Genomic DNA, 469,549 nt, shown 5'->3' with positions numbered 1-469,549 from the left:
TACAAAATGGTATGAGCTCTTACCAGACAGTGTTAAGCTCATTCGTGGTATAAAGACCTTTTGAGCACTCATTGGTATTACCATTTCACTCTTTGCTTCCCTAGCTGAATCTTCCTCTCTAAAGTTTTCTATTTTTTGGGTTAGTGTAATGCTTTCTCTTGTCAAGGGGTCAGAGTATACAGCTGTATTAGTGTATTTTCACTTATAGCATTCACTTGTTCTCCTAAAGCAAGCAGGCCTACAGGTGCTTGGATACCCTCAGGACTTATCACACAATGCTATGTACTGGTAGCACAAGAGTCTGAGCAAAAGGGTAAAACAAAAGATCCCCATGGTACATGGAAAATACAAATGCCTACAGAAGATGGCAAATACTGGTGCCTATTCAAAGGAATGTAGTAACCAGGAAAGAGGTTAACTTCTGGTATCAGCCAGATGCATGATCAGTAAATAGGCAAAGTCGCTACACAGAACAGTTAGATCTGATACAGGCTAAAGACAACTAGGGGGACATATGGGCAAACTTCTCACAAACTCCGGTGCAAGGCTTTGTGAGGCATAAATCTGGTGCAAGTAGTAGCAGGGGCAATAGGAGGCATGCAGGAACAGACAGGCAAAAAGCTGTGCCTGGTACAGGATGCAGAAAGTAATTGCTGTGGCCATACTGCCAGGGAAGAGGACTCTGCAGTCAAAGAAGATTGAGGAGGAGACCAAGATGTGGACATTTTACATGAGCAACAGGACACAGAGCTGCAGCCACTTGAGTCAACATAACAGCTCCAGGAGGTGAGCAAATCAGAGTGGGATACAGTATTGCTAAGAACAAAGGAGCTGCAGGGAGCATGACGGAAAGGTCTTTACATTTAGGACCACATTGCTATGTGTTATTTCCTAAGGGACACTGCCAAATGTCAGAGGAAGACATGGGGAAACCGTAGAGAAATACTCATTCAATGTAGCTTGTTTTTTTTTTAACATTTAAAACCTTCCACCCATAAAACATAAAATCACTGCTACATTACTTGATGTGTTTTCTATCATATAGATTTCCTCAGACATACTGAATGAGAAAGCAGTTAGACACACACTGACAGAGAAGGGTTAAACTGTCTCAGATAAGTCTTTTAATTAAATAGTTTGATTATAAATATTATGTAGCAAGTTTCCTTTGTGTGTGGGTCATGTACTTTATATTACTATTTGAGGACTAATTTCACTACATTCTTCATATAGTTACTGCCTTTAAATATCAATATTCTTGTAACTCAAATACCGAATATCTTGATCATACAGTACAGGATACAGGCATAGTTTTTAATGACTGGGTTATATGATGCTTCAGGTGACTGGACAAAGGCAAACAGAACTCTTAGAACCCCTATATAATCCCTCCCACTGACAGCTATCCTCATTTTATTGCCTTTGTCCATGGGTGATAGATGCCTTTTTTTTTTTTCCCTCTTGAGGGAGTGTTTGTTTTGGAATTTTGTTATCTGATTGGGTGCTTGCTACTTCAGCTAATGGTAAACATTTATGGATTGGTACCCTATACATTGGAACCATACCCAGATCGCTTTGTAGGATAAAAACACGCTTTTGGCCTGTATCCTGCATCGCTTCAGGCACTGGATCCAGTGTTTGGCGCTCCTCCTTATGCTGGCCATACACTGATGGAAAATAGTTTGAAAGAGCGTTTGATACACTCAGTTTGAAACGTCACTGGGCTAATTTCGATTATCGAAATGCAAAGTTTGACCACTTGCCCTCCTGAGGATTTACCACCCTTCCTGACCAGGCCTCTTTTTGCTACTCGGCGCTGCACTAATTCAACTGATAATTGCACGGTCATGCAATGCTGCACCCAAACAAAATTTACGTCCTTTATTCACACAAATAGAGCTTTCTTTCAGTGGTATTTGATCACCTGTGCGCTTTTTATTTTTCACACTATAAACAAAAAAAAACAAAAAATTTTGAAGAAAAACAATATTTTTTACTTTCAACTATAAAAAATATATAGTAAACTCAAAAGTATGTGAACCCCTTGGGATTACGTGGAGTTTTGCATGAATTGGGCATAAAATGTGCTCTGAACGTCATCTAAGTCACAACAATAGAAGAACACAGTCTGCTGAACATAATACTACACAAACATTAGATGTTGCCATGGTTTAATTGCACATAACATGTAAACATTCACAGTGCAGGGAGGAAAAAGTATGTGAGGCCCTAGCTTAATGACTTCTTACAGAGCTAATTGGAGCTAGGAGTGAGCCAACCTTGACTCCAATCAGTGTGATGATATTGGATGTGTTGCTGACAGCTGTCCTGCCCTTAAAAAACACACACCTGTTTTGGGTTTACTGGTTTCAAGAAGCACTGTCTGATGTGAACCATGCCTTGCAGAATAGAGCTCTCAGAAGACCTACGATCAAGGATTGTTGACTTGCATGAAGCTGGAAAGGGTTACAAAAGTATCTCCAAAAGCCTTGATGTTCATGTGTCCACGGTAAGACAGACTGTCTACAAATGGAGAAAGTTTAGCACTGTTGCTACTCTCCCTAGGCATGGTTGTCCTGTAAAAATGACTGCAAGAGCACAGCGCAGAATGCTGCATGAGGTAAAGAAGAATCCCAGAGTGTCAGCTAAAGACCTACAGAAATCTCTGGCACATGCTAACATTTTTGTTGACACATCTACAATAAGGAAAACATTAAACAAGAATGGAGTACATGGGAGGACACCACGGAGGAAGCCATTGCTGTCCAAAAAGAATATTGCAGCACGTTTGAAGTTTGCAAAAGAGCACCTGGATGTTCCACATCACTACTGGCAAAATATACTGTGGACAGATGAAACCAAGATTGAGTTGTTTGGGAAGAACACACAACACTATGTGTGGAGAAAAAAAGGCACAGCACACCAACATCAAAACCTCATCCCCACTGTAAAACATGGCGGAGGGAGCATCATGGGGATGCTTTGCTGCCTCAGGGCCTGGACGGATTGTTGTCATTGATGGGAAAATGAATTCCAGAGTTTATCAAGACATTTTGCAGGAAAGCGTACGACCATCTGTCCGCCAACTGAAGCTCCACAGAGGATGGGTGATGCAACAGGACAATGACCCAAAGCATACAAGTAATTCAACAAAACAATGGCTGCAACAGCACAGAATACGCCTTCTGGAGTGGCCCAGTCAGAGTCCTGACCTCAACCCGATTGAAATGCTGTGGCATGACCTTAAGAGAGCGATTCACACCAGACATCCCAAGAATATTGCTACACTGAAACAGTTTTGCGAAGAAGAGTGGCCCAAAATTACTCCAGATCATTGTGCAGGTCTGATCTGCAACTACAGGAAACGTTTGGTTAAGGTTATTGCTGCCAAAGGAGGGTCAACCAGTTATTAAGTCCAAAGGTTCACATACTTTTTCCTCCCTGCACTGTGCATGTTTACATGTTATGTGCAATTAAACCATGGCAACATCTAATGTTTGTGTAGTATTATGTTCAGCAGACTGTGTTCTTCTATTGTTGTGACTTAGATGACGTTCAGTTCACATACTTTTTCTTGCAACTGTAAATTTAGGCCAAAATGTATTCTGCTACATGTTTTTGGTAAAAAAAAAAATCCCAATAAGTGTATATTGATTGCTTTGTGTGAAAGTTATAGCATCTACAAACTATGGTATAGATACTGCAATTTACGCCATTTTTTTGCTATACAGCGCTGCGCTAGTTTAACGGACATTTGCACGGTCATGCAATATGGTACATAAATGAAATTTACATTCTTTTTTTCCCCACAAATTGAGCTTTCGTTCGGTGGTATTTGATCGCCTGTGCGTTTTTTTATTTTTTGCGCTATAAAAAAAAGACTGACAATTTTGAGAAAAAACAATATTTTGGACTTTTTGCTATAAAACATGTCCAGTAAAAAAAATGTAAAAATCAAATTTAGTCATAAATTTCTGCCAAAATGTATTCTGCGACATGTTTTTGCTTAAAAAAAATCCCTATATGTGTAAATTAATTGGTTTACGTGAAAGTTATAGCGTCTACAAATGGCGGGAAAGATACTGGGAATTTTTTTTTTTTTTATACTAATAATGGTGGTGATCAGCGACTTATGGCGGTGATCAGCGATTTAGGACAGTGATCAGCGACTTATGGCGGGACTGCGGCGCACATTTTGACACTGGGGGGGAACTGACTTGGGGTCACTGACATCCCCAATACAGTGATCAGTGCAAAAAAAAAAACCACTGACACTGTACTAATGGCACTGGGGAGGAAGGGATTAACTTTTTTTATTCAATGAAAGGGTTAACTGTGTGAGAGGAGTGTTTTACTAGGGGGCGAGGGAGTGTACTGCATGGGAACACGCTGATCCAGAGAGATAAACTCTTCTCTCAGATCAGCATGTCAGGAGCTGACAGGGAACTGACAGAAAGCAGAGGTGCAGTGTAAACACTGCAGCTGTGCTCTCTGTCAGTGATTGCCGCTAATCGCCGGGACACGGCTGGTAATGACCGGCCGTGACCCGGTGACTGACACACGATCAGCGGCGCAGGTAGGGCGGTGGCGCGCGCCCCCTACCTGTTTTGCAAAACCACGTTTTAAAACCTGGTTTTGCACAGCCATACCACCGTGCCACCGTATTTCTACAGTGGCTGGTTGGCAAGAAGTTAATGGAAAAAAAAAGAACCGTTATGCTGGATTTTTTAGCCTAAATGATCAAAACAGTAGTGCTGGAATCGATAAAAAAAAAGTTAGAAAAAGTGTACAGCTCATGCGCATGTTAAAACGGTACTGCAGTAGTCAATTTAACAAGCAAAGAAAAAGAAACATGTACCCTTTGTTATCAATTGATGATTCAATTATTGGGCGACATCTATCGATACAATGATGGCATTATCACATGCATGTTCAACAGAACTTTAGAAATCCGAGCATTTTTCTCTAACGATTTTCTAACCATGTTAGTATGCTGTGCAGCATATGGAGTTAGTCGCAGGGTGCTATACAGGTTCAGGACAGTCACAATCTGCACAGGTGTGACCTAGTCCCTGAGGACCCCTTTAAGGGTGAGGCATTTGTAGTCAATGTGGGCCTTAAAATCTAATCTAGTAATCCACACAGCCGAAAAGGGTGGCGGTATAGTCGTTTTAGACAAAGATGATTACATCTCAGACATGCATTAGAGTTTTGGGTGATTGGGGGACACATTCCTTTGGATAAAACCTTTATTTCAGTGTATAAAAAGGAGCTAACCAAGTTGATTAATAAAGATTTTTGTGAAAATATTTTAGAAAAGAAAGTTTCTTGTTCCTGTGTCCCCAAGAATCCTTATCTATTATTTGCCAAAGATCCATAAGGACCTTGTTCACCCACCAGGTCATCCCATTTTAAGTGGGATCAAGTGGCTTATTGGGCTAAAAAGGTAGGGTGTCCTACTTTTTTTGAGGAGTACCCTGCAGATTGATCCCCTTAAATATCCATGTTGAATTTTGAGGTTATAGGGCTTCTAGGCCTTATGTTATGTATAACCTCTAACTTATGATTGAGGCTTTCTGCATATTGTAGTTTTAGACTGTTATCTTTATTAGATCTATGTGTTAGTGGGGAGACCCCTTTTTTATTTTCATATTTTCTATTGATTTTATTTAATTTTTTTCAATATGTCTATGAATGTTTGTTGTTAATACTATATGGATCTATGTAGTTTAATTATGGCAATTTCATTAAATGTGTATTTGTAACAAATACGGGGAAATATCTTGCATTGATGATTTTGACAACTTCCAACAGCAGATGTTCAGGGTAGGCCTTCTGTCCATTCAGATGTGTCAGATCCTGTGACTCAAGCTCCAGTTGGTACCCTGCAAACTGGCTGGAAAGGTTACTTTTTGAAGGGCAACATTTCTTTGGTGAATAGCTGGACTTTTCTTTTTAAAGAATGTCACTGGTGTAGCACTACCCTCTTGAGGGCCATGGAGCTTTTGGGCCCCCCTAAGTGCTGCACAGCCAGGCAACATGCATTTTCCACACTTTTAGAGTCAGTAAAAACAGTCCTTGAGCTTGTTATTGTTGTTTTATTAGGGGTTAACAACTTGGATAGGGTCTAGGGGTATGTGGGATGCCCAAGGAACTGTAGAACGTATTGACAGCTTCTTAGCAACTGTACAAAAATGCAGACCAAAAATCAACAACAGTCTTTAGCAAGGAGCACTGAGTTCCCTCTTGGTTTACCTCCCTCAGAACCCAGATAATCCTTTCCTCATCCACCCTGTTCTGAGGGTATCTTTGGGCAAGGGTTTCCAGAATCTATGGCAGGGTAGTTGCAGATGAGAACTAGTTGGGGATTGCACCTGCCTGCCCTCTCCGTCTGTGGCCTTAAGGGATGTAGAAGTACTCACACTGTCCCTTTTCCTGTAGTTTAGTGGGTTGCATCTGCTTTCAGGCCTTATGCTAGGCTGGCTCCTTCCCCACTGACAGGCTGTCCTCCCTAGGAGACTGTAGGGCAGTGGAGATCCTTCTGTCCGCTTCAGCCTGTAGGTAGGGCCCCCTCCCAGGCTCCATGCTCCATGCTCCAGAACCTTCCTTTAGTCCATCTTCCACCCGACTTCAACACATTACTCCTGCTGTACAGGATCTCTCATATTTAAAGTTTTAATAAAACCACAACAGTAAAATCAAGTCTAAAAAGACTAATCCTGACTTCTCTGATCCTCCCACTCTTCCAGTATCCCCCTCTTATCTCCTGGTAAGACATATATTGTATGGAGACTCTGCACATGATCAGTTTGGTGTTTATTGCTAGAGACTTTTTTTTCTTGGGAGAGTGCATGTGCACAGGGCCAATCAGCACTGTCCAGACAGAGGTCAGGGGTTCTGAATCCTAGAGCAGAAAGAAAACCACTACAAACTTTAACCAGTGCTCTGCTGAACACTGATAGAAGTCACAACACTGCTCTAACTGCTGATGAGATAAGGTACAGTTGTGTTCAAAATAATAGCAGTGTGTTGAAAAAAGTGAATAAAGCTCAAAATCCTTCTAACAGCTTTTATTTTCATACACACAAATGCATTGGGAACACTACACATTCTATTCCAAATCAAAACATGAAGAAAAATATATCAAATTTGTGGTGTTCCTCTAAAAAAAAAAGTGAAGAAAAGTGAATATTAGACTGTTCAAAAAATAGCAGTGTTTGTACTCTTCTTTACAAACTCAAACATTCACTATATAAACTGAAAAACGTTTGAAGATTTTGCTTTCCTTTGAATCACTTAATTAATATTTAGCTGTATAACCACTGTTTCTGAGAACTGCTGTACATCTGTGTTGCATGGAGTCAACCAACTTCTGGCACCTGTGAACAGGTATTCCAGCCCAGGATGATTGGACTACATTCCACAGTTCTTCTCTATTTCTTGGTTTTGCCTCAGAAACTGCATTTTTGATGTCACCTCACATGTTTTCTATTGGATTAAGATCCGGGGATTGGGCTGGCCACTCCGTAACGTCAATCTTGTTGGTCTGGAACCAAGATGTTGCACGTTTACTGGTGTGTTTGGGGTCGTTGTCTTGTTGGAACACCCATTTCAAGGGCATTTCCTCTTCAGCATAACCTCTTCAAGTATTCTGATGTATTCAAACTGATCCATGATCCCTGGTATGCGATAAATAGGCCCAACACTGTAGTATGAGAAACATCCGCATATCATGATGCTTGCGCAACCATGCTTCAATGTCTTCAGTGTACTGTGGCTTGAATTCAGTGTTTGGGGGTCGTCTGACAAACTGTCTCCGGCCACTAGACCTAAAAAGAACAATCTTACTTTCATTAGTCCACAAAATGTTGCGTCATTTCTCTTTAGGCCAGTCAATGTGCTCTTTGGCAAATTGTAACCTCTTCAGCACATCTTTTTTTCAACAGTGGGACTTTGTGGGGGCTTCTTGCAGATAGCTTGGCTTCACGTAGGCGTCTTCTAATTGTAACAGTACTCACAGGTAACTTTAGACCTTCTTTGATCTTCCTGGAGCTGATTGTTGACCGAGTCCTTGCCATCTTGGCTATTCTATCCATTCGAATGGTAGTTTTTTGCTTTCTTCCACGTCTTTCAGGTTTTGGTTGCCATTTTCAAGCATTTGCGATCATTTTAGCTGAGCAGCCTATCATTTTCTGCACTTCTTTATATGTTTTCCCCTCTCCAATCAACTTTTTAATCACGGTACGCTGTTCTTCTGAACAATGTCTGGAACGACCCATTTTCCTCAGAATTTCAGAGAAAAATGCACTGTAACCAGCATGTAAAACATTTGCTGCCTTCCTTCCTTAAATAAGGGCAATAATTGCCACCTGTTTTTCAAAGAATGAATGACCTCACTAATAGAACTCCACACTGCTATTATTTTGAACATGCCCCTTTCAATTAGTGATTCAATTACACAGAATCAGCAACATGCATGTCATGACTGTTGGGTCTGTTGGATTTCTATTACTCTACTACACCTGCTAGTAAATTATTTGCCATGTAGAAATATCATTTCTACCAAAAACAGTGATTGATCAGGTTAGTGATGTCTGACTGCTATTATTTTGAACACAAATGTACATCACAGTTCAAGAATAACAAAAATGTATCTGTTGCGCCAATGGACTAACATGATGATATACATATGTTCTTTTTTTACTTCTCTGGGTAGAAGGTCAAAAGTGTTTGGTAAGCACATACTTGTCCTTGATGGCCTCCAAACTCCCTTCACAGCCAATCCAACTCACGCCTGCAGAGAAGAGATAAGTTTCCCGGCCTCCAACCTCCCCTCACAGCTGGTCCAATGCACGCTTTCAGAACAGAGAGAAGTCTCCCGGCCTCCAACCTCCCCTCAAAGCCGGTCCAACGCACGCCTGCAGAAAAGTAAAAGTTCTCCTGGCCTCCAACCTCCCCTCACAGCTGGTCCAACGCACGCCTGGAGAAAAGACATTTTTTATGGCACTCCTGTTGGTGAAGAGAGCTGGTGGTATTCTCTTGGGTGCTGCAAAAAAAAAAAAAAAAAAAAAACTACTGGCCTCCAACCTCCCCTCACAGCCGGTCCAACGCTCACCTGCATAAAACATAAGTCTAGCGGCCTTCAACCTCCCTTCACAGCCGGTCCAACGCACGCCTGCAGAAGAGTGAAAGTTCTCCAACCTCACCTCACAGCCAGTCCAATTAACGCTTGAAGAAAGGACACTTTTTATGGCACTCCTGTTTGTGAAGAGACCTGGTGGTATTGCTCTCTTGGGTGCTGCAAGAAAAAAAAACTACCAGCCTCCAACCTCCCCTCACAGCCGGTCCAACGCACGCCTGGAGAAAAGACACTTTTTATGGCACTCCTGTTGGTGATGAGAGCTGGTGGTATTGCTCTCTTGGGTGCCCATGGAAATTCTATAATAAAGTGATGACATAGACAAGGCTCCAGTGGTGATGAATTGACTCGGAGATCCTTTGACTCAAAACTGATAACGAAGAGACAAATGTAGACATGTCTACTAAGCCGGCCATTTAGATATCTGCGTTGATGTTGACGAACTCTAAGATTATATTACTGGTACACTGCTCCCAAAATATGAGTCTATTCATCCTACTGCACTATGGGAACAGACGGAGCTGCAGATTCCTCTCCATACATTTGTAGATTAACGCTCTGCACATCATTCACACACAAATCAGTAAGGTAAAAGTAACCTTCCTACCTATCTGAACTGTCTATTTTTTGCATGTGTTTTATTTTGTTCTTCTTTTGCCTTGTTCTGGTTTGTTTCCTTTTATTTGGTAATTTCTGTCCTGGAAGCACTAAATAGTTTCTAAAATTATTGGGAACCAATTCACACCTGTTTCACCTGTCTCTGGGTGTTTCTTTTGTTTTTGCATGACAAGTATAGGTCAGCTCATTGATTTCAATGTGCAACGAACAAGGCAAAGTAATTTATGGTGTGTTCCATTTGACGTGTTTTATTTACTTTGCCTTTTCTGGCTTTTGTTGCTTGTTCAATACATCAATACAGTATATGACTGAACCCTGGCTCCACCTCCTACACAGGCTCATAGGTTTATAGAGCCTTCAGTAAAATGGCGGTCCACCAACAAGTCCTGGTCCAGCACTCATTGGTTGCTAGGGAGGCCGGCATCCCTAGCAACCAATGATGTCATGTAGTGCTGTGTGTCCTTCAGCATGTTTCTCCTCCCAGCTTCTGCTTCCTGCCTGCCAGACTACAGAGACTTCCCCTACAGGTAGACCATAGCAACTAATGTAATGGGCACTGTTATGGGGCAACTGATCCATGGGGGCGCTATGATGGAGCAACTCCTCTATATATGTACTCTGATGGAGGCAAGTAATCTATGGGCACTGTGATGGGGGCAACTAATCTGTGGGGGCACTCTGATGGGAGCAACTGATCTATGGGTGTGCTTTAACGGGGCAACTGATCTATGAGGTACTTTGATGGGGGCCTGATGTTAGGTAGTTCTATTTTCTTTTACTTGAAATGTGGATGTGATCAACTTTTATGTTTTAATAAAAAGCTATTTATTTGTCTTACATCTTGTTTCTGTTAACCACTTGCCCTCCGGAGGATTTACCCCCCTTCCTGACCAGGCCTTTTTTTGTGATACGGCGCTGTGGTACTTTAACTGACAATTGTGCAGTCATGCAACGCTGCACCCAAATGAAATTTATGTCCTTTTTTCCCACAAATAGAGCTTTCGGTGCTTTTTGATCACTTGTGCATTTTTTATTTTTTGCGCTATAAACAAAAAAAAAAACAATTTTGAGAAAAAGAACAATATTTTTGACTTTTTAAAAAAAATTTAAAAATCAAATTTCATTATAAATTGTAACGGCGGCGATCAGAGACATGCAGGACTGCAGCGGGCATTCTGACACTGGGGGGAACTAACTTGGTCTCATTGACATCCCCAGTGACACCAATACAGTGATCAGTGCTAATAAAAAGCACTGACACTGTACTAATAGCACTGGGCAGGAAGGGATTAATATGTGGGGCGGTCAAAGGGTTAACTGGGTGCTGTTTCACTCTGCGCTGTCTGAGTGCTTTCAACTGTAAGCACACTGCTTTGTATGGTTCTGCTGCAGGAACTAACGGGATAGATCTGTATTGTTTATACACAGGTCTCTCCCCTGTCAAAGATACTCGGCTTTCTCTGGGTGCTGGCGAGAAATCACCAGCTGGGACCCGGTGATTGACAGCCCAGACCGCGAATGGTGGCGCAGGTAGGGCACATGCCTGCTTTCTACCTGGAGCTGCAAATTCACATATATATGTGATTTTGCACACCCGTACCACCCTGTAGCAGTATTTCATAAAGATAGTTGTTTGTGGAAGGCCAGAATAAAAGGGCACGGGTAGCAAAGGTGAAAGAGTAAGGGAGCTCACAGGATGGAGAAGAGTGATGGCCAGAAGGCAGAATCCAGAGAAGACCAGCCACCAAGAACAGCTCCAAGGCCCAGACACCACAGAAGCTCTGAGGATCAGCACAAAGCAGCTGCCCCCGTAGGAGATAAAACCTAATCTATTAACCTCCCTAGCGGTCTGATTATGTCAGTATTTCTGTGCTCAAAGCGGGACTTTTTTTGCATGGAAATGTTGTTTTTTTATTGTAGGCCTGTAATTTTTAGGAATAACTCACTGAAATCTGTCCAAACAAGAGTCTAGTAAACATCCCGGGTATGTTAAAATTTGAAACACGAAATCGTAAATTATAATTTAATAAATAATCATAAAAAATAATAATATAATAATAAATTTAATTCAATAATATAATCAAACCAAAAACACTGAAATTTGAAATATAGCGCCAAGTTAGCACATCACTGAGCAAAGTCGCAAAATCGGTTTCAGTGTCTGATGACGAATTTCCCCACGAATCATTAGCACTCAATTCTGCAAGTAGTTCTAATTCACTATCGCTGTTCTCTAGCTGCTCTAAAACCGCTTTTGACCTAAAGGGACGCTTTTTGGACGCCATGGACATTTCTCAGTTTCAAGGCAGAAAGAAAAAAAATGCAGGCAGGGCACAGGACAAAACACTCGGGACAAAATGTATGTGAAATGGTTTGATACAGTAATATTTTACTATGTGATTTTAGTGTATTTAGTGAATGTCACTTTTTGACATTTTTAAATTTCCGCCCCCCTACGTCCTGACGTCGTAGGGAATGGAACCCGTAAGACAGATGCCGGCATCGGCCGGAGGACATGGCCAGGGATGCTGCAGGGGAGACAAGGTAAGTGCAGAAGGGATCCCGGAGCAACGCTGCAGGGTATTTCCGAGTGTTGCTCGGGGTTACCACTTGTGGTGCTGAAGCTTTACCTCGAGCTACACTCGGGAATACCTCCAGGGAGGTTAACCATTCCTTTGCAAAAAGTCACCCCCTGTATCTGCTGATACTATAGAATACCCTCCAATTTGGTCCACTTACACTTCAGGTAATTTTCCAATATAGTTGGACAGTATTACAGGTCATCCTTCACTCTACCAATACTCCGACCACCCTCTGGCCCAGTCTGCAAATACTACAGATCGCCAGTTGTCAGGGTTATCAATACCAAAAACGCGCAGGACCCTTTTTTTGGTCCGCACTAGAATTGGATCACATGGGTATTCACACCTATGCTATCCAATTCTGCACATCGCACCGCGTTTTGCGGACTGCTTTCGGGGTGTTGTTAACATACACACCCGCAGCGGTTGGCATGACTGGGGTGCGATTCTGATGCGGTGCGGAATTCATGCTGCAAATTCCGCACTGCATCAGTGTGAATCAGGGCTAAGGGCCCGTTGACACAGCAACAGACATTCAATCATTTCATTTATTGGATTTTAGTTCTTTCCATTATCGAGGCTCAGCATTACATGTGGATGTTACCTAGAGTGGTCTGCAGGCAAATACAACCTGCCTGGGAACACCCACTCCTCCAGACACTCACCCATTAAGGCATTTTGATATTTGCACAACTCCTCCCAAGAGCCAGCTCACTGCTTGCATCATAACTGAGGGCTCTTGAGAGGAGTACTGAGGCAGGGTGCTTTGATGTCTTCAGGAAGCTATGCACAGCACCCTGCCAGACCCTCCCACAGCCATGATTTTCCTGCATTGCATAGAGAAGTACAGAGACCCAGTAATGATGTCTCTGTCCTTCTTTATGCAAAAAAGGTATGTAATGAATACAGGTTTTATTGCAAAATGTCATTAGCATGTTGGTGAGGAAGTAAAGAAGGAACCATGGAAGACAAATATACACAGATTAAAGTTTTGCTTTAATTGTCACTAAGCAGCGTATTGAATGATCTACAATTTGCCTTGAATTTCTCCTTAAAAATAAATTTTTGAAAAAAACTATATTTTCTCATTTTTGTTATAATTTTGCTATATATCTGTGGTAAAAAATCCCAATAAGTGTATATTAATTGGTTTGTGTGAAAGTTATAGCGTCTACAAACTATGGTTTTACACCATTTTTTACTCTACATCGCAGAGGTAGTTTAACTGACAATTGTGCGGTCATGCAATACTGTACATAAATGAAATTTATGTCCTTTTTTCCAACACAAGTAGAGCTTTATTTTGGTGGTATTTGATCACCTCTGGATTTTTTATTTTTTGCGCTATAAACAAAAAAGGACTGAAAATATTGAAAAAAAACGATATTTTCTAATTTCTGTTATAAAAAGTATCCAATAAACACAAATTTAGGCCAAAATGTATTTTGCTACATCTTTGGTAAAAAAAAAATTCAAGTAGGTGTATATTAACCACCTCCCACCTGGCCAATGTACATAAACTACCAGGTGGGAGCTTCCCCGTTCTGAGTGTTTGTTCCTGTACGTCCCTCAGAACATGTGCCTGCACCCGGGCCCGAGGCAGCACGATTCTGTGATGGCTGTGTCAACATCTGTCAGTGTACAGTGCACAAAATAAATAAATAAATAATTTAAAACATGTAATGTACCCCCGTCCCCCCTTGCTCACGTGCAAAGGCGAATGCACTCATTGGTCTCATACGCATACGTAAACAGCGATTGCACCACAAATGTGAGATATCACCGCAAACATCAGAGCGAGAACAATAATTCTAGCACCTCCCCTTCTCTGTAACTGTAAACTGGTAACCTGTAAAGGCTTATGAAGCATCACCCATGGAGTTTTTTAAATACTGTAGTTTGGCACCATTCCGTAAGCGTGCACAATTTTTAAAGCGCGACATGTTTGGTATCTATTTACTCGGTGCAACACCATATTTTCTATTTTACCAAAAATGTGGGGCTAAAAGTACCCTGTATTGAGGTGGTTAATTGATTTGTGTGAAAGTTATAACATCTACAAACTATGTTATAGATTTTGGAATTTACACCATTTTTTGCTATAGGGTGCTGCGCTAGCTTAACTGACAATTGTACTGCGCATGCACCTTCAGCTGAGAGGCACAGTGACAGACATCTCGGGGCACTAGAGAGAGCCATGGATGTTTGTGGAGCCTGCTGCCTGACTAAGGATGCTGTTGGCACTGACCAACTCTTCACACAGTGAACAGAGAAAGAATCACCTGCTAACACAGGAGTTGGTGAGGGGATGATTGCCAAAGTCCTATTACACTTCGACAAAAGAGGGACACTGTTGTCTGCAAATAACATAGTACTTACCAGTAGTACCAGAACCAGTATCAGTTCTTAAAGGGACATTGACCTGAGTGCTTTGATGTAAGACTTGGGCCCCAATGTGCTGGCCAGTAGAAGAAGAGGGAATTATATTAGAGACTGCTGGACTGTCATGGTGGTGTAGTACTCCCAAGTTAGGATTGCCCCAGTGTAGGGTTTAATCGGAGTTGCTCTTTACATCAATTGAGTGTTTCTGTTGCAGTATATTTATTTCTACTGTGTTGGGGGGTGGATGTTATTTTATCTCTGTGTATTACCTGAGGCTAGTAACTTCAATGGCACAATGTAAGAGTTTGCAATCACTTTAAAGGCACAGTTCAAATTTACCAAAATTCTTCCTATGCAGAGAAGGGATGTCTGTAGGTAAAAACATACTGTGCAGCTTTGACCAAAATTGAATGATGCCCTAGCTATAGGTGTGGGCCATTTATGTACCTCATGAAGCCTGTCTACAAAATTCATGAGATGTTACTGAGGACGTTTCTAAGAGAGGCCTAGTTGTTACTGTTCACCATCACAGATGTGAACTCTTTCTCTGTGGAAAACGCCCTCACATTTGCTTTCTCTCTTCTGAGCTCAGAGTTTGAGAGCTCACTTCTGTGAAGGTGCACAGTAACAATTAGGCATCCCCTAGTAACATCCTTAGCAAGGTCCTGGATGTTCTCCAGTCTGAATTCATGAGGTTAATAAATGACCTGCACCTATACCAAGGGCAATATTTAACTTCAGTAAAGGCTGCACATGTTTTTATCTATAGATGCCCCTTATCTGTATAGGCAGTTTTTTGGTTAAACTAACCCTTTCTGTTTAAAAAATATCAGGTTTTCTTTGGAATTTTATTGCATTTCATTATTTTTCATTGTAGAATACAGAATAAATATTATGGGCAATACTTTATCTAGTGAAGTTCTGTGCGTTGTGGATTTTAGTGCAATAAAATTTAGATGTCATGGATGTGACAATATTAATTTGATAGTTGGAAACTCCAGAAGCTAGATCAGTCTCTGAAACGCTGTGACAGTATTGGAAAAATCTAATAAACTTGAAGTAATACCCATGTATGGTCAGGGAGGGGGTGTGTGCTACCACCAGGACGTCAATACCTCTGTATGATCAGTAGGGGGCAAGTTCAAACTAAAGAGTATCTATACCCCCGTATGACCTGAAGGAAGCTGCTTTTCACTAGGGAGTCTATAGCCCTATATGCCTAGGAGGTGGTAGATGCCTCTTAGGGAGTGTATACTTTTCTATGACCAGCAGGTGTTGGCCTCCTGCTAAGGCAGGTGACATCAATCACCCACAACATTATAACCACCCACCAAAATCCATTAAGGCATGGACTTCAGTAGATCCCTGAAGGTATGCTGGGTATCTGGCACCAAATCATTAGCCGCAGTCCCTTTAGTTCTGTAAACACAAAAAGAAAACAATCGCCTGTGCTCAAGAGACGTGTACATGTATAAGCAAATAACTGAGTTGTTGACTTCAGGTATTCCAATCGTGACACCAGCTTTGCTGCCCTCCAACAGTTTGGGGAACCCAGAAAGAGACAAAAAAGAAACAAGGAACAGAGGGCACACCAGCCTAGCGCATTACCTCAGTGATCCCTTTATTCATAGACAGATGTATACTCACAAGCAACATCAAAATAACTGCACATAACTCCACAGTATACTTGGATCAGCCTGGTCCCCTGGACAAGTCGCAAGTGAGAATAGGCTATCCAAAAGGCTGATGCGTTTCGAGGGGTGATCTCCTCTTCCTCAGAGCCAATTTTGGATACAGCACAACTGATGCATATATCATAGGCTGAATGGATCACATGCAGAAGCAGATTGACCATTTGGAAACTCGGGCACTGCCCGAGGGCCCGGGGTCAGTAGGGGGCCCCATGAGATGCCCCTGGTATCTTTTTCATAGGCTTTTTTGAGTTTGGGCAAGGACACAGGGGCCCCATGATCCCCTATTGCCCGGGGGCCCCGTGAGTGTCAGTCTGCCCCTGATCACATGGTATCCAGTGCCAGATCCTCCTATTATTGGGTGGGTGATTGGCAGATGTAAATTTACAAACCTATGCAAGACCACAAGTATATGACCATAAAATTAAGCACAATTAAAAATACAAGTATAAATATGCTAATCATGTTTTATGTCGTACATCCATAACAAGTATACAGTTGCAAGAAAAAGTATGTGAACCCCTTGGGATTACGTGGAGTTTTGCATGAGTTGGGCATAAAATGTGCTCTGCACGTCATCTATGTCACAACAATAGAAGAACACAGTCTGCTGAACATAATACTACACAAACATTAGATGTTGCCATGGTTTAATTGCACATAACATGTAAACATTCACAGTGCAGGGAGGAAAAAGTATGTGAACCTTTGGACTTAATAACTGGTTGACCCTCCTTTGGCAGCAATAACCTCAACCAAACGTTTCCTGTAGTTGCAGATCAGACCTGCACAACGATCTGGAGTCATTTTGGACCACTCCTCTTCACAAAACTGTTTCAGTGTAGCAATATTCTTAGGATGTCTGGTGTGAATCGCTCTCTTAAGGTCATGCCACAGCATTTCAATGGGGTTGAGGTCAGGACTCTGACTGGGCCACTCCAGAAGGCATATTCTGTGCTGTTGCAGTCATTGTTTTGTTGAATTACTTGTATGCTTTGGGTCATTGTCCTGTTGCATCACCCATCCTCTGCGGAGCTTCAGTTGGAGGACAGATGGTCGTACGTTTTCCTGCAAAATGTCTTGATAAACTCTGGAATTCATTTTCCCATCAATGACAACAATCCGTCCAGGCCCTGAGGCAGCAAAGCAGCCCCAAACCATGATGCTCCCTCCGCCATGTTTCACAGTGGGGATGAGGTTTTGATGTTGGTGTGCTGTGCCTTTTTTTCTCCACACATAGTGTTGTGTGTTCTTCCCAAACAACTCAATCTTGGTTTCATCTGTCCACAGTATATTCTGCCAGTAGTGCTGTGGAACATCCAGGTGCTCTTTTGCAAACTTCAAATGTGCTGCAATATTCTTTTTGGACAGCAATGGCTTCCTCCGTGGTGTCCTCCCATGTACTCCATTCTTGTTTCATGTTTTCCTTATTGTAGATGTGTCAACAAAAATGTTAGCATGTGCCAGAGATTTCTGTAGGTCTTTAGCTGACACTCTGGGATTCTTCTTTACCTCATGCAGCATTCTGCGCTGTGCTCTTGCAGTCATTTATACAGGACGACCACGCCTAGGGAGAGTAGCAACAGTGCTAAACTTTCTCCATTTGTAGACAGTCTGTCTTACCGTGGACACATGAACATCAAGGCTTTTGGAGATACTTTTGTAACCCTTTCCAGCTTCATGCAAGTCAACAATTCTTGATTGTAGGTCTTCTGAGAGCTCTTTTCTGCTAGGCATGGTTCACATCAGACAGTGCTTCTTGAAACCAGTAAACCCAAAACAGGTGTGTGTTTTTTAAGGGCAGGACAGCTGTCAGCAACACATCCAATATCATCACACTGATTGGAGTCAAGGTTGGCTCACTCCTGGCTCCAATTAGCTCTGGGAGAAGTCACTAAGCTAGGGCCTCACATACTTTTTCCTCCCTGCACTGTGAATGTTTACATGTTATGTGCAACTAAACCATGGCAACATCTAATGTTTGTGTAGTATTATGTTCAGCAGACTGTGTTCTTCTATTGTTGTGACTTAGATGACGTTCAGAGCACATTTTATGCCCAATTCATGCAAAACTCCACGTAATCCCAAGGGGTTCACATACTTTTTCTTGCAACTGTATATCGAAATTAATGACATCATAAGATTAAAGCACCTCAGAATAAATAGAATTTATAGATGTATATAGATATACCAGTGTATACCCTTGGTGACATACCCTTAAATGATAAGTTCACCTTTTAGAAAAAAATAATAAATTCACATTTTTTTGCAGGTACAAAAATGTGAATTTATTATTTTTCTCTGCAGGAGACTGCAAAGCATTGCGCCAGAGATCAGCAGATCGCCGGTACCATGCACGTCTCCTGCAAATTTGTCAAACTACCTGCTTGCCATACAGGATGTACAAGCAAGCAGATATACTGACAGGAAGAATCAATGAACTACTACGGTGCTCTACAGCGTAGGCTGCTGCGAATTGTAGTCTCTCTTTCACAGAATGCTGTAAGTGAGTGATGTCGCCAGGTGGGTGGACCACGAAGCGGCCACGGTTTTTTAAATTTGACAGCTAACGGGGGAGGGGAAGAAGCTCTTCTGCTAGCTGTCAAACCGGGGATCAGGGGCTGGTCAAATCGTAACCCGTTACTTTACACCCTGAATATGGGGATAACATAACATGTAATGAAAAGTGAACTTATTGTTTAAGACAATTGATTTTCAGGGGCACAATGAAGTAGAATGGTCTCTAATCTGAGAGAACTGTCAAATGTTGGCTGCTGCTGAATAGGGCCAGAAAAATATGTCCAAAATGGAAGACAGGGCTGTGGAACGTATGCCATCTGAAAACTGGAAGTGTGTCGTGGTTGAGTGTTCCAGCCACTGTTGGCAAATGTCACTTCCGGTATCTTGGAAAGTGTCATTTGTGGTACTAGGAAGTGAGTCACGGCTATGTGTTCCAGCCCCTAAAGGGACACATCACTACACATTGAGTCTTAAAGGATGCTTGGCAAGGGTGAACGGGAGGATTGTACAAAGCTGTCAGGCCCAAGTTGCGAGGTTGTGCTGGAAAAGCAAGTTTGCCCCATGGAGGCCCATCTCACAGATGCTCAAATGGATTGAGAACTTCCAGATTTGGAGGCCACATCTGCACCTTGAACTTGTCTTTCTTAAACCGTTCTTGAATTCTTCAGACCAGGCTACGTCTTCTATTGCTCTGTGGTCCAGTTCTGATGCTCGCGTGTCCATTGTAGGTGCTTTTAGCTGTGAACATGGATCAGCATGGGCACCCTGACTGTTCTCTGACTATGCATCCCCATACACAACAAACTGTGACATACTATGTGATCTGACACCTTTCTGTGGGAACCAGTTATAGCTTTTCCATTACCTTGCATTAAAGTAAAAATTAGGTTAAATTATTGCCCCACCCCCCTTATTCTAACTAGAGTCCTCATTTGATCTAGCGCAGTGCTGAGAGCATTGCTGAGAGCAGAGGGAGCCATTGGTTCCCACTGCTGTCAGTCAAATCCTGTGATGAGGGAGCTGGGGGCAAGACTGAGCCACACTGTGTGTGTCAATGGACACAGGCAGCGCGGCTCAGGATCCAGCACACAGGTGTGCCATCATAGGATGTGGCCTCCTATGCTGGCGCACCAAGAAGAGGAGGAGCCAGGGGGGGCCATGAGGGAACCTGAGAAAGGGATGATTGAGGCTGCTCTGTGCCATACCATGGCACAGAGCAGGTAAGTATAATTCTGTTTAATTAATAAAAACAAAACTAGGACTTTCCAATCAATTTAATGTTATTCGCTTTACCTGTCAGTGGTCATAATGTTATGGCTGATCCATGTAAACACCTGTATGACCAGCAAGAAGCTGCCTTCGACTAAGAAAGTCAATACTTCTGTATAACCAGCAGGGGTCGAGCTCCTACTGAGGGAATCGATCAATACCCCGGTATGACCAGCAGAGGTCGCGCTACTAAATGTTCACTTGCCACATCCAACATGGCCGCCTCTGTGCGCTGTCGCCTCACTACCTGCCGTGCGCTGTTACGCCGGGCCGCGGAGCACTGTGGGAAAGAAGATGGCGTCCATGCTGCAGGAGTGAGCAACGGGCCGGCTTCCCGGAGACTGTGTCTGGCTGTGTTGGGATAGGGAAGTGTGACATTGCCGGGAGGTCAGACCCGGAGCTCGGAGGCGCCGAGGCAGGTGACAGTGTGTGTGTAGAATGGGAGGACACCGCACAGCTCCTGGTGTTCAGCTCCTGTGTATGGGAGAAGCCGGGGGGTGGAGGAGCTGGACAGGGAACAGTCACCCTCCTCTATGTCCGGGAGTGTCCTTCATGTCACTGGGCACCAGGCCTCTGAATGGGGGTCCTCTACACCTGGTCACACCCTTCTTGTCCCTCCTGTATGAGGACTGTCCTGTAGGAAGCAGAGTAGTCTGTCCCCGATCTATAGAACTCTATATAGAATAGTCAGTGGTCTGTCCCCGATCTATAGAACTCTATATAGAATGGTCAGCGGTCTGTCCCCGATCTATAGAACTCTATATAGAATGTTCAGCGGTCTGTCCCTGATTTATAGAACTCTATATAGAATAGTCAGCGGTCTCCCCGATCTATAGAACTCTATATAGAATAGTCAGCGGTCTGTCCCCGATCTATAGAACTCTATATAGAATAGTCAGCGGTCTCCCCGATCTATAGAACTCTATATAGAATAGTCAGCGGTCTCCCCGATCTATAGAACTCTATATAGAATAGTCAGTGGTCTGTCCCCGATCTATAGAACTCTATATAGAATAGTCAGCGGTCTGTCCCCGATCTATAGAACTCTATATAGAATAGTCAGCGGTCTCCCCGATCTATAGAACTCTATATAGAATGGTCAGCGGTCTGTCCCCGATCTATAGAACTCTATATAGAATAGTCAGCGGTCTGTCCCCGATCTATAGAACTCTATATAGAATAGTCAGCGGTCTGTCCCCAATCTATAGAACTCTATATAGAATAGTCAGCGGTCTGTCCCCGATCTATAGAACTCTATATAGAATAGTCAGCGGTCTCCCCGATCTATAGAACTCTATATAGAATAGTCAGCGGTCTGTCCCCGATCTATAGAACTCTATATAGAATAGTCAGCGGTCTGTCCCCGATCTATAGAACTCTATATAGAATAGTCAGCGGTCTCCCCGATCTATAGAACTCTATATAGAATAGTCAGCGGTCTGTCCCCGATCTATAGAACTCTATATAGAATGGTCAGCGGTCTGTCCCCGATCTATAGAACTCTATATAGAATAGTCAGCGGTCTGTCCCCGATCTATAGAACTCTATATAGAATAGTCAGCGGTCTCCCCGATCTATAGAACTCTATATAGAATGGTCAGCGGTCTGTCCCCGATCTATAGAACTCTATATAGAATAGTCAGCGGTCTCCCCGATCTATAGAACTCTATATAGAATAGTCAGCGGTCTGTCCCCGATCTATAGAACTCTATATAGAATAGTCAGCAGTCTGTCCCCGATCTATAGAACTCTATATAGAATAGTCAGCGGTCTGTCCCCGATCTATAGAACTCTATATAGAATAGTCAGCGGTCTGTCCCCGATCTATAGAACTCTATATAGAATAGTCAGCGGTCTCCCCGATCTATAGAACTCTATATAGAATGGTCAGCGGTCTGTCCCCGATCTATAGAACTCTATATAGAATAGTCAGCGGTCTCCCCGATCTATAGAACTCTATATAGAATAGTCAGCGGTCTCCCCGATCTATAGAACTCTATATAGAATAGTCAGCAGTCTGTCCCTGATCTATAGAACTCTATATAGAATAGTCAGCGGTCTGTCCCTGATCTATAGAACTCTATATAGAATAGTCAGCAGGAATCATGTAAGGCACCAGTCGCACCGCCACGTACCTCACACAGCCAGCTGTTTCAGCAGGCACACCAAAGTAGCTCATGAAGCTTCTTGCTGCATTCCCGTTTGTGCAGGTTTTACTGCATTTGTATGTTTTTGTGTGGGCATTTCTTTCCTGCATTTGGAATGCCGTTAAAGCGGAACTAAACTCAGCCATTTAACGATTTAAAAAAAAAATCAGTTATCGGGAATGCAACTGTCACCGTTGCTTGTGCTCCCAACAAAACTGTCAAACCATCAGATGGCTGGTGGCATAACCGATCACATGAGCAGCACCATGGCAACTGCAGATCAAACACAGGCCAAGATGGCAGCTTCTTTGCCTGGAAAAGATAGGAGGGTTTAGTTTAATTTTATCAATGACACTGCAAGCCATTTTTTATTTTTTTTTAAACGTTCCAGGAACACATGCAGAATGCGAAGATGTGAATGGAGCTTCAGGGCTTGTTCACATTGCTGTAAGCCCTGGTTCACACTGATGGGAATTGTCATAATCCTCAGTGGAACAGTTCTAATCAGATTAGAAAAGTAATTCCAGCAATACTTATGCTGATTTGGGGTGCGACTTGCATAGACATCTGTGCAGGAAGTCTCTCAGATGTCTATCAAATTGCACCCCAATTCGCACTGCCATCTGATTTTAAAATTGAGCGACTTCAAATGAAGTTGAATTGAATTTCAAAGATGGATCCAGTGTGAACCAGTGCTAAGATTTAATTTAAACCTTATGATGTTGTTTTTTTTTTTTTTTGTGTGTGTGACTCAGGGTTGCCATATGTATACCAAACGCACCTAAGTAGTTCCTGCACCTTTTTTGAGCAGTGAGCCCCGAGCCTTTTCATACTTTTCAGCAGAGACTGGCCAAGATTTGATTCATCTATGGGCAGGCTGCTGGTACTGAAGTTGATCCATCAGTCAACTTCAGTGCAATCAGCCTGTCGGATTTTTTTTTTTCATGTGATCACTGCCGACAGCTATAGCGGCTAGCAGTAATCATTGTGTTCTGCAGGCAGGGAAGGCTCCCCACTGGCAGCACACAATACCACTGTGGGAGGGATTTCCCTATCAACACTGACTGTGTTTATGGGGGAAGTGCGCATTTTTCTTTCCTGCAGCCTGTGTTTGCAGGAGAGAAAATCACATAATCTATGGCCTGCTTTACTCCATTGCTGAATGTCTCAGCAAGCTGCAGTGCATAGACTTGAATTGGGTGTCATTTTGTGATACTTCCAAACCATTGGAAAAAAGGTAAACAATACCTTGTGTTGTAGTGGTGAAAAGCAACACCTCCCCCCTACACAATGGGGACAATCCTAAACAATCCTTTCAATTTGTATCTAGTCAGGCAGCTGTACTGCGTAGTTAATGGAAGATCTAAAGGAGATTGTACAGTCAGATTGTACAGAGTATGGTCAGCTTTACATACAGTTAGGTCCATATATATTTGGACACAGGCACAATTTTCATATTTTTCCCTCTGTATGCCACCAGAATAAATTAAAACAAAATCCAAATACATTTCAAGTGCAGACTTTGAACTTTAATTCAAGGGGTTGAACATAAATATCAAGTGCAAATTTTAGGAACTGCAACCATTTTTATACACAGGCCCTCCATTTTCCCCCTGACTATTCCCTCCATTTTCAGGGGCTCAAATGTAACTGGACAACTGAATATAATCATAAAATGTTAATTTTTAATATTTTGTTGAGAATTCTTTACTGGCAATGACTGCTTGAAGTCTGGAACCCATGGACATTACTAAAGACTGTGTTTCCTCCTTTCTGTTGCATTGCCAGGCTCTAACTGCAGCTTTCTTCAGTTGTTTTGTTTGTGGGTCTTTCTGCCTTTAGTTTTTCCTTCAGCAAGTGAAATGCATGTTCAATTGGGTTGAGATCAGGTGATTGACTCGGCCATTGCAGAATATTCCACTTCTTTTCCTTCAAAAGCTCCTAGGTTGCATTTGCAGTGTGTTTTAAATCATTGTCCATCTGTACTGTGAAGCGTCGTCCAATCAACTTTGCTGCATTTGGCTTAATCTGGGCTGACAGTGTATCTCTAAACACTGCAGAATTCATCCGGCTGCTTCTGTCACATCATGAATAAACACCAATGACCCAGTGCCACTGGAAGCCATGCATGCCATCACACTGCCTCCACCATATTTTTAAGATGACGTTGTGGGCTTTGGATCATGAGCTGTTCCTTCTCCACACTTTTTTCTTCCTGTCATTCGGGTAGAGATTAATCTTAGTTTCATCTGTCCAAAGAATGCTTTTCCAGAACTGGTCTGGCTTTTTTAGATGTTTTTTGGCAAAGTCTAATCTGGCTTTTCTATTCTTCAGGTTTATGAATAGTTTGTACCTTGTAAATGGTAATGGATATCTCCCTGTTTTTTTTTTTCTTTATTATCAAATGAAAAAAAAAAAAAAATTTAAATTTAGCCGTGTCTTTCTTGTTACTATCATAACCTACCTCCAAAGGACAACCCAAAATACATTTTCCAGCTCTTGGCGATCGCAGCGATACCATATATGTGTATGTTATTTGTAGTGCGCACTTTGTTTTTGTTACCTAAAACACTGACACTGATACCAATTTAAAAAAAAAAAAATCTTAACCTTTACCCAAACACTAACCCTGGCACTGATCTAGAACACACCTTGATCTAGGTATTTTTTTCTTTTCTTTTGTTAATTATTTTTTTTTTTTACAGTTTTTTTTTTTTTTCTCTTTGCAAGGGGAGAGAGAGATACAATGTATCTCTCTCCTCCATTCAGAGAGAGGAAAAAAAAAACCAAGGGGGGTGGGCTTCACAGTGACTGATCACTATGATAGCCAATCAGAGGCTGTCACAGCGATCATGTGACCCGGAAACAGGAGTCCCGGGTCACGATCATTAGAATGGGACCCGTGGCTCTCAGTTACGTCTGTGCTGGAAGCGCGCTGTGCGGTGCACTTCCAGCAGAAAGACAGTACGCAAATATGCGGCCCCATGGAAACAAACCCAGTTCTGTGAAGCCGCATATTTGTGTGACGTCGGCATCAAGGGCTTATTTGAATAAATAACAGAGTAGCCCACACCTGGCCATGAAAGAGCTTTTGATTCAATTTTCCAGTTACTTTTGGTGCCTTGAAAAAGGGGGGATGGCTACTCTTAAGAGCTGTAATTCCTAAACCCTTCCTCCAATTTTGATGTACATACCCTCAAATTAAACCTGAGTGTGTGCACTTTCCGCCCATATCCATTATATAACAATATCTTTGTCAGGGATCTGGGTTTGACCAGAAATGTGTGGGAACACAGGCGTGGTCAGGGCTGGAGAGGTGGAATGGTCAGGCAGGCCGTATGGGTCTGTAATGCACCGTCTGGCTGTAGTAACATTGTACTACTGGGGGGGTGATCAGGGATTTTTTTTTTTTTACACTTTGCTTTGCAGGAGAAATAAAGATCATTTCTCCTGCAATGCAAAGCTTGCTGTCATGAACCTAACTCATTCATGAACTGTCATGAATGAGTTAAGTTTTGACAGCTCAGGATAGTTATCTGTGATTAGCTGGACCCCGTCACATGGTACAGGGTGCTGTGATTGGCCCCATGTATCATGTGACAGCTGTGGGACAATCACAGCTCACTAGGAAGAGATGGAGAGCTGTTATGAATGAGACTGATTCATAACAGCTTTGCTTACACTGTGATCATGTGATCACCGTGTCCCGTTCATCAGGATCTTCATTCTGCTGTGTCTGCTGGACACAGCAGTCGTGAGGGGGAGCGCTGTGCGCCCCCCCCCCCTTGTTAGTACAGCCAGAGCGATGTACGGGTACGTCACTTTGCCTGTAGCTGCTGCAGTACATTGCGGGCAGGAAGTAGTTAATAAAGTAAATAAATATTGACCCCTGTATTTACCATGTTCGATTTCCAGAAATCTGCTAAGATTCAGCCACATCAGAAGTAGAATGGAATGTCACACTTAAATACTGCAGATAAAGTTAAAAATGAATTGCAGAACACGTGCCTTTCCTAAGAAGAGTTTAAAATGGTGTTAAACACAAAACTGTATTATATTGCAGTTTACCAATCATTAGCTGTGATGGTTGCATCTGTTTGTTTAGGCTTTTTTTTCATCATATACCTTACTATAGACGCAGTGATGGCATCGTTGGGGTTCTGTGCTTTTCTATGCAATGCAGGCAGATGATGTGTGCTGGAAGGGGGTGGTAGGGTGGGGTACATAGCTTCCTGAAAATATCACAGCACCTTGCTTCAATGCAAACATTACTAGACAGGCTGGATTTGCATGTAGATCACCCTGAGTGTAACGCTCATATGTAATGCTAAGCCTCCATGATTGAAAGAACTGACACCCTTCAGCCAGGAACTGAGGTGTCTTTCGTATGACTTGCTGCAGCTTTTAATACACACTGTGGGAAGCTCGCTGTGTGCAGAAACATGACAGTGTGCAATTTCAGTACAAGAGAGGAAGTCTGTACAACTGTGCAAGACTGAAGGCATGGATGAAGTTCAGCTTTAAATCACCTGTTAGGTTTTTATTGATGTCTTGCTTGACAGATTCATCCTTCTTTTTTTTTTTATTATTTTCTTGGTGATCACTGACTGAATGTGAATGAAAATCCAAAATTTTGAGTGGTCACCAAAATAGTTAAAAAGGGCAAATCTTCCAATGGGAACACATGTTCCGGTGACAGCCAAGAAGGGATTTTCCTCACTTTGGAGAGATTTCCTCTAACCTACTGTTGTTGCATCAACACAGAAAGTGATGGGAAATCTCTCCAGTGAGACACAGATGATTAAAAAATGACAGGCGTTTTAAGGCAGAGCCCTAGAAAAACATTTTGGGGGGAATTCAATAAAGGCCCTGCGCCACTTTTCTGTCATTAAAAGCCATTGTTAATACATTGCACCAAATTCAATAAAGATTTGTGCCACGTTTCTTCCTAACTGCAAGTCGTGTGCTAAATTCAGCTAGTTCTTATTTGAGACAGTTTATCATTTTGTCACATTGATTAGGCCAAATTCAAAATGAAATGGTGACAGTTTGTTTCTAGTAAAATTTGAGCTAATTAAGACCAACTCTTTTTTGGGATTGAGGATAGAATGGATCCACAAATGCACACATGTAAAGGTCCGTTGGAAAAAAAATAAAGATTAATCAGATTAGGACTTGGTCTAGTCTACTGAGTGTCAGTGTGGGGTTTATTTACTAAAGCAGGAGAGTGCAAAATTAGGCTCACCTCTGCATAGAATCCAATCAGCTTCTAACCTCAGCTTGTTCAGTTAAGCTTTGGCAATTATTATTATAGAGGATTTATATAGCGCCAACAGTTTGCTCAGCACTTTACAATATAAAGGGAGACAATACAGCAACAATACAGTTCAATACAAGAGGGATAGGAGGGCCCTGCTCCTTGGAGCTTACAATCTAAGAGGAAATGAAACCTAGATTGGTTTTTATGCAGAAGTGAGCCTGATTTCAATTTCACGGCACGCCATTCTAAATGGAAAAAACTGAACTAATAGTTTTACATAATGCAGCAACATCCACACATGTCGGACACCCAATGTTAGAGGTGATTTTTTTTTTCTTCCAAAGCTAATAAACTTTTGCATATTGGTACTGACTACTATTCCAATTTTTTACTTCTCCCTCAGTTTCTCTCCTCTATCAGTTCTGATGGAGAGAGGCAGGGGAGGGGCAAGCAAGGATCCTGTGCAGGTTCCTGATGTCCTCCTTTTCCACCAATGACATCATTGGTTGTTAGGACTCAGGCAGCTGGAAGGTTGTAATGGCGCACAATGTAAACCTGTGGTTTTGTGTCACTAAAAAGCAGGCTTGATCCACCTGCTGGCTTGGATACAACTTTGGGGCGTCTTTTAGGAATTTGCCAAGGCACCCCTAAAGAAACTTAGGGGCACCCTGGTTGAAAAAGGCTGATTTAGATAGTGTCATTATTTAATTAGCCATTTCGGTAATATAATTGAACCCCTTCAATACCAAACTCTTTCACCCCCTTCCTGCCCAGGCCAATTTTCAGCTTTCAGCGCTCTCACACTATGAATGCCAATTACTCAGTCATGCAACACTACCCAAATTAAATTATTTAATTTTTTTTTAATATAGATATAGCTTTGTTTGGTGGTATTTAATGACTGCTGGATTTTTTTTTTTAATTTTTGCTATGTAAACAAAAATATACCAACAATTTTGAAAAAAAAAACACTCTTCATTTGTTATAAAAGTTTGCAAATAAATAATCTTTCTTCATAAATTTAGGAAAGTGTATTCTGCTATATTTACTTGGTAAAAAATAACCCAAATTGGTGTATATTATTTAGTCTGTGTGAGTTAGAGTCTACAAACTATGGGATATACATTTTCTTGCGGACCTTCTGGGACAGTACAAATACCCCACAAATGACCCCTTTTTGGAAGTAGACAGTCCAAGGTATTTAGAGGCATGGCAAATTACTTGAAGTTGTAATTTTTTTGTCAAACTTTTTGGGAAATGAAGAAATTAGCTGTCATTTTCTCCCCAGCTAAAAGAAACTGTTTCCTTTTAGTTTATTTCCTGGAGATAAAAGAAAAGATGTTTCCTTTTTAATGTCTTTTCCGAGATAAAAGAAACAAAGTTTCCTTTAGCTCTGTGGAAAGTGACAGCTAATTCTGTGAGCTATAGTGGAAAAAAAAAAGCCAGCAATTGCATTTAAAAATCGGCACCGACATATAGTGACAGCCAGTGAGGGAGCCTCTCTGTATACACTGCTCCCTCACTGTATACACTGCTCCTCTCCTGCCCCTTCCTTGCACACACTGCCCCCACCCCCTCCCCACTCCAAAGAGGACCTGTCACTCTTATGCTATTACATAGGGGACTATTGGTCCCTTATGTGAAAGCAATAAAATCATAGGTTTAAAAAAAATAAAATAAAAATATACACAAAAGTAGAAAAAAAAGGAGCCTCCTCACCCCAACATACGCAGACATTTCGGCTTCGGTTCGGTTTTTGGCTACATGCCTCCTCACCCCAACACACGCAGACATTTTGGCTTCGGTTCGGTTTTCGGCCACATGCATTGTGAATTTTCGGTATCGGTGTGCCGGCACCACTAATCTATCTATCTATATATATATATATATATATATATATATATATATATATACACACACACACACACAGTGAGAAACAGAAGTATTTGAACACCCTGCGATTTTACAAGTTCTCCCACTTAGAAATCATGGAGGGCTCTGAAATTCACATTGTAGGTGCATTCCCACTCTGAGAGACAGAAATTAAAAAAGAAATTCAGGAAATCACATTGTATGATTTTTAAAGAATTTATTTGTCTTGCACTGCTGAACATAAGTATTTGAACAGCTGAGAAAATCAGTGTTAATATTTTGTACAGAAGCCTTTGTTTGCAATTACAGAGCTCAAACGTTTCCTGTAGTTCTTGACCAGGTTTGCACACACTGCAACGGGGATTTTGGCCCACTCCTCCACACAGATCTCCTCTAGATCTGTCAGGTTTCGGGGCTGTCGCTGAGCAACACAGAGTTTCAGCTCCCTCCACAGATGCTCTATTGGATTTAGGTCTGGAGACTGGCTAGGCCACTCCAGAACCTTGATATGCTTCTTACGGAGCCACTCCCTGGTTGTCCTGGCTGTGTGCTTCGGGTCGTTGTCATGTTGGAAGACCCAGCCACGACCCATCTTCAGTGCTCTGACTGAGGGAAGGAGGTTGTTGCTCAAAATCTCACAATAAATGGCCCCATTCATCCTCTCCTTAATACAGTGCAGTCGTCCTGTCCCCTTTGCAGAAAAGCACCCCCAAAGCATGATGTTACCACCCCCATGCTTCACAGTAGGGATAGTGTTCTTGGGATGCAACTCATCCTTCTTTTTCCTCCAAACACGACGAGTGAAGTTTAGACCAAAAAGTTCTGCTTTGGTCTCATCTAACCACATGACTTTCTCCCATGCCTCCTCTGGATCATCCAGATGATCATTGGCAAACTTCAGACGGACCTGGACATGTGATGACTTGAGCAGGGGAACCTTCCGTGCAATGCATGATTTGAAACCATGACGGCGTAGTGTTCTACCGACAGTAACCTTTGAAACTATGGTCCCAGCTCTCTTCATGTCATTGACCAGCTCCTCCCTTGTAGTTCTGGGCTGATTCCTCACCTTTCTTATCAGTGATACCCCACAAGCTGAGATCTTGCATGGAGCCCCAGTTCGAGGGAGATTGACAGTTGTCTTTAGCCTCTTCCATTTTCTAACAATTGCTCCAACAGTTGATCTATTTTCACCAAGCTGCTTGGCAATTGCCCCGTAGCCCTTTCCAGCCTTGTGGAGGTCCACAATTTTGTCTCTGGTGTCTTTTGACAGCTCTTTGGTCTTGCCCATGGTAGTAGTTGGCGTCTGACTGACTGTGGGGTGGACAGGTGTCTTTGAAGAGCTCAGACAAGTGCTACTAAGTTAGATTAATAAGTGGAGTAAAGGTGGACTTTTTAAAGGCACAGTAACAGGTCTTTGAGAGCCAGAATTCTTGCTGTTTCTTAGGTGTTCAAATACTTATGTTCAGCAGTGCAAGACAAATAAATTCTTTAAAAATCATACAATGTGATTTCCTGAATTTTTTTTTAAATTCTGTCTCTGAGTGGGAATGCACCTACAATGTGAATTTCAGACCCCTCCATGATTTCTAAGTGGGAGAACTTGCAAAATCGCAGGCTGTTCAAATACTTCTGTTCCTCACTGTATATATAAATATATAATATTTGTATTTATTTTTTTACATACTGTCACCAGTGCAGTACAGTGTTATCATGTGACTGATGGTGTGGTGAAGAGGGATTTTTTATTTTTTTGCTCAGTTGACAATTCATTAGTCTTTTTTTTTTTTTTTCTCTCAGGCTTTCACGCCGGCCGAACACAAATGTGCGGCCTCACGGCGTCTGGGTCTAGACGCGAAGCGGCTGCACATTTTAAACAAGGACATATGTGCCGAGAGCGCGCGCCCTGCACGCTCCCAGTACACATGTCCGGTCTCCTCTTTCAATCGGGACCTTTCCCGATCATGTGACCGCCGTGACAACGCATCACAGCGGTCACATGTCCCTAAACCCCGTCCTACCTCCCGACTTCTGAAACTCTTTAAGGACCGGGAGGCGCCGGCGTGAAGGGATTAAGTTGTTGACTCAGAAATATTTTTATCAGGAATAATTTCACTACTATTGGAGTCAATAATATTCTTTGGAAGAAACTCTTAAATAGGGATCTTAATGACTTCAGTACTGTAATTTGGTAAGTTTCCATAGAAGATAATATCTTGATAAATTTTCTCCAAAAGAAAGAGTGCCAGTTAGAGCAGCATCACTCCAAATTGACATGCCAATGCCAGTTCTTAGAGATGTGTATGCCCGCTAATCTGGTCTATATGGGTCGTATTTCGAAAGAATTTTCTTTAAAAAATCTTTTCTAAGAATTTTCGTTTGAATTTTGTACCATTAGTGGGTGACAGCAACGGCTGATTTTCGAGTGATCAGGCATGTTGGAATTTTTTTGAAAAACGAACAAATTTCTAATCAATGACAGAAGAATTGTGAGAGAAATGTAATTGAAAAAGAAATGAGCATGAGCTGTGACCTGGAAAGAAATTAAAAATCTTGATCACGAAAATTCTTTTCTGTGGCAACATGAGGTGAAATAAAGGCTTGGTTGGTCAAATTTCAAAATCAATGGTGGCACCATCAGAGTACAAAACAAACAAAATTTCCAATTCTATAAATAAAATTCATTCAGAATTTGGCCAATTTATGACCTGTATTAGATCAGCATCACTCAAAATGGTAGCTCCAGTTCTCCTCTGAGATGCATATGTCAGCTAGAACAGCATCGTGCCAGATTGCAATAGGAAGATTAGAACTCCAGTATCCTTTTTAGAAAGAGGCATGCGCCAATCAGACCAGCATGGCATTCAAAGTGCAATAGGAGGGTTAGAGTGGAAGAGTCCTACAACATTTTAAAAGCAATACACCAAATACAATTGCAAGCTTAATACATAGTTCCCGTCAGAAGAAACGTGCAACAGTTAAAAAGGAATGTGCCAGTTACAATAGAAAGCTTAATGCACCAGTTCCCCTCAGAGATGTGTGAAGATTTTAACTGCATTTGTGCCAAAGTGTGATAAGAGTAGAGCACCAGTTATAGAAGAAGAGGTGTGAGACAAATAGAAAAGTATTGCCCAAAATCAAATGCCGTTCCAGACAGGTACTTTAATTTTTTTTGGAAATTCTTTATTTTCAAACAGTGGAGCAAAGCTAATGGTTATAGCAGGCGCATGAATCTGCGCCACTTTATCACTGCCTCTGAGACACTTTTGTTAATTCGGTCCGCGCCAGTCTTTATGAATTCCAGGGTTTGTTTTTAACCGCTTCAAGTCTGGACACTTTCACCCCCTTTCCTGTCCAGGCCAATTTTCAGCTTTCAGTGCTATCACACTTTGAATGACAATTGAGCGGTCATGCAACACTGTACCCATATTATTTTTTAGAATTTTTTTTGAGACAGATAAAACTGTATTTTGATGGTATTTATTCACCACTGGGATGTTTATTTTTTTGTGTCATAAATGAAAAAGTCCCAAAATTTTGAAAAAAAAAGTTTTTCTTGCAAAATTTTGCAAATAAATAATCTTTCTTCCTAAATCTTGTCAAAAAATGTTTTCCGCTATCTTTTTAGCAAAAAAAAAAACCCAAATTAATTTATAACCAAAAATTTTAATTTTTCAAAAAAAAATTGCACTTTTTTTTTTTTTTTTTTTTAACATACTGTCACCTTAGCAGTACAGTGTCACCATTGTGACACTGTACTACTTGTGGGGGGGTTGGGTTAAGATTTTTTTTTTTTAACACTGATTGCTTTTACACCTATAAAGGCTGTAAAAGCAATAATTTCTCCTTCTCTCTGGCTGCATTCTTACAGCCATTGAGAAGTACTGTGAGAGCTGTGATTGGTCACAGCTTGTCACATGGTACAAGGCTGTGGTGAATAGCCTTGTACCATGTGACTTCTGTGATCATTTACAGATTTCACTAGTGAGCAATGATGTCAGGAAGTGACATCTTGCTTACTACTATTCATGTGATCACTGATTGGCCAATCAGTGATCACATGATTGGGACCTCACACAGAGGTCCTGTATAGTGGTTGGTGTTCCCTGTGTCCTCCGTACATAGTGGGCACTGGATCGCGGTGCCTCGCGCTCCCAGGAAGCACGCACGGGAAATGGATACGGGAGGACGTTTATAAATGGCCACCCGCTCCTGCACTCCCAAACGGCCGTTTATGTACATGGGCCAGATGGAAAGCGGTTAAAAAAAAAAAAAAAGTTTACTCACACCAATCAAAAACTATAAAGCACTCTGTCAAAGGACAAAGGGAGGTGGAGGAATGACTGTGTGGCTGCTGTGTATGAGAGCCCCAGCCCGTTCACATTGGCAATAAAAGCAGGAATTTGAGGCATGTTTTTAACTCTCCTCAAACTCCTAGCAAAGCAGTCTGCAGTTGATAACATGGACAGAACAAAGCGCTGTTCAGATTATCAAGAAGCATTTGCGTTGTGTTGCTGCATGAGTTGAAGCATCTCAATTCCTTCCATTCAAGTCTATGATGACGCATCATAAATGCACCAATATGTGTTTGCTGCGAGTAAGATCTTTTTCACAAAAAAAGCAGACATTTGGGGAGCATTTTCAACACGTGTCAAACTTGGTGAACAACTTGCATTGTTATAGGCACATTTGTTAAGCGTCAATATTTTGAGCAACTGTGAACAAGACCAAATAGTAAAGAAGGAACAACCATCCTAGAAGTGGAATACACCTCGTGAGCAAACTCTTTACACAGCAGTTTTTAAGAAAAAATAGTTAAAAGTTCTGCTTTAGTCTTTATTACATCCAACATTTTGCTTTAAATATAATTGCATCACTGCAATGAATGTCACTGCCTTGGAACTAGTGCACACCTTGTTAGACAGTGACCGCTTCCAGCACGCTTATACTTAAAGGGTCAGTTCACCTTTGCAAAAAAAACTGCCTATACAGTTAGGGGGCTTCAGTAGATAAAAACTGCTGCTGACATTGCTAAGATGCTTCAGCTGACACTCCAGTTGCTGATGCTTGTCTCTATCTGAGAGAGATCATGTTCATGTGTTGGTGAAGGCGAGCATCACTGGCTGGAGAATTGGTTGAATAGTGATAGAAAACCTATTGGTAACACGTTTTTTTGGGCAGGCTTCTGGAGGTCTACTGTAATAGCATGTATGTTCAGTATTTCTCATAGCAGCAGAGTTTGTTTTTATCAGCTGGCGACCCATAGTTGCATAGGCAGTTTTTGTAATGTTGAACTAGCCCTGTAACATAGGGTAAGGTCACCTTTATAATAAAATTGCTCATGCTGTCCTGCATCCCCAGTACATTAACCACCTGACTACTGGGCCAATTTTTACATCTTTCTCCTACATGTGTGAATCACTCAGGTATGAAAATGATCATTTTTTTTTTATAGAAAATTATTTCAAACCCGCAAACATTATATATAACCCCGTAGACTTCAAGGGGAACGCTTTAAAACTTGTGAAATTAACCTTACGAGCTTTTGTCCTGCATTTTCTGTTCAAACAGCAGCTCTTCACCTCTGATCTCCTTCACCTCTCCTTTATCTAGTGCTTTGTATTGGCTAAACAAAAACACCTAAGGGCTCATGTACACTGCAGCTGATAAACTCACGTTTAGGAGCTGTTCAGCGGTTTTTTCAGTAGCCCCTGAACTCACCCTAATGTTTTCCTATGTGGCCATGTACACTTCGTTTACAGTCCTTTACTGGCATTTGAGTTTACAGTCGTTTTTTTTTAACACAGAAAACTTGCGTTTAGCAGTCGATTTTATCAGCTTTTCAAACGCAAAACGCTTGTAAATGTGGCAAATCGCGTTTATAAGCATTTGCAGGTTAAATTTTTTTTTTTAACTTCCAGTTCCTGATGCTGTCCAAAGCCTTTTTTCATCATGAAAAATGCATGGAAAGCGTTTTCAAGGTACTAAAATGGACAAAACACTGAACACAGGATGTTCCTACCAAACTTGTCACACATTGTAATGACCAATTCAAACCTCAGACCTCTCCAACCCTTGGAAACAAAAGATATGTTAATGACCATTCACACCTCAAATTCCTGATGAAGACCCCCTGCCAGGTGGCCTTCATGACTCACTCCACCAGACACCTTTCCCACCCTTGGAAACAAGAAATGTTAATGAGCAACTCACACCTAAGCCTTAATCTCAACACATACTGCTGTCTCTGCTTCTACTCTCTGTATTTCTCTGAAACAGTCTAAAATAGTTAATAATTTACCACTTTTCAGTACATTCTGGGCATTTGAAAGGTTCTCCTGTACTTATCTTTAAAAAACGCTTCTAAACGCAAATGCGCATAAACGCGGTATGTAAACATGGTGAAACAGACGTTTTTTAACCTACGTTTTCCAGCAGTCAGTTTCCATCATTCAGAAGTGTTCCATGTACTTGGGGCCTAAAGCTGTAAAAAGTTTGTAATATACTTCCAAAAACACTCAAATAAAAACACTGGATAATTGCTTTCCTCAGGTGTCAATGCAGCCTAATGCAGCAATGAGTACAGTCTTAAAGCAAAAACAGAAACATTTTACGCTTATATATGCTTACACTCCTTTATGCGCATTTACATGAGGTCTTTACAGAACCTTTTACTCAGGATCTTTTTGCCAACAAGATCCTGAGTATAAACCTCAATTAATTCTTACGTCCGTGTGCAACTAGCCCAAGTGCTTACTTATCTGAGAGGCAGTAGTTTATCAAGGATCCCCTAACAACCTGTGAAGAAATCCTAGGGCTCCACAGATCATTGGTTGAGAGAAGCTGTAGTAGTGTAAAGGTTATAACTGAGCTTTCTAGCAGTGTTGGGGTTTAGCCATTAGGTGGTGCCAGTCCCTTAGGTTTTTTTATGCACCTGGAATCCTGCAGATGACAATAATAGAGAGAATACAAATCCACTGCACATCCCCTTTAAATGGCCACCTTTTGGACAGTGATGTTTTAAATAGGATATTTTAAATTTATTTTCTTTAAATGCTTCTCTTTTTCTGTTACAGGTTCAAATTAAGCGGAATGTTGACACTGGCAAGCAAGTTGAAGCGGGATGATGGGGTGAAAGGAAGCAGAGCTTCCAATACATCCTCGGACTCTACTCGTAGAGTGTCCGTCCGTGATAGATTGCTTGTAAAAGGTATCCGTTATCTTCTTTGCTAGATGAAATGCTGTTTTTTTCCTGAAATGAAATAGATTACCCTCATCATGTGTAAGTTTACCAGTGCAGCTCAAAGAATTACAAGAAAACTTATCTGCTTTTTGTGTTTTAAGCAGAGTGTGTGGGTGAGCACCTATGTCACGTTTCTGTTGCTTACCACACGCTACCATTTCTTAGTGCTAAAACTGTATTTTTCTCCTTGTCTTCACTGTTCAAAGTGACATAGACAAAAAAAAACCCTGATGAAGGGTTAGAGATTTCCTCAGCCTATCCAAACATTAACCAATTGTGGACATTGGTTGTGCTACAGACACCCCAAAAAAAAAACCTAATCAAAGTACATGTTCACTTCTTCATCCCTTCTGCAGATTTGCATATTATGCCAGTTAAAGTGGAACTGAAGGGTGAATGCTCACCTGTCAAGTGGTCCTGCGCCGACATCTTCTGAATGCCGGCCTTCAGGACTCTCCATTGGCTGTTGTGGGAATGACGTCACTTCTGCACATGTACAGGAGGCTGTCATCCTGGCACTCGGAGACCTACCCAGTGCTGTAAGCTGAGCTTCCCATGTGCAGTTCAGGTTGCAGTGCTGGAGAAGACCGCAAGCAAGCAGGTAGAGGTATTTTATTGTTACATTGCATGTCTCTTCTGCGATAAAAGCTTGCCTAATCGTTGTTTGTTACAGCAGAACTTCAGTTTCGCTTTACAGCATCCTGGCAAGTTTGAGGGGGATCTTTATAAATTACGGTTTGTTCCTCTTCAACCTCTTATCCTTTCCCTATTCGGCCCCAAATAACACCTTCTCCCCTTAACTATTACCCTGCTCTGTGTTTTTGTTTTTTTTCATTGATTCAGTTTTTTTGGGTCAAAATAATGAAAGGTGTAAAATTAAAAAACGCAGTTATTTACCTGTTAACTTTATTTCCAGGAATCTTCTAGGACAGCTCACTTGAGAGATAGGGCTCCTCCCAGGAAACACCCGCTCCACCTTTTTTTCCCTTTATAAGCGTCCTCTCTCCCATTGGCCCCCAGTATAAGAATATGACCGAAGGCCTAGGAGAAAACAAAGAAGAAAACCGGTAATAAAGATATCCCCTCATAGGTTCGCAACATACCTGCACATAATTGTGTGATCAAACAGTAATCGGGGGGAGTTACGCTGTCCTAGAAGATTCCTGGAAATACAGTTAACAGGTAAATAACTGCGTTTTCCCTAGTCATCTTCTAGGACAGCTCACTTGAGAGGAGTAGAATAGAAATACGTACATTAGGGCGGGCACCCTGCTTGTAGGACCTTCCTGCCAAATGCCTGGTCCTTGCTGCTGATCAGATCCAGCCTGTAATGCTTAGTAAAGGTGGCGAAACTGGACCACGTTGCGGCTCTGCAGATCTGTCCGGGGGAGGCCCCCCCTTTTTCCGCCCAGGAGGCCGCGGTGGCCCTCGTGGAGTGGGCTTTTAGGCCGGGCGGTGGTGACAGGCCTGCCGTCTTGTAACCTTCCGAAACTGCCTCCCTGATCCATCTGGCGATGGTGCCCTTGGAGGCACCGTCCCCCTTCCTTGGCCCCTGGAATAGGACGAAAAGCCGGGACGAGTGTCTCCATGTCTTTGTGCGTTCGATGTATGTAATCAAACATCTAACGTCTAACCTGCTATAGTCCTCTGTGCTGCCCGGATCGGCCTCCAGGGAAGGTATTACTATTTCCTGAGATCTATGGAAGTGTGACGCGACCTTAGGTAGAAAGGCCGCGTCCGTGCGGAGGATGATTCTATCCAATAAGATGGTGCAGTACGGCTCAATCACTGAAAGGGCATGCAACTCGCTGACTCTGCGGGCAGAAACTAGTGCTGTGAGGAGGATGGTTTTAAGAGTCAAAGATCTGAGCGAACACTCCCCCAGCGGTTCGAAAGGCCCTTGCTGAAAGCTCTTCAGGACTGTGCCCAGGTCCCATGTGGGGTATTTTGGCATGGACGGGGCACGGCGCCTGGAGATAGCCTTCAGGAATCTGATTACTAATGGGTCTGCCGCCAACCTCAGCTCGAGAAAGTTTGACAGAGCCGCTACCTGTACTTTGAGGGTATTGGCGGCCAGATTCTTATCCGCCCCGGCTTGAAGGAATTCAAGAACTGTATGCAAAATGGGCGCGCCCGGTGCCTCGTTTCTGACCTTCCAGGCGGAAAACTTCTTCCAGACCTTGTCGTACAAGGCGTTCGTCGACCTCTTCCGGCCATCCAAGAGGGTGGCGACCACTCTTGCCGACAGCCCCTTTTCTGCTAGCCTGTCCCGCTCAGAAGCCACGCCGCTAAGGACAGCCTTTCTGGATGAGGATGCAACACTCTCCCTTGGGTGAGTAAATCGCGTGTGGGTGGTATCATCCATGGGTTTGCTAAACTTAGCTCCTTCAACCGGGAGAACCAAGATCTCTTGGGCCAGAATGGCGCGATCAGAATAACTTTGGCTTGAGACAACTGGATCTTCTGTATCACCTTCGGCAGTAGTCTGAATGGAGGGAAGGCATAAAGGAGGTCTCCTTCCCACTGCTGGGCTAGCGCATCTATCCCCGCGCTTTTGGGGTCCTTCTGCAGGCAGAAGTACCTCTCCCGCTTTGTGTTCTGGCCGTTGGCAAAGAGATCCATAGAGGGGGAGCCCCACCTGGCGCATATCTGATCGAACGCTGACTGGCTGAGGCACCATTCTGTCTGGATGACCTCTCTTCGGCTCAGCTGATCCGCCAACTGGTTCAGGTCCCCTTTCAGATGTACTGCCGTGATGAACTCTAGGTTTTCCTCCGCCCAGCTCAGGAGGGATCCGGCCAACTCCATCAGCCTTGGGGACCTTGTGCCTCCCTGCCTGTTCAAATATGCCACTGCTGTGGTATTGTCGGAGAGAATCTGGACACCTCTCCCCCTTATCTTTTCTTGAAAGGTCGTAAGTGCCTTGAAAACTGCCAACAGCTCCCTGTAATTTGACGACCTGCTGGAGTCTACTGCACCCCACGTGCCCTGGGCCAGGCCGTCTTCCATATGGGCGCCCCAACCAGTCATGCTTGCATCCGTGGTGATCCGCACTGGGCTGGCCAGCCTCCAACTTCTTCCTTGTTCCAAGGTGAGGATGCTTCCCCACCACCTTAGCGATTCCCTCACTTCGTGCGTGATGCGGATCCTGGAACTCAGACCTGCTCGGCTGCCGTCCCAGTGGGAAAGGATGTGATTTTGCAGAACCCTGGAGTGAAGTTGCGCCCATTGCACCCCTGGTATTGCCGCTGTCATCCTCCCGATTATCCTCATCGCGGTCCTGACCGTGCAGGTCGACATCCTCCGGAGGGCCCTTGTGTCCTGCCGCAGGTTGAGGGCTTTTTCTGATGTCAGGTACGAGCGGGCATGTGCGGAGTCCAGGACGTACCCCAAGTACGTAATCCTCCTGGAGGGGGTTAGCTGTGACTTCTCCTTGTTGATAAGCCACCCCAAACTTTCCAGAAAAGATATCGTACATTCGATGTGAGATCTCAGGCCTCCTTCTGTGTCCGCAAATAAAAGCAGGTCGTCCAAATAGGGGATGATGTTTATCCCTTCCAGTCTCAAGACTCTTAAAGGCTCCGCTAGAATCTTGGTGAATATCCTCGGGCTGACGACAGGCCGAAGGGGAGTGTGTTGAACTGAAATAGCACCGGACCCTTTTTGCCTTCCAGCGCCATAAACACCCCCGGTGATAGGAGTTCCTTCACCGTGTATATGGATTCCATACGGAACTTGCTGGGCCTCACGAACTCGTTCACCTTCCACAGATTCAATATCATGCTGTAAGTACCCGACGGTTTTTTCCTTAGAAAGAAATGGGAGAAGAATCCACTTCCCCTTTCCTCTTCTCTCAACTGGCAGATTACGTTCTGACTGAGCATATCTTGTAGGAGGTCCACCAATGCATCCGCCATGGCCCTGTCCTTTGGCAGGGGTGTTGCAAAGAATCTCTGAGGGGGGGCCCTTGCGAACTCTATTCTGTACCCCCTGTGAATGGCCTCCAGTATGTAGGTGTTCTGGGTTATCCTTAGCCACTGTGCGTGGAAGCGCCCCAGCCTCGCTCCCACCTGGCCTCTCCAGTCACTTCGGCTGGGTTTTGGGTCTATTCTGGCTTGGGTTGAAAAGGAACCCTCCCCTGCCTCTCGGCTCGTTCCTGCCTCTTCTTGCGCCCCAGCCTGGGCGCTGGGTTTGGAACCTAGCTTCCCTCGATGTGTATCGCCTGGATGGGCGAAACCCCTTCCGTCCAACCTGCCTGCTGGGGACCGGGAAGCTCTTTTTCCTGTCGGCCGACCTTTCCAGGACTGAATTCAGCTCCGGGCCAAAAAGGAGTTTTCCTTCAAACGGCAGGCCACAGAGTTTAGACTTGGAGGCCAGGTCCCCCTGCCAAGATTTCAGCCAGATAGCCCTCCTCGCCGTGTTTATGAGCGCTGTAGATCTAGCAGAGAGTCTGATGGTCTCTGCTGATGCGTCCGCGATGAAGGCTACCGCTTTCTCCAGCACCGGAAGCGATTTCAGAATCTCTTCCCCCGGGGTGCCTTGTTCCAGATGCGAACGGAGCTGCCCCAACCACACATCCAGGGTTCTGGACACGCAGGTCGTCGCCACTGCAGGTTTGAAATTCACTGCGGACGCTTCCCATGCCCTCTTCAGGAAGGCATCCGCTTTCCGATCCATCGGGTCCTTTAGGGACCCACCGTCTTCAAAGGACCGTTTCCTTCGAGATCCTCGAGAGAGGCGCGTCTGGCTTCGGGCAAGTCTCCCAAACCGAGGCATCTTCCTCCTTAAGGGGAAACGTCTCTTGAGGTTCTTGGGAAGGAAAGCCTTCTTCTCCGGCTCTTCCCATTCTCTCCTGATCGTGGACCATAGGGCAGGGTGCACTGGGAATGTACGGCTGCTTTTTGCCTGTAGCCCTGCGTACAGTTGGTCGTGGAGAGAGAGGTCCTGCTGTTCCTCCTCCAGATCCAGGGTCTCGTAGATCACCTTTAACAGGTCCTCCGTGTCTTCCACCTGAAAAAGGAACCTGTCTGCCTTTGGGCCCTGAGCCTCAATCTCACCCTCCTCCGAGTCTGAGGTGTCCGACTGTTCGGCCTCTTCCCAGTCTTTTACAGTCGCTACCTTGTCCAGCTTCCTCTTTTTCCCCCCTTGGGTGCTGCCTGAAGTGCCCGGTTGGGGCTCATCCTGGGCCGGCCCCGGCTTCTGTTCCCTGAAGCTTTGAAATGTCTTGGACATCTCCTGCGTCATATTCTGTAGGAAGTCTTTAAAAAGAGATCCAGACTCCTTCTTGATGAGCTTGTCTATACACCCCTGGCAGAGCTGCTTCCTCCAGGAGCTCGCCAGTTTCTTCCTACAAGTGGCACACTTCTTTTTCTGCTCACAAGGAGCTTCTTTCTCCCCTCTATCCTCCTCCTGTGGGCCCATCTGGGGACAAGGAGATACACGCGTTCATGCGTTTGTGAAAGTAACGCCTCCCCCCCCGTGCCACTGTGAAAGCTCCAGCCGTGGGCCTGGGGGGGGAGAGGGGGGCTGTGTGTGCGTGGGGGGTACCCAATTATCCCGGGAGGGGGGTGGGGGGGAGGGGGGGAAAACAAAGAAGAGTGGCCAAACAAAGGCCCTTACCTTACTGCAGGCCTCCCCCGCTCCTGACAGATCTGCCTCCATGCTGCCGCAGACTCTGCCTCGGTGCGGCGGTTTTTCAGGGGCTGGTGGGCTCCGCCCCCCCCCTGCGATCCCCCCTCGCCGACCCCCCTCTCACGGCCGCCGGTGGAGAAGCGGCCGTGGCACGGGTTCCTTCCACGGTCCGCCGCCCATTTCCAAGATGGCGGCGGCCGTTCCATGCTCCTGCGCCGGAAGTGACGACACCCGGCGCCCGGAAGTGACGCGATCGCAGCGTCCAGACCTTCCGCAGCCACGCCTCCTGGCCATGCTGCCGGGATCCAGGAGCAGGTAAGACTTACCTGAAACCCCCGCAGGGAAAGGCACCAATGCCTCGGTCGGCGGAGCGGGCTCTACCCCCCTGGAGAGCCCCGCTGGGACCATCTGGGGCCGACGCCCCCACCCTACAACGGGCGCTCCAGTATGAATCTGGCTGAAAGGTCCCCCCCTCACAAGGCCCCTGCCTCGCTTGGAGGAAGGGGGGGACCTCAGCCAGGGACCCTCTGTACTCCGCCAGAGAGCCCAGACAAAAAATAAAAAACGGGCGTAGCTCCTTCCTGGCCGGAGGAAACACTAAAACTGGGGGCCAATGGGAGAGAGGACGCTTATAAAGGGAAAAAAAGGTGGAGCGGGTGTTTCCTGGGAGGAGCCCTATCTCTCAAGTGAGCTGTCCTAGAAGATGACTAGGGAAAAATAGGTCTTTATTTAATTTGTACATAACTGTGCAATGCTTTGTCAGAATCTCAATTTTAGTGTCACTATAAACTGGACACATAGAATAAAAAGTATGCTTTTATCTGAAATATAAAAATCAAACAATATGGTAAAGTGCATCATGAATGTAATGAGCTGAGTGAAACAGTAAAATACATCAAGTAAAACATGAAAGTATCAGCTAAACGGCTCAAAAAGCAAATGCCAAACAATAACAATCCCCCCCAAAGCACCTTGTCCCCCCCCCTTCCCATGTGAATGAGTATGGGGTTACACGGTCCCGCTACTCGTTCACAAAAAACAAAAAGTGTAGTGTGAAAAAAGACAGAACACAGTCTTTGACAAGTCCTTTATTAAAAGAATGTCCCCCGCAGTAGATCTAACGTCAATCATGATGTCTTCCACCAACCTGAAAAAAGAATTAAAAAAATAAAGGCTCCGCTTCTGACGATGGCTCCTGCCGTCTGCCTGCTCCGGTTGTCTGACAGTTCTTAAATAGGTAAGGGGTGGAATCAGCCGGGCTGCATGCTCGGATAAGGGTCTGGTATGGATTTTGGGGGGGACCCCCACGCCATTTTTTTTTCAAATTTTGGCGTGGAAGTTCCCCTCAAAATCCATACCAGACCTGAAGGGCTTGGTATGGATGGGAGGGGGAACCCCACACCATTTTATTATTTGTTATGGTGCCGGTTTTTAAATGTAATTACCGCTTTTTTTTTTATCTTCACTATAGCTCAGAGATTCAGCTGTCACTTTCCCCCCAGCTAAAAGTTTAGCTTTTAGTTTTTTTCCCCAAGTTAAAAGAAATATTGTTTCCCTTTAGTTTCCTAAAAGAAGTTTCCTTTATCTCTGGGGTAAAGTGACAGCTAATTCTGTGAGCTATAGTGAAGAAAAAAAAAAGCTGGAAATTGCATTTAAAAATCAGCACTGACATACACTTCGTATTGCAAAAAAATTTGTAAATCGAGGCATTATTTTCAATGGATTTTCAATCGTAAACCGAAAATTATGTTTGTAAACCAAGGTACACCTGTATATTGTTCCAAGATTCACCCCCTACTCATTCGTATGAAAAAAAAAAAGCAGTGTAAATAGACATAGTTATGAAAAACGAAAATGTAGCGCTAATTCATACCACTAATACACAATATATAATGACAAATAAATTCAAGTCCTCAAAAAAGTCCAATAAACGTGACCATGTGTTAGATAAAAACCATATCTTCAAAAAGTGATGTGCCGCCAATAGGAAAAAAGAAGTCACGTGTTAGCGTAATGTAACGTGTAGGAAGTGGTGACGTAATTTCCTGTGCGAACGTCATCTTGGGACTCCAATACAAACCCATGCAAGTACACCCACAGCATGTGGTTTAAAGTTTATATGATTTTCATTACATGTGAGTGGGCATTTGATTGTTTTTTATTAAATCCATAACATTATTACACTATGGGAGCATTTTCTTTTACATTCCTTCCGGCTGTATGAGTTTTGGCTGTTCCTATACTTACTACTCTGGAGAGGGTTCCTGCTGTGCTGATATCCACCGGTGAGGAGGATTGACCCATCTGCTGACCTATCTGTGGAAGTGGATCCTGGCTCATGCGATAATATATGAGAGAGGCTTTTTGGCCCTGCGGGTCACTTCATGGAGGTGAGGGGGCATTTCGCCTAGTGTTGGATCTTAGTACATTGTGTATTCACCTTCACAATACCAGCACTATCTAAGAACTACAAGACACCTTCACCGTTTTTAGGTGTATTGGACTTCACGTTTTTGGCTGGAGTATATGTAGTCCATGGGACTTGTCGCCATTGGGTCTTTTGTATGATATTCATGACCCATTGTGTTCATATATTTATGTCACTTATACACCATCTATTTCACATACCCCTGATTTAGGGGTCACTGTTTTGTGATTTCACGTTTATTTTTTCACAAATCTCACTTGAATCCTTAAGTTTCAGCGGATTTCAGTAATAGATGTGTGTTGCAGAAATTACTTTGCAGTTTATTTTATTTTTCCACACCAGTTTCTACTGTTTGTTTATTTCTTTCTTTAGATTTTATTTTTTCACTTCCACCTATCCTTTATTATGTTCACTGTGAACACTTAAATTTTGGGAGCATTTCCTGTAGCAACTAATCAGTTGCAGGATATTATTTGTGTTGTATTTGTATCACTGAGTTTTGGGATCCTCAGTGGGATCATATCACGGTGTTTTTGGGCACAATTATATATATATTTACTTTGTAATTATGTGTTTTGTTCACCCATAGTCACCTATTTTATTTCTAGTGGTGTACCTAGGTTACACTTTTTTACGTTTGGGTGGTATTCACTATTATCCACTAATTGGATGTTTTCATGTGCATTCTATTCAATAATTTTTGATTTATGTATATTTAGTTACAAGTTTGTACACTGTGTGGGGTATTAACATAACAGGAGTTTTATTACCTTGGTTTCTTGCACTGCTTCTATGTGAACTCAGGCTATGACAAGCCTGGGTTTACACAGGAGCAGTGGGGGAACTGCATGCGATTTGGACGGGAATCGCGTCCTGTTCAAATTGCATTCTATTCTTTGTAGTGCAATTTACGTCCATACATTTTGTGTTAAATAAAGTGATAGAAATATCAAAGCTGTGAAAAAAACTCCCAAAACGTGTAGCAGCTTTCACATATAGCCATTATAACAAACCCACATAAATATAAAGAATAAGACTGTGCAGTGCCACTTATAAAAAAAATACATGAAACCAATAATAAAGTGAAATAAATCTCCAAAGTAAATATGTGTAAAAAAGACGGTGCTCAAAAGAAATGTCCCAGTGTAGACTCTTGAAGAATCAATTTACCTGCTTCACAAGTGATATTTCTCATATGAAGTGTTCAGAAGCCAGCCACTGTCTCCCTGTGACTTCAAAACTCACCGAAGAGATGGCTGCTATTACAACAGCATGAACGCCTATAGCTCAAATCAGAAATCAGCATGTGTGCGATGCTACCCAGTGTCTGTGTCCAATGGCACCTCCCATGCAGAAAATCTCCTATAGTGTAGTATTTATTAAAACACCATAAAAACAATCCATATGCATACAAAGATAAAAATTCACTTACATGTAAAGCCGCTGCCGACACGGGATTGTGCAAGTGGCATGAGTTCAGCATTAGAAGCTCTACATGCGTTTTGTCCATTAGGACATTATCAATGGGTCCTCTAATGTCAAGGTTCGCCATCTTTTTGTAGTTTTACAAAACCCGCCCTCTAAAGGCGTGAATAGGGTGGCTAGAAGGAACCGGAAATGGTGATTTAGCCATTTTGTCGAAGGTCTTTATCCATTAGAGGAACAGGAAACTCTAATGCGCCCATATTTCTGAAGACCAAGATCAATAGTATTGCCATAAAAAATAAAAATCAATGATAACCCATAAATATCCATATATCTATATAGAAAAATGCTTCTTGTCCTAACGGATATGCAAAGGATACATTTCTCCCAAGGGCTTTATTGCAGTGCTCTAAAGTATATATCAAACACACAGGCTAAATATCATAAAATTCAAAAATAATTTTTTTTTATCGTTACCAGAAAAATAAAACGCATATGATCTCTATATTTGGGATATCGTTAACACTGGCAGGTAATGATCATGGTATACAAAGGAATCTCCAAATAGTAGTCCTGTCAGGACTTTTGATATTTACCTGTTTGTTTGACATATACATTAGAGCGCTGCAATTAAAGCCCTTGAGAGAATTTGGTTTTTTTTATGCACGCTAAACCGAATTAACATTTTCTCTAATGGTATTGTAACAAGCTGATAAACCTGAGTAGGTGTTTACATACTGACCGAAGAATAATGTGTAATACAACACATTGTAACTATTTTCCAGTTACCCTATACAGTCTTGACAGTAGCAAATTGCTGTACTCTGCACATTGTCATTGGTCTCCGCACTTTCTGTTAATAAGGCTACTTTTCATGACTTATTATCTAAACTGACATGCACCGTTTTCCATAAGTGATTTGTGATCTGGTTGCAGTGCACAGCTGGGTCTTTGCATATCTGTCTGTGTTCTTTTGGTCATTTGTATCACTCTGTGTTGGCAGCTCATTATTAAAAACATTTTTTTTGGAACATATTAATGTGTAATTAGTGTCTTCTGTAAAGGCCTGTTTGTAGAAAGTTGAATTATTAACGTTAAAGTGTATTTGGCTCCAGTTCCCTCATTTGAGTGGTTGACCCCGTTCAGAAGTATCCACTTAACATCTTTGCAACCATAATATACACAACTGTGCAGAATAGCATGTGTGACATTGCTGTGTCCCTAGTGTAAAACGTCTTAATATAGCATGTTTAAATTGTTTATCCTTACCCTGTGTATATATGAATTTACCTTAATTTTTATATAGCCGCTTACAAAGCTTGAGTGTTTTTTTGGAGCTACTGTAAAACAGAAGCTACACTTTTTTTCTTTTTGTGATATTCTGGAATACGTTCTTAATAAGTTAAGTTGTGCAGATTGGTGCAGTGCACAAAATAGTGTTCTAATGGACAATGAGATATTAATATTTAAATATCTCTTAATCTCAAATGGTTTCTTGCTTAAAAAAAAAAAAATCTGTGCAACTTTACACCACTAGTATGTAAATGTGGATAGGAATTGTAAACTTAATTGGTGGGAATTTATCAAATTCAGTGCAGTCCAATCTGGAGCAACTATGACAGGCAACTTCATCTTCAGCTTGTTTAGTTATAGGGGTTGTAAAGGCTTGTGTTTTTTTACCTTTATGCATTATATGCATGAAGGTAAAAAACCTTCTGAGTGCAGCAGCCCCCCAATACTAACCTGAGCCCCATCCTGATACAGAGATGTGCATGAGATCCTTGGATCTCCAGGGACTCTCTCTCCTCAGTGGTTGAGACAGCAGTGGGGAGCCACCGGCTCCCGCTGCTGCAATCACAGCCAGTGAGCCAATGAAAGGAGAGAGGGGACGGAGCCAAACCACTGCTCTGTGTGTGATTGGACACACAGAGTAGAGGCTTGGGAGCGAGCCTGCTTGGGTGCCCACATAAACTACTTGCTCTGGGGGCACTCGGCAGGAAGGAGGGCCAGGAGCAATGGCGGGCGACCCGAGAAGAGGAGGATCTAGGCTGCTCTGTGCAAAACCACTGCACAGAGCAGGTAAGTATAACATATTTGCTATTTTTTTAATTTCCTTTTAATATCACATTAAGCTTTTGAAAATGAAAGAAGCTGATTTTTTAAAAAATTTTTTTTTTTTATAAATTGCCCCCCATTGAGTTCCTGCCTGCATATTGCGTCAAATATACAGGCAGGTATGCTTAGGTGGCATGTAAGGAAGACTGGATGATAGGTAAGCTTTGATGTTTTGGGGGAGTTGAAGAAAGGGGGACTGTAGGGAGAAAACAAGCAGTTGACATCTGAACACTGCTTTCTCCTCAAAGGGGTCAGACAAAAGCACAGTGGGCAACAGGCTAAAGTCGGAAAAGTGCATGAAAGGTTGTATGGACAAAGGGTGTAGAAGATAAAGCAGATAGGCATTAAAGGATAAGACTGGTATGGAGGTGGAGTACTGAAATTGCAGATGGTAGTGCAGAGCAGACAATGGGGTTAAGGATGGCCTGTGATTACAAAGGCTTGGAAGTCTTTTAGTTGTCCATTCACAACTGATATTTCAGCTATAGGTGGATGGTGGGGGCTAATACATCCATATTTTGACTTTCCTCAGGAACTTCTTTGGAGAGATCTCTTCATACTAATCCACAGCTTTATATCTCATCTCCACAGAGCTTTGTTTCTGTCTATTCTCAATATTGTTAAAACCTAGCAGCAAAAGAGAGAACTCATTGATAATGGTGAAAGGCAGTGGTAAGACTACTTTAACCTCCCTGGCGGTATGGTTCCTTTCCGATTTTTTGTGCTGAAAGCGGTACCATTTTTTCGCATGGAAATAGTTTTTTATTGTAGGCTGTAATTTTTAGGAAAATGTCCCCACAAATCATTATCACTCAATTCTGTAAGTGGTTCTGATTTACTATCGCTGTTCTCTAGCCGGTCTAAAACCGCTTTTGACGTAAAGGGACGCTTTTTGGACGCCATGGACTTTTCTAAGTTTCCAGGCAGAAAGAACAGACAAAATGCAGGCAGGGCACAGGACAAAGCACTAGGGACAAAATGTATGTGAAATGGGATGAAACAGCAATGTTTTACTATTTAAAATTGAAAAAAAAAAAAGACATTTTTAAAATTTTTTAAATTTCCCGCCGCCGGCGGCGCCCGTACGTCCCGACGTCACGGGGACCGGAACACAGAGGCCGGATGCCGGCATCGGCCGGAGGAGATGGCCGGGGACGCTGCAGGGGACACATCGTGGGAACGAAGGACAAGGTAAGTGCTGCAGGGACCCCCAGAGCAGCGCCGCATGGTAAGCCCGAGTGTAGCTCGGGGTTACCGCTTGTGGTATAGAAATTCTACCCCGAGCTACACTCGGGAAAACCGCCAGGGAGGTTAAGACTAGACCATTTCTTATACTTTTTTGTTTGCAAAAAAAAATACATAATGTTTGGGGGTTCTAATTTTGTAGGAAAAAAATACTGATTTTTGCTGATTTTTTTGTAGAGGACCTAGAGAATAAAATGGTGGTCTTTACAATTTTTAATGCCTTCACCTACCCAGTTCTGAAAGTTGGCTGGGTATTATGTTGACTTCCAGCTTCAAAACTTTAGAGTCACTAAGCTAGACTTGATATACATTAGGTAAGTCAGAGTAAAATCAGAAGTCCTTAATAGTGTACTTGCCCTAGGTTGTTAGTCACTTAGGACTCATTCACACTGTTACATGAGCGACATTGATTTGTTGTGCCAGGGCAAGTCTTCGGATTGCATGTCACCTCATAGTTGCATAGTTAGTCTGGCTGAAAAAAGACATAGGTGCATCTAGTTTAACCATAAAAAAAAGTTATAATCCTATATTCACAGTTTATCCAGAGGAAGGCAAAAAATACCCAGCAAAGCATGACCCAATTTGCCCCTGCAGGGGGGAAGGATTCCTTCCTGGTTCCCCGAGAGGTAATCCGATATTCCCTGGGTCAACTTTACCTATAAATGTTAGTATCCAGTAATATTATGTGCATCAAGGAAAGAATCCAGACCTTTTTTTACAGCAATCCACTGAGCTGGCCAGAACCAACTCTTGAAAGAGTCTATTCTACATTCTCACAGCTCGTATTGTGAAGAAACCTTTCCATATTTGGAGATTAAATTTATCTTCCTCCAGACATAAAGATTGCCCCCTTGTGATGACCTCAGGGTGAATAACTCTACACAGAGTTCACTATATAAAACCACTGATCTATTTATACATGTTGATCATATCTCCCCTTAATCTCCTCTTCCTAAGAGATAATAAATTCAAATTCTTTAATCTTTCTTCATAGCTGAGCTCCTTCATGCCTCTTATCAGTTTGGTTGCCCTTCTCTGCACTTTTTCCAGTTCCCCAGTATTCTTTTTGTGAATTGGTGCCCAAAACTGAACTGCATATTCCAGATGAGGTTTTACTAATGATTTGTACAGGGGTAAAATCTCTCTCTGGAGTCTATACCTCTTTTAATACAAGAGAGGATTTTGCTCGTTTTAGAAACCGCAGCTTGGCATTGCATACCATTAAGCTTATGATCTTCCAAAACTCACAGATCCTTCTCCACCATTGATTCCCCCAGTTGTGCTCCCCCCCTAGTATCTATGATGCATGCATATTCTTGGGCCCCAAGTGCATTACTTTACATTCATCAACTTTATACTTCAATATTTTTATTGAAAAATTGGTATACAAAAGAATACAAAAATATAGCAGCAATTGCCACCTACATGGTAAAATGGAGTGCACATTCGTAGTCATAGAACAGTTAAGCATATGAAAGAAAAACATTATTAGACATCGGTGATATGTAAAAAGAACACCATTTCAACCACATAGCAAACTGCCCATTAATCAATTAACCCAGATAATGCAACAGAAATGCACCAAAAGTATACAAACAATTCAAGAGAAGAGAAAAAGGAATCAAGAAGAAAGAAAACAAAATTACAAAAAAAAAGGGGGGGGGGGATATCAAAGGGGGAGAGGAGATAGGGAGGGTCAGCTGCAGTACTGTTAAGATATAGAAATATAACTGATCCAAGGTTGCCACGTCAGCTCAAATCTAGAGACATCATTATTGACAATGCTTGTAAGTTTATCGTTTACCATTATCCAATTAAGTTTTTGTTTAACCCCGTCTAGCGGGATCAGTGATTGTCTCCAACTTCTAGCTATGGTAATGCGTGCCACCAGTAAGAGGTATAAAATTAATTTAGTCGTCTTTTTGGGAACGTCAGCGGGTAGCAAATGAAATAACGCCACTTCCGGAGATCTACGAATTTTAATTCCTGCCACCGAATAGATAAAATTAAACACTCGGATCCAGAACCTGTTCACTACCGGGCATTTCCATCAGATATGGAACATAGTTCCCTCTTGCCCACAGCGTCGGAAGCAACTAGGTGATACAGAAGGGTGCATTTTAGCAAGACGCGTAGGAACCAGATACCAGCGAAGTAGCGTTTTATAGTTGGATTCGATAAGAACCGCATTGATCGAAATCTTTGATAAAGTATGTGCCGCCTGCCGCCAAGTATCCAGATCCAACGAGTGATTCAAATCCCCCTCCCATTGAGTCATATAAGATAATTTCGAGAGTGGATCAACAAGGGAAGCATAAAGAATTTACAAACGACCCCTCATCATTCCAGTTGCCCCACAGGAGACCTCTAAGGGAGTGAGTGAGCAAGGTTCTGAAAGTAATTTGAGTTTGCTAGTGATAAAAGAGATAAGTTGGTAGTATCGAAACAATTCCCCGGGAGGCATCTGATACTTTATTAAAAATCACTGAAGGGAACGAGGACGAAGCCCATCCAGGTAGTCTCCGATACGTAGCAAGCCCTTATTCATCCACCATTGGAACACCGACGGCGATAAGCCAGGAATAAACTCGGGATTGCAAAATACTGGAGCCAGAGGGGTATGTGGGGAGAAGAATGGTTTGCGAGCTCGCCATCTATCCCAAACTGTCAACGAATAGGACAACGTAGGACACAGAATAGGAGGATGCAAACGACTGGGAACCCACATGAGAGCACCAATAGCATAGGGACGACAAGATAAGGCCTCAATCCCAACCCGTTTTGGGACGTACCCCCTGGCCATAGTGCAAGATAACTGTGCTATTTGTGCCGCCTGAAAATAGGCCAAGAGATTAGGAAGTCCCAAACCGCCATGCTCCTTTAAAGAAAACAAGGTTGACCTGTTAACCCTAGGATGGTTTCCCCTCCAGATAAATCTGGAGACTGCTGCTTGTAATAATAGCAATTCCCTCTTTGGAACCATGATCGGTAACGTCCTAAAATAATACAACAGTCTCGGTAGAAAGGTCATTTTAATAGAATTAATTCTACCAAACCAGGAGAGTGAGAGATCCTGCCACTCTAGTAAGTCAGATTTGAGTCGTTTGAAGAGCGGGAGATAATATGTCTTATACAACGTTGAAATAGATTTCGTGAGGTGAACCCCCAAATAGGGGAGAGAACTAGAGGCCCACTGGAAGTCAAAATTGTCCTGGAGGTAATGGACCTCCAAAGCAGGTAACGAGATATTTAAGGCAATCGTTTTAGAGGAATTAAGCGTTAAACCAGAGGCCTCAGAGAAACGATGAAACGAGTAGAGGAGACCAGGTAAAGAAGCTTGAGGGTTAGATATATACATAAGGACATCATCAGCAAATAGGGCGCATTTATGGTCCCGCTGACCACAGCGGATGCCCGAGATGGCAGGGTCAGAACGGATAGCAATAGCAAGCGGTTCCATAGCCAAGGCAAATAGTAGTGGAGAAAGAGGACAGCCCTGTCTAGTTCCTCGCTCTATCGAAAGGGAGGCTGATTTATGTCCGCGAATAGAAACTTGAGCTGACGGATTAGAATATAGGGCCCGCAATAATGTCGTGAAATAGGGACCAAACCCAAACTTGTCCAACATCCTAAATAAATAGTCCCAAGATAGACTGTCAAACGCTTTATGAATATCCAATGATAATAATAGGATTTCCCTCTGTGAGGATTGGTCCCAATTGGATTGTACAGCTGACAACAGGGCTAAAGTCCGGCGAATTTGATCTGATGTTTGTCGACCGCTGATGAATCCTGACTGATCATCATGAATATACAGAGCCAAAAATTCATGGAGGCGTAAGGCCAGGATTTTAGTAAGAATCTTTAAATCACAATTGATTAAGGAGATAGGCCGATAAATAGAAACTATAGAAGCGTCCTTAAGAGGCTTGGGGATGACACTGATAAATGCCTTATTTTCGTCAGGGGGCACCCGCCCCCCCATCCCGTAAATGGTTAAAGTAGAGAGCCATATGGGGAATCAGGACATCAGGAAAAACTTTATAATAGTTATGAGGAAGACCATTTGGTCCTGGGGCTTTATGATGGGCAAGGGATTTCATAGCACTCCCAATTTCTTTGCACGAGATAGGCCTTTCCATCACCACCCTATGAGCATCCTGGAGAGAGGGAAGCGGAACAGAGCTCAAAAAGGCGTTGAGAGACAAAGAAGCATCTCCCTAAGGCGAGCTATATAGTTTAGTTTAAAAAGAATGAAATTTGTGGAGGATCTTACCAGGATCTTGAGATAACGTTCCATTATCCAATCTGAGTTTAGGGAGGGCCGTCTGAGAATGTCTGGGAGTCAACTTATGTGCCAATAAGGTGCCGGGTCTATCTCTTCAAGTAAAAGGTTCTGGGCCGTTGTTCTGGCTGGAGAAGATGGCCGCTATCTCACTACTCAGTGGAGAGGAGGCAGGGGAATCATGGCCTAAGGAGCCGGCCGAAGCCTGGAACTCAGGTTGTGCAGGGCTGGAAGGCAACTGGGGGGCTGCAGAGATTCACTCACCCCAGCCAACGAAGCTGCCATGGCCCGATCCCGGCCAGTGAGGGATGAAGAGCCCGATTTCCCCCTCTGGGGGAGAGGTGCTGCCTTATACATAGCAGGGGAGATAGCAGGGGCCGCGGGCGCCGAGCCGGGCGCCATCTTAGATCCTCCCTTCCCCGCAGGGATCGTTAATTGCGAGCCTCCGCGGCTTTTACCCGCCGCCTTCCCAGGCGTGATGAGGGTGCCTCAGGGTCCGGTAAGGTCCGGGGGAAGTCCCGGCAGCTGCACTGGTACGGTGCCCGTGTATGGGCTATTATTGGTGCCGGGGTGTGCGGAGCTATCGCACCCATTCATCAACTTTAAACCTCATTTGCCACATAGTTGCCCAATTAAGCGTTGAATTGAGGTCGGCCTGTAAGTTGGAGACATCTTGGTGTCATCTGCAAAGACTGAAATGGCATTTTTATTCCCAAACTCTATATCGTTTATAAATGTATTAAAAACTAAGGGTCCCAACACTGAACCTTGGGGTACACCACTAACAACCCTAGACCATTCAGAGTATGAATCATTAACGACTGCTTTTTGAATATTTATTAAAATTTTTATTTGATTTTCTAGTATAAAAAGAACAATATAAAAATAATTCACATATACACATTCCATAATACCCCAATAAACCCCCACCCTGCACCCTTTCCTCCATCCCCTTTTCCTTCATCCACATCCTCTTCCTGACCTATATCTTCTCTAGATGTTTATCTATTTATCTCCAGCAATGCTCTCCCTCAAAATCACAATTAAGGCTCTCTCCTGGCTTCTACATTTCTCCCCCAATTCCCACTAGTTCCATATATCTTTCATAGGATTTAAATTTCAATCAACTACACCACGTTTTCCTGAATTTTTCCATTTTATCCTCTTCCATATGACATAGCTCCTCCATCCTATAAATATTTTCAACTCTATTTATCCATTCGTTAATTTTTGGTGCTTCAGGAACCTGCCAGATCTTGGGAATCAGACCCTTAGCCCCACTAATTAGATGATAAAGTACCCTGTTTTTATATAGTTTAGCTGAGGGCTCAAAGTTATAAAATAAACATCTCCAGTGATCTCTCTGTACAGTTATCCCTCATTGTACCCCTTTCTCCACATCCTCTCCAGCACAAAGGTGATGTATCTACTTGTTGCCTGTGAGCTACGTTTGGTGTAATATACCATTTAGTTAAACATTTCTAATTCATCTCAACTTTGCTCATATTTGTCACCTCATGTGTTAATTTGAAAACTTTATTCCATTGCTGTACACTCAGCTGAATTTGGTCTTTTAGCCAGTTTTCTATCCATTTACATACTGATTTTTCCAAGCCTGTAGACTTTACCTTACACATTAGCCATGTGCAGGGAACTGTGTCAAACACTTCAAAATCCAAGTATACCATGTCCACAGCCACCCCTCTGTCCAAGGATTTGCCCACCTCCTTATAAAAAGAAATGCAATTTGTTTGACAACTTCTGTCTTTCATGAATCCATGCTGTATGTTGCTTAAAATATTTTTTTTCAGCAAGAACTCATCCATGTGGTCTTTTATTAAGCATTAGCCGCCCGGCCTGCAAAATCCATTAGCGTTCCGGGTGGACGCCATATGGCGTCCTCCCGGGCATGCGCAGTTTGCGCTCCTGCAGAGCCGCGCAGCGGCGCGATCTGTCACTGGCCGTGTACCTCGGACACGGCCAATAACAGATCTGAGTACCTGTCCCGTTGCGGATACCATGTGACCTGCTGTGACCTATCACAGCAGGTCACATGACAGTTGTATACAATGGATGGCTTCATTCCTGCCATCCATTGTATACTAGTGTGTGTAGCTGTGATTGGTCACAGCGATCACATGCACAAGCTGGGCTAATCACAGCCCAGCTGTGTCATGTGATTAGCTGTGGCCAAATCACAGCTAAGCACAAAAAAAAAAAAAAAAAACCCCTGAATGAATCGATGTCATTCAGGTAAATGCTTGCTTATAGCAAAGTAATTCTTTGCTATAAGCAAATTGTGTAAAAGAAAAATATTGATCACTTCCCCAAAGTAGTACAATGTTACTATGGTGACGTTGTACTACTTTGGTCATAGTGAAATATGAAAAAATAAATCGTAAAAAAGGAAAATATAATTAAAAAAAAAAATTATATTTTTTTTTTTCTTCATACTGTCACCAGTCAGTGTCCCTGATCACCGCCATGCCAGTTATATGATGACGCTGTACTGCACTGGTGACAGTATGTAAAAAAAAAAAAAATAGCGAAAATAATTTTACAATTTTTTTCATTTTCTGAAAAATTATGACAAAAAAATACAGCTTAAAAAAACTTGCCATGCCTCTTATGAAGTACATCGGACTGTCTACTTTGCAAAAAGGGGTCATTTGGGGGATATCTGTACTGTTCTGACATTCTTGAACCTCAAGAAATTAGATTGGCTGTCAGTACTTCAGGACTGATCAATATTCAGATCTATACCATAGTTTGTGAACTCTATAACTTTCCTACAAACTAAATAATACATCCTAATTTGGGTTATTTTCACCAAATACATGTAGCAGAATACATTTTGGCCTAAATTTATGAAGAACAATTATTTATTTACAAATGTTTGTAACAGAAACAAAGAAAAATGTGTTTTGTTTTTTTCAAAATTTTCAGCCTTTTTTTATTAATTTAGCAAAAAATAAAAACCACAGTGGTGATTAAATACCACCAAAAGAAAGCTCTAGTTGTGTGAAGAAAATGATAAAATTTTAGTTTGGGTACAAAGTTGTATGACTGCGTAATTATCATTCAAAGTGTGAGAGCGCTGAAACCTGAAAAATGGCCTGGGCAGGAAGGGGTAAAAGTGCCCGGTATGGAAACGGTTAATCTCTCCAGTATCTTTTGCAGGGGTTAGCAGGGGTTTGTCCTGCTGTCTTTTGCAATCTGTTGTTCGTTTTCAGTTTTTGCAGCCTTGTTTTCCTTTTTACATATTCTGTTATATTCTTTGTAAAGTTTAAGCGATGATGGCGTTCCTTCATTTTTTATATTTTATAAAAGCTCTTTCTTATTTATAGCTTTTTTAACTTTGGCTGTAAGCCACATAGGTTTGATCTTTAGCCTTTTAAACTTGTTACCCATGGGAATATATTTTGCAGTATGTTTACATACAGTCTTTTTAAAGAACTCCTATTTCTGTGTTGTGTTTATCAAAGTCAATATTCCCTCCCAGTCTAAGTCTTGGAGAGCAGTTCTCAGCCTTGGAAAATTAACTCTCTTAAAGTTGAGCATTTATTTTTCCTGTATGTTCTTGATATTTACAGCTAACAATAAATTAAATCATGTTATGGTCCCTGCTACCCAGATGTTCTTTTTATATGGACATTCGTAATAAGCTTTGCATGGTGTGAGATTACCAGGTCCAGCAGAGCATCATTCATAGTTGGGGCTTCTATTAACTGTACCATAAAATTGTCTTGTAGTAGGTTTATACACTTTTGCCCTTCAACTGTTCCTGCAGTGCCATTACTCCAGTCAATTTTCGGGTAGTTAAAATCCCCATTATTATCACTGTCCCAGCCCTTGCAGCCCTTTTGATCTGTGCAAAGAGCTGAGTCTCCACCTGCTCATTAACACTGGATGGCCTATAACAAACTCCGATTACCTTTTGTAGTACGCATCCCCATGTGCAGTTCTACTCATAATTCTTCAGCCTCATCACACTCTCCTTCAAACAGATCCTCTTTCACACTCGCTTTGAAGTCAGTTCTCACATAGACTGCAACACATCGCAACACGCTGCCATGTATAGAATTAAAATGTAAATTTGTGACATTTCAAAAAAATTAAAAAAAATAAACAGTGCCTGCCACTACTTAACAGATGTCAGCCCACATGCGTTTTAGCACATCTGATGATGTGAACGAGCCCTTAATATACAAAGAAAATGTCAGCATGACAGCCAGTTTACCTACATTTGCATAATGGAAAGTCAGCAATGACAGACTGTTTTTTTTCCAGGAAAGTATTCCTTTTAAGCTACCTTGTCAAGTCTCAAAAAAATCCTAACGTTCCCTGAATAAAGTATTATACTGTCCTCTGTGGTGGCCTCTGTCTCCTACATTTGGTTGTGCCATTGCTGAAACCTTAGTCAAATCCTTAGACATCTAACATTTCCAGGTGTCCACGCTGCATGCTCTGGTTTTATCCTCCGATACCTATGTCACTGGTATGTCCTGTAAGACGCTGTGCGTAGCAGAAAACAAAGCTGTCAAATGCTGTAGGGTCTGATTGAGGCTGCAGCACTGAAACGGATCAAAGGTTGTATAAGCAGCTGCCTCGGTAGGTGGGTGGAATGGAATAACGGTCATTTTCAAATAAGGGCTTACTAGACCTTGTGTATTTTGTAAATTATGCATTTATTGGAATGAAAATCTATATTGACTTTGAGATGATGATGGGAAGGTAGCACTTTGATGATGGCCTCACAGTCCATCAACATGAACCTGTGGCAGAGGCAGGGCTGTAGAGTAGAATTTCCGACTGGCAGTAAACCTCAGCAAGAACAAAGGTGTTCTTTGCAAAAAAAAAGCTTTGGCAAACTCCAAGCAGGCTTTTGCATGTTTTGCACACAGAGAGGCTTCCGATTAACTACTCTGCCATAAAGCCCAGATCGGTAGAGGGCTGAATGTCGGGGCAGGAGCCGAGGAACGTACAGGCAGGCCTAACAATGTAACGCACTGGCTGACGACAACCACCACCCACAGACCGAAGTCCCTCAGGGCGCGGAGTCTAAGTCCCAGGCTGCCCTTCACCAGGGCCCCTGATGGTGGGGATGGACTTGACGCAGCCAGGAACCAGGTCGCGGCCCCCGAGACACCTCAGCTGCGGTAATGGCCGCCGCCAATGGCGTGTAGCTGGTGGAAGAAACAAAAGAGTAGTCAGACAAGCCGGGGTCAACAACAACAGGACAAAACAGTACAGGACAGCAGACGAGAATCACAGGTCACAAGCCGGGTTCAGCAACAGAGGGTCAGATCAAAGGAGAATACAAAGAATAGTCAAGTCACAAGCCGAATCAGAATACCAGGAGAGTCACGAGAGTCAGAACAGAGTAATAGTAACACAAAGACACAAGACACAAGTGCAAAGAGCATGTGCGGGCCACAGGCTTATATGTCATCAGCCACGCCCCTCTGGGGGGTGGACCTTAGAGACCTGAAGGCATAAAAAGGATTCCCATCATGCACAGCAGAATCCAAGATGGACGCTAGCACATGGAGTAACATAACCTCAGGGAAAAGGTAGGACCTTGACACTGTTGTAGTGGTTGTCTTTCTGAAACTTTGACTGAGCTTCAGAGTTCCTGTGTGGAGATGGGACAGAGTGACCATCAGGTTCTTGGTCACCTCGCTTACTAAGGCCTTTCTCCCCGGATTGCTCAGTCTGGCCGGGTGATCGGCTTTTGGAAAAGTCCTGGTTTTGTCAAACTTCTTCCATTTGAGATTTATGGAGGCTACTGTGTTCTTAGGAACATGCATAACCCTAACTAAGAAAACTAATGGGGCTTTAAAGGCACCATAACGCAAATTAAATACTCAAAAATATGACCAATACTTTACTGATAGAATACAAACCACGATTGTGGTACTGAGGATTGAGAAACCAAAATTGTTCTGTCTCTCCGATGTAAGCATTGATAGTGTGATCTCTGTAACTTACAGTTGTGATGAGATAGCGATAACTTCAACTTCAGTTGGAGTCCACAGTCAGTGACTCAATCGATAAGACATCTTGTAGATCTTGTGCAGTTTATTCCATAAACTGAGAGAATCTTACAACAATGAACATTCGATAGGTCAAAAGATCATAATGTTTCTGCTTCTTGCCATGAGGCTAGAACTGCAATGCATTTCTGGGACAGGGGGAGGGCTATCTATACAACATTAACTAAACCAAAGGAAAGGGAGGGACACACTAAATTAACATATAGCATTACAAAATATGGCTTTAAATAGCATACAGATTATGATTGACATTTTGGTTCCAAGTTGGTACTTTGCTTGTTACTTCAACGCGTTTCGCGGGTCACAGCTTGCTTCTGCAAGGAGACAAAGTATATAATTCTAAAATTATACAAAAATAGGCCAGAAAGATAAAGTTGAGCATATAACATATTGAGAAAATAATAACAACCATAGCAAACACTCTATTAGCATTTACCCTTTGATGACATCAGTGAATTTGTGGAAGGTCAGTGGGAAGCATGAACATTGGATCCAAAGAGGAGGAGAGAAAAAAGGTCCCTCAATCAGAAAAGTAAATGTACACCAAATGGACAGAGTCATATATTCACTAATTGAAGCTGAAAAATTATCAAAAGTCAAGATGTTTAGAAATGTCCCAGAGCATACAAACTACACCCCCTACTCCCCAAACTAGTTGTATATCAAAGCCCTGAATTCAGGACAACAAAGAAAAAAGATATATACTCTATATATAAAGAAATTATCGATTCATATTCTGCCATACAGTTAGATTCTCAAGTTAGTTATTCCAAAGTACTTTGAATTTAGTTTCTCCTTTACCCTACAAAAAAGGGGGAAACTCTGAATGTGTATCTATATAGGGATCTCAATTCAGTACATACCATGTCCAAAGGGTACTTGCACCATCCAAAAACTCCAAGCAAAAAAGGTCTATCTGGCATTAATAAAAGTACAGGTCCTCTGGTATCAACAGCAGTCCAGGTCCTCTCCGAAAATATAGCCATGCGTGTGTGCGTGCCTTTTCACTATTCTGTGGAAATTGCTGTGCGCATGTGCATTTCTATTAGCCAGCCGTCTCACAGGAATTCCCTTACAGAGGCAGTCAAGGAAATTCATCTATTTGCAAGGCGGTTGCTCTTCAGGGTTTTACATGAGAAAAATAAAACCCGTAAGAACTGTTTATCTAATTTGGACTTCTCTAGCTACAAAAAAAAACTGGATTTTAAGGCTTTGCAAGTGCTTATTGGATTACTGGAGGAAAGTGATAATATGGATTATAATGATGAAATTGACAAATGGGACCTGGATAAGTTATTGGCCTTAGATGCCAATCCTTCGGGTTCAGTCCAGTTTCTGTTACAAAAACCTTTTAAATCTAAGTCCAAAACCTTTTCTTCACTAACCCTGAATGGCCACAGTTTTGCTTTTGTGCAGCAAACGACAAAAACAATTATGGCCTTACCTGTTTTGGGTGTATCTGAACAGAATCTGACCAAATCCCATGATCAAATCCCATGAGGTACCCTTAGAGGGTTTAATCACCAGTTCCTTCCTTTTCCTTAACTTTTCCGACAAAGGAGGTAATGCTGTAGTAATGTCCTGTGATCAATATAGTGTCGTGTCAGCAGATTCTAAAAAATACGAAATGGTATAAAAAGGTTTCCCAACATCAGGTAAACAAGGCAAAATTAACTTATAAAATCATTAATGATGCTTTGCAGAAGAATATTATTCCCAAGAGTACTTGGGAATTCTTGAATATCGAATGGCCACGTCTCCCTACTTTCTATGCCCTTCTGAAAGTGCATAAGAACTTAACTAAACCCCCAGGTAGGCCCATTATATCTGGATGTGGTGGGCTTACAGAAAATGCAAGTACTCTGGTGAACATACATTTAAGACCACAAGTCACCAGCTTACCATTGTACACTAAAGATACGATCCATTTACTACAAATAATTGAAGATATGCAAGTCCCCGTCAATACTCTATTAGTAGCCCTGAACGTAGAATCTTCATACAGTAGTATACCACATTGTAAGGGCCTAAATGTTGTCAATACGTTCATACAGAAAGAAGCAAGGACCAGACCAAATATAACATATTTGTTGTTGAGATTCTTGGATACATTCTTAAACACAATTACTTTACCTTTGATGGTTCCCACTTCCTCCAGGTACAGGACATGGCTATGGGGACTTGTTGTGCCCAATCCTACACCAATCTGTACCTGGGGGTTTGGGAACGTCATATATTCAGGGATGAGTTTCTCTCAATCTACCTGTGCCATGTTCTGCCCTGGCACAGGTACGTTGATGAAATACTCATCCTCTGGGACGGTACCCAAGAACTTCTGGATGCTTTTATTACATGTTTGGGAATCAATTACTTTAATTTGTCCTTTACAATGACGTGTGACCCTGAGCGCATTTCTTTTTTGGATGTGGAGATCTTTATACAGGAGGATCATACTTTAGGCTCCGCTGTATACAGTAAGGCCACAGCTGGTAATACCATCTTAAGAGCCAACAGTGGCCATCCACAGAACCTAATTAGGTCTATACCATATAGCCAATATCTACGCCAGTTGTTCTAATCAAGAAGATTTCAAACAAGAGGCAGATGCACTGAGAACTAGATTGTTGGCTCGTGGTTATTCAAATAAAATGTTGAAAAAAGCATATCATAGAGTAAATCAACAGTCACTTACGGACCTGATCTTTCAGATGTCATATTCTAGGCATAATACAGTAACAACTACTAAATTATACGATACAGTAAACAACAAATTCGTCATGTTATTAACAAATACTGGTATCTTCTTAAAGCTGATCCTATTGTAGCCACATGCGTAAGGGACAGGCTGAGATTATCTATCTTACGAATAGGTCAATTAGGGATGTTTTGGTACATAGTCATTTCACTAGGTCAGGAAGGACAGATCCATGTCGCCATAAGGGAACTTTTATCTGTGGTGGCTGTGCAAATATAGCATGACACTATGCTAACTGCCAAACGGCAGGTGTTGTCTACATGATGAAATGTAGCTGCTTCAGTTTCTATCTTGGTAAAACCAAATGCAAATTTTGGAAAAGAATTTATGATCATGTTTCAGCCATTCAAATGGGAGACATATCATCCCATATAAGCAGGCATGGTACCTGTTATCATTCCAAGAATCCACAATGTGTCAGGTTTTTTGCTCTTGAAAGAGTTCATTTAGACCCTGGAGGTGGTGACTAGGATATTCTGAGGTTGTATATGTATTTGTTATTTATGTGCACTTTAGTATGTGCTTAAACTTTGCATATTATTTTTTTGTCGTATCAGAATTTTGGTTCCTAATATATATTTGTAATATACATGTTTGCGGTGATTATTCAAATAGCGTAGATGGTGATCAGAATTGATATAAGGGGAGTTCCATTTGGAATCATGAACATGTGCTGTGCCCTTCGGGTATATGTATTTATGGATATTAGATCCGAGCGGCCTGTGTCTTCTGGCTTGATTTATTTTTTTTTTTTTGGCCCTAGAGGTGGCTAATATTTAGTACTTTATGTCCTTCTGATTGGACTCCTCCAAGATGGCTGCGGTTACATGACGTCGGATGTCACAATGTGGGATGCGTTGACATCGGACCTCGTGACCTCACTCATGCATATTGATGACGTGGCCGCGCTTGTGCCTTACGGTGGGAACACCAGCAATTTGGCGGTTTAGTCCGCTATATAAGATTGCAAGCTGAGGTAGCAATTTCATGGCTATGTTTCCGGAGAGGACCTGAACTGCTGTTGATACCAAACAGAGGATCTGTACTTTTATTGATGCCAGATAGACCTTTTTTGCTTGGATTTTTTGGATGGTGCAAGTACCCTTTGGACGTGGTATGTACTGAATTGAGATCCAAATATAGATACACATACAGTGTTTCCCCCTTTTTTTTGGGGGGGGGGGGGAAGGTGGAACTAAATTCATAGTACTTTGGAATAACTAACTTGAGAATCTAACTATATGGCATAATATAAAGTTGTTAGTTTTTTTTATATATAGAGTATATATTCTTTTGTTGTCCTGAATTCAGGGCTTTGATATACAACTAGTTTGGGCAGTAGGGTTGTAGTTTGTATGCTCTAGGACATTTCTAAACATCTTGACTTTTTGATGATTTTTCAGCTTCAATTAGTAGATATATGACTCTGTCCATTTGGTGTACATCTACTTTTCTGATTGAGGGACCTTCTTTCTCTCCTCCTCTACGGATCTAATGTTCATGCTTCCCACTGGTCGCCCACAAATTCACTGACGTCATCAATGGGTAAATGGGGTGAATGCTAATAGTGTTTATTATTTTCTCAATATGTTATATGCTTACCTTTTATCTTTCTGGCCTATTTTTGTATAATTTTAGAATTATATACTTTGTCTCCCTGAAGAAGTGGGCTGTGTCCCGCAAAACTCGTTGGTGTACCAAGCAAAGTATCAACTTGGAACTAAAATGTCAATCATCTGTATGCTATTTAAGGCCATATATTGTAATGTTATTTGTTAATTTTGTGTGTCATAAGCAAAATATTTTGTAGCCCTCCCCAGATCTGTGCCTTGCAATAATTTTGTCTCTGAGCTGTGCAGGCAGTTTTTGACCTCCTGGCTTTAGTTCTGATACAGTATGCGTTGTCAGTTGTGAGGCCTTTTATAGAGAGGTGTGTGCCTTTTTAAATCTTGTCCAATTTAATTTACCACAAGTGGACTCCAATCAAGGTCTAGAAACATCTTAGCAACGATCATGAGAAATGGGAGACACTTAAGCTAAATTTCAAGTGTTGTTGGGAAGGGTCTGAATACTTAGGCCTGGTTCACATCAATGCAGTATGTGTTTTTCTGTTTTGCAGTGCATTTTGCATTCTTGCGCATTTTCTGATGCATTTTTTTAAGCGTTTTGTGGGGGTTTTTTTTTCATCCATCTTGTTGCTGGGCAGATTAAAAATGCATCAAAAACACACTACATGTGTTTTTTCTGTAGCATCTCCGTTGAAGTCTATTGAACCAAAAAAAAATTTTGCAATTAAAAAAGTCCCTGACCTTTCCAAAAACACAGCGACTCAAAAAAAGAAAACATAGATGTGAACGTGTCCCATAGGAAACCATGTTAAATAGACTGTAGTGCGTTTCTGCAAAAAGCATTGGTGTGAACCAGGCCTTATGCCAAAGTGATATTTCAATTTCTACTTTTTCATAAATTTGCATACATTTCTAAAATTCTGTTTTCACTTTGACTTCAATGGGGTACTGAGTGTAGAATAATTAGAAAAAAAAGTGTATTAAAAAAAAACATAAAAAAATAAACATAAACAACATAATTGCAACATAAGAATTGAAGGGGGTCAGAATACTTTATGGTTGCAGTGTGTGTGTGTGTGTATATATATATATATATATATATATATATATATACACACTGCTTAAAAATATTAAAGGGACACTTTTTAATCAGAGTATAGCATCAAGTCCAACTCCTGGGATATTGATCTGGTCAGTTAAGTAGCAGAGGGGGTTGTTAATCAGTTTCAGCTGCTTTGGTGTTAATGAAATTAACAGGTGCACTAGATGGGCAACAATGAGACGACCCCCAGAACAGAATTATTTTATACAGGTGAAGGCCCTACTAATTTTTCCTTACTGTTTTTCACTAGTTTTGCATTTGGTTAGGGTCAGTATCACTACTGGTAACATGAGGACCCTACAGAGGTTGCACAGGCAGTCCAACTCCTCCAGGATGGCACATTAATATGTGCCATTGCCAGAAGATTTGCTGTGTCTCCCAGCACAGTCTCAAGAACATGGAGGACATTCCAGGAGACAAGCAGTTACTCTAGGAGAGCTAGACAGAGCCGTAGAAGGCCCTTAACCCACCAGCAGGACCAGTATCTGCTTCTTTGTGCAAGTAGGAACAGGATGAGCACCCTCAGAGCCCAACAAAATGACCTCCAGCAGGCCACTGGTGTAAATGTCTCTGACCAAACAATCAGAAACAGACTTCATGAGGGTGGCCTGAGGGCCCGACGTCCTCTAGTGGGCCCTGTGCTCACTGCCCGACACCATAGAGCTCGATTGGCATTTGCTATTGAACACCAGAATTGGGAGGTCCGCCACTGGTGCCCTGTGCTTTTCACAGATGAGAGTAGGTTCACCATGAGCACATGTGACAGACATGAAAGGGTCTGGAGAAGCCATGGAAAATGTTATGCTGCCTTAACTTCGTTCAGCATGACCATTTTGGTGGTGGGCCAATGATGGTCTGGGTAGGCATATCTATGGTGGGATGCACAGACCTCTGCAGGCTAGATAATGGCACCCCTGACTGCCATGAGGTATCGGGATGAAATCCTTGGATCCATTGTCAGACCCTATGCTGGTGCAGTGGCTCTTGAGTTCCTCTTGGTGCATGACAATGCCCGGCCTCATGTGGCATGAGTATGCAGAAAGTTCCTGGAGGATGAAGGAATTGATACCACTGAATGGGCCCCCACGCTCACCTGACCTAAATCCAATAGAACACCTCTGGGGTATCATGTTTCGGTCCATTCAACTCCGCCAGGTTGCACCTTAGATTGTTCAGGAGCTCAGTGATGCCCTGGTCCAGATCTGGGAGGAAATACCCCAGGACACCATCCATCTCTCATTAGGAGCATACCACGACATTGTCAGGCATACATACAAGCACGTGGGGGCCATACGAACTACTGATTTGCTGCAATTAACTTTCAGTAAGATGAACTCGCCTGCTGCATCATTTTTTCACTTTGATTTTCGGGGTGTCTTTGAATTCAGTCCTCTGTAGGTTGATAATTTTCGTTTCCATCAAACGATGGGGCATCCTTACGTTCCTAACACATTACCCAGTCCATATCAGTATAGATATCCAGTATGAGATTTTTCCCCTTTGAGATCTGATGTTTTCAAAGTGTTCCTTTAATTTTTTTGAGGTGTGTGTGTTAACATTTTTCTAGATTGCATGCGATTTTTTTCTTTCTTGTCTGTTTTATTACACTGTCTTGTACTGCACATACTTGTTTACATTGCATGTGTTCATTTTAATATTTTTTTTACTGTGATTCATGTCTTTATTGCCTTTGTGTTTGTTACATTATTTTATTGTGGTTTTGTTTAACTTTCATTTACTATATTAATGTTTTTTAAATTATGTTTTTTTCTCAGTAAGCTTTACATACCAGTGGAAAATACTTTTGGTTCTTATGAATGTTTGTATAGAGCTCCTTAGTGTTTCAACAGCTACTAGCTATAAACTGTGACCTGAAATATTTGCTGTTCTGCGTTCCTGAAGCTGGAATATTGTTCTTTTATGCTCTGTCAGGTTCAGAGGGCAGATCAGTGGAAATTGGAAAGCCTGCACACTCTGCTGCCTTTATAACATTCCCTATATTAGAAATGTCTTGTGGATAGCTTTAATTTTGCAGCTGGGAATTTTCAACCTCCGTGCCTTGTTACTTCCATTTCCCACCTATATTTTGGCTCTAGTCCTTTTTTTTTTTTTTTTCTCGTTGCTTGGGGTTAATATAAATGCCCTTTTAGTTTTGTCCTCTAAAATACCAATGTACAATATCTGAGTATAGCAGTTATAGTTACCAAATTAACATTTTTGGCTTTACTATATTTTTCTATATGTTTTGTATTGGGTTGCTGCTGTATTAGAGGAGTTCAGTGTCCATATGAGGAGTATAATTCTAAGTTGGATAAATATATTAACGCTAATCAGGGTAAGGGATGCTTATCTGTTCTTCTAGGTGAGGACCTCTTAGCAGATGACTTTAGCACCAAAAGTGCTTTCTACTGTGCTCCTGGAAAAAAGTTATTGGTACCTTGGGCCTGAAAGCCAAGCATAGTAGATGAGGTCCTCTAATTAACCTGCTATAGATTGATAAAAATATGGAATTCTTACCATTTTGTGTCCTTTTAGACGAGGACAATGCCATCACACAAAATGTTTGATTTGACAATGAAAAGATGGTTTATAATGCAGTACAATCAAGCTTATCGTGAGCTTTTCTTTCTTGTGTTTGTCTAGGTTTTTTGTTTTAATGTATGATCCTTGCTCATTCCTTTTTCTTTTTCTTTTTTTGTGTCTTTCAGAAGTAGCAGAACTTGAAGCAAACCTGCCATGTAAGCAGATGTTTAATTAATTTTTTCTATCGCCTTTTGTACTTGGTAGCTATGTATCTTCACAATGAGCGTGTAAAGAAAGACTTTGCTGACAGAAACATAAAAATGTCATTGCCTTCTTCTCATTCTTCATATGCTAGTTGCCATGCTCACCCTCTATCTTCAATAACTTTAGTCGCAAACCTAAAACAAGAGCATGGATAAGGAGTTCTGATTGTACTGTGTTTCCTTACTCCAGGTCAGTCACTCAAAAAGTGTTAAAGCCGGTAAACCAGCATAGTAGCCATGCACTAGCAGTTGAAGAGCTCAGCAATAGCAGCACCATGTTTCGGTCAGGAAAATTTAGAAAATTTATCTCAAGCCAAACCCTTTTTTTTTGGTTTTTTATTTATTTTATTTGGCTATCAAAGGGAAAGGTTAAAATCTTTTAAAAAGTTTTTGGTGTGTTTCCCCTCTGAGAAACACAACAGGAAATGAGAGGAAATCTCCTCAAGGTGAAGACAATTTTTACCTTTGCTAGCAGGTTTTGTCTTGGTTGGTGATGTTACTAAGACAGAAAGTGAGGGAAATCACCAATAACAATATGCAGTTAAGGAACTAAGTATTTGATCCCCTGCTGATTTTGAATGTTTGCCCACTCACAAAGAAATGATCAGTTTAAATATCGAATGGTAGTTGTATTGTAACATTGAGAGACAGAATAGCAACAAAAGATTCAAAGAAATGTGTGTCTAACAAATTATGCACTGATTTGCATGTTCATGAGGGAAATAACTATTTGATCCCCTTCACAAAACATGACTTAGTACTTGGTGGTAAATCCCTTGCTGGCAATCACAGAGATCAGACGTTTCCTGTAGTTGGGCACCAGGTTTGCACACATCTCAGGAAAGATTTTGGCCCACTCCTCTTGGGAGATCCTCTCCAAGTCATTAGGGTTTGGTGGCTGACATTTGGCAACTCGAACTTTCAGCTCCCTCCACAGATTTTCAATCGGATTAAGGTCTGGAGACTGGCTAGGCCACTCCAGAACCTTAATGTGCTTCTTCTTGAGCCACTCCTTTGTTGCCTTGGCCATGTGTTTTGCATCATTGTCATGCTGGAACACCCGTCCACAACCCATTTTCAATTCCCTGGCTGAGGGAAAAAAATTCTCGCCAAAGATTTGACGGTACATTGCCTCGTCCATCGTCCCTTTTGATGCGGTGCAGTTGTCCTGTCCCTTTAGCAGAAAAACACTCCCAAAGCAGAATGTTTTCACCACCATGTTTGACAGTTGGGATGGTGTTCTTGGGGTCATAGGCAGCATTCCTCCTCCTCAAAACACTGCGAGTTGAGTTGATGCAAAAGAGCTTGATTTTGGTCTCATCTGACCACAACACTTTCAACTAGTCGTCCTCTGTATCAGTCAGATGTTCAGTGGCAAACTTCAGACGGGCCTGGACATGTGCTTTCTTGAGCAGAGGGACCTTGTGGGCACTGCAGGATTTCAATTCTTGTCGGCGTAGTGTGTTACCAATTGTTTTCTTGGTGACTGTGGTCCCAGCTGCCTGGAGATCATTGACAAGATCCTCACGTGTAGTTCTGGGATGATTCCTCACTGTTCTCATGATCATTGACACTCTAGGAGGTGAGATCTTGCATGGTGCACCAGACCTAGGGAGACTGACAGTTGTTTTGTCTTTCTTCCGTTTGTGAATGATTGCACCAACTGTTGTCACCTTCTCACCAAGCTGCTTGGCAATAGTTTTGTAGCCCAGTCCAGCCTTGTGTAGGTCTACAGTCTTGTCTCTTACATCCTTTGACAGCTCTTTGGTCTTTGCCATGGTGGAGAGTTTGGAATCTGATTGTTTAATTGCTCCTGTGGACAGGTGTCTTTTATACAGGTAACAAAATGAGATTAGCAGCAATCCCTTTTAAGAGGCTGCTTCTAATCTCAGCTTGTTACCTGTATGAAAGACACTTGGTAGCCAGAAATCCTGCTGAATGATAGGGGATCAAATACTTATTGCACCAACTCCCGGTATAACCCCTTCACTCCCAGGATGTATTAGGGCCGGTTCACACTGTAGAAATGCAGTCCAGATGCATTCCGGATGCGTTTCTGCATGTGCGTTTTTGGCACCTGCCAGTGTTTTTGATGTGTTCCAGTTAATTTTTTCTTCTCTTTTTCTTCAAGTTAAATAGGGACATGTACCTTCCAGTGCGATTTTGGTGTGTTTCAGTGCAGTCCAGAGCATTTTTGATGCATTTCACCGCGTTCCAGTACAGTTCTGAGCAGGAAAATTGCAGCATTTTCTACTTTTTTTTTCTGCATCTGGAACGCACTGGAACTGTAAGCACTGATGTGAACTATGATATTGACAACCATGTAACCTACTTTCTGTGTGTTTTGGATGCAGAAAAAAAGCACACTGAAACGCATGTAGTGTGAACTAGCCCTTATCACGTTCACCCAGGCGAAGTGTTTAAAAACTTCACACCACACCTGAAGGTTTTTTTTTTTTTAAATCAAAGCAGTACTTTTGTCAATGGCTGTCAACGTACTTTCAGATTATAGAGAAGCATTAAAATCACTTCATGTGACAGCACTCAATCACAGAGCACCGGTGCTTTTAATAGGGTAGTCCATAGTGCTACATAGCTTTTCCTGTTCCCAGTGTTTCTGTCTTTACATAAGGTTTAAAGTGAAGCTGGCTGAGCCTTATAAACCCTCCCCTTGTAAAACAATCCATACAGTTTAAAGTAGAAATGAAAGGCAAAACATTTGTGTGTACATGAAAAAAAAAACATAAATACCTTTTGTTTCCCTATTTTATAAGTGATCGTATACCCTCTGTTCTCAGCTGCAGGGAGGAGAAACAGCATTACATTTATCTTCCCAGTGAATGGCTGTGTGGGAAAGGGGTGGGTAAGGTTCTGGAGTTTGCTAAAGGAATGGCATGCTGAGTGGTGAAGTACCAATAGAAGGAAGTGGGGAGAGGGGGGGGTTAATTTTAGTATGGAGTAAATCCCTTTGTACAGCTAGCCCTGACCCTAGAACAGCATTGGGCAAACTACGGCCCGGCGGACCTTTTAATCTGGCCCGCGGAGCTAGGCTCCCGCTAGGCTCCTCTCACAGTCCGCCCTGAAGACCGGTGTAGCATGAAAATCTGTCTCCTATGAGGATCTGTCCCCCTCGACGTATCTGCGCATGTGCCGGAGATCGCCGATCGGCTGCTAATGCCTGAAACTGGCACATGCGCAGATACGTCGAGGGGGACAGATCCTCATAGGAGACAGATTTTCATGCTACACCGGAACGGCGCGGGAACACGGCGAGAGGAACGCGCGGAGCAAAGGTAAGTGAATTGACACATGGGGGGACTTGGGGACTTAATATGGGGGATGAATTAATATGGGGAATTAATTACTATAGGGGGGATGAATTCCTATGGGGGATGAATTACTATATGGGGAATGAATTACTAAAGGGGGGATGAATTACTATATGGGGGATGAATTACTATGGGGGATGAATTACTATATGGGGGATGAATTACTATATGGGGGATGAATTACTATATGGGGGATGAATTACTATATGGGGGATGAATTACTATATGGGGGATGAATTACTATGGGGGATGAATTACTATATGGGGGATGAATTACTATATGGGGGATGAATTACTATGGGGGATGAATTACTATATGGGGGATGAAATACTATATGAGGGATGAAATAATATGGGGGATGAATTAATATGGGGGATGAATTACTATATGGGGGATGAATTACTATGGGGGATGAATTACTATATGGGGGATGAATTACTATATGGGGGATGAATTACTATGGGGGATGAATTACTATATGGGGGATGAAATACTATATGAGGGATGAAATAATATGGGGGATGAATTAATATGGGGAATGAATTACTATAGGGGGAATGAATTACTATAGGGGGGATGAATTACTATGAGGGATGAATTACTATGGGGATGAATTACTATATGGAGGATTAATTACTATGCTTACTATGGGGGAATATTACTATACTTACTATGGATGACACATACACATCATTCATCTACTCTTGGTCCGGCCCCCGGGTCCAATATATGAACCCATTGCGGCCCTCAAGTCAAAAAGTTTGCCCACCCCTGCCCTAGAACCATATGGACTGCACAGTGATTGATTCCAAGACTAATGCAGGTAATTATCTGTGCTTTGTCACTGTTGTTACCTTTATATACTTTTTTTTTATTCCATAAACGTTTATTGGTGAATTACAGAATTACAAAGGAACTTGTAAAATACAAGAGGATAAGGCAGTCGTCAATAGGTACAACATGAGAAAACAGAGATCATATGCAAGAGCATAGACAGCGACAAATAACTAGGCCACAACCGGGTTATGCATGTAATACTCTGGCAGCATGAAAAGGCATAATAGAGGCTGATAACCGTGAACCTCATGTAGATATACCTCAAGGCATAGGCCTGCAACGGGGGGGGGGGGCGAATGTAGTGCACATACAAAAAATGTTGCAACAGTCGTTATGTGGCAAAGGTATCTGAATACAAATGAAAGCTGTCGTAGGGACTCTAATAAGTATAAGATAATATTGATGTAGTTTTGCCCAATGATCTCTTGAAGACTACATAAAGTACAGAAGAGTGTGGGAGATGGGAGAGATAAAAGAGGAGAGAAAGAAAGAAAAAGAAAAAAAAAAGGGGGGGTAAAGGAAAGGGGGAGGAAGGACAAAGGAAGAGGGTGTAATAAGGGGAGGAGTAACGTGCGAATTAAGCGTCATTGTCTATACGTTCGAATATAAACAGAAGTAGACAGAACCTGAACCGCCATAGGGGACATGCAAATGAGGGCAAATACATTTAAGGGAAACACATTGCCAGCCGTTCGAAAAAAGAGAAAGGGGTGTCGTAGGAGGGTGAGCTGAATTAGATCATTTAGATTGGTCCATGAGGGACCGATATGCAGGGGTGGTCTGAAAGTGAGTCCAACAGGCCCAAGTGTGGGAAAATTTGGTCGGGGTATCAAGTGCAGTCGCAATCAGTTCTTCCATCTCCGCCACTTTGCCCAAGCGGATAAGCCAGTCTCGTATAGAGGGAGGGTGAGTGGAGCCCCATGATACAGGTAAGCAGAGTCTGGCTGCGTTGACCATATGCATAGCTAAGGATTTGAAAATGCCGTCCCTGCGGAAGGGAGGAATAGTGGAGGAGGAAGTGAGCCGGAGAGAGAATCAATGGTAAGGTAGTTACGGACACTACAATCCGATGGACCTCTTGCCAGAATGGTTGAATGATCAGGCAAGACCACCAGATGTGGAGAAATGACCCATCTGATGTCCCGCATCTCCAACAGCTGTTGGGCAAGGAAGGGTTGTAGCAATCAATTCTTGAAGGAGTTCGGTACCATCTGGAGGCCAGTTTGTAGCCGTTTTCTTGCGTCGAAACATTGAGGAAGCATTTGTGGGAGTACCTAAAAATTAGGTCCCAATCTGAATCTGACAGGTTAGCTTCCAGATCTCTGTTCCAAGCACGGCATGAAGGAAGAGAATTGTAGGTCCTACTCCCAACAAGGAGGGGGTACACTTCTGAGATCAAATGCTTTCGGGGTTCGGCTTTAGAGCATATGGATTCGAAAGGGGTAAGAGGATGGTCTTTATGTGAAAGCAAGAAGTGTCTAATCTGGAAATAAGCCCAGAAGGGGAAATCTTGGATACCCAGGCTGTCTAGTAATTCAGCAAATGATTTCATCCTGCCTTTATGAAGAAAGTGTTGTACTATAATCTAAGGGTGCAGCCAGTGTTTGGACAGGAAGGCTTCATGTATGCCAGGAGACTTACAAGCCAAGCGGAAAATTTTTAAGGTGGGCCCCAGCAGAGGGTGTGTGAGAAGGACTTGAGGCGTATGCCTCGGTAGGAGCCATGGGATCGACGCCAAGGGTGAGGGTGAAAAGACACTCTCCAAGTGGACCCAATCTTTGGTAGCAGAGTGGACGTGCCAATCGATTACGCGGGAAAGGTGACATGCCCAATAATAGCGGTAAAGGTCAGGGAGCCCAATTCCTCCTCTAAGTTTAGGAAGGATCAGTTGGGAAAATGCAATGCGTGGACGCTTATGGTCCCAAAGGAATAGGGAGCACAATTTTTTACAGGAGGTAAAAAAAGCGAGTGACAGATTAATCGGCAATGTTTGAAAAAGATAGAGGAGATGGGGGGAGTATATTCATTTTGAGTATCGCCGCCCTTCCGAACCAAGAGAAGCAAGGGCGATGCCATTTAGTGAGATCCTCCTGTACAGAACGAAGGGCGGGAAGGAAATTTTTGGTGTAGAGGTCGTCAAGATTGCGGGTAACTTGCACACCAAGATAAGAGAGGGCCTCCCTTTCCCGCTAAAACGGAAAGTGAGACTGACAAAACGAAACCGGGTCAGGGGGAAGAGAGATGTTAAGGGCATAGGACGAGAAGTTAATTTTAAGATTCGACAGAAATTGAAAGAAAGCAAAGTCTTTCAATAGATTCGGCAATGTGGTACAGGGGTCGACAAGAAACAAGAGGATGTCATCCGCATAAGCAGCGAGCTTATATTCTTTATCTGCTGCCTTGATCCCTTTGATATCAGGATTTGAGTGAATTTTCCTTAACAAAGGCTCAAGGGATAAGACAAACAGGAGCGGGGAGAGGGGGCGACCCTGACGTGTTCCATTTCTTAGGTGGAAGGGGTTTGATAAGTGTCTGTTAACCCGGACTCGAGCTGTTGGATCAGCATATAGGGCCATTATGAAGTTTAGCATCCTCTCACCCAAACCCGACGCCTTCAAGTAGTCCCATGCAATCCTATCAAAGGCCTTTTCTGCATCCAAAGAAAGAAAAAATCCAGGAGTATTAGATTTACGAAGTCAATGGTGGAGATTAAGGGCCTTAATGGTGTTGTCCCTTGCTTCTCTACCAGGGATAAAACCCACCTGATCTAAATTGATCAGGGCATGAAGCAAGGGGAGGAGCCGGTTAGCAAGAATTTTCACGAACAGTTTTATGTCAACTTTCAGCAGGGAAATAGGCCTGTAATTGGGAACCAGAGTAGCATCCTTACCGCTTTTGGGGATAACCGTAATGTAAGCCTCTAAAAGTCGGGAATCTGACTGGGGAGACTGAGAGTATTGAAAGCGGAAAGAAAGGGGGCACCTAGGATGTCTAGGAAGGATTTATAATATACTACTGAAAAAACGTCAGGACCCGGGCTCTTACCAGGTTTCATCTGCTTTACAGTGCACTGTAGCTCATTCAGGGTCAGATCTTTTTCCAGAGAGTGAGCCTGTTCCTCAGAGAGAGTAGCTGGACTATAAAGATGAAGGAATTCAGAGATCAGGGAAGCTTTGGACTTGTCGGTCTGCAGAGGGGGACGTTCAGGAGGGAGATTATATAAGGATTTAGAAAACTGTTCAAAATGGGAGGCAATGTCGGGGTTGGATGTAGCCACTGTGCCGTCGGAGTCTCTGATTTTATGTACCGTCATGCTGGACCGTTTCTCGCGAGGAGCTAGAAACTAGCTAGAAACTTCCCGCTCTTATTTGCGAATTCATAGTACAATTTTTGTGAATGAATGTATCTTTTTTTGACCACCTTACCCAATTCTGTGAGAAGTTGTACGCCGGTGTCCGTAAGTTCTGACAAAGTCAACGCAGCCAGAGTCCGCTTTTTCCAAAGATTGAATCCTGTCCGTAAGGAGTTTCAAACGCTCTTGTCTGTCTCTTTTACATCTTGTCGCTATAGCTATGAGCGAATGACACACTTATGGGATTCCCACTGCGTGAGGGAAGAGGTGTCTGAAGAGCAATTCAAGGAGAAATACTCAGGTTGGAATGGATCTCTTGTTCAATAGCAATGTCCGCAAGAAGGGAAGCCTCCAGGCGCCAGTACTTCGAGCATATGTGTTTTTCGGGAAACCGCAACGTCGTGGTTATGGGATGGTGATCGGAGAGGACTATCGGTTCTATGGAGGCGGCGTGAAGGAGTGGAAGATCTGACTGCGAGAAGAAGTACAGTCAGGTCCATAAATATTGGGACATCGACACAATTCTACCATTTTTGGCTCTATACACCACCACAATGGATTTGAAATGAAACAAACAAGATGTGCTTTAACTGCAGACTGGCAGCTTTAATTTGAGGGTATTTACATCCAAATCAGGTGAACAGTGTAGGAATTACAACAGCTTGCATATGTGCCCCCCACTTGTTAAGGGACCAAAAGTAATGGGACAGAATAATAATCATAAATCAAACTTTCACTTTTTAATACTTGGTTGCAAATCCTTTGCAGTCAATTACAGCCTGAAGTCTGGAACGCATAGACATCACCAGACGCTGGGTTTCATCCCTGGTGATGCTCTGCCAGGCCTCTACTGCAACTGTCTTCAGTTCCTGCTTGTTCTTAGGGCATTTTCCCTTCAGTTTTGTCTTCAGCAAGTGAAATGCATGCTCAATCGGATTCAGGTCAGGTGATTGACTTGGCCATTGCATAACATTCCACTTCTTTCCCTTAAAAATCTCTTTGGTTGCTTTTGCAGTCTGCTTTGGGTCATTGTCCATCTGCACTGTGAAGCGGCGTCCAATGAGTTCTGAAGCATTTGGCTGAATATGAGCAGATAATATTCCCGAAACACTTCCGAATTCATCCTGCTGCTTTTGTCAGCAGTCACATCATCAACAAATACAAGAGAACCAGTTCCATTGGCAGCCATACATGCCCACGCCATGACACTACCACCACCATGCTTCACTGATGAGGTGGTATGCTTAGGATCATGAGCAGTTCCTTTCCTTCTCCATACTCTTCTCTTCCCATCACTCTGGTACAAGTTGATCTTGGTCTCATCTGTCCATAGGATGTTGTTCCAGAACTGTGAAGGCTTTTTTAGATGTCGTTCTGCAAACTGTAATCTGGCCTTCCTGTTTTTGAGGCTCACCAATGGTTTACATCTTGTGGTGAACCCTCTGTATTCACTCTGGTGAAGTCTTCTCTTGATTGTTGACTTTGACACACATACACCTACCTCCTGGAGAGTGTTCTTGTTCTGGCCAACTGTTGTGAAGGGTGTTTTCTTCACCAGGGAAAGAATTCTTCAGTCATCCACCACAGTTGTTTTCTGTGGTCTTCTGGGTCTTTTGGTGTTGCTGAGCTCACCGGTGCGTTCCTTCTTTTTAAGAATGTTCCAAACAGTTGTTTTGGCCATGCCTAATGTTTTTGCTATCTCTCTGATGGGTTTGTTTTGTTTTTTTCAGCCTAATAATGGCTTGCTTCACTGATAGGGACAGCTCTTTGGATCTCATCTTGAGAGTTAACAGCAACAGATTCCAAATGCAAATAGTACACTTGAAATTAACTCTGGACCTTTTATCTGCTCATTGTAATTGGGATAATGAGGGAATAACACACACCTGGCCATGGAACAGCTGAGAAGCCAATTGTCCCATTACCTTTGGTCCCTAAACAAGTGGGAGGCACATATGCAAACTGTTGTAATTCCTACACCGTTCACCTGATTTGGAGGTAAATACCCTCAAATTAAAGCTGGCAGTCTGCAGTTAAAGCACATCTTGTTTATTTCATTTCAAATCCATTGTGGTGGTGTACAGAGCCAAAAATGTTAGAATTGTGTCGATGTCCCAATATTTATGGACCTGACTGTAATCTATCCTAGAGTATTTATTATGTGGTGTGGAAAAAAATGTAGTCCTTAACAGTAGGGTAGAGAGTTTGCCAGGAGTCGTGTAGTTGCAAGTGTTGTAATTGTAAGCGTATCTGCTTAAGAGCTTTGTAGGGCAAAAAGGAGCTGCCCGAAGAGGAGTCCAGCAATGGGCTTAAAGGGACATTCAGATCTCCCCCCAATATCAGCACACCCGTTTGGAAAGCGGCTAGGGCAGAGGTGAGCGAGCGTGTGAACGAAACCTGTTTTGGTGTTGGGAGCATAAACGTTAGCAAACGTGATGGGTCTATTGGCGAAGGAGCCCTTTATAAACAGATATCTACCTTCGGGATTCAGAAGAGTATCTGTCACATTAAGAGGGAGATGTCTGGCGAGAAGGATCGCGACCCCTTTCGATTTAGCTAAGGGATTAGTGGCGTGGAAAACTGTAGGAAAGCGGAAGTTAAAAAGCTTGGGAATAGAGTCTCGACAGAAGTGCGTCTCCTGGATAAAGACTACATCCGCTTTTTGTTTATGCAAGTAGGAAAGCAGCATGGAGCGCTTTTCTGGCGTGTTCAGGCCCTTAACATTAAGTGAGAGAACTTTCAAGGACAGTTGTCCCGACAAAGAGTTGGAGGAGGGCATATCTACAGTTCAATGTCGTAAAAATCTGAAGATGCAACACACGGGAGAGGTCAGGGGAACGGGGAGGGAATGAAGGAAGGAAAGAAAAAAGGGGGGGGGAGAGGGCAGGAGCAGTCCCAGGAAAGAGAAATAGACAGAGAATAAAAAGTATTAGAGATAATCGGCTTGAGGAGAAGACCCGCTTGTACACGTAAGAGAAGAAGAATCCAGAAGAGAATGAAAGGATCAGAAAGGAAAAATAAGGAAGACAAAGGGGAAAAGGAGTATGGAAGAAGGATAGTAATAATAGTAGCTGAAAAAAAAAGCTCAGTAAAAGCTCGCAGAACCTACTGTGTGGGGAATGGAGTAGGCGTTGAACCAGGAAGAGAACAACCGCCGGCCGGTAGCTTATTACAAAGAGTAAAGAAAAAAAATGTAGGGTTCTGAGGGGAAGGGTTTGAGCGGGGCAAATGTAACAATGGGTCCTCAGCGCCAAATATGTAGGGTAAAGTCACGGACCGTCTCTGGAAAAGCGGCTTAGAGCATACGGCTTAGAGCAAAAAAAATGTCTTAGAGCATACAGGGATTGCACACGAGGAGGGTGGAAAATGGGTGCCACAAGGGGGGTAGGGAACCAGCAAAGGAGCACTGCTGCTTGTTACAAAGGAAAAAATACCATGGTGCAGGTGAAGCGGGTACATAAGTGAAAGTCAAGTGTGCCTAGACGAGATCAGGTCTGGTATAATAAACATGTCTATAATTGGTGTTGATAGGGGCCATAGTGAGTATTACAGGCATACCTGAAAGAGAGGCAGAAGTATAACAATGCGACATATGCAATGCATGTGAAAAACACTGCAATAACAGGAAAAAATAACATAAGGCCCCACGTCTACATACACTGGCCAACTATGTTCCATAGGATCAAAACCTGACAATGTCCATATGCAATTGGGAAAAACTGAGCATTATATAAGAAAAATTGGATTATTTAAGGCCCCTATCGTAGCAGAGGAATCGAGCATCACCTCTTGCATGTCTGAGAAAAGGGAGCAAGGAGTCAGGGGATAATTACATGAAAAGTTGAGAAAGGCACGGGAGGCCCCGGGCCACTCTCCCCCGCAGGATCAGGCTGCCGGTTGCAGGCCGGACGGAGAGGGAAAAAAAAAAAAATTCTAATAGGAGTTATCAGGCAGGGGGCGGAGAGAAGTGATGCTCGTTCACAAGCCAAAATCATGTTAACATATTAGCTGCAGCAATCCCCTAGGAGCATCTCTCTGTGCCTTACATACAGTATTCCTGCCTCCCCAATCCCTCACTCAGGAAAAGCAAAAGACCTCCATTACATTCACATATGTTATTATACTATACGGAATAGGTAGGGATAGCTTCCAGCCGAACGGGATGTGCAGAGCGACATGAAACCAGAGCAGGATGGGCCGAGTGTGCCTGGTCGTTCCCATGGATGCAGCAGGGTGTCTTCGGATGCAGTGGAATGACGTTCTAGAGTCTCAGGGAAGATGAGGCAGAGGATGATGGTTGTCCAGGAAGCTTTCTTGATGTTGAAATGTGGATGAGCTTGAATAGGGATGTGTAGCGGAAGCCAGTTGGATGCAAAAGGTCCCGTAGTGGGACCAGGACTACTCGGTACCAGCAGCAGAGGTAGAGTTTGGGATTGGTTCTCCGAGGCGGGAGGCAGAGCTTACTGCAGCGTGGTTAATACTTTTCCCCATGGAAGGGAAAGATGGAGGAGAAAGGCCCATAGGGTATACAAGGGTCAGTGACTGCGGGTGGACCTTCTGGGGCGTTTGTTACATACTTTGCAGGTGTATAGGATATTTAAGAAATGGAAGTCCAATGAGCATTATAAGGGAGGTAGAGAGGCAGCAAAAACTCTTGGAGCGAGGCAGTAATGAGATGTGAGAATTAATAGTAAGTGTCTGTCACCTGTTGGAGTGTGCGCAGGAGGATCAGGAGTATGGGCGGATCTAGGGTTTCTAGACTTCATGTTGTGGCTTTCTATGCGCCGGTGAAGCCATCGGGCTGGAGGTGGCCGCGGAGCCCCCTCCAGGGAGTTTCGGAGGAGTCGATGGGACAGAGCGGCATCTGCGGTCGAGTCGGCTTTGCCAGTCCATTGCACTAGCTTCATGACTCGTGTCTTGAGCAGATGGCAACCTCATGGACCTATACCAGTCAGGCAGGTCGGTCAGTGGGATATCCAAGGAAGTGCAGAAGGTGGGCAAATCTTCGGGGACTCGTAAGTTGGAGGTACGCCGGTTGGCTTGTTCAGAGAGGCAGAAGGGAAACCGCCATCAGAGAGGCAGAAGGGAAACCGCCAGATCCTCAGTATGCCTGTAAAATTCACGGATAGTAGAAGTGTGTAGCGCTGACTTTGCTGTATATCAGCTATGGCGGATGTATTATGTCTGGAATAGAACTCCACCTGATCCAATCTTGAGCCCAATGACTGAATATCTTCACGTAAGTCATTTAGGGCGGTACTAAAAGTGACCTTAATGTCCACGGCCACAGCGTGAAGATTCCTTAGTGATCGGGATTGGGTAGCGGAGGAGAGATCGTGCTTGGGAACTGTGTCTGGTGCTGAGTGCGTGGCAGAGCAGAGAGAACTGGCTATGGCTGCGGCTGCAGACGGAGGGGGGGAGGGGGATGGAGAGGGAGAAGGCTGTGGCCCTTCCTTCTGTTGGGAGCGGAAAAGCTCCTTTTATGCGTCTTCCCTGGTGATTTGGGCCCCGTGGGGACCGGGCACCGGAGGTCGTCCGGTCTGATTTCCCCATAGCTGGGAGTGTCTGTCTCACCCGTCCCCTCAGTGCAAGGCTGAAGCACGATCCGGCCGGCGGGAGCTCCGGGACTAAGCAGCCATCACAGCTCGCGGCAAACCACGCCCCCACCTTATATACTTTTTAAAGTCAGGTTCACTTTAAAACATTCTCCTGTGATTCGGTATGGAAAGAAATGCAGTTTATAATGGATGCTTTAGGTAAAAGTTATCTAAGTATATATATTTGCTAGTTTGGTATCACATTTACTTTAGGATGTTGTAGTTTTTATTAGTTGAAAAATGTGCAAACAATATTCTGTTTGCACAAAATTCACCTACCTATCGTCACTTTAAATTCTGACTTCTATAGGAATACTGCAGTATCTATATAGTTTGTTCTTTATCAGTTTTATTTTCTGATTCAAAAAATACTGGAATGCTAAACATAAAGCAGTTGTAGTGTATCAGACTGTTTTCTTTATCGTACATCACGGGCCTCTGAGCAGGTTATTCATGACTATGTGGGTTTTATGCCACCTATAGGTGCATGGATACTGGCTGACCAATCAGAGAGGAAGTCCTCCCCTATATAACTCCTCCTACACAGGAAGTACTTCAGTTTTATTCACCAGTGTCTGTAAGGTGGATGGTCACTGAGCATGTGCTGCATGTGCTCTGTGAGCATATTTGGAGGTCTGGAACGGTTTTGCTGAGAATCAAGGACTTCAGTCAGATCCATTCAGAATGCTGTTGGCCAAAATGAATGGTACCCGAGCCTCGATGGATAAGAGAAGAATCCTCTGGGTTTTGCATGTAATGCAGCCATATGGAACCCTGTGCAGTGTTTGTGCTGACCAAAGCACTTTCCAGCAGGGTACTGTACGGGTCCAAGGCAGTGCCCCCACATTATGGGAACCTAGTCCTTGGCCATTTTTTTATGATTGAAGTCACACATGGGCTGAAGGATAAGGCTCCTGTGAGAAGGCTGGGACTCACAGCAGTTTGCAGCTGGATAATGAGGGGTGAGTACTACCTATGCGGGAGCTGCATGACCAGACATGACACAATTATATGCTGCATGAGTCCACTAGTCTGAATATTCTCAGTGGGCTTGCACAGCTGTTTTCTGAGACACCCCTGCTCAGGTATAATTGCACTTATAGGCTTCGTGTCTCCAAAATCATTTTCATCTGATCTACAAGAACTGAAGCAGCATAGAGGGTGTATTCAGACTTTGTTTGATGCGTAGGTGCTTGGCTAGTGCTGCAAAGCTAGTATGGAGCCAAGTGCAGTTGATTTTGCCGTAGTTGGATGAAACTATACGCTTCTAGAAAGTGGAGCAGGGCAGGTGCAGCATAGTATTACATTATTGCATGCATACCTGCATAATTATCAGATTTATACTTGAATGAACTGCATACTTATACATGCATGAACATGCGTGACCTGCATATTTGAATGCTCTGCATACTTATATAAACTGCATACTTCAGCAGGTCTGCAGGCTTGCATACCTGTGTGATTGAGTATCTGTAAACCATCATGGCTATGGACCGGCATCCCTGTGGGACCGCATAAATAGGTTTTGGCAAATATAGTTTCTACATTATTCACCTGTTATACGATTAAAACGTCCCGGAAGAGATAGTCAGGTGCACCGCCCTCAGGGGTAATTTGTCGATGTTCGTATTTCCTGGTAGACCAGTGGGTATCTCGGACGGAGGATGCTAGGGCAGTCTCTGACATGATTCGAGACACTCAACACATTTGCAGGCCCAAAACCAAACAGGACGTGAGATCTCTCACAGGAGGTTTTCCCTAGCCATCAGCGGCTGATACTGGCGGGGTGGTCCCTGCATCTCAAGACATTTTTGGCAATCTGCCGGCATTGGGCGCAACTCTGGATATGGATCTATGACCTTCCAGGTTTTACAACAAATTAGACAGGTTGTGTCGAGGTTAGGAGCCCCACTGATGGCCTAGCCCAGGAGGGCATGGCAGGGGACGCTCCTTGGACATTTATGGTCTGCCCAGACCTGTTGTCTTGGGTCCAGTAACATATCCTGCTTTACCATCGCTAGGATTAAAGGCTGGGCTATTGAAGCCCAGATCTGCAAGGTTCGGGAAGTGGTGGGGGGAGGTCATGGTTCCTGTGTTTCCGCACTGTTGAGCACCAGGAAGCCGGCTTCAGGGAGTTTCCATTACAGGACCTGTAAATCTTATTTTCCTGGTGTGAAGCCTTTTCCTTTTTCCTATCAGGAGGGGAAATGAAATTGACCTTGGGGTCAGACTTCGGCGATATCCAATTTTTCCCAGAGATCATTGTTTCTCCCTCCTTTGTACTTCGTACAGGATGTAACACGGATGGTCCTATTTGTCAGGCCACCCTGGTGTCCTTGGGACTTGAACTGGATCTTGGCTGTTCTTGCAGAGGCCACCTTTTGAACAAATTAAAGAAATGTAATCTTTTGACTTGGGTGACTTCCTTGATTACTGTTACTTCAGCAGGAAGAGTGTAAGCTGGTGGCCCTTTCATATAGGGAGCTGTTCTTGGTCTTGCAAAATTATGAAATTATGTTGTGCCCTCAGGCATCTTCTTACTGGGGTGGTTTTCAGTTTACACTTAAATCAGGACAGTGTCTTGCTGTTCTTATTTTCATAGTCTACAGTCTGCAGAGGAAAGATCACTGTGTACTCTGAATGTACTTCGGATGGTCAGGATTTACTTGAGTTTGGTGGCATAAGCCAGGATTCCTAGTTTGTGCTGCCAGAAGGGCCCACAAGGGGCAGGTGACTTCCAGGTCAACCATTTCTCTTTTGGATCTGCCAGTTAATTATTCAAGCCTATGGTTTGAAATAAAAGGTCCCATCCTTTCGGGTGAGAGCATACTCCACCAGGAGTGTGGGGACATCTTGGGCGGTCCGACATCAGGCATCAGTTGCTCAGATTTGCAAGGCCGCTACATGGGCTTTGGTTCACATGTTCACAAAGTTCTACCAGGTGGATGTGAGAGCCGCAGAGGTCTCTACCTTTGGCCTCAGCGTCTTGTGAACGGCTGAGTATGTCTTGTGGGATTGTTGGTGGTGGCTATTGTGGTGTCACCCTCTCCTCAAAATTTCTTTATTGCTTTGGGACATTCCACATAGTCATGAATAGCCTGCTCTGTGTCCCGTGATGAAAAGAAAATTTAATTTTTTTCTACATACTTGCCTGTAAAATCCATTTCTTGGAGTACATCACGGGACACAAAGGTCCCTTTCTTCTTTCTTGAATTTCATTGCTTGCTACAAAAATTAAAGTACTTTCTGTGTAGGAGGGGTTATATAGGGGAGAACTTCTTCTCTGACTGGTCGGCCAGTGTCCATTCACCTGTAAGTGGCATATAACCCACATAGTCATGAAGAGCCTGCTCTTTGTCACATAATGTACTCCAAGAAATGGATTTTACAGGTAAATGTGTAGAAAAAAATCCAATTTTTATATGTAATGCAGTGCATGAAGATACTGATACTAAGCATTTTTTTTAATCTCTCTAGGTACCTGTAAAGTAAATTTCCCTGACCCCAACAAGTTACATTATTTCCAGTTGACCGTGAGCCCAGGTAATATGAATATTAGTGTGTAGCCTTGTTTTTTGTATGTATGTGACAGGTGTATTAGCACAAAAAGATTATAGCTTTCTTGTTGGCATATTTGTATTGTGGTATATTCACCATTTTGCCAAAAACTTACATGCCAAAGGCTTTGCATTTTCTTAATAACAAATTTATATCCAATTGTTGCTTAAATTAAACATTAGACATCATTGTCCTTATATTACTGGTAAGAGTGGCACTGGTCTTCTTTCTTGTGTGTTCTTCATTCTGTTTACCTTTTAGTTCTGCTGTTTTCCATTGTGCAAAATAAGCTAGAGGAATGAAGAAGAGAGGGACACTTATGTGACAAGTGTAAGGGCCCATGCACATCTAGCTTTTCTGATGTGGTACATTAATGTGAGGTGTGTAGTGTGTTGTTCTAAGGCAGCTAATTCATTTGAATGGACTGCTAAAGCACCATGACAAACCTGAAATGCAAATGCTTAATGGAAAACCTAAAGCAGATGAAGGAAAAGAAAAAAAAATATGTTTTATGTGTGGCAGTTCACATGGCAGTCAACTTAGAGGTAAGGATGATGTACAAATTATTGATCAGTGAAAGGATGATATTTTGCCGGCCATTGCTTTTGTATTGCCGGTGTTAATTATTTTGCCGTCTACTTATTTGGAGCACTGCATATTGATGAGCAAAAAAAATACAAAATTCTGCATTTCCAGTTAGTATTTTTGTAGTTATACTCAAAAAATATGCACAATACTCAAATACGTGCAAATGTGAACGAATACGTTCAAATGCCACACTTACTGCTTGTGTGTGCATACTCTCAAATATGCGCAAGTAATATGCAGCCTATCCTCACATTTTTTGCTGCCAGAAATGTCTGATGCTCATACATCAGTACAGAGTGCAAATGGCCTATTTGGTAAAGTTACCTTTAATAATAGGGATGCACAGATACCGTTTTTTTTTTTATCAGCAAGTACCGATACTTTCGTGTATTTTTTACCAAGTATTTTCATGAGTACTCGTGAAAATACTCCCGATACCTTAGCCGATACTTTGCGGTGCGAGTTGTGTTAATGGATGCAAATTGCACGGCAAGGATTAGCATACGATTTAAACAGGAATACGGTGCATCCCTATTTAATAAAAACTAGTTACGCAACACTGAAAAACCTACCATTTGATGCTGAGGTCTCAATGAAAAATAAAATGTCAGTGTATGGTGCTCATAGTAAATGCCTGCTTTTACAGTGCTTCTTTCTTTGCTATTTTGGTTTTCTTTTAACTTGTCATTTCAGTGCTTTTATGGAAGGACTGATATTAGTGTTAACTATAGTGATCATTCAGAATCGATCTCTATTCTTGCATATTAGGAAGTTATTTCTGTCCAAACATGTCTTAGAAATTCAGCAAGTGTGTTTAAACCATTTTCATACAAGGGTACACATATGATATTTGTACCTGCTTCAAGAGAGGATTGTTGATGGAGACCCGTGAAAACATGGGTAAGAATATTAAACTGTACAGTTACAGATGCAGTCACTGCTGTACACAGTGTTTCAAATTATTATGCAAATGATATTTTTCTCATTTACCTAAATAATTGATGTAAATAACAGTCAGCATAATTCTCATGTTATCAACTATTAAGAGTACAATTCAAATTTTATTGAACAAACCTAATGATAACAGTATTTTTTTTAAACATAAACTTACAATGCACTGTTCCAAATTATTACGCACAGTAAGTGTCAAAACACTTTATAGGTCGTAAAGAATTGAAAATTGTCATTTGTTGTGTTTTGCAGCATATTTACTGAAATCAAAAGCTATTTCAATCAAACTTTTAACAACATTTTAACAACATTTTAACTTTTTAAACATTTTAACAGGTCACGTTACATTTTAACATAGGACACCTTATTTGATAGCAGCTTCACAAGTCTTGCATCCATTGAACTTGTGAGTTTTTGGACAGTTTCTGCTTGAATTTGTTTGCAAGATGTAAGAATAGCCTCCCAGAGCTGCTGTTTGGATGTAAACTGCCTCCCACCCTCATAGATCTTTTGCTTTAGGATGCTCCAAAGGTTCTCAATAGGATTGAGGTCAGGAGAGGATGGAGGCCACACCATGACTTTCTCTCCTTTTATCCCCATAGCAGCCATTGATGCAGAGGTATTATTTGCAGCATGAGATGGTGCATTGTCATGCATAAAGATGATTTTATTACGGAAAGCATAGTTCTTCCTTCTGTAACAGGGAAGAAAGTGGTCAGTCATAAACTCCACATACTTTGCAGAGATCACCTTTACACCTTCGGGGCCCCTAAAGGGGCCGACCAGCTCTGTTCCCATGATTCCGGCCCAAAACATGACTCCACCACCGCCTTGCTGCCGTTGCAGCCTTGTTGGAACAGGGTGGCCGTCCACCAACCATCCACTACTCCATCCATCTGGACCATCCAGGGTTGCACGGCACTTATCAGTGAACAGGACTGTTTAAAAATTAGTCTTCATGTATTTTTCTGCCCAATGCAGCCGTTTCTGCTTGTGAGCATTGGTTAGTGGTGGCCGAATAGAAGGTTTATGCACAGTTGCAAGACTGTGGAGGACTCTACACCTTGATGTCCGTGGGACTCCAGAGGCACCAGCAGCTTCAAATATCTGTTTGCTGCTATGTAATGGTATTTTAGCAGCTGCTCTCTTGATCCGATGCATGGATCTAGCAGAAATCTTCCTCAATGTGCCTTTATCTGCATGAACCCGTCTGTGCTCTGAATCAGCCACAACTCTCTTAATAGTGCGATGATCACGCTTAAGTTTTCGTGAAATATCTAATGTTTTCATACCTCGTCCAAGGCATTGAACTATTTCACTCTTTTCGGCAGCAGAGAGATCCTTTTTCTTCCCCATATTGCTTGAAAATGGTGCTCTGCTTATTAATGTGGAACACCCTCCTTTAGTAGTTTTTCCTTAAATTGGGCTCACTGTCCAATCTAATTATCACAGGTGTCCGAGATTGTTTTCAGTGATCAAAAGAGCCCTGACACACAATGCCATCCATGAGTTAAACTGAAAAACAAAATATACTTTGTGACACTTAAATAGAATTTGCATAATAATTTGGAACAGGGTGTATACACAGTGTACTGAGGTTGTGTGTGTGTATATATAAGAGATGATTTCAAAAGTATTTAAAATCCTACAATTCCTCAGCACTCAACTATGTTATCTGTTAGATTTTCCTAAATGAATATGTTTGGGGTTTTTTTTGTTTTTTTTTTTTAAACAGGTCTGTCTTTCATATTTGTTACATACATAAGGCTGAATTCACATCTTGTGCCTACTAAAGCCCATATTGCCAGTTTCTGTGGTAAAAGGTCTATGTATGGCTGATCTATATATATTTAGTTGTCCAAAATAAATTGAAAAAGCAGCTGTAATTCTTTGGGAAGCTTAAAGAGGTGATAATGCAGCATGAAGCTTTTGTTCCATTATGAATATCTGATCTAAAGCATAGCTTGATTTTCCCCAACAATTCAACCAGTCAAGCCTCACGTGTGGTAATAAACCCTTTTGCTGCTGCTATTACAACAATGGCATGTTGGCCAGCCAAGAATGTATTTACCTTTTAGTTGCAACTGCTGCCCCTCTTCCTTCTACCATCATGTGTCCTGGGTTCAGCTGGCCATCCAGGGTTTCTGGGACCTCCATGGTGGGTGTCAGGATGGAGGGCAGTGGGACATTGATTTTCTGATCTCCCCTGTAAAGTGTGAGCCAGGAAGTTCTTGTCAGTGCTTGATCAATGTCAGAAGTGACATTAGGGGTCTAATAGACCTCTAATGTCTCCTTTAAAGAGAAACTGTCACCTACACTATGCTGTCCTATATGCATATGCTAGGCTCCACTCATCTGCAGGTACTGAGAATTATCTGCCACCCAGGTTTGCCATAATCTCTTCTTTCTTCAGGGAAAAAAGGAAAGACTGGCTATCTTGCTGTCTCATGATTAGGCTGGCTAATGACCTTGAGCCATTGCCTGCATTATGCTGCAACACAGCCTCTGGGTCTTTGTATTGATTTTACAAATGAATGGATCAATACACTGGCAGACATGGGCGGCGGATGATTCTCAGCACATGCAGTGGGGACAGGAGTAACAGGAAGGTTGTTAAAAATTCATATTTATAATTTAGGCATAGAGCTGGAATTATCTGTTAAGTTAAAAAAAAAAAAAAGTAAAAGAACCCCCCCCAAAAAAAATGTTTTAAAAGCGCCCTACATACATGCAAATAGAAATGCAATCATGCATATCAGGTGTGCCTCATATGAAAATGATGATTGTGCCCCACACATTGGGTATCTGCGCATGCTGTGCAAGTGGAAGCAGCAATTCTAGGGCCATCATTCATTGTTGACTGTAAAATGATGAGCTGTAAAGGAATTTATAACATCGTCTATGAAAAATTTGGGGTTTTCTTTGTTTCATGGATATATACAATTTTGAGACTTGACTTATTTGGTGTCCATTTACTTGACCCAACCTCCTCTTTTATATTTTAACCAAAAATTGGCTATTTTATTGTGTTTGTAAATTTAATTTGACTGTATTTCACCAAAAATACAGTAAGCCCCCCTACTTACGAACAAATTCCATTCCGGGAGCTCGTTCTGAAGTCCAGCTTGTTCATAAGTCCAACAAAGATCAGCATTTGCAGACAACGGCTAAGAGCGCTGATCATTGTGTTCTGGCAGGGGGAGTCCCCGTCAGAACACACAGGCACAGTGGGTAAGAACACCACAGCAACATTACTTGTGTTGGTATAGCGATGTTTTTTTTTTTTTTCGTTCAGCCCACTGGGTGCGTGTGCCTGGCTTTACAGGATATGACATGTTTGCATTTTTGAAAGTACACAAGTTGAACGTTTCTAGCGGAATAACTGTATAAAATTGATAAAAAGTAGCACAATTATTGTGCAACATAAAAAAAATAGCAGTTTCCACCATTTCGTTCTACAGGTTCTCTGCTTTTAGAAAAATATATAATATATTGGGGGTTTTATGTAAACTTCAGGCCCATAATTTGCACTTTAGTCATGTGATAGCAAATGTCCAGCAATAAAAGTGTTAAGTGATGTGTCAGATAAGTTTGTTGTGGTGTAGAACATGGTTGCTTTTGCTTAAAGTGAATTTTCTAACAGGAGAATCTGTTATTGTCAAATGATCTTTTTCTACATAAAATTAGAAGCAACAGAAAATAGTTTTGTCAAGATCTTTGTATTGTTCCCTTATTACTACAGTGTTTAGGTTTATGTCTAGATTAATGCCTACTAGTGTAATATGGGGTGCAATGCCTTTGGCATGACCTATACTTGGTATCTAGAAACCTTGTGTCTTCTAAAGGGTTCTTGTGATAGTGTCCTAAAGCTTGAAATACTGAGAAAAGAGAAGGACATGAATGCTGACTCAGATGTGTCTGTCACCAGACATGTGTAGAATGGCCTGAGGTATGTAAATTGTGTGTATGCTGAAGAACTTGGATGTCAGGCAAAGTGCACGGGAGCGTGTGATCAGCATCTGTGCTGGACATCATAACCCACTTTCTTTCTGGATTAGCATGTAGCGTTTTGTTATTGGATGTTTCCTTGTTTTATTTTTAATACAACATTTACACTTAAATAACCCCTTTATCCCAAACTATTTAATTTGTTGTATTTGAGGGCAACCTTTGTGTTCCTTTATACTGACTATTGTTGCACTGACCTGCTTCTAAACAGTTCCCAACATACAGATAAAACAAAAAGGATAGTGTCACAGGAAATCCTTTATAGCAAACTGTAAACTTCAGGTGACATTTTCCTGTGGTTAGTAAACAGCTGTGATGAGCCCATTAGGGCTCTCCACTAGCTAAGTGATTGTCAGAGCCTAAATAGGATTGCGTGAGTGCGATGGGGAAAAAAACAAAACATGAAATCCTAAAAATGAGGCTGAGCATAAATCAATCCAAGAGTACATTTAATAAATGATAAAAAAATACAGTGAAAAAGCAATATGGATATAATATCTAAAAACAGCAGGTAGCCTAGATTAAAAAACAGTCCAAAAGCTGCTATAACTAAGAGGGTGCTGCTTCTGAGCTGCGTAGTCTAATGCCGAAAACCTGTGTAAAACAAGAAAGGAGATGGAGGAAAGCACACCCTATAGTGTAGCATGCATAACAAAGTTTAATGGACAAAATAAAATCAATAGCTGCACTCACAAACAACTGTCAGGTGGCTTGGAGGATAAGTCCAGAGTCAGTGTATGAGTTATCCGAGATCCCCCTGCCTTGACCACTGGCTGGGGAAAGCATGCGCTGAAGTAGAAATGAGCCGAAAGCCTCCTGTTGTCACCACTGTATACCCCAAAATGCAGGGATTTGTTTCAAAGCAATCCTGCTTTATCAACCTGCTACACTATGGGTCGTGCACTTCTCTCTCCTTTCTTATTTTATGCAGATAAAACAGTCTAACTCAATTTTGTATTTTTTAAAGAATAATTATATTTTTACATACAAGTTGTCCAGCCTCCCTTAATATGAACTTTCTTTAATCCCATGCACAAGAGCACTCGCACTGGGAGAGAGAGGATCACAAATTGGTGCTTTCTTGCTTTGCAGCGGTATGCTTACAGGAGAGCATAGAGATAGACTGCCTCATTCATTTCTGATACCCTTTTGTTGTCTTGTCGCAAAATGGTCTAAATTGTAGACCATGTGTTCTTGCTCACCTCTAGTAAAGTCTGCAGACTTTCTTAGGAGCAGATCGTGCTCTCTGGAATGCTAACTGAATCACAAGACAAGAAGAGAATGACCAATCCTTTAGCAGGTACAACAGTTAACCGTTTCAATACCGTGCAATTTTACACCTTCCTGCCCAGGCCATTTTCCCGAGTCATCTTCTAGGACAGCTCACTTGAGAGATAGGGCTCCTCCCAGGAAACACCCGCTCCACCTTTTTTTCCCCTTTATAGGCGTCCTCTCTCCCATTGGCCCCCAGTTTTAGTGTTTCCTCCGGCCAGGAAGGAGCTACGCCCGTTTTTTGTTTTTTATCTGGGCTCTCTGGCGGAGTACAGAGGGTCCCTGGCTGGGGCCCCCCCCTTCCTCCAAGCAAGGCAGGGGCCTTGTGAGGGGGGGGACCTTTCAGCCAGTTTCACCAGGGATGCCCATTGTGGGGTGGGGGCGTCGGCCCCAGATGGTCCCAGCGGGGCTCTCCAGGGGGGTAGAGCCCGCTCCGCCGACCGAGGCATTGGTGCCTTTCCCTGGGGGTTCAGGTAAGTCTTACCTGCTCCTGGATCCCGGCAGCATGGCCAGGAGGCTCGGCTGCGGTGGGTCTGGACGCTGCGATCGCGTCACTTCCGGGCGCCGGGTGTCGTCACTTCCGGGCGCCGGGTGTCGTCACTTCCGGCGCAGGAGCAGGGAACGGCCGCCGCCATCTTGGAAATGGGCGGCGGGCCGTGGAAGGAACCCGTGCCACGGCCGCTTCTCCACCGGCGGCCGTGAGAGGGGGGTCGGCGAGGGGGGATCGCAGGGGGGGGGGCGGAGCCCACCAGCCCCTGAAAAACCGTCGCACCGAGGCAGAGTCTGCGGCGGCATGGAGGCAGATCTGTCAGGAGCGGGGGAGGCCTGCAGTAAGGTAAGGGCCTTGTTTGGCAAACTTCCTTTTGTTTTTACCCCCCTCCTCCCTACTCCCCCCCCCTCTCCCCCCCCTCTCCCCCCCCCCCCCGGGATAATTGGGTACCCCCCACGCACACACAGCCCCCCTCTCCCCCCCCAGCAGGCCCACAGCTGGAGCTTGCACAGTGGCACAGGGGGGGAGGCGTTGCGGTTACAGACGCATGAACGCGTGTATCTCCTTGTCCCCAGATGGGCCCACAGGAGGAGGATAGAGGGGAGAAAGAAGCTCCTTGTGAGCAGAAAAAGAAGTGTGCCACTTGTAGGAAGAAACTGGCGAGCTCCTGGAGGAAGCAGCTCTGCCAGGGGTGCATAGACAAGCTCATCAAGAAGGAGTCTGGATCTCTTTTTAAAGACTTCCTACAGAATGTGACACAAGAGATGTCCAAGACATTTCAAAGCTTCAGAGAACAGAAGCCGGGACCGGCCCAGGATGAGCCCCAACCGGGCACTTCTGGCACCCAAGGGGGGAAAAAGAGGAAGCTGGTAGCGCCAGTAAGGGACTGGGAGGACGAACAGTCGGACACCTCAGACTCGGAGGAGGGTGAGATTGAGGCTCAGGGCCCAAAGGCAGACAGGTTCCTTTTTCAGGTGGAAGACACGGAGGACCTGCTAAAGGTGATCTATGAGACCCTGGATCTGGAGGAAGAACAGCAGGACCTCTCCCTCCACGACCAACTGTACGCAGGGCTACAGGCAAAAAGCAGCCGTACATTCCCAGTACATCCTGCCCTATGGTCCACGATCAGGAGAGAATGGGAAGAGCCAGAGAAGAAGGCTTTCCTTCCCAAGAACCTCAAGAGACGTTTTCCCTTTAAGGAGGAAGATGCCTCGGTTTGGGAGACTTGCCCAAAGCCAGACGCCCCTCTCTCGAGGATCTCGAAGGACACGGATCTGTCCTTTGAAGACGGTGGGTCCCTAAAAGACCCGATGGATCGGAAAGCGGACGCCTTCCTGAAGAGGGCATGGGAAGCGTCCGCAGTGAATTTTAAACCTGCAGTGGCAACGACCTGTGTGTCCAGAACCCTGGATGTGTGGTTGGGGCAGCTCCGTTCGCATCTGGAACAAGGCACTCCGGGGGAAGAGATTCTGAAGTCCCTTCCGGTGCTGGAGAAAGCGGTAGCCTTCATCGCGGACGCATCAGCAGAGACCATCAGACTCTCTGCTAGATCTACAGCGCTCATAAACACGGCAAGGAGGGCTATCTGGCTGAAATCGTGGCAGGGGGATCTGGCCTCCAAATCTAAACTCTGTGGCCTGCCGTTTGAGGGTAAACTCCTTTTCGGCCCGGAGCTGAATTCAGTCCTGGAAAGGTCGGCCGACAGGAAAAAGAGCTTCCCGGTCCCCAGCAGGCAGGTTGGACAGAAGGGGTTTCGCCCATCCAGGCGATACGCGTCAAGGGAAGGTAGGTTCCAAACCCAGCGCCCAGGCTGGGGCGCAAGAAGAGGCAGGAACGAGCCGAGAGGCAGGGGAGGTTTCCTTTTCAACCCCGGCCAGAATAGACCCAAAACCCAGCCGAAGTGACTGGAGAGGCCAGGTGGGAGCGAGACTGGGGCGCTTCCACGCACAATGGCTAAGGATAACCCAGAACACCTACATTCTGGAGGCCATCCACAGGGGGTACAGAATAGAGTTCACAAGGGCCCCCCCTCAGCGATTCTTTGCAACACCCCTGCCAAAGGACAGGGCTATGGCGGATGCGCTGGTGGACCTCCTACAAAATATGCTCAGTCAGAACGTTATCTGCCAGTTGAGAGAAGAGGAAAGGGGAAGTGGATTCTTCTCCCATTTCTTTCTAAGGAAAAAACCGTCAGGTACTTACAGGATGATATTGAATCTGCGGAAGGTGAACGAGTTCGTGAGGCCCAGCAAATTCCGTATGGAATCCATATACACGGTGAAGGAACTCCTTTCACCTGGGGTGTTCATGGCCTCGATAGATCTGCAAGACGCATACCTACATGTCCCGATAAGAGAAGATTCCAGGAGATTCCTGAGGTTTGCGCTGGAAGGAGAAAAGGGTCCGGTGCTATTTCAGTTCAACACACTCCCCTTCGGCCTGTCGTCGGCCCCGAGGATATTCACCAAGATTTTAGCGGAGCCTTTAAGAGTTTTGAGAATGGAAGGGATAAACATTATCCCCTATTTGGACGACCTGCTTGTATTTGCGGACACAGAGGGAGGCCTGAGATCGCACATCGAACGTACGATATCTTTTCTGGAAAGTCTGGGGTGGCTTATCAACAAGGAGAAGTCACAGCTAACCCCCTCCAAGAGGATTACGTACTTGGGGTACGTCCTGGACTCCGCACAGGCCCGATCGTACCTAACATCAGAAAAAGCTCTCAACCTGCGGCAGGACACAAGGGCCCTCCGGAGGATGTCGACCTGCACGGTCAGGACCGCGATGAGAATAATCGGGCGGATGACAGCGGCAATTCCAGGGGTGCAATGGGCGCAACTTCACTCCAGGGTGCTGCAAAATCACACCCTTTCCCACTGGGACGGCAGCCTAGCAGGTCTGAGTTCCAGGATCCGCATCACGCACGAAGTGAAGGAATCGCTAAGGTGGTGGGGAAGCAGCCTCACCTTGGAACGAGGAAGAAGTTGGAGGCTGGCCAACCCACTGCGGATCACCACGGATGCAAGCATGACTGGTTGGGGCGCCCATATGGAAGACGGCCTGGCCCAGGGCACGTGGAGTGCAGTAGACTCCAGCAGGTCGTCAAATTACAGGGAGCTGCTGGCAGTTTTCAAGGCACTTACGGCCTTTCAGGAAAGGATAAGGGGGAGAGGTGTCCAGATTCTCTCCGACAATACCACTGCAGTGGCGTATTTGAACAGGCAGGGAGGCACAAGGTCCCCAAGGCTGATGGAGTTGGCCGGATCCCTCCTGAGCTGGGCGGAGGAAAACCTGGAGTTCATCACGGCAGTACATCTGAAAGGGGACCTGAACCAGTTGGCGGATCAACTGAGCCGAAGAGAGGTCATCCAGACAGAATGGTGCCTCAGCCAGTCAGCGTTCGATCAGATTTGCGCCAGGTGGGGCTCCCCCTCTATCGATCTATTTGCCAACGGCCAGAACACAAAGCGGGAAAGGTACTTCTGCCTGCAGAAAGACCCCAAAAGCGAGGGGATAGATGCGCTAGCCCAGCAGTGGGAAGGAGACCTCCTTTATGCCTTCCCTCCATTCAGACTACTGCCGAAGGTGATTCAGAAGATCCGGGTGTCTCAAGCCAAAGTTATTCTGATCGCGCCATTCTGGCCCAAGAGATCTTGGTTCTCCCGGTTGAAGGAGCTCAGTTTAGCAGACCCTTGGATGATACCACCCACGCGCGATTTACTCAACCAAGGGAGGGTGATGCATCCTCATCCAGAAAGGCTGTCCTTAGCGGCGTGGCTTCTGAGCGGGACAGGCTAGCGGAAAAGGGGCTCTCGGCAAGAGTGGTCGCCACCCTTTTGGATGGCCGGAAGAGGTCGACGAACGCCTTGTACGACAAGGTCTGGAAGAAGTTTTCCGCCTGGAAGGTCAGAAACGAAGCACCGGGCACGCCCATTTTGCATACAGTTCTTGAATTCCTTCAAGCCGGGGCGGATAAGAGTCTGGCCGCCAATACCCTCAAAGTACAGGTAGCGGCTCTGTCGAACTTTCTCGAGCTGAGGTTGGCGGCAGACCCATTAGTAGTCAGATTCCTGAGGGCTATCTCCAGGCGCCGTGCCCCGTCCTTGCCAAAACTTCCATCATGGGACCTGGGCACAGTCCTGAAGAGCTTTCAGCGGGGGCCTTTCGAACCGCTGGATGAATGTTCGCTCAGATCTTTGACTCTTAAAACCATCCTCCTCACGGCACTAGTTTCTGCCCGCAGGGTCAGCGAGTTGCATGCCCTTTCAGTGATCGAGCCGTACTGCACCATCTTATTGGATAGAATCATCCTCCGCACGGATGCGGCCTTCCTACCTAAGGTCGCGTCACACTTCCATAGATCTCAGGAAATAGTAATACCTTCCCTGGAGGCCGATCCGGGCAGCGCGGAGGACTGTAGCAGGTTAGATGTAAGACGGTGTTTGATCACGTACATCGAACGCACAAAGACATGGAGACGCTCGTCCCGGCTTTTCGTCCTATTCCAGGGACCAAGGAAGGGGGACGGTGCCTCCAAGGGCACCATCGCCAGATGGATCAGAGAGGCAGTTTCGGAAGGTTACAAGTCGGCAGGCCTGTCACCACCGCCCGGCCTAAAAGCCCACTCCACAAGGGCCACTGCGGCCTCCTGGGCGGAAAAAGGGGGGGCCTCCCCCGGACAGATCTGCAGAGCCGCGACGTGGTCCAGTTTCGCCACCTTCACTAAACATTACAGGCTGGATCTGATCGGCAGCAAGGACCAGGCATTTGGCAGGAAGGTCCTACAAGCAGGGTGCCCGCCCTAATGTACGTATTTCTATTCTACTCCTCTCAAGTGAGCTGTCCTAGAAGATGACTCGGGAAAACGCAGTTATTTACCTGTTAACTGTATTTCCAGGAATCTTCTAGGACAGCGTAACTCCCCCCCGATTACTGTTTGATCACACGATTATGTGCAGGTATGTTGCGAACCTATGGGGGATATCTTTATTACTGGTTTTCTTCTTTGTTTTTCTCCTAGGCCTTCGGTCATATTCTTATACTGGGGGCCAATGGGAGAGAGGACGCCTATAAAGGGGAAAAAAAGGTGGAGCGGGTGTTTCCTGGGAGGAGCCCTATCTCTCAAGTGAGCTGTCCTAGAAGATTCCTGGAAATACAGTTAACAGGTAAATAACTGCGTTTTTCAGGTTTCAGCGCTCTCACACTTTGAATGACAATTGCGCAGTCATACAACACTGTACCCAAACTAAAATTTTATCATTTTCTTCACACAACTAGAGCTTTCTTTTGGTGGTATTTAATCACCACTGGGGTTTTTATTTTTTGCTAAATTAACAAAAAAAGACCAAAAATTTTGAAAAAAAAACACATTTTTCTTTGTTTCTGTTATAAAAGTTTACAAATAAATAATTGTTCTTCATAAATTTAGGCCGAGATGTATTCTGCTACATGTCTTTGGTGAAAATAACCCAAATTAGGATGTATTTTTTAGTTTTTAGGAAAGTTATAGAGTTCACAAACTATGGTATAGATCTGAAAATTATTCAATCCAGAAGTACTGACAGCCAATCTAATTTCTTGAGGTCCAAGAATGTCAGAACAGTACAGATATCCCCAAATGACACCTTTTTGCAGAGTAGACAGTCCGACGTACTTCATAAGAGGCATGGCGAGTTTTTTGAAGTTGTATTTTTTTGTCATAATTTTTCGGAAAATGAAAAAATGAAAAAAATTATTTTCAGTATTTTTTTTTTGACATACTGTCACCAGTGCAGTACAGCGTCATCATATAACTGGCATGGCGGTGAACAGGGACACTGACTGGTGACAGTATGAAAAAAAAATATATATATATTTTTTTAAATTTTTTTATTTTTTTTTATTATATTTAATTTTTTATTACATTTTATTTTTTTTAAGATTTTTTTTCATATTTTACTATGACCAAAATAGTACAATGTTACCATAGTAACATTGTACTACTTTGGGAAAGTGATCAGTATTTTTTTTTTTTACACAATTTGCTTATAGCAAAGAATTACTTTGCTATAAGCAAGCATTTACCTGAATGAAATCGATTCATTCAGCTTTTTTTTTTTTTTTTTTTTTTTTTTTTTTTGTGCTTAGCTGTGATTTGGTCACAGCTAATCACATGACATGTGCATGTGATTAGCTGTGACCATTCACAGCTAGGCACTAGTATACAATGGATGGCATCATGAATGAAGCCATCCATTGTATACAACTGTCACGTGACCTGCTGTGATTGGTCACAGCAGGTCACATGGTACCAGCAACGGGAGCCGGTACTCGGATCTGTCATCGGCCGTGTCCGAGGTGCACGGCCGATGACAGATCGCACTGCTGCGCCGCTCTGCACTAGCGCAAACGGCGCATGTGCGGGAGCACGCCAAATGGCGTGCACCCGGAATGCAGATACACATCGGAAGCCGCCAAACGGCCATTGGCCGGGCGGCTAATGGTTAACATACACTATATTGCCTAACGTATTGGGACGCCTGCCATTACATGTGCATGAACTTTAATGGCATCCCAGTCTTAGTCCATAGGGTTCAATATTGAGTTGGCCCACCCTTTACAGTTATCCCAGCTTCAACTCTTCTAGAAAGGCTGTCCACAAGGTTTAGGAGTGTGTCTATGGGAATGTTTGACCATTCTTACAGAAGCGCATTTGTGAGGTCAGGCAGTGATGTCGGATGAGAAGGCCTGGCTCACAGTCTTCGCTCTACTTCATCCCAAAGGTGTTTTATGGGGTTGAGGTCAAGTTCCGCCACCCCAGACTCGCTGATCCATGTGTTTATGAACTGTGCTTTGTGCACTGGTGTGCTGTCATGTTGGAACAGGAAGGGGCAATCCCCAAACTGTTCCCTAAAAGTTGGGAGCATGAAATTGTCCAAAATGTCTTGGTATGCTGACACCTTAAGAGTTCCGTTCACTAGAACAAAGGGCCAAGCCCAACCCCTGAAAAACAACCCAACACCATAATCCCCCCTCCACCAAACTTTACAATTGGCATAATTTAGTCAGGCAAGTACTGTTCTGGCAACTGCCAAATTCAGACACATCCATCGGATTGCCAGACAGAGGAGTGTGATTGGTCACTCCAGAGAACACGTCTCCACTGCTCTAAAGTCCAGTGGCGGCGTGCTTTACACCACTGCATCTGACGTTTTGCATTGCACTTGGTGATGCATGACTTGGATGCAGCTGCTCGGCCATGGAAACCCATTCCATGAAGCTCTCTATGCACTGTTGTTGTGCTAATCTGAAGGCCACATGAAGTTTGGAGGTCTTTAACTATTGACTCTGCCAACAGTTGGCGACTTCTGCGCACTGTGCGCTTCAGCATGTGCTGTCCCTGCTCTGTCCTTTTATGTGGCCTACCACTTTGTGGCTGAGTTACTGTTGTTCCCATTTGCTTCCACTTGGTTATAATACCACTAACAGTTGACCGTGGAATATTTAGTAGCAAGGAAATTTCAAGGATGGACTTATTGCACAGGTGACAACCTATCACGGTACCACGCTTGAAATCACTGAGATCCTGAGAGCGACCCATTCTTTCACAAATGTTTGTAGAAGCAGTCTGCATGCCTAAGTGCTTGAATTTATACACCTGTGGTCATGGAGGTGATTGGAACACCTGAATCCAGTGATTTGGAGGGATCTCCCAATACGTTTGGCAATATAGTGTATATTCACAATAATTTACACGTGTAAGTATTTCAGGCTGCTATCAAACGCATGTACATTATTTTACTTCTCAGCAACTGGTTATAGACTACATTAATTTTCATTAATTTAATAGCATGCTAGTATCCTGACTGTCATGCTGATCCAAAGTCTGCAGTACTTCCCAAGTCAGTGACCTGCAACAAGTGTCCTGACATCAAAGTGATGTTGGTGGCAGCAAGTTTTATTTAAATCGGCGGATTGATTTACGAAGAGTATTTTGTTCACCTAGCAAGATGAATGTTATTTTTTGTATTAAATAAGGGGAAGCTGTGTTCATATTGAGCACGCTATCATGTGGCAGGCAATTTTTGCTTGTACATTACTATATAATCGACATAAACACAGCTTCATCTTATTCACGAAGCTAGGTAAAATGACTTTGCGGTGTATACGTTTTGCAAAGTGACCAGTCTTTTTTTAGAACTTAGTTGTTGTAAACCCCCAACTTATAGCCAATGAAGTGACTCCCCGCCGGCACCCGGTGATCGCCATACATCACCGACGGGGGAGAGACCTGTATGTAAACAATACAGATCTCTCCCCTGTCAGCTCCTGCACACTGCTTTGTATGGTTCTGCATAGCAGAGCCATACAAAGCAGTGTGTTTACAGTGTAGAGCACACAAACAGCACACAGTAAAACAGGACAGTTAACCTTTTGCTCGCCGCAGATGCTAACCCCTTCCTGCCCAGTGTAATTAGTACAGTGTCAGTGCTTTTTATTAGCACTGATTACTGTATTGGTGTCACTGGGGATGTCAGTGACTGTCAGTCAGTTCCCCCCAGTGTCAGAATGCCCACCGCAGTCCCACTATAAGTTGCTGATCGCTGCCATTACTAGTATTAAAAAAAAGAAAATTCCAGTATCTGTACTGCCGTTTGTAGATGCTATAACTTTCACGTAAACCAATTTACACGAATTGGGATTTTTTTTAGCAAAGACATGTAGCAGAATACATTTTGGCCTAAATTTATGACGAAATTTGATTTTTAAATTTTTTTTTTACTGGACATGTTTAATAGCAAAAAGTCAAAAATATATATTTTTTTTCTCAAAATAGTTTTTTTTTTTTTCTAATAGCGCCAAAAATAAAAAATCGCAGAAGCAATCAAATACCACCAAAAGAAAGCTCTATTTGTGGGGGAAAAAATGGACATAAATTTCATTTGGGTGCAGCATTGCATGACCACGCAATTGTCGGTTAACATAAAATAGCCTGGCCAGGAAGGGGGGTAAATCCTCTGGAGGGCTCTGCACTGGATGTGAGCATCCCAGTGGACAGTCCACAATTGCAGTGTGGGGGGGGGGGGGGGGGGGGCAGAGAATCAGGTAAGTAAAGGACCTTCTCCTCTCCGTTAGACAAAACGGTTAACCTTTGCAGTGCAGGCACAGCCCCTCTGCAAGGGATAATTTTATAGTTTGCTGGTGTTGGGCTTTAATGTCATTTTACAGTATCATAGAATGAACTTGTGCTTTGTGTATGCTTAACAGCTTACCATATTTTCTTTCTCTCCTACTGCTCCTCCTAAACTGCAAGTTGGTCTGGTCTAATATTGCATTTTAAACCTGGATTAAAAATGTTGGGTGTTTTAAGGGTGAAAATACAGAAATAAATGAATATGTTTGCTGGGCAGTGGATTCTGTGGGCCAAGAATTTTGATCTAGACACCTGAAGTGAATATGCACTGCCTGGGTTCCAAGGGTCATATTGCCAGAAAGATACTTGAGATTGCTGGGATTCGTAAAGAGGTGATGAGTTTCAATATTAATATTCCAGACATCTGATATTTAGTCAGTTATGTTTCACTTGTCATCTAATGCTCATGCCTTTGCTGCAGTGACCACATGTATCCACCATGTGGCAGTGTAAATACATACTTTCATCTTTTTCAGAATTTTCTTGTTCTAGTTTAACTTGACACATGTTTAAAACTAAGTATTTCATAAATTGGCCTGTCTGTATAAGATTATCAGCTCAATATAAGACAACCCTTTTGGTTTACATTTTATTTTATTTCCTGTGCACTCTGCAGTGCTATAGTTAAACTAAATTTTAAGGCAAATATTGGCAGCTATAATTATGAATACATGTTAATTTAAAATGAACCTGTCAGGAATTAAACCATGAAAAACTAATCTGGGCTGATTGCATGCACCATATTCCTTTGGATTAGAACAGCTAGCATTACTGGGGCTCTAACATGAACCGACAGACTACTGAATTTAGTATACAGTTTCAGTAAAGTGGAGCATTGGCTTGTACGCTCTACATCTCACACCTACATTGTCCACTTTTGCATCACATCTGCGTTGGTGCTGGTGCTTGACTTTACAAAAAAGTAAAGATTTGCATTCAAGTTTGAAGAGCTTCTGAGTTGACGCTGAACCACACTGAATTTATCTGAAGTACCTAGCAGCAGAGAGTCATATCTGCTTTCATACCCTCAGGTTAGTTTTACAATGAATTTACCTTATTATTTTTTTTTTCCTTTTGTGTTTTTTAGAGTAAAGGGGGTGTTGGCAGGGGAGTGTTATAATAGGGAATGATATGTAAAGTGTATGACATTTTACAGCGGAATTCCAGCTATGATTATAGTTATATTGATCCAGGTTGGACCAGTGTTACGATGTATGTATACCATACCTGGCCAACACTGCTTGAAATCCACTTAGATAGATACAACTACTCCAGTGATCTCCCATTGCTTCTGGTCCTGTGCTGAGTGGCTGGCCTGCTGCATTTTGAACTCAGGAATTTGGTCTGTCTTTTCTAATTCTGAACATGAAGTAGGCAGAGCTGACACCATGTGGTTAGAATTCAGAGCTGCGCTGCCATGTTGAAGTGGAAGACGGGCATTTTAATTTTGGTCACATCAAGAGGTATCTTTTTGTACTTGCTTTGTGTGTACATGAATAAAACATGGGGAAATACCTGTAAACATTAATTATAGTTTTTTGTATTTTGCATTGAAATGTACTTTTAAAGTGTATTTCCACTGAGTCCCAATGAGTGTATATTGATTGCTTTGTGTGAAAGTTATAGCGTCTACAAACTATGGTATAAATACTGCAATTTATGCCATTTTTCTGCTATACAGCACTGCGCTAGTTTAACGGACAATTGCGCAGTCATGCAATACGGTACATAAATGAAATTTACATCCTTTTTTTCCCCACAAATTGAGCTTTCTTTTGGTGGTATTTGATTGCCTGTGCGGTTTTTATTTTTTGCGCTATAAAAAAAAAGGCTGACAATTTTGAGGAAAAAAAACAATATTTTGGACTTTTTGCTATAAAACATGTCCAAAAAAAAACAACCCAATACGTGTAAATTAATTAGTTTACGTGAAAGTTATAGCGTTTACAAATGGCTGGAAAGATACTGTGATTTTTAGGTTTTTTTTTATACTAATAATGGCGGCGATCAGCGAATTATGGCGGCAATCAGTGACTTATGGCGGGACTGTGGCGGACATTCTGACATTGGGGGGTACTGACTTGGGGTCACTGACATCCCCAAAAACACTAATACAGTGATCAGTGCAAAAAAAAAAACACTGACACTGTACTAATGGCACTGGGGAGGAAGGGGTTAACTTTATTTTGCAGGGAAGGGTTATCTGAGTGAGGGGGAGTGTTTTACTAGGGGGCGGGGGTGTGTACTGGACAGGACCAGGCTGATGGAGAGAGAGAGACTCTTCTTTCTCGATCAGCTTGTCCTCGAGCTGTCAGGGAAGTGACAGACAGCACAGCTACTGCAGCTGTGCTGTCTGTCACTGTTTGCCGCCGATCGCCGGGAAACAGCCGGTAAAGACCGGCTGTGACCCGGCGACTGACATCCGCGGCGGTGATCGCCGGGACAGATAGGGCGGCGGCGTGCCTCGCGCGCGCACCCTGTTTACAAAACATGCGTTTTAAAACGTGGTTTTGCCTGCCAGTGCCGCCTTGCCGCCGTATTTCTACAGTGGTAGGGCGGTAAGTGGTTAAGTTATGCTATGTGAACGAGGACATGTAACAAATATAAAGTATGTTTTAACTTATTTTGGCTCTGAAAGTAGAAATACACTTTAAAGTAGTTCTAAAGTTTAAAAGTTTTTTCCATCTTAATGCATTCTCTGTGTTGAGGTTAAAAAAAAAAAAACTTCTGCTGTGTGCCCCCCCAACACTTACCTGTCTCCTGTATCTATCCACTGCTGTGCCCGGCTGCAGATCTTCTCTCCCTCTCTTCTGGTCTTGCAGGCTTTGTTGGGAACAATGGGAGCCCGTGGCTCCTTCTGCTGTCTGGCAAATCCTGTGAGCAGAGAGCAGGAGGCTTGGCCAAACTGCACTTTGTGTGTCTATGGACACACACAGTCTGGCTCAGGAGAGAGCCTACACGTCTGCCCTCAAAGCAAGCAGTTTGCTATGGGGGCAGACACAGAACTGGAGAAGCCAAGACTTTACAATCACTTTAGGTATATGTCAATGTTATGGAGCAATCCTAGTTTGCATGGTCATACCTAGGGCAATGCTCATCCTCCAGTTTCGGCAATCTCTCAACCCTATACTCTAATAACCCTCGAGTGTGCTGCAACCAGCCAAAGAAAATGACACATGCACAAGGGTATTAGTGCACAGGCTGCACAGTGCTTAATAGATAAAGGATGTGAACATTGCTTGGCCCTGGACATTTCAGGCAGGGAGAAGTACCACTTGACTGCAGTTCTCTATTTGTTGTTTGCATTCCAAGCCTCGATGACGAGAAAGCGGGACACGGGGGGTTGTTTGATTGCCAAGCTGTTAGTAAGCGCGTTCACCTCAAATTGGATGTTCAGAACAGGATTTTCTTATAGAGATAAAAGCAGGCATCATAGCAGTCTCTAGTCTTATGCTGGCCATACACTGTACACATTGGGTGTCTATCATTGTATGACCAGTTTATGCCAAGGTATTTGGTTTAAATAGACTGTTTTTGTTTTAAGTCTTCTCCAATTTGTATGAATGTTGTTCTTGCTCTTTTGCCCCTGACTTTTGTTTTATTTTAAATTAGTAGCCTTATGTTCCTTCTAAAACCCACTTATCAAAATACAAAGTGACCCATCCCTTTTATAGCTTAACACATACTACCGATTAACATAACAGGACGATTCTTTATAGCTGTGATTGAGGAGGTGGTTTAGTTTTTCATAAAACCTCTTTGTTCTTTTTCCATTGTCCATAACACATGAATGTATGTGCTTATAGTGCCTTGAAAAAGTATTCATAACCCTTGAAATTTTCCACATTGTAATTTTGCAACTAAAAACATAAATGTATTTTATTTGGATTTTATGTGATAGACCAACACAAAGTGGCACCTAATTGTCAGGTGGAAGGAAAATGATAAAAAATGGTTGTAAACATTTTTTCAAATCAATATCTGAAAATGGTGGCGTGCATTTGTAATCAGCCCCCTTTACATTGATACCCCTAACTAAAATCTAGTGGAACCAATTGCCTTCAGAAGTCACCTAATTAGTAAATAGAGTCCCACCTGTGTGTAATTTAATTTCAGTATAAATACAGCTGTTCTTTGAAGCCCTCAGAGGTTTGTTAGAGAACATTAGTGAACAAACAGCATCATGAAGGGCAAGGAACACAGCAGACAAATCAGGGATAAAATTGTGGAGAAGTTTAAAAACAGGGTTAGGTTATAAAAAAAAAATATCCCAAGCTGTGACCATCTCACGGAGCACTGTTCAATCCATCAACTGAAAATGGAAAGAGTATTACACAACTTCAAACCTACCAAGGCATGGCCGTCCACCTAAACTGACAGGCCGGGCAAGGAGAGCATTAATCAGAGAAGCAGCCAAGAGGCCCATGGTAACTCTGGAGGAGCTGCAGAGATCCACAGCTCAGGTAGGAGAATCTGTCCACAAGACAACTATTAGTCGTGCACTCCACAAATCTGGCCTTTATGGAAGAGTGGCAAGAAGATAGCCATTGTTGAAAGAAAGCCATAAGAAGACCAGTCTGCAGTTTGCAAGAAGCCATGTGGGGAGCAAACGTGGAAAAAGGTGCAATGGGCAGGTGAGCACAAAATTGAACTTTGTGGCCTAAAAGCAGAACGCTATGTGTGCTGGAAAACTAACACTTTACATCACCCTGAACACAGCATCCCCACTGTGAAACATGGTGGTGGCAGGATCATGTTGTGGGGATGCTTTTCTTCAGCAGGGACAGGGAAGCTGGTCAGAGTTGATGGGAAGATGGATGGAGCAAATGCAGGGCACGCTTAGAAAACCTGTTAGTCTTCAAAAGACTTGAGACTGGGGCGGAGGTTCACCTTCCAACAGGACAACGACCCTAAACATACAGCCAGAGCTACAATGGAATGGTTTAGATCAAAGCATATTCATGTGTTAGAATGGCCCAGTCAAAGTCATACCCAAATCCAATTGAGAATCTGTGGCAAGACTTGAAAATTACTGTTCACAGACACTCTCCATCCAATCTGACAGAGTTTGAGCTATTTTGCAAAGAAGAATAGGCAACAAATGTCACTCTGTATATGTGCAAAGCTGGCAGAGACATCAGCTGTAATTGAAAGTGAAAGTTTGTACTACAAAGTATTGTCTCGGTGGCCTGAATACCAATGCACGCCACACTTTTCAGATATTTATTTGTAAAAAATGTAATCCCCTTTCTTCCCCGTTCTGATGCTCGGTTTGAACTTTAACAATTTGTCTTCACCTCGTCGACATGCCTAAATGCATTGACTTGCTGCCATGTGATTGGCTGATAAGCAGTTTGTGTTATCAAGCAATTGAACAGATGTACCTAATAAAGTGGCCGGTGAGTGCATGCTACTGCTTTGCGACTGGCTATATTTTTGCCAAATGTCAACATACTGCACTTGGTAGCAATGTCAGAAGGTCAAAAGTAAGTGGCTAGTGTTTTTTTGGACAATGGAAAACCCCTTAAAAAGGTTGGAATAAATCACCCTTTCTTACTTTGCTAGTGTTTTAAAACCAGTTGCATTGCCTTGTAACTTCACACCCAGTGGATCCTTTTTCAGATTACTCACCAGATGCCGGATGTAGATACAAGTGTTAAGGCTTAAAGCACAGGCTGTGTCAGATATGTTTGTCCCAATCACTAATTTTATCCAGAGTATCAGATATCAGATTGTATTTAGTACAAGCAGGTCAATTCTTTTTAAATGTCTACCATGTGAACTGATTCAAAAGGAGAGGGACTGTTTCCATACCCTGTTGTTTTTAATATATCATTCAGCTAAGCTTGACATAAAATTTGACTTTAGTATGAAAATGCCGATCAAATTGCATGGTTTGATAATGTTGAAAGCAAAACGAAAAAAAGAAAAAACAACCTCTGCAGGAAGCTAGCCTAATTAACCTGTTTTTAGACTAGGTGTGGTTTTGTGTGCTTCGTTTGCGCTAGCACAGCAGTCCATTCATTTGAATGGGATGCTGTGCCTGTGTTTTCCTGCAGGAAAAGGACCCTGCATCTTTTTTGAAATATGGCTGTACAAAAACTGCATGGTGCTTTGGCTCCATGAGTTTGCGCCTGCACGAAACTGCACTGCTTTTTTCAGTACATGGGGGTGCCACTAAGAGTTTTCTTCAAAGCACCACATTTTGTGTGCGTCTTTATGCAGGTTCAAGACTGCACAAAATGTACATGCATACCCACACGAGTATAAACCCATCCTTAGAGTCAAGCTTAAAGTGATTCTAAAGGAAAGATTTAAAAAATAACTAAAAACGGATGGTCCTGGTTCCTTCCCCCGCTGTTTGCCCCCAGTAGTAAGCCTCTTGCTATGGGGGCATTCGAGCAGGCTCGCTCACAAGCCATGCTCTGTGTCCACTTGCACATTAAGCAAGGCTTGGCCCCACCCCCACTCTCTACTTTGCTCACGCTGCTGTGTGAGCTAATGAGGATGGCGAGACCCCAGAGAGCTTCTGCTCTCATGTGCATTGCTAAATCGAGATGGGGCTCAGAAAACCTTGAGCCTCCTTTATAACCACTTTAACAAAAAACCTTGCAAATGTAAAGCAAACACCTTCAGGTGCCAAATGGTAATGATGCTCTTACAGTCATTCACTACGCAGCGCTTTGGGAGCCCCGAAACCTAGAACACTATTGAACCTCCTGGCCTAAGCAACCTGGACACTGACAAACACATTCAGCGAGTTTTACAATCTTCTACAGGGCACTTATTAGGTTAGTACAGCTCCACAGCACACTATAGGATGCAATAAATTATTTATGAGCATCAACTTATGGTAAAGTTGGCATTTGTGTACTGTGGGCGCCTGGATTTAAGTGGAGTCTGCACAGTGGATTTAAAATAATAAAAATAAAACCATAGTTTCTAATTGACTTCTGAAGGTGCCCGTTTACATCTGTAGCTTTAGCTTTAATATATTGTAGCTTAACTTTAAAATGCCCTTGTAACAGAAATAAGTTCAACCAAGCATGTGCCCTTCAATGCAGGCCTCCACCTACCCTCAGCACTATGGAGAACAGCTGTGGGATCCCTTGAAACATCAGACATGCCTAACTGGCCAGCTAAAGCTCTTCCTGAAAGTGTGTGGGAAGGAGAGGCCCAGCACTTGACATGATCTGAAAGTATCAAAGCTGTTGTAAGGCGTGCCTAGGGTTTCATAGATGTTTGCAAAGCTCTCCAAGGGCCCCATTCACACTTCACATTTTGCAAATGTGTTTTTATGCAACAACGTACGGCAGTCCATTAATTTGGACCCACTCATGCCATCTTTCTATTATATGATCTACTACTCAACGCAAAATATAGTACATGCCCATACTACTTCACTGTGTGGGAACAGCAATTGCAACAGCTAATAGGAGTAAGGGCAGATGAGTTTGTTTAACTCTCTAGTATAAAGTTATGCCTTTACACCTGTTGGTGCTGGAGCACCTCGATAGGCACTATGTTACACATATGGTTCAGCTGTTATTGTATCAAACCCCTGTCGAACTAATGCTGTGTTGCTGAAACATTCCCAGTGTGAGCTGCTGTGTCTGAGAAGAGGCGCATGTGAGACACAAATATAGGAACATTTGGCTTAGGCAAGGAGGGTAAATGGATTTTTATGTTTACATTTAGAGTTGTGCATCATTTAGTATCTGGATTTGGGCCTTTAAAGGCACTAATTCAGGAGCCTTTGGTTGTACTTTAAATTAAATATGTAATGAAATAAGTACATTGCTCAAAAAAAAAAATCAATCAAAGAAACACTTTGAAAACACATCAGATCTCAATGGGGAGAAATATCATGCTGGATATATATACTGATACAGACTAGGTAATGTGTTAGGAACATAAGGATATCCCTTCATTTGATGGAAATGAAAATGATCAACCTACAGAAGACTGGAAAAAATTATGCAGCAGGCTAGTCCATTTTGCTGAAAGTTCATTGCAGCATCTCAAAATGCCACTCAGCCATTTGTATGGTCCCCACGTGCTTGTATCCATGCCTGACAATGTCGGGGCAGGCTCCTAATGAGACTATGGATGGTGTCCTGTGGTATTCCCTCACCAGATCTGGACCAGTGCATCACTGAGCTCCTGGACAGTCTGAGGAGCAACCTGGCGGGATCGAATGGACCCGAAACATGATATCCCAGAGGTGTTCTATTGCATTTAGGTCAGGTGGGCGTGGGGATCATTTAATGGTATCAATTCCTTCATCCTCCAGGAACTGCCTACATACTATTGCCATATGAGGCCGGGCATTGTCATGCACCAAGAGGAAGCTAGGATCCACTGCACCAGCGTAGGGTCTGACAATGGGTCCAAGGATTTCATCCTGATACCTAATGGCAGTCGGTGCCATTGTCTAGCTGGTAGAGGTATGTGCGTCTCTCCATGGATATGCATCCCCAGACCATCATTGACCCACCACCGAAACGGTCATGCTGAACGATGTTACATAACATTTTCCATGGCTTCTCCAGACCCTTTCATGTCTGTCACATGTGCCCAGGGTGAACCTGCTCTCATCTGTGAAAAGCACAGGCGCTAGTGGTGGATCTGCCAATTCTGGTGTTCAATGGCAAATGCCAATCAAGCTCTGCGATGCCAGGCAGTGAGCACAGGGCCCACTAGAGAATGTTGTGCCCTCAGGCCACCCTCATGAAGTCTGTTTCTGATTGTTTGGTCAGAGACATTCACACCAGTGGCCTGCTGGAGGTCATTTTGCAGTACTCATCCTGTTCCTCCTTGCACAAAGGAGCAGATACCAGTCTTGCTGATGGGTTAAGGACCTTCTACGGTCCTGTCCAGCTCTCCTAGAGTAACTGCCTGTTTCCTGGAATCTCCTCCATGCCCTTGAGACTGTGCTGGGAGACACAGCAAACACTCTTGCAATGGCACATATTGATGTGCCATCCTGGAGGAGTTGCACTGCCTGTGCAACCTCTGTAGGGTCCAAGTATCACTTTATGCTACCAGTAGTGACACTGACCCTAGCCAAATGCAAAACTAGTGAAAAACAGAAAAGATAAGTAGGGAAAAAATGTCATTGGCTTCTACCTGTAAAACCATTCCTGTTTTGGGGTCATCTCATTGTTGCCCATATAGTGCATCTGTTGTTAATTTCATTAACTCAAAGCAGCTGAAACTGATTAACAATCCCCTCTGCTACTTAACTGACCACATCAATATCTCAGGAGTTTAATTGACTTGATGCTATACTCTGATTAAAAAGTGTTCCTTTAATTTTTTTTGAGTGGTGTATGTAGGATGCCTTTGATCTACAGCTAAAAAAATGCTAACTGCCCTGCTGTCTCTGGCATCAGTACCTTGAGTCACTGATCCAAAACATGTATGTGTCAAGTGAAGTCCAAACATCTCATTTGCCAATTTTGTTTCTGTGTTAGTGACTCGGAGGGTATTAAAGCCATTGGATAATTCAGGCAATGAGAGGTTAACATTGGCAGCTTGTGTGTTCTTCCCATCCCAAGTTTGTGTCATTTTCATACCTCTCTTCTGTGTCACAGGAGTGCACTTACGTTTGTACTCCCAGTGACCCAGAGTCAGCAAGCAGTGGGCCAAAGCCTGCTGTCAGCTGACCTCACAGCACCGCATCAGGCTCGGGACGGATTCTGACCATATTAGGATCCAGCCAGCTGTCTGATTGACAATGCGTGGCTGAGAACCAAAGCCAGCTGTGCCTGCCCACCTCACCAATCTGACGCTCCAGTGAGGGCTGGAGGAGCATAGTGAAGAGCAGTGACTGACATTCTCTGTTCGGAGTTGATATCTGGGTGATCAGTGTACATTGCAAGGATTTTAACAAGCATGGTTGAGTTCTACCTGTTTCTGCTCTGAAGAAAAAGCTGTTTGCCCAGTGTCTCTTGGATACTGATTCTGAATGGGAGCGACTTTCATTATTGATCAGCCAATGAACTTACATTGTTCTAATGAGAGTGGCAGGGTCTGCATTCCTTTTTAAGTGAATAACCCTTTAGGAGCATCTCACCAAAACTATTTTTTTTCTTGCAGAGGATACCTAAAATCTAACTTGTATCTTAGTTCAGACTTCTGGGAAAATCAGTGAGGCAATCACACAAGCAGGGGATGACATTTCTGGGGACCAGGTTGTCACATTGTATTGAATTTTACAGAAAATGACAGCCCTGCTGATTGAAAAGGAAAGATAATTTTTTGTAACCTTAAATTACAATATAATCTGTTTCAATTATATATATGCTACATTATTTTGTTAAAAAAAAAAATTTTCCAATGAAAGTGGGTTTACCATTTCAGGATTAAGCTGCAGTATAGTTTTGTTTTTGGGTTTATTACCAATTTAAAAGATACTAATAACTTGTAACAATCCCAAGAAAAGACCTCTAAAGTGTTTTGTATGAAAGGTTTCTATTTCCACAGCACATAGTTCTTGTTTTTATATGTCTTGAATGGAGATGCTAACAGTGAGCAAGTGCTTTGATTGCTTGAGTGAATTCTAATGCTTTATTAATGTTTTATTGGTTTGTGTTTTATGAGAGGCAGGAAATAACTGCATGGTCAAAAATTAGGCTAAATTCACCCAAAAGCTATTAAGACGTCTCAGGGCCATTTCTCACACATTGTAGTGACTGGCATTTTTCTGCACTGAAAGAATGCCAGTCACTGTTAGGACATTCAGATTGTGTTCTATGTGTCCTATTCACAGACATGCTGCATTTTATCGCATGTCCTGGGCAGGGTTGTTTGTCACTGTACAGCAGTGCTCCGCACCTAGCTGCTGTACAGTGACATGAATGAAGTATCACTTTGGCCATTTCAAATAAAGTTTAATCAAAAAAAGAGAAAAATGGAATTGTGTGATGCCCTGAATCAGCCCCTTACTTACCCGCTCATGCAGCCAGAACAGATAGCTGCTGCGCACTAAACTGCTGCAGTTGTCCGTTGCTGTGTGAATGGACCCTTACAGATAACCATAGTTGACTGGTTGGGATTATAGGGACCCTTAGATTAGTATTTACAGAATCTCTTGTCCTTAAAGCCTTATTCACACATACTTCAAAGACCTGCTTTTTACGTCACTGAATGCAGGTCTATGCTAGGACACACAGCAATTCTTTTCTGTATGTCCTGTTCATAACACTGGTGTTATATGCAGTGCTTTGCGTTGAAATGATACATGTATGCATTTTAACGCAACGCACATCAATGCAATGCAAGTCTATTGATGAGAAAAAAGCAGCTTATTTTTTTCCCTTACAAGGACCCAGATGGCAGCCATCCCAAAGGGATAGTAGAGAGTGTGCAGTGAAAGGTATCTAAATGGTTGGGTTCATAGGAATAGATGACTGATGTAAATCCTGGTATAAGGTTCACAGCTGCCCTTTACTCTTGAGTTTTGTAAGCAATGGATGCACTCACCATAGCGCTGTGTGGCTTGCCCCATTCTCCTCATCTGCCTCCTCCTTAATATAGCTATCACAATCAAAATGATTAGGGTTGATACGCTAGACATCCTGTTTGCCAAATCTTCTCTGAAACAAAAACGTGTTTTCCTCTGTCTTTCTCTATTTTTTTCCCCCACTCTCTCAACCCACAAACAGGAAAAGGATGCGATGTTAGAGGAAATAATCTGCAAAATGTATAGCTATTTAATACATATAAAAATGTGCGACAATGCACATCTGTTTTTCCAAGCTGTTTAAAGTGGAGGTAAAGTTGTTCTTTTCACTTGTACCTACAGGTAAGCACCATTTAGGAGATATTTACTTGTAAAAGACACCAGCTCATGCCATTCCGTCAGAGCTGAGTGGCGTAAAAAGTGACTCTTGCACGCATGTGCTGGAGTGACGTCATCACAGCTTGGCCATTCAAAGCGCCATAGACTGAAGAAGGACCAGGTGAAGATGGAAGCCGTGACAGCGCGCCGCTGGAGGGCTTCATTTTAAGGTAAGTTTTCCATAATGTGCTAATATGCGATGCATACTAGCACATTATGACATTGTCTTGCAGGGGTTTTTTTTTTTTTTTTTTATTTAAAAGGTCACGGTGTTTACTACTACTGCTTTAATACATTTTATAGACCAGAGATGCCCATCCTGTGGTCCTCTGAGCCCTCTGATGTGGCATTTGACCTCAGACTGAATGCAAGAGTTGTGGTGCAGTTTCTGAAAGTGCACCACATCCACAAGTTATAATAGAAGCCTATGGCAAAGCGCAGCTAACCCACAGAAAAGCTGCACTCGCTGTGTGGGTAAACCACAGCACATCAGTGTGAAAACAGCCTTATAGGGGGCTCAGGACAGTAGAGGCTCATTTATGTTTTTGGTTTGGGGGCTGGGGAGTTTTTACCACCCTGCAACCACTGGTGTAGCATCAGGGGTCGCAGGGGGCCCATGTGACCTCCATGTCACATTTTGTTTTACACCTGGACAGAATGGGCAACATATACAAGATTCTCCATTTAGCAACTGCTGAAAGATGGCTTTTCCTCCTTTCCCTACCAAGGCCATTCAGCTACAGGAGGAAAATGAACATGCTATTCAAATCAAAACATGCCATGTCTCTTTTTCCAAAAAAACAAAAAACAAAACTTAGCTTTGTGTTTGCAATCCCCTTTAAGAATGTACACTAAGCTGCGCACTGCCTGTGCAGAAATAATTGCACTCCTGGACATGCACGGCTAATCAAGATGACTGAAGACTAGTAGCTCCAACCTTAGTAAATTTCTGTCAATGTGTCTATCCAAAGAAGTCCTTCCAATAGTTATTTTGCCCTACAGAACAATCAGTCCCTATGTTGTGAAGAATAGCAGAATGGGTAGGATTCAGTACTTAAACAGGCAACTAGGCAGGGCTGACACCAAGTCTTGCAAATTCAGCTGTCAAAAATGCATGTGGTGTCATTGCGCAAGAAGAATTTAGGAGCGTAAACGTACTAAATGTTGACAAGGGTTATACATTTTGCCTATAGTTATACTTTAAAGTGAGTCTGCAAACAATTTCTGGTTGTTTTTAAAAACTGCTTAGAAAGTAACTTATGTAAGTAAATAAAATATAATTGTGTATATGGGTATTGTAAGGCTACTTAGCCAGATGTAATAAAATATAGTAGTTTGGTCTGGTACTCATATCATTTAGGCCTCATTCACACTTGTGCGACTCCCATTGCAACTGTGATGCAACTTTGGATGGGTGCGACTTGGATACGACTTTGGCTTTGACTATTGCACAACTGTCACATTGATAATATTAAGATGAGACTTTTGAGAGTTTACATTGCAGTCTATTGCACTCAGGTCACATAAATGTAGTGCAGCAACCTTTTTAAAGTTGCAGCAACTTTGTCTCATAAATTTAAACAGCTTCCATTGAAATACTTGGGCTGCGACTTGTCATGCAACTTTGTGTCTCATGTCGCACAAGTGTGAATGGAGCTTTAAACTGGAATTAAAACCAAAAGGAAATATTTATTATATTGGAGCTTACCAATTCTTGGATGTTGTGGCTGCATTATTTTTCTTTTTTTAGGCTTTCATTCTTTTATTTGCATCAGGTGATCCTGCTAGTAACTTTGTTGTTTTTCAGCAGAACAAGCTTTCCATCAGATGTTGCAGTTAGATCTTTAAGACATCATTTAAAACACACAGGGGTGCCTACAATGATCCATTTTTTATGCCAACAGGGAAAAAACTTGTTGCAATTGCTTAAAAAGCGTTAGCTGGAATTTGGCTTCAGTGTGTTAATGTATTTAAATCTGCTAGTACATCTAATACTCCCCTCACCCCAGATTATTAATGCTGACGTCCAAAGGTGTCTCTGTTGCTTCTTCATCTGAGTGGGGACCCCTAATAAAGGAGGTGTGTTTACTATCTGGATCACCAATTGATATTGGAGGAAAGAAATCTTAAAAAAGAACATTAATGCAGCTACTGCAGCGAATGATTGATAATCTGCAATGTATTAAAAATTTTTTGTTTTGGGTATAATACCACTTTTTATGTTTCCACTGTTATCCATTGCTGAAAATTAAGTTCACATTGTATGTGCCAAGCTTTCATCATATGTAAACATCTGGTGACCTTTAAGTGACTCTTTTGTTCGCTCCCTTATCACCTCTAGAATTCCACTGCTTTACTTGTAATGTGACCAGTTATTGTGCACATGATGGATCTTGTATCTAGTAGCTGCTTGTTGCAAAAGCAATTTCTAGGAAGTCGCCTTGCACAGAAATCTGGTAGGGTTTATCAAGGTTAAAAATAGAGATGGCAAGGGCCATGTCTGTAGAGTTATGTTACAGAGCCAGGGTGGGAGTTAAATTAGGAATGATGGAGAATGTAAGTAATTATCTGCTTTTATTGAGTCATTTGGGCAGCCTATGTGTTAAATATCATTTGACTGTATGATACAATTAACAGTGATGAGGACATAGTCTAGTCTGGATCTGGACACTTTGGTAAAAAACAAACAAACAAGAAAACATTGGAATTGGCCAACTTTGCACATTTGAAAGACCCTGCAAGTATAGAAAAATACCTGTCGATCTACCAGAAATGCACTCCACTCTTAAATTTTTTGTGGGCTGAAAACACACAGCATTTTTTTGTGCTTCACTTGTGTTTATTAGTGTTCCTTCTTAGTTGTGCAGCACAGTACAGAAGGTCCATACCACGGGTTATATGCAGCTATCTTCAGGTGATTGGACAAAAAAAGATAAAAATGCAGGGACATCTTCTATATAACCCCTCACACTCCCAGCTAGCCTCCATTTTTGCTAGTGTCCTTTGGTGATGGATGATTTTTCCTTACTGAGATAAGCTTAGCTCTTTTCCCTCCAAAATAATTTTCTATTGCGATTCCTGGCTACCCCACAGCTACTATGGCTTTCTACAGCTCCAGAGTTGGTTGACTTCTTGGCTGAGCCTTGATGGATTGTATTCGGACTTGCCTGGAGAAGATTTTCTGCTGACCTGTAATGTTGCTTCAAGCACTGAATCCTAGGTGAGCACTCACCTTGACCTGTGGTATATCATATTGAGTAATCATCAGATCGCTATACAGGTCTATGGTTGTGGTCTGCCCACTGTGTAGCCCTGTCCCTTCAAGACCCCTTTTGGGCATGCCCGTTGTAGTGGATGGAGTCTCATCCCTTAAATTCTGTCCAAAGGTTGAATGCATCTGTTGTGGTAAGTACAGGGCATACGCCCTTAAAAGCTGTCCCATGGTGCTGCAACAATTTAAATTGTGTGTCACAGCCATAGAATGGGAGAGCTGGCTGTTTAAAATTTGCACCGTTTTACTAGCCTTCTGTTCCACGGTTGCTACTGTTACATAGCTGGTCAGGTTAAAAAAGACACAGGTCCATGTAGTACACCCATTAGAAAATATAAAACCTACATATACCTATACCCACAGTTGATCCAGAGGAAGGCAAACACTTTGTGACATTTCAATAAAGTTCACCAAAAAAAAAGAAATGATGCAGTACTACAGTATTGGTACTTTGGTACCGCTGTCATTATTCTGTTTGTCTTATTTTGAAAACAAATTTACGTTTTTAGTGTAACTCCTCCCTTAATAGACAATGCCAAAGATTTTTTTGCCTACAGTTAAGGGGGAAATTCACAATTACAACCTCTGGGGAAAAAAGTATGGAATCACCACTCTTGGAAACTGTTCATTCAATGTTTGTGTAGAAAAAAAAACCAAAAACAATCACAGACGTGCTTACATACTATTTTCATTTAACATTCCATTCTTCTGGCTTTAACCACTTGCCTACCGGGCACTTTTAACGCCCTTCCTACGCAGGCCAATTTTCAGCTTTCAGCACTGTCGCACTTTGCATGACTGTGCAATTTGTCATTCAAACAACATTTTATAATTTTTTTGAGACAGACAAAGCTTTCTTTTGGTCATATATAATCACCATTGGGTTTTTTTGTATTGCTAAACAAACTAAAAAAGACTGAACATTTTGAAGAAAAAAAATTTTTTTCTTCGTTTGTTATAAAATTTTATAAATAAGTAAGTGTTCTCCTTCACTGATGTACGCTAATGAGGCTGCAGTGATGGGCACTAATAGGCTGCAATAATGAGGAGGCACTGGTAGGTAGCACTAATGGGCATTGACAGGCATCACTGATGGGCACTGAAAGACAGTACTCATATATGGCACTGATAGGCGACACTGACTGGCACTGATAGTTGTCACTATGACATTGATGGGCACTGGCAATTGGCACTGATGGGGCTACATTGATCATCAGGGCACTGATCATCAGTGCCCTGATGATCAGTGTAGATGTCCCCTCTGAGGAAAGCCGCTTAACTCTTCTCACACGCTGTCAGCGTTAGGAGAGGACTGCCACTAACCGGCATTTCCTTGTTTACATGCGATCAGCTGTTTGGAAACAGCTGATAACATGACAGTGCTGATGTCATCGGCTCTTTACTGTGATCGGTGATCCACCGTGTCCCAGGGACACAGCGCACCTCTGATGACCGCGTGCCCCTGGGGTTGCACATGCACAGTTAGAGTGGGAGGACATCATATGACGTCCTCTGAGAACGAGAGAACCTCAGCCCGTCCATCATTTCCTTATATGGTGGGCGGGAGGCTGTTAAGAAACACAAAAAGAAAAGAAAACTGTAGTTAGTTGCAACTGTTTTTGCAGATCAATCAGAGGGAAAAATAATGGATGCACTCAATTTTGAGGAAAATATGATTGAATCATGAAAAAAGTAACAGCTTGAATTCTCTGAGGCATGGATTTAAGTATAGACGAACAGTATTCTTCATCAATCCCCCCCGCTGCCTCCACCCACTAACTTACTGCACAGGAGATTGCTAGTCATTTCAAGAACAAGATTGGCACAATTCCCAATGAGATCTCCAATGTCAAGTTTCCTCCTCCCACATACCAGGCCCAACACCACGCTCAACACTCTCCTCCTTTGACCCTGTTATCACCAAGGCAGTTACCGAACTCCTTTCCAAGGCTCACTTCACCAGCTGTCCCCTGGACCCTGTCCCCTCATGATTTTTGCAGCCTCCTTCCTGCTCTATCCTAGACTCTCTAACCCACATCTTCAACCTCTCACTCTCCATGGGCACCTTTCCCTCCCCACTCAAACATGCACTGGTTACCCCCATACTTAAAGAACCCTCGCTGGACCCCACCTGTTTGAATAACTTAAGACCCATCTCCCTGCTCCCGTTTGCCTCCAAGCGCCTTGTTCACAACCAATTGAACTGCTACCTCACCGACAACAACCTTCTTGATCCCCTACAGTCTGGCTTCCACCCACAACATTCCACTGAAACTGCCCTACCAAAACTCACTAACAACCTACTAATTGCTAAAACCAATGGCCATTACTCATACTCCTACTCCTAGACCTTTCCAATGCCTTTGACACAGTCGACCACCCACACCTCCTCAGTAAACTCCGCTCCCTTGGCCTCTGTGACTCTGCTCTCTCCTGGTTCTCCTCTTACCTTTCTCAGTGCACTTTCAGCGTCACATACAACTCCTTCTCCTCTGCTCCTCTCCCTCTTTTCATTGGGGTACCCCAAGACTTGGGCCCCTCCTCTTCCCTCTCTACACCTCCTCCCTGGGCCAGTTGATGACCTCCCATGGCTTCCAATACCACCTCTATGCTGATGACATCCAGATCTATCCACTCCCGAGCTCACCCCCTCAATCTCCTCACGTGTCACAAATCTACTAAGCGACATAGCATGGATGTCTCACCACTACCTTAAACTCAAGCTTTCCAAAACTGAGCTTGTATTATTTCCTCCTCCCCAATCCTCCACTCATGACTATCATTAAGATCAACAGCACAACCGTTGGTCCTTCCCCTCATGCCAGGGTGCTAGGTGTAATCCTAGACTCTGACCTCCCCTTTGGGCCCCACATCCAATCACTGGCTAAATCCTGCCGCCTCAACCTCTGGAACATTTCCAAAATCCGTCCCTTTCTGACCAATGACATCACAAAACAACTTATCCATGCCTTGGTTTTATTCTGCCTATCGTGAATGCTGCTGCTAGACTCATACACCTTACCAACTGATCAGTGACTGCTGCCCCTCTCTGCCTTTCCCTTCATTGGCTTCCAATGTATAAAATTCTAAATACTAACCACAGCATACAAAAGCCATCCACAACACTGCCCCTAGCTACATCACCAATCTCATCTACAGACCTTGTCCAAATCGCCTGCTCCTATCCTCCCAAGACATCTTGCTCTCTAGCTCCCTCATCACCTCCTCCCACGCGTGCCTCCAGGACTTCTCCGGAGCCTCTCCCAACCTTTGGAACTCCCTACCGCAGTATGTCTGGTCAGCCTCCACCCTGTCAGCCTTTAAACGATCCATCTAAGAACTGTACTTGAGCCACCTCCATCAGAACATCGCCTACAGCCATCACCTTTTTTACCACCTCCCCCTTCCTTTAGATTGTAAGCTCCATTAGCAGGGCTCTCCTATTCCTTCTGTACTGAAATGTATTGTAATTATACTTTATCTCTTATATTGTAAAGCGCAGAGCAAACTGTTGGCGCTATATAAATCCTGTATAATAGTAATCTGCTCCAACTTTTTCTTTTTGGGGTTGCCAGGTCAGCTTTGCAGATTGGAGCCTTGTCATGGACCATTTCCTTTAGTTTCCACCATAGATTTTCAATTGGATTGAGGTCCGGGCTATTTGCAGGGCATGCCATTGACATATGTCTTTTTTGAAGGAAAGTTTTCACGGCTTTTGCCCTATGGCAAGATACATTATCGTCCTGAAAAATGTTATCACCAAACATCCTTACAATTGATAGAATAAGAAATATAAACTTGTGCATTTATTGAAGATTTAATGACTGTTATCTCCCCCGTACCTTATCCTGACATGCAACCCCATATCAATGATTGATTGTGGAAATTTGCATGTTTTCTTCAGGCAGTCGTCTTTATACATTTCATTGGAATAGCACCAAACTAAAGTTCCAGCATCATCACCCTTCCCAATGCAGATTCATGATTCATCACTGAATATCACTTTCATCCAGTCATCTATAGTCCATGATTTTCTTTATCCCACTGTAACTTTGTTCTTTTCTGTTTTAGGTGTTAATGATGTTTTTTTTCTGGATGTAAATCCCATTTCCTTTAGGCAGTGTCTTACAGTTCTGTCACAGACATTGACTCCAGTTTCTGCCCATTTGTTTTGTTGTGCATTTGCTGTTTTCAAGGCATATTGCTTTGTTTTCTATCTTGACGCTTTGATGCCTTCCTTGGTCTACCAGTATGCTTCCCTTTTACAACCTTCCCATTTGATTTGTACTTGGCTGTTCCCAGTCAGCAGTGTCTAAAATCTGGACCAACATCTTTTGCCAAATTCTGTGATGATTTACCTTCTTGAAGAAGTTTTATAATCCTCTCCTTTGTTTCAACTGACATCTCTCGTGTTGGGAGCCATGATATATGTCAGTCAACTTGGTGCAACAGCTTTTTTTTTTTTACTGCAGACTAATTGGCAAATTTAATCTGATGCAGATGTTTGTTTTAGAATTATAAAGTACATTGTGATTCCATAATATTTTCCTCAGAAGTGAGTGATTCCATATTTTTTTCCTCTCCTTGATTTGCAAAAACAGTTTTCTTTCTTTTTTTCTTTTTTTTTTTTTTTTTAAGTGTTTCTTAAAGCCTGAAGGTTGGAATGGTAAATTAAAATAGTTTGAGGCATGTCTGTGATTGTTACATTTTCTACACAATTAAACAATTGAACATTTTCCAAGAGTGGTGATTCCATACTTTTTGCCAGGGGTTGTATGCTTTGCAGCAATGCATAGGTGAGTTTTAGTTCATTGTCATTTATTTTGAAAAGCAATCCACTTATCCAAATATACAGTAGGGAAAAAGTGATGCAGAACTCTAGCACACCACAGTGCACAGATGTGAATGCTCTACTTTGTGGTATGTTGGGCTGTAAACTTAGCGCAAGAGCATTTTATGTGTATTGATGCACTATGACAGACATTCAGTTGAATAAGCTGCCTAACACCAGCTCATGAAAACAAGTGCATTAATGCAACACATGCAGTACACATGACCCTAAAGCTTCTTTAATGCTCAGATGACTAATAAACTACCACCACCTCTTTACAGGAAAGCCTGTTCTACCTTGTGGAGTTGAGGGGCTGTACTGAGGTTTGTTTGATATTCGCACAGTATTTTCTGTCATTAGTCTGCTATCTCATCAAGTCTGTTCTGGTCAGTGTGAACTAATATTGGAATATTTTGCTGCAGTAAATGGGAAAGCTTGTCCATCTGACACCTGCTGTCATTTTGAGCAGCAATGTTTCTTGATGTTATTGATAGACTGTGAAATGATCAATAACTCATCAAGTTATCTTTCAGAGCCCGTGTATTGTCCTGGGATGTACATTATTCTGGGCCAGTGTTGAGAGGTCACTTTATCATCTTGTTAGGTTGCCTTACTCTTTTGACAGGTATTCTTATATAGAAATCTGTTAAAGTAATGTACTCAGTAAGTGAGAACAAAAACACTACAGATCAGGTAAATTCAAGCAAGCTTGCCATGAAAGAAAAATACAGGCTTCCATTGCTGAGATTGATACCCACTACTTTTGAAAATACTAGCCTTCTTCCTGACCATGGCTTAGATACTTTGTCAGTGCCCTGAAACAAATATAGAGATAATGAATTCCAGCTTTTTCTCAGTTTCCTATTGCTGTATGCTTATTCTAAACCAATGACTAAAAAGCATTAAAACCAGATGCAAACAAGTAACTGGAATTTTCATGTCATAAATGACAGCTTCTGTATTTCTCAACAATTTTCTGGATAGAGTAGGGAAGAGTTAGAACCCCTATCCCTACTGGCTTTGTCCCTACTAGGGAGGTTCCCCAACACTGTTTTCCAGCCTTAGGCTGCTTCCACACTGAGCAGTTTTTCTTTTACTTTTGCCGTACAAAAAGTGGAAGAAAATGGCATGACCTGTAAATCATATGTAGCTCTTCACACCAGTCAGATGCTAGTCAGTTGCATTGTTAAAAGTTCTGCTTTCTGCATTTTTAGTGTGGTAAAAAACACACACCAAAATACTCATCTCCCCAGTGAAGTGAATAGACAACACATCAAAAAAGTACTCGCAGTTGCGTTTTTGGTGTGTTTTAGAGTCACATGACTTTTTTTTTCTTTTTTACATTTGCAAAAATGCGTATGCATTTTTGCCACATTTTTGCAGCTGAGCAGTGCAGCCTTAAACCATAAGCAGTAAAATCCCATCAGTCTTAACCTTCCCCACTCTACCCAAACTAGAAAAAAAAAAAGTTTTGGCTGTACATACTTTAATAGCAAAATGCTTTGCCAATTCAGATTTTAAATTACATATGATACATTCTATTGGTTTCACAACTCTACCCAGTACTATTAAAGCCCATTTCCCAACCATTTCTTTTCAAAACTACTGTATAATAAAGCAATCCTGGGTTTAAAACAAAATCCACCACAGGGGTTTGGACATTTTTGAAAAAACTACTTGTCCAGGGACTAAATCGGTGCCCCAGTCTACTTGTCCCTAATGACCATCTACTTGTCCTGATAAAAAAAATAAATACATTTTAAACAAAACCATATTTAAATCTGCTTTAAGTAATGTCTGGGGCTTTAAAAGAAAAAATAGGGCTTTATAGCGACTTAAACATTTAATATTTTTAACATTGCACTGTTTCTCTCGTTCTCCACTAGCTGGGAAGGGAGAGACCTTGCAGTGTAATGAGCACCGATTAGGTGCTTGTCGGGAAAGGTGAGTGTCGGAGTTATCTTTTATCTCTTTCACTTCCAGAGCTGTTTTTGTGTTTTTTGCACATGTTTAAAAAATCATTTAAGGCCTGCAGATTACACAAAACTCCAAAACATATATTTTCTGAAATCGGAGACCCTAGAGAATAAAATAGCGGTAGTTCCAATTATTTATGTCACACCATATTATCACAAAGGTCTACGAAACGCAAAATTTCAGTAAATACACTTAAGCTTATTTTAGGGCACAAAAAGCAATAATAAAAATCCAATTTTTTTGGAAAATATAAAAGACGAGGTTGCATCGAGTAAATAGCTATCCAACATGCCAAACCTTAAATGTGCGTGTGCTCGTGAAATGGCAACAAACTTTAATACCTTATATTTTCTATAGGTGATGCTTTTAAAGCCCCTTATAGGTCATCAGTTTAGCGTTACTGAGGAGGTCTGGTGGTAGAGTTATTGCTCTTATTCTGGCGTGCTTGGCGATATGTAACATGCGTATTGCAATCGTCAAGCATAGATGCCCCAGCGCATGCTTTTACATTTGCACGTGTGTACATATGTGGGGGTGTGGGGCCTTGAAATGTGGGGTGTTTTATATGTGTGGGTGTAACGTTTTAATTTTTTTAAAATTTAAACTAAAAATATTTTTTTGTTAAATTTTTTTTAATCATATAGGGGACAAAAAGTCCCCTATGTGATGATTTTTTGGTGACAGGTTCTCCTTTTTTTTTTTTTGTTTTTAGACATCCAGGGTCTAAAAGACCCTGCATGTCTTCCCTGTGCTCCACTGGATGTAATGCAGTGCACATCGCACCGCATTACATTCTTTCCTGGCCTCGATGGCCGGGAATCTGTCAAGTGATGTCACATCTCTTCAGGTTCAGGACAAGAAGGGGAGGGGAGTGGATGTGTCCACTCTCCTCCCTACTCTATACCTGCTGGCACCCACTGGTCCCTGGCCCGCAGATGGACAAGCAGAGTCTGGGAGACATACCGAGCAGGGGGGCAGAGGCTGGGAACATACTGGGCTGTGTGGAATTTGGGCGGTAGTACAGTTGACCAGAGACTGTGGACCTTTGGGGAGCGGAGAGGGGGTAGCGGGTACCCGAATTTGACAGGCACCCGCTCCTACTTCCATGGAGTTGTCCTTCCCCCTCCCTCCCCATAATCTTCTGGGACACGTGACAGGTCCCAGAAGATTACAGGGCCATTCACAAAGCGCAGTGCTTCTTCCACATGCGCAGTGGGCACCCGGCTGTGAATCTGCAAGCTGTCACAGCCGGGTGCCCATGCTGGCACCAGGAAGAGAAGACTGAGGGCACCGCTGGACCGGCAAACTGGTAGGACCGCTAGAGGTCTGCAGAGAAGAGCCGAGCAGCCGGCCCGGTATTCTAACAAGCCGACCGCTCCATATTCACTTCATAAGATGCACAGACATTTCCCCCCATTTTTTGGGGGGAAAAAAGTGTGTCTTATGGAGCGAAAAATATGGTAATTGTTAAACGTTTGAGACGTTTTAATGTTTCTTTGCTGTTGTGGCATTTAATTTATATCCATCAGTGAACAGACACTTGGCTAATTATATTTATAAAAAGATTTCCTGAGCGCTCAAAGCAAAATGGTGGTTTTGTTATATTTTTAAATGCTTAATTAGATGTATTCTTACAGTTTATTGTTGAAACAATGTAGCAGCCAATTCTTTGTTGTGACTCGAGGCATGTTAAGTGTCTAAAGGGTCACTATACCTTCTTTAAAAGCACTCCACGTGTAATATTACTATTATCTGATTTTTATAAAACATGTAGGATTTCTTATTGTGTTTAATTACTTTGCCATTTATCAATGCCTATTTTATATTATCAGCCATTTCTTCTATGTAAAAGGCTAAAGTAAATTAAGATATGGTCCTTAATTGAGATTACATCACAGGCAGTTAAGTGTGTGTCAAAATATCCCCATATACAGTATACACTATATTGCCAAAAGTATTGGGACACCCCTGCAAATCATTGGATTCAGGTGTTCCAATCACCTCCATGGCCACAGATGTATAAAATCAAGCACCTAGGCTTGCAGACTGCTTCTTCAAGCATTTGAAAGAATGGGAGCTCATCGAATTCAAGTGTGTTATCGTGATAGTTTGCCACCTGTGCAATAAGTCCATCCGTGAAATTTCCTTGCTACTAAATAATCCACGGTCAACTGTCAGTGGTATAATAACAAAGTGGAAGCAACTGGGAACAACAGTGTGCAGAAGCCACCAACTGTCTGCAGAGTCAATAGCTAATGACCTCCAAATTTTGTGTGACCTTCAGATTAGCACAACAGCAGTGCGTAGAGAGCTTCAAGGAATGGGTTTCCATGGCCAAGCAGCTGCATCCAAGCCTTACATCACCAAGTGCAAAGCAATGCGTTGGATGCAGTGGTGTAAAGCATGCTGCTACTCGACTCTAGAACAGTGGAGGCGTGTTCTCTGGAGTGATGAATCACACTTCTCTGTCTAGCAGTCTGATGGACGTGTCTGGGTTTGGCAGTTGCCAAGAGAACAGTACTTGCCTGACTGCATTGTGCCAAGTTAGAGTTTGGTGGAGGATGGGTTATGGTGTGGGGTTCTTTTTCAGGGGTCGGGCTTGGCGCCTTAGTTCCAGTGAAGGGAACTCTTAAGGCGTCAGCATACCAAGACATTTTCCTGCTCCCAACTTTTTCGGAACTGTTTGGGGATGGCCCCTTCCTTTTCCAATATGACTGCGCACCAGTGCACAAAGGAAGGTCCATAAAGACGTGAATAAGCGAGTTTTGGGTGGAGGAACTTGACTGACCTTCACAGTGTGCTGACCTCAACTCGATAGAACACCTTTGGAATCAATCAAGCAGAGACTGCGAGCCAGGCTTTCTCGTTCGATATCCGTACCTGACCTCACAAATGTGCTTCTGGAAGAATGGTCAAACATTCCCATAGACATACTCCTAAACCTTGTGGACAGCCTTCCCAGAAGAGTTGAAGCTGTTATAACTGCAAAGGGTGAACCAACTCAATATTGAACCCTACGGACTAAGATTGGGATGCCATTAAAGTTCATGTGCGTGTAAAGGCAGGTGTCCCAATACTTTTGGCAATATAGTGTATATCTCAGCAAAATAAAATATGGAGACATTAATTTTTGGGGGAATTTGCTTTGGATATTAAAAGTGAATTAAAAAGCAGTTAAGTCAGGAGACCTGGAGATTACATCTTAGAGGCATGTCGTGTTACTAAACCCACGATGGTAAAATCAGTCTGTATATGTAGTAAAGCTTGCTTGTTATAATCACTGTGGAACCTAAGGGGTTAATCCTCATTGTGTAAAAAGGCTGTTTGATCCTGTCTTCTCTGATCCTCCCTTCTTCCACTGTCCCCATTCCATCTGCTCATAGAACAGAGCCCTAGCTCTTAATTTTTTGGGAGGGCACATATGATTAGCACAGGACCATTCAGCACTGTCCAGAGAAAGGGTCAGGCGTCATGCATCCTCATAGGACAGTCAGAGGAGAATAAAAAAACTCCTACAAGATTAATCACTGTTCAGCCAGACACTGATAGAAGTCACAAGACTGCTCTAATTGCTGATAAGAAAAGGTATTTAGCAGTTAATATTTACTAAAATAATTGCATTTCCATGTTCTGTGTACTGTGGGGGAGACCAGATATAGTGAATGTAGAGTCCTGGGTTTAGTAACACTTTCACACTCTACTGTCTTGCCATGCATCCTTCCTATTTTCCCCTCTTCAAAAACTAAAGCTTCCTGAAGAATCTTCAGGATCCAACGCTTCAAGGTGTTTCTAATGCCTGGTCCCCAGGTTCCTTCCACCCGCACTTAGGATATAGTTGTGATGTATGAACCATGGAAAGGAGGTTCCACAGTGCACAGCAGAGGGGCAGGTAACCAACACACCTGGAAGTGTGTTGGATGCTGAAGATTCTACATAAGTCTTATCTCCTCCTCCTTTGCCATGAGGCCTTTTTTTTTGTTATCAGTGTAACTTGGGCAAGTCAGCAATGGCAGCTATATTTGTAGTCTAATGGCTTTCCTACAAATGATGACTCTTCCTAAAACACAGATTGCAAAAGGATCCAGTACCATGCAGATTTAAACCAAAAATTACTTTGTCAGTTGGTTCTAAAATATACTGCACTTTCATCAGATCACTTTTCCTTTTACTTGTCTCCTATTTTGTCTTATGTTGCCAAGTGCTTTGAGCAAGGTTTAATAAAACCGTAGAAGTAAACTGTCTGGAATATCATCATTTTAATGAGGCTGTGTTTTAATTTAGTACAACGTACTCTGTAAGTAACAAGCCCTCCAGACTGAAGTGGCATAATTTTAATGCAAGCTAATTGCATGGATTTAAAATTATGTCCTGTACATGATAAAGCTCCCCAAAGAATAGTGGATGCAGGATTTGTTAATATAAATCATTTTTACAGTGCCAGGATATTTCCTAGCACTTAAAGAAACATTGAAATCTCACACCAGTTGTATCAGTATTCATTACAGTCTATACACATGCATACAGTGTCAAAGCAGAGGTCAAATCATTTTAGAAGGTGCTATATGTTCACTTAGCATTGATGTTACAATAAAGGAATGCTGCTCTAAGAGGAATATGGATGCAACTGCTGTTGATCCCTTTCTAAAAATACTAATTGCATAGCTGTTCTGCTTAAACAAAGGTTTCAATAAACATTTTTTTTTACCTCAACACTTCATGTTTCTGATGTGTATGTTGTACCATGTACTTGTGTTAGAAAGCTTCCTTTTCTCTATACATGTCTTTCTTTGTGTGGAATACCTTGTAATTTGGCCAGTCCCCTTGCCTTCCTGTTTCAAACTGACCACGCTAAACTTAGAAACACATCTTTCCCAGCATGGTTGGTTTACTGACAGTACTGGGAGTGCAGCCAGCCTTTCCTCCAATGTTCTCCAAAGACTTGTACTGACACGCCCCGTACACTGGGCAGATCATTTTATTTTTTGCTTTCTCTGCCTCTTGCTGACTCCCTCTCCCCAGTCTCCACCCCAGTCTCTCTAAGGCTAGGTTCACATCTGTGTGGGTGGTGCTGCTGCGGATCCGCATGAAAATCCGTGCAGCCGCACCACCCTCACAGAGAAATGCGGACCCGCGGCCGGGTGCCATTAATTTTAATGGCACGCCCCCCGCACTGAAATGCAACCGTACTGGGAACCGAGGTTCCCATGCGGGCTGCGTTTTCAGAAGAAGTGCAGGGACTTCTTCCCTGCGTGTCACGGGGAATGGGCTCTCGTGCCCGTGCATAACACATCCGAATATATGTGAACCAGGGTTAAGACCCAATTCGCACCTGTAATGAAGCTTGAAGCTCCAAAGCACTCAGAGAAAAAAAAAAAATCAATGCGTCTCTGTGGTGCTTGTTCACATCTCCACTCTAATGCTTGGATCTACTTTTGTAGCTTGAATTGGTGCAGATTGGTGTATTTTGAGGCATTTTGCATCCCAAAGGATTGCATTGGTGTGCGCAAAAACGCGCAATATGGGCAGTTTTACGCTGATATGTCAACAGAGCAACAAGTGATGTCACAGGTGATCCTTATAGGCTAATATGACTATTTCTGGAGCTCAAATGCTGTAGCAACGCACATAAACATGATGCTCAGTTGTGAATGCAGTCTAAGAAGCCACTTACACAGGTTGTATGACCACCTATAAGAAAAATGTATTTATTATGTTTGTACTGTGTATGTATATATAATATAGCCTTGCATTTCTATGGGTTCACATATTCTTTAGTGCAGGGGTGTCCAAACTATGGCCCTCCAACTGTTGAAATACTACAAGTCCCATCATGCCTCTGGGTGTCTTGCCTGTGTATGTCAAAGTCTTGCAAGGCCTCATGGGACCTGCAGTTCCTAAACACCTGGAGGGCCATAGTTTGGACCCCTCTGCTTTAGTGGATACAAATATGTCTCTGACTTTTTCTTGTTGGTTAGGTTTGATGCTGTACAATATTAACCAGCTGCCGACCGCAGATAGCTGAATGACGGCTTCACTGCGGCCCGCCAGTTCTGGGTGGGTGGGGCGCGCACCCGGCGATCTCCGTGATCGCTGTGTCCTACGGACACAGCTGATCACGTGATGTGGTAAAAGGCCAATCACAGCGGCCTTTTACCACGTGATCAGCGGTGTCCAATGACACGCTGATCAGAGGGAAATGCAAGTGGCGGTTCTCGGCTGCACTTTCCTCATGCTGTCAGATCGTGAGGAAAGTACTGCCAAGAACCGGCAGTTGTCAGAGCGGGGATCGGCACCGATCATCAGGGCACTGATGATCAGTGCCCTGATGATCGGTGCCCAGCAGTGCCACCCGCAAGTTCCGCCCAGCAGTGCGCCCACTAGCTCCGCCCACCCGTGCCCAGCAGTGCACCCACCTGTGCCACTCTGCAGTGCCACCTACCTGTGCCCAGCAGTGCCACCCACGTGTGCCCACCAGTGCCACCCACCTGTGCCCACCCACCTGTGCCCACCAGTGCCACCCACCAGTGCAGCCCAGCAGTGCTGCCAGTCAGTGCCACCAGTCAGTGCCCAGGGGTTGTGCCAGTCAGTGCCGCCAGTCAGTGCCCAGCAGTGATGCCAGTCAGTGCCGTCTATCAGTACCCATCAGTGTCACCTATCAGTGCCGCCTATCAGTGCTGCATATTAGTGCCGCCTATCCGTGACCCCTAATTAGTACTGTCTATCAGTGCCGCCTATCCGTGCCACCTCATTAGTACTGCCTATCAGTGCCCTTTAGTGCTGCCTATCAGTGCCCATCAGTGCTGCCTCATCAACGCACATCAGTGAAGGAGAAAAAATACCTGTTTGAAAAATTTTATAAAAGAAACAAATAAACTTTTTTTTTTTTTCTAATTTTTTGCAATTTTTTTATTTATAGCGCAAAAAGTAAAGCGCCCAGTGGCGATTAAATACCACCAAAAGAAAGCTCTATTTGTGAGAAAAAAATGATCAAAATTTCATATGGGTACAATGTTGCATGACCGCGCAATTGTCAATCAAAGTGCGGCAGCGCTGAAAGCTGAAAATTGGCCTGGTAAAGAAGGGGGTATAAGTGCCTGGTAGGCAAGTGGTTAAACCAAGTTAGAGTAAACAGGTATAGTGTAAGCATGGGATTCACTTGCAGTAACATGCTCTGGCTGCTTTGTAATCAAGTTGTTGACTTTGGAAACACTTGTAGAAAATTTAGATTTGGCTGGAGTTCCATCACCATTATTATTACAGCTGTTGTAAGACTGTGAAAACTGATATTTAAAACAAGTAGGATTGTCATATCAAAAAAACAAGACTGGTTTTATGATACCATGGCTACTTGCCCGATGTTCTGTGTGTTTTTTCTTTTTTCTTTTCTGTCTGTAACATACATACCGGTACTTGTTGGTTTACTGAGGTCATTTATAGTTTTAATTTAAAAAAATTTGTTTCTCTTCTGTGTCACTGGAAAATGTTTTTTTTTTGTTTTTTAAAGTGTGCATGCAGTCTGTACTGATATTTTTCAAGGTCAGTATCAAATTTGGTATCGTATATCAGTTCCTAAATACAAATGTTACTGACTATAACAAACGTGTGTATGCCTACACTATTTTAAAGTTGAAAAGGGTTAAATGAAATTATTTTCATGTGGAACTTGAGTCAGAAAAAGTCAGTCCTGCTAGATCACTTCAGGCTGACCCCTTTTGCAGGTGTATCTATGTGAAACATTAAAACTCAGTGCCTATACTGTTTAAAATCCAGTAATACACTGTCTCACCCTGCTCTGCACCTGCTCAGTTGCTCGCGATTTTTCAGCACTGCCTAACATGTAGACGCCGATCTGGTGACAGCCTAAAGATTTACTGCTGCTCAGGGGCTCTGGGCTTCAGCAAAATGGGAGCATCCCTCAAGAAGAAATAGGAACAATGCTGGAGGCGATTTCCAGTGCACACCTATTTTAATAGCATTATTAACGTGGAATGTGTGTATATTATTTTTTTTTGTGAAGTTGTTATGGGTAATGTTCCACTTTAAAGAAGCTGTAGGAAACTAGTAAAATACACTGAATTGCTAATTCTGTTCTGTATGCTTTTACTTCTGAGCTTGGAATTACACTGGTACATTTTTGAAAGATGCATTTTTCACTGGAATCAACAGAATAGTGTTAAGGCGTGATCAGGTTGTTGCATATTACGTGAGTTGGCCTGGAATATAAAGTACACAGTGTGCTCTCCCTCCCTCATAACAGCAGCTGCTGATCTCAGTCGCTATTCTGATGGGAGGAAAGTGCACTGTGCATTGCATGGTTGTATATCAGAGGGGGAAACTCTTGTTCCCTAGATGCTGGGGCCACACTCAGACATTTTCATTGCTGTTTTATGTGTGACTTTCAATAAACTCCATGACACTTAAAAACAGATTGCAGTGCTCAAAAGTCGCACACAACCCTTTTCAAAAACGCAGTGTGTATCAATCGCATATGTGTAAATTACCTCCATAGAGAACCTTTATTTTTCACATGGTGTGCTAATCACTGCCGTTCAAAACGCACACAAAATCGCATGTGTGTGAACCAGACCTTAACACTCCAAAGCATAGAAAATTATACATTCAGTTCATATGCACGGTGGCTAAATGATTATCACTTTCACCTGGCAGTACTAGGGTCGTCGGTTCAAATCCCAACCACGGCACCAGCTGCCTGGAGTTTGCATGCTCCCCTGTGCGGGTTTCCTTTGGGTACTCCGGTTTCCTCCCATACTCCAAATACATTCTGGTAGGTCAATTGGCTCCTGTCTAAATTGTCCCTAGTATGTGTATGTATAAATGTACGTTAGGGACTTTAAATTGTACACCTCTTGAGGTTTAGGGACTGATGTGAATGTACAATATATATATATATATATATATATATATATATATATGTAAAGCGCTGCGTAAATTGATGGCACTATATAAGTACCTGAAATAAATAAATATGGAAATTCTGAAAGTTTCTAGGGGGTCAAAAACTTTCTCATGAAATCAAATCCACATTTTAGAATAACATGGACTGTTGGTTGTATAAATGTCTTGGAAGTACTATGCTGTTATCATTTTGACACATTTTCATTAAACAGAGTTTGAAGTATTAAGGCACACAAGGCCACATTCCCTTTGATCGAGCTTTCATATAGCTGCTATGTGACAATTAAGAGTGCTGAGCTTGGCTTGTGGAATTTGTCTAGCATTAGTCTAGAAAGACATGATGAATGAGGAGTGTGAGAGGCTAAAGTCATTTTCTGAGTGGCCTTCATTTCCTCCTAGTTTCTCTTTGATGGTGACCTCCAGATATTACTCGTTAACCTTTCTATTGTTGGCAGCCACATTACTAATTTGCTTGTCTTGTATGTGGCAGTCATCATACATTTCTCTCCGAGAATTCTTTGATTTGGCAGAAGTATTAGTTCAGCAATAGGTAAAAAAAGATTTCAATAAACCATTAAGTCTCATATAACATTTTGGTGTTATCACACACAGGTGTGTGTGTGTGTGTGTGTATTAAATGCCATTTTGGATATTATGCTATTAATATGCTATACCCTCGATCCCCTCATGTTTTGCATTGTATTGGTATTGTTCTGTCACATGTTCTGTCCCCCTTTGTAATGTACAGCGCTGAGCGAACTATTGGCGCTTTATAAATACTGAATAATAATAATAATATCCAAAACCTGTCAAATTTAAATTATGGTAGCGTCTGTTGCTGATGTGTTTTGAACTTGCAGACCTATCGTGTTCCTAATCTTTTCTCCTTATCCTTGCTTCATTACGTAACACTGCATTTTGCAGATCTATTACTTCTTAAGCTTGGTACACACAGTACACAAAGGCTGAATGAAAAAAACCTAACAGATTCCTGCATCCACTCAAGCTGCCAGAATATACTGATCAGCGCTGCAGCTGATGACCACTGATCTAAGGAGGATTTCCAGCACGTTGGCTTTGACGAACTGGGAGAGCTACACACAGCAGAATTCATCCGGTTCCTGATGAACCAGCCAGTTTTCGATCTGTGTACACTCAGCTTTGGTATTTAAATAAAGATGGGGATGATGGCCCAGGAATTTGTGGTTTTAAAAATTAGCTGGTAATGGAAGCTTTGCTGTTTCCTCCCTGTTATGCTCCCTTTAAAGTAACACCATGTAATTTTGCAGTGTGTGTGTGTGTGTATATGTATATCATATATATATATATATATATATATATATATATATATATATATATATAAAATCGGGTGTGGAAATTTTTGAAAAAACTATTTGTCCAGGGACTAAATCGGTGTCCCAATCTACTTGTCCCTCATGACAATCTGCTTGTTCTGATAAATAAATAAATAAATACATTTTTACCAAAACCGTATTTAAATCTGAGGTGCTTTTAGGAATGTCTGGGACTTTTAAAATCAAAGGAGCTTTTATGGCAACTTAAACATTTAATTTTTTTTAGCATTGCACCGTTTTATCTCCTCTTCCCTTCCCTGCCTGTCTCCAGCACCGCTTCTGGGAACTAGCAGGGAGGAGAGAGACCTTGCAGTGTAATGAGCACCTCTAGGGTGCTTCTCAGGCATGAGGAATTCCTGGGTTATCCTTTATCCCTTTTGCTGCCAGAGCCATTTTTGCGTTTTTTTGCACACGTTTAAAAAAATCATTACACAAAACACCCAAACATTATATATTTTCTGAAATCAGAAACCCTAGAGAACAAAGTAGTGGTAGTTCAATGTTGCATGATATTACCACAAAGGGCACAAAATAGCAATAATTTACCCTATTTTTTTGTAAAATATAAAAGATGAAGTTCCTTCGAGTAAATAGATATCCAACTTGTCAAACCTTAAATTTGTGTGTGCTCGTACTTCAGTACCTTATATTTTTTTATAGGCGACACTTTTAAAGACCCTGATAGGTCATCAGTTTAGCGTTACTGAGGAGGTCTGGTGGTAGAATTATTGCTCTCATTCTGGCATGCACAGCGATATGTAACATGTACCGCAATCAGCGCTTTCATGTGTAGGCGCCTTGGCGTGTGATTTTACGTTTGTACGTGCGTATATGGGGGGGGGGGGGTGCACACATTTTTTTTTTTTGAGGGGATATTATGTGCTTGGGTGTAACTTTCTTTACTATTAAAAATACATTTTTTCTACTTAACTTTTCTTTTCATCACATACGGGACACTAAGTCCCCTATGTGATGCTTTTTTGGAGTAGATCTGCGTAATGGACTGCTTTGGACAAATGCATCTTCTGAGATGCCGATCCCTTCCCCACCTTATTGGAGGGCAACACAACATGATGTGACCAACTTGAGCATCTAGTGTCAACCCAACCACCTTCAACATGGCAAAAATCAAGTCAATGAGGGGGCTTGATTCTTGAGAAGCAGTAGTGGAGGGGGAGTTCAGCCAAATATCCTAAACTTTGGAAACATTTTTTCAAACAACCCCTTGCATGGTTTTGCATAGACATGAAGATCCTCTTGCTCGCCTAAAAGGCTCTTCATGGCTTGGCACCCCATTATCTGTTTGAACTCTTATCTACTTACTCCCCCCCCCCCCCCCCGTAACATCCGCTCCTCTGTGTATCCCCCTACTTCCCCCTATCTTCTGTGTATCCCCCTACTCGCCTACACTTGATGTGAGACAGAGCCTTCTCCTATGCTCCAAAACTATGGAATTCACTTCCAAGAGAGTCATCTTCTCTAAACTCATTCAAATCAAAACTAAAACCTTTTTTCTTTGGACAAGCTTTTACTTGTCCTTTTTTTTTTCCTATGTTTTATGTGCATTTCTTGTGCTTTCTTTGTAAAGCGCTTTTGAGAAGCTACCTTTTAATGGAGCTATGTAAATAGTTTTTAATTATTATTGTTATTTTATTATAGACTCATGTAATCTTTATAAAGAGGAATGGCTGAGCTAACCATGTACTTCCAGTAATCTAGAGTAGGGGCTGAAGGAGTCATCCAGTTAAGGATTATAGTTTTTTGAGCATAAAATATGAGGAGACCTAGAAGGGTCCCAAGCACCCACGTAGGGGCTAGCAAGTTACCAATCCCAAAATACAAATATCTACTGTTAATGGTATCAGGACAGTTGTTGGTGTGAAAGTAAAATTTGTTGGATCACCCCAGTATGTCTAGATATCTGGACAACTGCAGAATACATGGGTGAATTCAGATGGGTCAGCTGTACATCTCCAACATCTTCAGAAAGTAGAGGGGTAAAGTAAATCCTATGGAGAATTTTAAATTTAATTTTTGGTCTCTAGTAGATACCAACTGTGACATGGGATACTACGAAATATTCTCCCAGTCCTCACTATCTATTGTTTGTTCCTCCTCTACCCACTTTGCAAGTAAACCATCTACCCTTAATGTGTAAATGCAACCCCTGCACTTTGAATTCTGGGCAACCAACTGAGACAAATTGGCAAAGCTCTGCAGAAGGATTATCACATTATGGTGAGACATACTTTTTGCTCAAAGTAGACCCACAGTTAAATAAGAAGTACACCCAAAGCTCAGGACAGGGTAGAGAGCCGGAGACTGACAGTCCTGGCTGTCTGCTCAGAGCTGTGGGGAGAACTGAGCAATCAGCTGTGTTTAATCGCTCTGTTCTCATCCTTAGACCCGTTGGGGGACAGTATGATTTAAAAAAAAAAATAAATAAATCCAATGCTTCACGGGACTGAGATTTAGCTCTGCAGTCACTTTTGCAGCAGTTGTATTCTGGGTCACAATCCTGCGCAATGTCCTTTTTTGTCTCTTTTGGTCAGTTGACCATGTCAAATTCGCTTGTTCTGACCAGACGACGTTTTCCTGGAAACCGTATATGTCGCCATAACAAATGGTGCTGTACCTCTCAACATAAATTGGCAACTTCAGTCACAGAGGCACCAGCTAAGTGAGCATCAACAATTTGCACTCTTTAAGCTCAGTAAGCTCTGTCATAACATACACTATATTACCAAATGTATTGGGACGCTTGCCTTTACACGCACATGAACTTTAATGGCATCCCGAAGAAAACGGCTGCATTTCGTTGGTTTTAATCCCAGCCACGGCACCTCCTGCCTGGAGTTTGCATGTTCTTGCTGTGCCTGCGTGGGTTTCCTCCGGGTACTCCGGTTTCCTCCCACACTCCAAAGACATGCTGGGGCAGACTAGTCTCTTCCCATCTCAGACCTTGTTAAAAAAAACCTCTGCCAAGGGGCTGCAGAGAGTAGAGAGAAGCTCACAGAACAGAAAACACCCAAACAAGCTTTGTTTGGGGCTCTTTTTTTGCATTGGAGCCCCCCCTTTTTGAAGGTGTTAACTGACTCCTGCCTATCTGATGTCTGGTACCTGTATGATCCCCCTGGTGGCTGATATTGGCATCTCTGGAGGCTGTCTTCTGAACCTTGATGTATGACACCTGCTGGCCACTATACAGATGACTACAACCATCTTCATTGCTCCAGATCCAGAGAACCAGGAGTAGGTCTTATGTACTCCATGCGCAAGTACCTTTGCTATCTGGTTAGTGCAATCTATACCTATTTCAACCACACAGGCGTCACGGATATTCTTCTTACAAGTTTATTGAAGTTTATTGACTTGTTCACAACAGTCACGTTCATTTCAAGTTATAAGTTTATTGACTTTATTTACTTATTTATTTGTCATTTTATTGCTCATTTTGATTGCTCATTTTATTTGCCTATTAGCGCTGCATATATTCATGTTATACAATTTTGGAGGTTTTTAGAGGTTACCTTTTATGCCAGCGGCTAGTCTTCTCATCATTTTTTCACCCAGCGCTTGATCTTGTTTGTTTAGTTTGTAGAAGCAGTCTGCATGCCTGGGTGCTTGTTTTTATACACCTTTGGCTGTGGAGGGGATCGGAACACCTGAATTCAATGATTTAGAGGGGTGTCCCAATATTTTTGGCAGTATAGCATATAATGCTCAGCATAAATGAGTACACCCCTTTTGAAAAGTAAGATTTGAATCAATATCTCAATGAACACAAGAACAGTTTCCAAAATATTACAAAATTTAGTTTTATAGAACATTTGTTTAGCTCTTTACATGAAAGTAAGGTTAATAAGATAACCGTACATTACCATGTGTGTGACATTCGGTGTGATTTAAGCACCTGTGAGTTGGTATTTTTTAATTAATAAACAAGTGGTTTTAAGGATAAAGCACTATTGTTTTGCCTATATACAGTTAGGTCCATATATTTGGATACAGGCACAATTTTCATACTTTTGGCTCTGTATGCCACCAGAATAAATTAAAATGAAACAATCCAAATTAATTTGAAGTGCAGACTTTCAGCTTTAATTCCAGGGGTTGAACATAAATATCAAGTACAAATTTTAGGAACTGCAACCATTTTTATACATAGTCCCTCCATTTTCAGGGGCTAAAATGTAATTGGACAAATTAATATAATCATAAAATGTTAATTTTTAATATTTTGTTGAGAATTCTTTACTGTCGATAACTGCCTGAAGTCTGGAACCCATGAACATTACCAAAGACTGGGTTTCCTCCTTTCGGATGCTTTGCCAGGCTCTAACTGCAGCTGTCTTCAGTTGTTTTTGTTTGTGGGTCTTTCTGCCTTTAGTTTTGCCTTCAGCAAGTGAAATGCATGCTCAATTGGGTTGAGATCAGGTGATTGACTCGGCCATTGCAGAATATTCCACTTTTTTTTCCTTCAAAAGCTCCTGGGTTGCTTTTGCAGTGTGTTTTGGATCATTGTCCATCTGTATTGTGAAGCCTGTCCAATCAACTTTGCTGCATTTGGCTGAATCTGGACTAACAGTGTATATCTAAACACTGCAGAATTCATCTGGCTGCTTTTGTCACATCATCAATAAACACCAATGACCCAGTGCCATTGGAAGCCATGCATGCCCATGCCATCACACTGCATCCACCATGTTTTACAGATGTGTGCTTTGGATCATGAGTAGTTCCAAGCCTTCTCCACACTGTTTTCTTCCTGTCATTCTGGTACAGATTAATCTTAGTTTTATCCGTCCAAAGAATGCATTTCCAGAACTGGTCTGGTTTTTTAGATGTTTTTTGGCAAAGTCTAATCTGGCTTCTCTGTTCTTCAGGCTTATGAATGGTTTCACCTTGTGATGAACCATCTGTATTTGCTCTCATGAGCTTTTCTCTTGATTGTAGACTTTGACAATGATACGCCCACCTCCTGGAGAGTGTCCTTCACTTGTCTGGATGTTGTGAATGGGTTTTTCTTTACCATAGAGAGGATCCTGCGATCATCCACCACTGTGCATGTCTATGCCTGTTTATGTTGCTGAGCTTATCAGTGCATTCTTCTTTCCTCAGAATGAACCAAACTGTTGATTTGTCCACTCCTAATGTTGCTGCTATCTCTCTGATGGATTTGTTTCGTTTTTTTTAAGCCTTACAATGGCCTGTTTCACTTGCATGGGCAGCTCCTTTGAACGCATGATGTAGGTTCAAAGCAGTAGATTCCAAATGCAAATACCGCACTTAGAATCAACTCCACACTTTTTACCTGCTTAATTGATAAAGAAATAACGAAGGAGTAGCCCACACCTGGCCATGAAACCGCTTTTGATTCAATTGTCCAATTACTTTTGGTCCCTTGAAAAAGAGGGGATGGCTACTTTGAAGAGCTGTAATTCCTAAGCCCTTTCTCCAATTTGGATGTACATACCCTGAAATTAAACGTGAGTGTGCAATTTCAACCCATATCAATTATATAACTGTAGCTTGAATATGTTTTGGTAAATACCTGAAAAAAACTAAAATTGTGCCTGTGTCCAAATATATATATGGACCTAACTGTATGTAACACCAAATGTACTCAGCAATATTGTGTTATTGTATGATAAAAAAACAGACGTCTGGCAGGTGGGTATAAATACCTTTAGCAATATGGCAGATTTTGCACTTCCTGAAGACAATATTTTATCGAAACGCGTTGAAACGCGTTGAGGTATGATGACACAGCTTCCTGTGACATCAGTTCCGGCGTTTGGAATGCACACCGCTCCGAGGAGCGCTTAGTTCAGCGGCTTCCATACACACAAATAAGGCTGAATACACTAGGTGCCCGGCAGAGGCACTATATTTGTGAGTGTTTTTCTATATACTTATTCTACAGTAAAAAGTATTACGGTTTTACACTATGGAATTTTCCCTTCTTGTTCTTTTTGTGATATATTTACTCCGAGACTGCGGGACGTGGAGATAATAAACTTAATTGGGAAAAGCTCCACAAGCGCTGTAGACCACTCTAGAAATACATGGTCATCTGCTGAGGGTGAGTTTTAGTCCATGTGGGCACCTTGAGCACTGTGGAGCACTTTAAATTTGCTGAATAAGTGAAGTACCGTAATCAAGTTGGAACACAAGCACAGACACTTTTTGTCACAATTTGGGACTTGAATGGCAATTCTGCTGTGAATACTGTGATGGTGTGATGATTGTTTTATAAATGCAATAATTATGTTTTGAATTTTTTGAAAATACATAGAAGATATCCACATATGATATGTACAAACTAGATGCGCAGTTATATATATATATATATATATATATATATATATATATACATACACATACAGTTGTGTTCAAAATAATATCAGTCAGACATCACTAACCTGATCAATCACTGTTTTTGGTAGAAATGATATTTCTACATGGCAAATAATTTACTAGCAGGTGTAGTAGAGTAATAGAAATCCAACAGACCCAACAGTCATGACATGCATGCTGCTGATTCTGTGTAATTGAATCACTAATTGAAAGGGGCATGTTCAAAATAATAGCAGTGTGGAGGTCTACGAGTGAGGTAATTCATTCTTTGAAAAACAGGTGGCAATTATTGCCCTTATTTAAGGAAGGAAGGCAGCAAATGTTGGTTACAGTGCATTTCTCTCTGAAATTCTGAGGAAAATGGGTCGTTCCAGACATTGTTCAGAAGAACAGTGTACCTTGATTAAAAAGTTGATTGGAGAGGGGAAAACATATAAAGAAGTGCAGAAAATGATAGGCTGCTTAGCTAAAATGATCGCAAATGCTTTAAAATGGCAACCAAAACCTGAAAGACGTGGAAGAAAGCTACAAACTACCGTTTGAATGGATAGAAGAATAGCCAAAATGGCAAGGACTCAGCCAACAATCAGCTCCAGGAAGATCAAAGAAGGTCTAAAGTTACCTGTTGAGTATTGTTACAATTAGAAGACGCCTATGTGAAGCCAAGCTATCAGCAAGAAGCCCCCGCAAAGTCCCACTGTTGAAAAAAAGACATGTGCTGAAGAGGTTACAATTTGCCAAAGAGCACATTGACTGGCCTAAAGAGAAATGGCGCAACATTTTGTGGACTGATGAAAGTAAGATTGTTTTTTTTGGGTCTAGTGGCCGGAGACAATTTGTCAAACGACCCCCAAACACTGAATTCAAGCCACAGTACACTGTGAAGACAGTGAAGCATGGTTGCGCAAGCATCATGATATGGGGATGTTTCTCATACTACGGTGTTGGGCCTATTTATCGCATACCAGGGATCATGGATCAGTTTGAATACATCAGAATACTTGAAGGGGTCATGCTGCCTTATGCTGAAGAGGAAATGCCCTTGAAATGGGTGTTCCAACAAGACAACGACCCCAAACACACCAGTAAACATGCAACATCTTGGTTCCAGACCAACAAGATTGACGTTATGGAGTGGCCAGCCCAATCCCCGGATCTTAATCCAATAGAAAACTTGTGGGGTGACATCAAAAATGCAATTTCTGAGGCAAAACCAAGAAATAGAGAACTGTGGAATGTAGTCCAATCATCCTGGGCTGGAATACCAGTTCACAGGTGCCAGAAGTTGGTTGACTCCATGCAACACAGATGTACAGCAGTTCTCAGAAACAGTGCTTATACAACTAAATATTCATTAAGTGATTGAAAGGAAAGCAAAATCTTCAAACATTTTTCAGTTTATATAGTGAATGTTTGAGTTTGTAAAGAAGAATATAAACACTGCTTTTTTTTGTACAGTCTAATATTCACTTTTCTTCATATTTTTAGAGGAACAACACAAATTTGATATATTTTTCTTCATGTTTTGATTTGGAATAGAATGTGTAGTGTTCCCAATGCATTTGTGTGTATGAAAATAAAAGCTATTAGAAGGATTTTGAGCTTTATTCACTTTTTTCAACACACTGCTATTATTTTGAACACAACTGTATATATAATTTTGGTGGTATTGCACATTTTTGAGACTGCTTTAGTTTTAGTGTTTGTACTAATTGCATTATATATTAAGTAAGATATTGCACATTCATGAGCACTCCTTTTCATTAAAAAAAAAAAAAAAATTTACTTTGCTCCTAACACTTTCATTTAAGGTGTATTCTTTTTTTAATTTGTTCGGAAAAATACTTTTGTGTGTGTGCAATTGAACAAATCTTGTTTGTAATCAATGGGCCCGCATTTGTGGAAGTATATTGTAGTATAGTTTCCAAAAGAAAATGTTGATTCTGAAAGGAAAGTAAAGGTTTGGTGACAAATCTTTTGGGGTTTACTCCTTTATGCTGAGCATGTTGGCATATTCACACCTGCAAATCATGTAGTGTTTCCATTTTTGGTTTTCTCTTACCCCTGTATAAATTGCCCATACTCCCCAAATTACCCCTTTTTGGAGAGTAGACTGTAATATATTGCTTCTTACGAGTCCTTAGATATGGCTGCAGTATTTTTTTTTTCCTTTATTTTCACTTGATTCTGTCCCAGGATTACAACGCTCACTGTAATACTTTATCAATTGAGTTGAATGCCATTTCCACCTCAGATTGTTTTTCGGGGAAGTAGAGATGTTACCTGCATGTGTGATCCTAAGATTGAAAATTTATTTGGACTACAGAACTCCCTCCCCACATCCTCCTCATCTCATTACTTAGGTGGGAGCTGTTCCACACTGACGTCAATTGAGAAGGAGAACTTTTGCCGCACAACTAATGAAGAACAGTGGACTGGGAGGGTGGGGGTGCAAATGCTAGACATTGTATTTTGGTGATTGTAGCAAACGGTTAGTAATTTTTTTTTCTCCTGATGTAAATTTGCCCAATTGCTTAGATTGAGTTTTCGTGTAAATAGATTGATTCCTGTCCCAGCACCTGCATAGAAAAGTGCAGTTCAAATGATCATTAAGAAGGGTCAGAACATCTCGTTTGAACCGCATCTCTAATGGGTGACTTCCTGACTAGAGAAATGCTGGGAAAGATATTGGTTACACTGGAGACAAATACCAGGGTGTCGCCAGTCTTCAGCAGCACCTTGGTATTGAATATAAACTTTACAGTTGGTGGCCAATTTATGTATGTTGTGGTATGTTTGTGACTGAACATTACATAAATACAGTAAACACCACCTTAGGAAGTATAACTGGATTCCGACTCCTTGTTGTTGAATGTGATTCTTGTTGTCATATGATTTATATATTACACTTTGGATGATTTTGTTTTCTAGCTTTTCATAACTAATTCATTCATCATCTGCTGAAAGAATTGCTATAGTCTGAATATTTTATTCACAGTAGTATTACATAATGTTGCAATTTGGCTTGGTAGTCTGCTTTACAATACACAGAAAATATGAAAGATTTGTATTTTTTAATACAATGTTTCTGTAGTTTTTCTCATTTGTCTTCTTTCTTCACTACTTGGTAAGTCACTGAACCAAAAAAAAGCGTATGTATATTGGGTGTCACAACACTTCACTGGCTGCTTATTGTTTGTAGGTCATTCATCAAGCAGACATGCAAGAAATGTTAATGCATATCTTGCACCTGTAGCCAACTGAGAAAGTTTTGCACAGATCTGTGAATGATTTTCACTGAAAACACCCACCCAATTAGCCTGCATTCTTATATTCGAGCAGACCACAGGGGTGTGGAATTAAAAAAACAAAACAAAAAAAAAACTACTTAAATCGGGGTCCCAATCTACTTGTCCCTCATGGCAATCTACTTGTACTGAAAAAAAAAATTATAACCGAAACTGTATTGAAGGCCTCATGCACAGAGGACATTTTAAAAACACTCCTCTTCTTCGCAGCAGCATTTTGGCAGAAAATGCGCCCGATGCTTATCAAAGTGTACAACACTTTTAAAAGCATTTAGACGCGTTTACAAGAGTCAAGCACTTGGGTACTTATTTATTTCATTGGCCAGAATAATAATTTATTCTGGCCATTGAAATGAATTACCGCTCAATGCACCTAGCGTTAACACGCATGTAGACACGTTTACACCCATCAAGCATTTTTTCTGCCAAAACACTGCTCCTGGATGCACTGGCCCTGGGTTTTTTTTCCCCTTAATGCTTCTAGAAGTCTGTGTGCATGGACACATAGGATAACATGGAGGGCTGTTTGGAAGCAGTAAAAAATAAAAAGCCTGATGCCCCCAAATGTGGCTGCAAAAATGCCCTCTGTGCATGAGGCATAAATCTGAGGTGCTTTTAGGAATGCGTGGGGCTTTTATAAATGAAAGGGGCTTTATGGTGACTTAACCCCTTCACGCCGGCTACTCCCGGCCCTTTAGGGTTCCAGAAGCCGGGAGGTGGGGCGGGGTTTAGGGTCATGTGACTGCCGTGACGCGCCGTCACAGCGGTCACAAGATCGGGAAAGGTCCCGATCGAAAGAGGAGAGCTGGGAGCACATATGTCCTTTTTTAATAGAACGCAAATGTGCGGTCGCTCGGCGTCTAGGCCCAGACGCCGGGAGGCCGCACATTTGTGTGCAGCCGGCGTGAAGAGGTTAAACGTTAATGTTCTTAACATCGCGCTGTTTATCTCCTACTCACCTCCATGCCTGTCTCCAGCAATGCACCCAGGGACTAGCAGGGAGGATTAAGACCGTGCACTGTAATGAGCAATGATTGGGTTCTCATCAGGAAAGCATGTTTGCTGAGCGAGTAAATAAGGCGCATGCTCCAATGAGAAAAAAAAAAAAAACCTTATTCCTTCAGTTTCCCCTCGCACATGGAAGCACTTGGGTGCTCAGTACTAGCGCCTGCTGTGCAGCCAAATCAAGCTCCAGTGTCTACTAGTCAGACCCCCTTCACAGCTGAGCGTTTTGGGAGTGCAGCAGAATTGCTGTGATTCTGCCCTCAATCTCAAAACGCACTACAATTGCAAAACCCGGGTTCAGTTGACATTATTTTCAATGGCACCTAAAATGCAGTGTTGCTGCGATTGTTGATCAATTTACTGCATGGCAATCGTGACAAATGCATCGTGTGAAGCTTGCTGCCCAAAAAGGAGCTTCACGTGTTGCGATTTGCCGAAATTTTCTGTGTGGTAGTTTGCATCACGACAATCGGGGGAAAACAGTACCACGTTTTAGGTGCCATTGAAAATAGAAGAGACTAGAATTCTGGGATTCAGATGGGAGCTCAAAGGCGCCACATCCCAAATAGCAACATAAATGCAGGAAAAGGGAGGAGGGGATACAAAGAAAGATAAAGGGGAGAATAAACTCATTAATGAAATGAAAGTGGGTGGGACTTTAAGGGTGCCATCAATAATGAGAAAGTTGTAACTAAAACTACAACATTTATTTCAATCACTTAAAAGTCACAATATAAAAATATACATTTGAGTATCCAAAACTTGGTGATGATACTTGTTCAGTAATACATATCCGGTGCATTATTTCTCAACATGTTTTCCTATTTTAAGGCTTCTTCAGGAGATATTAGATATAGCACCTACAACAACAAATCATGCTCATTACAAAATATGTCAATAAATATATTGAACAGATTGAATATCCTAAAGATATGAATCAATACTAGAACATATATAAACTAGAAATTGTGTATATCATAGGCATCTCTGAAAAATATCTGAAGGGCGACTTGCCAGCAATAGCATGACTGGCTCATTTAAACACATTATATGCAAGCCAATTAGTAGGTAGTTTAAAGGAACAGGGAGTCCTTAAATCAGCCTGGACATAAAGACCGCTCAAATGGTTGGTGAAGGAACCCATAGGCTAACTGCAAAGATATACAAGAAAAGGATATCGACTGCCACACAAAATATTCCAAATGTATTTAGCAGCTTAAGGCAAGAAAATATACCTTTTAAAGGTGGAGATGTATCAAAAATAACTGATCGATGAACACTAATTATCACCGCCATACTCATAGCATTACAACAGGGAAAAGAAAGCGCCAGAAATACCGGTCCAAGTAGAACACTAGAAAAGAATATATGTAATAAATTTCAGCAAAAAACTGGTGAAACCAATCAGCCTACCAATGGTATGAATATGGATAATCGGGACAATACTGAATTTACCTCAATCATGTAATTGGAAACACCAAACGAGGGAGGTTGCAACAGTAAACCAAGGCCACATAAGAGCCCAGTCTTCAAAGGAGAGACACATGCTAAGAAAGCATTAGTTTGAATAATAGTGGAAAACCTAAAATACAATACCAGCCATCAGCTTGGATTAGTGTTCCTAAGGTCTCATCACAGCGTGCTCCAATGCCGCAACAGCACCTCCCCTTCTAACAACTATACCAAGTTAGCTCCTTTAAATATGGGTTTCTCCCACTGAACATGATGTTAAGATGGCGCGATGACATCACGGCGCTGGTGTAGGATGTCACTTCTGCCCTCCATTACAAAAGCTCCAACCAATAGCACTCAAAATTAGCTATTTGTCCACTAGATGGCACCTATTTGCACCATTGCGCTTTAGTGTAGTTAGCTAAACATTAGGTCAAATTATTGCGGCCTGTTGTATTTTTTGAGCGGTGGCAATTAGTTTGCTTTGTGATGTCTTTTTGTTTGATGCTGAGGCGGTGAGCCAGGTTTGTAGGTGCTATTGTAATGGAGGGCGGAAGTGACGTCCTACACCGGTGCTGGCATACACCGCATCACACAAGTGATTGAAATAAATGTATTTTTAGTTACAACTTTCTCATTATTGATGGCACCCGTAAAGTCCCGCCCACTTTATTTTCATTAGTGAGGAGTTTATTCTCCTCCTCTTTATCTTTCTTTGTATCCACTCCTCTCTTTTCCCGTAGAGGCTACCTGCCTGCAGCAGGGGTAAATGTTTAAAAACAAAAAAAAAATCCCACCTGCCCGGCACCTGGAGCTGCCTATCCCGGGTATCGGATGATATAAATCATGTATCCCTGGAGCATATTCCTGGTGATTTTGAAGCATTTTGTTAGGCGTATTACAGGTATTTAATGTATCAAGCTTCAGGAGTCTATTTCCTGGGCTGGGCAAGGGGAGGATAGCAGTTCTATAGGATGGGAGGAGTTCTTCAGGAGTAGAAATGTGCAAAAATGCATGTATCTTACAGTTACTGGCATTCCTTTTTAAGTCTATGCGATCAAAACCCCCTTAAAAAAAAAAAAAAGGTGTTTGACCAGGAAACTCTCAAAAATGCATGTATTGCATGTTTACAGTCTACGTTACAGGCACGTTTGAAGTCTGTGATCAAAAACACCTGAATATGCGAAATAAAAAGACAAGCTCATGTAGGGCATACAAGTGTACAATTGGAAAGAATGAGACTTTGCATAGTCAGGCTTAGGGAAACAAGCAGAAAAAACTCTCTAGTGTAAATGGGGGCTGAAAGCGAATATAAAGGTTCAGCTGACTTTCTAATTACCCAAAATACCATACTTACCAGCTCTGCGCAATGGTTTTGCACAGAGCAGCCCCGATCCTCCTTTTCTGGGGTCCCCCGCCAGTGCTCCTGGCCCCTCCCTTTGAGTTCCCCCCAGAGCAAGCAGCTTGTACGCACTCGCTCTAGAGCCACCTCTGTGTGTTTCTTCCCCAGACTCCCTGCTCAATGGTTATGATTGACAGCAGCAGGAGCCAATGGCTCCCACTGCTGTCTCAACCAGTAAGGACGGGGAGACCCAGAAGAGCCGCTGCTCTTGTGCACATCGCTGGATCAGGCTCAGGTAAGTAAAAGGGGGGACTGAGGGGGGAGCTGCACACTGAATGATTTTTACCTTCCTAGAATGCAAGGGAAAAAACCTCCAGTCTTTAGAACCACTTTAGGAATTCGCCAGGGGCAGGATGAAGGTGATTTTGAATGATGATGACATTTTGTAGTAAATCTGACGTTTTCTGTTTGGCTGCTTTTGTTCAGCATTATCTTGGGGCCCTCATACACACTGTGGGCATCAAAAGCGCCACTTGTAAGGGCATTTGACATATTTCCATCTCTAAACACCCTCTCATGTTGGCCTATGTGACCATGCACACACAGGCATTCACAACCAGAAGCATTTATAGGCAGAAAAAAAACATCACTTGCGCATTCAGGAGAGGAGCTTTCTGGCAGAAAAAAAAAGCTGAATGCACATAAATGCGTGCAAATGCACCTAGGCGCTTTTAGCGCTTGAGCGTTTATTTCAGTGGCCAGAATAAATGTAATATCTCTACCCAATGAAATGCATGAACATTCAAATGTCTAACACACACAATCATGTTTTCAGAACGCGGTTTTAGATGCGTTTTTAAAGCTCCTTTTCACCTGCTAGGTAAAAGCCATTCAGAGGAGCTGGGCAAATGCCCAGTGTACACAAGGCCTTACTTTGCATAGCAAGTACCTGTGAGTGGCTGTATTATAGATCACATACTCAGTAGAGCACTTTGATCCCTCAGAAAATCAGGTAACTGTGATATGCATATACTGACCAGTTCATGAGATCATTTGCTCTACCCTCCTTCCTCATACAGGAGTCAGTTGTATGTTTTTGATACACGTACACTCTCAGCTAACCTTTCATTCCAAGCTGCAGTAGTATAGAGAAATATGTGATCAGGTGCCTGCACATATATTCTGTGATTCCAAGAATCCCAGAAACTAGTGGTGCACCGAAATTAAAATTCTGGACTGAAACTGAAAACTCAGGATGCACTTTGCTATAAACCAAAATGGACAGTGTTCGAAAAAAAAATATTTTAATATATAATTGTATTATTATTATTATACAGTATTTATAAAGCGCCGATAGTTCATTCAGCGCTGTACATTACAATGGGGGAGAGAACAATAACAATACAATACAATGCAAAACATGAGGGGATCAAGGGCCCTGCTCTTTTGAGCTTACAATCTAGGAGGGAGGGGATGGTGGTACAGGAGGAGAAAGCTGTGGGGGATGGAGTGGTAGGAAGAGTGGAGAAGGTCGGTAAGTTAGCAGGGGGTGGGGTAGGCTTCCCTGAAGAGATGGGTTTTCAGGGTGCGCCTAAAGGAGAGGAGAGTAGGTGATAATCTGATGGGTTGGGGCAGGGAGTTCCAGAGGATGGGTGACACCCTGGAGAAGTCCTGGAGGCGGGCATGGGAGGAGGAGACCAGGAAACTAGAGAGAAGGAGGTCTTGTGAGAAGCAGAGTGTGCGTGTTGGGTGGTACTTAGGTCGGTGATGTAGTTCGGGGCAGTATGGTGGACAGCTTTGTACGTCAGTGTTAGGATTTTGAATTTGATCCGTTGCGCAATCGGAAGCCAGTGGAGGGATTGGCAGAGGGGGGTGGCGGAGATGGAGCGGTTGGAAAGGTGAATGAGTTTGGCAGCCGTATTCAGGATCGACTGAAGCGGGGATAGCCAGCGGCGAGGCAGGCCAGTAAGGAGGGAGTTGCAGTAATCGAGTGTGATATGATGAGGGAGTGGATGAGCTGTTTAGTGGTTTGTGGGGTTAGGAATGGGCTTTTTTTTGTCGATGTTGCGGAGGTGGAGTCTGCATTAGTTTGTTAGTGATTGGACTTGGGGCTGGAAGGATAGGTTGGAGTCCAGAATGACACCAAGTACTCTGGCCTGTGGGGCGGGTTTGATGGTGGCGTTGTTGGACATGATGGAGAAGTCAATGGGGGGTGGTGTGCGGGCTGGGGGGGAGACAAGAAACTTGGTTTTGGAGAGGTTCAGTTTAAGGAAGTGGAGCGACATCCAGTCTGATATGTCGCTCAGTAGGTGTGTGATTCGGGCAGAGACTGAGGGGGTGAGATGGGGGGTTGAGAGATAGATTTGTGTGTCATCGGCATAGAGGTGGTAGTTGAAGCCATGAGAGTGTATGAGTTGGCCAAGGGAGGAGGTGTAGATGGAGAAGAGAAGGGGCCCGAGGACGGAGCCTTGAGAGACCCCAACAGAGAGGAGGAGTGAGGGGGAGGTGGTAGCATTATAGGTAACGCTGAAAGATATTCTACTTTTTAATTATCATGAATTTAAATAAATATGAATTGAAAAAATGCAATCCAGTAGTGCAAAATCTATTTTTGTGTGTTACTTTCAATAACAGTTGACAGAGCATAAAATGAAATGTGTATAAAATTAGAAAACTTAAATAGAGCCGTTTTTGCATTGAAGTCCATGGGGCGCGGTCTTTTTGCATTGACGTCCACGGGACGCAATCTTTTGCATTGAAGTCCATGGGACGTGGTCTTTGCATTGATGTCAATTATCATTATCGACACTTTTTTTTAAATTTTTTTCCCTCTTTTTTCTGGCAAAATGCTGATAACCCTATTTTCGGATATCAGTGCATCACTACCAGAAACCCAGGATATTCTCTTTTGCCCCTACACCTAGGTTGAGCTTGGTGGGTGGGTGGGTTCAATGATGAATGCCTAGCCATGGGAAATGGGAGCAGTGTGGATTAGCCATCAGCTTTATGAAGCAAATTGAGGTGTACACAGCGGTGATTTCAGGGCTCTCAAAAAATACGGTGTAAGGTCACGTAATGGCATCAGAGGATGATTGCCTCCACCTTTTTTTTCTGCTTTACCAAATATTTCAATGAAAAGATTCAGTTTAAATATCTATTTAACAGATTGATAATTGATTGGCTGCTAGAAGTTGAAATTCAACCATCTGCATCTAATGTCTTTTGCAGAATGCAGTAGTAGGATCAAAGTTTGGAATTTTTATCACAGTGGGAATTTCTTCTGTATCTGACACACCCTACCTAGCCTTGTGTCAGTGTTCTGCACTTAATTACAAAATCAAACCTTTACTTGCCTTGGGTTTCTCAAATGTTCTTTGCTGTGTAGCAATAAGTATCAGCTCCTCTAAATGAACAGATTTATAGGGTGTGTGGGAATTTTGCTGGAATGGCTTTTTTTTTCCGAATAACACAAACCATATTTCTTCAATGACTTCAAACCTGGAACAGATCTTACAATGAGAATGCCAGGATAAGTATATAGAATGCAGGATTTGCAGATAACTGCGAGTATTACTATCGCTTTTGAATCTCCGTGGACTTGAGTTTTATTTTCCAGGGCCATGAAACTGTAGTATGAGTGAACAGTAAAATAAAGCACCTGATCTTATAAGTCTTGGCAGCTTCCCTGTACGAAGGCTTACGCAATTCTGGAAACATTATAAAATGAGACAGAAATAAGAAAATTGGCTGTCTGTTCTCTAGTTCCTCTGGCGTTTCATGTACTCTTTATTCAGTGAAATGATTGCACTGTTCATAAATTACGTATTAGATACCACAGTTTACCATGACCGGGTTGATTCCCACAGTCTCACCTGAAATGCCTTAGGCAGGAGGAGGGAGGGAAACCTTCTTCTGTGCTATTCCAGAGAATACTTAATATTAATCTCGTCTTTTGTGCCAGACTTTGGGCAACCTTTGGTTTACCAACTTCTACTGAGCTGCATCTCATATGCTCAGCCAGTAGCTGCTTACTGAATTTTTCCCAAGATACCTATGCTGCCATGCACTGGTAGATTTTGTTTTTGTTCAGTCTGCAGGATGAACAGCAAAAACTGAACAGGTATATTCATCCATGCTATACAGCCTGGATGGATGAATCTCCAACTGTCTTTTTTTTTTTTTTTTTGAGACCCTGCAGGACTCAACATTGAACTGGATCTGAATTGTTTTATAGACAATAGTTAGTTTATATGCATTTTATATGTCATATCCTCTGGTTATCATTTTATTTAGCTTTTACTTTTCGTCCTAGTGTATCACAATATGAATACTGGTATAGGTTTGTCTTTCAAATATACTGCTTTTATGATAATTAACATGTATGATTTTAGCATTTCCATTTTATTCATTTTGTGCGGAATCTTGCCTATTAGTCGGATGTCTTTCATACCTAATGCTACTTATATATTTAATGTAATTTTACCTATCGTTTTTTACAAGTGTCTGATGAACATAACAATAAGCCTTTATATACACATTATTGCGATTACTGGTATTTAACGTATTTTATATACAAGATTTTATATACAAGATATATAAGATTTTATATACAATAATTTTTTATATATAATAATTTTTTATAACATTAATATTTTTATAACATTAATTTGGCACCCGCACTTTATGGCAATTTATCGCACTAACTAATGAATGTGTAAATATAGTTAGTAGCAAGATGACACATGAGCACACGCCAATATACATTTTTAGTCTTCAGTGAAATAACGCCGATTAACAAGTATACGCTATCGCACCAAGATGTATTTCCGATTTGTAAAAACAACATTGGCAAAATGGCGCTTATGCGCGCGCTAACAACCATAGGCTTCGATAAAATGGCGCTGGCTCAATGCGCATATAAACACATCAGTCTCGTCATGGCATCAATCGATTCCATCCTCTGATGAAGTGCGTGCGCACGTAATGCGTAAGGAGGGGCCAGGACGTCGTGACGCTACACCGCCGGAGCCACGTGGAGGCCCGGCGGCCATCTTTGATTTTCTACGGGTTAGTTTCACTCCTATACCCTGATGCTGTTTTTAGCTCCTGTTTGTTTGCAAACATTTTCTTAACCAATAAACATACAATTTTCAATACTACACTTACCTTCCCTGACTCTCCGAGAGGAGTATTTATCCATAGAGCCCTTGCCAAGAGGAGGAAGACATGCTGTTAGCAGACAGCTCCATCCATCCCCCAAACAGGAACCTCTGGCTATCTTGATTCAATTAATCCTGACTTCTGGGCACCTGATGACCACCCTGAGGGAGGACTACCATATTTGACCAGACCTATACCTGATGAGGATACATCTTGGTATAATATAGAACGCGTATTATTATTATACTTCTGGTGAGTGCGCAATTCTATTATTACCCACGGAGCATCACCATTGAGTCTACCAGTCACTTGGCACTTTACAACTGCACAGACTGTTCATATTGAATAATATTTTAATCATTGCGATTCCTTTAAAGACATAGTTGTGAAAGGGCCCTCAATATAATGTTAATTTAAATGGACAAAATGTGTATATTCGAATGTAAAGCCACAGTTTCCCATTTAGCATTATAACTGAAATATTTTATTTTTAACAGATAAAGTGGGAGTCTGACACCCTTGTTCAGTTATTATAAAATGTTAACCATTGCTAGTATTGACAGAAATGCTAATTAATTGATTTGTGTTTTTGTTTAATTGATTCATAAAGATATTAATCATTTGAATCTTGATGGTTATGATGTCCAACTTGCTTGTAACACATATACTACTGCCATTAATTTTTTCAGCCACCGAACTGTTAGCTCTGATTGGCTGTTATTGCTGAAAATTAACTGTTGTTTTGATATACTAATCATAACTTAGTGAATTAAGACTGTGTCCCTTTTATTTAAATTTTTTTTTTTTTTTTCTAGCTACATCTAAATACAGAGATATTTTACGTATATTTTATCATTCTGTATTTACTCACCAAGGAATTTTTAATTGTTTTCAACCAATCCTGTCATCCATGCCAGGACAAACACACTCGTCCTCCACTCCCTGAGACCTTTGTTCACAATCGCTGACAATGAGCAATACAGTTTGGTTTAGGACCGTCCCTTCCTGAGACTACTGTGACTAGATGATTGAGATCGTCCCTTTATTTTCACATGCGAGATCAATACCTATGTAGTGCAATTACGACAACTATTTTAGTCCAAGGGTTTACATGATTGGATGCAAACTGAAAGGATTATTAGGTGGACCCAAAGCACTGATATCAAAAGAGAAGCCAGTATTTTCCAACTGAATGTATAAATACATTTTTGAATGAATCAATTATTGCACTAAATAGTGTTGTGAACATCTACTTTGGATTTGGTTGTACATTTGAAAGTTATACTGGAATGATGCACACAGTATTTCACATTAAATAACATTCATATTATTAGGATATGCAGAAGGCAGTAAATATGTCCCTGCTATTATCTGTTACCGGTTAAAGGGACGGTGGCATTATTGATTTTATGTTCCAACCCACAGGATGTTCACCTAGAATGTAAGATACTTCTGTTGGTGTTAAATTTGATTTATTACTGGCAAAACTGCTACCTGTAAACTTCAGAGGCTGATCATCTCTGAATACACAATCCTTTTTCATTTAACATCTTTTGAACTTCTCTTATTTGCACCTGTTTGGTCTGTTAAATATACAATTGAAAGCATTCTAGTTATATGTTTGAGATGTGCAGAAATCTGGTCAGAAATCTAGTGAACTCATAACTACTGTTCTCTTTCCTGCTAGTATGAGTAAATATTGTTCCCATCTATCTCCATGGACTACAGAACACCTCCCAAGTTAAAGTTTTAGGAAAGATCACTCTCTAAATGCTGCTTTTTAGTTGCTGCTGAATGCAGGTGATTAAAGTGAAAGGATGAGAGCTCCAGGCAGGCTACAAGTAAGTCTTTAGGCCACTTTCACTTTAGCTCCTGAAAAATGAACAGGTAGACCCTATCGGACCCTCCATTCTCCTCTATCTAGCTGTGGATGTAAACAGACTTGTGCCTGTTTATACCCGCCTACTGTATCTCCAGTCCGTTAAAAAAAAAAAAAAACCCCAGAAAGGATTCAGTTCCACTTTTGTCTTGCAGATTGGATCTCAGGGCAGTCGGGTGTAAATGGACAGCTGGTCCGTTTACACCAGGCCACCCATAGCACAGAACGGGCTGTGTCTCTATCCGCTCTTCATAAATGGAGCAGATACGGACCCGTCGCCCGCCCGCTCTGCTCAGCGGGTGATCAAAGCACCGATCCGCTGCTGAGCAAACCAGAGTTAGCCAGAATCTGCCCTGTGTGAAAGGGGTTTTAGTCACATAAGCTGAAGTCTTAAAAGGTAACCAATGCATCCCCTCCCTTTTAGATGGTAAGCTCCAAGGAGCAGGGCCCTCCTATCCCTCTTGTATTGAACTGCATTGTTGCTGTATTGTCTCCCGTTATATTATAAAGCGCTGAGCAAACTGTTGGCGCTATATAAATCCTGTATAATAATAATTTATTTCAGGTACTTATATAGTGCCGTCAATTTACGCAGGGCTTTACATACAGTATATATTGTACATTCACATCAGTCATAATTTCAAGGGCTCACTTGCCCCCCGCCCCCCTCATCAGGGCTCATGGCAGTGAAGAAGCTGAATCAAAAGTCATGATGAACTTTAATCATCCTGTTCAGGATATTAGGCGGTATACACTGAAGTCTCAGTCCGATTGCTGGTTTAACAGTCAGACTGATAATGTCAAACAGTGACCATGAGCATTAGCATTCACAAGACACTCGCTCACTCTGTTTGGAAGAAAATTTTATCAGGCTGTCATCTCATGAACAGTGCATTCAGAAAGTTTTCAGGCCCCCTTCACTTTTTTACGTTTTGTTATGTTGCAGCCTTATACTACAGTTGTTTGAATAATTTTTTTTCCTCATTAAACTACACTCAGTACCCCATAATTACAAAGTGAAAACCGAATTTAAGAAATGCCTGTGAATTTATAAAAAAAATATAAAAAACTGAAATACACATACATACACACATGCATATCATTTAACTATAAACACTTGAAATTTTAAATACAGGAACACTTGAAACACAAGAAAACTGCAAACTTCAAGCGGGCTTTTATGTGGTTTACACTGAGTAGAGGCTTCCGTCTAGCCACTCTGCCATAAAGCCCAGATCGATGGAGGGCTGCACTGATGGTTGTTCTTCTGGAACTTTGTCCCATCTCCACACAGGATCTCTGGAGCTCAGTAAGAGGGACCATCAGGTTCTTGGTCACCTCTCTTACTAAGGCCCTTCTCCCCCAATTGCTCAGTTTGGCCCGGCAACCAGCTCTTGGAAGAGTCCTGGTTGTGCCAGACTTCTTCCATTTGAGAATTATGGAGGCCACTGTGCTTTTGGGAGTATTCAGTGCAGCAGAAATAGTTTTTGTAGCCATCCCCAGATCTGTGCCTTGCAATAATTCTGTCTCTGAGCTCTGGAGACAGTTCTGTTGACCTGATGGCTTTTTGTTCTGATACAGTACATGCGTTTCCAAATCCAATGAAGGTGTAGAAACATCTGAGCAATGATCAGGAGAAACTGGAGGCACCTGAGCATAGTTTCAACAGTTCTTTCAAAGGGTCTGAATACTTTGTCTAATATTATATTTCAGTTTTTTTATTTTTAATAAATTCACATATTTTAAAAAAATCTGTTTTCACTTTGTCATTATTGGGTACTGAGTGTAAATTAATGAGAGAAAAAAAGAATTTAAACAACTGTAGTATAAAGCTGCATCATAACATTGAAAGAAAATGAAGGGGCCTGAATACTCTCTGAATGCACTGTATATTGGTACTTTTAAATTATGCGCTAGTCATCACCTTCAAGGACTGGAATCATACTGTTATGGTTTCATATCAATAACAAAAAAATAAATAATGCATCTTAGTGCATTTAAAAAGTCTTCATTTTGTGACAATGGTATGACTGTTTGTCAAGTGACAAAATGTCTTTTCAGTTTAGTCCCGAAGTAATATATGAAAAATGCAGTAGCACTGGGACATTATTTATTCCTGAAGGTAGAAGGTAGAGGATAGAGTACGCTACTGAGGACAGATCTTTGAAAGTGGTTGTATACCAGGCAAGAGCTGATCAATGTAAATAACCTAGAAAAAGGTGAGAGAGGCCTTTGGAGACTCTTTTTTAATATTTCCTTTATATATCTTCATGAATTAAATCACTAGATTGAAAACATTTCAAAGAGTTGATGTTTTATGCAGCCATATGTGATAATTAGAGGGTTTTTAGAAATAAATGAAAAAATACATTGGGTCTCAGGTAAAACCAAATAACTACATATGGCTTTGTGGGCCATCTTGTTTGAGTGTATTCTGCAGCCCAAGCAAGGTGGAGTACACCTGCTTTCCCCAGTGATAACATTTCTTTTACTGAAAGAGTGAAAATGTTCCACTTATAAAAGCCAATGAAAATTTGTAGTATACCTAATCTCTGAAGTCTGACATAGGCTGGCTGCCTTCTGAAAATGTTAGCTGCCACTCTTATTATTCTAACCTAATGGCCTATTGTATTCTGCCTGGACCTAGAAATTATGTATGCAGGTCCAGAAAATAAGACATTAGTCCTCTGCCTACCAGTGCCTGATCAGTGATATTGAAGCAAACAGATCAGAATGACATTCAGGCAGCTAGCATTTCCACTTCTAGAGGCATGCACTGGCATCCTCAGTGTGTGTTTGACAGGTTTTCTTTAATAACATGCAGATATCATTTTGTACTTGTATGTTAATTTATCTTGGGACCCAGGACAGCCTATTAAGCAATGTCTCGCCCTTGACAAATCCTTCATGGGTGAAAGGCATGCAATTTCATTTTTCCATGGCTGTAATCTGTAACCAGTTTCTTCACAACATGTGGCCACAGCTGTCAACCGTTGCATCACACATTCCTTGTGTTTAAGAACACTTCTGCTGTCCAACATGTGCTCTAATCCCATATTGTCTTTAAATAGCTTCTGAGAATTTATTATAATGTATTGTTTCATGTGATCTTTTGCGATACATTCTCGTTTACTTTATAACTCAGTTCATGGAATTCTATTATAAAATGCTAATTAGCTGCATATTTATTAAACGTGCGGGGGGAAAAAAAGGTTTGTGTAACCTTAGGAAGTTGATTTGTGCATGAATGGCTCATAAAATGTCATCTGATCTTTATCGAAGTAATAATAAAGACAGTGATAATAAACACAAGACACATTTTACATTTCCATACCTTCACTAAAAATGGCTTAATCATTTAGGGTTATCCCAGTGACTATTATCCATTAACTGACAGATTCCTCATTTTTTAGGGATCACAGGTCCTCTTAGTTGGGCAGTCTACTTAAAGTGTTACTAAACCTATGACCCTGTATTCACTATGTCTGCTCACCCACAGTACACACTTTTTATCTCAGCAAGACCAAGAGAAATGGAAGACACCTGAGCTAAATTTCAAGTGTTGTTGCAAAGGGTCTGAATACTTAGGTACATGTTTTTTATTCCAATTTTTCATTTTAATAAATTCACCGACATTTCTAAAATTCTGCTTTCAGTTTGTCATTATGGAGTACTGAGGGTAGATTAATGAGGGAAAATCATGAATTTTTAACCACTAGCCTACAGGGCACTTATACCCCCTTCCTGCCCAGGCCACTTTCCAGCTTTCAGCGCTGTTGCACTTTGACAATTGCACGGTCATGCAACACTGTACCTATATTAAATTTTTATCATTTTTTTTGTGATAGAGCTTTATTTTGGTGGTATTTAATCACCTCTGGGTTTAGTTTTTCTTAAACCAAAAACCACTGAAAATTTTGAAAAAAAAAAAAATTTTTGCTTAGTTTTTGTTATAAAATTTTGTAAATAAGTGATTTTTCTCCTTCACTGATGTGCGCTAATGAGGCTGCACTGATAGGTGGCACTGATGAGGAGGCACTGGTAGGTGGCACTGAAAGGCAGCACTCATATATGGCACTGATTGGCGGCACAGACTGGCACTGATTGGCGGCACTGACTGGCACTGATTGGCGACACTGACTGGCACTGATAGGCGGCACTGACTGGCAGCACTGATAGGTGGCACTGATTGGCTCTGATGGGTGACACTGAAAGGCAGCTCAGATGGGCACTGATATGTGGCACTGATGGGTACTGGCAGGTGGCATTGATGAGCACTGAGAGCTGGCACTGATGGACACTGACAGGTGACGCTGCTGGGGCTACACAGATCATCAGGGCACACTGATCATCAGTGCTCTGATGATCTGTGTACATGTCCCCTCCGAGGAATGCCGATTACCGGCTCTCCTCATGAGACAGCTCGTGAGGAGAGAAATGCTGATAACTGGCATTTCCCTGTTTACATGTGATCAGCTGTGATTGGACACAGCTGATCACATGACCTTTCTATGGATCGGTGATCCGCTGTGTCCAAGGGACACAGCGCACCCCCAATCACCGCGCTGTGCGCTCCGGGAGCTGTGCATGCGCGGTTAGAATTGGAGGACGTCATATGACGTCCTCCCAGAATGAGAGAACCGCCTTGCGTCCGTCATATTACTATATGGCAGGCGGGAGGCGGTTAAAAAACTGTAGTATCAGTGAAGTTGGTCTGACTCTGAATACTTTATGAATGCACTGTATACATCATATTAATGTAAACACAAACCAGGATGATCCTTTTACAGTTAAGTGTCCGTGGTAAAGCATAGTCAGATTTACTGCCACCTAAATTTTAGTTTATCGGTGAGGTGAAAGGAGGAGATACATTTGGGTGACTAACAATCTTTGCAGTAAAAACTATGGAAATGAACAGCATAACATGGTGGCTGCCATTGTTGATCTCCACCGCTGAAAAATTCTGGCTGTCACACAAATCCCCTATCTTCATTGTTTTGAGTCTGATCTAGAGAGAGCTGCAGATAAGATTGGATTTCCTGATTTATATATCTTTTCCAGGCCAGGCATTCAGAAAGCATTGAAGCCAGCAGGTGAGCACAACAGCCAGGCAACAAGCGTTTTCTGAGTATTAGCATGGAAGCCCCAGTATGTCATTTAGGACAAGTTTACTTTAAAATAGAATCATATTTCTTGTATTCCTTTTGTTTTAGGTCTCATGCACACAGGTGCATTGGGAGATTAGAACATACAGTTTTGCCTTTTTTCATGCCCGGGAAGCCCGGGTGTTCTGTACAGTCGCCAACAGACATGTATGACTGTGTGCAGCTGTAAGTAGGTATATGCAGTACACAGCTGACCACAGCACTTGGGCTTCCAGCGCATGAAAGAGAGCCTGAAGTTTAAGTAGTATGCCTTTAATGTGTCTGTGCACATGAAATTTATAGTAAGTTTTGAGATTGAGACTTTTAAATTTAAAAATGGTGCTATCCTGGCATTTCAGGGCCTCTGAAACTGTGATGAGGAAGTGTGTGCACCTTCAGGCTTTCAAATTGGTCATTTGTCTCCCAAAAAGTCTCACACATGGGGTATCCCCATACTTGGTAGAAGTAGTAGAATGTATTTCGGGGTGTAATTCCACATATAACCATGGCTTGTGTGAGCAATAAATCATTTAAGTGACAACTTTGTGTAAATAAAAAAAAAAAGTTTTTGTCATTTTCCCACAAAAATAAATCTTCCATGGACTCAATATGCTTCTCAGCATATAGCTTAGGATGTCTACTTTCCGAAAAGGTGTAATTTGAGGGTGTTTGTACTGTCATGTTTTTTTAGCACCTCAAGAAATGTGATATTCAGTCAAATTAAAAGCTGTGTAAATTCCATTATCTATACTATAGTTTGTAGATGCTATAACTTTCACACAAAGCAATCAATATACATTTATTGGGATTTTTTTTTACTAAACAAAAAAAAACCCAGAATACATTTTGGTCTAAATTTATGACGAAATTTGAGGTTTTTGGATATTTTTTGACAGAAATGAGAAAATATTGTTTTTCAAAATTTTTGGTCTTTTTTTGTTTACAGCGTGAAACATAAAAAGCTCACAGGTGATCAATTACCACCAAAAGAAAGCTCTATTTGTGTGGAATAAAAGGACATAAATTTAATTTCATGACTGCGCAATTGTCAAACTAGTGCAAAAAATGTCGTAAATTGCAGTATCTATACCATAGTTTGTAGACACTATAACTTTCACACAAAGCAATCAATATACACTTATTGAGATTTTTTTTTTTACCAAAAACGTAGCAGAATACATTTTGGCCTACATTCATGACTAACTTTGAGTTTACTATATATTTTTTAGAGCCGAAAGTAAAAAATATCGTTTTTTTTTAAAATTTTTGGTCTTTTTTTGTTTATAGCGAGAAAAATAAAAAGAGCACAGGTGACCAAATACCACCAAAAGAAAGCTCTATTTGTGTGGGAAAAAAAGGACATACTTTTCGTTTGTGTACAGCATTGCATGACCATGCAATTACCAGTTGAAATAGTGCAGTGCTGCACAGCAAAAAGAGGCCTGGTCATTATGGGGGGTAAATCCTCTGAAGGGCACATGGGTAAGCTCAAAAACTCTAATAGTTTTTTTTAATAGCATTTAGAAGCGCTAGCATTTATTAGTGTTTTTGCATTACATGTAGGGAAAAAAAACTGTTAGGAGCGTTTTAGTAGCGTTTAGGAGTGTTCAGTGTTTTTTTTTTCTTTCGGATAAACTTTCCCAAAAACTGTGCCAAAACATTTTTTTTTTCTGCTCCAAACACTGAAGCTTGAAAAATGCTTGTAGCCTAAAATGGTGTGCATAGACACATAGGATAACACCATTTAGCTTCTAGGAGCAGAAAACAAAAATGCTGATAGCTTCTAGAAGCTTAAAATACACTAGTGTGCATGGAGCCTAAAACAGTCTAAAATCACTATCGCTGAAGGCTAATATTTACAAATACAGAAATACTAAGTGATGATGAATGATCTCTTCTTTCTTGGATCTCTGACTTATTTTGAACAGTCACCGCATCCATAGGAAAAAAAAAAGTACTGTATGTAATATTTGCAGAAAGGAAGGTGATAGGAATCTGTAATAAAGTTAGCTATAGTCATTTGATCACAGGAGAAGCAAGAGCAATAAATATTTTGTTACGAAAAATGTGATGTGCTTATAAAGTAGTTTAGGACATGCTTTATATGACGCTCATGCTGTTTTTACCCACAGTTATCCAGGGGAAGTTGGGCTTCACTAGAATGAATAGCCTAAGTTTAGTATACCTGTAGCACTTTTCTCTGGTAGGAAGGCAAGTTATAAGCACTGCAAGGTATTACCTGGCCCCTATAAACATTAAGTTATTCAGAGATTTTCCATTATCCTTCCACATGGACGATCATGTAGTGGACGAATGGTTTGTTGGCATTTAATTTTACTGGGGTTTTTTTTGTTTTTTGGGGGTTTTTTTGCTCATTTTTTTCTTAGTAATTTTTTATACTGCACAGATGGCTTGTCTAGACATTCTTCTTGCCACTGCGATCTATTTTTATTCATTTTTGAGCTAGTCCGTGCATACTATAGGGTAAAAAGAAACATTTTCCATCTGGACAAATCCAAATGGACTATAATATATACTGTACATTGCATAGTCATCCTCTTCAATTCTTTCTGACCCACAAAACATGTATGCATACATGCTCTAAAAAGCAGTACATAAATATTTAAAGAGAATGGCTAGAGAGATCACAACATGTGATTTGATTTAGAATGCCTCAGTGAAGAATTGACATCAAATAATCCTTTTGATACATGTTTGTTTTGGATTGTTATACAGAATTAGCCCAAAATGTAATAAATCAGCTGCATTATCCTCTATGATCTTGTCTGTTTAATTTCCTTAATTTTAAGGAATGTTAATGATTTATTTGCTTGGACATGCTTCCATTCTGCAGCTACTTGGTTCTCGTTCGTGCTTATTAATCAACAAATAAAGAGCGATTATTGGAAGGAAGCATAAGGCAAGAGGAGGTAACTTGCTTTACATATATTACTTTATTTTAGTATTAAATTGTCTAGAGGCATATTGCCATAATATGGCTCCAAATTGGCATAGTTGGATGAATCATTTGTTTACAGTGAAATATGTTTTATAAATCCCTGTAGGGAAAAGTATTTATAATGCCTCATGGAACTGGAAATAAGTAAATGTACGTTTTACAAGAGTGTAACCTTTCTATATGCTTTCGTATCCTTGATTCTTGTCAAGGAATAGACTTTAACCACTTGCCTACCAGGCACTTATACCCCCTTATTTACCAGGCCAATTTTCAGCTTTCAGCGCTGCCGCACTTTGATTGACAATTGCGTGGTCATGCAACATAGTACCCATATGAAATTTTGATAATTTTTTTCTCACAAATAGAGCTTTCTTTTGGTGGTATTTAATCGCCACTGGGCACTTTACTTTTTGCGCTATAAATAAAAAAAAAGTGCAAAAAATTTGAAAAAAAAAAAAGTTTCTTTGTTTCTATTATAAAATTTTTCAAACAGGTATTTTTTCTCCTTCACTGATGTGCGTTGATGAGGCAGCACTGATGGGCACTGATAGGCAGCACTAAAGGGCACTGATAGGCAGTACTAATGAGGTGGCACGGATAGGCGGCACTGATAGACAGCACTAATGAGGTGTCACGGATAGGCGGCACTAATATGCAGCACTGATAGGTGACACTGATGATGGGTACTGATAGACGGCACTGACTGGCATCACTGACTGGCACAACCCCTGGGCACTGACTGGTGGCACTGACTGGCAGCACTGCTGGGCTGCACTGGTGGGTGGCACTGGTGGGTGGGCACAGGTGGGTGGCACTGGTGGGCACAGGTGGGTGGGCACAGGTGGGTGGCACTGCTGGGCACAGGTAGGTGGCACTTCTGGGCACAGGTGTGTGACACTGCAGAGTGGCACAGGTGGGTGCACTGCTGGGCACAGGTGGGTGCACTGCTGGGCACAGGTGGGCGGAGCTAGTGGGTGCACTGCTGGGCACAGGTGGGCGGAACTTGCGGGTGGCACTGCTGGGCACCGATCATCAGGGCACTGATCATCAGGGCACTGATCATCAGTGCCTTGATGATCGGTGCCGATCCCCGCTCTGACAACTGCCGGTTCTCGGCAGTACTTTCCTCACGATCTGACAGCGTGAGGAAAGTGCAGCCGAGAACCGGCACTTGCATTTCCCTCTGATCAGCGTGTCATTGGACACCGCTGATCACGTGGTAAAAGGCCGCTGTGATTGGCCTTTTACCACATCACGTGATCAGCTGTGTCCGTAGGACACAGCGATCACGGAGATCGCCGGGTGCACGCCCCCTGGGGCGCGCAGGAGAGCGCGTTCTGGGAGGACGTCATATGACGTCCACTCAGAACTGGCCGGCCGCAGTGCAGCCGTCATTCGGCTATCTGCGGTCGGCAACTAGTTAAAATGCTTTCTGCAGTTAAGGCTACTTGCTGTTCTGCTCTCCTATGTGATTTGTTAGCAGAAATAAACTAATACATACATTTTGAACTAAAAATTGAATTTTGGCAGAAGTTATCGCTAACAGTACTATGATTTGGGTCAGAAGAAAGCTATTTTGTTGACAATTTTTTTCTCACTGAAAATTGAAAGTGAATTACTGACTATTGCTGAATCATCTCACTGTGGAAACCATTTTTACTCTTTCAAGCGTGTGTTTTTTCTGTTTGATGAGGAATATGTAAACAATTTGTGGGAAGCTTTTATCTCCCTCAGTTTTGAAAAAGAAGAGTAGGCGAAAGTCTCCAGATGTTAAAGCGGATCTTGACCCCCCCCCTTTTTTTTCTTGTTAACCCCTGCTTACCTTGTTGCGGGTTCTGCACAGTTTAGATACTCACCTACCCAATGGATCCACCGTTGTTCTGCAGAGATCCTCTTCTCTGCAGCTGCTGCTCGGGTCCTGCACTACTATGTTTGTGGTTGACGGCTGCTAGGTCTTCTGGGTTTCCAATGATGCGCCACAACACCGCCCGCCTCCTCCTTTGTGAATGAAAGACTAAGACCTCCTGAGACATGTGAGTGCAAATCACAAGAGGCACAGTACACGTCATTTGCCTAGGCATCTCTCGTTTACCTTTTCAGATAGCTGGGTGCTATGCAATAATTCAGTAACTCACAAAAAGTGTAATAAAGAAATTTACTTAGCTTGGATTTAAGTGGTTCAAAAGGATACTTTTTTTTTTGTAACCTAGGAAAAAAAAAATATATATATATATATATATATATATCTATATATATATCTATCTATATATATGCGCGCACACACACGTCGGATGAGAAGGCCTGGCTCACAGTCTGCTTTAATTCATCCCAAAGGTGTTCTATCAGGTTGAGGTCAGGACTCTGTGCAGGACAGTCAAGTTCCTCCACCCCAAACTCACTCATCCATTTCTTTATGGACCTTGCTTTGTGCACTGCTGCACAGTCATGTTGGAATAGGAAGGGGCCATCCCCAAACTGTTCTCACAATGTTGGGAGCATGAAATTGTTCAAAATGTCTTGGTATGCTGACGCCTTATGAGTTCCCTTCACTGGACCTACTGTAAGGGTCCAAGCCCAACACCTGAAAAACAACCCCACACCATAACCCCCCCTCCACCAAACTTTACACTTGGCACAATGCAGTCAGGCAAGTACCGTTCTCCTGGCAACTGCCAAACCCAGACACATCCATCGGATTGCCAGACAGAGAATCGTGATTTGTCACTCCAGAGAACACGTCTCCTCTGCTCGAGAGCCCAGTGGCGGCGTGCTTTACAGCACTGCATTGGACGCTTTTCATTGTACTTGGTGATGTAAGGCTTGGATGCAGCTGTTCAGCCATGGAAACCCATTCCATGAAGCTCTCTCCGTGGAATATTTAGTAGCAAGGAAATTTCATGGATGGACTTATTGTACAGGTGGCAACCTATCGCGGTACCAAGCTTGAATTCACTGAGCTCCTGAGAGCGACCCATTCTTTCACAAATGTTTGTAGAAGCAATCTGCTTGCCTAGGTGCTTGATTTTATACACCTGCGACTGTGGAGGTGATTGGAACACCTGAGTGTGTGTGTGTGTGGTAACTTAAGTAGGTGAAAGTTCACAGCAAACTCTTTGACTGACTCTCTCTCTCCAGTCCAGATACCCTGTTTCAGTCAGTGGTAGCTGCAGGAGAGAGCACTTGATAACATCTAGGAATTCCAGGAGCAGAGACCCAACTTGGGCTTGGTAATTTTATCTACGTAAACATGGCCACTCAAGTAAAGGAGTTCCATCACAGACGCAGATTTGCTTTATGTATCATATAATAAAAGCCATTCAGCTACACAAGGAGATGATTTTTCAGACACTATTATGAACTAGCTTTCCATAATCATTGACTAAAGTGACATTACTGCAGTAGGTGTATCTATGAATCACCCAGCAAAGAACAAAAAGTCTCCTTTCATAATTCAATAAAAGATACTGCTTGCTCATACCACAATACCTTTTAGTGCCCACTGTATGCGTAACTTCAAGGTGTTCTTGAATGTAATACATAAGCAGGAATTCATATGTAAATGTTTTGGAAAATGTAATCAAAGCAAAACTGACATAAAATCGTAAAAAAAAAGTTTTTAAATGTAGGTGTTAGGTCCCTTTTATACTTGCACAGCGTTAATTTCTATACTTGCACACCGTTCATTTCATCAGTTCAGTCACGTTTTTTCCAAAGAAAAAAACTGATATTTTTTCATCAGTTTGTAATTGCTTTACATCTGTTTTTCATCAGATTGCCATCCATTTTTATATCCACTTAACCACTTGAGTCCTAGAGCCATTTAGGCCTGAAGATTACTTAAGACCCCCCTAAATTATATATTTTCTGAAAGCAGACACCCTAGAGAATAAATTTGTCATAGTTCCAATTTTTCATGTCTCGTGATCTTAGTGCAACAGTTTATAAAATGCAAAATTTCAGTAAAAAATACACTAAACCCAGGATCCTGTACTTACTATATCTGGTCTCCCACAATATACAGAACATAGAAGTGCAGTTATTTTAGTAAATATAAACTGCTAAATACCGCAGTTGGAGAAGTCTTGTGACTTCTACCGTTTCCCCTAAAATAAGACCTACCCTGAAAATAAGACCTAGTGCTATTTTTGGGAATTGCTAAAGTATAAGACCTACCCCGAAAATAAGACCTAGCTGTGATCCGGGCTTTTTTTCAGCAGGAACATGGCGAAACGCCATTCCGCCTCCTCCGGCACTGGCCCTGCGCACACCCATATCTACTGTCTCTTATAAACACAGAAGCGTGGCTGAATTGACAGCACCATCCGCTCCCACAGAACCTCCCTACCTCTGTACTCACCATCCGCTCCCACAGAACCTCCCTACCTCTGTACTCACCATCCGCTCCCACAGAACCTCCCTACCTCTGTACTTGCCATCCGCTCCCACAGAACCTCCCTACCTCTGTACTCACCATCCGCTCCCACAGAACCTCCCTACCTCTGTACTCACCATCCGCTCTCACAGAACCTCCCTACCTCTGTACTCACCATCTGCTCTCACAGAACCTCCCTACCTCTGTACTCGCCATCCACTCCCACAGAACTTCCCTACCTCTGTACTCGCCATCCGCTCCCACAGAACTTCCCTACCTTTGTACTAACCATCCGCTCCCGTAGAACTTCCCTACTTCTGTACTCACCATCCGCTCCCACAGAACCTCCCTACCTCTGTACTAACCATCCGCTCCCACAGAACTTCCCTACCTCTGTACTCACCATCCGCTCCCACAGAACTTCCCTACCTCTGTACTCACCATCCGCTCCCACAGAACTTCCCTACCTCTGTACTCACCATCCGCTCCCACAGAACCTCCCTACCTCTGTACTCACCATCCGCTCCCACAGAACTTCCCTACTTCTGCACTCACCATCCGCTCACACAGAATTTCCCTACCTCTGCACTCACCATCCGCTCCCATAGAACCTCCCTACCTCTGTACTCACCATCCGCTCCCACAGAACTTCCCTTCCTCTGTACTCACCATCCGCTCCCACAGAACTTCCCTACCTCTGTTCTCACCATCCGCTCCCACAGAACCTCCCTACCTCTGTACTCACCATCCGCTCCCACAGAACCTCCCTACCTCTGTACTCACCATCCGCTCCCACAGAACCTCCCTACCTCTGTACTCACCATCCGCTCCCACAGAACCTCCCTACCTCTGTACTCACCATCCGCTCCCACAGAACCTCCCTACCTCTGTACTCGCTGTGGGACAGAGAAGGAACACAGTTCTGAGGGAGCAGTGTGTTTAGGGGCGGGGCATCTCCTCCTGCAGCCTAATGCATGGAAGCTGATGCCCCAGGGGTGATCAACGGGAAGATGCGGAGCGGTAAGTGCGCTTGGTGCAATGTGTGGGAAGATAGGACCCGAGAGGGTAGGCTGCTGACTGACAGCCGTGTTTTACAAAGCTAGCTAACCATATGAGGGCAGTGGAGGGGGGGGTGTGCCAAGGTGAGCTGCAGTCAGGTGTTGCAGAGGTAAATTGAGTCAGGTGAGTTGCAGACAGGGTGCAGAGGTGAGCTGCCGCTGGGGGGGTGCAGAGGTGAGCTGAGTTGCAACCTACCGTTGCACCCCGTGGCCACGGCTCACCTCTGCACCGCCTGGCCACAGCTCACCTCTGCATCCCACGTCTGCAACTCACCCCTGCACCCTGTCCGTGGCTCATATCTGCACCCTGTCTGAAACTCACCTGTCAAGTCTGCCCTGCAACACCTGACTGCAGCTCACAACTGTCATCAGCCGGCCTTCTCCATAGTAACTCTCATCCACAACTGCCTGCAGCTCACCTCTGCACCCCCTGTCCACACCTGGACATTTAAAAAATAAGACCTACCCCGAAAATAAGACCTAGTGTGTTTTTGTGAGCCAAAAAAATATAAGACAGTGTCTGTCTTATTTTCGGGGAAACAAGGTATCTGTGTCTAGCCAAGCACTGGTTAAAGCTTGTAGGAGGAGTTTTCATTTTTCTCTAGGAGGATGCTGGACCCCTGATCTCTGTCTGTACAGTGCTGATCACATGCACTCTCCCAAGAAAAAAAAAAAACACCTTTCTAGCAATACACACCAAACTGAGCATGTGCAGAATTACTGCACAAGATATGTCTTATCAGGAGATAAGAGGGGGACACTGGAAGGAGGGGAGGATCATATAAGTCAGGATCAAACAGTGTTTTTACACAATGCAGAGGATTAACCCCTTACTTTCCACAGTGAGTATAACGAGCATGCTTTACTGCATATACAGACTGATTTTACTGTTGTGGGTTTAGAAACGCTTTAATTTTAGGGCACACAAACACAATAATTTTACCAAATTTTTTTTTTAAATATAAAAGATGAAGTTGCACCAAGTAGAAAGATATCTGACATGTCAAGCATTAAAATTACATGCAACAGTGAAAAAATGTCAATACCTTATATTTTCCAATCAGTTTGGCATTTATCCATGAGCTCTGGTACTGAAACTATTGATCTCACTCTGTGCTGTAATGTGTAACAAAATTGCCATTTTTTGTGTAGGCTCCCCAACGATTGCATTTTTTTTATATCTATGCCTGTGTATTTTGGTGTGGGGAGGCTCCTGTCCAGAGAAAGGAAGGAGAGGAGAACAGTGTATACAGACAGGCTCCTTCACGTGCGCTGTCATTGTCGATTTTAAATGTAATTTCCGGCTTTTTTTTTCCTGTACCATGCAGAGGAGTTGTCTTTGGCCTTCCGCTAAAGTAAACAAAGGGGTGGGGTCACCCAGTGACATTCCCAGTGAACTCTTTGTTTGCTTCAGTGGTGGGCGAATGACCACTTCTTGGCACTGTAAAGTAAAAAAGAAAACAGCCGGCAATCACATTTAAAATCAACAGTGACCGCGCAGGTGAGGGATCCTACCTGTATGCACTGCTCCCTCACTGTATACACTGTTCTTCTCCTCTCCTGTCTTTCTCTGCCTCCCACCCTGTCTGTAGTGGACACAGCCCCCCATGATCATCCATTTACATTTGTTTTTACATAGAGATGCATTGATGTCCGTTTTTCATCCGTCAGCGGATGGATGAAAAACGGACAAACGGGCCTAAATTTCTTGCTATTACCATAACCAACCACTAAAGAAGAAACCAAAAAATGTGTATGTTATTTGTTGTTTGTACCCTTAGTATGGCCCAGAAAAAGTAACGTTCCTTTTTTTAAAAAAATTTTTTAATTTTTTTTGTGCGTCCTACCTACAACTCACAGATACTAAATTTAAAATTGCTTTTTTTTAATTCTACCTAAAATAGGCTGATCCTGACCATGATCTTTGATTCTATTCTTGACCCTAATGCTGGGTACACACTAACCAAAAATCGGCCAGTTCAGCAGTAACTGACTGACATTTGGTCAGTGTAAACTGTTGCCGACAGAATCCTGTCTAATGCCTGACTTTTGTCTAAGGGATATGCTGGAAAATCAGAATAAAAAAGGTACAGCATGGTAGATCACTGCACCAACATAGCTTGTGTTGGAATGGCGATCTGTCAGTTTTTTTTAATTAGGCTCACTGGGTTAAACAAAGAAAAATAACTGTGCGTACTGGGCTTAACTATGACCCTGACACTGGTCTACATCAATCCCTGATTTAGCTGTTTTTTCCAAACTTATGTTTTATTGAAAGAAATGAAAAAATGTTTGTATACAAACAAAATGTACAGAATTGCAAGCCGACAGAGATTATATATAACAAAGAATGTAAAAGCAACTTTTATTTGGCATTTAGTATAGAATGTGAATAAGAAACACAGAACAAATTACATGAAACGCCAACATAGATCGTCAGGTACCTGCCTGCAGGGATAAAGAGAAGTGGATGGGGGAGGAAAAGGGGGTAGATGGGTTTGCAGGGCGGATGGGGGGAGGGGTATATAGAACAAATATACAGTCCAACAAACTGGTTGAAATAAAAGTTTACATGTCCAAAGAGGGGTATTAAGCACAAATAGTAGTCAGGTAATATTCTCAAATGTTTCTAGAAAAGAATATTGAACAAAACTGGTAATTATGTCTCCAGATTTAGCCATTTTATCTTTTTCTATTATGTCATTACATACACATTCCTGTACCTTGCCCGAGCACGATTGTTGCCAAAAAGGCCAACTAAACCCTGCCTGAGCATGATACAGAGCGATGACGCTAGTCAAACAAACTGCACTATGGGGGGAGTCAAACTTTATCAGGCATGAAACGTACAGCCTAAGTCTTAAGGACATATAGCATTGTTAAACACATAGAAGCTGTTCTCTTTTCCAGCTCTACTTTGTATTGGGAAAAAAAAAACAAAATGAAGTTACATGTCATCAGCTTTACTTGTACACTAAAAAAACAATTAACCTTGTTTGGAAACTTGTATTTGTTTCAATCATTCTTAGAACCCTATATATTGTCATGTAGAAAGAAATGCTAAAAACCATTCATGCAAAAAATATTAAAACTATTCAAGAGGCGAGAAAAGGAAATGCACACAGACACAGAGAGAAAATACAAACTTTGACAGTAGTATTTCTGGTGACACATGAAAGAAGAGACTCAGTAAATTATGTTTCACTAAAAATATCTGAGAATATGAATATATATATATATATATATATGTATATATATATATATATATATATACACACACACACAGTATCTCTCAGAAGTGAGTGCACCCCTCACATTTTTGTAAATATTTTATTATATCTTTTCATGTGGCAACACTGAAGAAATGACACTTTGCTACAATGTAAAGTAGTGAGTGTACAGCTTGTATAACAGTGTAAATTTGCTGTCCCCTCAAAATAATTAAACACACAGCCAATAATGTCTAAATCGCTGGCAACAAAAGTGAGTACACCCCTAAGTGAAAATGTCCAAATTGGGCCCAAAGTGTCAATATTTTGTGTGGCCACCATTATTTTCCAGCACTGCCTTAACCCTCTTGGGCATGGAGCAGGGGCGGACTGACCATTTGGAAACTCAGGCACTGCCCGAGGGCCCGGTGTCAATAGGGGGCCCCATGAGATGACCCTGGTACCTTTTTCATAGGCTTTTTTGAGTTTGGGCAAGGACACAGGGGCCCCATGATCCCCTTTTGCCCGGGGGCCCCATGAGTTGTCAGTCCATCCCTGGCATGGAGTTCACCAGAGCTTCACAGGTTGCCACTGGAGTCCTCTTCCACTCCTCCATGATGACATCACGGAGCTGGTGGATGTTAGAGACCTTGCGCTCCTCCACCTTCCATTTGAGGGTGCCCCACAAATGCTTAATAGGGTTTAGGTCTGGAGATGAAGTGAACTTGCATGGCAATTTTCTTCATCCTATCTCATCAGAAGATACTCCTGTCGAGGTGTTATCTTCTGTGAATGGCCTGGATGGTTGCAGTTCCATCTTTGTTAAATTTTTGTATCACTTTTGCTACAGTATTTTGACTGATAAGTAAAGCTTTGCTGATTATTATTATTATACAGGATTTATATAGCGCCAACAGTTTGCTCAGCGCTTTACAATATAACGGGAGACAATAGAGCAACAATTCGGTTCAATACAAGAGGGTTAGGAGGGCCCTGCTCCTTGGAGCTTACAGTCTGATCTTCTTGTAGTTTTCACCTTTCTTTTATAAAGCAATTGATTTCGTTCTCAGGCCTTGTGACATTTCCCTTCCATGTGGTGCCATTACTGACAGCATGAAATAGGAAGGGAACCACTTACCCTCCTGAGGGTTTGCCCCCCTTCATGAGCAGGCCATTTTATGTGTTACGGCATTGCATTACTTTAACTGACAGTTGCACGGTCATGCAACGCTGCACTAAAATGAAATTTACGTCCTTTTTTCCCACGAATTGACCTTTCTTTCACTGGTATTTGATCACCTGTGCGGTTTTTATTTTTTGCGCTATACAAAGAAAAAAAAATATTTTGGACTTTTTGCTATTAAACATGTCCAGTAAAAAAATTCAAATTTTGTCATACATTTACACCAAAATGTATTCTGTAACATCTTTGCTAATAAAAAAAATCACGTGTAAATTAATTGGTTTACGTGAAAGTTATAGCATTTACAAATGGCGGTATAGATACTGGAATTTTTTTTTCTACTAGTAATGGTGGCGATCAGTGACTTTTAGCAGGACTGCAGCGGACATTCTGACACTGGGGGGAACTGACTTGGTGTCACTGTATGACACCAATACAGTGATCAGTTATGAAAAAAAGCACTGACACTGTACTAATGGCACTGGGCAGGAAGGGGTTAATATGAGGAGCGATTAAAAGGTTAACTATGTGTAGGGAGTGTTTTACTAGGGAGCATTGGGTGTGTGCTCCACTGTAAGCACACTGCTTTGGATGGCTGTGCTGTGCTGTGCACAGCCATCCAGAGAAGTGTGCTTGAGCCGACAGGAAGGAAGACTGTTAGTAAACAAAACAGTCTTCCTCCCCATCGGAGATGCTCGGCAATCACCGGACGCCGGTGGGTAATTACCGGCCTGGGACCCGGTGATTGATGGTTGCGAATGGCGGCGCCGTTAGGGTGCCCCCTACCCAGAAATGAGAAATCACGTATACATACGTGATTTTGCGTACCCCTGCCTTCCTGTAGCAGTATACCTAGTGTAGGGTGGCGGGGAAGCAGTCAAGTAATACCCTTTCATAATCAACTGTTTGCTGGACACCTGTTTATTGAATAATTAGACTTATCTGTAGTTGAATTCTTGTTAATTAGGATTTTGTTGTCTAAAATTTAGCTTTGCTCCTAAGTCTTTAATTGGGGTGTTTTCATTTTTGCAACAATCTTGAATGAATTTGTTAGGAAAAATACTTTTTTTGTGTGCAAAGTAACAAATCTTGTTTGCAATCAATGGCCTGCATTTGTGGGAGTATTTTTTAGTATAGTGTCCCATAGAAAATGTTGATTCTGAAAGGAAAGTAAAGGCTTTCTGACAAATCTGTTGGGGTGTACTCATTTATGCTGGGCACTGTGTGTGTGTGTGTGTGTGTGTGTATATATATATATATATATATACATATACACAGTCAGGTCCATAAATATTGGGACATCGACACAATTCTAACATTTTTGGCTCTATACACCACCACAATGGATTTGAAATGAAGATGTGCTTTAACTGCAGACTGTCAGCTTTAATTTGAGGGTATTTACATCCAAATCAGGTGAACGGTGTAGGAATTACCACAGTTTGCATATGTGCCTCCCACTTGTTAAGGGACCAAAAGTAATGGGACAATTGACTTCTCAGCTGTTCCATGGCCAGGTGTGTGTCATTCCCTCATTATCCCAATTACAATGAGCAGATAAAGGGTTCATTTCAAGTGTGCTATTTGCATTTGGAATCTGTTGCTGTCAATTCTCAAGATGAGATCCAAAGAGCTGTCACTATCAGTGAAGCAAGCCATCATTAGGCTGAAAAAACAAAACAAACCCATCAGAGAGATAGCAAAAACATTAGGCGTGGTCAGAACAACTGTTTGGAACATTCTTAAAAAGAAGGAACGCTCCGGTGAGCTCAGCAACACCAAAAGACCTGGAAGACCACGGAAAACAACTGTGGTGGATGACCAAATAATTCTTTCCCTGGTGAAGAAAACACCCTTCACAACAGTTGGCCAGATCAAGAACACTCTCCAGGAGGTAGGTGTATGTGTGTCAAAGTCAACAATCAAGAGAAGACTTCACCAGAGTGAATACAGAGGGTTCACCACAAGATGTAAACCATTGGTGAGCCTCAAAAACAGGAAGGCCAGATTAGAGTTTGCCAAACGACATCTAAAAAAGCCTTCACAGTTCTGGAACAACATCCTATGGACAGATGAGACCAAGATCAACTTGTACCAGAGTGATGGGAAGAGAAGAGTATGGAGAAGGAAAGGAACTGCTCATGATCCTAAGCATACCATCTCATCAGTGAAGCATGGTGGTGGTAGTGTCATGGCGTGGGCATGTATGGCTGCCAATGGAACTGGTTCTCTTGTATTTATTGATGATGTGACTGCTGACAAAAGCAGCAGAATGCATTCTGAAGTGTTTCGGGCAATATTATCTGCTCATATTCAGCAAATGCTTCAGAACTCATTGGACGCCGCTTCACTGTGCAGATGGACAATGACCCAAAGAATACTGCAAAAGCAACCAAAGAGTTTTTTAAGGGAAAGAAGTGGAATGTTATGCAATGGCCAAGTCAATCACCTGACCTGAATCCGATTGAGCATGCATTTCACTTGCTGAAGACCAAACTGAAGGGAAAATGCCCCAAGAACAAGCAGGAACTGAAGACAGTTGCAGTAGAGGCCTGGCAGAGCATCACCAGGGATGAAACCCAGCATCTGGTGATGTCTATGCATTCCAGACTTCAGGCTGTAATTGACTGCAAAGGATTTGCAACCAAGTATTAAAAAGTGAAAGTTTGATTTATGATTATTCTGTCCCATTACTTTTGGTCCCTTAACAAGTGGGAGGCACATATGCAAACTGTTGTAATTCCTACACCGTTCACCTGATTTGGATGTAAATACCCTCAAATTAAAGCTGACAGTCTGCAGTTAAAGCACATCTTGTTCCTTTCATTTCAAATCCATTGTGGTGGTGTATAGAGCCAAAAATGTTAGAATTGTGTAGATGTCCCAATATTTATGGACCTGACTGTGTGTGTATATATGTATATATATATATATACAGTGGGGATCGAAAGTTTGGGCACCCCAGCTAACAATTTGTATTAATGTGCATAAAGAAGCCAAGGAAAGATGGAAAAATCTCCAAAAGGCATCAAATTACAGATTAGACATTCTTATAATATGTCAACAAAAGTTAGATTTTATTTCCATCATTTACACTTTCAAAATAACAGAAAACAAAAAAATGGCGTCTGCAAAAGTTTGGGCACCCTGCAGAGTTAATATCTTGTACTGCCCCCTTTGGCAAGTATCACAGCTTGTAAATGCTTTTTGTAGCCAGCCAAGAGTCTTTCAATTCTTGTTTGAGGTATCTTTGCCCATTCTTCCTTACAAAAGTCTTCCAGTTCTTTGAGATTTCTGGGCTGTCTGTCACGCACTGCTCTTTTAAGGTCTATCCATAGATTTTCATTTATGTTGAGGTCAGGAGATTGTGAAGGCCATGGCAAAACCTTCAGTTTACGCCTCTTGATGTAATTCCCCCGTGGATTTTGAGGTGTGTTTTGGATCATTATGCATTTGTAGAAGCCATCCTCTCTTTAACCTCAGCTTTTCCACAGATGGCATCAAGTTACCATCCAAAATTTGCTGAAATTTTATTGAATCCATTTTTCCTTCTACTCGTGAGATGTTCCCTGTGCCACTGGCTGCAACACAACCCCAAAGCATGATTGATCCAACCCCATGCTTAACAGTTGGACAGAGGTTCTTTTCATTAAATTCTGTGCCCCTTCTTCTCCAAACGTACCTTTGCTCATTCCGGCCAAAAAGTTCAATTTTAACCTCATCGGTCCACAGAACTTGTTACCAAAATGCATCAGGCTTGTCTATATGTTCATTTGCAAAGTTCAAACAATGATTTTTGTGGTGAGGACGTAGAAGAGGTTTTCTTCTGATGACTCTTCCATGAAGACCATATTTGTACAAGTATCTCTTTATAGTGGAATAGTGTACCACAACTCCAGTGTCTGCCAGTTCTTTCTGGAGGGATCGTGCAGTCAAACGTGGGTTTTGAATTGTTTTTCTCACAATCCTGCGAGCTGTTCTGTCTGATATTTTTCTTGGTCTTCCAGATCTTGCTTTAACTTCCACTGTTCCTGATGACTGCCATTTCTTAATTACATTCCGAACAGAGGATATTGACATCTGAAAATGCTTTGCTATCTTCTTATAGCCTTCTCCAGCTTTGTGAGCGTCAACTATTTTCAGTTTCAGTTTTCTAGACAACTGCTTAGAAGAACCCATGGTGCTGATTGTTGGGGCAAGGTCAGATGAGTCTGGGCATTTAAAACCTTTGAGATTGACATAACCTGGTCTTCCCAGACAATGATTGAGAACAATCCATGACACTGGCAGGTCTCAGCTTTGCAAAGGGGGCAGTGCATGCTATAAATTCTGCAGGGTGCCCAAACTTTTGCAGACGCCATTTTTTTGTTTTCTGTTATTTTGAAAGTGTAAATGATGGAAATAAAATCTAACTTTTGTTGACATGTTATAAGAATGTCTAATCTGTAATTTGATGCCTTTTGGAGATTTTTCCATCTTTCCTTGGCTTCTTTATGCACATTAATACAAATCTTTAGCTGGGGTGCCCAAACTTTCGATCCCCACTGTGTGTATATATATATATACACACACACAGTCAGGTCCATAAATATTGGGACATCTACACAATTCTAACATTTTTGGCTCTATACACCACCACAATGGATTTGAAATGAAAGGAACAAGATGTGCTTTAACTGCAGACTGTCAGCTTTAATTTGAGGGTATTTACATCCAAATCAGGTGAACGGTGTAGGAATTACAACAGTTTGCATATGTGCCTCCCACTTGTATATATATGGGGTCGTTTCCTTCCTTGCTGTGTTTCAGACTGACATTCTGTTTACTGCTAGAGTTTGTACTCTTAGTCTTGGTTCTTACTACCGTGTCTTCAGATCCGACTTGTAGGACCCCAAGTCGCATGACATGTGAAGTCCCATGTTAGTCAATGAGAGCTGTCTTAAGTAGCACTACTGAATTCCCTCCGACTTTAGAAAAGGTTCCTGTACTACTTTAAGGCGACTTCTATCTGACTTGTGCCCATAGACTTCAATGGAAGTCACCTCCAAGTTGGATCCTCATCTACAGGTGAAACTCAAAAAATTTGAATATCGTGCAAAAGTTCATTTATTTCAGTAATGCAACTTAAAAGGTGAAACTAATATATGAGATAGACTCATTACATGCGAAGCAAGATTGTTCAAGCCATGTTTTGTCATAATTGTGATGATTATGGCGTACAGCTCATGAAAACCCCAAATCCACAATCTCAGAAAATTAGAATATTACATGCAATCAATAAAAGATGGATTGTACATAGAACAATATTGGACCTCTGAAAAGTATAAGCATGCATATGTACTCAGTACTTGGTTTGGGCCCCTTTTGCAGCAATTACTGCCTCAATGTGGCGTGGAAGCTATCAGCCTGTAGCACTGCTGAGGTGTTATGGAAGACCAGGATGCTTCAATAGCGGCCTAAGTTTCATTACTGAAATAAATTAACTTTTGCACGATATTCTAATTTTTCGAGTTTCACCTGTATATTAACGTGATTTGGATCCGACATTACAGGAAAATTATCCAGGCATTCCCTGAAAGTTGCTTCAAAGTAGTTCTCAAGTCGTCTGGCAAAGTCGCACGACTTTCAGGTCTCAGTAGCGTGAACTGAGACTTAGTCCTGTACCCCGAAAAACTGTTATGCCATTTTTCTGGTACCCCAGTTATGTTTCCAATAGAGTGAAGGCTGAATTTAAGCCAGTGACCTCAAATTTGAACAGCACCTTGAATTTAGCTAGAGCTGTGCTTATTGCATGACTCGGCATGCCAGAATCTGAAATAGTTATGTAATATTTGAGGAAACCATAAATGTCCAATGATTTGTTTTCCTGCTATGTCTTGTTAAGTTTTCTTACCATCTTAAATTGTGCTAGTCAGACAATGCTTAATGTTTTCTCTGTGAATCTGTCAAACACATTTTTCTACATGTTTCTTTGCAAATCACACAAATTATAACTTAGGGTGCACAATGAGTTTGACTGTTTAATATGAAAGCAGAAAATGTTGGTTCTAAGTAAAAGAACATTTTGTTTTCCATAAAGTGAAAACTGAAAGGTTTATATGGAGATGTATATACATTTGGTGGATACTGATAGCATGTAGTATGTATATTAAAGTGTTTGTAAAGGCTCCTGGTTTTTCACATTCATGCATAGAATACATGAAGGCAAAAAAACCTTGTATAGCAGATCCTTCAGCCTCCCCTAATACTTACCTGAGCCCCATTGTGATCCAGCAATTTACACGAGAGCCTCAGCTGTCCGATGACTCTCCCATCAATCACAGTCAGTGAGCCAATGAGGGGAGAGAGGAGGTGTGCCCAAGACACGGTTTTGCGTTTGTGACTGGACACGCAGAGCAGCAGCTCGCAAACGTGCCTGCTTGGGTACCCCCAAAGCAAGCTTCTTGCTCTTGGGGCACTCGGCATGAGGGAGGGGCCAGGAGCACTGGTGAGGGACCCCAAAAGAGGAGGATTGGGGCTGCTCTGTGCTTAACCGCCTCCCGCCCGCCATATGAGGAAATGACGGGCGTAAGGTGGTTCTCTTGTTCTGGGAGGACGTCATATGACATCCTCCCACTCTAACTGTGCGGCGATCGGTGGTGTGCTGTGGCCCTCGGACACAGCGGATCACCAATCAACTGATAGAGCCGAAAACGTTGGCTCGGTCATGTGATCAGCAGTGTCCAATCGGGAAATGCCAGTTATCGGCATTTCTCTCCTCACAAGCTGTCACGCTGACAGCTCGTGAGGAGAGGAGAGCCGGTAATCTGCATTCCTCAGAGGGGACATGTACACTGATCATCAGGGCACTGATGATCAGTGTAGCCCCAGCAGTGCCACCTGTCAGTGCCTCATCAATGCCACACATCAGTGCCTACAAGTGCACATCAGTGCCCATCTGAGCTGCCTTTCAGTGCAACCTATCAGTGCCACCTAACAGTGCCAGTCCGTGCCGCCTATCAGTGCCATATATGAGTGATGCCTTTCAGTGCCCATCAGCGCCGCCTGTCAATGCCCATCAGTGCCACCTATCAGTGCCCATCAGTGCAGCCTATCAGTGCCCATCACTGCAGCCTCATTAGCGCACATCACTGAAGGAGAAAAATCACTTATTTACAAAATGTTATAACAAAAACTAAGAAAAAACTTTTTTTTCTCAAAATTTTCAGTTTTTGGTTTAGCAAAAAATAAAGAACGCAGAGGTGATTTAAATACCGCCAAAAAAAAGCTGTGTCTCAAAAAGATTATAAAAATTTCATATGGGTACAGTGTTGCATGACCGCGCAATTGTCATTCAAAGTGCGACAGTGCTGAAAGCTGAAAATTGGCCTGGGCAGAAAGGGGGTATAAGTGTCCTGTAGGCAAATGGTTAAAGTGATATTAAAAGCATTTAAAAAAAAATAGCAAACATGTAATACCTGCTCTGTGCACTGGTTTTACACAGAGCAGCCCTGTTCCTCCTCTTATTAAGTCCACAGCCTTGCCCCTCCCTCCTGCCAAGTGCCTTCAGAGCAAGAAGCTTGCTGTAAGGGGCACCCGACCCACTGTTCTGCATGTTCATTCACACACAGACTCATGGCTTGGCCCCTCTCCCCTCTTTCCTCATTGGCTTTGTGGCTGTGATTGACAGCAGTGGGAGCCAATGGCTCCTGCTGCTGTCTCAGCCAATAAGGAGGAAGAGTCCCCGAAGAGCCAGCTGAGGCTCTTCTGCACATTGCTAGATCACAGTGGGGATTGGGTAAGTATTGGGGGGCTGCCGCATGCAGAAGGTTTTTACCTTCATACATAGAATACATGACGGTAAAAAAAAGCCTTGAACCTTCACAACTACTTTATGATAAATCTGATAAAACTAAGTGAATCTTGCTATTGCAAAGGGATTTCAAGCTCAGCTTTGTACAATAATTGGCTTCCTGGATTTCTAACACCCCAGTACACTTAAAGGATAAGTTCACCTTTTGGACAAAATTAATAAATGCTAATTTTTATGCAGGTAAAAAAAGTGTGCATTTATTTTTTTTTGTCCAACGGAGCCTGTAGAGCATTCCACCAGCGAACAGTAGATCACTGGTGCCATGCGGGTCTCCTGCTTGATGTACGAGCAAGTAGAAATACTGACTGGAAGCTTCAATGAACTACCACGGCGCTCCACAGAGCAAACTGCACTCCTGTGAATTATAGGAAAAGTACAACCAAAAAAGCTTTGGCTATACTTCTTGTTTTTAGGATGAGGCAGCACCGCACATCAGCCTCTGTCCCTCAAACAATAAGTTTGATTGACTCACATTGATACCCTTCCTTTTCCCAGTTGGAGTCCTGCTGTGTAGGGAATATAGAGAAGTTTTTTATGCTGTTTATTAAAAAAAAAACTGATTATTTTCTCAACCAGGGTACTTCCAGAGGTTACCAGGGGTTCCTTGAGCAATTTATGTCTCTCAGAAAAGTTCCCACTAACATCGTTGATCTTTTTAGCTTTCTATAGGGGGGTAATTCTTCCCAATGACGAGACCTGTAAGCAGCATTCTTCCCTCTGGCCATCACACTAATGCAGGGGTTAAAATTTCGAGACCAGACCTACTAGCCAGGCACAAACCTTACTCTCCACCTGTTGCCCCACCCTACCTTGCCCAGGTCCCCCTCCAACCCCAACCCTTGCCCACACCCAACCCCACCCCTGGCCCACCCCCTTAAAGCCTTTAGTATTGGGCTATTATATTTAATCATCCTCAATGTAGCCTGCAAGGGGCTATAATGTATTTCGAACCAATTGACCTTGATAAGCAACAGGGCTTGCTGCTCTTTTGTACAAATATATGTCAGATCCTGCAATTGTGACACTCTCAACCTAATTATAAAAATGTATTGCATTGCATATAGTTTGCATATCCCTCAGATTTGTGGAACCCCTTCGGTAACACATTGACCTGCAGTCTAATAGAGCCGTTACGTATAGCAGTTAGTATAACAGTTATGAAGACATCTGTATGCACTATTAAATTATACAGGTTACAAGTTATTTCAAGGGTTCCTCTGTATTGAAAAGGTTGAGAGAGGCTGGGATAACTTATAACAAAGGATAACAATTTTTTCTTTGCTTGCTTTGAAGTAGCCTTAAAATATGTTTAGGGGACACTGCTTGGTTATTTGGGACTTATTTTATTCTAGTGAGCAGAATACTACTAACAAACAAAAATTGAACTGAATTGACTGGCCTGGGAGTGACACTTGAACAAAATAAGGTTTAAAATCACTGGTATTGCTTTTAGAACAGAAAACACTTTTACAATGTAGAACTAATATTGCACAACCATCAGTAAGTAGGTATTTGTACTAGTGGTGTACTGAAATGAAAATTCTGGTGCCGAAACCGAAAATTCAAAATGCACTTGACTGAAAACCGAAACATGCAGTTTTTTAAAAATGAATATATATTTTTTGGAAAAAAATACACTTGATTAAAAAAACAAAAACAAACAATATATACCCCAATTTCTTTGTAAAATATGAAAGATGTTACGGCGAGTAAATAGATATCCAACATGTCATGCTTTAAAATTGCACATGCTCATGGAATGAAACTGTTTTACTTAAAAATCTCCATGTGTGATGCTTTAAAAATGTCTACAGGTTAGCAGTTTAAAGTTACAGAGGAGGTCTAGTGCGAGAATTCTTGCTCTTGCTCTGACGTTCGTGGCAATACCTCACGTGTGTGGTTTGAACACACTTTACATATGTGGGCATGGCCTACATATGCGTTCACCACTACGTGTGAGCACGGGGGGAGGGGCACTTTACACTTTTTTTTAAAAATGTATGTTTTTTTTTGTTTTTGTTTTTTTGCACTGTCCCTTTAAAAAAATTTGTAATCACTTTTACTGTTATCACAAGAAATGCATGCATCCCTTGTGATAGAAATAATTAGTGACAGGTCCTCTTTAAGGAAAGATATGGGGTCAATAAGATGGGGGCAATGTAAAGCATTGGAACAAAAAAAAGCATTGATCTAGTGCTTTAAAAAAAAAAAAAAAAGAAATGTCCAGAACCGGACGTGACATCGCTTTGGTACTCCAAGGGCATAGCGATGAATGGAGGCCATCTTTCCTTCACTAATCTCTATGCCCAGAGCCACTGAGCGGTGGCAACGGTGAGGGATGGGGTTATTTTCGGCTCTTGTATCGGTGCTTATTTTTATATCAGCCAAAGGCTGATAGGGGTGTTTTCGGCTGAAACTTCGGTACATCTCTACAAAATAACAAAACTAAAAACAATTCTCAATTTTCTTTTTGACCAATGTTAAAATAATATTTAAAAAAAAGTTTCTCTTCCATTCATTGGTGCACATTGCCTCTTATTCTTTATCCATTACCAAACAGGTTTTTTTTTTTTTAGCTCCACTTACAGAAATAGGACACTAGGCAGAAAAAAACTTGGTTCTCCCTGGGCATAAAACCCTGTCTCTGCTATAGGCCTCCAGTCATTCTGGCTACTGTTTTCAGGAGTAGGGACGCAATCTTATGCTGGGACCTGTGGTCCCATGGCTTTTTTCTTATCTTTTTTCCAGGGATTTTTTCTTTTCCTGCGGAGATCTTCTATCCATAAATGGGCTGAATAATCTAGATCCAGTGGTCACCCCAGTCTGACCAGCGAGTGCGCACAGACTGCTAGCTCCGCACTCAGTCGGCTGCGATGATGCCCCATCCTAGCATGGGGCGACCAGTGAGTTAAGTGTCTCGCTGGTATACATTTGACTGGGCCCATATAGCCTGTGGCACAGTATTACCCCTGGCCGACAGCCCCCCCACTTCGGTGGAGAGTAGGATCTCTCATGGGAGCCTTACCTGCACACTGGAGCTGGATTAGTAAGTAGATGCCCACTCCCTTTCACTTCAGGACACGGGTACTCCCTGGTGAGGAATTGGTCCCCCCTGCCTTTCCCGACCTGGTTGTGGTCTACTTTGTCAGCCCCCTTCCCCCGGGATGCGGGGTCTTTTGGCTGCTGTGCTGAGTATTGTGACCTACCTGGGTCCTTTGCTGAGCACTCTGTGCCTGGGCTGTTCGGTGGCAAGTCTGCAGGTGCAGCAGTGGCGCTTCTTGCCCCGTAGATAGGTGCACTGCAGCGGTGGGAGAGTGTAAGGTGTGGGTATTCTAGTGCCCCGGCTGACTGCGTGGTCCTCCAGCTGTGCACCTGGGTGTTTGTGGGCTGCTGTCTGAAACTGGGGCTCTCCATATGCCCGCCTGCTGGTGGGAGCGCACTACCTGGTCATGTTGGCCGCTAATTTAGGCCGCAGCTTTGCAGCCTGCTGGGTGGGCTCCGCTCCCTCACCATCTTGATTATGGGCATCCACCCTCTGCTGCCAACATCAAGTGTTGTGACAGTGGGAGGGTGGGGCAGACCCTGGGTGAACTAATGGTACAGCCCAGGTTTGCCGCTGTGCATCTGCCCATGTCTGTGCTTGGCCTCTATTGGATGCTTGCATGTGGCCTTGGCCAGCAGCCATTTTTTTTATGGTGGCTGTGCCTGTGCTTACACATACAGCAGAGAAGGAAAAAACAAACAAGCAAAAAAAAAAAAAAAACGTTGCTCTGCCATGTCAGATCTCCCTGGTAGCTTAGACCTATGCCAGGGGGCAGAGCTAAGGGGGTTAGTGCTGACAGGGCTGTGCACGCCTCTTCTGCCTAGGACATTAACTCTATGAACCCCCTCCCTTCCTGATTCAGGCTCGGTCTCCAGGAGGGGGCTGGAAGTGTATTAGTCACCTGGGCTTTGATGGTGCCCCCTACTGGTCTGTTGTGATCTGAAATTTTCTACTGCTAGCGGGTATATAGTACCTTCCCAGGTGGGGGGGTTTCCTTCTAACCACCTGTGGGGGGCAGACACTGTTGGGGTGCCCAGCCCACTGATAAGCAGATCCCACTCAGCGCTTCGGTAGTGTCAATGGCCGATGCAGGGGGGTTCTCCCTTTCCCCATGCTTCCCCCCATGGCCTTGGTATGCCTACTGCACCTCACAGCTCCTCTGTTGGAGTGAATGCACCTTCTATTTAGCTGTGCATGCTGGGTGCCAGCGTTCTTCCTCTTGGTGCAGACAACAATCCTACGGGGTTATCTTGGGGTGAGAGCCCTGGTGGATAGGTCTGTTGGGTTTTTGCCTGCCCTGCACACCTTGCCAGCTTGGCACGGGCCATGGGAATGTCCATGTTGATGTCTGTGGTCCCCAGGTGCTTGGGGTGCGATACCCCTTTGGCAGGCCCTCTGTGGCAGTCGACCTCCTGTCATGTGGTCTTCCGTGATTCCCATGGTATTTGTAGTGCCTTGTATTTTTTAAAACTGACCTGTGAGGCTTTAAACAAAGAGTAATTGCAAATACTGTAGCTTGACTGAGGTGGTAAAATGGATTGTGATTTTTGGTGAGCTGACTATAAGGCCTGAAACATCTGGTTTTTCCCACGGTTAAGGTTGGATCATCTGTGAGATTTGCTGTCTTTAAATAGGTCTTACCAAGGTTCAAAGCAAATGTGCAATGCAACTGGAATTAATAATACAAAACAGATTTAAATTCAGTCCTAAATCTTCTCAAACTGTTATTAAAATGCCATTAACTATGGAGAACATACCAGGTGCTTCCCCAAGCCTTGACATGAAAAATAAGTTGTCATGAATCTGGTGCCTTTTGGATTTCCAGGTGTACTGTATGTCTCAAGGATTAAACAGTCATTTTGTGACGCATATTTAGTTATTTGTTCAATATGTATGTTCTAATGTAATAACATGTAGGTGTGATGGGTGTATAGATAACTAAAATGCTTTAGATAGTTTAGCAAAGTGTACCCGGTATGGGTTTTGTGTTTCTGGGAGTTTGAATGCGTGTTTAGCTGTGCGTGTCTAAGAGGTCATGTTGCATATGTGGACTCTCAGACACTTTTGTTTCCACTGACAAAACCTCAGAACTAAACTCCTAGGGTTGCAAGAGGTCTGGAAAACACAGCAGGGGGAATACACCTTTGCACATGTTTATGTAATATTTTAAATTATTATTATACATCTTCTATACATCTTCTTTAATGCGCCCAACAATTATTAGAGAAAAACAGAAATAATACAGGGTAGAATGTTTGGCAACTGTTGCAATGCAGTTTAATTGACAAGGGAATGCCAGAGGGTGGGGCTCATTCCCAAGGTTAAGAAAGTCAAGCAACAGTGTAAACAAAGGAAGGTAAGCCTTTAGTACCAAACTAAATTACAGCATTAGGCAGGCCATAGATGATGCAATTTTCTTTCCTGCTGCCATGAGTGGTAGGAAAGAAATTTGCTTGATTCCCCTATCAACACAGTCCCTGTTAATGGAGGAATCCCTCTCATGGAGCTATTATCTTTTCACTATGGGGAGCCATCTCTGCCAGGAGAACACAGTGATTATTGCTAGTGGCTATTGCCTAATTCCTTTTATTGTCGCCCTAGACATAAATGAGCAATTAACCCCTGCAAAGTTGGCACAGCCCCACTGCAAGAGATTTGTTTATTTGCCTGGAGTTGACTTTTAAAGATATGTTCTAGACAGCAGTATCTGTTTCTTCTTTATATGTGTGTATATATATATATATATATATATATATATATATATATATATATATATATATATACACATACATACAATACAAACGTGCCTGAGAAAGTGAGGGCAAAGTGATAACTGGATAATTTAATGCTGTAGTTTTCTACAGATGTAGCCACGATACAGGTTTAAGTTCTTTGATTGCTTTGCACATAATAATTATCAATCTCTGGTTTACCATTACACGCCATTAAATTGTCATGGTTCTGTGCCTAAAGTCACATTCTCTATAATGCTGACTATTTCTTCACAGTACAAGAGACTGAGTCTTCTTTCCATATTGGTGCTTTTTGTTGTTTTCTCGCCCAGCTGCATTTTTCTTCCCTCTATCGTGTCCTGGAGATGCTTAGTTGGGTGTAAAATGATGTGCTCTGTGGCCCCTCCACCCCAAGGCCAGTGAGCATGTTAATCAGATGATTCCATTGAGGACACACTGTTGCACATTAACATATCATTGTTTTATGAACTACTTCTCCTGTTTCACATAAAGAAGGGGCTTTGCTGACAAGGGCTGGATCTTATTTCGTCCAGACTTCTCTTGCATTGAACCACTGCTTATTTTTTTATCTGTATGTGTTAAAAATACATGAGTCTTACTGAGAGGTTAAACCAGTGTCAGTTTGTGAGAGATGTGGAATATCAGCTCTATTTCATCCACATGTAAGATTTAATTAACCAAAGGCTTTTTTTGTATTTGTAGTACTTGAAAGATGGCTTTCTTTGATGCACATTTATATAGTTCATCCATAGACTGTATGACCATATAGCAGACCTAAAATGTTCTTAAAAAATAAAGGATGGGACACTCAAGGAAGGAAAAAAATACAAAGGGTAGATATTATTTGCGTGACCTTGATTGGCATGCCACAGCTCTAGACTTCAATTCTGGGACCTGTGGCTTGATACTGCTTCTCTCTAAAGATAAATGAAGCCGAAAATCTGTGCTTTTCCTGGCAATGGAGCATACAAGAACTTGCAGCCAGTGGTATAAAGACTTTGCAGGTATAAAGACCTTATTACCTCCCAATCCTGTATTGATTAGCAAGGAAACTGAAGGTCTCCTTTAGATTTTGTTTTTGCAAAATGTTAACGTCAAGGCCAGCTTCTGGGCAGTTACGATAAATGTAATACTAAATATGCTTGATTGCTTTTTATGGTGTGCTATTGTGTTGCTGTAGGTCAAATTTCCTGTTATTTGAATAGCAGCTTTAATAGGAAACTGTAATGGGATTTGTTAAATTTGTACACATAGCGTTTCCCACAATGACCAGAAAGTTTAGTTGTTGTCTCATCTGACCTGAACCTTCTTCCATGAGTTTGGGGAGACTAACACATTCTGTTTAGCGTACTTCAAACGTATATTCTTATTTTGTAGTTGAATTACTTTCTTTCTTGCCACATTTCCATAATGTCCAGCTCTGCGAAGTGTACAGTTTAAAGTGGAATTGCAAGCTTTATTTTAGCCTAAAACTGCTGCTGCTCCACTTGCAATTCCTTTTCTAACTACCTGTAAAAGGAAGATGCATATACTTACCTGTTCTCAGGGTGCTCCAGCTGCCAGCTTCAGGGGAGAGGCGCGAGCACCTACGACGGATGAAATGCCTGGACATTGATGTCACCCCTAGGTCTACTATGGGGCAACTGTTGTCAGCTGTCCCTCCTCTACCTTGAGGCCTCTGCTGGGAGCCAACCATGTGACCAAACCGGAATGCCCTGAGAATAAGTATCTGCATATTCCTTCTATAGAGTAGTTAAAATAAGTTAAGAGGGGTGGGAGCAATTTTAAGCTTGCTTAGAACTTTGAATTCCACTTTAAAGTCATATGGACAGATACTGCTATCCCTGCTGTGGATCTTTACAGCTCTCTCAATGCTGAAATGTGGGGTCTTGCGAGCTACTATGGTGTATATTACACTATTTAAAATAATACCAATGCTATGTAGTAAAATCAAATAAAATGATCATAAAATAGTGTAAATAAATAAGTGAACATGAGTGGTTCGCTTACACTCTACACATACTCATACCATTGTGTCATAGAAAATAAAATAGTGTTGCGCTCTACCACCAATTGCAAAAAAAGTGTAAATAAATAACAATCCAGCTTCACAAATGTGCATAACGATATCTCTGCAATTATATTATTGTACAAACATGTCTTAATTACATCCTTGACTTTGACACTTCTTCCAGTGCTGCGATACTAAATAATTAACTGTGCAGTTCACCAATCATAAGAAAAATTTGTACACCTTGACTGGTTGTGCTCTCACCTGGTGTATATGACCAAACTGTTAAGTGAGATCATAAAGGACTTGTGTCCCTTTTAATGGGGCTAAGTGGTAAATGGATGAAATTGTCCCTCTTTCCCTGGGATGGGTGGATGAACGGAGTGTTCCCTTTTTCCAGCAGGGGGTCTCCTTGCTTCCTTATAGGTTTTCCTGCAGTCGGATAGGTGGATGGGAGTACCCCTCCTTGCTTCCTTAGGAATTTTTCTCCCTCAATGCTGTTTTTCTGTTTTTGTTGTATCTCTAATTAATAACCTTCTTTCCTGGTCTATTTGGTGGGCATCCCTCTCTTGTCAGGTTTGTAGTGGTACAATATTCTTTTTCATTTTGGTATAATTTATTTACTGTTGCTCTGTGGAATGCTCTACATTTGGAATTTTTCTTTTATAACTCAACCCTGATCCATACTTCTTGTGTTGCTTTCTTAGTGGTATTGCAGGCTAGGTGGGCTTTCAGGACAGGTGAATTGCATTTATACTAAAATCATGTGACAGATCATATGACACTTTAATTGTCTCAGGTGGACCACATGTAACTATGAGACTACTAAAATAAATTGATTTGACCAGATGATCTTAGGGGTTTCATAGCAAACGGGGTGAATAATTATTTACACTCAAGATATGTTTTTTTTTTGTTTTAATTATTGTGTCACAATAAAAAATAAAATAGTATGCACCTTCAGTCATAGGCATGTTGTGTGCATCACATGGTACAATAAAAAAAACATTGTAATTCTATGTTGTAATGCAGCAAAATAGGAAAAACAGGAAGAGGGTGAATTTGTTTGCAAGGCACTGTATTTTATTTTTTTTAACAGAAAAATGCTTGCAGGTGGAATAAGACACAGAATTTTGTAATATTCACAACTCAAAAGAAATTTTTTAGCACTTACTGTAATTAAAGTAGTTGTAAACATTTGAAAGGAAAAAATAAGCAAAGCATATCCTCACGTAAAGTGTACCTGCTTCAATTCCTAGCACATAGTGTTGATGCTGCCTACCTTCCCCTGCAATCTGCATCTATCACTTGATCGATTTCCTTGATGTTTCTCCTTCTCGAAAACCTAGGAGTTTATAGAGATAGTGAATAGTTTAGGTGACTTGATCCTGATTAGGGGAATATACATGTTGGCTAATGTATAGGTTTTACTATTGAAGGCAATTTTCAGAAATGGGTATCTACCCATCGGGTCCGAGTAAACATCCAATAGATAATTCACTGATTTTTGAAAAGCAATTGCTACGACCCTGGATTTTGACTGAGTATATGTGCTCTGAAACCAGGTAGGGGAGTATCAAGTGAGAATTCGATCAGTGAAAAAATGAGTTTCCTAAAAGAGGGCAATACTGATTTGTGGAAGGTTTATGCAAACCACATACTATAGAAGTAGCCATGTTAGCCTAAAATAAAGAGAGTGGTGGGGGGGGGGGGGTAAAAGAAAGAAGTTAGGGAAGTAGAAAAAGATCAGTAGAAAAGGAAAATACCAAGTGCCAAAGGGGACACCAGCATTCCACCCTGAACCTAGAGGAAGCAGAAAATTAAGACAGCAGTGATCTGCCAACTTCTAGATCAATAGAACCAGGCAGAATCTCTGCATTCTACATGGGGAAGAAAACAATCTATATGTGTCAGAGCAGCACCCGCCATTTCTATAACCAACTCACATACTAGTATTAAAGTGAGAGATTAGAGCTTCAGTAATAACCATACTAGAAGATAATCTCTCGTATAACATATGACCACCTGCCTAGCAGAACTGTGAACAAGTAAAATAGCTGTCATTTGAATCTCATGTGAAAGACCATTCTAACAATAATGTAACACAAAAGGCCTTTGAAAAAGACACAAGGTCCACACAACACATTACAGGATCCTCAGGACAATTTCCTTATGTACAAGTTAAAATGTATAGATTGAAATGAGAAGGGAGAGGAACAAATGTCTTCCTCGTGTATTCCATGTGAGATCCAGATATCCATGGTTACGTCCTGGGTAAATTACAAGGAATAATCAACAGGTAAAGACATATGTGTGGAAGGTGTTTGGAAAGTATGGGAAGATGCCTGATGATGGTTGATGGTAAAGGCAGGAATATGAGAGACGCAGCAGAACTATCATGGGTATAGTGGTAGATCATGGATTATTGCTCCGTGGAAAGCGGGTGGGCAAAGGGTTGGTGAGATCTGCTTCTACTCTGAGGAAATTGATGTCGTCTTTGTGGGAGCAGATTTATGCCAGAGGTCAGATCGATCACCAGCCAATCTAGCAAGACCTGAGGCTCGATTATTAAAAAAACTGAAAAGATCTGGAGATTGTCACATACCATTCAAGAAAAAAATGATCTTTGTTCAAGCGTGTCTTTAAGCTGAAGGGGTAGCCCCAGGTATAAGAGCGTCCACATTCTCATATTTTGTCTAGCAAGGGCCATAATTGGCACCTCATGGAGAGGCTTCTATGAGACAGGGAGAAACTATACAGTTGCTCCATCGAATTAAAAATGGCCCCTGTTCCATGCCCTTCTCATGATCTTTTCTTTCAGGTTGAAAAAATGTGCCCCACGTAACACACGTCCCTGGACTAGGATCTCTCTGCTACTCCAGGAACAGGGGAAGTAGAGGGCTTTCACAAATGACCATTAAAGATTCTAGTTAGAGTGGCACAGATCTCTTGCATTTGTTGCTTCAGGAATGCCACAGCTTTTAATGTGGTTTCTCCTGTGGAGATTTTCAAGATCATCGCGTTTTAAACAGATTTAATTAAAGTTATCTTTCTGGCATGTATGAAGGGTTTACAGTGCAGTCAGTCATTGTAAGTGTGTCCCTGTTGTCAGAGTGGTCACTGTATTCTCAAGCACACTCACTGATTGTTTAACCTTAGTGATATCATTTCTGAGGGATGTCTTCAGTCTGGTAACTATAGCTTCCATGGCCTTTTTTTGTGTCATGTAGTATGAATGCTTGTGTTCGAGTGGTGTCAATTTCACTTTAATACAAACACAATATGGCTATACTTATGTAGTGCAAGGGAGCAGAGCAAAGGCATCTGCCATCTAAACACATGCAGCTACATCTGACAGGCTTTGGGTAAGACCAGCTTATGAATGGCTGATATCATAAGCTGTGAAACACACTATACTATACACTGTCCTGCTGCTAAGAATAGCAGCTTTGTCCACTGTTCAAAATTAACAGCAGCTAATCTCATGTTTCTAAATAAGTATCCTGCATTTCATTTTAAAACTATGATGCCAATAAAGTGATTAATTGAAGCAGCAGCAATGGAAGCAACCCAGGAACCGCTGTCGCTCACCGCTTAATTAGTTATGAGTGGAACATAAAGCTGGATAAGTTCTACTTGATGTGATACACTTATTGTGCACAGGCTTTAGAGAAATGTGCACATTAGGCAATGTTACATGGATGAATGCTCTCTTTATGACAAGTGTACAGTGTGTGATAAAGCATGACTGCATCCATTAAATTCTGTTTTCACTGTTTTACAGATGAGAGTTATTACCAAGGCGGCAAGTTCCAGTTTGAAATTGAGGTTCCAGAAGCCTATAACATGGTGGTAAGTGTGTCAGCCATGTCCTTTTTATGTTCTGTCTCTTCGGCTTTGGAAATACAAGTTACAACATGACCTACCAGGCTTTGGCTAACTGGGAATGCTGTCTAGCATCTAAAGAACTACAGATTTACTACCTATACTTTAGGGGAAAAAAAAAACAATCTTTCAGAGCCCCTTTTAAGTCAGCCATGCACTTCCACAGTGCTATCTCAACCAACTATTCCTAAGTAGTGAGTGCCAAAATACCCATCCCCAACCTTGTGTGTTCAAAAGGTTAGAGAAACAGATCCAAAATAGAAAAGGCCGTGTAAATCTGCATGACACTGATAATTTGGGAATTAGATCATCTATGCTATTTGAGACACTGCAAAATACATTTCTATGTGACTGTTGTGGGCTCAGTGTTTCCATTAGTCTAGGGGTTGTTTGGGCATACATTTACAAAATGTCCCAGAAGAGTTATGTATGAAAAAAATCCACTGTGTTCTGTCTTTATGCCAAATTTTCACATAGAATAACAAAATGACTAGATTAACACTGGAACACTTACACTATATTGCCAAAAGTATTTGGACGCCTGCCTTTACACACACATGAACGTTAATGGCATCCCAGTCTTAGTCCATAGGGTTCAATATTGAGTTGGCCCACCCTTTTCAGCTATAACAGCTTCAACTCTTCTGGGAGTGTGTCATTCAGGTGTGTGGCAGTGCAGAAAGCATGCTGATTGGAGGAGAGAGCCAAGTAACAGAGGAAAGAGCTCAGCGGCATACTGCTTCTCCTTTCACTGTCCAGTCAAAGGTTGGGAATGGAGAGAAGATGACCTGTAGATGAAAGTAAAGCTGGAGCACAGAAAGATCAAGTCCTCTTCTACATGGGGCTGTGCAGTGAGACAAAGTTATGAAAATCTCAGGACTGGATAAACAAACATACAAATCCTTTGGCAGGTAAAACAGCTTTCATATATGAATTTGTATCTGTATATATATTTGGCTGTTTGCCTGGAGTTCATCTATAAAGCTAAAAGATCATCAGAACAAGGCAACTAATATGGAAAGATCAGCTGTTATTACCTACATATTTTTCTTTTATCCCATTAGTGCAGGCAGGAAGTTTTGAATATTTTTCAGTTACTGATTATTAATTCATATGTTATGATATAACTTTGGTATTTAGCAAGAATATGTGAATTATTTTGCACCTTGTCCTATTTTGTGTGGCTATCTATCATGGCACTTGGCATTTACAACATCATTCAAGCTGAGAGCTCCTTATTTGCTCCATCTGTACCTGTTTAGAAATGGTAGGCAGTTGCTCTATGCAAATTGCTGTTCAGAGCAAAGTGTTCACCAGTAGCCAGCTTGCTTCTGCTCTGGTTGAAACAACTCTGTGATATTTTTAGTTCCATTATATTACATTTCTTTGCAATAAATTGTAGCATATGCTATGCCAGCTTGTATTTTGTGCAGCCAACACGTCTGCCAGCACAGAAAGGAGGTGGAATTTAAGTTTATTAAGCCATGTCAAAATCAATTTGTGAGCAAACTAAAATTACGTATTTATATGTCTCCAGAACTCAGTGTCACACTCTAAATAGGTTAAAATCTACAGTGAAGCACTGCTACTCTCCTTAAATTAGCCATGATTATACTTCTTTGAAATTTGATTCACTTTGCTATTACATAACTAACCCTTTGTTTTCCATAGATTGAGTGTTGTACCTTGCTGTTCCATTCACAAAGAAACATTAAAGTAGAATTCCAGGATATATCTAGCTAATCTTAAGACTGCTGCACCCAACACCTATACTAACTAACCTGTGGAAGAAAGATATGTGCAGGTACCGATTTTCAGGCCACTCCGATCCAGTCACGTGATCTCCCTTGTGTCAGCCAGCTCAGCAACTGCTAGAATGCTTTTTAAAGCAAGCAATCTGGACTTGGTGCTGAACTTTACTTTAGAATGAAAAGATATTCTTGCTTAGACATCTTTTATTGAACTGCACTTACACTGCACTTGCACTTTTATTCACTGTACTTTATGGTTCCATCTGCTGCTCCCTACAGCACCTCAGAACACACAGGTCAGTGAAAGCAACCACAGTGTGCAGCGGGAGACCAATCGCATAGAACGTAGAACTTGTATTCTTAGACCATGGGTAATATCAGCTACCTTCAGGTGATTGGACGCTTACAATCAACTTGCTAGAGTTTCTCCTAGAGTGCTCAACATAGCCCTGCCCACATGAGATTCCTTAGGTGATAGACCTGTACTCTTGAGAATAGTTTTTTCCTTTTCTAACTAATTTTTTCTCTGAGGCTTTTATCAAGATTTTACTGCTTAATATCCTTGGCTATCTCGTAGTCCAGATTGGTTACACTTGATATGTACCTTGGGACCTGCACCCAGACCCCGCTATGCGGGGCCGGCTTGTAGTGTTTGCTTCGGACACTTTATTCTGCATGTGCAACTCACCTTTGCATGGAGTGTGATGTATGTAGTTTGGCCATAGGGTGCTATATAGGTCCAGGGCCATGGCCAGTTTCTACTTTTCTTAGACCCTGAAGAGACCACTCCTGGGGTATGCTTACTGTGGCAGGTGAAACCTGGACCTCTAGTAGGTCTAGAAGCCTTGTGTGTAGGGGGATGCTGGGTTTCCCTGTGTGTTTTACATTGGTACCTGGTTTTTACACAATCCATGGTGCATAGCACATTATATGGTTCTATAGGCAAAAGATTTGGGTAATATTCACTTTAATGTAATAACCCTTGCCAATTTTGCCTCTTTACATTTTCTTGGTGTGAACAATGTAAACTATTTTTTCTCCTAAGAACATTTCCCTGGTTGTTTACACCACTTCATGGCTTTTGCATAATCCACAGTGCGTAGCACATTATGCATTTCCATAGGCAGTGGATATGGGTGGTGTTAAATATAAAGTGCTTACTGTTGCCATTTCATCTCCCAATGTGCGAGCAATTTAAATTTTGGTGTTTTTTCACCTCCTATCTAGATGCCTCCTGGACGACACTTTTTCTTCTGACAGAAACGCACACAGCACTTTGCTGCATTTTTGCTGCCATCTTCTAGAGAAACAACCAAATAAACACTATCAGTGCCTGGGTTCTAGTGACTTCTATATCCAGACAAGCACAACCCCATCAATTCATACTACATAACCATGAGTTCCTCACTGGGGATCCCCTCACTTAGCAGTAATGGCTTACTGGCACATGGGAGCTGGGACAAAAGGGGCAAATAGTATGCATTCTGCACTCTCCGTGCTTTTAGAACCTTCAGTTTCCTGAAGCCAGAAACACAACATGTAATCTATTGCCCTGATCCTTCAGGATTCAGAAGCGTAACCACCTTTCCTTGAGGCTATTATGGTGGAAAGTATTGAGGGCCATGATTTCTAGGTTTCTATTTAAACCTATTCACATAATTAAAACCAAATGGGGGCATCTACCCAACACTACCAAAATTCCGAATTGAATAAATAAGACTTGTCATTGCCTCTTTTATACAGAGGGAATTTCTGTAGATATCAGCCCCCACCCGGTCTGCCTTTAGGCGATCTTTGAAAACTTACTTATTCAGGGAAGCCTACCCCACCTCCACCTAAGAACTGTACTTGAACTGCCTCCATCAGAACATCGCCTACTGCTGTCACCTTTTGTACCACCTCCCCCTTCCTTTAGATTGTAAGCTCCACGAGCAGGGCCCTCCTTTTCCTTCTGTACTGAAATGTATTGTAATTGTACAGTCTCCCTTATATCTAAAGCGTTGCGCAAAATGTTGGCGCTATATAAATCCTGTATAATAATAATAATTATACAAGATGCATATATTCATGTCATGTTTTTTTCCCCTTCCTATCATTTTTTTTTGCATCTTGCTGTGGGAGACCAACAGCAAGCAATTTGTAGCACTACCATTTGGGTTCTCCTCTGCACCCAGAGTGTTCACAGAAGTGCCTGCCCCACTTTATCCCATTAACCCAGGACGTTCGTGCCACAGGTTACATGGACAACCCTCTACTGAAGGCCTCCTCAGCCACAACCTTGGCTACCAATGCCTAGAGGATGATTCAGCTCCTTCAAACCTTTGGCTGGATAATCAACTTTCCAAAGTCTGCTCACCAGCCCTCACATTGTCTGGAATACATCTAATTATGGACACATCCCAAGCCAGAATTTTCCTCTTGCTTCCCAAGAGTCTCTCAAGAGGACCCTTCGATCAAAACAGCTTGATGGTAACCTCCTTCAAGGCAGCTCCTTTGGTCTAATTTCATGTTAGACCTCATCAATTCAACATACTGTATTCACAAAGTGGAACAAGAAAATTCCACCCTTGACTAGTCCAGTACTTCTGTCCCATCACACAAAGCTCTCCCTAACTTGGCAGATCTCCAATCCCACCCTAGAATTGGGAAAGGCTTTCTTTCACACACCTTGGAAGGTGGTGACAAAAGAAGCCAGCTTTACAGGCTGGGGCAGATTTTAAAATTTTCTGACTGTCCTGGGAACCTTGTCAACACAGGAGTCAAAACGTACACCAGCATCCTGAAACTGAGAGCCAATATATATTTTCTACAACACTGGATCTCCCTTCTGTAATGTCACCCAGTCTGGGTACAGTTGGACAATGCTTCAGCAGTGGCCTACACAAATCATCGAAGTGAGGGTGGACACCAGAAGCAGGCTGCTCTATAAGGAACAAGTAATATTCTCCTGCATGGAAACTCACATTCCAGCTCATCCAGCCATCCACATCCTTGGAGTGAATAATTGACAGGCAGACTTCCTAAGTTATAAATGCATATACCCAGAAAGTGGTCTATGCACCCAGAGATCTTTCAGTATCTTTCAAATGTGGGTAAAACAAGATGTAGGCATCCTGGTCTCCAGATTTAACCAGCTGAACAAATGTGTAGCCAAGCCCAGGAATCCTCTGGTCCTCACAGTGGGTGTTCTGGTCATTCCTTTAGCTCTATATGTCTTCCCTCTAAAGGTTCTCCCTCACCTACTGCACAAGATGGATGATGAAAGGGTTACAGTGGTTTTCATAGCACCAAATTGGCCAAGAAGAATGTTTTATAATAGATGTACTTGGGATTTTGATGGCCAAGACTTAAACGGAGCTACTGGCCCAAGCCCCCTGTATCATCCTGCTTCTCAGTCACTAAAACAGTTGAAACCCAAGCCCTAAACAATAAGAGTAATTTTGCTTTTTTTTTTTACTCCCACCTTGCTCAGAGCAAGAAAACTCAACTCCCAGAAGATTAACCATCGTACATGGAAGGCTTAATTTGTCTGGTGCAAGGACAATAAGCAAAGTCCCAGGGAATACTCTATCACTCGTATTTTGGCCTTTCTTGAGTCTAGTCCTGACCTTCATCTGGCCCAGAATACCCTCAAGGGACAGGTTTCTGTTTTATCCATTTTATTCCAGAAACCTGTCACATTGTAATTTTATCAAGACTTTTATTCAGGGCATTGTTTATATAAATGCAACTTCCTGTGTCACCTTGAGATCTCAAAATGGTACTTTCTGTTCTCTTCTTTCCACCTTAATGAAGACATTGTTCTTCCTTCCCGATCAGAATAGTAGCCACAAATGCCACTGGCCACCAACTCTACTTGTCTCCATAGTCTCCTTCGGATGAGATGAACTCTTCCTCTCTGTCCCCTTTTGACTTTCTTGTGCAAACATTGAGTCAATTAAAGTTTTACTAAACCCACAATAGTAAAATCAGTCTGTGTATGCAGTAAAGCATGCTTGTTATACTCACTGTGGAACCTAAGAGGTCAGGGGTTTTGCATCCTCCTAGAGCAGAAAGAAAACGCCTACAAGCTTTAACCAGTGCTCAGCTGATGTCACAGGACCCCTCTGCTGATGAGAAAGGTATTTAGCCGTTTATATTTACTAAAATAATTGCACTTCCATGTTCTGTGTACTATGGGAGACCAGATATAGTGAATACAGGGTCTTGGGTTTAGTAACATTTTAATTCTGGTAGGTGCAGTATATGTTGGCATAAGGTGAAGTGGAGCACATATTAAAATTTTGCCACGCATTTGGGAATCTTTGGAGAACAAAGTGTCACTATTGACCTTTTATGGACTTATTTGCATAAAACATATTTTTTGGTTTGAGCGCTGTTTGTATTTTTATATTTGCTTTAATTTGGTTCTAACACAGTTGTTTGTAACAGCAGTTGCACTTAGTATCTAATGGATGTTCTCACACTAACACACGTTTATCAGTGCGGGTGTGTTGCTTGGTGCCTATGTCAGAGTACTTGAAGTGAGTGCTGTGGCCTAAATATGGGTCAGTTGAGTTCCTCTGCAAGAAGCAGCTAGTACGCATGCCTCTGGAAATACTCTAAACAAGTTTACCCAGAAGATCAGGGGAAAAAAAAGAGTACTCTCTTACCACTTGATATGGAACCAAGAAGAGTTTGTTTTATTCTTTTCAGAACTTAAAGTAGAAATGGGGGGGGGGGGGGGGGCGCAGCCTTCGTGGCTATATGGGTCCAAAATTTTGTGTCCAGAGACTACAACTGGAGTTTTGCGCCTTGCTTCCTCCATACTGTCAACATACCCATGGCACCTGACAAAAGTACAGGTTGTTTCCTACATTAGAACAATTTTACTCTCAGGGGGTCATTGCCCCTTTTCAAGACCTAGAAAGGTTTCACCGTTACTTTTCCAACCTATTCACAGTGCTCAAGCCAGATAACAATGTGCGACCAATTCTGAACCTCAAGTGCTTGAACAAGGTCCTACATGTTAAAAAGTTAATATGGAATCTGTAAAGTCAGTGTTTACTTCCTTCATCTGGGGAATTTCCTGTCTTTGATGGACATAAAAGATACCTACAACCACATCCTTATACAGTACTTCCTCTTTATTAGAACTGCATTTGCTGTGCAGTAGGGAAACAGAGTTTTCAGTTTGGGGCTCTGCCTTTTGGCCTAGCCATAGCACTGCAAGTTTTCACCTAGGTGCTGGCCCTGGTTTTGGCTTTTCTGCCAGGGGAAAACCTATTCTAGGATATCTGGATGTTCTGTCTCTGTGGGAGAATTCAAGAAAAGTCCTCAGGGACATTGTGCAGCAGATGCTGCAAGTTCTACAAGACATCGACTGGGTTCTCCATCTCTTAATGTTGACCCTGGTGTCACAATACTGGTTGGAAAATGTAGGCCTTGTCTTGGATTTTTTTTCCCCCCAGGAAAAGCTTTGGAGCTATGGTACAAGGTGCAGGAGTTGAGATCCCTGGAATGCCCCTCCATTTGTTTCTGCATGAGGGTGCTGGAGTTGATGGTAGCCTACTTCAAGGCAGTCTCCTATGCACAATATTATGAAACCGTTGCAACTCAACATCCTGAAAGTGTGGGACAAGAGGACTCTACTTGGATCAATAAATAAACGTGATGTGTAGTGCTGCCTCTATGACAGATAAATCCGTAATCAAATTGTGCATCAAGACACCATATATCCACAAACAAAGTAATAAAAATAAACAGTTATAAATACAACAATCAGTAGGTTTCATATAATAATAAACATCACCACTAAATCATGTGATAAACTGATACAGTGCAATCCATCTCTATAATCCATAGTACACTTGATAATGAAGATTTGATAAATTAATCAAAAACCAATCACCAAAATAAGAATAAATAAATTTGGTGAAAAATAATTTATAAAGTGTAATCCATATCAAAATTAAATATTTTAAAAAGGTGCAGTCCATCTCAGTACCCTTTATCCCACTTTTCTTTTGTGTGCAACTACAAAACCCTGGTGTTGTAAACTTGCTTCAAATGTGCATACACCATGTGTGCTCTTAGGTGGCCTCTCACCTTCGGATTAGACCACAGAGGTCTAATGGCGCTTATATTTAGCCAGATCAGTGCTCTGGATACACCTGCTTAGTTCTCCGGTCATCCAGTTGCTCACCAGTCAATGATCTAGGTACTCAGTCATAGAATTCCGACCATAGTGTAGTGTATTTAAAACTGAATATTTATTAAAACATTTATTTGATGCACTCACATTTCACCAGCGATTATCAGTTTCAAAACAATGTGCATAAGCCAGTAGGTAATCCCTTCACTGGCCTCCGGCGTCTTTTACCATAATTGTCTAGTCCTTCTTTACCTGTAACACCATGCCCCACGTGGCTTCATCAGAGGATCCTCTGATGAATTAAAAAAAAAAAACGCCGGTCCGCGTCACTCCTCTGTGAATGAGAAACTACAAGTCCCGACAGCTGCTGTTGGCTTGTTGTTCTCAATGAACTACCAGGGCGCTGTGGAGGTTCATTGAATATTCCTTTCAGTATATATGCTTGCTCGTACATCCCATATAGGCAAGCAGATATACTGACAGATATGCAGGAGACCTGCATGGCACCAATGATCTACTGATCACTGGTGCAATGTTTTACAGGCTCCTACAGCAAGAAATATTAAATGTAAATTTTTTTACCTGCAAAATAATTTGCATTTTATTATTTTTTTATCAAAAGATAAAGAATGTGATTTGGCCATAAGCAATACAAGAAGCATCTCATGATTGTAATTAGGCTTGAGGGGTCTTCATAGGAAATGGCATTCAAAGGGTAACTTGTTTACCTGGTAAACACTACAGTGACCTTAGTTATTTCCAGTAATTACAGGTAGGGTCTTTTTGGACTTGTTTAACAACAAGATCAAAAGTGTTAGGTCAGCCAATCAAAAACCCCTTCCAGCTTTAATCAATGATATTTCAGAGGGAAGTTTGAGCATTTTTTTCATTATGGAAGCACAGGTCTACAATGTAGCACACATTATTGCATAAATGGAAGCTACCTAGGTGCATTTTATAGATTGGATGTACAGTATCTCACAGAAGTGAGTACACCCCTCAATTGTTTGCAAATATTTTATTTTCATGTGACAACACTGAAGAAATGACACTTTGCTACAATGTAAAGTAGTGAGTGTACAGCTTGTATAATGGTGTAAATTTGCTGTCCCCTCAAAATAACTCAACACACAGCCATTAATGTCTAAATCGCTGGCAACAAAAGTGTGTACACCCCTAAGTGAAAATGTCCAAATTTGGCCCAATTAGCCATTTTCCCTCCCCCGTGTTATGTGACTCGTTAGTGTTACAAGGTCTCAGGTGTGAATGGGGACCAGGTGTGTTAAATTTGGTGTTATCCCTCTTACTGGTCACTGGAAGTTCAACATGGCACCTCATGGCAAAGAACTCTCTGAAGATATGAAAAAAAGTATGGTTGCTCTACATAAAGATAGCCTAGGCTATAAGAAGATTGCCAAGACCCTGAAACTGAGCTGCAACATGGTGGCCAAGACCATACAGCAGTTTAACAGGACAGGTTCCACTCAGAACAGGCCTCACCATGATTGACCAACGAAGTTGAGTGCAGGTGCTCAGCGTCATATCCAAAGGTTGTCTTTGGGAAATAGACGTATGAATGCTGCTAGCATTGCTGCAGAGGTTGAAGGGGTGGGGGGGTCAGCCTTTCAGTGCTCAGACCATACGCCGTGCACTGCATCAAATTGGTCTGCATGGCTGTCGTCCCAGAAGGAAGCCACTTCTAAAAATGATGCACAAGAAAACCCGCAAACAGTTTGTTGAAGATAAGCAGACTAAGGACACGGATTACTGGAACCATGTCCTGTGGTCTGATGAGACCAAGATAAACGTATTTGGTTCAGATGGTGTCAAGCGTGTGTGGTGGCAAACAAGTGAGGAGTACAAAGACAAGTGTGTCTCGCCTACAGTCAAGCATGGTGGTGGGAGTGTCATGGTCTGGGGCTGCATGAGTGCTGCCGACACTGGGGAGCTACAGTTCATTGAGGGAACCATGAATGCCAACATGTACTGTGACATACTGAAACAGAGTATGATCCCCTCTCTTCGGAGACTGGGCCTCAGGGCAGTATTCCAACATAACGACCCCAAACACACCTCCAGGATGACAACTGCCTTGCTAAAGAACCTGAGGGTAAAGGTGATGGACTGACCAAGCATCTCTCCAGACCTAAACCCTGTTGAGCATCTGTGGGGAATCCTCAAACGGAAGGTGGAGGAGTGCAAGGTCTCTAACATCCACCAGCTGTGTGATGGCGTCATGGAGGAGTGGAAGAGGACTCCAGTGGCAACCTGTGAAGCTCTGGTGAACTCCATGGCCAAGACGGTTAAGGCAGTGCTGGAGAATAATGGTGGCCACACAAAATATTGACACTGGGCCCAATTTGGGCATTATCACTTAGCGGTGTACTCACTTTTGTTTCCATTGTTTTAGACATTAATGGCTGTGTGTTGAGTTATTATTAGGGGACAGCAAATTTACACTGTTATTCAAGCTGTACACTCACTACTTTACTTCTTCAGTCTTGTCACATGAAAAGATATAAGAAAAGGGGTGTACTCACTTCTGTGAGATACTGTATATACTGGATGGTGTAGTGTCACTATGCTTGACAAAAAAGTATTTTTGAATGCGACTCTGCAGACTGCTGTTTGTTGTATTATTTAAAAATACTTTGACATTGTTATCTGTTCTGGGATCCAATAAATGCTATCTCTTGCTGCTGCATAGATACTTAGTAATCATCATCCATACATATTTACAACATCGCTTAGGATTCATTCTTAGATTGGTGAATCAATAATAATAAGGAAATATGAAATTTCTCCATCAGTGCCGTAATCACTCCATGAAATCAGTCAAACCGGACTTATGCATTCCACCCTTTCAAACTCCTGCCTTTTCTATTTCGGAGGATAGAGATGGAAGGCATTCTGGTGATTTTCCTTGCATTGAATTGGCCCAGAGGGGTGTGGTTCTTCAATATAGTCAGACTCTTAGTGGACTCTCCGTGAGCCTCTCCGAACTGTCCGGGCCTTCTATCTCAAGGTTCCGTGCTCCATCCTGCTTCGTGGTCGCTTGCTTTGATGGCTTGGCTGCTGAAGCCTAAGTCCTAAAGGGACAGGGGTTTTGCTGACTCCATGATTCCCATCTTGTTGAAGGTCAGAAAGCCCTCATTTCATAGGGCTTACCATTGGGGTGATGGCTTCATCCCAGGAAATACTTTGTGGCAATGATGTTGTCCTTCCTTGAGTCAGGACTAGACTGGTCCTTAGCCCAGAGGACTATAAAGGTCAAGTTTGTGCCTTGGCAGTGCTCTTTCATAGACTGTTTACATCCCACTCCTTGGTCAGAGCCTTTGTGTAAGGGGTGGCCAGTACGCTTGTGCTAATTTCACAGAACCTCAGTCTGGTTGTGTCAGTCCTTCAGAGGCTACCATTTTGACCCATTAGGGATTTTTCTCTTCCTCCTCTACCAAGCAAGATTGCCTTTTTCCTTGCTATCACCTGGATTAGGAATTTGTTTGAGCTTGTGGCTTTGTCCAGTGAGGAACCTTTTGTTTGTGCTTCGCAAAGACAAGGCTGTGTTGAGATCACCTAAAGTCTTCCTGCATAAGGTAGTGTTGGTTTATTTGAATCAGGACATAGTTGCCTTTTTTGGTTCGATTCCAAAACATCCTAAGATTGCATTCCACTTCTAGGAATGCTAGTTGGATTAGGCAAATCGTTACTCGGGCATATGACCTGAAATATAGGGTTGCTTCTTGTGTAGGCCCATTCTAATAGAAGTGTTGGCGTTTTGTGAGCTTTTCAACATCAAGTGCAGGGGCGGACTGACCATTTGAGCAATCGAGCACTGCCCGAGGGCCCGGGGTCAAGTAGAGGGCCCCATGAAATGCCCCTGGTACCTTTTTATAGGCTTTTTTGGGTGTGTTGTGAGTGTGGGCAAGGACACAGGGGCCCCATGATCCCCTATTGCCCGGGGGCCCCATGAGTTGTCAGTCCGCCCCTGATTAGGTGTTTAAGTTTTATAATATTTTTAATTCAGATTAGTGTACAATTCTATCTGTTGGGCAGTAGCTGGCAGATAGGAACTTTTTTTGTTCTGACATGCTTACCACCACTCACCCTCTTTCACAGTGGTCATGCGTTGTCATGTAGCAAACCGGTTATGTTTCCAGACCAGCCAACACATTTGTGGAGGAGAAAAGGATATGGTGTATATGGGACATATTTTTTTTTAAATGAGTTTGGAGAAATTTGTTAAACTAGACTTTAAAAATATATAAAGGAATGTGCTAAATACCAAATCACATGAAAATGCAAATAAATTTATAAGTAAAATAAAAAATATATCTATAAATGTCCGTAATTCATATATAAGTCCAAACACCAATATAAGTGATTGAAAAAATCTCTTCAAACAAGAAAAAACACCACTGAATGAAATGGGTAAACTCACCAGAGCTATTTGCTGATCAAATTATAAATCAACAAAAATAGCAATTGCTCTGGGAGCGATGATCTTGTTGGAGTATCCAGGAGCAATAGACTGCAATGAGCCAAATCAGCACACATGGAACAGCCTTAACTGCAAGTGGTCATCATGCCTTCATAACTTTGGAAATGCTCGGGGAATCAAAGAAGAGTATCATGGTGCAGTATATAAAAACAAAGATAATTTTTATTGTAGCCTTAAATATGTACTCACAAGAAAGGTGTCCAACCGACATCAGCAATATCAGTCTCAAAAAGCTAAAGCAGGGACAAACCTCGCACACTGCGATCACAGCCCTAGACTTTGCTTTCAGGTTTGAATTGCAGCCACAGTCTATTCCCAGAAGATGCGCCTGCAGATGATTTCTTGCTTGCTTCAAAAGCTAAGCATTAGCTTTAATGTCTTCTTTTGTGACCAACGTGGGAAATAAGATAATAGACACCAAAACAGAAGAAGACCAATGGGATGCATCCATTATTTCACCATTCTACTGTAAGGTGGCACATTTGCTGGGTTACTTTGCTCCTTTGCTTTTATTTTGTTCATGCCACTAAAACTAATTTTGGAATTGTGGATGTTTTTGAATGTGTTCACTAAGGAAATTGGGGGGGAAAAAAAAATTAAGATTTTTTAAATATTACATTAATCATGAAATCTGATTTGTAGCAGCTGCTTCTTTTTGCTTTGTCTGCACTTGTTTTCTGCAGTCATCATCCCTAGTGTCTTTTCCTTTCTAGTCAGCTCTCCTTCCAAAGACTTTATGCTATAGTAGATGGTTATAAAATTACTGCATCAGAAGACAATTTCATATTAGTTCACTTGTTTTTGCATTAATTAAGCAGAACTCCAGTCAAAAAACTATATATAATTAATATCCCATTAAACAATAAACTACTTTTGCTGCAATATCCGCCTTCAGCCTGGAGCTGTTCCTCACAGTGCTCCTTTTTCTTCCAGGTTGAGAAAAAGCCAGCATTATTCAGCCCACTTCCTTTGTGCCATGACTGTCATATATATCTGCCACAGCCTTCAACTAAACTATGAAGGAAAAGCAGTGCAGTGATGACTCCTTGTAAGCACATAAACTAATTCTCTTCTTGTGCAGCATGTTCCTCTGTTACTCTGGGCTTTGCTGTACAAGGAATGAGAGAAGCTAATGCCAAGTAAAATTCAGGTACTTGGACTGCTCGTATTAATAAAAAAAAAAATAAATTCATGGTATAATAAATACAGAACTGCATTTGTTTGTTTTTTATATATACTTAATCGTCCACTCTAAAGAGACCTAAAGGCAAAACCTTTTCACTTTTAGATAGGGTCAAAAAAGGAAATGACAGTGAATCCCTCCAGAGTGGGGGAATCTGTGTTTGTCACCATAACTATTGTCTCAGTTGGAAGATTTCTCCTCTAATTCTGCTCCAGGGACAAACCAAAATTTCTATTTTTATTTTATTTTTACCTTTGACATTAATGGTAAATATGACAGAGGGTGAATCTCCCTACGAGGGTTACAGACAACATTAAAAACCTAACAGTTCGAATCTCTCTTCACTCTATTCAAAATGAAAAAAAGTTTTGCCTTTAGTTATACTTTCAAGCTTTTTTGCTTTATTCCATAAGTCCTTCAAGTGTTACTAAACCCATGACCCTACATTCACTATATCTGGTCTCCCACAATACACAGAGCATGGCAATGCAATTATTTTAGTAAATATAAACTCCTAAATACTTTTTCTCATCAGCAGTATATACCAGTCTTGTGACTTCTTTCAGTGTCCGGCTGAGAACTGGTTAATCTTGTAGAAGTTTTCCTTCTCCTCTGAGTGTCCTATAAGGCTGCATGACCCCTGACCCTCTGTCCGGACAACGCTGAGTGGCCCTGTGCTGATTACATGCACCCTACACACTAAACAGAGCATGTGCAGACTTGCCACTGCTGCTCTGTACTATATCAGATCAATCAGGGACAGTAGAAAAAGGGGAGGATCAGGGAAGACTGGATCAAACAGCTTTTTTTACACAATGCGGAGGATTAAATCCTCAGATTTCACAGTGAGTATAACAAGCATACTTTACTGCATATACAGACTGATTTTACTGTTGTGGGTTTAGTAACACTTTAATAAACATGTCCTTTTACTCTGCAAGTACTGCTAATTAAGGAATATAGTGAACAATTTCCAATTATGTTGCAAGAAACATGTATTCCCTTTAAGCAAACGTGTAATGAAAAAAAACTGTCAGATATTTTTTCAAAGCAAAGGAAATCACTTTCCTAAGGCTAGGTTCACACCTATGCAGTTTGCGTTTCAGCCGTTTCTGCATTGCGTGTTGTGTTTTGCTTTTTTGCACCTTTGTTTTTTATGCGTTTTGATGTGTTTTTAAAGTGTTTTGTTTTTTATTCTTGTTGCTAGGTAGATTTAAAACGCATCAAAAACATGGCAAAAATGCACTACATGCTTTTCTGCAGCGTTTCCATTGAAGTCTATAGAACCAAAAACGCAACTTTTTGCATTCAAAAAAGTCTTACCTTTTCCAAAAAACGCAACGGGTGAAAATTCGGAGATGTGAACGTGTCCCATAGGAAATCGTGTTAAATGGACTGTACTGCGTTTCTGCAAAACGCTGCGGAAAATACTTAGGTGTGAACCTAGGGTAAAGGAATGTACAGCACAGTTCTTCCCACTCTGTTTATCACCTTATTAGATTGTAAGTTTCCTAGTAATACACTATTCTTGTAAGAAGAGCCTTCACAGACGTGGGCTTTCTAGTAAGAACAACCATCACAAACTTCACACAAGAGTTTACCTGCTGACACCAGACTCCAGCTGCAAGAATCAGTGGATCTTGCGGCTTTAATGATAGGTGTAAGTGAATAGCAGTGGCCACTTAGCCTGTAGTGAGCAATGACAGGCTGACAGCAGCGGTCACCCTTCACACACAAAGTGGTTACCTGTAGTTAGGGATGGATGTCCGAACCTGGAAATACGTTTTAACTAGTTGAGGAAACTGGATGTACTGCACGCAACCAAAAAAAACTTAAAGCCGTATTAAACCTAAAACTATAAACGCAATTTATTATGGCTTAACAATCATTGGATGTGGTGGCTGCATTAGTTTTCTTTTTTAGGCTTGTTCCCCTCAGTTTTCAACTAGATATCTGGCCTGTAACACACTTCTTGTATTAGAGTGCCTACACTAACAAGTTGAAGTCAAACAGTGATAAATGGTTTGTCTTAACCCTCTAACTGCTACATTTGCATGACAGCTTGTTCTGTTTAAAAAAACAGACTTACTGGCAGGATCTCCAGGTGAAAATAAAAGAAAGAGAGCCTAAAAAATATAATGAATACAGCCATCACATCTAGGAACTGGAAACCTGCAATAAAACATTTGATTTTGGGTTCAATACAGGTGTTGCATGTACTGCCCTTCTGCTAAGGCCACCCCCCTTCTACTTACTGGCAATGCTCTGTTCTTGACATTAATCTGGGAGTTGGTGTGTTAATACAGCATCTATAGCAGGGGTCTTGATTTAAATTTACGGAGGTCCGGTAAGCAAAATTTCCTTCCAGCAGAGGTGCAAATCTCAGTAGCGATATAACACATAACAGTCCCCCCAGTACATTATGATCTTTAGTGTACCTTTCACACTGTAGTCCCATCTACATCACAGTCCCCTCTTTACAACGTCATATGACGTCCTCCCAGAACGCGCCCTCCCGCACGCACCCAGCGATCTCCATGGGAAAAAAAGTTTACTTGTGTGCAGAGTTGCATGACTGCGCAATTGTCAGTTAAAGTGACACAGTGCCGTATTGCTAAAAATGGCCTGGTCAGGAAGGGGGGGTAAATCCTCTGGAGGGCAAGTGGTTAAGGAAACCTAACAAGTTAAAAAAAAAAAAATAAACAAAATTTGTTCTTATTTAACACCTTTTTAATGCTTACCCCTAATCAGCCCTGACGTAACCCCTTTACCTTCTCCTTTCAACTGTTATTTTTCTGCTGATTTTTTTTCTTCTTTGTTTCCATATTTTAACTTTGTTTCATTTTATTTGTTTTGTTCATAATTTTTGTGTTTAAGTAAGCGCAATATATATAAAAAATTAATTTGTAAATAACTTTGCAATGCTTCGGACCTGAATCATCATTTTTTTTCAGAAATGTAATAATTGCTCTGGTCCATGGCGGCGGGGGTTTACTGCTGTAAGAAGTTAAGGTTAAGTGGTGTGCCAATAATTAGATTGTTCCCCAACCCTTGGAGTGCACCAGATTGCATGTATGATTTGTACCTGCCAGTGTGTTGCTAGCCAGCTAGATTTGAGTAAAGTAACCTCTAGTGGTGGCCAGTGGTATTTCAGGCTGTATCAACTGTATCACAGCTGGTTTTACCTGTTCACAATAAGTTCTTCCTTTGTTCCTCCTCCACCAAGCAAGATCCTTGCCCTAGTCAGCTAGTTTCACTTCAGAAGTGACAGATGGTGCGATCGAACTCCATTGTGTTGACCTTGGAGTTCAGCTTGCATCTCTTTGGAAGTTTTCCTTTGATCTTTGTCTACCATTTGCACTATCCAGCCTAGGTTTGATTTTACATCCATGGAGGTTGGCTACGCTTTCATGGACCTTTAAACCTCATGGAATTTGCACCTATAGGGACCTGAACATCACGTTACTGAGAGATGGTCTTTATAGCCTTTATCTTTGACATGCAGGTTTAGAATGTTCTTTGTGATCTCCCTAGACAGCTCCATTTTGGGTTCTTTGGTCCACGTTCAGTGTGGTTCGCACAATTGATACCAAACAGAGACTACTTTTCTCTATTTTAATAGACTGATTACAAGATTGTAGACATGTGTGATACTAATTACTGAAAACAGTTTGAAATATAAGTATTCTCCAATTATTTATAATCTATTCTAGGGGTACCAACAAATCTGCCCATGCCATTTTAGAATATCTATGTAGAATAAGCAAAAAGCCTCCATTCACACTTGAGCATTTTGTAGCTTGAAGCTCAAAGCTCCAAAACACTTAACAAACCAAATCCAATGCTTTTAAGTTCCCCCTGTTTTGCATTTGAGCATTCAGAGACCTGTAGCTCCAGGCCCAAAGCTCCAAAAAGTACATGAGCTACTTCTGAATGGCAAATTTCTGACTTCATTGACTTCAATAGGAGTGTGCCAAAATTTATGTTGCGTGCGTTTTTCAGGCATTCCCAAAATAAGTCTATGGTGCTTAAAACATGTGATCCTCTCCCACAGATTATACAGGATGTTCCTGGAAGGCACCTAATACAATAATAAAGCTAAAAAAAAGCTTCCAAATCTGCCAACCTACGCGCAAGTTATGAAAGGGAACTAATATATCTCTTTTCAGGCTTTTTTTGCTTTGCTTTAATATACCATTGGCATTCAGGTATTGCTTTTATTTCATCACTGTGCAGGAGAAATAAGGCATTGTGTCAGTGAACTGTAAGGGTTTCATTGATGCCTGCATATATCCCTGATGCATATCAAAATGCATTTTATGAAGATTATAGAGAATTCAGACAAACTAAAATAGAAGTCTCATGCTTCCATGGTCAGATTAACTTCACACATCACAGCTGTATTATAAAATTTAAAGAGCCTTTTGTAATTCTGAATTTTATATCGGCCTAATGCACAATCAGGGAGGGGATTTCTCCTGTTGGTTTAGTTTTGAAGTAATTGTATCTTTAAATACCAGCACAAAACGTCTCTGGTTAGTTGCCTAACATGTTTCTCTTTATTTTTTAATTATTCTTAATCAAGGCACATCAAACAGTATCCAGCTCAGCCCTGTGGCTCTGTTTGCTTTGCTTTAATTGAATGAGCAGAGGAGGTATTCATTTAGCAGCTCCTCACTGATCATGGCAATTCTGCCCTCCATCCCTGTCTGACACCTTTGAAGGTTTCCCACCTCTGCTATTAATTAGCTGCTCTAAACCAGTAATCCAATTGAATATCTTCAGTGAATATAAAGAAACAAATCATGGCTTACAGAATTAACTCATTTTCTTTTAGGCTATGTGTACACGGGCTTAATATTTGTTTAATAATGGAATGCAAAACTAAAATGAGCATAGCATTTTTTTCTAGATATTCATGCCTCAGTCTTTAAATCATCCTTTTTTTTTCCATTTTTGTTTTTCATTTTATAATGCTTTAGAACCAGCATATTCTTAGGAATTTACTCTTTGATGGTGGGAAATGTAACCAGTCGTTTTGCCAAAGAAAATGCAAAATTAATTGATGGTAAAGGAATGCATAGATCTTAGTTCATTGCAATGGTGAGAGAAAGTCAATCACCCAGAGAAGATTTTGTGCTGTCAAATTAAACCTGGGAGTAGGGATATCTCTTCAGTGGATCCAAATATGATTGGTTGTACTCGTTCAAAAAAGTGTTTCCGGTGTAATATTTCTCAACATGTTTTGCATATTTCAGTCAAGAAGCCTGAAATAGATGAACCATGTTGAGAAATATTACACTGGAAACACTTTTTTGAACAAGTACAAACTACAGTGTTTGGATATTGAATTTTATTTCTTTTAATCAATATTTTAATATTGATTCATTAAACATTGTAAATTTTAGCTTTTGTTGTTGCTCTATTATTGTATGGCACCCTAAAAATCCCATCATCTCCCCTCAATGTGGGGAGTTTCTCCCCCCCCCCCTTCACCCTGCGTCCCTCGAAACACGTCAGCAGGCCGACTTCAATACTAGTCGGGAACTTTGCTACCACGTTGGGTCATCTCAGTGGCTTTATAGGCTTTTATGCTTCCATCTTTGTGAGTATGTTATCGCTTTTTTATATTTTTAAAAAAATTTTGGATAATGCGCTAGGTGTTTGTGCCCTGTGTGCTTCTTTTTCCAGTTTGTGGTTTGATCCCCCAGTCAGGGGAGGGCTGCATCACCAGGACCTTGTTCCAAGGCTAGTTGCACTTTTGACTCTCTCACCCATTGTCAATCCCTTTGGAGCATTGGAGAGGTGGTTCTTTTATCCATTGCAGTCAAGTTAATGGAATCCCTCCTGAAAAGAAGGATCGTTGATCACTTAAAAACACATAACGTGCTGGACCCAAAGCTGCATGGCTTTACTGAGGGCAGATGATGTCAGACTAATTTTATTGAATTTTTTTTACTATATCATTAATGTTTTAGAGCAGGGTGGTGCTGTGGACATAGCCTATCATGATTTCAGCAAGGCATTTGCTTCAGTTTTACATAAAGATCGAATAAAGAGGTTGTACAAGCTAGGACTTAACCCTTGGGTGGTTCAGTGGATATGCAGTTGGCTAAAGCATAGTTATCAGAGTATGGTGGTAAATGGGGTTCATTCAGAACAGACTAGTCACTATTGGTGTACCCAAGGCTTCTTACCCAAGGCTTCTTACCCAAGGTCCTGTTCTATTCAAGCTATATGTAAGTGATATAAGTTAAGGGTTATTGGGTAAAGGTATGTATTTTTGCTGATGACACAAAGGTGTGCAACAGGATTGATATCCCTGTAGAATTCACCCTTTGAACCCATCAGGGAAACTCAATTAGGTGATCTTTACTGCAAAGTGGCCTTCTTTAATTGCTCTTCATTGCCTGAACATAGTCAGAGCCATCAGAGTCTACCTCTTCAGTCAGGAAGGGGGCGATTTTTGTGTTGCCTAGGACAGCACAAAAACAAAATACAGCACTGCTCATGAAGGACATTAAAGGAGACAGAAAAACAAAGAAACAGTTTCATAAAAAGGAAATTACAGGGCCATTAAGTAGCAAATCTGTATGAATTGATATTGAAGAATAATTATATTGTTTTGTGTCACTTGAAGTTAATGACACTGCATAAACTTGCAGCAGTAGAAATTACAGCACAGTCATATCTTCAGATTGCTATTCTTTGTCCTGAGTAAGTTGTGTAAAAAGTATGCAGGCTTACTATTTTTTTATACAAGGAGAGATCAGAAATTACAACATACAGGTTTCCCAAGTACATGTTCTTTTAAATATGATATGTTAAGCCGTCATTCCCTGGGACAGTGGTCTCCAAACTGCAGCCCGTGGGCCGAATGTGGCCCTTTGCTTGCCTCTATCTGGCCCTCGGGGTACTATTCCTCTCACTAACACCAACAAGGAGGCACTATTTTTTCCACTAGCACCAACTATGGGGCATTTTTCCTTCTACTGACACCAATAGTGGGGCACAATTCCTCCCACTGATATCAACAATTAGGTACTATTCCTCCAACTAATAGCAAGGACGGGGCACTATTCCTGCAACTAATACCAATGATGGGGCACTAATCCTCCCTCTGACACCAATGATGGGGCACTAATCCTCCCTCTGACACCAATGATGGGGCACTAATCCTCCCTCTGACACCAATGATGGGGCACTATTCCTCCCTCTAAAACCAATGATGGAGCACTATTCCTCCCACTGTCACCAGTGATGGAGCACTATTCCCACTGTCGCCAGTGATGGAGCACTATTCCCACTGTCACCAGTGATGGAGCACTATTCCTCCCACTGTCACCAGTGATGGAGCACTATTCCTCCCACTGTCACCAGTGATGGAGCACTATTCCTCCCACTGATACCAATGATGGAGCACTATTCCTCCCACTGTCATCAGTGATGGAGCACTATTCCTCCCACTGATACCAATGATGGGGCACTATTCCTCCTTCCACTGACTACAAGCACTATGTCATTTTTTTTTTGTACTCCTACTGACGATGGGACATTTGCTACTCTCACTGGTCACAGTCCGGCCCTCCTAAAGTCTGAAGGACAGCAAACTTGCCCTTTTTTTAGAAAGTTTGGAGACCCCTGTTCTAGGATGATAGATTTTTTTTTTTTTTTTTAATTGTAGATGAAGGCAAACAGAATTCATCTTTAAACACCTATGAGAATATATGCAATAATATTGTTTGAAATGTTACCTTTTTCATACTGACTTCTTAACTGATATTAAGTACATTTTTATGTCTTTGATATCTAAATATAAATAATTAATATATATTACTTAAAGTTCATGAAAAGCCTGTGGATGAGAACTCAAGATTTATTGGCAAAATGTGTAGTTTTTTCATGGGTGTTCATGCTTTGAACAGTTCTAATTATAACTTTAACATTTTTTATACCTTGATAATGTTACAGAGAATTATGACGCACATTCTTGAGCATTCTTTAAAAGGTATTGTTAGAACCACAGTTGAGTTCTTTCTGTAATTTGACATTCTGTCCTGGCTTCCTTAAGCTTTATAGGAGCAGCTAAAGCTATTCCCTTGTTACCTCTAAAGATAAGTCTGGTGGCTGCTGCTTCAGGAAATAAATGAGCCATCCGTTTTCCTTTGTTGCGCAGTGAAATGCACAGCTAAGGTCTTTTTCATTTCCTACTGCTGTACAGTTAACAGATGCTGTCACTGCATTTCCTGCCTCACTATCAAGGATAAGGGCATCTCATTTAGGCTGCAAGATGAGAGAGCCCAATGGCATGCATTAATAACTTAATCTTTAAGCTTCATTAAGCTTTCATTATAGAATGGGCAGGATCTTATTTTGTGGTGCATCTTAGGCAGTGAAGAGCTTTTTTAATGCAATAGTTTCTACCATATAGAAAATATATGTACAATTCTTATCACACTTGGAGCATTTTAATACTTTGTACATAAAGTGCCTCAAATAGGCAAAGATTTGTAAAGAAAAAAACATTTCTTCCTCTTGTGTTAATTTTTTTCATATTTTATGGTGATAGATTGTAGTTCTGTGTGAGACTTTGTAGTAGATAATTTTTCTGATTTAGTCTCCATGCACACTAGCGGTTTGTTTTTTTTGTTTTTTTTTAGCTCAAACGCTGTATAAAACACTGTTTTAGAGCGTTTAGGAGCATTAGCACTTTATTAGCATTTTTATAGTACATGCAGAACAAAAGCTGTTAGGAGAATTTTAGTAGCATTTAGCAGCATTTCTGCTGGAAAAATGCTCCAAATAACTACAAACACCATTGTTTTTCTGCTCCTAGATGCTGAAGCTAAAAAAATACTAATAGCCTAAAGTAGTGCGCATAGGTACCCTTAACCCTAGCCCTTAACCCGAACCCTAACATGCAACTTTAGACACACAAAGGTTTCTACACTACTTTGATACTACTTGAGTGTCAGAGAGCTTTTACAGTCGCATCAAAGTCGCTTTAAAGTGGCATCTGAGTTGCACTACATAAACAGAACTGTCTTTCTTTCCCATTAGCCAAAAAAAAAAAAGCAAAATATGGTAAAAATGCACAGCCCAAACACATCACCCAGAACCTGCATAGATGTGACCCTAGCCTAAATGAATGGGTAAGAAAATCTTCAACCATGATGTCACTTATGACACAATCTACCTAGAATAGTAGGTGTGTATGTTTGTGTACACAGTATACATATCTGCCTTTAGTACTTTGTACATGGATCTGCTGGATACTCTATTAAAATTTCTCTGCAAAATGCAGCTGCTCTTTTCTGGCTTCCTATGTAGAATGCCTGTTTTACACATAGCGTCATGTTCTGCTTAATCTCATATTATGTTTTGACCCTTTGCCCTAGTAAATGTAATTCCATAAAATTTAACCAAACACTTTTAATGAAAGTAATGACATTCTTTGAAACAGGATTCCTTTGGGGTTACAACCTTTTACTGTCATTTGAAGGATACTGGGATGAGCTGCTGTGGGACAGCTGGAAGGCTGCTGTTCATCATTCAGCAATTACAAGTGCTTTTCTCTACATGTCCACTCATTTTCTTTAGTGGCAGCTATTGTTTTCTGCACTTCAGAGGTGCATTTAAATCAATCACAGTAGAATCTCACTGTTATATAATGTTCAATTTCATTTCCTTTCTAAAGGCATTTAGGTCTTACCATCTGCACAATCAAAAAAGTTGCATGGCTGTTATGCTAGTTCACTTGCTCCAGTATTCTGTATAACTGACTTGAAACAAGTATAGGTTAGGTATCACAAGGTAACCTAATGCCAAATGCTCCTGCGCATAGGTGCGGAGGAACAAAGTCCGCTTTCCTAACTGGATGTTATGCAATGGCCTTGCTTCTCTCTAGATGACAGGGGTAGTACGAAACACAAAAAAGAGAGCGCGCCAGCTTAGTGCATTACCCTTAGTAAATTTTATTAAATGCTAATAAAAGTTATACACACAAACGGTGTATAAAAGCTTGCATATTAAGCAATTACACCGTGCTGCTAAAGACCTAATGGACCTTCCAACGCCAGGTGGGTGTCATCCAGGAACCAAGAACATGGCTGATGTGGTTTCAAGGACAACTCTCTTCTTAATAGCCAGTAATAATGGATCTCTCCATCACCTTAAATCCTCCATTGCTCTTACTTAATGAGCCTCACTCACACGAGGTGGGGTTATGCACGGTTTGCCTTAAGGCATGCTCACATTCATAGTATATGCAACCTATAAGGGTAGTAACCCCCAGAGACAAAGAGAAAATTCAAACACAGCCACAATTAAAAAAATAAAAAAAATAACCTCTCCTGTAGACATATACAGCTAGTAAATGATCATGTGGGAACTGCCAGAGGCTTTACTCCATCCTATTATCCCCAAAACATTTGTTTAAAAGTACACATATTGGTGAGCGCATACATACTATTAAATCTGCCGAACTCATGTAAGACGTGCGCAGGCTGCTGGCTGATCCATGGGTACCAAGCAAGAAAGCTTCACTGTAAAGCCCAACCAGGAAATATAAACCAGAAGTGCATTCCAAATGGCACTTCCATAAATCGCATCCCAAATGGCACTTCCATAAATCGCAGCGGCATTTCCGCTGGAGTGGTATAGGAGTCTTCAAGCCAGATGCAGTTAAGCTGGAGGGGAGGGGAGGGGAGGGCCAGGAGTGCACCCAGCTGATAGTACTACTGCTGGGGAACCAACTCCTGATCAGATGTTCAAAGCGGGTCCTGGCGTGCTATGCTGCAGATATGGTGCCCCCTATTGGAACTCCTTCACCCATAATAATTATTAGGTGAAACCAAAAAACAATAATGAAATGAATATAGAAAAAAATGAATATGAATATATGATATGTCAGAAGGGTACCTAAAGCAAAAGGGGCAATAGACAATAGCTATATAGAGCCACCTGGAATTAAAAATCATCCAATTAATGAGTGGTACTTACATTAGTAAAAATAATAATATAAAATGATCAATTATATTAATAAAAATGACAATGAATAGTTGCTGCAATGCAGGACCTGAGAAAAGTAGAATATAAGCATGCCTCCAGATCACATGTATTACATAATGTGGTATAATATATTTATAATAAATTGGGCATAGAACATTCATACAACTATTAATGTAGCAATACCAGTCTGAACCCGACCAAGGGAACCACATGGGAGTAAAGAGAAATTCCTAGGAGAAAAACCGATGATAGATTACAATATGGCTTATACAGTTAGGGCCATATATATTTGGACACAGGCACAATTTGGATGCACATATCTAATTAAACCTGAGAGTGTGTACTGTCAGCCCATATCCATTATATAACTATAGTTTGAATATTAATAATAATAATAAATCACTCCAAAACCCAAATTCCCGTATAAGCACACTTCACCCCTACCCTTAGAGGTGTACAAAATATACGAATAATATGCTCAGTGATAATAATAAATAATAAACCTTTCCTCCCAATCTGTGCATATAAAAGTCCCAAAAATAAGTCAGAAATCCTATATCAAATGACAAAAAGTTTTTTAAAAAATCAAATGTCCCTTTAAAAATCCAAAAGTGTCCAAAATATCCAAATTGTGATAATCTCCTCAATCTCTTGCAGAAACTTGATTTACCTCAAACAAAACAAAATAAAAGCCACATAGTGCATTATCCTTAATAAATACAAATTATATAAAATCATCCAGTGATAATTCACCCAAGTGACAAAAAGTGTAAACAGCAAGACATGTGCCAATACACTATGTATAGTGAAAAACCGTGCAAGTGAATCACTCTTTTAGTGCTTAGAACACACGCCACAAAATCCACTTCTACTAAGGTAAGGAGTGAGTACCCTTACCAATATTTAAATCACTTTAATGCCTTTAATAACAATCCCCAAGTAGACTGTGTGATGGGATGAGTTGTTTTCGGCCAGTATCCTCACATTTCACTTCCACCTCATACTACAATGTGGATCCATCCACACTAGTTTCTCAGACCAGTCTCCATCATAACCGCCATCCAGATATCTATATATGAAACAAATAATAGTGTAATACCGCCACACACTCAAATAAAAACTTTAATGGTGCTGCTTACAATATTGAAATCTTTCTCATCGCATGACATATGTAAAAAACCTTTTTGCCGTCAATCCAGGAGAGTCCAAACCGCTTCTCACAGTCTCTATTCCCCTCTCCAAGATGGCCGCCGCTCAACTTCCGGTTCCTCGTTTTGCGTCTGACGTCACTTCCTCTGACGCGTTTCGTCATTGGACGTATTCATAAAGGGTACGGTCGTCAGACTGGGACGCTTATTTATACTCCTCCTCCAATGATGGTGATACCGCAATCTCCATCTTTAGGAGGGGCACTACTCCACCTCCGACGGAGTTCCACATACACACTATGTACTGGCATATAATATTCCAATAGCGCCGACGTGAACCTCCATCTTAAGGAGGGGCAATGCCCAAATCGTTCCGGATTTGAGCCAACACTTAACTAATTCTCTGTATACTTTTATAAACAACAACCCCCAGACAAATTAATTCTATATTATCCTACATTAATTTAAATTCACTATAATACCCATACAATAAAATGAAATTAAAATACATAGCCATCAGCCATTATTACTATAATAATATGCTGATAATATGCAAATAACCCTATTTTCACCCCAAATCTATTATGATATCAGTTTCATATCAGTAACAAATTACAATTAAAATAAAAATTATTCCAGTAGATTATCTTAATTATATATAAAAAAACCTTTTTATAATCTCTAAAAGGCATCTTTATATATGTGATAGAACAGCAACCCTCAATATGGAAATCGAACATCAATTCAATAAAATAAATAAAAAAAAACTAAACAGGCGACACTATATAAATTATTCTTATGCACTTACAAATTACTCTCCTATCCAATTGCTAATAATCCTAATAATAATTAAATAAAACTATTTTAAAAATCTCATTATAAAATTTTAATTACTACTATTTTAAATGCACATTAATTTCATATATTAATCATAATATATCCATATATGGTCCAGCATGGCCCATTAATGCCATCTGATCTCTGATTTTAAGGGTTTCTACCCCTGTAGAAAATGTAGAATATGTACAACAACGAATACTAAAATGAGAGTGATTTCGAATTTCACATCTAATAATACAGGTGTGATGTATAAGATTAAGAATTTTATTACTTGTACCACCCCCTTTGTAACATATTTACTGGAATGTCCGTGCAAGCTACAGTATGTAGGGAGGACCTCAAGACCACTACAAAAAAGACTGAGTGAGCACATTACAAATATTATGAAAGGGAAAAAAGACCACTGTTTATCGAGGCACTTTAGAGATCATCATAAGTGTGATCCAAGTGCTCTGAAATTCTGTGGAATCGATAAGATAGAGGCACACTGGAGGGGGGGTGATAAAATCAAAGCCATATCCAAGAATGAAACCTACTGGATTTATGAATTGAGAACGATGAAACCAGGAGGTTTAAATGTAGATCTGGATTTAAACTGCTTTGTTTCCAATTTTTGAATGAAAACGTTTTAGCTTAATGCTCTAAACAATAGTCCATCTGATAGATATATATTTATATATAAAATATATAAATAAAAAAATATAGGAGAGTAGTACGAGTAGAGTAATGTTGGTTCATCCACTTAGAATGAATATATGTGTAAGATTTTTAAAAAGATAATTTTAAAATTTCAATTTTAAGTAGAGATACGGAATACCATTTCCTCACAAATTATGATTAGGGATGTTGTATCCATTGTGAGATCAGATGGCATTAATGGGCCATGCTGGACCATATATGGATATATTATGATTAATATATGAAATTAATGTGCATTTAACTCCGTCGGAGGTGGAGTAGTGCCCCTCCTAAAGATGGAGATTGCGGTATCACCATCATTGGAGGAGGAGTATAAATAAGCGTCCCAGTCTGACGACCGTACCCTTTATGAATACGTCCAATGACGAAACGCGTCAGAGGAAGTGACGTCATTGGAACCGGAAGTTGAGCGGCGGCCATCTTGGAGAGGGGAATAGAGACTGTAAGAAGCGGTTTGGACTCTCCTGGATTGACGGCAAAAAGGTTTTTTACATATGTCATGCGATGAGAAAGATTTCAATATTGTAAGCAGCACCATTAAAGTTTTTATTTGAGTGTGTGGCGGTATTACACTATTATTTGTTTCATATATGGATATCTGGATGGCGGTTATGATGGAGACTGGTCTGAGAAACTAGTGTGGATGGATCCACATTGTAGTATGAGGTGGAAGTGAAATGTGAGGATACTGGCCGAAAACAACTCATCCCATCACACAGTCTACTTGGGGATTGTTATTAAAGGCATTAAAGTGATTTAAATATTGGTAAGGGTACTCACTCCTTACTTTAGTAGAAGTGGATTTTGTGGCGTGTGTCCTAAGCACTAAAAGAGTGATTTACTTGCACGGTTTTTCACTATACATAGTGTATTGGCACATGTCTTGCTGTTTACACTTTTTGTCACTTGGGTGAATTATCACTGGATGATTTTATATAATTTGTATTTATTAAGGATAATGCACTATGTGGCTTTTATTTTGTTTTGTTTGAGGTAAATCAAGTTTCTGCAAGAGATTGAGGAGATTATCACAATTTGGATATGTTGGACACTTTTGGATTTTTAAAGGGACATTTGATTTTTTAAAAAACTTTTTGTCATTTGATATAGGATTTCTGACTTATTTTTGGGACTTTTATATGCACAGATTGGGAGGAAAGGTTTATTATTTATTATTATCACTGAGCATATTATTCGTATATAGTTTGAATATGTTTTGCTAAATACCTGAAAAATCTAAAATTGTGTCCAAATATTTATGGACCTAACTGTGTTTGCTACAAGTGTGTGTGTGCGCATACGTGTGTGTGTGTGTATATATGTGTGTGTAATCAATCTCTCTCTCTCTCTCTCTCTCTCTCTCTCTCTTTATATATATATATATATATATATAAATATGAAAGCTATATAGAAAATATGTAGGCCAATACATGGTATATCGGCCAACATGCAGCGTATAAATATATTGATGATGATAATAATAGTGCTGATGTTAAAAATAAGTTATGATAAAATATCCTTATAGTAAATAAAACTAAAAATCTATATAAAATGTAATGACACGGATCCAGATACTACAGCCTCTAATGACCAAGATGGTAGCGAATTAAGATGATGATGATAATAAGCCGCTCTGGATGTGCAAAAAGATGAAAAACAGTGAGAACCAAAAATGGATCTTTTCAATAGATGGATAATGAGAATGTACACATACAGTGCTCAGTATAAATGAGTACACCCCTTTTGAAAAGTAAGATTTTAATCAATATCTCAATGGACACAAGAACAGTTTCCACATTTTTTGACAAAACTGAGTTTTATCTACACACTTGTTTTTTTAGCTCATTACATGAAAGTATGGTTAACAATATAACTTACAGTAGATTACAAAATCTTCAATTTTACTCAAATTAGTTGATGCAAAAATGAATGCACCCGACAACAAAAAACTATTACACCTAGTATTTTGTATGACCTCTGTGATTTGTAAGGGCAGTACCAAGTCTTTTAGGCGATATATTGCAACATCTATCTTTTTCCATTCTTCAAGAATGACCTCTTTTAGAGCCTGGATGCTGGATGGAGAGTGACAAGTAATATAAAATAAAAGACCGGGATGTCCTTAGCTAAATGTTAAATAGAAACCAATGGGGTGACCCCAAATACTACAAAATCATCATAGCCGACTCTCAAGTGGATTGCACTGTGGTGTCCTCGAGACCAAATGATACATGGAAAAAATGAGAACAAGAGAAAGGGATCCCTTAGGTCAAGGGGTCCCAATGAGGACCCCTTGACCTAAGGGATCCCTTTCTCTTGGTCTCCTTCATTTTTCCATGGATGGAGAGTGATGCTCAACTTTTCTCTTCAGAATTCCCCATAGATGTTCAATTGGGTTCAGATCAGGAGACATACAGTATTTGGCCACTGAATCACTTTCACCCTGTTGTTCTTCAGCAATGCAACAGAGGCCTTAGATGTGTGTTTTGGATCATTGTCATGTTGGAAGAGTGCACGGCGACCAAAGGCACGGATTGGTGGCAGCTTCTCTTTCAATATAGAGCAGTACATCTGTGAACTACTGATACCATCAATGAAATGCAGCTTCCCGACACCAGCAGCACTCATGCAGCCTCTTAGAAGGACACTGCCACCACCATGTTTCACTGTAGGCATCATGCATTTTTCTTTATACTCTTCACCTTTGTGATGCAACACAGTTTTGAAGCCATCAGTTCTAAAAACATTTATCTTGGTCGCATCGCTTCAGAGCACCAGTAGTCCCAGTATTTCTTCTTTTTCAGCATGGGCCCTGGCAAATTCTAGGTGGGCTTTCTTGTGCATGGGTTCTAGGAGAGGCTTCCTTCGTGGACGACACCCATGCATGCCATTCCTCTGCAGTGTATGCCGTATTGTGAGTTATCAGTGCATACAAATGCATACTACATCCCCCGGACAAAGCCACGAATCCCTGTGGAGATACGCATTGGGGAGGGGCAGTGACATCACCACGCATCCTTACACGGCGAGCACTGGTAGTGTATGCGAGCACACCCGAGAGGCTGGTCTTCACCGCTTTAAGCGGCTATTATACAAAGTGCAGATTGTTTTTAATCAATGTGAGTGCATATTGAGCGCATATTAAAGTGTTTATTTTTATCAACGATAAAGCACTATGCACTTTTCTCTATTTACATGATCTGTATGAGGAATGCTTAAAGGGCTGGATCAAGGAAAGATCTGGAGGGAGAGATCCATATGACCATTCAGGCTTACATAGTAGCCCTCTATCTGCAACCTTCACCTGCAACACCTCAGGCTGATTGGAAGGAGAGCACACAGATATTTAATCCCTGCTGAACTCTGCACCAAGTTTTTGAGTTTTTGCACAAAATTCATTGTATTTTTACCTTTTATTTATTTTCCTCATTTTTCTATTTTTATTTTTGATATTTATTAATTGGATTATTTATTTAATCATCGAAGGACACAAATTTGAATAATTTTGCACAGACTTTTATTTTTTATATTTTATTTATTTTTTTTATTATCACCAATTTGGATATAGATTTTTTTTCAATTCATTTATTCAATATTATCAACACATGTTTGGGTATTGATTGGCATTATGTATGGTTACACATAAGAGATCATGCAGCTATTAGAGATTTAATGCAAATACAGTTTTTATACTATATACAGGTAATAGGTCTTGATAGAGCGCGGCATCTATATTTTCTTCATTTGTATGCCGTATTGTGTCACAGGAAACAATCACCCCAGTTTGGCTTTCTACTTCTTTAGCTAACTGCAGTGAACTTGCATGGCAGTTCTCTTCAACCCTATTCTGACTGATAAGTAAACTTTGCTGATCTTCTTGTAGCCTTCACCTTTCTTGTGTAAAGAAATTTTCTTTCTCAGGCCTTGTAACATTTCTCTTCCATGTGGTGCCATTACTGACAACATGAAATGGGAAGAGGTTTTCTTTAAGTAACACCCTTTTATAATCAACTGTCTGCTGGACACCTGTTTAATGAATAAATAGATACACCTGTAGTTGAATTCTTGTTAATTAGAATTCCGTTGTCTAAAATTTAGCTTTGCTCTTAAGATTTTCATTGGGGTGCATTCATTTTTGCAACATGGTCTTAAATGAATTTGTTAGGAAAAATACTACTTTGTGTGTGCAACTTGACAAATCTTGTTTGCTATCAGTGGCCTGCATTTGTGGTAGTATTTTGTAGTATAGTGTCCCTTGTTGATTCTGAAAGGAAAGTAAAGGTTTTCTGACATCTGTTGGGGTGTACTTATATATGCTGAGCACTGTATATGTATACACAGACACATATGTAATATAAATCACTGAATATGTACTGACACACGTATAAACAGGGGAAGGGCCATTGAGTTTAGATAAGGTTGTGTACTCCCGAATCTTTGTTAAGACCAACTGGGGCCAAACTACCTAAGCTGAAGATCCAGTAGGCTTTACCAGTGGAAATTCCACTCTTATATTCCCCAATCTTAAAGCATAGAGAGAGGGACGTCCGTCCCACATAAAGACGGCCACACGGACAAATAATCCCATATACCACATAAGTGGTACCGCAGTTGATAAGCTGCTTTATAGTGTGTGTCCTACCATCTGCTCCTGCAAACTCCCGACTACGTGCCACATGACTGAGCAAGTGTCACAGTTCCTGATGCCACCCCGGAAACTCCCTTTCTGGTCGAACCAGGAACTCCACGTAAAGGAGGAAGTGATCATAGTGCTACGCTTTTTGCAAATCCTACTGGTAGCAATGTGTCTCTCACATCACGTGGCTTTCTGTAGTTGAATTGGGGTGTATCAGGAAGTATATTACCCAACACCAGATCTTGTTTCAATATCTTCCAATTTCTGGTTACTACTCGTAACTCAAATGCTTTGCTGGGATAACAAGAACTGAACCAAGTGGCTGATGTATTTTGCGGCAAAAGTAGAGAATAGACCAGTGTTTTTCAACCTTTTTTGTGCAAAGGCACACTTTTTTCATGAAAAAAATCACGAGGCACACCACCATTAGAAAATGTTAAAAAAATTTATTGAAAAACTTTTTGACTTGAGGGCCGCAATGGGTTCATATATTGGACCCGGGGGCCGGACCAAGAGTAGATGAATGATCTGTATGTGTCATCCATAGTAAGCATAGTAATTAATCCCCCATATAGTAATTCATCCCCCATATAGTAATTCATCCCCCATAGTAATTCATCCCCCATAGTAATTCATCCCCCATATAGTAATTAATCCCCCATAGTAATTCATCCCCCATATAGTAATTCATCCCCCATAGTAATTCATCCCCCATATAGTAATTCATCCCCCATAGTAATTCATCCCCCATATAGTAATTCATCCCCCATATAGTAATTCATCCCCCATAGTAATTCATCCCCCATATAGTAATTCATCCCCCATATAGTAATTCATCCCCCATAGTAATTCATCCCCCATATAGTAATTCATCCCCCATAGTAATTCATCCCCCATATAGTAATTCATCCCCCATAGTAATTCATCCCCCATAGTAATTTAATTTATCCCCCATAGTAATTCATCCCCCATAGTAATTTAATTTATCCCCCATAGTAATTCATCCCCCATATAGTAATTCATCCCCCATAGTAATTCATCCCCCATAGTAATTCATCCCCCCTATAGTAATTAATCCCCCATAGTAATTCATCCCCCCTATAGTAATTCATCCTCCATATAGTAATTCATCCCCCATATAGTAATTCATCCCCCATATAGTAATTCATCCCCCATATTAATTCATCCCCCATATTAAGTCCCCAAGCCCCCCCCCCCCCGGTGTCAATTCACTTACCTTTGCTCCGTGCGTTCCTCTCGCCGTTCCGGTGTAGCATGAAAATCTGTCTCATATGAGGATCTGTCCCCCTCGACGTATCTGCGCATGTGCCAGTTTCAGGCATTAGCAGCCGATCGGCGATCTCCGGCACATGCGCAGATACGTCGAGGGGGACAGATCATCCTGACAGTATCACGCTCCGCGGGCCGGATTAAAAGGTCCGCCGGGCCGTATACGGCCCGCGGGCCGTAGTTTGCCCATTGCTGTTCTAATGATTGGTCTATTTGTGAGCCGAAGCCACATGTTACGGATGAAATTGCAATTTTTCCCACGGCACACCAGACAATATCTCACGGCACACTAGTGTGCCGCGGCACAGTGGTTGAAAAACGCTGGAATAGACACACACATTGTAATCCATCATTGTTTTTTCTCCTAGGAATTTCTCTTTACTCCCATGTGCTTCTCTTGGTCGGGTTCAGACTGGTATTGCTACATTAATAGTTGTATGGATGTTCTATGCCCAATTTATTATAAATATATTATACCACATTATGTAATACATGTGATCTGGAGGCATGCTTATATTCTACTTTTCTCTGGTCCTGCATTGCATCAACTATTCATTGTCATTTTTATTAATATAATTGATTCATTTTATATTAAATTATTATGTTTACTTGTAAGTACCACTCATATCGATTGGATGATTTTTAATTCAATACATTGTTTCCAATGTTTTTTTGTTTTTTTACAACCAGTCAGTTCTAAATACTGTAAAACACTGTAGGTATATACACATCTTCTATCTCTATTTTTATAAGTCTCTAATTTTATACTATATATTTTTAAATATATTTTACAGTATAATTTTAGTTTTTTTCCAGGTGGCTCTATAGCGTTTCCTATTGCCCCTTTTGCTTTAGGTACCCCTCCGATATATCGTATATTCATACTCATTTTTTTCTATATTAATTTCATTACTTTTTTTGGTGATTCACCTAATGATTCTTATAGGTGAGGGAGTTCCAATAGGGGGGGTGCCATATCTGCAGCGTAGCACGCCAGGCCGCTTTTTGAACATCTGATCAGGAGTCAGTTCCCCAGCACTATTGCTATCAGCTGGGTGCCCTCCCAGACCTCCCCTTCAGCTTAGCTGCATCTGGCTTAGAGTCCCCTATACCACGCGACCAGAAATGACGCTGCGCTTACCAGAAGTACCATTTGGAGCGCATTCCGGTATTATATTTCCTGGTTGGGCTGCGACGTGCGTTCCACAGAGCCAAGTGGATGTGGAATGGCTTTACAGTGCAGCCTTTCTTGCTTGGTACCCATGGATCAGCCAGCAGCCGTGCATGTCTTACATGAGTTCGGCAGATTTAATAGTATGTATGCACTTGCCAATATGTGTACTTCTAAATGTTTTGGGGATAAAAGGTTGGAGTGAAGCCTCTGGGAGTTCCCACATGATCATTTACTAGCTGTATATGCCTGCAGGAGAGTTTTTAGTTTTTGTTTTTTTTATTGTGGTTTTGTGTCTGGATTTCCTTACTCTTTGTCTCTGGGGGTTACTAACCTTATAGGTTACATATACTATGAATGTGAGCATGCCTTAAGGCCATCAGTGCATAACCCCACCCTGTGTGACTGGGGCGGAGCTTTTTGGCTTATTGAGAAAGAACAATGGAGGATTTAAGGTGATGGAGTGATCCAGTTTTTCTGGCGCTGAAGAAGAGGATTGTCCTCAAAGCGCGTCAGTCATGTTCTGGGTTCCTGGATGACACTCACCTTGGAAGGCATTGGAAGGTCTATTAGTTCTTTACCAGCACAGTGTCATCACTTGATATGCAAGCTTTTATGCACTGTGAGTATAACTTTCATCAGCATTTAATAAAATTTACTAAGCATAATGCACTAGGCTGCTGCACTCTCTTGTTTGTGCTTTTATCATGATGTTACTCCACTTCATTGGCTGCATACTTGTTCCAAGTTTGGGACTCATTCTTTTGAAGCCTAGCAACTAGAACTTTCAGAGGAGGTAGGAAATAGAAACACATGCATTTTTTTGGTTTGTTTTTTCTTTTAAGCGCAGATTTACTTTAGAATTTCTTTTGGTTTTGAAAAAACCAAATAATGTTTAACTGCTCTCTGGAGACACCGATTTGCATTCTCACGTTTAAGTGTATATGTATGAACCACTGTCACTACTAATGCAAATAATAGGGAAATTTCTAGCCCTCCTTATAGATTATAGCCTCTTGTGGAAAACCTTTGAAAAGTAATGACTGCAGCAGTTTGAGGTCTCAGAGTTTGCAGTGATCTGACTTTGAACAAATTATTATAGTTAATAACTCTCCAATTATCCTGCCAGCCAGGTTGCTGTAAACCAGCAGCTCATTGTAAAGCTAATACTGGGCTTGATTCCAAAGCAGTATCTCCCGCTTTAGGGGCCGGTTTACACCATGGCCGCATCTGAATTGCACAGGAATGCGCTGTGCGTTCCTGTGCAATTCACATGCTTATCTGTGCGATGCAATTTCAGCCCATTCATTTTCAATGAGCTGAAATTGCACCACAACACACCAAAAGTAGTGCATGCACTACTTTTTAAAAGCACTGCAACCGGATTGCATGGCACAAAAGTACCATGTGATCCGGTGTGGGCAAACGCTGTGAATTTGCAAACCTGTGTTTGAGGTGTCATTAACGTTTTATTGACACCAGCTGCAGATCTTAATAGTAGTGTGTTTTGTATGCGGTCTGAATTGTGCAAGAACGCACAGTACGTTCCTGTGTGATTCAGATGTGAACGTAGTGTGATCCACCCCTAAAATCAGAGGTTAAAAACCTCATAGCAGTTTTCAAAATTCTTTTTGCAATTCACTAAAATTCATTAAAAAAAAAAGCCATGCGTTATTTCATTTAAATTTGCTGTATTTATCTTATTAAAACCATTCTGTGTTTTGTTGCATGATGTCATATCCAGTGGGATGGATACATTGAAGAGGGATTAGCACACCTGTCAGTTTTTATTGCTGTCTGAGCCCCAGTTAGGAAGATTCATGCTTTACTGTGTCTCCTTATCACTGAAAGTCAAAGGAAAAGAAGAATTCACATTGAACATTAATAGTGGGGAAATCTCCTCAATGGTACACAGATGGCTAAAAAAAACTGCCAGGGGTTTTAACCGTTCATTACTGTATCCAAAATGAGGGAAAAAAGCGTTTTTGCCTTTAGTTTTACTTTAACCACTTGCCCTCCAAAGGATGTACCCCCCTTCCTGACCAGGCCATTGTTTGCGATATTGCACTGCATTACTTTAACTGACTATTGTGCAGTCATGCAACACTGTACATAAATTAAATTTATGTCCTTTTGTCCCCATAATTAGAGCTTTCTTTCAGTGGTATTTGATCAAATGTTTGTTTATTTTTTGAGCTATAAACAAAAACAAACCCGACAATTTTAAAAAAATAAATAAATAAATATATTTATATATATATTTAATATATATATATATTTGTGACTTTTTTGCTATAAAACATATCCAGTAAAAAAACTTAAAATTTCTTCATAAATTTAGGCAAAAATGTATTCTGCTACATGTCTTTGCTAGGAAAAAAAAACAATACATGTAAAATAATTGGTTTACATGAAAGTTATAGCATCTACAAATGGTGGTATATATACTGGAATTTGTATGTTTAATTTTTTTTTATATTCATTCTAGTAATGGTGGCGATCAGGAACTTATAGTAGGACTGTGGCGGGCATTCTGACACTGGGGGGAACTATCTGCCACTGACATCCCAATGACACTAATCAGTACTAATAAAAAGCACTGACACTGTACTAATGACACCAGGTAGGAAGGGGTTAACATCTTGGCGATCAAAGGGTTAACAGTGTGCTGTTTTCCATGATGTGCTGTGTGTGTTTTACTAGGGAGACATCATGTTGTGTATTTCTCTGCTGTGCAGAGAAAAACACAGCAGCAAGTCCTTGCTTGCAGTAGAGGGACCTGTGTTGTTTACACACAGGTCTCTCCCCGTCAACTTTGCCCAATGATTGCTGGGTGCCGGCGAGGAATCTCTGTCCAGGACCTGGTTATTGACATCCCTAGCTGCCAATGGCAGCGTGGGTAGGGTTGCGCGCCCCCCCTACCCGGAAATGCAAATCATGTATAAATACGTGATTTTGCACAGCCCTGCTGCCCTGTAGCTGTGGTTCTACTATAGGGCAGCGGGAAAGCGGTTAAAGTGTTACTAAACCCACAACAGTAAAATCAGTATGTTTATGCAGTAGTCTTGCTTATTATACTCACTGTGGAACCTGAGGGGTTAATCATCTGCATGTTTAAAAAGTTTGTTTGAGCCTGTCCTCTCTGATCCTCCCTTTCTTCCACAGGCCCCAATTCATCTGCTGATAGTACAGAGCCCTATAAGGTACTCTGTACATGCTCAGTTTGGTGTATATTGCTAGAGTGTTTTTTTTTTTTGCATGTGTTTTGCACAGGGCCAATCGGCACTGACCAGACAGAGGGTTTAGGGGTCATGCAGCCTCATAGGACAGTCAGAGGAGAATGAAAACTCTTCCTACAAGCTTTAACTATTGCTCTGCCAGACACTGATAGAAGTCTCAAGACTGTTATATACTGCTGATTAGAAAAGGCAGTCAGGAGAGCACAGCATGGTCAGTTCTTAAGCTGCTTTGGGAGCTCCATGTGCTCTCCTCCAATGATCAAACCTCTGCTGACACGCTCACTTTTGCACAGCCATTCATTGGGAAGATCAGTGTACTGTTCCCTGAGCTCCTTATGGATCTGAGAACAGAGGGTATGTGGTCACTACTATAGAAAAAAAAAAGTATTTATGATATTTTTTATATTCATACATAGATGTTTTGCCTTTTATATCTATTGTAAACTAAATGGCTTGTTTAAGAAAGTGAGGGTTTACATGTACTTTAAGCGTTGAAAAAAAACCCCATAAAAGCTGGTGGTTACCAAGTGCTGCTGCTCCAGATTCTGGATGCTCCAATTTTGATAAATTCCCTTCCAAATTCTTATTATTCAGTGAAGATTGTGATATGGCAGAAGACAGTGATCACAGAAGATCATCAAAATGGTGCCAGAATAAACCCAGGCACAGCCAAACTATGTGATAAATTGATGATAATAACAATATTAAGTTTAACAAACTTAAAAAAAAAAAAGAATTCCCTGGAGAACCAATTTACTTTATCAATGAAATGTAAGCTCAGTCATATGTTACTGCCAACAATTTAACCATTTCCATACCGGGCACTTTTACCCCCTTCCTGCCCAGGCATTTTTCTGGTGTCAAGGTCCTACCTTTTCCCTGAGGTTATGTTACTCCATGTGCTGGCGTCCATCTTGGATTCTGCTGTGCGTTATGGGAATCCTTTTATGCCTTCAGGTTTCTGTGGTCCATCCCCCAGAGGGGTGTGGCTGATGACATATAAGCCTGTGGCCCGCACATGCTCTTTGCACTTGTGTCTTGTGTCTTTGTGTTACTATTACTCTGTTCTGACTCTCGTGACTCTCCTGGTATCTGATTCGGCTTGTGACTTGACTATTCTTTGTATTCTCCTTTGATCTGACCCTCTGTTGCTGAACCCGGCTCGTGACCTGTGATTCTCGTCTGCTGTACTGTACTGTTTTGTCCTGTTGTTGACCCCGGCTTGTCTGACTACTCTTTTGTCTCTTCCACCAGCTACACGCCATTGGCGGCGGCTATTACCGCAGCTGAGGTGTCTCGGGGGCTGCGACCTGGTTCCTGGCTGCGTCAAGTCCATCCCCACCATCAGGGGCCCTGGTGAAGGGTAGCCTGGGACTTAAACTCCGCGCCTTGAGGGACTTCGGTCTGTGGGTGGTGGTTGTCGTCAGCCAGTGCGTTACATTGTTAGGCCTGCCTGTCCGTTCCTCAGCTCCTGCCCTGACATTTGGTTTCAGCGCTCACACTTTGAATGACAATTGTGCGGTCATACAACATTGTACCCAAACTAAAATTTTATCATTTTCTTCACACAGCTAGAGCTTTCTTTTGGTGGTATTTAATCACCGCCGGGGTTTTTATTTTTTGCTAAATTAACAAAAAAAGACAGAAAATTTTGAAAAAAAACGTTTTTCTTTGTTTTTGTTATAAAAGTTTGCAAATAAATAATCGTTCTTCATAAATTTAGGCCAAGATGTATTCTGCTACATGTCTTTGGTGAAAATAACCCAAATTAGGATGTATTTTCTTGTTTGTAGGAAAGTTATAGAGTTCACAAACTATGGTATAGATCTGAATATTGATCAATCCTGAAGTACTGACAGCCAATCTAACTTCTTGAGGTCCAAGAATGTCAGAACAGTACAGATATCCCCCTTTTTGCAAAGTAGACGGTCCGACGTACTTCATAAGAGGCATGGCAAGCTTTTTGAAGTTGTATTTTTTTTGTCATATTTTTTGGAAAATGAAAAAATTTAAATTATTTTCACTATTTTTTTTTTTACATACTGTCACCAGTGCAGTACAGCATCATCATATAACTGGCATGGCGGTGATCAGGGACACTGACTGGTGACAGTATGGGGGGAAAAAAAATTATTTTTTTTAATTTTTTAATTTTTTTTTTTAAGATTTTTTTTTCATATTTCACTATGCCCAAATTAGTACAATGTTACCATAGTAACATTGTACTACTTTGGGGAAGTGATCAATATTTTTTTTTTTTTTTACACCATTTGCTTATAGCAAAGAGTTACTTTGCTATAACAAAGCATTTACCTGAATGACATCGATTCATTCAGGGGTTTTTTTTTTTGTGCTTAGCTGTGATTTGGCCACAGCTAATCACATGACATGTGCATGTGATCGCTGTGACTATTCACAGCTAGACACTAGTATACAATGGATGGCATGAATGAAGCCATCCATTGTATACAACTGTCATGTGACCTGCTGTGATTGGTCACAGCAGGTCACATGGTAGCGGCAACGGGGGCGGTACTCAGATCTGTCATCGGCTGTGTCCTAGGTACACGGCCAGTGACAGATCGCGCCGCTGCGCGGCTCTGCAAGCGCAAGAACTGCACATGTGCGGGAGGACGCCATATGGCGTCCACCTGGAAAACCCAGCATTTTGCCGGCTGCCAAATGGCTGTTGGCCGGGCGGCTATTGGTTAAACCATCCATCACTATTAATAAAGACTCCGCCCTTGTCCCCTTCCCTGTAGGCCACATGCCCCTAAAGGCAATGGAAAAAATATTCTACAGCAGATGTATCCATTCTGAAGCCTGAGAGGCATAAACGGTAATGGTACATATGGGAAAAGTCCTTCAGAAGGTCTACTTTGTGTATTATGATTATATAGGATTTATATAACTCCAACATATTGCACAGCTTTTTGCAAAGTAAAGTGAGACAGTCCAGTTACAAAACAATTCAGTAAAAGAGGTTTAGGAGGGGCCCTGCTCATGAGAGCTTACAATCTAAAAGAAAGTGTAAAAAATTTTGCTGAATTTGGAAACATGAAGTTTGTGAAAGTCTTTGATCCATGCCAGATCTTGTCAGGCTTGGGAACGTCCCAGGAATTTAAGCCATATTTCATACTGCAAAAATCTGGTTGTGAGTCTCTGCGCGGTACAGCTTTAGAACCACATCTCTGAGGAGGGAACTACAGATTTTCCTTGCCTGACCCAGAATGTGGCGCAGGAAAGGTGTTTTCCATACACGTTTCCCGCACTGCAGGTGAATGCGCTGCCCTTGTAATCTGCGTGTGGTTGCCAGTGTGTTTTAAATGGCACGTAAGTCACGAACGCAGTGCATTTGTTGGTACCAATAGCATGGTGCCATAGCACCAGTGTGTGGTGCAGTTCATTTTTAAAAGTAGTGCAAGCTCTACTTTTTCTGCGGTCTAGTGCATTTTGCAGCCATTCAAATAGGCTGCCAAAATGCACCACACGGGAACGTGTGCAATCCCGGTGTTAATTGGCCCTGAAGCAGATTCTGGTTTACTTGTGGAAGGCGTAGTAAGAATAGATTCTCTGTTCACATTAAGTGTTCTCAGAACTCCATTTTCTTTCCTTTCAGGTCAGATTTCCTAAATTTGCCTAGAGACCCTACAAGGTCCATGTCAGTTATCCTTAAAAAAAAAAAATTAAAAAAAAAAAAAAAAAAATATATATATATATATATATATATATATATATACAGTGGGGATCGAAAGTTTGGGCACCCCAGCTAATAATTTGTATTAATGTGCATAAAGAAGCCAAGGAAAGATGGAAAAATCTCCAAAAGGCATCAAATTACAGATTAGACATTCTTATAATGTGTCAACAAAAGTTAGATTTTATTTCCATCATTTACAGTTTTAAAATAACAGAAAACAAAAAAATGGCGTCTGCAAAAGTTTGGGTACCCTGCAGCATGCACTGCGCCCTTTGCAAAGCTGAGACCTGCCAGTGTCATGGATTGTTCTCAATCATCGTCTGGGAAGACCAGGTTATGTCAATCTCAAAGGTTTTAAATGCCCAGACTCATCTGACCTTGCCCCAACAATCAGCCCCATGGGTTCTTCTAAGCAGTTGTCTAGAAAACTGAAACTGAAAATAGTTGACGCTCACAAAGCTGGAGAAGGTTATAAGAAGATGGCAAAGCGTTTTCAGATGTCAATATCCTCTGTTCGGAATGTAATTAAGAAATGGCAGTCATCAGGAACAGTGGAAGTTAAAGCAAGATCTGGAAGACCAAGAAAAATATCAGACAGAACAGCTCGCAGGATTGTGAGAAAAACATTTCAAAACCCACGTTTGACTGCACGATCCCTCCAGAAAGATCTGGCAGACACTGGAGTTGTGGTACACTATTCCACTATAAAGAGATACTTGTACAAATATGGTCTTCATGGAAGAGTCATCAGAAGAAAACCTCTTCTACGTCCTCACCACAAAAATCATCGTTTGAACTTTGCAAATGAACATATAGACAAGCCTGATGCATTTTGGAAACAAGTTCTGTAGACCGATGAGGTTAAAATTGAACTTTTTGGCCGGAATGAGCAAAGGTACGTTTGGAGAAGAAGGGGCACAGAATTTAATGAAAAGAACCTCTTTCCAACTGTTAAGCATGGGGTTGGATCAATCATGCTTTGGGGTTGTGTTGCAGCCAGTGGCACAGGGAACATCTCACGAGTAGAAGGAAAAATGGATTCAATAAAATTTCAGCAAATTTTGGATGGTAACTTGATGCCATCTGTGAAAAAGCTGAAGTTAAAGAGAGGATGGCTTCTACAAATGGATAATGATCCTAAACACACCTCGAAATCCACGGGGGATTACATCAAGAGGCGTAAACTGAAGGTTTTGCCATGGCCTTCACAATCTCCTGACCTCAACATAATTGAAAATCTATGGATAGACCTTAAAAGAGCAGTGCGTGACAGAGAGCCCAGAAATCTCAAAGAACTGGAAGACTTTTGTAAGGAAGAATGGGCAAAGATACCTCAAACAAGAATTGAAAGACTCTTGGCTGGCTACAAAAAGCGTTTACAAGCTGTGATACTTGCCAAAGGGGGCAGTACAAGATATTAACTCTGCAGGGTGCCCAAACTTTTGCAGACGCCATTTTTTTGTTTTCTGTTATTTTGAAAGTGTAAATGATGGAAATAAAATCTAACTTTTGTTGACATATTATAAGAATGTCTAATCTGTAATTTGATGCCTTTTGGAGATTTTTCCATCTTTCCTTGGCTTCTTTATGCACATTAATACAAATTTTTAGCTGGGGTGCCCAAACTTTCGATCCCCACTGTATGTATATATATATGTATTTTTTTTTTATTTGATTTTTCACCTGTTCATTTTAGAGGTGTTGGTGCCAGTCTGTTTAGCCACACAGCACATGTACCCCCAGCCTAAGAACATATATAAATAGAAGCATATAACAAGGAATTTCCTAAACTATGAAGACTGTTAGGTGGCTACAAAAAATATTTAGAAACTATTTTTTGCAGAGGTTGTGATGATAAATACCAACCAACATGGTGGACCTCAGGTTTTTATTTTTCCAGGCAGATTTTTATTTAAAAAAAATGTGATTATGCCAGGGCTGCCCCAAATTTTGTATACTACTGTAGGTTTCATACTTTATTGCACAGGTGCACTGGAGTGCAGTTTATAATACAACAGTTGATTGTAGTACAACTGTATATCTTCATATTTAAATAGGTTTACATGTAATGTATGCAATACATTGTCAAATGCATTAATGTTCTAATAATAAATTTTCATGGGAAAGTGGCTGTTTGCAGTTTTGATTGCTGCTAAACTTTTAAGGTTATCAAGTGAAAGTTACCTTAGCTTCGCTTAAAGCTTGTTCACACTATGTCCACTGAGCTTTGTTTTACTGCATACCAACACACATGTATGGTGTGAACAGGGCACATAGTAAACAGTTGTGCCCCGGTCACACTATTCTTGTGCAGTGGTGTGCACCTCAGTGGACATGGTGTGTACATTCTCTTTAAAGTCCATTATATTAGCTCTAATATTTTCCTGAAACGTTTACATATGGATGAGTTTTATAAAAACGTATTATATGCTGGTTGAGCTTCATTTTTATAGCTGTGGAAAGAACTGAGTTAAGAATGGTTAGCAAAATTATTAAAATATAGAACTGAGTGCTCACACATTGCCATCCTGAAAGCTAGTTAAGAGTCAGCAGTTATCCTTGGATAGGTGAAGATTCATGGTTAGAATTCATTGAGCATCCAGTCGAAGTGCTTATCAAACAGCCTCCTGTGTCTATACTAACAAGGGGACAGTACCACTCCTTCTAATCCACAGCCAAAAGGGGTGGCCCCAGTAATATTAAGCCCATGCTTCTTGCAACACTTTGGTCAATTGGTGGACGTCACACCTTTATATTATGGTACGGGTTGAGTGGTCTGGGAATAGTGAGATTTGTGCCCTAGCAAAATCTAGTAAAATCTGTTCTTTCCTAACCCTACAAAGTACATCCCTGAGTTTTGTTTTTTGTTTTTTTGGATTTGTGTATTTAGGGCCATGTGTTCTGTGGATGTGGCATTCCACACGAACCAGCCTCTCGAACAGGGTATTGAAAATTGCGTGGACTATGGCTTCCGCATTGTTAGGCCTCTGGCTTCTAGTATGCCTCTTAACTTTATGTTGTTCCTGCTATCTGTTTTTCCAGATCATTCAGGTGGGAACAAGTAGTTTCGGTGCTGCACTGCAGAATATTATTACTGTCATGGGCCACCTGGAGTGATTTCAAAAAATCTGAATTGGCCTTCAACACAGTGTCTATTATATCAGTAAAGTGCTAAAAATATTTGCGCAAATCAAAAGTGATCTTCTCATTTTTCTTCCATATTGTGAAACAGTACCTCTGGGTCTGGTTTTGTCACATGTAGGATTTAAATTCACAGTTAAGCACCTGAGGAATATCTGTCAGAGGTAGCTTCAGACTCAGGAAAACTGAGTAGCTCGCCACAATGTTGTGGAGTCGTAGATTTGAGGTGGGAGGTGTAGCTGTGTTTTGGGGAAGCTGTCTTAGATACAGCATCAAGCCAGTCTCTGATGCCAAAGGAGGATCTAATAGTCTTGAACTGGAAGGCAGTGGGAGTTGATCCAGTAGTGTTCTGGACAAGTGGCGACCCATGGACATATAAGACAGCTCGGTATTGTAGATTATCTGTTGCTGCTGGTGTTTTGTGTGCAACCTCCAAAAGAAAGTGCTTAACCTGAATTTGGTATCCAAATATCAGAGAGACATTAGGTTTGTGAAATGTCCTGTTTTTACTAAAGTGGAGATTCACTATGCATTTTTATGTGAAAGACCTGTAGAATGTTTTAAATGTTATTTTAGAAGTGGTTTGAAGTAGTTGAGTGCTTGAAAAGGTTTGATACTGTCAGGGCAGGGCTGTGGAACGGACAGGTAGGCCTAGTGGCAGGGTAAGGCACTGGCTGACGACAACCACCACCAACAGACCGAAGTCCCTCAGGGCGCGGAGTCTAAGTCCCAGGCTGCCCTTCACCAGGGCCCCTGATGGTGGGGATGGACTTGACGCAGCCAGGAACCAGGTCGCGGCCCCCGAGACACCCCGGCTGCAGTAATGGCCGCCGCCAATGGCGTGTAGCTGGTGAGAATGACAATAGCGTAGTCAGGCAAGCCGAGTCGACAACAACAGGACAAAACAGTACAGAACAGTAGACAGAGAATCACAGGTCACGGGCCGGGTTCAGCAACGGAAGGTCAGATCGAAGGAAAACACAGAGAATGGTCTTAGTCACAAGCCGAGTCAGAATACCAGAAGAGTCACGAGCATATACACAGAGCTGTAGCAAGACCAAGACACAAGACACAAGTGCAAAGAGCATGTGCGGATCACAGGCTTATATGTACTCAGCCACACCCCTCTGGGGGATGGACATCAGAGACCTGAAGGCATAAAAGCTTCCCACCATGCTCAGCAGATATCCAAGATGGATGCAGCACATGGAGTAACATAACCTCTGGGAAAAGGTAGGACCTTGACAGATACTATCTTACAGTAAAGAACTGAGATGCAGGTCTCTGTATAACCCTTTCTGTACACTTATAGGTCTGCAGGGACATGGTCACCTGACCATTACATCTGTTCATAAATTGAAATCTTGTGTAAAATCACAAAGGGGCTGTTAACGCTTTATTGGCAGGAAATTGGAATTTCACACACCTCTTCTCACCTGTCATTATGTAATTTCTCTGCAATTTTCCAGTGCAGATTGTTTACCAAAAAGTTGTCAGGAACGATCCTATGCAATACGTCCAAAACAATATTTTCTGGTGCAAGTAGTTGTCATCCAAGTGAAATATCGTAGTTTTCACTACATACAGATAACTTTCTGGTGTGTATTGATATGTTTTTCTCCCTTCATTCATCCCATTGTGACATTTATTTATTTGTGCTTTGTGTACAGCCTCCAAAAGTGAAGTGTTTAACACGGATCTGGCATCCGAACATCACAGAGACAGGCGAGATCTGTTTAAGGTGAGATGTTGCCTTTTTATGGTTTCATTTTTTATTTTTTGCAAATCCTGTCCTTGTGTCTCTGGAGTGCTCACGTGCTTTTCAGTTTTTTGGGAGTTTTTTGCTGGCTCAGATTTTGATGCTGAAAACATCTAACTGAGCAAGAAAAGGTTGTAACCTATTGATCAAAATGCCCTTTTCTTGTCAGACTTTAGTAATTAGAAAAGCTGCCTCCTAAAATCTATACAAATCAGATTTGCCTTTTATGGATATATTTGCTGTAAGTGATGTATTACAGTAGCTTTTTTTCTTCTCTTCAGATTACAAAAAGTTCAAAAATGTTGTCTTGGTATAAAAAGCCCACAGTTAGTTCCATTATGGGGTGTAATAGCGAGCAATTTTATACTTGTACAGGTCTGGATAGATTCAAATGGTAGATTGTACTTGTCTGTATGTTAGAGATGTGGTGGAGGTGTTCTGTAGTCACAGCACACTTCCTGTCCTAGGGTGACAACACTACTCCTCCATAGATACAATACCATGAGTGAGTGTCACCAACTGAAAATAAAGAAAAATATGCAGAGGAAAAAGGGAACAAATGCAGCCACCACATCTAAGTACTGGTAAGCTACAAAATACATTACATGTTTGTTCTTGGAATTAAATCTATAGGTTTGTTCTTTTACTTGCCAAAGGATTATTTGTTCTGTACAGCCAGTCTTGTAAGGTACACACCTGAAAAGCAAGGCAAACAATATGCTGTCTTCCCATACATTGTGAAACAGTCATAGGAAGCCTACAGGAGGATTGAACACTTGCAAATGGAAACAAATGGTAGGCCAGCCCAGTATAATCCCTTTTAAAACCAACATGCCTCAGTTTTTTTCCTTTTTTGTGCCTGAGGGAGGATGGATAATTTTTTTCTCAGTTCCACTTGAAAAAGTCTAAACTAATTTTTTCCAATTACGTCTCATGACAGCACACCTGAGAGACTGAAGAGAAAGAGTGGCGCAGACCAGCCTCGTAGTGTAGTAAGCTTCATTAGTGTAGTCAAAATAAAATCAATAATTTGATTCCGCAAGTCTAGAGGGGCAGGATCAGCATGTAACATAATGGAGACAATCCCAAAGCCTCCGATCATGAGGCTGGAGCTACTGTGGATGAAGCAACTACCACACTGCAAGGGGACCGTTGAAGCTGTAGCCAGGACGAACACTTCTGCACTGTGTAAACAGCCAGATTTGTTCTTGCTGGTGTTCAGTGCACAAGGGATCATGGAAGTAGAACCTCATCATGCTGAACCTGCCCTTTAGACTTGTGAGTGTAGATGCTAATCCCCCAAGACACTACGAAAGGTGGCAGGAGGGCTACTAGTTTTTGTTAGCTGTTAGTGGATAGCAGGGGTAGCCAACTTTTGAGATCTAACTAAACAACATGAAAGAAATCAAAAGCACCGGGTTTTCTTTTTTTAAGAAATTAATTAGTAAGGTCTATCTAAATAGTAAGGAAAACTTTGAAAAATATAATAAAACAAATGTCACTGTAAAAATATAAACTTAGCCTACTTTAAAAACAACTGGGTCAGTAGATTAGTGGTCCATTGTCAGTAGGACAGTGGACAGTATCAAGCAGTGGAGCTGCGGATGGTGTCAGTAGTTTTTTGGGGGTTTTTTTAGTTATTTTTTAGTTATTTTTAAAATTTTATATTGCTGAAATATCAGGGAGCTAAACAGACCCCTGCTGTCTCACTTTTGAGACAGAGAAAGGAGATTGAGGAAACAGTCCTCAATCTCTATCTCTGCAGCCTCAGCTGCACAGAATGAGTGAACAGGACGGGGTCGACAAAGGATGCAATCCACCCATCTATCGACTGGTAGATAACAATCAATGGGTTGTGTGGGCTAATTTCTAGCCTTTGATCCTGAAAGTTTGTACAATTAGATTTTTGGTGTATGGTGAGCTTTACAAACTTTCACGGGCACATTTCTCCTGTTTTCAATACCACAAGTCTGCTCTACATAGCCTGTTATGCAATTGCTCAGCTCCTACACACTCAAATGAACGATCTATGCAAAAAGAAGGAAAAATACAAAACGAGGAAGACCCTGGCTTTGTATTTAGTGAGTACAGTGCTGACTTTGCCTGCATTGGATTAGCATGTAACTTCAGAGGTGGGTGGAAGCGATCTCCTGGAGGGGGAGGGCAGATGCAGGGTATGTGGTAATGCGTTATGTGGATGTCAAATCTTCCGTGGATGTAGCTTTAAGATGCAAGGTTCTTGCATCAGCACTCTGAACCTGGGGTTTTAACCCTTTTGTTTCTTGGGCCTGTTGGAACACTTCCATTTGCCATATCTTTGCTCAACCTTGTATTCATTGCCTGGGGACATCCCTTGGTGTATGAATAAGTTGCCTGTGTCTTATACTGTATGGTTAAGATCAGAGGAATTTTGAATTGTCTGAAAATTTCACATCTTACAGTACAGGACAGGGACCATTATTCTGACTGTTACTCTACATTGGGAGCTACTAAACTGAGGACTCACAGAGTGTAGTAGGATTATAGTGGAGATGCGCAAAGTGGGCGCTTCTTCAAAATCTTGCCAGTGTCCAATCACCTGAAGATAGGATAACCCAAGGCGTATGAATAAGTTGCCTGAGGAGGATATTCTTAAGACCATTTTAGCAACAAAGAATAAAGGATTACAAGTTAATTTCAACTTTTGCAGCCAAATTGGGATAATGCCTACTTTTAATTTGTTCCCATTCATGTAGCATAAGTGTACCAATTCCAGTCCAGGCCAATTCTGACGTTTCTCTCATACATATAAAAATCAGCATTTTTTGCTAGAAAATTACTTAGAAACCTCAAACATAATATTTTATGTTAAGCAGACCCTGGAAAATAAAATGACAGTGGTTTCAATTTTTTATGTTGCATGATATTTACGCAGCCACATGCCTAATACTTTACTTTAACCACATGCCTAAATGGCCTAAATTTGTGAACAAATTTGATTTTATTGGCTTATAGCAGAAAGTAGAAAATATCGGGGGAGGGGGGGTTCAAAATGTTTTTGCTTTTTTCATTAATATCGCAAAAAAAAAACAGTGGTGATCAAATACATAGAAACATAGAAAAATTACGGCATAAAAAGACTGAGTGGTCCATTTTGGTTTCATGTTGAAAATACTGCCCTCTTGCACCTTATTCACCCCCTTGATGTATTTTTTTTATAACATTATTTTCATTGAAATTTAGGTAAGCATACAACAAACGCATATAGTTCCAGTAAAACAAACATAACATAACTTCAAAAGAAGTCAACAGCCTCGCAGGGCCAAAACACATAAAACCTGTACTAAACTGAGCCCCCCCGAACCAGGCTACCCCAACCGGCAACATAATAGCTATACCAGATACCAGAACCTCCCTGTACAGTAAGGATTAAATACTCTTGTATAGTGTCATCCCTGAATCAGAGGAAGTACAATGTACTATAGATTATTAAATTATAGAAATTTCCAATGGGGCTTCCAAGTATTCGCCAAGTAACAGACTGTAAAGCATAGTAATTCTTGGACCCAATTTATTCAGAGTAAGGGCTATCCAATCAGACTTGCCACACCTTATCAAATTTTTTTTTGGACATCTCCTATTTTTGTAGTTGGCCTTATAAAATGGGACCGTTTTGTTAACCAGTCCCTTCCAGTATGATAAAGAGGGAACCTCAGGTTTCTTCCATTACAAAATTAAAGCTCTATGTACATAGAACAACAGGAGGCTAAGCAGGGTGCACTGGGCTCTTGTAGGAGCAAGACCCTCCACACACCAAGGAGACGACAGTTACTGGCACCGGTATGGTAGTGATCCTAGTAATACAATACAGTAGATATTTCCATAACTGCTGAACCACTGGACAGTCCCAAAGGTGGCCGAGGAGTGCGAGCAACACCAGCACTCCACAGACACCCAGGGGTAGATTTGAGTCAGTCTGGCAGGGGTATAATATATCCTGTGTAAGAATTTAAAATGGATTAACCTATCTCGAGAGGAGACCAGATGAGAAAATGGAAAGGTCCACATGTCATCCCAGTCCTCTCCATCCAAATCCGGGAGCTCCTCTGTCCACCTTGCCCGGCACCGAAGCACCGAGGGAGGAGGAGTAGGAAAAAGCTCCTTGTATAGTTTAGACATGGGTTTTTTTTCAGTGAGCCATCTGTAAAAACATTCTCCAGCATGGAATGCCGAGTCTCTATACGAACGAAGTCAAACTGAGCAATAAAGGTGTGTTTTAGTTGCAAATAACGAAAAAGATAGACGCTTGGAAGGTCATATTTGTACTTCAGGGCATCAAATGTGAGTAATTCACCCCCCCACTACATCCCCTAGAGTCTTGATACCCTTGGAGGCTGACAATATGGGGTCAGAAATAGAGGCAAAATGAGGAAACTTAGGATTCCACCAGTGTGTGGAGGCCAGAGGGACAGAAGTGTATGCAGGGTCCGGAATGTGCTGAGTGGCCTGCCATGCTTTGTTAGTAGCTTTCATGGTGTCACTGAGAGGAAAGGCAGCTCCTGAACCCCCGACACAGAAGAAGTTGCAAGCTTTCATAGGATCCAATACCATGGCTGAGTCTCCATCTTCCCCAAGAAGCCACCTGCAAGCAAAATCTCCCTGCACTGCTAAATATTTGTAGAGGTCAGGAAGATCCTGGAGCACCCTCAGGCCTATTCTAGTTGGCAAGGACCCCCAGATAAAGGAGCTGAATAGTTCCTGAATGCGTCAAAAAAATAAGCGTGTGATCCAAGTAGGAGAGTTACGTAGGAAATGGAGGAAGATAGGCAGTATCTTAATTTTGAAAATGTTAATAAGCCCTAGTTAGGGGCAATGGAAGGTTACACCACACCGCTATTTTGGATTTGAGAAGGTCAATCAGGGGCAGTAGGTCCAAGATGTAATAGTCTTTCCCCTTGATGTATTTAAAGGTTTCAATTGTGTTTTTTGCTTCTTTCCAAGTTTGCTTGTTATACTCACTGTGGAACCTAAGGAGTTAATCCTCTGCATTGTAAAAATGCTGTTTGATCCTGACTTCTCGGATCCTCCCCTTCTTCCAGTGTCCCCCTCTTCTCTCCTGATAAGACATATCATGTGGAATCACTCTGCACATGCTCAGTTTGGAGTGCATTGCTAGAGAGGTTTTTTTTTTTTCTTTCTTGAGAGTGCATTTGATCAGCACGGGGCCAATCAGCACTGTCCAGACAGAGATCATGGATCCTGCAGTTTCCTAGAGCAGAATGAAAACTCCTCCTACAAGCTTTAACATGTGCTTGGCTGGACACTGATATAAGTCACAAGACTGCTCTAACTGCTCATGAGAAAAGGTATTTAGAAGTTTATATTTACTAAAATAATTGCACTTCCATGTTCTGTGTACTGTGGGAGACCAGATATAGTGAATGCAGGGTCCTGGGTTTAGTAACACTTGAAATTGCTCTTGATATGTTTTATCCCCCAGACCTGTCACCATTTCTGTTTGATGTCTCCAGAATTGGACACAATATTCTAAATGAGATCTAACTAAAGATCTATATAGGGGAATCAGGACCTCCTGCTGGTGACCCCTCTAGTGATGTATCCTAGAATTCTGTTTCCTTTCCCCAATGCCTAGCCACACTGTTTTCTCATTTTGCAATCATCTCAAATTGTACCCCCAAGTCCTTTTCCTCTGTAGTTCTGGCCAACAATGTACCCCCAATGTTGTACTCTCTCTCTCAAGGGATTCTTTTTCCTTAGGTGCATTATTTTACATTTCAAAACATTGAACTGCAACTGCCACTTTTTTTTTTTTTTTTTAACCAATATTCCAGCAATGCCAAATCATGTTCCATGTTACAATCACCTCCGAGGAAATCTACCCTATTACACACCTTGTGTCATCAGCAAAAATACATACCTTACCCAACAAACCTTTAGTTATATCAGTTGCATATACTGAATCAAATGCCTTGCTGAAATCAAGATAGACTCAAGATGTTCACAGCACAACCCAGGTCAAAAACATTGGTAATATAGTCAAAAAATCCAATCAGATTAGTCAGACATGATCTGCCCTCAGTAAAGCAATGCTGCTTTGGATCCAGCAAATTTTGTGTTTTTAAGATATCAACAATCCTTCTTTTCAGGAGTGATTTCATAAACTTGACTACAACCAATATTAAACTCACTGGCCTGTTATTGCCATCCTCTATCTTGCTGCCCTTCCTGTGGATAGGTACAATATTAGCTGTCTTCCGGTTATGGGGAACTTCTCCTGTTAGAAAAGATTGATTAAAAAGATCAGTTAATAGTCCAACAACTATACCTCAAAGTTCTATTAGAACTCCAGGATGAATACCATCATCAGAGCCATCTCCTCTGCTACCTCTGTCTCTGGAAATCCTAAAAATGCACCATCATTACTAGAACCAATATGATTTCCCAACTTATTACTGTTAGTACTTTTTATTTCTGAAAAGACTTAACAAAAGTAATTGTTTAAGTGGTTTGCTGCATCCAGGTCTCTCTCAACATAAGTGTTGTGCCCAGTTTTCATTTTAGGGATCCCATCGTATTTTTTATTTCTATCAGTAATGTACCTAAAAAAGGATTTATCTTCTTTAATAGATGTGGCAATTTCCTCTTATTTCTGTGCTTTGGCAGTCCTGATAATGTGTTTGGCCTCCTTTTGTCTATTGTTATAATCTTCTCTGTCAGCTACAGCTCCTGTTTCCTTGAATCTGCTATATGCTGTTTTTTTTTCTTTACAATCTTATCTCTTTACTGAACCATATTGTTTTTTTCTTCTGTTTATTCTTACTAGCTTGCTTGACATATAATCTAGTTGCCTCCAAGATGGTAGACTTTACCAGTGTCCACTGATTACTTGCTCCTGTCATTTTACTCTACCCTTTCAATTAATCTTTTTAGAAATTCACCCATTTCAGTGGAATTCATCCTTTTGAAATCTAATATTTTTGTATATGATTTTTCAGTTAGTTTAATATCAAGTCAAAGAGATTGGTGATCGCTAGAACCCACATTTTCTCCCATCTCAACATCAAACAGGTGACCCCCCAAATAGCTCCAAAAGAAGCTTTATTTGTGTGAAAAAATGATAAAAATTTAATTTTTATATAGTATTGCATGACCACGCAATTGCAAGGAGTAATTAAAGTAGGATATGCTACAAAAAATGGCCTGGTCATGAAAGGGGTCAAATCTTCTGGAGCTCGAGTGGTTAAAATTGCATATGGCACATTGTGAAAAGAATGTTATTTCAGACACAGTGAATGGGGGATGGTATGGTCCCATTTTATTTATAGTTATTTTGTTTTCGCATTGATCTAGAAATCATTTGTTCAATTGATAATTGTGATTTTTCTGGTTGAATCGAATGTTATTGAACACATTCATTGCCAGAAAATGTGTCCTGCATTCTCTCCCTTCTTTTCTCTACATGACTCATTCCTCTTTTGTAAGAAAATACTGACCTTGTGACAACTCTGCAATGTTTTGTATACTTTTCTTAAAAACAATAAAAATTATTGGAAATGAAAATTACGTACGACTGTGGTATGGCGCTAAAATATGGTACCTAAAAAATCTCCATAGGTGATGCTTTACAAGCCTTGACAGGTTACCAGTTTAGAATTACACAGGAGGTCTGGCACAAGAATTATTGCTTTTGCAGTTGTGTTGTGGGGCACCCTATCTGAGGCAGCCCCCCTTATTCAATCTCCTCCCGTCCTCTTAGTCTTTCCTTCTCATATTGCCTGCCTTGTTTCTGGACAGACTAACCTTTCTGCCCCTGAGGATCTGGTAGTTGCTGACATGATTAATCAGTCATTAAATCCTGGGGCTGGTGGGGGCTTTTCTTCACACCTTTAGAGAGATCCTGTAATGGGAGAAAGCTCATCTCCAGGGCTGCATTCTGAAATTTCAGAACAGGTGGTTTCTCCCACATAGCAGAACACGTTTCTGGCCAGCTCCCTGAACTAAACACTGTTGGGCAAAATCAAGGAAAAAGTAGTAGTTTGCCAGCTAATTTGAACAAAATGCAAGCTCCTGGAGGCCATTTTTTCTTAAGTGGTTGCATTTTGGCATGAGAGAGCAATCCATGCACCAAGGTGTGTTTCAGATCCTGTGGGCCCCATAGAACCCGGGGATATCTGCTTGCTGAACAAGCCAGTTTCCTGATGCAGAAATCCTCTGAAAGTAGCAGGGAAGGCTTAGATAACTGTAGGTCTTTCCTTGACTTTGCCCCCAGCAATTTTTTTTTTTAACAGTAAGCAAACCTCATTTTCTCTGTCCAATTTTAAAAGTAGCTTCTACACTATTTTTGCGATTTCAGGTGCGTCTTGCATAGACATCTGTGCATGAAGTCGCACAGATGTCTGCCAAGGTGCACTGACATGCAACTTTAAAATCGTGCACCTTCACTTGAAATTCAAAGTTGGATACAGTGTGAACCAGTGCTAAAACTAAAGCAGAAAGTTTTGGATTTTCCTGGCTGTGTGCTATTCCTTTTTTATGTGTAACATTTTGTTTATTCTATAAGAGGTTGTTAACTTGCTTAGTTTTGTCCCGTGTTTTAAGTGAGTTTTACCAAAGTGTTAAAAGACTTGCAGAAAGATAAAATTGATTGCATATTTTTAATAAATAGAGACTAATGTTCCACAGAAAGCAGAGAGAGATTTTATTCCATACAATATTTAGATAGATCATTTATTATCTTTAAATTGGTTGAAAACCCTTATATATAACCTGTAAAATGACTAGCCTTAGGTGATACACAGAGATGAAACAAATCCTCCTACATAAATTGTACGTTTATCTGCAGCCATCTGTCCTGTACAGCCTTCTACAACGTACAGGATTTGTCAGCGTCTCAGCAGCACAAAGCACGGGGTGGGGATCTGAGTTCACATACCTCACATCTAAGGGAGAATAGCTCTGAGCCCGATTGGAGGAGAGGAAACACCCCCTCCCCTCCTCACACTACACCAGTGTTTCTCAACTCCAGTCCTCATGGACCCCCAACAGGTCATGTTTTCAGGATTTCCCTCAGATGAAACAGCTGTGGTAATTACTAAGGCAGTGAAACTGATCAAATCACCTGTGCAAAATAATGGAAATCCTGAAAACATGACCTGTTGGGGGTCCATGAGGACTGGAGTTGAGAAACACTGCACTACACAGAGAACAAGCACATCTGTGGCTGTCAATCACAAGCTGTGTGCTGGAGCTCTCCTCCCCTAACACCTTTTTTCTCCTGGTGTTAAGGAAAATCTGTCAAAAGTAACTCATGTACTTAACAGAAGAACCAGGCAGCAGAGAGAAATCATTCTTGGTGCTTTGGATAGAGATGAGTACACAGCCTAGAAGGATGTGCTTTGTTCAGCGTTCATGTCTGAGGTTTAAGGCCAGTTTAAGCTGGACATAGACTAATAGATTTTGGAATAAATGTTCGTACGAAAATTCTGGGTGCATTTGCTGACTTATCAAATGTTGTTCAAAAGTACTTTTCATTTGCTATTGACATTCAGTTTTGGAATTAATGAAATTTCCAGAAGGAAAACCACTATCACTATTAGAAATTTGTTTATTCAGGATGTCGATTTGACCTCACTAACCATTGGAAAATTTTAAAAATGTTTTGATTTGAAATCTTTCCAATTTATGGCCAGCTTTACTCAATATATTCATGCTGTTCAATGCAGTCATCCAGCCATTTAATTAATCCTTAATTAAATGCAGCATAACAAAGGATCAGTCCCCTCTTTAGACATTCTATAAATCGAGTGGCCTTTATGCCTGCTCTTTCACGGGCAACGGTACTGTAACATTCCCAGTGCAAATCATTTGTAAGCGAGCAATGACTTAACTATGCTACCACTTGCTGTAGTTAGATGTCTAACATACCCACTAACTAGGCATCGTTTGGACAAGCCAGAAGACTCCTCATCTGTCCCTCCCATGGCTCCCTTATTTAGGTTTATTTCCAATTGCATGGTGGGAATTGTAGTTTTTTTTACATTGGCCAAGAAAACTTACAGGAAAGGAGATTGGAGCTTTCCTACTAGCTTCTCCAAGTGCCCAGGCATAGCTGCTATTTCTGAATAGACCTATTTTCAACAAATTTCAAGCTTTTCCTCTTGCCAAGATTTCCCCTTTTGGGGTTTGGAGACCATTTGGATCACTTTTAAATTACTATTTTAGTTTTCTGATTTAATAGGAAGTATTTGGAGTATTCACAATTGGTATGTCAGATCAGGTCCAAGTATAAACATATACAAAAAAGAAACAAAGGCGTGAAGGACTTTATAAGTGGTCGTATACCCTCAGGATGAAAAACTTTGTCACACTAAATGTATAAAAATATTACATTTTATTACACATAATAAAATGGAACATACACATCCTCCCATAAAATCAGGCAAAAAATTAACCCTTCAGTACAGTGAATCCAATATCACACATTCCCTTTTCTAACAGTACCGAACCATGACTGAAAGGACTGAAAGGTCACCAGTGTAACAAGCATCAATATGGGAAGGTGATATGATTGCAAATCCCAATGTGTTTTGCCTAGTTGGCTTCTTCAGGGGTTCAGAGGAAGGGAAAACACCATACTGACTGTTGCTCAGACCAATGATCAACCCTGAGAAAGAGACGGGTACATTGGCACCAGATATTGCTGGGACCTCCCGGGTGACGGCACACACAGGAGCCCGCACACCATACTGCCTGAGTAAAATTAGATTCCTAGTTCATGGCTATCCTCCAAATCATAGAAACAAATGGCCTACAAAGACTTGACAAGATAGTATATAGGTAGATGGATGTCAAATGCCTGCAATAACTGGAACCCTAGCGATTCCAAAACATTAATCCACCCTCCATGTGGAGACGAAAAGCCAAATTCAGGTAGGCAATATAGCTCTCTGTCTTTTCCTACATAAACCTTTCTCCAAAGGATCAGTATCACCTTTAACCTTTTAGGAAGGCCAGATCATTAAAAGATTATCTGACGCACAGTCATTTACAAAGTAAGGTAGCCCCAGTTATTAGACGTAGAGGCATGTTCCCATGTGGACACTGTGAATTCTGTAATTGGATTCATGCAGGAAGGAGTGTGACCTTACCAAATGGTAAAACTTGAATTCCACGATATGCAATTAATTGTCAGACGGTAAGTGTGGTTTACTTTATGAAATGCTGTTGTGAATCATTTTATGTGGGCAAAACAAGGAGGCCATTTTGGAAAAGAACTAAAGACCATGTGTACCTAATTAAAAATGGTTACATTGATAAGTAGACATGTAGGCCTTTATCACAACTTCAATTTGGATGCAATTAAGTTTTTTCCTCTGGAACATGTACCACACTCCACGAGAGGGGGGAGTATTGATAGTCACCTTCTCCAGTTGGAAACAAAATGGTGTTTTCCCTTCCTCTGAACCCCTGAAGAAGCCAACTCGGCCAAACGCATTGGGATTTAACATCATATCACCTTCCAATATTGATGCTTGTTACACTGGTGACCTTTTGCTCATGGTTCGGTACTGTTAGAAAAGGGAAAGTGTGACATGGGATTCACTGTACTGAAGGGTTAATTTTCTTACCTGATTTTATGGAAGGGTGTGAACATTCCATTTTATTATGTGTAATAAAATGTCATATTTTTTATACATTTAGTGTGTCCAAGTTGTTCATCCTGAGGGTATACGAGCACCTTTAACCACTAGCCTACAGGGCACTTATACCCCCTTCCTGCCCAGGCCAATTTCCAGCTTTCAGCGCTGTCACACTTTGAATGACAATTGCACGGTCATGCAACATTGTACCCATATGAAATTTTTATCATTTTTTTGAGACAGATAAAGCTTTCTTTTGGTGGTATTTAATCACCTCTGGGATTTTTATTTTTTCTTAAACAAACCAAAAACCACTGAAAATTTTGAAAAAAAAACTTTTTTCTTAGTTTTTGTTATACAATTTTATAAATAAGTGATTTTTCTCCTTCTGATGTGCGCTAATGAGGCTGCAGTGATGGGCACTGATAGGCTGCACTGATGGACACTGATAGGTGGCACTGATAAGAAGGCACTGGTAGGTTGCACTGATGGGCATTGACAGGCATCACTGATGGGCACTGAAAGGCAGCACTGATAGATGACACTGATTAGGCGGCACTGATAGGCAGCACTGATAGGCGGCACTGACTGGCACTGATAGGCAGCACTGATAGGCAGCACTGACTGACACTGTTAGGCAGCACTGACTGGCACTGTTAGGCGGCACTGACTGGCACTGATAGGTGGCACTGATTGGCGACATTGAAAGGCAGCTCAGATGGGCACTGATATGTGGCATTGATGTGCACTGGTATGCGCTGATATGTGGCACTGATTGGGCACTGGCACGTGGCACTGATGGGCACTGGCACATGGCACTGATGAGCACTGACAGGTGGCACTTCTGGGGCCACACTGATCATCAGGGCACACTGATCACCAGTGCCCTGATGATCAGTGTACATGTCCCCTCTGCGGAAAGACGGTTACCGGCTCGAGAGGAGAGAAATGCCGATAACCGGCATTTCGGTGTTTACATGTGATCAGTTGTGATTGGACACAGCTGATCACATGACCGAGCCGACATCTTTGTCTCTTTCCGTGATCCGCTGTGTCCGAGGGACACAGCAGACCGGCGATCGCCGCGCTGCGCGCTCCCTGAGCCGCGCATGCGCAGTGAGAATGGTAGGACGTCATATGACGTCCTATCAGAACGAGAGAACCACCTTGCGCCCGTCATTGTACTATAGGGCGGGCGGGAGGTGCTTAAAGTCCTGTACGCCTTTCTTTCTTTTTGTGTAGGAAGTATTTCGAGATCATGGGGGTGGTTTAGCTTTTGGGTTATGTGTTCAGCTGTATGTTCATAGAGGATACTATACTTATTGTAATGCTAATTTGCTGTCTTATGTATCAGTGTACTCTTTTAATACAATGTATACATTACACATTTGTCATGTTCTTTGCATTTCTTGATTAGCTCACTTGTAACCATTAACCTCACCACATTTCGTGAAGAGTCTTGAGGAAACTGATTTAATTGTCACCAGCACCACTTGAATTATACAAAAACTTCTTCATGTACAGTTTGTCTTTGTCCTGCTGAGTCATTCGCTTGTTTTGCTTTTTAATTTTGTGTGTGTGTGAGAAAAACACATAGTTTGAATAAAAACCAAATTAAGTGTTTGACAGGGTCACAACGGAGGAACACAGTTGCCTTGTTGCCATATAACAGAAAGCACCTGAACAACACTGCTCATGGCAGTATTACCAGGTGTACTATTTTTAAATGAAAGCCTCATATTTTAAAATCTTAAAAATAACATAACATTTTAGTTTCATTACCATGTTAAAGCTTATATGAGAGATTATGTTTATGTACATTTGATTGTATTATTAAATTGCATCCTTTATTTTATTGCCTAAAATGCCTATATTGCTCATCCACAGTTCTTTGATAAATATGCTAAGTTAATGTATTAAATAAAGCAGTATTAAAGTTGTTTTAAAGCCTTAAGGTTTTTACCTTAATGTATTCTATGCATTAAGGTAAAAAAAAACTTATGTGTTGCATTTGTACCCCCTCACCACCCTTATATTTAAGCCCAATCCACCGATGTGCTTGAAAGCAGCTGCTCTTCCAGCTCTGTCCCGCCCCACTGAACAGATTGGTAGGCAATGGCTCCCGCTGCTGTCAATCAAATTCTGTGACCAGGGGAGGGGCCGAGCCACCCAGTCTGTGTCAATGGACACAGACAAGGCAGCTCAGGAGTGAGCTCGTACAAGTGCCCCCATGTGAAGTGGCTTCCTATGGGAGCACCCGGAGAAGAGGAGGAGCCAGGAGCATCTGCAGGGGACCCCAGAAGAACAGGATTGGTCTGCTCTGTGCAAGACCATTGCACAGAGCAGGTAAGTATGGCATGTTTATTATTTTAAATGAAAACAAAAGCAAACCTTTAATTTTGTTTTAAACCCCAAACCAAAAATGTAATATGTTGCAGCTTACAAATAATTAAATATGGTATCTACATTAGTTTTTTAATTTTTTAGGCTTTTCCCCCCTGTTTTCACTTGAAGCTTTGGCCAGTAACACACCACCTGTATTAGAGTGCCATCACCCTAAATGAAGGACCACTGGAGCTCAGCAGACAGCAGCATTGTCAATCTGTTAGGAGAGGAGTGTTAGATGTACTAGCAGAATTAGATACACTAACAAGTTCAATCCAAATTCCAGATCACATTGCAGTTATACAAGCATACAACATTTTTTTGTTCTTTTGGGATAAAGCTTTTACATGAATAAATAAAAGCTGACCATTGTAAGCTTCCCTGTCAATGGTTTGTCTCAGCACTCTTAATGTATACATTTGTAGGGGAGCTTGTTATGTTGAAAAACAACAGACTTACTGGCCAGATGACCAGGTGAAAAAAGATATAAAACCTTAAAAAAAAAAAAGAAAACAAATGCAGCCATTACATCTATGAATTGGTAAGTGGCAATATAATTGGTTGCTCTTGGGTTTAATACTGCAATACTGAAGAACTATTACGAACTACTGACAAATGTCATCTTGTTTTATTTTAAATGCAGTCTGTTGAGAGAGCACTCCATAGATGGAACGGGCTGGGCCCCAACTCGAACTTTAAAGGTACGCAAAATGTTTTTGGTACATCTATAGTCATATGTTTACTTACATAAAACCGTAAATATAATATAATTATGAAACTCCAACCTTGTTTAAAGCAGGACTTTGCCCATAACAGTTTGAAAATTAATAACAAATTAACGTAAATTCCACATTAATGATTGTGCTACCAGTGTGTGTGCTGTAAATTACCTCCAGCATTGCTCCTGTTTCTTCTTGCTGGAGGCTGCCATTTTGTTGAAGCCCAGAGAAGTTACTTCTTTATTGGATACTGCCCCCCACCCCTCCTTGGTCTCAAAAACTGTATGTCACTTTCGTCATTTAAAATATGTACATTTCCAGCCTTGATCGAATGTCTTGGCTCAACTAGGAAACCTGACAGAAGATTTTCTGTGCTGAATTTCACAGGCTGCCGATGAGGGAGAATATCAGGGTGATGAGATCAGACACTATCTTTGTGAGTTTAACTCTTTTGTGTCTCACTGGCAGCAGTTTGTCCTGTCATCTCTTCTGCTTTTCTTTTCTCTCTTCCTAATCTGTGTTCCCTCAGGATAGACTGTGTCATTCCTTTTTTATATATATATATATATATTTACATTTTAAATTTCAACATATTACATATAATAAGAATAAATTATCATATCATTACTATTCAATACAAAACATAGAGAAAAAATTACAATCCCCTCTTTAAACCAACACCCACCAGCCCTCACACGCCCACCCCCCTTTCTTTTCCCTTAGCTTCTTGTTCCTCAACCTTCCTAGGTAACCCTAGGATTCCCTTCTTCCTCAACCTATCTTACTATCTACTTTTAATTTTTAATTAAGGGGTCCTCTAATTACCTTTTCCTCTATTTCTCTCATTTCAGCATATTTATTTGATCTCTTAAATTCATCCCATTTTTCCCACCTTTCTCGGAATCTCTCCATTTTATCTTCTTCCATATGGTAAAGTTCCTCCATTCTATACGTATAATCCACTCTTCCTATCTAATCTTTTATTTTTGGTGGCTCTTGTTCCTTCCAAAATGTGGGTATCAGTCCTTTTGCTGCATTCATAAGATAGAACAATACCGAGTTTTTATATTTTATCTTATATCCCTGGGTCTTTCGGAATTCTAATCCCAATAATCTCCTGAATTTGGCTAATTACTCCCCCCCAATATTCCTGAATTTTAGGACAGTCCCACCAAATGTGTGTCATTGTGCCCTTCTTCCCACAACCCTGCCAACAGGTGATTTATCCCCACATTGCATATGTGCCACATTTGGTGTAATATACCACCTAGCTAGATATTTATAATTCATTTCCACTACTTTCATGTCAACAGTCCCATGTGCTAATCTAAAAATTTTCTTTTTTTGTTCCTCATCCAGTGATATTCCCAGTTCCCCTTGCCCATTTCTCCATATACAAAGGGGCAGTAACTTCTATCATTCTTGTAAAAATTTTATAGATTTTGGAAGTCCCATGCTTCCCGTCTCTACGTGTGCTTAGCAATTGTTCAAATGGATTCATATCAATTTTTGTCCTTGAAGGTTTAGGGAGCTTTGCAACAAAATGTTTTAGCTGAAAATATCGTCACTCATCTAATCTAGTAAACAGCTTTCTTTTTTTTTCAGCTCCTGATAGGAACAGATCTCTTCCCCATTCATTATGTCTTTTAACTGTGCATCTCCCTTTCTTATCCAATTACCCGAAATGTTTTCATTCCCAGGTGGAAAGAAATCTTTAACTACCACCGGCATCAACATGGAGTTAAATACTAGGGATGCAGGGAAATTTCGGTGGCCGAAACATTTTGGCCGAAAACGCCTCTTTTGGCCGTTGGCCGAAATGAAAAAAAGCACCGATACAGGTGCCGAAAAACCTCACCGCTGCCCGCCCGCCATCACCGCTGCCCCTTGCTGCTGGCCCCCCGCCGCTGCTTGGTAGTTTTCAGCCTTACCTAACAAATCATCGATCCCAGCGGTGAGTGAAGGAAAGATGGCTGCCACTCATCGCTATGCCCTTGGAGGACCGGAGCAATGTCACTTCTCGTTCCGGCCATTTTTTTTTTTTTAAAGCACTAGATCAATGCTTTTTTTTTTTTTTGATCCAATGCTTTACATTGTAGAGGAGAGATGTGGGGTCTTACTGAGCCCATTTTTCTCCCTAAAGAGGACCTGTCTCTAATTATTTCTATCACAAGGGATGCATACATTTCTTGTGATAAGAATAAAAGTGATTACAGTGCAAAAAAACCTAAATAAATGAAAAAAAAAAGGTTTAAAGTGCCCCCGTCCCCCTGTGCGCGCACGTAGTGGTGAACACATATGTAGGCCATGCCCACATATGTAAACTGTGTTCATACCACACACGTGAGGTATCGCCACAAACGTCAGAGCAAGAGCAATAATTCTAGCACACCAACCCCTCTGTAACTTTAAACTGATAACCTGTAGAAGTTTTTAAAGCATCACCCATGGAGATTTTTAAGTACCGCAGATTCACGCCATTCCACGAGCGTGCATAATTTTAAAGCATGACATGTTGGGTATCTATTCACTCGCCGTAACATCCTCTTTCATATTTTACAAATAAATTGGGGTATATATTGTTTTTTTTTTTTTTCTTCAGTGTATTTTTTTCCAAAAATATATTCATCTTTAAAAAACTGCGCATTTTGGTTTCAATTTTCGGCCAAGTGCATTTTGAATTTTCGGTTTTGGCACCAAAATTTTCATTTTGGTGCACCACTATTAAATACCCATACCCTTTGTGTACTATATCCCAAATGTTTAACTGTGTATAAGTGCTCGTGCTTTCTGCCAGCCTACAATATTGAGGTGGCAACCACACCATTCTACTCAACTGTGTCTCACTCAATGTGTTTTCTATAGTTACCCAACTTTTCTCATGTGCATTATGTGTCCAATTGAAAATACGGGATAATAAAACTGAATAATAATATCTCTTAAACTCTGATACACCTAAACCTCCATTTTCCTTACCTCTACATAACACCTCGTTACGTATTCTCGGTTTTTTATTCCCCAGATATACCTTTATTTTTTTTTTATTATTTTTAAATACATTCCTGGAAGCCGTATAGGCAACATGTGGAATCTTTACAGAATTTTTGGGACAGTTATCAGTTTTATTATGTTTATTCGTCCTATCCAAGATAGGGATCCTATTACTAATTTCCTTAATTCCTCCTTGATCTCATTTATTAATGGGGTTTAATTTACTTTATATAGGTTCTTTAAGGATGCGATTACATTTATTCCCAAGTATTTTAATTCTCTTTCCTTCCATGCAAAAGTAAATTCTATTTGTAATACTGTTATAATCTAATCTCTAAACTATATAATCTAACCTCGAATACGTCTCGTGCCGCAGAGTCGAACATATAATCTCTATCCTTAGGATATTTAATTCTCATCACATCTACAAGTTGACTATACAACATTCTTCGTATAGATTTCAGAGATTTACTCCCCTCTCTCTGCACAGGTGACGTTGTATCGATCTGTGGATCCATGCAGAAATTAAAATCTCCTGCCACAATTAGTTTACCTTTTTTAAAATCCAGACGTTTTCTCAGAGTATTTTTCAAATAGACCACAGAATTTCTATTTGGGCAATAAATATTTACCAGTGTACATTCTATTTCCTGCAATTTCCCTCTTAAGAACAGGAAGGGGCCCCTCAGGGTCCTCCATCTTCTCTTCCAGCTCAAACCTTAAATTTTTAGCTATACCAACTGCCACCCCTTTGGCACGCTTAATCGGAGAGTCTGCATAAAACCAGGTTGGGTAGTACCCGGAGTAGAACTTCACATTTGTTTCCTGTAATAAATGAGTTTCTTGCAAAAACACCAATGCAATAGATCGTTGTTATTCTCTGAGAATCTTATACCTTTTCCCCCGGGCTATTCAACCCCTTAACATTATAGGTCACAAATTTAACCTCTTCCATTTCCCGTATATAATTCAACTCCTCCATTCAAGTTCTTCCTGACTAGAGTACCATCATCCTTCACGAGGAACACAGAGCTAACCCCCACCCACCTACCCCTTCCACATCCACCCCTCACAAACCCCCCCCCCCAGGCTTATGGTTTGCCTACGAATTGTTTGTGGTCCAAGTCCCACTGTCCATTCAGCCATGGGGTGGGGCTCTGACCACATACACCTCTCCAATCCACGACCCCAATACCTTGGTCGTGTGTCTAGCTATAATGCTTCCCAAGGGGGGCCTGGGGAGAAATAGAGAAAGAGAAAAAAATAATAATTATATACCTAGATGTAACCTAAGTATACGTGGCATGCCTGAGATCTCACAAGGAGAAGATCTGACAGAAATAACAGTGAAAATGCTTGACATAATAATGGACAGACCAGCAACAGAGCCTCTTAAGATCGATAGAGTGCATAGAATTGGAAGATTCCAACAAGAAGGTAGAAATGGAAAACCAAGGTACGATTCCATTATTATAGAGACAAAATGGAGTTCTGGAAGAGAATAAAAGGAAAAGCAGTATTAAAATATGGAGAAGTTAATTTACAGATCTTTGCAGTTTTATCAACAGAAACACTGACAAGAAGGAGAATATTGAAACCTTTGTTGGAACAGATGAGAGAGCAGAATGTTTGTTATAGCTGGGGATTCCCAGCATGTTTAATTGGATAAAAAATGGTCGTTCTGCAAGACTGAGATTTCCGGAAGACTTAAGAGACTTCTGTCAAATACTTGAACTTCAGAAAATAATTTTCCCAGGTTGGGAAGAGGGGGTAAAGGAGATGTGGGGAATAGAAAATGAGGGTTGGCATGGATGGATGGGGACGAGAGGAACTAAATGTTTTTGTTTGTTTTGTTTTTTTTCTCTTCCCCCCTTGCATTCTTATTGTGTGGGTGGGGGGTGTAGAGGGGAGGGAGGAATTTTATAGGTCTGTGTCATTCCTGTTGCTTTCTTTCTCCTTTAGCAACAGTAAATCTTAAAGCTGTCAGCTGAGCAACCTCTAGTGGTTTATTTTAAGCATACGGCTGAGAATAGAGAGCAACTGTTTTTTAGGGCACAGTGAGTGTATTACTGGATTTTAAACAGTATAGGCACTTATTTTTATTGTTTTACATAGCTATGCCTGCAAAAGGGGCCTGTCTGAAGTGATCTATCAGGACTTAATTTTCTGACTAAAGTTCCCCTTTAGCCACTTCCAGTCCATGCCAATTCTGGCATTTCTCTCATACATGTATGTGACAGATGCAACCGGGACTTTTGGAGGGGACTAGAGGCTAGCTTTCTACCCACTGATTATGGCCCATGGAGAGAGCAGATCATTCTCTAATTATGGACAACAATGTGATGAACACTGAGAACTTGGATTCATTCTCTTCATAAAGATAAATCTTCTCTTCTGGTGTGGATGGAAAGATATAATATTCTTGTAAAAGGTTACTGGTCAGAGGAAATATGGGTACCCTCATGTGGAGTAGGTTGGAGAAGCTCTTCTATTTGCGACAGAAATATTTATCAACAATCTCCCTCAAGAAATCTATGAAGATGAACTAATTCCACTTTTCAGACTGTTGGAATGTACTTCAGCATGGCAGCACTAGGATTGTTGGTTCGAATCCCAACCACGGCACCACCTGCCTGGAGTTTGCATGTTTTCCCTGTGCCTGCTTGAGTTTTTTCCGGGTACTCTGATTTTCCTGTCACACTCCAAAATCATGCTGATAGGTTAATTGTATCCTGTCTAAATTTGCCCTTGTATGTGTATATATGATTGGAAGTTAGGGACCTTCGATTGGATGCCCCTTGAGGGTTAGGGACTGATGTGAATGTGCAATGTATATGTAAAGCGCTGCGTAAATTGACGGCGCTTGAGAAGTACTATAAATAAATAATAAAAATAAAATATTGTATGAGTTTTGTCCTATGATGGACAGATTATACAAGTGAAAGCAAACACCCGAAAGACAGCATATGTAATGTACTTTGTGTGTTCAGGGGTAGATTTGTTGTTGGGCTGTCTGCGGTGGGCTCCCTGATTAAGCAAAGCATTGGCTGGATGCCTAGCTGTTGATTAGGTTACTGTTAATTAAATCACTGTTAACTGTTGGCTGTACTGTTGTGATCAAGCTCTTACCTAATCAGTGTGGTATTTTTGTATCTCAATGTATAATATTTGTTTTCTTGTTCATGTGGGGGCACTGCCCCTATTTCTGGAGTGTATAAAAACCTGTTCAATAAAGAGTTCCTGTTTGGCATCTAAGCTAGTCTTGTCTAGTTTTTGGTTAAATGCCCAGCTATAATACCTTGGTCCTGTGTCCCAGTGGCGAGGAAGCAGTTCTCTGACAGTCACCCAATCAGGGTGACAGGCATTCTGTCACATTTGGTGGCTGCAGTGGGATGCTTCCTACAGACTGGCACATTCAAACCACCACTGGGACCCAGTGTCAGGTGAGAAGTGTTCCAGGAGATGGTCACCATTGAAGCGGAGTTCCAATGCCAAATGCAAGAGAATATTGCCCAGTATGGAGAGGCTGGTTCTGCCCAGGACGTGCTGAAATTGAGAGACGCGATCCGCTGGAAGCTCTGGATGGAGGCTCTCCAAGTGGGACTCTTGTGGAAAGATTCTCCCTACATTCCTGAATAGGTACTGGCTGCAGTTGAACTTGCATATACCATTCTTGGGAGTGCATCCTTGAGAGGAATGGGTTGTGGAGTTGTATAGGCTGGTCCACACAGAAATGGTGCTGGATGATGGTTATTGGGTGCTGCAATGGTATTCTGCCCAAGTGTGTCCTTGGCTGAAGAACAGCGATCCCATAGAAGGCGATGACTTTGGCAGCCCGGGATTGATATTTGAGATGCTTCAGGAAGATCCATATTTCGGTAGTGCAGTGGAATGGAGATAGGGGACTTTCGAGATGTTAGGGAGTTGGAACTTCCCAGTGAGTTTGGATTGAGCCCTGACTTGGACTTTATAGTTGCGCAAGAATTAGAGCTGGAACAAGAATATAAAAGACTGTTCGCGAAGCTCAACAGTATGCCCCAGCACCCATGGATATTTATGGATTATGAGTCACCCGCCGAAGCACTGGCGCTTGGATTTTCAGCAATCCCAGAAACTGGAGATTTAATAGACTTTTCTGCTAAAGAGGAGCTACCCAGTGAGCTTTCAGCAGCAGAGCTGGAATCAAGGCAGAGTGCTGCTGACGTCTGCCTACAACAGTCAGTGTCCCTGGAGGATTTGTGTGAGGCCATTGAATTTTAATTTTGTTTCCCAGCATAAGAGGTGGCATCAGGGTAGAGCGCCGCTGGCTTATGTCCAGCATCAACAGCACTTCCGGAGCTCCAGGGAGCCAGGGTGGGCAGCCCTTCACAACAGCAGCAAGCCGATGCAGTAGAACTCCTAATCCCAGCTGAAGCGCTGGCAGCAGGGCAGAGTGCCACCAGTCTCTGCCCATACACAGTCCCAGCAGAAGAGCTGGCAACAGGAGAGAGGGTCCAAGACCTCTGCCCCACACCCACAGCAGTTCTTGGGCCCCAGGGAGAGGAGGTGGTCATCCTCTCTTCCCAGTGGCAGATCCACAGTCCAGGAGAGGAGGTGGTCGTCCTCTCTCCCTAGCGGCAGATCCACAGTCCAGGAGAGGAGGTGGCCGTCCTCTCTCCCTAGCGGCAGATCCACAGTCCAGGAGAGGAGGTGGTCGTCCTCTCTCCCTAGCGGCAGATCCACAGTCCAGGAGAGGAGGTGGTGGTCCTCCCTCCCCTGCATCAGATCCATGGTTCAGGAGGGGAGGTGGTCATCCTCCCTCCTCAGTAGCAGTTCAGGGACTCAGGAGCAAAGGAAGTCTTCCTTGCTCCACAGCGAAAGGCCTGAAGTCCAGGAGTTGGAGCAACCAGCTCATCTCCCCAGCAGTTGTTCCACAGTCCAGGAGAGGTGGTCGTCCTCCCTCCCCTACAGTCAGCCAGAGCAGGGGATGTGGAGTCCCCAGCTAAAGCTCTAGCAACAGAGCAGAGTGCCACTGGCCTCTGCCTAGTACCTCATATGTCCTCTCTGCTCCAGGCAGTTGGGGCAGTTGGCCCCTCTTCCCAGCAGCAGAACGAGTCCTGAAATGGTAAAGACCTCCCAGCTGAAGCGCTGGCACCCGGATAGAAGGTCCACGATCTCTACCCCTCACCTACTTATAACTCTTCCCTGCAGCCAAGAACGGAGATTATGTGGACCGACTATGTGGGTTCACTCTGCCCGAGTAACGCATGTCCAGACCAGGTGGAGGTCTAGGACCTGGCTAGTCGACGTTTGAGTGGGGAGAAATGTGGTAAATCTAACCGGGACAGGGGCTTTTGGAGGAAACTAGGGGTTAGCCTTTTTTACCCACTGATTATGGCCCATGGAGAGAGCAGATCATTCTCTAATGATGGACAACAACGTGATGAACGCTGAGAGCAAGGCTTGGATTAATTCTCTGCATAAAGACAATAAATCTTCCCTACTGAAGTGGATGGAAAGATGTAATATTAATCTTGTACAGGTTACTGCTGAGAGGAAATATGTTGGCCTGGATTGGAGAAGCTCCTCTATTTAGGACAGAAATATTTATCAACAATCTCCCGCAAGACATCTATGAATATAAACTAATTCCACTTTTCAGACTGTTGGAATATTGTATGAGCCTTGTCCTATGATGGACAGATTATACAGTGAAAGCAAACACCTGAAAGACAGCATGTGTAATGTACTTTGAGCATTCAGGGGTGGGTTTGTTGCCATGCTATCTGCAGTGGGCATCCTGATTAATTAAAGCATTGTCTGGATGCCTGGCTGTTGATTAGATTACTGTTAATTAGAGCACTTTTAGCTGTTGGCTGTACTCTTGTGATGGAGCTCTTACCTAATCAGTGTGGGATTTTTATTTCAATGTGTAATATTTGTTTTATTGTTCATTTGGGGGCTCTGCCCCTATTTCTGGAGTGTACAAAAACCTGTGTTTTCTGCTAGTCTTGGGTGCAATGCCCAGCTATAATACCTTTTGGTCCTGTGTCCCAGTGGCAAGGAAGCAGTTCTCTGGTGGAGTCACCCAATCAGGGTGACAGGTGTTTTGTCACAATGTAAAAATCAGCCCTTTTTTTCCTGGAAAAGTACTTAGATCCCCAAAACATTATTTACTGTATATTTTTAAGCGGAGGTCCTGGAAAATAAAATGGTGGTTCCAATTTTTATGTTGCTCAATATTTGCAAACGCAAGTTTTCAGGAAATAAATTTAAGTTATTATGCCGAGTAAATAGATATTTCACATGTCACACAAAATTTTGTATGCCCGTAGCATGGCGACAAACTGGTACCTTATGATCTCCATAAAGTGGAGCTTTAAAAGCCTTTACAGGGGATCAAAAGAGGGTGTATGAGGTTGGGAGTACCAAGATATACCACGCAACTTCATTGGCCCTGATGAAGTCACGTGACTCGTGATTTAACGCGTAGGATGCAAGCGTGGTGACGTTATTACAGTACGGATTGAAGCCACCATGTTGGTACTCCCAACCTCATACACCCTGTGCTGTTTTAAAATACAGTGATTGCTTTCTGGGTCTGCAGACCCGTGTACATATTGTGAGTTTTATGGTTTATTTATACATTAATAAAAGCTTGATATACTACACTATGGGAGCTCTTTTGATCCCCTTTTTATGAGGAATTTTGGAGGTGGAGGAGAGTTAAAGATATACACACCCTAAAAGGATATCTTTAGCGCTGATTGCTGTGGATGCCATGTAGAGGAGCTTTCGTGTGTTTCATCACTGAGTTCCATCTGGTTGAGGATTATCTACTTGCATTTACGCTTTGTGACCCCTTGAGGGTCGCAGTTTGAAGGTGAGTGCTCACACTAGGCGGTGAAGGATTCCCCCTTTGTTTGGTCACTGAATTTTACACGTTCCTTTGTGCGGAAGATTCACACACTATTTGTGCTTTGGGACTGCATTTTTTTGCAAACTTTTTGGGACTTAATTTGTGTCCTTTTTTTTCGCCATTCATCTTTTTATACACCTATTTTGTATTCACTTATTGGTCCAGTTTATTTGTGGTGTCACAATTTCTGTCACTTTATATTGCTACTTGATTTTATTCATATTTATATTTATTTCTACCATTTTATTTGATGATCCCTAGTCACAATTTTTGCCACGTTTCAAGTCATTTCTTTATGTCACTTCCTTTTGATTCTGATAGTGGTTTTTGTATGCATTCACTGACATTTGGTTTCTTGTGATCACGTAAATTGTATTTGTTATGCCACTGTAGATTCACTCCTGTAGCTATTATTGTGCACTTTTTTGGCACTGGTTGTATGTGAATTACGTTATCTCGGTTTGTGATTATTCACTTATTTTTTATTATTATTATACAGGATTTATATAGCACCAACAGTTTGCTCAGCGCTTTACAATATAACGGGAGACAATACAGCAACAATACAATTCAATACAAGAGGGATAGGAGGGCCCTGCTCCTTGGAGCTTACAATCTAGCTTGTGTTATTGTTTAATTAGGCTCACCAAGCAGTGCAGCACCATTTTTTCTCACTGATTGCCTCTCACTATTTGTTTATAGTCAGGTGTTGGCAGCTATTTCATCTCCTTCTTTTAATTAGTCCTTTTGTGGCAGCGCAGTGGGTTTCTCCCTTTCTTTTTTCTGGTCACACACTTTACCACCACTTTTGCCTAGAGCTCTTATAAGGTACTCAGCGCTTCCTTCTGCTGTTTTCCTATGAGGATTGGTTAGAGGACAGTCTACAGCCAGGTTGCTGCATTCTCCTGTCGCACAAGCTTACCCTATATTTCACCCCCTGCTCCGAGTACCCCACGGGAAAAAACCCTCATCCATAGCTATGGCGGAAACCAGGTGAAAAGGAGCCACAGCTAAACCTCAGACAAACCTTCGCTCTGCTGAAGCTCAACACTCAGCCTGATAATGATTCTCTTGCACCAGACAATTAACAGATTTTAACACCAGTCTCCGCATCTGTTTTTATCTCAGGTATGCAACCTGAATTTATGTCACAATTCCTCAGACAACTAATGACCTAAAAACAACTATCCTTGTCCACAACTACAAAACACCAATCCCTTTCACTAGCTCCTTTGTACCTTTTGTACCTGATTCAGATCCAGATATACTTGCCCTAGACTTGGCAGGCACAGAATAGCATGAGGGGGATATAGAAGCAGTGTTAGAGGAGGCTGTGGAAGATGTTTCTCACCCACAGTTTTACACCTGAAATGGGAGCTTCATGCAACATGCTTGTGGATAACCTCACTGCTGCCATGTACAAAGCTTCGTATCTGTAGTTCTTGATTCTCCTCCGTCTTGCTATACCCTCTTGGATACAAAGAGGCCTACAAAACCTATTTAGACATCCCCTATTCATGAACAAATAGAATGGGCACTCTGATGACTGGATCACCATAAAGAATATTTTCTCTCCTCCAAAATCTTAGCCAATCTCTATTCAGTGAGCATGTCCTTAAAAGCTTTGCCTGTTACCAATCACCAGCTCTAACACAAATGGTACAAGCCTATATTTTGTGAGAAGATCTAATGTTTCTGAAATGAATAGGCTGTAAAGCCTGTGTTGCACTTTTCTTACAAATTAATTTAGAACTTTATTTTTGAGCAAAGAAATGTATTTGTGAGCAAAGAAAGTAAAAAAAAAAACTTAAACTCATTGGAAGATCTTGCTCACCTTTCAGAAACCGATACAGGCAAGATTTTGATGACCAGAACCTGCCGTGCATATTATATCCCTTTTTATTCTGCATGTTCATTGCTATTAGAGAGCTATTGCTTATCTACGAAGTCATTTATCAGAGCCTGAGACACATTTGTTGTACCAGGTGCTTTATAATGGTTAACAATGTAATTTGTAGAGAATTGAGACATTGCTATTCTGCTCATACTTCCCACATACTTGCAAACTCTCTAACTCTTATGATGTTTTATTGAAAAAAATAAACTGTGAAAATTGTGACTTAACCGTCTCTAGTTGTCAACAAACAGTATGACTCATCTTGCTTTGGAATTAAAGAAATGATGTAAATTGTCTTGATTTTATTGCCATGTCTTGAGGATTTCCTGCCTAATTTTTATTTAAACTGTTAAATAATTTTTAAAAGTATTTTCACATGGCTGTTTCCCTTCCCTTTAGTATTATATTTTTTATGCTGAAAAAGCCTCAGCCTTTTTTTCTTTTCTTTTTTTAAACAAATGCAGTGTTCTGAATTGACCTCAGATGACTTTGCCTGAATCCATGCCATTGTTTCCCCTGAAAGCTTTAGCTATAAAATGTGGTTGTTTTGATATTTAACTTTTGCCCCCTTTTATCCTTGTGTTTGTAATATTTCCAACAGATCTTTTGTACTCTCATTACATAGCCTGGGAATATAATAAGCATTTCAATAAAAAAATCTATCCAAAAAATGATACATTCAATTACTAAAGCCATTTTGTCACAGATTTGTCATTAAAATAACCTTTTTAGTTGAAATTAAATATTTTTCTGTGACTGTTCAAAAATACAAATTTGGCTTCTTTACAAAAACGGCAGTAGTACTCAATTTACAGTTTGAATTTCTAAAATCCTGATTCACCTGCTCTTGTAATTGGCTTACTGCCTGTCCGAGATGTTGGCACAGAGCTTGAGGTCAAATTACAGGCATCCTGTTTCTTGAATTAGCATCCCCTGCATGTCTTTTGGTTTACTGCTAAGGGTGTTTAATACTTGGTGAATTACTTTCTAATTTAATTGTATGTTGGTGAAGCAAATTTTATGTTGGTGAAGAAAATTTTATTTTCACAGTACTAAGCACACAATTATCGGGGTTTTTTTTAATTCTTATTATTTCTAGAAAAAGCATATTAAAATACATACTTTGTATTCATCATTCAAAATATCTTTACATTTTAAACATCCTATAAACACTGCCTTCCCCTCCCCTCCTTCTCTCCCCTCAAAGATGTACGAAAAAATAACACCCCCCTCCCATAACCTCCTCTCTCAGATATCCTGCCTCATTTCTTAAACTTCTCCGGTGTCCAATCCTCTACTTAAACAAAAAATATCATATACCCCTAGCTGCCCTCAGTTTCATATATCCATATACCTCTTTGATTTTTTTAAACTTTAACCATTTCCTCCAGACAGCATATTTCTCAAGAGAATCCTATCCTATATACATCATCTCCTCAGTGGACCGTACCTGGTAAATTTATAAGGTCCATTTTCTTAAACTCAGAATTTTTTGTGTTCACCACACCTTATGGATCAGGCTTTTAGCAGCATTTAATAAGTGCAGAGCTAAAGAAATCTTATATTGTGCTATCCTTATTGTGTTTCCAATCGGCTATTCATGTGATAGTGACCACCTGATAATACGTTTTAAAATCAGGTACCACAAACCCCCCTACTTTTTTCTCTGTGCCAAAAGAGATCCTTTGTCTCCTATGTCCCTGTATATATTTTAACACAATAGAGATCAGTTTCCTAAAGTATTCCTGGGGGAGAACGATAGGGAGCATTTGGAATTTATATATTACCTTAAACAAAATAATCATATTTAGTGTGTTTATTCTGCCTAGCCACGAAAGGGGCCTATCTCTCAAGGAGTTTAAGTTCTCTTTAATCGTGTTATGTAGAGGAATATAATAAGCTCTAACACAAATGTTAGTTTAATTCCAAGGTATCCTAGTTCCTCTTTACACCATGCAAAAAGGAAGCTGAGGCTGTATTACATGCTGCTTTTTTCATGGCACTGTTATGTTTAAGATTTCTGACTTAGATGTATTAATTTTAAAAGCTGACAATTATCGTTATGGCAGAACCACACAGCTTCTCAAAGATTTCAACACCTAAATTGCCTATTTTGGTATATAGAAGAAATATACATGGCTGACTTGGAGGGGATAGTTTTTTTTCAACAACACTTGAGTTTAGTTGAAAAGCAGGGATGTGTTAGACTTGGCTAATACTTGAATCATTTAGCATGCCATGCACACAATATTATTCATGTTAATCTTTCTTACTCCTAATTACAGTATCTCACAGAAGCGAGTCCACCCCTCACATTTTTGTAAATATTTGATTCTATATTTTCATGTGAAAACACTGAAGAAATGACACTTTGCTACAATGTAAAGTAGTGAGTGTACAGCTTGTATAACAGTGTAAATTTGCTGCCCCCTCAAAATAACTCAACACACAGCCATTAATGTCTAAACCACTGGCAACAAAAGTGAGTACACCCAATGTCCAAATTGGGCCCAAAGTGTCAATATTTTGTGTGGTCACCATTATTTTCCAGTACTGCCTTAACCCTCTTGGGCATGGAGTTCACCAGAGGTTCACAGTTTGCACTGGAGTCCTCTTCCACTCCTCCATGATGACATCACGAAGCTGGTGGATGTTAGAGACCTTGCGCTCCTCCACCTAGGTGTAACATGAAACATGGTCAAAAGGTGAACCTATTCTTTAATTATGTACTGTATCTTCACAGTTGTATGCGAACAACTGGCGCATATGGTACGTTTGTCAAGTTCTTCTGCTGAGAAAGTTTACCACCTTAAATATACAGAAAAGCCAAAAGCCCTTGTTAGTGCACACTGTTCCGTAGCCAGTCTCTTGCAATTGCTGAAGCTCTTATCTAGGCTCTGAACCAGCCTCTGATCTTCAACTTCAGCAGCTGCTAATAGGCAGTTGGATGGTCTCTTCTTTTGAAGACTGCTCAGTTCATATGGTTGAATCAGCCTGCAACAGTTGTATGATAAACTCTGATCTGTGTGAGAGAAGGCTTCATTACAGCTCTAATAATAGGAATAGGTACGAGCTTTACATTTTCACAGTCACAAAGCTATTATTGCACACTGGAATGACTTGGAAGAGAGGATGGTCCTCAGGTTGGACAACCCTATGACAGAATGTTTTCACCAGCCTTGGTTTATGCATATAATGTTGGTTATGATCATTACAGAAAGACTACAGATTTGAGGGTGTTCAAGGATAATCAACCAGTAATATAGCTATACCAAAAACAGCATTAAAATTTAACTTTCATTATACAAATACCATCAAATATAGTCCATACATAGGAGTCACACCACACATTGTAGACATAAAGAGAATACTGAAAAACTCAATGGCTATTGTCACAATATCAGGCAGACATGTAAATACTGCTTCTTCAGGACTTCATATTTGCATATAACAGATGCCTTTCATTAAAAAAAAATCTTAATCTATAAACCAAAAAAAGAAGGAATCAATACACTGCATAGGTATACAAAGAGAATTGACAGGTTTAACTATGTGTTTTAATACATAATGTCATAAAATGTCTATCCAACAGGGGGAAAAGGGATGACATTTCTATTGCTGTGCTTTTTCATATCAAATCCTTTTTGTGTGTTGCTATAGATGTGAGTTTTTTGGGGTTTTTTTGTTACTGAAAATAATTTGATTTACAGGAAAATATTGGTGGTAAATTAACATTTCTTTTTCACCACAACAGATGGTTATGCAGGACTTATGCTTAAATGACCTTACAATCAAAATAATATAGTGGAAATGCAGAACTCTATCCATATCCTATTTTAAAATAATTATCTAATATTGGCATAGAAAACACTCTACCAGGATTAAGGTTTCAGGCTTTAAGGTAGACCTAATTGTACCACTCTGGCAAAATACTGTTCATTGTTAGCAGTAATCTTGTGTCTGAAAATTTCATCCGCTGCTAAATTTGAACTGCAGTGGTACAATCCTGATCCACTTTTGGGCACTACACTATTTATCATACTGGGAATGTAATCTTCCAGTACTTTTCTGTCTTCTTATTTTGTAACTTTCTCTTTCCCTCTGCTCCTGGCTCTTGACTTTCTTCCTCTGGTTCCTCTTTTTTCACTTGGGTACCCTTTGGCATCCCATTTGCATAAATTGTACTCTCAATGCGGGTGGAACAGAGGACAGAGTAAGGGTTGGGGCTGACAACAACATGGAAATCGCTCTGAGCCAAATGGTGGGCATAGCCAAATTGTGTTAGCACAAATAAGGCCTTTAGGTGGAAGGAAAATACTGTTGCGTTGGTGTCATTGGGATGAAAGGAGGCTGGGGTGGTGGGACCTTTTTGGAGTATGGTCTGAGATACTGGATTCCCTGGAAATGGGGCTCCTCTAAATTTTTGAGGATGCACATGCAGCAAGGGTAGCACACCTGTGTTGCAGTTCCCTTCCACAGCTCTATCATCACCCTAGCCCCCTCTTAATCCAGTGATGTGCATAGGAGCCTCAGCTGTCCTGGGACCCCCTCTCCTCATTGGCTGAGACAGCAGCAGGAGCCATTGGCTCCCACTGCTGTCAATCACAGCCAGTGAGCCGAGAGGGGGGGTTTGGGGTGAACCGCGGCGCTGTGTTTTGTGGATGCATAGAGCAGGTCTCAGGAGCCAGCATGCACCAGTGCCCCCAATAGCAAGCAGCTTGTTATTGGGGGCACTGGTCACGGGGAAGGAGCCAGGAGGCTCCAGTGGGAGACCCGAGTAGAAGAGGATCGGGGCAGCTCTGTGCAAAACCATTGCACAGAGCAGAAGAGTATGACATTTTTATTTTTTTTTTTAAAAGCCAAACTTTTAATATTTTAATGGAGGAAATCGGTGTTTTTTTGTTTTTTTTTTAATTTAAATATTTATTAAATTTTTCATGTTAATACAAAAACCCAAAAAGGTAAATAATTCTCATACAAATAGACATTTATAACATTTCTACCTTTCCCTTACTAAAAACTCTTTTCTTTCCCATCCCACTAATCCCCCTTCCCGCCCCTCATCCTTCCTCCTCCCCCTCTGCAGACTCTAGCCCATTCTAATCTCTTGAGGCTTATTAATTTTTTGCTAACATCCTAGTTCATATTTTCCTATATTTCTCTTTCAATCCTGCTCTTTCCCACTTTTCCCATCTCCTAAAATAAACTCTCATCCTATCTTCCTGCATATGGTATGATCTTTCCATTCTACCTATCTGGTTTACTCTATTAATCCAGTCTTCCTCCTTCGGTACCTCAGCTTTCCGCCAAAACTTGGGTATCAACCCTTTCGCCGCATTCAGGAAGTACCAAATACCTGAATCTTTATATTTATTTACAGATGTCTCCACATTGTGTAGGAGGCACGTCGTTGGGTCTAACCCTATGTCAATTTCAGTTATTTCTTCAATCAGTTTGACTATTATCTTCCAAAAAGCCTGGATTTTCGGACATTCCCACCATATGTGAAACACCGTGCCTATCGCTCCACATCCTCTCCAACACATATTTGAGTTTTCCCCATTCATCTTGTGCTCTACACTCGGTGTAATGTGCCATCGTGTCACACACTTATAAGTGACCTCAACCTCTCTCATACTAATAGTATCGTGTATCAATCTAAACATCTTTCTCTGTCTATCTTCATCAAACCCAACTCCCATATCTCTTTCCCATTTTGTAATAAAAATTAACTTTGTGTTTGTGTCTAATTCTGTGAGTATTCTATACACTTTTGAAATACCGTGCTTCCCATCCCTTCGTGTCTCTAACAACCTTTCAAACATATTCCACTCCTGTTTTATTCTCAGGGGTTTCGGTAGATTTCCAATAAAACATTTCAATTGATGATATTTCCACTCATCTATTCTAATAAAAATATCTCCCTTCTTCTCTATTAAATCTTTAAGTGATCTCAATTCCCCCTCCACCAAAACATCTCTCAGTTGGGTATCCTCCTTTCTAAACCATCTCCCTGATATCTTATTCTTTCCCGGGGGAAAGTACTCAGTATTTGTGAGAGGCATTAATATAGAATTAAATTCCCATTTCATGTTTTTGTGTAAATTGTCCCATACCCTAAAGACATTTAAAGTGTAGACACTTGTGCTTTCTTTAATTCCCCTGAACTGTGGTGGAACCCATATCATCTGACTCAATCTAATGCCACTAAGATCATTTTCAATTGTTACCCAACATTTCCCCTTATGGTTAAATGTCCAGTCATATATTCTTGCTAAAACCACTGCTTTATAGTATCTCTTGACATCTGGTAGACCCAATCCCCCTTTCTCTTTAGTCTTACTCAATGTTTCATATGCTATTCTAGGTTTTTTATTCTTCCATATGTATCTTGTTAACATTTTTTTCATTATCTTAAAGAAGGCTTCTGGAATTTTAATTGGTACCATTTGAATTCTATACAGTATTTTAGGCATAATTACCATTTTGACTATGTTTATACGTCCTATCCAGGATGGATTTCCTCCTTCTAGTCTTTTTAAATCTTCCCTGATCTCATTTATCAAAGAGATATAGTTTAATCTATACAAATGCTTAGATGAGGCAGTGAGTTTTATTCCTAAGTATTTTATCTCTTTTTCTCTCCATATAAAGGGGAATTCTTTTTGTAGTTTTTCTTTTTCATTCTTTGATATATTAATATTAAGGATCTCTGTTTTCGTTGGATTTATTTTTAAATTTGATAGTTCACCGTACGCCTTCAGAATCTTCATTATATTTGGGAGAGTTATTCGGGGATTCCCCACATAGAACAATAAGTCGTCCGCAAAGGCCGCTACTCTATGTTCTATGGATTCTATCTGAATTCCCTTTACCGATCCACTATTTCTTATTATTGACAACAGAGGTTCGAGTGACAATACATATAGCAGAGGGGACAGTGGACAGCCCTGTCTTGTACCATTAGACATTCCAATGGGTTCTGATCTCTCCCCATTTACCGTGATGATTGCAGTAGGCTCCCTATATAATTTACTTATCCACTCTCGCATTCTATCACCTATCCCCAGCACTTTTAAGTTGTCCATCATAAAGCCCCAGTCCACTCTATCAAATGCCTTCTCTGCATCAATTGACAAGAGCACCACCGGGGCTTTCCCTTTTCTACTTTTCTGAATAAGCATCAGGGTTCTCAAGCCGTTATCTCTACCTTCTCTCCCCGGTACAAAGCCCACCTGGTCTCCATGGATCCATTCAGGCATCAGATCCCTCAACCTGTTTGCTAACACCTTTGCATACAGTTTAGTGTCAGTGTTCAATAATGAGATAGGTCTATAGCTGGAGCACTGAGATGGATCTTTTCCCTCCTTGTGAATAAGTACTACATGGGCCTGCAGGGATTCTCTCCTCATTTCCATCCCACCTCCCAGAGCATTCATATATTTCTCCAGCTTGGGCTTCCCCCCCCCCCCCCCCTGTGCTTTTTAATGCTATTTTAATTTCTTCCTGGGAAATTTCTGCGTCTAGGGAGCTCAACTGTGCTTCACTTAGTTTTGGTAATCCCGCATTTTTTAAGTATGTCATCTTTTTTTCATTAATTCCCTCTTGAGCTTCTTTTAGAGGGCCTTGGGGACTAATATTATATAACTTTTTGTAATACTCCGTAAACACTTTAATAATCTCTTTATTTGAGTGGACCAACTCCCCCTTTGAACTTTTTATCTTTTCTATATAGTTCCTATTTTTCTTTTTATTCAAAGCTATCATTAGATATCTTCCTGGTCTGTCTCCCCATCTATATCTCTCGTTCAAAACCCTGTTGTATACTCTTCTCTTCTCCTCATCCATCAACCTCTCTAGCTCATCTTTTTTATCCAGCAACTTCTGTCTCGTATCTTTTGTTATTTTCTTCTTATGGATCTGCTCCAAGTCCAATATTTCTTTTAAGAGCCCACTGACCCTCTCTCTTCTTTCCTTTTTCTTCCTTGCTCCTGCCGCAATCAAGATTCCTCTTATGAATACCTTGTGGCTTTCCCAGACTGTAGCTATCGATACTTCCTCTGTTTCGTTCTCCTTAAAGTATACCTTAATCTCTTTCTCGATTTTCTGAACTACATCCTTATCCAGAAGAAGAACCTCATTTAACCTCCACCCTAATCCTCCAGTCCACCTTCTTCCCCATCCCATTTTCATTACGACCGGAGCATGATCCGAGAACGTCCTTGTCTCTATGTCAATTTTAACCAGATGATCTATAAGTTGATGGTCTATTAAGATGTAATCTAATCTTGAGTATATCTCATGTGCATTAGAGAAGAAGGTATAGTCTCTGTCTTTCATATGCGTTATTCTCCAGGTGTCCACTAGTTGATATTCATGCATCACTTTTTTCAAAGCTCTCAGAGACCTACTCCCCTCTCTTTGCACAGAAGAGGTATTATCCTTTTGTGGGTCCATACAGAAATTTAGGTCTCCTGCTACTATCAAGCGCCCCTTTTTTAAATTCCATTAATTTTCCCAACAGATCCTTCATATACATCTCCGGGTTTTTATTAGGGCAGTATATATTGGCTAAAGTACACTCAATCCCCTGAAGTCTACCTTTTAAGAATAAAAACCTCCCCTCCGGGTCGGTTCTTCTATCCTCTAGCTCAAATCTCATATTCTTTGCAAAACCTATTGCAACCCCTTTTGCTCTTTTAATTGGAGAATCTGCATAATACCATGTTGGGTAGTGTTTGGATTTCAATTTCACGTTTGCCTCTATCTCAAAGTGCGTCTCCTGTAAAAATACCACTGATGTAGCCCTATGATGTAACTCATTAAACAACCTAAATCTCTTCCCTGGACAACTCAGCCCGTTCACATTATAGGTTATAAACTGTATTTCTTCCATCTTTCCCAGTTAACTCCATCTCTCTTACAAATTGCCTCTTCCTCTTTATCCCTTCTGTCATGCAGAGTGTTGAACCAGTACCTCCTCCCCTCCCTCACTCCAACCCGACTCCCATCACCCCTCCCCTCCACCCCACCCCCCTCCATCCTCTCCCCCACCCCTCCCTCCCACCCCCCCATTAGGCCTACTAGTTGCCTTCTAATCATTTGTGGACCTAGTGCCACGTTTGATTTTTGACCCTAGGGTTGAACTCTGACCCTGTACGGTTCACCTTCCCCCCAAAGTTCCCTTATCTATCCATTCTCTATTTCTCTTTTTACCTTGCTGCCATTCCTCTTTTCCCCCAGCATATATCCCTCCTTCTTCCTCCCCCCAACCTGGAATCTCTATTCTCTGGATGTTAAGTTTATCAAAAAAGTCTCTCAGTTCCTCAGGAAATCTTAAGTATGCGGTAACTCCATTCTTCCATTCGATTAAACACATCGAGCTACTCCATCTATATTGTATATTCTGTTTTTTCATCTGTTCTAATAGTGGTTTCAATGATCTCTTTCTCCTCAATGTCTCAGCTGTCAGGTCTGCAAAAACTTGTATATTTTTCTCTTCATATTTAATGCTGGTTCTTCCTTTTATCTTCTTCCATATTTCTTCTCTCTCTCCATTTTTATGGAATTGTACAACTACATCTCTCGGTCTCTCTTCCACCTGCTCTCGTTGGAGCCTTCCTATTCTGTATACATTATCCAGTTCACATGTCTCTGTACTAGATTTATCCATAATGGAGTTTAAAATTTTATGTACTGTCCCTTTTAAATCTTCTCCTTGTGCAGGTTCCGGGACTCCTTTTATTCTGAGGTTATTTTTTCTATGCATGTTACCTTGAGTCTCCAGCTTATGCCACAGCTTATTTTGTGCTTTCCTTATCTCCATTAACTGATTTCTCAATTCAGGGATAGCTTGTTCATATTTTTTAATTTTTGCTTCTGTTTCTTCTACTCTTGATAGTAAATGTCCTAAATCATTCCGGATGATTCCCATCTCTTGTTTAATAGATTTTTCCAAATTTCTAAACATTTCTGCCATCTCCTTTTTATTTGGGATTTGTAGTTCTCCTTCATTTTCTCTCAGCTCTGTTCCCTCTAGTGTTAATTGACTATTATTATGCATTTCCACAGATGACCTGACGCTCCTATCCATACTATTTTCCAATATACTTCCTTCACATATCCCCTGAGATCTTTCTGGGGTCACATTACCCTGGGATATAAATTTTCTTATCGTTCCAGATTTGGAGTGCTTGGGACCGCTCCCTTTACTATTTTTACTCTTCATATTTTTTGTAGGTCCTGTCTCTCTCCTTTAAGCCTTTAGGGCATATGCTGTAATACGTCCTTTTAAAGAAGGTCCATTTCTTCTGCCCCTTTGGGAATCCCCCCTATTTATTCCTCTCCTGCTTCCATACTTTCCATATACAAATTTAATATGTAATTCAGCCACTCTCACTCACCCTTCTCCGACTGCTTTTCCAGGAAGGCTGCCTTTCAAGCTCATTGTCCTCTATTCAGGGGTCCCTTCAGGCATTATTTCCTCTTTTGGGGGATTCCTCCAGGTTCCTCTCTTTATCCTTTGCGCCCCTCCTCCACAGGTGGCCAGCAGAACAGGACTCCCCTTCGTTGGGACGGTGTTTCCCCAGTTCTTTGAAACGCCGTCCGCCTTACAGCGCTGCTGCTCTCCCAAAGCTGGGTCCTCGTGGCCTGTCAGTGAGAGAGCCGGCGTCTCCCTCTGACTAGGAGAGACAACCGGCTTCTCTTCCTCCCAGTACTGCCTTGCGGGAGGTCACGTGACCGCCTCGCGTCCCCTGGTCTCCCAGCAGCCCGCTGCATCCGACGAGGGGTTTAGTTCGTCCCACTGCCGCGGTCCCCGAAAGCTCCGTCCTCTCCACTCTTCAGGAAATCGGTGCTTAAGAGAAGGTTTCGTCTGATAGAGGCACCCTAATGGAGTGGCGTCTGGTGTGACCCACAGGAGAGGTTGACCAGACCAAAACTGGGTGCTTCTCCTGACTCGCTTAGGACTGTCCTACACAGCTTCCTCTTCGTTTCAAATGGCAGAAGGCAACGTCTGCTTCTAAGAAAGGCAGATGGCTTATCACTCCTCCCCCTTCACAGTTGTGGACACTCCCCCTCCTGGAAATTCTAAGATCCTTCGATTTCTTTAATCATACTGCTGGCTGGGGGCAGACCGGATGTTGTAGATTCTTGTAAAACCTCCAGTCGCAGCCATCAAGTGCATGCAGTGCCTCGCTTCATTTGAGTTTGGCTTTGACGGCCCAGTGTACTAACAGGCAACCTATGTAGTTATTGTCCTGGGCACATTCTAGTACCTGCCACAGAAAGATTTCAGGGCTTTTACTTAAACAAGACGGGCAAAATTCATCTGGTTTTGGCTTTCAAAGCCTTGGACATTTCTCAGAATGAAAAAGTGCAAGGTGAAGTTGATCTGGTCATTTGTGGTGCCCCTACATCAATGATTGTTGCTGTCATCCATGACCATGCACAACATCCTAGGTACAGCTCCTTGGGTGTTCACCAAAATGTTGGCGTTAGCTGCCTTGCAGTCACGAGGGATACCAGTCCTGGGATACCTGGACGACGACCTATTGCCGGCAGAGTCTGATACAGAACTCCTACGCCATTCAGACTCTGAAGGAATCTGGGTGGATCTTTAAGTTATAGTAATCCTACCTGATTCTGTCACTTGGGGTTACTTTTAGATACTAGACAGGTCAAGATGTTTCTTCCATCAGAAAAACTACAGCTTCATGTATGTCTTCTGTATGCTAGTAAGTGATTGGCCATTCACGAGTGCATGCAGGTTTAGTTTCCAGCATCTCAGTGGGAAGCTGGAGAGCTTCTTGACAAAGACACTTGTGCAGACGCAGCAGATACCCTGTTGGCTCCATTGGACCGCTACACTCTGATTTATCCATATCCACTGTTGCCACAACTATAGCATTGGATAGAAATCTAAGTATTTCTGGTGATCCTATTGGCTTCGTATTTGCCCACATGTCATGGTACACTGATTTTATTTGGACGCTCTCCCACTGTGAGATTATATGCTGTCTCAAGAATGTGTTTGGGTGTTGAAAGACAAATTCTGAGACAGTGTTGTCGGATGCAGTCATCCATGCTCAAGGTTTGCAAGGCCACATCCAGCAAGACCTTCATGCATTGAAGCCATGTTTTGTATGGTGTGAATCCCTACGGGTATGTTTCATTTCGATTTTTTTTCTTTTTAATGCTTAGTGGTAGAATCTTTTTTCGGTGGCCTATCTCCTGGCCTTATTTCTTTGAGTGCAGCAGCAGCTAGCCTTAAGCGCAATTAAGGGTCAGGTGTCGGCGTTGGTGGCTTTGTTCCAATGACCCCTAGCATTGCTTCCGCTTGACCGCATTTAAATTCAGGAAGTTACACACATTGACCCTCCTGTAAGACCATCGAACTGGCAGCATTGTCCTGCAAGCCTTCATATTCAGTGCTTCAAAAGGATAAGGTTGTCCTGCATCCAAGACGTCTTTTTGCCAAAGGTGCTGTCAGTTTTTTACCTGGGAGAGGACATTGTGTTTCTATTACTTTGTCCAAAACCAGTCCAAACTAAGGAAGTGGCTCTACACTGTATGTACTCAAGATGGTTAGGATGTACTTAAATGCCACAGCTGAGTTTTGTAGTAAAGACTCCCTCTTTGTGATTGTAACAGGTCCACGCAAGGGCCTTGCAGCATTGTCTGCTACAAACTCATGCTGGATCCAGCAAACCATTGACCAATCATATGCCATCAAGCACAAAAAATGCATAATTTATAGTAACGGCACACTCTATCTGGTGGGAAGTACATCCTGGGCTTTATGCCATCAATCTTAAACTTTACAGGTTTGTAAGACAGCCACTTGGTCGTCCATTTATATAGTGATGAAAGTTTACATAGTGAAAATAGCCTATGCCACAGTTGGCAGTTAATTGGCCTACCTCATTGTGGCACTGCTTTGGAATGTCCCAGTTGGTGATTATCTGAAGCAGAGCTGTGTCCTCCAATGAACAAAAGAGAAAATAGGATTATTTGTACACATTGTAAAATCCCTTTCTCTGCATACATTGGAAAATGCAGCACCTGCTTGACTTGACCTGGTTTGCTGCCGCCATACAGTATGTGGCAAGAACTTTGGAGCTTTGGAGTGGGTTTTGACCACCAGTAGAGGTTGCCTGTCATTTTTGTTTTTTTAATTCACCTAGTGTCTAACGCCTACAGGTGGCAATATATGGTTATCTAAAGCAGTGTTTCTTAACCTATTTTCATTCGAGGCACCCTTTGAAATTCTGCATCTTGAGGCATCCCATTCTAAAATGGGGTAAAAAACTAAGGTAATAGTTTTACAGAACGCAGCAACATGCACACATGTAGGACATGGTCCACCTGCTGGCTTGTATACAAGGAAACCTTGAAGGCACCCTTGTTGAAAATGTTGCTCTAAAACACAGCTGTGTCCTCCAGTTAATGTAGAGAAAATTATTTTATGGCGGGTACAAAAAATCTTAATCACACAATAAGGTACAGATTCTAGATATTCATAGATCCTGTGTTAAAGGCTGCTACATTCAGATGACTGGACACAGGCAAAGCTTTTGGACATATCCCCTTAGGTATACTTCTATAACCCCATCCCAGTCCATGAGAACTCAATTTTTTTTTTTGGTACTGTCCTTGGGTGATGGACTTCTTCTCTCTCTACGCTTAATAGGTTCTTACTTAATTTGATTTCTTCAATCAGCTCTTCACTGTTTTTTTCTATAACAAATGAAGCAGCATATTCAGATCACTCCAACTTGGGTAACACCTTGGAAACCGTTTCGAGCCCATTTGTCATGAGGACTTCATTACACAACGGTCAAGACCTGGATTGCTGTGTATTCTTCTCCAGAAAAGCTTGCCCCATTTCAGCATCTTACTTCATGAGTACCTCATAGGGGGAATACCCTCAGTGATGGCAATGGCAGTAACCAGGTCCAAGGGAATTGCAGTAAAAGCACAGGTAGACATTTCCCTCCGCTGATGCATTACAAAGCACTAAATCACCTTGAGTAATGTTGCTTCCCTTGCACCATAACGAGGCCCTATTTTAACACGGGCCTCTGCATCCTATTTTAGCTCTATTTCAAGCACCAAACAAGTGGTCTATCTGACAAAGGCATGTTTTTCTGCAGCTATGTCAGAGTTTTTTCTTTTTCTTGGGAGCGTATGTGATCAGCACAGGGCCAATCAACGCTGTCCACACAGATGGTCAGAGGTTATGCAATCTCATAGAGCAGTGAGAGGAGAATGAAAATGCCTCCTACAAGCTTTAACCAGTGCTCTGCTGGACACTAATAGAAGTCACAAGACTGCTCTACCTGCTGATGAGAAAAGGTATTTAGCAGTTTATATTTGGTAAAATAATTGCATTTCCATGTTCTGTGTGCTGGGGAGACCAGATATAGTGACTGCAGGGTCCTGAGTTTAGTAGCACTTTTACATCCCTCAGCAAATCCCTTCATATTTTATCATTTCATTACATGAAAGCACCAAGGTTAGTAATTTCCTCTCAGAGACAGAGGAATGCATGACATCAGTGGACATCCAGGATGCCTTTCTATATGTTCCTGTTTACCCACCACATCAGCATTGTTTATACTTTGCAGTGGCAGACAACCATTTTCAATTTGTCACACTGCCTTTTTGCTTACTCTCTGCTCCCAGAGTGTTCACAAAAACCTATCAAGGATGCTCTTGCAACAGCATCAGATTCCTCAATAATCCCCTGGTTTTTGTTCAAACTAATCTATGCCCTCCTTCCAGTGTGAATTCTACCACGCCTACAACACAAAATAGAGCAAAAGAAGAAACCGGTGATTCTCATTGAACCAAACTGGCCCTGAAGACGCAAACATGCTCAGATTACTGGGAGAGGACAACTGGCCTCTCCCCAATAGGCCAGACTTGCTGTCTCAGGGTCCTCTATTCCATCCTGCATCTAGTTACTAGCTTTAACGCAAGCCCAGGTCATAAGATGCAGAGCAGTCTCAGAGAGCTTCATTCCTAACTTTGCTGAAAGCAAGAAAAGACACTTTCAGAAAGATCTGTTATTGTACTTGGAAACCTTTCTTTCCTCGCTTTCTGTCCTTCCTACAATCAGAACTTAACCAGAAATCTGGTCTTAAGCACACTGAAAAGACAGGTTTCAGCCTTATCCATTATTTTTCAAAACCTATGGCCTTGTCATCCTTTGTCAAATCATTTAAGGTCTAGGTGTATGCATGATTAGGTCCCTGTTATAACTGTGCGTCCTTGGACCTGAACTTTGTTTTCTCTGTCCTGCAGAAACCACCCTTTGAACCCATTAGGAATATCCCCTTAAATTACCTCTCCTGCAAAGTGGCCTTCTTGGATGCTATCATGTCTGTCAGACATCTCAAAGACAAGGTAGTTTTGCGAACAAGACATATAATCCTCTCATCTTTGGGCCTGCTTCAAAACTCCCAATGGAAATGGCTCTTTATTGTCTGAAGGTAGATGGAGTCATCAATGTGTATGTCAAATCAACAGCTTCTATCAAAAAAGATGAACTCCCTATTTGTCCTACCTTCAGGGTCTCACAAGGGTTATCCTGATTCAAAGTCCACCATTGCTCGATGGATAAAGACAACTCATTGCTAGAGTTTACACTCTAAAGGACAAAACTCCTACTCATCCAGTACCAGGTTGGTGGGTGTTTTCTGGGTATTGTGGCACCAAGCCTATGTAAGGCTGCCACCTGGTCCTTTGTTGATACCTTCTCAAAGTTTTCCTAGGTGGACTTCCAATCTTGAGAAAGATGCAGTTTCGGCCTCAAGATTTTTGAAGTGGCATTCTGAAATTGGGTTTGTTGACCCCTATTGTTGGGCTTGTTGGCATGGTTTCTGTTTGCCTAGTTGTTGCCTACCCTTCTCATTCGTTGCTTTGGGATGTCCCAGGGTCTGTGAATACTCACCCAGTGTCCTGTACTGTGCAATTCAGATTTTGACTTGCCTGTATATATGAAGTGGGGTAGGGTTATAGAGGAAGAGTGGAGAGTGTGTCTTGAAAAGCTTTGCCAGTGTCCAGTCACCTGATTGTGCAAACCTTATAACCCCAGCGTCTACGAATAATCAGACTGCTTCATATACTGTACTCCAAGAATGTGGAATTTACAGGTAAGTCAAAATTCCTCTTTTTCCATTCACAATTTGTAATCAAAGAGAGCTTTGTGTATTGAGGTTTCTTTTATGTAGAAAATAACAAGGTAACCAGAAATATTTTCCTGCCCCTTCAGAACAAGTCTTTGTCCTGACAATGACACATGTCAGCTGCACAGAGAAACACTACCCGGGAAGCTAGGATAGTTTGGAAACTATTTGCCAGCTTCTGAGGCCCAGTGCAAGGCTGTGAAGAGCACAAGGCTGGCTTCCCATTACATACACACTTGTTGGAAAAGAGAAAGGCAAACTTTCCTTTAACCTCTATAGCTCAAGACAGTTTTATATTGCCTTCAGCTATCACTTCTGTGCATATATATCCGCCAAGCAATTTATTTTCTGCTTGTCCTCTCATCAGCTGATTAATCATTGTGTTGTCTTCTCAACACGAAGTAAACCTAGACTGCACATTCCTGTGACGTGCAGTAATTTCTGTGGGGGGAGCCTACTGTTATACATTATCTTTCGAAGGAAACCAAGTCATCTTTATTCAGAGAATGCTATTTGGCTGCTTATACAGGTAGCAAGCTCAGCTGCCATGTATTTGACTTCCCACTTCAAGCTTTCTATGTCCAAGTATCATCCTCTTTCTTGTTGCTGAGTCCGGAGTTTTATCTGAGTATTAACATTGACACTGCTTTCGTTATGCTGGGTCAGATCCTGCCAATGTCAGATCAAACAGACACAATTTCTTCCCTTGGCATACACCCATTCTTTTTTTTATAGCTCTTCATATGTTGGTTCATGACACATCTGTCACTTTGCAAAGTGAACTAACTGATAACACTTTAAATAACTGGAAACATTTTTAGGTCCAGCCAATATTGCATCAGTTCCTCAAAGTGAAACATTTTTAGGAGAGTTGAAGCTAAAAGCAAACTGCTTGCAAACAATTCAAAATTGGCAAAACAGCCCTTTTTTTTTATTAAATATGACTTTAGGAAATATATTAAGTGAAGAAATCTAAAGACGCTTTACTTGTGGAATTAAAGCCAACAGATCTGCCATGCCATCCTTTGACATGAGACCTTCTAAAGCAGTGGTCTCCAAATTGTGGCCCTGGGGCCAGATGCGGACCTTTACTTGCGTTTATCTGGCCCTTGGGGCACTATTTCATCTACTGATACCAACAATGGGCCATTATAACTCCTCTGATACCAATGATGGGGAACAATGTCTCTGAAAACTCCACAATGGGCAATTATTCCCCCCCCCATGACACCAATGATGGGGCACAATTCCTTCCTTCCAATGACACAAATGTTAGGGCACTGTTCTTTCCACTGACACCAAAGATGGGGCATTTTATTTCCACTGACATTGGGACCTTTTTGACTCCCAATTGCCACAGTCCGCCCCCCCCCCCCCCCCCCCTAAAGTCTGAAGGGGCAGTAAACTGGCCCTTTGTTTAAAAAAATTTTGGAGGCCCCTGTTCTAATGGTTTGAAGGGCGACTTCACTTTTGAAAAATGTATAGAATTATTTTACAATGAATTTCTTTTCCATTTGAGGTTGCAGCCACCCATGTCTTTTTTAACATCTGATGAAAATCAAAATATCTCATGCATTGTGTGTACAGTCCTAGTCTTGTAGGTGACCTAATTTTGTCTTAGCCATATCACTCAGACCCACTCGATATACGGGAAGGTGTTAATAAAAATCACATTCAGGTTACAGTTTAATAAGATTTAGTGGTCAAAATGAAAGGAAACAGGAATTCGAAATCAAAATGAAACTTTGTTAAAATATAAAGGTATTCATTTCCTCACTGAACACACACTTGAGGCTTTGCTCATTCTATGTAATTGACAATGTTTTCTTCAATTGAGTTAAGAGCAAGTAGTACTGATCTGTTACAATTATTTGGGAAGTAAAATTTAAAATTGGTGATGTGTCTGGTACAAAACACTTGAGAATGAAGCCATGCATTCCATATACAATATACAGAAAAAAACGTAAGCAGCAGAACTGCACTTAGTTATAAAGTTTAAAAGGTAAATGTTCCATTATGTTAAACATGGGCCTATTTCACAGCATTTTGCTTTAGATGATATTGAATAAATTTGCAGATAAATTGGACAACCCTTTTAAAGAGCTCCTCTTTTTTGCAACTAAAAATGGACTCCTTCTTAGGACGATTTTTAAAACCAATATAGAAATACATTTCAGATAAGAACTGCTTGGAAATGTTTGCCGCCATCTTTCCATTGTGTACTAGATGATGGCTTTGATAACAAAATGACAGCACAATGGAATATATACAAATCATAATTAGCTGCTTCTGCATTTCATCCTAGCGTGATGGAACATTATGTCAAAATGAAATTTTCATGTAAGATTTAATAATAGCGAGTCTGTTGTTTTCACAAAAGCAATGCAGGTTCATAGCTTCTCTGAGCTTGTTAAAGGTATATTCGTATCTACATACACATATTGCATTTACACTCACTCAGCAATTCTGCCTATATATTAAGTACGTTAGCATTGCAGCTGTTAGCTTTGTTTGCTAAAGATTTAGGCTGTATTCATGTACAGTGCAGTGATTGGCATTTTACTGCATTGTAAAGTGCTGGTCACTGTAAAGACACACAGCAAATAATTGTTTTCTTTGTGTCATATTTACACATTTACACTGCAACGCAGCCTAAAGCTGCACTAAAATCTAGCATGTCTGTTGCACTGTACAGGATGTTGCTATAAAGCAGCACAGTGTATAGCGCTGCTGTACAGCGACATGAATAAAGTCTACTTTTGTAAATGTCAAAGTTAAGTGAGGGGGGAAAAAGAAGGGAGGCGTGTGTGCGCAGATCCGCATGCCACACCGTCCCCTACTGCAGCCACAACAGACAGCTGCTGGAGAGGAAACCGCAGCAGTTCACCTAGGATGCAGTTTATATTTCCCTTTACTTCTGACATCCTGAAATTGAGCAGCATTGGAACCCCCTCTGCAAGGTCACCCATTCAAAATACAGTTAGTGTCACAGCAGTGGCCTGCATAAGCTATCAGATGTCACCAGACGTCAGGCTTGCCCTAAAACAAATAACAATGAAAACTTTGCATCACAGGCAAAACCAAAGAAAAAAGAAAGAAGGGAACTAAACACAGATGAATATGATTATGGATGCTACAGTTTTCAAACTTCCACATTAGTGAACGCTATATGTGTGTACAGTTGCAAGAAAAAGTATGTGAACCCCTTGGGATTACGTGGAGTTTTGCATGAATTGGGCATAAAATGTGCTCTGAATGTCATCTAAGTCACAACAATAGAAGAACGCAGTCTGCTGAACATAATACTACACAAACATTAGATGTTGCCATGGTTTAATTGCACATAACATGTAAACATTCACAGTGCAGGGAGGAAAAAGTATGTGAACCTTTGGACTTAATAACTGGTTGACCCTCCTTTGGCAGCAATAACCTCAACCAAACGTTTCCTGTAGTTGCAGATCAGACCTGCACAATGATCTGGAGTAATTTTGGACCACTCCTCTTCACAAAACTGTTTCAGTGTAGCAATATTCTTGGGATGTCTGGTGTGAATCGCTCTCTTAAGGTCATGCCACAGCATTTCAATCGGGTTGAGGTCAGGACTCTGACTGGGCCACTCCAGAAGGCGTATTCTGTGCTGTTGCAGCCATTGTTTTGTTGAATTACTTGTATGCTTTGGGTCATTGTCCTGTTGCATCACCCATCCTCTGCGGAGCTTCAGTTGGCGGACAGATGGTCGTACGGTTTCCTGCAAAATGTCTTGATAAACTCTGGAATTCATTTTCCCATCAATGACAACAATCCGTCCAGGCCCTGAGGCAGCAAAGCAGCCCCAAACCATGATGTTCCCTCCGCCATGTTTTACAGTGGGGATGAGGTTTTGATGTTGGTGTGTTGTGCCTTTTTTTCTCCACACATAGTGTTGTGTGTTCTTCCCAGACAACTCAATCTTGGTTTCATCTGTCCACAGTATATTTTGCCAGTAGTGCTGTGGAACATTCAGGTGCTTTTTTGCAAACTTCAAACGTGCTGCAATATTCTTTTTGAACGGCAATGGCTTCCTCCGTGGTGTCCTCCCATGTACTCCATTCTTGTTTAATGTTTTCCTTATTGTAGATGTGTCAACAAAAATGTTAGCATGTGCCAGAGATTTCTGTAGGTCTTTACCTGACACTCTGGGATTCTTCTTTACCCCATGCAGCATTTTGCGCTGTGCTCTTGCAGTCATTTTTACAGGACGACAACGTCTAGGGAGAGTAGCAACAGTGCTAAACTTTCTCCATTTGTAGACAGTCTGTCTTACCGTGGACACATGAACATCAAGGCTTTTGGAGATACTTTTGTAACCCTTTCCAGCTTCATGCGAGTCAACAATTCTTGAACATAGGTCTTCTGAGAGCTCTTTTCTGCGAGGCATGGTTCACATCAGACAGTGCTTCTTGAAACCAGTAAACCCAAAACAGGTGTGTTTTTTAAGGGCAGGATAGCTGTCAGCAACACATCCAATATCATCACACTGATTGGAGTCAAGTTTGGCTCACTCCTGGCTCCAATTAGCTCTGGGAGAAGTCATTAAGCTAGGGCCTCACATACTTTTTCCTCCCTGCACTGTGAATGTTTACATGTTATGTGCAATTAAACCATGGCAACATCTAATGTTTGTGTAGTATTCTGTTCAGCAGACTGTGTTCTTCTATTGTCACTTAGATGACGTTCAGAGCACATTTTATGCCCAATTCATGCAAAACTCCACGTAATCCCAAGGGGTTCACATACTTTTTCTTGCAACTGTGCCTTACAATTACACTGCACTCCACGTGTACACTCATCGGACACTTTATTAGGTACACCTGTTCAATTGTTGGTAACAAAAATTGCTAATCAGCTAATTGCATGGCAGCAACTCAGTGCATTTAGGCATGTAGACAACTTGCTGAAGTTCAGACCGAGCATCATAATGGGGAAGAAAGGGGATTTAAGTGACTTTGAACGTTGCATAGTTGTTGGTGCTAGACTGGCAGGTCTGAGTATTTCAAAAACTGATGATCTACTGGGATTTTCACACAACCTTCTCTAGGGTTTAATAAGAGGTCCTAAAAATAGAAAATAGTCAGAGGATAATGGACAGACTGGTTGCTGTGACATTCAGATGGTAGGGTCAGAATTTGGTGTAAACAGCATGGATCCATCCTGCCTTGTATCAATGGTTCAGGCTGCTGGTGCTGTAATGGTGTAGGGATATTTTCTTAGCACTAGCAAGGTGTGCCCAAGGACTGGCACCAGGTGCATACAGTGCTATGGTTAGAGTGGCCGCCGCCCTGAGACCAGAAGCTGACTCCAGGGATGGGACGTATCATATCGACTGGGGAACACTGCTTCAACTAGTTTTCGTCTGTGATTGGACATCTTCAGGAAACTAGTCTTCCGTTCCCTATCTTGCTTCCCATGCCACCATTGCTAGGTGTATCAGGCAACTTGTTGCACCCTTAGTGACAACAATCCTCCGTTCCTTATAAAAGCCTATTGATGTCTTTTGGGGTTTAGAATCAAGTGTCTGCTTCCCAGATTAGCAAGGCTGTCACCTGATCCTCTGTTTCCATGTTTTTGACGTTCCACCAGTTGGATATTCAGACCTCAGCTGATGTGAACTTTGGCAAGGTGCTTCAAGATGTCATCTGTCAGTTATTTATTATTTTTATTTTGGGGACTGTTGGCATTTCTATTTACTATGTTTTGGTTTTTTTTCCTACCTTTCAGTTTATTGCTTCGGTATGTCCCATGTTCTACTATGTCATAAAGATGATAGGGATTTTGATTTACCTGTAAATTCCTTATTCCTTGTCCTAATACAGGACACAGGCCCTATCCACTCAGTGTCTTAATCACTTCGTATTGCAAAACAACTAGAGCCTTATTAGGTCTAGTCTGGAGGCGGCAATAATACATTTTTTCCCAGTGTTCAATAACATGAAGATAGTTATATATATATAAACCATATATAACCCATGGTCTAAGAATAAAAATCATGTGCCATGTACTGTACTCCAAGATAAGGAATTTGCAAGCAAGCCAAAATTCCTATTTTTCTTTTGTTTTGAAAGACTGTTGAGAGACACGGCAGTGATTTGCAAAGCATGGCAGCAGATGGAAATGTGAATCCCACACCTACCTGTGAATATTCAAGGATGAAGAACAATCTATTCATGCACAAGCTCCAAATGAGCAAGCAGAAAGGAAAGTAAGGCACTCATGGGTCTTTAGCCTTGTAACAAAGACAGCATTGCACTGTAGTTGCTTGAGGCTCACCCATCCACAATTAGTCACTGCATTTTATCTGAACAGCTAGTTGACGTAGTTGTGCAGGCAAACTGCAATTTATTAAGTTAGACACTGCACACGCAAACACGTGTGTGTGTGTGTGTGTGTATATATATATATATCTATATCTCAAAGTATTTCTTGAAAAATTTAAGAATTGCCCTGAACACGAAGTGGTCAAAATGCATTTCAGAACAAAATTTAAAAAAAAAAATCACATGCAGTAGATCTCTGAAATACATACACTTTTAGCCATGCTATACCTCTTATGGTACTGACAGCTGAGGCTTTTACACACAATCTCATGGCTGCAGCCACTGGGATTGTGTGTAAAACTGACAAGCAGACTCCTCTCCCCCCCCCCCCAGTAACGGAGCCCCGCCATATATTTCAGGCTACGCTTGCCCATCTGCGGGCCTGTGACCGACCATAGGGGGTGCCGCCGGGTAGAGGGGACGTGTCGACCCAGAAAGCTATATGGATGGCGTCATTTTCTAGTCCTTTCCCCAGCTAGCATAGCCAGGAAGGAATATATTGCAATGCAGTCTACATAGCAATACATTCATTGGAGCACAGAGGAGGCAAGCTGGGTCTTTTAGACCCTGCAGGTCTCATTAAAGAGAATCTGTCACAAAAAAGTCATCACATAGGGGACTTTTTAGTCCCCTATGTGTTGAAATAAAAAACAAAGTTAAGAGAAAGAAAATGTGATTGCAAATCATTTATATTACACCCAAGCACTTAACCCCCCCCAACCAGTTGTGAAATCCCCCACATATACGCATTTTCGAACATAAACACAGGTGTCAGGGGGCATCTATGCATAAAAATGTTGATTGTGGTTTGCATGTTACATATTTCTGCAAACGCTGGACTGAGAGCAATAATTCTATCTCAAGACCTCCTCCGTAACGCTAATCTAATGACCTATAGGGGGCTTTTGAAACATTGTTTATAGAAAATATAGGATACTGAAGCTTGTTGCCATTTCACGGGTGCATGCAAATTTAATGTTTGACGTGTTGAGTATTTACTCGATGCAACCTCGTCTTTTGTATTTCACCAAATAATTGGGTAATTTATTGTGCTTGTTTGCCCTGAAATTCATTTTAGTGTTTTTTTTACTGAAATTTTGTGGCAATATGTAGTGACATAATAAACTGGAACTATCACTATTCTATTTTCTAGTGTGTCTTCTTTTACAAAATATATGTTTGGGGGTTTATGTAATCATCAGGCCTAAAATGATTTTTAAAATGTGTGCAAAAACGGCTCTGGTAGCAAAAGAGTTAAAGACCCTGCACATACAGGAAAACACTTGTTAATGTGCCAGAAATCCAGCTTCTAATTCCTCTTGTGGGCTGACAACACACAGCAATTTTGTGGACTTGAGTGATGTCAGCCCTGCTCGATTGTTTTTTGCTAACATTGTACAACTCTGTGAGGGTGATCAGCGTTTGTGTTTTTTTGTTATTTGTTTTTTATACACTTTGCTTTGCAAGAGCAATAAAGCTTATTGCTCTGCAATGCAAAGCTGGCTTTGAATTGTCGTGAATAAGTTAGTTCATGACAGTTCAAAATAATAATGATCTATGATTGGCTGGAGCTGGTCACATGGTACAGTGTGCTGTGATTGGCCCCATATATCATGTGAGAGCTGTGGGCCAATCACAGCTCACCAGAAAGAGAATAAAAGCTGTTCTGAATCACATTTATTCATAACAGCTTTGCTAACATAATGATCACCAGATCCCGTTCACGGGATCTTCATTCCATGATGTCCGGTGGACATAGCAGTCGCAGTTGGGGAGCTAGTACAGCCAGAGTGATGTACCCGTATGTTGTTTTGCCTGTAGCTGCCTCCCATCCGCAGTTCATTACGGGTGGGCGGTTGGCAAGCAGTTAAAGAAGAGATATTGGTTTTTGGATCTTTTAAACCCCTTTGCACCGAGAATACGCAAATATGTGTCCTCTTGGCGGGTGGGCCTTGACGCAGAGAGACAGCATATTTGCATGCCCAAATGTAAATAAACCTGTGCCCACCATGCGCGCTCCCGATACAGTTACCAACGCCTAACAGCTCCTGATCATGTGACCGCCAATCACAGCGATCATAAGCCCTACCTCCCAGCATCAGAAACCTCGTAAAGGGTGGCATCATGGGCTTAAACTCCCTGAATGCTGTATTAAGAATTCTTGGAGCAACACTTCACTGATACAATAAAGAAAGTGTTTTGTGCCATTTCAGAAATTGTGCCAGGAAAAACATTTGTACTATAATCTAACTACTAGAGTAAAAATAGAAAGTTTCACAGCCTACAAGCAGAAAATCGTTTTAAAGTTGCTCTGCAGGCTCACAAATACAGGTAAAATTTAACTATGAATGTGTGAAACTGTTTACCTGTCAAAGGATTTGTAATTATGTTCATCCAGTCTTGTAATCCAATCAACACTGCCAGACATTAAGGCAGCCATTGATGGATCAGCAGGGACTGACTGAGATTCCATCCATCTATGGGCAGGCTGGTCGTATGGAGGTCGATCCATCGATCAACTTCAGGACAACCAGCCTATCAGATTTTTTGGGATGTGATTACTACCGCTGGCAGTAATCGCTGTGTTCTGCCAGCAGGAAAAAGCTCCCTTCCAGCAGAGCATAATAGCGGGAGGGATTGCCCCGTCAACACTGAACTGTGTTGATGGAGGAATCAAGCTATTTTTTTCCCTGCAACCCATGGTTGAAGGAAAGAAAATTGCATCATCTGTGGCTTGTTTTAAAGACAGGTCTTCAGCCTTTATTTTTTGTCAGCACAGGTTGGTTAAGAACACTGGCCTCCTCAACCTAATGGAGCCCCACCATATTGAGAAGTTATCACACTATGTCTTCCTATCATCGTGTTCACAGGCACATGGGTGCATAGCACAGAGCCTGATTGGCTCCATGTTGCCCCTAATTATCCCAGTCTGGGGGCTGCTGCACTGTTGCATATAGGAGGCTTATGCATTACATTTGATTTCTTAATAATTTGTAGATTAACTGGTGTGTTTGTTTTATGTCTGTATGGAGTCTGGTTAGGATAAAGATGTCTGAACTGCCATTCTAGACTTTAATTATATAGGTGCATGCTCTTGAACTCTAATCCTGATCTGGTTTGCTACCTAGTGAGTCCCTGACCTGGAAGAAGCATGCAGCCAGGCAAGTCCATGTACATTACCATGCCCTCTATTAACCATTCTCCATGGATATGGTTATTGCTTAGTTTGCAGGCATGAGGACATATGTGGTTTATGCCTCAGCTTATATTTGCTCACTCACTGAACAGCAAGACAGGTTGACGAAATACACTCTGACTGCTTAACTTAGTGTGGTTTTATAGTTAACACTGATATACAATTCAAAATGAATACATTTACAGGAGACAATAATTCAAGTATATCTAAAACCAATACTTTGTTTTTAGGTTTAGACAGTACTTGTTAAAACTCTTTATCAACTACATCCCCTTTCCTTCATTTGGAAAATTTTGCATCACTTCAGCCTCGAGCTGCTCATAGATAGTATGCTGTTACACAGTTAATATTTATGTTAATGTACACTAGAGTTCATATAGTTTATTCTTTGTACCATTTCCTATGGACATTTCTATAGTTAGTAATGCTGCCATCCAGTGGTCTTATTTGGTAATGCATTTGTTTTATATTGCCTCCCTGAGATCTATGACACAATTCCTTTGTATATGAAGCTCCTCCCTTCTTCTTGAGTTCAGCACTTCCTGTGTCATGGAGGCAGCTAACAGACCACATGTAACAGGGACACATGTATTCTGCATAGTACGCTACAGAAAGTATCATCTTTTGACCGCATAATACTGGAAACCATTCATTCTGCTGTATCCTGTTGTCACATGCACAGAATAAAGCAACTTCTGGATGAACACAGTATTGGTGAGTTCAAGCTATCTGATAAGGATTGTCCACAGTGATTATATCTGCTTATACAGGCTAGGCAGAGAGGTCTCACAAGGGATAAATCGCTATCACAACAATCTGAGTCAGAATAGATAGAGCCGTCTATTAAGCTTCATTGAAGGGCTAGTGACAAGAATACCAGTGTTTCTTTCCCTGATCTCTCTTTAAAAAGAACATGTCACCACAAAAATTCTCACATAAGACACTTTGTCCCCTATGTGATTGAAAAAAAAAAGTTTGTTGAGAAATCTGTAAAAAAAAAATGTAAAAAATGAAAGTTACACCAAAAATCCCCCCACAAAAATTTTTGAGTCTGCATCCCCACTTACACCCTCACACACACACGTAAATGAACATTTTAGGTACACCTATGCACGAAAATGTTGATTGCACTACACATGTTGCATTTTGCCCTGCATGCCAGAATGAGGGCAACAATTATAGGCACATTATTTATGGCTAACTCTCAACTGATGGCTTGTATGGGGCTTTAAAAGCATCACCTATGGAAAATATAAGGTACCAAAGTTTGTCGCAGTTTCACAGGCACACACAGTTTTAGGGCTTGACTTGTTAGTTATTTACAGTGGATATAAAAAGTCTACACACCCCTGTTAAAGTGTCAGGTTTCTGTGATGTAAAAAAATGACAAAGATAAATCATTTCAGAACTTTTCCCACCTTTAATGTAACCTATAAGCTGTACAACTCACTTGAACAACAAACTGAAATCTTTTAGGTGGAGGGAAGTAAAAATATAAAACTAAAATAATATGGTTGCATAAGTGTGCACACCCTTAAACTAATATTTTGTTGAAGCACCTTTTGATTTTATTACAGCACTCACTCTTTTTGAGTATTAGTCTATCAGCATGGCACATCTTGACTTGGCAATATTTGCTCACTCTTCCTTTGATAAAACACTCCAAATTTGTCAGATTGCGAGGGCATCTCCTGTGCACGGCCCTCTTCAGATCACCCCACAGATTTTTCAATCGGATTCAGGTCTGAGCTCTGGCTGGGCCATTCCAAATCATCTTCTGGTGAAGCCATTCCTTTGTTGATTTGGATGTATGCTTTGGGTCGTTGTCATGCTGAAAGATGACATTCCTCTTCATGTTAAGATTTCTAGCAGAAGCCTGAAGGTTTTGTGCCAATATTGACTGGTATTTGGAACTGTTTATAATTCCCTCTACCTTGACTAAGGCACCAGTTCCAGCTGAAGAAAAACAGCCCCAAAGCATGATGCTGCTATCACCATGCTTCACTGTGGGTATGGTGTTCTTTTGGTGATGTGCAGTGTTGTTTTTGCACCAAACATATCGTTTGGAATTATGGCCAAAAAGTTCAACCTTGGTTTCATCACACCATAACATATTTTCCCACTTGCTTTTGGGAGACTTCAGATGTGTTTTTTCAAAATGTATCCGGTCTTGGATGTTTTTTTTCATAAGAAAAGGCTTCTGTCTTGCCACTCTACCCCATGGCCCAGACATATGAAGAATACGGGAGATTGTTGTCACATGTACCACACAGCCAGTACTTTCCAGATATTCCCGCAGCTCCTTTAATGTTGCTATAGGCCTCTTGGCAGCCTCCTGGACTGTTTTCTTCTTGTCTTTCATCAACTGTGGAGGGGCGTCCAGTTCCTGGTAATGTCACTGTTGTGCCATATTTTCTCCACTTAATGATGACAGTGTTCCATGGTATATCTAATGCCTTAGAAATTCTTTTGTACCCTTCTGACTGATACCTTTTAACAGTGAGATCCCTCTGATGCTTTGGAAGCTCTGTACGGACCATGGCTTTTGCTGTAGGATGCGACTAAAAAAAATGTCAGGAAAGACCTACTAAAACAGCTGAACTTTATTTGGGGTTAATCAGAGGCACTTTAAATGATGGCAGGTGTGTACTGAGTCCTAGTTACCATGATTTTGAATGTGAGTGCTTAATTCTGAACACAGCTACATCCCCAGTTATAAGAGGATGTGCACACTTATGCAACCACATTATTTTAGTTTACAGATTTCAGTTTGTTTTTCAATTGAGTTGTACAGTTTATAGGTCACATTAAAGGTGGAAAAAGTTCTGAAATGAATTATCTTTGTCTCATTTTTTTACATCACAGAAATCTGACATTTTAACAGGGGTGTGTAGACTTTTTACATCCATTGTATATACTCAGCTCAACTTCATGTTTTATATTTTACCAAAAAATTGGGTAATATATTGTGTGTGCCCTAAAATTAATTTTCGTGTGTTTTTTTAATGAAATTTTGCATTTCATATACTGTTGCACTAATATTGTGTGACACAAAAAAATGGAACTGCAATTGTTTTATTCTCTAGGGTGTCTGCTTTTAGAAAATATATAATGTTTTGTGGTTTTTACATCACCTTCAGGCCTAAAATAATTTTTTTTTTAATCTCTGGCAGCGACAAGGTTAAAGCCTATCTCCAAGCTTTGCATTTTATGAGTGCATAAAAAGCTATCTCTGAGTGGCCAAGGGGAACATAATCAGCCAATCATATGAAGCTTTTTGTTCATTCAGAAAATACAAAGTTTCCTGTGAATGGCTGAGGAGCAGTACACGAAATCCCTGAGACTACTAACAGTTCATACAGCGCTGACAGCTGCTGCATGTGTGTAGTGAAGAAAATTGTTTGGACAAGTTTGGTCCAAACAAACACTGTAATGTTTCCTAAAACATTAAGTTATGCTTCAAGTTTTGCACAGAGCAGCCCTGAACGTCCTATTTGGGGGTCTCCCATTGGCAAACTAAGCTCCTCTTATTCATGTACCCCCATTGTATGCTGCCCACAGTGCATGCTCGCTCCTGCACTGTGTGTGTCTATGTAGCCACACTCCATAGGCACACAGCGCTGCTTGGCCCCACCCTTCTCACAACATTTGATTGACAGCAGCAAGAGCCAATAGCTCCTGCCGCTGGCCAATTCCCTATATGAAGAGGAAGATGGGGAAAGAAAGGATACAGCTGTACACTGCACTGGATCAATTGAGGATTCCGGTAAGTATTTGGGGAGGTATGGAACGATAGAAAGCTGTAACATGTTTTTTACAAATAAAATATTGGATGTGTCGCGCTCCTCAAAGGGTGTTTAGTGATGTATAATGTGTATAAATAAAATAAATAAATCTAAATAAATTTACATAAATATTAATTCATAGTGGTATGATTTAAATTAAATTTAAAACACTCCCAGTGCTATAATTAATTAAATTATAATTAGATAAAAAATATTTAATAATGTGAAGAAATAATGTATTTAAATTATATAAACATGACGTTAAAATAAATCAAATCAAGTGAACAAAGGAACCTCCATGCACAGTGGTATATATGTGCAAAAAATGTGTGTGTGCAAAAATGCAAATATTGCCCAAAACAGTTATATATAAAGAATATATATATATAATAAAGTGCAATAACCAAATAAATATGGAGAGATAAATAATGATAAAACTGTGCAAATAATATGTTATAATCACTACACTTATGCAACCTAAAGTGGTGATTAGAACTATATACTGCTTATCCTTAGCTTAGATAACATATAATCGTCCCAATCTGTTTATACAGATATATGGAAAGTATATTGCTGTTGAGGTAGACTGTGATGTTACTTTCCTTCCACTAGGTGGCCTCCCAGTTCCTTCTGGGTTGTGAGGGCTGGATGGATGGATATAGATATCTCCCCTCGTGTTTTTTGGGGTCTATCTCCTATCTCCTCTTCTTCCCTTTTACTCCTCCGATTTAGGCCATGAAAAAGAAAGATTCCCACATGGTGCTTTATCCTTTATAAAAGGTTTTAATGCGTCTCCAGAAAAATGCAAACTCACATTCCACAGAGCAATACAGAGCGTTTTTTATAAATGTGTGCCCTCGCACAAAGACAGTACTCGCCGTTCCGCTGATAGTGGCGTCGTGACGTCAGAGCCCCTCCCCTACGCGTTACGCCACAGGGTCACGTGGCCGCCTCAGGGGGATGTAGTCTACATTTTGTGGCACAATATGGATCTCAACTTGATACTTTGAGTCCAGATCATTGAGAAGATTGATAGTCTGTCAAGAAGAGGTGATAGTTTCTCTCTGACAGCCTAAAGCTTAACAAACATGTTATATTTACCTGCTCTGTGCAGTGGTTTTGCACAGAGCAGCCCCGATCCTCTTCTCGGGTCCCTCACCAGTTCTTCTGGCTCCTTCCCTCTGCCAAGTGTCCAGCATAGCAAGCTGCTTGCTCTGGGGGCACTCATGCAGGCTCGCTCCTGAGCCGCTGCTGTGTGTCCACTGACACACAGGGTGTGGCTTGGCCCTGCCCACTGCTACCTCTATACTGGCTGTGATTGACAGCAGCAGGAGCCAGTGGTTCCTGCTGCTGTCTCTGAGCCTATGAGGAGGGAGAGAGATGTTGCTGTCGTGCACATTATTGGATCAAGATCAGGCTCAAGTATGGGGGGCCTGGGGGGCACTGTACTCAGAAGGCTTCTACCTTAATGCTGAGAATCTATTAAGGTAAACAACCTTCAGCCTTTAGAACCACTTTAAGAGATTGAATTGTGAATGGCATATACAAAACTTGAAATGCTTCGCTTCACTTTATGTATTGCCTATTGCGTGTACTTTGCATTTTACAATTATTTTCCTAGTTTTTTGTTTTTTTTTTAAGTGATTTGTTCTAAGTTCACACCAGTGGAACTTGCCATGGGACTTGACAGTTCAAAGTCACATCCACTTTGTGGCAATGGTACCGTTCAGATCCCTGTGACTCTGAGGTTCCTGCACTATTTTTTTGTGCAAATTCAGTGCGATTTTCATTAACATTTAATGAAGTCACAAGCCGCAATTAAATTGCACGTTAAAATCGCACTTATTGCCGGCTTTGAAATCATGCTGGAGTAGCGTGACTTAAAAGCCTCATTGGTGTGAACCAGGGCTAACAGACAAATCATTGTTTTAGTTACACTTTCACTCTGAAAGATGGTACACTCCTAATATAGGTTAATGCTGACAGAGTATAGAAAATTACTTCCATAGGTATAGTTTGTGTACAGTATGTAACAGGGACTACTTTGCCTCTGAACAGAGAATAGCCATAGAAAATGTAACTATATACCTTCACATGACCCCATACTCTGGGCCCTATAGCCGCTTTTAGACCACTATTAAATCTGGGGAGGGGGTTAGTGGTGTTTATACTTATAGATTTCCAAGCATTTTTTTTCTAATTTTTGGACTAATTATAAGGAAACTATATTAAATATTTAAACTTAAATTATGGAATATGAATAATATTTATGCTGTAATGAAATGGCTACATTGAATATCTTCCTACCTAGTTTTCATTAAAAGCTATGTTTTGCAAGTACTGGGAGCATGGTCTGTAAGCTTTATCTACACTGACATCTTGGATCCCTTCCATAGTTCCCTCTAGGCTTTCCTCATCCATTCAGTTAAGTTTGTGTCTCACAAGCTCACCTCAGCTGTCGTTGCTGCCCGAACACTTGACTTTGAGCCTACTGAACACAATTGTCTTGCTAAATTTTTCCACTGGGGCAGAAAAGTGTCTCCTGCAGAGCTCTGTGTGGTCAAAAATAGAGCCGTTCAAAGTGAAAAGCAAGGCACAGAAGTAAATTGAGATTAAAAAAAGGCAGGAGAGGGAGCACAATCGCTCAGTTTTCAAGTAAATACACTAAACTGACAGAACAATGCTACATAAATATTTATTGCATTAGGTGCAGCAGTATACTTGCCAACATTTCAGGCCTCCTGCAAGACTTGTCCATAGGTGCATCTTTGAGTGATGGACATTATATAAATCTACATAAGATCACAATATCATCCATATTTTTATTTCCTGTCATGAATGAAGGATCCCTGTATTATTAAATGCCCTTGCATCCAGACTTCTCTGGATTGCTTTGCATTTAGCTGCAGTGCGTTTAGCCACAGAAAATGAAACACTTTCCTTTTTCTTCTTGAAATTTGGTATTCCTAATCATGTTGGTTCTCGTACATTCTCATGTTGGTATTCATTCTTTGAGGACATGGTCTAACAATAGTTAGTAAGCTGTCAAAGGTGGACACTGACATTCTGGTAAAGTTGTAACATTTATCCGGATTGATTCTGATTTCCTCTTACATCAAGACAAATATCCCCTCGTTAGATGCTGAAATGTTAGGGGATGTACCCATCTTTGTTTCATTTGCCTTTTCATCTACCTAAGGGCCTGTTCACACCAGAATGAGGTGTTGGAAAGACATGTTCCGTGCGTACTTCCTCTACTGCAGATGACAGTACTGCCCTTGCAATCTGCATACAGGTGGCAATTGTTAACGGCACCCTAAATGCAGATTGGAACGCAGTACATTAGCGAGCACCAAATCGACATGGTACCGCCGTCCCATGCAGTTTGGTGCAGTACATTTTTAAAAGTCGTGTAATGTGTGGGACCCAACCCCCCCATTTTTAAGCAGTGGTAAGCACCAGCTTTGCTCTGCACTCCATTTCATTTACACAACTCTATCTCTTTGCTCGGCAAACTAGCAATAAAGTGGAAGAGGAGGTTCCTGGGGTATAACATCCCCCCAAGAACAGGGATATTAAGAAAAAAAAACGACTGAAAATGCTAACATACCTAAATGCAGGTAAATTGGGCTAGGCTCTGATGCAAACTGTGACTATTTGCAGGAAATATTTCAACTTTTTCAAGTACAGATTACTGGCGTTTAGCTGCTGTTAGATACAAACATCCATGTGAATGTAGCCATAAATTGATTCTAAAGCTAAAAGCGTTTTTTAACTTAATGAATTCCTTGCAATAATGTAAGAAAAAACATTTTCTATTTCCCTGTGTGAAGGGGAAGAGAGTGGAGAATAGATCCAGTGCTGTGTGCTCCTGCATCTCTTCTCCCCTCTCTTCCTTCTCACACAGAAACTCGAGCAGCAGCAAAAGCCATTAGCTCCTCTTGCTGTCAATCAAATGCAGTGAGGAGGACATGAGGGGCAGGGCTAAGTTCCGCTCCGTAAGTCTATGAAACGTTGCTTCATAGACATACATCTAAGGAACGCACAGACACTGTATGCCTCTATAGCAAATGGCTTGCTTTGGGGACACACAAAGAAGAGGAGGAGACAAGATCACAGGAGGGGGACCCGAGAAAAGGAGAATCAGGACCGCTTTGTGCAATGCCACTGCACAGAGCAGGTGAGTATAACATGTTTCTATTTTTTTTTATTTTAAATTTAGCAACACTTTAAGAGGTTTTCTTTTAGGCTTCATTCACACTAGTGTGATTATAGTCGCTACTCGAGTCGCACAGAATTGCATGACTATGGAAATTGCACTGTTTTTAATGGCGCCCATTTACATTATTTCAAGTCAGCACAGCACGGTTTTGGAAAAGGGCCCTATACTACTTTGGTGCAATTCTAGCACAATTTTGGCCCCATAGAATTTGCAAACCACTTCAAAGTAGTATCCAAGTTGTACTACATATCGGCAATGAAAGTCATATCAAAATCTGATCGCAGCACTGTGAACCTAGCTTTAATGGATTCAACGTGCTTAACATACCTGTCAAGTAAACTTGAATAATTCTTCCTTATGAATCCAACTATAAAAGTGTTTGACCTATTCCCAAAGTTCCTTCTTTGAAGTTTTTAAAACATTTTCAGAAGACTACTTTGAGTATATAGTGAATGTGTTCACTTTGTTGTTCCAGTCTACATTCCATTCCTGTATGTTTATGGACAGATTTTGTAGGTTTTATGGATGCCATTAGTCAACTGCTTAACTGCAGACTTATTTTGAACATTACTATGTGCAGGGTTGGTAGTTTACATTGCTCTTATGTATATCATATACCAGAACAATGCAGATTCCATTATCTCATTTAGACACCTGTGTAGATTCAGTAAAATTATCCGTAAAAAGTGTAGAGAATTGACAGATGCTCTGTGCCTGTTATGAACATTTTCACATCACTAACAGGAAAAGCTCATTATGATTGTGTGCTTTGGGAGTATGTATGTATTCTAGCTGGATATACAAATACTCCCCACCTTTTTTAGTGCATGTAGAGATGACTCATAAGGCAGTGCTGTTTGCTCTTCCAATAGTATACTCAAGAGTGGACTAGTGTGCTGTGTTCTCAAAACCTTATTATATTTTATTTATGATTAAGATACACTGATAGTCTAATTACTTTATGCCTTCCAACAGATTTCTATATATTAGCGCTGTTGGAGGGTAAAGAGATAGATCTCAGTCTCTGGTGGTAAGCCTGTAATTCTAGCACTAGACCTCCTCTGTAAATCTAAAGTGGTAACCTGTAAAGGCTTTTAAAACGTCGCCTGTGAATAGTAAAATTTACTTTGTGACATGTTTGGCATATATTTACTTGGAAAACATCTTTTATATTTTACAAAAAAATGGGTTATGTATTGTTTTTTCAAAAAAGTGTATTGTTCCCCAAAAATTGCATTTGAAAAACCGCTGCGCAAATACAGCGTGACATTTTTTAAAACCACCAATTTATTCTCAATGTCCTCTGCTTTAAAAAAATATATAATGTTTGGAGGTTCTAAGACATTTTCTAGCAACAAATACTGATTTTACAATGTAAACAAAAAGTGCTTGGGGCTGAAGTGGATAAACAAGAGAACTGTCAGTGTCATGAAATGTGATTATTTTCATCAGGAATTTGGAACAAATAAGGCTGGAGTTGTTACCCCATAACAGTTGTATACCCCCCCCCCCCATCCCTTTGCTTATATGGTTTCTTCTTGAACCCTAGTCTGATGAAATGCAGGAGACTTAGCTGTTTTACAGAGCACTATACCAGGTATCTAATAGGGAGCATTGTTTGCCAAAGTAGACAAACGGCTTTGTTCTTCTGTATATGCCACATGATTTTTGGGAAATGCTATAAATTTCATATGATCTCAGAAGCATCTTAAACTGATATTCAATCTAATGCCATCAACTCAATCCCAAAGCCCATCAAAATGGGTCTCTTGCAGTCCCCTGTACATCAAAGCTCAGACTGGGAGAGGGAGCAGAAGCACCAAAAACCAATTAGTTTTGCAGGATCCATGCTCTGCTGATTTTTCCCTCGCTGTCTGGGGTAGGGATAGGATTCAAGATATGTGTTACTTAAAGTGGATCTTAGCAGTCATACATTCCAGAAGTCTTCAGGATGGGAGGAGGGGTATTCTCAGTTAAACACACCCTGCATGCAGTCTTGGCCTAAGGGCAGATGGATTCCAAGAAGTAAATGTTACTTGAATCATCTGCCCTTACTCAAGATGGCCGTGACCAGAAATGCTATAGGGGGTGTTTTTTAAACTGATTTATCAACAAAATAAATCATGGAGACATGGTTTATAGGGATGAGCTTGCTTAGAATATTAAAAATGAATTAAATAGCTTTTAAATTTGTGGTGCTCACATGCAATTTAGTTCCACTTTAAATGCATCAGGGAAAATCCGTCCTCCTGCCCTGCCTTCCTGAACAAGAACTTTACTGAATTGTTACTTTGAATTTGCTGGTTTTGTTTCTTTTATTTACTAGAATTATCACAATCCTTTTTGTCTCATTTTGTGTTTTCCTGGGTGCCCTTTTTAGAAGGACTTTGTCAGTCATGTGGTCAGGGATAGAGTACAGCAGAGCCTCCTTAAAGAGACATTAAACCCTAAACTTTATATTTTATCCTAATATGTTAAAATATAACATCTAATTATAAGTGCTTTTTTTTTTTTTCTTTTTCTCAAAAGTTGTGCTGTAGGTTTGTTTCACATAATGCTATTTACTTTTCCTTTTTAAAACAGTCATGTGACCACTGAAGCTCCAACCATATATTCACAGAGATAGCAATGATAAACAGTGGAGCAACAAGTGTCATGTGGGGTGGCTGAAAACACCACAAATGTTTTTTTTTGTCCATAGTAATTGTCCATGTACATAAATGAAAGCAAGCATTTCTCTCATGGTTTTCATTTACATAATGCTATTTTCATTTAAATTGTGTGACCAACAGAGCACCACCCACATATTGCACATAGACCGACCACGTGAATGACTGTAAAACTACCCAAAAATGGGTGTTTACAAGCTTTCTAATTCATCAATAGATAAATAATACCAACAGTGATGCACTTAGGGATAATAGCTACTGACAGCTATTATCCAACCTTAACCATAAATATAAAGCAAAAATAGTGCAGCACATATGAAATTGCTCCAGGTCTGCTGCTTTGAAATCATGATCCTTCAAGTGAAGTAGCACGGTTTCAATGTCACATTTGGTGTGAACCAGGGCTTAATGTGAAATCATATATACAGTAAATGTCCATTAGTGAGTGGTCTATGTGAAAACCAGTCCAATGAAGTCTTCTAGATATCTACTAGAAGACTAGGCCTTTTCTGATATTTTATTTACATTTAAAATGCTGGCCATACACTATGCGAAAAATCATTCGATAGCACTTTCGAAAAACCAATCCATGTTTGGCAGCTAAAGTCACTACCATTATATAGTGAACAAAGTTTGAAAGATAAACCATTCAATGGACATACAATGATTAGTTTATCATTCGATTTGATCACATTAGAGAGGACATGATGAAATAAATTTCACATGCGCACAAAAAAATCAAATGACTTTCATTCAGTAAAAATATTTAAAACTTTTCAACCGATTTTTCAGCTCTGAAAATTTGAAAATGATTATCGTTTGTCATCCATTAATCATTAGAAAATCAGGTGAATGTTCAAATCATTAGAATTTCAGCCAAATGTTTCATATAGTATACTGTATGGCCAGCATAAATCAATATTTTTTTAATTTACTTGAAAATTACTTGGATCCCCCAAACATATATTTTTAAAGCAGAGGCTCTTCAGAATAAAATGGTGGGTTTTGCAATTTTTTATGTCATACAGTGTATGCTCAGTGGTTTTTCAAACACAAATTTTATTATTTTTTTTTTTTTATGAATACACGTTATTGAACTTTAATGCATAAAAACAATCTAATATCCAATTCTTTAGTAAATTATAAAAGATGGTTTTTTGTCGAGTAAATGGATACCGAAATAGACATTTTGAAATTGTGCATGGTCGTGCAACGGAGACAAACAACGTAAATTATATTATTCTTAGATGCTTTAAAAGCCTTTACAGTTTGCCACTTTAAATTTACACAGTTGGTCAGGTGCTAGAATTACTGCCCTTGATCTGATGTTCATGGTGATACCTCACATGTTCGGTGTGATCACAGTGTACGTATGCGTGCAGGACCGACTTTTTATTTATGTGTCAGTTCCCTCCAGGAAGTGGTGGTTTTTTGATCACTTAAATATAGAGAACTGTGTGGACTGATTTTCAAATGGACTATTAACCAATGGACATTTATATATGATTTCACATTTATATGGGTTTTGTTTTCTTTTGTATATATTTGGTTTTTGTAGTGCAACACTTATCTTTATAGATAAAGCCTAATTTCACAGACATTTCTTTCACACTACATGCACCTCTTTCTGGCTTTTTGTCCTCTAAAGTGCGGTGTACAAAGACCATTGCTTCTATGGACTAGGGACTACTGGTTATAATTCCTCAAAGTCATAGATGCAAAGCTGACCTTTAATTGCCCAATAAACTACTGGTGTTAAAGCGGAACTTCACTCTCTCAATCATTGATTATTTTTAATCCTTATGCTACTAGGATTAGTAAATAGATAGGAAAGTATATTGTATTTGCTTGTTTACATTTTTTGACATTTTTTAGTTACTTCCTGGTTTCCAAGCCTAGGCAAATGTCATACATCCCAGGAGTTTTCAGGAGGGGTTTCTTAGAAGTAAATTCTAAATTAATTATATGCCACTGCCAGAATTGCTAGAGGGAGTTTTTCAAAGTTATTTTTTAGCACAATATAGCATGGAGATATGGATGGATGGGTGAGTTTGCTTAGAACATTAAAAATGAATTGTATATCATTTTTGGTTTGTGGTGCTCAGATGCAGTGTAGTTCCACTTTAACGTGTAGGTTATCACCAACTTAGAAAAGAACTTTGAGACAAGTCTATAATTATTGGGATGATATTGACTGCATGGCATTTATAGTCTTCCATAATCAAAGACAGAGGCTTTGTTGAGTTAACATTTTCTAGGCTGTTGCTATGCGCTTTTTTTCTTTTATCTGAAAGGATAATGGAGCAGAAAAATATATACATCCCTTATATTTTATAATGTGTCTGAAAGAGCTGCCATGCTCATACAAAGAAAAATTGTAAGTAATGATAATTGTGAAACAGATTGCCCAGAAGGGGTTAGGTGATAATTAGATTCCCCCCTCCCCCAACGTAGCCCTTTTAATTCTCCTTTCTAGCCTTTGTGAGTTAATATGAACCTAAAAGCGTAACATGAGACAGTCACTGATCAGGATTGAGGTAGCAATCTTTTCAACATACTGGCAGCATGTGCATACGTACTTGACAAATCAGCAATTTGTAAAGATGCCATAATTTTCCATTGACATTTATTAGCTTTAAAATGTGTGCCTGTGTCCTGGTCTGATTGTGTATCTAAACCCAAAAAAGGTCATATTGTGGCTTACCAGTCCTTGGATGTAGTAGCTGTGCCCAGGAGCGGACTGACCATTTGGAAACTTGGGCACGGCCCGAGGGCCCGGGGTCAGTAGGGGGCCCCATGAGATGCCCCTGGTACCTTTTTCATAGGCTTTTTTGAGTTTGGGCAAGGACACAGGGGCACCATGATCCCCCATTGCCCGGGGGCCCCATGAGTTGTCAGTCCGCCCTTGCGCCTCACCCTTCTGTATCAGGACTACAGAACCCCATCCCTCTCCTATATTTCATAACATAATGAAGTTCTGTAGTCTTCAGATAGTTGGAAACAATTTATAACAGTCAACTCAGGCAGAGAGCACAGGAAGTTGTCAGCTCACAAGATTTCTGGCAACAGGGTTTTATTTTTTATGGAGTATTATTATGTGGGGTTTACATTCTCTTTAATTTCACATTGATACTGAAGCCTGACGTTGTGGTTAACTTCTCAAATGCCACCCTCCTGCCCAATGAAAGTGGAGAAATCTAAAGCCGCATCCGAGTAACATGAAATTGTATCACAGAGGGCAGAGAAGATGTTTTTTTCTTGATTGTTTAAACTGGATATTAGGTTAACTTTGAAGTAGAACTCTACTTTTTTTTTCTGAGGGATGCTGGCGTTGCAAAGAAAATGGGGAGGTGTTGCACCTTGTTTTTACATTGCAGTCCATGAGCAGCACAGTGGCTAGGTGGTTAGCACTTCCACCTGGCAGCTCTAGGGTCACTAGTTTGAATCACAACCAAGGCACCACCTGTCTGGAGTTTGCATTTTCTCCTTGTGTCTGCGTGGGTTTCCTCTGGGTACTCTGGTTTCCTCACACACTCTAAATACATGCTGAATAATTGGCCCTAGTATGTGTATTTATGAATGTGAGTTATGTGAATGTACAATATTTATGTAAAGCTCTGTGTGAATTATTGTTGCTATATAAATACCTGTAATAAATAAATGTTCAGTTTGGGGAGAATTCTTCCTGCATTTTTTTCTGGCGATAACTAGTTTGTTGCTGTGAGATGATCTTCCAGCAGCAGCTCTTGGTACGACGTAATCATGCGTCACTTCCTGTTTTGGGGTGTGAACGCACCCTCCCCTTAGTCCAAGGAAAGAACAGAGAACACGGCACCGAGAAATAACCACTACACTTTGCACACATGCATTAATTAGCACATTTAACCCTTTGATTGCCCCTATTAACCCTTTGATCACCCCGTCACCCAGCCAGTGCCATTAGTACAGTGTCAGTATATAGAATTTTTCACTGAACACTGTATTCCTGCCACTAGCAACATCAGATGAAGTCAGGGTCAGTTTGTGCCCCTCCCAGCCAGGGTCAGCTAGCATTAGATTGCCCACACACTATCGCACTCACGCTATAGGTCGCTGATCACCCCCATTACTAATTTAATGTTTGTACGGATCTATACATTGATCATGAACAAAACTATACTAATACCTCCTATAGTGTCCACAAAAAGGCAGCGTTAGCAGGATTGGCCCCGTTTGCTGCCAGTGATAGCGTTTAGCCCCTCTGCTGTTTTTCACGGAAGATTTGTATCAATTGATTGTGAATTTATACGCACAACAATACATGGCCGCCCACCAAAATTCAGCTGTTGCCAGACAATTCGCATGGAAACCTATCACAGTTTCTGAATTTAAAACTCTTTTGGGCCTAACCCTCAACATGGACATTAAAAAATTATTTGAGGTCATGTTGATCCACAGAGCCAATTTGTTGTATGCCCATGTTCTCTGCTGTTACATATATGCCCAACATGAACTAGCAATGTACTGGTAGGTCGCTGGACTTTGAGTGGTTACACTTGGATGATGCTTACAGCTACAGGCATCATCCTGGTATCGTTTTTTTCAGCTGGTGGTCGGCTTTCATGTAAAAACAATCCTAGTTGGTAATTAGCTGCTGAATTGTTTTTACGAGCCTACCACAGTGTTCTTGGTCCCTCCTGTCACAGAGGGGAATCCGAGAATGCAGCCGGCAGTTCCGCTGGCTGACCTGGTCAAAGACCTCAAGAAATATAAAAGCTACGTAAATTCCAATATATATATACCATAGTTTGTAGACATTATAACTTTCATACAAACCAATTATTATACACATATTGAGATTTTTTTTTTTTTACCAAGGACATGAAGCAGAATATAATTTAGCCTGAATTTATGACTAACTTTGAGTTTATTGGATATATTTTATAACCAAAAGTGAAAAATATTGGGTTTTCTTTTTAATTTTCAGGCTTTTTTGTTTATAACGCAAAAAATAAAACCCACAGAGGGGATCAAATAGCACCAAAAGAATGCTCTATTTGTGGGGGAAAAAGTCTGTAAATTTCGTTTGGGTACAACATTGCACGACCGCACAATTATCAGTTGAAATAGCACAGTGCCGAACAGCAAAAAATGGCTTGGTCAGGGAGGGGGGGTAAATCCTCAGGAGGGCAAGTGGTTAACTTGCCCATTCTTTTCTGCTTTCAACACATCCACATCATGGACAATGTGTTCACTTGCTGCCTAATATTTTATATCACACCAACACTGCAATGTTAGTGTAATGTGATGCCATTGAAAACTGCTGATCCGGTTTATGTGGCTAAACGCCATGTGAAAGAAGTGCTAAGCGTCATTAACATTGGGCATCACGCATGTGTGTTTTTGTGTTGTCACACTGTACGCATAGAGCAGCCTATTCAATGCAATGGACTCCCCTACACAAGACAAATGCAGCAAAGTAGCTCATGTACCTTTTTTTTTTTTTGCTTGATTTTCTGCACATAATTCTGTGTTTTGTTATTTTTAAAAAAAAAACTGTGTATGTTTGCCATGTTTGGAGTGCTTTTAGCAATGAATGGCACTACAAGTACAACACCTGGTTTGCATGCTCTTGAAAGCATGTAAAATCAAGCATTTCTTTGCACATTCGAGCGCTGCTATAATGTGAATGCAACCTTGTAGAAAAATGTTTATCCATTAATATTTATACCTAAAAAATTGCAGTTAGACAAATTCTAGCAAATAAAATATATGAGCAAAAAATACAGTATGTCCTATTCTCAGGATTTGTGTATAGCGATCAACCATAAGTTGTCAAGCTCTTGCCAGAACATGGAATGTAGGACCTCTTACTAACACTCACATACATGTACTTGTTTAATGTGGGGGAAGAGAGCTCTTAAACAACATATGTGACAGTTTAGTGCTTTATAATTTATTTTCTTTTTTGCACCCTGGTTTTCAAAGCTTTTAGTGAGTTATCTTAGTCACTATCAACACTATCAGATGACAAACTTGTGTCTAATTTGGTGATCTGGTTCTGTCACTTCAGCAAAAAAAAGCCCTGTCTGTTACTGCTAGCCCGTCATGGTTATCTGTGCCCTTGTGATAGTGACCAATATCCTGTCTGTAAAAGCCGATAATAATCTGTTATTTCCCACAGTCTTGATTTAAAGGTTTTAATTTGTATTCTTTCGAAATCTAGCTTTTTCCAAAAGCTTAGGAATTCTAGCACATGATGTTCTCCACTACCTCCGTTCCATTTCTCTATCCTAGGGCTCTGCTCCAGATAAGCAAATCATGTTACTAGCAAATAATTGACTGAAATATCTATTGCTGACATATTTCTGGTGCTTAATTGTTTGCTCTTTTATTTTATTTGCAGGATGTTGTATGGGGATTGAACTCCTTGTTTACAGTAAGTACAGATATAATAATGGTCTGGCTTTTCTGATTTATGTTGTGATAACAGATGGCAATAAATGCTTTAAGGTTGTACTAAATCCTTCTGTTTCTGCTGATAAAACATACTAACTGGGAAGATTTTATCAAAGTTATTTTACAGGCAAAAAAATCTCTGATTTAAAGGAATATTTCCCTACAAACTATAGATGACTCCATTTTGTAAATGTCCTTCTATTTCCTGTACATCCTTTAACATTTAAGCTTGGATTGCCTGCATTGATTTTAAGATGGAACGTTAGTGCTGTTTTATATTTAAAAATGTAATGTAAAATATTGCTAGTATTACTTCATGAAATCTGTCTTTATCATTTGAACATTGCTGTTATCAGGTACTTGAAGCTGGAATAAAAGGGTCTTAAAGCGGAGTTCCACTCATCCTGTCAAAAAATAAAAGTCAGCAGCTACAAAAACTGTAGCTGCTGACTTTTAAAAAACAGCTACTTACCTGTTCCGCAGTGTGTCCCCTGCAGCTCGTTTCACCGGCTGTCCTGTGTTCCAGGCGCCGGCATCTTCAGTGTGGGCACCCGGCTGTGACAGCTTGCGGCTGTCACAGCCGGGTACCCACTGTGCTTGTGTGAGTAGCGCAGCGCTTCATGAATGGTCCTGTAGTCTTCTGGGACCTGTCACGTGTACCAAAAGACTACAGGGAGAGAGGGAGGACACCTTCTGCTTCCTGTCGCCTAGGCGATTGGACCGGAAGTGAGAGCGGGTACCTGCTCCCCCCGCCCCCCAAAGGTGCCAATCCTTAATGGGGAGCAGTCCTTAAAGCAGAACTTCCCCTTTTGGGTGAAGATCCGCATTAAAGCAAATCTAAACCCAAGAACAAAAATGTAATCAATTGCAGCTTACCATTTAGACATTCTAGCTACATTTTTTTTCTTTTCTAGGCCTTTTTTCACTAATGTTCTTGCCAGTAACACACTCCTTGTCCTAGGGTGACTACAATCACTGAAATGTAAAGAGAGCAGCTTTGTCATCTTAGGACAACACTACAAACCACCTTCCCTCTTCTCTTATGCCTAACATAATAGGAAATTGCTTGGTACTGCAAAAATCTCTGCACAGTGTTAGGTTTAGCAGAGGCAGAGTGTACAGGAGATCTTCAAATCTCAAGATTTCTGGCATGATTAACAATTAATTTTTTGCACTTTTCAGACGCAACAGAGCACTTTCATTGGTACATTTAACAGACCAAATGTGTGCAAATATTAGTTTAATCTTAGTAATTTACATGTATTTCATGGGACTTAAAAGGAGGGTAAAGCCCAGGGGGGACCTCAGCAGAGTTTTTATGGTTATTCATTGCACAGTAAGCAGGCAAATGTCTCAGGAAGCTGTAGAATAAACTAGTGGTTTTATTATGCTGTCTATGAAGTTCAGTATAGAAAGGTGGCTTAACAGAATTACAGATATTTGGCCTGTAAAACAATTCACATATACTGCATTTGCTTCAGCTATAGCTGTTTAACCAGAGGCCTCCTCCCAAATAAAACATAGCACTATATACCTTTAGGTATTTGGCTAGTTTATTGTACCATTGTTATAAGAAAAAATGTTGGCCATGATCAGGAACTTATAGTGGAACTGCTATACTGCGGCGGCCAATCTTACACTATTTGACACTGGGCAGAACTGGCTAACTGCCACTGACATCACCAGTGATATTAATACAGTGATCAGTGATAATGCTATACACTGTAACTGTACTAATGATACTGGCTGGGAAGGGGTTAACATCTAGGGCGATCAAGGGGTTAAATGTGTGCCTCACTATGTGTAATATGTGTAAAATGTACTGCTTTTACTAAGAGATCTCTTTGTTTCTCATCACTGATTTGCAGGGTATGAGAAACAGAGAGATTGTTCACTCTGTGCAGAGTCCTGTGTTGATTTTCAACACAGAGGCTCTGGGCTGTGATTGTACACAGCTGGTCAGCAATTCCCAGCCATGAATCATTGACCGGGACTTGCTGACAGACACCCACTGTGTACAATCACAGCGGATGTTGGTGGAAGGGGGCACGTATGTGTGCACCTTATACCTGGAAGCAGTCAGCAACATACCAGTATATTGCTGTGCCTGCACGGACCACTCATCCAAAGTACACTGCGGCCAGGCGGTCCGAAAAAAGGTTACCAGAACCAAAATTAACAAAGCAAAGTTGTATTATTCATTTGCCAAAGAATAACACACATAATATTCATATCAGATAATGTAGCCTATGCCTAATAGATGATAATAGTAGCTGAAGTACAAAATATAGTACATTCACACAATATAGTAAGAACCAGTATGTCATGAGTATATAACCAGACAACAAGATATCACATATTACCAATCCCTATAGGGTAAACATTTCCTGATCTCTTGCCCACTGGCTTATTGAAAAAAAAAAGCCAGTCCTTCTCACCAACTTGTGACCGAAGGACTAGCCAATCTAAAACCACGCTACCACTTGCGTAACAATGCCACTCTCAGCTGCACTCTGCGCAAAGATTTTCTAGCTCACTGGACCCCAATCTAGGTGCCAACAGTCTGAGAGCGATTGTTATTGGGTCAGGTTATTTACGCAATTAACCCTTCACACTGCCACCACCACCTTTTTACAGAGGAGGAGGAAACTCACAAATCTTAGCACTAACACTATGATGTTTGAATAAGCGTCTGTATACACACTGTCACCGCAGACAGATGTATCCAGAGGTTTTAAAACACACAGTAGCACTCTTCAGAGACAGGGATTCCTAGTTTGCATTAAAGAGCTTTAGAAACAATTCAACACTTTTGAGAAAATAGGATTTATTACTAAAAAGGTCAAAATGGTGCAATAAAAATATTTACAGAAAAGATGTAACCAATATATGTATATAAATAGAGAGAGCAATAACACAACAGAGAGATAACAGAAGTTTAAGAAGGTAGAGTACTTGCAGAAGTCCTGGTTTAAGCAGAGTTCAAGTGCCCTGAACAAAAGGGTACCTTTTCTCCCGAAGTTGGTTCCTGATGTTAAAAGGGAGAATCTCTTCATACCTCTCTCTCCAGGCATGACAGCTTTTCTATTGTCCGAGCAGGGGGTGTCTACTGAAGCCAAGTCCAATCGCCTCATTTGGGGAGGGTGGGGGTTAGGCGGAGACCCAGGCTGTGACCCAAATCCCTTGCAAGTTTATACCATGGTCAGTAACCTTCCATAAGTGCATGCAGCAGCCTAGCCACTGACAGGTTAATATGCAAAATAATATTCTGAACGTCCAGACACCAAATATGACATATCCGGCTGCGACGGATAACAAGATATCGCTTTCTGCTCTCTGGTAGACGTTATCTAGGGGTGTAAGGTGACTCGTATTAAACTGACCTATCTGAATATATGCTTTGTTTTATTGTACCTTGTTCCTGCCGGGATTTATGAAATTGTATGAAAAAGTGGTTTCAAGTGGGATGTCTGTTTTACTGCCACTCTGGAATGCTTTCATGTCCAGTGACTGACTGGTTTATAGCTTTACGACTAGGCCAAGACAAGGGTCTGACAGACATCATGGAACCAGCTAATGGTTTACAACCATGATGCATATCCATCTGTGCCCGGAGTGAGAATGACATTTGCAGAGTATAATCCAAATTATGGTTGTCATTGTCCATATCTCTTTGCACAATTATCACAGCAAGCTTTAAGCTAGCCATACAATAGTAGATTTTCATTGGAACATTCCTACAAACTAAACATCAAATAGTGCTACCAAAAACAAGTTAAAATATCACACTCTCTTATAACTTTCCAATATTAACAAATTGCTAGGATAGATTAGCAATAAACATGTGATCTTCAAACCAACACAGAATTATACACGATACCAATCAATGAAAAAAGAGAAAAGGAAAAGTCTTTAGCAAAGTAAGATTCAATAGATGTGAGATCCACACCAATCCTATCACCAGTGCCAAAATCTTTCCAATATTAAAAAGTGAACAGTAGTAAATCATTAGTGAAGTGGAAGCCAACAGATAGAAGGAGATTGACAGTCTCCAGTGTCAGATTCTTCCATGATGGTGTTCCCCCACACATTGAAAGGTGAACACTCCACCCAGTGACATATATAAATCTGATCACCTCTAATTATGACCCCTAAATTTCATAAGAGGGCAAATGAGCATTCTTCTTATAAAGGATAAAACACAATAGCTTCCTCTGCAGTTATAATTCTTCACCACTCCTCCTCCGCACTTTACATCAAGCAGATACGCATAGAACAGAGAAGAATCTGATAGTTGTTTACCAAACATTTCATTTTAGAGTGAATGGACTTTACCAAACAAAAACTTTATTCACTGATAGAAATTTGATTGTTCAATAAAAAATTTTATCCTTCGAACTTTCTCGTCACTGCATTTGATAACAACCATCAATTTGACACCACTAATGATTAAAGAATCGAATGGCTTTTCCTAAAACTAAAATATCTTAGTAGTACAAGACTTGTATTTACAAACCATGCCACTACCTTCAGGTGATTGGGCTATTGAAAAATATTTGCTGGGAATGCCTCCAGTGCATACTCGTGTAACATTACCCATTCTGTGGGACTACAGTTTTTTGCTAGTGTCTTTAGGTGATGGAGCTTTTCCCCTGTGGAGATGTTTCTAAACCAGTCCTTTTTTGTTTTTTTCTTTACAACCTAGTCTGACACTTCTTTCAAGATCCAACTGCTTATTACCTCAGATCTCACCAGCAGTTTCCATATTGGTTACCCTTGATGTACATCTTGGGAACTGTACGTGAGGCCAGCTTGTAATGCCTGCTTTTGGCACTGAACCCTGTGGTCAGCGCTCCCCTTGGCACATGGTGCAACAAATGTAGTTTGGGGTATGCCCACCATGATGAGTGAAGTCTGGGTTATAGCGGCTCCTTTCCCATACACACAGATACCGTCACAGTCTGCATCCATTTTGTGAGTACCCAATAAGGGATCCCCTCATTTAGCAGTGGCAGAGAAAAGGCTCAGAGGAGCCGAGAAAATAATATTCTAATAGAGCGCATCAGGGAAAACCAGTGAAGCGTTCTGGGTGATAACTTTTCACCTGCAAAGTCATATATTGACACAGCTCCCTTCCTCTAATTCTAGCTTCCTCTGGGGTTCATAACAAATGGACCATCTGGTTTAGGCAGATTTCACTGCAGTTATGTCTAATTTCTTTGGAAAACTATCTGCCCTTCCAGAACCTTCAGTCTCCTGGGTCCTTAAGCGCGCTGTAGCCTCTTTATCACATGTATCTTTTCAGGAGCATGACCCTGAAATTCCTATCCTCTATGAGAAATTTATTTGAGGAAGGAGAGGTGAACTCAGAAGAGAATCCTGCAGAGGATCCTGCAAGGGCTTTGCACTATGTGTTTTCTACCATGATTTCACTTATTGATGCAGTGCACACTAGCATTTGCCTAGAAGCACCACAAAATCTCCTCAGCCTAAACAAACTCCTTTGGGCACAAAATGGCTGGTGAAGTCTAGAGAGGCTTTGTACACACAAATTAACTGTGTTTTGCATGATGACAGGCCAAGTCTTTCCTCTAAATTCTGAAGATCTAAAGATCAGTTTTATGGAAAAGGAATTTATGAAAAACATTATCTGTCCCAGTAGTGGATCATATCTGTTCTCAACAAGCATCTCACTGTTCCTGTTGAGGATGTTTCCTTCTTTAAAGATTTTGTTGATAGATGATCTGAATCCCTAGTAAAGGCGGCCTTTGCTGTTGCTGGTCCTGTCTTGCAACCTTTTTTTGTGGTTATGTCCATTTGTCAGACTGTTGCTAATTGGACCCATGAAATGGATAGAGAACACAATCCTGTGTTTGAGGACCCATTTCTTTGGGAATAATTGCAGCTCATGCCTTCGGTTTTGCTATTTTGTGTTGAAACCCCATCAAATGTACTTTGTTAGGTCTCTAGACTGCTCTCTGTGCATATATGTAGAATTTTGTGGTTAAAAGCTTGGTCAGCTGAACATACTTGCAAAAGGTGCCTTTTATGTGCGCCTTTCAATGGTAAACATCTTTTTTGGTGAATTAATTCATAAATATATCAAGGAAGTTACTGAAGAAAGGGGCCACAGTGTTTCTAACCCATTTAAAAAAAAAACCTAAGCCTAGTGCAGTAGCTACTACCTCTTTATTAGAAAAAGAGGACTCTTCATTCCATCCAGGCATTGTCCTCTGTCAAAAGTAGGCCCATTGTTTTGTTGCATGCCTTGGACTACAACACCCTTCCAGAAGTTATCACTCTCTGGAGTTGGGAGGGTATGTCTGTTTGCATTTGCACCTTTCTGGATTAGAGACATCCTGGACCCCTGGGTGCAATCTGTCATTTCCAGGGACTATAAAATAGAATTTCTCCCCCCCCCCCCCCTCCACCATTCCTAACCTCTACTATGCCAGCTTCACTTCAAAGACAGGCAGACCTGTGGGCTGCCTTGAGTCAGCTTCAGACAAAAAGGAGTGGTAAACCAAGTCCTTGAGAGGAAAAAATTCAAAGCTGAATTGACACATTCCCCCTATTTTGGACCTAAAATCCATAAACTGATATCTGCATGTTCCCAAATTCCAGAATCCAAAAGATCTGTCAGAGGAATTTCTGCCATCAGTGGGCATCCAAAATCTTCACATTCCTTCTTTCCTGCAGACCAATGCTTTCTACTCTCTGATTTGAGACCAACACCTTCAAATTGTTGCCCTGCCATTCGGGCATGTCTACACCAATATTCTTCACAAAGGTATTGACTCCTGGCCTTGGTAAGATCTCAGGACATCCATGTCACTGACTACCGATCATCTGCTGAAAAATTCTTCAGCCATGGTCTTGCCCTCCAGCCTTCTCATCATCTGGAGTATTTGTGGCTGATCTTGGATATGGCCCACGCAACAATTTTCCTTTTCAAAGAAAAGATTGCTTCTTTGAGGTCCAACTGTTGGACTCTTAGCTCAACCAGACATCCCAGCACTTGATTCTGAATGAGGGATCTGGGCTTCTTGGTAGTCCTTTGTAGATCAACATTCTTACTATGCGGGGCAAGCAGATCCTTTCTCTGGATTGCCCACTAATGTCCAGCAAGGCAAAACCTCTCTGGCATGGTGTATTTCCAACTCAGCCCTTGAATCCAGGAAATTGTTCCTTCCCTGGAAGGTGGTAAGATCAGACACAAGTTTGAGGGGCTGGGATGGGGTTTACAATTCCCTGACTTACCAGGGAGTCGATGCTCCCTATCAACATTCCAGAACTGAAAGCCAAAGGACTGGCTACTCTACACCAGACACGCATCTGTGGCCTACATAAACTCCCAAGGGAATACCAGAAGTTGGGCAGCCCTGAAGAACGTAAGCCTGGTTCTCTTCCTGGGTGGAAAAGCATATTCCAGCTCTCTGTGCATACCTGGAGTGGAAAATTAGCAAGCAGACTGCCTGGGTTTCATTATTTGGGTGTAAGGGAGTGGTCCCTCCACCCAAAGACTTTCCTGATTCTCTGTCAAATGTGGGGAACACCAGATGTGGACATCATGGCGTGCAGATTCAACAACAAAAACTAAATAGGTTTATAACCACCTCCAGGGATCTGCTTGTTTTTGAGGTTGGTGCCCTGGTGATTCCTTCATCCATGTTTAAACTGGTGTATGAATTCACTTCAGTGAGGATTCTTCCTCAACTGCTCCAAGATAGAGGAACAGCGAATTCCGGAGATCTTCTGTGACCTAAGCTGGGCAAGGAGAACTTGGTCCGCTGTCAAACAGACTTCTCCTGGAAAAGCATTGGCCTCATCCAAAAAAGTCAAATCTACTCTCATAAGGCCCCCTGTTCCATCCTGCATCTTAGTAGCTGGCTTTAATGGCATGGCTGTTGAAATTAGGTCCTAAACCAGCAATGGGCAAACTACGGCCCGCCGGACCTTTTAATCCAGCCCGCGGAGCGTGGCAAACATTGGCTGTCAGGATGTAGGCGGGGCAGCGTGACGAACTCCTCTCCTCTCACAGTCCGCCCTGAAGACCGGAACGGCGCGGGAACACGGCGAGAGGAACGCGCGGAGCAAAGGTAAGTGAATTGCCAAAATATGGGGAATGAATTACTATAGGGGGGATGAATTACTATATGGGGGATGAATTACTATAAGGGGGAATGAATTACTATAGGGGGGATGAATTACTATATGGGGGATGAATTACTATAGGGGGGAATGAATTACTATAGGGGGGAATGAATTACTATAGGGGGGATGAATTACTATATGGGGGATGAATTACTATATGGGGGATGAATTACTATGGGGGGGATGAATTACTATATGGGGGATGAATTACTATATGGGGGATGAATTACTATATGGGGGATGAATTACTATAGGGGGGATGAATTACTATATGGGGGATTAATTACTATGCTTACTATGGGGTAATATTACTATACTTACTATGGATGGCATGGTAGTGGCTGGGCCGGCCAGCAGCTAGTCCGGCCCCCGGGTCCAATATATGAACCCATTGCGGCCCTCAAGTCAAAACGTTTGCCCACCCCTGTCCTAAACGATAGGTGGAATTTCTGACTCCATCATTCCCACCTTTTAGTACTCTAAAGCAGCTTTTTTTCTAACCATGGTGCCCAGGAACCCTGAAGTGCCTTCAGGTTTTTTCAGGGGTGCCTTGGCAAAATGCCCAAAAATTGGACACAAGCCAATGGATGGATCAAGCCTGCCTTTTAATGCCTTAGGTTTTTCATTGTGCTTCATTACAACCCACTATCTGTCGGCGTCCCAACAACCAATGACGTCATTGGTTGATGAGGATGACGTCTGCACTTCCCTGTCAGCACTAGAGTCGCATTAGCTGAGTGAGGAAACAAAACTGAGAGAGAAGAGAAACACTGGAATACTAGTCATTTCCAAAGTGCAAAGGTGTATTTCCTTTGGAAGAATAAATCGCCTGTAATTTTGGGTGTCCTACGTGTGTGTGGATGTTGCTGCATTACATAAAATGATTAGTTTTTTACATTTTAGAACAGGCTGCTTCAAGACTGTGGATGTGGTTAGAGCCTTTAGGTTCTACCTAGCTGCAACATCTTCCTAGCTGCAACTTGCCATATTTTGTATCTGTTAACCCTTGCTTTTTCTGAGGGACTTTTTACTATGTTGCCCATCCCTCGATTTATTGCTTGGGGATGTTCCATGGTCTAAGAATACAAGTCCTAAGTTCTATGTCTTGTACTGCACAATTAAAGCAGAATTCAACTCCTCTCTTTTTCCTTTTTTTTCTTAACAGGCCCCCAGAAGGTTTATGCCATAATATGATTGTATGCACGGCATATTAGCATATTGTGGCAGACTTACCTGTCAAACAAAGCCCTCCACCGGCGCTACAGTGTCACCTCGTCAGCTGGTCTCAGGTGCTTCCATCTTCTCTCAGTCTTCCTTCTGAATTCTCTCTGTTCAGCTGCTTGGATGGCCAGCCCACAATGGCGTCACTCTCCTGCATGCACAGGGGAGTTACTCCATCACAGTGCAGAGCTATTCAGTAAATGTACCCTGAGCTACACATGCCTGGCTCAGTGTTCACTTTCAGACAACGTAAAGCATTTATGATAGATGAAACCACTAGGGTCTCTTCTATTATAAAAACCTGTCAGCAGCAGTTCAACTTTTCATGTTTAATTCTGCCTTAACATGATAGGAATTTTGACTTGCATTTATCATTTCGTACAGTAATGGACAGAGGTCCCTCCCCTCTATTCTGTTTTTTCTTGTTGCTTGCTACAAAACTGCAGTCCCATGGAGTGGGTGGGGTTATATGAGAGTGCACTGGGGGTGTTTCCAGCAAATTTTTTGCAATTGTTTAATCTCTCGAGGGTAGCGACATGTATTCATGGTCTATCAATACAAGTACTGTATCCCAGATATGGAATTTTCAGTCGAATCATAATTCCCAATTTTTAAACCACTTTCTACTAGTGTGTGTTAATTAGCGGTGCACCGAAATGAAAATTCTGGTGCCGAAAACAAAAATTAAAAATGCACTGGGCCGAAAACCGAAACTGAAATGTGCAGTTTTTAAAAATGAATATATATTTTTTTGGACAAAGATAAACTTTGATTAAAAATAACTATATATACCCCAATTGTTTTGTAAAATATGTAAGAGGATGTTACGGCGAGTAAATAGATACACAACATGTCATGTAAAATTGCGCACGCTCGTGGAATGGCATGAAACTGCAGTACTTAAAAATCTCCATGGTTGATGCTTTAAAAATTTCTTCAAGTTAGCAGTGTAAAGTTATAGAGGAGGTCTAGTGCGAGAATTATTGCTCTTGCTCTGATGTTCGTGGCGATACCTCACGTGTGCTTTGAACACCGTTTACATATGTGGGAATGTTCCCGGGGGGAACTTTAAACGTTTTAAAAAAATGTATTTAATGTTTTTGTTTGTTTTTTTGCACTGTTCCTTTTAAAAAAAAATTGTAATAATTTTTATTCTTATTACAAGAAATGCATGCATCCTTTGTGATAGAAATAATTATGGAGAGATGTGGGGTCAATAAGACCCCACATCTCTCCTCTGCAATGTAAAGCAGTAGATCAAAAACCGCATCGATATATTGCTTTTGGGGGGAAAAAATGGCCGGAACTGGAAGTGACATTGGTCCAGTCCTCCAAGGGCATAGAGATGTGTGGCGGCCATCTTTCCTTCACTCATCACTATGCCCAGAGGCGGGATCGATGGTTTCTCAGGTAAGACTGAACTACTGAGCGACGGACGGGCGGCAGCGAGAGGCTTTGAGGGGCGGCGTTTTTTCAGCATCTTTATCAGTGGTTTTGGGGTTTTTTTGTTAGTTTTGATTTCATTCCGACCGACAGCCAAAAGGGGTGTTTTTGACCGAAACGTTTCGACCAACAGAATTTCGGTGCATCCCTAGTGTTAATAACAAAGGGTTTGGCAACAATCTTTTGAGCATGCTAATCTAAACAAAGACAGGAAATAGCCCTACATATACACCAGTTCACAACCTGGGCTATGTACAGGTTATGTTTTTATATATTCATATATATCTGCAACTATTTCTACTACTTCTATTACATCTATTTTTTCCTATTGGGAATTGTCATTGTTTACAATGTAAAGTTTTACCATTTTGGAAGAAACTAAAACTGGGAACCTGTACAGCAGTAACCTTGACTGATTGTGTGTCAAATATTTAAAGGTGTTCTGTAGAGTGCAAAACACATAGTAAACAATAAAAGAATCGGCATAGATTTATGAAAGTCATGTCTTGTCCTACTGACTTCATGCACACACAGGCTTATTAGAAGAACTCACTTCAGGAGAGGAGCTTTTGTGTAAATGGCTCTAACTAAACGTTAGACACGTTTAGGCGCATTTGATAAATTTTATGCATCCCAGTGGCCAGAATAAAATAATCTGGCCAATGAAATACATTAATGCCCAAATTCTTGACGCACCTAACCGTGTTTGCAATACATGGCTTTTGGTGCTTGTTTTAAGCAGCTTTTTGCCTGCCAGGAGCTCTGGCGTTAAGAGGGGAAAAGCAAACACTCATTGTGAATGAGGCAATTGTCTTTTTTTATTATCTCTGTTTCTACCTGATGATCTGTCCAGTAACACACCTCCAGTCTTAGAGTGCCACCAGTTTGGATGAAGGAACACAGGGGCATTTTTGGACTGCAGCATTGTCCGTCTGGGGGTGGGGAGTATTAGATATAGAAGCAGATTTAGATTCACTAGTAAACTGAAGCTAAACTCCAGCTAATACTTCACAATTAGTTACAGCAAACGGTCTTCCTTTTTGGAATAAAGGTTTTAAATCAAAACCGACCATTGTAAGCACCCCTGCTAGTGTTAAATGGTTTGTCTTATCTCTGTAACATTCTGCTAAAGAGCTTGTTCTTTTGAAGAACAGACTTACTGGCTGGATTGCCAAATGAAAATAGAAGAAATAAGCCTAAAAAAGGAAATTAATGCAGCCATCACATCTAAGAAATGGTGAGCTTGCAATATAATAAATGTTTGCTGTTGTGTTTAAAGTGGAACATACTGTACATTCCACAATATTATGCTACCAAAAATAGTGTGTGCTGTAAATTACCTCCAGCATAGCTCTTGTTTCTTCTTGCCAGAGGATGCAATTTTGCTGAAGCCCAAGGCTCTTGAGCAGCAGTAAATCTTTAGACTATCAGCAGATTGGCCCCTGCATTTTCAACACCCTGCCTCTAAATTCACCATTGCACGATCAATCAGAAACTTAATTACAGAAATGTATGCTCTCAAACAAAAGTGCATTTTTGCTTTCCCGCTCCTCCAGATCTCTAGGAATATCCTGGGCCTTTGGCACCAAGCCTCTGTTGCCCAAATGTGTAAGGTTGCCACCTGGTCCTCTGTTCAGGCTTACTCAAAGCTTTACCAGGAGGATGCAGCTTTTGGCCACAAGATTCTTGCAGTGACACTCTGAACTTGGGCCATTTGACGGTCAATTGTTAGTGGTATTATAACAAAGTGGAAGCAAACTGGGAACAACAGAAAATCAGCCACAAAGTGTTAGGCCACATAAAATGACAGAGCGGGGTCAGTGCATGCTGAAGCGCACAGTGCGCAGAAGTCGCCAACTGCCTGCGAAGTCAATAGTTAAAGACCTCTAAACTTTGTGTGGCCTTCAGATTGGCACAACAACAGTGCATAGAGAACTTCATAGAATGGGTTTCCATGGCTGAGCAGCTGCATCCAAACCTTAGATCACCAAGTGCAATGCAAAGCGTCAGATGCAGTGGTATAAAGCACACCGTCACTGGACTCTAGAGCAGTGGAGATGTGTTCCTTTGAGTTACGAATCATGCTTCTCTGTCTTGCTATCCGATGCATGTCTCTGGGTTTGGCGGTTGCCAGGAGAATGGTATTTGCCTGACTGCATTGTGCCAAGAGTAAGGTTTGGTGGAGGGGGATTATGGTGTGGGGTTGTTTTTCAGGGGTTGGGCTTGGCCAGTGAAGGGAACTCCTAAGGTGCCAGCATACCAAGACATTCTGAAGCACGGCACATCACCTCTATACTTAAAAAGCCCTCCCTGGACCCCAATAACCCGAACAACCTTAGACCCATCTCCCTACTGCCATTTACATCCAAACTCCTCGAACGCTTAGTCTACAATTGCCTAAGCTCCCACCTCAACGACAACAACCTCCTCGATCCCCTACAGTCCAGCTTCCGTCCCCTACACTCCACCGAAACTGCCTTACTCAAACTATCCAACGACCTGCTAACCACCAAAGCTAATAGCCACTACTCAGTTCTCATACTCCTCAACCTCTCCGCGGCCTTCGACACAGTCGACCACCCCCTCCTCCTCCAAAAGCTACACTCCCTTGGCCTCAGAGCCTCTGCTCTCTCCTGGCTCTCGTCTTACCTATCACAATGCTCCTTCAGCGTTACCTACAACGCAACCACCTCCCTCTCGCTCCCCCTCCCCCTCTCTGTTTGGGTCCCTCAAGGCTCTGTCCTCGGGCCCCTTCTCTTCTCCATCTACACCTCCTCCCTTGGCCAACTCATATACTCTCATGGCTTCAACTATCACCTCTATGCCGATGACACGCAAATCTATCTCTACACCCTTCACCTCACCCCCTCAGTCTCTGCCCGAATCACAAGCCTACTGAACGACATATCAGACTGGATGTCGCTCCACTTCCTTAAACTGAACCTCTCCAAAACCGAGCTCCTCGTCTTCCCCCCAGCCCGCACACCACCCCCCACTGACTTCTCCATCACATCCAACAATGCCACCATCAGACCCGCCCCACAAGCCAGAGGACTTGGGGTCATCCTTGACTCCAATCTATCCTTCCAGCCCCAAGCCCAATCACTAACAAACTCATGCAGACTCCACCTCCGCAACATTGCCAAAATACGCCCATTCCTAACCTCGGAAACCACTAAGCAGCTCATCCACTCCCTCATCATATCACAACTCGATTACTGCACTGGCCTGCCTCACCACAGGCTATCCCCGCTTCAGTCGATCCTGAATACGGCAGCCAGACTCATCCACCTTACCAACCGCTCCGTTTCCGCCACCCCCCTCTGCCAATCCCTCCACGGGCTTCCTATTGCCCAACGGATCAAATTCAAAATCCTAACACTGACGTACAAAGCTGTCCATCATACTGCCCCAAACTACATCACTGACCTAATATCTAAATACCACCCAACATGCACTCTCCGCTCCTCACAAGACCTCCTTCTCTCTAGTTCCCTGGTCTCCTCCTCCCATGCCCGCCTCCAGGACTTCTCCAGGGCGTCACCCATCCTCTGGAACTGCCTACCCCAATCCATCAGACTATCACCTTCTCTCCTCTCCTTTAGGCACACCCTGAAAACCCACCTCTTCAGGGAAGCCTACCCCACCCCCTGCTAATTGCCCACCTCCTCCTCTCTTCCTACCACTCTGTCCCCCACAGCTATTTCCTCCTGTACCACTATCCTCCCCCTCCTAGATTGGAAGCTAGAAAGAGCAGGGCCCTCGAACCCCTCGTGTATCACATTGTATTGTTATCGTACTGTCGCATGTTCTGTCTCCAATTGTAATGTACAGCGCTGAGCGAACTGTTGGCGCTTTATAAATACTGTATAATAATAATAATTCTGGACAATGTCATGCTCCCAAGTTTGTGGGAACAGTTTGGGGATGGTCCCTTCCTTTTCCAACATGACTGCGCACCAGTGCACAAAGCAAGGTCCATAAAGACATGGACGAGCAAGTTTGGGGTGCAGGAACTTGACTTGTCTGCACAGAGTCCTAACCTCAACCCGATAGACACCTTTGGGATGAATTAGAGTGGAGACTGTGAGCCAGGCCTTCTCAAGTGCCATCAGTGCCTGACCTCACAAATGCGATTCTGGAAGAATGGTCAAACATTCCCATAGACACACTCCTAAACCTTGTGGACAGCCTTCCCAGAAGAGTTGAAGCTGGTATAGCTGCACAGGGAGGGCCAACTCAATATTGAACCCTACGGACTAAGACTGGGATGCCATTAAAGTTCATGTGCATGTATAGGCAGGCATCCTAATACAGTCAGGTCCATAAATATTGGGACATCGATACAATTCTAACATTTTTGGCTCTATACACCACCACAATGGATTTGAAATGAAACGAACAAGATGTGCTTTAACTGCAGACTGTCAGCTTTAATTTGAGGGTATTTACATCCAAATCAGGTGAACGGTGTAGGAATTACAACAGTTTGCATATGTGCCTCCCACTTCTTAAGGGACCAAAAGTAATGGGACAGAATAATAATCATAAATCAAACTTTCACTTTTTAATACTTGGTTGCAGATCCTTAGCAGTCAATTACAGCCTGAAGTCTGGAACGCATAGACATCACCAGACGCTGGGTTTCATCCCTGGTGATGCTCTGCCAGGCCTCTACTGCAGCTGTCTTCAGTTCCTGCTTGTTCTTGGGGCATTTTCCCTTCAGTTTTGTCTTCAGCAAGTGCAATGCATGCTCAATTGAATTTAGGTCAGGTGATTGACTAGGCCATTGCATAACATTCCACTTCTTTCCCTTGAAAAACTCTTTGGTTTCTTTTGCAGTATGCTTTGGGTCATTGTCCATCTGCACTTTGAAGCGGCATCCAATGAGTTCTGAAGCATTTGGCTGAATATGAGCAGATAATATTGCCTGAAACACTTTAGAATTCATCCTGCTGCTTTTGTCAGCAGTCGCATCATCAATAAATACAAGAGAACCAGTTCCATTGGCAGCCATACATGCCCACGCAATGACACTACCACCACCATGCTTCACTGATGAGGTGGTATGCTTAGGATCATGAGCAGTTCCTTTCCTTCTCCATACTCTTCTCTTCCCATCGCTCTAGGTACAAGTTGATCTTGGTCTCATCTGTCTATAGGATGTTGTTCCAGAACTGTGAAGGCTTTTTTAGATGTCGTTTGGCAAACTCTAATCTGGACTTCCTGTTTTTGAGGCTCACCAATGGTTTACATCTTGTGGTGAACCCTCTGTATTCACTCTGGTGAAGTCTTCTCTTGATTGTTGACTTTTACAGACATACACCTACCTCCTGGAGAGTGTTCTTGATCTGGCCAACTGTTGTGAAGGGTGTTTTCTTCACCAGGGAAAGAATCTTTGGTCATCCACCACAGTTGTTTTCTGTGGTCTTCCGGGTCTTTTGGTTTTGCTGAGCTCACCGGTGTGGTCCTTCTTTTTAAGAATGTTCCAAACAGTTGTTTTGGCCACGCCTAATGTTTTTGCTATCTCTCTGATGGGTTTGTTTTGTTTTTTCAGCCTAATGATGGCTTGCTTCACTGATAGTGACAGCTCTTTGGATCTCATCTTGAGAGTTGACAGCAACAGATTGCAAATGCAAATAGCACACTTGAAATTAACTCTGGACCTTTTATCTGCTCATTGTAATTGGGATAATGAGGGAATAACACACACCTGGCCATGGAACAGCTGAGAAGCCAATTGTCCCATTACTTTTGGTCCCTTAACAAGTGGGAGGCACATATGCAAACTGTAATTCCTACACCGTTCACCTGGTTTGGATGTAAATACCCTCAAATTAAAGCTGACAGTCTGCAGTTAAAGCACATCTTGTTCGTTTCATTTCAAATCCATTGTGGTGGTGTATAGAGCCAAAAATGTTAGAATTGTGTCGATGTCCCAATATTTATGGACCTAACTACTTTTGGCAATATAGTGTATCTTGAATTACAGTACAGGACACTTTCCCTGAATCAAGATTTTTCAACCGGGGTGCCCAGGCACCCTGGGGTGCTTTTGAGGTTTCTTCAGGAGTGCCTTGGCAAAATGTCTACAAATTGCCCAAAACCTGTATACAAGCCAGCAGTTGGAACAAGCTTGCCTTTTAATTACACAAAGCCACAGGTTTTCAATGTGCACTATTACAACCTTCTAGCCTCTGGCATCCTGACAACCAATGACATCATCAGTTAATAAGGAGGATATCGGTTGTCTGCAGATCATCTTTGTTTGTCCCTCCCCTGCTCCTCTGTCAGTGCTGGGGTCACATTAGCTCAGTGATGGAGAAAAACCTAGGGAGAAGAGAGAAACACTTAAATACTTGTCAGTATTAGTATGCAAAAGTGTATTTGCTTTGGAAGAATAAATCACCTCTAACACTGGGTGTCCTACATGTGTGGATGTTGCTGCATTATATAAAACTAATAGAATAGTTTTTTACATTTTAGAATGAGGTGCCTCAAGACTGTTCAGAAATTAAAAGGGTGACTTGGATCTGTCCATAATTTTAGAGGGTGCCTTGAAATTGTCCATAATTTTAAAGGGTGCCTTGACTGGAAAAAGGTTGAGAAACACTGCCATAAATTATTCTTGTTACTGTACAATGCTTCATTCCAAACAGTGACTCACTGAGTGGGTTAGGGTTATAAAGGAAGCACCTTATAAAGGAGGTGTCCCAGGTGACCATGTCCAAATAACTGAAGCTACAAGCCTATAACCCATGATGTATGAATAAGTTGCCAGTGTCCTGTACTGTACTCTAAGATATGGAATTTATGGGTAAGTCAAAATTCTTCTGATTTAGCTTACTCATACAGTAAAGCTGGCCATTCAGTAATCATTTTTCCCTTTTGCCTGCAAGTGGAACAAAATAATTAGATTCCTCCATCCATGCTGTATAGCGCAGATCAATGAGTCTCCACTACAGCTGTTATATTTTGACAGCCGTCTGCCTGTTAAAATACCCGAACAGCTGCTGCATCTGATTGGGTGGTTTGGCAGACAATGTTCCAGCAGGCTCCTTTTGACAAAAGTTAATCAAATGATTGACATTTGTCGAAAGGTGGTGGGGCCAGGAAGACCACGCACAGAGCGAATTTCACCCGATTCCTTAGAAACCAAAGTTCAGAAAGCATATGGTCTGTTTAAGGATATGGTAATATATGCAGATAAACCATTCCATTCAATAATCTTTTCCTTGTATGACTAAAAGTTATAAATGTAATGGGTGACTCTTCATAACTTTCTCCTTTCAAGTTAAGAAAAAACTTCAGTGCAAAATCCAACCTTTGAGAGAAGAGGTTGGCTGATTCTTTTGCTTAAACTGGAAGCATTGTGTTCATGGTCTGGTAATGTACAATATTTTTACCTGTGAAATCTTTTATTGTGACCTCTGTCTATTTTCCTGCAGGATCTGTTAAATTTTGATGATCCTTTGAACATTGAAGCAGCAGAACATCATTTGAGAGATAAGGTAAAAGACACAGCACCAATGTATACTTTCTCCTGGTCTGACTAAATTATCCATATCTTATTGTCTTTGGTTAGTGATAGGGAAATTCAAGACAGTGCATTTATATAAAGGCAGCACCTTTAATGAATTGTCATTTTCCAGAGACAGATGACATGGCTTAATGAAAAAAAAACTTTAGGTTGAATCTGTAGCCTTCGAGGATTTTTTTCATTTTTATGCTACTTGGATCATAATCCTATTGTTCAAAATCTGACCTTAAATGTAATAATATATTTAAAGTTTTTAGATGTATGTTGACAGTTACTTTTAGAACAGCACATGCTTTAATGCAGCTCCTATCTGAATCGATAGGTTTTCACTGTAAGCAATACACTATGTTAGTGTCTGGTTTTAAAATTTTCTTACCAAGCTCATTCAGCAAGGATACCAATTGCATTGTGTTATAGACTACTGGGAGAACATACAAATCAGCATATGACATATAATTGGTGAAAATTAGCACAAATCAAGTTAACCTGCAAAAAATATATACAACTTTTTTATTGAACGTATGCTCTAGTTTCCATTTAGCACACTTTGGGTTAGAAGAGTTTTTTTTTTTTTTTTTATTATTTATTCATGCAAACAATCTTCTGTGGTTTAACTAGTCCTCTTCAAAAGACATCTTTGTGGATAGTTTGTGGATAGTGATTAACACTCCACTAGTGATTAACACTCCATTCACATCCTGTGTGATTTGCATGCCATGCTACATGCAAATCGTATGCCAAGTCACACCTTATTGTCATTTTGGTGAGGTTCCAACTTGGTCAGAGCCACACCGGTTTCTAAAGTACTGCATGCACTACTTTTGTTGTGATTTGCATAAACATCTTTGTCAGATGTCTTGCAAATCTCAGGTGAAATCGGCAGGTCACCCGATTTTTAAATTGTGCAACTTCACTGTAAGTCACACGATTTCAAAATCTGTTTTGATGTGACCAGGGTGTTAGAAGATGCCAATGCTTACGTAAACCAGGTCTAGGGCCGCTTTTTATTTTTTTAGTTAACAATTAAATATACAGTTGAAATACATAGATGGTAGCTCTAAATCAGGGGTAGGCAGCCTTAACCACTTCAGAAAAAAACAATATGTGAATATTCCAAAACAATTAAATAATTAATATGTTGCCCATAATAAAGTGTCCAAAAATATATGTAAAGTCCAAATAAAATAATATATAAAATCTTTTCTCCCCAGTGCCAGAAAAAATACTTCCACCATCCACCAGTGAAAAACCAACATCTACCGCACTCACCAGATGGTGAGTGTTGCGCCTTTTAGGATTATTTTGGGCTCCTAGACCCCCTTTAAGACCTCCAGGATTCCTTTTGCACCACAAAGTATAAGACATACCAACATCTGGTGAGATGGTGGAAGTATTTGTTCTGGCACTGGGAAGAAAAGATTTTATATATTTTTTTATTTGGACTTTACATATATTTTTGGCTTTATTATGGGCAACACATTAATTATTTAATTGTTTTGGAATATTCACATATTGATTTAAAAAAAAAAGTTTTGTCACAATTACTTTATGTATAATTTTATTGAGGTGGTGATCTGCGCTGATTGTTTTTTTCTGTTTTGGTTTGTCTGACCTGTGTGCAGCAGCAATTCACGACCTTGGTTCAATATTGTTTTGTAAGGGGTGATCCTGTGCGCTGGGGTTTTTATATTGAGCCTTAACCACTTGCCTACCGGGCACTTTTACCCCCTTCCTGCCCAGGCCAATTTTCAGCTTTCAGCGCTGTCACACTTTCAATGACATATGCGTGGTCATGCAACACTGTACCCAAACAAATTTTTTATCATTTTGTTGAGACAGAGCTTTCTTTTGGTGGTATGTAATCACCACTAGGGGTTTTTATTTTTTGCGAAACAAACTAAAGAATATTGAAAATTTTGGGGAAAAAAAAGTTTTTTCTTAGTTTCTGTTTTTGTAAATAAGTAATTCTTCTCCTTCACTGATGTGAGCGAATGAGGCTGCAGTGATGTTCACTGATAGTCATCACTGATGGGCACTGCAAGGCAGCACTCCTATATGGCACTGATAGGCTGCACTGATTGGCGGCACTGATATGTGCCATTGATGTGCACTGATATGTGGCATTGATGGGCACTGACAGGTGGCACTGATGGGGCTACACTGATGATCAGGGCATTGATTATCAGTGTAGATGTCCCCTCTGAGGAATGCCGCTTGGCGGGCGGTTAAAGAGGTGGAGATCTATCTAAGCAACCTAGAGGTAGTCAAAGATCACCGGGGACAGTGTTATCTCCTCACACCCGATTTAAAGCTCTCATTGCCATACTACTGTGTCGCAATTGTGTGCATTGCACGGCAATCATGGTTTTAAATCAGGTGGTGAGGAGGCAACATATCGCCTACTCACCACCTGTCAAGCAGACTTGGATTGCTTTTAAGAGGAACTGCCATGCCTGCTGCACTTGCAGGTGTCGTACACTTTCTGGAAACACACCAAAACTCCTGCATTTAGGAGTTTTGGTGCGCTTTCAGAAAGTGCACCAAAACCGCAGGAAAGCTGCAGGTACACTATACTGCACACGCGGTGTGGGGAAACTGCTTTGCATCATTGTGAAAGGAGCCCTATACAGTACTGTTATGCCCAGTGTATTGTTTCACACTGTTTTCACATTTTCACTTAGGGGTGTACTCACTTTTGTTGCCAGCGGTTTAGACATTAATGGCTGTGTGTTGTGTTATTTTGAGGGGACAGCAAATTTACACTGTTATACAAGCTGTACATTCATTACTTTACATTGTAGCAAAGTGTAATTTCTTCAGTGTTGTCACATTAAAAGATAGAATAAAATATTTACAAACATGTGAGGGGTGTACTCGCTTCTGGGAGATACTGTATATACACAATGCTCAGCATAAATGCGTACGCCCCTACAGATTTGTCAGAAAACCTTTACTTTCCTTTCAGAATCAACATTTGGGACACTATACTACAAAATACTCCCACAAATGCGGGCCATTGATTGCAAACAAGATTTGTTCATTTGTGCACACAAAAGTATTTTTCCTAACAAATTAATTCAAGGCCATAATGCAAAAATGAATACACCTTATGAAAGTCCTAGGAGCAAAGCTAAATTTTAGACAAATTCTAATTAACAAGAATTCAACTACAAGTGAGTCTAATTATTCATTAAACAGGTGTCCACCAGACAGTTGATTATAAAAGGGCGTTAGTTAAAGAAAACCCTGTCCCATTTCATGCTGTCAGCAATGGCAGCACATGGAAGAGAAATGTCACCAGGCCTGAGAAAGAAAATCATTTCTTCACACAAGAAAGGTGAAGGCTACAAGAAGATCAGCAAAGCTTTACTTATCAGTCAGAATACTGTAACAAAAGTGATACAAAAATATATATATAACAAAGCTGAAACTGCAGAAAACAGAAATGTCTAGGGTATCCATGGGAGTTGACACCTCGACAGGAGTGTCTTGTGATGAGAAGGGTTGAAGAAAATCACCATGCAAGTTCACTGCAGTTAGCTGAAGAAGTAGAAAGCCAATCTGGGGTGGTTGTTTCTCATGACACAATATGGCATACACTGCAGAGGAATGGCATGCATGGGTGCATGCAGTTGGCTGCAGTTAGCTAAGGAAGACAAAAGTCAAACTGGGATGATTTTCATGCAATGGCAAGCATGGGTGTCATCCATGAAGGAAGCCTCTTCTAAAGCCCATGCACCAAAAAGCCTGCCTAGGATTTGACAGGGCTCATGTTGAAAAAGAACACTACTGGAACTCTGTACTCTGGAGTGAAGAGATCAAGATAAATGTTTTTTTGAGCTGATGGCTTTAAAACTGTATGGCATCGTAAATGTGAGGAGTACAAAGAAAAATACATGGTGTCTATAGTGGAACATGGTGGTGGCAGTGTCCTTCTGTAAGGCTGCATGAGTGCTGTTGGTGTCGGGGAGCTGAATTTCGTTTATGGTATGTTGAATTCACAGATGTACTGCTCTGTTTTGAAAGAGGCGATGCTACCATCACTCTGTGCCCTTGGTCCTCCTGTACTTTTCCAACATGACAATTGTTAAGTTAAAAACAACCTCTATATACTGTGAAAAGTATATTAACCCCTTATGCTCTGCACAGGGAGAGAAAACACGCACACAGAATAGTTGCAAGAAAGATCTCTTGTCTATTCAGAATATTAATAATGGCTTTAGTACAGCTTAGAGATAGGAATTAGATCACGTTAGTTGACTGGACAATACACTTCTGTGTCTTAGTTAGGCGCACAAGGTCACAGCTGGCTATGCGCCTAGGAATAATGTTATCTCAGTTATTCTCATGCGAATGCATCTGAAAAAAGGATCTTTAAAGAAGAACCCTATGGGTATAACAAATATAAAATAAAGTCTCTAAAGCATAGCTCTGAGCAAGGACAACTTGCTTTTTTCCCCCCTTTTTGTCCATTCCTGGACAAATATTAGTCCATTATCAGTTCTCCAAGGTGCTTCTTGGTGGGTGGACTATTATTCGATCCCTCCCGTGACTGGGGAACTTCCTGGTCTTGAAAGCAGAAGCTCTGTCCCCTTGTTGCTTTATGAAGCAATTTTAAACAGTCTCTATTCCATGGGAAGATGTTTCATCAGCAAAATTGGCTTCTTTTCAGAAGGAACTGTAGCTTTACACATTATAAAGCTCAAGACACATAAGCAACGTCTCTGCTAGGTAAATTAAAAGTATAAGCAAAATTGCCATGAAATCGGCATCCCTGCTCATGTAAACCACAAAAACATGCTAGCAAAGATATCGCCAATACCTCTTAGACATTTAGTATGGATTCAATCCATCATCGGCAATCTTTCTAGACTTGAAGGAGACCGAATACCTCTTTCCTGTATTGTCCAGTAAGCTCATAAATAGACAAGCTATCCTGGAAAGGAGACTGATTGTTTAACAACATTGTCTGACAAATTTTGTAAACTGGCCGATGGGGTACCATTCAAGAGAGATGTGACATTTACTGGTATTGCCACAAGGGAAATCTTCAATATACTAGGGTGCTATTTGCTACAAATCCAGCATTGCCTATGGTTAGTTTTCTGAGCATGTCTGTTTGTGAGCTGCAGTAAAAGCATCTTTTTAGTTAGTGATTTGTTATGGCATGTCAAGTACTGTTGACTTCAAGTTGACTTCCTTTTAATGTCCTGCAACTGCCCTACACCTGATTGTATGCTATAAAATTATGCAATGTCCCTTTCATAAACACACACAGTTATAGTGTATACAACTAAATAGAATATAGCAGAAAACAATCAAATACTTCCCCCATATTTTCTTAGACCCTTCCTAAAGCTTCACAGCAATCATTTTGCAGACTTTTTACAGTAACTAGCATGCACCCAGTAACTCTACTGTAAATAACTCATAATCGGCAAACTGTTAACTTTTTTCTACCCCTTGGGAGTGCTGAGTTTAACCATCAGTGTGTACGCTGGCATAATATTAGACATCAATATGCACCCTTCAGGGAAATTCTCTTCTTACTAGCACGGTTACCTGTTTTTCTCATCACTCTGGCCAGCAATACTGAAACCTGTGTCTAGCAAGGTTACCTGGGTTCACCCCAAGTTGGTATGCAAGCATCCAGTAGTAGGAGGGGGCAGTATATTGGGTATCCTGGAGGATAGCTTGTAACATCTCCTACCTCAGCTATAGCAGAGCGGTACTAAGCCTTAAGTATCTCACGACATGGAATGACACAAATTGTACACTTACCAAAAATGCATATATTTAAACAATTACTTCCACCAAAAACCACTAATGCACTCACATTATAAAGACAGGTAAACCACTTATCTTACTCACCCTTCGCTTTCTGTCCATCAAAGATGACCATGCACCTTAAACAGTGGAAGCGACATTACAGGTAAAGGCTCTGCCCAATGCGTTTTGTCAGGCCGCCTTTAGGAAAATGGTGCCCTCTTGTGATCACTCGGTTTTATTTAAGTTTTCCGCTTATTCCTAATTGGCTCATTCGCTGTCATTCTCTGTTATTGAGACAATTAACATGGCTATGCTCTACTGCTACATCTTGTGTTATTAAATTATAACGTTCTATATGGTATTATCCGCATACTCTGTTAAAAACGTATAAAATGCTACAATAACAGATCAAATATTAAAACTATTTTATGTTCAGTGAATACTTTTAAAGGGATATGATCTAATAATTTCTTTTTGGGGGGGAAGGGGCACTTAACAATTATTATATAAAATTACTACTATAATTGAATAAATATATCATAATTGCATAATCACTTTCAGGTAAGGGGATTTGTGTACACTACTAAAAATTAGCAATAAAACCGCTAAGATCTATGTCAATATTCATACCATTGGGTGTAAGGGTGTTCAGTTCATATCTCCACTGTGTTTCTCTTTGCGATATTGTCTTTTTAAGGTTCTTCCATCTCCAATTATTGAACACTCTATCCCTTTAGAAAAAAAAAATCCCTGGGATTACAATTGTCGCACTCCCAAAAGTGCATTGACACACCGTGCTTCTTAAAACCTTTTCTAGTATTTGTGTTCAGTAATTCTCACTGATAATTTTTTTAGTGGTCCACATATTGTAACCCACAAGGGAATTCCAATACATATGACACAAATCTACTATCACAGAAGATGCATGTATTCAAAACTTTGTTTCTTGGGCAGTATTTTACTAACAGTTTTATCCCTTGAGGGCTAGGTTCACCTTTAAAAAAAAAATGCAAGTAAAAATGTGCATTTTTTTCTGGAGCCTGCAGAACTTTGCTCCTGTAATCAGCAAATCAAGGGTGCAATGTCAGGCTCCTGCAGAATCTTAGTATAGCTGTCTGCCCATACCTCCCATACATGGGATCGAAGGGGTGCATATAGGTGCTCTTTGATTACATATTACACCCTAGATATGGGTTATATGTTTAACAATATGGGCTAATGCTTTTTCAATATGTTCTCAAGTTGCTTATATTGACCATTAAAATCTGTTATGTATGTAATCTCCTGTCTTTCAAACACTTTTTTCTTCTTCAACATATCTCTGGCCATTCTTCCTACTTTTTCTGAATTTCTATCAATTCCTTTCTTTTGTAGCCTTTTTCTTCAAAACTTTTTATCAAAATTTTCCCTTGTTCCTAATAGTAACAGTTTCTTCTAATTCATAAAATCTGCCCCTTCAGAATACTTTGTATCCACTTAGGGTGGTGATAACTCAAAATAGGTATGTATCCATTTCTATCCTCATCTTTAAAAAATGTCTTTACACACCATTTATTTTGGGCTTTGAAGATTACTAAATCCAAATAGTTTATTATTTCCTTATTCTATTTTCCTGATAACGAGATACCATAAGGGTTTTTATTTAATTCTTCTATAAACTTTTCGACATCCCGTATTACAATACTATCATCTATAAACCTCTAATAAAATTTCAACTAATGTAAATCTTAACTGTAAATCAAAATGTGTAACAAGCAAGCGCTCTGTGCAACTAAGCAGCTGGCAAAAGGATGAACCCCTTTATCCTCTAGTACATCAATAATATAAAATGCAGCGCTAAATGGTATAAAATAATATAATATAAAAGTGACAAGTGATGGAGTCAAGTGCCAATTAGAGCTCTATATAATGTGACATCACTTGTCACTTTTATATTGTATTATTTTATACCATTTAGCGCTGCATTTTATATTATTGACTTAACTGTAAATCGCTCATAAAGAGATTGGCCACACTGGGAGCATACTTTGTCCCCATGGCTACCCCTTTCATTTGTACATATTACCAGAAGAAAATATGACACCTAGGAAGTTCCAATCCCTCTAAAATAGTCTATTTGTGTCTAAGCTCAGATTTGGTTACCAAAGCCTATTTCATCTTGTCTTATATTTGTATACAAGGAATTGACATCTATAGTAGTCAGTATATGTTCATCATTAAGTGGAATTGTTTTCCAGCATAGAGATAAGGTGCCTACTATCCTTCGAGTATGTGTTGTTTTTTGACCACTAGTGTTTGCAGAAAACCACCTCTATCCCATAGGGCTTACAGGTGTTACTGGTAATAGGTACTTGGCTTCTTTTTTTATTTACTATTCCCTCTTTTTTTTTTCTTTTCTTTAAAAAGATATATCTTTTTTAACTTTGCCACTTATTTTTGTGTAAGGCTACCTTCTAATTGTTTATATATTCCTTTTATATTTAAAATATTCTGCATTTCTTTCTCATAATACTCTTTACCTAAAATCACAATACCCACCCCCCTTGTCTGCCAGTCGGATCACCACATTTTTCTTTTTCTCTGTCTTTTCAATGCCTGCCCATATTTATTTATTTGTTTTCAAACTCCTTATTCAATCTTTTTAATATCACATTCCACCATATTACCGAACCTTTGTAAATATTGTTTACTTGATATCTTAGGCTAGAAAGTTGAATTGTTACTATGCCCTTACTCTTGTTCATCAACATTACTCCCACTGTCATCCCCTTTTTCAACATAATACTTTTTATATTTAATTTCCTAAGAAATTTTTGAACATCAATATAAGTTTCAAATTTTTTTGTTCCTTCCAGGCACAAAATTTAAACCAAAACTAATATTTCCATCTCCTTGCTAAAATCTATTTTGTTCTGGTCGCCCGTACATCCTCTATTAGGTGTTTTGTCTTCATTCTCCATTTTCTTGTTGGAATTCTCTTCTGTTTCTTCTGTCTCCCCATCTGTCCACTCTCTGTGGATACCTTGGTTCTCTTCATCCTTTCCCAAAATTCCTTTGATGTTCTCTTGGTACTGCTCCTGAAAAACTGAGTTCTAATCAGATGGCCTCTTCTAGGGATTATGCCCAGTGAATTAAATAACGTTTCATACCTATTATACATAGATACCCTTTTGTTTGTTGAAATCATGCAGTTCTTGAGATTTTTCTTCATACAAATTGGTTTCCACAAAGCAAGAGTTTTTCTTTTATTAGTTGGATTTTCCCTTCATCTGTTGGATTTTTATGCCCACAAAGGTCTTCTCACTTTAAAAAAAAAAAAAAAAAAAACTGAAACCATTCATCCATTAATTGTTTATCATTGGGATGTACATCCCACTTTTTTTCTTCCTTTGACTTACATTTCTATCACAATCTGACTAATCATTGCCTTATGGCTCACTAGCAGCTTCCGGATCGGTTACCCTTAGTGTATAGCTTGGGAACCTTACCCAGACACCAATGTAGCAGGGCCAGCCTGTAATGTTTGCTGTGGATGCTGGATCCTGCATTGGGTGTTCATCTTGGTTTTTTTCTAGTTATTTTTGTCTTGCTGTGTTCTATGTTGCATGTAACATCATTATAGCATGTACCTATTTAAATTTGGCGGGTTTTTTTCCCCCTCGCTACTGGAAGTTCTTCTCTAGCTAGTGACGTAGTGCTTATAAGAAGCCTAACTGCACACTTCTGGCCACCATCTTCCACTGACAATGCAAGTAGATCATTTGCTGTCTCACCTGTTGCCTGATACTTCTGAGACACTGATACAGGCATTCATTTAGCGCCTGGATTATGGCAGTTCCTTCATACCAGACAAGCTCAACCCCCTTCATCTGCATCCATTACGTGAGTACCCCACAGGGGAAAATTCTCACTTATCATTTGCAGATTACAGGTGCTTGAGTGCTGGATCATATGGGAGTAATAGGGAGCATTCTTTTACATGCCTCGGGGGAATTCAAAGTTCCTCTCAGGTTGATAGCTGCTTCCTTGTTCCAGAGGAGACTCTGACACTGATGTGACTCCATTCCCCTGATTCAACCTTCCTCACAGACACAAAACTTGCAGCATGTCTGACTAAAGCAGAATTCTCTGCCACCATGTCTGATCTATTCCATAGGCTATCGCCACATCTGGAAATTGTGGTGCCAACAGCTGTAAACGCTCTTCCCCTCTTTCCCCTAACTATATTCATGCATTTGCACTTGAATTGCCTGGCTCCCCTACATTTGCAGATGACAAGGGGGCACTGAAATTTTTAGCAGAAGCTGCTGAAGATTTTTCACCAACAAAGTTTTGTGAAGGCAGTTTTTTTTGTCATATACTAGATACTGTGGATACACTGATGCTGTGACTACTAGTCTCTGGCTAGATACTCCTAGTTATGCAGAGCCTCCACATATTTTATTAGACACAAATAAGCAATATTTGACTTGATCAACACAAGTGAGCTTTATATGATGATTGACCTAAGTGAGAGTTTTTTCACACCTCCTGTTTTTTCCCTCACCCACCATTGACCCAGCCATTTCTGCATTAATCAGTCTATTGTTCCTATTGATGGCATTCCCTCTTTAAAAGGTTCAGTTGATTGGCATTTGGAGACTATTCTGAAGTCCTCTTTTGCTCTGGCAGGACCAGCTCTGCAGCCAGCTATTGCCACTCTGTCAGTTGTTTTGATTTTGGTGAACTGGACTAGAGAATTCAACAGTGAACTTTCTCCTGGTATAGGTAATCATGTTCTTTCTGCAAGATTACGACTCTTGCCCTTGACCCTACTCTTCTGACTAGACGCCATGGAGAATGCAATTCATCAAAACTACAGAATGTACTAACTTTCTGTACATATGCGCAGATTTTTATGGCTTAGAGCTTAGTCACATTACCTTGCCCAGGAAAGGTGCCTTTTGCTCATGCCATTTAAAGGTCAGCTCCTCTTTGGAAAATACCCTGAAGAATACATTGAGGCAGCTATTGAGGAAGGGGAGCTCCTACCCCTCTATCCACAATCGCACCTCCCAATTAATTTGTTCTCCTTACCTCCTACATTAAAGATGAGGTGGGGATGGAGTTTAAGACATAGTGGTGAGAAAGGATATGAAGAAGACACAGTAGGGAAAGGAGTGGTTTTGTGGCAGTGCTGGTGGGGGAATTGCAGTTGGAGATGTGCCTGCACTGTTGAGGAACTGCCAGCTGTAGCTCAAGATGTGCAGTCCGTCTGGGTAGCAACAGAGAACAGGCAAGGGTTTGGTGGTGTGAGCTTCCAGGCCAGAGATTAGAGTGCCTATGTGAGCCAATGGGTTGGCCATAGGTGGTAAAAATAGAAATCTCTTTGCAACACTGTGGCACAGTAGACCCCCAAACACTGAGGCGAATAGGGTGCTGTCCTTCACAGCTCTGTGACGCTATATTCCATTTAAAATTTGGTTTGTCTCATTACAACCTGCCCCAGCAAGTAATCCCCTTCAAACCAGAACACAGTCACAGCAGGTACACAAACCGAGGCTTTACATTAAAGTGGTATTAAACACAAAAACAAAATATGTAAAAATGTAATATATTGCAGCATACTAATCCTTTGATGTAGTGGCTGTATTCGTTTTCTTTTCTAGGCATTTTTTTTTAACTTTATTTCATCTGTTGATCAAGCCAGTAACACACTTTCTGTTTTAGGGTGTCTGTATTCTGAATGAAGAAGTACAGCAGACACTTTTGGACATCAGCACTGTCAATCTGGGAAGAGGGTAGTGTTAGAGTAGTGGATTTAAGAAAGAGCCTGGGAAAACAGATAAATAAGACTTTCATAGGATCCTATAGTAGAGTCCAGAATGCCTGTCATAAATAGCTTACAGCAATCCACATTCCTGAGTTTATTAAAGGCGAAGTTAACCTTTTAAAAAAAATACTAAATGCACATTTTTAAAGGTAAAAAAAGTTTTTTTTTTTTCTAAGGAGCCTGCAGAGCATTGCAGATGCAATCAGCAGGATCACAAGTGCAATCTTCGCCTCCTGCAGACTCTGAGAATAGCTCTCTGCCCATACCTCTTATGAGCAGGCAGTTACTTGAGAGCAGTTATATCAATGGACTGCAAGATTGATCACCAGCGCCCTCATAGTTCATTTTGAACTACAAGCCATCAGCCACAAATGTCTGATAGTACTTATAGTCTGTCACTCTATCCATTCACCGGAAACTGGCCGTGTGGACAGAGACCTGCACGGGCACGCTGATTTCAAAATGTAACAGCGGTGTGGAGGGAGGATCCCCCACCCCCTGTCACAGGGAGGGGAGTATCAGAGGGAGAGGATGCTGATGCTGGAACATGTTACATGTTCCAAAGGTGAACTTTTTCCTTTAACTGCAGATCCCAAATGCCTATCATAATTTATAAATCGTGGTAGGATAAAGCTACACTGTTATCAAAAATATATCATTGTCTTTGTCTTGTGAGGTGCAGAAGGCTTATATGGCGCATTACCTTTTCTTAGAAAGGCACATATCAAAGGTATATAATGTGTTCTTGTTCACAAGATAATTTTATTCTGAATGATGAAATATGGGATATTAGATTGTAACGTGTGATCGTGGGGGAATGTTGTTATAGTTGACAAAACTTTATCTGAAGGATAAAGTGTAATTTCTGAAGCCGCCCCCCTCAGTGGCTACAATAAAGGTGGTGCAGCTGCAGCTTGTCAGCTCCCAATTTCCATTGAAGTAATGCACACATGCTGAGAGTCATTCTGAAGTAATTCTGATACCCTCTGCTACTTTCATTTTCAGTATGCTGGAACCAAAGACCAGGAACCTTGTTAAAGTGATATTAAAGTCTTTAAAAAAAAAATGTCATACTTACGAATCCTCCTCATCTCGGGTCCCCCACTGGCACTCCTGGCCCCTCCCTCCTGTTGATGTGCCCCCACAGCTAGCAGGCTTGCTATGGGGAAACCCGAGCATTCATGCTCCCAAGACGCGGCTCTGCATGTCCATTCACTCACAGAGCCACAGCTCGGCCCTTTCCCCTCCCTCTTCTGATTGGCTCACTGGCTGTGATTGACATGGCTCCCACTGCTGCCTTAGCCAATCAGGAGTGAGAGTCCCCAGAGAACCGAGGCTCTAGTGGACATCACTGGATCGAAATGAGGCTCAGAATGCATGAAGGTAAATAATCCGAAGCCTTTAAAACCACTTTAAGTATTTTTTAATATTTGTTCCCATTTATTTTGCTACTTATGTTGCTACTATTGGCAATTTTGTATATTTACTTTTTGTGTACTTCTTTTTTTTTTTCTTTTTTCATTCATTAAGCAAGATTTTTAAATCATTAAGCGTTTTCTCTAATGCACTAATCCAGGATGTAGGGCACTTTCACACTGCCACGCTGCGATTTCCCTGCAGCGAAGGTGCAGCACAATGTACCTATGCTTTCCCATAGACTTCTATTAGATTGGTCATTTTTGGTGAGTTTTCTGAAAGCACACCAAAAGTCCTGCATTCACAAAATGCACCAAAAATGCCCAAACTAAGAGAAGTCTATAAGAGAACGTGGTGACCCGCACAAATACTGTGGATATACTGCGCTGCACCACGCTACGAGGCAGTATGAAAGGGGCCTTAAAGAATACCTGTCTGATTTTTTTCAGCCTCTTTAATATCCCTGCCTAGGGTGACCATATGTATTACGGATGTCTCTTAGAAGTCCAAATTCTCGTAGCAGAATGGTGGGTGTTTCCATTAAAAACACGTGGTGGCAGCTACTTTCTATGTGTACTGGCTTAACTTCGGAGTTAATTAATCCCAGTGACCATTACTTTGTCTGCAGGCATTGAGGTAATTGTCCCATAGGCTGGAAAATCTTTTTGCAGGGTGAAGCTGAGAGTGTCATCACATACTGGTGACAGCAGCAGGTTAGAGGCACCACTGCTGTCACATATTGGTGACAGTAGCCAGAATCACATTGTTATTCACACTGCAGTTGCCTCTAACTTGCAGTGATCTCCACATGTACCGACAAGCACTTAGCAGTACAGGAAGTCTCCGATCATTAACAATTTATTTGCAGCTCCTACTTGTAACATGATCTGAAGAGAGCTACAAATAAGTTATTAGTGACAGGAGACTTCCTGTGCTGAAAGCTGATTGTTGGTGTGCACAGGGATCACCGAAGGTTAGAAGAGATAAGGGGAATTATCGCCAAATGGCAGATCTTGGCCCCTCAACCCCACTGTCCTTGCTCCCACCTTGTGCAGGGACATATAGAGAAGAGGTGAGGCAAAGCCTAGAGTTTCTGGGCTCTCTTACCACTTGGCATTTGGCTCTGCTTACTTCCACCTTCCTCTGGTGACTTCACCTCCTCGTAGCACCATGTAAATGCTGATCCATCTCCCAAAGACTTGAAAGATGTTCTGCAAACAGTAAGAAAACCCCCGTCTGCTGTTGGGGGTGGGGGGGGGGGTTGTTAGTGCACAAGCTGGAACATGCTACCATGTGGAACATGTAACATGCTCTATAGGTGAACTTATCCTTTAATCTGCTGAGCAATTCTGTGGACCTCTTGTCAGTTTTCCTCTGTGATTCATGTTCCACTGCTGTTTTCCCCGGGTGACCTGCCCGGTAACAACCTCTGTCCTAAAGACATTAGGGGGAACCATTAAAATTGCTCCTGGAGAAACATCTTTGATTGGCTGTAAATATTGTGGGATCGAGCAGTGTTTAACCACTTCAAGTCTGGACAATTTTCAGCTTTCAGCACTATCATACTTTGAGTGATAATTACTCAGTCATGCAACACTGTGCCCATATGAAATATTTAGCATTTCTTATATAATCAATACTGGTTTTTTTTTTTTTGCTATATAAATGAAAGACAGAAAAATTATTTTTTGCTTAGTTTTTCTTATAAAATTTTGCAAATGATTTTTCTTCGTAAATGTAGGAAAAATGTATTCTGCTACATTTCTGGGGTAAAAATAACCCAAAACCATGTATATTATTTAGTCTGTGTGAAAAATATAGAGTCTACAGACTATGGGATGTACAGTATATTTGAAAATTGATCAGTTGAGACCCTAAAATGCCGACCGCTGGTAAGACATGTGGCAGTGATCAGGATGCTGGTATGGAGGTATGGCGGTGGTCTGGACATCAGCATGAGGTATGGCAGTGATCAGGACACTGGTATGGGGTATGGGAGTGATTAGGATGCTGGTATCAGGGTATGGTGGTGATCAGAACGTTGGTATGAGGCATGACAGTGATTAAGATGCTGGTATGAGGCATGGCAGTGATCAGGATGCTGGTATGAGGCATGGCAGTGATCAGGACGCTGGTATGAGGTATGGCAGTGATCAGGACGCTGGTATGAGGCATGTTAGTGATCAGGACGCTGGTATGAGGCAGGACACTGGTATGATGCATGGCGGTGATCACAATGCTGGTATGAGGCATGGAGGTGATCATGATGCTGATATATGGGGTATGGCGGTGATCACAGTGCTGGTATGGCATATAGCAGGGATCAGGGCGTTGGTTTGGGGTATGGCGGCAATCAGGACTTTGGTAAGGCGTATGGGGGTGTTCTTGTGCACACTGGGACAGGTGACGGGCTGGCTGCATTATTTATTATGAATATACTGGGGCAGTGATCAGGGACACAGTCCACTGACCAGGGACACTGGGGTTGCTCTCTCAGCAGTCTGTGTACAAGCAGCCTTACAGGCTGCTGTACACTCACAGGCTGAAGGATCGCTTCTTTCTGCTTTCACACTGAGAAGTGAACTTTAGTTTTTTTTTTCCAGTGCTTACTGTGTGATTGATGTGATTAGACACATCCAATCTATGTGATCATCCAGATGCAGCAGTAATGTGATCTGCTGTGTCTGGGTGATATACCGTTCGTCTGGCTCCAGGGTGCGCACTCTAGGAGCCACGCAGGAGCCGCTGATGCAGGCTGACATACAGATACATTAGCTCGCATCAGCAAAGCTTCCAGTTCGCCCATAGTCTAAAGATGGCTGCTTTAACTAAATTTTTGTCTCCTCCTGTTTTATCTGACAGATTGGTATAGAGTGTTTTTTGTTTTGTATTATATATTCCTGTTTAGGAAATGTGGATAATATATCTCTGGAAGCTCTGTAATAAACATAATAAGTTTATGATGTGTTATACCTATAGTACAATAAGTATCATTTTTTTTTTTTGCTAAATCATGAATTAAAATGTTTTTAAAAACATTAAATAAGCCCATCCAGAGGCTACAACATTGAAAAAATATGAAACTGATAGAAAGCTAAATCTATCCTTGGAGTAGGTGTATCTGTTTTGTAAATACACAAATCCAATAAATCATAATGGGTCCCCTCCTTCCACCTAAAATCACCACTTTAAAGTGGTAATGAAACCCTTTTTAAGCACTTTCATCAGTTAAAGAATTCACTTGTTGAGTATGCAGCTTCTGTATCTTAATCCTCTCCTGTGTGCTAATTTAATCCTACCATGATCACTGCCCCAGGTTTCCTGTTGCAAGGTGGCTCCTTTCGTTTGCAAAAACCTATAGAGTCACACTTGCATGCAGGGACTGCAGTTTTGTGGCCCTACATTGTGTGCATCAATAGAAACACACAGTCCTGTGGCCAAGGCACTCCACTATACCTCCATTTTGCAAGCTAACAGACTGGCTGGAGACTGTCCACTGTTAAATTTTTTCCTGTGAAGAGTGGAAGTTCAGGAAAGCAGCAATGGGAGAACAGGAGCCAGCATCATTGTACGTTGTAAACTGCAAGTGCTGGGTAAGAATTTTATAGTGGTTTACAGTGAAATGTTTACTTTATTGTGCTCGGTGTGTCTATTCTGTTCTTTGCCTTTCCGACAAATTTTTCTGACACCAAGAGAAAAATTGACAGGTGAGAGCACAGCCTGTAATTGACAGCCTCAGCTCTATTACTGTGTGAAGGGGAGGTGTCCCTTCCCTCCCCTCCCCTCCAATTAGCTCTCAGAGCTCTCCTCACTGTTGTAACCTCAGCCCTCCGCTCTTTTTTTTTTTTCAGAGCTGAGCAATCCTGTGTAATTTCTGCACTTTAAATGTAGGTAGGTGTAGGTGAACAGATACAACGTATGTAGGAGGAAATGTTTCATCTCTGTGTATCACCTGAGGCCAGTGACTTCGCTGGGTATATGTGAGGGTTTACAACCAATTTAAGCCAAAAAATACTGAGAGTTTATTATTTGTACTTGTAAAAACAAAAACTGGAAAAAAAGGTTAGAAATTATATTTCTTTTACGTTAATTTACAGACACAGCTTCTCTTCAATATCCATGATCAAACAGAGTGTTAACTCTTTGGAACAGCCTCTTTCGAGAGCCCAGAGCTCCAGTTCTTCTGTTTGGTCATGGATAATGGAGAGAGGCTTTACCATGCCCCACCAGCCATATCAGCAAGGATGACCTAATTTTTTTCCGATGAGATCTGAGGAATGCTGAGTATTTTAAATCTAGCAAGAATATGCTCCAAAAGAGTACAGAAGAGTCTTGGTGCAAGATTTATGATCCTCGGCATTTCTACGACCTTACCAAAGATATTGTGACATCATCTTCATGCAGGCAAAAGCCAAGGTCAGGTAGATATGTTTTCTGTTTTTCTGTAAAATCATTAATATGGTAATTTTAGATAGCAAAATTTTGTCATAATCTTTGGTCTTCTTTGGATATTAATATATATTTTTTGGAGCACAACTGCAGCAAGGGTTAGGTTTGACCACAGGCAGAGGAAGCCAGTCGGTGCCCAAAGGAAGACCAAAGCTTCTGAAAGTTAAGTATTGCAGCTGTGATGTTGGTCTAGGCTGGTTCACTCCAAACTGGATTTTTTTTGTTAGTTTAGCTTTTGGGGTACAAAATTTACAATTATGCACGGTCAGCCTCTCATTGCTTTTTGTGGGACTTCCTGCTCTCAGCTGTTCACAGAAACCACCCTGCTTGAGTGTCCAGCAAGAGATCACAGTTGGCCCCCCAAATGCAGGATAATACAATACAGGATAATATCTGGGTTTGTAAAGGCTTTTGATGACTACAAAATAGATTTATAATGTTTGCTATTATGTAACATATTTAAATAAATGTGTTTTGCCTGGATTCCAGCTTTAATTTAAAACCTTTATATTTTATGTTTTCTCGATTAAGTAGATTTTCCATGGCAAAGAATTGCACATTTGTCTCACGTAATATATTTTCCTGTCTCTTTTTTCCCCCTCTACCTCCCTCTTGTCAAGCTCTTGTGCCTGCTGCCAGCTAGTTATTTGATATGGCTTCAATGTGTTTTTAATTAAAGTTGCCGTACTTGTTTAGTAACAAGCTTTGATTTTTAAGCCCATGCAGAGGCTGCAATATTGAGTACATTCAGTTTAATCCTTGCATGCATATAAAGGTTCCAGTACCTATAATGGAGAATGCAACCCAAATGGCAAAGCAGGGATTTATGAGAGACTATAAGATGGTGTCATTATACAAATGCCATTGCAGCCATTCTGTTTATTTAATGTGTCTATGTATATTCTCTCGCCTGGCCTTTGTTTGACACACACTTTAATTCTTTGGCTTTTGAAAAAGGCATGTTGTATAATTAAAGTAGAGATACTTGGTGCCTATATTCTCTGCTCTGCAGTGTAACGGCATTAATCTTCTCATGTGTTAGTTCTCGGCTTTGACAACTGGTCCAGCTTTTCTGTGTATCAAGGTCACATGGGCCTTTGACTCTGAGTTCAAGCATATTAGCCTTCTCTGCCTTCTCTTCATGAGCGCTATAAACGTAATAGAGGTAGGTGCATCCAGTTAGTCCTCTTTCAGTGATTCAGCAAAACAAATTCAAACAATTACTGGTAGTATAAAGTGATTTTCTTGGTTCCATTCACAGAATTTTACAAGCTATTAAAGTAGACTTCTCATTCCTTAATATAACTTTAGCATTATTTTTTGTGTCCGCTTAATACCTTACTTAAAAACAGAAATTTGGGGGAAATTGTCAATACTGGAGCACACAGGATCTGTGCATGGCAACCAGTCAGCTATGACATGTTCAGTTAAATAAAAAAATGGAAGAGAGACTGATTGGTTGTCATGCACAGCTGCTCTAGATTCTGTATGTTCCAGTTTTGATAAATTCGGTTAATTGTCTCCAACTTTGCAGATAACCCTGTAACCAGAAATTGCAGCTAAAAGCGTAAAAATCAGGATTAAATACCTGTCCTGATTGTAGGATAGTGGTGTTTTCCAATCCTTTGATTACTGTCGGAGCAAGTATGAATTACCCCACACCACATGTTTCTGTTGTTTGCAGATCAAGCATGCAGTGGCACAACTAGGTCTAGTTAAAGTGTTACTAAACCTAGGACTCTGCATTCACTATATCTGGTCTCCCACAGTACACAGAACATGGAATGCAAATTATTTAGTAATTATAAACTGCCATATATCTTTTCTCATCAGCAGTTAGAGCAGTCTTGTGACTTTTCTTATTGTTCAGCAGAGCACTGGTTAAAGCCTGTAGAAGGAGTTTTCTTTCTGTTCTAGGAGGCTGCATAACCCCTCACTCTCTGATCACATGCACTCTCTCAAGGGAAAGAAAAAATATATAGCAATACACACCAAACTGAGCATGTGCAGAGTGTCTCCACGTAATATGTCTTATCAGGAGATAAGAGGGGGTACTAGAAGAAGGGGAGGATCAGAGAAGTCAGGACCAATCCACATTTTTATACAGTGTGAAGGATTAACCCCTTAGGTTCCACAGTGAGTATATCAAGCATGCTTTACCGCATATACAGACTGATTTTACTGTTGTGAGTTTAGTAACACTTTAAATATCTGCCAACCATGTCATATTAAACTGATCAAAGACCAAAAGACTTCTATGGCAAGGAAATAATTCAGATTTTTTTGAAGAATTTTTGCAAGACAATATAGGCCCGCATACCACAGTCATTTCTTCCAGGGACAAAGTAATTCAGTTCAAATACACCCCCAATTCCATAAAAGTTGGGATGCTGTGTAAAATCTACCTAAAACAGAATGCAATGATTTGCACATCTCATAAACCCTTATATTATTTACAATAGAAAACATCAAATGTTTAAACTGAGAAAATGTACATTTTAACAAATAAATTAAGTTATTTTGAAATTGATGGCAGCAACACATCTTTAAAAAGTTGGGGCAGGGCAACGTAAATCTGGGAAAGTACAACTTTAATTCCCAAAATGTTGGAGCAGGGCCATGTTTACCATGGTATAGAATTCCCTCTTCTTGTAACAACGCTCTTCAAACGTATTTACATAGTATCTCTTGCATCTATTATGCACCAGTCAAGCCCTACTGATATATAAAATTACTTTTGAGACTCATGGTTGTCCAAAAAATAATTGATACGTTATGGACCTCCCAATACACTGTTACTTTTGAATAATGTATGTGAACAAGTTGTTTAGCCTTGAATAGACATGTAGCTTTATGAGTAAGAATCTAAAGTATAAACTATACTGAGATCTTTATTGTATTGATTTGTGTATAACAAGTAAACCCATTTACATTGTAGACATGAAATATATAATGTTATGGCTATATATGTACAGTATATGCATACCTGAAAAGATGCTAAACCATCCTAAAATCTGTGAATCTACACTTTTTGTGAAAAAATTGTATGCTTCGTGACAATTGGTAATGACTGGACACATGCACTTTGTAATGTCATACTGTTTAACACAAACACTATTAGAGAAATCATGTACTTTAAAGGCTTACTTGCAACGTTTTTCCTCTCCCTAAACACATTTTGACTTGCAATGTGCCTCTCAACTTTTTGGGGAATTGACACTCCAGAAATCTTCAATTCCCTAGCATGGCCCCCTGTCCTTACTTGTCATGTCCCTCTAATCTTTTTGGAGTATTTACATTTTTGAATGTGCTGACCTAGCTTCTCCGTCCCTCACTTCCATACACAACCTTTTATGTAACAGCTCCGGAATAAGGTAAGAGGAATACTATAGTGTGTCACTTGAGTTATTTGTTACTTTTGGATGTCTTCACAAAAGGAAGCTTATACAGATAAATAACATGCCTAAAATATGTTAAACACACATATCTTATGGAAAGATAATTGCTGAAATGAATGGTCTGTTGACAGGGGTTCTTGTAGCAGAATATGAAAATAGTGTTCCCTAATAACCTTGTTGAAATCTGACCTTTGCCCCATAGAATCTGGTTATATTCTGGAAGGAGTATAGTGTTCCATATTAGCAAGCCTAGTAAGTAATGTAAGCTGTGCACAAAGCCCACCTCTGGTCTGTTGCAGTGCTTATTTTTAATTAACCCCTTCATGCCTAAGGATAAAATAAATCTAAATGGCTAAGCACAATTTTGCAATGTTGACATGTGTGCGTAAAACTGTACATATCACAACTACTTTGTACATTCAGGTGAATTATACCTTGTTTTTTTCAGGACAAATTGGGCTTTCATTTGGTGGTAAATAGTAATGGATATCTCCTGTTTTTTTTTTTTATTATTATTATTATTATCAAAGGAAAACTGGGCCAAAATAGTAAAAAAAAAATATTTTTTTTTAGTTTGCTGTGTGTTTCTTGTTACTACCATAACCTACCACCAAAGAACAACTCATGAATGAATTCTCTAGCTCTTGATGATCGCTGCAATACCATTTGTTTGTATGGTATTTGTTGTTTGTACCCGTAGTACAGCCCAGAAACAATAGTGCGCATTTTGTTTTTGTCTTTTTTTTTTTTACCTAAAACTCACTGACATTGACACTAACTGACACTGATACCAATTTTTTTTTTAAATCCTGACCTTGACCCAAACACTAACCCTGGCACTGATCTAGATCAAACCTTGATCTAGGTATTTTTTCTTTATTTTTTAATATTTATCTTTCTTTTTTTTTTTCGCTCTATGCCAGGAGTTAGAGAGATACAATGTATCTCACTTCTCCATTCATAGAGAGAGAAAAAAAAACAAGGGGGCTGAGCTGTACAGTAACTGATCACTGTGATAGCCAATCAGAGGCTATCACAGCAATCATGTGTCATGGAATCGGGGGTCCTGATCTTTAGAATGGGACCCGGGGCTCTCAGTGACACTGCAGTCTTTGTGTTGGGAACGCGTCGTGTGGCGCATCCCAGCACAAAGACAGATGCACAAATATGCGGCCCCACGGAAAAAAAAAGTTCAGTTCCATGAGGCTGCATATTTGTGTTACATTGGCGTCAAGGAGTTAAACAGTCAGACTCCCCCTGGTCTATACCAGTCCCAAGTCTGCTGCTAGGCATTGGCCGAGCAGAATGCATCAATGTGTATTGCCTCACAGACCACTGAAAGTGGTTCTAAAGTGGTTATAAAGTTGATGTGTTTTACTTTAATGCATTCCCTTCCCCTCCTGAAACACTATCCTGAGTCCCCTATTGATGCAGCGCTGTGCCTGGCTACAACTCTTCTTTCTTCTCTTCCTGGTCACAGGAAGTCAGTAACGGGAGCTCCTACTGCTGTCAGTTGAATCCTGGGAGTGGGGGGCTCAGGAGCACACCTAAGGTGTGCCCCCATAGCATACAACATGCTATGGGCACACAGGAGGGTTCAGCACTGGTGGGGAGACTCCAGAAGAGGAGGTAAGGGCCTCCTTTGAGCAATGCCAGAGCAGATTTATTTATTTTGTAACTTTTAAAAAATGGCTTTGCGATCACAGTGGAGCAACTTTGATATTTTAAAATTTACTTGTCTCCTCTCATCACTTATCAGACTGTGGGTGTAATTGTTCTTGGAGTCAGTGCATCCAAAACTGATTTTTCTCTTTTGTTTAGAGGCTTACAGGTGGAATCACGTACAATTGCAGGCACTCTGCTAGTGATATCTTTCTACCAGGTTTCCTAGTTTCTTGTATCCAAGAGATATAAGCAGCAGTCTATCTTCTCTTAATTGCTACACCAATTTTGGTGAACAGGCCCTTTACAGATTCCTTCTATTTCTTTGGGTCACACTAGGTTTCTTAGGAACTGTCTCTCATTGTCATTTTGAAACTTGTACAGGTTAGCTCACTAGAAAGTCACTACAAAGTATGAATAAATAATTTAACAAGTAACCACTGCAATATTTTAGTTGGCTTACAGTTTAATCACATCTCATAAGTCAGAGCTTATGTTACCTTCTTTATGTGAGATATTTTGTGCTTTACTATATCTGACTCTAAAAAGTAGATTAGTAGGTCATTGACTTGCTTTTTCTGCATCATTAAAAAGTCTTAATGTAATATGACCTCTGTACATTACATAAATCACAAATGCAATGCTTTATTATTGAAGTTGTCAAAAGGATTCTGCGTATGTTTCAATGTGCCTAGCATTTTCTGAAACAATTCTGGATTTATAGTTTACAAATTTATAACTAAAATGAATCACGGATCTCTATATTTGTTTGTAAGTAAAACTCCTGCTTTGTATAAAAATAGCATATATAACTAGACAAGCTGTATTGTAATTTGGTATTAACATGACCTTTTTGTTTCAGTTTTCAGGCAACTATAATTTTTATAGAATTACTAGAACATTCACATTGCTTGATTGTACAATGAGGGACACGGTTAATTCTGAGACAAGTGGGTTATACTGCTGCCTACTGAACATTAGTAAACAAAGCGGTTAGCCCCTTCCACTCCCATCATGCTTCAGTTTTTAAACTAGTATATTACTAGTTAGGAGAACAGGTATCTTCTTTCTCTGAGAGTGGCAAACTGTTTCTACTAGAATTTTTTGCCTTTATCAAGAACCATTTTGTTCTCCAGTAAAGCTTTTTCATTACTGCTGAGGCAGAGACCTATTTCTTACGGTTTTCTACATTTGCAACCATGCTGAAGATGCTAGGCGAGCCTGTCATTTGTCATGTATTACAGCTATTTATATTGCACTAACAATTTGCACAGTGCTTTACATATATTGTACATTCACATCAGTCCCTGCCGTCAGAGATTACAGTCTAAGGCATACAGTTGTGAAAATAATTATTAATATTTGATCCCCTGAAGATTTTGTAAGTTTGCCCACTCACAAAGAAATGCGGGGCCTAAATTTTTTTTTATCATAGGTGTATCTTAACCACTTGCCTACTGGGCACTTATAACCCCTTCCTGCCCAGGCCAGCTTTCAGCGCTGTTGCACTTTGAATGACAATTGTGCGGTCATGCAACATTGTACCCATATTAAATTTTTATAATTTTTTTTCACACAAATAGAGATTTCTTTTGGTGGTATTTACTCGCCACTGGGTGTTTTTATTTTTTGCGCTATAAACAAAAGAAGAGCAGAAAATTTTTGGGGAAAATGTTTCTTTGTTTCTATTATAAAATTTTGCAAACAGGTCATTTTTCTCCTTCACTCATGTGCGTTGATGAGGCTGCACTGATAGGCAGCACTGAGCTGGCACTGATGATGCTGCACTGATAGGCGGCACTGATGGGTGGCACTGCTGGGCGGCACTGATGGGTGGCACTGCCCGGCACTGATGGGTGGCACTGCCCGGCACTGGTTGAGGGCACTGCTGGGCTCAGTTGGGTGGCACTACTAGGCACTGATGGGCACAGGTGGGTGGCACTGATGGGCACAGTTGGGAGACACTGGTGGGTTGCACTGCTGGGCACTGATCATCGGTGCCGATCCTTCCTCTGAGAATTGCCGGTTATCGGCAGTACTTTCCTCAAGCTGTGACAGCATGAGGAAAGTGCAGCCGATAACCAGCAACTGCATTTACCGGTGATCTGCTGTGTCATTTAACACAGCTGATCACGTGGTAAAAAGCCACTGTGATTGGCCTTTTACCACATCACATGATCAGCTGTGTCCATAGGACACAACGATCATGGAGATCGCCGGGGTTAGTGGGAGGGTGCGTTCTGGGAGGACGTCATATGACGCCCTCCCAGAACTGGACAACCGCGCTGTAGTCGTCATTCGGCTATAGCACGGTTGGCAAGTGGTTGAATGATAGAGACAGATTATAAACCAAAATAAGTATTTGATCCCCTACCAACCAACAATAATTTTGGCTCCCACAGACTGGCTATGTGCTCATGTGGTACACAGATTAGTCCCGTCAATTTAAGAAGGTGCTCCTAACGACCAGTCGTTATGTATATAAAAGACGCTTGTCCTCAGAATCCATTTCTTCCATTCAAACCTCGCCATCATGAGCAAGACCAAAGAGCTGTCAAAGGACATCAGGGACAAGATTGTAGACCTGCACAAAGCTGGAATGGGCTACAAGACCATCAGTGAGAAGGAGACAACTGTTAGAGCAATTATTCGCAATGGAAGAAATACAAAATAACCGTCAATGCCCTTGGTCTGGAGCTCCATGCAAGATTTCACCTCATGGGGTAAGGATGATCATGAGAAAAGTGAAGGATCAGCCCAGAATTACACGGGAGGAGCTTGTGAATAAATCTCAAGGCAGTTGGGACCACAGTCACCAAACATACCATTGGTAACACAATAAGCCGCCATGGATTGAAATCCTGCAGCGCCCGCAAGGTCCCCCTCCTCAAGAAGGCACATGAACAGACCCATCTGAAGTTTGCCAATGAACATCTAAATGACTCAGAAAAGGATTGGGAGAAAGTGCTGTGGTCAGATGAGATCAAAATTGAGCCATTTGGCATTAACTCGACTCGCCATGTTTGGAGGAAGAAAATGCTGACTATAACCCCAAGAACTACATCCCTACACCATCATGCACGGAGGTGGAAATATTATGCTTTGAGGCTGTTAATCTGCTAAAGGTACAGTCCGACTATGTCACATTGAGGGGACAATGGACAGGGCCATGTATTGTAAAATCTTGGATGAGAACCTTCTCTCTGTGGATGGGTCTTCCAGCATGACAATGACCCAAAACATACCGCCAAGGCAACAAAGAGTGGCTCAAGAAGAAGCACATTAGGGCCTAGCCAGTCTCCAGACCTTAATCCTATAGAAAATGTGAGGTGGGAGCTGAAACTTCGAGTTGCCAAGCGACAGCCAAGAAACCTTAAGGATTTAGAGAAGGTCTGTAAAGAAGTGGACCAAAATCCCTCCTGAGATGTGTGCAAACCGGGTAACCAGCTACAAGAAACGTTTTACCTCTGTGCTTGCCAACAAGGGTTTCTCCACCAAGCACTAAGTCATATTTTTCTTGGGGATCAAATACTTATTATACTCACTGAACTGCAACTCAATTTATAACATTTGTATCGTGTTTTTTTTCTGGAAGTTTGGTTGCTATTCTGTCTCTATCATTTATAATACACCTGTGATAAAAATTATAGATCCTTTATTTGTAAGTGGGCAAACTTACAAAATCTGTAGGGGATCAAATAATTATTTTCCCCACTGTATGTACACATGCTAGGGCGAATTTAGCCAGTTGACCTACTGAATCTTTGGAGTTTTAAAGGAAAGAAGATCACATGGAGTAAACTCATGCAAGCATAGAGACCATGAAAGCTCTATGCTTGTAGTGTTGTGGTTTGGATTTTAACTGATGACCCTAGTGCTGCAAGGCTGACATGCAAACCATGAAGTCCCTGTGTAGCCTCTAATGTGACCTTAGGGCACTGTACTCTGCTTTGAGTGCACTTCAGATACCCAGTTAACTTTGTGAGTCACCTGCAGAGCACTTTATAGGTATAGGGTTGAGGAATGGTGGAACCCAGTCTCTGAAGACTCCTTTGTGAATATGCCCACCAGAGGAGTGAAGACTGGATGGGCATGCTCCCTGGATCTTGCTCTGGCACTCTACATCTTAAGGGCAGGGCAGCCCTTAAAAGCATCTCATCAAACCAAGATCGGTTTGATCAAATGCTGTTACAAGCTAGTAATGGCTTGTAAAAAACAAACTGAAATTGGAAGTGACAAAATCCTTGTCCTTTCCTTTTTCATGAGAGAGGAACAGAAGTTCCCCGATCATCTCTATGGTCATCCGGCGGAATCGTGGCTGGAGGGGGGGTCCATCTTTCAGCCCACGTAAAAGCTACCCAGGCAACTTTACAGCTGCTTGGAACACTTTTACATTATTCTGCATCACTGGCTGAAAAGTTCGATACTGGGGTCATGATTGCAGCTGCAGCCATGGCCCTGGTACACCTACTTCAGCCCGAGGATGTACAGGGATGTCCTGGTGTCCTACAGGCAGATAGTTGTTTAGGTTTTCACAGAAGCAGAGCTATGAACAGCTGTGAACATTGAGCGGGTAGCTGTGGTAGCCTATAGCTGCCAGGTTTGACAGGTTCAAGATCTTGCAAAATAATGCATGTGTAAGATGCATTCCAATTGGTGGCACCTTGTAACTAAATACATTACCTCCAGTTGCTGTGATTGGAACTTGCAAACTCAGGGTGAAATCTCCTTATGCCAAATATTTTAGTTAGTGATATTAGTGCATTAGTAATAACAGATAACAGCACTTACTATTTATTGGCAAAACTCTTTTTTTATCAAAAAGTCAATTTCTTGACATTGATTTCTGTTAGTATGAATGTGAACACATACATATACTTCTTTTTGATTAGCAAATAGTTATTTTATAAAATCATGAAAAACAGTTCTAATTTTTTGACCTTGTTTTCTCTTGTATCAGATAAAATGATACTGGGGCTGTCCATACATGCTTCTCTCTTTTTTTTTTTTATTTTTTCAATCAGCTGGTTAAATGAAAAAAAAAGAGACCATTTTCCCATCCACACATTCAGTGTGGATGAGGAAAATCCACACATTCAAGGTGGCTGGGGAATCCTTACCACTGTGGTATTTTAGTGTTAAAGCTGGGAGCTTTCCCCACCGTCAGAACACAGAATATAATGATCAGCGAGCTGGCTGTATTCAGCAGCACTGATCATTCAGAAAAACCCGAACAGTCTGGTTAGATTGAGATAGATCGACTTGTGTACAACAAGCCTGCCCATACATGGATGAAAATTCATCTGGTCCCTGCTGAACTGACCAAATTGTGATCAATGTATAGCCAAATTTAGATGAACGTTACAAAGTTATTGCATAACCAGTAGGTATCAGAAATAACATGTATTCAGCCCTCAGTCAGGAGGCACCTGGCATATGCTCCCTGTAACAATTCAATTAGAAGAAATTTCTTTCCATTGATGTTGACAGGGGGCCTCTCATTCCTCCCCTACTATTAATCACACTGTAAAGAAGGAAAGTCTAAGGTGAATGGGTATGGCTGTATTTGATTGTTTCAACGATCCCAATGAGAGCTGTGCAGCTAAAAGGCCCAGTACGCTCATTAGGTCTTTTTTTCCCCAACTGTTACTTGTCACCAAACGTAAACCTCCATCTCATTCCTGTCCAGATTCTTTAAAAAGCTATTTCAGTCCTCTGTTTAATATGTCAAGCACTTGAATTTCAGAAAATAATGTCAACAGTCACTAAAGCTTGGGTACAGGGATTGAGATTATTTCCTTGCAGCAAATAATTTTTTTTCTTAATTTTTTAACAGCATTAAAATGCTTTTAACAGATCAGACCTGACTTCTAGGTGACATTCAGAGATGGCATGGAAAGTTGTAAATTATTTATTGTTATATTTCCCAAATAAATATGATTTCTATTAACACTAGTTGCTTCTAAATATGCCAGATTACATAGCACCAATGCTTTTTTAACAGCCACCCACTTTATCTGAAAAATACATAGCAAAATAAAGCAGTGAATGTGACATTCACCAAACAGTCACTGCAGGTGTATCTTCATGCATGTGTTTTAAATTCCAGTTATTCATGCATGCTTGATGAATGTAACATTCACTGGCTTAAAAATGTACAAAGATTCATTAGTCAAGATACTGATTGAATCAGAGATATTCTTTAAAAAATGCGTGGAAACCTGATAAAGGATTGTTATATTGTTTTGAGGTAAGTCCCTCTTTGAATGCAAATAGTGATTATCAAAGCACTGATTAAAACTGACATCAGGCAGCACAACAGTGGTATGCAGAGGCTGGGACCAAGGATGTGATGGCCCTAGGCATCCAGGGACAGGATAGACACAGACTACCACTGGGTAGCCTTTTAGCCATTCTGCTGTAGCCACTTACTGGTGGTTTGTCCCCAGCAGTTGGCCACGAGGCGACCCGCTGTGTGACACATTGACATCAACATATGAAGAATCTGAACAGAATAGAATTTTTATTTCCACAATGAGTAAGGGCAAAACCTATAAACCTGGTAAAGTCTGTGCCTGGAAATCATAGACACTTTGCACTGTGGGTTAGGGATTAAACTGCAACCATGAAAACTGTATCAGGTCTGGGCCTGACTGACAGCATTTGTAAAACAGGACTGTCACTCATTTTCAACAGCCACCCGCTTTATCTGAAAAATACCTAGCAAAATATTTAAAAAAGCAGGGGATGTGACATTCACCAGACATTCACTGCAGGTGTATCTTCATAAATGTGTTTTAACTTACAGTGATTTGTGCATGCTTGATGAAAGTAACATTCACTGGCTTAAAAAACATATTGCTTACTGTCCACAGGATCCTTAAAGGAGATTTTCCCCCACAGTAATATGGCAGCTTGTGCTTTACGGTCTTTTTTGTCCATTTGTGGCACTCCCCTTCAGTTTTATCAGGATGTTGACTCCGATCCTGGGGTTGACAACAGGGGATTGCTGTAATTGATTACCTGAACGACTGACTCAGATGAGCTGAGATTCAGTCTGTGCTGATGAACAATGTGGAGAATATGATGCGCACTCTGAGCCCTTACGAAGGTCTGCTGGAGGAAACCCTGGCTCACGAGAACACATCTTCTGTTTTCTTGGACAGGCAGACTCATCTGGGTTGATCGGCCTGGACCTCTCTCTTTTGGTGGCTTCATTCACCCTCCTTTGAGGCCAGAAAGCCCTTCCATGCCCTTCACTGGATGGTAGTCACAGCGGATGACACCCTGCTGTGGTGGAGTCCTAGGTTCAAGATTGCCATGGGGTTGTTGGTCCCCTGTGGAGGATTGGCTGCCAATCACTGTCCTGGTGCTATGAGCAGTTAGGCTTTGTCTGGGGGATGGACAGACCTTCTCTATGGATGCCTCGTCGGATCCAATCGGACATGGATACTGTAGTGACCTAGGTCAACCACCAGGATGGCAGAAGAAATGTAGCAGTGGGGCTGAAGGCCTCACGCATTCGTCAGTGGGCAGAACTGCACATACCGGCACTTTCTGTCGTGTATATCCCTGGCATCCTGCACTCGGATGTATTCTGTCAGATCTACCAGCCCCAGTGGATCCCAGACATAGCTCTCCTGATGTGCTGCTTCAATAAGGAGGTAACAAGGTGCATGGTATGAGCGAGGGACCCCCTGACAGATGCAACGGGTTTGCTGGTGGTGCCATGATCAATATCACCTTACTTACACTTTTCTCCTCCCAAGCTGCTCCCTCACCTGATACGTGGAATGGAAACAGAGGGGTTCCAGTCCTTCTCAGTATTCCAGACTGGCCTAATCAACATGCTGCAGCTGTTCCCAGATGCCTCTCGGGCAGCTGCTATTTTTAAGTGGACCTTCTGTCCTGAAGGATGCTATACCACCCTACTTTATGGTCTCTCGCTTTGGCAACATGGCTGTTGCAATCCAAGTTCTGATACATAGGATGTTGTCGGGTCAGCATTGCCTACTATGTTGATGACATGCAAGTTTGCCTCCTGGCAAAATTATCATCGCACCTGGAAGGCTCATGTCGTTTGGTTCGGGTTTTTTGTTTTCCTCCAATGGGGGAGTTGATCAAAAGCTTGCCTTGAGCACCATTAAGGGCCAGGTTCTGCCCTGATGATTCTTTTTCAATGCCCCTTAACCACGCAGTTCTTGCTTTGTACCTTTAGCCAAGGGGTTTGCCATGTAGCGCCTCCTTCATGTTCTCCATTACTAGAATGTGACCTGAACTTGGTGTAGAGATATTACAATATATATATATATATATATATATATATATTTTATGTGGTGTCACATTATTGACCAAGCCAGAATATGATTGAGCTAGATGTATTTTACACAACAGCAGCCAAGAACTCTACTATTTTAATTTTATGCAAGATAACCTAGGCATTCAGGGACCGACTTGTTACATTTCAAAGGGGGTAATCTGCAAACTTGCAAAGGTAATAAAATGCAGATAGCTCAGTCAGACTTGAAAGGAGTTGGTCAACATCTGCTAAAAGAGGTATTAAGTATGGTAAATAGTGTTCTTCAAAGGGTAACTTGTTTATCTAATAGTAAAAGAATGCAGTTTAGGAAATATCAGGACAACTTTTACTTCATCTGTCCAAGCCCAAAAGGCATTACCTGTCACCCAGAAGATCAAAGGTGGTACTAAAAGTGGCTAATCAGAGTGCTTGCCATTGTACTGAATGGGGAAAAATGTGTATATTAAGGAAGCTTCTTTTTGGTTAAATGTGACGGGAGAAATGGGTTCTCTGAAAGTTTGTAATGATTGCATGAATATTCTAAGTATCCTGTCATCTGCCATATCTGTACCTCCGCTTTATGAGAAGCTTCTTCCAGTCATTAATATGGAAGCACAGGTATAGATCATAACTCACATGCATGCATGGAAGCTACCTAGGTGCATATTACAGATTGGACATATGCTGGACGGTGTAGTATCTCCATGCTTGATATGAAGTATCTTAAATAGACCTTTGAGGGTTGTTGTTCATTGTAATATCTACAAGTATTCAGCTGGATTTCTGTCATCTGTAACAATTATCTTTCTCCGAATAAATGCATATTTCTAGAAAAGAATTGTTGGACCAATTGCTGCTGGAAAAGTAATGTTCATTTTAACACATACAAGTATTCACCCGGATCTATGTTTTATGGATTGTCATTGAGTCCATTAAATCTCTCTGGGTAAAGAAAAGCTAATATTGTACTATTATTAGAAGACAACACTTGGTACTCTCCATCCTCTAGCAGCCTTCATTTGTGAACGGTTGGGTTTTCCACCACTTTCTCTTAGAGTCTTTTTCTTGTTCGTCGTCCAATCCCGCCCAGCGAGTGGCCGGGCTGGCAGCCATATCCTGTATGTCCTCCCAGTTGATTTACCGCTGGGTTAGAGTGCGTCTCTGTCTGTGTCCCTCCTTCCTCCGAAGGTGGCAGAATTTCCATCTTGATGAGTATATTTTCCTACCTTCCCCATGTCCTCGACCTTCGCAACCTGGGAAACTTGTTCTGCACGTCTTGAATGTGATTCAGGCAGGTTGTGTCTATTTGTCCACTACGGCCACTACGGCCTCCTACTTTTTTGTGTTCATGTACATCCTGGGGTAAGGCCTAGCAAACTCCTCTACCACTCTGCTCATTGAATTTCACAGGTGACTGTTTAAGATTCTACCGATTGGGTCGGGTTCCTCCTTTTCCTGTGAAGGCATATCCCATGTGGGCAATTAGTGCCGCCTAGGCGTTCTGACATTGGACATATGTGTCTCAGGCTGCAAGTTGGCTACCTGGTCATCTGTGCATACCTGTACCACCTTTTACACACTTTGTGTCTGCATTTTCAAATGCTTGTTTATCGCAAGGTGTTTCAGGCCACTGGTTAAGGTTCCTTGTTCCCTCCTTTAAGTGGTTTGTGTGTGTGGTTGCTATGTTTGCCTGGCTGCTCCATTTATTTGGTTTTCCCACCCATCATTAAGGCACTTCTTTGGGATGTCACAATGATCAAGAATAGAAGAGCTGTGTCCGTCAATGAACATAAGAGAAAACTGGATTTTTGTTAATGTAAAATCCCTTTCCCTGAGTTCATTGATGGACACTGCCCCCACTCCTCTTTTGATATTTTATCTTCTTACACTACTTTGCGACTAACTGGCTTTCCTATAGCAGATAGGGGGTTTATACCAGCAAAGATTGCCCATACTGTATTATTTTTCTGACTAGCGCACACCATTACAGCACAAGCTAGTATGATAAGATAATCTGGATTCATAGAAATATGTAGGTTTCCTTTGCCAGCCTCTGTTTCTGTAAGTGCCATAGGTGCTTGTGTGTCATGCTTATCTAATGGCTTCAATTCTTTCTAAATCATTAACCTAGAACAAGTATTTAGATCTGCAACTCTGAGCTAAGATAGGCAACTAGCTTTTTCAAGAGGAGGTCAGTCAGGTAGCTAGATTTTGAAGCTGCAGGCCAACAATGTGAGGCTACCTGGATCTCCAAGTACATACAGTCATGGCCAAAAATATTGACATCCCTGCACTTCTGTCAGATAATGCACCACTTTGCCCAGAAAATAGTTGCAATTACAAATGTTTAGGCATTCTCATGTTTATTTTGTTTGTGTTGGTATGACACAAGAAAGTGGAGAAGCAAAAAGCCACATCTGACACATTCCATGCAAAACCCCAAAAATGGGCTGGACAAAATTACTGGCACCTTCTCAAAATTGTAAGAAATAATTGCATTCCAAGTTTGTGATACTCCTGTAATTTATAATTAAACTCCCCTGTATCAATTAACAGGTGCTGACAATATAGAAATCACTCTGGCAAAAAATGGTGATAAATTGACTCAACCTTTCTGTTGTGTGTCTCTGTGTGTCGCATGGACAAGAGAAAGAGCAGCAAACAATTGTCTGAGGATTTGAGAACAAAATTGTGGAAAAGCATGGACAAGCACAATATTACAAGTCCAACTCCAGAGATCTTAATGTTCCTGTGTCTACTGTGCGCCACATGTCAAGAAGTGTACAGCCCATGGCATTGTAGCTAATCTCCCTGGACGTGGAGGAAAGAGAAAAATGAATCAAAGATTGCAACGAAGGATTGTTCGAATGGCGATTAAAGAACATCGATCAACTTCCAGACAAATTCAAGCTGTCCTTCAGGCGCAGGGTACAACTGTGTCAGATCACACTATACGTCACTATCTGAATGAAAAGGGATGCTATGGTAGGAGACCCAGAAGGACCCCACTGCTGACACAGAAACATAAAAAAGCCAAGTTGGAGTTCGTCAAAACTTATCTGAGGAAGCCAAAATCCTTTTCAGAGAATGTGCCATGGACAGACTAAACAAAATTACAGCTTTTTGGTAAAGCCCATCATTCTACTGTTTTCAGAAAAAGAAATGAGGCCTTTAACCACTTGTTGACCACACTATAGCTGAATGATGGCTACAGCTTGGTCATCCAGTTCTGAGAGGTTATCATAGGATGTCCTCCCCGAACCGTGCCCCTTGCACACCTGCTGCGGCAGGCACCCGGTGCTCTCTGTGATCGCTGTATCCTTCAGACACACCTGATCACATGTCAAGGTAAAGGGCCAATCACAGCAGTCGTTTAGCACATGATCAGAGCGTGTTGCAGCGTGAGGAAAGTGCTACCAATAACCACAAGTGAGAAAGCAGACATCTCCACTGATAATCAGGGCACTGGCTGCCAGTAAGTGCCAGTCAGTGCTGCCAATCTGTGCCCTTCAGTGCTGCTTGTCAGTGCCGCATATCAGTGCCTCCTCATCAATGCCCATTAGTGCAGCCTATTAGTGCCGCATTATCAGCGCCCATTAGTGCAGCCTCATAAACGCACATCAGTGAAGGAGAAAAATTACCTATTTGCAAACTTTTATTATAGATACGAAGAAAAGTTTGTTGTTGTTTTTTTTCCTCCAAAATTTTCGGTCTTTTTTTGTTTGTTTAGCAAAAAATAAAACACATAGTGGTGATTAAATACCACCAAAAGAAAGCTCTGTATGTTTGAAAAAAAAAATTATAAAAATTTCATGAGTACAGCATTGCATGACCGTGCAATTGTCATTCAAAGTGTGACAGTGCTGAAAACTGAAAATTGGCCTGGTCAGAAAGGGGGTGAAAGTGCCCAGTATGCAAGTGTATAAAGAAAAGAATACAGTCCCCACAGTCAAACATGGTGGAGGTTCGCTTATGTTTTGGGGTTGCTTTGCTGCTTCAGGCACTGGATGTCAAGACCATATGCATGGTATTATGAAATATGAAGACTGCTAGGGTTCAGTGTCAGAAATTTGGGTCTCCGTCAGAGGTCAAGGGTATTACAGAAGGACAATGACCCAAAGCACACATCAGTAAGCACCCAGAAATGGTTTAAGACAAAGTGCTGAAAAGTACTGAACTGGCCAGCAATGCGTCCAGATCTCAATAATTATTACTATTATACAGGATTTATATAGCACCAACAGTTTACGTAGCACTTTACAACATAAGGGTAGACCGTACAATTACAATACAAATTAATACAGGAGGATTCAGAGGACCCTGCTCGTTAGAGCTTACAATCTAAGAGCACCTGTGGAGAGTTCTCAAAACAGCAGTCGTGAAAAGGAATCCTTCCAACGTGAGAGCCCTGGAGCAGTTGGCGAAAGAAGAGGGGTCCAAAATTGCAGAAGAGAGGTGTAAGAAACTCATTGATGGTTACAGGAAACAATTGCTTTCAGTTTTTTTCCAAGGGATGTGCTACCAAATATTAGAATGAGGGTGCCAATAATTTTGTCCAGTCCATTTTTGGGGTTTTGTGTGGAATGTGGAAGGTTTGCCTTTTTTTCCCTCCACCTTTTTTTTGTCATACCAATACAAACAAAAGAAATAAACATGAGAATGCCTAAACATTAGTAATTGCAACTATTTTCTGGGCAAAGTGGTGCATTATCTGACAGAAATGCAGGGATGCCAATATTTTTGGCCATGACTGTACTTTGTTAAAAGTAACCAAAGATTAGGAACTTTTTAAAAAGTCACTGCAAGCGACATCAACCTGCCTTTGACTTTTTCAGTAATGTTTAGAACGTACAATCCTTACAAGTACCTTCTAACTATATAAGTATGAAGATGATAAAAAGTATGCTAGCAGTGTCTGATTGCATTAAGTATTGTGGAATGAGATTTCTGATGATCTTTCTTTCGTATATAGTTCTCTTGAGCAGTTTTTAGTGGCAGTATGTTAAATAGGCTGTGCTATAATCTCCAGTTCAGGATTGAAAGCATCATTTAAGTGCATACATCAGCTCATGCTTACTGCTCTTTCACTGGTAATGAAAAGAAGCAGTAAATAATCTATCAGTAGGACTTCCGAGAGGGACTCTTTCACTTCTTTGTTCCTTTTATTCAACAAGAACATCAAATCTCTCAAAGAGAAGTCTTGGTGCGAGAATGGAGAATGGATTCTATAGTTCCAAATTACTGCCTATTGAGTGCTTCTGGACAGTTCCCACTTGTGGGCAGGAATAAAAATGGTGCAGGGTAAGAGCCCTTACTTTCTGCTTCCCACATATTTCTATATATAATTGATTATAGCAGCATTATCTATTATATATAGGATATTCATTTTAATCTTTAAGGCATGAAAAGAACGCAAAAGTCTATCTAAATAGTATTTAACTATAGCCTAAGCCCTGCTAAATACAGTGTAACCTCTCAAATTTATTAAGCTAACCATACAAATTCCTTGCTGGGGCAAAGTTTAAATATGAGAAACATAACATGCAGTATGGGAAAGGATAGTTAGATCTGTGGATTTCCCACGCTTGTCATTTAATGTTCACTACATGCTTACCCAAAACCTACAAAAAAAAAATATGCATCACACTTTAATTTTTGTAAACTTTACTAATTGTACTGTAAGTCTTCCGTGTGTGCCAAGTGAAGGTGCAGATAAATATGGATTCAGTTTCTATAGCTGTCTATCACTGTGGTAACTGTTACCATGGGTTACCCATGAAAAGACTGATCTTTATAAGTACCTGAAATAAATAAATCTTTGATCAAGAATCAAGAAGTGGTTAAAGTCCTCTTGCACCAACTTAAAGCTCACTTCCAGGCAAACCATTAAATACACAAAGGAATATATATATATATATATATATATATATATATATATATATATATATATATATATATATATATATATGGGAGCTGCTTTATCTGTCAGAGGGTTTGCATTTCTGTCCATTCATTCCTGAGATTTACACAGCTCTGCCACACACAAGACCTGTCAGGCAGGGGAGGACAGGAAAAGGAGAAGCCTAGTGAGCTTATATTTGTTGCTCAGCTATCTCCTCCTATCAACATGCTTCCTGCCTTTCCTTGCACTACTTTAGAACTGACCTTCAGTCAAATCATTAAATACACAGAGGAATACATATACGGAACTTACTTTATCTACCAAAGGGTTTGTATTTCTGTCCATTGATTCCTGAGATTGACAGAGGTCTGCCACACACACAGACCTGTCAGACAGGAGATGGAAGGAGAAGAATAGTGAGCTTATCTTTTTCATTCAGATCTATCTGTCTTCTTCAATCAGAATGTTTCCTTCTATTAAAGGGGAAAATGCATTAAAACTGTCATTTGCTAGTGGTTTTCAGAAGCTACTAAATATTCAAAGGTTGACATGGCTTTATAATTAATCTGTCTCTTGAGAGGGGAGGGGTAACCTGGAGGTACCTGTACACAAGGCAAAGCTCAGACGCTTCCAGAAGTTAAAATCTTCAAACTCACATTCTGTGATGAACACGCAGGCAGGAGGTGTGCAGCGTGCTGATTAAGAATCAATATAACCCGACTGCAGGGAAGTAGCAGGCGCGCTCGCTTACATGTGGAAACATCAGCGGCTTTCTGAAGGGAAGAGAGAGCTGCTGGCCACCACAGAGGGCTGCCATGACAACGCGTTTTGGGGGCTTGTCCCCCATTTACTTGTCAAAGATATAGATGAGCTCTTACATACATCCTGTATAACCACTTCAATACCGGGCACTTTTACCCCCTTCCTGTCCAGGCCATTTTTCAGGTTTCAGCGCTCACACTTTGAATGACAATTGCGCGGTCATACAACATTGTACCCAAACTAAAATTTTATCATTTTCTTCACACAACTAGAGCTTTCTTTTGGTGGTATTTAATCAACACTGGGGTTTTTATTTTTTGCTAAATTAACAAAAAAATACAGAAAATTGTGAAAAAAAACATGTTTTTCTTTGTTTCTGTTATAAAAGTTTGCAAATAAATAATTGTTCTTCATAAATTTAGGCCAAGATGTATTCTGCTACATGTCTTTGAAAATAACCCAAATTAGGATGTATTTTTTAGTTTGTAGGAAAGCTATAGAGTTCACAAACTATGGGATATATCTGAATATTGATCAATCCTGAAGTACTGACAGCCAATCTAATTTCTTGAGGTCCAAGAATGTCAGAACAGTACAGATATCCCCCAAATGACCCCTTTTTGCAAAGTAGACAATCCGACGTACTTTATAAGAGGCATGGCGAGTTTTTTGAAGTTGTATTTTTTTTGTCATTTTTTGGAAAATGAAAAAATTACAAAAATTTTCACTATTTTTTTTTTACATACTGTCACCAGTGCAGTACAGAGTCATCATATAAGTGGCATGGTGGTGATCAGGGACACTGACTGGTGACAGTATGAAAAAAAAAATATAATTATTTTATTTTAATTTAATTTAATTATTATTTAAATTTATTTATTACATTTTTTTTTTTTTTTTTAGATTTTTTTTCATATTTCACTATGACCAAAGTAGTACAATGTTACCATAGTAACAGAACGCGCCACTGCGCGGCTCTGCAGGCGCGCAAACTGCGCATGCCCAAAAGGATGCCATATGGTGTCCACTCAGAACAGTGAGGGTTTTTGCCAGCCGCCATTCGGCCATAGGGCGGGGCGGGAACCAGTTAACATACAGTGGATATAAAGTCTACACACCCCTGTTAAAATGTCAGGTTTCTGTGATGTAAAAAAATTAGACAAAGATAAATCATTTCAGAACTTTTTCCACCTTTAAACTGTACAACTCACTTGAAAAGCAAACTGAAAACTTTTAGGTGGAGGGAAGTTAAAATAATATGGTTGCATAAGTGTGCACACCCTTACACTAATACTTTGTTGAATCACCTTTTGATTTTATTACAGCACTCACTCTTACTCATCCTAGTAACCAGCCTGGAACACACTGGCAGGATGTGACATCACAGGAAGAGGCAGAGGGTCAGTGAGGAGGAAGAGCACAGACGCGGGAGAGTCAGGCTACGCGCTTGGAGCCTCTGGCCAATAGAAGGAGCTAGAGACTCCAAGCGCGTAGCCTGACTCTCCCACGTCTGTGCTTTTCCTCCCCACTGACCCTCTGCCTCTTCCTGTGATGTCACATCCTGCCGGTGTGTTCCAGGCTGGTTACTAGGCTCCTTCCTGCACAAATGCCGCTGGATTGGCTCTACAACACCACCACTCTGTAGGATTGACCACTACAGTGTCTCTGACTGTTTCCATCAGCCCAGCTGCTATTGCACCAACCACTGGTGGCACCTGCAGGACGTTTTGAGGAACAGTCATCTCTCATATACACAGATGAGCTTGTTTTATTACTTCCTTTGTGAGTGTTTTCACTCTATGCTATTAAATACAGTGTTATTACTACACTCAGACGGGCGCCTCCTGTCTTTTCTTCTGTCCCTGCATACAGAGCTGGCTTGCTCCAAGGATGGCTGCCGTACTTTTTGTGCTAAAAAGATTCCAGGCAGATTGCCTGAGATACTCTTATAAGGACTTATTGTACACGAATGCATTTACATACTCTGTTTTAAGTTCTTGTTTGCCAATATTGCCATTATCATCTTTTACTTTATAATTTTTATCCTTTTCACCCTTACACTACTTTACTCCTGTGCGCTAGAGTTACTCGTTTTCGCCACTTGATGATGACTGTCTTCACTGTGTTCCATGGTATATCTAATGCCTTGGAAATTCTTTTGTACCCTTCTCCTGACTGATACCTTTTAACAATGAGATCCCGCTGATGCTTTGGAAGCTCTGTGCGGACCATGGCTTTTGCTGTAGGATGTAACTAAGAAAGTGTCAGGAAAGGCCTACTAGAGCAGCTGAATGTTATTTGGGGTTAATCAGAAGCACTTTAAATGTTGGCAGGTGTGTACTGACTCCTATTTAACATGATTTTGAATGTGATTGCTTAATTCTGAACACAGTCACATCACCAGTTATAAGAGGGTGTGCACACTTATGCAACCACATTATTATATTAAGTTTTTTATGTTTACTTCCTTCCCTTAAAAGATTTCAGTTTGTTTTTCAATTGAGTTGTACAGTTTAAAGGTGGAAAAGGTCTGAAATGATTTATGTTTGTCTCATTTTTTTACATCACAGAAACCTGACATTTTAACAGGGGTGTCTAGACTTTTTATATCCACTGTATATATCCTGTATAACAAATCTCTGGATTGGCAAATTAACCCTTTAGGATATAAATTAGAGCTGAACTGCTATGTCACTGGTACATTTTAGAAGAACTCATATAACTAAGGTGACCAAACGTCAGCATAAATTGAACAATAAACTAATGGTACATTTAAAAGGCTTTTCTCATTTAAAAAATATAAAACAAAGTTCAAATATCAAATAAAAAAAATTAAAAATATAATAATAATAAAATGAAAAGTATATTAAAAACATAACATCCAGTTCAGCTAGTTTCATACATCAAGGAGAAACTTTACCAATATCCAAGATTATATTGATCAGGTTCAGCATTTAACTAAAATAGATTTTAGAGAAGTGTTATAAAGAAGAACATATTTGTGAGGCCTTGTCACCCCTTTCAGAGAGTACGCCTTCTGCAAGAAAACATAATATTATCTTTATTACCAAGTTTAATATGGGGCCATCAAAAATATTATGAGTTAGCATTGGCCTACATTACTATAGAACCCTATATTGCCGAACAAACCTCAAATAGTGTATAGGAGAGCGGATAAAATTACAAAAAAAAGATTGCACCCTGTAAACCTAAAAATAATTCAGGTTTTAGAGACACACCAACCTTCCTCAACATCCAGGGTACAGATCAATGCAAAAAGAGAAACTGCTGTACATGTGAATTTATACATCTTGGGTAAAATAAATTGACATCTTATGGTTGTGCAGTTCAAATCAAACAGTTTATTAATTTCAGCATGCAATTCATAGTGTATAGCTTGTAGTCCTTTCTTATGTGGGCCGTAACATTCGTATGATGCACACTAGATTCGGTAAACACCGAAGATTTATAGAACAGGGTAGCTTGAAACATGCTGTGGCCTGTGTTTAACACAGTAAGGACACCCAAGGCCTGTCACTATTTGGGATTGAGGCCATCCCTATGTATATACCCAAATCAGAAGGGTTTTCCAGTCTGACAGAGGGAAACCTGGATTTCTTACATGTTTGTTAGTGTATTGGAGAGTGCTAGTATATTTTGCTTTATTATTTCCTCTCCCAGAGTTACATTGTAAGTTTATTTTGACAGATCTTCTTATCCAAATGAGTTTTAGTGATTTTTCACGTAGACTACAGTGAGTTATTTGCTAGAATCACTATTACTGCTAATTTATTTTAATATACTTTTCATTTTAATTACTATTATTTTTATATTTTTTATTTTTCAAAATGTTTAGTATATGTAAATGTTCATAAAATGGTTCTAAATGAGACAAGCCTTTTAATTGTACCATTATTTTATTCAGCTTATGGAAAGTTTGGTACATTGGTAGTTGTATTGATAGTTAATTTACAAGTGACATAATAGTGGTTCAGCTCAGATTTATACCCTTTGATGGTTAATTTGTCAAAACTGTGATCTGTTATATATAGGAGTTCTATGCACTATGCACTGCCCTTGACTTAAAAAAAAAAAAAAAAAAAAAAAAAAAGACATGCCCTCGAAATGTATTGTCATGGCAACAGGAGTACTCTAGACAACCCTCTGAAGTGGCTGGCAGCTTTCTCTCTCTCCCCTTCAGAAAGCCGCTTGTGTTTCCATGTAGCCGCGGTCGTGGCCAGTCCTTGAACTCAGCACACTGTACACCTCCTGCCTAGGTGCAGTTGAGGCCACATAGTGCACTCTAAATCTCCCTATGTGGAGGAGGAACTGACAGGTGCAGGAGCGCTGGTTTTCTTGACATCTTGAGACTGCTCATCTGCATATGGGACACTGATTTACAACCTAAAGGTTGACTGCATCCTGGTGGACTTTGTCCTTTGCTGATATGCCTGTGTGTTCTTCACAGAATGGGAGTGTGATGATTTTAACTTTGTTTATTACTAATGAAAATAATAACTGCACTAGGGTCTGTGCTTCCCTATTTCTTTGTTTTTGTTCTTCCCTGTATCCTGCACCTTTCCTATTGACCAGTCAGGCTGCCCAACAAAGTAATAGACCAATAGGAATGTGTGGAGCAAGGCTTAGTGGCAAACTCTGACACTACCATCACCTGTATAACTGTTCAAGACTGAAGGTAAGGCAGGAGTTCCAAAACTAATATAAATACCAAAACCTTGTGAAAATTAAAAAAAAAACAAAAAAAAAACCTCGGTGAATCGCCCACACTAATCACACACCCATATCCAGTATGTTGTGTAACCAAAATTATTTCACTCCTCCTATCCACTATTGCATGAAAATACACACATACATACAGAAAAATAATACATCAAAAATTAAGTTATTAGCGATATAGACCACTTTCAATTTTCTTTGTGCAAAAACACCAATTTCCACGTCAGATTGCGCTCCTGATTACCACCGGCTCTTTGTGCCAAATGTAATCACGTATGTGTGAGTGCCCTCCACTGGATGTGCTCTTACCTGGAATATATGACTCTACCATTAAGTAAGGTCATATAGCGTTTGTGTGCCTAATATAAGACTCAAAGTGATATTCCCACATAGATGGATGTGAATCTTCTTTTTGAACTGCAGGCTTCTTCTACTTTACACTCCTCCACTCAGCAATCTTTCTGAAGCATAACTATGGAAATAGAAACCACCAAACCCAGTGCTTTATCCTTTAAAAGACTATTTATTATCTAAAATCGGCTTCCAGTAATAATCACATTTGCCAGGTGCCTCACTATTCCATGCAGTTAGAAATCCCAAAAAAAATCGATCTAAAGCATAGTTGTCACCGGTGTGTATTTACCATACAGTCTTTTCAGTCTTTTTCAAGCGTCGCAACGTCAGAAACCCCCTCCACTATGCGTTACGCTGTAGGGTCACATGGCTCCATCAGGGGGAAATGATTGGACACAATGGCGCTCTGCTACATAATTTAATTCTCTTGTAGCCTGCAGTGATATAGCTCCATACTTTTGGGGATAAGTTAACTACTAGTTATGTACAAACTATATGGTCCCAAAATGCAACCCAAATTATGGGTAGCAATCATAGTACCCTTCATACTTCTAAGACTGTATTTTATGCAGTGTCCATCCTTACTGACTTTATCCAATATTACATTTATATAGGTTACTGTATGCAGGTATGAGATAACGTGTGTGTGCTTTACTACATAAAAACAATTCTATTAAATATAAGCAGTAAAATATGTAGAAATACACAAAGTATAAAATAGGAAATTGAACAATAGCGGTGGGGATATTTAATTTAAGTTGGGTAGAACTTAATAAAGAAGAACTGAAGGTACTTGATAGGGGCATAAACATTTCTCCCTAGAAGGAACTGAATACGTTTGACACTATTTGGGAATACAGAAATTGGTGAGGTCATCCTTAGTAAAGAAGAGAAATAGTGCCATTGGTATGCAGGTAATATACAGTGTACCGAAAATTCACCTATTATTAATGGCATTGACTCCATCACAGCAAGATTAGGGGAGTATGTAGATTGCTTCTTACAGCCACTAGTACAAGATACAAAAGCATATCTCAAAGACACTAAGCACATTATACAACTGCTACAAAAAAGCAAGATTACACAGGAAACAACTTTAGCTACTGCTGATGTAGCATCACTGTACAACATTGATTACGAAGGAGCTATAGAGGCAGCAAAATGGCCATTAAACAAAAGTGAAAATTTGACCTCCAAACGTAGAAAAGTTATCAAATGTTTGGAATTTTGTTTGAAGCACAAATATTTTTGGAATTAATATCTGCAAAGATCCGGAGTTGTGATGGATGCAAAATTTGCACCCAGTATAGCTATCTTACACCAAATGGGAGGAAGAATTTAGGCAGAATTAGGCAGAACACGGAATGAACCCTTTATAGATGACCTAATCATACTGTGGGAAGGCAAAAAGAGTAGATTGAGTGAATTTTTGCAATATTTAAGGGCCAGTTCACACTACATGCATTTCAGTGTGCTCTTTTTCTGCATCCAAAACGCACAGAAAGTAGGTTGTATGGTTGTCAGTGTCATAGTTCACATGAGAGCTTGCAGTTGCAGTGAATTCCGGTTGCAGAAAAAAAAGTAGAACAGGCTGCATTTTTCCTGCACAGAACTGTACTGGAATGCAGTAAAGTGCATCAAAACCGCACTGGAACGTACATGTCCCTATTTAAAATTGAAGAAAAAGAGAGGGGAAAAAGAAACCGTAATGTGCCAAGAGCACATCAAAAATGAACATGAAGAAATGTGTTTCTATGGTGTGAACCAGACCTGAATGTTAATAATAGCAAAAATAAACTGAGCTGGGATATTCGTCACCATCACGCACATTTCATGGATCTAGAATCATAAAAGAAGAGCATGAGATCTACACCAAGTCTTTCTTCAAAAGTACTGATAGGAATTCATATATACCTATCAATAGTTGTCATTTTAAACCATGGCTGGTTAATGTCCCCAGAGGGCAATTCATGCGCATTAAACGCAATTGCACCAGGCAGGAGGACTTTGAATACATAATTTAAAAAATTAGCCAGCATGTTTACTGATAAAAGGTGCAAACCAGAATTTATACAAGAGGAAAGGAATAGGATTAAGAACATCAATAGAAATGCACTAATTAAAGATAAGAACATTAAGAATAAAGAAGAGGACAGGGGAATATCTGTGGTGCTAGGTTACAGTGCGCAACAAAAGAGTTGAGCGCATTGTGCGTAAGCACTGGCAGATATTAACCACTTGCCACCCAGAGGATTTACCCCTCTTCCTGACCATTTTTTGCAATGCAGCACTGCGTTACTTTAACTGACAATTGCGCAGTCATGCAACGCTGCACCCAAATGAAATGTGTGACCTTTTTTCCCCACAAATAGAGCTTTCTTTCAGTGGTATTTGATCGCCTCTGTGTTTTTTGTTTTTTTTGTTTCTATAAAACATATCCAGTTTAAAAAATCAAATTTCATCACAAATTTAGACCAAAATGCATTCTGCTACATGTCTTTGCTAAAAAATTTAAAAAATCCCAATACATGTAAATTAATTGGTTTATGCAAAAGTTATAGCGTCTACAAAATGGTGGTATATATACAGGAACTTTATTTTTAATACTAGTAATGGCGGTGATCAGCGACAATATAGCGGTACTGTGACGGGCATTCTGACACTGGGTGGAAACTGACTAACTGCCACTGACATTCCAATGACACTAATACACTGATCAGTGCTAATAAAAAGTAATGACACTGTACTAATGACACTTTTTCTTGGCGATCGCCAGGTGCCGGTGGGGAATCTCCGGCCGGGACCCAGTGATTGACATCTGTAGCTGCCAGTGGCGGCGCGCGCACATCCCCTACCCGGAAATGCAAATCACATTTATATATGCGATTTTGCGCAGCCCTGCCACCCTTTAGCAGTATTTCTGCTATAGGGCAGAGGGGAAGCGGTAACAAAGAAAGCCTCTTCTCTATTCATGCCATCAGCTATGGCACCACATGGAAGAGAAATGTCAAGACCTGAGAGAAAATAATTTCTTTACACTAGAAAGGTGAATGCTACAAGAAGATCAAAGCTTTACTCATCAGTGAGAATATTGTAGAAAAAGTGATACAAACGAAGATGAAACTGCAACCATCTCAGAGATTTCCAGGCTGTCCAAGAGCATCGACAAGAGCGTCTTCCGATGAGAAGGGTTGATTAAAATCACCAGGCAAGTTCACCGCAGTTAGCTAAAGAAATAGAAAGCCAAACTGGGGTGATTGTTTCCTGTGACACAATACGGCATACACTGCAGAGGAATGGCATGCATGGGTGTTGTCCATGAAGTCTCCCCTAAAGACCATGCACAAAAAAGCCCCCTACAATTTGCCAGGGCCCATGCTGAAAAAGAAGACAACTGGGACTCTGGAGTGATGAGACCAAGATAAATGTTTTTTGAACTGATAGCGTTGCAAAGGTGAGGCGTACAAAGAAAAATGCATGATGCCTACTGTGAAACATGTTGGTGGCAGTGTCTTTCTGTGGGGCTGTTGGAGAGCTGCATTTCATTGATGGTATCATGAATTCACAGATGTACTGCTCTATATCGAAAGAGAGGATGTTACCATCACTCCGTGCCCTTGGTTGTTGTGCACTTTTCCAACATGACAATGATCTAAAATACTCATCTAAGGCCACGGTTGCATTTCTGAAGAAGAACAGGGTAAAAGTGATTCAGTGGCCAAGTATGTCTCCTGATCTGAACCCAATCGAACACCTATGGGGAATTCTGAAGAGAAAAGTTGAGCATCACTCTCCATCCAGCATCCAGGCTCTAACAGAGGTCATTCTTGAAGAATGGAAAAAGATAGATGTTGCAATATGTCACCAACGTGTTCATTCCATGCCTAGAAAACTTGGTGCTGTGCTTACAAATCATGAAGGTCATACAAAATACTAGATGTCATTTTTGTTGTGGGGTGTATCAATTTTTGCATCAACTAATTTGAGTAAAACTGAAGATTTTATAATCTAAGTTATATTAGTAACCTTTCTTTCATGTAATGAGCTAAACAAATGTTCTATAACACTGTTTTGTCAAAAATTTGGAAATTGTTCTTGTGTTCATTGAGATATTGATTAAAATCTTACATTTCAAAAGCGGTGTACTCATTTATGCTGAGCGCTGTATCTATGTAGGGAGAACAAAAAGAGTCCTCAAAGACAATAAAAGAACATGTGTATAACATAAACAGAGGGTATAAAAATCATCATCTGTCGCATCACTTTAGGATGGTACTTAGAGATAGCACGAAGCTACAATTTTGGGGTATAGGGAAACACAAGATCCATTGGAGAGGGGATAATTTAGTTAGGGAGCTCAGTAAGAAGGAATCATGGTGGATCCATGAACTTAAATGTTTAGCTTCTAGAGGCATTCAAAGAATTTGATTTGACATGTTTTCTTAGTGATCATTAAATGGGAGGGTACCTGTATGACTGATGTCTATTATGCTTTTAGCATATCTATATGTATACTACATGCCTATAAGTAGGCTCTCATATGGGTTTTTACTCATATTTATATAGTCTGTAATACTATATTTACTGAGTGTTTTTTCATTCACATGGGTTAAAGCAGGTGTTATGCACATGTGATAATATGCAGGGTTTATTCATGTGGATATCTGACTATTACATATAGTCATGGTTAAATGGAGGTGACTGTGTTACAATACATTGTCATCTTCATGTGGTGCTTAATTTTTTTTTATAATCTTGTTTCCTGATCAATTTTAGGCAAACTCCATGAGAGGGAAAGAGACCTTCATATTTAAATAGAATGGATATGTTGCACAGTAGTAGCAGCAGCATATAGGGTCTAATAATACCAATTAATTATTGTTAGAGTATTCTATATTACTGTATTATTTTGTTTTTGTACTTGATGCTTTGTGTATTTCTACATATTTTACTGTTTATATTTAATAGAATTGTTTTTATTTAGTAAAGCACACACGCACACATATGTTATCTCATACCCTCATGCAGCGATCAGCAGGAGGCAGTATCCATATAAATGTAATATTGGATAAAATCAGTAAGGATGGACACTGCATAAAATACCGTCTTAGAAGTATGAAGGGCACTATGATCACTGCTCATTATTTTATTCAGGTACTTATATAGCGCTGTCAATTTACTCAGCGCTGTACACACACACACACACACACACACGCACACACACATATATATATATATATATATATAATAGTACATGCACATCAGTTCCTAACCCTCAAGGGGCGTACAATCCAAGATTCCTAACTTACATTCATACGTACACATGCTAGGGCCAATTTAGACGAGATCCAATTAACCTACCAGCATGTCTTTGGAATGTGGGAGGGAACTGGAGTACTCGGAGGATACCCACGCTGGCACAGGGAGAACAAGCAAACTCCAAGCAGGTGCTCTCATGGTTGAGAATTGAACCAACAACCCTAGTACTGCAAGGCGGAAGTGCTAACCATTTAGCCACTATGCTGCCCATAATGGGTTGCATTTTGGGACCATATAGTCCGTACATAACTAGTAGTTCATTTACCCCCAATAGTATGGTGCTATATCACAGCAGGCTACAAGGAAATGAAGCCTGGAAATGCCTATATATGTAGCAGAGCGCCGTGCCGTCCAATCATTGACCCCTGATGAAGCCACGTGACCCTATGGCGTAACGGGTAGAGGAGGGGCTTGCTGACGTCACGGTGCTCGGAACACAAGACTATATGGTAAATACACACCAGTGACCGCTATGCTTTAGAGCAATGGTTTTTATTGGATTTCTAACTGTATGAAAATAGTGTGGTGCGCTAAGGCACCTAGCAAATAGGAGTGTGTTACTGGAAGCTGATTTTAAAGAATAAAGAACTATCTTTGGTGGTTTCCCTTTCCATATTTATGCTTGAGGAGGATTTCTGAGTGGAGGAGGAGTAATGTAGGAGAAGCACGCAGTTCAAAAAGAATCACATCCATCTATGTGGGAATATCACTTTGAGTTATATAAGGTGCACAAGCGCTATATGACCTTACTTAACGGTTCAGTTATATATTCCAAGTGAGAGCACATCCAGTGGAGGGCACCGACAAATATGTGATTACATTTGACACAAAGTGCAATCTGAAGTGGAAATTGGTTTTCTTGTACAAAGATTGAAAGTGGACATTATCGCTTATAATTTATGTTTTAATGTTTGATGTATTGTTTTGTGGATAGGAGTAAAGCACGTCTGTGTGTAAAATAATTAAGGTAGGAGTTCCACTTTAAGAAAGCCAACCTACCCTTCCTTTCCTTTCAGCTGGTAAACCAGATTCTACCTTGCTTTCATTTTGAACTGTTCTCTTAATCATCGCCTTGAATATACATACAGCAATTTTATTTGTCTATGAATTTTCTTTTACTGGACGGTGAAGCCAAGCACCGTGTACACCCCTGTAATATACTCTAACAGTTTAGCATTTTCTAAATGTTGGAGTTACTGCACTGTTATACGACCCGAACTTTGAAAGTGAACTTTGACAAAGTACCACTAAAACAGCACTTTAACTGATATCTATACATTGTTTTCTGTCATTGCCTAATGCCTTATATTATGCTTATTTAAAACATGGAATTCTGCTATATTCTGCCAGCTTTTCATTTGTGTAAACTTATAAAGCTTTGTATCTTACTTTTTTTTTAGCCTGCTACAGGTTCACTATAAAGCTGAGCTCCAGACAACTTAAAATACTTGGTTGAAATACAGCCCCAATTTAACCATTAGCCGCCCGGCCAATAGCCGTTTGGCGGCTGGAAAAATGCTTTAGATTTCCGGGTGGACGCCATATGGCGTACTCCCGGGCATGCACAGTTTGCGCGCTTGCAGAGCAGCGCAGCGGCACGATCTGTCCGAGGTACATGGCCGATGACAGATCTGAGTACCGGCCCCCATTGACGGTACCATGTGACCTGCTGTGACCAATCACAGCAGGTCACATGACAGTTGTATACAATGGATGGCTTCATTCATGCCATCCATTGTTTACTAGTGTCTAGCTGTGAATGGTCACAGTGATCACATGCACATGTCATGTGATTAGCTGTGGCCAAATCACAGCTAAGCACAAAAAAAAAAAAATACCTGAATGAATTGATGTCATTCAGGTAAATGCTTGCTTATAGCAAAGTAATTCTTTGCTATAAGCAAATTGTGTAAAAAAAAAAAAAATACTGATCACTTCCCCAAAGTAGTACAATGTTACTATGGTAATATTGTACTACTTTGGTCATAGTGAAATATGAAAAAAAATCTTAAAAAAAAGAAAGAAAAATGTAATAAAAAATTTAAAAATATATATATATATATATATTTTTTTTCATACTGTCACCAGTCAGTGTCCCTGATCACCGCCATGCCAGTTATATGATGACGCTGTACTGCACTGGTGACAGTATGTAAAAAAAAATTGTGAAATTTTTTTTAATTTTCAAAAAAATTATGACAAAAAAATACAACTTCAAAAAACTCACCATGCCTCTTATGAAGTACGTCGGATTGTCTACTTTGAAAAAAGGGGTCATTTGGGGGATATCTGTACTGTCCTGACATTGTTGGACCTCAAGAAATTAGATTGGCTGTCAGTACTGCAGGATTGATCAATATTCAGATCTATACCATAGTTTGTGAACGCTATAACTTTCCTACAAACTAAAAAATACATCCTAATTTGGGTTATTTTCACCAAAGACATGTAGCAGAATACGTCTTGGCCTAAATTTATGAAGAACAATTATTTATTTGCAAACTTTTATAACAGAAACAAAGAAAAACAAGTTTTTAAAAAAAAAAATTTGGTCTTTTTTTGTTAATTTAGCAAAAAATAAAAACCCCAGTGGAGATTAAATACCACCAAAAGAAAGCTCTAGTTGTGTGAAGAAAATGATAAAATTTTAGTTTGGGTACAATGTTGTATGACTGCGCAATTGTCATTCAAAGTGTGAGAGCGCTGAAACCTGAAAAATGGCCTGGGCAGGAAGGGGGTAAAAGTGCCCAGTAGGGAAGTGGTTAAAAAAAATCTGGGATGCTGTGAAAATACTACATAAAAACAGAATTCAATTATTTGCATATCCCATAATTATTCACAATAGAAAATAGAGAACATATCAAATGTTTAAACTGAGAAAATGTACCATTTTAAAAAGAAATAAGATAATTTTGAAATTGATGGCAGCAACAAAAGTTGGGACAGGACAACAAAAAGCTGGCAAAGTAAACAGTACTTACAAGGAAGAGCAGTCAGAGTCTCAGAAATAGAGATGAGCAGAGGTTCACCAACCTGTGAAAACCTGCGAAAACCTGCCTCCAAAAAATTGTTGAAAAATTTCAGAATAATATTCCTCAACGCAATATTGCAAAGACTTTAAAAATATAAACAGATTCTAACATTCTGAAGAAATCTCTGTGCGCAAGGAACAATCCTGAAACAAAATATTCTTCTGGCGCCATTACATTAAAGCGATATTAAAGGTTCTTTGTTATTTTAACATAACACAAAACAAAAAAATGTCATGTCATACTTGCTCTGTGCCATGGTTTTGCACAGACCAGCCCCAGTTGTCCTCTTCTCGGATCCCCTGCCAGTGCTTCTGGCTCCTTCCACCCACTGAATGCCACCATAGCAAGCCGCTTGCTATGGGGGCATTCATGCGTGCTCGCTCCCAAGGCCCGCTTGTGTTTCCACAAAGTAGAATGTCACCAGCACACCGAGGATCACCAACATGGGTCCAAATGTTTTAATGAATGATCACATAGTTACAGCAAGGCAACGTTTCGGAGTCTCGCAGGACCCCTTCATCAGGCATGGTTTTTGTGTCACTTTTGGACCCATATTGGTGATCCTTAGTGTGCTGGTGACATTCTCCCTTGCTGATTCTGTTTGGTTCCAGCCGACGGTCGCTGCAGCACCAGCTTATACACACAGCCAAGTTTAACTCAGGAACATGTGCGCTGAGATTGTACACTTGCGTTGTGTTTCCACAAGACACACTGAGCAGGGCTCGGCCCTGCCCCTGCTCCCTCGTCACTGACTGTGATTGACAACAGCAGGAGCCTCTGGCTCCAGCTTCTGAATCTGAGACAATGAGGAGGGAGTCAGGAGAGCCTCTGCTTTTGTGCACATCACTAGATCGAGATCGGGCTCAGGTATGTATTATGGGAGGGCTGCAGGGGAAGCTTCATGCTGCATGTTTTTCATTTTACTACACAATGCTGTAAAAAAACCCTTCTTGATGCATGATTCAGTGATGGACATCACTGAATGGGCTCTGGAATACTTCCAGAAGTTCGCCATTATTTCCAAAAATGCAAGGTAAAGTTCTACCATGCAATAAAGAAGCCTTATCTGAACATGATCCAAAAAAGCCACTGTCTTCTCTCAGCCAAAGCTCATTTAAATTGTCTGTTGCAAAGCGGAAAACTGTTCTGTGGTCAGACAAATATAAATTTGATTTTTTTTTTCTGCGAACATGGGCGCCATGTCCTCTGGACTAAAGAGGAGAGGGACCTTCCAGCTTTTTATCAGCAGTCAGTTCAAAAGCCTGCCTCTCTGATGGTATGGGGGTGCATTGGTGCGTATGGAATGAGCAGCTTGCATATCTGGAAAGGCACTAACAATGCTGAAAGATATAGTTAGGTTTTAGTGCAGCATATGCTCCCATCCAGATGACATCTCTTTCAGAGAGAGCCTTGCATACAGTATTTCAGCAGGACAATGCTAAGCTACATACTGCATCTATAACAGCAGCATGGCTTCGTATTAGAAGAGTCCAGGTGCTTAACTGGCCTGCCTGCAGTCCAGAAGAAGAAGACAACCCAGGACTGTTGAGCTATTACAATCCTATATCAGGCAGGAATGGAACAACTTTTCTCTCCCAAAGCTCCAGCAACTGGCTGCCTCATTTTCCAGACATGTTGCTAAAAGAAGAGGGAATGCTACACAGTTGTAAACATGGCCTTGTCTCAACTTTGTTTGAGACGTGTTGCTGGCTTTACTTTCAAAATGACCTTGTTTTCTTAAAATGGTAAATTTTCTCAGTTTAAAAATGTGATGTTTTTTATTTTATATTGTGAATATAATGTGGGTTTATAAGATTTGCATATCATTGCATTCTGTTTTTATGCAGATTTTAAACAACATCATAACTTTTTTGGAATTGAGGTTGTACATGCATGTAAACAGATTTACGATCAGAGTATTTTTAATTCTGTTTATACAGCCTTGTAATTTGTACACATCTGCCATACTGCCCAGCTTGGCAAATGGCATGCACATTACCCAGTTCAGCAGTGCAGCTTCCTGTGTCACCTCTAACCTGCTTATTTTGGCAATAAATCAACATCATTGTCTTTGTTCAGTTAGCAACAAGGTGATCTAGGCATTAACAAATATAAAAGCAGCAAACTGATTTTCCTGGATATGCAGTGTGGTGATGGTGCGTGCATTGCAAGACTGGCTGTAAAAATCCTTGGGCAGGAAAGCACTAACAGTATTTAATCTGTATACTTTATCTGATTCCCTGGAGTTCTGCTTTAGTGATTCTGAAGTTTGCTTTGGTTCTTGTACTTCTGTTGTTTTCCCTTATCTCTTGTAGTCTGATTCCCGTAATCAAGTGATTACTGCAAAGCTAAGATGAAATGAAAGCTTTTGCTTTTTGTATGCTTTGAAATTTCCTGTGGGTAACACTTCAGTACACTGACAAGTTGTTAAAGTCCGAAAACTGGGTCATTATGTGCATCTTTCCATGTACACTAAACTCAGGGGTATAGGATTTGTCTAACAGAAGCTTTCTAATTTGTGATTACTTCATGGAGAATTTTTTCTGTAATGTGGAGCTATTTTTCTGAAATGTGTTAAAAAAAGATTTTTATTGAGACTGTACTCCTGTTAGTGGGCTAGTTTCGTGCTGTTGCTTGTTCACAAAACTATTCATTGTAATCTGTAAAACTAAGAAATGCCCTGCTTGATAATGGCATTTAAAGGGTGGCTAAGTAATACATCAAAATGATTTATCCTACCTTTCCAACATGCTGGAGATGTGGTCAAGAAATAGGGATCTATTACACATGGTCTGCTCTAAATACTTTACAGACAGGACAATCCCTAAAACTCCAGAATAGTTCCTCCTTCACAACTCCATACCCATAACAATGTGGAAAGCTGTCACGCCCCCAACTATCCCGTAATGGATTAAATGGTTTGAAGATATTAGACTAATAGCCTTACTAGCTCATTGAAAAACATTCACTCTAAGCTTTGAACTACATGTTTTTTTGGACTTCCTATCCCTGTAAAGGTGAATTCAAGCAATTATTGACTGAAGGTTAAAGTGTTGTTAAAATATTTACCTTCCCTCCTCACTTACACATTATTTCTTCTTCCTAACTACTCTCACAGCCAATACAACCCTATGTACGAGATTCAGAACTGGTTCCATTTCATGGTGCACCTTCCTCTCCTTGTTCCCTTTTATTTTTTTTCCTTCCCCCGCCCTAGTCAGGTATGTTTCTTCCCCTCATCCCCTACCCAACCCTGTTCCCTTTCTTTTGTGTTAACCTAACCATTTCCTTAAAGTGACATATTTTATCGCTATATGGCTATAAAGTGAGAAATCATGAAACATAATATGACAAAGCGGCCTTAAAACCTGCATTCTTTTTAAATATCAACTGCATGTACAAATATCCTGTTTCTTGGCTTCCTGTTGCCTAAATCTGTACAATGAAGGAGCACCAAAGGTCTTTCCATTTTACACTTATACTGCCTGATATTTAGTGTTGGATTCCTCAGATGTGTCTGTATAATTGTTATCTCCTTGACAGGGGCATATCATGAAATAAGTGGGCCCATGTGCAAGATCAAAAGTCGGTCCTAGGCATTGAGAAAAAAAAAGCATGGTTTAAATTGCGTTCAAAATTAGGTGTGCCTTAAAAGGGGGTGTGGTTAGTCTAAGATAACTTACATAGTGCAGAATGTGGTAATGTTAGGAAGTCCATAAATAAATACAATATACTATATATATATTTATGTATATATGCATATCTGCCCCAGTCAGTAATAGGTTAACCCTGTGTTCCTTCCTGCAGTATACAGTGCTCTGACAGTGAGCGCTGTGTATACGTGCAGTATCCTTTCTACTGCTCTTAGCCCCGTAGGGATGCACTGACATTGCAGCACATTCCTCCAGCCTCCCCCTTTTAAAACTTAGCCAAGAAGGAAACCTGAGGATAGTGTGAGTGGGAGCCGCCACAGTTCCCCCCCCCCCCCTTCACCCACTCGCCTATCACCTTTCAGCCTACCCAGTGTTTTTATAAGTGTAGAATCTAGCAGGGGCGACCTGACAACACATGGGGCCCCCGGGTGATAGGAGATCAGGAAGCCCCCTGTGCCCCTGCCCCCCATCAAGCCGCACCCACACAAAGCCCCACCTACATTATTGCTCTACCCACATAATATTTGTTGGTCACAGAATTTATCCACACTATGTTTAAAGTAAATGTTTAGTAAGTTAAGAAAATAACGTGATAAGCAGTGCTCCAGGAGCAGCAGGGTAGAGTACAGGGGGTCAGGAGGGAACAATAATGGGGGGGGCAGGAGGGCACACTACATGATAAGCAGCAGGGCACATTTTGGGGATACATTACATGGGAAGGCAGCAGGGCACATTCTGGGGCTCAGCAGGGCATATTACATGAGGGCTAGAGGACTCGGTGCACACAGCAGGGCACATCTTAGAGAACAACAGGGCATATTACTTAGGGGAAGGAGGGTACTTTATGGGGCACATTATGGGGCACATTGCAGGGCACATTATGGGGCACATTGCAGGGCACATTATGGTGCACACAGCAGGGCACATCATGGGGCACACTGTAGAACACGGCATATCACTAAACACATGACAGGGCAGGGGGGCACGCAGTAGGGCACAGGGCACATTGGGGGGGGGTATACAGCAGGGCACACAGAGCACATCACAGGGCACACAGCAGGTACATTGCTTCAGTAGTTTTCTGTCATATTGTGTCCCAGCACTGAGATCCTCCACACCAATCACTGCATCAAGTTTACACAATCTCACCTGATATGCCAGTAATGTGACCTCTAGTGGCACGCTCCGCCCTGCCGGCCCCTTCTCTCTTCTTCTCAGTCCCAGCTGATGCCACATACAAGCACCTGAGGTGGATGGCAGGGAAGGAGGGTCTGGCAGGAAGGAGAACGCCATGAGAGGTCTGTTGACAGCCGCTTCCCACGCTACTCTGCATTTGTTGGCTGACCCTCTCGAGGCGTGCTCCTCCCTGACGGACCTTCCTTTTCTGCCATCCACCCCAGGTGCTTATATGTGGCATCAGCTGAGAAGTCCCTTTGAAAAACACCCACTAGCATTTCTGGCCGAAGCCATCTTGAGTAAGGGCAGGTGATTCTTGTAGCATTTACTTCCTGGAATTAATTTGCCCTTATCTCAGGCATGCAGGCAAGGAGAGGTCTTTAGCTTAGAAAGCCCCACCTTCTCTCCTGAAGACTCCCGGGATGTATGACATAATTTGCATAGTCCTGGAAACTAGGAGTAACTGAAAAATAAAAAAAAAAAACAAAACAATACTTTCCTATCTATTTACTAATGCTAGCGGTATGAGGATTACAGATAGTCAATATTTTTTTTAAGAGAGTGAAGTTCTGCTTTCAAACAATCTTATAAGCCTTCCCAGCTATCTTTTGTGAACTGCAAAGCAACACCCTTCTGTGTAATGGAGATGGGGAGAGGTATTTGAGTCCATATCAGGAAAGCATCTTAGAGTAACTCATAAATAAATAAATATGGTGTAGCGCTAAATAAATACTCACATGAGTTTCCAAAATAAAACTCAAATATATAAATAATGAAATGAATACATAATAACATGTAAACATAAATGTGTATCAATATAAAGTGAAATAGTGCACACACAACGATAAATATATATTGAAAGATACCCCCAACTTAGGGGATCAAACTAAGTGAACAATATAATCCGTAAAGAATAACAGTGCATGTGTACACAAAACACACTTAGTGAAAAAAAATATATATATATATAAAAATGTCCCCTAATAAAAGTCCACACGCTGCACAAACAATGTTGAATAGTGCTCCACAACAATACCTCACGTGTAAATAAACGTGAATCCAGTGCCAAACAACTCATGAATCCAAAAACAGCCAAAGTGCCCCCTCACCTCCTTACAGTGACCACAAGGGCCAGCTCGCTTTAGGGTAAGACACTTTCCCAGGAATAGCCTCGTCACCATCAGATGGACCCTCCTGGATATCCCACAGATTAATAATCCTCCTGAGTACTCAAATCCCCTGGTACTTATAATGGTTGTTCACCCACACAGGATCATAGCAGAAACAAATAGAGATCCTCCATAGTGTAAATCAGTAATTTATTGCTCCAATAAACCCAGAAAAATTCCACTCACATGTCAAACAGCATTATTCAGCCTTTCCCCATACTATGGGTGCATATGTATGGTTCCGCATGTTCCAAGATGGCCCCCACACCGATACTGACATCACCACGCACCGGAAGTCCTGTCACCGCGTACCAATGCGTTCCTCTTTGACCCTGGGTACATGACAACGCAATTGCCAGTTAAAGTAGCACAGTGCCGTATAGCAAAAAATGGCCTGGTCAGGAAGGGGTAAAACCTTCCGGAGGCAAGTGGTTAATGATGTGGCTGTAGAAACCCAGGTCTTGAAGAATAGAGGGATTTCTAAGTCTGATTCCTATCTTTCTAAAATCAACAGATGCGACTTTCCAGGAAGATCTATTATTGTACCTGGAATTCTTACTTTGCCTGGTGTGAGTACAGTCAATTCAGTCCCAGAGATTACTCTGTGCCTCACATTCTGATCTTCCTGCAAACAGGTCTTGACCAGATTCTAGCTCTTATCACTTTAAAAGGGAAGGTATTGGCCTTATCTATCCTTTTTCAGAGACCTTTGACTTTGCACTCCCTTGTAAAAACCTTTATTCAAGGTGTTTATCCTGTTAGTTCCCCCCCCCCCCCCCCCTTGCAGCACCCTGTGCTTTCCTGAGCCTTTAATTTGAAATTTTCTGCCCTGAAGAAACCACTATTTGAACTGATCAGGGATATTTCCATAGAGATTATTGCCAGCAGAGTAGTCTTTTAGTAGCCATCATTTCTGTCAAATGTGTCTGTGAACTGGAGGCCCTTTTCTGTAAAAAAGGAAAAGAAAAAAAAAAGCCTTTCCACATATGCCACCACAACAAGATTGTTTTAGACCCAATCCAGCCTTTCTTCCAAAAGTGGTTTCAGATTCCAGTTTTAATGAGGACGTTGTTCAGCCATCCTTATGCCCTGCTCTTAAGCATGCAAAGGAATTCTCTCTACATTGCCTGGGCATAGTCGGAGCCATTAGAATTTAACTAAAAGGTACTGCTTCCATCAGACAAACAGATTCCCTGTTTTTTCTTTCTTTGGAACCTTGCAAGGGGAACCCTGCTTCAAAATCCATAATTGCACATCAGATAAGGAACTTGATTGCAAGAGCCCATGCTCTTAAAGCAGAGCTTCACCCAAAAGGGGAAGTTCCGCTTTAAGTCTTTGTCCCTTCTTCCCATTAAGGATTGGCACCTTTGGGTAGCGGGTACCCAAATTTGACAGATACCCGCTCCCACTTCTGCGGCGATCAGGAGCAGAAGTTGTCCTCCCTCCCACATCACCAGTCCTAGAAGACTACGGGGACATTCACAAAGCACAGTGCTTCCTGTGCATGCTCAGTGGGCACCCGGCTGTGAAGCCACAAGCTGTCACAGCCGGGTGCCCACACTGAAGATGCCGGCACTGGGGAGAGAAGACGGCCGGTGAAACTAGTCGTGGTATGGACACTGCTGGACCGAGGGACAGGTAAGTGTCTGTATTTTAAAAGTCAGCAGCTACAGTTTTTTTTTTCAGGTGGAACTCCACTTTAAAAACCTCCTTCTGCCTGTTGCGCACCTACTTCACCTGATCTGTAGGAGTGGCCTGGTCATTTAGGCACCAAGCCTTTATTGTTCAACTGTGTAAAGCCACAACCTTGTCTTCTGTTCATACTTTCTCAAAGTTTTACCAGGTGGATGTCCAATCTTCTGCGGATGAAGCTTTCATACACATTAATGTGCAACCCTTTTGTTGCTGATATTTAACTTTGTCATGGTACAACAGTTATTCTTTTGTTTCAGAAATGTGTGAATCAATCACTGAAAGCAGCTATGAATTACAAGCATGTACTGTTAATACACATCCATTGATTACAATTACACTGCTTCTTAATGGAGTTAACAAATGAGAGTGAATGTCTACACTTATATTGCTGTCACACGGTGAATGCAGTATTCACTGCCTGCTAAAGTCTTCTAGTGAAGGATTTATCATATTAATAAAGAGATAATTTAGGCTATTGGACACCCGGTGGTTGCTATGACACCAAGGCTGATGCACAATTTTTCATGTCCTCCGTGTCTGATCCTGAAGAGCGCGAAGTAATAAATCCTTGTTTGCTCACCTATAAAAGTGAATCCTCTTCATCTAATTCCTTGTGCGCACAAGATTTATGTATTGCAAATGATGAAACAAAATATAGCATATAATATAAGACTGGAGATCTGTGTCTGAGCTATGACTCTGGAGCCCACAGATGGTGACCCCGTAATGTTAACCATTTTCCCAGGCCCTTCAGCTTCTTGGCTGCAAGCTGTTTGCAAGGGTCAGTTTAGTATGATGATTTCCAAAACGAACACGTTTAAAAAATTACTCTTATGAGAAGTGTTTTAAATTATCTGTGGAATACTTTTTATTAATGACAGATTGGAGTATTAATTTTGCAATAGGTTATGAGTTTATATACATAAACTAAATCAGTTTCTGAATACAGTATATGAGTAAAACTTGAATATCTGCCATAGTCTGTAGTTTATTTTCCATACATAATTTAAATTCAATATGGTGGAAGTGATATTTTCCTTGCTTGCTTCTCTGTGCTAAAATAGTTGGACAGCATATGCAGAAAAGTTGAAATTTGTTTCTACAAGTTTTTCTTTATCTGTAAGAGTGGGAGCAACTCTGCTCTTAAGCTGCTTTAGATACTCTAAAAACTAGTTTATTCTCATTATATTTTGCCTTCCCTGTTTCTTCCCTTACCCATCATCAACATGTTAATAAAAAGTTCAAATAAAAACAATCTCTTTTCATTACATACTTCATTTTAGACCCAGCTATATCATCACTGGGTTTCTGTACTTCTCTAAGCAATGCAGGCATAATAGTATTGATTATTGCTGATGTAAGCAGTTGGTTGGCTCTTGAAAGCCATTATGCAGATATTACAATTTCTTAATGGATGGATTTCAGCCTTGAGGGGCGAGTATTCATAGGCAGACTGCATGCATGCGAACAACCCTATGTAATGCCCACATGTGATTTGAGCTTCCAAGATTAAAAGAACTGGAATTCACTGAATGAAAGAGACAGGGCAGGGGCAGTAAGGCTCAGAAGGGAAGTGTTAGATGTTGCTGGACATCCTCCAAGCAGGAAATTTAGGCAAGTTTTCTGGTTTGACATTGTGAGAAGCTCACAGTATGCAGTGAAATACGAGTAACCAAATTCAGTAAAGGAGTGGAGCCTGTTCAAGACTGAAGATAAGGCTTCAAATGTGTATTTGAAACAAGATGATTAAAACTTGAGCACATATTGGTTTGTTTAACCACTTGCCTCCCAAGCCTATTCTGACACTTCTTTCCTACATGTAAAAATCAAGGGTTTTTTTTTCTAGTAAATTACTTAGAACCTCCAAACATTATATATATATTTTTAAGCAGAGGCCCTAGAGAATAAAACGGTGGGTGTTACAATTTTTGTCACATGGTATTTGCGCAGTGGCGGTTAATGAATTTTAATGCACAAAAAAACAAAATTATACCCAGTTGTTTGGTAAAATATAAAAGATGATGTTAGACGGAGTAAATAGATATCTAACATGTCACGCTTCAAAATAGCGCACACTCATGGAATGGTGACAAATTATGGTAAATTAAAAAATCTCCACAGGCGATGCTTTAGAAGCCTTTACAAGCTACCAGTTTAGAGCTACAGAGGAGGTCTGGTGCTAGAATTATTGCTCTAGCTATATGCTTCATGGCAATACTTCACATGTGGTGCTTTAAACTTTTTTTCATTATTTATCTTTCTTTTTTAACTATACCTTTTCTTCTTTTTTTTTTTTATCAACTTTATTGCTATCACAAGTGATGAACACTATCCCTTGTGATAGCATGGGCCTTGGCAGGTCCTCTTTATAGAGAGATCTGGAGTCTCTTAGACCTCAGATGTCTCCTCTGGTCTCCAAAGCTGCTGATCAGACACAGACTGGTCTGATCAGCTGCTTCACTGGTCGGTAAACGGCCGGTAAACACAGAGTCGAAATTGACAAAATACTTGTTTCCACTTGCAGATCATAGAGATGATCAGGAACGTTTCAATCCTCATTCATCTTTCGGTTCACCTGGTGGAACGGAAGGTGGGGGGACTCTTTCCCACCACTTGTAAAAGATATTTATATGTATTACTATCTTCTTTTAAAGCAGTTGTGAAGTAAATGTAAAACCAAATATATATTATATCTCATTAATCCATAGTTCTAAAATACAAAAAGCAGCACTTGGATACCATTTTTGAACATCTTTGATACATGTCACTCAATTGTTTTGCTGCCTTCGGTGTACTACAGAGCTGTGGGTGTGGCTTCCTATGAGCCATTTCTGAAAGTGACGTGACTCTCAGGTGCTACAGTTTGACAGCGAGACTGGGGATTGAAGCTGCTGTCAATCAAGAGCAGAGGCAAAAAACAGTTTACATATTTACAGAGACAGATTATAAAATGTATTATCTTAATCATACAGGACACAGGCAACTTAATTCAAACACCATGGGATATAGCTTTGTACCTTCAGGTGATTAGACACTTCAAGCTTTTGAGGACACACTCCCTTTGGCCCTTCCCCTATAACTTTACCCCCTCCATGCATTCTCAGTGTCTTGTTTAGTGTCTGTAGATGATGGACCTCTTCTTCTTGATGAAACCAGCTTCATTACTTTATTATGTTTTTTAATTTTTTCCTAAAGAGTCCTTCAGTCAACCCCTACTGTCTACAGAAGCAGTGTATGTAGATTGATGCAACCTAGATAAAACCTCAGGATCCGTACCCAGACCCCACACTGGGAATGGCCTGTAATGTTGCTTATGGCACTGGATTCTGCATGGGGCACTTACCTTAGCCTTTGGTGCAATGCATTGAGTTAGCTGCATTATGCTATACAGGTCCAGGGCCGTGATCCATCAAAATGTAACCCAGTTCCTGGAGACCCCTTTGGGGGTATGTCCTGTGACAGGCAAAGCCTGGACCTTAAATACAGTCCAGGATCATGGTAAGATGAGATATAATTGACCGTGACTGTGTAAAGTAGAGCTACGTTTGGAACATATTCACTGTGTAAACTTTTCAACCTTGGTGCTAAAATGTATCCTCTTAGAGCTTAGTTTCAGGTGGATGACTGGGTGTTACATTACACCACTGTTCGCACACTTTTAATATCACTTCAGCCTAGAGCCCTTGTAAGGTACTCAGGCACTTCCTCCTGACTTTTTGCCACAAAGATTTGTTGCAGGACCGGCTACAACTGGATTACCACATACTTCTTCTACCCCACAAGGAATATCTTCACTTTTACGTATAGCAGACACCTGGCGAAAGTGAGCCAACTCTAAACGTCAGGCAAACATTCACTTTGCCAAAGGCAAATACATTAATTAATACAGGATTAATACAGCCAGTGGTCTTATACCCACAGCATGGCTCCAAATCCTGTACGTGTTACACTCCTGTACCAGCTGCTTGCTGAAGAAGCTGCCTGATGTGTTAGCAGCAATCACTTTTTTTTTTTTTTTTTCATGCTTTTATGGACCTGTATTAACTGTGCAGATTGTTTTCACTGTCTTTCAAGGAAGACTCTTATTTGGTGGGTGAACCGTGACAGGTGGGTCACTTGACCACATGAAGTCACAGGAGGAAAAGTTCTGTCTCCTCAGAGAAAGGTAACAAAACCCTTTTTTTCAGATGCTTCTAGCTTTTCTAAACACACAGCACCTCTACTCTCTTCCCAGGCTTTAATTTCAAAGCCTAAATTCAGCCCTTCCTTTTTCCACAAGGCTTGGCCAACAACGGTCATCTAGCCCACCCCAAGGCCCTCTTAATGAAGGGGTACCTTCACTCCTAGGAGCCGAGGGATATCTGTCGCAGTTTGCATCCCTCTGGACCACAGATTAATTATCTCAGACCTTTGGATTCAGGCGGTGGTTACCAAAGGCTACTAGTTCAAAACTACCTTCTCACTGCTTTCTTCTGTCAAATCAACCAAAGACTGTACAAGGGCTGTCAGATTTGCCAGAGGCCCTTGTCCCAGTCATAGTGCCAGTACTCCCACAGTACAAGTTAAAGGGATTCTACACAAACCTGTTCCTGTTACTAAAGCCCAGTGGAGCCATCTACATTAGCCTGTCTATATGTTCTGATATACCCACCACATCAGCGTTTTGTATCCTTTGCTGTGGCAGATAATCGTTTAATGCACTGCCTTTCAGCCTATCATCTTCTCCATCCTTCTAAAGTATCTGGGTCTAATTTTCTAGAAGCACCTCAGGCAAAGGTCTTTCTTCCAGAAAGCTGAGCTTTTTCTCTAAGAGTTCATGCTTGACAACTGAAATCCAAAAGAAATTCCACAGTGAGATTCGCCATAAGATTTCTGTTCCTAATGGTGGCCTCCTTCAAGGCAGTACCCTTTGCCCAATTCCATTCAAGGGCTGCCCATCTAAACCTCTCAGCATGGAAAAAGTAGACTCCTTCTTTTGAATCTACCCATGCTTCAATCCCCCCAAATAAGACTTCCTTTGACCTGGTGAATCATCACCTCGACACTGACAGTGGGAAAATCCTTCCTCCCATACAATTGGAAGATTCTTATAACAGACACAAGTCTGTCAAGCTGGGGAGGTGTTTCCAATCTCTGACAGGTCAAGGAACATGGTCAAAGGAGGCATCAATATCTTGGAGTTCGGGACTGTCAGACTGTCCCTCTAGCACCGGACCCCCCCCCCTTTCTAAAAGGACACCTAATTCAGGTGAAGTCAGACAATTCCACCACAGTGGCATGTATCAAGCATTAAGGAGGCACAAGATTTATGGCTGCCTTGAAGCAATCAAACCAGATTCTCTAATGGGCAGAAAGGTCCTGTCCAGAGAATTCTGTTATCTACATTCCAGGAGTAGATAATTGTCAGGTGGGATTATTTCAACTGCCACCGCCTGGACCAGAAGGAATGGTCCCTTCATTCAGATTTATTCAACGCGGTATGCCAAAAATGGGGGACTTAAGATGTGAATCTCCTAGCCTCCAAATACAGCACAACAAGCTACCCTTCTTTGTATCCAGAACCAGGCATCTTCTCACTCTGACCTTGAATGCTCTAGTTATCCCTTAGTCACTGTTCAGGCTAGTTTATGCACTCCCTCTACTGAGCATTCTACCTTGCCTACTCCACAAAACTATTGGCTTCTTCCCAACAAACAGTTTTTTCTGTCTCTAGGACTTCTATTCCACCCTGCTTCACAGTCTCTGGCTTTAATGGCATGGCTGTTGAAACCCAGGTCCTAAAGGAAAAAAGGGGTCTCCTGAGTTTGTCGTTGCTACCTAGTTGTAGGTAAGGAAAGCCACATCCATAAAGTTTTAGTATTGTACCTGGAAATCTTACTTTGCCTTGTATGAGTGCAGTCTACTCTTTACCCTACGTCCTGGCCTTCCTACAAACAGGACTTGACCAGAATCTAGCCCTCAGCACCTTAAAAAGGCATGTTTCAGCTTTTATCCATCCTTTTCCAAAGGCTTCTAGCTTCACAATCCTGCATAAAAACCCTAATTGAAGATGATTCTTGTATTAGGCCCCCCTTGCAGCACCCTGTGCTCCTCTGGACCCTTAGCTTGGTACTGTTTGCCTCGCAAATCACCATTTCAACCCATCAGGGATATTCCTTTGGAGTCTAATTACCAGCAGAGTAGCCTTCCTGGTGACCATCGTGTCTGTTATATATATCTCTGAACTAGCAGTTCATTTCAGCAAACAGGTGGCAGTGTGTACAGGAATGGAGGTGTAGTGTTAAAGGGCACAGTGTGTGCAGGAAGGGGGTGTCGGGTTAAAGGGCACAGTGTGTGCAGGAAGGGGGTGTAGGGTTAAAGGGCACAGTGTGTGCAGGAAGGGTGTGTAGCATTAAAGAGTTTGCAGAGGAAATGGGGCAGTGTGTGCAGGAAAGGGGTCAGTGTGTACAGGAATAGGGTGTAGGGTTAAAGGGGGCAGTGTGTACAGTTTTATTTTTTTTTATTTTTGGGGGGGGAAGGGGGGGCTGCAGGTAGCTGGTCTTGCCTAGGGCGCAAAATAGTCTGCCTAGAGACCAACCTTTCTCCCAGAAGTGGTTTCAGCATTCTATCTCAATGAGGACATGGTTCTGCCATCTTTGTGTCCTGCTCCTACGTATTTAAACAAAGTCTTTCTACATTGCATGGACATTGTCAGAGCCATTGGAGTGTACCTAGAAACTACTACTTCCATTAGAGAAACAAGATTCCCTGCTCTCTGTTGGAGCATCCTAGGACTTTAGGCACCAAGGCTCTGTTGCTCAACTCTCCAAGGCTGCCAGATGGTCCTCTCATCATACTTTTACAAAGTTTTACCAGGTACATGTTTAGTCTTTTGTTGATCCAGCTTTCGGCCACAAGGTTCTTGCAGTAGCACTATGAAGATAGGGTTTTACGTTTTGGGGACTGTTGATACTGTTCTGTTGCTTGTTTGTCGCTCACCTTTGTATTCTTTACTTTGGGAAATCCCATGGTATATGAATAAGTTGCCTGTGCCCTGTACTGTATGATTAAAATATAACTAAAACCAAAACCTATTTTTTTATTTTATATTTTTTTTGAATGGAGTGGAGAAGGATTAGAACACTTTTTAGGTTTTTATTGCTGTCTGTGCCCTCTATCAAGGAGCTTCACCCTTTCACTTTAAAACAGAGCTCCAGGCTTTTTTTTCTTGATAGGGTAGAGAAGTATTCCAACCAAGGTCAGTTTTTTTGTCATCATCTTCTTTGTTGGGCAATATTTCCCTCGCTACTTGTTCTAATGGCTGTGGTCACCATAAGAGAAATCTCTCCAATGAGTGTGCAAAGCTGTATAACACACATTTAACCACTTGCCTACCGGGCATTTATACCCCCTTCCTGACCACTTTAACCACTTGTCTACGGGGCATTTATACCCCCTTCCTGACCAGGCCAATTTTCAGCTTTAAGTGCTGTTGCTTTTTGAATGACAATTGCGCGGTCATGCAACATTGTACCCATATGAAATTGTATCATTTTTTTTCACACAAATAGAGCTTTCTTTTGGTGGCATTTACTCGCCACTGGGTGTTTTATTGTTTGCACTATAAACAAAAAAATGCAAAAAATTTAAAAAAAAAGTATTTTCTTTGTTTCTATTATAAAATTTTGCAAACAGGTAATTTTTCTCCTTCACTGATGTGCGTTGATGAGGCTGCACTGATAGGCAGCACTGATGAGGTGGCACGGATAGGCAGCACTGATGGGCACTGATAGGCGGCACTGCTGGGCTGCACTGATGGGCACAGGTGGGTGGCACTGCTGGGCACCGATCATCAGGGCACTGCTGGGCACTAATCATCAGGGCATTGATCATCAGTGCCTTGATTATCAGTGCCAATCCCTCCTCTGATAACTGCCAGTTCTCGGCAGTACTTTCAAAGTGCAGCCGATAACCGGCAATTGCATTTCCCGGAGATCAGTGTGTCATTGGACACGGCTGATCACGTGGTAAAAGGCCGCTGTGATTGGCCTTTTACCACATCACGTGATCAGCTGTGTCCGTAGATCGCCGGGTGTGCACCCCCGGGGGCGCGCAGGAGAGCGTGTTCTAGGAGGACATCATATGACGCCCTCCCAGAACTGGCTGGCCACAGTGAAGCCGTCATTCAGCTATCTGCAGTTGGCAAGTGGTTAGTGGTGTGGTGAGGTGTTACACCTCACATCAGGGTATTATCATTGTTTAATTTCCCATTATTTCAATAGAAGTGAGAGTAGCTACCAGGTTAGGAAGCAAGGGAAAATCTCTTCAATGGTGACAAAGGTATCAGTAAAACTCCAACAGACATTTTTACCCCCCTTCTCACTATCTAAAACAGGGGTGTCCAAACTGCGGCACAATACAAAATTGTTAACTTGCTTAAAAACGTTGATTTTTTTTTTTTTGTTTTTTTTTTTTACACTTTAGCAAATGCCGTTGAAAAATTTTAGTGTCTCTTTACTGGACTTTTATAGGTTTTTGCTTCCCAAAGAAAAATATCCCACTCGTCACAGTCACACAATATTCATGTCTTCAGTTTTCGGCAGTGCCTATAGTGAGTAACCATTTTTGAGGATGAAGCACCCAAAGGGAAAAATTTGAACCAAAATATCTGATGAGCACATTGAAAATTCATTAAGAATTGCTGCTACATCCATGAAACCAGATATTGATGCATTAGTTTATCAAAAACAGTGTTATATATCACACTAATTTTATGTTGCCCTCTTTTACTTTAATAAAAAAAAAGTTTTTAGAAAAAATTAAAATCATCAGCTATCCTTATTGTTAGTGTATTTTATGTGTGGCTCAAGACAATTCTTTTGTTTCCAATGCGGCCTAGGGCAGATAAAAGGTTGGACACCCATGATTTAAAGTGTATGATAAAATTTAAAAAAAAAAGCTTTAGCTGGAATTAGAGCTTAGCTCATTTGAGAAGAGTAAACATGAATCAAATTCGTTACTATGGGTTACTAAACGTCTCACCTCATTCTTTATCTTTGCAGTTCTTATTGTCAGACTTTCTGGATGTAAAACATGTACATTTTGTTATAGATATGTACAGAGCTCCTTATCGGGTTGTATATTTGTTAGTTTAATATCATCTTGCCTTTTTTGTTTTGTAGGATGAATATCGAAATAAAGTTGAGGACTACATCAAGCGCTATGCCAGATGATGCCAACTTTGAACTTCTGATCCCTTTCAAGAGAAGTGGCCAGCCTCTGTGGGGTCTCCAGAGCCATAAGGGAGAAATGTGAAAATCATTGAACGGCTTTTATGCCCTCTCCCTGCTAGACTGATACAAACATTTTACCTCCAGCCCCTGCACTCTAATGCCATCCTCGTGCCCAGCCAAAAGGAGCCTCAAAACTCTTCTTCCCCCTTCTTTGGCTATTGATGTGTGTGCTTTTTTTTTTCCTTTTCCTTGAGTGGGGCAAATTATGCTTGCTTCTTTTATATCTCCTACAGTATACGGAGTGTTGTATGAATCCTAACAAGTTGTAATGATCCTGAGAATATCCATTCATGTTCAAAAACATCAGTTACTAGGTGGTCTTAGGTCGAATCCGTGTTTTCAAACTTGAAGTACATTATCTATAAGCCTCTTGTAGGCCTGAACCACCAAAACTGCTTGATGCCTTTTTCATTCAGACAGATGGTTTGCTTTGTAGCTGACTCATATAAGGTCCAGTAACAGTGAAAACGGGGTTAATATTTGCCTCTTGTGGATACTCCAGCATAGAATGTAACAGTTTAAAATGTTTACAGTAATAAATGGAGAGTAAGACCACCTAAGAGGCTGGAGCTAGACACCAAATTCATTTGGCAGGCCTCACTTGATCAGTAGGCTTGTTCAATATCATCCTGTAATCCATTCTTTTTAAATAATGATTTTATCTGTGTGCTGATAGAAGTATGGGGTGAGGCAATATGCAGATTTTCTGCCAGTGAAAAAGTTGCTAGCGCACAGGGTGAGTTTCACAGATAACGAGACATGGGTGAACAATTCTTCTTACTGTGATAATGCAACTTTAACTTATTATTCATGTTTAAAGGAGCTTGATGGAAACTGTAACCACACCCTGCCAATGTATATGGGTTATATAAATACAAAGATATGCACTTTCACTGTTTTTTTCTGGTATCTTTGTTTTTTGTTGTTTGTATAGAAGCAATCTAAAGTAGCCATATACAGGTATGTATAGACTTCTCTCATTGATAAAAACTTAAGAGAGAAATCTAATATATTTTTCCATTCATTCTAAACAGCATGGATGAAGAAATCTACCCTGCCCGCTATTGTATTTTCAATACAACTGTCAGAATACCTGAATAGTGACAGCATCCAATTCTGACAGCTGACAATTTTCCCCATAGCTCTTTTGACAAAAGTTAATTTAAAATACATTACTTTTCTCAAGACAGGTTGTTCCCGATGGGGACACCCACAGCTTGAATTTCAGCCGATTCAGTAGAAATCAACCGATGTTCAAGCTGTGCATGGCAGATTTAGCCTTTGACATTATTGTAAACCTTGGCCATTTTTTCACTATAATTTAGGATTTTGAAGTATGGTGGCAGAGTAGGTGGAGAAAGAGGGCTGTTGCTTTATTGAAAGTCTGTGTTTTCATGCTGTTTAATCTTTTAGTCTTTGAACCAGTGCCAAAATAAAGATTTTTTTCATTTTCCTGCAATGAACTCATTGCAGTGCAAAGCATAGATAGGCTCCCAAGTGTGTTCAAAGTGCAGTACTGCATGTAGTATATAAAAGGACCCCAAAGGTTTTTTTTTTGGATGAATATAGAGCTGCATTTTTTTACCTTATACCTTTCTACTCCCAGAATGGCTGTTATCTCTGTTAAAATGCACTGGATTCTCTGGCTAAAAGCCTTGACAGCTGAATCTGCTTGCAAACAATTCCTGGTGCATATGCCTTTTCAAGTAAGACACTTGTTTGGTGAGGCACTTGACCAATTCATTAAAGAAGTCAAAGGTGGGAAAGTTTTGCTTCATCAGAGAAGGGTAACAAAACCTTCCTCTTTATGTGCTTCTACCTCTAAATGCAAAGCACCGTTACTCTCCTCCCAGACTTCAAATTGAAAACCTAAGTTGAGCTCTTCATTCTGACACAAGGCTTGGCCCAAAAAAAGCCATCTCCAAGCTCTCTTCACAATGAAGGGGTGCCCTTACTTTTAGGAGTGGGGGAGCATTTGCTGCAGTGTGCATCCCGCTTCACTACAGACACCCCAGACATGGACTCAGTATGTGGTTTTAAAGGTTTACTAACTAAAGTTCAAAACGTTATTTCCTCAAATCACCTTAAAAGACAGGACAGTCAGATTTGCAAAAGACCCTACACCACTTCTGTTCCCAGGTAATTTGTTTTGCCAGTTTCGCCACAGCACAGGTTCAAGGGGTTTTACTAAAACCTGTCCATGGAACCAAAATCCAATGAATTCTGTCATGGACTTGAAAGTGGCTCCAAAGGCCAGACATTTTTTACCCTAATTAAAAGAAATAAATCAATAGTGTAGCACTAAACCGTATATAATACAGGTGTATCAAATTATATATAAATATGTTATTTTTATTTATATATATATATATATATATATATATATTGCTCAGCATAAATGAGTACACCCCAACAGATTTGCCAGAAAACCTTTCCTCTCAGAATCAACATTTTCTGTGATTACTATACTACAAAATAATCCCATAAATGCGGGCTATTGATTGCAAACAAGATTTGTTCATTTGCACACACAAAAAAGTATTTTTCCTAACAAATTCAAGACATGTTGCAAAAATGAATACACCCCAATGAAAGTCTTAGAAGCAAAGCTAAATTTTAGACAAAATCCTAATTAACAATTCAACTACAGGTGAGTCTAATTATTCAATAAACAGGTGTCCAGCAGACAGTTGATTGTTACTTAACAAAGAAAACCCCGTCCCATTTCATACTGTCAGCAATGGCACCACATGGAAGAGAAATGTCACAAATCCTAAGAAAGAATATAGTTTCTTTATACAAGAAAGGTGAAGGCTACAAGAAGATCAGCAAAGCTTTACTTATCAGTCAGAATACTGTAGCAAAAGTGATACAAAAATGTTACAAAGAAGAACTGCAACCATCTCACAGAGACATCCAGGCCATCAAAAGAAGTTAACTCGACAGGAGCATCTTCTGATGAGAAGGGTTGAAGAAAATCACCATGCAAGTTCACTGCAGTTAGCTGAAGAAGTAGAAAGCCAATCTGGGGTGGTTGTTTCTCATGACACAATATGGCAAGCACTGCAGAGGAATGGCATGGGTGTCGTCTATGAAGGAAACCTCTCCTAAAGCCCATGCAAATAAAAAACCTGCCTAGAATTTGCCAGGGCCCATGCTGATAAAGAAGACTACTGTGACTCTGTACTCTGAAGTGATGAGGCCAAGATAAATGTTTTTGGAACTGATGGCTTCAAAACTGTATGGCGTTGCAAAGGTGAGTACAAAGAAAAATTCATGGTGCCTACAGTGAAACCTGGTGGTGGCAGTGTCATTTTGTGGGGCTGCATGAGTGCTGCTGATGTCGGAAGCTGAATTTCATTGATGGTGTCATGAATTGACAGATGTACTGCTCTATATTGAAAGAGAAGATGCTACCATCACTCCATGCCCTTGGTCTTCATGCACTTTTCCAACATGACAATGATCCTCAACAGACATCTAAGGCCACTGCTGCATTTCTGTAGAACAGGGTGAAAGTGATTCAGTGACCAAGTATGTCTCCTGATCTGAACCCAATTGAATTAGGAAGAGACAAGTTGAGCATCACTCTCTATTCCGCATCCAGGCTCTAAAAGAGATCGTTTTTGAAGAATGGAAAAAGATGGAGTTTGCAATATATCGCCAACTTGTTCATTCCATGCCTAGTAGACTTAGTGCTGTCCTTACAAATCATGGAGGTCATACAAAATACTAGCTGTAGTAGTTTTTGTTGTGGGGTGTATTCATTTTTGCATCAACTAATTTGCGTAAAACTGAAGATTTTGTAATCTAAGTTATATTATTAACCTTACTTTCATGTAATGAGCTAAACAAATGTTCTATAAAACTCAGTTTTGTCAAAAATTTGCTTTGTGGTGTCCCCTTTGATAGTAATCACACATTCTTCTGAGAAATACATTTCTGGCCAAGTATAAGAAATTCCACAACAAAAAGCCTTTTTGTGGGCAACAGATCTGTCTAGTGCCAACAAGGGGCAGGGAAATAAAAAAATAGTCCTTTGAAAAAAGAAAATTGAGCATTTTGTTCAGTGCTTCTGAACCCCTTAAAGTGATGTCGGGTGGATGTGAGGGAATACTCTCTCTTTTTACAGTCTGTCACAAGCAGCCTGTTTGTTTTCCAGGGTATAAAAAGATGGATAAAGGCTGAAGTTTTTAGGACACTGTGTATCAGTAGAAGTAGTAGACATCAATATCAGCTTTTTTAGGAATTCTAGTCTGTCTTTTTGCTCTAGAAACCTTTGGGGAAATACAGAATGGTACTAAACCTGAAGAAGTTAAACAAATTCCTTCTCAACAAAAGCCTCACATGAAAGCATATTGGAGAAATTCGTATTTCAGAGGGCCTTCATGGTTTCTTGGGGATCTGCAGGATGCTTACTTGCACATTCCGATTTTAGATTTGCCATTCAGATCAGGGAGGGCTTAAGCCATTGGCAGTTCAGTGTACTTCCTTTTGGAGTCTCAGCGGCACCAAGATCTTGGCAGAAGTGATGGCTTCTCCACTAAATAACAAAAGAACAAGGGGAGCTGTATATGATCTGTATGCCAACTCAATATATCCGTGTAGTCAATGTAACCTAAAATACCTCAAATAAATTAAACCACGGTATAGACACCAGGGTCTCTAATGTGGATACTTCCAAACACTATGTGGCTTATATACAGTTTTTGGTAACTACAAAAATATTTACCGTATTTTCCGGCGTATAAGACGACTGGGCGTATAAGACGACCCCCCTACTTTTCCTGTTAAAATATAGGGTTTGGGCTATACTCGCCGTATAAGACTACCCCCCTCTTCCAACCAATCACGGCAAGCAATGTACCAGTATTTTCTGTGCACACTGTGCACACTGCATACAAAGCCTGCTTGGATTGGGTGGGTCAGCTCTCCCTGCCTGCCCAGCCCTGCCTGTCTCCAAGATACCATAAATTGCACAGAACTGCCACAGACATTATAATATTAATAATTAATTACCGTATCTCATAGCGTTAAGGGGACAAGGTCGGATGCAGCAGTACCATACCGGTACTTCCGAGCTGACACTTCTGCACATGTCTAGGGCAGCAGTAGACGATCACTGATCACCATTCCTCGCAGAACTGCATGAGACGTCGGATGCAGCCGTTCAGTGCTCGATTGATCGTGACTGAAACTGTGACATGCGCAGAATCACTGTGTATCCCTTCTCTGCATATCACAGTTTCAGTCAAGCTCAATCGAGCACTGCTGCATCCGACGTCTCATGCAGTTCTGCGAGCTACGGTGATCCGCGATCGTCTACTGCTGCCGAAGACATGCGCAGTAGCGTCAACCCGGAAGTACGGTAAGGTTTCAGCACAGCACCCGGCGTATAAGACGACCCCCGACTTTGTAGACGATTTCCAGGGGTTAAAATGTCGTCTTATACGCCGGAAAATACGGTAGTTGTATTCAATCAATTATAATTTAACACTAATAATAATAAAAATGTATACACTGCCGGACAAAAGTTTTAGAACACTCCCATGTTTCCAGTTTTTATTGAAATTTAAACTGCTCAACTCGAATTAACCTAAAATGGTACAAAGATAATTGGTAAACTGCCAGGCGTGAAAAAAAAAGTTTAGGTTAACAAAAACGTTGTACAAAAAAGCTTTTTTCAAGGAAGCAATGGGTTACCAACAGTTTTTCTTCAGCAATATAAGTAAATTAAGCATGTAAAGTTTTATAATTCCTACAGGTGTCCAAACTTTAGTTGATTACTTACAAGCTCTCTATATAAAAGTAGTGTTGAAACAGACTGTTACTACAGCCTCAAAATGTGGACAGTATTGTACTTCTGGAAGTAGTATATGGCGAGAAAAAGGCAATTAACAAAGGATGAGAAACAGACCATTATAACCCTTAAAAGTGTAGGACTTTCCTTTAGAGAATTTGCAAAGAAGCCAAGGTGACAGTGAGTACAGTTTGTCACACAATCAAAAGGCACTTGGAATCTGGAGGAAACTCTGACAATAGGAGGTCTAGCAGCCCCAAAGCCACAACAGGATCAGTAGACAAGTTTCTGAGAGTCAACAGCTTGAGTCTTAGGTGGCTCACAGAACAGCTTCAAGCAGAGCTTAAAGGATAAGTTCACCTTTGGGAACATGTTACATGTTCCAGCCTTTTTTAGAGTGGAACATATAACATGTTCCCATAGCTTCAGCCATGCCTGCTGCCCCCCCTTCCTCTGACAGATAGTACGGGGAAACTTCTCCCTGTACTATCTGTCAAATTTGAAAACAGCGCACCCGTGCAGGGCTCTGCCTACATGGCCACATCATTCATTCCATGAATGAACTGCAAGTCCTGACAGCCTTAGCTGCCTACAGCTTGTAGTTTTCAATTAACTACCATGGCGCTGTGGAGCGCAGTGGTAGTTCATTGAAGCTTCCTGTCAGAATTTCTGCTTGCTCAAACATCCTGTACAGCAAGCAGATTTTTTTTTTCTTTTTTCCTTTTGATATCTTTTATTGAATTTTATTTTAATACAAAAATCCACATTATACAATTTATCAAAACATCTTTATTCCCTCTAAATATCTTAAACCCTCCTATCCTCCCCCTCCATCCCTACCCACCCATTAATTACCCTGTCCACCTCATTTTTACCATTCCTGTCTTAACCTGTCTATTACTCCCATACACATCCCCATATTGTCTTTTCTTCTTCCATTACCATTTATTCAGTTTCATTCTCTGACTCTGTAACCGGGGCACCCATTATTTCAAGATATTTTCCCGATGTTTAAACACATAACAGCTCCTCCAGTTTTTCCATTCTATCATCAATGTGGTACAACTCTTCCATGCTATATACATACTCAATCCTCCTTATCAAATCTCTCACTGTTGAGTGGTCCCTTAACTTCCAAAATTTAGGTATAAGCCCTTTTACAGCACTAATAGAAATGGAATAATAGGCTATTTTTGTATTTTTTAATGGTTCATCTGTCCTATAAAATAGGCACACCCACGGATCTTTTTGAAGAGTTATCCCCAGAGTCTCCTGTATTAGTTGGATCACTTCCTGCCAAAACCCCTGAATTCTTGGGCATTCCCACCATATGTGAGACATAGTCCCTGTCAGAGCCTGGGATCGAACCTGGTCCTTCTGCAGTGAGAGGCAATGTCTCTTCTCACTGAGCTATCTGGAATGCTGGACAGCTCCCTTGACAATTCTTGGATAATCCTGCCTTGTGCCTTGATTACTCTTGAACCTTGAACTCCTTGCTCCTCCCATGGACTTCCTTATAAAAGCCATGTCCATGCACTTTCTCCTTGCCAGATTATTGTGCCTTTCCAGCCAATATCCCGCTACTGTTCCTGCTGCTGTCTACACCTCCGCTACTGACTTTTGGCTTGTTCCTGACCACGATTTCGTCTCATCCTAACGTACTACGATTGATCTGCTACCATTTGTGACCGACCCTTGGCTTGTGACTGACTCTGCTTTCGTCTGATCCCTAACCTGTTGATCCGCTATTGGTTCCCAGTCTGCTCATTCCCTGGTGGGGTGATCCTGAGATCTGCGACCTGGTATTAACACGCAGCCCAATCCATCTCCACCATTAGGAGCTCTGGTGAATACCGGTTAATACTTAGACCCCGCACCTCAGGTGAGCCTGCGTCATTCCCAGGGGGATCCGCTGGTGTACCTATACTGCTGGTTTCAGGTAAGCCTTTTACTGCTATAGCAACTGGTCTCTGAACCTGACCTTATATCGTGACAGTCCCTCTCCCACCACAACCCCTCCAACACAGTGGCAAATTTTCTTCCCTTTGTGTGCAACACTCGGTGTACAATATCATCTAGATAAACATTTGTAATTATTTTCTACTGTGTTCGTGTTAACCACCCCGTGCATCAACTTAAACATCTTGATTTTCTGTTGCTTGTTCATTTTTGTTCCCAATTCTCTAGGTCCAGCTCCCATCAGTTCAATAAGAACTTTATATATTCTAGATGTTTAAAACCTGTCTCTTGACTCATCATTTTTTCAAATGGCAACATGTCCTCCGGCATCCTCAGAGGCTGTGGAAGTGCTGATACAGTCCTAATTGATAATATCTAAAATCATCTATAGTGAAAAATACATCTTTTTTACTCAATTCGTGGAAATTACATAACTTACACTTATCTATTATCATATTTTTCGCTCCATAAAATGCACCTGACCATAAGACACACCTAGGTTTTAGAGGAGGAAAACAAGAAAAAAAATATTCTGAACCAATGGACTGCAGACATAGTACAGGAGATGACCAGAGACTGAAGCCGCAAGCTGTCACAGCCTGGTGCCCACACTAAAGATGCTGGCGCCGGGGAGAGAAGATGGTGAGGACACCGCTGGACCGAGGAACAGGTAGGACCACTGGAGGTCTGCAGTTTGTGCTGCACAGAATAGTCAAATGACCGGCCCGGTATTCTAATGGCGGTGGCGATGGGGGAATACCGAGCCGGCCACTCCATAAGAAGCACAGACATTTTCCCCCATTTTTTGGTGGGAAAAAAGTACGTCTTACAAAGCGAAAAATACGGTATATCCCTCAACTGTGCATTTCTGTTTTTAAACCATTTCCCAGAAATATTATTTCCAGGCAGGAAAAAACGTGTCTCAACCAAAGGCATTAACAGTGAATTATATTCCCAACCCATGGACTTGTGCAACCCATCCCACAATCTCAGCAGCTCTCGTGTCAATGTACTACAGTTCTCATCAAGTTCTCAAAACTGTCATGGAATCCAGATAATCTTTTTTAACTTGGCATTACTTAAAATTCCCTTCATTTTAACCCAACTTTTCCCATCTGAGTTATATGTCCAGTCTACCACCCGTGACCATAGAACCGACATATACTTCCTCATATTTGGCAAGTTTAATCCTCCCTTTACTTTACTCTTACATAGGTTCTCATAACTAATTATTGGTTTCTTATTAGCCCAGATAAACCTCGGCATAATTTTTTTTATTATCCCTAAAAAGGATCCTGGTAAATATATTGGCATCATCTGAAATTTGTATAGAATTTTTGGAACTATCACCATCTTAACTAAATTATAATGTCCCATCCACAAGACCCACCCTGTTGAGAGTCTTCTTAGCTCAGATTTAATTTCATTTATTAAAGGTATATAGTTAGCTTGATATAGGTTCTTCATTAAAGGGATTAACGTTATTCCCAAGTAGCTTAATTTCCTCTTCCTTCATATAAAGGGAGTCTGTGATTCTACCTTTGGAGCGTTAATATTTAAGATCTCAGATTTAGAAATATTAATTTTCAGGTTTGACAACGCCTCACACCTTTTTAATCCATTAAATTAGGCAGCGTCAATCTACAATTGACAATGTAAAATAGCATGTCATCTGCATATGCTGCCACCTTATGTTCGACTTCTACCTTAATTCCTCTGATATCTGCATTTTCCTTACCAATGCCAGAAGAGGTTCCAGGGATAAAACGAATAACAATAGTGATAATGGACACCCCTGCCTAGTACCATTACACATTTTAAAGGGTCTGAATAAAGACCCATTAATTTTAATTGATGCAGAGGGATATTATATAGCCCCTTTTATCCATTTTATTATCTTACTCCCCATTCCTAATACTTCATAAATCCCCAATTTACCCTGTCAAAGGCTTTTTCTGCATCTATTGACAGTATGATCGTCGACTGCTTTTCTCTTTGCTTTTTGTAGAAGTAACAATGATCTTAAACCATTATCTCTTCCTTATCTCCCTGGAACGAATCCCACTTGATCCAAGTGTATCCACTCTGGCATCAGCTCCTTCATCCTAGTGGCCAAGATGTTCACAAATAGCTTTGTATCAATATTTAATAATGATATGGGTCTGTAGCTGGCACATTGTGCACCATCCTTCCCTTCCTTAAGGGTGATTGCTATATACGCATGCAGTGATTCTTCTCCCATCTCCGCTCCTTCTCCTAATGCGTTCATATATCTACAGAGCTTAGGTACCAATATTTCTTAAAAATGTTTTATAATATCCCACTGTAAAACCATCTGGGCCTGGGCTCTTCTCTCCAGCTGTACTCTTCATAGCCACACTGATTTAATCTTGGGAGAACGTCCATTCTAAAGCTTCTAATTTATCTTCTGCTATTCTTGGTAGTTGTGCCTCCTTTAGGAATCCTTGACTCTTCCTATTTTTCTCTTCCTTGTTTCCTTTCTGACTTTCAGGATTCACCTCGTAAAGTACTGTAAAACCTCTGGAACACATTAGCGATATCTGTGGTGGAATACACCAGTTCACCATGTAATTTTTAGATTTCTCCTCCTTCACATCAAATATTTTCCTGGTCTGTTCCCCCTCCAGTATCTTTGCTTTGAAACATTATTAAAAACTTTCATGTTCTCATGCTCCAGTAAGTTCCTCAGCTCTTCTGTTTTAAGGGTAACCTTCTGGTGCACCTCTAAATCCTGTTTTTTGTTTTTTTGTGCCTGTTCTAATTTATGTAACTCTTCCATTACTCCCTTTATTTTCCTCTCTCATTCCTTTTTTTTTTTTTTTGTGCCTAAGCCTATCAGGATTCCCCTTATGTATGCTTTATGAGCCTCCCAAATAATGAGCCTCCCAAATAGTGGCCACCGATATTTCCTCTGTTTCATTTATGACAAAAAAATTGCTCAATTTCCCCCCTAAGCCTATTCTCTATTTCAGGGTCTTTTAAAAGTGCCTCATTTAATCTCCACGTAGCCCTCCTATTCTGCTCACCACCTACCCGCAGATTTTCCACGACAGGAGCATAATTTGAGATGGATATCACCTCAATCTCAGATTTTAGCAGAGATTCCAATTGTCTGTGCTCTATTAAAATATAGTCCGATCGTGAATACGATCTGTGCACTGACGAGAAGAAGGTATAGTCTCTTTCTCTAGGGTTTTTTACCCTCCATGTATCTATTAATTGATTTTGAAATAACTTCTTTTTTAATATTCTCAGTTTTCTACCTCCTTCTCTCTGTGCATCTAAAAACGCATCCAACCAAGGATCTAAACACAGATTAAAATCTCCTGCCATGATCAGACTACCTTTCTTAAAATTTATTATTTTCCTGAGCACCTCCTGAAAAAATACCTCTGGGTTCTAATTTGGACAATAAATATTAACCAGTGTATATTTGTGTCCCTGTATTTCCCCTCTAAGGCCTAAGTAATGACCCTCTGGATCTATCAGTCTCTCCTCGACCTTAAAACCCATATTTTTTGAAAATCCAATTGCAACTCCCTTAGCCTTCTTTATAGCTGAGTCTGCATAATGCCAGTGTGGATAGTTCCTTGAGAATAACCTAAGATTTGTATCATAAGACAGATGTGTCTCTTGTAAAAAGACCACATCTATAAAATGATGATATACCTCCCTCAGAACCTTATATCTTTTAGATGGAGAGTTTAAGCCTTTCACATTGTAGGTTCACATTTTGATCGAACTCGTCTTTTTTTTATCATGTCTCTTCTCTTCCACTCCTCTGATAACATATAGACAGGCACAAGATATTTTTTTCATGGACATTCACCCAACCCTCTCCTCCCCTCCCCCCCATCCTCATGCTCCTCCCACCCCCTCCTCCAACCCTTCTCTCACCCATCCCACTCTTAAAAACTCCCTAGCCTATATACTGCCCTAGAATCTGATGTGGGTTATCCCCACTAGCAATTCCTATTTTAGGGTAAGACTCTGAGCATGACCACCTAACCTGCTCCCTCTCTCCCATCATGGTCGATCCCACCATAAGCCTCCCGACGCCGGCCTGCATCGTTCCCCTTCTTTAGAATACCAATTGGGACCTCATAGGGAAATATCCGATAGGGTTGGCAGCGAAGCGGGCGGAGGGACCAGAGAGAGAATTTTAAAAAAAAATTTCCCCCCGGGGGGGGGGGGGGCTTCCATATTACCAAACAATTACCGGGCATTGAGTCCCCAACTCATATGTCCTCCCTATAACCTTCACATTTCTTCCTCCCCGTCTCACTTCTCCTTCTCTCCACCCCCTCCCCACTACCTCCCTCTTTTATCCACTGGTTGCCAACTTTCGTTTCTTAATTCCAGCCTCTCATTAGACTCAACTGACCACCCCGCCATGTCCACCACCTGCAGATCTAATTTCTCACAGAAGTCTCTTAATTGTTCTGGAAATCTTAGCTTAGCCGATTTCCCATCTTTCCACACAGTCGGACAAGCCGGAAACCCCCAGTTGTATTGGACCTTCTTCTCTCTCATCTAATCTAATAACGGTTTCAATGTTCTTTTTCTAATCAGAGTCTTGGCGGCTACATCTGCAAAAACTTGCAACTTCACCTTCCCATATTTAATTTCGGGAATATCTCGCATCCTTTTCCATATTTTCTCTATCTTCATGATAATGAAAGCGGACAATTACATCTCTTGGGAGATCTGAAGTAATTCTTCGTGTGCGTCCAATTCTGTGTACTCTATTTTTAGGGGTTCATACTCTGATCTTCCAATCAAAGGTTTAAATACACTCCATTTTTTTACCACAGATCTTCACCATGAACATCTGGCAGTTCTCGTATCCTGAAATTATTTCTTCTCTCTCAGTTCTCCTGATCCTCTAGTTTATATGATATGTTCCTCTGTTCCCGTTTCATCTCCTCCACCTGCATTTCCAATTTGGGAATCTGCTGGACCTGGATTTCCATCTTCCCTTCAACTTCCTCCACTCTTGTTAACATTCGACCTAAATTGCTGTGAATCACCACCAATTCATTTTTCATGGAAAGTTCCAATTTTGCAAACATTTCCACCATCTCGATTTTTGTGGGGATTTGTGACATTGCTCCCTGTTGATCCACCAGATTTTTCTCTATTACATTATCCATAATTATAGATTCGTTCGAATTTCCATCTCGCACTCCAAATGACAATCTAGTTTGCTCGCCATCATTTTTTCCTACTTCCATCCTGTTGTTTCTTAGGGCTTTTTTCCTGTATTGACAAGTATTTCTTGATTGTACTCATATTTGGGATTGATTGCGGGGTTTTAGCCCCACCTCCCTTACCGGATCTGCTCCTCATATTGGTTGTTTATCTATGGGAAATATATTAGATGTCTCTTTTACCGTTCAACACCGCTGTTATTGATCCCTTAGGAGGCACAAATACAGTCCCATGTTACTTATTAAGCGGATAGACAGAATTAACACCTTCAATTTAACTTCTGAGAATACCCCATACTTTAGTCTTCTGCCCGCCTGTACCCTCCTCTCATATATGTATTTCACCTATAACAGGGACCACACAATATTAACAGAAAAGAGAGAAAACTTCATGCTGTTATGGCAACTCACCACCACCATCCGAGCCCGATCCACAGTATTCCTCTTCCTTTCTTTTTCAGCCTCTCCGGATTTCCAGTAACCACTGCCTTATCCTTCTCAGAGCTTCAGGGGTCCGCAGCTGTCTCCTGTGCCATCTCCTGCTCTGTACACTTCACAGGCTGCTTCTCAGCTGCAGTTCCCTGCAGGCATTTCACACGCCTCCCCTGACAGCCTCCCGGGACTTCACAAGCTGAACTGCATCCCCTGCCCGCTCCTGAGGGACCGCCCAGACCTCCACAGTCCTCCTGATGCCAGGAGCAGCACCAGCTCCACCGACGTACCGCAGTCCCAAGCTGCCGCACACAGGTGATGTCCAAGAGCAGAGGGGGGGGGGGGCAGCTAAGGACAGGATGACAGCAAACACGGCATCTGGAGCTCCCTTTCCGTACCACCTCACTGCTCCATGCTCAGGCCCAGCAAGCAGATATTCTGACAGGTCTTCAGGAGACCTGCATGACATCAGCAATCTACTGATCGCTGGTGCAATGCTTTCCAGGCTCCTGTAGACAATATAATAAATGCACGTTTTTACCTGCAAAAAAAGTGCATTTATTATATTTGTCTAAAAGGTGAACTTATCCTTTTAACACTGGTCAAAGTAAGCAAGTCTCAGTTTCAACTGTGAAAAGACGACTTCAAGCTGCAGGTTTCACAGGTCAAGTGGCTGTAAGAAAGCCATTCTAAGATTGCAAAATAAGAAAAAGAGGTTTGGCTGGGCCATGAAGCACTGCTACTGGACTACTGAAGACTGGAAGAAGGTATTATGGACCATTGAATCAAAATTTGAGATCTTTGGTTCATCACACAGGGTTTTTTTACACCACTGAGTATGTTAAAGAATGGTTTTTGGGTGTGCAACACCAACGGTGACTAGTCTGGGGCTCTTTGCTGAAGCCAGAGGCAACAAATTGCACGGAGTAAGTAGCACCCTGAACCAAAACTACTACCATAGCATTTTGCAGTGCCATGCAATACCCTCTGGAATACATCTAGTGGGTCAGGGCTTCATCCTACAGCAAGATAATGACCCGAAACATACCTCCAGGCAGGGGTGTATTTACCACAAGGCATTTGCTTAGGGAGGCATTTATTAGGGGGGCAACACTACCCCCCAGAAGAAGGGACATATGCGGCATGGGGACCAGGTGGGATCTGAGAGAGGCTGCTTGCTGGTGGATGCAGAAACCATTCCCCGGGATGCCCAGAGCTGTGAAGGTGAGTGTCTTTCTCTCTGTCACTGGCGGGGGGTGGGTAGGCTCTCTCGAGTGGGGTGTTTTTGGTCACTGTCAGACTCTCTCCGTAGGGAAGGGGGTTCTGGTGTTGGTCGGTGTCAGGCTTTCTCTGCCAGGGAGGGGAGTCCAATTTTTGTGTTGCCTAGGGCAGCACAAAACCTAAATACATCCCTGCCTCCATGCTGTGTCAGAACTACCTTAAAGGAAAAGAGCAAGATGGTAAGCTTCAAATCATGGAATGGCCATCACAGTCTCAAGAGGTAAACCCCATCGAGCTGCTTTGGGACAAACTGGACAGAAGGGTGGAAACAGAGCAACCTACAAGTTCAACATATTTGTGGGAACTTCTGCAACAGTGTTGGGAAGAACTTTCCAAACAGTATTTGATTTCCATTGCCGAAAGAATGCCGCAAGTGTTTTCGGCTATTACATCTGCAAAAGGTGGCTGCTTTGATGATTAAAAAATTTAGATTACATTTTGTTTTCAAAATACATTGAGACGTTTAAACTGCATAAATTTCAATAAAAACTAGAAAACTGGGGGTGTTCTAAAACTTTTGACTAGTAGTGTATAAAATACCCTTCACCACACCCACAAGTAAAAATATGACAATGTTGTCTTATACTACAGAAGCAGATGGCTGGTCATCACAATGGCCACTGCAATAACCTATGGTAATCAGCAGGCACTAGCACACCTCATAAATAATTGTAATGCAATGGTAACATAATAGTATTTTTAGCCATGCGGTTATTTCAGATCCCACCATTATACTTTTCCTCGGTCAGCAAACATTGGGCTGTAACAAATGGCAATCCTATTGCAGCTAAATAGTATTCAATATACAGGACCAACCAGAGGTGCCTTCAATATCAAAATAGTGCTGTTTGACTTAATACAAAGGACAATTCACCACAGTAGAAATTGGCAAGAGTAGGCATATGGTCTGCAGAAATAAGTATGCAGCCTGAAAAGCTTGTAAATGTGTTAGCGTGCAAGATAGGAATAGCTGGTTAGTACAGGCTAAGTGTGCATAAAGCAGCTGGTTAGAGATGCAAGTATAAGCAGCATGATGTAGGTAAAAGATTGTTCGCTCTCCAGCAATACCATCCACACTCATGAATGACTATACACCAGTCCCATTATAGCTAATAGCACATATCTGTGCTGTCAAATAAGCAGTGGTGTTGTATTTCTCACCACTCTTTATCCCTAAGCTCTGCACATCTGCTTAGATTTTCCTGGTCCATTTTGTATTGTTGCACTTGGAGCCGCTATCTTGCCGACTTCCAGGTGGCATGGCCAGTGTGATGTCACTTTATGCATGTTTCTCTTATTAGCATAGCACATTTCATCTTTGGTTGCAGAAGGTTATGATTATCCCTTATATGGAAGATCTACTTATTTTTGCCTTTCTTCAGACCTCCAACTAGTTTTGCACACCTTGCAGAAGCTAGGATGGATCGTAAACTTGCAGAAATCAAGTCTGGTATTGACTCAGTTGTTGATGTATCTAGGATACAAAGTGGGCAATCTTCTACATAAAATCTTTCTCATAGAGGAAAAGGTTTAAAAGATTTTCCTTAGTGAAATCAGAAGACTCCAGCAAGTCTGGATCCGACAGATCATGAAAACCGTGGGGCTAATGATTCCTAGGGGTGGCATGGACTCATCTTCACTCCAGGGGCCTGCAGTCTTTTGCTGGACAAGTGAAGTGGAAGGTTAGGTTCCACTACTACTGCAGTAGAGATTGAGCAGGATCACTCTTGACTCTTCCATGCAAAACGACAGATTCCAGTGCCTGGTAATGGGATGCCTATACAGATGATCCCCAAGCTCAGGGGCTTAACCAATCACTCTTCAAAATTACTGGTAGTAGGAAACATGCTATGTGCTTTCCAGGAGAGTATAGAAGACAGATGTCCTAGTATTTGCAGACAATGCAACCACTGTGGCATACATCAACAAGCAGGGGAACAAGATCTCCAGTTCTTCTGGCCTTAGCCAAAGAAATCCTTTCCAGGGGGTCAAAAAAGCACCTAGTGTCTCTGAAGCAGTGCATATTAAAGACACTTTTAATGTGTTTGCATATTTTATCAGCAGGGTTCAAATTCATCAAGCAAAGTGGGGACTGAACAAGGAGGTATTCAGCATGATCACGGACAGGTAGGGGTGCCAAAAGTGGACCTACTTGCCTCAGGTTAAAAAACAGGAAGGTGAAGAGCTTTTTCTCACTAGAGACAATCCAGCACTCACATGCCTAATCTTACACATGGGAATTCAACCTGGGGTATGCATATCCTCCTTTCTCTTTTCTCCCCTTACTTATAGGCTAATGCGTTTCGGGAGCTAAACCCCCTTCCTCAGAGCTCTGAGGAAGGGGGTTTAGCTCCCGAAACGCGTTAGCCTATCTGCATCATTAGTCACAGATGCATTGAATGCTGAGTTGCATCCAAAGAACACCATACCTACTGTGAAGCATGGGGGTGGCAACATCATGCTTTGGGGCTGTTTCTCCGCAAAGGGACCAGGACGACTGATCCATGTACAGGACAGAATGAATGGGGCCATGTATCGTGAGATTTTAAGTGCAAACCTCCTTCCATCAGCAAAGGCATTGAAGATGAAACATGGCTGGGTCTTCCAACATGACAATGATCCCAAACATACCACCCAGCAATGAAGGAGTGGCTTCGTAAGAAGCATTTCAAGGTCTTGGAGTGGCCTAGCCAGTCTCCAGATCTCAACCCCATAGAAAACCTTTGGAGGGAGTTGAAAGTCCGTGTTGCCCAGCGACAGCCCCAAAACATCACTGCTCTAGAGGAGGAATGGGCCAACATACCAGCAACAGTGTGTGCCAACCTTGTGAAGACTTACAGGAAACGTTTGACCTCTGTCATTGCCAACAAAGGATATATAACAAAGTATTGAGATGAACTTTTGATATTGACCAAATACTTATTTTCCACCATAATTTGCAAATAAATTCTTTCCAAATCAGCCAATGTGATTGTCTGGATTTTTTTTCTCAATTTGTCTCTCATAGTTGAGGTCTACCTATGATGCCAATTACAGGCCTCTCTCATCTTTTTAAGTGGGAGAACTTGCACAATTGGTGGCTGACTAAATACTTTTTTGCCCCACTGTATCCTTTATAATACCTAGACGTTACTAGAAACTTTCAGTCATCTAGATTTATACAATGGTTTAGCATAAATATACAATCACTTTAAAGTTAAAGGTGCATTCTGCAGGGGCCATGGATGAAAAGGGCAGGAGTTTCTTTGAATGAAATCTTAAGAGCAGAGGTGTAGTCCACAAATCACACTTTTGTAAAACACTACCAGACATCCTCCTCCTCCCGGGAAAGCTGTCTAAGATCAGTGAAAAGCATTAAGGCTATAATGTGTGTTATTTGTAAGCATGGGATCCTACCTGAATAATTCTGCCTCCTTTGACACAGATTCTTCTGAATGGACTATATGGGGAAGTGGTGAGACTGCCATATGGCACATGCTTCCTGCTTGCCGGACTTTTGATTGCAGCGCACTGTACTGTATAGGTGGTTTCATGCATGCCAGTATTATTATTATTATTATTATACAGTATTTATAAAGCGCCAATAGTTCGCTCAGCGCTGTACATTACAAAGGGAGACAGAACATGTGACAGAACAATACCAATACAATGCAAAACATGAGGGGATCAAGGGCCCTGCTCTTTCGAGCTTACAATCTAGGAGGGAGGGGGTGGTGGCACAGGAGGAGATAGCTGTGGGGGATGGAGTGGTAGGAAGAGTGGAGGAGGGAGGCAAGTTAGCAGGGGGTGGGGTAGGCTTCCCTGAAGAGATGGGTTTTCAGGGTGCGCCTAAAGGAGAGGAGAGTAGGTGATAATCTGATGGGTTGGGGCAGGGAGTTCCAGAGGATGGGTGACACCCTGGAGAAGTCCTGGAGGCGGGCATGGGAGGAGGAGACCAGGGAACTAGAGAGAAGGAGGTCTTGTGAGGAGCGGAGTGTGCGTGCTGGGCGGTACTTGGATATTAGGTCAGTGATGTAGTTCGAGGCAGTATGGTGGACAGCTTTGTACATCAGCGTTAGGGTTTTGAATTTGATCCGTTGTGCAATCGGAAGCCAGTGGAGGGATTGGCAGAGGGGGGTGGCGGAGACAGAGCGGTTGGAAAGGTGAATGAGTCTGGCAGCCGTGTTCAGGATGGACTGAAGAGGGGATAGCCAGCGGCGAGGCAGGCCAGTGAGGAGGGAGTTGCAGTAGTCGAGTCGTGATATGATGAGGGAGTGGATGAGCTGTTTAGTGGTTTCTGGGGTTAGGAACGTGCGGATTTTGGCGATGTTGCGGAGGTGGAGTCTGCACGAGTTTGTTAAAGATTGGACTTGGGGCTGGAAGGATAGGTTGGAGTCCAGAATGACACCCAGTACTCTGGCCTGCAGGGCGGGTTTGATGGTAGCGTTGTTGGATGTGACGGAGAAATCAATGGGGGGTGGTGTCCGGGCTGGGGGGAAGACAAGAAACTCGGTTTTGGAGAGGTTCAATTTAAGGAAGTGGAGCGACATCCAGTCTGATATGTCGCTCAGTAGGTGTGTGATTCGGGCTGAGACCAAGGGGGTGAGGTGGGGGGTTGAGAGATAGATTTGTGTGTCGTCGGCATAGAGGTGGTAGTTGAAGCCGTGAGAGTGTATGAGTTGGCCAAGGGAGGAGGTATAGATGGAGAAGAGAAGGGGCCCGAGGACAGAGCCTTGAGGGACCCCAACAGAGAGGGGGAGTGAGGGGGAGGTGGTAGCATTATAGGTAACGCTGAAAGAGCGTTGTGACGGGTAGGATGAGATCCAGGAGAGAGCAGAATCTCTGAGGCCGAGGGAGTGTAGTTTTTTGAGGAGGAGGGGGTGGTCGACTGTGTCGAAGGCCGCAGAGAGGTCAAGGAGTAGGAGCACTGAATAGTGTCCATTAGCTTTGGCGGTTAGCAGGTCGTTGGAGAGTTTGAGTAAGGCAGTTTCGGTGGAGTGTAGGGGACGGAAGCCGGACTGTAGGGGATCGAGGAGGTTGTTGTCGTTGAGGTGAGAGCATAGGCGGGTGTAGACTAGGCGCTCGAGGAGTTTAGATGTAAATGGGAGCAGGGAGATGGGTCTGAGGTTGTTCGGGTCATTGGGGTCCAGGGAGGGCTTTTTAAGTATGGGGGTGATGTGTGCATGTTTCAGAGGGGAGGGGAAAGTGCCTGAGGAGAGGGAGAGATTGAAGATGTGGGTGAGGGAGCGTAGGATGGAGGAGGAGGAAGGTCGTAGGAGTTGTGAGGGGATAGGGTCGAGGGGGCAGGTGGTGAGGCGGGCATCAGAGAGGGTCTTGGAGACTTCCTCGATGGTAGTAAGGTCAAAGGTGTGGAGTGTTGGGGGAGCTTCAGTATGAGGAATGTAGGGTGGGGTGGAAGAGGAGGTCAGAGCAGTGGTGGGGCCGTGGGAGAGGGGTGATGAGGGGGTAGCTGAGTGAGGGTGAAGGGGGTTGGAGAGAGTTTGAGCAGCGACGAAGTCCCTGCGGGTTATGTCGAGGGGGAGGGGGGATAAGGGGGTAGCTGTGTGAGAGGGGACAGGTTGAGAGGGCGTGTGAGTTGCGGCAATGTCCTTGCGAATTGTGTCAATTTTGTTTTTGAAGTGATTGGCAATCTCAAGGGCAGTGAGTGAGGTGCTGGGTGGAGGTGGGGGTGGAGAGAGTAGAGAGTTGAAGGCAGAGAAGAGTCGGCGAGGATTGGAGGAGAGGGCCTTGATGAGGGTCAAGAAGTAGGCCTGTTTGGCAGCATGGAGGGAGGAGGTGTAGGTGCGGAAGGCAGATTTGTAGCGGGTGAAGGCTTGTTTGGATTTGGTTCTGCGCCATAGTCGCTCTAGGGCACGACTTTGTCGTTTGAGGGTTTTGGTGTGATCAGTCTGCCAGGGCTGGAGCGGTCGGGGTCTGGTGTTGCGTGTGGTTAAAGGCGCTAGTGAGTCAAGGGCTGTTGAGAGCGCATTGTTGTAGGCGGTCAAAGCCAAGTCGGGGGAGGATGCGGTCGTGGAGTTGATCAGCTGCAGAGTGGAGGGAGGCAGGGTTAAGGTTGCGGAGGTTACGGCTGGTAGTAGTGTGACATTTGGAGGGGTAGGCGTTGGAGGACGAGGAGATAGAGAAGGTGATCAGGTTGTGGTCAGAGAGAGGGAAGGGGGTGTTAGTGAGGTTGTGGGGAGCGCATCGGTTGGAGAAGACAAGATCAAGGATATTTCCGTCGGAGTGGGTGGTGGATTGTATGCACTGTGCAAGTGCAAAGGAGGAGGTTAGGTGGAGGAGACGGGCTGTGTCCGGGTTGTCGAGGTTGACAGGGATGTTAAAATCCCCAAGAATTATGGTGGGTAGCTCAGAGGAGAGGAAGAAGGGTAGCCAGGAGGAGAAGTCATCCAGGAAGCGGGGTATGGATCCAGGAGGCCGGTATATCACAGCAATCTTCAGGGGGGTTGGGGAGAATAGTCGGACGCAGTGGGCCTCGAAGGAGGAGAAGGATAGGGAGGGGGGGTTTGGGAGGACTTGGAAGGTGCTCTGCGGTGACAGGAGCAGACCAACCCCACCACCTTTACGACCGTTGGGCCTGGGTGAGTGGGTCCAGGTGAGACCTCCATAGGAGAGTGCAGCAGGGGAGGTAGAGTCAGTGGGCTGGATCCAGGTTTCCGTGATCGCCAGGAGGTTGAGGGAGCGGGAAACAAAGAGGTCGTGGATGGCGGTAAGCTTGTTGCACACCGAACGGGCGTTCAGGAGTGCACATGAAAACGGGGGGGAGATTTTAGGGAGCAGGGAGACAGATACTAAGTTGCGGGGGTTGCAGTAGGACGTGGAAGTGGGAGGGTGTTGAGCGGGTGAGGGAGGTGGAGGGCCAGGATTTGGGGAGATGTCCTCAGTAGGTTCTCACTAAAAAGCAGACCGTATTGCTCAGGGTGTTTATGCATAAGAATGCTTTATGTAAGATTAGGGTAACTGAGATTTGTTGCTGGTGTTTGGACAAATGTTTGATGATATGACACAATCTGTGTAAGATGTGAGCCAGTGAAGTGCGAGCTGAACTGTGTAGCAGCATAAGGACATTTGTTACTGCCTGCGGGAGCTATGATGCTTCTCTGCAGCTAACCTTCTGCTATGCTTGGCTATATATGATCACAAGCTTGAATAGATGAGATCTGTCAAGCTATGTAATATGCAAAATAGAGACATTTATTGAAGAAGATATAAGAAATGTACATAGGACAATGACACCTCAGTCCCCTTCAAAGTGGGAACCTTGGGACCTCACACAAACTCTTGGACACTTTTGTTTTTGGAATACCCAAATAATCTTCTAGTTCTCGCACTGTCAGGCACCAATCTTTGCTGATTGCAGCCGATTCATGTTCAACATTCTCAGGTATTTTGCTTTTTGCATGCCTTTCAGAATGTTTATCATTTTCAGCAGATTGTCAACCATCTTTAAAGCGATTGTGCCACAATTTTATTTGTCCTGCACTCATTGTATCATCCCCAAAAGCCTTTTGATTATCCGAATAGTTTCCACAGAGGAATGTTCAAGCTTAACACAAAATTTAATGCAGCTATGTTGCTCTTGCTTGCTCTGTCATTTTGAATGCGATGGCCACACAGTACACATGCTCACTCAACGACGTGTAGTGCCCCACTGACTAGTACAGTGACGTCTTCATTGTTCAGGCATGTGCATTCCAATCCACTTTCCTTGGCTTTTCAGGTTACATTTCTTAGTATATTAACAATGGCTGGACTTTTTCTAGACAGACCTCATATTTTAATCATTGGATGATCCTACAATCAATCCTTTTTAGCTCATACATAATATCTTTCACTGATGTATCTGAGGATGATGTTTTATGGGATGAGCTCCGCATTCTAAAAGTACTACATTTATAAAATCAAGTTCAATATAATATGAATGCAGCATCCAAGGACTCATTTACTTTCCTGAGATACATATAGGCCGATCAGAGAGTCAGACTCATCTTTGGCATAATGAAGTATTTAATAAGTACTGTATTTCTTGGTTTGAAGTTTCCCAGAATATGCTCATTTGCAAATAAAGTGGAGGTTGTTATTGCATTTGCTGTGCGTTACATTGTTGGTATATATAAGTTATCCAAAATGCAGGGCCCTGCCTAGTTTTTAAAGGTCTATTGGAGATGGAAAGTGTATTTTTATATGAATTAATATACCCGTATTTTCCGGCGTATAAGGCGACTGGGTGTATAAGACGACCCCCTATTTTTCCAGTTAAAACATAGGTTTTGGGCTATACTCACCGTATAAGACTACCCCCCTTCCGAGGCAACACCATTTAAAAACATCCGATTTTTTAATTGAAATGGTTATGACTTACCGGTGCTTAAAATCCTTCAAAAAATGTTCATCCTCTGACATCATAAGTTCATGAATGACATCTTGTGATACATTTGTAAGACAGTCATCATATGGATCAAATTCCAAATCAGTTACCGCTGGATGTGCGGTAATACGGTAGCTTCGGCTACATACAGTATATATACAGCCCGCTGGATGTGCAGTAATGTACATACAGTATACCACGCTGAGCCAAGCTGGCTCAAAACAAATGTCCCTATGACAGATTAATCTGTCAGCCCGCTGGATGTGCGGTATATACAGTATACTGAGTATATACCACTGTGGTATATACAGTATACTGAGCCAAGCGGTTTCAAAACGTACCGGTACGTCCCTACTGTAATCAGACCGCTGGATGCGTGTATGTACGGTAGCTGCGGCTACATACAGTATACACTAGGCCAATCACGGCGAGCGATGTATTCTATTAATAAATACAAAGCCTGCTCGGACTGGCTGAGGTTGTGACATCAGCCCACCTCTCTGACTCTGGCTTTGTATTCATTAGTAGAATACATCACTTGCCGTGATTGGCCCAGTGTATACTGTATGTAGCCGCAGCTACCGTACATACCCGCATCCAGCGGTCTGATTACAGTAGGGACATACTGGTACGTTTTGAAACCGCTTGGCTCAGTATACTGTATATACCACACATCCAGGGGGCTGGATTAATCTGTCATAGGGACATTTGTTTTGAGCCAGCTTGGCTCAGCATGGTATACTGTATGTACAGTATTACCACACATCCAGCCAGCTTGACCCAAACAAACTCAAGGTTCACATTTTTACCCTGCGTATAAGACGATCCCCAATTTTTGGGGTATATTTTTAAGTATAAAAAGTAGTCTTATACGCCAGAAAATACTGTAATTATTTTTTAATGGATAAATTGGTGCTATATGTGAACTGCACTGTGTCAACATTGATTCAAAATTTGTTGAATCTTTTCAAACACTACCAGATTGATCTGTTATATAGCCAGGATTTCACCTTCAACAGGAAGGTTTTGTAGGCTGTCATCCCTCCCAAAAAGATAAGTTTCTTCTTTATCCTCTGAGGTGGCTATCCTGGAAGGAAATAAGGGAAAAAGCATGGTTTTTCTTACCGAATATCAATATTTCCAGGAATTTTAAAGGCCAGCATATTTATTTCTATCGATGTATACTAGTTTTCTGGTTTTGGTCATTGATGGTTGACCCATTATTTTGCCCTCAAGGGGAATATGAGAGACTTTTAGCAAATTTATTGTGCTTGTTTTTCCAGTGGAAGACCGAGTCAGTCATCTCCCAGGTGGCTGTCCTGGAAGTGTCCTAGAAATACCATTACCAGTAAGAATAACCGTGGCTTTTTTTTTGTCTAGGTGAGTGTGTTGCTATGGATATTTTTTGGGTGATTTTATAGCATAGATATTTGTTTGTTAGATTGTAAGACCATGTGCTGTTTTATTAAAAAAAAAAAAAAATCTTCCCCTATTGATATGCAAATTAACAAGTTGGACTGGTTTATGAGTTCAGCAGAGGAAATACAGGATATGATGTACGGGAAGCATGGGGGTTTACAACTTTGAAACAAGCCATGTAAGACAAGTTGTTCTGGAAGACAAGCAACAGTTGCTCTGGGGACTTTGTAGAAGAAGCAGTGATTTTGCTGACTTGGAAGAAGAAACAGTGTGTTAGAGGACTTTGAGAGAAGCAGGAAGCAGTCCTGGATCACTGAAGATGAATCTATCATAAAGAAAGGTCCAAGTTAAATAACTGTTTTAGTGTATGCCTATCACATACATTAGATAGTCAGCTTGTACATGTTGTGCAGCTTTTCTGTTCAGTAAAGCACATTATTACACTACAGAGGTCTGTGGTGTCCAGAAGTAGAAGGGGTGCACCCTGCCTAGCTGGGCCAGACAGTCAGTGGATGTCTGTTGCAAAGGAGCTTGCAAAGTAAGCTTCTTCTTTGAACAGAGCTTGGGGTGATTGAGTCTCTGATTTTTCCTCAGATTTTAGTCTTCGAAGTTTTGGGTTCAGTAAAGGAGAGATGCGGGCAGTAGCTGTGTTTGGTGTGCATTTCCTGCGTGCTCTACATATTGAATCAGAAAAGAAGAAAAATGAAGATGTAGAAATAGACTTATTGAAAGAGCAGCTTGCAGAGACGACCAAGTGTTTGGAAGACACCGCAGGCAAGGCAAGAGATTTAGAAAGTAGGGAACTCAAAGTCAAACCTGCAGTGGCTTCAAAGTGTGTTCAAACCACTGCAGGTAAAGCTGAAGACTTGAATGAGCAGTGTTCAGCCTTCATGATCAAGTCTAATGATGTACTCACAATGGACAAAAGCCCTTAGCCTGTAAGCAGAAGTAGGATGTGCCACTGTTACATCCCATAACCACGAAGCTGGAATCCTGATCAGCTCCAATAGAGATGGCCGGATTGAGTCAGATAATAGAAAAGCAATGCCTATGATCTCCAGGAGACACGTGTTGACTGATTTACTTAAGGTGGGGGTCCCTGGAGAGGAAATAAATGGGATTCCTAAGCCAGGATTGCTTAAGAGGTGGAAGCAAGTGGCTGGGAGCAGTCGATTCAGTCACATTAGGTGATTTTGTTGTCATAGACTGGGCACATTGCTTGAGCATGCCATGCTGTGAAAACTGGAGCAGGCTAACTCTGCTGAAAGGAATGTTGCAGCTTTCCAGGGACAAAAGTCTTATCTCCCAGAACAATGGGGGTTGAAAGGGACTTTTAGTGTTCCCATGACAGCAGGGAGAGCAATGCAAGTTTTTTCTTTCCGCTGAAGTCTATGCCTTTCCATGAAAGTGTTACAAGGTAACAGTGGACACCCTACAATAGTTTTGCAGTTTTGCAGATAGAGAAATGTGAGTAGTGAGCTATGTGTCTTGGTACAGTTGGAAGAAACAAATAATCTTCTATGTCTCTTACTCTTTTATGTTAATTAACATTTGAGAGATGGAGCAGGCAGAGCAGATGACCAGGCCAGATGGGATGAAGCAGACCAGAAGAGGAGATGAGACTATGAGGAAGATGCAGATGACTTCCTGATGGCAGCTAAATTGGAGTGGACTTTTAATTTGACCATTTTCTTGTGACCAGGAGGACAAGGGACTTTCTTCTGGAACTTTTCCTTCCATCCTTATTATTCAAACTACCAAGGACATTGCTAACTCTGCTGAAAGGAATGTTGCAGCTTTCCAGAGACAAAAGTCTGATCGCCCAGAACATAGGGGGGTTGAAAGGAAATTTTTTCCTCCCATTTACAATATGGGGGCTTTATTTTGCCCTTTCCTGGACAAAGGTTGTAAAGCTGCTGAGAATAAGTTTGTTTTTCACATATCGTACTATAAAATCAAGAGGTGGAATGTGTTGCTATGGATGTTTTGGGGTGATTCTATAGCATAGATATTTGTTGTTTGTTAGATTTTAAGACCATGTGCTGGTTTAGAAGCTAAGCCTCCCCTATTGAAATGCAAATGAACCGGTTGGACTGGTTCATTATAAGCTTAGCAGAGGAATTAGAGGATGTGACGAGCAGGAAGTATAGTGGAGGTGATTACACCTTGGAACAAGCCATGTGGTGAGACAAGGAGTTGTTCTGGAAGACAAAGAAGCAACAGTTGCTCTGGGTACTGGAGAAAAAGCAGTGGTCCTGCAGACTTGGAAGAAGAAACACTGTTTCAGATGACAGATGAGGGAAGCAGATGCATCTTCTGGATCCTAGAAGATGACTCCTTCATAAAGAAAGATCCAAGTTAAGTAACTGTTTTTGTGTATGCCTATAACATACAGTAGATGGTCAGCGTATGCATGTTGTAGGCATATTTTGTTGTACTTTGTATGTTATGATTTGTGTATCCTGCAGTTGTAGGTGCAGCCTTTCTATTCAGTAAAGCACATTATTACACTACAGAGGTCTAAGCTTTCTTGACCTAAACCTCAGAGTAACCTTTCCTAGAGGCAAGCAAAACTGAGTAAATGGGCTTTATTGCTACCTTGGAGGAATGGCTTTTTTGGTTATAATTTTCCCATGAAGACCACTTTTGATAACATTTCTTTGAATGCTGGAAGGGTGTACCAGAGTGTCTTCTGCCTGTACTGGTGCTGGACATTTCAAACAGAAATAAGCTTGCAAGCATGTTTGTGCTTCTGCAGAAAAACTTGATCAGTAAACATTTGTATACTGCGCAATTCTTGTGAGAGATTTTGATTATACAAGATGACTATCATTGGTGGAATTTTCTAAAACTGGAGCAAACATAAACTGAAGCATCTGTGCATGGCTTCAAGCCTCAGCTTACACAGTTAAGCTTTGAAAATGAAAACTTAAGGTATTATGAGGCATCCTACATGGATGTCAACTAAATCATTTTCCTGTGCTCTGAAACTGATAACCTTATGAGTATCTAAGATAAAGATAGATTTACAATCTTATGCCCATCTTTGTCATTACATTTTTGGGATCAACTGTTCACAGCTCATAAATTTAAATCTTTACATAGCCCCTATATTAAACAACCTAACCTTCAGCGCATGTCTTACCCCCAGAAACAATTTCTCCGAATTGAAGACATTTGTAATGACCAGGGCATCTTGTCAAAACAAACTTTACATCACAAACATCAGCTACCTGTAGCTTAAAATAGTTATATGTAGATAATGCATTTGTTTACGGACTCATTCAGATCTGGCAACTTTGACATAAGTGGAGCATCTTTACAAAAGTATCACCAAGATTCCTAGTCACATACTGTATCTGCAATATATACTATTCTGAGCTTAAAATCTGATAAATTACTATATATGGTTATCTGGGAGCAGAATGTTGAGGAAGACTTAGACCTCAGCAAATTCAGTAAACTAGCACTTACGGTCTCAGGCCATATATTAATGCCTCCATTATAAAAGTTAATTATAAAGAGCTTCTAAGATGGTACAAGGTGTCTGCCAAAAATAGCTTCTTATGTGCCAGGTGGCTCCTCTAAATGTTTTTTAGAGATTGCATGGCAGGAGGGTATGGAATTTCATATATAGTGGATGTACCCCAAAGTTAACAGGTTTTGGATTTGAGTACAAGTCGTATATTAGCTCAGACCTACCTCAGAAAATCCAACTTGCAAGCCTTGTTAGGTTGATCAATAGAGGAGGTACAAAAATATACAAAAAAAAAATCTCATTTACAGTCAGGTCCATAAATATTGGGACATCGACACAATTCTAACATTTCTGGCTCTATACACCACCACAATGGATTTGAAATGAAACAAACAAGATGTGCTTTAACTGCAGACTGACGGCTTTATTTGAGGGTATTTACATCCAAATCAGGTGAACGGTGTAGGAATTACAACAGTTTGCATATGTGCCTCCCACTTGTTAAGGGAACAAAAGTAATGGGACAGAATAATCATAAAATCAAACTTTCACTTTTTAATACTTGGTTGCAAATCCTTTGCAGTCAATTACTGCCTAAAGTCTGGAATGCATAGACATCACCAGACGCTAGAGTTTCATCCCTGGTGATGCACTGCCAGGCCTCTACTGCAACTGTCTTCAGTTCCTGCTTGTTCTTGGGGCATTTTCCCTTCAGTTTTGTCTTCAGCAAGTGAAATGCATGCTCAATCAGGTCAGGTGATTGACTTAGGCATTGCATAACATTCCACTTCTTTCCCTTAAAAAACTCTTTGGTTGCTTTTGCAGTATGCTTTGAGTCATTGTCCATCTGCACTGTGAAGCGGCGTCCAATGAGTTCTGAAGCATTTGGCTGAATATGAGCAGATAATATTGCCCGAAACACTTCAGAATTCATCCTGCTGCTTTTGTCAGCAGTCACATCATCAATAAATACAAGAGAACCAGTTCCATTGCCAGCCATACATGCCCACACCATGACACTACCACCACCATGCTTCACTGATGAGGTGGTATGCTTAGGATCATGAGCAGTTCCTTTCCTTCTCCATACTCTTCTCTTCCCATCACTCTGGTACAAGTTGATCTTGGTCTCATCTGTCCATAGGATGTTGTTCCAGAACTGTGAAGGCTTTTTTAGATGTTGTTTGGCAAACTCTAATCTGGCCTTCCTGTTTTTGAGGCTCACCAATGGTTTACATCTTGTGGTGAACCCTCTGTATTCACTCTGGTGAAGTCTTCTCTTGATTGTTGACTTTGACACACATACACCTACCTCCTGGAGAGTGTTCTTGATCTGGCCAACTGTTGTGAAGGGTGATTTCTTCACCAGGGAACGAATTCTTCGGTCATCCACCACAGTTGTTTTCCATGGTTTTCCGGGTCTTTTAGTGTTGCTGAGCTCACCGGTGCGTTCCTTCTTTTTAAGAATGTTCCGAACAGTTGTTTTGACCACGCCTAATGTTTTTGCTATCTCTCTGATGGGTTTGTTTTGTTTTTTCAGCCTAATGATGGCTTGCTTCACTGATAGTGACAGCTCTTTGGATCTCATCTTAAGAGTTGACAGCAACAGATTCCAAATGCAAAAAGCACACTTGAAATGAACTCTGGACCTTTTATCTGCTCATTGTAATTGGGATAATGAGGGAATAACACACACCTGGCCATTGAACAGCTGAGAAGCCAATTGTCCCATTACTTTTGTTCCCTTAACAAGTGGGAGGCACATATGCAAACTGTTGTAATTCCTACACCGTTCACCTGATTTGGATGTAAATACCCTCAAATTAAAGCTGACAGTCTGCAGTTAAAGCACACCTTGTTCGTTTCATTTCAAATCCATTGTGGTGGTGTATAGAGCCAAAAATTTTAGAATTGTGTTGATGTCCCAATATTTATGGACCTGACTGTATATTCCTTACTCCTAGTATAGCAAGTGCCAGATCTTGGAGGTCTTCATCAATCCTGTTTGCTCTCATAAATATAAAATTATCATGGATAATGGTAAGTAAAAAAAACTGTCTGCCACTCAGTGATAAAATGCATTTAAAAAAAATACAGGACCCATGGATACATTATATCTCAGGAGAAAAATGAATAATAATGTATTCTGGACATGCGGGAGTGATGGAGAGGTAGCATTCACCTCTTAACACTTTTTCTTCTTTCTTTGCTTACTTTCTTACTTTTCTTATTTTAATTAATCTATACATACTAAAATCTTTGTAGATTTTGTTGAAACAAGACCCAAGCATCCTTGTTACAATGGTTATATTAAGCAATAAAGGTAAACAGGGTATGAAAACAAGAAAAATTAATAATAGCGCCTATGGTCAAAATTATATAACTTACTAATAGTGTACCAGCTGCAAAAAATCACCATATATAAAGTGTACCAATAAATAAATAATTTGCGCTAGTAAATGTGTATAAAAAGAAATCATCAAATCATAAGTCCAGAAAAAAATATATCCAGAAAAAAATATATATATGCCAATACCACAAAAAATAAAAAAACTTTTAAGTACAAAAAACTTTTGTGCAAAAAAAGTGTCTAAATATGAAAAAATTTTTCACCAAAAAACCTTGATAATATAATGGCAGATCATCCATAAATATATCTTCAGAAACGGAAACTCTGCAACACACCGATCCTCATCGATCGAAATAACAGGATGAAAAACTTTGTAGTTAATCGAAAATCCACTTCTCCAATAGATAAAGGACCACCTTCAAACGTATCCATGGGGGGAAATGCCAAGCACTCGAGAGAAACAGAAAGACTTCATGGTGCAATATTATAAAAACCAATTCCTTTATTAGGTACTCATTGCACTTACTCAAGAGGTGTCCCAGCCGACACCAGCATCAACAGCATAACAGCAATCACATAAACGAGCCTGGCTACTCAGCACATGCGCAGTAGCTGGCAGCCAAAAACGTAATGACGTCACATCAATCAAGCTCCGCCCTACGCGTTTCGTCATCGACGTCCTCACGGAGCGTGAATGAGTAGCCAGGCTCGTTTATGTGATTGCTGTTATGCTGTTGATGCTGGTGTCGGCTGGGACACCTCTTGAGTAAGTGCAATGAGTACCTAATAAAGGAATTGGTTTTTATAATATTGCACCATGAAGTCTTTCTGTTTCTCTCGAGTGCTTGGCATTTCCCCCCATGGATACGTTTGAAGGTGGTCCTTTATCTATTGGAGAAGTGGATTTTCGATTAACTACAAAGTTTTCCATCCTGTTATTTCGATCGATGAGGATCGGTGTGTTGCAGAGTTTCCGTTTCTGAAGATATATTTATGGATGATCTGCCATTATATTATCAAGGTTTTTTGGTGAAAACATTTTTCATATTTAGACACTTTTTTTGCACAAAAGTTTTTTGTACTTAAAAGTTTTTTTATTTTTTGTGGTATTGGCATATATATATTTTTTTTCTGGATATATTTTTTTCTGGACTTAGGGTATGAAAACAAACCTGGACGTGTGTATATACTGTTGTCCAGGAAATTATTGTGAAATGCTTGTCTGTTATGAAACATGTAAATATATGTATGCTGCCTTTTTTTATATATTAATTATTTGTAAAAACAATATACATTATTGGAAAAGAACATGAAAACTAGAAGATAATTGGTTTCCATGCACAACTGTTGCTCTAGATTCTGCCTGCTCCAGGCATAGTAAATTTGCCTCCATGTGTGTTGTCGCTATTGCTCACTTTTTATGCAAGATTTGCCATGCCTACCATAACCCCACATTTGTAAGTATGGTTGTCTCTTATCCAATTTTAGTTCATCTTCACTTTGGTTTAACCTACACATTATCATTGCTCATGACCACCTGTTTGTCTTACTTAAAGGGTATCTCCACTTTTGTGGGAAAAAATATCACAAATAAAAAAAAAATCCAGCATATACAATTGCAACACAAGCCATATTGCAATATAATGTTATTAAAAATGACCTTTTCAATCAGTGATGTAATTGTCTGTAAAATTCAAAGCAATATGGCAATCTGAAGGCATTCTGTACATAGATGGTAAATGCCCCCTCCCCCGAACAAACAGCTATTCCTTTAGAGTAGCAAAAGGTAGGAATTTACCAAAAAAGTTTGTTAAAATCCCTGCAATTTACATAGATCACCCAGAGGGGAATGTTTTTTTTTCCTCAACAAAAGTGGAGTTACTCTATAACTTGCCCTAGGCTATATCGCTACAAGCTTTATATTTTTTAACTGGAAACTCTGACTGTTTCCCTATTTAAAGTATACCTAAAGGCTAAGCATTCCAAGTCCCAAATCCAGCTGTTATATGAATTAAATTAAGCAAACGTTTTACCTTCTCTTCATTTGTCTTTTACATTTACATGCTCCCCATCCCAGACACTGCAGCTCACTAGGTGTGGCCAGGTTCTGGTTCATAAACCAGAGGTTTGTGAATCAGCAGTGACAATGTTGGCAGACATGACCCCTGCAATATTTTTTTTTATTCTTCTGTAGTGCAAGCAGGTACAGCCTACATGAGTGCCAACTCTGTTCTGAATTCACCTGGAGTGTAGCATTGTTGCCACACAATCACAGAAATTTGCATTAGATGGACTTTACTGGCTGTACAGGTATTTTCGGGCCCTTGCTAAGGACCAAGAGAAAACGGTAAGCGAGATGCTTTGCAGCACATATACTTTCTGGGGTTACTGTTGACACACTAATACAGGTGCCCTGAAATAATCCACTAAGACAATGTACCTAAGGGCCCATTAAAGTGGTATTAAACCCCAAACCAAAAATGTAATATATTGTAGCTTACCAGTCATTAGATGTGGTGGATGCATCAGTTTTCTTTTTAGGCTTTTTCCCCCACTCCCCTGGTTTTTTCACCTGGTGATCTGTCCAGTAACGCACCTCCTGTGTTAGAGTGCCCTCACTCTGGATGAAGAAGCACAGAGAAACCTTTGGACAGCAGCATTGTCATTCTGTGGGTGGGAAGTGTTAGCTGCAGTTTGGCTTCAATTTGTTTAGTGTATCTAATTCTGCTAGTCCATCTAACACGTTATAATCAATTACAGCAACAGTTTTTTTTCTTTTGGGATAAAGGTTTTACATGACAAATAAAAGCTGATCATTGTAAGCACTCCTGTCAGCAGTAAATGGCTTGAATCAACACTCTAACTGATACACTTGCAGGAGAACTTGTTCTGTTAAAAAAACAAACTATTTGCTTGCCAGATCACCAGGTAAAAATGAAAGAAAGAGAGCCTTAAAAACAGAAAATGTACAGTAGCCATCACATCTAAGAATTGGTAAGCTGCAATATAATAAATGTTTGATTTTGGGTTTAATACTGCTTTAATACTGTTTTGTATAAAGCCTAACTTCAGCTTTACTATCATTTTAAATAGTACATTTGGGTTAAGCTGGCCCAAACATACGATTTACTTCACTAAGAAATGCACATACTGTCAGTGATGTATAAACTGTATGTAGCATCAGCTACATACAGTATGCAGCACTGTGTTCTGGCAGCAGCACAGGGACTTTCCGTCCTGTTCCTGGAACAAAATCAAGTCTGGATGAGCACTGCTCAGCCATTCACAGGAAGACTTGTATTCAAGACTTCCTCTGATTGGCTGAGGTAGAGTGTGTGATGTCATCTGCCCATCTTTCCATATGCCTTTCTAATGGACCCCAAACGCATGTCAACATAATAAACAGTACACCTGACCATACAGCACAACCCATAGATGTGAAATACTCATGCGTTGCAGTGGGCTGCTTTGGAAAAAATTAAGTTAACTTTGTATTTGTGGCTGTAGACACACATTAAGAGCTGCTAGAAATGAATGGGCCTTTGCTTTGCAACATGTAACAAGCCACAAAAACATGTAGAACATTGTAGGCTGGCCCTTATGCCTGGTACACACACTAATTTTTTGAGGCTTAACCCAGCAGGCTGAATAAAAATTTTTTTTATGAGTTTGCTGTACTAACTATGCAATATCACAATGGTCCGTGCTTGCAGCCATTGGCTGAGAATGATGATCAGATGCCGATCAGCTACTGGTTTTCCAGCAGACTCGTTCAACAGAAGCCAGTCGTGAGATCGGTTTCTGTCAGACTAGGACCTGTACACACGGGCTGAATGTCAGCCAATATTTGGCCCGTGTGTACAGGGCTTCAGACTTGCACAGTGCTGTATTTCCTAGATAATATCACTGGTACTACACCAAACAATGCTAGTAGTTACCTGGAATTTCTATCTAATACATGAAGGATTTTATTTCTACTCATCTAAGTTAGAAATTTCTGTTTCAAATTAGCAATGGTCTGCAAAGCTTCACACTGTCTGCTTCTCTTCTTTTATATGTTTCACTTTATAGCATCATGTGGTGATACAAAATGAAGAGTAGAATAAAGTATACAACCCAAGCACTTTCTATAGTCCTCTCAAATTTTTCTGTTGGCATTTGTGTTTGAAGATGTGTTTGAAATCCAACAGGAATTTTGCATCTGTGTGCAAAGATATACAAATTGGGATATGGAAACTGCAAATTCAAGTGTTGATCTTCGGTGCTCAAAATGTAATAGTAGCTTCACCTTGCACATACCCCTACACTCTGTGTAATCCATTATACAGAGAGGATGTAGAATGAATATACCTGATTAACTGGTTAACCTGGAAAGATGGCAGAGGGTTAAATAGGCACAAGTTTTCTCAGACAGACAATGGCATTGTTGGTTGGCCTTGACATTTGTACTTTCATAATGATGAGTCAGTGCACTTACACAGTCTATTCAACAATTTTCTTCCTCATGATTGGTTACGAGTGGGTATTTGGCATTAGACTTCCGTCTCTTCTAAGAGCTGAGTTTTTTTTCTAATTCTTTGACATTTCCAACATTACAGACTTTGGTGAAATGACAATGACTAAAGATAATATTGAGGTGCCTATAAAAGGAACAAATGTGCATACAATGAGGCCCCTGGGCTCCTGGAACCTCACATAGGAGAGATTCTTAGGGGGTTATTTACTAATACCGGAGAGTGCAAAATCTGGTGCAGCTCTGCATTGAAACCAATCGGCTTCCAGGTTTTATTGCCAAAACATAATTGAACAATTTGAAGTTAGAAGCTGATTGGCTACCATGCAGAGCTGCTCCAGATTCTGAGTGCATCAGTTTTAGTAAATCTACCCTCAAGTGTCCTCGTGTCCAGTTAGGGCAAATTCTCCCAACTGTGCAGCTATACTGATGTAGTAGAAGAAGGTAAGAGGAAATTTATATAGATTATTAATATTTTGGAGAAGAGGACATAATGAGGAGGGGGGGATCCACTGGGAACATTAAATATGTAGCTTTTTACCAGCTCATCCTTCCCAGCACTGTTAAAGCGGAACTATACTCACCTCTGCTCCAGTGATGCGGCATCCCATTGCTTCCCACCCAGCCGCTAACATCTTTGGCCAGCCTGCTTCCGGGTCTCGATCACTGGATGCTGTCTTTGGCCAGCCAGGGATGATGTCACTCCTGTGCATGCTAGGGAGTTCAGTCAGATTCAGCATTGACAAATTTGTACAGTGAGCTGTGCATGCAAGGGCAGACAGGCAGGTAAGTAACTTTAATGCAGAGGAGACAAAGCATATCTCTTCTACATCAAAATTCCTACCTTTTCACCATTCTTTTGTTTTATTTTTCCTAAAGTTCCACTTTAACAGAATTCCAGTACTAAACTAATGCCATTAAATCAACTGTTACCTATGGGTTGAGTGCAGTTATAATGATCTCTGTTGATCATCAAAAAAAACCCAAATGTATAGAAAAACATCCACATTCCCATCACCCATAAAAATCATCAAAAACACCCCACTTATGGCCTCCACTCACACAGGACCACCATCAATGAAGGATCAATAAAGAGCATCACTGGTCCCTAAATAGGGTCATATTCCCCATACTATTGCAAAGTGTTGCTTTAATGTCTTAATACATCAGACTTCATAAAGGTGTACAGGAACAGTTTAGACGCTGAGTATTCAGGCATCAAACAAAAAATCTTCCTGGTTCACAGTGAATATATGGTCATGTATTCAGCCTGATAAACACTAGTTCCATTGATAATATATTTAATCCAGTATTAATATAGTTATGCTGCTATGCACTGTCATTATGTGTGACAGGTGTTATCGTGTAGGGGCAGCTGCACTAATCATCACAGTCTCCATTCACATTATTTATTATTGTCATTATACAGGATTTATATAGCGCCAACAGTGTGCGCATTACATTTACAGTTACAATACAATTTGGTAGAAAAGGAAACAGAGGGCCCTGCTCGTTAGAGCTTACAATCTAGGAGAAAGGGTTGAGTGATACAAAAGGTAATAGCTGTGGGGGATGAACTGATGGAGGAAATAAATAGCGGTTTACTAGATAGAAGCAGGATAGACTTCTTTAAAGAGAGAGGTTTTCAGGGATTGTTTAAAGGTGGATAGATTAGGAGACAGCCGGACAGATTGGGGTAGAGAATTCCATAGGATAGGAGAAGTCCTGGAGGCGAGCACGGGAGGAGGTGACATGGAAACTAGAGAGCAGAAGGTCTTGGGAGGATCAAAGAGAGCGGTTTGGTTGATATTTTGAGACCAGGTTGGTGATGTAGCTGGGGGCAGAGTTGTAGATGCTTTGTAAGTTGTTAGTAATTTGAATTCTATTCGTTGAGCGAGTGGAAGCCAGTGGAGGGATTGGCAGAGAGGGGTAGCAGACACTGAACAGTTGGTAAGGTGGATGAGCCTGGCAGCAGTATTCATGATGGACTGGAGGGGGGATAGCCTATGAGGAGGGAGTTGCAGTAGTCAAGTTGAGAGATTATCAGGGAGTGAATTAGGAGCTTTGTGGTATCATTGGTTAAAAAGGGACGTATTCTGGAGATGTCGCGGAGGTTAAGGCGGCATTATTTGGACGGATTGGATGTGAGCCTAAAAGGATAGTTCAGAGGGGGGAGGAGCCTGAACACGGCGGCTGTGGGGAGCGAGTGGCTCTAGCTCGCTGCTAGGACCCGCTTCCCAACCTCCCTAGGGACCCGTTATAGAAATCACCTCACCGGAGTCTGGAGGGCAGTGGAGTTGAGCCCGGAGAGCCGGAGATGGCCGTGAGACGGAGGCTGCAGAGACACGTCGGTTCCCCCGGCGCTGTGTAAAGAGAGAGAGATCCAAGCGGCTGGGAAGTGAGGTGACGTGGAGGGAGCACGTGACCAGCCGCGGAGGATCTCTGGGGGAATGCGGAGACCGGCCGGCGTCCTGATGGGACAGGGAGCTGCCGCTCCACTGTTACCGGCTTTTTGTGGCTCATAACCCCCGGCTTGCTGCTGAATATAACCCTCGGCCGGCTGATTGATCCTGGGCCAGGGAGACCCAGGAATACCAGAAGACCCACCCTGCGTCCCTGGGACGAAGTTTAGAGAGGAAAGTGAAGCAAAGCGTCGGAGACCCAGAGGACTCCCCTCCAGGACTGAGCTGATGTGAAGGATCTCCATTCAAGCCTGGAGCCGCTGTCGGGGTGAGTGAGAGCTGATGGGAGCTTGTGGCGTAATAGACCCCTAAGTGACAGTGGGGACAAAGGGGCTAAGGAGGTGAGGGGAGGATTTCCTGGGTCTAGAAGAGAACAAAAGAAGAGCCCTAGGTGCTTTAGGAGAACAAAAAATAAGGAAAAATCATAAGTATATCTGGTCCACAAATCATAAAGGAGTGGTATAACCCCATCTAGAGAATATAGAAGATAAAAGACATATAGAGGATATGAAGAATAAAGGTCCCAAGGGAACAGGGCTCAAAGGGTCTCAAACAGGCACGATAAAGAAATTTACATCACATGGAAATATTACGCCAGAAAGGGCCCAAGGCGCAAGTGCAAAAGAGGAAATGGACACTAGCTCAGGAAATAGTCCTAGATTATCACTGGATATGAATAGCTCCTGTAACCAACAAATAGCGGTTGGCGTGGGGAAACAAGACCTTGATGGTGAACTACAAGTACCAAATAAGAAGGAGATGATAGAAATGTTTCAAAATCTGGATAAAATGATAAAACATGAAATGACAGCTATTCGAAATGATTTAGGGCATTTGCTATTGAGAATGGAAGAAACAGAGGAGAAAGTTAAAACCCAGGCCCAAACCATAGATAATCTAAGGAAAAAAACAATCCATCTGGAGAAAACTCAGAAAAAACTGCTCTATAGGATGGAAGTTCAAGAAAATAAAGAAAGAAGGAGTAACCTTAGAGTACGAGGAATCCCAGAGTCTGCAAAAGGGGAAACATTATATGAACTAGTTAATAAAATTTTAAACTTCATAAGAGACAGACCTGAAACAGACGGGATTAAACTAGATGGAGTGTTCAGAACAGGAAAGTTCAAACAAGCTAATGAGAAAGAAAGACCGAGAGATATAATTGTCCAGTTCCAAAAATTTGGGGTCAAAGAGGAGATATGGAAGAAGATTAAGGGAAGATCATTAATTAAATATGGAGACTTGACTATCCAAATTTATGCGGATTTAACATCAGAGACTCTATGGAGGAGGAGATCCCTGAGACCCCTGTTGGAGCAAATGAGAAATCAGAATGTGCAGTTTAGATGGGGTAATGCAGCATCTCTAATTGGCTGGAAAAATGGGGTTACAGCTTATCTGAGATTCCCGGAAGAACTGAGAGACTTTTGTGATAGACTGGACTTGCAAAGATTGGAGATAGCTGGGTGGGAAGAAGAAGAAGGAAAAGGAGTTATGGCTGATACAAGAAAAGAGGACTGGCAGCGGGTGGGGGGGAGGAGGAGGGAGGTCCTGGGGTTGGTGAGAGAAGGGAGGGAGAATTAAGTAAATAATATGTTTTTCCCTTTTTTTTTTTCTCTCCCATCCTCCCCTGCCCCACCCCTGTCGTTGTGGAAGCCCTTCAGGAAGCTCCGGTTAAGGGGAGGAATAAAGGTTATTGTCGAGCCCAATTGACAGAGAAAGGGGATCTGGGGAGGTCGAAGGAGAGGTAACCGTCCATGGGCGGAGCTTACGCCCAAAAATTTTAAATCAATCGTGGAATTGGATCCACAAACGATTTGTAGGCAGGTTATAAGCCTAAAAATGGGTAGGGGAAAAAAAAAGAAAGGGGGGTGGAGGTGGGGGGTGAGATGGGGATTGGGGGGCGGGGGTGGGCGAGGGAGTTTGGGTGGGAGAGAGCGGGGGGAGGGGAGGTTGGGCTAATATTCTGCAAGATAGTAGGGCCTAAAAGGAGGAGGCGAGTTAGAAGAAAGATAGAATTAAGAAGGATGGAAGAAATACAGGTTATAACATATAATGTGAATGGGTTGAACTGCCCTGGGAAAAGATTTAACTTGTTTAAAGAGCTACACCATAGGGCAACATCAGTGGTATTTTTACAGGAAACACATTTTGAGATAAAGTCAAATGTGAAATTAAAATCCAAATATTATCCAACATGGTATTATGCTGACTCTCCAATTAAAAGAGCAAAAGGGGTGGCAATAGGGTTGGCAAAGAACATCAGATTTGAGGTGGAGGATAGAAAGACCGATCCGGAGGGGAGATTCCTGTTCTTGAAAGGTAAATTACAGGGAATAGAGTGCACGTTAGCCAATATATATTGCCCTAATAAAAAACCGGAGATCTATTTGAAGGGTCTGCTGAAAAAATTGATGGACTTTAAAAGAGGGCGTTTGATAGTAGCAGGAGATTTAAATCTCTGCATGGACCCACAAAAAGATACAACCTCCCCTGTGCAGAGAGAAGGTGGTAGGTCTCTGAGAGCTTTGAAAAAAGCGATCCACGAGTACCAACTGGTGGACACCTGGAGAATAATGCATATGAAAGACAGAGACTATACCTTCTTCTCCAATGCACATGAGATACACTCGAGACTGGATTATATCCTAATAGATCATCAACTTATAGAACTGTTGGTTAAAATAGAGATGAGTACATTCTCAGATCATGCCCCTGTCATAATGAAAATGGGATGGGGGAAACGGTGGACGGGAGGCCTAGGATGGAGACTAAATGAGGCCCTTCTTTTGGACGAGGATATAGCTCAGAAGATTGGGGAAGAGATTAAGGTATATTTTAAAGAGAATGAGACAGGGGAAGTATCGACAGCTACAGTATGGGAAAGTCACAAGGTATATATAAGAGGAATCCTGATCGCGATGGGAGCAAGGAAGAAAAGAGAAAGAAGAGAGAGGGTCAGTGGGCTCCTAAAAGAAATCATGGATTTGGAGCAGATACAAAAGAAGAAAATAACAAGAGAAACAAAACAGAAGTTAATGGATAAAAAAGATGAGCTAGAGAGATTGATGGAAGAGGAGAGGAAAAGAGTATATAATAAGGTACTAAGTGAAAGATATAGAGGGGGAGATAGACCAGGAAAATACTTAATGAGAGCTCTGAATAAAAAGAAAAATAGAAATTATATAGAAAAGATAAAAAATCCTAAGGGGGAGTTGGTTTATTCAACTAAAGAGATTATTAAAGTATTTACGGAGTACTATAGAAAGTTGTATAATATTAGCCCCCAAAGCTCGTCAAAAGAAAATGGAGAGGATATCAAAGAAAAAAGGAAGACCTATTTAAAAAACACAGGATTACCAAAGTTAAGTGAAATACAACTGAACTCCCTAGATGCGGAAATTTCCCAGGATGAAATAAAAGCAGCAATAAGAAGTACGGGGGGTGGAAAAAGTCCAGGATCGGATGGGTACACAGTTAATTACTATAAAAAATATAGTGAAATATTGTTACCTAAGCTAAAGAAGTATATGAACGATTTGGGAGGAGGGATGGAGAGTAGAAGAGAATCTCTTCAGGCCCATGTTGTACTCATTCATAAGGAAGGAAAAGACCCCTCTCAGTGCTCTAGTTATAGACCAATTTCATTATTGAACATCGATACTAAGCTGTACGCAAAGGTTCTAGCAAATAGGCTGAAAGATCTAATGCCAGAATGGATCCATGGAGATCAGGTGGGCTTTGTCCCAGGGAGAGAGGGTAGGGACAACGGGTTGAGAACTCTGATGCTAATCCAGAAAAGTAGAAAAGGGAAAGCCCTGGTGGTGCTGTTGTCGATTGATGCCGAAAAGGCGTTCGATAGAGTGGATTGGGGCTTCATGATGGACAACTTAGAAGTGTTGGGGATTGGAGAGAGAATGCGTGAGTGGATAGGTAAATTATACAGGGAGCCCACCGCAATTATTACGGTAAATAGAGAGAGATCAGAATCCATAGGGATGTCCAATGGAACAAGACAGGGCTGTCCTCTGTCCCCCCTGCTATATGTTTTGTCATTGGAACCTCTGTTGTCAATGATAAGGAATAGTGGTGCGGTAAAGGGAATCCAGATCGAAAATATAGAACACAAAGTAGTGGCCTATGCAGATGACCTATTATTCTATGTAGGCAACCCCCGAATAACATTACCAAATATAATGAAATTTTTGAAGGAGTATGGGGAACTATCAAATTTAAAAATTAATCCAACAAAAACAGAGATCCTGAACATCAATATATTAAAGAGTGAAAAGGAAAAGTTACAAAAAGAATTCCCCTTTATATGGAGAGAAAAAGATTTAAAATACCTAGGGATAAAACTCGCTATCTCTTATAAACAACTGTATAGATTAAACTATATTTCCTTAATAAATGAGACTAAGGAAGAATTGAAAATATTAGGAGGAAACCCATCATGGATAGGACGTATAAACCTAGTTAAAATGGTAATTATACCTAAAATACTGTATAGATTCCAAATGGTTCCGATCAAACTCCCAGAGGCTTTTTTTAAGATAATAAAAAAATGTTAACAAGATATATTTGGAGGAATAAAAAACCAAGAATATCATATGAAATACTGAGTAGGACTAAAGAAAAAGGGGGAATGGGACTACCCGACGTCAAGAGATATTATAAAGCAGTAATTTTAGCAATAATTTATGATTGGACATTTAACCAGAAGGGGAAGAGTTGGGTAAAAATTGAAAATGCACTGAGTGGGATTAGTTTGAGTAAGATGATATGGATTCCAGCACATTTTAGAAAAATTAATGAAAACACAAGTAATTACACTTTAAATGTTTTAAGGGTATGGGATAATTTACACAAAAATATGAAATGGGAATTCAACTCTATATTAATGCCTCTTGCAAATACTGATTATTTCCCCCCAGGAAAGGACGAGATATCGGGGAGATGGTTTGAGAGGGAAGATGTCCAACTGAGAGATGTACTGGTAGAGGGGAAATTGAGATAATTTAAAGAACTTAAAGAGAAGAAGGGAGACATTTTTATTAGAATAGATGAGTGGAAATATCACCAACTAAAATGTTTTATTGGGAAACTACCAAAACCCTTGAGATTAAAAAAGGAGTGGAATATGTTTGAAAGGTTGTTAGAAACACGTAGAGATGGGAAACATGGTATTGCCAAAATTTATAGAATACTCACAGAATTAGACACAGACACAAAGTTAATTTTTATAACGAAGTGGGAAAGAGATATGGAGGTGGTGTTAGATGAGGATCAACAGAAAAAGATATTTAGATTGATACACGAGAACGTTAGTATGAGAGAAGTGGAGGTTAATTATAAATGTCTGACACGATGGCACATTACACCGAGTGTTGAGCACAGTATGAGTGGGGAGAAGTCAAAAATGTGTTGGAGAGGATGTGGAGAGATAGGCACGGTGTTTCACATGTGGTGGCAATGTCCGAAAAGTCAGGCTTTTTGGAAAACAATAGTTAAATTGATAGAAATAATAACTGGAAATGACATAGGGTTAGACCCAACGATGTGTCTTCTACATAACGTTGAGATAACAGTAAATAAATATAAAGAATCAGGCGTATGGTATTATTTAAATGCTGCAAAAGGGTTGATACCCAAGTTCTGGCAGAAAACAGAGGTGCCGAAGGAGGAAGACTGGATCAACAGAGTAAATCAGATCAGTAGAATGGAAAAATCTTACTATATGCAGGAAGATAGGCTGGGAACATACTATTCGAGATGGGAAAAATGGGAAAAATCAGAAGTGAAAGAGAAATATAGAAAATCTTAAATTAGGAAGTTATTTAAGTGATTGGGCCTCGTGAGATTGGAGAACTTGCAGAGGGGAGGGAGAGGGGGGAGGGAAAGAAAAAAAGTTATTAGAAGGGGTAAAATAGAAATGTTAAGACTACTTAAATGTATTGTGTCTCTTTTTATGAAATTTTTTGTAATAATATGAAAAACCAATAAATATTTAAATTAAAAAAAAAAAAAAAAAAAGGATAGTTCAGAATCCAGGGTTACACCTAGCACCTTGGCATGCAGGGATGGGTTGATAGTGGTGTTATTGATCCTGACTGAGAAATCAGGGGAAGAGGCACGTGGGGGAGGAAATATTATGAGCTCAGTTGTGGATAGATTGAGTTTTAGGAAGTGGTGTGACATCCAGTCTGATATGTCTGTTAGTAAATCGGTGATACATGTGAAAACTGATGGGGTGAACTGAGTAGAGAGATAGATTTGTGTGTCATCAGCATAGAAATGGTATTGGAAATCATGGGAAGCTATCAGCTGACCCAAGGAAGAAGTGTAGATTGAGAATAGGAGAGGTCCAAGGACAGAACCTTGGGGGACCCCGACAGTAAGAGGAGTAGGAGAGGAGGAAGTAGAGTTGTAAGTGACGCTGAAGGTACGGTGAGATAGGTAAGATTCAAACCAACGGAGAGTACAGTCACGGAGACCAAGTAAATAGAGTTTTTTAAGGAGGAGGGGGTGGTCAACTGTGTCAAAGGCAGCGGAGAGGTTCAAGAGCAAGAGTATGGAATAGTGACCATTGGTTTTAACATTAGCAAACCCATTGATGCTGAAGTTTAGGTATGCATGTTTTTGCATAGCTACATTGGTCCAGCTTGACCAATATAAGTATGCATATGTCATATCCAAAAGATCCCCATGGATACTGGGAATCACTGTAGTAGCCATCGCAACTACAGCAATTGCATCTGGCTTCCAGGTCCCATGCCAAGGTGCAGCCCTGTTACTTAGTAAACAGAGGAGTCTGTTCGCTCAGTACAGGCACCATTTGGTGAACATGTTGATTCTTCTCAATGAAAGCAGAGCATTCTCTGATTAAATGAGATGGAGATCATGACATTAACTTCCCGCCTCTCCACACCAATGCGAGAGAAAATGCGTTCTCTAAATGGCACCTCTGGCAAGCTAGCAACCACTTGTGTTCACTAAGCAGCAAGACAGCCACTTAGCACATCACTGCAGTAGTGGTGCCTACTACAATGATTTCCAGCTTTCAAGGGATCTTCCAGGTATGAAACATGCATGCTTATATTGGTCCAAGGTGGACCAGTGTGATGATTCAAAAGTATGCATACCTAAACTTCAGCTTTAAAGAGGTATTAAACCCAAAGCAAACATTTATTATATTGCAATTTAACAATTCTTACATGTGATGGCTGCATTAGTTTACTTTTCTAGGCTTTCTTTTTTTCATTTTCATCTGGTAATCCAGCCAACAAAACTAAGGTTTTTCAGAAGCACAAGCTCTCCAGCAGTATTAGTTTACTTGGATGAGATAATCCATTTACCACTGGCAGGGGTGATTAATTGATCATCTTTTATTTATTCGTACAAAATTATAATCCCAAAAGGAAACAAATGTTTGCTGTAACTAATTATAAAGTGTGAGCTGGCCTTTCGCTTCAATTTGTTTAGTATATTTAAATCTGCTAATACATTTAACACTCCCCTCCTCCCAGACTGAAAATACTGTTTGTTGTGCCTCCTGTCCTACTTCATCCAGAGTATTGTCTCACTAATACAGGAGGTGTGTTACTGGCCAGATCACCAGGTGAAACAGGAAAAAGCCAAAGAAAAGAAAATTGATGCAGCCACCACATCTAATGATTAGTAAGCTGCAATATAATAATACAATAATTTTGGTTTAATACTGCTTTAAGCACAGTAATAAAGATACGGTCATTAGCAGTGAGCAATTCCTATCAAGAGCATGACAAGTGAAAAGCCATGCATGTCCAGCAACTGAATAAAGGCAGCCACATTTGTCATAATTGAACCGCCTGCCATACACAGCCATGAGTATAATATCAAGGATCTAAAGGGTAGTATCTTATAGAAGTCATCACTGGTAGTCTATGCAAACAGGTAATTTAAGCAGCATGGAAGTGCAAAGCTATTACAGTCTTAGACCCCAGATCTCTCCTGGCCTCCAAAGCAGAAGATCAAACTGAGATTGGTTTGATCTGCTGCTTCACAAGCCGGCAACGGCTTGTAAACAAAATGAAACCGTAAGTGACTAAATCCTTGTCTATTCCGGTTTCTGACATCAATATCATTACCTTTCTATGTGTCCAGGAAAACCAATGTTGTGGTCGCATTCTTACTTGACTTCCTGACCACTTGGGAGAGCCTGATAAAGGTGGGGGGGGTGTCCTCTTCTGCCACCTGTGAAAGTAATCCAGCAGCTGTATAGCTGCTAGGATTACTTTTACATTGTGGATTTTGAATATTTTTAACATTGTAAAAAAAAAAACGGAACATGGTAACCATGACCCCGGTATAACGCCTTAATAACATTATGTATGTGTACTTGGTGGTATTGAGTTATCTGATGAAAACTAAAATGTACAAGGTGTTCATGCAAGTATCTTCATCCTCCATTTGAGGGACACAGGAGTGTAATTTTTTTTTTATGTTATATGGGTTATGCTGCTGCCTTAGGGAGGTTTTGACACTGACAAAACAAAAACATCTTAAGTCAACCCTCACATAACCACATCTCCAAATGTCATGTCTCAGTTTTTTTGCTAGTGTTCTAGGAGGTTGAACACCTTCTGCTTTGCCATGGAAAACCCTAATATTTGTTTTCTTCTTTTTTTTTTTTGCCCCACAGGGAATGTTGGTTTGTCCTCCACTTTGTTAGTAGCTATTCCTTCTAAGAATTTCACAGTCCTGATCTGAAACAACAGGCTGATCTGTCTTCCCTTGGCTATGTCATTCTTCATGTTGGTAATAGTTCATCACTCCTTAATTCAGGCATAGATGCTAGTTAGATTACACATCTGCTGATTTCTTTATTGGCTTTGCCTCAGTTGGACTGCTTTTGGATGCTGTAGAATATTTGACAATCCTGAGTCCCTCAGTGAACAATAAAGAAAAGAAGATTCTTGTGCTTACTGTAAAATCTCCTTCTTGGAGTCTATTGAGGGATAGAGGTCCTGCCTCTCAATATCGTTGGACTTAAGTACTGCTTTCTCATAAAACTGAGACATGGCCTTTGGGTGGGCTGACGTAGCAGATTCTTCTTGTGTCAGTTTCTGAACCTCCTGAAGACAGCTGCATAACTCATTTGTCATAGGATACTCTAAAACCCGGAGTCCCTCAATGGACTCCAAGATAAAGCTTTTATAGTAATTAAAAAATTCCTATTTTTTGGCCCTTCTGGCCACAAGCTGTGCAGACGGGCCATCTATTTCTGCAGTCTTTGAACATAGTTGTATTGCATGCCAACGTTTAGCTAGTATATCCATCACTGTTGTCTGCATAGCCTGTGCACACACTACAGAAAATTGCAGAAAGCGGCCGATACAAAACCAGTCACCCTTCAGCAGCAACTGGTCTTTAATACAGGAATCTACAGGAGAAGTCAGTGAGATGGATGGGGGGAGTAAGGTTGGGGAATATAGTGGAGGTATTGTGATGCAAAAATAGGGTGTTGGTGGAGAAAGGGGGTGGGGTGCAAAGGGGTCATATGAGGGTAGTGGTTGTTCTGAGGATTGGGTGATGTGCAAAGGGGTCATAAAGAGGTAGTGGTTGTTCTGAGGATTGGGTGATGTGCTTGGGTCATAAGGAGGTAGTGGTTGTTCTGAGGATGAGTATGTTGGATCCTGATCAGATATAGAGCTGGGTGGTGGAATGAATGTAGCAATGTATCTAATGACCCCTGATTAAAGATCAACCTGGAGATGCACTGGCACCATTTTCATGAGTTCTTCAAGATTGTGTGCAAAGGTCATTTGTTCAGACTGATTGCTGTCCATTCTGTCAGCCATGGTAGCCATAATGTCCAGAATTCTGAGGAAATCTTATCCTATTACCTTCTCTTTAATGCTCCATGTACACTGGGCGTTTTAATAACACTGGTAATGTTAGCTTTGTAAAGTCACGTTAAAAATGTGAGTTTGTCAGCGTTTTTTAGTGGTCTTGCATTATCGTTTAGCCGTGTTTTTTGTGTTTGCGTCTTTGACCAAAAAATAATTTTGTTTTGCTCAAAAAAGCTGGTTTGCCACATTTTAACGCATTTTGCCACATTTTTCAGCTTTAGAGCATTTTTACAGCTAAAAAAACTCCTCTAGAAACCCACTAGTTCTGTTTTTTTTTACAGCTGAAAAACGCCCCCTGCCAAAAAAATGCTGATTACAGTCTACGTGTGTATGGACACATAGGAAACCTTGCTGGGGAGTTTACTGGCTGTAAAAAACAAAACAAAACACCAAATCCAAAAACAGTAGCTGTAAAAACGTCCAGTGTGCATGAGGACCTACGGCCTGTACAGTTTATCTGGACTAATGGGCCTGGCAGGGCCAGGATGGGGGGGGGGGGGGAGGGGCAGCTGCCCTTGGTGCCTGTAGCATGGGAGGTGGAGGGGGCGCTGCCAGGAGAGTTTCTGTGACTAGAAGCTGACAGGAGCAGTGACAGTGGCATGACTACCCCTGTCAGCTTAGTGTTGTATGACATGCCAAATCTGGAGAGGAGGAAAGAGGCGGGAGGAGGTGTGGGATGTGCTCTCTCTCTCCCCTCTCCAGCTTCACATTGCTGTCACTGTAATGCTCTTCCATCAGGACTGGAGAAGCAGGACATTACAGTTTGCTTACCTGCCCCCCATCTCCTCCCTGCAAAGAATGTGGGCAGGGGGTGGTAAACAAAATCTGTATAGTCCCAAGCTGACATCCAGCACTGTCCTCGAGCCACGACCCTGTTCCCTTTCAGCAGCTGCATCTTTCTGGCCAGCTGCCTGTACAAAGGCTTAGAAATCAGCTTCTCCTCAGCTCTGACGTCAAGATGAGGAGAAGCGTCGGAAGAAAGGCATCACAGAGTGATGTGCCACGCTGTGTCTGAGGTCTTTGGGGGGTGAGGGAATTTGTGCTACTGTGTGACAGGACAGGAGTTCTAGTTGGAGTGATTTGGGGGGGGGGATGATTACTTCTAGGTGGAGGGGTAATGTTATGATGTTTGTGCTATTGTGCTAGGAAGAGAAACCTGGGTGTGGGAATTTGATGGGTGATAGGATATGATTTGTTCTAGTAGGGGTAATTTGGAGGGGGAGGCATGTGCTAGAAGGGGTGATTTGTGCTGGAGGAAGGGGGGAAGATGATTTGGCACAAGAGGAGGGATTTAGGGGGGGGGTGTTGTGCTGCAAGAGGTGAATTCGGTGGGTGATTTCTACAAGGAAAATGGCAAATTATGGGGCTGTGAGATAGGGGAATTGGGGGTGGGGCATTTTTGCTAGGCGAAAAATTTGGGGGAGAAGGGATATTTACAGGGAGGGGAAATTTTGGGGGGTGACAAGTGTAAGATTTGTTCTAGAAGAATGAAATTGGGAGACAGGGAGTGCTAGGAGGAATGGTTTGAAGAGTTTGTGCTGGGGGGATAAGGGGAAGAGGATTTGTGCTAGGAGGGGGGATTTGGGAGGTTGTACTAGAAGGGGTGATTTGTGCAAGAAGGGGACATTTTTGGGGGGGAGTGGGATTGGTGCAAGAAGAGGATTTTTTTGGGGGGGGATTTGTGTTAGGAAGGGGGATTTGGGGGAGATGATTTGTGCTAGTAGGAATGCATTGGGGGGGGGTGGATTTGTGCTAGGAGGGATGAATGGGGGGGGGGGGTATTTGTGCTAGGAGGGGAGATTGGAGGAGGGCAGTATTTGTGCTGGGAAGGGGAAATTTGAGTGGTGCGGACCTGTGCTAACAGGGTGCTTATTTGGGGAGAATTTTGGCTTTTAAAGAGAATTTATGCTTAAGGCTAAGAGCCAATTAGTGCTAGCTTTTTTACATTTTCGGGGGGGGGGGGGGTGTTAATATTTTTGCTGACACATGATGCACATGCAGTTTGGCATCTTCGCCCTGGGTGTCCCGGGACTGGGGCTGGGGTTTGTGTGGGTGCTACCTCCTCTTTGGCCAAGGGTGTCATAGAGGAGGTGCTTGCTATTGGTTGCAGCTCTTGAGATTCTGAAGCATCTTCATCAGGATCACAGTAGTAACATACCAGCTGCTTTCCGTCCTCCAAATAGAAATTCTGTTACAAAATCCCAACTTCACTAAGCTATATTTCTAAAAACATACATAATCACAGGAGCTGGTTTACTTCCTATTATACAAAATTGGGCATAGAAAGCCCATTTCATGAATGTGGACATATTTGCTTGGAGCTGAAGCCGATGACCCACTTCTGTGTTCCCACAGAAATTCTTGGTGGTGATCCTATAAGCTCTTCCACTTGGTCTTAATGGGTTTTAGTTAATAAAAAAAAAATTATTTCTATTTTTTTTAATTTTTTTTTTAGAACCGAGCAACTGGGCAATAATTGGTTAGCCTGCTCTTTGTATTAAGGGCGGGTTCACATTAGATGCTTTCTGGTGCATTTTTAAACCTCATCTAGACTGCATACACAATGTTTGCAATGAATTCCAATGGACCTAGTCCACACCAGTGTGGTCAGTTCCAGTGCTTTCATCTGGAATTCATGTTGTCCTAATGAAAATAAGGATTTTCTACATATCAGAATAAAAAAGAGAAATAAAATGCATTGGACTGGATCGAAACCATGAAAAATGCATCAAAAACACGTGTAAATACGAAACCCCACCTGAAACCCTGAAACAGTGGTGTGAACAAGCCCTCATGGTTGAAAAGTCAATGAAAAGAAAAAAAAGATATTTTGGTGCACTTAACCATTGCTCCAGCAAGGCATAGACATAAATTCCAATTAACTGAAACTAAAAAAATAGGTATTTCTGCTTAAAACAACAAAAAATAACAAAAACAAGAGGAAAGGGTGCAACAACCTTGTTTTACATTATCATAGATGTATGTGAAGAATTAAAAGAAGCCAAGCAAGCACTCAGAAGATGGGTTAGATAGCACTTACCAATCTTTTAACATAGTAACCCTGATTCTCCTTTCTCCAACACTTCCACCCAAAACATTGACACTCAGAAGTGGCCGCTTTCCTGCATGGCTTTGCACTTATCATTCTGTTAATATGAATTGCTCACTGCCAATGTCTGTATCCTTTTTACAGTGCTTAACGGTTTTGCTAATGTGAGTGGCTGCTGTAAATATTATTGCAGTTGCCCTATAGGATGATACCTGTCATACACAGTGACATTGAATAACTGCATAAATATCCATACTTGATTACAAATATTATCATTGGGACTAGCATTTATCAGGTGGAATACAAGACCAAATATATTCACTGTGGCCCAGGAGGATTTCATGTTTAATGCCTGGACTTTCATCATCTAAATTTTTGCTGTGCACCTTTATGAAGTCTGATATAATAAGAAAATTAGACCAGCACTTTAACAATAGTGTGGGACATTTGAGCCTATTTAAGGACCAGTGAAGTAATTTGGTGATCCTTAGTTCAACTTGGAGGTCTTGGTCTTGTATGAGTGAAGTTCAAGCCACAAGGGGTGTTTTTGATTGCATTTAAATTTTTATGGGTGATGAGAATGCAAATGCTTCTTTAATATAATCATTTTCTGATGATCACTTAGCAGAAGATAGCATTTATAAACACAATCAGCCATGAGGTAACCATCTGTTAACCATCAAATCTAAGATGTAGTGGTCAGCTAAGGGGTTTGGTTCTGAAGAGCTAGCCAGTGGTCTCTGGTGAAAATCAGGGTATCCACTAAAAAGAAAAGAGGGGGAGGCAGGAGAGCCCTTATAGTATGGTAAATTAGTCCAAAAAGGATAATCGGCTTCAATGTGGTTCAGCAAACAGAAATAGAAGAAAATGGAAAAAATGTCTTACAATTGTTAAGGCTGCAGTCAACCTGGGAGGTGGTATCATGCAACCTGCTAATTTGTGTGGGTGGAAAAAACCTGTCTCCATGTAAGATGAAAGTGGTTGCTCTTGGTGCTACAGGGGTCCTGATCCTTGGTCCTCTGCAGGTTCTCAAGCTAAAAAGCTAGTCGGTGATCTGATTTGCAGAGGTGACTATTGTAGCAGGTCTAAGAATAGGTCAGAGTCATCTGGTTTAATGAAAATTTAATTTCTTTATTTCACCAATAAAAAAAAAATGTTTTTCATGGCTTAAATTGCCACTTCCTCAGTTCAGGGTGATAACATTGGTATTGGGTTCAGTGTCTGATGTCATCAGTCTGGCTAGATACCAATTCACATATGGCCATTCCTGCTTATGAGGAGTCAATCAACTTTTAATGAGTTGGAAAATTGCCACTTGATCAGTGCATGCAGCCAATGGGCTGCAATGCTGATCAGTGTATTCTGAAGGCTAGGGAGTCCCTCTGTGAGAACACAATGACACAGTAGGGAAGATTTTCTCATCCACCTCGAATGTGAGCATGGGGAAATTTGCTTAGTATTTCCGTTCAGCTGGCTGGCTGAGCGAAAAAACTGAGCCCTGTATGATCACCTTAAAGGGTAAAGTAATGCAAAAGGAGGGTAACGTAATAACTGCTAGGCATGAGCTGATGGAGAAAGTAAAAGTACAGTTTATTAGTTAGATGCAGGATAGGTCTGTTTGAAGAGATGTTTTTTTGTGGGATCTCCTAAAGATGGATAGAGTAGGAGATCGTGGAACAGATTTGGAGTTCCAGAGGATGGGAAAAGCTCTCGAGAGGTCCTGAAGATGAACATGGGTTTAGAAGACACAGGAGCTAGAGAGCAGTAAGTCTTTGAAGGAGCGAAGAGAATAGTTTGGTATTTTGAGAGTTTAAAAAGCAGCTACAGTTGTAAAACAATTAAAAGTCAGCAGCTACAGATACTGTAGCTGCTGACTTTTAATAAGCACACACTTACCAGTTCAGAAATCCAGCACTGTCTTCACCCAGGCCAGTTCTTTGCTAGTCTTCGGGTCCTGGAAACTGCTATCTTGCTTGTGGGAAGCCAGCTGTGATTTCTTGAGGCTTTACAGCTGACTATCCACTGTGCATGTACAAGTTGTTCTGCATTTTGTGAATGGACCTACAGCCTCCTGGGATCCACTCAAAACTAGGTACTAACTAGGGGGTGGGGGGGGTGAAAAGTTGAACTTCCCTTTTAAGGTGAAATGCTGCTTTAAAAATAGAGAGGGTAGAGTGGCCTAGTCTATGATGTGTTCCCCCATAGTAAGGATAAGAATAACATCCACAAAGTGCAAAAGTAAGATTTGGGGAAATATGGTGGGAAGGTCTAAAGAAGGTATGTTGATCTGGGCCATCTTTAGCATGCTGTTTCTGCAAAACCCAGGAAAAGCTTATCCCATTTTTGAAGACCTTTGCAGATGATTAAGAGGGAAAGGTGGCATGGAAAGTGTCCTCTAAGGCCAATGGGATCTCAACACCTAGGTAGGGAAGAGGTAATCTATTTGAAAGGAAAGTCTGACTGAATGGTCTTGAGTTTAGCTGGGGAAGTGAGGTATCTGAACCTTGAGATAATTTGCAAGTTGATCTTGAAATATAATAGGGCTCTATAGTTCTCTAATTTGGCCACAAAGTCTGGGAGGACAAGTTCAGTTGGGTTATCATTGTAAAAGATCATAGGAAAACACAGTCAATGCTTTCATTTGATTTTTATAATTAATTGGTAATTATATTTTTAATGGCTTTTATTTTTAATGTGGTTCAATGCAGTGATGTGTATTTGCAATGTATTGATGTATACTAGTAAGGTTTGTGCACAAAAGTTTGTAGGGTGACTAAATTAAGGGTTAAAGATGATCTGAAGATACATAGATAAAATTGGTGGTTCATTAGGCTTCACAAATTGAGTTCCATTCCTAACTTAAGTGTTTTACTTTTGAAAGATAAAATGTTGATTTAGTTATGTGTAATTATCTTCTGTTTTGCAATGCCAAGAGCTTTTCTCCAGTTTTGCTGGCTCCACTTTTGGATTTCATTCTTAGTGCTTTTTTGTACTGACTCCAGGTAACTAGGTGCAGCGCCAAACAGCCATTATAGGAGTTCAGATTAAACAGCTTAGTATTGTGAATGTGTTTCATGCTACGATTCCCCAAGCTTAGTTTAAAGTCACTGTGGCAGTGAGCTAAGGGGAAGCATTCGCATTTATTGCTCTCCCAGATTCTGTACTCCACAAGGAAAACAACAAAGCCCAAATCTGTAAAGTAGTTTTATTATTATTTATATCAAGCAATGTGTTGGTAATATCAGTAGAGAGATCATGCTGCTGAGAATTCTCAGGGATGCAAACTTACCACATAGTGGAGTCTCAGCCTCAGTGCCCCTGCTTTATTCTATGTAATGCAAATCATCCCAAACACGTTACAATCTGATTGTACAATCTCCTTTAGATCTACTGATATCTGTGTGGTGAAAGAACCTCTATGATTAGATTTATATTAATGGCTTTGTTAAATAAATCTGTTGTATCTACAACAGGGAGGATGAAAGCCTCTTGTAATGACAATGGAAGGTGGCCAGATTTGAGAGCTTGGGTGCAGATGTCTTACTGCTAGACCCTGTGAAAGTATGGATTGAAATCAGGCATTGGGTGCATATTCAGGTGAAAAGAGAGCTGGTATATGAAGCTGAACAGTTTTGCAGTATAGTTCATCAATCATTCCAGAAAAGTCACGCAGCCTCGGACATTGCTGTTGTTTTGAATGGGCCCCTTGAGAGGGGAAGCCAAACAGAAAGCTAGGACAGAAGTGGTGAAAGACGAGCCTTTGGAATCCTCAAGAGATACAATAAGCTGGTGGATGATGTATAAAGCTCATAAATTAAATTTTAATAGTAATGGTTCTCTGCATGTTTTCTACTTTCAGTCAGAATCTTGTCACCACACAGACATGTGCATCAGGATTCATCAGATATGATCATAGCAATTAAAATTCTACGAGGATATTTTAGAATGGCTGGTTGCATTGCTGATTTTTTTCATCATATTAAAAAAAATCAAGATTTATTCTAGTCACATCACTATGATAATAATACATTATTGAGCCATAGCAACATATTATGCAACCTGTATGATTTTATGATCATTGGTTATGGTTTTTGATTTTGTGCTTAGAACAATATACAGTAGAGAATTACTAACACTAAAGAGTGAACAATCTGGTGCAGCTGTGCACGATAGCAAACCAACTTCTAACTTCAACTTGTTCAATTAAGCATTGAAATTAAAAAGCTGGAAGCTGATGGTTTCTTTGCAGAGCTGCACCAGATTTTGCACTCTCCAGTTTTAGTAAATCAACCCCAGTGTCTATTAGGCTCTATTCACAATTGTGCGACTCCAAAGTTGCACAATTTCCAGTGCAACTTTGAAGTGACTTTACACTCTGAACTCAAGTCAAAGTAGTGCTGGAACCTTTTCAAAATTGCTGCGACTTTAAGTCATAAAGATCCGAATAGGTGGCATTGAAAGCAATGGGATGCTACTTGGTTTGTGTCCAAAGTCGCATGACAAGTCACACAAGTGTGAACGGAGCCTTAAAGGTATTCACTGATCAACAGTAATCAACTCTTAAGGTCAAAGTGAAAACAGATTTCTGCAAAGTTATTTCAATTAATTACAATGGAAAAAAATAAATAAATGACTGCAAAAGTATATATTTTATTGGTTTAGTATGATACATAAATAATCAGCAATACAGTCAATTCTTTTCTAAAGTCACATAATTATTTAAATGGAAATCACCTGTGTGTAGTACAGGGGTTTCAAGTAATTGTAGTGTAAATACACATATACCATAAAGACAAAAGAACGTACCAGGCAACTTCAAAATAAGTAAATGAAAAGCATAATTCAGGGATGAATACAAATAAATTATCAAGTCAATGACAAATCAATTGTTAAAATGATATTAAAGGTACTGCTTTTTTAAAAAAATAACACATTATACTTACCTGCTCTGTGCAGTGGTTTTGTACAGAGCAGCCTGATCCCCCTCTTCTCGGGTCCCCCGCCGGTGCTCCTGGCTCTTCCGTTTTGACCAGTGCCCCCAATAGCAAGTCGTTTGCTCACTCCCAAATCCTGCTCTATGCGTACATAGGACACATAGAGCCACAGCTCGGCCACGCCCCCACTCTCTCCTCATTAGCTCACTGGCTGTGATTGAGAGCAGTGGGAGCCAATGGCTGTCTTAGCCAGTGGGGAGAGGGAGACCCAGGACAGCTGAGGCTCTTGTGCACATTGCTGAATCAAGAGGGAGTTCAGTTGAGTATAAGTGGGTGGCTGCTGCACATAGAAGGGTTTTTTTTACCTTCATGCATTCTAAAAGCTGTAAATCTGCTAAGAATAGGCCATCTACAAACAGTGAGTGACTGTAAAAATAAGAAACTAGTGTGAGAGTCCACCAAGAGATATTTGACCACTTTGAAGGATTTACAACCTCAGTGGCCAAGATTTGAGAGACTATGCCCTTTTGCCTTGATGCTTTACTAGTAAAAGAATTATGGGAAAAAAAAGCAAAGGAAAGCCACTGTTAACTACATGCACATGATATCTACTTTTGGGAGATTCTGAAGGAACCATGTTTTAAGAAGGATCCATGCTGATGTGAGACCAATGTTAGACTATATGGCCATCAGACCAAACACTTTGTTGTAAGCCAATCAATATGCAGGTGAAACTTGAAAATTAGAATATCGTGCAAAAGTTCATTTATTTCAGTAATGCAACTTAAAAGGTGAAACTAATATATAAGATAGACTCATTACATGCAAAGCAAGATAGTTCAAGCCGTGATTTGTCATAATTGTGATGATTATGGCTTACAGCTCATGAAAACCCCAAATCCACAATCTCAGAAAATTAGAATATTACATGCAATCAATAAAACAAGAATTGTACATAGAACAATATCGGACCTCTGAAAAGTATAAGCATGCATATGTACTCAGTACTTGGTTTGGGCCCCTTTTGCAGCAATTACTGCCTCAATGCGGTGTGGCATGGAAGCTATCAGCCTGTGGCACTGCTGAGGTGTTATGGAAGACCAGAATGCTTCAATAGCGGGCTTCAGCTCTTCTGCATTGTTCGGTCTCTCATCTTTCTCTTGGCAATGCCCCATAGATTCTCTATGGGGTTCAGGTCAGGCAAGTTTGCTGGCCAATCAAACACAGTAATCCCACGGTCATTGAACCAGGTTTTGGTGCTTTTGGCAGTGTGGGAGGTGCCAAGTCCTGCTGGAAAATGAAGTCAGCATCCCCATAAAGCTCGTCTGCGGAAGGAGGCACGAAGTGCTCCAAAATCTCCTGGTAGACGGCTGCGTTGACCCTGGACTTAATGACGCACAGTGGACCAACACCAGCAGGTGACATGGCTCCCCAAATCAACACAGACTGTGGAAACTTCACACTGGACTTCAAGCATCTTGCAGTGTGTGCCTCTCCATTCTTCCTCCATACTCTGGGTCCTTGGTTTCCAAATGAGATGCAAAAGTTGCTCTCATCAGAAAAGAGGACTTTGGACCACTGAGCAACAGACCAGGTTTGTTTTTCTTTAGCCCAGGCAAGATGCTTCTGACGTTGTTTGTTGTTCAGGAGCGGCTTGACAAGAGGAATACAACATTTGAAGCCCATGTCCAGGAGCCGTCTGTGTGTGGTGGCTCTTGATGCACTGACTCCAGCCTCAGTCCACTCCTTGTGAAAGTCCCCAACACTTTTGAATGGCCTTTTCCTGACAATCCTCTCCAGGCTGCAGTCATCCCTGCTGCTTGTACACCTTTTTCTTCCACACTTTTCCCCTTCCACATAACTTTCTATTAATGTGCTTTGATACAGCACTTTGGGAACATCCACCTTCTTTTGCAATTACCTTTTGAGGCTTTCCCTCCTTATGGAGGGTGTCAGTGATGGTTTTCTGCACAACTGTCAGGTCAGCAGTCTTTCCCATGATTGTGATCCTACTGAACCAGACTGAGAGACCATTTAAAGGCTCAGGAACCCTTTGCAGGTGTTATGGCTTAATTAGCTGATTAGAGTGGGACACATTGAGCCTAGAATATTGCAACTTTTCACAATATTCTAATTTTCTGAGATTGTGGATTTAGGGTTTTCTTGAGCTGTAAGCCATAATCATCACAATTATGGCAAATCACGGCTTGAACGATCTTGCTTTTGCATGTAATAAGTCTATCTCATATATTAGTTTCACCTTTTAAGTTGCATTACTGAAATAAATGAGCTTTTGCACGATATTCACGAGTTTCACCTGTATATCATTTTAAATACCCCATTCTCACCATGAAGCATGGTGGTGGCAGCGTCCTGTGGGAATGCAACTATGTAGTAGGCCCTGAAAAGCTTTTGAGGGTAGATAACCTATTTATTTTAAGTAAACCAAAGTCTAGAGAGGAGGTTTGTCTTCCAGCAAGACAAGGCATGCATGGCGGCAAACCTGCATAATAGTTACTTAATAACAGTGTTTAAGTCTTACAATAAAGAAGTCAGAGTCTAATGCCCCGTACACACGATCAGAAAATTGGATGACAAAAATTGCTTTCAGAGGGATCAAATCTGATCGTTAGTACACAGCTTTCAATAGCTGATTACAACCGTTTGTTACAATATACAAAGGAGCAAGCACAACATTGTTTCTTGTACGATAACAGCACAAACTATTTTTGTTTAATCAGTACAGCATTCACCCCCAAAAAAACAAGAGACCAAGACCACGCATGCTCAGAAACAAAAGAATATATTACAATACAATACATCATTTCCGAAGTTGTATTCTGTTGTACGAGAGCATCATTCTCCAGACTGCTAAAGAAGGTTCTGGCGAACTGCACTTAATATCACTCGGCCTGGAACAGCGCATTACAGAGAAAGCATGGGCTTGATGCACTGGAGAAGCAGGATTGGCAAGCCGTTGATTGAATTCTGGGAGTGCATTTCCCTGGTTTGAGATCAAGGGCCACATCAGAGGGCTTGAAGGGCCACATTGGACCAAGGGCCAAGGGTTGAGCACCCCTGATCTACCTATTTTTCTGTAGATAATAGATAATATTTTAAACTAACTTAGCTTGCCCTCATCTCAACAGGATTGTACTGTTCTAAATGCTGTGGCCTATGCCAAGCAGTGAGTGCTGCTTACAAGAAGCTTGGGTTTTTCTATGGAATATTGGCTTAATATAGGTCAGAGGAGAAGTAAAACACAGAACAGCTTATACTGTATCTTTAAAAACAGCATAATCATCTAATCTTCTGTGTGGGGAATAAATAATTTTTGTACCAGCAATGCCACAATTGCTTCTTGTTTGTCAAATCTTCTCTGAATTGTACCCACATTGCCCAGTGTATGGCCACCAAAAGAATAATCCCATCCTAAATCTACTATCATTGTAGATGCTCCATTTTTCGAGATCTATCACCCATGAGCGCTTTGAGCTTTATGCATGTTAGCTGAAGTAGTGCAAACTTTTTTTTTTTTTGCCATAGGAACTAGATTTCGACTGATTTTCCTTTCATTATTCCTTTATATTGCTCTTAGCTCTACTGTTTGCATTTATTATGATAACAAGTGAGTATTACATCCCATGATAACCAAAAGGCTTTATCAATTTTTTTTTTTAATGTTGCTTAGGTAGTTTGGATATAATAAATGAAAAGCTGTTTGTTATGGGTAGCACAATTTTTCAGACACTGTGACGATGCTCTGAAGTGGTGGTAACTCAGAACTGGTCTATTAGGCTTACCACTGTAGCATCCAAGAGTCTCCATAGTATTGTTAAAAGTTGGAAGTGTTCTTTCTTCTATTGTTTAACTATACTGCTCAAAATAAATTAAAGGAACACTTTGAAAACACATCAGATCTCAATGGGAAAAAATAGCATGCTGGATATCTATACTGATATGGACTGGGTAATGTGTTGGGAACATAAGGATGCCCCATCGTTTGATGGAAATGAAAATCATTAACCTATAGAGGACTGAATTCAAAGACACTCCAAAAATCAACGTGTAGAAATGATGCAGCAGGCTAGTCCATTTTGCTGAAATTTCATTGCAGCAACTCAAAATGGTACTCAGTAGTTTGTATGGCCCTCGCATGCTTGTATGCATGCCTGACAACATTGGGGCATGCTCTTAATAATGTCCTGATCTGGACCAGGCCATCACTGAGCTGGACAGTCTGAGGTGCAACCTGGTGGCATCGCATGGACTGAAACATGATATTTCAGAGGTGTTCTATTGGATTTAGATCAGGTGAGTGTGGGGGCCATTCACTGGTATCCATTCCTTCATCCTCCAGGAACTGCCTGCATACTCTCGCCAGATGCGGCCAGCAATTTTCGTGCACCGGGAGGAACCCAGGACCCACTGCACCAGTGTAGGGTCTGACAATGGGTCCAAGGATTTCATCCCGATACCTAATGGCAGTCAGGGTGCCATTGCCTAGCCTGTAGAGATCTGTGCGTCCCTCCATGGATATGCCTCCCCAGACCATCACTGACCCACCACCAAAACGGTCATGCTGAACGATGTTACAGGCAACATAACATTCTCCAAGTCTTCTCTAGACCCTTTCACATCTGTCACATGTGCTCAGGGTGAACCTGCTCTCATCTGTGAAAAGCACAGGGCACCAGTGGCAGACCTGCCAATTCTGGTATTCAATGGCAAATGCCAATTGAGCTCTATGGTGCCAGGCAGTGCGCACAGGGTCCCCTAGAGGACATCGGGCTCTCAGGCCACCCTCATGAAGTCTGTTTCTGATTGGTCAGAGACATTCATACCAGTGGCCTGCTGGAGGTCAATTTGTAGAGCTATGGCAGTGCTCCTTCTGTTCCTCCTTGCACAAAAGAGCAGATACCAGTCCTGCTGATGGGTTAAGGACCTTCTACGATCCTGTCCAGCTCTGCTGGAGTAACTTCCTGTATCCAGGAATCTCCTCCATGCTCTTGAGACTGTGCTGGGAGACACAGCAAACCTTCTGGCAATTGCACGTATGGATGTGCCATCCTGGAGGAGTTGGACTGCCTGTGCAACCTCTGAAGGGTCCAGGTATCGCCTCATGCTACCGTTAGTGTCAATGACCCTAGCCAAATGCAAAACTAGTGAAAAACCATGCAGAAAAGATGAGTAGAGAAAAAAACTGTCAGTGGCCTCCACCTGTAAACCCATTCCTGTTTTGGGGGTTGTCTCATTGTTGCCCATGTAGTGCGCCTGTTGTTAATTTCATAACACCAAAGCAGCTGAAACTGATTAACAACCCTCTCTGCTACTTAACTGACCAGATCAATATCCCAGGAGTTTAATTGGCTTGGTGCTATACTCTAATTACAAAGTATTCCTTTAAATTTTTTTGAGCAGTGTCTTTTGGTTTTGCAAAAAAATAAAGTCCAGAAAATAGTTTTAAAATGTAAGTCAGTCACTTTGAATTTACATCCAGCCACCCAGGCCATGCATAAAATTCATTTTGTGTTGGAAGCTTTAAAAGTGTAAGTGTATTTAGCAGATAGAGGCACAATAGAAGTGGCCTACTTCCAGGACTGCTCTTTGGACCATTCCCGTGGGCACACTGCTTTTCTAGGAGTAAACACTTCCAAACGGACATGGCACAACATGTGGTAATGGAGCTAAGTAAAAGGTTTTCAACAAGGAATTAAACCGAGTGTTTACATGCTGGCTTGTTTTTCTCATCCTGTTGACATTTGGCCTCAAAGGATAAGGTGAGCAGTTGTCTGCTTACCTTAGCTGTGTTTATTAACTTTTAGGGGAAAAGCAAGCCACAGGCTTCACTCAATAGATGTTCAGTGTGGAAAATTGTTCTTCCAGTATACAAACGTCAAGCAGATGCTCTTTTATACAATATTTCCTATGCAAGGGCACATCTACACATCTACATGGTGAGGTCCCATAACCAAATATTTATGGAGTCCTCTGGCCTTTTAATTCTTATCTTAAAAGCAATCCCAACAGTGGCACTGATACTATTATAAAATACTAACATGCAGACAGATTGCTTTCCTAGACAACAGGAGCTTTATAAATTACATAGACTGGCATTTACCCAAATGTATTTCATAAATGGTTGCTTGATGTTGAAGTGCACAACATATCCAAGTATCTTTGAATTTATTGGCCAGTAAGTTGACATGTTGCTCACTCCAACACCTGGATCAATCAGTGACTTGGGCCTATGTGATATTGGGCCTCATATACATTTCTGGTCCAAAAGTTTTATTAAGATGCAAAGAAAAGTACAATATAAGTTACTCATACAGTGGCTGTTTTATGGTCACCACATACATTTTTAGAAAACAAGCATCTGAATGGTGAGTGCATGCATAACAGTGTGTGTTGAATAGTTTTAATTTTAAGTTTTAATTTTAAGAGTTGAACAGCCCAACCATATGTTGTGAGCCATTGGCCTAAACAACTGTCAGCACAATTTATATAATACAATACATATCCATATAAGGAAAGAATCGAAAGTAAGCCAGAAGTTAAGGCAAGGAGGGCAAAGGCACAGAACAAGAAGGAAAGGAACGCTGGGAAAGAAGGCCTCCCCAAAAGGAGAGGGGGGAGGGAAATCCCACAGGATTGGGTATTAAGCAACTAAGAGATTACAAGTTGCCTAAACTGGTTGATGAAATGTTGGAAAAGCGATAGATAGCCAAGGTTTAAATTTAGCATGAGTGTCATGCAAAATACTGGAGATCTTTTGGCTCCATATACATTTCATGATCTGCTATGGCTAGAGTTAAACCCTTTATTGGAAGTTTATCCTATTAGATAACAGAGCAGAGCTGTATGTCAGAGTCTATAAAGCATCAGTATGACACTTTGCAGAGATAATGCAGGGGACAAATCTACCAACCTACATCCAGGACAGCTAGTCAAGCCTTAACTGATGCCTGTCCTACGCTGTGTAGCTGGCCACCCTGGAGTCAGCAATAGAGTATGGTGCCTTTGATTTTATTATCTACTTTATGGTGGTCATTATAACGCCAAGTAACTCAAGTGGTTGCAGCTATTCTGTACTTTGCCCATCGAGTGCAAAGACACATATTTGCTTCATCAAGAGGGCAAGAAGCACATACTTTTTTAAGTGTCAAGCTTTGACTTCGCACAGGATCCCCTCCCCTGCTCGCATAACAGTAGTAGGTTTTCTTCTGACTCTGGTGGGTGAAAACCATGGCGGAGATAAAAGTAGAGGTAAAGTGTGCCTTACCCTTCCCTGAATGAGCAAAGTGCAGATTTACTTTACACCTTTGGCAAAAATTAAGCCATCATAGCAACTAACCCACAGTGATAACCGCTGAGAAAATACTAAGTCAAAATGTTGAAAGCTCATCTGCCTATTTTCAAAGTGCAAAATGTTCAGCACCATATAACCTGCACCAGAATTAAACTATCTACTTTGATCAATAAAGTACCTCAAGATCAATAAATCTACCACAAGAGATGACCTTTTGAGCTCTGCTGAACGCTTGCATCATCACAAGGAAGAAAAAAGGATCTAATGTAAGCTTCCTGTAAGCGGCCTATGAATCACCAAGGTCATGTCTCTAAAGATAGAAAATGCAAATTTGTTGACAAGCACCAGAGGGAATGAAAATTTCCCACAACAGGACACGTGCTGTTCAGTGGTCACAACCACCAAGTTTGGGAGCAGACCTTGGGGATAAAGTTTTTCCAGTATCTGCGTGAAAGAAGGAAGCCCCATCCTCCTGTCTCCCATTGCAGGCATCTGCTGGGGCCAGGAATAGCACAAAGCCAGTGAGCAGAGAGGGGGGTTTGTGACCGCTGAATTATTAAGGAGTGTTGTACTGAGCTCCTATGGCAGTGACATGGTGCTGCTGACGAAGATTCATCTCACAGGGACAATGCATGGAATATTTTCCACTTCCCTTTAAATGCTTCCTTATTTGAGCATCTGTTAGATCACTACATAGGGCTCTGGCTGGTAATACTTATCTTCCTGGATACAGATAAATGTTGATGAAATTAAGGCAGGAACAACCTTGCTCAATGACCTTGGTGGACAGGTGTTAACAGAAACTACAAATAAAAGCAAGAATATTTATTTGTGACAAGATGAAACACTTAAGAGGGTCTGTGTGTGTGATGAACAGTTAGACTAATGATTGAATCAAGAAATAATGGGGAGATTGCAAGTGATGCAGAATATTAGTGCCCTTCAGTTGGAAGCTCACATTAGGCTATGTTACTGTGGTGACATTTTTTTCACCAGTATTTATGATTAACTTTATACATAAACATTAATCATTAACGCAGAGCTCCAGGCTCCTCCCAAAAAATTAAGTCGGCAGCTGCAAATACTGTAGCTGCTGACTTTTAATATAAGGACACTTACCTGTCCAGGGATCCAGCCATGTCCTCACCTGAGCCGATTCTGCAGATGCTGGCAGTAAGGGAAACTGTAAGTGAAGTTTAGCGGCTTCACAACCGTTTCCTACTTCGCATGCACAAAGCGCGCTGTGCTTTGTAAATGGTTCTGCAGTCTTCTGAGACCTGTGAAGTGTCCCGGTTGGTAGGGGGGCCGAACTTCTGGCTCAGATCGCCTCAGTACATCTGACTCCACCCCCCCCAAAAAAAAAACTGCCAAATGTGACAGTGGAGGGGGGAAAGGAAGCAAACAAGTGGAACGTCCCCTTTTGATTTAAGTTGTACTTTAAAGTGATTCTAAAGGCTTTTTTTTTTTTTAAGAAAAAAATAACAAACATGTCTATACTTACCTGCAGCGTGCAGTGGTTTTGCACAGAGCAGCCTGGATCCTCCTCTTCTCAGGTCCCCCCTCAGGCTCTCCTAGCCCTTCTTTCATGTCAGGTGCCCTCACAGCAAACAGCTTGCTATGGGAGCACCCGCTGCTCCTTGTGTCCTTTCACAAACGGAGCCATGGATCAGCCCACACACTCTCTCTTCTCATTGGCTCCCTGGCTGTGATGAACAGCAGTGGATCCACTGGATCCCACTTCTGTCTCAGCCAATAAGAAGAGGGAATCCCAGGATAGCTGAGACTCCAGTGCACATCACTGGATCGAGAGGGGGCTTAGGTGAATATTAGGGGGGGGCTGGGGGTGATACTGCACACAGAAGATTTTTTACCTTTATGCATAGAATGCATGAAGGTAAAAAACCTTGAGCCTTTACAACCCCTTTAAGGTAGAGTCAAAGCAGTATAAGGGACAAAAAAGAATGTTGAGTAAAATGGAAACATGCTGAGAAACAGACGTGCATATTTTGTTTTGTAACAAATTGATTTTCAGGTGAAAATTTGATTTTCGGATATTTGGATGTATATGAATATTGCAATCTTCCGAAAAAAATGCAAAATTTTTCAAATCCACCTGGACCAACAAATATAGGAAACGAAAGCTAAAGATACTAAACAAATTCCTAAAATGGGGTCAGTTCAACATAACAAATATGACGAAACAAAATTATAAACTAATGTATCTAAAACAAAGTAAAATGAAAATTTCAGGTGTGCACATGTCTACTGAGAAAGCTGCAGCTGAATCCGTAAGTGTGAGGTCCATGTCCCACTTGCGATATTGTTACTGGCCGCAAATTGCCAGCGATAGATTTTACAGAACAGAAAAGTACATACCTGCTTTCATGGTGGCACTCCCATGCTGGCCTAGTGAGTAAGCCACTGCTTGTTTCTGGCAATATAACACCACCATAGAGGGAGGTGAGTATTTTCTCTGATAAAGTGAAATGAACCTTCACTCTAAAACTGGTCTTTTCCTCTCTGCAACTCACCAGCCTCCACAAGTTTAGCCTAAGCGAGAATATGTCCCTACTCTCCCACAGAAGCAGAGATACAGGGTGGCTAGAGGACAATGTGCACATCATTAGGAGCTGACTGCCTGAACATGGAGGAAAGGAATGAGAAGTTCCTCTTTAAATGCGACTAAAAATATATTCATGTCTGATTGCCTGCAGTCTTCCTTTCCTTGTACAGTCAATTAACAGTAAAAATATTTTTACAGCCTAAAGCGTGTGTATTGGATTTCCCTTAAGGAATAAATAATGGAAAGTTTTTCAGGAAAACAACCCCAGGGTCCATGCTTGGTTATGTGATGATTAATATAGTTTTGGACAAATGTTTCTCCTGTGCTCACTTAGCTGTCAGCTGAAGGTAAAACATCAATTTTGGTAAAAATGGCTTATCATAGGGCAGTTTAATTGCTGTGCATTGTATTTTACATTTGTTACCATTACAATCCTTGTAATTCATGATTTAATGGAACTGCATCAAATGTACTGCAAGCAGAATTTTTTGTTACGGCACCATACCTAAAGCCAGGGCTTTTTTAACGATGCATCGCATATTGTGGTGGGGGTCTTAAAGGGGCATTGTTAAATAAAACCAGGAGTGCAGGGTTCAGGAGTGTGTTATGCACAGAATGCAGGGTTCAGGAGTGTCTTACATGCTGAGTGAAGGGTTTAGGAATGCTCTATGTCCACAGTGCAGGGTCCATTAGTGCACTACACAGATTGCAGGGTGCAAGAGTGCATATCTTATAGGTCAATTCTCAATCAAAAATGACTCCCCCCCCCCCCCCCCCCAAATTCTCCTCAACCCCCCTCCCTCCAATACAGAGCTCTTCCTCTAAATACCTCTGCTATAAAATCCTTTCTGGTACGTTATCTACTCTTGACCAGTGAACTCTGTATGCTGTGCTGTCCCTTCCCACCATGTAAAAATCTTCCCCAATGAAAAGTCCCCCCCACCCCCAAAAAAAGCAACAACTATTATTCCCCTCTGCACCACAGCTCACCTCTTGCCCTCCCATCTGCAGCTCACCTCTACACCTCCAGTCTGCAGCTCACTTCTGTCCACAACTTTCCGCTGCTCACCCCTCCATCCCCTGTCTGCAACCCACCTCTGACCTCCCTAACCCAACTCACCTCTGCACCCCTTGTCTGCAACTCATTTCTACACTCTCCATCAGCAACTTCTGCACCCCCCTCCCATTCGCAGCTCACCTCTGCACCCCCTGACTGCCGGTCACCTATGCACACTTTCCCTTTTGCATTCTTCTTCCACAGTTTATGACCCCTGCACCCCCAAACACTGCCCGAATTTGCATACCTCTGCCAAAAAACTCATCAGCCAGCCCCTCTCGTACCTCCTGTGGCTGTGCCTCATTCCCCCATTCAGTACACTTAGTGCATATTTGCAGCTTTGTCTTTCCCCCATTGGCCAGCTATATCATCTAGTGGGGACGTCAGCATCTGGGCATCAGGCTGCAGCACAGTACCAATGCCCTGCTTTTTCCCACCCATAAACATACTTCACCTAGGCAGCCTATCCTCTCTTGTCCGAGCCTGAGTGCAAGGACAGAGAGGGAGCTGTGGAGAGTTGGGCTGTCACTTGCAAACACAGAAGCTGGTCTTCAGTGTTTTCAATTGACAGTAGATAGCACTGAGCTCAGGGAAAATGCCAGAGGTAGCAGAACTCACTTCTGACATGTTTCAGCTCAAAAAAAGTTCTGTCTAAAACACAATGGTGTCAGCAGGCCCTTGGCTTCCTGCTTTGCACATTACACATTAGTTATGCTTTACAGCTGCTTCTCACAGTACTTGTATTTTTATATATATATATATATATATATATATATGTGTCACACACACCTTTATTCAGAAGTCTTCAGGGCAGTCACAAGATATGCATGGTTCTCATTCTCTTTGCCTCTTCTCCAGAGCCAGGTAGCCCATAATAATTGCGAGATGACTTCAGCATTACTTCATTATACTGTGAATGCAGGATGTATTTATGATGCCCCTTCCCCAAATATCATATTTCACTTCACTCCATCAAGTGGGTTGAATAATGCCAGATGTTATTTTTATAATTACTAGGCAAATGTAAAAAAAAAATTAAAGAAAAGGAAATATGGGCTTTAATGCAAAACAAAAAATATAATGTACGGCTAGCATGTAACAAATTGTAATCTCATCAAGTATCCCACTGCAATACTTTCCTTTTAATATTAATCAAAATTATCTTTCAGTTATAGCGTACAGACCAGTATAATAACTGAAATGTCTTACTTCCATCAAGCATAAGAGTAATACACAGCACATATGGCCTCCAGAAGTAAAGACCTCCGGACTTCTCAAACTTGGGGATGAGCAGTACAGCAGCTCCATACTCATTCCTGTGAGGATAGGGTCATGCTCAATGTACTGCCAAAGAATTAATCACTCAGAAGACTACTTTTTTGGGGCCAGGCTTTGTGATAGCAGTGGTTGTCAGGTACAGGTATGTAATTTAAAAGAAGCTAAATCTCTATACCACACCATCATTTGTAAACTATTGGGGCCCCCTGACTGCACTATGGACTTTACTGTCAAGGTGAACTAACCCTTTACAATTTTATTCCACAAGAATTAATGTTATCACTAACTTCCAAAAGAAATAAGGACACAGTAGTGTAAACTACAATGTTTGTATTCACACAGAATGGGCTATATCACATAACTGTATTACATAATATTTTGACAATAAACCTTCTCCAAAGCACTTGAGTTCTGTCCCTGCTGCACAGTATCTTATGGCCTATGTCCAGCCAGGCAAGTAAACCCTCCTGCCCTCCAATAAACCAGACTGTGTTAACAAATCTCTTGGCTTTATTGAAAAGTAAAGAGTGTGTGAAGCAGAAGAAAATAAGATAACGCTTACATTCAAATATAATCAATAAAAGAAATAAATGGAGCTTCTGGTGGGTGTAAGTTCAAGCTCACCAGCACTGCTGCTTGAGGGGAACTTTGTTTGTCCTCCACAAACATGTGCCTGAGATGGTGGCCAGCTTCTTTCAGGTGCTTTCCTTTCCTTGGAATCCTGAAAATGAAGTATAGTTTCCACCAGAATGAGGGATTATGGGATGATGCAAGCCTTGAAGGGGCAAAAATGTGCTAAAACAGATTTATGTATTAACATAGGATATTTTGGCCACAGGGGCACCCTAAGAAATTTCCTCAAACTCAATCTTTCCAAAACTGAGCTCTTAGTATTCCCTCCAGCCCATGTCCCCTCCCCTGACTTCTCCATCAAGATCAATAACACAACCATCGGTTCCTCCCCTCATGCCAGGGTGCTAGGTGTAATCCTAGACTCCCATCTGTCCTTCCAGTCCCAAATCCAATCGCTGTCCAAATCTTGTAGACTTCACCTCCACAACATCTCCAAGATACGCCTGTTCTTAACCTCAGAAACTACTAAGCAACTTATTCACTCCCTTGTTATATCTCGCGTTGACTATTGTAACTCCCTCCTCATTGGCCTACCTCATCGCAGGCTATCCCCTCTTCAGTCTATCATGAATGCTGCTGCCAGAATCATCCACCTTACTAACCATTCTATATCTGCCATCCCTCTCTGCCAATCCCTCCACTGGCTTCCCATTGCCCAACGGATAAAATTCAAAACATTAACAACAACATATAAAACCATTTATAACTCTGCCCCAAATTACATCACCAATCTTTTCTCCAAATATCACCCAAACCGTACTCTCCGCTCCTCACACGACCTCCTGCTCTCTAGCTCCCTTGTCTCCTCCTCCTGGGCTCATCTCCAGGACTTCTCCAGAGCTTCCACCATCCTCTGGAACTCTCTACCCCAGTTTATCAGACTATCGCCTACTCTGCTCACTTTTCGGCGATCTCTGAAAACGTATCTCTTCAGGGAAGCCTATCCTGCCCTCAGTTAATAATGGAATCTTCTACTCCTCCTACCAGTCCATCCCCCACAGTTATTACCTTTTGTATCTCTAGCCCCTCCCTCTTAGATTTTAAGGTCCAAGGAGCGGGGTCTCCCAACCCTCTTGTATTGAACTGTTTTGTTGCTGTTATATTGTAAAGCGCTGAGAAAACTGTTGGCGCTATATAAATCCTGCACGATAATAATAATAGGAACAACAATGGAAAATACAGGAAGCATTCAAGTTGTATTAATTGCCTATGCAAGACAAATCTGCAGGGCTTAAACGCCCACACAATGCACATTGGGAGTGAAGCTTACATGTTTCTAGCGCAGAACCCAACTCACCAGAGCTACTGCTTTATCTCTGATGAAGAGGGTTCTGCCATTTCAATGCGTAAAACTTGCTGCCAATTGATGGGTATCATTCAAGCATTTTTACTGGATTGTATGTGGATGTGCCTGAATTTACTCTCCTTTGTGTGCTGGAACTCCTTTTTCTCTTTAATAAATAATTTGTATGGTAATGCACAAGGTTGATGCGCCCAAAAAAGAGGCATGGGCCTCAAAACATATTGCCATGCCCCCTGACATCACTTCCTGTTTCATCACTTCCTGTCTATGCCTGTGCTCTATTGATCAACACATGCTGCTTTCTATTTCCTGAGGTTGTCTGGTTACCCTGGCTTCCACACTCCACCCCTTACAGCTCCATCTTCGGATCCTGGATACCTCCTCCTTCCAGATGCATCATCCACACACTGTGAGCTGGCAAATATTGTTTGCTGTGTCCACCTCTCCCCTTTGCTGCACTTAGATTGGCACCCCCTTGCTGTCTGTCTTAGCTATTGCAGGTGCCTTCCAGATAATATCCAGTGTATCCATTGTGACAGTTTCTTTGGTGTCCTTTCTAGTCGGGGATCCTTTTGAGAACCATGAAGAGTGTAATTCATTTTACTTCATGTGAATTGCTAACTGTCTTCCCTTAATAAATGTTTATACACCCACTACACTTAGTCTGCGCACTTTGCTCTTTTTTGCTTTGATACACAGTGCTTTATTTAAAATTAATTCTGTTAGGACTTACTTTAAAGCGTATCTAAACCAAAACACAAAAAACATGATTTTTCTCTACTGAAGGTCCTGTCCCTATTCCAGCCTGTGAATAGACCGTGAAGAAGAAGCAGTAGACTTATCTGTCACTGTGCTCTCTCCTATCAGAAGGTTTCTTATAGGTCCATAAACAATGCAATTTAGCTGACTGTTACCTTTTGCTATGTCTCCCCTTCCCAAGCTAAGCTTGCTGTACAGGAAATTGCAGGTGCCTGATTTCAAGTCAAAGGAAGATACTTATGCTGCTTACATAAAAAATACATTTAATAATACATTAACGTGGTATTAAACCCAAAAGCAAACATTTATTGTATTACAGCTTTCCAGTTTTTTGATGTGATAGATACCTTTGTTTTCTTTTTTAGGCTTTCTTTCCTTTATTTGTAACTGGTGATCCAGTCAGTAATTAGTGATGGGCTGAACAACCCCCAGTTTGTTTCGCAGTCAAACATTCAAACCTAACGAAAGTTCCATCGCGAACTTCAAACTCAATGCAAGTCTATGGGACTCGAACTTGTAAATTCAAAAGTGCCCATTTTGAAGGCTTATATGCAAGTTATTGGCCATAAAACGGGTATGGGGACTCGGGTACTGCCCTAAGGGACATGCATCAGTGAAAAAATGTTTTTCAAAAAGTAACGTTTTTTAAAGGGGCAGTTAAGTAAAAAAAAAAAAAAGTTAAATTCCTTTAAATATCATGCCTGGGGGGTCCCTTTAAACTATCTTCAAAGTTGCACATCTGTACAATGTATAAAACCTGCAGCAGGACTAACTTTTTTTTATTTACACTTTTATAAAAAAAAAAAACAAAAAGCAGTGTGGGGTCCCCCCCCCTAATCCTAACCAGACCCTTTAGTAATTTTCTTTTTCTTTTTTTTAAGTGCATGGAGTTCCCCCTAAAGCCATAACAGACCCTTTAGGCCTGGTAGGACTTTTCTGGTTCAATATTTTTATTAGGACATGCAGCACATCAATACAACTTGTATCCCACACAGGGGTATAAAGCAAAAAACAGATGACAAGCAGGGTGATGGCTACAACAACTTTGTTTACAATAAAAATATTTACAATCTTATAACTTAAGCCATAAGCCTACTTAAATTACCCAGGATCTAATCCTGGGGGCTCAATAAAATAGAACAAAAATCAATGTTTTTATTTTTTGTTTAATAAAAAAAACTGAATAGGGAAAGACAAAAAGATAAGATGGCAGAAGGAAGGGGACAGGAGGAAGAAGAGCAGGGGGGGGGGGGGAGATGGTGGAAGTCCCTGCAGGCCTGGGTAGTAGTCAAGACTCAGGAAATACCCAAACCTAATAGGGATAAGGTAGGAAAAGCATAGGTCCACCAGGGGCTCCATATTTTCAAGAGTTTGACATGAGAATCATGTAAAATACTGGACATTTTTTCATGTTACATCTGTGTTGTCAGATTGGTTTTCACCAGTTAAAAAAGACACTGATGGTTTCTTCCACGCCTTGGCGATGACACGTTTAGCGGCTATGAACAGATAGGTGGTTAATTTTTGTTAGTGAGAGAATAGGCCCTGGATTGGACAATGTAACAGGGCCAGTTTAGCTTCCTTGGGGATCGAGATGTGGAATATGGAGTATAGGAGGCCAAAAAACCTGGACCAGAACCCCGTAAAGTGTGGACATGATCACCAGGTGTGAACCACGTCACCCCGTTGTCCACAGCCTCTGAAACATCTATCATCATACTCGGGATTCGAACTTGCAATGCGGGCAGGGACCCAGTACCACCTCAAGGTAACTTCATATGCAGCTTCCATTGTGTTCGTGTTGAATGAGAAACGAGAGATAGAAGACCAGGCTTTATTCCAATCCTCCGGGGTTCAATGGGGGATTCCAGATCTCTCTCCCAGCTAGACTTGTAAGAAAGGGATGAGGGCGTCTACTGTATTCATAGAGGAGTAAATAGGAGTAATAGTGCCTGCGGCTCCCACAGAGTGCCGACAGATGTGTTCGAAGGCTGTGATCCGATAAGGGAATGTAGAGTTGCTTCTTAGAGAAGATACCCAATGGCTGAATTGGACGTAGCAAAAAAACTCTGGCAGCGGCGTGCCATAAGCCTCGCGAATAGAGGGCCAAGAGGGGAAGGTACGTCGTGAGGTAAGGAAGTGTCGAACCTGGGTGAAGTCATGGGTTGACCACCAGCTAAATGTTGTTCAAGACCTGGAGGAAAGAGAGGATTGTTGAGCAGCAGTAAAAGGGATAGAAAAGGGGACATGAGGTTGCCAAAATAGTGGACTGAATCTCATACTTTCAGGCTATGGAGCATTAAAGAGCTAAGTGAAGGGGGGGGTGAAGCCTATGAGGGAGCCATAGCAAAGCCATCACAGAGAGAGGTGCACAGTTGGGGAGTTCCAGAAGTACCCACAAGGGGACACCTGTGATAACATGAAGCAGGGTAAGTTTTTGTGCTGCTTTATTATACTTTGCCACATTAGGGACCCCCAGACTCTGGGATGTTTATAAGCCCAAATAAAAGAAAGAATCCTGTTTTGCAGTAGGCGTAAAAAAAACGGAAGGTACCTGAATGGGCAAAGTTCGGAAGTAATGCAGAATTTTTGTGAGGATGGTCATTTTTATAGTGTGTATGTGGCCAATCCACGATAAGGAGGGAAATTGCCATGATTGCATTTAAGAGGTGACAGTCCGAAGAAGCAGGTAATAGTCGAGAAGAGGGTGGAAAAGGAGGAGGTCAGTTTGACTCCCAGGTAGTTTAGAGAGTAGTCCACCCAGCGATAGGGGACATACAGTTGGAGATGAGAAAAGGAGGAAGGTGGGAACGAGATATTGAATGCTGTCATTTCTAATGATTAATCCAGAGGCCAGATAATACTGAGAAGCGGGAAAGAAGGCATTGTAGATTGGGCAGAGAGATTAAGGGATTAGTCAAGGTAAGGAGCGCATCATCGGTGAACAGATTTACTTTGTAATGGGTTCCTGCATAAGGGACCCCTGAAATATTGGGGTCCGACTGGAACACAATGGCCAAGGATTCAAGTGACAAGACAAATAGAATGGGAGAAAGATGTCATCCTTGCCAAGTGCTCCAGAAAAAAGGGAAAGGACCGGAAAGGCGGCCGGCATATTTTACACATGGAGAAAAGTAGAGCACTGAAATCCAGGACAATATGGAATCGCCAAAACCCCCGCGTTGTAGGACATATCGTAAGTAATTCCATGATAGGGAATCAAAAGCCTTGTATATATCAAGAGAGAGAGTGGAGCCAGGGATCTTGCGATGATTCAGTATATGTATTAAATGGATCACCTTTCTGATGTTGTCTCCCTCCTGTTGGCCTGGAACAAAACCCACTTGGTCCCTGCGAATCAAAGAATGTAGGCACCGGTTGATGCAGGTACCAAGATTTTTCCCTAATAGCTTCACATCCTCATTTACCAGGGATATGGGCCTAAAGTCCCGAGGGTCAGAGGCATCCTCTGAGGATTTGGGTATCATAATGATATGAGCTTTGAGGAAATTGGAGGAGGGCACGGAACCCCGATTTAAGTAATTGAAGTAGGCTGCCAGGTGAGGTGCCAAAATGGAAGAAAACTTACTAAAGTATTGGTCGGAAAAGCCATCTGGACTGGGGGGCCTTTGAGGTGCAAATAGTCTTGATAGCTTGTACTACCTCTAGTTCCGTAATGTCTTTGTTAAGTGTCTCTCTGGCTGACTCGCCAAGAGAAGGGAGACGAAGATCTTGAAAAAAATGATCCATGAAAACTGTGGGGAAAGGGGCTGGTTTCTCATATAAGGAAGACAAAAATTTGGCAAATTAAGCTGATAGCTTTGTAGAGTCCGATGTCAGATCCCCATTAGGGGTGCCTACACGGAGTGGCTTCTGAAAGCGGCCCATCCTATTAAATTTTTTCACTAACATTGTGCCCGGCTTGTTCATACAGGTAGGCGAGCTGCATCGTTAGTTCTCGAAGTTTGTGTTCTTTAGCACACTTCTTAGCGGAGGTTATCTGAATCAGAAGCCCCCAAAGGGTCGCCTTATGAACTTCCCATAGAGTGATGGGCGAGGTGACAGAGCCAACATTGTCAGTGAAGTGAGATGGAAGACGATTCTGGATCTCGGCACACGAGTCCTGGGATGTCAGGAGAGAATCATTAAGTCTCCAGTGGAAAGTCAGAAAGAGAGAAGGAAAGAATCAATGGGTCATGGTGTGACCACGGGGAGATTGGGATAGTCATTTTACACACCTCAGAAAGATTTCGTAAGGGGACAAAAAAGTGGTCAATCCTGCAGTGGCTATTATGTGGGTGAGAATAAAAAGTGTATTCTCGGCCTCTGGGGTGGAGCTCTCTCCAGGCATCAAGTAAGCCATGTGATCGAAGGAGAGTGCGCATTTGAGCTTCTAGGCCTGGGTCATGAGAAGGAGTAGCCCCTGGTGCATTGTCTGTCCAAAGAAGAATCCAGGGCCATAGAGTCTCCCATGAGGAGTAAAGTCCCCTTAACATGTTGTGCCACTACTTGAAGAAGGTGAAAGAAAAATTTGTTTTGAAAGCGATTGGGGGCGTAGTAGGACACTAGGGTAACCTCTTGGCCATTAAGGGCACCTTTGAGCAGTAGGTATCTGCTGTAGGGTCTGCAAGTTCTTTAGTTCAGGAGAATAGAAATTTATGACTGAAAGCTATTAGCACTCCTTGGTGTTTCTCAGGGGCTGAAGACAGAAAGAAGGTGGGATAATGCGGAGAGAGAAATCTGGGAGAAGAGGAGGAGGAGAATATGGTCTATTGTAAACATACTATGCTGGTCTTAAGGTGGTGGAATACCTTCGCCCACTTCACAGGAGAATTGAAGCCCTGTATATTATGAGAGTAAATCTTTAGGGGGGTATTAGCCATCGTGTGGAAGAATGGGAAGGAGATGAACAGAAGTCCAGCCAGGGGTATTGGCAGTCCAGAGAGAGGAATACTTCCATAAGGGGAGAAATCCAGGCCTGTAGGATCTCAGGACATAGAAAAGGGGAGGGGGGAAAGAGTAGAAAGGCAAGGGAGTTCCAAAGGATCGAGGGAGGAAAAAGAAGATGAGTAACATACACCACTCTGAGAGTGGAATACATCCTACATATGGCATTTTTGTTGAGGGAGAACTCTACCGCCGGACACATGGCGGCTACCATACTCATACTACAGAAACCTGGGTGATTAGGGGCAAGGGGGAGTAGAAACTAGGAGGTGGGCATTGGGATCCTCCCAGGTTTCCTCATACAGTCTATAAACATACATTAACGTGTGCTGAGGGGAGAAAATTAGATATAAACAATGGCTATAACGAAATCCATGAGTGGGTATAACGACTTAAGGCAAAAAGTTTTTGGGGCCCAAACATGTCCTGAGGCCAGATCTATCAACGGGAACCAACTCCCCCAGCAAAAAACAGGGGAGGTGGGGGCCCAAGTCACCGCCATTCATTCAAATGTGCATATAGAAAGCTAGAGGGGCCTGGTAGGACTTTTAAGGGGAACTCCACCCCCCAAAAAAACAGGGGAAGGAAAGTGTGGGTCCCCCCTAAATTCCTACCAGTCCCTTGATCTGAGCACAGGCCTGGCGCCAGGAATGGGGTGAGGGAAATGAATACCCCCCTCCCTGCTGCTTACCAGGCCACGTGCCCTCAGCATTCGGACAGTGTTCCCATGCTGATCGAGACAAGGGCCTCTTCCCCAGAACCCTGGGCTGTGATTGTAGGGGTCTGCAGGGGGTGACTTATCAGAGTCTAGAAGCCTCCTTTAACAAGGGGGCCCCCAGAACCTGCCTCCACCTTGTGAATGAGTAGGGGGTACATGGTAACCCTTCACCAAAAAAGTGTAAAATGTGAATAAAAACACAACAGTTTTTGACAAGTTCTTTATTAAAAAAAATAAGCCAAAAAAATGTTTGCATTGTTGTAATCCATCATCTATCGAAGCATCCAGCATCACGATGACGACTCACCGAAATTAAAAAAAAAAACAAAACACACCCACTGAGCACTCGCCACAATCTGACATTTGCCGGTCAAATGTAAACAATTGGGCGGAGCTAGAGGTGATGTTATTCATAGCTCCACCCAATTGTGCTGTGATTAGCCAATGCATTGCACCTTGTGGTCAGGTGCATTGCTTTGGCCAATCACAATGCACAGTGAGAGTGCAGTGTATTGTGTGGCGCTGCAGACAAACAGCCCACAGAATGCC

At 41.4% G+C, this 469,549-nt stretch overlaps 2 protein-coding genes across 3 annotated transcripts; both read left to right on the top strand.

Annotated features, from left to right (window-relative positions):
- Positions 1–20,460: 20,460 nt before the first annotated feature.
- UBE2F (ubiquitin conjugating enzyme E2 F (putative)) lies at positions 20,461–394,165 on the top strand. 2 transcript variants are annotated; one of them, XM_089672398.1, is made up of 10 exons: positions 20,461–20,616; positions 36,557–36,690; positions 68,042–68,071; positions 84,713–84,778; positions 191,350–191,417; positions 237,560–237,630; positions 252,316–252,373; positions 306,981–307,013; positions 325,300–325,362; positions 393,157–394,165. In XM_089672398.1, exons 2-10 carry the CDS (start codon positions 36,573–36,575, stop codon positions 393,205–393,207), a joined length of 558 nt encoding a protein of 185 aa, XP_089528524.1. In that variant the 5' UTR covers positions 20,461–20,616; positions 36,557–36,572; the 3' UTR covers positions 393,208–394,165. The 2 variants fall into 2 exon arrangements, with proteins under 2 accessions (XP_089528524.1, XP_089528525.1); XM_089672399.1 differs by having other exon boundaries at positions 20,468–20,620.
- On the top strand, positions 92,678–94,009 carry LOC149474174 (uncharacterized). Its single transcript, XM_089672433.1, has one exon. It carries the CDS (start codon positions 92,678–92,680, stop codon positions 94,007–94,009), a length of 1,332 nt encoding a protein of 443 aa, XP_089528559.1.
- Positions 394,166–469,549: the final 75,384 nt, after the last annotated feature.

The sequence above is a fragment of the Staurois parvus genome, unplaced genomic scaffold (assembly GCF_062004578.1).
Source record: "Staurois parvus isolate SC_StPar_1 unplaced genomic scaffold, SC_StPar_1.0 ptg000011l, whole genome shotgun sequence".
Taxonomy (NCBI): Eukaryota; Metazoa; Chordata; class Amphibia; order Anura; family Ranidae; genus Staurois; species Staurois parvus.
The sequence above is the reverse complement of the archived record's forward strand: the minus strand, read 5'-3'. Positions and strand labels throughout refer to the sequence as shown.

Coding starts and splice junctions, on each gene's coding strand:
- UBE2F (XM_089672398.1), top strand. CDS start 36,573: ATGTTGACACTGGCAAGCAAGTTGAAGCGGGATGATGGGGTGAAAGGA. Junction 68,072..84,712: donor ACTTGAAGCAAACCTGCCAT/GTAAGCAGATGT, acceptor TAATCTCTCTAG/GTACCTGTAAAGTAAATTTC. Junction 84,779..191,349: donor CCAGTTGACCGTGAGCCCAG/GTAATATGAATA, acceptor ACTGTTTTACAG/ATGAGAGTTATTACCAAGGC.
- LOC149474174 (XM_089672433.1), top strand. CDS start 92,678: ATGGGCCCACAGGAGGAGGATAGAGGGGAGAAAGAAGCTCCTTGTGAG.